Source organism: Phacochoerus africanus, chromosome 13 (assembly GCF_016906955.1).
Source record: "Phacochoerus africanus isolate WHEZ1 chromosome 13, ROS_Pafr_v1, whole genome shotgun sequence".
NCBI lineage: Eukaryota > Metazoa > Chordata > Mammalia > Artiodactyla > Suidae > Phacochoerus > Phacochoerus africanus.
The window spans coordinates 77,881,966-78,434,611 of record NC_062556.1 but is presented as its reverse complement, the minus strand read 5'-3'; the positions used below and the strand labels follow the sequence as shown (position 1 = coordinate 78,434,611).

At 59.1% G+C, this 552,646-nt stretch overlaps 16 protein-coding genes and 2 long non-coding RNA genes across 59 annotated transcripts in view; 8 read left to right on the top strand and 10 right to left on the bottom strand.

The window, feature by feature from the left end:
• The window catches only part of TMEM255B (transmembrane protein 255B), a 20,785-nt gene extending 783 nt beyond the window's left edge, over positions 1-20,002 (bottom strand). The window contains exons 1-10 of one of the 9 annotated variants that reach the window (XM_047756049.1): positions 19,814-20,002; positions 15,665-15,807; positions 13,396-13,458; positions 11,946-12,035; positions 10,079-10,204; positions 8,582-8,662; positions 6,232-6,317; positions 4,827-4,986; positions 2,615-2,758; positions 118-339 (exon numbers count right to left, since the gene is read on the bottom strand). In XM_047756049.1, the coding sequence (XP_047612005.1) occupies positions 118-339; positions 2,615-2,758; positions 4,827-4,986; positions 6,232-6,317; positions 8,582-8,662; positions 10,079-10,204; positions 11,946-12,035; positions 13,396-13,458; positions 15,665-15,807; positions 19,814-19,880 (1,182 nt within the window). In that variant the 5' untranslated portion in view covers positions 19,881-20,002. Of the gene's footprint in view, positions 1-117; positions 340-2,614; positions 2,759-4,826; positions 4,987-6,231; positions 6,318-8,581; positions 8,663-10,078; positions 10,205-11,945; positions 12,036-13,395; positions 13,459-15,664; positions 15,808-19,209; positions 19,681-19,813 lie in introns of those variants that run through there. The other 8 variants (XM_047756051.1, XM_047756052.1, XM_047756053.1 and 5 more) reach the window with 8 other exon arrangements.
• A 10,756-nt stretch (positions 20,003-30,758) lies between these two features.
• On the bottom strand, positions 30,759-43,228 carry GRK1 (G protein-coupled receptor kinase 1). Its single transcript, XM_047756390.1, has 7 exons — positions 42,373-43,228; positions 41,056-41,183; positions 40,157-40,314; positions 39,378-39,461; positions 36,792-36,916; positions 34,946-35,147; positions 30,759-33,899 (listed from the first exon to the last, which is right to left on the bottom strand). The coding sequence occupies exons 1-7, from the start codon at positions 43,069-43,071 to the stop codon at positions 33,601-33,603; spliced, it is 1,695 nt and encodes a 564-aa protein (XP_047612346.1). The 5' UTR covers positions 43,072-43,228; the 3' UTR covers positions 30,759-33,600.
• A 7,767-nt stretch (positions 43,229-50,995) lies between these two features.
• Positions 50,996-56,380, top strand: ATP4B (ATPase H+/K+ transporting subunit beta). Of its 2 annotated transcripts, XM_047756205.1 has the most exons (8): positions 50,996-51,122; positions 51,449-51,577; positions 52,712-52,825; positions 52,910-53,109; positions 53,922-53,978; positions 55,142-55,240; positions 55,990-56,147; positions 56,229-56,380. In XM_047756205.1, exons 1-8 carry the CDS (start codon positions 51,011-51,013, stop codon positions 56,230-56,232), a joined length of 873 nt encoding a protein of 290 aa, XP_047612161.1. In that variant the 5' UTR covers positions 50,996-51,010; the 3' UTR covers positions 56,233-56,380. The 2 variants fall into 2 exon arrangements, with proteins under 2 accessions (XP_047612161.1, XP_047612162.1); XM_047756206.1 differs by lacking the exon at positions 56,229-56,380 and having other exon boundaries at positions 51,011-51,122; positions 55,990-56,151.
• A 1,775-nt stretch (positions 56,381-58,155) lies between these two features.
• Positions 58,156-80,937, bottom strand: TFDP1 (transcription factor Dp-1). Of its 2 annotated transcripts, none has more exons than XM_047755839.1 (12): positions 80,877-80,937; positions 79,881-79,955; positions 74,185-74,251; positions 70,958-71,064; positions 68,651-68,772; positions 67,302-67,467; positions 66,877-67,020; positions 66,066-66,134; positions 64,666-64,817; positions 64,194-64,360; positions 63,217-63,292; positions 58,156-59,257 (listed from the first exon to the last, which is right to left on the bottom strand). In XM_047755839.1, exons 2-12 carry the CDS (start codon positions 79,890-79,892, stop codon positions 59,110-59,112), a joined length of 1,230 nt encoding a protein of 409 aa, XP_047611795.1. In that variant the 5' UTR covers positions 79,893-79,955; positions 80,877-80,937; the 3' UTR covers positions 58,156-59,109. The 2 variants fall into 2 exon arrangements, with proteins under 2 accessions (XP_047611795.1, XP_047611796.1); XM_047755840.1 differs by lacking the exon at positions 80,877-80,937 and adding an exon at positions 80,750-80,876.
• Positions 80,938-93,349: 12,412 nt separating this feature from the next.
• On the bottom strand, positions 93,350-126,087 carry TMCO3 (transmembrane and coiled-coil domains 3). Of its 3 annotated transcripts, XM_047755666.1 has the most exons (15): positions 125,825-126,027; positions 123,819-123,898; positions 122,324-122,527; positions 119,260-119,769; positions 117,132-117,311; positions 114,710-114,901; positions 113,408-113,536; positions 110,247-110,339; positions 108,615-108,801; positions 105,680-105,797; positions 99,742-99,937; positions 96,383-96,533; positions 95,897-95,976; positions 94,678-94,827; positions 93,350-93,827 (listed from the first exon to the last, which is right to left on the bottom strand). In XM_047755666.1, the coding sequence occupies exons 4-15, from the start codon at positions 119,701-119,703 to the stop codon at positions 93,714-93,716; spliced, it is 2,034 nt and encodes a 677-aa protein (XP_047611622.1). In that variant the 5' UTR covers positions 119,704-119,769; positions 122,324-122,527; positions 123,819-123,898; positions 125,825-126,027; the 3' UTR covers positions 93,350-93,713. The 3 variants fall into 3 exon arrangements, with proteins under 3 accessions (XP_047611622.1, XP_047611624.1, XP_047611623.1); XM_047755668.1 differs by lacking the exon at positions 122,324-122,527 and having other exon boundaries at positions 125,825-126,087; XM_047755667.1 differs by lacking the exons at positions 122,324-122,527; positions 123,819-123,898; positions 125,825-126,027 and adding an exon at positions 121,398-121,703.
• Positions 126,088-126,130: 43 nt separating this feature from the next.
• DCUN1D2 (defective in cullin neddylation 1 domain containing 2) lies at positions 126,131-150,910 on the top strand. 5 transcript variants are annotated; one of them, XM_047755759.1, is made up of 6 exons: positions 126,131-126,297; positions 127,235-127,370; positions 131,864-132,261; positions 134,045-134,213; positions 142,046-142,176; positions 148,769-149,835. In XM_047755759.1, exons 3-6 carry the CDS (start codon positions 132,087-132,089, stop codon positions 148,882-148,884), a joined length of 591 nt encoding a protein of 196 aa, XP_047611715.1. In that variant the 5' UTR covers positions 126,131-126,297; positions 127,235-127,370; positions 131,864-132,086; the 3' UTR covers positions 148,885-149,835. The 5 variants fall into 5 exon arrangements, with proteins under 5 accessions (XP_047611715.1, XP_047611714.1, XP_047611713.1 ...); XM_047755762.1 differs by lacking the exons at positions 126,131-126,297; positions 148,769-149,835 and adding exons at positions 150,662-150,753; positions 150,841-150,910 and having other exon boundaries at positions 126,430-127,370; XM_047755758.1 differs by lacking the exon at positions 127,235-127,370.
• On the top strand, positions 150,867-168,807 carry LOC125113206 (inactive ADP-ribosyltransferase ARH2). 2 transcript variants are annotated; one of them, XM_047755756.1, is made up of 7 exons: positions 150,867-150,923; positions 158,098-158,262; positions 163,659-163,784; positions 165,585-165,725; positions 166,366-166,493; positions 167,752-167,884; positions 168,437-168,807. In XM_047755756.1, the coding sequence occupies exons 2-7, from the start codon at positions 158,130-158,132 to the stop codon at positions 168,592-168,594; spliced, it is 819 nt and encodes a 272-aa protein (XP_047611712.1). In that variant the 5' UTR covers positions 150,867-150,923; positions 158,098-158,129; the 3' UTR covers positions 168,595-168,807. The 2 variants fall into 2 exon arrangements, with proteins under 2 accessions (XP_047611712.1, XP_047611711.1); XM_047755755.1 differs by lacking the exon at positions 150,867-150,923 and adding an exon at positions 153,694-154,158.
• Positions 168,808-173,499: 4,692 nt separating this feature from the next.
• On the top strand, positions 173,500-183,010 carry LOC125113205 (collagen alpha-1(I) chain-like). 2 transcript variants are annotated; one of them, XM_047755754.1, is made up of 2 exons: positions 173,500-178,200; positions 178,321-183,010. In XM_047755754.1, exons 1-2 carry the CDS (start codon positions 176,022-176,024, stop codon positions 180,345-180,347), a joined length of 4,206 nt encoding a protein of 1,401 aa, XP_047611710.1. In that variant the 5' UTR covers positions 173,500-176,021; the 3' UTR covers positions 180,348-183,010. The 2 variants fall into 2 exon arrangements, with proteins under 2 accessions (XP_047611710.1, XP_047611709.1); XM_047755753.1 differs by having other exon boundaries at positions 175,456-183,010.
• A 9,207-nt stretch (positions 183,011-192,217) lies between these two features.
• On the top strand, positions 192,218-211,107 carry GRTP1 (growth hormone regulated TBC protein 1). The gene is made up of 8 exons (XM_047756520.1): positions 192,218-192,378; positions 192,569-192,720; positions 197,216-197,374; positions 200,652-200,776; positions 202,679-202,775; positions 207,140-207,312; positions 207,385-207,570; positions 210,847-211,107. The coding sequence occupies exons 1-8, from the start codon at positions 192,332-192,334 to the stop codon at positions 210,934-210,936; spliced, it is 1,029 nt and encodes a 342-aa protein (XP_047612476.1). The 5' UTR covers positions 192,218-192,331; the 3' UTR covers positions 210,937-211,107.
• Positions 211,108-212,202: 1,095 nt separating this feature from the next.
• LAMP1 (lysosomal associated membrane protein 1) lies at positions 212,203-228,077 on the bottom strand. The gene is made up of 9 exons (XM_047756519.1): positions 227,886-228,077; positions 219,586-219,704; positions 217,704-217,920; positions 217,426-217,587; positions 214,944-215,128; positions 214,373-214,498; positions 213,554-213,620; positions 213,300-213,470; positions 212,203-213,074 (listed from the first exon to the last, which is right to left on the bottom strand). The coding sequence occupies exons 1-9, from the start codon at positions 227,935-227,937 to the stop codon at positions 212,935-212,937; spliced, it is 1,239 nt and encodes a 412-aa protein (XP_047612475.1). The 5' UTR covers positions 227,938-228,077; the 3' UTR covers positions 212,203-212,934.
• An 11,775-nt stretch (positions 228,078-239,852) lies between these two features.
• CUL4A (cullin 4A) lies at positions 239,853-272,097 on the bottom strand. The gene is made up of 20 exons (XM_047755713.1): positions 271,563-272,097; positions 270,875-270,990; positions 262,305-262,408; positions 261,439-261,508; positions 260,095-260,168; positions 259,316-259,478; positions 258,917-259,006; positions 258,117-258,199; positions 255,583-255,650; positions 253,730-253,848; positions 252,133-252,325; positions 250,820-250,924; positions 250,438-250,548; positions 250,100-250,185; positions 249,675-249,782; positions 247,174-247,287; positions 244,487-244,592; positions 244,202-244,374; positions 241,829-241,981; positions 239,853-240,964 (listed from the first exon to the last, which is right to left on the bottom strand). Exons 1-20 carry the CDS (start codon positions 271,714-271,716, stop codon positions 240,869-240,871), a joined length of 2,286 nt encoding a protein of 761 aa, XP_047611669.1. The 5' UTR covers positions 271,717-272,097; the 3' UTR covers positions 239,853-240,868.
• Positions 272,098-272,174: 77 nt separating this feature from the next.
• Positions 272,175-287,945, top strand: PCID2 (PCI domain containing 2). Of its 2 annotated transcripts, XM_047755886.1 has the most exons (15): positions 272,175-272,252; positions 274,413-274,502; positions 276,095-276,168; positions 277,087-277,152; positions 277,967-278,008; positions 279,032-279,086; positions 279,644-279,747; positions 282,726-282,801; positions 283,112-283,253; positions 284,380-284,480; positions 285,807-285,880; positions 286,002-286,127; positions 287,144-287,269; positions 287,327-287,328; positions 287,489-287,945. In XM_047755886.1, the coding sequence occupies exons 1-15, from the start codon at positions 272,217-272,219 to the stop codon at positions 287,698-287,700; spliced, it is 1,326 nt and encodes a 441-aa protein (XP_047611842.1). In that variant the 5' UTR covers positions 272,175-272,216; the 3' UTR covers positions 287,701-287,945. The 2 variants fall into 2 exon arrangements, with proteins under 2 accessions (XP_047611842.1, XP_047611841.1); XM_047755885.1 differs by lacking the exon at positions 287,327-287,328 and having other exon boundaries at positions 287,144-287,267.
• A 3,040-nt stretch (positions 287,946-290,985) lies between these two features.
• Positions 290,986-307,218, bottom strand: F10 (coagulation factor X). Of its 2 annotated transcripts, XM_047756092.1 has the most exons (8): positions 307,113-307,218; positions 305,128-305,288; positions 299,092-299,116; positions 297,706-297,819; positions 296,438-296,569; positions 294,389-294,633; positions 292,909-293,026; positions 290,986-291,912 (listed from the first exon to the last, which is right to left on the bottom strand). In XM_047756092.1, exons 1-8 carry the CDS (start codon positions 307,180-307,182, stop codon positions 291,338-291,340), a joined length of 1,440 nt encoding a protein of 479 aa, XP_047612048.1. In that variant the 5' UTR covers positions 307,183-307,218; the 3' UTR covers positions 290,986-291,337. The 2 variants fall into 2 exon arrangements, with proteins under 2 accessions (XP_047612048.1, XP_047612049.1); XM_047756093.1 differs by lacking the exons at positions 305,128-305,288; positions 307,113-307,218 and adding an exon at positions 302,162-302,508.
• Positions 296,653-300,030, top strand: LOC125113411 (uncharacterized). The gene is made up of 3 exons (XR_007131445.1): positions 296,653-297,208; positions 297,329-297,984; positions 299,858-300,030. It is a non-coding gene; the product is annotated as an uncharacterized LOC125113411 (long non-coding RNA).
• A 3,078-nt stretch (positions 307,219-310,296) lies between the features above and the next one.
• Positions 310,297-318,050, bottom strand: F7 (coagulation factor VII). Its single transcript, XM_047756310.1, has 8 exons — positions 316,537-318,050; positions 315,464-315,624; positions 314,103-314,127; positions 313,914-314,027; positions 312,483-312,623; positions 311,764-311,873; positions 311,495-311,618; positions 310,297-310,963 (listed from the first exon to the last, which is right to left on the bottom strand). The coding sequence occupies exons 1-8, from the start codon at positions 316,598-316,600 to the stop codon at positions 310,365-310,367; spliced, it is 1,338 nt and encodes a 445-aa protein (XP_047612266.1). The 5' UTR covers positions 316,601-318,050; the 3' UTR covers positions 310,297-310,364.
• A 5,429-nt stretch (positions 318,051-323,479) lies between these two features.
• Positions 323,480-421,027, bottom strand: MCF2L (MCF.2 cell line derived transforming sequence like). 14 transcript variants are annotated; one of them, XM_047756370.1, is made up of 33 exons: positions 420,938-421,027; positions 416,078-416,250; positions 368,746-368,829; positions 365,956-366,070; positions 353,099-353,189; positions 346,952-347,071; positions 345,320-345,436; positions 344,771-344,920; positions 344,093-344,217; positions 343,671-343,785; positions 341,533-341,652; positions 341,008-341,199; positions 340,419-340,610; positions 339,987-340,146; positions 339,290-339,363; positions 339,071-339,144; positions 338,252-338,318; positions 337,279-337,394; positions 336,079-336,148; positions 334,989-335,081; positions 334,816-334,908; positions 334,111-334,236; positions 332,812-333,033; positions 332,608-332,700; positions 331,700-331,778; positions 331,533-331,599; positions 330,620-330,738; positions 330,330-330,422; positions 329,286-329,360; positions 326,621-326,742; positions 325,316-325,428; positions 325,134-325,237; positions 323,480-324,998 (listed from the first exon to the last, which is right to left on the bottom strand). In XM_047756370.1, exons 2-33 carry the CDS (start codon positions 416,244-416,246, stop codon positions 324,913-324,915), a joined length of 3,636 nt encoding a protein of 1,211 aa, XP_047612326.1. In that variant the 5' UTR covers positions 416,247-416,250; positions 420,938-421,027; the 3' UTR covers positions 323,480-324,912. The 14 variants fall into 14 exon arrangements, with proteins under 14 accessions (XP_047612326.1, XP_047612327.1, XP_047612330.1 ...); XM_047756371.1 differs by having other exon boundaries at positions 330,339-330,422; XM_047756374.1 differs by lacking the exon at positions 329,286-329,360 and having other exon boundaries at positions 420,938-421,026.
• On the top strand, positions 345,433-350,230 carry LOC125113567 (uncharacterized). 2 transcript variants are annotated; one of them, XR_007131491.1, is made up of 2 exons: positions 345,433-345,633; positions 347,636-350,230. It is a non-coding gene; the product is annotated as an uncharacterized LOC125113567 (long non-coding RNA). The 2 variants fall into 2 exon arrangements; XR_007131490.1 differs by having other exon boundaries at positions 345,804-350,230.
• A 5,646-nt stretch (positions 421,028-426,673) lies between the features above and the next one.
• ATP11A (ATPase phospholipid transporting 11A) lies at positions 426,674-534,102 on the bottom strand. Of its 8 annotated transcripts, none has more exons than XM_047756449.1 (31): positions 533,888-534,102; positions 485,858-485,980; positions 478,989-479,078; positions 477,489-477,569; positions 476,175-476,282; positions 472,430-472,558; positions 470,766-470,869; positions 470,308-470,358; positions 469,554-469,618; positions 468,561-468,642; positions 466,994-467,144; positions 465,744-465,941; positions 464,771-464,941; positions 464,119-464,282; positions 462,413-462,484; positions 460,604-460,677; positions 455,372-455,475; positions 450,519-450,700; positions 449,437-449,688; positions 448,204-448,378; positions 445,971-446,073; positions 445,527-445,672; positions 444,950-445,009; positions 444,438-444,565; positions 442,402-442,537; positions 441,944-441,967; positions 437,395-437,460; positions 436,523-436,626; positions 434,167-434,332; positions 430,689-430,795; positions 426,674-429,979 (listed from the first exon to the last, which is right to left on the bottom strand). In XM_047756449.1, the coding sequence occupies exons 1-30, from the start codon at positions 533,924-533,926 to the stop codon at positions 430,700-430,702; spliced, it is 3,444 nt and encodes a 1,147-aa protein (XP_047612405.1). In that variant the 5' UTR covers positions 533,927-534,102; the 3' UTR covers positions 426,674-429,979; positions 430,689-430,699. The 8 variants fall into 8 exon arrangements, 7 of the variants coding, with proteins under 7 accessions (XP_047612405.1, XP_047612404.1, XP_047612409.1 ...); XM_047756450.1 differs by lacking the exon at positions 430,689-430,795 and adding an exon at positions 432,821-432,907 and having other exon boundaries at positions 429,920-429,979; XR_007131519.1 differs by having other exon boundaries at positions 429,942-429,979; positions 430,548-430,795.
• Between the last annotated feature and the right edge of the window lie 18,544 nt (positions 534,103-552,646).

Genomic DNA, 552,646 nt, shown 5'->3' with positions numbered 1-552,646 from the left:
TGGGATATGCAGCCGAGATTAATCTGCAGAGCAGCAGGCTGCAGGTGGGCCTCGTCCAATCAGTTGAAGAGGGAAAGACCGAGGGTCCCGAGGAAGAGGGATTCTGCCTCCACACACCTTCAGACTCAAAGCTGCAAAATCCGCTTTCCCAGGGCCCCGGCCTGCAGCCTGCCCTGCAGATTTCAGACTCGCCCCGTCTCTCCAGGTCTCCGTCCACGTATCTCTAGCGGAGTCATCCCTGTCTGTAAGGGCATCTGTGTCTGTGTCCTCTACGAGCACGCGTGCTAGTGATTCTGTTTCTCCGGGACCCACACTAATACACAGATGCAAAAACTGCTTCTACAGAGAAAACATTGGGCATGGCAGGTTTTAAAGGAATAAAATTTCTTGTTTTTCTCCACTTTCCAAAAAAACCTCTTAAATTTCTGTTTTTCCTTATGTTCTAAGTGTTCAAAACGCCTGCTTAAAACCAAGATGAAATAAATAAGCGAGCAAGCCCACCTATGATGGGACACCAGTGAGCTGGGCAGGCTCTGGCCCGCGGTGGGGGCAGTTGGCTCCTTCGCACTCTACCCATCAGGTGCCCAGGGGCCAGGGGGGCCAGCCTTCCCGCCCCCCTCCCCGCCCCGAGCCCTGGACCTCAGGCTCCAAGATCATTTCCTTGAAAGCCGGGGCTCTCGGGATCCAAGGGCCCAGAGCCGCTGGCGAGCCCCGCCTCTCTCTGACCTCAGGGGACAAAGCGACCCCCAGAGAACATCCTCCAGGCGTATGCGGCCCCGGCCCCCACCACACCCTGTGCTCAGCTCTTCAGGAACAAGCAGCAAGAGAACCAGAGAGTAAATCGTGTCAGACCACGGAACAAACCAGCAGGAACCACCGGATAAACCCCCAGGAACCACGGAGAAAACCGCCAGGAACCGCAGGACACACCGCTATGGACCAGAGAGCAAACCAGTAGGAACCACAGAACAAGCCAGAAGGAAAGAGAGTAAACCAGGCTCTGCCCACACAGGCGACCCCATCAGGGGAGCGACAAAAAGTCCCTTGGTTGCAGGATGTGAGGATCCCTAGTTGCGGGCTGAGGCACCCTTGCACGTCCTTGTTCCCGCAAACTCAGCGACGCCAAGCCCCTCTGCTCACTTCCTGACCAGGTGGCCCTGGGAGCAAGCAAGGCGGGTCCCTTCTAAGATTCTTCTTCCGACTAACGGCTCAAAACGGCCGCCAACAGCTGCTCACTCCTTCTATCAGGGGGCAGTGTTTTCCACTGCTCGTGACTTTGGCAGAACACTTAAAATATTCCCTTTCCTCCTTTTTGATCAGCAGAGACAGAGGCATTAGCTGCTGTTTCCACCGAAGGAAACGCACAGAGCCTCCCTGACTTGTCATTTCCCGGAAATCTGATTAGGGATGTACACGCAGTTACATGCCTGCATGGGCTGGTATGAAAGCTGATTAGGGCCTCAGGGGAGGCTTGGCAGCATCTGCTGTTTGTGAAGAGCCAGGGGCTCGAAGGTGGATGAAGACAGAACCCAACACCAAGACAAAGCGGTCCCTCCGTAGCCTGGAGCTGTAAGGAGGCAAGACCGTGTGTGCCCTGCAGCCCGGCAGGAGCGCGCCTCCCGAGGGGCCGGGAGCAGGACGCCCACCTGTGCCAGGTCAGGGGTCAGAGCGCCCGGCCGCTGCCTGCTTCCAGCACCAGCAGGTGCCCAGGATGAGGCCTGTCCTCACCAGGTCCGTCCTGCGGCCGGGCTTGCGAGAGGCTGGGGCTCAAGAGGAAAGGCCTGTGGGACCACCTCTGCCTCCCGGCCGGCCCGCCCAACAAGCTGGGCCCCCGAGGGTCATGGGAGGACAGTGGCCTGGAAACAAATGGTCGGGGCCTGAGAACCGCTCCCCAATTCATCTGCAGGGCCCACCCGCCGTGCACAGACACACAGCCCCTCCCACCTCCCAGGGCCTGCCAGTGTGCCAAGCCCCCTGGCCGCCCCCCAAACAGAGGCCGAGACAGGCTGTCTGCACCTGACCCCGAGGACTCAGGGCGACATCTGAGGACACTACCGGTCGTGCTGGCAGCCGGGGGGTGGGCCAGGATGCTGCTCCATTAATAAGGCTTCACCCCGAGCACCATCTTCCCACAGCGGCCCCAAGGCCACCAGAGCTGTATCAGCAGCTGAAGCCTGGGCAGGTGCCGCCTTTGTGGGCAAAGTGTGGCTGAATGTTGGCAAACCCAGGTCAGCCCACTCAGTGACCCTGCCGTGTCACAGCAGCCGGGCAGCTGTCCTGTCCCCAGTCGCTCTGGCCAGGAAACTGCAGCCAACGTCTGTGGGGCCCGTCAGAAGTTAGAAGATCTTGAGGACACAAGGACACATCTGGCTGCATCGCCAGGACCAGCAGGGCAAAGGGCGCCCCAAATGCCCAGGGCTGTCAAACGTCGGCGCCTCCACGCCCCCTCAGAGTGGCCCACCCCCCAGCTGGTCCACACCGTCTCCTCCACCCCACCACTGAAATGGGGGGCAAAGCCACAGGTCCCCCAACATCTGCCCTCAGCCCCAGCCCCTGACCCGCATCCCATCCAACTGACGCTTCCCGGATGACCTGGCCCGGGATGCCCGCCTACCTGCAGAGGCAGAGGGAAGGACGAGCAGGGGGCACCGGCTGGGGGCGCCTGGCAGAAGCCCGCGTAGGCCAGGATCTGCTGGGCGGGGTTGTAGAGGGTCTGAGGTGGTGACGAGGGGCCGTAGGCCAGCTGAGACAGAGGGACCTGCCACAGAGCACAGAGACGCGTCCCCCTCGGCCCCGAGCCCCCTGGAGCTCCCCCTCAGCCTGCACCTGCCAGGTCCCGAGGGGGGTCCTCGCCCTCCCACCAATCTCTCTCCGGCTTAGTTTTGCTTCGTCTTCCTGTTTGTTGGTCCCAGGGACCCAGCAAGAGGCCAGGTTAGCCCCGCTGCTCTTGGTGCTGTTTTGGGAAAGCGAGAAACCCCAACCCCAATCCAGGAGTCGGTGTCCTGGGCGTCTCCCCACAGCTGCACCAGGAGGGGCTGACCCCAAAGACACCCTTGGCTCAGGGCAGCGGCAGCGGGACCCTCTCCCCGCGGGGGCTCCGGCCACATGGATTTGTGGAGAAGCACGAGCAAGACCAGGGCTTCCCGAACGCCTCTAGCTCCTCCTCGTTCGCCCACGGGGGCTCTGACTCTCAAGAGGAGTGCGGGACGTGGGCCCCCACAGGCAGACCTCCCTGAAGGCGGCCGCCACTCCCTGAAGCTCCGGGTTCCCAGACAGAGGTGCAGCTTTCCCTAGGGGCACAGAGCCTGGACCCCTGCCTGATGCCCACGTGCAGGCCCTGCGGGGCAGGGAGGGGCCATGACAGCAGGACAGGCTCCAGTCCTGAGGTGGGAGGGGAGGGGGCTGCACCCACGCACCCACCCCACATCCAGAGGTGACCGCAGGGGAGCAGAGAGCCCAGAGCTCGGCACGAGAAGGGTCCCCACGTTTCCTCCTCCTGCGGGCCCGGCACCAGGTCCTCCCCCCAGGAGCTCAGCTCAGTCCTGCACGGCCTCCAACCAAACGCCGAGCCGTGAAAAGGCAGTTCAGTAACAGGGAGGCAGGACTCCCCTTAAGCTCGCTCATTCTTAAGTTATAAAATCCATTAAACTTACAAGAGTGTAGCCACCCGTAGGTGTTAGATTGTAAGGGTCACCTTGCTTGCTTCTTCTAACACCCCAGACTTTGGGTGAGAGAGAGGGGCACTTAGACACAGCCCTGTCCCGTGGGAGGAGGACAGGACCAGCCAGGCGTAGTGACGCACTTTCTGGGGTGTCACTACTTTCTAGAGAGAATGCCCAGCAAGTCTCTTACAAACTCCCTGAACACAGGAGCCCCTTCTGGAAAACCCATCCCGCTGAACACCAGCCCTGGAGACAGCACAGCAACCTGCCCCCCAGCTCTCAGGGGCAGAATGCCAACAGACACACGGTCCACCTGGCCTACCCTCAGCTTCCCCTAGAAAATCTGCCAAGAGGGCAAACTCTGCCCACAGCAGGAAAGGCCCCCCACCCCGAGGGTCCTGCAGAGTCCAGGGTTCCTGTAGCAGGCAGCCGTGTCCTTGGAGGATGGGGTGCGAGAGTGTAAAGACGCCTTGCGACCGAGGGGTCCTCGCGGCCAGGGATGGGGGCGGGGGCGGAGGGGGAGGGAGGCTCGTGTTTATAGGAGCACCAGGGCCTCCTGCAGAAGCTCAGATTTCATCGGGGTCAGGAAACCTTGGAGAAGTGTCAGATCTCAGAGGCTCCAGGCTAAGCTGAGAAGCGTGGCCCCTGGGAAAGTCTCCAGGGCTGCGGTGACAAGCCCTCCCATGCAGTGTGAGCTGCAGACGGGGCTGGGGTCTGGCCTGCGGGCTTTGCACTGCCTTCTTGTTATATAACTGGGTGGCAGCTGTGAGCTCTCCTTGGTGGCGGCGCCTTCGGGAGCTCACCTCCCCCGCGACGAGGGGTGACGTCACGGGAGGTGGTGTCTGGGCCTGTCATGGGAACGAGGTATGGAACAGGTGGGTCCCCAGAGAGGAGCCGGTAGGGCAGCCTCGGCCCTGCCCGGCAGTGCTGCCCCCTTCCCGGGGGCTCACACCAGTGTCACCCGAGTTTGGGAAGCTCAGGCCTGAGCCCCAGGCCTACCAATGGGAGCTCCGGGGCTTTGGAGCAGCGGGGTGGAGGCAGCCCTTCGGGCGCTGGGCTCCAGGCCCCTTCCTGCAGCCAAACCCTGAGGCTGGCGGCTCTTCTGGTGGCTTCACGGCCTTTTCCGTCCGAGAGTCCGCCCAGCGCGGGGCAGGCGCGACTCACCATGTCCTTGAAGGCCCCCAGGACAGCCGCGGTGACGATGCCCAGGAACAGGCCCAGGACGTTGAGCATGGCCGAGGCCCAGAGCAGCCGATAGAGGTGGAGCACGTCCTGGCAGCTGCTCACGCCCACGAACTCGTAGTAGGTGGCAGGGTGCTCGGTGCTGCGTGGGGAGAGGTGACAGCATCACCACCCCTGTGGGGCAGACCTGGAGGACGCGGCACTGGGCCTGACGCAGGCGGGGTCTCTGCTGAGAAGACCCAGGGGCCCCTCTGGAGGCAGGGCCAGCGGCCCAGCACACCCTGAGGCCACGAGGCAAGGCTGTCCAGGGAGCCCGGATCATCTGGGGAGGCACCCCGACCACTGAGCAGGAAAGACTGCCCCAAACAGGCTGGTCACCCCCAGAGCCAGCAGGGTGCAGAGTCTCAGCCCTCCTCCCGGCCGCCCAAGCAGGAACATGGGGGCAGGGGGTGGGGAGGAGGCCCAGGGTCACCCTGGCCCCCGCCACCCCTGGTGGCCTGTGCAGGCTCTGGACCAGAGCGACCTGTAGCCCAGGCCTCAAGGAGCCGCCCCTCCCATTTGGATCTGGAAACGGGGTGAATCTCTGCTCTGGGGGAAGGGTTGCAGCCTAAGGTTTGGAGTTCTCAGCAATTCAGGGGGCCCCCAAGAAACAAACATTAAACTCCCTGCTGGCTTTAACGTAGCTGTTCAAGCTATTAACACACAATTTAAACGCAACGTGGGGAGGGTTCTGATTCCCAAACGAGGAGCTGGGAACTTGCCCTGGTTCAGACACAAGTAAAAAGCTAGACAGACTGAATAATCAAAGCGGGGGGGGGGAGCGGGGGACAAACCGCTGCCCCCGCCCTAGCCCGGAGGGGCCGGAATCCCGGCCGAGGAGCAGAAATCCCTGGGGGAGGAAAGCGCAACCTCTGGTGGCCAGTTGCTGGCACCCAGTGTGGACACTCCTGAAGGTCAGAAACTCCAGGGACCCAGGGAGATTTACCTCTAGGACAGGTTCCCACCGTAAATGTACCAGAACGATCCCTCCGCCTCGGGCAGGGCTGGGGGAAACACCATCTGAACCCCCAGACATCAGGGGAACAAGGTGCAGAGCTCGTGCTGCAGGGTCGTCAGCGCCTCACTGACCCCGGAGGGGAATGCGCAACCCCAGCCCTCCCGCCACCCTGTCCACCCACTGGTGATGGTCGCCCCGAGGCCCAGGCTCCCAGAGACCCCGCTCCCCATCCCTGGCCACACCCCACAGCCCCCGTCGTCCTGTCTGTGACACGGAGCCCACACCCTTCCCTCCACGAACGTCTGAGGACTGAGCCCATGGGGGTGCGGCGTCCGAGGACAGGAGGGCAGGGAGTCCAGGGGCCTGGGGTCTCGGCCGCTGCCTCCTCACCTCTGGCAGTTGTAGAGGTCACAGCAGTAGCATGTGTCGCCCTTCACCTTCAGCTGGCACTGGCCGTTCAGGGAGTGACAGGTGACCTGCAGCAGAGAGACCAGTCAGGCACCCCTTGTCCTTTCCCGGAGTGGACAGGGGAGGCCCTCCTGAGCTAAGCTCCCTGCCCCGCCCCTTCCTCTGCCTGGTCCAGGTGAGCGGGGCAGGGGGCGACAGGGCCCCCCACAGGAGGAACAGGTAGAGGACCAGGTGGACAGCACAGCTGGACAAGGAGCAGGGGAAGGCTCTGGGTGCCATGCCTCCTGGAGGGGCTCTTACAGGTGGGGCCCCTCCAGTGAGACCCTTCCTGACCTGCCAGGGCACAGCTCCCCCAGCTCCATCTGACAAAGCCGCCCCCCAACCTCATGGAGGCCTCCCCCCGGGTGCCTGCCTCCTTGGGGCTGCAAATGTTTGGGGGACAAAGTTAAAGGAGCAAGAATGGGGCAGAAACACGCACCACCCCCTTCCCCCAGCCACGTGGTTGGTCAGAGACCACCCAGCTTCAGGGGGAGGACAGTGACCTTTGGGGAGAAGGAACCTGGGGGAGGATGGCGCAAGAATCAGGGCGCACCAGGGCAGGGCGGGGGGCAGGGCGGGGGGCAGGGCAGGGGGGCATGGCCAGACCCCAGAGGTCCTCAGGGCCTCCCTGGGGCCTGGCCCCTCTTGAGCTGAACCTCAAGTGACCCTTGGGCAAGTGGCCTTTCTTTCAAGGTTCTGCGGCCAGCCCCTAACAATCACCCAAATTGGGGGGGTGGGGGGAGGGCTTGGGCAAGGGTCATAGATTAATCTGGAAGCACATGGAAGACAGTGTCCACAGGCAGAGGCCAGAGACAAGCAGCTGGGAGCAGGGCAGTGGGTCCTTGACTCAGACCAGGAGGGGGCTGGGCGGGGCTGAGAGGTCAGGGCAGGCGCAGGGCAGGAAGGAAGCGCCAGGGCCACCCTGGTCTCTGGGCCAGAGCCAGCACGTAGGGAGGGCAGAGCCTCAGGACGGAGAGCTGGGGGCCAAGATACTCTGCCCTAGTCCTGACCTAGGTGTTCCTGCCAGGAGTGTCCCCTGCTGGGCGTGTCCCCACCGGGACGTGTCCCCACCAGGAGTGTCCCTGCCAGGAGTGTCCCCGCCAGGAATGTCCCCGCGGGGAGCGTCCCCGCCGGGAGCGTCCCCACCGGGAGTGTCCCTGCCAGGAGTGTCCCCTGCTGGGCGTGTCCCCACTGGGACATGTCCCTCCTCCTGGGGAGCCTCCCCTGCTGGCAGTTGTGAGGAGCAATAGCAGGGGACGGTGGCCTAGAGCACGGCCAGCCCCCCAAGGCCTGGAGCCCCACCCAGTCCACACTCTGCTCTGAGGTGCAGACTCTTCATGTGCAGACATGGCTGGTCTAGCCCTGGGGAGGTGACAGAGGGGACAGCTGAAGAGGGGACAGTGCCCCTCAGGCCTGCATACCCTAGGACATACTGACATCTATGGAGCAAGTCGCCGGCCCCGGTGGAGCTGTGTAGACGGCTCTGGCCCCAGAACTTTCAAGGAGCTTATACCTCCCCGCATGCAGCTCCCCGGGGTGCAGCCAGCTCCCTGGCTGGTTCCAGGTCCTGGGGTCGAGACCCCCTGGGGAGGGCCGGGGCCAGGCAGCCCCAGGGCAGGCAGGCCTGTCCTCAGAGCGCCCCAAGGGGTCTGGGCCGGGGGCTTGCTTCTCCAGGACCCCAGGACTGCACAGGACACATCAGGGTGAGCAGGAAGGACGCCTTTGGAGAAGAACAAGCCCTGAGAGGCCGGCAGCACGGCCGCACCCCCCACGGTCCACACAGCACCTCACCAGCCTGCCAGCCTTGACCATGGCCTCTGAGCCCCAGAGTCCCCCCCACCTGTGCCCCTCCTTCTTGACATGCGAACAGCTTCAGAGGCCATGTCTGGTCGACCAACAAATCTGCACCAAGCTAGACAAGCCCGGATGGAGGGAGCCACGTGGCCACCCGGGATGGTCTGAGCGGAGAGCTGAGAGCAGCTGCCCCCGCGCCCTGGCCATTCCCAGAATAGAAATGACATCACCCCGCAGACGTCCTTGGCCCAGGGCCGGTCGGCCAGCTTACGGCCAATTTCATCAACAGAAAGCTTATCGGAAAAGCTGCGCCACCTCGACATGTGAGTCCCAGGGTTGCTGCACGTCGAAGGCGAGGCCGAAGCTGTAGTCCCAGTGACCACGACCACAAAGCCAGGGCGGCTGAGGGCCGAGTGCAAGCTGTGCCGGCCTCACCAGGCCCAGGGGGCAGATGTGGACCACGACCCGGACCCCTGGGCGGGGGCTGCACTGGCCTCACCTCCGTCTGGTAGACGTCGTGCAGGTAGCCGACTTCGCTGGAGTAAAACTGGCACCTTCCTGCCACCAGTGGCCGGGGCTCCTAGAGACAGAAACACAAAGCCAAGGGCCAGTTCCACCCCATGTCAGGGGGGACCAGAGGCGCTCGGGCCTGTCACCAATGCCAGCGGGAGCCTCCAGGAAGACAAGGAGCGGAAGACGCCGTGGCTTGTCCCAGGGCAGCTGGGCTCCTGCGTCTGGGGGGGTGAGACCAGGCGCCCGCCCCTGCCGCCCGCCCCTGCAGCCCTGCTGGACCCTCCTCCCTGGAGGGGCATCCCCTCAGGTCCGTGATGAAGACTGTGCAGAGCCCAGGCTTTGTGGGGGTCTGTTCCAGGCGCTGGCTTCCACTCACTACTGAATCTTCACCACCCAATCGCGATGAAGCAGTTCTTATTAAATGAAATGATAATCTCTCTCAGCCCTGAGGCCAAATCACACAAATTTGTAATGAAACTGGAAGTCACCGTTCTCTGGGGTAACCCGGCACCCTCGTGGGGCTGGAGAGACCCCCACGTGGGTCCCTTCTGGTCAGGACAGCAGGTGCAGTGCTCAGGGAGGCCTAGGTGTTCCACAAAACTCACATGGAGGCACCTGCACACTGGTCACCAGACGCAGTTCAAGCCCAGTGAAGCCCCCGTGTGCCTCCTGCAGGGGTCGGAAACTCCGGCCCTCGGCCCAATTTTGTAAATAAAGTTTTATCAGCACATTTGTCTGCATACAGTCTGTGGCTACTTTTGTGCTGTGACAGCAGAGTGCTGACTAAGGCCACGTGGCCACAGCCTAAGGTTTGACATCCTGGCCCTTTGGAGAGTCCGCAGGCCAGGCCCGGCTCCGCAGCTGAGAGACAGACAAGCTCAGGATCAGGAACCACCCAGAGAACGCCATGCCCAGTGTGGGCGCCCTGCAGCCAGTCACTGAGGACGCCCTGGGCCTCGGCTCAACAGCAGCTCTCGGGCGACTGAAGCCAGGCCTGCACTGGACCGGAGCAGAAAGCCTGGCCGGGAACCACAGCCCCGCCCGCCCACCCGCCTCTCTCCCACCAGGAGCCCCAGGGGAGAGCTAGCGCCTGAATTCCCCACAGATCGCCTGCCTGAACCACCTCCTGATTCCAGGGTGAAGCCAGCCAACTGGGCAGGGGGGCCCCTCACCTTCAGAGATGACCCTCTAGGCCTCCTGTGCGTCCCTGGAACCAGGTGGGCCCGTTCTCACCCCTGGGGGAGGACAGACAGGTTCCTCGACCCAGGAAACCAGGGGGCAGGGGGCTGAAAGGAGGGCAGAGCCCAGGAAAACCAGCCATGCACCCAGACCCCACTGCTGCTGCCCCCCGGCAGGGCAGGGTTCCCAGAACTGCCTGCCGGAGCAAGTCCTCTGCTCAGAGATACAGCTCAGTTTCGGGGAGGGGAACCCGGGAAAGGAGGGCCTGGTCCTGACACAGCCTGAGCCCGAGGCTGGAACTCACCCCAGGGGGGAAGAGGTGGGGCCGTACCAGCACACGGGCCTTGAGAATCAGCGTGGTAGGCGCCCACAAACCCTCCTGCGCCCCGCTGGGCGCTGGCACGTTCAGCCAGAGGAAGCTGAAAAGGCACTTAAGGAAGAAGGAAAGAAAAGCACAGGGATGGGGGGACTTGGGCAGGAGGCATGCGGCCGGCCCTCAGAGTCAGCAGGGCGTCCTCCTTAGGGCCTGCGTCCAGCGGTGGAGGCAACGGAGCCAATGGGCAGCCCCCCCCCAAGCCGGGCTCCGTCCGCTTTTATTGGACGCTGTCCCATCAGGAGCGTGTGCACATGTGCCCACTCGCAGGGGCCAGGATGCTGGCGGCTGCCTCTGTGGCTCCTGTTGCGGGATTACACGTCCAGCTGCGACGAGACCTGACTCGCCAATCTCCTGGCCTCCACCGCAGGCCTGCAGCCGCGGGTTCACCACAGCTCCTGGTCCTGCACACATGCTGGGTGGGCTGGGGACGGCGACTGCCTCCTCCCAGCGCCCCGGGCACCTGAGTGTGGCGGACACACCAACCCTGGCGGGTCATCACGCTCTCACAACAGCCGCTGTGCATGTTTACAAGGAAAAGCTGGCACCTGGATGCCTGGACACCACCCCACAAAGCATGCTGGTCTCCGCTGGGCCTGGCATGGCAGCACCTCCACCCTCGGCCTGTCACCCCACAGGAGCCTGTCCCAGCACCATCTCCCCAGGGCAAGGGTTCAGCTCAGAGTCTGGTGGACAGAGCTCCCTCCTTCTGCAGCGGGAGCCCCGACACTTGTCGACGAGCCTGGGGGCTGCCAGGGCAGCGGAGGTGAGGCCTCTCCTCCTCGGCCCAGTCCGTCCTGTCCAAGGCCCTAGAACATCTGAAGGAGGTTCTCGAAAACAGGATGGTCCCTTCGCTGTGTCCACCTCACTGGGAGGGGGCTGAGCTGGTGCCTTGGGGGGGCGGGGCACGGGTCCAGGGCACTTGGTGCAGTGCCAGCACAGGGCCTCCTACCTCCTCACCCCTGACCCTAACTGATGCTGGGAACAGAAAATGGCACAGCAGGGACCCGGACGCGCTCGTCTCAAAGGAGGCGGGCGCCCAGGAGCGCGGAGCCCTGGCTCAGGGCGACCCCTGCGCTGCGTCAGGCTCCGCGGCCCGCCCGCGCCTCGGCTCCGGCTCGGGCCTCCGCCTCGCCTGAAACGCGAAGGGCCGCTTGGTGCCGGGCCGGCCGAGCTCGCACGAACGTCGGAACGGGAGCATCCTTGTGAGGACCGATTTTACATCTTGCCTTCGGCGGGCTCTGCCTCGACCGCCTTTAACGTAACCTGGCGTCTTTATCGTCCTCCTCCTCGGGGCTCTAATCTTTCCCTCGGAGCCTGTTCCCTATTTGCTAAAACACACGGCCACGCGCTCTGCGCCAGGGCTGAGGGGCCCCACGGTGCCCGAGCGTGAGTGTCCGACGTGGCTCCGACAGCCGTGCCGGCCCGTCCACCCCGCGGGGACAGCCGCACACAGGGACCTCAGGGCACAGCATCCAACCAGCGGATTCTGCCCCTAAGAGACGCATCTGAGCTAAAAACCCAAGTCGATGGGGCGGATGCAGGACGCGTCTCATCCTGTTGACCGGTCAGGGGCCTGAGGAGGGTCACGGAGCTGAACACTCTGGTTCTAATCACGTGAGGTTGGGGCGGTTTCGGAGGAAAAGCGGGAAGGAGAGGAGGAAAGACAGCGCTTGGCCAACGGCTGGCAAGACAGCGAGGCCCCCTGCGCTGCGGAAGGAAATCAGTTTGGGCAGATTGCTTAGACCCACTAAGCGACCAACTGAGAGCAGGAGCAGGAAGACCGGAAAAAACTCACGATGTGCCTCGCAGCAAACACGCCGTCCACGATGGCGCAGCAGAAGGCGGCCACCACGCCGAAGCTGATGAACACGACGGCCGCCACCAGCTGGAAGCAGAAGGGGGCGCTCAGTCCTCCTCAGGGAGCTTCCTCCAGTGCCTGTCCGCTGGGGCCCCGCCCGATGACCCCCCCACCTCTTTGTGCCACAGGGTCAGGATGGAGGGCGGGGCTCGTGGACAGGGAGCTGCCGGTCCTCGGCCCCTCCACCCGCCCCGCGCGGATAAGCAGGGCACTTTCCAGGGGACTTCAATGTTGCACCTTCCCGCCGGTTCGAACGCTGCTTCAAAGACCCCACACGTTCCACATACACGTCAGGGCTTGACACACAAGTGCTGCCGTAGGATGGACTCTGCGGCGTACAGAACCCACACCTGCTGGCAGCACACACCACATCTGGGAGACGCTGCCGTTTCACTCGCTCCCACTGCCTACACCCCCTAACCTCCCCAAGGGCACAGCCTGTTCTCAGCTCTCGAGCGCTGCCAACCCGAGGGAAAAGCCAGGCTGTGGGAGGCGGGGACAGGACCCAGGTATCGGGCGGGGGGAGCGGACGGTGCTGGGAGGAGAGATGGGGAGAAATGGGGACATCCCTGATAGCAGGGGTTCTGTGTGTCCTCGGGCGGCAGGCCCCTCCCCCGAGCCAGCTTCGTAGCCGATCCGGTCCCGGCGGCTGCACTTCCTCGACCCGCCTTCTCGGCCCCTCCCCACCCACACAGTGGCAATGCCAGCACGGGCTGGAACAACCCACGGAGACCAGACAGAAACAGTGCACGGCCAGCACATGCCCTCCAGACCCTCGAAACCCGGCGAGCGAGCGCGCAGAGCTGACTGCAACTCACAGCTCGCTTCCCAAAGGCGGTGCAGCAACAAGACCGCAAACTGACATGACCAATAAACGCCAGGCTTGTAAAACTGGCCAAGGCTGGCGCTCGTACACCCCACAAACTGTGGACAGGCTGTGTCTGCGTTTCCTGCCTACAGAGCCCCCTGAACGTGTTCTGGTTTCCACCGAGCCCTGCTCTCTCCTCAAATGGCAGAGCCTGGCATCGTCCTCTCCCAAACCTAGCAGAAGGTGCCAGGGGACTTTATACACCGTGACTTAAATGAATTGCCACCCACCCCAAACCCAAAACTTCTCTTCCCGTGCCCCAACCTTAGCTGCTAGACACCAGACAGGGTACAAAACACACCCCATGGTCCCAGGGTGATGCTCACTCAGACTAAGGTGTGAGTGTCAGCCACTAAGCCCTGAGGCCAGGGTGCAGCTGTGCACAACCTGTGCCCAGGCACTGACCCAAGGGTGGCTGGACGGGGGCGGGGGCTTTCGCAGGAACACCAGCTAAGGCTACGAGGGGCGGCACCGCCCCATCACCCCCCCACCCACGTTGGAAAGAAACACCCTTCTCACCATTTGCCGTCTGTTCTCCACCAGGTGGATGCCGATAATTCCTAAGAAAGATCCAAAGCCCAGCTGACAGCAAAGGAAAACAAGGAGAAAACACCGGGTTACACGGCTTCAGCCTGATGCCGACACGGGACAGCGCCCGCCCGCCTGCAAACCTCCCCAAAAGGCCAGGCCGGCCCCACGCCGCAGGGCCCACGCATCGGGAGAATTTCTTGGTTTCCCTCAGCTTGAAACACATAGTCCCAGCAACGCTGGGGGCGAAGCGGCTCCAAGCAGCCGGTGAAAAGCCTCTCACAGATGCAGGGCCCACAAGGAACACTTCCCTGGAGCCAAGGCCACTCGGCCACCAGCCCTGCTGTGCGACTTTGGAGCGACCATGCAGGCAGGTGCAGCACAAGCGTGGAGCCTCTGAAGCTAGTGCAAATTTCATGCACTGAACATCAGACTTGTTGGTGTGCATGGACGTCTTTGCCTGTAAGTGTATCGCTGGAGGCAGACGTGTCTCTGTAACTGCATCTATGCAGGAGGATGTGTCTCTGTGTGTCTGCGGAGGTGGCCGCGTCTCTGTAAGTGTGTCTGTGGACATGACCAGGACGCTCAGATACAATTTCCACCAATAATTTAAGAATCCTCAAGGAATAAAGGAAGATGAGTGTTTTCTTTGAAATACCACAGTCCAACTCCACGTTCAAAGTAGCAAAATCGCACTCCAACATAAATGCATTAAAACATACCTATTAAGTTTTACTAAGTCCCCTTTTTTTTGGATTTAAAAAAATCCTCTTCCCAAAGTGTGGAGATGCCGGCTCCTTCCAACCCGCTTTCTTCCCTGGACCCACCTTGTCTATAAGCCTCGAGGCTGAATGCAGTGTGGCCACAGGAGTGGCTTTTATCCACGTTTCTTGGAGCAAAGCTCGTGTGCCACATCGCAGTTTGCTTTCAGAACCGCTCAGCGGAAGCCGGTTTCACTCTGGGCATCACCCAGGAATCAGTTCTGGCAGAGGGAGGTCTGGACACACCCGTGGGTCCGAGTGTGATCTCAAGGCGAACTCCTCGAGCCATGAAGCTTAGAGAACAAGGCAAAAAACTGCTGGAGGTGGAGCCTGATGCTCGGTGAGAGGTCTGGGCACGGGCCCTCCAGGCCACCGGCCCCACATCCCCCGTCCAGGACCCAGGCCAGGAAGTCTCCTGAGACTTCACTGAGAAAACTCTCTGCCTGGACACCGTTTCATAGGCGTACACGTAAATTATACACAGGAAGGTAACGTAGACTTGTAGAGCACAGGCAAAATACAAAAGCAAACAAGAGCCGCTTTGGAAAGAGCCAGCGTTGTCATTGCTATGGCTCAGGCTGCTGCCGTGGCACAGGTTCGATTCTTGGCCTGGGAATTTCCACATGCCACAGGCATGGCCAAAAAAAAAAAAATATACAAAGATAAAATGAACAATATTTGTAACACATTTTAAAATGTTTTTATCTTTGCTAAAAACAGTGTGGACGTCATTACTAGTCTTGACAATATCTTCCGTGGGAGTAATGAGATTGAATAAGCTTCGTTTTTTAAATCTCAGTTTAGCCCTGTGACACAGCTACTCAGGGTTCTGGAGCATTCGAAGGGTGTCATAGCTGATAAAGACCCCTGTGTGCAATGTGGGCCCTTGGAGCAAATGTCATTGCCAACAACTGGCCGTGAGTTCAGAGTTCAGAGGTCTGCATGATGCTGGCCTTGGGGCAGCTGTTGCCAGGTCAGGTTGGGCAGAAGGTTACCAGGTGGAGCTCCTGCCCAAAGCAGAAGGGAGGGCACTTCAGCCCGTTTTCCTGTTGGTCCCACGCAATGCCATTCTCGCCTCTTCTACGGAGGCTTTCTGGCACCTTGTGAGGCTCCGAGTCCATCTTCCGAGGGTTGGTTTGCTCCACGCAGACTCAGGGGCCACAACCCAGGAATTGCACGGCTGGTTCCCTCCAGGGCCTGGGGAGGCTCTGGGCCAGGGCCGTTCACACCCCTCGGCCGCGACCCCCCTCCTGCCCCTCCCCTGCTTCTCAGGACCCTGTGCCCCCCAGGCCACCTGATGACGCAGGATGATTGCGCCCCTGCGGCTGGCCGCCTAGCACCCTGGACCCCACTTTGCCGCGCAGCCCGCCACGTCACAGGCCATGACTCTGTGCAGCCCAGCAGGCCCTCGACCCCGGACTCGGTGTCAGCACCACCCAGAAGCCTGTCCCCGTGCCCCGCCCCCTCCCCCCCGCAGAGCTGGGAACTGCGGCACTCACCACGACCCCTGGGTAGTAGCCCCCCACGGCCACGTTCTCCGTCCTGGTGTTGGCCGTGAGGCCGAGGGTCAGGATGAAGGTGGACACCACCAGCAGAGACCCCACAAACCACAGGGACGTCTTCTTTCTTCTGGCGAACCCTTCTGGGGGTGGGGGACAGATAGGACCCGTTAGGAGGGACGGGCTGGGGAGGGGTGCCACCAAACACCAGCTTCGGGGGTCAGCGAGGCTCCGTCCCGCAGCCCCGCCACCCATTGCGGGGAACCTGGGATTGGCTCCCCGCACCCCACTCCGCGCCCCCCTCAGGCGGAATGAAGTGGCCTTGGAACAGCTGTGGGGACACCACTGCCTGGCTCTTTCTCCCCACCCAGGCCTCCGAGCACCTCCTGGGTAGCACCCAGACCCCGCATGTCCACCTGCACGGCCCCCCACACCTCACCTCCATCTGACCCACTGCACTCAGGAGCAGAAGCCGGACCACCCCTCCTGCAGCTCCCTCGCACCCAGAGGTGCCACCTCACGTCCTGTGTCCACGTCCCCAATACCTGTCCCCCCAGAAGACAAGCCCCGTGAGGGTGGGTGGGTCTCCGCACCCTCTGGCCCAAGACGGCGCCTGTGCACAGTAGGTCCTCAGCGAACATCAGCGCCAGGGATGGCGGAGCCCTCCCTGGGTTCCGAGTCCCCTAAAGGTCTTCGCCCCAGCGTCCCCCTACACAGCAGTATCATGCCAGGCGTTTATGGGGCACCTGCTGAGTGCCTGGCCCGACCGAGCACTTTACCTACACAGCAACAAGCAGCCCTGGGCCTTACGTAGGCCGCGAAGCCAGGACACCTGCCCTGCTCTGAGATGGGACAGAGGACCTTGGCTCCTGCCCTGCACCAGGCCGAGCAGGTTGCACACAGAGAGGATGGCCAGCACGTCCACGCGACTCCATAGGCACACCTGTCTCCACACCTGAGGACTTGCCTTCCTGCTCTGGTACCGGGCTCAGGGCCAAATGCGTGCATGATCAGATGGGAAGGGGTGGAGAGAAACCACCCAAGTGCAGAGCTGGCCCCTGCGCACCTGCACGTCCATTTCCTTGTGCCCTTGTCAACAGCCCCCGTTACTGGGTGGAAACGTGCCCGCTGAAAGACCGCATTCCCAGCTCCGTTCCAGCTGGATGACACGTGCCCAGCAAATAACCATCCGTCTCAGTGAGGGATGTTGGGTGGGACCTACAGGAAAGGACTTCAAAGCCAGCCCCTTGCCCTTCAGCCTTCCTGCTGCCTGGAATGTGGGCATAAGGCGGAGCCCAGCAGCCACTCTGGACCACGAGGGCACCTTGACGATGGAGGTGGCACACACAGAAGGCAGAGCGGAGAGCCAGCCCCGGGTTGGCCACCTCCAAACTGTGATTAGGGAGCAGAATCTCCAGACTGTAAAGCCACTATCTTGGGTGCCCTGGCATCTGTAGCCAAACTTAATTCTGAGAGTCGCAGACCTCAAGGCAATAAGACGGGAAACCGCCCCACAAGTCTGACTTCAGGGTTCTCTGTGGGCGTTTCTCCCCTCGTGTGTCTCAGGGCAGCGGGGAGCCTGGTCTACCCTCATTCGCTGCTGGTTCCTACGGTCATCGGAGCTCGGATATTCCTACCGCAGGTGGTCACCTGCAGGCACACAAAGGAGGGAGAGACAGCCAGGCAGGGCGCAGGACGAGGCTCCACACCGAGCCCAGCCTGCAGGGTGTGCTTTGTCTGTTGGAAGATTAACCGCCTTGATCCCCAACTCCAGAACCAAACGAGGGATGAAAGAAAACATGGAGCTTCTTCTCACACCAGAGTTTAAAAATCGACGGGTGTGTCTGTCTGTCTCTATGTGTCTGTGTGTTTGTCTGCTTGTATCTGTGTCTGTGTGTGTCCGTGTGTGTGTTTGGTGGGGAAGCACCTGTATATTTGACCCTGACCACTCTCTCTCATGGCCCCTGGCCCCTCGGGCTGCAGGGCCCCACCCTCCAGACTGTGCAGCTGAAGATTTTCACGTCCACCCACTAGCCCATCAGCAAAGCTCAGGGGCAGATCAAGGTCACAACACCCAGGAAAGGGACTGCACTCAGAAATAAATTACACGAAACTCAGAGCCAGCGTGCACCAAGAATAGCCTGGCCAGTCTGAGGACGCCGTTTCTATCCAGTGACCCATCAAGGGTGAAATCTCGGGACGGTCGCCTCACTCCAGAGCTGAGCAAAACCCTTTAAGGGGTCTTTATAAGTACAGAATTTTGCATAAAAAATAAGACAAAAATAACTCAAAAAAGAAGGTAGGATATCTTTCTAATCGACGGAAGGCATACACACTTTTCCATCAGGTTGTGGAGAGAAGGGGTCCAGCACTGGAGGAGGGGCTTCGGCCATCTGCCCCCTTAGCAGGAGTCTTACTGTGCGCCTGTCATAACCCAAGCATCCTCAAGGCAGCGACCTGACTGTTAACTAAAATATCTACTATTAGGCTGATAGCCATGTGGCAGCGTACAGGAACTGTGCCCAAACCGTCAGGGGGCTGCAGAAGGAGGAGCCCCTGAGCAGGGCCTGCAGGATCCCCGCCCCTGAAACTGCTCGCCCTGAGGGAATGGATGCACTTCAGTTTCCTGAGCTGCAAGGTGCACACAAGGCCGCCAGTGACAAGTACCAGGGAAGGCTCTGGATGGACATGGTTTTATGCACTCGATGGATAAGCAGAAGGCGGCTCGGTGGTTCTTCGTACCCAGGCTACTCACCTGGGGGTTGAGGGGAGACGCCCGGCTCACTGCTCTCCTGACCCCAGCCCTCAAGGCTGTCACTCCCCAGGGGCCCCTCCCGCTCCCAGTCCAGCCCCAGCCTCCTGCCCCTCCTGCCTTCCCCACTGAGCGGAACCAGGAAGGGGGCCTCACAAAGATAGGGTGCACAGCATGGGAGGGTTCCTAGTTGCAGCCTCCCTGCCCGCCTCCGAGATAGAAGAACAAGCCCAGTGCAGCACTGAATCTGGGCGGTGGCCGTGGGGCGAAGCGACAGCCCCAGGAAACAGAGGAAAGCACCTTTTACTGTCCACTTCCCTCTTTCTCCGCTTTTACAGCGACACGTGCCCCAAGGGGGTGACGCAGGAAGTAAGGTAGGAAATACCCGTAAGCCCATCACAGCTACACTACTGTGTAATACTTTTAGATAATAAACCCACTCTTAGCATTTTTTAAAATTTAAAATTCCTCTTCAGAGGAAAAAATTAAGTCAAAAATGCCATTTTTTTAATCATCAGGTTATTCTAATATACTAAAAACTATAACCATAGCGAGTTAACAACATTTAGTAATAACAAATAGTTGTTTTTATAAGTCACTGTTTTCCTGGAGGATGGAAGCACGTGTAAGTTTGCCACAGAGAACTTTGCTCAGGGGAGGGGGTATAATCGAGTTGTTTCTTTGGAAGAAGCCAGATTCCTTGATTATTATTTTAAAATCAAGCAACATCACCAGTCTGGTTTTTGAAAAGAGGCTTTGCACTGAGAACAGAGCTGAGAGGTTAGACACTCACCTCTGTGGCTGGGCCGCCGCTGAGGCAGCAGCAAGGCCTGAGGCGTCACCACCCCACATTCCGGCATCAGAGCATCACCCACTGGGGAGTTATTTTTTCTCTTCTTTACATCTTCCCTGCCTCCGCCTCAGGGAAACACACCGGGCGCTACTCCCAGGTTGCAAGTTGGGAAGGAGGAGGGCATTCCTGCCCCCGCTCCCCACCCCGACCTGGCTCCCCCCGGGGGGGGAGGGGGCCTTGGCTCTGGAAGCCGGAGTCTGTGAATTTATGGGGGAAAAGTCCGGCGAGGGTGACACCAAGAAGGCTGTAAGCGCCTCAGTCACTTTGAAGCAGGAAGAGGCCACCTGGCCCCACGAAATGAACTTTTCCTAGAAATTTCTGGAGACTGAACAAGGGTGGAAGAGGTGAAAAGGCCGTCTGGTCTACACGGACTCTCGTCTATTATTCCACATAAAAGAGCGTGGGAAAGAGAGACGGCGCGAGCCCAGAGGCCCAGGAAGAAAGAAGCGGGAGAGGGGAGGATGAGCGGAGGGCCTGTGCCAGCGCCCAGGGGTCCCGCAGGGCTCCGGGGGGCGCGGCGGGAGGACCCCGAGCCTGGGCTCACCTGTGAGCTCACCTGTCGTGTCCAGCAGGGCCAGGGGCCGAGGCTCCGGCGGCGGAAGCGGCTGCATCCCTGGGGGAGGAGCGGCGGCGCGAGGCCGCTCTCCCGCCGCGGCGGCGACAGCGGGCGTGGCGACCCCAGGATCCGCAGCTGGAGCACCAGGAGCGCCGCCCCTTCTGTCCGCAGCTTCCCACCTGCTGTCCGGCCCTGGCCCCGCCCCGGCCCGGCCCCGCCCCGCCCCTCATCCCGCCCCCGCCCCACCCCCGCCCCCGCCCCCGGCCCAGTCTTTCCGGGGTTCCGGGCTCAGTCCGCCCCCCACCTGCCGACACAGCTCCTTGCGCAGCAGTGAGGAGTTTCTTCTCTATTTTCAGAGAGTGGCACGTGATAGAGTTCTTACTGAGTGAATGAATGAAGGCCGCTTGACCCTCTGCATCTGACTCGGGACAATGGCCCTCGCATGGCATCCTCTGCGCGCTCTGACGGGAAAGCCGGCGCAGGGGGACGCAGGCTGCAGGCCAGCGGTGCCTGGTATGGCAACAAGGAGGTCCTCTTAAAGGCATTCCGTCGTTTTAGTTGTTCTGAGTGGAGGGTATCAGCAGGCACATCACAAAAGAGGAGTCGGGGAGGACGTAAGATGCCCACCCCATGGGAACCAGGCGCACCGGTGTGGGTACAAGGTGCCCCTTCACCCCGCGGGGCCAGCAACTTTTAAGGGGAGGACAGGAACCCGTGCTGCCGAGGACCTGGGGACGGACCCACATTCTGTGCTGCTGGGGTTACGCCTGCTGTGACCGCCTCGGAAGGCCGTGCTGGCCAAGTGTTCCTTACGGGCCGCCGGCAGCTCCCTGTTTAAGGACGTGCCTGAGACCTGTGGTTCCAGATCCAGGCTATGCTGAGAATCATCTAAAGATGTTTTTTAAAAAGTATTTTGCTGTCCTGAGCCCAACCCAGACCAAAGGAATCAGAAAGTCTGGGAACGAAGTAATTGTTAGGAAGCCCAGTCCTCCTAAAGGGGGTTCCAAACCCCGACCCGTGGGCCCGAGCTGATGCACACCAAGTTGCAAGACGGCCTTGTGCGCCAGCAAAACCACGGACCTCAGGACAGGCATAAACAGATTCGCGTATCTGATGGTTCATAGCTTCACGCATCGATAGGAATAGCTCAAAAACAACGAAAACCACGAGTTCACAGGATCGAGGTGAGTATAATACCGTCTGTATACAGTTCTAAGTGTAAAAAGCAGCACTGTTGGTTCACGGGTGGCCTCTGCCAACTCACCGAGGGTTCACTACACACAGCTCAGCAGAAGGACCAATGCACGGCGGGCTGCAGAGCTGCCGATGGAGGCTGGAGCCTGGGGGGGTTGAGACCCAGTGAGGGCCGACTACGGTTTGGACCGGGGTGAGGACGCGGCTGTACCAACCCCGCACTGCGTGGATCTGCAGACGCCATGTAAACAAAGTGCGAATCGTGTGGTGGGAGAAGGACTGGGTCCAGATTGTAGGTTACCTGGGGGGGAGCACACAGGAGGGGCTGGGGACACACCCAGAGGCCTTGAACTCCAGAGCAAACCTGACCTCTTTAAAGAGTTCAGACTTGAAGACTCTGTGGCAAAAGGCCAAGGTTTCATTAAGGCTGGAAAGTCAGAGCAGGAGGTGACAGCGTGCGCTAGACCCCATCCAACATTTCAAATATCATATCATATTTTTATTCTGATACAATTTCAAACATAAGGAAATGTCGCACGTGCAGCGCAGGGATTTTGTGTGTCTCTACCCAGACCCACCAACTGTTTGCAGTTTGTCACTTTTTTTTTTTTTGCTTTTTAGGGCCACACCCACAGCAGATGGAGGTTCCCAGGCTAGGGGTCAAATCGGAGCTGCAGCTGCTGGCCTACACCACAATCACGGCAACTTAGGATCCTTAACCCACTGAGCGAGGCCAGGGAGCAAACCTGCGTCCTCATGGATCCTAGTCAGATTCGTTTCCACTGCGCCATGAAGGGAACTCCTGCTACATTTTTAAAAATAAATTAAGAAAGGGGAAAAAAGGAGGGGAGAAGGCCTGTCCCTGGGGCCCCAGCCCCCTCCCGGCCTCCTCTGGAGGAGTCTCACTGTCTGTCTGACTGCAGCTGGACTCAGGAGCAACGTTTTGAGGAGAAAAACAGCTCTGCTCGGCGCAGGGAACGTGAAAGGGCCCATTGGAATTATAGCTGATTCAGAACTCGGACCAGGCCACGCCTGCCCTCCCTCCTGAGACGCTGGACGCCTTCCCTCAGGCCCAGTCTTCCTCCCGGTCACCCACAGATGCCGTGGTGCCCTGGTTTCATCCTCTCCCTTGTCCCAAATTTCGGTGGCAGTGTGACATTGAGGCTTTCAGCAAATGTGGGGAAGGAAATGCGTCCGGCTCCCAAGACCGGGAGTGGCCCTCCTACCCAGGCCCTGCGTGGCTACTGGCAGGCGCAGGGTGCGAGCACGGCCCGGGGGCCCTTGGGACGCCCAGCTCTGCTTCGAAAGCAGACCCGGGGACGGTCATGTCCGAGGGTCCTGTGCCCATCAGACTGGCCTTGCGCACCAGCGGGAGGGGTCCCGCCGTGGCCTGTGTCATCAGGAGGCCCCAGACAGACGCAGACACATGAGCTGGGTGCTGGGTGACGGCGAGCCCTCCTGCCCGACCCCAGGGGGCAGGACGGGAGCTCCAGGAAATGGGAGACAGGCCAGGTGTGGCTCTGACGGGCGAGGCCCCGGGGCTCCTGCGAGTGCTGATCAGAATCCAGGAGGGACCCTCCGGTTTGGGAGGAAGGTGGAAGTCCTAGGATCGTAGAGGCAGACTTAGGCCCTTAAAGGGAATCCCAGTGCCGTGGCTGTGCGTCCCGTTGGCCCACAGCGCTGTGGCCTACGTAGCAGACTTGTTTCACCTGTGAAGTTGCATTTGGCAAGGAAGGCTTGACTCCGCACCACGTGGGGGCCAGATCCCAGGAAAGCCAGGGGAGCACAGGCGCCAGGGGGAGCCACAGCGCCCTCCGTGGGCGGCCAAGCCTGTCACCGAGTCCGCTCTGCAGAGAAGCACCATCAAGGGGAAGAGGAGGACGCCGCTGGGCAGGAATCGACAGACGCCGCAGTCCCTCTGGCTGCAGGCCACTCGGGGGACGAAGGTGAGTGGCCGTCAGTGGCCTCTGAGGGCATCAGACATGCTGCAGCTCTTGAGCCGGCTTGGTCTCCCTGGGCCACAGTGACAAGGGACAAGGCGGGGAGCCCATGAGGTGCCCACGAGAGTCCCAGTGGGAGGGAACAGGAGTCGCTGTGAAAACTCTGCCAGGAGAATACCGGGACATCCGGGGGTGCCGAGGAGCAAAACAGGGTGAGATAGTTGATCATTTGACTTTGCTAAATATTCTGCAATATTCATTTGTAACAGCAAAAACAGTAGTTTTTTAGAAACATGATTTACTGGAAATATAGAAAGGGATGCCCCTCCCGTAGCCAGAAGAGAAGTCCTCCCTGGAGCCCCTGCTCCTGCCCCCCACACCTGCAGACTCCAGCGCATGGAGCTCGGCCGCCTGGCAGACTCACTCAGGCTGCACATGCAAGCGTGTGCATGTGGAGCACACGTGTGTGTACACACATGTGCGTGGCATATGGGGTCCCGGCCCTTAGGAACGGGCTGTTTAGCAGGCTGATGTCCAGCCCACACACACTGGCAAACCCAGTTCTTGGGACCTGGGACCTGCATCGGCTCCTGCAGCGTCAGGACCTGGAGGTGGGCAATGAGCCTGAATTACCTGGGGGCCCTCAGGAGGGGGGCAGGGGGCAGAGACAGAGGCCGGACAGGCTGCTGGGGGTGCAGTGTGACCTGAGTGCAAGATTCAGGCAGTGGCCGGAGCCAGAAGAAGCAGGAAGCGGCCTCTCCCCAGACAGCTTGACCTTAGTGAGCCCGACTCTGGACTCTGGCCCCAGAGCTGTCCAAGAATAAATGTGGTGTTTGAACCAGAGGACAAGTGGCAGCTGTGGGCCTCGGGCTCTAAACCAGAACTTCCCGCTGAGAACGGCTGTGGGCAGCTGCCTCTCCCCCAGCCCAGCCTCACCAAGAAAGGCTGAAGGAAACTGGACCACATCACCCCAATGTGTGCCCCGTGACACAAAAGTGTCGTGAGCCGAAGGTGATTGAGGAGCAGAAAGCGGGATGTGTGCCCTCATTTACCAGAGGGAGGCTGCACCTGCCGGCCCCACGCCCTCACCCTCCTGCCGCCTGCACCCCTTCCCCAGGGCCCCCCTTGGGAGCCACGTCTCTCTCAAGCCTGTTCTCCTTGGAGGTGCCGCCCATGCTGCGTGGGTACATAATCTGACTTCTGCAGGGCGGGGGGCTGGGGGGCAAACAGAGGCGATTCCAGAAATCGTGGACCAAGGACCAATCGTGACCAACCGCGGTCAGGCGGCGCCCTACAAACTCAGCCTCGGCCAACTCCCGGGAGACCCCTTCCGCACTGAGCCTCACCCAGGGGCGTGTAGGAGCAAGTCCAGAAGTGAGCAGGGGTCATGGAGGAATTACGCTTCAATTCAGATCATTCGTCTGGATTGAAGTGTAATTTATAACGTTTCCTGACAGTGACAAGCCTGACCTGGTTGGTTGCTTAAAAACCAGGCCTGGCTCTGCCAACCACAGCACTCGGTGTGCGGTGTCTGAGTGCCCTGTCCACGCTCAGCCCTGCCAGCTGGGCCGCCTCACCCAGGCTCAGAGGCTCACCCGGCCCTGGGAGCAACCAGACAGGCTTGGTCTGCATGTGGTTCCAAAGGTTCGCTGGGAATAACCTTAGGGAGGGTGCGCTGCCAGAAATGGGAGCCTTTTCCGATGGACCAAGGGAATGTGTTAGTTCACAAAGAAATGTTGACATTCACAAAACATCATAGATGCCAGCTGGGGCTGGGTGGGCTTCGGGACGCTCAAGCTACGTGGCAGGGATCCTGAGCCCCACCGGAGTTCCCGTGCCCACCTTTTTATGACACGGCCCCCCTCCGGCTCGCCCCGGCCCAAATGAAACCAAGGCGCCAGGCGGCCCATCCCATGCAGAGCAGAGCAGAGCAGAGCAGGGCTCCTTCAGAGCCTGGGAGCGCACTGCGGGATGGACCCACCCTAGAGGGCCCCCCCGCCCCGAGCCCCAGCAGCTCAGCCGCGGGTGTGGGGTGCTGGTTCTGAGGCCAACAGTACCGACCGCCCCTGGGCCCCGCACTGCTGAGGACGCTGGCATCCAGCCCAGCTCTGCAGGGAGTGAGAGTCTGGGATCGGGTATTTTTAAAACCTAATCTAATGCAGCTCTTACAAAAGCAATTAGGAGGAGATAAGTTAATCTGTCTTCGGCTGGTCTGAGGCCAGTCGGAGGGTCTGGACCCATTACAAGCACGTGAAGAGGGTAGTTGTAATCAATGCATGCTGACCTTCCTGCTCCGTGTAAAAGGTCTGAATTGTCCCGCGGCCCCTACCTCCACTGCCCTCACCTGAACCCAGGTTCCCCACTCCCCCCAGAAAGAGCCGCAGCCCCTCAGAGGCTGTCACCGGATTCACCCCTCAGACGGGGTGGGCAGGTGGAGGTGGGGACAAGGCTGACACTGGAGGTGCCCCCACCACACACCTTGCCCTGTGATCACTGCTGCCCACATCTGCCTTATTTAATCCTTACAACAGTCTACCCATTTCACAGATGAGGAAACTGAGGCACCAAGCATTTTAAATAATTTTTCTGAGGTCAAGGAGCTGGTCAATGGCAGAAGCAAGACATGGCCCAGGTCACTCCAATTTCAGGGCATAATTACATCTTCCAAATAGGAAGGCATGTATTTCCCTGACTACAGCGAATTAGGTTCATCTTTCCTTCATGCAGTCAGCAAACACCGATTGATTCCTCTGTGGGCAAGATGCTAGGAGAGTCGAAAAGATGAGTCATACAGACTTCGCTTTTAAGAACTTTAAAAGTGAGAAGTAGGAGAACTAAAACACACTATTACGTCATAACGCAGAAGGTGACAGTAGCACTTGGAGAGCAGCTGCTGCCCTAGAGAAGGAACAGGGACCCCCAACATCAGAGCAGCACACGGGAACCCCCTGGGGCCCAAGCCCCTCAAACCAGAGCCTCTGGAGGAGGGACCAGCATCCGAGGTTGCAGAGCTGGGAGCCTCAGAGGATGCTGAGGGGGAGGGAGGGGCGAAGAGGGAAGAAAAGAGGAGAGGAGGCCGCAGGGTTCCAGCGGAGGGGGGGGGTGCTTTGGGCCTGCGAGGGCGCGGAGTGTGCCCGTCCCAGAGGCCCGGCTGCAAGGCTGGCTGTGGGGCAGGCAAGAAGTCACCGAGAAGTCCGAAGACTCCAGACGGTGGGGTCGCCCAGCGTCCTCCTTATGCCTGGGGAGGACTCTGCCCAGCAGGAGGGCCGGTGACCCCCAACCGTCCCTGGAGGCCTGTCCAGCGGGGAGGAGCTGATGGGAGGGCTGGCTTGGCCGCAGACGAGGGAAGAGCAGCTAACTTTCCCCAGGGCCCGCACCCCCTCATGGGCCCCGCACGCACCTGGCCAGCCCCCTGCCCCGTCTGGGCAGCGCTCTGTCACCATGGTGGAGGTGGGGGCACACCTGGCCATCGGTCCTCACTGCCAAGCCCAGCGGTCTGCCTGCCAGAGGGTGGGAGCCGGGCTGTGGCGGCGCAGGCCTCCAGGTCCGTCCGCCCAGCGTCCCGACCTCAGGTACCTGGCCACGGGCTTTGGGAGCCTCCAGATTTCTGCCTCCCGCCCGCCCGCCGGCCCGCCACAGGCTCCCTCCCCCCAGGGGAGTGTTTGGAGGCTTAAACAGGGAGAGGAAGAGGAATTTCAAAGTCAGCTTCTTAAACTGAGACCAGGGTGACTTCAAAACCGTCAGGCCTCTAGGGACGGAAGGGTCCACCTGGGGACTCTGTGCCAGCAGGAGGCCTGCGTGACCTGCCAGCCCCTGAGGTCGGGAGGCCCAGGGAACCAGGAGGCCCCAGAACCAAACGCTCTGCCCCTTTGGGATGAAAGCGGGGTGCGGGGGAGTGGGGGGCAGGGCGACCCGGGCACTTCGCCCTGACATGGACCTGAATTCATGGAGGCATTCTCCCCCTTGTGTCGCCCGCTTGGAACTGTGTCTAGCTCATGGCAGGTCTTCAGGGAAAACTTGTAGACAAGAAGACAGAACAGGCGTGCCCCCCCACACACACACCTTTCAGCACCTGCGCCCACCCGGGGGGCCTGCCGGACACAGCCCTCTCCCATGGGGACCTCCCCACCCGCCTCCCCACCCATCCAGGGGGCAGGAGGCAGGCCTGTCGCCTCCACCTACAGGAGCAGACAGAGCTCAGCAGGCTCTGCAACCAGGACCAGCGCTAAAAAGAGAGCGATTCAAAGAGCCGGGAATCGGTCAGGAATCAGTCAGGAATCGGTCAGAACCTGTCAGGAAGCCCCTTCATGCCCCAGGCCTGGCTGGGTCCAGACCCACCGTCCCTCGGCCCCTTGCAGGTGAGGCCTTCTCGGGCATCGTGAGAGTCTGGTCTCAGCTGACGGCAGCAAACCCCGCCTGCCTGTAACCCAATAGGCCTGTGCTGAGCCAGGGATGAATAATGCAGCCCGGAGGCCCCAGAGACGCGGGGGCTGCCCGGTCGAGGCAGCAGGGCCAGACCAGAGAGACGGAGATATTTCCAGGGATGCAAACGGTTTAAATTGCAAACACCCTGGGGGCTTTGCTGGTAGCCTTGTAACCATGATCTTGTGTCCTTCGGCCGTGACCTCTGGTCCCTCGGCCATGGCCCCAGCTCACCTTTCAAGGTGCTCATTCCCTGTGGGAAGCAGGAAACCCACCCCTGACTCCCCAGAAGGAGGGTGCTCCCTGGCTTTGGATTTGCAACCACAGCCAGTCCACTGTCACCTGTGACACACAGGACGTTGCCCTTGAGAGAGGAGCCAAGCCCCCCGCAGGACAGGCCTCTGTGCCCACGGCCCTGGTCAAGTTCTGATGTGCCGAGGAGAGGCAGCCGCTCCCACTTGCGGGGTCCCCAGCGCCGGGCAAGGAGCTGGGACAGGGTCCCCCAGGCCCAGACACCACCTGTCCTAGCCCCCAGAGGCCTGGGCCTTGATAAGATCTCGGACATAGGAGGCTGAGCCTGGAAAAGCATCACCTACTGTCACTGAGGGATTGAGGCGTGGTTTTTACAAACTCAAATCTTCCCTTCATTTGAAATTGTCTGGGTAAACCTGAGAACCTGTCTCATTTATTTTTAATCCCATGTTTTCAAATTGAGGTTTTCCTCTCCAGCTGTCCTTCTCTTGGCTGGTAAAATGCCTGTGACATATGCGTGTGGTTCGCAGTCGGGGCCCCCTTGTGTGTCAGAACACACGAGAGGGGCTGGGCGCCACCGTGAATGAGAGGAGGTGACCTCAGCCTTCGCCGAGCTCGTGTTGGGTTATTATATTTAGCAAATCTATGAAGACTGCACACAAGGAAAAACCCAGCCAGCTATGAGAATACAATAAAACTCAGTAAAGGAGTAACGAGTAGTCCTGGGCCTGTGCCTTCTGGTTCAGCCCTTGAGAACATGCGCTGCCTGGCACTGACCCAGCTGCCACCAAGAGGGGACAGCACGGACTTTGGGAGAGGGTTGGAGGCGTGTCCTGCAGGGCTTCCCAGACAGCCTGTCTCTCTTTTGCTGAGATTTTTCGTCCCTACTTCCTTCAAGCACTGGGTAATCCCCCGAGGCCGCTTGTGAAGCTGCCTTGAAGCCCCTCCGATGAATCCACTGGCCATGTCACCATGTGGGACTGCTGACCGCTTTCCTGGTTCTTGGTTGACAGCGAGCTTCTGTTCCCGACATTTGGGGGTGTCACACGACAGACCCGGCCCCCCTGGAGCATTACCGTGACACAGCGCCCACGTGTGGGCACCACCTGCTACTGCAGGTGACCTCTGCTGATGGGGAGGGGTTCCTCTTTGGGGTGCAGGGGTCATTGCATTTCCACGGGGTGGGGGGACCCCCCAGCGGGGGCACGGGGCCTTGTCACAGCTGAGGGTGGAGGCCCAGAACCCAGCATGGCCTGTGGGGGGCAGGCCCTCCTTGTGGTCTCCTGACTCTGAGCTGTGCCCCAGCCCCGGTCTCTGCCTTCCCTCCACCTGCAGAGCCTTCCATTCACTCCCACAGTGTCCAGGGTTTAGCTGCAGCAAATCCAAGGTGGCCAGGTGCTCGAGCACCGTATCCACACCCCAAGAAAGTGTGTCGTGCGTTAGAGTTAGCAGGCGACCAGAGCTCTGGGCCCCAGACAGCGGGTAGGCCTGTCTGTGCTGAGCTGCTCGGGGCGGGGAGGGCTCCAGGGCCCAGAAGAAGTGTCACTGTCGGGGGAGATTGCAGGAACAAAGGCCAAAGCCCGTGTGTACAGGGCCCCAATATCCGCTGCACCCCTGACCTGCCCCTGGGGCCCCCACCCACGCCAAGCGGCCCTAACTCAAGCCCTACCCCCTGAAGTCCACAGAGGCCTTGCTCGTGCACAACCAGGGCTGAGCAGCATCTCGTGGGACCTCCAGTGGCGGGCGGGCGAGCGCACCAGAGGCACCTCTCTCGGCGGCATCTGACAGAACCTCGGTTTGTTGGTTATTGCGCTTTTCAGAATCAGCCCTTTCATATGAATCGCCTCAGAAACCCCGTGTGGCTGCCCTTCAAGGTGGCTCTGCCCCCCCCCCTCCGGCCCACCCTGGGCCACAGCTCCACTCAAACAAGTGTGGCGCAGCTTCGGAAGAAAAGGGATTGATGCATAAAGACAGGAGCAGCCGGACAAAGCCACGTGAGACCCACCGGAAGGGGGCAGACAGGGCGTGGGGACACTGTGGGGACCTGGTGAGAGCTGGGGACAGAGTGAGTGTGTGTGTGTGTTCATGTGTGTGCCGTATACATTCATGCATGCGTTCATGTGTATGTGTGTTGTGCACAGGTGTGTGTGTGTATGCATGTGCATAAGTGTGTGTGCAGTTCATGTGTGCTGCACACGTGTTGTATGTGTACACTGTATGTGTGTGCACGTGTGTGTCATGTACAGGTGTGTATGTGTATCTGTGTTGCTTGTGCATATGTGTGCATGTGTGCAGGCATGTGTGTGCACGTGTATGTGTGTGCGTGTATATATGCGTGCCTGTGTGACGTGTGTGTATCCTGTGCATCTGCACAATTGTGTGTGTGATTTTGAGGGACAGCGTGCACCAGGACTGTATCACAATCTAGAAAGACCGTTCCTATTTTTAAACTTTTATTTTCACCCTTTTCTACTTTGATGGAAATTGCATTTTTTGTTTGTTACAAACAAAAAGTGGTGGCGAGGCGTCTGCAGATTCTCCGGGTCAATAACGAAACGTGTCTGGGGCGGGGGGCGGGGGGGGGGGGGGACCTTCTGACCACAGTGGTTGTCTGAGTCGCCACCGAGGTGGAGGAACGGGCAGTCTCCTCGGCTCCCACGGAGGCCTGAGTGCCCGGCCCAGTGCCCTGCAGGGACCCCGAGGCTTGTGCACACAGAGGATGAAAGGGCAGGGTGCAGGGCCCCAGTGGAGGGCCCCCCAGCTTGGGCTCTAGGCCTCATTGGGGGGGAGCGGCCACCCAGGGCAAGACGTGCCTGGAGGGCAAATGCCGATCGCAGGCCACTCACGGCAGAGACAGGCGAGCTGCCGCACTGGGGGCCGAGGGCGGCCCTGTCCTCCGAGCCGGATGGCGTGTCCCCTACCCAGGGGGCCGGGGAACAGCTAAAGTGAGGACTATTGTTCACTGCTGGACAGCGAGACCCCTCAGAGGGTGCCCGAGCAGGGGGCTGCACCCGAGGCGGCGCACAGCCCAGGGCCTGGAAGACCCACAAAGAAAGCCCGCCACCGGGAGTCACCGTGAGCCCCACCCGGCCACGCGGAGCTGCCCCGCCCCGCGCCTCCCCCGCCCCGCCTCGCCCCAGGCCCCAGAGGCCGAGACTGGAGGCGCGTGGGGATGTCCCTCCGGCCCGGCGGGGAAAGAGGCGCGAAGCGCCTGGAGTCACCGTCATCACCACCTCGGGGCCCGGAGCTAGTCTGCGAGGCCAGCCGCTGCGGCCACGGTGGCCGATGCGGGCCGGGCCGCCGGGACCCCTGCGGCGTCCTGGCTCTTGGAGCTGCGGGGGCAGCCCTGCTCTCGCCGTGTGGGTGCTGACCGGTTCATTGTTTTCCATGTGCTCATTTAAGTTTTAAAGATTTGAAAATAAAAGTCAAGTGACTACAGGACTTTTGCTGCCTGTGTGTAACTGCTCGGCTTGAGTGTCCCGGGGGGGGTCTCCCGAGCGGGAGCGGGCGACGAGAAAGCCGATGTCACACGTAGGTTGTGATTACACTCCAACAGACCCGCTAGCTGACGGAATCGCCGCGAACCCGTAAGTAAGTGTATCGTCTGTAGCAGGTGTGGCAGATTTAGCCCAAAACATTGAATGATCTTTTAGTGTGGGTCCCACGGAAAATTTAGGACACTCACAAAAAGCTCTTTGTTTATCTGCAATTCAGCCGTGCCCAATGCCCTGTCTCGCCGGCTGTCCAAGCATGAGATGAAGGCAGAGGGTCCCCACAGGGGCGCTTGTTCCCCAGCAGGGGCTACGCCTCTGCACCGGGGGCCCGGGCGGCAGGGGCCAGACCGCCCCTCCACTGAGCTTTAAATCCTATGTTCACAGCCATGAGGACCCAGAGCGCATTAAGCAGGCTTGGAAACCAGCAATGGTCCTTCACTGAACGTCGTGAGCTGGATGTTCAGCCAGGACCAATCAATGTGTCCCATCCCAGGATACAGAGCCAGCGCTGGGGCGGCACAGCAATTAGTGGGGCCAGAGGCCCAGCCTCCCTCAGCCCACGGGTCCGCATCTCGGGCCTCCCAGATGTTCAGGTGGCAGTTGCAGGTCACAGGCCAAAAGCACCTGGTGGTTCTACAAGACCCTTCCAGAACATTCTATGACTGCAGCACACAGAAGAGAGGCTATCCTGCAGGCTTATTCACCAGGAAAGGGGCCCAGAGGCACACCGTAAATGTCCCCACCAATGAGCTGGCCTCTTACACCTGACAGCTCTGACCCCACACCTGGGGGCCGGCCTCCTGCAGCAGCTCCAGACCAGGAGGGCTGCTGGTCCCAGGTGTCCGAGCAGCAGCTCAGAGCTCGAGCTCCTCAGGGTCATTCCTCTCCCCTGGCTGCAGGGGGGGCAGGTGGCGTGACAGTCCGGATGGGGCAAGGCTTCCCATGCTCCGTGTTGAGTCCCAGGAGGCAGTCTCTGCTGCTGCTGGGAGGAGGAAGTGACCCCAGCTCACGCTGGGGTTATGGAGGACCCCATCTCTTCAGCCCCTGGGGACCCAGTCTCTTTGCCCTCACAGGACCCTGTCACTTCATCCCCTTGGGACCCCGTCACGTCATCCCCTTGGGACCCCGTCACGTCATCCCCTTGGGGACCCCGTCACTTCGCCCCCACAGAACCCCATATCAGCCCCTCCAGACAGGTAACTGGCACAGCCCCTCTGGCGGCCGCGTGGCCCACGCTCAGCCAGCACGTCCTGGCCGCAGGGCCTCCTGGACCTGCGGGACTCCACTGTCGTTCCTTGAGCGTGAGCTGCAAGGAACTCAGAAGTTCTTTCCTAAAAGGACAGAGACCCCTCTTCTGGAAATGAGCCCCCGGAACCTACATCTTCCCCAGGCTCCTCTCCTGCAGAGCCCTCAAGAGGGTCTCAGATTCCCAGGCCATCGCCACCCGATCCCAGCTGTGGAGTGACCAGCCTCTAGAGACAGCTGCTGCACACTTGTGTTCTCCAAGTTAGAGCGCCAAGGCGCTCGGTGAGACCTGGAGGCCCGGGTGGTGCCTGGGGCTGTGTGTGTCCGCGTTCCACGGGTTAGGGCTTTAAATCTTAGAGTGGTCGCTGGAGGGAGACAGGGGTGGTGCTGGCCCTGACCGTCAGACTGCAAACCCCACGAAGCAAGACCGACCCAGAGCTGGCCCCAGAGGTGAGATCGGGAGAGGTCCAGACAGAAACAGCCTGGCTTTGCGGTCAAGAGGCAGAGTCCGGTGGTCAGCAGCTGCTGGGGGGACTGCCCTGCCAGTGGGGGTGGACTTGGGCCCGGTTGTCACCAGCTGGAGATGCTCTTAGGAAGAAGAGGAGCCAAGAGGCGGGGCCGCTATTGTCAGCCTCACCCCCAGACCCCATGCCCTCCCTCCTTCTGGACACACGGCCCTGGCCAGCGAGGTGACCCCATCGGAGACTCAGGACCCAGCAATGTCCTGGGCGAGCAGGTGGTGACTGGCCAGGCCCTGGCAATGACCAGGTGGCTAGAGGGCAGGGCCAGGAGCTGGGCACTAAGGGAAATGGGCCTCTCAGCAGAGCCCCTGAGCTCACAGGCCAGGGTTTGCAAACCTCTGAACCAACCGAGAGAAGGCAGGGCCTGGGAGTTACAGATAAGGTGCAGTTACAGTTAAGACCCAACCGAGCCTTCCTCCGTGCCCCCTGCCCAAACCGCTGCCAGCTTGCGCACCCGCGAGAGCCACGGACAACGGTGTGTGGTCATGGATCCCACCCGGGAACCACTGCCGCGTCCTTTTTTGGGTAAAAGGTGCAAAAGAAGTGGGCTATTCGCCAGTGGGGGGCTCCTGACCCAGCACGTGCGCTCTGGCTGGACTGCCCCGCCCGTGCTGAGCGCCTCGGTCACGGCCATGGCCACACAGATGGCCACGCAGGAGGCGCTCGGCTGGCTCGGGAGGCGGCTGTGGCGCCGCTTTTCCTCTGGTCTAGGAGACCAGGCACAGCCCCGACTTGGACGAGGGCGCTGCCTCCGGCTTGGAGACCCCCTTCATGTCATCGGGCATCTGCCCGTCGGGTCTCCACACGTTCAGGTCCCCGAAAATGCCCGTCTCGATCATCTCCTCCTGCCAGGGGATGGGGCACGTGCCGGTGGCAAACTCCTGGAAGAATTCTGTGTCTCCTTTGTCAAAGACCACACCCCTGACGGTGGAAAAGACACCCACGTCCTGGATGTTCTTTGCATACACGGTCCTGGAGTCCGGGATGAAGGGGGGGGCCAGCATCCCTGCGACAAGAAGGAAGCCTCGGTGTCACACGACCAGCAGGAGGAGGCAGCCCTTTGCCTCAGGGTCCTGGCGGAGGTGCAGACAGCGACGCCCCCATGGGGCTCTGGGTGAGGCTGCATCCCCCTCTGCGTCCTCCCCGGGAGCCCTGCCACAGTGGTCAGCACAGTCCCGGCCACACTGTCTCCCCCCGCGCCACTGCTCTCACCATCTCTGCAACCGCCCGACCCCTGAGCCTGTATCTCTGCAACCCCTCCACCCCTGCACCCACCATCTCTGCAGAACCCCCCCCCAAGTGCCGTCCTCCCGGTCTGAGGTCACCCCTCAATCTTAGTACTAAAATCCTGGAACCCCTCACCCCGACCCCCCTCACATGCACCCCGGGCAGGGTCAGCCCGGCCGGACCCTTGCAGTGGCCTCAAGACTAACTTCAGGCTCCCAGGGTCTCAACTCCTGACCCCAGGAGCTGCCTGCCCTCGCTCTGCCCTGGGCTGCTCAGGGCACCCTCGCTGGCACCCACCTGCCCACCCCGCGACTGCCTCCATTCTGACCCTTCCCCGTGAAAGTATCTGCTCCTGCGGGCCTCCCACCTGCTGACCGTGGGCTCCGGGCCATGCGGGTCCCCGCTTCTCTCTCACAGACACACACGCACACACACACTCACACGCTATCTTACACATGACCTAAGAGCAAACGCTGCCTGAGTGAGCGTGTGTCCCCAGCTGACGCCTGAGAACTCCCACCCAAACGTGGCCGCGGCTCCTTAAAGGAAACGCCTGACCGCAGGTTCAGATCTTAGTTCAAAGGGGGCTCAGCGGGTTATCCGCACGCTCCGTCAATGCTCGTTGCCTCTGCGCCCCCCACCCCCAGGGAGCCCATCCTGGGCAGGTTGGAATGGAGTGTGGGGACAGAGGACACTGCAGGGAGCACACAGCCCGGGCCACCCAACCTGCTGACCTCACGCTCAGCTTCCAGCCAAGGGGATGGGTGGCCAGCGAGGGTCACCTGACAGACCCCAGCCCCCGCGCCCAAGGTGCGGGGACAGTACCGGCCTCCAGCTGCCGCCAGTTCATGTCCCTGAAGAGGGGGCTGGCACGGAGGCCGTCACAGGTGCCGTCTCTGAAGCCCAGGCGCTGCTCGGGGTCCTTCTGCAGCAGCGCCTCGCAGAAGTCCTTGCTGGCCTGGCTGAACTTGTCAGAGTAGGTGACCGCCTCCTCAAGGACCCTCTGCTTCAGCTCCTTGTTCTCCACCTGCACGCAGACGCGGCGGTCAGCCACCCTCCGCGAGAGCGTTCAGAGGGTTCAGGACGGCCAGTAGGGGCGTGAAAGCCTGCGCTCCACAGCCATTCCCTCCCCAGCTTGCCAGGCCCGAGCTGGCAGAGGTCTGTCTGCCAAGGGGCAGACACCTGTGGGGGTCCCTGGCGCTCTAGTTCAAAACAGCTCCCTGGAGCATAGCTGACAACCCGCGAAACCCATTTCCAGCGGCGCCATCGCCAGGGAGCTCCCACCATCGCCGGAAAGTCTCCGCCCCACCTCGACCCAAGGCTCTCCTCCCCCATCATCAGGTTTGCCCTTCCCAAAACGCCCTAAAATTTCCTCAGCTTCCTAAAACAGCTTCCTAAAACTTCCCAAACTTCCTAAAACTCCACAGAAGTGGAATCACCCACAGTCACTCTTCTGGGCTGGGTTCTTTCATTCGTGGCGACAGGTTCGAGGCCCAAGCACGTTACGGGTGTACCCGAGGCTCCCTCCCATCGTATGGAGGGACCACATACAAAGAACCACGTCTGGAGGAAACCACGGATGGACCATGAGTGGAGAGCTTGCAATGGACCGTGGACTGGACAGACCACAAAACGGACGGACCTCGGATGGAGAGAGCCCGGGATGGATGACCACAGAAGGGCCGCTTGGTCATAACAGCTCCTTATGCTCAGTTCTGCCCAGAAAGCAGGGGTTCAGGGACGAGGGCTCAGAGGCAGAGCTTCTACCTCCGCCAGAGGCTGGTGTTTGGTGTTATTTTGCTCTGTGAGCTGCCGAGAGGCAGAGACTTGTCACTGGAGTTCGAGGCAGAGGTACAGGTATGAGGTGACTCTACACGTGAATCACAGAGGGGTCTCCGCTCTCGGGACCGGGACCCCATTTGCTCCCAAGCTGTCCCTGGGAAAGGCAGGAGGGCTGGGCAGGGGCACGGGGTCCAGGCAGAAGAAAGTGATGGCCATGATTTTCAGACAGGCCGAGGGCCGTGGGGAAGGTTCCCACCAGGCCTCCTCACCCCCTCGCGTCTGCCCCGTGAACAGCCATCTGCTCTGGGCCGAGCCAGCACTGGCCCCAGGGAAGCGGCCAGTGGCTCCTTCAATTGCAACAGTGACGAGGCCTCTGAATGTCACTTGTCCGTGGTCCTGAGGGGCTGGAGCAGGGCACCGGAAGATGCGGGGTAGCTGTCTGGGGCCAGGGGACGGGGAGGCAGGGCCCCAGTACGGTCACTCCTGGTGCCCACTCCCCTCCCCCCCAACGTCCAGGGAAGCTGCTGGGCTGGAGCAGGGAGGGAGGGGGAGAGGCTGACAGAAGCGGCCAGTGGGTTGAGCAGCGCCCTATCTTCCCAGGGCTGAGCACTGCCCAAGGGGTGGGTGGGGCATCCAGCCTCCTCTGCCCCTGCCACGCCCTTGGTGGCCCATCACGTGAGGTTACCGTGTCCCCTGCCTTCTGAAGGACGTACCACAATAAGCCTAGTGCTTCCCCAACAGGGAGGGTCACCGGGCCACCTAGGGGGACACCTATTCTATGACTCCAACAAGGAGGGTCACCAGGTCAGCTGGGGACACTGCTCTATGACCCACCACCAGTGGAGCTGGTGCCAGGACAGCTGCAGGGCACCGGGTGGCCACCTCCTACCTTCTCTCCGCGGGCTCGGAAGGGACCTCTGGCCGCGATCATCTCATACAGCGTGACCCCCAGGGCAAAGTAATCCACCGCGAAGCCGTACTCCTCCCCCCGCAGGAGCTCCGGGGCCATGAACCCTGCGACGGGAGCACAGTGTGGCTCAGAGGCCAGCGCACGCGGGCGCTCACGTGCCGCCACGCTCCGGGACACGCAGGGCTGCCTGGGCCCTGGGGGGTGTCAGGTAGGACCTCACCCACACACGAGGAAGCGCACCCCCTCCCCATAACAACCAGACACTGTCCCCTTGGGCAGGACTGCCCCCGGGGGGGGGCCTCTCCACTGGGGGGCCTCACCCCCACTTTGGTGCCCACGCATACGGAGCCAGTGTCTCCAGACCTGCAGGATGGCGGGGTGTGGTCAGAGGCTGGCGCGCAGATTGCCGCCGAAAGGGCACAAAGGACAAACATTCTGAAGGACCGTCCAGACGCCCCGTGGCCCAAGCGCGCGACACTGCGGGTGGGCGCCTCGTGCCGGGCTCCGCAGGGTGAAGGGGACCCCTCAGCACCCCTCAGAGGCCAGCCCAGAGAAGGAAGGCCACGCAGGGAAGGGTGGGCAGGCCAGCCTCTGGGACCGGGGCCGCTCCCCTGGGCGGCTCTGGGCTCTGCTGGTTTTAGACGCTGTCGCCCCCAAAGCACAGGTGATTCTGTCCCTTTGTCTCCAGCCCTCCCTGCCCTCCGGTGTTCACTGTGTTCGGGACGTGCTCCCAAGAGGGAGTGGCTGGGAACACGGGCCAGGCTGAGGTGACCACAGGACAGTCTCCCAGTGAGGTGGCAGGAGTCAAACTGCAAAGAACTTCCTGGGCCCGAACACAGCTTCCTTCGGGGACTGAGTTACCGACTGTGCCGCGGCTCAGACTTGGAGACAGCCGGGCTGACCCACCACACCTTCTCACGGATCGGGACAGGAGCACCAGCCCACTGCAGAGCGTCCCTGCCCCAAAGAGCCCGGGGCACCTCCAGCCTGCTGCACCCACTCCGTCCCACAGGACGCGTCTTTTCTCCCCGGGGTCTTACGTGGCGACGGTGAATTGTTGTGCGAAAGGAGGGAGGAGTGAGCGATGAGGGAGTGACCTGCCTTGGCCTGGGTACCCGCTCCTCCTCCTGGTGGACCCGTCTCCGCTGCCCCCACCCTGGGGCTGGCTGAGCGCCTGTCACCGCCAGTCCCAGCTTGGCAGCGGCTGCGGCTCCAAGGGACCTGGGCTGAAGGGAGTGGGGGCCCAGGAACAGGGCACAGCGGGCTCCCCAGGGCTCCGCTGGACACCCCCCCTTCTAGCTCACACCCTAACCGGAGGCTGGTGGAGGCTCAGTCCCTGTGCGGACCACCCCCCCACCGCGAGGTCAGTGTTGGGAGCAGCTGAACTGCAAGGCCTGGGCGCCCCCTAGTGGCCGGCAGGGCCTTGTGCAGCCAGGGTGGCAACAGCCCGAGGTCAACCCCGCTCTGGGCTGGGTCCCCGGTAAAGGAAGATATTCTCCCAGGAACAGGCGAGGGGCCTTCCCGCTCACACACTCACCCCGGGACAGGAACCTCATGGATCTGGCCAGGATCCAGAAAATTCGACAGGACCTTTCCCTAAATAAAGCCACAGGTGAGCCAGACCCGCTGTGGGGACAAGCACAGCCCCAAAGGGGCCCGAAGCACAGGGCTGGGAGGATCTGGACAAAAGGACGTCCAAACGGCCCCAGGGCCCAGCAGCACTTTCTCCTCAAAGCCCCACAAGCAGGAAGAAGCTGGTTTGCTAGAAATCCCGCGGGAGCCCCAGGCACCAGACGCGGAGGGAGGGGACACCTGCCGCCTGCACTGTGTGCGCCGCGGTGGTCCTGCCCGTCACCACGTGGCCTGTGGAGCAGTGAGAGCCCCCCGGGCTTCTTCTCTGCACTCTGCCTGCGGTGGCTAGTGAGGGGGGCAGCAGGACTCCTTGTGCACACGTGCACACACACACAGACTCACGCAAGTCACATGTGAACACAGACACGCACGTACAGACACACACGTACAGTCACATGTGAATGCAGACCCACACACGCACACAGACTCACGTGCACAGTCACATGAGAACACGGACACACACACACAGACTCACCGTGCACACAGACAACACACACGCTCGGCACAAGACAGCCACTCCTCCTGTAAGGCCTCAACCTCCAGCCCCATGTCCACCCTTGGCCACCATGTGGGGCCAGGTCCCCCTCCAGCTCCCCCTGCTCTGCTGGCCCAGGAGCCATCATAGCCCAGCCCCTGTGGGGGAGGCGAGCCATGGCCCCTGCTCTGCTCACCACGCAGCACAGACCCTCAGGCTCTGCCCACAGCCGGCACCATGGAGCCTCCACCACTGGGGCGCGTGTCACACCTGGAGTGGCTGTTGGGGCCAGGGTCACCCCTGCAGTGGGCACCAGTTCACAGCACAGCTGTCCCCGCCGGTCCCCCGGCTTCACTCTGAGGGCTGAGGGACGAGGAGCAGCCTCCCTACAGCCCCCAGCCCTCACAGAGCCACCTGCCCCGGCCCCCTCGCCACCCCTCTTGCTCTCAGGCCCTCACCGGGGGTCCCCGCGTAGCCCTTGGTCTTGGTCTGCCCGTCCTTCAGCTCCACGGCCAGCCCCAGGTCAGAAATGCGGATATTGCCTGGGAAGCAAACACAGGCCAAGGTCACATCGCGGCACCAAGGCGCCTGGGGCTCCTGCGGACACAAGAGCCACGCCCGACTCTGCATACATGTGTGCAGGCCCAGGCACACGCACCCAGGGGGCCTGTGGAGGAAGAGCAGGGGTCCCAGCGCCACCTGGAATCCGGGGCGTGGCCCCCAGACGCCTCACCCCCTTCCCCAGGCTCTGCAGCAACGGCCTGTGGGGAGAGCGGCGTGTTCTCACAGGTTCTCAGGGCTGCTGGGAACCTCAGCCTTGAGGCTCATTTCCTGGTGAGAGTCCTGGGCTGACCCCTCACGGGAGGCGGAAAGTCACGGAGTGAGCACTTGGCCGTAAACAGTCTCCCTTTACTCGCAGCGCGCACACTGTCCGCATCCCAGAAGGTCCCTATAACCCGAGACCTGGTCACGCACCAACTTTCACCCAAGCCCATCAAGAATCTCCATTTGGGGCAATGCCATTCTGTCCCCAAGTAGCTGAGTGACAAGAAACAAACTTGAAAAGGGTCTCGGTGCCATTTAAAAGTATAAGGACATTTATCAAAGCCGGCCCCTCCCTCGCCCATGGCAGGTCAGGCACAGAGGTGAGCTGGGTGAGGGGAGGCAGGAGGGGAGGCTGGGTAGGGAGGTCCAGAGGGAAAGCCCGGAGGGGAGGCCGCGACGGAGGCCCCCTCACCATCGTCGTCCAGGAGCACGTTCTCAGGCTTGAGGTCGCGGTAGACGATGCTGTGCCGATGCAGATGCTCCAGGCCGCTGACGATCTGGGCCGCGTAGAAGACGGCGCGTGGCTCCTGGAAGCCGGGGTTCTCCTCGTCCACATTGTAGATGTGGTACCTGTGGGCAGACCACGTGGAGTCCGTGCTTCTCTGGCACAACCGTGGGCCATGGGCCCACAGGTTTGATGGAAAGTAAAATCTCGGGGGAACAGCGAGGCCTCCGATTCTCTCATTGTGTGTCCTTCTGGCCTCCAGATCCAGCCTGAGGAGCCCACGGCTGAGCCCGACCCCATCCACCCACCCCTACCCCAAGCCCCTCCCATCACTTCAGAGCCCCCGGCCAAAGGAGCCAGGGGCGGAGGGGGACCAAGGCGGGCTGCGGGGTCTGCCCGGGGCGCCAAGCGGGAGCGTTAGCCCGGCAGCTTCCGCCAGACGTGCGGCTCCCGGGCCGGCCTTGGGCCTCCTTCCCTTTACAGAGCAGCCAAGCCTGACAAATCAGCTCTTTAAACGAGACCACCACCGGCCGGAGCGGAGGCAAAGCAGGAGTCCAAAGAGGAGAGGGGCGGCCTTGCTCGCCCGAGCCGACGGCGGCACCCAGGGTCACGTGGCGTTTTGGGTGAGCGCAGCTGGTGCCCTGTGGTGGGGTGTGGGGTCACGTGGGCGCAGGCAGTGTCACGGGCATCTACTCAGTGTCGCGTGTATGGCACAGCAAGCCGCGCTGCCGGCTAACCAGGGTGACACTGCCTGGAGCGGGGCGCAGGTGGCGGACGGCGCAGCCCAGCGGGCAGGGCGGTCGCGTGGGGGCCGGCAGAGCGGCGCCGAGGCCCGGCCGCCGCGTGGAGGGAAGCCGCGCTCTCACCTTAGGTCCCCTCCGTTCATGATGGTCATCACCAGACAGAGGTCGGTCTTGGTTTCGAAGGCGTAGGCCAGAGACACGATGAACCTGCTGTGCACCTTCGCCAGGACCTTCTTCTCCACCGCGGCACCCTGGGAAGCGGGGACGCGCCCAGAGTCAGGTGGGGAGCTTGCGCCAACCGGAAAGAGCCACGGTGAAATCCGTGCCGAGGGGGTTGCGGACGCAAGTAACTCAGACACACGCCCCCCACGCCTGGTTCCACAGGCAAGTGGCGCGTCTCGGGCTGAGGACTCGGGTGTCCCGACCCTGCAGCCGGGGCTCGGCCGCCCAGCCTGCAAACGCCGTGAGGGTCCCGCCGGCTCTTCCCGCCCACGTCCCAGCCCTTCCTCCCACCCAGGCTCTGGACGGCAGAGACCAGCCAGGGTCCACGACCAGCACCCTCCCTGCCACCTCACACCGGGTCACCCTCCGCATTCACTTTAAACCCCGGGGAGCCCGTTTAACGTGTTTAGCGTGTGCTGCAGGGAGGGTCCTTCTGAAGGACCCGGGAGCTGCCGAGGCCTTCCCGTCGCTGTGTGGGGAGACCCTCGGTGCATCTCACTCTGTAAAATCTCAGTGAGGCTCCCGTGGCAGGCAGAGGAGGCTTAGTGCCAGGGAGGGGCCGCGAGGGCAAATGCTTCACGCAGGGGCCCTGGGGTGCTCGGGGGCGCCATCTGCCCCCAGCACAGGCCGCTCTGAACGGCCGCGGGAACGGAACCCAGGCTCTTGCAGGACATTAAGCAGCTCTGGCTGACCCCGCGGGGATGGAGCCTGACGCGGTGGAGGGCACGATGCAGAGCAGCCGCCTCACCCCGCCTCGGGGCCTGGAAGCACAGTGCCGCCCGCCCGACCCCGTGGAGGCTCCCGCACCAGCCCCAGCTCTTTGGCACAAGCCAGGGGAAGTTCCAGAAAGTCAGTGAAGAAGCTGGAGAACCAGCCCCACAGCCTCCGGACAGTGGCTTTCGTGATGCTGGTGACGAACCGAGAAGGACGAAGAGACGTGGCACGTCAGCCACACCAGCAACGCGGAGGCCGCTCTGCAGGGAGGAAGGCCGCACGCCGCCTGTCCCGTCCCCGCCAAGGCTGGTGCTTAAGGGCAGCTGGATGGCTGAGTCACAGGCTGGGCAGCCAAGCATGGCCTGTGCCCACCGCTCCGGCCCAGGCGCTCGGCCGCAGTACAGACCCTCGATGACGGGGCCCAGGGAACCGAGCCCCACCCAGGGTCAGCCAACCCAGGGCGCCCCGGACCCCACCCGTGCCCAGAACGCTGCGGCGGCACACCTGATACCCCTTCCTCTTCTTCAGCCGCTTCTTGTTCAGCTTTTTGCACGCATACATCTTGCCAGTGGCCTTCATCTGGCAGGCGGACACCTCCCCAAAGCCACCTCTGCCCAGTACCCTGAAGTCCAGGAACCAGTCCTCACCCACGGGCTGGGCCTCCAGCCACTTCCACTGCAGGAAGCGCAGGAAGTACAGGCTGTCCAGGTACTCCCGGAAGGGCGCCTGGCTCAGGTGCACCAGCGTGGCCTGCAGGAGGGGCTGGAAGAGCCCCTCCTCACGCCCCGAGGGCCCCTCCCTGGCCCGCGCCACCGTCCCCTCGTCCAGGAAGCCGCAGAAGAGCTTGCCCCGGGGGTCCAGGTGGTCGGCCCGGATGGCCTGGGCCTTCTGTGGTCGGAGGTCGTCGTTGGCCGTGTCGTAGTCCTCAATGTCCCTCCAGAGCTCCAGGGCCGGCACGTGCTGCCCGTCGGCCCTCAGGAACTGCTGGAAGAGCCGCTTGCCGATGGGCTGCTCGCAGCACACGCTCTCGAAGCCCAGGTCCAGGCTGTCCCGGAGGGCCTCGCACTGGGACAGCGGGGGCAGCCTGAGCTTGGCCAGGTACTTCTTGTCCCGGGAGGACAGGGCACTACTCCCGTCGAAGCTGCCCCGGGCAGCAATGAAGGCAGAGTTGGCCACCACCGTCTCCAGGGACCCGAAATCCATCCTAGCGCAGGCCTCCCTCCTCGTCCGGCTCCCGCGCCCCGAGCCGGCCTGACCGGCTGCCCTTGGCCTCTGGCCCGTTCCTGCCCTCTTGGGACAGGAGGGCCGGGGCAGGCCCGGAGCCCGGGGGAGCCCACTGACGCAGCTCAGGCTAAATCCAGCTGGCAGTGGAGGACGCGCAGGCACGGCGGCGAGCAGGTGCCAGAAAAAGACAATCCCTAAGCCGCTCGCAGACGGATTAGACAGGCCGCCCTGCCCGCGGGGAAGGACACACCCCAGGCCCAGACAGGACACGTGGAAGCCCGGAGCAGCCTGTCCGCCCCGAGGCCCGAGCAGAGCGGATGAACCATCCATCCATTTCCTCGCAGGGACAGGAGCCCCAGCTCAAGGGAGGGGTCCCAGGAGAAACCTCAGTTTATGAAGACAGCTGGTGGTTTTCCCCACTATGCCTCATTTTTGCCTTTAGAAAAAGAGCAAGTGAGAGAAAAACCATTTAGGAATAGGCTTCCGGGGGTGTCTACAGGTGAGACCACTGGCCAGGGGACTGGTCAGGACGTGAGGACCTGCATCTGTCCCGACCTGACCCTGAGAGCAACCATGTCACAGTGATGGCGCTGACAACCTAAGGTAACCCCAGCACCTGCTGCAGGATCAGCCTCACGGCAGCCCCCTCCCCTCTTGCCGCCCCTTGCGGCGGAAGCAGAAGTGCCCAGAGAAGCGTTTGGGTGAAAAAGACAGGGAAGCAGGAGACCCTGGGCTGCACCCAGGCTGAGGTCCCACGCAGAGGGAGGCTGGAGTGAGAGGGGAATGAAGAGGCCAGGGACACGCCTGGGACTCATCTGGGACCTACCTCGGACCTACCTGGAACACACCCGGGGGCACAGCTGGGGCAAACCTGGGACTCACTTGGGGCCTACCGGGGACACACCTGGGGCACACCTGAGGGACATGTGGGGCACACCTGGGATACACCTGGGACTCACCTGGGACAAACTGACACTCACCTGGGACCTACCCGGGATACACCTGAGGCACACCTGGGGCACACCTGGGCATAGCCTTGTCCGTCTTGTTCTAGTACCCAGTAGGTATGGAAAAGCATGACATGCATGGAAAAGCACAGGCATGGAAAAGAATGTGACAGTGTGGCTACAGCGTAAAGAGGGAGGAAGGGAAGGGAGTGAAGAACGCCCCAAGCAGACAAAGCCAGCCGACCGGCCGGCCCATCACCTCCGGGTGGGAGAAGAGGGTCCAGAGGGCAGGGAGGTTCTGCCAGTGGGTGTGGGAGACGCGGGACCCTCTGCAGCCGCTGGGGAGGTGGGAATGAGACCTTGCCACTGAGCAGGCGACTTGGTGAGTCCGGGTCACCGTGGGCTGACACCTCAGCCCCTTCCTGCCTTTTCTTTAACTCATCAGGGCTCAGATGGGACAGTGGCCCCGTGTGCTGTGGGCTGGAGCACCTTCTAAGGCGTTTCTCAGCGTGCTCTGAGCCAGTGCTCCCTGTGGTCCCAGGCTGGAGTCGCCTGGAGATCCTGCCAAGTCAAGATGGGCTTAGGTGGCCTGGGTGAGGCTGGTGAGCCAGGCAGCAGAGGCGGGGCCTGAGGAGGACGGCTTCCATCGGGTGGCTGCTGACCAGGCCGCTGGCGAAGCGGGGAGCATCCGATAAACAAAGTTAAACATGTTCCTACCATGGGACTTCGAGATTTTAGAGTGAACTTGGCCAAGAGGGGTCAAGTCTGCACTGCTTCCCAAATTCATTTGGCCCTTTTTTAAGACAAAGTTTTTACCTACACGAACTGCAGGTTCGGGCGCAGTTACAAGTAACCCAGAGACCCCGGTACCCCTCTCCCGAGCCCCCGACAGCAGCCTCTTCCCGAAGTGTAGCTCAGGGTCACAGCATGGACCCTGACGCCGCCACAGCCACGCCCAGGCCTCCCCGTCACCCCACGGTCCACCCACCTCCGTCCCACACCCTCCTGAGCCCCGGCGGCCACGGGTCTGCCCTCCATCTCCCAGCGCTGTCATGTCAGGAACGCTGTGGTGCGTGACCTTGCGGATTGGCTCCGCTCGCTCAGGGCAACCAGCCCTCCGGGCATCCAGGCAGGCCCTTGCGTGGACCTGCCGTCTCTCCGCTGAGCAGCAGCTGGTCTAACCCTTCACTTGCTGAAGGGCGTCTAGGTTGATGGCGGTTGGGCTTTTTCATGAATAAAGCGGCTACAGACATTAACTGTATTTGCGCAGGTATAAACTTCAGTTTCTCTGGGATTAACACCCAAGACCGCAATTGCTGGGTCGTATGGTTACACAATGAGTGCTTGAAGAAACTGGCAAACTCTTTTCCAAATGTCTCTACCATTTTGTACCACCTGCCTCCCCGCCCCCAGCAGGGTAGGAGTGATGCGGTTTTTCAGCCAACGTTTTCTATTTTAGCTCTTCTGCTAGGTGGTACCCCACGGCGGTTTAAATTGCCTTTCCCCGGGGGTTAACGATGCTGCACATCTCTCCATGTGTGTATCTGCCATCGGTGTATCATCTTGGGTTGTGCCGCAGGAGCAACATGAGCTGCTGAATATGACTTTCTGTCTTGAGCAATTGTAAATGGTGTTACAGTTTTAATTTTGGTATCACGTGTTCAGCTGGTCTACAGAAATACAGTTGGCTTTCGGACATTTGTATCCTATGACCTTACTGAAGTCACTTATTCTAGGAGATTTTTTATAGAGTCTTTGGCATTTTCTACATATACAATCCTGTCATTTGAAAATAGGGATATTTTACTTCTTCCTTTCTGATCTATGTGACTTTTCTTTCTTTTCTTGTTTGTTCCACTAACCAAAACATCCAGTACAAGCCAGTCTTTCTCTGATTTTGGTGTAAGGGTTTACCAGTCTCATAAAATCAGGCGGGAAATATTCTCTTCTATTTTCCAGATGGACAGCGCATAATTTGTGTTACTTCTTCATTAGATGTTTGGTAGGGTTCTCCAGTGAAACCCTCAGGGCCTGGAAGTTTCTTTATTGCGAGAGTATGAATTCAAGGAGTTTCCTTGTGGTGCAATGGGTTAAGGATCTGGCATTGCCACTGCAGCAGCTTGAGTCGCTGCCGTGGTGCAGGTTTAATCCCTGGCTCGAAAATTTCACATGCTGTGGGTGCAGCCAAAAAGAAAAACATAATAAATTATGAATTCAATTCCTTTCATTGTTACAGGGCTATTCAATTTTATTTAAAAGTGGGCAAGTTCTGTGTTTGGGAAAGCGGTTTATTTCATCTAAGGTGTCAAGTTTATAGAGAGAGTGGTATGCAGTGTTCACAGTATCTTTTTGATGTTTGTAGTGACATCTCATTTCATTTCTAATATTGGTTATCTGTGTCTTCTCTCTTGCTATAGGTTTGTCAATTTTATCCATCTTTTCAAAGAATCAGCTCTGTTTCCTTCGCTTTTCGGTTTTCAATTTCATCAGTTTCTGCTTTTTCTTTAATTTCTTATTTCTGCTTGCTTCCCCCCCTTTTCTTTTTCTAGGCTTTTGCCATGGAAACTCAGATTATCAATTTGATACTTTTCCTCTTTCTAATAGTTGCTCTTGATAAATTTTCCTATTAACACTTATTTAGTTGTGCCCCACATGTGGATTTTTTCTTGTCTTCATTCAGTTCCATATATTTTTTTAATGTACCTTGAGTTTCTTTCTTTCTATCTTTTTTTCTTTTTTTTTCTTTTTTTTTTTTTTTTTTGGCTGCATCCGTGGCACGTGGAAGTTCCTGGACCAGGGATCAAACCCGCGCCAGAGCAGCGACCCAACATCTGCAGTGACAACACCAGATACTTAACCTGCTGGGCCACAAGGGAACTCCTTGAGTTTGCTTTTTCACTCTTGTTTAGAAGTGTGTTGCTTAATTTTCACATGTTTGGAGATTTTCCTAGTATTTTTTGTTATCGATTGATAGTTTGATTCTATCACGGTTGGAGAACACAATCTGTATTATTTCAACTCTTTTAAATCTGTGGAGCTTTATTTTATGGTCCAGGATATGGTTCACATTCCATGGATACTTAAAAAGGAAGCGTATTCTCCTGGGGTTGAACGGCGTACTCCACGAACACCAGCGGCATGTGTTGATGGGTGGTGATAGCGTGGATACGGGCAGGGTGATACCCACCCAAGTTGGTGATACCCAACCAAGTACGTTGGTTCAGTACTTGGTTGCTGCGTCAGCTGTGAGGGAGTAGTTTGAAGTCTAACTAAAACTGCAGGTTTGTCTCTTACTCCTTTCAACTCTAATCATTTGCTTCACAGAGTCTGCAGCTCTGCGTTTGGTGCAGACACACTTAGGATGGCTCTGTCTTCTTGGTAGACTGCCCTTCGTCATTACAAAATGTCTGTCTCTGGTAATTTTCTCTGCTCTGACGTCGGCTTTATGTGATATTAATACGGACTCTTCTGTCCATTAGATTAATATTCACAGGATATATCTCTTCCACCCTTTCCCATTCAGCATGCCTACCTTATTACAGCTGAGATGAGTTTCTTGTGGATAGCGTGTAGGTGGGTCGTGTTTTTTGGTCAGTTTTGCCAGTCATTGGTTTTTAATCGCTGTATTTAGATCATTTACATTTGGTATACTTGTTGATATGTTAGGGCTCAAGTCTGCCATTTTTCTGTTTCTTCTTTCTTCATTTCTCTTTTTTTCTTTTTCTTACAGGTTATTTGAGTCTTTTTGAGAATCCAATTTTAATTTATCTGTATTTTGGATAGCTTAGAAATAATTTAACTATGTGTTTAGTATCTCTCTTTTATTTTTTAATTTTTGTTTATTTATTTATTTTGGTCTTCTTAGGGCTGCACCCGCAGTATGTGCATGTTCCCAGGCTAGGGGTCGAGTCGCGGCTGCAGCTGCTGGACTACACCACAGCCATAGCAACGCCAGATCCGAGCCGCGTCTGCAATGCACACCACAGCTCACAGCAATGCCGAATCCTTAATCCACTGAGTGGGGCTAGGGATGGAACCCGTGTCCTCATGGATACTAGTCAGAATCGTTTCCACTGAGCCATGATGGGAACTCCCAAACATTGTCTTTCTGCTTTGAGAACTCCCATTAGTCATCCTTTGAGGATAAGTCTGCTGGCAACAAATTACCTTACTTTTCGTTTCCTTTCATTTAAGAATCCCTGGATTCCTCCTTCATTCCTGAAAGATATTTTCGTCGAATTTAGGTTCTGGGTTGACAGTTCTTTCCTGTCAGTGCTTTAAACATATTGTGCAACTTCTTTCTGGCCCCTGGTTTCTGGTAAGAAAACTTCTGTCACTCAAATGGTTTTTCTCTGGCTCCTTTCTAAGGTTTTTTGTGTGTATGTCTTTAATATTAAAAGTTTAATAATAACACAACTTGGCACGGATTTGGGGGCTCATTCAGCTTCTTGGATCTGAAAGTACAGGCCTTTTACTGGTCTGGTAGTTCTCAACCGGCCTCTTTCTCCTCTCGTCCCAGGAGTCTGTGGACCCAGATATTCGGTGCTCTCACCAGGGCCCTCCATCCCCGAGGCTGCGCACACCTTTTTCTGACTCCAGTTTCTCTCCATTGTTCGAATCAGGAAACTTACACTGTTTTTCTTCCATGTCAGTGATTATTTCCTCCTGCCGCTGAAGCCATTCTTTGAGCTTTTTGTTCAGGCTGCTGTAGTTCTTGAATCTAAAATTTCCACTTTGTCTCTCCTGCTTCTTAAACTTCCCACTTCCCACTTCTTCGCTCAGGCTTTCTGCTTTCCCAGTTGCTTACTGAACCATTTTTGCATGGCTGCTTTAAATCTGTCACCTCAGGGTTGGCATCTACTGACCATCTTGGTTTTGGGGTTCTTTGGAGTTTTTTTTTCTTTTTGTCTTTTGTCTTTTTAGGGCTACACCCATGGCATACGGAGGTTCTCAGGCTAGGGGTCAGATTAGAGCTGGAGCTGCCATTCTACACCACGGCCACAGCAACTCGGGATCTGAGCCGCATCGGCAACCTACACCACAGTTCACAGCAACTCCAGATCCTTAACCCACTGAGCGAGGCCAGGGATCGAACCCGCTTCCTCATGGAAGCTAGTTGCGTCCGTTCACCCCTGGGCCACGACAGGAGCTCCCTGACCATCTCGTTTTCATTCATTTTGACATCTTCCCGGTTCTTGGTCTGTTGGGTGATTATCTGGTGAAATAGGGGGACAGTCCTGTTGTTTAGTCCTTCGGCTTTAGCCGGCTTCTGACTCTAGTCCAGCAGCGGAAGGGGTGGGCAGAAGACTTACTGCCAGGTGGGCAGGTGGGGGCGTGCCCACATCTGGAGCCCACTCTCCCTGGGCACGTGTCCTACGTTCCCCTACAGGGCGTGCTCAGCAGGAAGCTGGCCTCTCCTAGGGCCCCCACCTCCCCGCCCCACAGGCACCTGTTCCCAGAAGGTCGTTGTGATAATGTGTGTGCAGTTCTGGGAAATCAGAGACTCAGTATGGAATCTAGTTCAAAGACGTCCAGGGGGAATTCATACTTTGCTCTTTCCAAGAGCGTCCCTGTAGCTTCCAGTCAAGGGTGGCGTTTAGTCTCTGGACAGCAGTGGCTGCACCGCCTCTTCAGACCTCAGTGCTCGGGGCCCTGGGCCCACCAGCTGTGGACAGTGAGACCACGGCCTGAGCCTCGCTCTGTTTTTACGGCCCTAAAATTCCAAAGCTGTGCATGGGAACAGTGTCAAGGAAAATGCATAGGATCACTCCATTTAGGAAGCATGAGTGCAAGGTAAAATGGTGCGTTTCCATCTGAATTTTAGGGTGTTCACTCTGCTGAGAAACTCTAAATCACCCTAAAGAAAATGAGTGTAATGGCTAGGGGGGGTTCTCATTCTTCTTATTCCCAAAGAAACCTTCCCATTTCCCCAGAGGGAAAGCTGGAATTCTAGACCTGGGTGTAGAATCCATTATTTCAATCGGGTCTTGACTTAGATTTTTTTGTAAAAGGCTGTGTGCACATCACACTTGCTGGCGTCGCCCTTCTGACAAGGGATGGATGGCTAGTTGCAGGTGGAGGCCCCAGGGAGCAGATGCCATCGCTGCAGCTATGCTGATGGCCACGCGTCAGGGAGTTCTGGGGAACCTGGGGGCTCGAAGCTGCCCAGATGCTCAGGCCACCTGACATGCCAGCCCCCTCAGAAACTGGGTGTAAGACAGGCGTCAGAGGTTTTCGAGGCGCCCCAGGTGACTCGAATGTGGTGCCAACCTGAACGACCCCTGCCCAGACATGGCCCTGGTCCTGAGGCCACACATACAGCCTGGGGGCCCCTCCGGGCCAGAATCCACCTTCCAACAGCTCACCGGGGAGTGGTACACACTCAGTCTCGAGAGCACGTCTGGACGGCAGGGCTGTGATTCCTACGCAGACAAAGGAAATTCCTAAAGGGCCCCGTCCTGACCAGCCACGGGCCTCAGAGGGCATGACGTTCATCACCGAAGCCGAGCACCACGGGGGCGGAAGCCCTTGAGCCCCTGCCTGGCCTGCCCAGCCCTGCCCGTGTCCGGGGTGCCCTCCAGCGAGGGGTCCCAGCCGCCGCAGCAGCAGCATGGTCGAGACCTGGGCACCTGCTCCACTCACCTAGGAGCAGGAGGCCTAACCCTAACCCTCACACCCACCCATCCCCTTCACATCAAGCCAAGCTCCCCTCTGTCGTTATCAGCTCAGATGTGGGTACAGGCCAAGGGCACCCAGTTGAGGGGAGGCTCAATGGCAGTAGGGCCACCCTGTTTGCCCAGGGAGAGGGCGGAGGGGCACGTGACGGGGGGCCAGCTTGCCAGGGCTGCAGACGGGTGATAACACCCTCCGGGCTCTCCCTGGAACCGGGCCCAGGACTCCTGTGACCTCTGGGGAGGAGACTATAAAGCCCCGGGGGACGTGGCCCGCTCAGGCTTCGGCAGGAACAGGCGATGGCAGCTCTGCAGGAGAAGAAGTCGTGCAGCCAGCGCATGGAGGAGTTCCAGCGCTACTGCTGGAACCCAGACACCGGGCAGATGCTGGGCCGGACGCTGTCCCGGTGGGGTCTGTGATGGGGAGGGCACGGGAGGGCCGGGAGGGGCGGGCGGGCCCACCTCCCCCCACGACCCCGACCTGACACAGGCGCCTGCGGGGTGGGAGCAGCTGAGACCACGCGGCCCCCGGGGCTCGGCTTAGACTCGAAACCAGACGTTTCGAGCTGCGCTCCCAGGCTGGAATCTTTAAAGGCCTTCGGGTTAGGGTACGGGCTCCGTCAGGGTGACGAGAATGTTGTGGAAGTAGACAGAGGCGGGGGTGCAGCCCCAGCGCCGGCGGCTCGCCGAGCCCGCCGCCCAGGGCGCCTGGCGCGGGCCTGACCGCCTCTCCCGCAGTGTGGATCAGCCTCTACTACGTGGCCTTCTACGTGGTCATGAGCGGGATCTTCGCGCTCTGCCTCTACGTGCTGATGCGCACCGTCGACCCCTACACGCCCGACTACCAGGACCAGCTCAAGTCGCCAGGCAAGCCCGCGCGGGGCCGGCGCGCCAGGGGCCCCCAGGGGCAGGCCCAGGCCAGCAGCCCGGGGCCCGAGCACGGGCGGCCCTCGGCCCCCCGAGAAGGATGGCCCGGGCTCTAGGGCGACCCTGCCTCCGGGTCTCGGGATGAGGACCAGGGGGCGCGGGGGCGTGGGCTTCGGAGGGACCGTCGGGGCTGCTCCACGCACCGGGGCCACCCCTGGGGGGGGTGGTCAGGACCGGCGGGGGGGAGGGGGGTGCGCTCCACTGGGGCCCCACTTCCCCAACCGCAAATTCAATCGCGTGGGGTCCTTAGCGCGGTCTGGCCGCTGTCCGGTGCCGTGAGCCTCGGGAGGTCTGCTCGGGCAGCCCGCTACCCCGGCTGCAGAAACAGAGCCAGAAACGGGGGGAGGAGAGCTGTCCCAGCTCCCCACTCAGAGCACGGCCCCGGCCCCCGGCCCTTCCCTCTTTCTGAGGAAGACAAAAAGACGAGAAGCTTCCACGGGCAAGCGCGGGGCTGCGACCCCAGGGAGGCTCAGCCACTCCACCCCACGGTGCTTCACTGGGCACCAAGTTTTAGCAACAGATCAAACGTGGAGCTGTCAGCGAGATTTCAGCACAGAACATTCTAGATTACAACTCGAGAACCGCACAGAGTTTGCCCCCTGGTCCGGAGGGGAGGCGGGCCTGTGAGGACGGGGACCCTGAGAGCAGGGGCGGGGGTGGGGGGGCGCAGGCTCGGTGGCACGGGGGCGGGGGTGGGGGGGGCGTCCTTTCCGTTCAGATCTTTCCAGAGGTTTTTAAACCAAATACGGCTGCTAATTTGACAACATCCACAGAAACAACAAAACCAGAAATCAAATCCTCACCAAAACCAGTGAGGATTTCCAGACGTGCAGTCAATGACGACCCCACCCAGAAGCCCAGCGTAGGCTGTGGGCGGCGTCACCTGCACCAGGCGGGGCGGCCGCGTGGTATGGGCACGGGTGCAGACCCCTGGCTGCTGGGCAGGGTTCTGGGCCCTCCTGGCTGCAGTCTCCGCACCCAGGCCCTTGAGGGCAGCTCTGCCGGCCATGGGCCAACCGCAGAGCGAACGGCTCCATGTGCTAACCGGTGCCATGTGCCCCGCTCTCTCCCCAGGGGTGACCCTGAGGCCGGACGTCTACGGGGAGAAAGGCCTGGACATTTCCTACAACGTGTCTGACAGCACGACCTGGGCGGGGCTGGCCCACACCCTGCACCACTTCCTGGCAGGTAAACGGCGCCTGGGCCGCGATCCTTGCCTTTCCCAGAACAGCGGGGGTGGCTGCGGCTCAGGCAGGTGCGTCTGTCCCCCAGGCTACTCGCCGGCTGCCCAGGAGGGCAGCATCAACTGCACATCGGAGAAGTACTTCTTCCAAGAGAGCTTCCTGGCGCCGAACCACACCAAGTTCTCCTGCAAGTTCACCGCAGACATGCTACAAAACTGCTCCGGCTGGCCCGACCCCACCTTCGGCTTCGCGGAGGGAAAGCCGTGTTTCATCATCAAGATGAACCGGGTAAGTGTGCGGGCCGCGTGGAGATGCGCCTTGGGAGGCGGAGGTTGGGACCTGGCACTGTCCCCCCCCACCCCCGCCCAACGATGGCCTGAGAGCGTGCCTTCCCCAAACACCACTCAAAACCACCGTCCGGAGCCGCCACTGCCTGACTGCGGTGCCTGCCCACTGCACCGCCACTGCAGAACCCGGGGCCGCCGCTTGAGCGTGGCTGGAGGAAGCCTGGTGCGCAGCGCAGGGAAGGCGCCCGGGAGCGTCCAGGCTGGGTGCCAAGGCAGGCCGACCGCGAGGACACAGCAACGTCCATGGGGCCCAGGCGGGGATGGGGTGGGGGGGCATCTCACCACAGCAGAGACGCGGGAGGGTGGGATCTGGATGGGGGCAGGGAGGGGACACAGCTCCAAGCGGGCATCTGCGTGGCGCTATTTATTTTCCTACCTAAGAGGGCAGGGGAGCCATGCGCTGGTGCACTGCGCTCACGGCCCGGGGCCCAGCAGGGGTCTGGTCCCAGGGGCCTGGCACGGCGCTCTCCCGGGGCAGCGCAGGACAGCAGCACACTGAGCCCCGCCCAGAGCCACACGCAGGGCCGAGCATCGGAGCCGGGCCGGGCGGGAAACGGGAGAAGCCCAGGTGGGCCCAGGGAATGTGTGCGGGGCCCAAGGTGGGACCTCCCACTCGGCTCTGCCACCTGCCAGCAGCCAGGTCCCCGGTCCTGGGCGGGGCTGCTGGTCCCTAGAACAGGAACCGCCTGGCCCTCCTGGGGCCTGGCCTCCCCGCTCGGAGGCACTGAGGCCACGTCGACGCTTGGCTTCCAGATCGTCAAGTTCCTCCCGGGTAACAGCACGGCCCCCAGGGTGGACTGCGCCTTCCTGGTGAGTGACCGGCCACGGCTGCCTGGTTTAGGCTAGAAAACCTGCGGGAGTAACTGAGCTAGCTTTCCCGAAGGACCTCTCTAGACCAGACGCACTAATTGTGTGCGCTGAAGTGGGCATCCCAGGGTGACAACCCAGTGAGAACGAGCAGTGCTGGTTACTGTTTGGCTTCAAAAAGTGTCTGGGGCGCTGTTTCACGAACACGCTTCGAAGTGTTTGCAGCGATTTGGAAAAGCCCAGGTACTTCTACTGCCCTGTCTTGTCCTTTTTATCTGTTTATTTACAAACAATACGCCCATCGCCAACAGCTACCACTGTTCAACAGTGTATGCAGATATGCTGCCAAGAGTTGGTGGTATTTTAGTCCATTTTTCCCTCAAAACCAGCTTTTAAGTACAACATGAAAAAAAGTAAATTTGGGAGTTCCCGTCGTGGCGCAGTGGCTAACGAATCCAACTAGGAACCAGGAGGTTGCGGGTTCGGTCCCTGCCCTTGCTCAGTGGGTTAACGATCCGGCGTTGCCGTGAGCTGTGGTGGAGGTTGCAGACGCGGCTCGGATCCCGCGTTGCTGTGGCTCTGGCGTAGGCCGGTGGCTACAGCTCCGATTTGACCCCTAGCCTGGGAACCTCCATATGCCGCGGGTGCGGCCCAAGAAATAGCAACAACAACAACAACGACAAAAAAGAAATGGCAAAAAGACCAAAAAAAAAAAAGTAAATTTGCCTTCACGGACTATTTTCTAAAGTGTGTTTTCACTATCACGCCCTCGGCCAAGGCGCTCTGTTGTCGGCCACCACACCCCACACCTGCAGGCTCTCCAGGCACAGGTCTGTCTGGTTCCCTGCTTTCTTTCTGAGTTTCTCAAGCACGCGTGTGTAGGCCTACCTGAGCTTCCGGGGTTTCACTGCCGCCTTCTCAGCACTGTCACCTTTTATCCTATGAGGGTTTAAAATGGAAAAAAATGCCAGGAGTCTTGCGAACTAACAAATCACACGCTTAGTGGGCTCTCAGCTGATGGTAAAGATTCGATGTAGCTTATGCACAAGTGCACACACACTTGGACACACACAAGGAACATGCGTGCACACACGTGGACACACGTGAGCACACAGACTCGAGTGTGCCAGATCCTGCCTTCCTTAGCAGCAGCCTCTCACCCCCAGGACCAGCCCCGGGACGGCCCACCCCTGCAGGTGGAATACTTCCCTGCCAACGGCACCTACAGTCTGCACTACTTCCCCTATTACGGCAAGAAAGCCCAGGTGGGTGTGCTCGCTGCTCGGGCTCGTCTCCAAACGAGCAGCGATTAGCGAGAGGAGAGCCATGGACATCTCACCGATAAAAGCGAAACAAGGCAGGGACTTCCCGTTGTGGCTCAGCGGTAATGAATCCGACTAGTACCCATGAGGAGGCAGGTTCAATTCCTGGCCTCCCTCAGTGGGCTAAGGGTCCAGTGCTGCCGAGAGCCATGCTGTAGGTCGCAGACACGGCTTGAATCCCGTGTTGCTGTGGCTGTGATGTAGGCCCCCAGCCTGGGAGCTTCCATATGCAGCCAGCAGGGCCCTAAAAAAAGTTAAAAAATCAAAATCAAAACGAGGCATCACTTAGCCCACCCTGACCATGTCATGTCTGGGTGTTTCTCAAACCCACATTCTCGTACCTACCTGGAAATGGCAGGTCTAATCTTTTCCTTCCCAAGAGCCTCCCAAACCTTTTTAGGCAACTGCATATCCATGTAAAGTCACTTTCTCCAAGTCTCTCGATTCATTCTGTTTTGTTTCTGTATTAATTCCCGTCAAATACAACTGGAAGCTGAGTTTGTTGCTGGTCTGCCCTGGTCCGTGCCCTCCAGGCCGATTCTCCCCGTTTCTAAGTGGGGAGACGATTTCATCCCTTGGAATCGGGGCCCAGCAGAGCCAGGAGGTCTCAGCAGCTCTCAGGGAGGCAGACGCATCGCCTCCCTGTACCGCGAGCCCTGCTGCCCGAGGCTCCTGACGTGACGCCGTTTCAGCCCCACTATAGCAACCCGCTGGTGGCCGCCAAGCTCCTCAACGTGCCCAGGAACAGGGACGTGGTCATTGTGTGCAAGATCCTGGCGGAGCACGTGAGCTTCGACAACCCCCACGACCCCTATGAAGGGAAGGTGGAGTTCAAGCTTAGGATCCAGAAGTAAGGCGCCAGGACAACCCGCTCGGGGCCCTGCGTGCAAGCTCTCAGCCATGGGTCACGTTCCGTCTTCGTCATTTTTAGGTAGAATTTGCAGCCGTGACGCTCACGCGGGCCCCTAAGGCAGCAGCGGTCCAACCAACGAGACCCTAAAGGACTCACCTCTTCCACGTGGGCATCACCCTTCTTGCTGTAATTTATTTTTCTGTCCGTTAATAGAAAGACTAGCAGTGTGTCATGCTTTCAAACAGCTTTCATGCCAGCTTTCAAACTGCGACTCCGAGCTGTAAAAATCAAGGATGTTAAATTCGCTCTCGCTCGACCTAAAACAGTCACGTCTTTCCTGAGAAGGGGAAAGAAGTAACTAAAAAACCCAGCACCTCTTTCTTTAAAACGTTTCATTGCAAGTCAGGGAAGTGGCAGAACAGAACAGAGGGGCTGTCCCCGAGAACGCCGGGCTGGGGACACTAGGGTGTCATCAGGGCCCCAGCCCAGCAGCGACTTCCCTGCATCCCCCCCACCCCACCCCCGGCACGAGGCCCTCACTTCACCCCCTTGGGAAACAGACCAACCTGTTCTCTTTTCTCCCAAACCCGGGCTGGAGGCCAGGAGCCCCCACCCCACGCGGGGGGAGCGCACACCCCGCCAGCCCTCGGGCCCCAGGCCCTGGGTCTGGGGGCACCTCTGCCGCGTGAGCACCGGCGCAGATGCGCTTCACAGCCAACACCGCGACACCACGGCAGGTCAGAGATCAGGCCACCTCGGGTTTGTCACGACAAATTGGAGGTCAGAGGTCCAGCAGCCCGAGTGACACCCGGCTGTGCTGGGGGTGGGCTGCCGGCCGACCTGGCTCAGTCGCGAGGCCTTGTCACCTCACCCCGAGGCCACCAAGGGGCTGACTTGCGGGGCACCCGCCGGGCTCAGGGGCTGACGTCTCCCGGGACCACTGCTGTGCTGAGACCCAGGACCACGCGCCCGAGTGGCCACAGGCCTTGTTCTCAGAGACCCAGCCCTGAAGTCCCAGTCGACCTCTACAAACAGGCACATCCCCTAAACGTCAGAGCCCCCCACCCGGGGACACCGCCCGGGAAGCCAGGGGTCAGGGGTGTGGCCCAGCCGCCCTGACGGGCGACTCGCTGGTATGACTGGACCAGCTGCCTGCTAGGAAAAGAGGGGCGATGAGCACCAGGTCCTCTGCCTGCCTGAGGTGCCCCCCCAGCACTGGGACCCCCCCCAACAGCAGGCCCACGGTCACATGTCGCTAGAGCCCTTTGCCGGGGGCCTAGGTCCCCCCACCCACCCCCCGCTGCCCCGAGTGTGATCTTGGCGGGACCCACCCAGCAGATGCAGTGGGGAGAACAGGGAACCTGCGGAAGCAGGTGCGGCTGTGCCCCTCCCCCACCCGCACAACCCCCGGGACCCCACCCGGAAGAAGGGGAGCGCTGCCACGTGCTGGGGGACACGCGCCTGCTGCAGCCTCCAGCCGTTCCCCGAAACATTCACCCACTGACCCGCGCGCCTGAAGAAAACACTGACCCCCCCCAGCTCGCCTTACAACATCCCCCTTTCCGAAAATCAAACCCAAAGAATGTCTCCACTTTCGAGATCCAGCAGAAAGGCCCGGCGGCCTGGCCTGGTTTACACTGCAGGTGCGTCACCTGCGAGGGCCTCCAGGGCCACCTTCCCCGTGGTGCTTTCAGGGGACCCGTTTGCGAAGCTCGCACTTTATGGGGACTAAAACGTTAAAGCGGTCAGTGCTGTTCTTCTAAAAACAGGCAAGGAGCAAAGGCTACCGCCGCTGGCGTGTCCAGGCCCTCCTTCCTCAGCCTCGCCCAGGCAGCAGCAGGACGAACCGCAGGCCGCAGAGGGGCTGTGGTGGCCGAGGGGCCTGGAACCTCTCCCCCGTCCAGCGGATCAAGTGAGCTCTAGACAGTAACCCTGAGTCAGGACACACAGCATGTTTCAAATTCCCATGCGCGTTTTATTAATAAAAACTAACAGTGCCAAGTTAAACAAGTCAAACAATTAAAGTCTCTTTATTCCACAAAATATTACAGAAAAGTTTATTTGTGTTCCAATAAAAAGACTATTATTTTAGAACAGGCAGCTAACAGCAACTGTGCAGTTAATGGTTCTTGGTGAATAAATTTTAAAAGAGACTACTGCCTGTCCTGAAATTCCTTTTTCTTTTTATAAAAAAAGAACTATTAAAAATGATTGACAAATTTCGAGTTAAAAAACTGTTAAAACATTCTCTATATTTAATTTCAACTTTATAATAGATTACAGGAAGATGCTTACGAAACAAATACAACATTTGTTTCAGTACATGTCTTTAAATGATAGACTTATAAGTATGTAAACAACTATATAATAAAAAGTTTCCAAACGCTGCCTGTAAGAAATCAGGCAAATTTTACCATAAGCAATAAACCATTCCAAGCTTTCAGTTTCTATAGCTGCACCAGCATGGCAGTAAACTTTTTTCCAAACAAAACAAAACAAAACAAAACAAAAACAAAGAACTCTGCAAACCGCTGCAACACAGAGTGAAAACAAAGTCTAAACCTGACGGGGTCACACAGTCAATATAATTTAAGGGAAACGAAGTCGCGATCAAACGTCGAGGGGCAGAGCTTGGCCGTCGGCGCGGCCCGCAGCCCGGGCGCCCTCTCCGCGCTGCGTCGGGCCGGCCGGGCAGGAGGGTCTCGGCCTGGTCGACGTCAACGAGCACTAGCTCCTCAGCAAACTCAGCAAGGGGCGAAATCAACTCTGAATTAAAAACAGCAAAGGAAAACACAGACTCTCAAGGGGTGCGCGAGGCCGCGACGGCTCGCCAGGACCCCACGGAGACGGCGCCGCAGGACCCGCAGCTCCCGGGCCCCTGGGGGAGCAGAAGGACAGAAACTGCCGAGGCAGAGCTCCTCTTCCCCAGACGCGCCTGCGGCGCCCGCCGCGGCCCGGCTCAGTCCTCCTCCTCGTTCTCGTTGAAGTCGTCCTCGTCCTCATCGTCCTCCCCGACGTACGACACGGGCGTCTCCACCCTGGAGCCGCTGTACTGTGACCCGCTGGAGCTCGTGGCCAGCGTCCCATCCGCGCCGTTGGCCAGGTCGCTGCAAGGACAGGAGGCGTCAGCGTCTGCAGCACAGACACCAGCATTTCGGGGAGGTTTGGGTTTGGCCAAGGAGGCCAACGGAGACGGGACGTCACAGAAGCCAGGACTCCGCGGCCGGCTTCACCCCTTCTCGGCCCCTTCGATGGGCCACGACCAAAACCAGGGCAGCCTCGGCCCCAGGATTTGGTCCTGTCCCCGCTCACTGCACATCAGAGCCAACCCGGCGCACAAACCCAGAGACCTGAGGTCCTCCTTCCAGGCCTCTGCCTGTGACCTTGCCAAGCCCCAGCCCCGGGACGGGGGGCAGGAAAGGGCCCTGGGGGGCAGCGTGTGCCCCTGAGCCTGTGTGTACACGCCCACGTGCCAGCATGTGGAAACGGCTGAGCCCAGGGGGCCGAGCGGGACAGGAGGGTCTCTGTCAGATGCTCTGTCTCCTGCCCCTCCAGGAAGGGCTCCAAGGGCCCCCAGTCCGCGCAGCTCCATGGAGCGTGCTGCCTGATGCTCGGCGGGGCTGGCCCTGGGCGGGGACTACGGGCGCTGGTGGCAGCCTCGTCTGGGACCCGTGATCATCTTTGGCTGTCGAAGCCGGCTGGGGGGTACTACCATCTAGGCCAAGGGCCCTCGGGCAAGACCTCGGCTGAGAATGGAGAAGGTTTTGGGAGCCGGGGTCCTGGTCCGAGACCCCCGGCTTCGGTGGCCACCAGCAAGCCAGCCGAGAGGAAGGGTCTGTCGTGGGCAGTCACAGCCCGCGCCCACCGTGTTGGAGGGGACTGGGGCCATTTCCTCCCCACGCTCTGACGGCACAGGGCCAGACACCCGTCTCAGTGTTTCACAGCAAGGAAAAGGGTGCTAATGAGAAACGCCAGGTGCTGAGGGGCGCCGACCGAGGGGTAAAACTCTGCAGAGGCCATCCAGATTCCAGACACGGGGCCATCTGGGTACCCTCCCTGCCACCAGCATGAGGCCCTCCCTGCTTCCTCGGGTGGGACTTGGTCAGTCAGCAGTGAGCCTGGTTAAACACCACTGCTTCCAGGAGTTCCCATCGTGGCTCAGTGGAAACAAATCTGACTGGTAACCAAGAGGACGCAGGTTTGATCCCTGGCCTCGCTCAGTGGGTTAAGGATCCGGTGTTGCCCTGAGCTGGGGTGTGGGTCGCAGACAAGGTTCCAGATCTGGGGTGGCTGTGGCTGTGGTGGAGGCTGGCAGCTGCAGCTCCGATTGGACCCCTAGCCTGGGAACTTCCATATGCTGCAGGTGCGGCCCTAAAAGACAAACAAAAACATCACTGCTTCCTCAGATGGGACTTAGTCCGCAGTTAGCCTGGTTAAAGACGACAGGACAGAAATGCTCGGGAAACGCAGTCTCTTGTGCCTGCCAGAGCTCGCTCAGTGGGAAACTGGGGCGTGGTCGCGCAGCTAAGCCCCTGCCCTCGGGACCCAGGCCCGTGGCCCCCACAGGATCTGCAGGCAGCGCCTCCAAGTACCTAATGTTACGAATGTTCTTCTCACCATAAACGAAGCGAAAAGACATCCCACGGAATGGCAGAAGACATCCGCAAACGAAGCAACTGAGAAGTAATTAATCTCTAAAACATACAAACACCTCCTGTAGCCAAACATCAAAAAACACGATCAAAAATGGGCCGAAGATCTAAACAGACATTTCTCCAAGGGAGGCCCGCGGATGCCCAAAAACACACGAAGATGCTCCCGTCACTGATGATTCGAGAAAAATGCCAATCGAAACCACCAGGAGGGCACCTCACACCAGCCAGAAGGGCCGTCATCGAAGTCTACCCGCAAGAAACGCGGGAGCGGGTGCGGCGGAAAGGGAGCCCTCCCACATGCTGGCAGATGTGCAAACTGGTGCAGCCACTGCGGAGAACAGTTCGGAGGGGCCTCAAAAAACTAAAAACAGACTGGGCATATGACCTGCAGTTCCACTCCTGCGCATCTGTCCAGAGAAAACCACGCCTGGGAAAGATTCACGTGCCCCAGTGTCGGCCGCAGCGCTGCATGCAACGGCCGAGACACGGGAGCAAACTCAACGTCCGTCGACAGAGGAGCGAGTACAGATGCGGCCGCAGAGCAGTGACTATCGCTCAGCCACAACAAGGAAAGACGCAGGGCGTCTGCAGCCACCTGGACGGCCCGAGACACTGCCACACGGAGTGAAGAGGGGCAAGTGCCACCGCTTCCACGTGAGATCCGAAAACGGCATGTGGCGAACGCACTTGTGAGACCAGAAAGACGCAGACTCTGGAAGCCTCGTGGCCACCAAAGGGGACGGAGCGGGGAAACGGACAGGGGGCGTGCGGGGAAATGTTCGAAAATTAGGTTTATGATGATGGTTGTACAACTGTTAACATAATAAAATTCACTGAATTATTTTTCAAAAGCTCTTAGCAGACGAAAACCACATGCATCGTAACACTTTTCACTGGTATTCCCAACGCCGCCCAATGACCCTCATCAAGGTCGTGCCGCCCAACGACGTAACCCCACCTCCCGGAAGTCCAGCCGGAGACCAAGTCAGAAAGGGTCGAAGCGGCGCCACGGAGCTGCTCATCGCAGCTTTTCCTGCAGGTGGGAACCACCCGAGGGTCCGGTCACAGAGGGGGGTTCAGTGAGGTTTCGTGTCTTGGTAAGACACCGAAAAATCCACACTGTCAGGCTTTTTCAGAAACGGTCATAGCCTTGCTTCCTTCACTATAAAAACTGACTTAAGCCTCTGAAAATGGACCAAGAAAAAGAATTTCTTAGAGTCCAGCCATTCTCTCTGTGGCACAAGGGCCCGGCAGCATCTCAGGAGTTCTGGGATGCAGGTGCCACCCCCAGCCCGGCACAGTGTGTTCAAGATCCAGCATTGCCCTGTTGTAGCTTGGGTTGCCACTGCGGCCTGGATTTGATCCCTGGCTCAAGAACTCCGTATGCCGCAGCATGGCCAAAAAAACAAAAGATGGGATTTAGAAAACACCCAAATTCCACCTCTGGGAACGAGCCGTGTTCAGGCTTTTCACACAGCCTCCCCTGACAGCGCAGACTCAGAGCTGAGAACCCAACTGACCCATCAAAACTCCACCGAGCGCAGATCCCAAGAGACCCCGCCGCCTCACCAGCCTCGTCGGGATCCTGACGGGCCAGGCAGGCTGGGACCCTCGCGGGGCCGCCCCGCCTGCCGCGCTGGGGCCGTGCCACGTCGCAGAGACAGAGGACACGGCCCAGGGCCTCCACGGCAGGTGTGCAGACACCGTGCTGTCAGCGCCCCCCCCCCCCCCCCCCGTGGACCTCCGGGCTGCTGTTCCTGCCTTTACCTTGAAAAACTAAGCATCTACTGACACTCAGGACTGACAGAAACGTGTGAAATGTACAACGTGATGCTGCACAGAAACTACTAAAGCCACTGTCTTGTCAACACTCAGGGCTGAAGCTATCTCGTTTATCTTCAAAACCGAAAGACAGACACTGCGGCAGGACATGACCCTGCTCCGGGGGCTGCCAGGTCAAAGGTCAAGTACACGTTAACTGAAATGGTGGTGCTCCTTCAATGACAGAAAACACACACAGTAAGTGACACGGGAAAAGCAGGGGACGAAACCGTATGCCCACGGTGACCCCAAGGGTCTGAAAAGAAAAAGAAGACGACAAGACGGAGGAGCCCGTCACTCGGCGGCTGCCCTGGGACTCGGGCAGTCGTGCCCCCGCTTCGCCGCCCTCTCTTTTTAGACATAAAAACCCCGCATCGGTTTTAATTGTTAGGGAAAGAACACCATCAGAATTAAAAGTTCCTCTGCACAGGGGACAAGCTCTGGGCGTGACTTTGGGGGGAGCCCGTGACGATGCATCCTGGGGACGGTCCCCGCTCTGCACAGCGAGAGCAGCCGACCAGGCGCTCGTTCCCTTTTGCCATCGCCACGGCTTCCCGGCGCCCGTCTGCCCCGTTCACCGGCCCAGTTACCTGGCAGAGAGCCTTGTGCCATTCGAAGTGGAAACTGCTGACGTGACAAAGACACCAAGTGATCCCTGAGCCATTTCTAGAAAGAAAACAAGGCAAATGGCATGAAAACAGAGACCACGGGAAACAGGCACAGGTGCTGAAAGGGGACGGCTGTCGGCGGGCCCCAGGGAAGCAGCCCTGCCGGGCCCAGCGAAGTCAGCCCCGAAGTTCTTCATTTACACTTTGTTTTTTGGCTGCGACCACGGCGGAAGTTCCCAGGCCAGGGACTGAGCCTGAGCCGCAGCAGCGACACCGCCATATCCTCAACCCACTGACCCCCCAGAGAACTCCTCCGTGACTTCTTTTAACTGGTGCAGCTGCGCCAACACGGCTGTGCCACGGGACGGACACTGCCGTCGTCAGGCAGAGGCGAGAGGAAGGACCCACGTCCGCCCTGCCATGGAGGCGGCTGCGTCCCCCAGCCCAGGGCGTGGCAGCAGGGCAGCCCCGGCAGAAGCCACTGTCCCTGGACACGGAGGCGATGCCCAAAGGCTCTGGGCGGCATGGGCCCCAGCGTCAAGGCAGGAGCTCCCAGGGACAGCCCAGGCCGCCTGGGGCCAAGGGGCCGCTCTTTTTCTTACCACAAAGCCCAGGCCCAGAGCCAGGCTCAGCTGAGGCGCTGGCACAACGTACGCCAGGACCCAGACACAGCAGAACCACTTGTCCAGGCTCATCGACGCTTCCTGTGTGACCGAGCAGCTGCCCCGGGGACAGGCCCACAGCAGCCACAGCCCCCACAGGCCGAGGGCCTCCCCGGGAGGGTGAGACCTGACGCAACACCTGCTCCAAACACCACGCGTGGACCGCAGCTCGTCCTTGTGGGCGCCGCCCTGTGCGTCCCAGGCCGCGGCCCCGCCAGACGGCATCCTGCAGCCCCACCCGCCCCCGTGTCTCTGCTCCAGGCGCCGGGCCCAGCCGACCCCAGCGCGGAGGCTGACCTGTCACGTAGGGCTCCAGCGCCTTTGGTACCAAGCTCCGCGCCACCTTCAGGTCCTCGGCAGAGCAGCTCCCGGACTCCAGCCCGCAGGCCATGCCCATGCGCTTCAGCACCTCGATGTCGTCGTGGATCTCAAACGTGTTGTCAAAGTTAAACAGGTACTCGAACCTGGGGACAGAGGCCCCGTGGCAACTGCGGCTCCTCCGGGCACAGCCGGACTCGCTCGGCTCGGGGCCCCGCGCGGGACCCGCCCCGAGCCTGCCTTAGCCACCCGGCCGTCCGCTCGGACGGCGCCGGCCCACCTGCCACCCTGGCAAGAGCCCTGACGGGCTCTGCCTGCCCCGCACTGCACACGCGAGGCCGGGAGGGCAGCGCGTGGCACCCGCTGACTGGCGCCGCAAGGCGGCCTCGGCGACCGCAGCTGGACGCGCGGCCGGTCGCGCGGACAGGCTTCCTCGAGCCCCGCGACCTACTTGTCGTTGGAGATGCTGCAGTCGATGACGGTCCTCTTGCTGGTGTTGACGATGATGAAGGGCAGGTGGATGACGGAGTTGGGCGGGGGCGGCCGGCTGGCCTGCTGCTCCGCCTGGCGGTTCCTCTGCACCAGGTTCTTGAAGGCGATTTGCTAGAAGAGAGCCCGCGGCGCACGCGCTCAGCCTGCTGTCCCCGACCCCAGGAGGGGGCAGCCGCCTTCAGAGGGCAGAGCGGCTGGGGGGCTGCAGGCCCCAGGGAGCTGCCGGGCCAAGGAAACATCCAAAAACCAAACACCGGAGGGGTGAGGTGTGGGGACAGAAATGGCCCTGGGGAAGGGGTCTGAGGCCCGCCCCATCCCACCACACACCAGGGGGCCTCCAGGCGGTGGCCAGGCCCAGCACGCCCGCAGGAACGGCTGTCCCCCTGGGGACTGGGGGCCTTGGGCTCAGGCAACCCTCATCCTTAAGGTCACTTTCCTGCTGTTAATTTAAAGCCAGAAAGACCCCGCCCCAGCCCCTCCCCTGAGCCGGCCCACAGGACCCAGAAGTCACTTGGGGGGGGGGAAGGTGGCTGAACGGTGGGGCCTGGGGCCGGGAGAAGCCGTGGCCCACACGACCACATCCCACAGGCCTGTGCCCACCTGCCCTCCATCTGCCAAGTCCACCTGCCCCTCAGCCTGCGGGGCCCGCCCTCCCGCCCCCGCCAAGCAGGGAGGGCCGGGCACCGCTCTCAAGGGCGACAGGCGAGCCTTGGAAACAGCCACGGGGCGGATGGGCCGAGCCTGGAGGCAACGCACACCTCCCGAGGGTCTGAACCCCACACCGACCCCTGGCCCTTCCTGATGGGTGAGCCCTGTCACCCTTGGCTGCGTGGCTGTCCTGACCCTCTCTCTGCCTCCTTCCCAGGGTCCTGCTCGCGCCACAGCTCTCAGTGCCTCGACCCCAGCCCCCGGACGCTTGCCCCTGGTCCCGGCACCCTCCAGCCCAATGCCTCCCCAGCTGGCTCCCCGCACCCAAGACCCGCGCCTGAGACTTGGCAGGGGCGGGGCCGCACCCGGGACGTCTGCGGGCTCGCTGCCCACCACGCCGACCCGGACAGGATCTGCCAGGATCCACCCGTGTCTCACACCTGGTCGGGGCCTGCGCTCAGAACACACTCCCGCGCCTTCCCCATTCTCCACGCTGAGTCCTAAGGGCCTCCCCCTGCAGGGCAGACGCCTCCCAACGGCTGACACGCACGCACTGGGCCACACCCGAGAGTTCACGTCCACGGGAGGACCTCAAAGGCTACTAATGAAGTTTGCTTGAGATCCCAAAGCGGAGGTGTTCTCTGCTGAACGTGAAGCAGCACCGAGAAGGAGCCGGCTGGTGACGCTGGGCCAGCGCCTGGCGTCCCTCACCTGCAAGATGAGCTCCTGGAGCTGCGACTGCTTCTGCTTTATTCTCTCCAGTCTCCTCTGCCTCTCCACCTGCAAAACACACCACCGCCACAAACACCGTCACGATGGTCTCACGGCACATCTTCCAACGCACCGCACGGTCACCTAGGTGGTAGGTTCCTGCCCAAAACAAGCGCCCTGAACCTCACGGTGGAGAAACAGGGCTCAACCTGGCAGAGGCTGCTGGGCACAGGTGGGCCTCTCTTCGTCTCAAAGCTACGCGCCCTCCCTCCACCTCCTCAGTTTCTGGACTAGGATGACTTTTTCAAATCCCACAAGGCAGGACTTCCTATCGTGGCTCAGCGGTAACGAACCCGACTAGTATCCATGAGGATGCGGGTTCGATCCCAGGCCTTGCTCAGTGGGTCAAGGATCCGGCGTTGCCGTGAGCTCTGGTGAAGGCTGCAGACGCGGCTCGGATCCCGCGCTGCTGTGGCTGTGGTGGAGGCCGGCAGCTGCAGCTCTGATCGACCCCTAGCCTGGGACCCTCCATATGCTGTGGGTGTGGCCCTAAGGAGACAAAATGAATAAGTAAATAAGGACGACACGATACGATAAAAGCCCACGCGAGGCAGCGTGCAGGAGCACCACACTGGTGCCCACCCCCTGGCCGGGCCCACACGCCCGCCCCCGCAGGGCGTCTGCAGCGCCCCACAGACCGTGCGCCACCGTCCGCCGGGAGAACGCGGGTGGCACCAGGCCCTCAGCCGACGCCAGGGGCACAGCGACCGCGCCTGCCACGGACACGCCCCGGCACAGGCGGCTGGCGCACCTCGAGGCTCTGGCACTCCTGAGCCGAGTTGGTGGGCAGGCCGATCCACTTGATCTCCTTCTTCTCCTTGGAGATGATGTTCATGGCCATGAGCACGTTCAAGGCGTCGTAGACGCGCCGCCGTATGTTCTTCTGGTCGTAGGCCTGTCGGCGACACGGGGGCTTCCAGGAGACCCAGCACCGCGCGGGGCAGCGTCGAGACGCGCGGCCCAAAGCGCTCGAGGAAGCGTGCCGCCACCTCCCCCGGGGCCCCAGCCCACCGCGGCCCCTGCCGGTGACACGGGCCGGGCGGGGACGCCGCCCCGCAGAGCCAGGGCTGGTGCCTGGCAGGAAAGCACTGGGGCTACGCACGGGCCGGGCAAGTCGCACTGTTTTCCTGACTGCAGGCCCCACCCCGTTTCAAACGCCAAGAGCGGGCCACTCACCGACTCACTGGGTAAGATGTGGTTGTCGGCAGCGCTGAATTCTGCCACCAGCTCATCCGCCACCTCGTTGTAGGACGTGGTCCCCTTCCGCTGCACCTTCTCGCAGACCTTCATGGAAAAGTGCCGCAAACCCTTGCCGTTCTTCTCCCCCTTCCTGTTACGCTTCCTAAGACACAGGGAAGAGCCTCGGCCTCAGCGCGGGGCCCTAACCAGAGCTGAGCCCCGTCCCGGGGGGCTGGCGAGCAACAGGCCGGTGGGCAGCTTGCGACGGGGGGCCTGGCTCTGCCGTGGCAACCAGGGAGCCCCGCCTTCTTCGAAAGGCCAGGGGGCAAACGCCCCAGAGGGCGGGACCCAGGACACATCACTCATATCCAACACACCAAACACGCTGCTTAGAAAGATGTCCCTGACAGCAGCAGCCAGGCAAGCTTTGCTGCAAGTTGAGGGACCTGGGGGCGAACCCGAGCAAGCCGCAAGAGGAGCTGGGGCGGGATCCCCGCCGGCCGCAAGGAAGCCGCTCCCACGGCCGAAGCCGAGCACCTGACCTTCCTAAGTCACCACATCCAGGAAAGGGCTGCCCCAAGTTCCTAACTGATGAATTTCGGGGACTAATCGCAGCTTTAGAACCAACACGGACAGGATTCTATAGCTTTATCTTTAAGGAAAGTCGCACAGCTGACCTTGGAGTAAAATCAGCTCCACGTCACTTTGCTTAGTGCAAGAGGCTCAGAGGAAGCGTGTGGGGGCCACCGCCCAGGGCTGACCCCACGGCCATGCTGAGCTGCAGCCAGGAAGCTGCTCTGAGACCCATCACACTGAATGCGGTGTAATAAATGCTGCTTTCCAGGGCACGCGATGCCAACGTGAACGTTACCGCCACATTAAGAAGACAGCTTCCGCCTCTTCTCCCACCAAGAGCAGACCACGCTTTCCTGGGAGCCACCACCCCCAATGTATGGGGCCCTCCATCCTGCAGTGTAGCCACCACCCCAAATATACAGGGGCTCTCCATCCTGCAGTGTAGCCACCACCCCAAATATACGGGGGCTCTCCATCCTGCAATGTAGCCAGTACCCCAAATATACGGGGGCTCTCCATCCTGCAATGTAGCCAGTACCCCAAAGTATTCAGGATCTCTCCACCCCGCAACAGCCAGCACCCCAAAATATATGGGGGCTTTCCACTCTGCAGTGTAACCACCACCCCAAAAATACAGGGGGCTCTCCCGCAGCCCAACCTCTCGGGGGCACATCCGCCCGCACCTGCGCTGGACGAGCCCCTTCCCGGCTCGGCTCGCTGCTGGGCCCGCGCGGCCAGGGGCTGGGGGTAAAGGCTGGGGAGGTGCTCACCCTGCAGACCAAGGTGAGGGCTCTGAAGGCTGGTTCTGGGACACAAAGTGAGTGTTAGGGGTGTGTGGGCTTCCTACCACGAGAGTGTTGGGCGCTGCAGGTCTCTGAGGCGTGCCAATCACCTACAGTCAGAAAAGATAATTCACAACAGTCAGAATCGCCCCGCGGGACGCCGCCGACTGGTCGGTTCTCATCCACGGCCGCTGCTGGATTTCATTAACCACAGAGACTAGAAAACAATCGTGTGAGCGCCCAACCTGGACACCGCAGCCCCCGGCCAGGGCCACCCATCCGCGGCACAATCCACTCCCTGCCCATCTCAGGCCCCGCCTCCGGCGACAGCAGAGCGGCAGGGGGCGGGGGCGCCGGGGCCTGGAGCGCATGCGCACGAGGCCACGTGGGCCTCCTCCGCGCCCCCTTCCCTGAGACTCGGGCCGGGACACACCCGCCTTCAGACGTGCCGACACACAGCGGGAAGGCCAAGGAGAGCGGACCACTGGGCCAGCGGGCTCACTGTGGTGTCCCCGCCAGCCACGTGCGGGGAGCCGGGACGGCAGGTGGGGGAGGGGAGGCCACAGCGCTGGGGTCACCCCTCCGCCGGGGGCCGCGGGCACCCGCCCTGCGCCGAGGGCCTTTCTGACACGGAGCACTTGGCGCTCTGAGCCATCAGCTGGGCACACACGCTGACCTGGGGACAGATGCAGCCTCACCCAGCCGAGCCAAACTCCAGCTCCCCAGGCCTCGAGCCACCACCCAGGAAGCCCTTCAGAAGCCCCGTTTCTGGGTGACGGCTCGGGAGGAGGCTGAGGCTCCGCCGAGGGCGGGCCGGTCCGGGCTATTTTAAGCTGGGCGCTCCTGCTCAGTGCCACTTAGCGGGATCAGTGTTACCTGTGTGGCCCGGGGAAAGCTGACCTGGCACTTTGTAAATCAGCCCTAAGCCCAGGTCACCTGTCAATGTTAATAAAGCTGCAGACCGGGGGAAAGGAAAACAGCTCAGCCGAGCCTCCCTCGAGTCTCACCCCAGAGCCTGCGGCGCTCAGTGTCCTGACACTGCGGGTCACCTGCTCTCCAGACGTAAGATCAGAGCGGCTGTCTGCATGACGCAGCAAGGCAGGAAAGCCAACGAACCCCCAGGGTCAGGGTCTCTCTAGCGGGTGTGACGGAACCGCGTGGGCCCGGGGCTCCCTGCACTCAGCACGGGGGTCCTTGGAGGAGCAGGTCCAGGAGCCGGCCTGGCTGCTGACAGGCCTCACGGACTGCTGCTCCCCAGGGGTCCCGCGTGTCCGCCCAACCTGTCCCTAAGGGCACCTCCCCTCTGGCACCTGCTGTGCGAGAACAGAGCACCAGGCACACAGCAGGCGCTCAACAGCTGCCCGCTGGGAGAGTGGGTGGCGCTCCCTGACAGGACAGGGGAGAGGCCAGGCCCCAGCCTGGAGGACACCAGCGGCTCTTCTACCCGTGCTTCCCTCTTCCGTTTCCACGATGCCCTCTCCCTGAGAACCTGCCAGGCCCCCCGGTCAGATCTGCTGTGTGCGCAGGTGCCACGAAAGGTCTAGTTCACAAACCGGGCTCTGGAAGGAGGCAGGGACCAGGCTCCAAACCAGCCTGGTCCTCCAGGCCTGGCAGCCTTCAGGCTGGCAGAGCCGAAGGTCAGAGGGCACCGATACCAACGGCAGCTGACCTCCCTCTTGAACACTTTAAACCGGTACCAGCGACAGCCTGCTGTACGGTCCCCAACGCTGCCTCAGACGCGCCTCCACTGGGACACATGGTCCCTATGAGTAAAGCGACACACGCTATGACTGAACACCCGCGGTGCGCCCAGTAAGGTCTGGGACCGCCGTCTGCCGCGGATACGGACCCTGGTGAGCAGAGCGGTCGCGCTTACTGAGGCCACGGCAGGGCCACCAGGCCGTGGGGGCCGGGATGCCGGGAGCCATGGGCTGGCCGGGGGCTCACAGGAGAGGGTCCCCCACGGCCCGGCCCCTCCCGTCGGCCAGGATGGGCGGGGACGCCCCTGCCCTGCAGCGACTGACAGCCACCCTGGGCTCCACAGGACACTGGCCTCCTGCCCACCCAGAGGCTCAAGGGCACTCTACCCAAGCGCACCTACTGTCCCAGGGAACGCCCATCAGCGCAGGCGCAGGACCCTCAAGGCCAGCAGGCTCACGCGGCCGGGCCGCGTCCTGCCCTCCAGCCACACCCGCGCACAGAGACCACCTGCGCCCAGCCACGCGCCCCCAGAACCCCCGGAACCCCCGGAACCCGAGGCAGGCCGGCCCCTCCCCCGCCTGCTCCAGGCCTCACCACTTGCTGAGTGACGTTGACACTGGACTGTCCGAACGTTTTTGGCAAGAGCTGCTTCCCGATTGTGTTCACTGTGGAGGGGTGGACGGCGACCAGGGACACCACGCCTGCAAGGCAAGGAGACAGCGGTCACGCCTTCCTGATCCCAGGGGATGCTGCCTCCCCAGGACACCTCTCCGTCTTGGGCCCTGGGTCAGCAGGAGCACCTCCACCGAGCCCGGTTCTCAAATGTACGCGCCCCGAGCCCAGCTCCCAGCCCCTGGGCTCCACTCCGCCCAGGGCCTGGGGGCTCCGGCACACTCAGGGCGTCACCAACCTGCCCGCCTGCCCACCTCCAGAATGTTCCGAACACAGGACCCAGAGCTGACAGCTCCCAAAGTGGACAATCCCATGACAGGTATGGAATTTAAACTGCGAGCTAAGCTCCATCCTGGCACCTCCCTCCACGCCTGCAAAGCTAGAAACGGAGTCGTCTTCTTCCTTCCAAGAAGCAGACTCTCGTCTGTTTTTAGGAAGAACAGCTCGAGAGGCAGCGGCTGCCTCTTTAAAGACACCGAACCTCACGGAGCAAAGCGGGAGAGCCAGGCGGGCAGGAACCCCTTCCTCCGCAAGGGCTGCAGGGCATCGGCGGCGGCACCACCCTGTGCCCCCGGCGGCAGCAGTGAGGGACACAGGGACAGGAAGGTACCACAGTCTACACGGCAGAGCAAACGCAACGCAGCTCACAATTCAAGCACAAAACCAACCCCCGTGCCCGGACAGCATCGGAGGGCAGGAGGAAGGCACGGAGGAGACTGGCCGATGCGGAGGTGGTGCCCAGGGCGCGGCGGGGAGCAGCGGGGGCAGGACGCACCAAGCATGGGGTGGGGGACGCCTCAGACGAATGACGGGAAGTTTTCACTTTTGAATCCTTTACAATTCTTGCTTTTTTTTTTTTTTTGTCTTTTTGCCATTTTCTTGGGCCGCTCCTGCGGCATATGGAGGTTCCCAGGCTAGGGGTCCAATCAGAGCTGTGGCCGCCAGCCTATGCCAGAGCCACAGCAACGCGGGATCCGAGCCGCGTCTGCAACCTACATCACAGCTCACGGCAACGCCAGATCCTTAACCCACTGAGCAAGGGCAGAGACCGAACCCGCAATCTCATGGTTCTTAGTTGGATTCGTCAACCACTGCGCCACGACAGGAACTCCAATTCTTGCATTTTAAGGAGCAGATTTCAAGTTTCAACAAACAATGACTTCAGCTGCGACAGATGAATTACTGAATTATTTCCCTTGTAACTCGAGGTGAAGAGTCGTCCTTCAATTCAGCTGCCTGAATATTAATGTTTTCACCAACACCAACATTTCAATTACTTGCTGTCAGCGAAATAGGCATATCTACTTTGAGTCTTCTATCTTCCTCTAAAAAGAGAATTCTGTATCTAACTAAAAGCAAATATTGTTGAATTGTTTTAGATGTGACGCAAGATACTTTAAAAAGACAAAACAGGTGTCAGAGCTTCCAGCAGGCGACAGGAGGTACAGAAGCTGCAAGAGAGGGGATCATGCCACCTCTCTACAGACACCACTTCCAGGTGCCCCCAACAGAACAGGAGCACCTTAACGCCCGGACAGTCAGGGCTTTTTCAGTGACCACATATCATTTGCATAACAAAAACTTCAACTGAGAGACAACAGCAAGTGTGATGAAGGCAGAAAGACAGAGGTCAGAAAAAAGGAAGGCGTGCTCACAGCTGCAGCCCTGAGTCGCAGAGAGACGGTGGGGAGGAGGGCAGCCCAGCGCTCACCTGGGCGCGGGGGGGCCTCGGGAGTAGAGGGAGAGGGAGACTGGTTAGGGCTGGGCGCACCTCAGGTGCTGCCACGCACCCCTGCCTCCAGCACCCCTGCCTCCACTCGGCAGCACCTGCCCAAAGCAGACAGACGCTCGCACAAAGGCCACCGGCAGGGACCCCGAAGCAGCTCAGGGCCGGCGCAGCTGCAGCTGCACCTAAGACACACTGGCCGAACCTCCACAGCAGGACACCTGCCTCCACCTGAGGACGCAAAAGCCTGGGAATCCAGAGCATTTTCTGGGAAAACAGCTCTTCAAATTTCAGAAGAGCGGCCAGACCACACCAGGAAGTATCTTAAACGGGCCGATGCAGGGTGTCTCAGGAGAGTCAAGCTCTCATTTTCCGATTCCTTCCTCCAGTGCGGCTCCTGGCTCACAGCGCTGGTGCTGACGCAGACTGCTGCTCAGAGAGGAAGGGCGGGCCCACAGTGACCACGAGCAAGCCGCTCAGGAGCGTCAGGGGACCCCCAGGGTGACACTTGCACCGTTTCCAAAGGAGCAAAGACTGCCTTTTTCATGTGACTTCTGCCCCGTCACTTTAACAGAAAACACCACGCTGTGCTGCAGAGGGGACAAGGCTGGGCCCAGGGCCTGCCTGTCGAGCCGCCGGGGAACTCCAAAATAATCACTCCTTAAACAGAACCTGCCCAACAGTGCAGAGGAGACAAGGCTGGGCCCAGGGCCTGTCGAGCCGCCGGGGAACTCCGAAATAATCACTCCTTAAACAGAACCTGCCCTAACAGTGCAGGGCCTCCCCACTCAGCACCCCGGGCCCTGACCCAAACTCTCCCTAAGGCAAGGCGGCCTCCATCCAGCTCGTGGGTCAGGGCTGCACCGAAACGGCCACACACTCGGCCCCCAAGCTCCCCAACGCGGCCCAGCCAGAGGGGCATCGCAGGCCAGCGCCTCAAGGTGAGAAGCCTTCCGAGTCGGCAACTCCACATCTAGGAGACAGGTTCAAAGGCACCAGCTGGCCGGTGTCCATCAGGTCCTGCAAGGAAGGACCCTGGGAGGAGAGGCTGCGACAGCCCACCCACCCTCCCCATTCCAACAGTGCAAATGTCACGGCTCCTTCTAGAATCAGTGCTGCCACAGATTCACTGCTCAAGAGCTGGGCGCCACAGGCCCACAGATTCCCGCTGTTTTGAGAGGCGTCATGTGGCTGCGGTGAGGCAAAGGGACGCATGTAAGCTGGGCTATTTTCTTCCTTACACTTTGCCACACTTCCTGAACTGCTGCAAAGACCATGCGACTTTCAAACCAAAATCAACTTGGCTGACACATTCGTGCAGGCGGCATGTCTACCTGGGCTCTGAGGGCTGCTGGGCCCGGTCCAGCCGGGGTCCCCACCACAGGCCACGCTTTGGCCCACGTTCCCAAAGCAGGTGCCTTACCTTTGCCGGGACTGAGGTTCTGGTCTATGAAGACCTTGAGTTCCCCGTTGGCTTCAATTAGACCGGCCTGTGGAGGCAACGAGGACAGAGTAAACAGACGGGCCATCGGGAGCGCGGCAGCGAGCCTCTCAGGGGCACCGGCCGCCCCACGCAGCTGCGAGGGCCCGGTAGGGCCCTGCCACCCTGCCCGTGGTCTCTGGCTGCGATGATCCACACGAGAGAGACCCTCTAGGGATTTCAGCCGCTCGGGCTTGGCCCTCGACCCGTGCGACACTGCTTCTCTTGTTCCGCTGCACGCACCTGTCACGTCTGAGGTGGGCGAGCATCACCGGGCGGGCCATCCTGAACACAGACCGGACCTCAGCCGGAGGGCAGGGCACCGGCCCGGGCCAGACCTTGCGCGATCCCCGCCGGCGGGACAGACCAGCTCCGCGGGCAGGAGGGGCGTTTGTGGCAGTGGGACCTCGGAGTGCAGCCTGGCTTGGTCCTGGGGTGACCACGGAGATGCGGGCAGCGCCTCAGGGTCAAGCGCATTCCAGGCACCAGCACAACGTGCTGAGAGGAGCGTGTGCCCAACACGTGCAAGCGCGAAGACGGCCGGGCGTCGGGGGCAAGCGCAGGGCTCTCCCCGCACAGACCAGCCATCCTGGGCCGGACCGCCCACGGCCCGTCTCAGAACCGCATCCACGTCCACGGCACCGCAGGACCAAAAATTGCTCCCCAACCTGACCTGGTCTCTAGACGCCGACACGTGTCTACACGCACAGTCACCCACGCACACGAGCAAACCCCTACGTACTCAGACATGCAGACCCAGCCCCCGTGCACGCACATCTGCACCCACACACCCGTGCGAGTAAACACACAGTGCATGCCACGCACGTCTACGCACGTACACTCAGGCGTGTGAACAAGCACACACATGCCTACACACACGTGTACAAGCCAATGCACACCCCCCCGCAACACACCCATGGGAAGCAGGGGTGGAAACAAACGTGCAGAGGCCAGGCCACGGAGGGAGCAGGCGCGGCTCCCCCCTCGCTCCCGCCCTCGGGAAGCCCTGGCACCACCGCCCTGCACGTCCCACCCTGCACCCAGTCAGTGCCCAGTCAGCACCTGGTCCAGGGGAGGAACCCGCGCCCCAGCCCCTCCGAGCTGCACGCAGGTCCACGCGGGAGGCGGTGGGAGCCCCCATCTGACAGACCCCAGACGAAGGGGAGGCCCTGCTGTCATTTCCTGACTCTCCAAAGCCCCCACCCCAAAAACAAGGGGACCAGACGCCTGCCCAAGGACCAGCGCGGATCACAGCAAGACCAGGCCAGAAGGTCACCTGAGGTCTGCCCCCACCACTGCCCGCCCAGCCAAGAGGTGAGTGAAGATAGGCCCCCCTACTGACCACCTGGCCCCTGCCCGGCCAGAAGGAAGGGACCCAGGGCAGCCGGGCTCGGAAAGCACCCAGCTCTGGGCTGAGAAGCCTGCATCTCTCGGGTGCCAGCAACAGCCTGGTCACACGGGCTGAGAGCCCCAGAGCCAGGACCCGACCACAGCAGGGACGAGCCATCTGAGGCCACACACCAGACAGGCCGGGAGAGCCCAGTCCCCTCGCTCCGGACGGCCCAGCCCCTGCTCTCCCCCGTGGACCCGCCGAAGGGCCCAGGCTTCCGCACCCAGCATGCTGTGCCTCCAGAGCTGACGGCCAGTGGATGCCAGAGCCCTGGTGCAGAGCGCAGACCGACGGGGCCAGCTGCTTACTGAGGGAGCCGGTTCGCCCGCCAGCACGACGTGTCCCGGGCCCGCAGCACCCGCCCCTGGGGACAGGGGCCCCCCAGACCAAGTGATGACAGCGCCTCCCTCACCCAGTCCTGCTCCGACTCCCTCGCTCGGCCAAGGAGCAACATGACCTGGCATCACCCAGCCCCAGTCAGAGCAATCACCTACCACCCCAGGAGGACACACGGCCTGTCCCCTCCCTCGGCCCCACGGCTCCCATGGAAGCGGCTGAGGACGAGGGAAGGGGCCACGGCCTCCCTGCGAGGCCTCACGCTCGGGCCTAACGCTGTCGGGGCTGGTTAGGGCGGCCCGTGCGCCCTGCGCCCCGCCCGTCTCTGGAGGCTCTGCCCACTCCACTCCCGAGCTTGGGCCCTGACAAGGGGCGATGCCCTCAGCTGCACCGCGAGTGGGGCCACCCCCTGAGCTCAGATCAGACCAACCACCCCTGACCACGCAGGCCCGTGACGAGCTCCGGACTTCCTCCAAGCCTCAGGTTTCACGCTGGGAGCCGCCAAAGGGAACCATCACCTCGGGGAGGGAGGGAGGGTGCCACCCTCACTTTACAGACGAGCCGCCAGGCCCGGAGAGGACTCTGCCCGGGGTTGCCCCGCAGGACGAAGTGTGTTCTCAGGGTGCACCCTGAGACGCCGGGACCTGGACTCGGGCTGAAGGACGAGGGAGCCAGACATCCGCATCTGCTGGGAAACGCCAGGGTTTAAATCCTGTTTCTGCAGTGGATGCGAGTCCACAGGGAGTCAGCCCGAATGGAGGACGGAGCACAGGGCAGGTCCATCGATTCACAAAGACGCTTGCTTTAAAAGGAAAACATTCAACCCTGAGACCAAAAGTGCAAAATAAAAAAAGGCAGCTTAGAAGCTCACCTGCCACATGCAGCAAGCTTGTGGGTGTTTAAGGTACGTCAGACTCAGGGATGGGACTCGAACGTGGAAAGGGCTCTCCTGCTGCCTGATGGGAGGGGCCCCACCAGGCACGACCGGCCCGGGAAGCGACCCAAGCACGGCCCAGACACGGCGCCCGCACCGTCCACAGGCACACGCCGTCCACACACGCCCGCACCGTCCGCACGCACACAGTGTCCACACGAAGCCACGCCTCTGACGACTGGTCCTGGGCTGTCATCATGGATTTGAGAAACGCTGAGAAGATTTTACCGGAAACCACCAGAATCCCCAATGCTAGGGCCTGGGGACGGGACACACCGGAGGGGCTCTGCCGGGCTGCACGGCTCCCCTGCCGGCCTCTCAGATGGCCCGTGTGGTCAGGCCGGCACTCGGCTGGGTCCCCGTCCCACCCCCCCCTCGTGGCGCTCACATCTGCGAGGAGAAGACGAAACGGCAAGCGGCCCAGAGGGTTGCACTCAGAGCCCGGAGCTCTCGGTCCGCGCGCCAAGAAGGGGCCCCCGCGCTCCGTGCGTTCGACGTTTCAAAGACAAGCGAGGAGCAGTCATTCTTCGCCACCCCCGTTAACCCGCTCTTTCAATACGTCACATCCCCAGTCCCAACGCGTCCAATGAACCCACAGCTGCCAAGGGGGCCGTGGCAGCATCGACACCCAGAGGAAGGCCTACGTGTCCGTGACGTGAAGACGAGTGAGGAGCAAGGAGCCCAGACGCCCGCGGCTTCGTGAGAGGCCGTCCCTACACTCGACCGAGTGAGAGTCCAACTGGATGAACCGCGATGCCGCAGCGACTCCTGCCGCGGCCGACGGGGGCTGTGGTTCTCCTTCTTCCTTCCCTGGAGCTTTCAGACCCGGGGACAATAAACACGACGCTCCTGATACAAGACCCGCTACTTGAACTTTCTCAGCGGTTCAAGTCCTGCTAGATGGACAACCCAGAGCCGGTCGGGAAAAGCCTGGTGTGGCTGAACGTCAACCCGTAAACACAACGCTCAAGGTCCACGCAGAGAACGGGCGCCCCCGCCAAGGGCACCGTCACCTCCTGCAGACCCAGAGCGAGCAGATGCGCGCAGGGACCGGCGGGCCTGGCCGTGCTGGATCCTGAGCCCAGGCGGGCCTACGACTGGTGGAGGAAAGCTCTGGGTCTTCTCGGGGAACTGACCACCAGCAGGACGGCCATCCATCGCCACCCTCCCCAGGCCTCTGCAGGCTGGCTGCCCCCATCAGTCCCCGAGTTTGTCCGCCTCCACTGGGACCCCCCGCCTCCCCCGAACCTAACTCCAGCCTCCCTGGGCCCAATGGCCCCCCATGAAGTCCCAGGAGCTCCGCCCAGCTGGGGTCCCAGCCCACCCGCTTCAGCCAGAGGCTGTGCGAGGTGCTTGCAGGCTTTGACCTCACCCCCAAGGGCAGAGTGAGGCTCCTATGCCTGCCCCCTACCCCCGACAATGGTCAGCTTCCCAGATTCCAATGTCACACCTGATCTAAGACCCAGCGCGGGGGGAGACGGGGCCGAGCCTGAGCGGCCCGCAGCCTCTGTCCCGCCAAGCACAGCCCTGGAGAGACCCGGTTCCAGCACACCTGCCGACCCCAACCCAGGACAGGCAGAGCCACTGCTTCTTACCTGGCTGTTCTCACCGCGACACCAACCTCCACTGTGTCACGTACCCAAGCTCAACGGGTGGTCCCCATCACCCCCACCCCGCCACCAGGTGGCCCGCAGCGACCCACCCTTCGCTGGGCTGACCTCCAGGAGTGACCTTCGGAGGAGGCCACTCAGGAGTCTCCTGGAGCCAGGCACGGGCCTGGACTGTCTTCCCATCCCCCGGATGCCCAGGGGGAGGGAGAGGACGCCTCCTCCAGGGGGTTCAGACAGGACGAGAGGCAAACTCGGCTCCCCACCTCCACCCACGATGGGAGGCGTGGGGGCAGCTGCACCCCTACTGAGCACCAGCTCCCGTCCTGCGTCTTCCGGGCGACAGTGGCAGAGAACTGGGCCTGGCCACTGACGATTAGAAGGTAACACCACCTGCACGTCACACGCAGACTCTGGTTTTAAGCTCAAACCCACCACACTAGCTCCGTGTTCACCCGCTCTGCCAAACTAACTGGCGCGGGGGCCCGGAGCCCAAGGCCCAGCGGGTTGGGGTGCCTTCCGACAGGCGCCCTGCAGAAGGTTCAAACCCGCGAGGTGACGGAGGCGTCATGCCCGTTTCCTGGCGCCACCAACAGGGACGTGCTTTACCCTCCGGCTGTGTCTCAGGCAGACGCACGTCCTCAGAGCTGCATTTCCACTGCCACGCAACACACGAGTGAATACACAAACTGCCTCTTTTCACTAATGTTTACGGAACAGCACGTCCTGAGACACGCTAAAGGAGGAGCCGGGGTCTCAGTGAATTTCACGGGTGTCACCCAGGGTCGAAAGAGCTGCCCAGATGATAAAAGCCGAAATCTTGGGGCCGAAAGGCCTACTTCTTAAAACAAGAGAAAAAACTAACTCATCAAATTCTATAGCTTCCCGACAAATATAAAGCTAAAGTAGAATTTTTGCACCCCACCTCACTAGACACCAAGTGCCACTTTTTCTGAGAAAAAAGGCTGCCAAACCCAGTGTTTAGCCTGTTACGGCTCAAAGCTGAAGTAACGTCCTACACGGTACCCGCAGAGGCCGCTCAGCGCCATTCCGCCCAGTCCAGCGCCCGCCCGGGGTCCCCCACCAGGGCACTCAGATTTCCAAGTTAACCAGTCAGAAGACACCCACAGATCGGGTCAGTCAAGCCCCATGGGGCACTGGCCCCCTGGGGGCTCAGGCCTGCAAAGTACCCTCCATAAAGGCCACCGGGGCTCCTCTGGGTTCCTCACCTTTAGCGTGTTTCATGTGCTTTAAGAGTCTGAACATAAACGCTCCTGAATGTTGTGTGCTGTCATTCTGAAACAAAATCGGGAAACTACCAAGAATGCATCAGGAGACAAACATGCGTCCAGCAGGAAGCAAACATACTTACATCTTTTGCCATGTTACCAGATCCGTGAAATCGATGCTATAGTTGTTCACCCTCCAGAGAAGAAAAATGACTTTTCTGGTAAAAAGAAGAAAGGAAAAGCAAGGAGTGACTAAGGATGAAATAAGAAGTTCACAAACCTCAGCGTTTCCCCCCAGCACCACCACCATCCCCACCGCCCCTCAGGGGAGCGGCGCCTTCCTCTCCATGCCCACACTCCACCCTCGGAGCGGGGCCGCAGAAACAGCCCCCACGCTGGGGATTTTAAAGTCATCTCAGGAATGGAAGCTCGTCCGCCACCAGAATGCCCGCCGGCCTCCCCAGACGCGCACAAAGAGCCAGCAGCGAGGCCGAGCCCGCACTGGCGGCCCGCGTTCCCACCCGGCGCAGCCCCAGTCTCTGCGCACACGCGCTCCCCACGGGCGCCCTGGCCCACCCGCGACCACCAGCCGACCCGTAACTCTGACAGGTGGGCTTCCGGGGTCCCGGCCTCCAGCCTGTCACTAGGCCGCGGCGGCCTCCCGCGAGCGCCCCCCACGCCCCGGAACCGGCAGTCGGCGGGCAGGTGGGGTCGGCGCCGCCGGGCCCCCGCACCCCGCACCCCGGACCCCGGACCCCGTGCGCTCGGACTCGGCCCGCCCCAACCCCCGCCGGGCGCAGACGCCGATGCGCGCGCTGCTCCGCCCGGAGGCCCCTGCAGGCCCCGACCGGGACCCTGGCCCGCGACCCCGCCGGGCCCGTCACCTGGGCGCCCACGCGGCGGCCCTGGCGCGCGGGGACCGGTCGGCGCACGCGGCGCGCGGGGGCGGGGGTCGGTCGGGGTCCGCAGGCGCCCGGCGCGTGCGCCCCTCCGGGACCCCGGCCCGCCGCACCTGGCGGGCGGGAGGTCGGCGCGCGGACAGCGGCGCGCACACGCGGGCGGGCGCGGAAGAGCGGGCGGTCCCGGCGGCGCTCGGCCGGGGTCCCTGCCCTGCCGAGGCGCCGGGGCGCGGGGCTCACCCTGCGAGCGTCGGGCGGCGTGACGTGCGCGGCGCGGTGACGTGGGCGGCGGCCCGGCTCCCGCAGCGCGCCTGCGCGCCTTTTCGCGCCTTCGGCTCCCTCCTCCTCCTCCTCCTCCTCCTCCTCCTCCTCCCGCCCCGCGGCCCGCGCTCGCGCTCCGGGGGGCTGGGCTGCGCCTGCGCGCGTCCGCATGTGCGCGCGTGTGTGCGCGCGCCGAGCAAAGATGGAGAGGAGGTCCCAGCCCCCGGGGCGCGGTGTTGCGCACGCGGGGGAGCTGGGCCGGGGATATGCGCACGTGTGCGCACGCGGCGGACAGGGACTAGGGGTGCACGTGCGTATATAAGCACCTGGGGAGGGGGACAGAAGCTGAGGAGGTGTGCACCTGTGCATGTACACGGGTGTGTGCGCATCCGGGGGACGGGGGGTAGGAGTGTGTATACACGTGTGCGCACATGAGGAACAGGGGCAAAGTGTGCAGGTGAGTGTGTATGCACAGGAGGGCTGGAGCCAGTGTGCAAGTGTGTGTGTGTGCGCGCGCGCGTACCCAGGGGCTAGAGATGCATTCATGGGTGTGCACACGGAGAATGGGTTGAGTGTGTGCGTATGCACGTACAGAAGTGCGCGCATGGGGGGGCGAGTGTGTGCACAGTGTGTATACGTATTCGAGAAGAAGAGAGGTTGGGTGCCCATGGGCGTGTAGGGGCGGGTGCATGTGTAGGTGCGCAAGGAGAGGAGGCCAGGCGTATGCGTGTGTAGGTGCACCGAGGCGAGGGCCGTGTGCACGCACAGCGCGGAGAGCCCTGTCCACCTGCTGCTCCTGTTCTGCGCTGCCAGCGGCCTCCGTGCCCACGCCCAGCCTCCAGCCAGCCTCAGAGCATTCTCAGTGCAGGAGAGTTGGCTCCTCATCACTGGGTGGGCTGGACCTAGTGGACGCTGAGCCTCGGAGACTTGTCCCCTCTGGGCGCCCCCGCAAGCGCCAAGGCCCGAGAGGACGTCTGGTTCCAGAGACGCTGCGGAGGTCGGGAGGGGCCTGGGAGTCAAGTCCGAAGTTCACGAGCGCGGAGCAAAGGCCTCTCTTCTTGCAGGTTTCCACCCGGCCGCGGACGGTTTCCCAATTTAACCGCTTTTATGCTGATCACGCCCACTCTGCTTCTCCAGTAAAGCCCCTCCCAGCCTAAGACTGTTCACACCTTAGCGCTGGTTTCTTGAAGGGAGCAGAGATCTTCGCGTTCTTTCTCATCAGGAAGAGGGTAAATAAGAGGCTTCCGAGGACGGTCCTACCGGCCCTGCCCGCAGGCGCAACACCTTGCTTCCCGGTGGTACAGTGTGCACAGCGTCCCACTGGGCAGCACGGTCCCCAGTGCCAGAGCCTGCAGTCCCCCGTCCTGTTCCTCAAGTGCTGATGTGTTCCCAACCTCACAGCTCTTTCGCAGATACCCTTTCTTTTTACTGAATGTGAATATTCACCCCGCAGATGGCAGGCGGAAGGGACGCCCAGCCCTCAGGCCTAAGTGCTCAGGGCAGTGAGCCTCTGGGTGAGGGCAGGGGGTCAGAGTTAGGAAGAAACGGGAAGTAAGGACCAATCGTCGACGTCTCTCTACAGACTCAAGATTCCAGTAATTCGACAGTATTTACACAGGATAAGTCGTTCTCATATTCAAAATAATGCCTGCACAAAAACCACTACTGAAACATTCTGCACTCCCAGGAGTTACTGCACCATTGCAAGTATCCAGCCTCCCCCCTGGGCGGGTTCAGGAAGCCTGGCTTTTAGTGGTGCTTCCACTGGGCGTAGACTTGCTCCTCCCACAGGCTGCACGGTCCCTGGGCCGTCCAGGATACCACAGGAAAATGGTTCTGTTCCGTGTTTTATTAGAAAGAAGTGACCGGTCCTTCCCAGGAAAACGCCTCCTCTCTCAAAACCCCATTTTTTTGTGTGCCTGCTCTGTGAGTCTCACAGTGTGATGCAAAGCCTCATCTGCCCCCATTAAACTCACCTTTAAAGAGAGAAGGTTTTCCTTACTTTTTTTTTTTTATTATTTTTAATGGTCACACCTGCAGCACATGGAAGTTCCTGGGCAAGGCGTCGAATCTGAGCTGCAGCTGCTGGCCTACACCACAGGCAACGCCGGATCCTTAACCCCGTGAGCAAGGAGAGGAATCGAACCCATATCCAGCCATTTTCTGTTTTCCACCGCAGCGATGATGACAAGAGGTGGGGAGGCAGGGAGGGGAGAGGTTTGTGGGACTTAGAGGGGGTTCTGCATGTGGGGAAGTGACATTTTCTCATCCTTTGGACAAATATCAATAAAAGCATTTTTGTTCCTTTTTTTTCAGGGCCCCACCTGCAGCATATGGAAATTCCAGGCTAAGGGTCAAATTGGAGCTGGAGCTGCAGCTGCTGGCCTACACCACAGCCACAGCAACTCGGGATCTGAGCCGGGTCTGTGACCTACACCACAGCTCATGGCAACGCCGGATCCTTAACCCACTGAGCGAGGCCAGGGATTGAACCGGCATCCTTGTGGACACTAGTCGGGTTCGTTACCACTGAGCCATGATGGGAACTCCAATAAAGGCATCTTTAGCAAGATCTGTTTGGCTTATTCGTGTGTATGATGGAACATAAGGAAATCAGCTGCTTGTCCAAAACCTTAGGACAAGCCCCTGCTCCTCTGGCCAAAGAGGCCACCCTCCTGAGCCACATTCACACCCCAAACTCACGAAGACCTCGTGTGTTTCTCTCTCACACGTCCTTACGTCATCACTCCTGGTTGGGAACATTTCTGGCCAAAGCAAAGTCCCCTCTTGGAAGGAGGGTGAATCCTTGAACTTCCCGCAGCATAATGCTCTTATCTTGGTATTAATCAATCTTTTTTTCTTTCTTTCTTTTTTTTTTTTTTTTTTGGCAACATGGGCAGGATGCAGAAATTGCCAGGCAGGGGATTGAACCCACACCACAGCTGCAACCCGAGCCACTGCGGTGACAACACAAATCCTTAATCTGCTGAGCCACAGGACTCCAGGATTAGTCAATCTTAAGGACTCACATGATTACTTACAGGCTGAAGCCACAGTCCTTTGAGAAGCTCCCCTTGGACCCGACAGCTTCTAGAAGATCATGGCACCCAGTCTCCCCAGACGTCTCCTTCCGGCCTTGTTTGCTACTTGAGCGCCCATCTCTGCTCTTCCTCCGAAACGCCCACCTTGGCCCGGAGAGTAATTCCTTTCATCCCCTGACCACCAACCCTGCCGTCCAGCGCGGTGTCCTTCTGGGTGATTTCATGTTGCTGAGATGACATCGGACTGTTTTTTATGGAACCCCACAATGGAAGGTCCGAGGTCCTTCTCCTCGTGTCATTTCCCTCCTCAGTAGAACCCATGACCATCAGCCAGGAGGGAAAGTGCCAGGAGCCAACAGCACGATTTTAGGAAATTGACTTTATGTTCAACTGAATGCCTCTGCTCACGTCCCTACTGCTGTCCCCTTACCTCGCCGAGTCAGAGAAGGGCCCTGCAGCTTACCCGCTGCAATGAGGCTGGGGTGACCTCGGGAGGTCAATGAGCTTGGACGAGTGATCTCAGCTCCTCTCTGGCTCAGATTTCTCTAGCTGAGAAATAAGAAAATAAAAAATAAAGTTCTTTATAAGACAAACCACAATTTCAAAAGCTTAACCTTTCCAGCATCTCTCACTCACCAAATGTTTCTGAGCTCTGCGCATGCACCAGAAAGCACCCCGAGGGCTGCTGTGGGGCAGGATATGAGGTAAAGCGTTGCTCGGGGTCAGACAGGAGGGGCCGTGGTGCAAGCAGATCTGTGCAGGATGGGAACCGGGAATGAGGCAGGCAGGCAGGCAGGGAAGGTGTGACGGAAAAGGCCCATTGAGCTGGACTGTGAACAGCTGAGAACATACAGGTGTGTGTGTGTGTGTGTGTGTGTGTGAGTGCACACATACACACGGTGAGCAGAGAGCGTGCATGCATGTGCACACCGTGAGTAAGCCTGTTTCCTGCACATGCAGAGAAGGATACCTTATGGAAAATGCTTGCAGCTTCTTCCATTCTGTTCTGTCAGCTGGGCTATAAAACCCCCGACCCCAACTAGCTTGTAAACAGCAGCAACTTATTTCTCGTGGTTATGGAGGCTGGAATGTCAAGATCAGGTGCCAGCATGTGGGGTTCTGGTGAGACCCTTCTGGCTTGCAGACGGCTGCCTTCTCGTTTTGCCCTCACATGGCAGAGAGAGCCGGCTCTCTGGCCTCTTCTTCCTTTTTTTAATTGCAGTTGATTTGCGATGATGTTGTGTTCATTTCAGGTGTACAGCAAAGTGATTCAGTTACACAGGTTTCTCAGATTATTTTCCATTGTAGGTTATTACAAGATACAGAGTATAGTTCTCTGTGCTGTTCGGGAGATTCTTATTCCCACCAACAGTGTAGGGGGACCTGCTTTCTCCACACCCACTCCACGTGGATTATTTGTGGCCTTTTTATTTTTTTTTTTTTTTTGTCTTTTTGCCATTTCTTGGGCCGCTCCCACGGCATATGGAGGTTCCCAGGCTAGGGGTCTAATCGGAGCTGTTGCCACCGGCCTACGCCAGAGCCACAGCAACGAGGGATCCGAGCCGCGTCTGCCACCTACACCACAGCTCACGGCGACGCGGGATCCTTAACCCACTGAGCGAGGCCAGGGATGGAACCCGCAACCTCATGGTTCCTAGTCGGATTCGTTAACCACTGCGCCACGACGGGAACTCCATTTGTGGCCTTTTTAATGATGACCATTCTGGCAGGAGTGTGGTGATGCCACACTGGTTCTGACTTGCATTTCTCTAGCAGTGAGCGATGTTGAGCATGTGCTCATGCACCTGTTGTCCTCTTTTTTCCTCCTTCTTCTTTTTTGGCTGCACTCATGGCACGTGCAAGTTCCTGGGCCAGGGATGCAATCCCAGCCGCATCTGCGACCCACGCCCCAGCAGCGGTGCCTCCACAGAGACAAGCCGGGTCATTAGCCCGCGGCACCACAGCGGGGAGGGCCTGTCCTCTTCTTCCTGGGGCTAATCCCGTTCAAAGGGCTCCACACTCAGGACCTGCTTCCAAACGCCCCAGGGCATGGAGGAGAAAACAGCTCCCCTCTATTCTAAATTCCACGCCGCGGCCGCTGCCACAAAAGACAGACCAACAGGAGGAAAACAGAAGGTGACCATGTGTCCCCGAGGGGACAGGGAAATACCCGGGAAAGTGGGTACCTCTCAGAGGTGGCCGAGAGCTCCGGCTTAAAGACCACGTTCCGCTCAAGACAACAGGAAGCGGGCGTGGGGCAGGCGGGGGCCCGGGAGGGAACGGGACGGGCCCCACGCAAGCTGGCCCTGCAGATGCCAGCCCCGGCCCAGCCACTGAGAGGGGTCCCTGGGACTTCCTCGGCCCCCCCGTCCCGAGACAGAGGGGAAGATTCTCGCACACGGAGATGCCCTTCCGAGACGTGGTTTTCCCTGGAGAAAAGCCAACCTCTGCTCGTCTTCGCAGAGCCCCCTCTGGGGGAGAGGCACGCCGCCCCCCACACCTCACTGGGGCTGAGACTGCCGCTCACACGGTTTTTGAAAGTGTACCGTTTAATCGTGTAAACGCCCAGCCAGGTGCATGAAGCACGTTCACGCTGTGGAGCAACCATCCGTTGGCACATCCGACTCCAGAACTTTCTCATTGTCCCAACTGATGCCCTCTGCCCGTTAAACAGTGACCTCCCCTCCCACATCAGCCCTTGGCAACCACCGGGCTGCTCCTAGCCTGCTTTTGACTCGCTTTCTCTTTCTCTTAGAGAGAGAGGGTCCACTGCTGACTAGTGGGCCTGCTTCTACACATGCAGGCCTTCCCGCACACGTGTGACTCAGTTCACCGAGAGAGAGGGAAGAGAAAACGGGCCGGAGAGCCTCTCCAGGTGGAGACACCCCGGGCTCCCTCCCCACAGCCCTCGGGGCCGTGTCATGGCTGCCCGAAGTTTTCACATCAAGGACTTGATCTTTTTCTTGCTTTTTAGGGCGGCCCCGCGGCATATGGAGGCTCCCAGGCTAGGGGTCCAATTGGAGCTACAGCTGCCGGCCTGCGCCAGAGCCACAGCAACGCAGGATCCCAGCCGTGTCTGTGACCTACACCACAGCTCACGGCAACGCCGGATCCTTAACCCCTGAGCGAGGCCAGGGATCGAACCCGCAACCTCGTGGTTCCTCGTCAGATCTGCTTCCGATGAGCCATGATGGGAACGCCAAGAAGTTGATCTTACACCAACTTCCCTGCGGCAGAGTTACTGGCAGGTTCATAGCTTTCCCTCTGCTGCCGACGGCACGGCTTCTCGTAGTCCCACTGTGACCTTATGTCCTCAACAAGCTGATTCACGGTGAGGCTTCTGTCTAGGGTCCTGTGTGCGTCTTCCATGTTCCCTTCCTGTACCATCACAGTCCTGGCCGTGAACTTCAGATGCTTTGCCATGACCTTGGATTTAAGTGTTCAGTCTGCAGCTCCCCTTAGCGCCCAGCCAACACAAAGCCTGCCTCAACCAGAAGCCTCAACCTACAAATCTTGAGACCATAATGGTGCCACTGGCTTAGCTGGGGCCGCACCTGACGGTGAGGGATGTGGTCTCCGTCCTGGGCCGTGTACCTGGCTACGCACCTGAAGTCCAAAGAAGAAAAGGAGAGCAGGTGTCAGGAGACAATTAGCAGTTGGTTCCAAACGACGAAGAGAGGTTTGTGTTTTAGAGAAATAAGCCCTACAGTGGTCACTCTGGGGACCGACCCCAGCCAGCAGGGACCTCTAAGGGCCGAGACCAGGGATCGGTTGAGGTCTGGGTTCAGACGCAACAAGGACAAGGGACAAAGAAGCCAGGCTGTCATCCACTGGGTTGGGCTGGGAGGGAGGCACCGGGTGGGGGGCACACAGGGTGGTGGCTGTGTCCCTCTGTCCTCGGCTCCTGACGCCCACAGCCTCCTCCCTGGGCCCAGGCCTGGTGAGTACCAGGTCCTACCACCTCCTCTGGCATCGTTAACCCTGCCCACACCTTCAGACTCGCCTGCAGCAGCCCTGCAGACACCTCTTCCTGCCGGAACCAGGGCCGATTCAACCTCTCAGCGTAACAAGTGGTCACTAACGATGCGGCCGATGGCTTTATGGAACCAAGAAAGGACACATTCCAATAGGAGGCGATGAGCAGCGTCGGGGAAGAGGCCATTCGACCTGGCGGTCGGGTAACCGATGCCATTCATGCCACGGAGCGCGGCAGAGGCCGGGGCACCACCCAGGCAGGCACGGGGTGAGGGCTGTGGGAGACAGCGGAGGGGAGACGAGGGGGCTGCGGGGACGCAGAGGGGGGGGGGCTGCGGGGACCCAGTGTGAGTGAGGGGCATTTGCAAGATGAAGAGCCAGAGTGTTTGGGCTGCTGAGGGGAAGCCACCAAGGAGAAGAAGGCGGAAGAAGAAAGACAGACGCAGGGGTGCAGGCCCAGGACGTGGGAGAGGCAGAGAGGGACGCCAAGGCCAAGCTGAAATGGTCTGAGAAGGGGATGTGAGTTCTGCTGTCGGCGGGGAAATGCGGGTAAGTGCGGGGCTGTCTGGGCCCCGCGGCGCCTGGGGCTCCTCTGGAGTCGCGCTCACGGTGCCCGCGGCAAACGACCCCCCGCCCCAGACCCTCCAGAGTCGAGACCCGATTCTCGCCCGTGGGGTCTTGCCACCTGTGGCTAGAACACGGGTTCCTCTGGGAAAGCACCGAAGGCCTTGGTTTCCATACTTGCCACGGCCGGAGTATTAATCTGCACAAGTTCGAAGACAACTGGGCAACATGACCAATCTTTAAGATGTCACTCGAGGAGTTCCCGTCGTGGCGCAGGGGTTAACGAACCCAACTAGGAACCGTGAGGTCGCGGGTTCCATCCCTGGCCTTGCTCAGTGGGTTAAGGACCCGGCGGTGCCGCCAGCTGTGGTGCAGGCCGGCAGCTGCAGCTCCAATTGGACCCCTAGCCTGGGAACCTCCGTATGCTGCGGGTGTGGCCCTAGAAAAGACAAAAAAATAAATAAAACACGAGATGTCATTTGGTGCTGTGTAGCACTGGGAACTGTATCTCGTCGCTTATGGTGGAGCGTCAGTGTAAGAAAAAGAATGTGTATGTGTGACGGGGTCGCTTTGCTGTACAGTAGAAAACTGACGGGACACTGTAAACCAGCTACAATGGAAAAAATAAAAATCATTTGAAATAAAAATTAAAATAATAAAATGTCATTTGATGCGATTGCCCAAGCCAGCTCCTCCTCCCAGGACGCCCTTGCTCAGGAAGCCGAACACCGGCCTTGCTCTCGCCGATGAAAACCAATCATCAGTTTGAAATATCTTGAGCTCCTCTCTTTTTGTCTCCTCTGCCATCCTCCTGGCCAAGCTTTAATCCTCTTCCACTGAGGCTATAAAAACCCCTCCCATCTCGTCTCCCTTCCTCTAGTTTTGTCTGAGTCTCTCCTGCACTCAGCAGCCAGTGACGCTTCCTGCTTAGAATTCTTCCATGGACTGACTTGCTTCTGAGCTGATGAGAAACTGGGGGGCCCTGAGCAGATCCCAAGTACGATGCATTCGTCACCGCATCGCTTTCTCACAAGGCGTAGGTGATGTCTTCAAGAACCTAACCCTGGAGAATGTTCCATGCGCACTTGAGAGAAGTCTGCCTTTGCTGCTGTTGGGTGGTGCCTGCCCCCGCAGGGCCCCTGGTCATAGCGCCGTCCGGGTCCTCTGTTAGGCGGCTGAACTCTGGCCGGCTCTTCCGTGTGGAAAGCAGGGGATCAAAGTCGGCCTCACTGTGGTACAGCTGCCTATGCCTTCAATTCTGTTAGTGTTTGCTTCGTATATTTTGAAGCTCTGATGTTTGGGTTGGTTTTTTTTTTTTTTTTTTTTTTTTTTTTTGCTTTTAAGAGCTGCGCCCGCAGCATGTGGAGGGTCCCAGGCTAGGGGTCAAATCGGAGCTGGAGCTGCCAGCCTACACCACAGCCACAGCAACACAGGATCTGAGCCACATCTGTGACCTCCACCACAGCTCACAGCAATGCCAGATCCTTAACCCACTGCACGAGACCAGGGATTGAACCCACAACCTCATGGTCAGATTCTTTTCTGCTGCGCCACGACAGGAATTCCGGGGTTGTTTTTAAAGCTACCAATTCTACAGCACTTTATGTCTTATCCCTCTATTTATTAATTTTGGTCATGGTGTGCGAGAGCTTGATGTGGGATCTCAGTGCCCAGACCAGGGAGTGAACCTGGGCTGCAGCGTGAAAGCACCAAGTCCCAACCAGCAGACCACCAGGGAGCTCCCAGAAGCTCTGACGTTTAGTGCGCATAGATGTGTAATTGCTACACCTCCTTGGTGAATTTACCCTTGTATCATTGTCACAAGAGACAGAGGACCTATTATCGTTACGTGATGTTCTTCTCTTTTATAACAATTTTTAATTGAGATCTACTTTGTCTGATATTAGTGTAACCACCTCTGCTTTCTTTGGTCACTCACTGCCAGGAGAATCTTTTTCCACCTTTCACTTTCAACCCATGCATGTCCTTAGATTGACTGAGAGCCAGTCTTCTGTAGACAGCATATAGCCGTAGTCTACTTTTTATACATTCTGCCAATCTGTGTTCTGACAGAGGAATTTAATTCATATTAATAAATGTTTACATGGAGTTCCCATTGTGGCACAGCAGAAATGAATCCAACTAGGAACCATGAGGTTGCGGGTTCAATCCCTGGCTTTGCTCAGGGGTTAAGGATCCGGCGTTGCCGTGAGCTGTGGTGTAGGTTGCAGACAGGGTTCGGATCCAGCGTTGCTGTGGCTCTGGCGTAGGCCGGCAGCTGTAGCTCCGATTAGACTCTTAGATTGGGAACCTCCATGTGCTGCAGGTGCAGCCCTAAAAAGGTCAAACAGGCCCCCCCAAAATAATAATAAAAATAAAAATAATGATAAATGTTTACATATTTACTCAAAAACATTTGTTTACGCATTTGTCGTTTAAATCACGTAGAATATAAAAAGTGGGGTTGAAACCCAATACAGCAGTGTTGGCTTTTGTACTTGCCCCTGTGTTTGCCCTTCCCATAGGCCGTTACCTCTTCACGCGGCCTCTGGTTACTCCTGAGTGTCCTTACATCTCAACCTGGAAGACCCCCTGTAGCATCTTCAGCAGGCTGGGTCTATCGTGAATGAACTCCCACTACTTTTGTCTATCTGGGAATATCTTACTTTTGCCCTTATTTTTGAAGCAGAGTTTTGCAGGATATAGAAATTTTTTTTTGGCTGCCCCACGGCACATGGAGCTCCTGGGCTAGAGATCAGATGTAAGCTGCAGCTGTGAACTAAGCCACAGCTGTGGCAACACCGGATCACCAACCCACTGTGGCAGGCTAGGGATTGAACCCGTGTCCCACTGCTCCCAAGATGCTGCCAATCCCACTGCACCACAGCAGGAGCTCCTGGATATAGAATTTTTGACTCGCAGATTTTTTTCCAGTATTTCAAATAGATCATCCTACTGCTTTCTGACCTTCATGGCCACTGATGAGAAACTGGTTATTAATGACACTGAGGCTCCCTTGTAAGTGATGAGTGCTATCTTATTACTTTGAACATTCTCTGTCTTTTGAGTTTCGGTTTAGTGTGCTTCAGTGTGGATCTCTTTGAGTTTATCCTATTTTTAGTTCATTAAGCTTCCTGGATTTGTAGATTCATATCTTTCATCAAATTACACACCATAACCAAGGGGACTTTATTCCTGGAATGTGAAGGTGGTTCAACCTAAGAAAATCAGTCAGTGTATTGTATCCCAGGAGTATCTGATAGATATTTGTATGCTCTGATCTGTATGCGGGACTCAGTCTGTGCTTTCTCTACAGACGCTAAGGGGTGGAGAGGGCACCCTCAGGCTCTGCCTATGAATCTATGCACACTACTGCAGAGGGTTACATGAAGCTCATGGCACGCCTGTCCCCTCAACAAGGTAAAAATTTGTTGTTCCCGTGTGGGAGCCTAGCCAGGCTGCCCAAGGCTGGTGTGAGGCTACACGGTCACACCTTCCGCTCTTATCCAAGTGCCCACTGCTCCCGGGTTCCCGTTTGTTCTGTGGTTGTGGTGGTTGTTTTATTGAACAACGGACGCCATGTCAGTTCCAGTTCCACAACACAGTGATTTGATATTTGTATGCATTATGAATTGATCACCTCCTGCTGTATTGCCTGGGAGCAACATCTAGTCACTTGTGATACAACATGATGAGGATAATGTGGGAAAAAGAATATATATATATACGAATGGCTGGGTCACTTTGCCATACAGCAGAAATTGACAGAACATTGTAAATCAGCTATAATAGAAAAAAATTAAAATAAATGACATCGAGTCAAGAATCTGTGTCAAAATGTGTTACACCTGTAATCACAATCCACATTCCCACTGTTCTCATTAAAAGTTGCTTTGCTAAAGAAAAAATAATAATCGCCACAGGCGTAGTTACAGCCTGTCACCAAAGACCTTGCACAGACATTTACTATATTCCTGCACGGAACATTTCGTCTCGTGGACTCATTTACTTCAAAACTGGAAATTTGTTCCTCTTAATTTCCCCGCAACTCTTTCACTCATTCCCCACCTCCACCCCAACTCTGACAACCACCTGTTTATCCTCTATATTTATGACTGTCTTATGCTTGTTCATTTGTTTCATTTCTGAAGTCCCCTTATAAGTGAAATCAAACTGTATTTGTTTTCTTTGAGGTATTTCACTCAGCATAATACTCTCTAGTTCTATCCATGTTCTCACAAATGGCAAGCTTTCATTCTTTTCTACGGCAGAGTAATATTCCATTGTAGATAAATAAACCTTTTTTTTTTTTTTTGGTCTCTTCAGGGCCACACCCACAGCATATGGAAGTTCCCAGGCTAGGGGCTGAACTGGAGCTGCAGCTGCCAGCCTATGCTGCAGCCACAGCAACACAGGGTCAGAACCGCATCTGTGACCTACACAACAGGTCACAGCAACACCTATCCTTAACCCACTGAGTGGGGCCAGAGCTCAAATCCGAGTCCTCATGGATACTAGCTGGGTTTGTTACCACTAAGCCACAATGGGAACTCCCACCATATCATCTTTATCCATTCATCCACTGGTTAAGTAGCAAGTTGTTTCTCATCCAGGTGTTTGTGTTTTTGCATTTTTTATTCTCACAGTTGATTTCATGCTATTGGGTTTGGAAAAGGCGCTTAATACCATTTCAATTTTCTTAAATTTATTGAGACTTGTTTTGTGCCCTAGCATGTGATCTACCCTGAAGAGTATCTTGTCTGTAAACCCCGGTTTCTTCTTCAAATCTGAGTAACTCTTAGTAGATACTTGTTTCATTTTAAAAAACAGACTTTAAGGATTAAGAGTAATTTTCCAGACTCATTGTCGGAATTAAAATTTCATACCACAGAAACGTTTAATAACAAATATTGACCAACAGATTACAACAGTAAAGTTGCACAATAAATAATGAAGCTTCCTAACTTTCTTTACCAAAAAAAACATGAACTGATGAAACAACAATAGAGAGTTAACACTCATTTCAGAGAAAAGGCACATCCAGGCCCAACAGTCAAGACGGCCCGTAAAACGCAGTGTTACACTTACACTGCGCGGAATTGGCTGAACGCAGTAACTGACTCTGGGAGACTGCAGCACGGCAAGTCTGAGAAGCGGCAGATGTGAAGACGCCCTCGGGCAGAGTGCTCTGTTCCCAGTGCAGAAGGTCCCAAGATGGTGATGACAGCAGCAGTCCTCAGAGACTGGACCTCCTCTCAGGCCTTGGCACACACCTGGCAATTGCCACCCGCCACAGCACTGGGGCCAGCAAGAGGCTGAGTGTGGTCACACCCAGGATGAGAAGGTACACCTGAAACAGGTAAGGCTGGGCATCAGCTCAAGACCAGGACGGGCGCACCTGTTTGGGCATCAAAGCCATCAGAGCTCTATGCCAGGTGGCATCCATCCCCTCACAGGTGGACGTGCAATTCTCAATGCATCCGAGCCAGATCTTTCGTATCCATTCTGCCCACATTTACGAGGAGCAGGTGTGCAGGCTTGTCATTCCAAGCATCACTCAGCACGTGGCTTTTCCAGCCAGCGTCAGAGATTAGGTGGGGGAGCGGATCAAAAAACCCCCAAATGTTCCCATATTTATATAACAAACTTTCACATCCTTTGTATTAAGGTTTTAATTCCAACCCTCCCAAATCTGGAAACTGTTTTCAGAAGCACTTCTGACAATTCTAATTCTCCTTTCAAAAGTGGGCATTTGCTGCAATGTATTTTCCAATTAAAAAAAAAAAAAAAAAAAAGCACGCACTTCCATAGACTAAGGTTCTGCTCACACCTTTCAGTGGTTTAGTTCAGACAGCACTCAGCGCCCTGGCTGGATGCTGCCCCGGCTGGATGCTGCTCCAGGAGAGACAGGGGAGCACAGGGCCTGGTTTACGTCCATTAACGCATTCCTGCTTCTCAGAGTCACTGATGCACTAACTAGCTCACGGGTTCAGCTCTTTTGGGAGAAGCAGAGGAGCCTGGCTGGACTTGCTGCTGCACCTGCTGTGGGAGGAACTGTGGTCCTGCAGTGTGAACTGGGGACGAAAGCCCTGCACCCTGAGTGCGGGGGGCAGCGTGGCCCACCTCCCTGTCCACAGCGCACTAGGCAGACCAGGAGGGGTATCCACACGAACCGTGGCTGGAGTGGGGTGGAGACTCACCTCCCGAGAAATGACACGGGCTCTGCGTGCTCTGCTCCCCAGGACCAGAGAGAACTCGCTGACTTGGGCCAGCCCTGCGGCCACGATCCACTTGATGTACTGGCTGGTCTTGGGCAGGAGGAGAGACAGGACCAGGGCTGCCAGGACAAACTGCAGGAGCAGCCAGTCAGGGCCTGGCCAGAGTCCAGAGCACAACCCCCAGGAAGCAGGGGGACCTGGGGCTGAGCCGCCCTCAGCGACGCACCGGGGACACACAGAGACACCCACAGAGCACAGACCATCCCGAACCACCACAGGGACACTGAAGAAAGCAAGGCTTTCCCGCCCCACTGAGTTAACAGCAGTGAATACTATGCAGCATTCAGTGTGCACATAAAGAAAACCCAGAGAAACAGCCTAGAGCGGGTGGGGTGCAGCTGCACAACCACGGGGGTGGGGGTGGGGTGGGGGGACTCTGGCTCCTTCACTGGAAACATTTTGGGCCAGTTTTCATAACCAGCAGTTCCTGAACAGGTCACTCCTCAGCCCCTGAGCCTACCGCCATCACAGGGACCAACAGTCTGCAGGCTCAGAGGACAGACAGGTGGAGAGCAAGCTCAGCGGCTGTATTAAAACTGTGCTTTATCGCATGTGGTCGGGGGCCTGTGGTTCTTTATAGAGCCACTTCAAAGAGAAGTCAAACTACAGAGCACGGTGTCAGGGAGAATCCAGCAAGTGACTTCCTCGGTTCCAGCTTTCAAGTCCCCGATTTCTTTTCCTTTTTTTATTTTTTTCTTTCCCTTTAAAAAATTTTTTTTCTTCTTAGGGCTGCACCTGTGGCATACGCCTAGGGGTCAAATCAGAGCTGCAGCTGCTGGCCTACACCACAGCCACAGCAACGTGGGATCCCAGCTGCATCTGCAACCTACGCCACAGCTCACGGCAGCGCTGGATCCTTATTAACCCACTGAACAAGGCCAGGGATCGAATTTGCATCCTCGTGGATATTAGTTGGGTTCGTGTCCACTGGGCCACAGTGAGAACTCCTAAAGTCCCCGTTTTCAACGCAAAGGATCCTGAGACAAAGGATCACACAGATCCAAGAACCCCAAGGTGCCTGGCCATGCCCGCCTGGGGAGGGGGATGCGTTCAGGCAAAGGGCCTTGCGGGGGTCGGGCACGGGAGTGGCACATGAGCTGAGCACAAGAGGGACAGTCTGGGCTGCGGGGAGGAGTCGTACCTTCATGACCACCACCGACAGCGTGAGGACCAGCAGGACGCTGAGCTCATACAGCACGAAGGTGGGGAAGACGTGGAGGCCTGTGGGACAGGAGCCGGTGACCGCCAGCCTCCCGCCAACCCCGCCCCTCCTGCGCCTGTCCGAGCACCTGCGGCCCCACGCTCCGCCATTAGGACAAGAAGTCCCACCCAGAGGCCTGGCGACTCAGTTCCACTGTCCACGAGAACTTGAGAACCTGCTTCCCAGGCACTCAGTCCCCTGGGGCCGTGCTGGGACACACAGAAGCCGCGCTGCCACCCTGCCGAGGAGCGGCCTCGCACAACAACCAATGGGCTGTCTACGGCCTGAGCCCCACGCCCCTCCTTTCACTAAGATCCCCTCAGGCCCCAGACTCCACAGGAACCGTTATCACAGCACAAACTGCAGGAAACACGTGTAAGCGGACGAGACCCAGCGGGCACGTCACCGCTGGAGGAGGAGGGTCACCTATGGACGCGAAGAAGATGATGGCCAGGAAATCCCGGACGGGCTCCACGTAGGACAGGACCTCATCGGCGACCACGTGGCCCTGGGAGGAGATGAGGGCTCCAGCCAGGAAGCAGCCCAGCTCCATGGACACGTCCAGCAGCTCCGTGACCTGAAGTGAGAACACGGGTCACGCCCCGCACACAGACCAGCTTCTCTGCCACAGAGACGCACCCAGAGGGTCCCTCCGACCCGTCGGGATGTCACAGTGAAACTGAGACGAGCTTCGCCCTCGCCTGTCCAGGCCCTGGGGGTGTCCCAGGAGAGGACAAGACGGAGAACGACAGGTAATGACCACAAGAGAGAAGGAATGGTCTCGAAACAGCGGGAAGCGTCAGTCACGCAGACTGCTGTGGATTGTCTGAGTACGTCCCCGAACCCAAGCATTTGCGAGAGGCTTTCTTCCCCCTAAATCAGGGAACAGCCTGACTACCACGCGTGAACCTCGAGCTGCTGGAGAGAAGCAGACACGGAGAACCGCGGGTCCACAGTGACCAGCACTGCAGGTGCATCACCAGACCCTGGCAGTGAGGACGTGCTCGTTCCTGGGGCTCGTTCCTGGGGGGTGCCAAGCCTGACGGACCTCCTGCCGGGATGGCACCGACGCTGAGCAGCTTGAAACAAGAAGGAGGTGTTTGATCTGAGCAGGTAAAGCTGCAAGAGAGCAGCAGCAAACAGGCGAACACAGACGCAGATACCCCCGACGACGGTGTCAGAGCACAGACGCCAAAAGCCAACCTGCCCAAGAGCAGCGTCCACACCAAACACCACACAGGCCAGGCAGCTTAGACGTGGTAAGCAGGCGGCGCCCCCAGGTGTGTGGAGTCACAGGAGTGGCAACAAGACGTGCTGTTGTGTGAAAACTGACTGCCAAACCTACACCCTGTGGACGCTGGGAGCCTGTGATCACAGCCAGACAGTGGCAGAGGAGCTGGGACGACAGGAGGCGGGGGCTCTGCACCTCGGCCGCTTAGCTTCTGTGAGGTGGCCTTGGTCCTCCGGCACGGTTGGGGGTGCTCCTGGAAAGCAGGTCCCGATCGCCGCCCCACGCCCACCGCACCTGCCATGGACGGCAGGTCTCCCCGAGAAAAGCAAGCCCCGCACTTCCAGAGGACAGCACGGAGCACCCTGCAGGCATCTCTCAGGCCGACAGGGTGCGGGAGGGCCACGTCCTGTGGAAAGGGTCACTGCTCCACCTCAGAACGAGGGACTTCTGGGAGTTCCCATCATGGCGCAGCAGAAACGAATCTGACCAGGAGCCATGAGGATGCGAGTTCGATCCCTGGCCTCACTCAGTGGGTTAAGGATCCAGCATTGCCGTGAATGGTGGTGTAGGTTGCAGATGCAGCTTGGATCCCGCACTGCTATGGCTGTGGTGTAGGCTGGCAGCTGTAACTCTGATTCGCCCCCTAGCCTGGGAACCTCCATATGCCGCAGGTGCGGCCCTAAAAGGACAAAAAAAAAAAAAAAAAAAAACCCAGAACAAGGGATTTCTGGTCATACAGCACCATTAAGAAAGTGAGAAGGCCAGTCACAAACTGGAAGACGTTAGCAACACTCTCAGCAGAAAAGAGTGAGGTGGTGACACAGGCCCCGCGAGGGGCCAGCCTTTCAGACGTGCTCCAGAGCAGCCAGACGCCAAGGCCATTGGACACCAGGCCCTGCACACAAGGCGCCCAGAGAGGCAGAGCACCAGGCACGGAAGGCACCCACACGGTCACAGTCACGGGGTGGGGAGAAGCGGTCTCTTCCATGATAGAAACGTCGGGCACTGGACAGTGGCGGGCACCGCACCGCCTTGTCAATGTGCTGAAAACCACTGAATTGGAGACTTTGCTTAAAATGGTCACTTTCCTTATGTGGATTTCACCTTCAGTTACAAAAAAGAAGAAGACAGTAGAGCCTGCTTGCCTCTGCCCACTTGCATCTCTCATAAGTGTCCTGTCTTCCCAAGTCTATTTCTTGCCTATCAAAAAAACAACAAAAAAAAAGAAAGACAAAAAATCGCCAGAACACATAAAAAAACGGCAAATGTGTACGAAGATAACCACCCCAAGAGAGAAATGATGGGAAGACTCAGGCGCACCCCGAGGAGGAGGCCCCCAGGGAGACGAGCCAGGTGCACGCCCATCAGCCGTCAGGGACGCAAACGCCCAAGGCCACCAAGACAGCCCCGCAGAAGGCCGCCAACAGCCCAGCCCGCAGCGTGCACCGCAGGGACGGAGCAGCCCTGAGGTGGCGGCCGCCAGGTGACATTTCAGAGGAACACCCCCGGGACGGATGCAGCAAGTGAGAACCCGGCATCATCGCTGAGCAGCCGGGGACAAAAGCCAACCTTAACCCTCTCCTAGAGTCTAAAACGCTGGCAGGCAAACCACGTAAGACAGCAATGCTCCTTCATTCCTTTACGCGGGCAAACGTCTCTCGTGACGGAACTGCAGACTCACGTGCATTTCTACAAGGTAACCCGGGGACCCCTCACCCTCCCCTAGTTCCCAAGTCACAGCAGGAGGTCACAGCCCAAGTCCCACGGACATGACACAGTGGAGACAGGGGGACCGGCCTCCCCTCCAGCCCCGCCTCCACACCCAGGGCCAACGACCATCCTCTGGCCGAAACGGGCTTCACAAACGCCAGAGGGGCAGTCACTCAGGACCCGACCTTTGGGACAGGCGCTCTGCACTCGGCACACCCGTCCAGCGACTCAGAGACCAAAGGTTTAGAGGCTGGTGGCCCCCCCCACCGCCCCCGGCCCAGACACGCAGAGCTGGCGAGCCAGGCGCTCGTGGGAGGACCCCCGGGTGGGTCTGGGCAGTGTGAGCAAGGCTGTTACAAAGGCCGGTGGGCACAGGCCTGCCACTCTCTGGCCGCAACGAGGGGGCGGCTGCTCCTGCGCATGGCGATGCCACCACAATGCAGACTCTTCAGGGGTCCTCTGGCACCTGTCCCCCCGCCCCGGGAGAGCCCTTCCTTTCTGGAGGAGCTGCTGCCAATGCAGACCTCTCGGAGCCTGGCAGCAAAGGACGACAGGCTGCCGCCAGCTTGTTCCCATCACACAGCTGATCTTCTCACGCTGCCCACCTCACTTCGGGGGCAAAGCTGCAGCGGGTCTAAGACCCAGGGGCTCCACAGCCGGGAAGCGGTTTCAGCAGCGCCCGCCAGGGGAGCACACCTGACAGCACATGGTTGTGCAGAGGCGAGGAACCCCGACAGGCGTCTCCAACATTCAGCCGTTCGTGAAACAAAAGCTCGAGCGCCGATCCCAGGCGCTCCGTGAGCAAGGCGGACGGACGAGGACAGAGGCGAGGGGCGGGCCTTACCGTCAGCATGAGGAAGATGAAGGCGGAGGTTCCCAGGGTGAGGAGCTCCTTGTTCCCCTTGCCCTCCGCGTGCAGCCTCCGGAAACACGGGCCCACCAGGCAAGCCTTCAGCACGAGGCAGAAGAGGAGAACGGCCGCGAGGGAGAGCAGGACCTGCCCGACCAGCGCCAGGATCCGCAGGAGCTCCACGGCGACGCTGGGAGAGACAGAGACGGCGGGTGCGTTACTCTCCCGCAGAGCCGCCGCCCTCTCGGCCCGCGAAACGGCCCCTCACTGGTTGTCAGCATCACAAAGGACACGACCCCAGTGGCACACATGCTTATTTTTAAATGTCGAAATCAAATCCATCAAACATTGACCTCAGAGATCAAGTTAACTGACTCAAATACAGGAGGGAATTGTGCTGCAATTACGGCTTCACAGGGTGTAACGGGGGCGCGTGACCGGCAGCCCGAACAGCCCAGTCAACACCCCGTGATACGGCTCCTGGCCGGGAACCGAACGCTCCACTTGAGAGTCTTCGAATGTAAGCTGACAGCGGCCCGAGAGGTCGCGCGGCAGAGTCAGAAACGGACACGCCACCGGGGAGTTCCAGTGGCCTCAGAAAACTCCGAACTGTACACCTGTTGTTCAGTCATGGAGAAAAGGACTCCGGGCTAAGCTCTTTCCAGACTGCGCCACGCAGATCTCAACACATCCTTAAGGTCGCAACCTGAAGACTGTCCCGAGAAAGGTGATACTGTGTATTTACTGTGTTTTCAGTAACTTACATGCTTTTTAGCCCTAGTTCTCCATTAGGAGACCATCCAGGCCGAAATCCTGGCCTCAGATCCTTGGCGGAAGCACATAAATCTACGCCGAGAGAGGATCTCCCTGCAGCCGTGCCTGAAGCAGCAGCCCCAGAGGTACCCCAGGTGTGCACGAGACAGAGGGTCAGGGCAGAGGGCAGAGCACCCAAGCCTGCCCGCTCAGGGCAGACAGGCTGGGGAGGAGCCGGGCTCTGCACCCCAGCAGGAAGGGAAATCTGCTCGAGTCCCGGCCAGGCCCCCTGCCCGGCAGTCGCCACCCTACCTGGCCGAACCCGCCCTGAGGCAGCACCCCAATGACTCCTGACTGGCCCCCTCCAGGTGGCTGCAGAGGCCAAAGCCCCTGCAACGTGTGGACAGCCTGCTGGGAGATGCTGAAGCCCCAGAGTGACAGCTGGAGGTGGGGACTTTGTGGGGTGGGTTTAGAGGAGTCAGGAGGATGGGGCCTGTGGTGGGACGAGCAGCCTTAGGAAGAAACCAGAGAGCTCCGTGCCCCTAGCACCCCGGCCACAGGAATACAGTGAGCAGAGAATGGTCTGAGAGGGGCCACCCTGATCTCCAACCTCCAACGTCCAGCCTCCAGGAGCCTGGACAGTGAGCAATAATCACTGCACAAGCCACCCTGTCTGTGGCTCTGCTACAGAGCCCAAACCAGACACCAAGACACCTCGTAATTACGGTTCTGAAAACTAACAACAGAGAAGTCTTGAGAAACCATGAAAAGTCAGAGAGAAACCACGCATGATGCCAGAGAGCAGCAGCATAGCAGGAAAGGAACATCCACTGCAGACCGACGTCCAGGGGCCACGTCCTCCAAGACAAAGGGACACAAGGCTTTCAGATGAGGAAACAAAGCAGACCCATCATGAGCGGATGACCAGAGCCCCCACGGAAGGGAGACAGAGACACCCGGGGCTTGAGAAGGAGAGGAGGTTGGAATGGGTGTGACAGTGCGCGCAACGGACAAGCTGCCTCGTGAGCTTCAGACATCCTGTGTCACTGCTGAGGCGTTAACTTAAAAACCATCTGGGAGTTCCCGTTGTGGCGCAGTGGTTAACGAATGTGACTAGGAACTGTGAGGTTGCGGGTTCAAGCCCTGGCCTTGCTCAGTGGGTTAAGGATCCGGCGTTGCCGTGAGCTGTGGTGTAGGTCACAGGCGTGGCTTGGATCTGGCGTTGCTGTGGCTCTGGCGTAGGCCAGTGGCTACAGCGCTGATTCGACCTCTAGCCTGGGAACCTCCATATACCACGGGAAGCAGCCCCAGAAAAGACAAAAATAAAGAAATAAATGAATACATAAAAACCATCTGATGTGCTGCTCGACCTGGGTAGAGAAAACAGCAACAGTCGTAGGCCCGCCTGGGCTCAGGATCCAGCACGGCCAGGCCCGCCGGTCCCTGCGCGCATCTGCTCGCTCTGGGTCTGCAGGAGGTGACGGTGCCCTTGGCGGGGGCGCCCGTTCTCTGCGTGGACCTTGAGCGTTGTGTTTACGGGTTGACGTTCAGCCACACCAGGCTTTTCCCGACCGGCTCTGGGTTGTCCATCTAGCAGGACTTGAACCGCTGAGAAAGTTCAAGTAGCGGGTCTTGTATCAGGAGCGTCGTGTTTATTGTCCCCGGGTCTGAAAGCTCCAGGGAAGGAAGAAGGAGAACCACAGCCCCCGTCGGCCGCGGCAGGAGTCGCTGCGGCATCGCGGTTCATCCAGTTGGACTCTCACTCGGTCGAGTGTAGGGACGGCCTCTCACGAAGCCGCGGGCGTCTGGGCTCCTTGCTCCTCACTCGTCTTCACGTCACGGACACGTAGGCCTTCCTCTGGGTGTCGATGCTGCCACGGCCCCCTTGGCAGCTGTGGGTTCATTGGACGCGTTGGGACTGGGGATGTGACGTATTGAAAGAGCGGGTTAACGGGGGTGGCGAAGAATGACTGCTCCTCGCTTGTCTTTGAAACGTCGAACGCACGGAGCGCGGGGGCCCCTTCTTGGCGCGCGGACCGAGAGCTCCGGGCTCTGAGTGCAACCCTCTGGGCCGCTTGCCGTTTCGTCTTCTCCTCGCAGATGTGAGCGCCACGAGGGGGGGTGGGACGGGGACCCAGCCGAGTGCCGGCCTGACCACACGGGCCATCTGAGAGGCCGGCAGGGGAGCCGTGCAGCCCGGCAGAGCCCCTCCGGTGTGTCCCGTCCCCAGGCCCTAGCATTGGGGATTCTGGTGGTTTCCGGTAAAATCTTCTCAGCGTTTCTCAAATCCATGATGACAGCCCAGGACCAGTCGTCAGAGGCGTGGCTTCGTGTGGACACTGTGTGCGTGAGGACGGTGCGGGCGTGTGTGGACGGCGTGTGCCTGTGGACGGTGCGGGCGCCGTGTCTGGGCCGTGCTTGGGTCGCTTCCCGGGCCGGTCGTGCCTGGTGGGGCCCCTCCCATCAGGCAGCAGGAGAGCCCTTTCCACGTTCGAGTCCCATCCCTGAGTCTGACGTACCTTAAACACCCACAAGCTTGCTGCATTTGGCAGGTGAGCTTCTAAGCTGCCTTTCAATGCCGAGCCTGGGAACTTCCATACGCCTCAATGAGGCCCTAGAAAGCAAAAAAAAAAAAAAAAAAAAAAAAAAAAAGAGAGAGAGAGAGAGAGAAAAGGAAAATAAAGACATCCCTGGTAGCCTGGCAGTTAGGGATCTAGCATTGTCACAGCTGTGGTACAGGTTCAATCCCCGGCTTGGGAACTTCCAAATGCCATAAGCACAGCCAAAAAAAAAAAAAAAGGAAAAATGGAGGCGTTCTTGTTGTGGCACAGAAGTGACAGACTCAACCAGTATTCATGAGGATGTGGGTTTGATCCCCGGCCCCTCACTCAGTGGGTTAAGGACGCAGTGTCGTCGAAAGCTACAGAGCAGCTTACAGACACGGCTCGGATCTGGCGTGGCTATGGCTGTGGCACAGGCCGGCCGCTGCAGCTCTGATTTGACCCCTAGCCTGAACTTCCATATGCAGAGGGGGCAGCCCTACAAAGACAAAAAAAAAAAAAAGAAAAAAAAAGGAAAATAAATACTACAAACAACTCTACACATTAAATGTGACAAACGAAATGGAATGGACTAATGTGTCAAAAACCCAAACTAGCACAACTCAACAATATGAGTAATTTCAACAGCCCTGTAACTATAAAGCAAATGAATTTGTAATTTCAGAGAACTCCCAAAAAAGGAAATCTTTTTTTTTTTCTTGGTCTTGTCTTTTTAGGGTTCCCCCGACAGCATATGGAAGTTTCCAGGCTAAGGGTTGAATTGGAGCTGCGTCTATGGCCTACACCACAGCTCACGCTCACGGCAATGCTGGATCTTTAACCCACTAAGCAAGGCCAGGGATCAAACCCAAGTCCTCATGGATACTAGTCAGGTTCGTTAACCGCTGAGCCACGACAGAAACGCCCCAAAAAAAGGAATCTTAAGACTCAGATGGGGAGTTCCCATTGTGGTGCAGCAGAAACGAATCCGACTAGGAACCATGAGGTTGCAGGTTCAATCCCTGGCCTCGCTCAGTGGGTTAAGGCTCTGGCACTGCTGTGAGCTGTAGTGTAGGTCACAGATGTGGCTCAGATCAGATGTTGCTGTTGCTGTGGTGTAGGCCGGCAGGTGTAGTTCTGACTGGACTCCTAGCCTGGGAACCTCCACATGCCACAGGTGTGGCCCTAAAAATCAAAGGAAAAAAAACAAAGACTCAGATGGTTTCCTGGAGAATTCTACCAAACATTTAAGAAAGAATAACAATTTTATACAATATTTTCTAGAAAATAGAAAGCAAGGGAGGAAGGAATACCTTCCAAATTATTTTATAAACCCAGTATTACCCTAATACCCAAACAAGGTAAAGACAATAAAAAAGAAAACGACACATCAATATCCTGCAGGACCTTAGGCACAAAATCCTCAACAAAATATTAGCAATCTGGATAAACCAATGCCTAAGAAGAACCATATACCACAACCCAGTGGGATTTATTCTGGGTATGCAAGGCTGGGTCAACCATCATCAATCAAGGATTGTAATCCACCACATAAACTGGCCAAGGGAAAGCCATACAATCATCTTAACTGAGAAAGAAAAAGCATTTGACAAAACCCAACTCAATGAATGAAAAACTCTCCCAGCAAACTAGGACTAAGAGGGAACTTCCCGCCACTCGATAAAGAACAGTTACAAAACCCCACAGCTGACTCACGTCACACCAAACGATGAAAAAAATGAATGCTCTCCTTCAAAATCCGAAGGATGCAGGGTGTCCACCCCTCACCATCTCATCTGCTAGCAAAGTACTGGGCATTGCAGCCAGTGCAATAAGGCAAGAAGAAGAAAGAAAAGACATGCGGGTTAGAAAGGAGGAAATAAAGCAGACACAAGAGACCTCAGCACTTCAAAGTGGTTTCAAAAGAAATTTCAAAAAGCCCACGCATTTTTACCGATGGTATCATCACTGTACGAGATGAAATAAACAGAGCCTCTGGAAGTATTTAAAGCACAATATTTACATGCTTAAGACAAACTCAAGTTTCTTATCCTAACCCACGTGTAATTCATCTTTAAACCTGACGGGCTCCCAATGTTTCCCAAGGGCATTTATTTTCTGGCAGGTGTTCTTGTCATGCATGGTGTGTGCAACGTAACCCACAACTGTCTGGGTTAATTCACTTTCCCCGTTCGGCTCCTCCCTCCATGTGAACCTAAGCAAGTGCCACTTAGGATCTGGGATTACGTCACCCGGAGAGAGGGGAAAAGGATCAGGGGAATGGTGACGATGCAGGCGGAGAGTGAAAACCCCACGGTGACAGCTCACACACAGTCACCCTCACCCACAACGTGCCAGGCACATTCTGAGCACTCTCACAGCCTGCCTCATTTCATCCTAAGTCTTCTGCCAGATCAGTACTGATATCATGTCCACTCGACAGATGCTGAGACTGAGGCAGAGCACGGCTGAGCAACCCGCCGAGACCCCCCACAGCCCAGGCAGCGAGACCCGGGGCCACGTGGCCCGCAGGCCTGTGCTGTACCAGCTCTGCGTCTTTGAGAAAAGGCACTGAGCAGCACTGAGATAAGCAAAAGCCTTGAAACTAGAAAAACGGACCAAGCAAGCAGGGCCCTCACCTGGAGTGCGCGCCGGCCCCTGCCTGGATGAAGGTGGGCAGCACGGCGATGAACAGCCCCAGCTGCACGTCCTGCATCACCAGCACTCCCAGCAGCACCGCGCTGTAGTCCACGTCACCTGCTCGAGAACAAAGTCATGCGGGGAACACATCGGCAGCACTTCACAGCGCCCAGGTCAAAAGAGTCGCTGTGCAAACAGTTTAGATGCGTCTTTAAACAGGAACATGGACTTTAAAACCACTTTGGAAGCTATAACACTGAAATGTTTTAAAGATTTAAGAACTTTTTGTGAAAAACGCTCCCGGATGTTTCATTTCCACTCATTACTCGTTACGTGATTACAAAATAACCTCAGTATGAGAGAATGGCCCCGCACACAAGAACAGGGCTGGCCTGGGTACCGCATCTATCTCCCTGGGTCCCTCTGAGCTTGTCAAGAGTGACCTGACCTGTCCCTTCCTGTCACGCCTGTTGGGCGGAGCCTGGCAGCCCAGGTCCCTTTGCCTCAATCCCACCATGACCCCCTCGCCGAGCACCCCTCCCCTCCGAGATGAGCACGGACGTGGTGGAGAAACGCCGGCTCATTAGGTGGACAGAACAGAAGAGCGTGAACCAGAAGGGCCGCAGGGACCGCACGCGCCCCTGGAGGACGAAGGAAGAGGATACAGCGTTTACAACCTCGGCGCCCATGCAGGCCTCCAAGCGTCTCCATTTTCAAACAGTACTTCTGCCTGTGGAGCTTTTCTTTTTGCTTTTTAGGGCTGAACCCATGGCATATGGAGGTTCCCAGGCTAGGGGTCAAATGACAGCTGCAGCCTACACCACAGCCACAGCAACGCAGGATCCGAGCCGTGTCTGCGACCCGACCACAAGTCACGGCAACGCTGGATCCCGACCCACTGAGCAAGGCCAGGGATCGAACCCACACCTTCATGGATCCTAGTCGGGTTTGTTAACCACCGAGCCACAAAGGGAACTCTGACCTTTCATTTTTAAAATTTTACGGCTGCACCGTAAGAAGTTCTCAGGACAGGGACTAAATCCAAGCTGCAGCTGCAACCTACACTGAGGCTGTGCCAACGCCAGATCCCTAACCCAACGCACCAGGCTGGGGATCAAACCCGCACCCTCCGCAGTGAGCCAAGTGGCTGCACTCAGATTTGTAACTCAGGGCAACGTGGCAGGAACTCCTGGCTGTGGACCTTTTAAATGTCCTTCTCGACACTAAACTGTCATGTTCCCCTCCAAAATAAGCTAGTTTTTTCCTTTAGAAAAAGCTGTGACAGGAATGTATTTATAAGATTAGTCCAATATTCCTACATAAAAGAATAACCAAACCTAACGAGGTCGAAATCCCTTAATTCCAGCAAAAATTCCACTTTGATTAGAAGTTTAGGAGATCCTTCTGGGAGGCTGGTTTTGTCTATTGTACGAAGTTAAAGTTTGGGTGAATAAAGTATCTTGGCTTAGAATTTTAAAACATCCTGAAGGGGTAATGACATGCGGCTGATGTTAGAGCCTTGTGTCTTCCCTCCCAAGAACACTCAAGGTTTGGGATGCTGCACAGATCTTACTTTTGGGAGCTGCCTGGTGGTCTAGTGGCTGGGACTGGGCGCTTTCACTGCTGCGGCCGGGGTTCAATCCCTGGTCTGGGAGCTGAGATCCCACATCAAGCTGCTATATGCTCTGCCCCCCCACCAAACCACAAAAAAGTAAAAAAAAAAAAAAAATCTTATTCTCAACACACACTGCGTTCTCTGTGGCCAATCTAATGATGGAGTCAGGATCCCGCCACTGCTGTCTGAGGTTTCACACATGCCCATTCTACCGTCTCTGTGAGACCTGGCCACAACTAAGAATCATCTGACGGCTGAGCGGTCTTCTCATCACCAGTGCTACGTGTGCTGGTACCGGTGCGGGCTGCCGCCTTAGGGGTGGTTTTCACCTTCCCACTTCACTTCTGGGCCGCCTTCGCCATCACTTGGGAGGGGTGGCCCTAAGCACCAGGCCACAGGGACTCCGGGACCCCAGGGACAAGACTGCCGACAATGGCAGCCAGTCCGGTTGCTGGCTGGGAGCTGGCAGCCACAGCCCACTGCCTAGAGAAGGCCAGCGGAAGGGGTGGCCCTCGGCGTCGGGCAGGGTGGCCCGTAGCTCCAGGAGCCCACAGCCCCGAGCACTCTGCTCTCTTCTCGTCAGTCTTTCCTTCCGTTGCGCCGCTGCAGGGCAAGTACTGGCGCAAAGTCCCCAGACATTTTAACCCTGCTTTTCCCGACTTTCACAAGCTAAGAGCAAAACAGCGAACCTTACCATAATGAATAAACATGATTAAAACTGGCATCACTGTCAGAGCCACCATGTGCAGAATGCTCGCTCCTAAGCATCTAACCCAGTCCGAGCTCCCTGCAAGCGGTGACTTGGAGACGCTGCTGCATGTACACGGATGAAACTAACCTCCGTGTGTTAGGGGAATAGACCTTTAGTGACGAAAGTACTTCGTTTATCTTAGAGAAATGTCTCCAAGGTGTGCTACTTCCAACTCCTGCCAGAATCAGGCAGCGTGCAGGCACGTCTGTCTTTCTCAGGCCGAGCGCAGGAGAAGCGCAGCTGGTCCTGCGGGCGGTCAGCACAGCCGCTCCCCCCGGCCTGGCGCACTGCGGGGGCACAGCAGCTGCTGGAACCCACCGACCCAAGCACACTGCCAAGACAGAGCCCTCTCTTTTCAACGTGGCCCCAAACCATGAGCCTGCACGAGGCTTTCTCCGGTGGCGGCGGTCAGAGAGGTTGGCAGTGCCAGCAGGGCATGAGCACAGGCGCCCGAGGCTGCCTGGGTGCCCGTGGATGGGGGGGAGCTGCGACGCTCGACGGGCCTTTGAGGTGGATTCGAGCCCCCGGGATTGAACACACATTCAGACACAAGCACGCGGTCACCTACCCTCCTTGTCGCTGCGGGTGCCGCCCACAAGGAACTTGGACACCAGGGGTGTGCTGGACAGGGACAAGCAGGTGGAGATAAAGACGCTCTGAGTGGGTCTGATCTGCAGAAAGTGTCCCCAGAACAAGCCGAAGGCCACCATGAGGAGGGTCATGTAGCAGGGCCCCTGCAGCGAGATCCTCCACACCTGCGGGAGCACGGGGAGCGCGCCTCAGCACACCTGTCCGGACCGGCGCCCGGCCCTGCAGGAAGCCACCCTGCGCGAAGCCCATCAGCTCACCACCACCACGGCCGGGACCACTGCGGCGCTCAGGGACTGAGCACCCTCCTCCCCCTCCGCGTGGGCAAGCCACCCGAGTGGCAGCGGCAGCGGCGGGGTCACCCGCCCACTGCTGGTGGGAGCCGCGCGAGCCCGGGTCCCCTTGGCGCCATGCTGGACCCAGGGCCGGACGGGCGAAACCAGGTTCCACGTAGACCCACAGGGCTTTCAACCCGGCGGCAGAGGCTCTCCGGTGTTAAAACAGCGTGAGGCCCACACGTTAACTCGGAACCCTCCTATCCGACCGCCCAGCCTGTCCGCCACAGGGCGGCGTGCTGCACGCTCACTCTTTCCTTCTCAAGTTCCTGTTTTTCTTGGTCACTGGGTGTCCTTGCACTACTCTGAATGGCCAGACAGTACTCCATCCATCCAGGAGCCGTGTCACAGCTTAACCTTTAGACACTCGGGCTGCTTCCCATCTTCTACAAAAATGTTACGATGAGGAGCCGAATACCTTTCGTGGGCTGATTTCCAAAAGGGCATGCCAAAACTCACACTCAGCTCCCGCCTCAGGGAGAGAGCCGGGAGCAGAACTACGGGGTAAAGGACAGGCCGCTGCCCCAGGGCCCGCGCCCACGCTCATCGGGCCAGTCCTAGGCCGCCTGGTCACCACCCCACGGGCCCGAGACCCTGCTCTGCACGTCGTGGGTCAGGTGATGGGGCCGGGGTTGAGCCGCCCTGTCCCGTAACCAGTGCGGGCCTGTCATGCCCGCAGCCCCCGAGCTTTCACGTCAGCAGTTTCCTCTTCTGTGATTCGTCCACTTGGAAACAAGGCAGCTTCCCGCTAATCTACTTCCAACCTGACTCTTTCCACTCCGAATGCTCCAGGCTTCAGAGTCATAATCCCCAAGGCAGCAGATTTAGGAGGCCTGCAGTTTCCGCCACTGTCACTCATACCGTCTCCCTAAAATCGACTAACCTTTCAGATGCTTTCACCTCACAGAATAGTGAGTCGAAGCCCGCCACGTACTCGGGAGTGAAAACCGGATGTGTCCCCAGAGTGGCACACGGAGTACCCGTCCCTCTGATGGCTCAGCCTCTAACAACGCTGGGCCTTCCTGGAGGGACCCACACGTTAGTCAGTGCGCACACATCCCTTCTCACTGTTCTGGAATTCGCCACATGAAAGCTAATTCCACGTATTCACTGAATTTTCACTCTTTCGAAGAAATCTTTTGGACTGCACCTTTCAAGAACTAAAACATCACCTCTGTCCTACACGGACCTAATCTGCTGGGCAAGGGAGTCATGAACGTCATGCAGGGAGGGCACGGGGCCGCGTCACACCCCATCAGGGGCACCGACGGGCTTACCTTTCTCAGCTTCTCTGGGGAGAATTCTAAGCCGACGAGGAAGAGCGTAAAGAACACACCGAATTCTCCTAACGTCTCCACCTGCACAGTCGACTGAAAACCAAGAAAGTTTTAAAACCATGTTGCTTCATACATTTAACAAACTCAGGGCACTTCACAGAACCACCTTGTCCTAACATGCACAGTGGGTCTATCCCCAAAAGCCTTTTAAGTTATTAATTCATTAATTTGTCTATTTGGGCCACACCCGCAACACACGGAGGCTCCCAGGCTAGGGGCCTAATCGGAGCTGTTGCTGCCGGCCTCAGCCTCAGCCACAGCAACACCAGATCTGAGCCACGTCTGCGACCTACACCACAGCTCACGGCAACGCTGGATCCTTAACCCACTGAGCGAGGCCAGGGATGGAACCCGCAACCTCATGGTTCCTAGTCGGATTCGTTAACCACTGCGCCACAACGGGAACTCCCTCAAAAGCCTACTTAAAAAAACAAGACTACTTATCTGAATTTCCTCTATATCTGAGCTAAGGTGGACTTAGGGGTTTCTTTTTTCTTGATCAGCTGCAGGAATACTTTCATTTCCTTTCTAAGAACTAGCTCGTGACCGCACCTGAATTCAAGGTCATTGCCGCTGCTACTTCCTAGTCTTGGTCCCTTTCAGAGCTCCTTTGGGGATGGAAAGGCGTTGCATCCAAGCCTAACACTTAACTGTAAGAGCGTTTTGTTCTCTTGGGCCTAGGCAAGACTGAGTATGGCATTTTCTCCTGGACCGCATGTGGGCACAGCCCACAGGCTGGTTTTTTGGCCGTGCCCAGAGCATACCAAAGTTCCTGGCCCAGGGACTGAACCCGAGCGCAGCAGTGACAATGCAGAATTCCTAACCACTGGGCCACAGAGATGGCCGCCCAGGTGGGTGTACAGAACTGGAACGTTCGCGCACTCGAGCAGAGAACGTTGCTTTTACTGACACGTTTGTGCCATTACATTATTTGCATTGGAGATTTTCACTGTGGCCACGAACGTTTCAGTGTAATGTTCCTCAAACACACGAAAACAAGTGTCGCACGCCGCCGGGCGTCCTCCGTCTGTCAGCTGTGAACACACGAATCAGTCCTCTCTGCAGCCACCTCTTTCCTCCCTTAACTGCCACCCTCTCAGTCACAATTCTTCTTTTGTGGCTGCCCTGCAGCATCTGGAGTCCCCAAGATGCTGCCGACCCGCTGCGCCACGCGGAAACGCCAGTCCGCTTATTTTGACTCCCTCGCGTGCCCCTGACACGTCTGCACCCGCGCCGTGGCACCGGGAGTCTGCTCCACCCAGATTCTCTCTACAACATCGAGCTTGCTCTGACTTCTTTTATGGCTTCCGCTTTTTATGCTTCCTTACTGCTGCTCTCACCTTCCTTTCCCTTCTAAAAACTGGGCTGTGATCTGACTTCAAAGCAACAGACCTCAGCTTACACTCTGTGACTTAGAAAGTGAAGGCCTATTAACTAAAAGGGCAAATATTTGAGTACAATAGGCCACTCCCACTTTTGGCTAGTAGATCTTAGAATTCTGTCTTGGTATCTTATCTACTGCAATTACAGTACTTTTCCATGGTAAAGCTAACTTATTGAGAAACATAATACTCAGGAGCTCCTGCTGTGGCGCAACGGGATCGGCAGTGTCTCAAGGGCGCTGGGACGCAGGTCAATCCCAGGCCCAGCACAGTGGGTTAAGGATCCGGTGTGGCTGCAGCTGCAGCCTAGGCGGCAAGTGCGGCTCGGATCTGATCCTGGGCCTGGGAGCGCCACAGGCCGCAGGGCGGCCAAAGAAGAAAGAAAGAGAAAAATGTAATACTCAGAGTATCCAGTTGGATCTATTACCTAGTTATTTAGCCTTAATTCTTTGCTTCTGAACTATCTCTGCTGCTGAGACAAAAGCAAAAGAAAACCATACTTGTGTTTGCTACCGCTTGGAGCCACTCAGGAAAGGGTGGCTGGGACGTGGGCAAGCATAGCTTTCTCCCCCACAGCTTTTAACACTGACCTAATCACATGAAAACCACATATGTAAAAAGAGGAATTAAAACCATTTTTCCCAGGGGCCACCCGGCCAGGCTGTCTTCCCCACCACGGTCCAGGCTGTCAGCTGGGACACCCGAGTGTGTCTCACTGGCTGGACTGCGTGCTGTGAGGGGTTGATGGGCAGTCTGTCAAGCCCCCAACCCGGTGTTGTCCGGTGTGGGAACCCTCCCGACCCCGGGCAGGTGTGCTGATCAGAGGCGGGCATGAGGCTGCAGGCAGAGGCCTCCCCCTTTTCCCACTCCCGCGTGTCTCACCCGTGGCCCCTCTCCCACACTCCACACTAGGGGTTCCTCCTGTGTGGGAGCTCCCTTTCCCCCTCGTCCAAACCCTGTCTCTTAGAGGGCACATCGTGAAGCCCACAGAGGCCCGGGGAGCTTTCCGCACTGGCCCAAAGTACCATCCACATCGGATGGCGCTCCCTTCCGTCTGTTCAGCAAACGGCCTCCAGCAAGCGCAGCCTCAGTGCCCCAGGCCTCCTGGGGGCCTCCCAACACCCAGGTCAAGGCTCCATCACTCCTATTTTATCAGCTTCTCGGTGGGCTAGGCATGTTTTTAAAATACATTTATTTATTTATCTTTGTCTTTCCTAGGGCCGCACCCGCGGCCTATGGAGGTTCCCAGGCCGTGGGCCCTGTAGCCACCAACCTACACCAGAGCCCCAACAATGCAGGATCTGAGCCACGTCTTTGACCTACACCACAGCTCATGGCAACACTGAATCCTTAACCCACTGAGCGAGGCCAGGGATCGAACCCACCACCTCATGGTTCCTAGTCGGATTTGTTAACCACTGAGCCACGACAGGAACTCCTTAAAAGACATTTAATCCAGCATTTTTAGTTCCTTTTAGTGTCTGAATAATCCATTCCACAATATTACCGCAAATAGTATCTTCATAATTTTAAAGACATGCACTGCGTCATCTTCCCCGGGCAGGGCACTCGCTCACTGGTGAACAAAACATCCTGGTGCTTCAGCGCCTTCTCAGCAAACTCAACGTTTAAAGGGCGTCTTCTCCGATGTCACCTCTAAGAAACCGCTCTCCTCGCAAGTTCATGTTCAACAGACAGTGAAACTGGTTTTGTTCTTACCTTAATACTGTTGAGTCCCGAGGGCCCCAGAAGGACGCCGCAGATAATGTACCCAAACATGGTCGGCAAGCCTATGGTCGTGCAAAGCCAGCCGCAAGGCAAGGACAGCATCCCTATGGTGACAATGTCCTGACACAGGGGGAAACAGGTGACGGTGAGCTTAAGAGTGTGAAAGAGAAACACGGCTCGAAGGAAAGCAGGGCCCCACTTGCACTGAACGGGACTTAAGGCAGACAGGAGAGGCGCACTGGCTGGCACTCCCAGGGTGCTCTGGGGGTGGAGGAGGCTGGTCCCCCAGGGGCGCACAAGCACAGCTGGATCCCCACACACGCTGTTCCAGAAGCCTGAGGACCAGGACTCCGCAAGGGCTGAGTCCGGGAAGTCATCCCCAGTCTTCCCACTGCCTGAGATACTCTAGCCGGCACAGCGGTAACCCATCTGGCCAGACGCCAACGGCGGTAGGACTCCTGGCGGCGTGACTCCTGGCGGTGTTCACTCGAAATGGTCCCAAAGTCACCTTACTTTCAGAGGGGAGAGGAGCCCCTCGGCGGTGGAGACCCCGCCCTTCACACCCTGAGGCCGTCCTTCTCGGCCTCCCAGTTTCCATCCAGGCGCGACTGAGAAGGCAGCACGCCTGCGGCTTTTACCGACGGCGTTGAGACCTTGGATGCCGGGATCAGCCCCTCGCGAGGGACGAGCCCATGGGACCATCTGTCCTCCTTCGGCTCGTCTGTCGCAGCAGCGTCTTTAAGACCGAGCTCTTGGTTTCTTCTCCTGTACAGATCCCAGCGCCAGCAGCCCCGCTGGAGAGCCAGCCACCTACCTGGTCCTCTCACACCCATCATGCTCACTCCGTCCACATCCAAACAGCCGTCCTGAACCCACAACATCAACTTTGAGCCCCTAAATAATTCCACGCCTCTTACTCGACGGTCTCCTCGGAGAGCACGGCTGTGCACCTGACCCCGCCTAGAGCGCCAGCCAGTGCAGGGAGGCAGTTCCCGGGCTGCAAGCCACATGTAAACAAGACGTGCACCAAACTGCAGCCAAAACTTACTGCCCAGGAGAATGAGCCACTTGAGTGAAAACAGCTTTTAGACAGTTGCAGCTCTAATCTCACCACAGGAACTCCTCACTTCACAAAGTCTTCCAAATCCTCAAAAGCAAAATTAATTTTTGCTTTAAATATTAAAATGCCTTATTCTTTTGGGAAAAAAGTTAAAAATCGAGAGAAAACATTTCAGACCACAGAAAACGGAATTCCAGGGAAGCTGTTAGAAGGGTGTGGGCAGGCGGGGCTACCTTTAGGAGATGGTGGTCAGCCCGTGGGATGGTGGCATCTCTGGGCTTGGCCAGGATGTACTGGTTGCTCTGGGAGTCGATGAGCACGCTCAGCCCCAGGCCCTCCTCCACGTCCTGCCTCGTGAGGTTCTGCCTGGAACGGGCCTCTTCTTCCTCCACCCGCAGGACCGCCTCAAAATTGACCCCTTTGACCTGCAAGAACCACCAATGTTACGTCACTAGAACTGATTAGATGTTTTCAAGTTCAAATTTTAGAGTAAATCCTATACAGAAAAAAGATAGGAATGTTTTCAGTATTTTGTCAGGTGTGACAAAAGACCAATAAATTAGAAAATTGGAAAAACATTTTCAATTAAAAAAGTGGTTTGGAGTTCCTGTCTTGGCGCAGCAGAAATGAATCCAACTAGGAACCATGAAGTTGCTGGTTCAATCCCTGGCCTCGCTCAGTGGGTTAAGGATCCGCTGTTGCCGTGAGCTGTGGTGTAGGTCGCAGACACGGCTCGGATCTGGCGTTGCTGCGGCTGTGGTGTATGCCGGCAGCTGTAGCTCCAACTGGACTCCTAGCCTGGAAACCTCCATATGCCGCAGGTACAGCTCTAAAAAGACAAAAAGAAAAAAAAAAAGAAAAGAAAAGAAAAAAGTGGTTCAAGGGAGTTTCCACTGTGGCATAGTGGAAACGAATCTGATTGGCATCCATGAAGACGCAGGTTCCATTCTAGGCCTCACTCAGTGTGTCAGGGATCTGGTGTTGCCGTGAGCTGTGGTGTAGGTTGCAGACCTGGCTCGGATCCCACATGGCTGTGGCTGTGGCGTAGGCCGGGCAGCTGCAGCTCCAGTTCCACCCCTAGCCTGGGAACTTCCATGTGCCACAGGTGCAGCCCTAAAAAGCAAAAAAAACAGAACATGGAAGTGTTTAGGATTTGCTCACTTCTAAACACCTGCTTGACCTGCTTCAGGGTGTGACACTGATTTGTAACAAGAACTACATATTTGGTCTTCGACCCCTTTCCGGACTCACAGCTCCCAACTTCCTGAACGATAAAGAGCAGAAGAAACATCTTTCCTTTGTTTGCCTTTTGCCCCCAGTTCCTCAATTCGCTCTAGAGCAGCAGAGGTGAAAGGAGTGCCCTATTCACATAAGCCCCTTGCGATGTCACCTGAACTCAGCCAGGGGATGTTGGGAGGCCCCCAGGGCCCCAGGGGGGGTGGGGCTGGTCACCCTTGTGCTAAGGGCTGAATTTCAGCCCCTCCCCTGACCTCCAGGAGGGCAGAGGGGCTGGAGGCCATGTCAATCACAAGCCTAGATAATGAAGCCTCCATAAAATCGTTAAAGTGTGGCTTCAGAGAGCTTCCAGGTTGCTCAACACCTGGAAGTGTTTGGGGGGAGGGTGCCAGGCGCCCCACCGCTCCCCTGCATCCTGCCCTGAGCACCTCGGCTTTCGGACTCCTTCTGAGTTGCACCCTTCATAGCAAACTGTCCATCCAGCAACTAGACTCTGTGGGCAGCTCTAGCGAGTTCCGGCGCCCGAGGAGGGCGGATGGCATCCAAGTGGAGGCCCGTCTTGGGCTCAGCCTGTACCTGGTGGCTGGTGTTGGGCTGCACTGACCTGGACGGCGCTGGCATCCCAGAGAACCAGGAGAGGCCGGATGGGACAGCCCCGTGCTCGGAGGAGGATGCGCTCGCTGAGCAGGGGTAAAGGGAACAACACTTCCCAGGCCGCAGGGCCCTGAAATACCACGCCCCCCCCCCGGAATCACTAAGTGCCGTTCACACCACTTCTCCGCTCCCGCTTCCTTCTCGAACCTTGTTCTGATTTGCCGTCATGCCCTTACCCTTTTCTGAGTCCATCCCGAGACCCACAGTCAATTTTTAGAATGGATCTCATCTTTCCCCAGACTCCCGCGTCTCTTACAAGTGGCAGGGGGATATCCTGCCTGGGACCCCAGGAAGGTCGTGCAAGGTGCATGGGGCTCTCCGGCAACCGTGCTGGAGCCTGACTGTCCCGGAAGCCCAGGGCCACGCCAGGCAGCATAGACGGCCTCGGATGGCCGACCAAACTGGGAGGAGACGGCATGCTGCCAGCTTCAGGACCACACCGAGGTACGTTCCACAGAACAGATGTGCTTGCGTTTTTTTGTTTTTGTCTTTTTGCCATTTCTAGGGCCGACAAAAGACCAAAAAAAAAAAAAAAATCACTGAAATTAAAAAAAAAAATACACACGGAAACAAGTGTGGCTGGTTCACCATGCTGTACAGTAGAAAACTGACAGAATACTGTAAACCAGGTATAATGGAAAAAATAAAAACCATTACAACTGAAAAAAAAAAAAAAAAACCAAAACACCCAGAAACAAGTGCAAGACAGTTCCTCTCAGTGAGCAGCTCAGCAGGCACCGGGGAGAGCCTGGGGATGCTACTTACTGACTTGTTGTCATCGAAAGCGTGCTCCTCCAGCTCCTCCTCCAGGCGATCTGCCGCCTTTCTCACGTCTTCAAGAATCTCATCGAGGATGGATAAGCTTTTGTTTTGATGCTGCATATTTTTAAGAGCTTCAACTTGATGTTTTTCTGCTGCCAGAAGCTCCACATACTCTGCCTCCTCCTATGCGATTGTAAGGGTGAAGAGCGGCGGTGTGAAGAGGTGAGCCCGGCCTGCCTGCACCACCTCCCAGTGCTCCAGCAGACACGCCTGCCCGTGGATGTCACGGAGCAGAGCCCCCAAGAGAGCCAGTTACCCACGGACATCGAAAGACTCACACCCAACTGTAAAGAGACTCTGAAGGTCAACTCTTTCCACAAAAACCACTTGCCCACCACTGCTTAGTGCCCGGGCACTGTGCCAACTGTGTGTGCAGCCACCATCGTGCTTTAGAAAGAGCCAGGGCCCTTGGCTATTTAGCTCCACATTTGTCGGGAGAGCACACACAGGCCAGCTCCAGGTGACAAAGGGGAGAGGTGACAGTGTTAGCTACTCGCACTGATGGATGGTGCTGGTGACAGAATTCAACACCTTTATGTTACATGACCAAATTTAAGCACGGCTATCTCAGGTCAAAACTCTTACTGCTCATTCACATTTAAGGAGTGGGACGCAGCTGGGACCAAGAGGCAGGACAACCCCAGAGACAAGCACGGCTGTTTCCAGCCGCCCCCCCCTTGCCCCCGCCTCTAACACACACGCCTGGACCCCCTCAGAGACGTGGGGTGAGAACCAGCATGTGTGCAGACACTGCCCACGCAGGTCGTGGGAAGCACGCAGGTCAGATCAGGGTCAAATGCACCTTTGCTCTGAAGCTGCACAACTCCCTGAGTCGACAGCCCCCAAACGCCTCTGGAAACCAAAGGGTTTAGTGTCTCACCTGTCCCAGGACCTGGCCAGGCGGTGAGCCTGCTTGGGGGGACGGGGGACGTCCCGGTCTGTTTCTAGCGCATGATAACAGCACAGACGGCACGCCAGAACCAGGTGGCTACTCACCCATCGCCACGACTCTACCACAGAGACCACACTGGTTCAAGTTTCCTAAGTACGCATCCCCTCTGCTTCTTAAGCGTGTAATAACTTCCCAGCCTTTCTATGCAGATGAAATGACACTCTGTGTGTTTAAAGTGTCTGGCGCACACCAGACGGTTTCAATAATACCTCAGAAAGTGATAGAAATGTCACATCTGATACAATAATAATTTAAAAAGTATCCTTCATCACGGAGTTCCCATTGAGGAGCAGTAGTCAGTTAACGAACCCGACTGGGAACCATGAGGTTGTGGGTTCGATCCCTGGCCTTGCTCAGTGGGCTAGGGATCTGGCGTTGCCCTGAGCTGTGGTGTAGGTCGCAGATGCAGCTCGGATCTGGCGTTGCTGTGGCTGTGGTGGAGGCCCGCAGCTGTAGCTCTAATTTGACCCCTGGCCTGGGAACCTCCATATGCTTCGGGAGCGGCCCTAGAAAAGACAAAAAGAAAAAAAAAGTATCCTTTATCAGAATCTCTACTTCAAACGTATACATTTGTTTCAAACTAACATTTTTGTTTTCAGTATGTGGACCTTGAGGAAAGTTAACTTTCACACTAAAAGGAACTCTTGCCAGAAACTCAAACCACGTGGAGTTCCCATCGTGGCTCAGCAGTTAATGAACCCAACCAGTATCCATGAGGACATAGGTTCAAACCCTGGCCTTGCTCAGTGGGTTAAGGATCCGATGTTGCTGTGAGCTATAGTATAGGTTGCAGATGTGGCTCGGATCCCGCGTTGCTGTGGCTCTGGTGTAGGCCAGGAGCTGTAGCTCTGATGGGACCCCTAGCCTGGCAACCTCCATATGCCATGGGTGCACCCTAAAAAGACAGGAAGGAAGGAAGGACGGACGGACAGACAGACAAACTCAAACCACAATGTGTGAACTACCTTAAATGCCCAGGGATTCCCCAGCGTTAGACAAGACTGAGAAGTAACCAGAGCTGGCTATGCCAGGGCGCTCTGTGGAGCAACCGCTTCTCCTGCGCCCCTGGGACCAGACAGAGGCCCTGCCGGCCCCGCCTGCCCGCGCCCCGGGACCAACCTTGATGGCCGCCTCCCGCAAGGCCTCCAGGCGCTGCCTGCTGCTCTCCTTCATGTTCACCACGTCCCTGTAGTCCCCCTGCAGGGCCCTCTGGAGCCCGTGGATGGCCTGGAAGACGGAGTTTTCACTCTCGTTCAGCTCTTTTTGGAAAATCTCAAACGTGTGCACCTGAAAGAGCCTCTCTTCATCGGACAGGCCCGTGTCTCGCTCCACGGCTCTGATGGCATTTCTCAGTTTGTTAAGAACCACAGCCTTTTGGCGAAGAAGCCCGGAGAGCTTTCTGCAACCGTCGAGGACCCACTGCCTCCTCTGGGTGACGGCCGCCCCTCGGCCGCGGTGCAACTTGATGGCGTGTCTTGCCACCTCTTCATGCTCCGCACCTCCCGCCAGCAAGGGAAGGAAAGGAAGCACCATCCAGACGGGACTGTTCCCCAAAGCCCTCATGATCCACGTCTGGAGCACAGGGGGAGGCAGGCCAAGGGTCTCTGCATTTCAGACACACATTTTCAGCTGAAAAAGAGATCTGCTGTCATGTATCATGAGGATGCATTCCTACTGAGATTATTAGATAGTTACCAAAAACTACCACTTTTCTGAGAAAAATGTCCTGCCTCTGAGAGTAATATTAACACAGATTATAATCAAGTACTACATGTTACAGCATGGAGCCTGATGAAGAGTTGAGATTAAAAGCTACATCCGAATTTCAAGGCTTTTTTTTTTTTTTGTCTTTTTGCCTTTTCTTGGGCCGCTCCCACGGCATATGGAGGTTCCCAGGCTAGGGGTCGAATCGGAGCCGTAGCCACCAGCCTATGCCAGAGCCACAGCAACGCGGGATCCGAGCCGCGTCTGCAACTTACACCACGGCTCACGGCGACGCCGGATCCTTAACCCACTGAGCAAGGCCAGGGACCGAACCCGCAACCTCATGGTTCCTCGTCGGATTCGTTAACCACTGCGCCACGACGGGAACTCCTCAAGGCACTTTTTTAAAGGAAAACTCAGCCTCACATCTACTGAATCTATCATGTACAAAAGATAAAAACCAATTCTATCAAGAGGTCCATGTGTCAAAGGCCAGGCCACGGACGAGCAGCACCGCAGGAACCAGCTCCCAGTGGCTCGAAATGGAGCTGAACTGTTAGCCGGTTCGGCCTCAACACTGGCTTTCCAGAGTCACCTGGAATTCAGTCAAATTTCCAAGGTCAGTCTACAGTTACACGCTAACAAGGCACCAAGGACAGAAAGAATGAAAACCACACATGCACTTTCAGCATCTAAATTCAGGCTCCTTCTCCTTCTTTTTAGAGGACCTCAGGCAGTAAGCATGGAACCGTCCCGGCCACTGGGGCACAGACAGGATCCTACACGCAGTGAGCCCAGGCTTCAGTGCAGGCAGCAGTGGCAGCTGCAGCTATGTCACCCAGAAGGCTGACCAAGGAACAGGTGGAGATGTGACAGCAGGGTCACTGAGAAAGAATGACCTCAGAGGCAGGAAAACAGAGAACAAGGAAGAAGTGACGAATGCAGGAGAGCCCAGGGAGACAGTGCCCTAAAATACACCCAAGGAACGGCAATGAGGCCAACAAGAAAACACAAAACTCCATGTTTCCACAGGACTCAATTATTATTCTATTCTATATTATGTATGTGTGTGTATATATCTATATATACACACACACATACATATATATATATTTTTTAATTTCACTGGTAATCCCAATTCTCATGAGTTTAATCTGGTTTCCCAAGCAAAGCTGATTAGATGCAGCAAAGATAAGAGTGTGCAGTTCCAGGAGTTCCCGTCGTGGCTCAGTGGTTAACGAATCTGACTAGGAACCGTGAGGCTGCAGGTTCGATCCCTGGCCTCGCTCAGTGGGTTAAGGATCCGGCGTCGCCGTGAGCTGTGGTGTAGGTGGCAGACGCGGCTCGGATCCTGCGTTGCTGTGGCTGTGGTGTAGGCCAGTGGCTACGGCTCCGATTAGACCCCTAGCCTGGGAACCTCCATATGCCGCAGGATCGGCCCTAGAAAAAGGCAGAAAGACAAAATAAAATAAAATAAAGAGTGTGCAGCTCCAGAGACAGAACTCTGACCAAACCACGAAACGACAGACAACAGAAAGTGGAAATAAACAGACCTTATGAAAAACACAGGAGCACAGCAGAGCAGCAGCCCAGTGGTCTGGACTGTTCTGCAGACCTCAAGAGATGCTGAAATGGCCAGCACTGAGGACAGGAGAGTGGCGGATGGTCAGAACGACAATCACAAGTCATCCACTAAAGGTCGCGTTCTTTTGGAAGTGAGGCCGGGACGGCAGGACAACCGGGAAGGAGCCGCGACGTTAAAGTTCTCACACGACTTTAAGTAAACGTTACCGCCTTAAACAAGCAAGCCATTAACCAATCGCAGTGACACCTGGCATGTCCTGGCTCTGTTCCTTTGATGACTCAATCCTTGGGCCTGCAGGGTCTCAAGGGAAAGAGAATTCAAGCGCTACCCAGGGTGCACGCCTGCAGCATTTTCAGAACTGAGACGGACTTCAGATGCTTCCTCTCCGGCACGGATCTAGCCTCACACATTTTCTCCACAAGATCTCAGAAAGTGATTCCTTTATAGATTTCAAACTTCAGGAGAGTGAACTGCTGTGCGGCTGCTGTGTGATTAAGACGCACCTGCCCATTTCTGGTTCCCTCCTCAGGCAAGTTCCTGAAGGTTATCCCGCTACCCCACAAAACCTAAGCAAGGTTTTCATTTTTATGAGAAATCTTTGAGAATTCTAGTTGTACTCACGCTAATACTTCCGCTGGAAAGAAGTTTATATCATGAACACGAAATTGACATTATGCGTAGACCCTTCAAATATGAACCACTCCTTTCTCATAAACCTCTCCTTTTATCTTCAACCTTGGTTCTTGAATCCTACAGACACTGCAGGTACCATGCTTTGTCTTCAGGGTATAGTAAGTACTTTTAGCCTCAGTGTTACTGTTATTTTTAGTCATTAAAAAAAAAGACACTTTGGACTCGTTGTGTTTTTATAATGAATTCTTAAAATTTCCATACCTTCAACCAAGGCTGCACATGACCCGGGGACCTCAGTCACCGCACGATCCCCTTCACGGGACTTTAACACAACAAACGAGAGACGGAGAGTGGGCAGCAGTTGTCAGGGGCCAGGGAAGGGGGCGCGGTGGCTGTGGGTGTAGCCACAGCAGCGGGATCCAGGGGGACGCTCTGTGTCCTGGCAGCGGTGCTGGCCACACAAGTCTGCACGTGGGACAGAACGGCACAGCTGCACACTCGTACACACCCGCACACACGCATACGCACTCACACACGCCTGTGACACGGGTGCATCCATGTGCGCCTGGGCTGCACCTCTGCTGGAATCTGCACAGTCACCACATCATGCAAAATGACACCCTTGGAGGAAACAGGGAGGCCACACGGGGTCGGGGTCTCACCTCTTGTAACTCTGTGAATCTACCGTTATCTCAAGTTAAAAACTTTGGTGAAAGGACCAAACCCTTCCCCCAAAGTTTCTATTTATACTTATTCCAACTTTAATTAAAACATAGCTCCCCAAATTTTTACATTTGCCAAATTTTTGCTGGTTTCGTTTTTGGGGTTTTGTTTTCGTTTTTTAGCGTCACTCCCACGGCACATGGAGGTTCCCAGGCTAGGGGTCAAATGGGAGCTGTAGCCACTGGCCTTACACCACAGCCACAGCGACACGGGATCCGAGCCCCGTCTGTGACCTACACCACAGCTCATGACAACACGAGCCCCTTTAACCCACTGAGCAAGGCCAGGGATCAAACCTGCATCCTCATGGATGCTGGTCAGATTCGTTAACCACTGGGCCACGACAGCAACTCTAGGTTTTGCTTTTTCTTATAATTACAGAACAGGAATCCCCAAACTTGCTTCTAAATTGATGAGACTATTTGAGCAAGTAATAAATTATCTGTAATAAATGATTTAGAATAAAAAGGAAAATGGGTTCACCATCATGCCTACTCAAAAACGAAAGGCAAGAAACTTCCAATGGTTTTATATAAAAAGTCCTAAGCTCGGGTTTTCTTGAAGTAAAGTCACCACAGTTGATGACTCCTCTCTCACCTCCGACTCTGGGGCCAGCGTGACTGCAGGGGGTATGACTGAATCCTCAGACACTGCTCCTGGGCCCCTGGAGCCCCAGCGCCCATCCCTGGAGGCCCTTTGGGGAATGGGGCAGTGGGGGCAGAGAGGGAAGCAGCTCCTCCATTTTTTTCAACTTCACATCACAGGTTAACCTGGAAAAGCTCGGAGCTCTGCCTCCCAGCTTTCTGCTCACGTGGGGTCACAGGACCCTCTACCCCAGTCTCCTCCTCAGGCCCCTCCAGACCCAGCAACTTAAAGTCACTGCATCGAACTGCTGAAGGAGAGCCCAGTTTGTTCCCAGCAGCCTCCGGCTGTAAGGCCAGGTGGGACACAGTTCTTAGGACAGCCCATCCCTGAGGTGTCTGCCCCGCCCACCCAGCTGAACCCGGCCAGCCGAGCCGGGAGGGGGACTGACCTGGTACCAGGGCTCCAGGCAGGAAATCCGGCACCTGCGGCGTGGGTGTGGCAGGATCACGGTTAACGGGCGCAGCACCTCTGGAAAAAGGAAAGCGTGAGGGTTATTTGTAGTAGATGGTTTAACATCCAACTTTTTCCTGCTCTCACTAGCACCTCCAGGTTCAACACTGCACAGGCAGAAAGGAGGGCCTCGTGGAAAGGTCCAAGGGAGCCACATCTGTCGCAACGAAATCTGCAGAGGACTTCACCTGAAGAGTCCATTGCACACTCTGGCAAGTCAAATGATGTGTACTTCTAAAAAGACAGAGCACTTACCTGGCCCACTGGGTTACTCTGCTGTACAGCAGAGACTGACATTGTAAACCGACTGTAAAAAAAAACCCTAAAAAAAACAATTTATGGTTCATTTCTAATCAGTAAAAGAACTGGAGAATGGGTTAAGAAAAGGAACAAGGAAACAAGGAGACAAGTTTTAAAGTATTTGAAGTTAATCATACAAAAACCAGGAGTTCCCACTGTGGCTCAGCGGTTAATGATCCCGTCTAGGATCCATGAGGTTGCGGGTTTGATCCCTGGCCTCGCTCAGCGAGTTAAGGATCTGGTGTTGCTGTGAGCTGTGGTGTAGGTCGCAGATGAGGCTCGGATCCTGCATTACTGTGGCTGTGGTGTAGGCTGGCGGCTGCAGTTCTGATTCAACCCCTAACCTGGGAACTTCCATATGCCGCAGGTGCAGCCCTAAACCACAACAACAACAAAAAACAACCAAAAAACCCCACAAAAACCAAACATTCCATTGAGTAACCCAATCACTAGGACACTATCTTTACTGATTATTATAAGAGAAATTTGGAACCAGTACGATCCTGTGATCCAAAAAGCGATGAGAAAAACAAATAGGAAAAGGCTGTAAACCGAGGAGCCTTGCTTGTCAGGCAGTTGCTGTGGCCGGTGCCGCCAGTGCCCCTGAGAGGAACTCAGACCGAGGGAGCAGGTCGAGGCCTCTGTGCTTTGGGAAACAGACAGAACAGACCAGAGGTTCTTTAGGAAAAACGCTTACGAGGCCAGATTGCGGCATCTTGCCGCACTCCGGGGAGCGCTAACATCAGAACTGCGACACTGCCTGTGACTAGCAGCCACGCTCTGCGCCAGGTGTGCAGGGCCGCAGGCACCCCTTCTCTAAAACCCCTGCCATCCAGCCTCCTGCTCGGAGCCCTGGGAGAGGCCGTCTCCTGGGCTCGGTCCCCAGCTGACCCTGAATGAAAGAGAGCTCAGGGCTCTGGGGGAGGTCCTCACTGCAGCCGCCTTCACCTGGACGAGCGCACGAACTGACCGCACGTGGACGGTGACCCACGGCCTCACTCGGGGCTCACAGGTGAGATGTGAAAGGAACCTGGGGGCAGCGAGGAGGCCGGGACCCAGAGGGGATCCTGGAGCAGCGGCTCCTCCGCACACGGGACTCAAGCGGCAGGCGCCTGGAGGGTGTATACGGTCCAACGGTGTGGCCGGCAGTGTCCGCAGCGTCATCGGTGACTCAAGACCGGCGAGGCGGCTCCCCCCAGCCCCCCGCCCCCGCTCCCGCCGCAACCCTGGGGCCGCCGCCAGCTGCGCGGGTCTGGAAAAGGGCGCTCCGGTGCAGCACTGCCGCAGCGCCCGCGGGCGGGAGCAGCAGACTCGGGCGGGAAGACCCCGGGAGAGGGGAGACCAAGGCCCAGGGAGAGGGGACCCCACGAGAGAGGAGAGACCCCTGCAGAGGAGGAGAACACGCCCTCAGTAAGGAGAAACCCCCGAGAAGGGGAGGGGAGACCCCCGGGGAGGCAAAGAAAAGAGCCAGTTAGAGAGACCCCCCCCCGGAAGAGGGGACCCTGGGAGGGGAGCCCCGGGGAGGCAAAGAAAAGAGCCGGTTAGAGAGACCCCCCCCCGGAAGAGGGGACCCTGGGAGGGGAGCCCCGAGACCGCACCTCAGGCGGGACCCGAACCCCGCGCCGAACGCCGCGCAGCGCTCACCGTGACGTCCCGGCGGCGGTGAGTCCTGGGCCCGGCACTCCAGCGCTGGGAGCCGAGGGGAGGGCAGGGACGCACCTTCTCCGCATCCCTTCCCAGGCGGCGGGGCCGCCCCCGGGGCGGGGACGGGGACAGGGTGAGGCGCGCAGAGGGCCCGGCCGCCGGCGCACTGGGAAAGCCGTCTGCGCCGACGCGGCCTAGAGGAAGAGGCGGCGCCGCCAAGAAGGCGGGGCAGGGCTCCGCGGCCCCGGGGAGGCGCGGTGCACGCCGGGAGTTGGAGGCGGGGCGGCGCCCGGCTCCCGTCGGCCCCCGGGCGGAGCAGGGCACGCCGGGAGTTGGAGTCCTGCGGGCCTGACCTGCAGCTGCCTCCCCAGGCAGGTGTCTCGAGAGCCGAGGACCGGGACGGCGCGGCTAGACCAGGGCGCCTGCGCAGTTGGCCGGGGCCAGCGAGAAGCTGGGGCGCCCAGGGGAGAATGGTAGGCGGCACGTGCCATCGCCTTCCGCTCGGCTCCTCCTGGGCACCCGGGGGTCGGGTAGGGCGGGTGGGGGTTGGCCAAGGTCGGGGGTGGCGGCGGGACCTAGGCTGGGGAAGGTCAGGGGCTGGGAGGCGGGAGCCAGGGGCTCTGGAAAGACCTGACCGGGAGGCTGCGGGAGAGTCGGGGTCCGGGTCGGCGCGAAGGCCTCGGGCGCGGTGGGGACGCCGGTGGCGGGAGGCACGCAGGTGGGACCTGGCCGGTGACCCAGGGGCAGCGTTGCTGACTGAGGAGGTGGAGGCACTGAGCGGGCCGGGGGGCTCTGGTCGGTGCGCCTTCGGAAGCGTGAGCAGCCAGGTGACCGAGGAGGGAGGGACGTTGGGGGCACACCAGCATCCCGCCGAGGTCAGGCGGCAGGACTGCGCCTTTGAGCCTGGCCAGTAGTCCAGAGTGGACGTCAGGGTCGAGAACGGGCGCTGTGGAAGGCTTTTGAGAGGGAGCAGTGCGTGCGAAGCGATCACCTTTTGTCGGGAGGACAGATGGGTCTGAGTGGGTCAGGATCCCATGTGAGGGAGACCAGCTGGGAGGCTGTGGGAATAGCCTGGGCCGGAGGAGGTGAGGACTTGGACGGAGACCATCTGTAGGAATAAGAGGGAGGGGAGGCGAGAAGGGCGAGGCCTTGCACAGAGCTGGTCAGAAAGGGAGGAGGAGCAGAGAAAGGCGTGTCGTCCGGGCTTGGACGTGCGAGCAGATGACGACGTGCGTGACCAAAGCAGAACCTGTCCAAGGCCGGCCGGTTGTGCAGGAAGAAGATGCGGGAGCAGGGGAGATGCAGGAGTCAGCGACGGATCTGGGGCTCGCAGAAAAGTGTTAGGAAATGTACAGCGACTTCGAAGTGTCGTGGAAACGAGGCCGTGGATGGGTTTGGGCGTCCTTTCAGTGAACCCGGCGCTTGCTGTGTATAATAAGATGCTGAGCTCCGTGCTGAGTAAGACAGACGTGTGCCTGGCGTTGATGAAGCTGGTGACCTGGCAGGAAGGACAGGCACGGAACACACAACCACTTTTTTGCAGTTGGTAAGTGCCAGGGAGGGACACTGGTTTCAGGGACTCCTGTAGTGCAGAGGGCACAACGTCGTGTCTGATGCCCAGGTGTGAAGGCTTAGCCGCAGAAACACGGTGGGAGTTGAACTCTCTAGAATGTTTGGGTGGGAGGGCAGCCTGGTGGAAAGGCAGGCTAGGTGCTGCATCCAGGCATCAAGATGGCCTGGCCAAGTCCGGAGAACCAGGGAAAAGGGACCGAGCAGGAGACTGTGGAGGGAACTGGGACCAGCCCTTTGGCTGCGCCTCAAGGTGGCACCCTTCGAGGGCCGGGAAGGAAGGGCAGTCTTTGTCCGAATGGGAGTGGAGGCCAGGAGAGGGTTTCAAGCAGGAGGCAGATGCTCCAGGAGGACTGTCGGGAGCGGAGTGGCGGTGTGAGGACAGCGCTTCCGGGTGGGAAGAGAGCCAGGAAGGGGCTGGAGAAAAGTTGGTCAGGGAGCCAGGAGGACCGGAGGAGGTGGTCCCCAGAACCGGGGGCGGGCAGCCCTCCGTCGCCCGCAGACAGCACTCGCCAGCAGGTAAGGGGAAGGGGCTGGCTGGGCAGGAGCCTGACTCGCTGGAGAGGCTGGAAAGCCGAGAGAGTGAAAGGGGACACCTGGGTCTAACTCCATGCACCCGCGGCCTGCTGTACCCGAGGCGGTCAAGGTGGCCAAGTGGCTGCCGTTAACCAAGTGCGGCTGCCTGGCAGCCTCTTGCACGTTGGCCCTGGGAGGAGATTTGGCTGCACCTGGTGTCTCTGGAAGGTCGTTTTAAGGGTAACTTATTTTCTATTTATTTATTGATTTGTATTTATTTTTTTGGTCTTTTTAGGGCCACACCCGTGGCATGTGGAAGTTCTCAGACTAGGGGTCAAATCAGAGCTGCAGCTGCCAGCCTACGCCACAGCCACAGCAATGCCAGACCTGAGCCACGTCTGTGACTGACACCACAGCTCATAGCAGCCCTGGATCTTTAACCCACTGAGCAGGGCCAGAGACGGAGCCCGCATCCTCATGGATACTGGTCAGATTCATTTCCGCTGAGCCGCAAGGGGAACACCACTTATCTTCAACTTAGATATGGTCCTTGGCAACTTGGATGACTCAGTCACCTGGCCCCGTGTTCCTCTGGGATTTGTCCTGGAGGTTCCCGGGGTGCCATGCTGACCTCTTCCGAGGTGAGACCCACGCACTGCAGAGATGAGCATTTCAGAGTGCACGTCGGTGCTGCTCGGGACACGCGTGGTGGGGCTGCCACCGCCCCTGTCTGGCTCCAGGACGTCTCCATCCCTAAGGGAAGCCCCTCCCCGGCGCCCCTCCCCGACCACCTGTGTCCGTCTCTGTGGCCTTGCCCGTGCTGGACGTTGGACGTCCGTGGAGTCTCGGAGTGTGTGACCTGTTATTCAGCGTGTTTCTGAGGCCCGCCCGTGTCACAGCGTGTCAGCACGTCACCCCTCGTTGTGCTGGACTTGACTGCAGGTGTACACCAAGTGTCGTCTTAGGAGCCGGACAGAACGTGAAATCCAGCACTGACAGCGGGTTCCCGGGTGAAGCTTCCTGGGTTGGTCCTCACTGTGCACCGTCTTGGGCTGGACCGTCTGTCGCTGTCGGAAGGTTTCCGTAGGAGGTCTTGGCTTTGCCTGCCTCCCTTGGGGAAGCCCTCCAGCATCCTCGAGAGGGTGGCTTCATTTGTCAGTTTGCTGTCAGAGCGTAGGGGGTAGGCCCTCACTTAGCAACAGTTAATTTTACACGGAGTAGGACCTTGAATTCAGGTTTTTCTCAAAGGCTCACGTTCAGGAACTAACGTAGGGAATACACGTTCTCTGTGTGTCCTTGGGAAGCAGGTCAGGACTGCAGGGCAGGGGGTGCAGCCCGCCTACCTCAGAGCAGCTGTGTCTGCACCCCCTCCCTGCCCTGGAATGGGGGTGGGGACCAGAGCACCCATCTCGCCAGCGTCCTTAGCCCAGTTCCGCCTCCTCCAGCCTCTGAGAAGCCAAGATGGCCTTAGAAGGTTTGTGAGAACCTGCACTTCCACACCAAACCACGTACCCATGTGCGTACCACCTGTGTTTTCCTGGCGAGAAGAGCCGTGACTTTCATCAGGTTCCAAGAGGGAACTTAGGGCCCAGTCCTTGTTCAAAGTAGGCAAAACGACCGTCCCCGCATTACCCTCCACAGCAGCTTCCAAGCTTTTAGATCCCAGGCCCCATACACCTTAGGACATTACTGGGATTGTAGCTATCGATATTTACTGTATGTGAAACTCAAATGGAAAGTTTAAAAACATTTGTATGTTTAAAAGTAACAACAGGGAGTTCCCGCTGTGGCTCAGTGGTAGCGAACCCAGCTAGCATCCATAAGGATTTGGCTTCGATCCCTGGCCTCGCTCAATCAGTTAAAGGATCCAGCATTGCCGTGAGCCGTGGTGCAGGTCGCAGACACGGCTCGAATCTGGTGTTGCTGTGGCCGTGGTGTAGGCCGGCCGCTATGGCTCTAATTCAACCCCTAGCCTGGGAACCTCCATATGTCGTGGGTGTGGCCCTAAGAAGCAAAAATAAAGATAAAAGTAATAATAATAAACTCGTTACACGTGCACGTAACATTTACAAACATCTTTAATAGAAGTTTCTCCTGTCTTCTGTGCTCCAATCAGGTGGGCCCTGGAGCCTCCACTGTGCACCTGTGAGGTGAGCAAAGTAACAGCCAGAGTCATTCCCAAGATAGTTTTGTGATGGAGGGTGCCTTGGGGTCCCCAGGCCACACCTGGGGAGCAGACTGTGTGGGCTGCATTAGCTCACTCCTGGCTCAGTTGTGTTCTGCTCTGTGTTGGCATTTTGGTGAGGAGTCGGTCTGGTACAAAGGGGAACATCTCATGTCGCCACTCTCAGGTTTCGTGGCCAGGAGAAGCAGGCCACCTGTGGCCACTGTTGCACTTTTTTTTTTTTTTTTACTTTTTAGCACCGCTCCCGCAGCATATGGAGGTTCTCAGGCTAGGGGTCGAATCAGAGCTGCTTCTTCCAAGGCTACATCACAGCCACAGCAACGCAGGATCTGAGCCACCTCTGCGACCTACACCACAGCTCATGGCAACACTGGAGCCTTAACCCACTGAGCGAGGCCAGGGATTGAACCCACATCCTCGTAGGGGTTCCTCACGTTTCCTAGTTGGGTTCATTAACCACTGAGCCACGAAGGGAACTCCCCACTGGTGCGTTTTTAAATCTTATGAAAGCAGATGTCCCAAATACTATTTTCTTCTTTGCTTTGGCATCTGGGAAGCTTGGAGCCTAATTTTCAGCTCACTTTCAGCTCTTATATATGATGTGGACGTCTGTATCTTATATCGGGTTTTCATTCTTTTTTTTTTTTTTTCCTCGGTCTTTTTCGAGCCGCGCACATAGTGTATGGAGGTTCCCAGGCTAGGGGTCCATTCAGAGCTGCAGCTGCCAGCCTGCACCACAGCCACAGCCACACCGGATCCTTAATCCGGGGATCGAGGCCAGAGATGGAAGCCTTGTCCTCCTGGATCCCAGTCAGATTGGTTTCCGCTGAGCCACGGCAGGAATTCCTCTGGCTGGCTTTCCTTTTTTCCTCTCATTTTTTTCATCTGCATCTTGTTTACCAATCACATATTTCTATAAGTTATAGTTTACTCTGTGTGCGTCTATAAACTGCCTCATCTTTTTAAAAACATAAGCCGTTTACGTGAGGCTTTTCCCTTTATCATGTTACTGTAATGCAGCATCTTTATAAAGTAGTAGCACCCAGGAGATTATAGCATCTGTTGCAACTTATAGAAATGAGTGAATCACTTTCATTTCTGGTGTCGTCTTTGTCAGGTTCCCTTAGAGAAATAAGACCTTAACCATCCATATCTGGAGCCATCCCGAGGCGATGCTCTTTCGTTATATACTATATATAATCAGGGGCTTGGCAGTGTTGTTGTTTATCGCCTGCCCGCGGCCTCGGCCCAGTTTTGCACTTTATTTCTGTCTTGTGTCCACCGTGTTATTAGTATCATCTTCATTTAATCAGAACAGACCTTTCGTGCCCGCTCTCGGATGCTTCTATAAATTACTTTTCACATCAGTCTTTGTTACATGTATTTGTTTTCATCAGTGTTGTTATGCTAATTTTAATCTGAGGAAAACGGAAAATATAATGGTGTTTCCAAATTGTGAAGCCCTCCTCATGGTCCTTGGGGCCCGAGAGTAATTGAAACCAAGGAGGACCCATGGCTGGGCTGTGGGGACACAGTCAGGCCTTGGGTCACACACGCAGCCTCATTTCCTCAGAGATACATGTGTGTTATAAGACGGATTTTACCGAGACTTAGGGAAAAAGAACCTACTTCATGCAAAGTGAACTGGATAGGGACCAAAATACAATAGAAATAGAAGATACCTTTATAAAGTACAGAGTCTTACAGTTTTGGGGAGACTGGACTTTGCATATATGTCACCACATAGATGCTGTCGTTTGAATTTTCAGAAGCCCGTGCAGTCCTTTTAACTGGCGAAGATCAAGGCTTTATCTTCCTGTAAAGCTGAAGCAGAGTTGAGTCACCAACAAGAACAAATCAAGTCCGATTACAACGCAGGCAGAGCTAGAGGGCTGAGACAGACCTCCTCGCGGGCCTCGCTGTCTTCCCCGCTTCCCTTGCTTCCCAAAGCGTAAGCTTAAATCATCTCAGAAGGACAAGGTCTGCCAGTTCATGGCATTTACTCGGGCTGGCAAGAGGACTGCCATCTGCTGCTTAGCACAGAACGAGTGGAGACTAGACGTGGCCACAGGCAGCTTCTTCCAGAAGCCAGGCTCGTTTCACCAGGAATCCATGAGAAGCTCCATGGACAGGAGGGAGCTGGAGCAGCTGTATAACAGGTACAGAGGTAAGGGGCGCCATGCGTGTTGGGGCGTTTCGGAGGCCGGGGCAGCGGCCTGTGGCCTGCCCATCCTGCTGATGCTCAGCTGCTCAGCTCGGTTGTTTAAATGACCGTGGCTGCTCATCGCTGTAGACTCGGGGGTAGGGGGTCTGAACCCTGATGGGCAGTGAGTCCTCCTGCCCGCACCTGTGCCAGGCAGAGGCTAATGCACCCGCGGTCAGCTGAGGGTGGCCACTACCTGCAGGCTTGGTGTCCAGGCCGCGTTGCCACACCCGTTAGTACACTTTTTCCCCAGCACATCCACTGAGGCAGGAAAACCTGGTGAGAAGGCCGTTTAAGAACTGTCCCAAGTCGGGAGTTCCTCTGTGGCTCAGTGGTAATGCACCTGACTAATAATCATGAGGCCAGGTTCGATCCCTGGCCTCGCTCAGTGGGTCAAGGATCCAGCGTTGGTGTAGGCCGGCAGATGCAGCTCTGATTCAACCCCTAGCCTGGAAACTTCCATATGCCGCGTGTGTGGCCCTAAAAAGACAAAAGAAAAAGGGATGGTCCCAAGTCATGAGAATAATTCTGCCACGAGGGTCGAGTCATCCTTCTCCCGACGCTTGAGCCCGCACCAACTCCAGTTGTATCAGCTTCTGGAAGCGCTCTTGGCAGAGAAACCTTTGTGTCGTCTGTTGGGGACAGTTGTTATTTTTATTGAAGTCGGCACTTAGACTAGAGCTTTTCCTGTCAAAATACAGTCATGCTGCAAAAATAAGTCTGTGTGGTGAGTCTCTGCGGACGCAGATGGCTCAGCTGGCTTCGGCTTTGCATCAGGTGTCAGGTCTCCACGTGACGCGACAGCGGCAGCCTCTCAGGAGCTGCTTCACCTTTTCTTTCTCGCAGTTTCTAAGGTTAATATTCCCACAATTTATTATCTCAAACAGAATAACTCCCTTAGTTTTACATTCTTATTATTTTCATTTTATACTTTTGCAAATACTGTGTATACTTAATCTATTTAGATCCGAAAAATCAATTGAAAGTTGCATTTTTTTTTAAGAAAAAAAAATCTTGGTTCAGAAACATGTTCTGTGATTTAAAAAATAGACTCGTGGAGTTTCTGTCATGGCTCAGTGGTTAACAAGTCCAACTAGGAACCCTGAGGTTTCAGGTTTGATCTCTGGCCTCGCTCAGTGGGTTGAGGATCCGTGAGCTGTGGTGTAGGTTGCAGATGTGGCTCGGATCCTGCATTGCTGTGGCTGTGGTGTAGGCCGGTGGCTGAACCCCGATTGGGCCCCTAGCCTGGGAACCTCTGTGTGCCACGAGAGTGGCCCTAGAAAAGACAAAAAAAAAAAAGACTCAGAGTTTTTCCAAAAATGAGCATTGTTTTCTTTTTCTTTTCTCCTTTTTCGTCTTCTTCTTCTTTTTTTTTTTTTTTTTTTTAGGGCCCCACTCGCAGCATGTAGAGGTTCCCAGGCTGGGGTTGCATCGGAGCTGTAGCCACGGGCCTACACCACAGTCACAGCAACGAGGGATCGGAACTGCATCTGCAGCCTACCCCACAGTTCATGGCAACCCACTGAGCAAGGCCAGGGATCACACCTGCATCCTCATGGATGCTGGTCAGATTTGTTAACTGCTGAGCCAGTTATTATTCCTTGCTGCTTCTTTCCTGTATGGTAGAAAACTGCAGTGCTTTGACATGTTTGAAACGTACTTGCTAGAACCGTGCAGCGGGGGTGTGATTCTTCCCACCTGTTGTAGTAGTACTTTTAATTTCTTTTTTCCTCAATTTGAACCATAGATCCACAAGATGAAAATAAAATTGGAATTGATGGGATTCAACGGTTTTGTGATGACTTAAGCCTAGACCCTGCCAGTATCAGCGTTTTGCTTATAGCATGGAAATTCAGGGCTGCGACTCAGTGTGAATTTAGCAAGAAGGAATTTGTAGATGGCATGACAGAGCTTGGGTAAGTAAATTGGTCTCTGTGTACACTTTTTCTGAAAGGAAGCTACTTCCAACAGTAATTATTTTTCAGCAACCTGGAAACTTCAGATCAGTTTATGCTCTTGGTGTGTCTTACAAATGTCTCCTTCATTTGCGCATCAAGCCCTTGGTTTCCTTTTAAATTCCGGTTAGTTCCATTCAGTGTTTTTATTCAGATTAATCCTTTTGTAGCGTTTTCTCCCTTTGAATTGTTTTCCTTCCAGTTTTGAACTGACAGTAAACCTCCAGGTGGTTTATGTCTTTGTTTCCAGCCACTCAGTTCATCTCATGAGACTGTCTGCTAAATGTGTGATTCAGCGTGCGGCCAGGTTAGACATTAATAAAACGTCACTTGGTGTTTTGCTTGTAACACTGCGAGGTTGGGTTAAAGGGTTCTTGAACACCCGAGACGCTTCTCGCTCGTGGGGTGAGTCAGAGGGTCAATGAGAACGCGCGGCGTCAGCGTCTGCTCAGCGTGAGGCTCGTGGAGCCTCTCGCCAGGTGCCGTAGAGGCCCGCTTGCTGACCGGCCGGACTCTGGTATCTCAGCGTTGACAGCTTAGATGCGCTTATTTTTAGCTGCTGAAGGAGCCTGAAAGCCTTAGGTAAACATGTTCTTAAGCCGTGCGGACAGCACTCAACGAGTCTCCCGAGACGACTGACGCTGTGAGGCCTTATTTCTCCCCTCTTGGCGCGTTGCTGACGGTGGTACCGAACCACCAGACGGCAGATGTGTCATTGTTCCCGCAGCGTAACAGCGTGTTTGTGTGTGTTCTTTGCACCTCGGAAAGCACGGATGACTTCGCAGTAGTTTTAGAAGGGAAAACACCCTCTTAAAGAAGCATTTGAGGCATTCCCTGGTGGCGCAGCAAGTCACTGCAGTGGCTCAGATCCCTGCTGCGGCACAGGTTCGATCCCTGGGCCAGGAACCTCCCCGTGCTGCGGGTGCAGCCAAACAAAAAGCGGGGTTCCACTGGCATCACTCTGCACGTTGTCCCACCTCTGACGATGCCCCACGGGGGAGGTTTAGGGAATAAGAGCCTCCCGTAGAGATGCCAGCCGGCACTTCTTAGACGCTGTCCGGAACTATGCTGTACAAGCAAAGTGTTTACATTTCGATGACCCTGTTAAGTGTCATAACTTTAAGAGTGTGATTTAAAGCTTTTGAGTGTCAGTCCTTCCAAAACGTCGTAGACACTCGCGCGTGCTCCCCCATGGCGCGTGCAGAGCGCAGTTTACGGCGACGAGGCGACGGCGGGTGGGGATGGCTCTCTGCTCACGCCAGTGGGAGGTGAGGGCCTCGTGCGGACACGGACCACGAGAACTGTGAGCGGTTCGCAGACTGCGGTGAGGAGACGCGCTCGTGCTCGGGGATGCGAAGGGCTGTTTGCCTCTAGTCCAAATAGCACTAAGCTCTAGAAACTGCTTCGGCTTCTGTGTCTTCTCTGCTAGGATTTCTTCACCCTTTTCCCTGGCTCTTAAGTCTTTTTTTTTTTTTTTTAGGGCCCTGCCCGCAGCATATGGCCAGGCTAGGGGTCAAATCAGAGGTGGAGCTGCCGGCCTGCACCACAGCCACAGCCACACAGGACCCAAGGCACATCTGTGACCTTCTCCACAGCTCACAGCAGCACCAGATCCTTAACCCACGGAGCGAGGTCAGGATCAAACCCGCATCCCCGTGGATACTAGCCTGCTTCGTTAACCGCTGAGCCATGACGGGAACTCCTGGCTCTTAACTCTCGACTGTGTCAGAAAACCTGCCTTTAACAGTTAATTCTACATCCTTTCGTTGGGGGCTTCCTAGGTGAACTGAATAAAACGTATGAGATACTCTGATGTCTTTTTAAAAACAAAGAATTGTGCATGCGGATCTTCTAGCCGATTCCATGGGTCTTTTTATCTGTCTTTAACCGGATGCCACATATTCAGAATTGTTGTGGCCTCGTAAGTCCGGAAATGAATTCGTCTGGTCCTCTTACTTTGTTCAACTATTGCAAGATTGTTAGTCCATTTTGATTATTTCAATGGGGTAAAGAAGAATCTTTTCAACCTACGATGCTGCAACAACTGGGCGAACGTGAAAACCGAACGTCAGTATCTACTTCATACCATATACAGAAATTAATTTGGGGAGTTCCCCTGTGGTGCAGCAGAAACAAATCCGACTAGTAACCATGAGGTTGAGGGTTCAGTCCCTGGCCTCGCTCTGGCGTTGCCGTGAGCTGTGGTGTAGGTCTCAGATGCGGCTCAGATCCTGCGTTGCTGTGGCTGTGGTGTAGGCCAGCAGCTGTAGCTCTGATTCAACCCCTAGCCTGGGAACCTTCATATGCCATGGATGTGGCCCTAAAAAGCAAAAAGCAAAACAAAACAAAACCCACTAGCCATAAAGGAAAAAAAGTTGATAAACTGGACTTCATACAAGTTGCAAACGTCTGCTTATGAAGACGTACTGTTGGGAGGGGCTAAATTAGGAGGGTGGAGTTAACACACACACACACACACACACACACACACACATACACACACACTGTACATAAAATAGACACAACCAACAGGGCCTGCTGGACAGCAGAGGGACCTGCGCTCCATATTTCCTAGTAACCCACAAGGGAAAAGAATCTGGAAAAGAATACATGGATATATTCTGAATCACTGTGCTGTGTATCTGTAAGTAACACAACATTGTAAATCAACTGTACTTCAATAAAAATAGTAATAATAAAATAAATAAATAAGAGATACTGTTAAGAAAATGAAAAAGATAAAGCAGTGGGGAGTTCCTGTTGTGGCTCAGGGGGTTAAGAACCTGACTAGTATTCATGAGGATACAGGTTCGATCCCTGGTCTCACTCCGTGGGTTAAGGATGTGGTGTTGCTGTGAGCTGTGGTATAGGTTGCAGACGCGGCTCAGATCTGGCATTGCTGTGGCTGTGATGGAGGCCAGCAGCTGTAGCTTTCATTCCACCCCTAGCCTGGGAACTTCTATATGCTGCAGGTGCAGCACTGAAAAAAAAAAAAGAAAGATAAAGCAGTGGGAGAAAATATTCTTCTCTCTGTGTAATAATCACTAGGTAGGAGAATTATAATTTATCTGCAATTTCTAAATAATAGAGCAAGAAATAAAATAATTTTAAAATTCAAAAGAATCCAAGAAAAAAAAAACACACAGGAAAATTAGCTTATGACAGAAGAGATAGCAGGCACATAGTAGAATGGAGGCTGGAAGTCTCCATCTGTCGGCATTTATGTGATTACTTAAATGTAAGTGGACTAAATGTTAGATGGAGTTTTAAAAATCAACTACCCTGCATATTGTTTGCAACATATACAACTAGGCCATGGGGGCCCCAATCCATCTGAAGGACAGAAGATGACGTATTATGCAGACATTAACCAAAAAAAAGGCTGATGTGGCTGTTAATGTTAAAATAAGCTTTGAAGCAAAAAGCGATTGTAGAGCTAGTGAAGGACATTTGTGAATGGTAGCAGGCTTGTTCCACCAGGGGGCAGTAGTTTGTTCAAAGCAGAAGTTAACGCTGTAAAGAGAAGGATACAAGAGTCCCTGGTTAAGGATCTCGCATTGTCAGTGCTGTGGCTTGTGTTGCTCCAGTGGGTCAGGTTTGATCCCTGGCCCAGGAACTTCCACGTGCCACAGGTGCGGCCAAAAGAAAGAAAAGAAAGATACAAATGTACGAGCAAAGGAGTTCCCATTGTGGCACAGCAGAAACGAATCCGACTAAGAACCCTGGGGTTGCAGGTTTGATCCCTGGCCTCGCTCAGTGGGTTAAGGATCCGGCGTTGCCATGACCTGTGGTGTAGGTCACAGACACGGCTCGGATCTGGTGTTGCTGTGGCTGTGGTGGAGGCCGGCAGCTGTAGCTCTGATTTGACCCCTAGCCTGGGAACGTCCACATGCCGCAGGTGCAGCCCTAAAAAGCAATAAAAACAAAAAGATGAAGAAAAAATGTACAAGCAAAGCGGGGACTTCTCACATACATGTTATAGGTGTGTGACGGAGTAAGTGGGTGAAAGTAAGGAAACACAAGGCTGGGACGGCCCGCGAAGGGCGGAGGGCAGATTTAGAACATTGCACTTGATGTTGAAGAATGCGTGGTTTTTTCAGAAAAGACACACAGCACATTCATAATATTGACCCTCAACTGGGCAGCAGAGTAAGTTGCAGCAAATTTCAAAGGATTGAGGTGATGCAGAGCATGTTTTCTGACCACAGTGTAGTTAAAGATAGGACAAAAGATAACTGGGTACGTTGAAACGTGTGCGGATGTTGTTCCTTTGAACAAGCGGGGTCTGGCATTGCTGCATCTGTGGCATAAGTCACAGTTGTGGCTCAGATTCGATTCCTGGCCTGAGAACTTCATATGCTGCGGGTGTGGCCATGAGCTAGAGGAAGGGTAGGGGAATAATACCAATTTTACACAGCCTCTTCCGAGAACAGTACAGGAAGAAACTCTCCCCTGCATATTTTGGTGCCCCGCACAACCTAGATAGTAGGACCTGGAGAAGGACATTCTGAGATGGAAAGTGGAGACCGCGCTCCGTCGTAAGAACCACAAGGTATACATGAGGAACCTAAGATGCAAAAATCCTAAACAAGTTTTTAGCAAGATAAACTGAGCCCCCAAAACAAATCAACCAAAAAACCAGGATAATTTTTCACGGCAGAGTTCGTTGTAGTCCAGGAATGCAAGGTTTGTTTAAAATTACAAAGCTGGGAGTTCCCGTCGTGGCACAGTGGTTAACGAATCCGACTAGGAACCATGAGGTTGCGGGTTCGGTCCCTGCCCTTGCTCAGTGGGTTAACGATCCAGCGTTGCCTTGAGCTGTGGTGTAGGTTGCAGACGCGGCTCGGATCCTGTGTTGCTGTGGCTCTGGCGTAGGCCGGTGGCTACAGCTCTGATTCAACCCCTAGCCTGGGAACCTCCATATGCCACGGGGAGCGGCCCAAGAAATAGCAACAACAACAACAAAAGACAAAAAAAAAAGAAATAAAATTACAAAGCTGATCAATGGAATTCAGCACAGTCACAGCAGAAAGGAGAGGGCATGGGTATTACCTCAATGCATAACATGGGTTTGATATTCGATTCCATTCATGATTTTTTTTTAAATCACAGCAAATTAAGAATAAAGGGAACAGCCCTAAATCTGACACCTCTCTCCTCTCAGGTGCAAAGCAAACCTTATATTTAGTGGAACAGGAATGCCCCCTTGGAGTCAGCATGGAACAGGAGGTCTTAGCTGGTCCAAGATGCAGATAAAATATTAGAACCCACAGTTAGTTCAGCCGAGACGGCAAACAAGGACCTTGGCATTTCAGAGCACTGAATGCAACCGCAGCCAAGCAGAGTGAACTTGAAAGTGCAGGTTGTTTCAGCAACGTGAGAAAAATGCAACACCCAGGACGAGTCTGGAGAAGTGTGTGCCACCTGCCTGTAGGAGGTGACAGAGTAAGGGGAGGAGCTCTCCTGCTTCTGGCGGGAGCACTCGTTGTCTTGTCCCTGAGCTTGTCTCCAAATTTAATGTGATCTCAGTCAAAACTCCAATAAGTGGTAGATTGAGGTATTGTGCAGAGTTTAAAGGTATATGAACATGCACAATTAAGAACAGCTAACAGAGTTCCTGTCTTGGTGCAGAGGATATGAATCGGACTAGGAACCATGAGGTTGCAGGTTCAATCCGTGGCCTTGCTCAGTGGGTTGAGGATCCAGCATTGCCATGAACTGTGGTGTAGGTTGCAGACACGGCTCAGATCCCAAATTGCTGTGGCTGTGGCCTAGGCCAGCAGCTGCAGCTCCAATTAGACCCCTAGCCTGGGAACCTCCATATGCTGCAGGTGTGGCCCTAAAAAGCAAAAAAAAAAAAAAAAAAGAGAGACTAGCTAACTGGAGCTCCCACTGTGATGCAATGGGATTGGTGGCATCTTGGAAGTACTGGGATGTGGGTTCCATCCCTGGCCAGGGACGGTGGGTTAAGGATCTGGCAATGCCACAGCTTCAGTGTAGGTCGAGACTGCAGCTCAGATCTGATACCTGGCCTGGGAACTCTGTATGCCACAGGGCAGCCAAAAATGAAAAAAAAAAAAAAAAAAAAGCTAACAATTATTAAAGAAGAGCAAAGTGGAAAGATTTGCTCCACAAGATAATTGGGACGTTTCAGGCTGCGGTAACTAAGACCGCGTGGTATCGGGGCCAGAGCGGATCATTAGACCAGTGGAGCGGAATGGAGAGCCAGGAAACAAACCTGCCTCCACAGGAACGGTCGCTGCGCGGCCAAGGTAGCCCTGAGTGGAGAAAGGACAGCCTTTCCGTCAGTGTGCCTGCGAGAATTGTCTCATCAAGCAGCAAACAATTCTGCCTGACGGCCCCCACACCGCAGATGGTTCGAGTGGCTCGTAGATCTCAGTGTGAAAGGCTCAAGGTGGAAACCCTTCGAAAATGACGGGGTGAGAGTGACTTCCCGGCCACGCAGCGGAGAGAGGTGTGAAACGCCCAGACGGGAGGATGTGCTTGGCTGAAAGCGAGACCTCTGGTCCGGAGGTGAGGGGGAGGCTGTCCACACGGTAGGTGAGTGTGGACACACTCAGCTGGCAAGGCCTTGGTCCCGGATGGGAGAGAATTCCTGCAAAGCCGCAAGAAAAGAGAACCTAATGGAAAGTGGGCAAGAGGCCGGAACGAGCCCTTCCCAAAAGACGATGCCCACGCGGGCAGGTGCTTGGCCTCATTCTGGGGGTGCAGATGAAAGGACGGGAGTGGCACCTCTCCACTCACTGTCCTGGGACAGCTCTGCTGGATGGCTAGTGACACGAAGTCAGGGTGAGGCATGCGTCTGCCAAGACACAGGCATAGAAGCCTCTTAATGGTCCTCTTTGTCACCTGAAGACCAGAAACAGCCAAGGATATTTACCAGCCTTAGCATGTAGACGGTATAAGATATAAACGAATAGAATTATGCCTCATGATAACGGACATGAGCCAACCAGAGCCCCCTCAGCAGCACGAAGGAACCTCACGCGCCCAATGTGGGCACAGAAAGCAGGTGCAAAGTGATACCCACCTTGCGTTCCCATCTGTAAACTTGGAAGCAGGGATCCCTAACAAACCCACCCTGCCAAGAGCACTGGCCGGGCGACGGAGGCATGAGGAGCCTCGGCTGGCCGCAGAGGGGGGGCAGCGACAGGGACGTCCTGAGCTCCAGCCCCTGCGGGTCTCCCCGCCCCCACTCTTGGGTGCGTGGGTCAGTGAAGTGAGGCTTTCCCTCCCTTCCTTGCTGTGCAGTCCAAATAAAAAACGAGGTTTATGTTTGGCTAGTCTGGATTTCCACTTTAATGAGGGCCTCTAAACATTCCTGAAGGTGATTGCCATTTTGGAGGAAAACCCATCTTGAAAGCAGTGGAGTCCTGTTTTCTTTGCTGGGTATTTAAGCCCGAGCTGTTGGGATGCAGGTCCCTCGGTGCAGTGGCATAGGTGCCGTAGGACGGCTCTGCCAGTCCCTGAGGGCACCACATCTCCGGGCTGCAGGGCCAGCTGTGTCTGTGTTCCAGCTCAGACACGGGATGGCTTTTCCTTTCACGACGCCTTTGTTAGGAGAGAACTCACACACCGCACAGGCCAGAGGTGTTGGTGTGTTCACAGAGCTGTGGCCGTCACCACAAGCAGTTTTAGCCATTTCCAGTCCCTTTAGCCAGAGAAGGGACACACGAGACCTCCAGGTGCACGGGGGCTGCGGGGGGCTGCCTGGGGCTGGGAGGCCCGTGCCCCCACCCCACCCACGCAGCAAAGCTCTTCTCTTGCTACAGGTGTGATAGCACGGAGCAGCTGAAAGCGCTTCTGCCCAGGCTGGAGCAGGAGCTTAAGGACACGGTGAAGTTCAAGGACCTTTACCAGTTCACCTTCTCCTTTGCCAAGAGCCCCGGGCAAAAGGGACTAGGTGAGTCTAAACCCCAGGTGTGAGAGACATTTTGATGAGATGGTGAGTACATGTGACCAGCAGGAAGGCTGTTGTCCCTCTTTTGGTGTCTTTTCCTCCGAGTGGGGGGGGGCCACGCCCTCAAACGCTTCAGCCAGTAGTCACTCTCAGCTTTGGGGTCAAGTATATAATTTCCAGTGTAAGTTCGTTTGCAGATGCTCCACATTCTTCCCACTGATGTGTGGTTGGTAACAGGTTAGAGAAGCCGCAGGTGATACAGGTGATGGGGGCGTGGGTTAGGCCAGGTGTCCTTAACCCTGTCCCCGTCTAGAGAGTTCAAGTTAACTTACCTGAAGCCAGTGCTGAGGTGTATGGGATTACACTGCAGTACTTCTTTCAGAGGTGTACGATTTTACCAAAACATAGCTTGTGTGGTACATAAGGAGAATCTTTCTTTTTGTCTTTTGTCTTTTTAGGGCCGCACCCACGGCATATGGAGGTTCCCAGGCTAGGGGTCCAATCAGAGCTGCAACTGCCGGCCTCCACCACAGCCACAGCAACGCGAGATCCGAGCCGTGTCTGCGACCTACACCACAGCTCACGGCAGCACCAGATCCTTGACCCGCTGATCGAGGCCAGGGATCGAACCGGCAACCTCATGGTTTCTAGTTGGATTCGCTTCTACTGCGCCAAGACGGGAACTCCCCATAAGGAGAATTTTTAACTTAAATTTTCAGTCGGAGTTCTTGGTCTGAGGGTGTAGAGTCTGTGTATCTTCATTAGTTTCCCCCAAGGACTGTATAGTTTTATTTACCTCTTTGGAAACATCATCCGTATCCATCAGCGTTTTGCTGCCTCGTGTAACAGACCTATGTTTAGCTCAGTAAAATCTCGGACAAGTTTGGAGAAGGGAATTATGTGGTCTTTTAAATAGGGCTTAAACAGGTCTATCAGAGTGTGTGTTTTGAAGACGAGTCCGCGGAGTAAAAGCGCTGTTGGAAGGTGCCCAGATTAGGTGCGGGGGACCCCGAAAGCACTTGGGAGCCCAGAGGAGGCGTGGCTTCAGGTCGCTGCTGTGGCCGCGTTGGCCGGCGAGCGTCCAGGGTTCGTTCTTACCACCTCCTCCCATGTCCCTCGTCCCTCGTCCTGGCCGCAGGTCAAGAGGTCAGCGAGGGGTCAGGCACCTGCTCCCCAGGAGGTTGTTTGGGGACTGGCGTGGATGTGGTCCTGTGGCCCCGGGCGCAGTGGGGCGTCACTGCCGGCATCTCTCCCCGCGTTCAGGGTGACTCCTGGTCCCTTGGCTTTCTGGTGCTTGTTCTTTGGAGCGTCCTATAAGGAAAGACCTTCCTCTCCTGGTGCTCAGTCCCCAGAGGCGCAGCTCCTTCGGAAGAGGCAGGACGGAGGCTCGCCTCGGGCTTCATTGTAGCAGCTGACAGGTAATGGGCTGTCGCCGGCAGCTTAGGGTCCGTGCTCATTGTTCATGTCACTGTGGTGTCCTGGGTGCAGGCAGAGGTCGAGGGCAGTCCGTCCCAGTCCCGACCCTTTGAGGCTCATGGTGTCCCATCTGCAGCCGGAGCCTCTGCCGCTGGTCCTTTGCACTCGGCCAGGCGTGCGGCGGCTTTCTCTCCATCTGTGGGTCTCCTGCCCTGGACCTGGGCCCTGCCGTCTGCCACGAAGCCTGGGCTCCTTGGGCGGGGAATGTTACTTCCAGGCAGTACTCGATTTCTCCTTGCTGGTGCTTCTCGTTCCAGGTCAGGGAGACGGGACGATTTTCCCCTTTCAGGGCACATGGAGATTCCCAGGCTCGGGCTCAAAGCGGAGCTGCAGCTGAGGCCGATGCCACAGCCACAGCGATGCCGGATCCTCAACCTGCGGAGCAAGCCAGGGATTGAACCTCCATTCTCACAGACACTGTGTCGGGTTCTTAACCTGCTGAGCCACAGCGGGAACTCCAGGATGTTTTTTTGACTTAAGCTTCTCTGTGTTATTCTGCTGTCCTTCCTTCTGCCACCAGCACAAACACTGAGACGTTCTCCCCCTTTAAAAAGGGAGCACCGCCAGCTCTCTCCCTTCGCCCCCGGCGGCCAGGTGTGCAGTCAGGCAGGTCGCCCAGCGTCCGGGGCGAGTGGCCGCAGCAGTCGAGGGCGCTTCTCCCAGACACGGAGCCTTTGCTCGTCTCTCCTTGAACGTCCGTCCGCACTGCCCACGCCCTCCCGTCCCGTTGGCTGTTGCTGAGTCGCCTGAGGATGAGCCGATCTTCGCCCCCCGGGGCCGCCCTGGCCCTGGCCCCGCAGCACCATTTTCCTTCCGCTTGAGGCCCAGGGCCCTCGGCCTGTGTCTGCGCGCCGGCCCCTCGGGCTCAGCAGCAGCGGGTGTTCTGGGCTCTTTAGACAAGTCCTTTCTAACCTCTGTGTTTCAGGAAAAATATCCTTGGGTTGTATTTGTAGCCTTTATCCTGTTCCTTTCACTGAGTTTCCTTCCCGAGTCTCCTGTTACTCGGCCCGTGCGTGGTTCCCGCGTTCAGCAGCGGTCACCTTCTTGGCCACCCCATCTCCTCTGCCCACCCCCCACGGCGGCCCATCCCCTCCCGTCTCTCCCACTTCGTTTGGGGTTTGCCGTCTTGTGGCTTTATCAGTTTTTATGTAAAGATGCAGAGAAATTTTAAGCTGCGCTGCCTCTTCGAGCTCTTTTTCAGGCCCTTCCTGATGCCTCGGAGTGTTGAGTTCTCATCGAACAGTGCTCTAAGAACAGACGGGAGGCGCTGAGGTGTGTGGCTGCTTGTTCTCAACCCATCCCGTCAGGGTCCTTGGCGTTTTTTCCCCGAGATTTTCCTTTCTTTTATCTTTTTTTAAAAAATGATTTTAACTGGCTTTAGGTGTGCAGCTCCGTGGCACGAAGTACGTTCACCAGCGCCGTCCCGCCGTCCGTCCCCCCGTCCCCGCCGTCCCCGCCGTCCCCACTGTCCCCGCCGTCCCGCCGTCTGTCTTGAGAAGGTGTTCTTCTTGAGGACCGTCCCCTTCCCCCCTCCACCCAGCCCTTGACTCCCGCCATCTAGTCTCTTGTCTGGGAATTTGACTCCCCAAGGTGCCGACTCACTGGACGCGCCCAGATGTGTCCTCTTGTGCATCCCGTTCAGCAGTGTCCTCAGCTTCCTCCTCGCTGTCGCTGTGCAGCTCTTCTCTCTCTGGAGCTGAGGCCCCCCGCGTGGCTGGGGCGCAGCTCGCCCCTCGGTCGGCGGTCGGTGGGCCCTTGGGCCACCTCCGCCTGTGCCTCCCGGAGTCCTGCTGCCCTGAGCACGGTGGGCGCCCCCGCGCGAGCCCCTCTCAGCTCTTTCTTAGACCCCAGAAATGGGATTGCTGGGTGGGAGGGGCCTGTTTGATTTTGGGGACCCGCCATCCTGCTCCCCACAGTGACTGCCCCGCCCTCCCACCAACAGGGTACAAGGCTGCAGCTTCTTCAAACCCTCGTGCGTGCTCGTTGTTTCCTCGTCTTGTTTCTGTTTAATGTGTGACAGCCATCCTGATAGCCCAAGACTGCTCTTTTAGGAGCTGATTTTTTTTCACTTTTGGAACGAAAACCCTTGGTTTTTATCTTCTCTGCTCCACTCCATTCCTGTCTAAGGAGCTGAGACCAAATAGTCATTAAAAATTAAAGCTTGTTTTATTTTGGACCTTGATTAACCAAAATCTATTATCAGTGTTCTCCAGAAACTATTACCAGGAGTTCCCATCATGGCTCAGTGGTAATGAACCCGACTAGTGTCCATGAGAACACAGGTTTGAGTCCTGGCCTCGCTCAGAGAGTTAAGGATCCAGCGTTGCCGTGAGCTGTGGTGTAGGTCACAGACGCAGCTCAGATCTGGCCTTGCTGTGGCTGTGGTGTAGGCTGGCAGTTGTAGCTCCAATTCGATCCCTAGCCTGTGAATCTCTTGTATGCCACAGATGCAGCCCTAGAGAGCAAAAATAATAAAAGAAAAGAAAAGAAAAGAAACTATTACCAGTCTCCTCAGAACAGTAAACAAGCAGACGGCAGAGGGAGGTTGGTTTGGCTCAGCCTCGGGGCCAGAGGAGGGCGAGACGGGAGGTGGCAGGACCAGGCCGTCTTCAGGTGGCAGGACGGGGCCACCTCTCAGGTGCTTCTTCCTGCCGGCGACACGATTTCTTCCTCTTCTGCCTTTTTAAAAAACCTTTTTCCATTATCTGACTCTCCCTAAGTAATGTTCACCTGAGGAAGAGATAAGCTTTCCATTCTTTTCTAAAATCTGGCTGATTCAGGTCTGAGTGTAATTATCACTGCGCTTCAAAGGGCAGGTGCAGGTGCTACTTTACCTTTGAGCAGTTTAATTCTTAGAGCTTCATTTTTCAAAGTGATCATTAGTCTGATCCAAATTTAAAATGACAGCCATCATTTATTCTTTCCTGTTGTTCAGTGGTTACGAGGAAAAGGCGCCCCGAAATGTCCGTGGGTGATTGTGCAGTTTTCTTTCTGAGGGCTGCGTGACGCTAATGCCATCAGTATAATTTAGGATATTTAAGCTTCTGTTGAAATATTTGTATTTATTAATATTTTGCAGCCTGTGTGATTCCTCCCTTTTAATGTTGAAAAGAAAATGTTTTAAAAAGGGTTAGCATTGCACAGAACTTTCTTTTTTTTGCTTTCAAGGGCCACACCCGCAGCATATGGAGGTTCCCAGGCTAGGGGTCCAATGGGAGCCATAGCTGCTGGCCTACACCACGGTCATAGCAACGCAGGATCCAAGCCACTTCTTCAACCTACACCACAGCTCACGGCAACACCGAATCCTTAACCTACTGAGCGAGGCCAGGGATCGAACCCGCCACCTCATGGTTCCTAGTTGGATTCGTTTGCATTACGCCACGACAGGAACTCCACATTGAACTTTCGAGTGTAGCGTTGTTTTTTTTTTGTTTTTGGTCTTTGCTATTTCTTTGGGCCGCTCCCGCGGCATATGGAGATTCCCAGGCTAGGGGTCGAATCAGAGCTGTAGCCACTGGCCTACGCCAGAGCCACAGCCACGCGGGATCCGAGCCGCGTCTGCAACCTACAGCACAGCTCACGGCAACGCCAGATCGTTAACCCACTGAGCAAGGGCAGGGACCGAACCCGCCACCTCATGGTTCCTAGTCGGATTCGTTAACCACTGCACCACGACGGGAACTCCTGTAGCGTTGTTTTTAAAGAGTCTTTATCTCATAAGGTCACCTGCCCCAGGTGGGACACGTTAAAGACCCATTTCAAAGCTGTGACTTGTCCTCGGCCCCTGAAAAGCAGGCTCTGCAGACAGCAGGTTGTGGCAGCAGGGGCTTGGCCGGAGCAGGTGCTCAGGCCACCTAGGCCCCTGCTGTGGGTAGTAGTTGCTGTCACAGCGAACCTCAGACTTGGTTCTTTCAAGCCACAGTCCTGGCTTTATGGCTCGAGGTCCCGTGTGTCAGGCGCGGGCCGCTCTGCCCGGGCGCTTCTGTTCCCGGCTGTCAGCTCAGACACTCAGCTGCGTGACCGGGTGGCTGGACGAGGGGGAACGCCGGCCACTGCTGCTGCTCTTCCACGTGGCCCCGGGGCGTCCTCGCAGGGTGGCCTCGCGGGAAGGGCTGGAGGGGCAGGCGGCGGGAGCCATGTGTCTGTCACCTGAGGCCCAGCGCGGGCAGCCCTGCAGCCACACGCTCACTCGAGCCTTTGCACTGGACACGTGTTTTCATCTCAAGGTAGTTTCCAGGAGCTGGTCAATCGGTCAAAAGTAACTACCCAGTTCAAAGCTTAGAAATGTACTTTTCCCGTTCATGAACCTGTCAGAGAAATTCAGTATGAGGGCAAGGAGTGTTTTGAAACACTTTCGCAATACAGAGCCTATACGATTAGCCTCTATTTTAAATAGGTCTGCCTTAGCATCTGGCAGCAGAAAAGGTGGCATTTATAGTTTAGCCTGTAATTCCTTTACTGTGGGAAAAATCGTTGCTTCTTAGGTGTTTAACGCCTGTAGACACTTAGTTAGCATGTTGAACAGCATCATTCACGAGGGAACTGCAACAGTCACTAGTTTTGTTTCTTTGCTTCGTGAGAGTAATTGAGAGAATGTGAAATTGTATCACAGAAAATAATAGCTTCTAAAGGAAAACGATTAGATACCTGAACATTTCTCATACATTGCACTTTGTTTTAGAGGGTTTTTGAGGGCTTTTCAAAAAAGAAGTAGTGGTTAAGGATCTGGTGTTGCCGGGAGCTGTGGTGCAGGCCACGGATGTGGCTCAGATCTGGTGTTGCTGTGGCTGTGGCGCAGGCTGGCAGCTACAGCTCCGATTGGACCCCTAGCCTGGGAACCTCCGTATGCCGTGGGTGAGGCTCTAGAAAAGACAACCAAAAAAAAAAAAAGAAAAGAAATAAAGCAAGCTGAGTGATTTCATGGCTGCAAATCTTAAATGAAACCATTGAGACCGATACGAGTCTTCCTGTGATTCCTAGGAAAGGCGTGGACACAGCAGTGGAAAGGGGTAATCCAGACACGCCCCCGATTCCCCCTCTCAGCCTCCACGTTTCCGTGTCTGTGTAGACGTGTGTGTTAAGATGCACTTCTGTTTTGTGTGTGATTATCCTCCAGCCTGTACTGAACTGGTGGTCGACACAGAAGAGAATTCGAGCTACTTGGCTCTTTGTTGTGGCGTCAGAAGCTCAGCACTTGTGTGCTGCCTACAGTCTGGAATCGGTTGGCTTTGAGGAATCTCGATTTGGGCGAAGTTAAGTTCTGTGTGGATTTTCACGTCCTTTTTGACAGAGGGAGGTCTTTGCTGACCCACCCTGAACGGGCCTCGGGGACATGAGTTTAACAGGGATGCCTTCTGAGCCACATCCTCTCGGAGCCAGGACGGCTCACAGGTTGCTCGGAGCAGCTGCTGCTGCAGAGGTCCTTCCGCGGCCCCAGAGGAGCTTCTGTTCTTGATTCCAGCTCATGCTCTGCATTTTGAGTTTTGTTGTTCCTTTGCAAATGACCAAGTCCATCAGGACGGCCTTCAGCATGTGTTTGTAAGTGAGTCCAGCCTCTGAAGGGCACAGGTCTGTGTCTAGTTGTGTGGTTTATAAACATGCAAACTGAGAACTTGATAAGAAAAGTTTCGAGGACCAAACTAAGCCAAGACTAGATTGAATGTCTGCCATACAACTTTCTTTTTCTTTCTTTCCCAGGTTTGCCTCCATTTCTCAGTGGCAGACTTTTCATCATTGCGATGAGTTGAGTATAGATTTCAGTGACCGGCCCTCCCAGGGGCTCAGGACGTAGACTTAGCAGGTCGGGACTAAGCACCTTGGCCTTGAGCCGCGGGCGCCGTAGGTGAGACCTGGCCAGCCTGCCCTCCTGCCAGTGCCCGAAATTTCTGGCCTTGTCTTTCTTCTCATAAGACTCCAGGTTACTTCAGGCTGAGAACGTCTGTAATGGACTGTAAACTCACAGGGAATAGAGGTGTTTTATTTAAAATTAGCTACTAACTTATTTCTTTTGCTCAACCAATTTTAATGATTGAGCCTGGATATCTCAGGTTAAAGCTCCAACTTTAGAAGTTTTTGTCCACGTGGGACCAAGCAAGATTTAGATGAGGAGTTCCCGTCGTGGCTCAGTGGTAACGAACCCGACTAGGATCCAGAGGACACAGGTTCAAACCCTGGCCTCAACTCAGTGGCTTAAGGATCCAGCATTGCTGTGAGCTGTGCCGTAGTTGCAGACGTGGCTCGGATCCCGTGTTGCTGTGGCTGTGGTGTCGGCCGGCGGCTGTAGCTTGATTCGACCCCTCGCCTGGGAACCTCCACATGTGTGGGTGCGGCTGTAAAAAGAAGAAGAGAGTGTCTGGAAAGCATTTCAGGACGACTGTTCCTGGAGGGGCTGAGCCCTCCTCACGCGCAGGAAGTTACCTCAGCTCCTTCCCGTGCTTGCGTCGAGCTTATGAAAAGAAATAGACGCTGAACCTCCCGGGAGCAGAGACTGAATTCCAGTACCTGTGAATTGGGGGTCACAGGCGACTGAACCTAAAACACAGCATCCCTGTCCCGGGCACGCCCAAGAGTCAGTTTATATAGAAATTGTGAAATAACTGCTACCTTCCCGCCGGGACCTTGGGGACGTTGGGGACGTTGACTTGGAACCAGATAAACATGCTTGTGTGTCTCGACTTGGCCTCAAGAAAGTCCAGGTCTCTGTGGGACTTAGACGACCCCCTTTCGAAGCAGGCTCTGTCTCGGCCCTTACGGCGGCCGGGCGGGCCTCGTCAGAAGCTCCGTGCCCCTCTTTCTAAACAAGTGTTTGCCCTGTGGCGCATCACCCGGGAAGCGCGTTGGTCTGTTTTCCTTTAAACGCATGGAGTACGCTAATAGCAGCCAGGGCCGCTCGGTCCTGAAGAAGCCCAATACACGAGAAAATTAGAGTCTTCAAAACCGCTTAATTAGGGGTAATTATTTACATGTCCAAATAGTCTAACACACAAATCGTGCTTTGTGTATTTCCCAGAGTTGCAGACCCCGACGGAGCACAGCTCCAGGAACACTGTGTAAACGTGGCACTAGTTGGCACGCTGGGGCAAGGCCGCTGTGTTTTATTAAGTGAGTATCAGCTAAGAAGTGGTCATTTTCTGTGCAGTAGAAAGAGAAACTGGGACCTGTTAACTCCTCTTTCTCTCGTTTTACCAGATTTGGAAATGGCCGTGGCATACTGGAATCTGGTATTATCTGGAAGGTTTAAATTTCTAGACCCCTGGAACACCTTTTTGCTGGTAAGTGTCTTCCTGCCGGCTGTCCCAGTGTGAGGGGTCAGCAGGTTAGGTGCTGTTCACTGGTGCTGTGGCGGGCAGGGTCCTGCACCCCAGCCCTGCCACTCCAGGGAGCCGCGGCCACCCGGCTTCCACTGGCAGCTGACTCCTGACTGTCCCCGAGTCACCTCCTCTGGGAGTCCACACCAGCCTGCTCTCTGCTCCCCAGAAGCTCAGGCTGCTTCCAGGGAGCAGGGGGCCCCTCCTGACAGCACGTCCAGGCGCCTTTTCGGCCGCTCCGGGGAGGAGGGCGTGCTGCTGCAGCCGCGCTGGGCCCGCCGCTCCCTCCCACCCGTCCGCCTGCCCAGGCCTGCGCCTCCCGGGGAACCGGTGACGTGCACACACCAGGTCCCGTGTCACAGCAGCGGACCCCACCCCCAGGGACAAGCACAGCATCCCTCAGTCGGGAGTGGGTCTGTGCAGTAGAATGCAGCCACGGGGCAGTGACAGCATCAGGGGACGCGCTGCAGATGTGTGAGCAGGAAAAGCCAGGGTGGCAGCCGCACAAGGACGGCAGTTCTGAAGCGGGAGGCGGCTTATAAGCCGCTCGTGAACACACGAGCGTGTGACGTGCAGGCGGGCGCGGGACGGCCCTGCCATGGTCAGGTGGGAGCCCCTGCAGGAGGGAAGGAGCAGCACTGGTGGCAGGGGCTGGGGGGTGGTCCCAGGCCTCCTCCACGTGCTTGGCAAACCTGAAATACCGAATGCCCCAGACATCACCAGAAATTGACCGGTCCCATTGCCAGGAACCACCTGGTATATGGAAAAATAAATGGGTCAAGATACAACTTGCCTGTGAGCTGTAAGACCCTGGAGGTTCACAGGTTAACCGCTCGTGACCAGTTAACAAGTACATGCCCCCGTGCTGTCTCAGTGCCTGCCGAGACTTTCTGGACGGGACGGCGTCCCCTCCTTCTGTGTGGGTGACATAACACACGTGGCTGTGTTGCTTTAGCTTAACGGAATGAGGCGGACGTCTCGGCTCCCGGCTCCACGGGGGCAGCTGCATCCCCATCCCTAGCGCGCTGCCAGGGCCCGGGTGCCGGGTGAGCGTGGGTGAGCTCGCCTGCCACCGCCGTAGGCCAGGTGGTGCAGTTGCTCCTGGCATCTTCAGTAGCAGTTTCTGCTGCCTCCGTTTTAGCAAAAGAGGCCGGCGTGGGCAGTCCCTCTGCTCTCAGCCAGAGCCCTTCCACCTGCGGGGCGGGGTCTGAGGGGCTGTCCCGCGGGAGAGCCTGCGTTCCTCGCACCCAGGACCTGCTGTTCTTCAGAATCTCTCAGAATTGGGCTGGCTGGAACCCTTCTCCAGAACCACATTTTGAACATTTATTTAAGTGCATCTCAGTATGTTGTTATTGAACAAAACTTTTTTTTTTTTTTTGGCTGCACCTGCAGCATGTAGAAATTCCCAAGCCAGGGATGGAATTCATGCCACAGCAGTGGCCTGGGCCGCTGCAGTCACAACGCCAGATCCTTAAACCCATTGAGCCACAAGTGAATGGCAAGAATCTTCTTTTCTTAATTTTTAATTTTTTCAATTAAAGTATAGTTGATTTAGGAGCTCCTGTTGTGGCTCAGCAGGTTAAGAACCTGACAGTGTCTGTGAGGATACAGGTTCGATCCCTGGTCTCGATCAGAGGGCTAAGGATCCGACGTGGCTGTGGCACAGGCTGGCAGCTGCAGCTCTGATTCGACCCCTAGCCTGAGAACTTCCATGTGCCTGGGTGCAGCTGTAAAAATAAAACTAAATAAATAAATAAAGTTGGTTTACAGTGTTGTGTCAATTTCTGCTGTACAGCAAAGTGACCCAGTCATATGTGTATATACACTCTTTTTCAAATATACCTTCTATCAAGAACCTTTATTTTTATCGGATATGTTCTTTTTTTTTTCTTTTCCACAGGCACCTGTGGCATATGGAAGTCCAGGCTAGGGGTGGAATTGGAGCTGTAGCTGCCAGCCTACACCACAGCCACAGCAACGCCTGATGCTTAACCCACTGAGTGAGGCCAGGGATCGAACCTGCATCCTCACAGACTCTGTGTTGCGTCCTCAACCTGCAGGACCACAGTGGGGACTCCCGGGAGTCTTCTTACATCGGGGTGTGACACTTTCCACTTGGTCTGACCTGCGACCAGGCCCCGGGGGACAAGGGACCTGGGGACAGAGAAGGACAGCTCTCCCAATGCCTGGTTTCCAGTCAAGCCCCCTGGTTTACACACAGCCCCAGCCTCGGGGCTCGGGGGACGGTTCTTTCTGTGAACCTCGGGCCTTTGAAGGTGTGATGGTCCAGGGTGGCCGGTTGTGAGGCCCAGGGCTCTGCACTCGGCTCGCACACACACCCCAAGGGCCTGTTCTCTGCGCAGCCTCTGTCGGACGCGGAGCTGGGAGACACGCGTGGTCATTGCGCTGCAGCTCAGTGTGCTTTTTGCCTTTATAACATTTTATAATCAGCAGGTTTCCTGGGAATGAATCCGTGCATGTAGTAGATGAGTCAGCCGGGCGCCCGTCCAGGAGCAGGCACAGAGGCGCGGAGCGCACCGCGTGTAATTGCAATTCCAGGACAGGCGAGGCCACGGAGACAGGAAACAGATGCATGGTCTCGGGGGAGGGGGCACAGGGAGCCGGGGGCGGGGTCCTCGCAGGCACAGTGACACACTGGACGCAGGGCCTTCGTTGACTAGACTTAAAGCCCCGGGAGTGTGCCCTCTGATCGAGAACACTGCACACACGCCCCACTTCAAGTCCGGCTTGGCGCCCACAGCCGGGAGCCCCTCCTGCAGGGCGCAGACGCCGGCCACGTGGCTCCCGCAGGCCTGTGAGCTGCAGGTCCAGATGGCTTTCTCATTGGTGCCACCTGCAGAGACAGAAAAGGAGTGCCTGGCATTTGGGGAGGTTCCTAACGGCAACGCGATGACCCGAGCAGAGGCCGGCCGGGCGGACTCAAGGCGAGGCCACAGAGGCTGGGCAGGGCAGCCGCCCGCCGAGATGGAGAAGTTTCGGGCTGCGATGCTGCTGGGCGCCGTGGGGGACGCCCTTGGCTACAGAAATGCCTTCAGGGAGAACAGCGCCTCGGGCCCCAGGGTCCAGGAGGAGCTGCAGAAAGTGGGGGGGCTGGACCACCTGGTGCTGGCCCCTGAGAAGTGGCCGGTGAGCGACAACACCATCATGCACATGGCGACGGCCGAGGCCCTGGTCACAGGTAAGGCGCACCCTCGCTCTGGGCGCGCAGGCAGCAGGGCTTCCGCGGTGAGCACGAGCCAGGCGTGGGGTCGCTGCTGGGCTGCAACATCGCCTTGTAACCCACTAGGGTCCCCAACGAATGGGACATGCCCTCTCGGCCTCTCCGGTGACGCGGGCACTTCGCTCTGTGCGCCTGCAGATTCGGTTTCCTAAACTGGAACTTCATTGGTTTGTAGGCGTTCACTCCGCCGAGCCCATTTCCAGAGTTAAAACCAATCTGATCACTCCCTGGGGGCCGTTTGGGATGAGGGCCTCCGACTTCCCTGCAGATGGGAAGGCTGCTTCTGAATTTGCTTCAAAAGTATGTAAAATAATAAGCCCGTTTGAAACTTGGACGCGTTAACGCGCTACTGTCTGGGGATGACGTCTCCGTTCCGGGGAATTATGGTGAAAATGCCGTTGACCAAGTACGACCGCGGCCACTATGGTTTCTTCGCTGTCCTAAGAAAACGCTGTAGAGTTGGTGGAATCTGGGGGAGACAGCGCTTCTTGAACATTCTTTAAGTAGCAGGTTGACTTTAGGAAGAAGTTTTCCGTGAATTTCAGAGAAACAGCGGGTGTGTGATGGGAGGCCCACTTCTCCCCCAGTGTCTGCTCTTTAAAAACCCGTGAGGGCTGTCGGCGTGCCATTGCAAAATTAGAACCTGAGCAGCCCTGGAGTCGGAGGAATTTACATTTCCCTGTGCCCCTGTCATCATCCGAGCTGGGAGCTGGTTTAGCTCTGCTGTCACTGCACAGGAACGCGACAGCGGGGGCAGAGCTCAGGCGCCACAGATAAGACAGCGTCACAGCAAACAGGCCTGACAGTCCTCCTTCTGAGTCTCACAGCTGCAAAGTGTGGATGGTGCCTGTGTGTGGGTTGCCGGGCAGATTCCTGGGTCCTGCTGCGCCCACATCTGTGCGGTGACCCCAGGGTAGCAGCTGGCCTGTCTGCGGTGGGACTGTGCCAGTTAGATCAGGCCGTGTCCTCTTGGCAGGAGTTGAGCGGAGTCCGCCCCACATGAAGGGTGTGAATTCTGAGGATGGTGGCTCAGCCGTCACACCGCCTCAGGCCTGTCAGTCACCTGGGCGCCCGTGAGGGTGTCTTCCGATGCTCAACAAGCGTGCGGGTTTTCAGCACACTCAAAATCCAAGTTGGCATTCATTTACAATTAGTTTTCAAACAGCCCAGAGTTTTTCTTTTCTTTTTTTTTTTTTTTTTTTTTTTTTTTGCTTTTTAGGGCTGCACCCGCAGCATATGCAGGTTCCCAGGCTAGGGGTTGAATTGGAACTACAGCTGCCGGCCATAGCCACAGCCACGCCAGATCCTTAACCCACTGAGTGAGGCCAGGGACAGAACCTGCATCCTCATGGATGCTAGTCAGATTCTTAACTGGCTGAGCCACAGCAGGAACGCCAACCTTTTTCTTTGATAACAAACGAGCCTGTGGAAGGGGCTCTGAGCCATGTTAACAGTGATGCAGCAGACTCTGACATGGCACTGACAGTGGCCCGGGACAGTTCTAACTTCAGGCGTGGGCATCTGGTCCTCGCCCTCCCTACAAGTCGGCTCTATCGTGGCGGATTAGAGATAAAGGAACAGCTCACAGAGAGGCTGAGTTACTTGGCCAGTGCCACACAGCCGAGTGTGCTAGAGCAGGACTGGCACTGGGACAGCCTCTGGCACCTGCACTGAAGTACCATCCCACCCCGTGGGGCTAGTGGACGCAAAATATTTCAGGGGCCCTATGAACAGCACTTCACACGATTTCCAGAGACAGGCAGACTCCCCGCGGCGCTAGTTAGTACGTTGAGCTGACACTCTGCGGGGCTGTGGGGGGCGGGTGCCCCTGCACCTCGGGGTGTCTCTGAAACAGGCACTGCGGACCAGAAGCAGATGCTGACCTGGGCCGTGGGGTCCAGTACCCCACAAGGTGGGCGCGTGACCAGAATACACACATCCAATCCACAGAAGGCTCCTGCGTGCCTGCCCCTGTGTCAGCCACCGGCGGCTGAGAGGGGAGCCCCCACTTCCGAGCTTCACTCCGGGAGTGGCACCCCCTGAGCCTCTGAAGCTGGCTCGGGGCAGCTGTCTGTCTGTCCAAACTGTCGTGTGCATCTGACAGTGAGCAGTGTCTGCCACCGTGGTCAAGCAGAGTGGCCACGTCGCCACTGCGACAGAGGGGGGGCACTGGGGGCAGCCAGCAAGTGCCTCTGGCGGCAGGAGACAGGCCTGTCCCAGGGACAAGCAGGCCAGCTCTCCAGACAGTGACAGCATTTTGCAAGCTAATGCTTTTATTATAGTGACCGGACATCGCTATTGTGCCTTCCTTACGATGCCGGTGGCTAGGAGACTTACAAGCGGTTTCGTAAGCGGATTTGTTGGGCAGTGGAGACAGAGGAAAGCAGGTGGCGTGGCCTTGTCACCAAGTAGGGAAGCTTACAGAGCGGGGGGGCGCAGGTGCAAAGCTCTGAGTTCTGAAGACTTGAACCTGAAACCAACAGGAGTTTTGTTGCTTTTAAGAAGCTTTTTCCCCTTCAAAAAGGATGTTTTTCCAGAACAAAATGACTCGTCATAGGGTCTGGAAGGGCCAGGCCTATTCACTTGGGACCGAGATGGTGACGAGAAACAGCCTGGACATGCCTCCCGGCCAGCGTCCCTCGGTGTCACCCGGGGAGGGCCACCCTCCACAAGACCAGCAGACTCATTGCCCCCAACCCAGGTCTCACCACACCCCCTCCCCAACTCCCCTCGGAGGCAACGCCATGTGTGCCCAGCGACAGAGCATGACCAGGCCATGTGGGGACCTCCCCTGCTGAGAGGTGGGGGATGGACAGAAGGTCAGGTGGACAGGGGCCGGCGGCCGCTCTTCCCCCAGTCTGCCCGCCACTCAGAGCTCTGCTTGGCAGGCTGCTTTCCGCCGTCCGCTCTGTGCTGGGGCCCTGCTGGGAGGCAGCTTGGTTTTCAGTTGCCTTGGCTGGTCTCACGGCCCCTCCTGCCTGCTCCGAGCCTGGGGTGGGTTGTCCCCCAGAGCCAAGGAATCCACCCAGACAGGGGCAGCCCTGCTCCTTGCTGCAGCCGCGGCCTGGCCTGTGGTGCCAGCACAGATCGGACTCGAGAGCCGTCAGGCTGTTGGGCAGGCCTACCTCTGCCCTGCACATCCAGCTCTGCTCCTGTGTGACCAGGCGCCCGGGGCCCCGTGTGGAGGGCGTGCAGCCTTTGCCCACCACGCTGTGCACTCATCGAAGGGCAGAAATGCTCAGGCCTTGCTATCGGAATCCCCTTGCCAGCTCTGGCCTGGGGCAGGTCACACCTCTTTGAGCCTGGCCTGGGAGAGAACAGTGCTGGGGGAGGGGCCGTGAGACCAGCCAAGCTCAGGGTCCCCATGATCTGGGGGACCCTGGGGATCTGGACCACACTCGAACCCAGAACGCCTCCCCACGTGGGGTGCAGTGGGGACTTGGCTGCGGCATGGGTGGGAGGAGAAGGGAGCTGGAGACCAGGGACAGCCCCCCCATTGCCTGAACCTGAGTCCCTAATGGCCCAGGGACAGGCTGTTTCCGGCCAGCTGGTCCTCACCGGCATCGACCGTCGGCTGTGTAAGGGCTGCAGGTTTTTCTAGAGTCTTGGGTGGAACTAGAAGCACAGGACAAACTGCAACTGAAATTAAATGAAATCCAAAGCCATTCCGGTTTCTCTGGGCAGCCAGGGATGTGCGCGACGCTCACCAAATTCTCCTCTGGTGGAGGTGGGGGGGGAATGGTCGCTGCCGCCCCGCCCATCGGGCCGACCCCGCCCACTACTCTGGGCCCGCCCATCGGGCTGACCCCACCCACCACCCTGGCCCCGCCCATCTGCCTGAGCTTGCCCCTACGTCTGCCCCGCCCATCAGCCTGACCGGTCCTCCCTCCTCCCCAGACTTCTGGTGCCTGGACGACCTGTACCGCGAGATGGTGAGGCGCTACGTGGACGCCCTGGAGAAGCTTCCGGAGCACCGCGCCGACCCCGCCACCATCGAGGGCTGCTCACAGCTGAAGCCAGACAACTATCTCCTGGCCTGGCACACGCCCTTCAACGACAAAGGTCAGGGACGCTTTCTGCTCCCTCCCGGTTCTGGGCACCAGTTTAGGGGACAAGGGGACACCAGCCTCCTAGCTCCTCTGTCACCATCCCTGGTTTCTTGTAGGAACACTTTCCCACTGCTTTAAGTTTGTGCCTTTAACCAGCGTATCAGGGAGCCCATGCGGCACCTGCCCCTGAGCCTCTGTGTTCACGGGGAGATGGAGCAAGCGTCCTCGTCTCCTGCTCCAGGACTGCTGCTCCGGGGGTCTGGGCCCCTCCGGTTTGCACTGGGACGGCATGTAAAGAAGCAGGAGAACACGGCCCCGGAGGAAGAGAAAAGGCAGTAAGTTAGAACTGACGCAGGACAGCCTCAGTGCGCACACAAAAGAATGTGTCTTCTGTGTTCTCAAAAGTCCAATAGAGACACGTGGGTATAAAAAACACCTAAATCACATTTCTGCAGAAAAACACCACACTGTCTGGGATTAAAAATTCACTATGAGATTAACAGCAGATTTGACATTTCCAGAAAAGATTAGCGAGTTGGAAGGCACAGCAATAGGAACGATCCGAAACAGGACCTCAGAGAAAAAAGAACCCAAAATATGGAAAGGTCACCAGGGAGCCAGGGGCCAGGTCAGAGCAGCAGCAGCCCTGCAGCCGGAGTTCTGAAAAGAGGGGCATAAAAAAGACGTCAAGTGACCAGCAGGCTAGCTGGTTATTTGGGCCTCTAAAAGGTAGTTGGGAGTTCCCGTCGTGGCTCAGTGGTTAACGAATCCAACTAGGAACCATGAGGTTGCAGGTTCAATCCCTGGCCTCGCTCAGTGGGTTAAGGATCCGGCATCACCATGAGCTGTGGTGTAGGTCGCAGATGCGGCTTGGATCTGATATGGCCGTGGCTCTGGCGTAGGCCGGCACCTGGCTCCGACTGAACCCCTGGCCTGGGAACCTCCATATGCTCCAGGTGCGGCCCTAAAAAGATAAAAAAAAAAAAAGATAGCTGGCATTAAAAGTAACGCCCAGTTTATCGAGAACGTAGAAGCAAATGCCTGATGCCAGCAGGGGGTGGGGTGGGAGCAGAAGGGTCTCAACGGAGCCTCGAAGCGGGTCAGTGTCCCATGACAGGGAACCCAGAGCAGCTGCTCAGACGCCTGGGCCAGCAAGATGTAGATGGAACCGTTTTAGCGGTACTCGCTGGGGACCAGCCCTCAGCCCAGAGGCTGCTTCCCCCCTGGAGACGCCACCTCACTGTGGGTGCCATGAGCGCCTCGTCCAGCACGGCGTCTGCCCGGGGAGGGAGCCCCCGGAGAACCACGCAACGCTCCCTGTGGGACCGCTGGGCTTGGCGGGAGTGCGGAAGGCACGGGGCTGGGCTCTGCAGGCCCCTCCTGCTGGGCACCGTTAGGGTCCTCGCTGTCCTCCACCCTGAGATGGGTCGCGGGCCGTCCTGCTCAGTGACAGGCCGTCCACAAACGGCAGGAAAGAGCCATGGGCACAAATGGGACACGTAGAAAACCAGTAACGAGATGACCCACTTGAACCTTATCAGTCATCGCAGCAGCTGGACGTCTGAGGACCCAAAGAAAAGGCAGAGGTGGGTCTGGATGGGAAGCAGGTCCCGGCCCTGTGCTGCTGTGAGAAACGCATCTCAGGAGCTCCTGCTGCGGCACAATGGAGCACTGGGATGCAGGTTTGATCCCTGGCACAGTGGGTTAAGGATCCCGTGTGGCTGAAGCTGCATCTGTGACTTGGATCTGAGCCCCGGCCCAGAAACTCCATATGCTGTGGGGGCGGCAAGAAAAAGAGAAGAGAAGAGGAAAGGAAAGGAAGGAAGGAAGGAGGGAGACGTTGTAAATACAAAGACGGAGTTCCCTTCACGGCTCAGTGGTTATGAACCCGACGAGGGTCCACGAGGATGCGGGTTCAGTCCCCGCCTCCAGTGTTGCTCACCCGGGTACATCCTGGAGGATTCTGTCACGGACCCGCAGAGCCAGAGCATCAGCCACGCCTGGCTGGTGGTGGTGGAGGAAGGATGTGTTCACCGCTCCTCGAGCTTATTTGGTGTCTCCAGAGCTGTGCAGGATTCAGTCTCGCCCGGTTCAAAAGCGAGGTCACCAAGACCATGCAGGGTTTTGAATGCATCTTGGCCAAGCGGCAAAGTGAGGCCGCTCCCCAAACCCTTGTTGAAACAGCCAAGGAGGCTAAGGAAGAGGCCAGGGAGACGCAGTGACAGTTGCGGAGAAGGCCAGGGACCTGGCCAGCAAGGCAGCCACCAAGCAGCAGCAGCAGCAGCCCAGGCCCTGGGGCGGCCCCATAGCAGACCACCTGCTCCCATCCCCGTGCCCTCTCCCCCTCGTACTTATTAAAAGTCAACTTCCAGCCCTGTCTCCTGTTCGGGTGCTGGGCTGGGGGTGGTGTCCTGTTTGGCATCTCCAGCACACCCGGCTGGTTACCCACAGCTGAGCCGGGCCCCCTTATTCCCGCCTCAAGTGGCTGACGACACAGGTGCAGGGACGGGGCCCATGGTCATGGCGTCCAGGTGAGGTGATTGTAAATGCTAGACTGTCAGCTCCGTGAGGGCAGGACCTTCGTTTTATTTTCTGTTGTGTCCCACGAACCTGGAACGAAATCTAGCACATAACAGGCATTCAATAATACCTGTGGAATTAAAAAAAAAAAAAAAAAAACCCTGGCCTTGCTCAGTGGGTTAAGCATCTGGTGTTGCTGTGGCTGTGGTGTAGGCCAGCAGCTGCAGCTCTGATTCTGCCCCTAGCCTGGGAACTTCCATATGCCTCGGGTGCGGCGCTTAAAAGAAATAAAATAAAATAAAAACAAAGAAAAATAGGTTAAATAGGAAAAGACATATCATATAACCCTAATCAGTAGAAAGCTGGAGTGACTCTATTCAAATAAACAGACAGTGAAGAATATTGCCAGGGAAAGTGACAAAATTCGTTGTGACGAATGCATCCTTTCATTGGGAGGAATAATAAAAGTGTATGTAAGAAACCCTCAAAATATATGACGCGAAACTGATAGCGCTGCGTCGAGAAGCAGATAAAGGCACGTTCTGGAGATCTCAGGACTAAGGCCTCAGACTAATGGCCTCGTTTTCACCACAAGAAACCAGAAAAGGGAAAGCGGATGGAACCCAAAGGAAAGAGGAGAAAAAAGGAAAACGTGAAAATCAATAACAGAAACGGGAAAACCACAGAGAAAATCAACAAAAGAAAAAGCTGTTTGTTTCAGAAGAAAAAAAAATCGATAATCCTCCAGGTGACATGATCAAGAAGAGAAGAGGAACCCACAAATGCCAGCAGCAACGGTGAGAGGGCGACGTCCCTGCAGACGCTCCTGAGCCCAGAGGAACGTGAAGGGATATTGTTAAAACTCTTATGCCGGGAGCTCCCGTGGTGGCTCAGCTGACGTGAACCCGACTAGGATCCATGAGGATGTGGGTTTGATCCCTGGCCTTGCTCCATGGGGGTTGGGGATCGGCGTTGCCGTGAGCTGGGGTGTCCGTCACGGAGGCAGCTCGGATCCCGTGTTGCTGTGACTGTGGCGGAGGCCGGCGGCTACCGCTCCCGTTCGACCCCTGGCCTGGGAACGTCCACAGGCCGCAGGCCTGGCCCTAAAAAGCAAAGCGTTTTTTTAAAAAAGTGATATGCCAACAAAGGTAGCATCTTAGATGAAGTGGAAAAACTCCTTGAAAGATATAAACCACCAAAGGTCCCTCGAGACTAAACAGGTCCCCGTTAGCGAGACATCTGAGAAGGAATTTACGAGGAAACACCCCGGGGCCAGGTGGCGCCCTGGGGTCTACGAACAGCCAGCGAAGCAGGAGCCCCAGTGTCCACAGTCCCCCCCAGGCGCTCAAGGGGGAGGAACACGTCCCAGATGCGCCCTTCTGCCTCAGAGGACCTGCCAAGAGGACGAAACGGCCACACAGGAGACAGGATTGCAAAGCATGCATCTGATAAAGGGTTTGAGTCCAGAGTGTCTAGAGAACTCTTAAAACAGCAATGAGAAGGTATGCAACTCAGTACGAAAATGGGAAACTATTTAAAGAAGCACGTCACCAAGGACAGGTGTGGGGCCAACCCACCCCACTGGTGGCTGCGCGGCGGGAGGAGCCCCAGGGTGAGACGCTGCACCTGACAGCAGCCGAGCCCCTCGACGCGGGTCCCGGGAGCGCTGCCAGCGGGGGTTCGGCGGTGCACCCACCTGGGAAACAGCTCCTCCTACTTTCCGCCCCGAGGAGTCTGCCCGGAAGAAGAGGCGGCGTCTGTCCACACGAGGTTTGGCTCTGGAGGTTCCCAGCATCTTTCTTGGCCTCGCCTCCAAACTGGAGACAGGCCAAGTGCCCATCAGCAGGAAATGGATAAACCAGCTGCCGTCCCTCCGTCCAGACGGTGGAGTCCAGCTGCCCCCTGTGCCCACACATGACGCAGGAGTGGCTCTCAAGACAGTCGTGCTAAGTGAACAAAGCCAGGCAGGAAAGAGTAGCTTCTGTGTGATTCCGTGCGTGTGAATCCCAGGAAATGCACATGAATCTGCAGGTGGTGGGCAGGGCAGAAGGCGCACAAGAAAACCTGGGCATGTTGGATAAACAACCTTTATTTAGCTGCTGGTGTACGTGTCAAGACCAGCATTCTTTAAACATGAATAGCTGGGAGTTCTTGTCGTGGCGCAGCAAAAAGGAATCTGACTAGGAACCATGAGGACACGGGTTCGATCCCTGGCCTCACTCAGTGGGTGAAGTATCCGGCATTGCTGTGAGCTGTGGTGTAGGTCGAAGACACTGCTCGGATCTGGCGTTGCTGTGGCTGTGGTGTAGGTGGGTGGCTACAGCTCCGCTTCAACCCCTAGCCCGGGTGTGGCCCTAAAAAGACAAATAAATAAATAAGAATAGCTGATTGTATGTCAATTATAACCCAGTGAAACTGTTTTTGAAAAGAGGGAGTCAGCGTGATGGGAAGTGTGCTGTGCACACACCTGCTGGGCCGGGCACACTGCAAGCATATCCCCACACCACCAAAAATTCCTTCTAGGGAGTTCCCGCTATGGCACAGCAGGTTGTCTCTGGCAGCTCAGGTCACAGTTGCAGCTCAGATTCGGTCTCTGGCCCAGGAACTTTCATGGGCCATGGTGGGGCCAAAGAAATTCATTTTAATGGCTGCATATATTCCGATGTATGCTTGCTTTGCAATTTCTGTCATCTCTTTTCTTTGTCAGGAAGGTGGGCCGTTTCCCCATTTTTGACTCATTTAAATGACAGTAGGATAAACATAATATTTAATAAATAGAAAGTTATTACATACGTTTTTGTACATTTTCATACTGCTCATGAAAGCCGGCTTGCCAGAGGCAGAATTATTGGTGGCAAAGTCTTAATGCAGCTTCCATGACCCACATAGGCTCGGGGTTTGGCGCTGCCACCAAGGCGATGTGTGTGGGCATGCGGTACTGGAAGCCAGAGCGGCTGGGGACGCTGGTGGAGGTCAGCGTGGAGTGTGGCCGGATGACACACAACCACCCCACGGGTAAGACGGGTTCAAGCCACCGCAGCCGGCTCTGGTCTGCTTGTTGTCCGCAGGTGGGGTTCTTTGACCTTCAGTTCTGCTTAAGTCCTGCTCTGGAGCTGAAGGCAGGCTGGTGGGGAGGGTGGGGACGTGGGACAGGACAGGGGGCTCCTGGGTTCAGTATCCACCACGTCAGAATAAAAGACAAGGAACAGCAGGGTTTCTGAACGAGGCTGGGATCTGGGCTGCATCCCGGGAACCGGCGTTTCTGTCGTATCGTCCGGCAGGGAGGCAGCACGCGGTCAGGTCCCTGCCCAGCCTCTGTCCCCTCCCTGTAGCAGGATGTCGTGGCCACTGGGGCCCCCGCTGCTCCTGGGTGAGGACGGAGCTCGTAGGATGGTAAAACCTCTGGGCTGCACGCAGCGCCCGGGGCCCGGAGGGAGGGCCGCAGGCTGGCAGTTCCCCAGCACCCACCTGTGGGAATGCCAGGGAGGCAGCCAGCTCCGAAATTAAGGAAAAGGTCTCCCCTGGTGGGCTCAGCAGGTTAAGAATGAGGCACTATTACTGCTGTGGCTCGGGTCACTGCTATGGCTCGGGTTCGATTCCTGGACAAGGAACTTCTGCATGCTGAAGGAACAGCCAAAAAAAGGAAATAAATAGAAATAAAAATACTTAAAAAAAAAAAGAAAAAAGAAGACTATCGGAAGCTCTCATGACCCACCTTCATCCCAGCAGGGCAGTGACGTGCTCTCCCCAGGTTGAGGCTCCCAGCTGCTCTCCGTGACTAGGCTCCTTTCAAGGTCTCCCGCAGCGTCCAGGGTTACTGGTGTCCCCCACTGAGCTGCAAGAGCTGCCCTGTGCCCTCCGAGAAGCACCCCTACTGGGGTGTGAGCCATGGCCTCGGGCACCATGGTGCCCAAGCCATGGATGTGGCAAACTTGCTGATGAGTCCACTGCAGGTGCCACGTCTAAGCCACAGCCCACAGATGAGTCTGTTAGACTTTTAAGGTTTAAGAGGATGTTCACGTAATTTGGCCCGGGGGCCGGAGAGGCATCTGCGAAGGGGCGCAGGAGCAGGCCTCCCCAGAAGCCGCCAGGGAAGTGAAGGTTACTTCCCCAGAAGTAAATGGGAAGCAGGAGGGGGTTGAGCATCCGGAGACAATGCCATGAGCACAGGAATCTGGGCGGAGAATTTAAAGGTCTGAAACAGTGCTAATTTATCGCCCACTTGTACGAAGATGCAGTTCACCGTTTGAGGGCTGGCTAGCGTGTGCCTTTCCGGGATGACGACTGGGCTCCACAGCTAAGATCAGGAAGCGCATTTTAGTTACTGACTTGCTTGGCCGTGGCGTGCGGCGGCTTGATGTGGCCCTCAGTTCCCAGGCAGGGGGTTGAACCCGGGTCACAGCAGTGAAGGCTCTAGACCACCCGGAGCTCCCCCCAGAAAGTACGTTTTAACGTCACGCCCCTTCTCAGGTTTCGAATCATTTTTATTACCTGCAGAGCATCGCCCCAGACTGTGGAGCTGAAACAGCCCATGATGGGGGGTGGCGGGGGGTCAGGATGACAGCGGGACCCTGGGTGTGAGAACGGGACGCCCCTCCCTGCCCTAGAAACGGTCACAGCCCGCGCCTCCCCGGGGCAGCTTGGCAGCGCTCGCCTGGGTGCGGAACTGAGTGTCCCACCGCAGCCCTTAAAAGGCGGGTATTGCCCCCCCACCCCAAACAATGGAAACTTGAGAAGAAGTCACCCAGGGTCTTGTGGCAGGGACCACACCTGGCAAGGGTGTGACGGTGCCCCCCTGACCCTCTCTCACCCCAGGCTTCCTAGGGTCACTGTGCACGGCCCTGTTTGCCTCCTACGCCGTCCAGGGAAAGCGGCTGGAGCAGTGGGGGCGAGACATGCTGAGGGCGGTCCCGCTGGCCGAGGACTACTGCAAGAAGACCATCCGGCACCTGGCAGGTGAGCCCCTCTGGCACCTGCTCTGGCGGTCCCCTCCCCGACGCAGAGCAGATCTGGACAGACCGGCTCGGGGGAGGCCCGTCCTCTGCCCTCGGTGAAACACGAGCCTGCTGCGGGACCGCGGGGCAGGCCGACCCCATGGAGGAGGCCCAAGGGTGGGCCCAGGCATTCCCGGGACCCCCACCGGGTCCTCCAGACACAGGTGCCCACCCCGTCACCCATGAGCTGGTACAGCTGCTGCTCCAGACTTTCTGAGACAATGTCTCCTCAAGCGACTCCATAAAGTGGCTTCAGTGCCTCTGGGACTTGGGTCTCCAGCTGTGAAGCGGGGTAACGAACGCCCTCTCCTGGCCTTGCAGGCCCAGTGGGGAGCGAATAAAACACACAGGATCAGAGTTTTCAGGAAAGTCTACCTCAGTTCAGCGCGTCACTAATTCTGAGCTGTCTCCCTTGCCAGTTTCAAAGTAGCTGCGAACCTGAGCACGTGCCAATTTCTGGAGCAATCGCTAAGGCGGCGTGCCAGGGTCTACTCACCCCAAGTGGGTGGGGGGGTGCTGGCTCTGCTCTGTCCCTCCCGCCTGTGCCCACGGCACCCAGCTGGACGGCCACCACAGCCTGCCCGCCTGCTGTTTGCGTTTAGAGTACCAGGAGCACTGGTTTTACTTCGAAGCAAAGTGGCAGTTTTACTTGGAGGAAAGAAAAATCAGTGAGGACTCGGAGAGTGGGGCCACCTTCCCCGACCACTATGACGCAGAGGAGAGGGACAAGGTGAGCTCGCCATGTCTGGGGCAGAGGGGGCGGGGGCGCTGTCCGGGGCCCCCACGCCAAGCAGCCACCCAGGGACCCCCGTCCGTGGGAACCCCGCAGTAGAGACGGGCTGAGGGAGCAGCCGCACATGGGGGGCCATGGACGACTTCGTTTTTCTCTTTTCATTTTCTCTGGTTATAAGCATGATTTGTGCTAGAAAAATTGAAAATGCCATCGTTAAAAACAGCCCATCTCACTTCATCTCTTCTAGGGGCTGGGATATAAGGTTGCATAGGATGAACAAGTCTGTGCAAACCACTGGCATTCCCCATGCTGTGAAAACCCCTAAGTGCCGGAAATCGTTCTGGTCATGTTTGGTAGCACAAAAGAAAACCCTGAGTAACTGTGGCTTAACCAAGGTAGAAGCTTATTATCCCCGTGTCAAGGGAATCCTGAACTGAGTCACACATCCTTTGCGGCAAGGAGCTGAAGATCCTTCTATCTGGCTGCTCTGCTGTTCTGAGAGCATGCCTCATAGTCCAGACTGGCTGCTTCAGCTCCGGCCAGCACGTCTGCTTTCCAGGTGTTGGGAAGGTGCAGGGGGAGAGGAAGGGCCCACCCTTCCCTTCTCAGCTGCTTCCTATTACCCTTTTGTTTCCCTCTCATGGGGCTCCCCAGCACAGCGCAAAACCCCAGTTCTTCCAGTGGAGACGCTGTTGCCCCGAACCAGCACTGACTCTGTTGCTGAGGCGCAGAAGTGTGACCTGCCTGCACCCACCTCCCTGGCTCCTGTCTGGCCCCGGCCCCTCTCACAGACCTATAGGGACCCCTCTGAGCCACCAGCTGCCTGAGTCACTGTTGCCCCTGCCCTGCGGCCTGCGGAGTCCCGCAGCCCTGACCACACCCGGCACCCCTGCAGGGCCTTGCTTGCCCCTTTGCCTTCCCAGCCCACATGTCACGCAGTGGCTCCTGGCTGTGTCGTCACAGCAGCCCTGTCACAGGCCCCTTGGCCGGCTCTGCTTCTGTCATGGACTCCGCTGCCTGGCAGCTGGCACGTTTGTTTATCTGCAGGAGGGCAGGGCTGTGAGGGCCACGGGAGAGCGTCTTTCCTGCTCACTGTCCTTCCACAGCCCTGGGGCAATGCCCGGCACACAGGGGACGTCAAGTGGGCGCCCGGCGAGCAAGCCGATGGCAGGCCCCTGGCTGAAGCCAGAGCGAGTGTGCCAGTGCCCCTGGCGTGGTTCCAGGGCCGGGCCCTGACCCATGGCTCTTTCTCCAGACCTACAGGAAATGGAGCTCAGAAGGCCGAGGGGGGCGGCGAGGCCACGATGCTCCCATGATCGCCTACGACGCCCTCTTAGGAGCCAAGGGCAGCTGGGCGGAGCTCTGCCAGCGTGCCATGTTCCACGGAGGTGAGATGCCTTTCTGAGGCCCTGGGCTCGCAGGCCGCCAGAGCCCTTCTCGTCCAGACAGACGCAGGCAGCCTGTCTGGGCTGTGCTGTCGGGTCGGGCCGTGGCGCCCCTCGGTCCCATGCTGGCGCCTCGCTTCTCCACCCAGTGCCGCTTCTCCTTCGAGCAGCGCGACATAAGGGGCTTCCAGGCAGGCACCCCACTGGCACGGGCTCCCCACCAGTCCTGCTGGGACCTCCTGGTGCCCAGATGGTGGGGACATGGCACTCTCCAGGGCAGGAGGAGCAGAGAAGGGGCAGCGGGACCTGGGGCGGCAGAGGGAGGGGTGGCATCAGAGGAGGGCACCCAAACCGCAGCTGAGCGGGAGGGAGGGCAGTGCAGGGCCGAGGAGCCCTCGGGCCGGGAGCTGCGGGAGGGGAGCCCGCACGGGCATCAGGCTGGGGCCTGTCACCGGCTCTGGCTGAGCGGCCCTGCCCAGGGGAGGCTGAGCCGGGAGCCCAGGGCGGCCGGCACAGGGCCGCTGGGAGCTCCCTACGGGCCTTGCTTCCTTCCAGGTGAGAGCGGGGCCTCGGGGGCCATCGCGGGCTGCCTGTTCGGGCTGCTGCACGGGCTGGACGCCGTCCCCACGGGCCTGTACCGGGAGCTGGAGCACAAGGAGCAGCTGGGCCGCCTGGGCGAGACTCTGCACCGCCTGTCCTCGGAGGAGAAGTAAAGTGCTTCCCCGCAGGCCCGGCCCCGGCTCGGGGGCCACACGCAGCTCGCGGGACACGTTACCGTTGCCTCCCAACCACTGAACCCTAACTGCTGCATAAAATACATTGTTTGTCCTACGAGCACGTTCTCCTGTCCCGGCCCAGGCCTGGTGCCGTGCTGGTGTCTGGATTTGATGGCCTCAAACCTCCAAATACACTGCTCACCAAGAGTCTCTTGGACAATCGGTGTATTTTATTCCTTCGCCAAACTAATGCTATTGGCTCACTCACTCCTGCAGCACTAACCACGGCGGCTCTGCTCAGACGGCCCTCCAGCGGCAGGACTCCCACCACTGCCTGTTTCGGGCTCGGGGGCCGGAGTTTCAACGCCTGCCAGCCTCTGGCTCCCTAGCCTGCGTCGCAGCGCCCGGGCGCAGCGTTTGCATTCTCGCAGTTTACACAGCAAAAGGAGGAGCAGTCAGGTGGTGTCGTCATGATGTCCCAAGCGCTGCGTTTAACCCACCGGCCCTCGGTTTTAATCAACTAGATCTTAAAACCCACTCTTGGAACAAATAACTGACGAAGCCGGGAAACAAAGGGCGCCCCGCCCCCCACCCCCCACTCCCAGGCTCGCAGACGGGAGCAGAGCTGGTCCCTGGTCCCTGGGGCCGGGGCGTCTCTGCCAACAGCCTTGAGAAAGAGGACAGTTGCTCTGGTTAAAAATAACCTGGGACGCAATCTCTCTGAAGGCGCGTCTGGTGTGGGTAGGCGGTGGTTGGCGAGCGCCGGGTAGCACGAGCCTGGGCAGCTTGGCAGCCCCACCTGGGGGTGGAAAGCCTTGCCTCGGAGCACAGTCAGGTGCACACCCACCGGACACTCAGACGCCCCGCCCTCAGCCCCTCCCACCCCCAGGTCTGGGACAGGACCCATCAGGATCCGTTTCAGGGGCTCCCTGCCATGCTGCGGAGATGCCACCACAGGGAGCGGCACGGGGGTTCCAGCCACGTTTCTGAATAACTGAACTAAGCTTCGCTGCTGCAGTTGCTTCTTAGTCAGGAGAGGCAGGGGGCAGGCCCTCTGCCCCACAGGGTCCAGCAGGGTCGCGTCAGGGCTGGGGGTGGGGAGGTAACTGAGAATTGCCTTCCAGGAACAGAACCCGTTACGGTAAGTGGACACGACGAGCTGGGCTTGCTGCTGGGAGGTGAGTCCCGTCCCCCAGCTCTCCCCGAACGTGGCCCTTCACCTCTGCCCTGCGGAGGGGTGCGGGTCGGAGGGTTAGGGTGTGGCGGGAGTAGGCGTCTTCCTAGCCTCCGCCTCAGGGCAGGACAGTTAAATCCATCCTTGAGAGTCGGGGCCTGAGTTTACTTGCAGGCTCATTATAAATTAAAGAAATGCATAGCATCATAAAATAAGAGTTAAACGGTGGCCTGCTTTTCTTCCTATTACAGAGAAATACAAAAGTTGAAAAGAAAAACAAAGCCATAGAAAGTAATGAGGAAGCATTCATACCCACTCAAACTCGTAAAGATTTCATCCTGCTGACTTCACCGTTGCTAGAAAAGTAGGCTGCACACAGCTTCCCAAACTCAGTCCTGCAAATCGGGCCTGCAGGAAACCAGATCCCTCCAAACCCTCACCCGACTCACGTCACAGGCCCCAGGGAAACCACGAGTCACGACACCTTCATGTCCTTCCAGAAAGTTCTCTGCACATGCAGCTGGGGGAGGGTGTTGCCTGCTCGCTCTCTCTCTCTCTCTCACACACACACACACACACACGGTGTCTCCACAGGAATTACACACTGTGTGGGATTTGCTTTGGGTTTTCCTTCACTTAACAGTTTTCTGGATATTTTTCTGCATCATCACACATTTGCTCCCTCAGTCTTTTAAAATCTTGCCTAAAATTCCATTTACACGTGTGCCGTTTCCCTGTACCTGCGGCCACACTGCTGTGCTAACAGCCCCGCTGCGGGCACAGGACGTTGTGTGTGAGGCCAGAGGCTGGGGCTCGGGATGGACAACCCTGACCGGGGCTAGAACCCGTGCCCAGCGGGAGGGGTTCTCGCTGCAGCACCCACTGCATCCCAGAGACGAGCGTGGCTCCCGCCCGTGGCTCCGCGGTCGGAGCAGGCCCTGCACTGCAGGGAGTTGCCAGACCTCAGCACGACGTGGGCTGATTTCCACCCCCAAACTCTTTGGCGGAGAGACGTGCCCTTAGATCTCCAGTCATCTTCCCAGCGCTTTCGGGTCTGGAAGGAGATCGCCCACGCACACACACAGACACACGCAGAGACGCAGACACACAGACGCACGCAGAGACGCAGACGCACAAAAGCACACGCGGACACACAGACACACGCAGAGACGCAGACGCACAGAAGCACACGCACACACACAGACGCACGCAGAGACGCAGACGCACAGAGGCACACGCGGACACACAGACGCACGCAGAGACGCAGACGCACAGAGGCACACGCACACACACAGACGCACGCAGAGACGCGGACGCACAGAGCCACACGCGGACACACAGACGCACGCAGAGACGCAGACGCACAGAGGCACACGCACACACACAGACGCACGCAGAGACGCGGACGCACAGAGGCACACGCGGACACACAGACACACGCAGAGATGCAGACGCACAGAAGCACACAGAGACGCAGACACACGGCCATCGTCGTCGCAGGCTGACCACTTAGATCTCGGGCCCCGGAACAGCCTCTGACACTCAGCCCTTGGGCATCGGGGGCGGGAGCCAAGGGCCCGCGCCCGCCACTGCCGGGGTCAGGCTGGGAGGTGCAGGTGCCAGACTGTGGGTTCCGCCCAACGCCGCCCACCACACTCTACCCAGACTCGTCTGCAGGACATGGAGGTCCAGGTGGTTGGATGTGACTCGCTGGCACGGCCTCGGCCGTCAGCTTCCTGGTCATGAACAGTGCCTGGGTCCACAGGCCTTAGTCCTCATGCTTAGTGGGAAATCCTTCCAGACGGTGAGGCCGCCAGCTCAAGGCTGACGCCACACGGCGGCTGTCCCTGCAGAGACCTGGCCAGCCCGCTCCTCCTGCTCACCTCTGCGGAGCCCAAGGGGCCTCTAAAGTCAGGCGGAGGCCAGCTGAGCACCTGTGGTGCGCAGGGCCCCGAGTGCAGGAGGAGGCGGCGGCTGGGTCGAGGTGGGGGACGCGGGTGCAGGGGCAGAACGCAGGCGTAGAGCCGCAGCCCCGAGAGCAAAGGTGTGCGGGCCTCTCTGCCTGCCCGCCCCACAGTGAGCCGCTGGGAGGAGGAGCAGGCACTGTCGGCCCAGCCCCTGCCCCGAGGCTGCGATCTGGGGAGGAGAGCGTTCGTGCCGTATGTGCTTCCCCCGCAGGTGGGAGCTCCCGGCCAGACGTGTCCTGGGAGAGGGTTGCGCTCTGGCGGCAGGGGGCCGGCCTGGTGGGGGCTCAGGGTGCAGGGGGTGGGGGTGCAGGTGGCAGGAGGGCAGGCCCTGCCCCAGGCTGTCCTAAGAAGGCGGGTATGCCGTTAGGAGGGAGAGGGGCTGTGGGCACCCAGCTCTCCAAATAGCAGCTTCTCTGCCTCAGGATCCACTGCAGCGATCGCAGTGGGGGAGGGGTGGCCTGGCAGAGCGGGCAGCCGGCCCTCTTCCTTCCTCCCGAGGGGGCACTTGGGGTCCTGCAGCTGTGGGGACAGTGAGTCACCCCAAGGGGACCGCATATCCCAGCAGGGACCTGGGGAGGGGGCGTCCGGTCATTGCCCCCAACACGTGGTGATGAGTTGCAGAGCAGGTGCAGGCCAGGCCCAATGTAAAGCAAGACACGTGGCACTCGTGGAGGGGATGTCCCTGGAGGCACTGCTTGCCTTTTCAGGACGAGGGCAGGGGTGGAGGAACTCCGCCAGGAAGGCAGGGTCTGCACCCTGCCCCACCTGGGAGGGTCCAGCTGGTGGCCAAGGTGGGACAGGGTGTGCTGCCAACAGTGACACTGTTGCTCCCGTGTTTTCAAGTGACCTCTTGGGAGCCAGAGTTACTGACAGGACTCAGTTAGGAAAGTTTCCTGCAGCCCCACTGTTTACATAGGCCCCGGAGAGTACGTCCCATTCGTTCCACGGCCGTCCTGGGATGGGCTCGGTCACGCCCCCCCACCGCACGAGCTGGACACAAAGCCACAGGCCCGCCGCTTGTCCAGGAAGCGCTGACAAGTCGGAGATGCACGGGAGCTGCCATCTCAGGCCCAAGGTGCCCCGGGTGCCAGGAGGCCCAGTAAGCACGTGCAGGGCCTGCCTTTCATCTGGCGGGACAGGAAGGTGCGGAGGCTGGACAGAGGGACGGCGTCTCCGGGGAACTCGCCCTGCCAGCCATGACGACTCAGTGACCTCAGGGCACAGAGGTTGAGACTGTCCCCAGTGGGGAACTGAGAGGCCTGGGAGGGCCAGTGGGGGCAGCACATCCAACCACTAGGACAGCAGAGGCATCAGAACTGGGTAGTGGGGGTGGATAGCAGCTCGTGAGGAGTGCGGCTGTGCCAGGCCGGAAGGCTCAGTGTGGGCAAAGCTGGAGCTGGGAAAGAGCCTAGCACAGCCAGGAAACAGAATTTTGGGCGTGGAGGAGAGCAGGGCTGGCGGTGGGAGCCGGCGCCCAGTGGCTCACCGGGGGGCCCGGGCCCTTCCACAGGTGCTACCATGAGCCTGGGGAAAGGGGAGCCTGTGTGCTGGGGGCGGGAGGGGGGCACGCAAAACCATGCCCAAAGTGTCAGCGAAGCGCTCGAATCTCAGACGGGGACCAGTGCTGAGAACATCTTCCCGGGGATGTGCGGGGGCTCTGGGGGCTGCGTAAGCCACAGGGACCTTGGGAGGGGACACAAGTCGCCCTGCAGAGGCTGCAAAGGCCCTGGGGTGGGAACGAGCCGGAAGCCAGTCCAAGGCCAGGGCGCCTGGGCAGAGGGCGAGGGCCAGGCCGCCAAGCTCTGGGCCGATAGAGCAGGCAGGGCGTCCCTGCAGGGGTGGCCTGTCGTTGCAGCGACGGTGGACATGGCTCAGGGGGTCACTGGGATGCGGAGGGACTGGGGAGCACCCGCCCCACAGCCGTCCTGCAGGCACAGCCCTGTCGGTCCCCGGGGGCGGCTGAGGGACTGGGTAGGCCGGACTCTGGGTGCAGCGGCGTTTCTCCAGGGTGTTGGACTCGGATGTCCTGAGGTGGCCGTGTGGCCCCCTGAGCGTTTCCCAGCCCTGGGATGCCGTCCTCAGGGCCGCCGGCCCGTGGACAAGGCCACCCAGACAGGCCTGACTCGTCTAAGAAAGAAGGTTGGGGCCGGCTGACGCCCTGGTCCTCGGCCTGGAAAGCCCGGGAAAGCCTGACTGTCCTGGAACTTCCGGAAGCTCCACCCAGGGCTGCAGGTAGAGGCAGGTTGTCATCATAGGCGCGGGCAGGTCTGCGACGTCATTTTGGTGCCTGAGCGCCGTGGGGCCTAGCAGGCTGGGGGGCAGCGTGAAGAGCGGTGCGGCCCCTGCAGACGCCCTGGGCAGGACGTGGGCACGTCCAGCCAGCATGCGGCCCGGGGTGCCCTTGGCGCCAGGAAGCCCCCACTGTGCTTCCAGCGTGGCAGCTATGCCTGGGGCTGGCAGAGGCAGAGTCCAGGGGTCCCATGCTGGTTCGGCTCCCCTTCCTTCTGTCCCCTCCAGGCAGCAGGAGGTTGGCGCCAGCCCCGTGTCCACTTTCGGCTGTGACTCAGGGGCTCAGAGGCCTCGGCAAGGTCCCTGAAGTGGTGGATGGAGGTCGCACGCCTGACTTCTGCCGTCCTTGTCCTGGTCCCCACCTGCTCGCGCGCTGCCCAGAGCCCCTGGGGGGGGGGGCTCCCAGGGTCAGTCCCCGCAGGCTGGTGTCCAGCACGGTGTGAGCCTCGCAGGCTTTTCTGCAGCCCTGACTCAGCTGGTGTTTTCGGCCGTGGTCGCCCTGCCACCGAGCGGGCCCACACCACCTGTGGCTTAGCGGGTGCGGGTCTGCTTGAGGAGCCTTGTCCATGGCGTCGGCTCTCACATCCACGGCTGTCTGAGGCTGGAAAGAGCTTGCTCCATCCCAGGGTTCTCACAGTGGTGACCGCTGGGCCAGAGCTTGGGCCGCTCAGGGGACCTGCTGCGCGTGCAGGTGTCGGGCTCCTGAGACGTCTGGGCGGGGGCTTCTGGGGGGGGGGCCGCACGGCCCCGGTGCCCATGTCTTCCGGCTTCTGCGGGTCGTGGAAGCAGCCACACTCTGCGTGGAGTGGACTTGGGGTCCTGGGGGCCTGGGGAGGCAGAAGTCCATGGTTCTGTGGGCAGCCCTCTCACTCCTGGCAAGACGCGGATCTGAGGCCTGGCTCCAGTCCCGCGCAGTGGACAGGGCTCGGTGACCTCAGGGACGAGGCCAGCAGGGGCGGCGGGTGCTGCCAGCGCAGCTCAGAGCGCGCCTAACAGCTTCACAAGAGAAGGCTGTGGGCAGCTTCTAAAAGCAGAAGCTCTTCTCCACACAAACGTGTCCCGTTACAGGAGGGAGGCATGTTCGCCTATCTCCCGGCAGTCTGTCCTGAGCCTGCATCTCTCACTGTCCAGAGGGCTTCCTCACTTTGCCCCCAGGCTTGGCAGCAGCCACTGAGGGTGGCTCTGTGAGCGTCCTTGCAGTGACAGGCCCTGGCTCTGAGCCCTCATTGTCACCTGCGCCGGGCTGGGATTCTGGGCACATCTCGGCAAAACTGCCGCCTAGACAGTCAGAGCTGGTCTCGCCTCCCCAGGGAGGGGATGCTGGGCCATGAGACCCACCCCCAGAGCCCTGCGAGCTCATGGCCCATTGGTGGCTGGGGTGATGGGCTCTCGGGAACAGAGCCTCGGTTGGGGGGGGGGGCTCGGTCTCAGGGTCTTCCTGGGGGAAGGCAGGCCTGGCGGTGTCCCCAGCTCCCCCGCCGCCGCTGCCTTGAGGATGAAGCCCACTCCTGCCCTGGGGACCACCTCCCCGTAGTTCCGGCCCCAGGCCTGGGTGTCACTTGTGCAGCTCTGAGTCTGGGCTCTGGGGACCACCCCCTGGGCCCGTGTCTGGATAGAAAGCAGCAGTTGGAGGACGCACAGGCTACACCGAGAATGGGCCTCCTTTCCGCTCCTTTCTCCGGAGTTAGAAAAGCAAAACTTGCCCGCGGGAAAAATGTCAGCGCCTCACAGAGGCGAGCAGTCTTCCGGAAGGCCGTCACCAGGCCGGTGGCGGGCACGGACCCAGCGCAAACAGCGGCCAGTTGATAGGAAGGACACAGTGGCAGGGAGGTGCTGGATGTCCCTGCCTCCAGGGCAGCTGCAGCAGAGTCCTGGCTCCGGGTCCTCTGTTGCTGGGCGTCTCACGGTGCTTGAAATGGGTGGATCCTCGGGGGAAATGACAACCAAGTCTCTGACAATCAATTTGTTTTTCCTGCAGCCCCAAGAACAGCAAGATGTGCAGCGGGACGCCACCCATTGACGTCCAGGCCCTGAAAAAGAAGGTCAGCAGGGTGACGTGCGACCCTGGGGTGCAGGCCATCCTCAGCCACCTGCTGCTCTATGTCACTGACCATGAGGTAGGGCCCCAGGGGCCTCCTCCGGCCGCAGGGAGCAGGGCGAGCCACGCGCCAGAGCCCCAGGACACGCAGCGGCGGCCCACGCGCTTCCAGCTCCTCCAGGCCAAGTTCATGGGCTCTGGCCGGGAGCCCCGCCTCAAAAGGACCAGGGAGGTGGGGAGGCTGATCTTCAAGGACAAGCAGGGCCCTGGAAAGGGCCTGGTGACGGCCACCATCCACAAGCTCCTGGAGAAGGCCGGGGCGGGAGCCGACGGCCCAGCGCAGGGCCGGGAGCGTGAGAAAGCCCGGCCCCCCGCCGGGAGGAGCTCCGTGAAGAACATCCTGAAGGCGTTCTTGGCTGCGGAGGAGAAGGAAGCTCAGGAGAAGCCTCTCTCGGAGCTGCCCGAGGCCGCCAAGGGCCTCCTGCCCAAGGTCGGGGGCAGGCGAAGCTTGGCGCTGACCAAGCTGCGGGAGAAGTTCGAGCAGAGCGGCGGTCTCTGCGCCGAGGCCGCGGTGCTGCCCCTGCGCCTGGACCAGCGGAAGAAGAAGCACCTGCCCCAGAAGCAGCTGCACCGGCCCGAGCTCCGTGTGCTCCGCACGGCCACCTGGGCCAGCACCTGTGTCCGGGCACCCCCAGCCCGCTTCCTGGCCTGCTCGGCCGAGCCCGTGCTCCCCTGCAGCGTCGCCACCGTCGTCTGCGGCCCCCGGAGCTGGCTCTCCCGCGGCGCCAGAGTCACCCACAGGGATGTGGGCCAAGAGCCCCGAGGAGAAGCAGGCACGTCCCTCCACACAGGAGCGATGGCGCCCAGTGGGAGCCAAGTACCAGGATGGGGGCAGCCCCCGCAGTCCCCCGCACCCCGGACGACCGCTCCCAGGGACAGCCTGGAAACCGTGTTCCCCAGTTCGGGGCCCGAGTTCATCCTCAGGGCTGCCCCCTCTCCTGCCTCCCCCAGGGATGAAGCCCTTCGAGGCTGTGAGCCTGTGACGGCCCCACTCGGGCCAGCCAGCCCAGGGTGCGCCGGGGCAGCAGGGGGCAAAAGGACGGGGGATGCCCCGGGGGCGAGGGGAGCAGGCCTGGGCCCATGGCCAGGGCTTGTGGAGGAGGGAGCAGGGGCTGCCCCTGACGTCATCCTGAGGGCCTGCTGTTCGGAGGATGAAACTGATGGAGCGACAGCAGACACAGAGCCAGAACCCCTCTTCGCCGTCCAGGAGAATCTCCCCGAAGAGAAAGCGCCAGGGCAGATCCCTCCGCTTGCCGTGCCTGCTGCCCAGGCCGCGCGGCGCACACAGCCAGCCATGGAGCCCCCACAGGTCACGGTCCGACTCCCGGTCGTCCACACAATGCCGCCCCCTCCCGCCACCCCGCAGAGGGCAAACGGTCCCCACGACCATCGAGACCAAGGCTGGTGTCTGGGAGGGGAGGGCGTGTGTGGAATCACAGGGGTCCCCCCTCCCACCACAGCCGGCCCCACACAGCAGGGCCTGTGGCCAGAGCCAACACCCGTGCCTCCGCGGGGTGCTGCCCACGGCGGTCCAGGCATCCCTAAGGTAGTTGTCCCCAAGGCTGGTGTCTCTGAAGCAGGTGTCCTCAAGGCGGGTGTCCCCAAGGCAGGCATCCTCAAGGCAGGTGTTCCCAAGGCCAGTGTCTCTGAGGCAGGTGTCTCCGAGGCAGGTGTCCCCAAGGCCAGTGTCTGTGAGGAAAGTGTCCCCAAGGCAGGCATCCTCAAGGCAGATGTCCCCAAGGCAGGCGTCCTCAAGGCCAGTGTCTCTGAGGTAAGTGTCCCCAAGGCTGGCGTCTCTGTGGCAGGTGTCCGCAAGGCAGGTGCCCCCGAGGCAGGTGTCCTCAAGGCAGGTGTTCCCAAGGCTGGCATCTCTGAGGCAGGTGTCCCCAAGGCCAGTGTCTCAGAGGCAGGTGTCCTCAAGGCAGGTATCCCCAAGGCCAGTGTCTCTGAAGCAGGTGTCCTTGAGGCAGGTGTCCCCAAAGTCGGTGTCTCTGAGGCAGGTGTCTCCAAGGCAGGTGTCCCCGAGGCAGGTGTCACCAAGGCAGGTGTCTCTGAGGCAGGTGTCCCCAAGGCAGGTGTCCCCAAGGCCATTGTCTCTGAAGCAGGTGTCTCCAAGGCCAGCATCTCTGAGGCAGGTGTCCTCAAGGCAGGTGTCCCCAAAACCAATCTCTCCAAGGCAGGTGTCTCCGAAGCAGGTGTCCCCAAGGCAGGTGTCCCCAAGGCAGATATATCCGAGGCAGGCGTCCCCAAGGCCAGCGTCTCTGAGGCAGGTGTCCCCAAGGCAGGTGTCCCCAAAACCAATCTCTCCAAGGCAGGTGTCTCCGAAGCAGGTGTCCCCAAGACAGCCGTCCCTGAGGCAGTTCCCCCGAGGAAACCACAGAGATGTGGCCCTGGAGGAAAGGAAACCAAAGGCAGCCCTGGGGTGTCACTCAAACTGCAGAAGCATGAGGACATCTGGGGACAGGATGCTTCCCAACTAAGTTCTGAGGCTTGGCCGCCAGAACGGCTGGACAGGTGGGCCAGGGACGCCCGCACCCCGCCGCATCATTCCGAGGCCTCGGAAAGCCAGCAGAGGGGCCTCGCCAGCTGTGCCCCTGGCGGTCAGCAAGCACCAGTGCCCGAGGCCCCCAGTAGGGAGCACCAGACGGGCATCCCCACACGGCCAGCATCCCCAGCCAAGGGCAGGATGAAGCCCGAAGGTCTGGCTTCAGCGGATAAGAGCCCCCTGCATGAGCAGGGAAGACACAGGGGGCCCCTGTTGTCACCGGAGTCGACCCGGCCCCTCCTGGCTGCTGAAGGGAGCGCCAGCCATGACCTTGGTGAGAACAGAGTGACCTCCTTAAACGAACGACCGAAGCCCAGCGTCAGAGCCCCCGGGCAGGCGGCGGCTGCAGAAGCCCCCCAGGGTCCCCCAGCCCCAGCGACAGGGAACACCCTGCGCCCCCAAGACAGGGCGGCCGAAGAGCGGGCCTCTCGACAGGAGGTGGGGCGGGGCGTGCAGCCCCCAGGCCCAGCTCTTGTGGCCAAGGAGCCCGCTGGCCCGCCCCGCGGCCACGGCACATGCAGAGCCTCAGGGTCGCTGCCCAGCCCCCGGCAGGAGGCCCTGGGCACCCCAGGCCTGCCTGTCGAGCCCCCTGTGCCTGCGTCAGGTGAACGGGCTGCAGGCAAAATGAAGGGGCCCACGGGAGGTGGAACTGCAGGTGCCATGAAGTGGAGCCCTCCGGGGGGCAGCCCTGAGCCCCCAACTCCAGCCCGGGATGGCCCAGCCCCACAGGGAGGCCACGCTTGGGGCGCGAGGCCAAGGCCTTTGGAGAACCAGCGGGCGGAGGGCGGGGCGCGCCCCTTGTCTGCAGAACAGCCTCCCCTTGGCGCTGGGCCTTCCCGCCAGCCTCCACCGATGTGCACAGCAGCAGGAGGGCAGCGGGTGGACGGCGCAGCCCAGGAGCACCCGGACCTCCGGGCGCCTGGGGAAGTCACGGCTGGGCACAGACAGCTGCCAGGAGCTGACCTGGGCAGCAGAGGAAGTCCTCGAGGGCGTGAGCAGGGAGGGCGGGGGCCCGTGAGTCTGGACAGTCCCGGGAGGAAGGGAGAAGCTGCTTGGCGCCAGAAGGCCGGCTGGGGTGGAGCAGAAGGGGCTGCGAGCCGGGCCCTGGACGAGGCTGCAGCCACCGTAGAGGCCGCCAGCCTGCACACTGGGAAAGGCCCAGAGCGCCCCGCGGGGCGGCGGGGGAGGGGCACAGAGGGCCCTCCTCGGGGGCAAGGACACTGGGGCCAGGCTGCAGCGAGCCAAGCTCCGCCCCTGTCAGGGAGCCCAGCGGGCTGGGCACAGGCCCCGCCCAGCAGGGTGGTGCCTCTCGACTTGGCCCGGCCTACTGGCGGCTCAGCAGAGGTGGCACGCACCATAGGCAAAAGTGGGGTGTCCCAGAGACCAGACCCCAGAGGCGGCCAGTGTGGGCCTGGAAAACCACGTGGGGAAGGGGAGAGCCTGACGGCCCCCAGCCCCCAGCCAGGGCAGGGCCCCACGGCGCCCCTCACCCCCGCCCAGGAGAGGCCCCCGGACCCCGCCAGGGCAGGGACAGGCACACGCGGACGCGGACCTGGCGCAAGGGCGGCTCACCTGGCCAAGTACAGAGCCCAGAGCTTCAGTGACCAGAGGTCCTTCGAGTTGTCGTTCAGACCGATGGTCATCAGGGCCAACGACACGTTCGCTCTTCCAAAGTGAGGCCCTGCCCGGGACAGCAGGCCCGAGCCCCCACATCCGCTCCTTCCTCCAGGCGGCCTCGCTCCGAGCGCCAGCACCTGTGCGGCTTCCTCTGTCCCCAAGTGACCCTGGAGGATGTGAGCCCCATGGCCAGCACGCTCTGGCCGTGTCGGTGACACGCCGCCCACACCCGGCATGCTCACTGGCAGCCGCCAGGCTCACACCTGACTGCATAGAGAGGTGTTTAGACTTGAACCTTTGGTGCTGAACTTCCTGTGTGTCTGTCCCCTCCCCTTTGGGGGCTCCGGCTTTGGGGGTCACTGGCCCCTCTTGGATCGGACACAGTGGGGCGGTGAGAGGCCCTAAGTAGCCCAGCTCAGCCTGGAAGCCTCGGCCGAAGGCTTCTGTTGGATGTAGCAAGTCCCAGGCAGGCCCGCATCCCTGACCACCTGGCCGTGTGACAGTCAAGGGGACGCTGGGATCCCGGGTCAGGCCCCGCAGTCCCTGCTCAGGAAGGCCCGACCAGGGCCAGCAGACGCGGGAGGGGATGCTGGAGTCCATCCAGACGACAGGGACCCTCAGACCATCAGAGGCCGTTTCCAGCGTGCAATTCCAAGGAAGCGTTCGCTCAGAAACTGGGGAGGACAGGAAGCTGTCACCAGCCTCCTGTCTGTCTCTGTCATCACAGCAGCCTCCTTGGGGCCTGCGAGTCCGGCTGGGATCCCAGACAGTAGCAAGGGTCCCCCTCTGGCCCTGCTGCCCTGCAAAGCACTCGGGGTTCTGCCACTGCTGAGACGGCGCACTCTCCGTCTGGAATGTTTGAATAGTGTAGGAGCATAAAGGAGGAAACAAACCCCGAAACCCCATGGCCTCGAGGTGACACTGCCCTGTCTCCGCGTTGGTTCTCCAAGCTTGGCCTCAGCCTCTGTCCCGCAGCAGACACAGGCGAGTCTCTGAACCGTCGTCCCAGAGCAGCCACGACACGGCCTGAAGTCCTGGCGCGTGGGGCTCAGCGTGAGGGGCCGAGGGCATCCAGGCCGAGCCGAGTGGGGCTCTCCCCTGCCCGCTCCCCTGCGGAAAGTGGATTCTGCTTTTGAGGAGCCATGATGGCAGCAGTGCCAGGCGCCGGCCCGCCTCTGCTTTTCCGACTTCGTGTTCATTTGGAGACAGGACATTTCTGACCCGAGCTGTGATGCTGCTGAGTAAGCACGGTGACCGGAGTGGCCCTGAGCTCGGCAGGGGCTCGAGGTCCTGCAGGCTGGCTGTGCTGTGTCCAGGGCAGGGCTCGTTCGATGCCCCCCTCCCCGGCAATTAATTTCACACCCAGCAGATCGGAAACTTCCTTCAGGTCAATCCTCGGCGTGTCCAAGGGCCCCGGGAGCTCCTGGGAGGAGCTGGGTCCCTCCATAGTACAGGCCGGGGCCCAGACACGACACTTACCAGCACACACAGTGCTCCCGTGTCCATTATCTGGGCACCTGGGTGAGGACCCTGGCTTCCGGGATGGGGAGCCAGGGGCAGGCCCCTCACCTGCTGTGTTTCGCTCCCACCACTTGAGAGCCAGTGTGGACAGGACTGAGGGGCTGGCTACGGGCCGGCCCACCTGGAGGAGGGGGTCAGAGCACATGGGCCGGGGGTTCCTGGTGCCCTTGGCCCTGTGGTTTTTGGGAAGGATGCACCAGACTCCGGGGTGGCCCCCTGGTGCTGCAAAAGCCAGAAGGCTCATGAGACACCCACAGGGAAGGTTCCCGGCAAAGCCCTCGATGCTGGGCCTTCTTGGTTCCTGGATTCCACCTGCTGGAGCTGGAAGGCGACCTCCCGCTACTGTGCTGGGGGCACCGTCTTCATTTACACCATGCTCTGGAAAGGATCTGAAGCGGTGTTTGGCAAAGAAGGTGATGACAGACAGAGGAGATAAAAATATATTCACTGGGTGTTCCCTTTTTAAAATAAGAAGCAGGAGGGTTTTGTTGCTATTTTTAAATAGACCAGAATGTCCACCGGAGATGCAGTGCGTGGCACCACCGCAAGTGATGGAAACGTGACCAGAATCTGGCTGAGGTCGCAGTCTTGTAGAAGGCGCACCCGGGGTGCCCGGGACATCGGCAGGGGCAGAGCGAGTTGGTACCCTGCACGCCGATTCCACACACACAGCTGAGGGTTACCCGTGCCCCTGTGGGCACAGACCCAACAACCCTCGGGAAAGACTAGGGTGATTTTCCGGGTGTCAGCCTGCCTCAGGCTACACTGACCATGCCAGTCGGAGGACAGCCATGGGAGGAAGTGTTGGCACCACAGGCGAGGCTGTCTTTTCTACAAAAGGAAGACCCTCCGACCGTCCTGGGTCAAAATAACTGTTGCAGGAGCAAGGGGGATACCAGATGGCGGGCACTTTACATAAAACCCACAGCAAAGGGGCATTTACGTTGGCATTTTAGTTGACACTCACCGTCTCGCGCTTGAGTAGCTGGTCCACAGTCACCTGGCTTCAGTCTTTCACTGCGACTGTTCGCAGACTTCTGTGAGTCATGCGTGTGTGTGTGCGGGACGCAGAGAGAAAACACCCGCCAGGTTCACGAGAGTGTGTCTCTGCTTCAGATGTTCCTTCAGGAACAGCAGCATTCGGAAGTTTACAAATTCAGTATCACCTTTTTTTTTTTTTGCTTTTTAGGGCCACAGCCACGCATATGGAGGTTCCCAGGCTAGGGGTCGAATCAGAGCAACGGCTGCCGGCCTACACCACAGCCACAGCAACGCGGGATCCGAGTGGCATCTGCAACCTACACCACAGCTCACGGCAATGCCAGATCCTTAACCCACTGAGCGAGGCCAGGGATCGAACCCGCACCCTCATGGTTCCTTGTTGGATTTGTTTCCACCGCGCCCCGGCCACGACGGGAGCTCCAGCCACGATCTTCTAGTTAATATGTGATTTGTTGTTGATCCAATCTTCCTTCTCTCATCCTCTTCTGTATGCAAATAAGTATAAAAGGATTCATTAGACAAAAATTACTGACTATATCTTGTTGTATTCTCTCCTTTGAATCTTTACTAATTTTATTCAGCTGGAAATAAGTTAAAAAAAAATAAAATATTTGCTCATCACACACCCCTTCCTCGCCTCTTTGAGGGTCTCTACAAAGGAGGTGGAATTTCCCATTAGGAAGCAGCTGTGGGGCCAGGAGCAAGCCCAGGCTGGGTGTGCGGAGATCCCTGCCGAGGCCTGGGAGGGGAGCCCTGCGGCTGTGCTCTGGCAAAGCCAGGGCCCTTCCTGGGACCCAGGGAGATGTCACACGGAGGGTGGGAGGGGGCTCCTGCCTGGCCACTCCCGATGCCTACTCTCCCCAGAGATCCAGGGAAGCTGCTGGGCTGGAGCAGCGCCTGCGGCTCCATGTCAGGGAGGGGGGAGTCCACGCGATGCCGAGCCCCTCCCGGAGCAGAGGTTGCCCGTGGGGCGAGGCGTCCAGGCTCCTCTATTCTTGCCGTGCCCTTGGCCCAAGACGTGAGGTCACCACATCCCCTGCCTCCTGCCCAAGAAGGATGCTTGATGAGAGCTGATGTAACCACCCAGGCCCAGAGCTGTGGGATTCTCGGACGCCCGGGGGTGCCTGGCCCAGGCGGGAGCCCACTGGGCACCGGGTCCGCGAATCCATCTTCAACCAGGACAGCAGCAGGCGTCTTTTCCGGCAGTAAAGAGCCTGCAGGAAATCGGTTCTCCGAGGTCGACAAAAAACCATCAATAGTTGGTCTAAGGTAGAAATGGAAAACGTATCTGAGCCCAGCCGGGGCTTGTAACCCGCTGGAGGTCAAAGTACAGCCGCACTTGGATGACCTATTGGTGCTTTTCACCATGCAGGTCCGCACAAAGCCGGTTGTGGGTCATAGGTCGTCGTGACCCCGCAAGGTTAAGAGGGAAGGTCATCTCACAAGGCAGTCTGGTCACCGCACAGCAGGCACCGAAGGGGCAGGGGCCAACCTGCTGAGAAAAATGTTAAATCCCCCTGGTCGCGCCATGAAAATGAATTTTATGTCTCCCAAGGCTTCGGACAGTGGAATGCGGTCTTCCACACCGGCCCCCCCCAGCTCCCCAACTCCACCTGGGGTCCCGCAGGTAGGTCAGTTCTGACACTGCCCACCTGGGCTAGAGAGACCCCAGGACTCAGGCTCAGCTCCACTTCCCGCTGTGTGGCTGTAAATTGGGGCTCCCCACCCCGGGGGTGGGGGGTGGGGGGAGGTGCTGACGCAGCTGCTCCCAGAGCACTTGCCATGTCAGCAGTTCCCGGCCAGGGCCCCAAGCGAGCGGCCAGATGAAGAGGCCTGGGAGCAGAGAATCTTACATCCTTCAGAAGCAAAGCCTGAAGAAATGGACCTATAAAGGCCGTTTCCCTCGCTCGCTTCCTCCGCGGGATGACAATATTGAAATCCAACCTCCGAGGGCGCCGGCACCGCGGCCGTACCTGGGGAATTATAGGGACTTTCTTAGCGTCTTCCTGCGCCACCGTTTTCTGAATTCATCTAACGCCTCGGAGACACTGTATTCGTTTGCAGGTGTCAGGACACAGGAGGAGCTGCCCTGCTCGCGTCCCTGGGACCCGACGTCCGGTCTCCGTCCCTGAGTTGCGAGGCCGAGGCCACCGGGTGGAGGGCCAGGTGGGGTCAGTGATGGAGCCCTCACGGAGGACACCTTCCTGCTGGACGTGGGGGCCCCGCCTGTGACCAGGTTCCCTGGGCCCAGTGCTTGCGGGCTGCGACAGACTGCTCAGTTCTGGGAGGGACGCGTCACCAGGGCCACCAGAGGGCACTGCACCACCGTGGTGCCCAGGCTGCAGCTGTGCGCCCGGCCTGGGCTCGGCGGGCTGCCGCGGCCCGTGACTGCGCATGCGTGTGTGCCACTGGCATCCAAGGCGCCTGTGCCATCTCCACCCCACAGAGCGTCGCGCCCCCCGATGACTGCTGCTCTTTCTATCCAGCAGCTTAGACCCTTACCTTCGGACGCCTCACAGATGGGCCTCGAAGCACAGACTCTGGGGTGGGGGGGGGCTCCTACTTGGCACAACGCGGTCAACTCCAGATTCGAGTGGAATTCATCTGACATCTATTCTCGGGCTTAGAGGTGGTAAGGGGAGGATCCCGGCCACTGAGCCAGGGTGGGTAGAGGGTTCCAGGATGGCTGCAGTGTTCTGTAGAATGAGAGTGCGTGCATGCGGGGTGTGTGCTCTTGTGTGCGCACGTGGGTATGTGCGCCTGCAGATGTGTGCGTGCGTGTGTGTATACGTGCATGCAGGTTGTGCAGATGTATATGATGAGTGTGGTGTGTGCGTGTATGTGTGGGGTGTGTACATACATGTGGGGGGTGTGCAGATGTGTGTGAGTGCGTGCACATGTGTATTGTGCGTGCGTGTGTGCAGGTTACATTACGGTGTGTGGCAACTGTGTGCTTGTGTGTGTGCACACATGTGTATGTGTGTGTGTACACGTACGAGCTGTTCTATTCCCAGCACAGGACAGAAAGTCCAGAAGGAACCGTACATGAAAGTCTAACATGTCGGAGCCCCTGGAAATGGGGGGAGAGGAGGCAGAGACTCAGCCCCCCTCTTGCCTCGATTCTTCAGGACTTTATTTCCTTTGAACATCGTGACCTCACACTCCTGTGTTTGGGGTGCGGCCCCAGGAGGCTGGCTGTGCAGTGGGGGAGGTGGTGGCCCGGCTGCAGGACAGGAGCTGGGGCAGGGGCGGGGGGCACGGGGCTTTCAGGAGCCGACCTCAGCGCGTCTCCGTAGAGCGGGAGGCCCTCGGGTGTCCTGCCTGTGGGAGACACAGGACAAGTGCCCAGAAAGGGGCAGGTCATTCAGGAAGGACTCGGCTCAGCGCTTTGCGCGGCTTCAGGAGGGGCCCCCCTCCCAGGACAGGAGTCGGTGCTCCCGGGGCGGGGCCGCCCATGACAGGTCTGAGCCACACCTCGGCCTCAGGACAGAATCCTTGGCCAAACCCCCTCCAGCCCCGAAAACGTCTCTCGGGGCGGAGGGTAAAGAAAGTTTCCCTTTCCACGGAGCTCTGGCCACAGCCCCAGCGAGCTGGGGCAGGAGGAGGACCCCAGCACAGCAGCACCGCAGGCCAGGTGTCCTGCCCGAGGGGAAGCGAGGCCCCCGTCCATCTGGACACCAGAGGAAGAAGGTGCGGTTGGCCCTGGGGCAACGTCCCAGACGGGGCCTCCTCCGCCCTCAGGCCTCAGAGACCCGCAGCCCCAAATCTCCTCATGGATGCAAACCTGCCCAGAGCTTTAGAGACACGTCCTCTCACAGAGGGAGGACACACCTCTTCACGCCAGGGAAAATTTCCTTTCATTTTTATTTATTTTTTTGTCTTTTTAGGGCTGCAGGTGCAGCATATGGAAGCTCCAGTCTAGGGGTCGAATCAGAGCTACAGCTGCCGGCCTCCACCACAGCCACAGCAACGCAGGATCCGAGACTCGTCTTCGACCTACACCACAGCTCACAGCAATGCCAAATCCTTAACCCACTGAGCGAGGCCAGGGATCGAACCCACATCCTCATGGACATGAGTCGGGTTTGTTTCTGCTGCGCCACAACGGGAACTCCCCGATATTCTTTCTCTCGTTTTTTAAGGCAGTACTTATTTTTTAAAAATTTTGTTATAGTTGATTTACAATATTCTGTCAATTTCTGCTATACAGCAAAATGATCCAGTTATACATACGTATCCATTCTTTTTTTTTTTTTTGTCTTTTTGCTATCTCTTGGGCCGCTCCCCGCGGCACATGGAGGTTCCCAGGCTAGGGGTCGAATCAGAGCTGTAGCCGCCGGCCTATGCCAGAGCCACTGAGCAAGGGCAGGGACCGAACCCGCAACCTCATGGTTCCCAGTCAGATTCATTAACCACTGCGCCACGACGGCAGTTCTTCCATTCTTCTTTTCACACCCTAATATTCTCTTTCATCACGGCTTATCACAGTTAGTGACTACAGTTCCCCGTGCTGCAGAGTAGGACCCAGTGGTTGATCTATGTCATGTACGATGGTTTGCACCTGCTAACCCCAAACTCCCAACCCACCCTCACCCACAGGAGAATTTTAATTAACACTTGTGTTTTAGGAGTTCCCGTCATGGTTCAGTGGTTAACGAACCCAACTAGCATCCATGAGGATGCGGGTTCGATCCCTGGCCTCCATCAGTGGGTTAAGGATCTGATCTGGCGTTGCCACGAGCTGTGGGTGTAGGCTGCAGATGCGGCTTGGATCCCTCATTGCTGTGGCTGTGGCGTAGGCCAGCGGCTAAAGCTCCGGTTCAACCCTAGCCTGGGAACCACCACATGCCACTGGTTTGGCCCTAAAAGACAGAGAGACAAAAAAAAATTGTGTTTTAGTTTTGCAGTTACCCTTATGGCAATCGCAGCATCTTCAGTGAAACTGGGTGATAACGGATTGAACACAGAGATTCCTCAGGCATCTGCTCGTGTTTGAAAGGGCTGTACCTCACCACTGCTGAGCCTAGGATGTCCCCAGGCCACTCTCCCTGGGACCCCGTTGAAGAGCAGAGTGGGACACGCTTTGCATCTAAGGCTGAGGTGCTGTCTACTCTGTGGGTGACAGAGGCCGTGCTCAGACCGTCAGAGACTCAGAGGAAAAAAGCCCAGACGCAGAGAACATTATTGTTCGTCCTAGAAGAACCAGACTTAGAAAAATTCTCAAGGAAAAAGGATCTCCTTACATCTTGTTCAAAGGAAACGGGGTCACAGTCTCACAGCTTTCAGGCCAGGACTGTAGCTGAAGTGCCGACCCTCGCAGGCACCTCCTAATGTTGGTATGTCCCGTACCAGGTGCCGAGTGTGTGTGTGTGTGTGGGTGGGTGTGTGTGTGTGGGGGGGGGTGTGCTCTTTGCACAATCTGCCAGCCCCATTTCAAGTGCAAGTGAAGCGGGTCTCTCTGGACGTGTAACTTTCACATCCTGAATCTGGAACGTGTGATCTTTATATTATTGCTCTTAAACCCCGCAGTTGACAGTGCTGGCGATTTTCAAGAGCCGAAACGTGACCGTGTTTGGAGATGAGGCTTTAAGGAGGTGATTAAGGTCGGAGGAGGTCACCGGGGTGGCCCTAATCCCTTAGGACGGGGGTCCCAAGAGGAGGAGCTCAGGACACAGACGTGCACAGGGAAGCCCAAGTGAGGACACAGGGAGGAGGTGGCTGTGGAGGGGCCAGCCCCCAGGTCAGGGAGAAACCTCTGCTGTTTGAGCCGCAGACCAGGCGGGGGGTAGGGCGACAGGCACAGGCTGAGGGGGGCCGGGCGTGGGTTACAGAAGGAAGCGGAGGAGCGGGACACCGTCCTGGGGGCGGACTGTCCCTCGTCATTTGGGGGGCTCCCCAGGTGCCTGCAAGGTGGACCCCCGTCTCCCTGTGGGGCCTCCTGCACCTGCTCCCTCCTGCCGCAGCGTCTCCTACAAAACGTCACTGTGGTCACTACACACATCCACTGGTTTCACAACCTTTGTTAAGATGCTCGTATTATCTGGTAAAAATAAATCTTGCTCATAGGAAACACTCGTATAAAACCGTCTCCTCGGAGTTCCCGTCGAGGTGCAGTGGTTAACAAACCCGACTAGGAACCATGAGGCTGCGGGTTCGATCCCTGGCCTTGCTCAGCGGGTTAAGGATCTGGCCTTGCCGTGAGCTGTGGTGTAGGTGGCAGATGCCACTCGGATCTCGCGATGCTGTGGCTCTGGCAGAGGCCGGTATCCACAGCTCCGATTGGACCCCTAGCCTGGGAACCTCCATATGCCATGGGAAGTGGCCCTAAAAAGACAAAAAGACAAAACAAAGCAAAGCAAAACAAAAACCGTCTCCTCTTCCAAATCCTCTTCTTCCTACCATGTCCGGAGCCTGCGAACAGAATGTCTGACACTCGGAAACCTGTATTCAAGGATCCAGGGAGGAAAACAAACAGCAGGGGTCTGATGAGCTGCCTCAAACCCACCTCCTGGCGCCATATCGGCTCTCTGTCCACAGCCTCCCCACACCTGTCATTACGCTGACCGGCCATCTCCTGTGGCTGTTCTTCTTCTGGGAAGAAAGACATGGCAGTGACTTCCTGCAGGGCACACGGGCCCCTGGAGGAGGAGGAGATGGGGTGGAGGGGTTCTGAGCAACTCTGGGCACCAGTGAAGCCCCTGGCTTCTCCCCAAGTCCTGAGCACAAGGTGACACGGCCCAGCCAGAGCCACCCACCCGAAGGGGAGCCTCCTGGACCCGGATCCTGCCTTCAATCCTGGGGAGGGCGGTTCCCCAAGGAGAGGCCCCCATGCAAGATGACCACACGGCCCGGGGCTCCTGGGACAGTCCCTGCCAGGCCTCAGGGACAAGGAAGAGGCAGGACGGACGGGACACATCGTGGATGAAAGCGCCTTCAGAGCCAGGGGTCGTGCACCTGCTGTGGCAGCGCCCGGCTCCCTGTGGAGAAGTGGGCATCTTATGGGTCACTGGAGGCCTTGCGGTCTCCCCACGTGCATCTTTTTTATGTCCCTGGGTCCCCAGTCTCACACCCGTGACTCTGCACGTATCCCGGGGAGGGCAGGACGCTCGGAAGAGCAAGCAGCCTCGTGAGGACACCTGAGCGCTGAGCGGCCATCCCCATAGCCCTGGCCCAGCCTGGGTCCCCGAGGTGGCCTGCTCTCCGAGGGGTCTTTGCTGACTGGGCTGGGTGGCCGGGTCGGAGGCAAGCCAGGCCAATGATCAGCAGACACACGGCCAAAGGTGGGGGGCTTGTCTGTTGTCCTGGATAAACAGGGCACTGAGACCACCTGAGCCCCATGGCAGCGGCTTCTCTGCATGAGCTGATGTCCAGAAAATAGGGGCTCAGCAAGGCCAACAGCCCATTTCCATGAACATGTGAAAGAGGCAGAGCAGCCGCCCTGACGCCCAGGCCTGTTAAGGCCCTCCTGGCCCCTGGCACCACTGCGTGCCTCTGCCTCTCTCTCTCCAGGCACTTTTCATCCACAGCGGTGGCTGTGGTGGCTCCCCGCACCCCGCGTTGAGATCAGGGAGTCATTTGCTTCCATTGGCAGCAGCCCTGTTGAGCGGCCGAGGAGCCGCAAGGAAAGGAGAAGGCAGAACAGGGTGGGGGGGGCACGTGCCTGTGGCTGTCAGAGCAGCACAGGTGGAGGCAGCGCGCGCCCAAGAGGCCTGAGCCGGTCAAAGGGCAAGTGGACTGTGGAGTGGGGTCTGCTGATGGACGCGCCTGGTGGGGAGGCCAAGGAGGTGGCCCAGAGCAGGGTCTCTGAAAAGGACACTGAGTCTCAAAAGCAAAATGCTGTGACCTGAGCTGAAGGCTGGGAGAGTTTTTCCCAGAGCAACAGGGGGCATCTGGGGTCGTGCTCAGCAGACCACCACTTCCGTAGAGTCTCCCGTGGAAACGGACAGACACAGGGCCGGACGTGCCCAAACGACCTCCAGGCTCCTTGCTCAGTCCTGAGATGGAATGTTCCTGAAAAACCGATGTCCGGGGCAGGCTGTTCATGACAGCCCAGGTGGCCTTGCGGCGGACACTGGCAGAACCGTCTCCACCACACCTGGCCATAGTTGTGTGTTGCAAGAGAGCACATATGGAGTTCTAGAAAGGCATTTTCCCCGAAGGGCCTGGCCCTGGGGGCTGGGCTTCCTGCACAGGGACGGCGTCCTTCCGCTTTGCCTGGTTTGCTGACTGTCCTGAATCCATTTTCTAGAAAGGACCCTTGGGAGGTGGAAGGTTGAGGCCACAAAAGCACCTCCCATCTTCAAGAACCTTAACTTCTCAGGCAGTTTGGGCAATTTCTCCACGGCCTCCTAAATATGGCAAGCAGTTGGTGCGTGGTCTTCATGCCACGATATCGAAATGTCCAGACAGGGTGATGATGACCAGCCGGGAGGAGCCACCGTTCAAAGCCAGGCCACCCTGCAGTACCCAGGGAGACGGTGGACACGCCCTCAGAGCAAAAGGCATTTCTGTTCCTGCGGAGGCAGCCAGAGTCGCCTCGCGCTCCCGAACAAAAGTGGGAAGAGGTGGCGGAGGAGGGAGTCCCCGCTTCTGCCTTCTTTGGAGAGCAGCAGACGCCTGGGGTGTTAACCCCAAGTCACTCCAGCTGGCAGCCCTGCAGGGCGCGCCACCGTCTACCTGCGGGCTGGGGCCGCCACAGCCAGCAGCACTTTGGCAGCCCTGGCTCCAAGGCCTGGCCCCAGGTTGGAGGCTGGAGGAAGGCAGGGGGCGGGGGGGGGGGGGGGGGGGGGGGGGGGGGGGGGGAACAGACCCCTCCAGCCAGAGTCAGATGTCCCCGGGGAGGGGCTGCGGGGATTAGGAATGAAGAGAAGGCTGAAGGAGAGAGAGCAAGGGAAAAAATCTTTTTCTGCCCAAAGAATATTAAAACAGCGGTCACGGGTCAGAACTGTGGCCTTTGGACCTGCGCGGTTCTGAAGTTCAAAAGGCTGTCGCAAGAATCCACAGCAGATTCATCGCCAACCTTTGCTCCAGGCCCGGAGGCCCCGGGAGGCCCTTAGGTGGGGCGCAGGGGTGGTCCCCGCCGCACCTGCTCAGCCAGCTTTGCCAGGCTGAGCTCCATTCCCGCCCCCGGGCCCCCCATCCCCCATCCCCCGGGCCTCCTCCCTCCTGCCTGGGGACAGGGCGGCCTGCAGGGCTGCGGCCCCTCCCAGGCTCCCGGCTGCAACAGTCCCGGTCGCCGCCCAGCGCAGGGGCCGCAGGAGCAGGTGCAGCCTCCGCTCGACCCCTCCTCCCTCCCCCCCCCGCCCCTCCGCTCCCTCGCCAGCCCCGCCCCGCCCCGCCCTCCCCTCAGCTCCCATTCCCACCCCTCCCTCCCCATTCCCCTCCCCTCCCCTCTCCCCAGTCCCGCCTCCCGGCGCCCGCGGCCCGGCGGAAGGACGCGAGCCGCCGGGAGTCCCGGGAGTCCCGGGAGGTGGACTTGGCACCGCGGGCCCGCGCCCCGGCGCCCCTGCCGCCCTCCCCGCATGGAGACCGCGGGGCGCGCGCAGGCGGCGCGGGACCGCGTCCCCAGGTAGGCGCGCGGGCGCGGGTGCGGATCCGGTGCGGTGGTGCCCGCGCCTGCGCGCCCCTGGGCTGCGTGCGCGCCCGCGCCCGGCCAGCCGCCCCCTCCTGCGCCCCCGACGCGGGCCCCGCAGCTCCGCACGGCAGGTCCCCGTCCCACGTGCGCGCGGAGCTTTACTCCGGGCCTCCTTGTGCCGTAGGGTTGATCCGTACGGGTTTGAAAGGCCTGAAGACTTTGATTATGCAGCTTATGAAGAGTTCTTCTCCGCCTACCTGGTGATACTCACCAGAAGAGCCATAAAATGGTCCAAACTTCTCAAGGGAGGCGGTGGTGTCCAGAAGAGTATGACGGGTGAGTTCGGAGCCTGAGCGGCCCCCCCCCACCCACCCGGAGCTCAAGTCACGGCCGAGGGTGCCCCCGGGGGTCGGGGTTCCTGGGGGAGGCGGCCGGGCAGCCCTTTGACGCAGGAGTTGCGGGCTCACAGCTGAGGCCGATGCGCCTGTGCAGGAAGCGAGGGCTCCCTGTCTCCCCTTCGAGATGGATGGCGACCATGGCCTTCTTTCCAGAAGAAACTTGATTTCCCGCTCCTCAGAATGAGCGCGGCCGCGCCTCTGCACTTGCGCACCGCTGGACTGAGCGCCCCCTGCCCCGCTCCGAGTGAGAGGCGGGTCCTTAGTGGACCCGCACCTCTTCCTCAGCCCACGGTGCCGGCTCCCGGCCTCGTGCCTCCTGGAGCCCTCGGGCCCTCTCGTCACACCTCACAGGCCCGCACTCCTGCCTTCTTGCCTGTCTCCTGCTCCTGTCTATGCAGCCTTTCGCTTACTTATTTTATCCTTGGTTCCTGCCTGCCTGTGGGATTGGGAGCGATCGCTGCAGTGTTTGTTGAATGAATGAACGCATGAAGGGGTTGCCCGCACTGTTGCCCATGCTGCCTAGACAGAGGCCAGACTAGGGGCACCTGCTGGGCAGGTGGTGAGGGCAGACGTGTGCCCAGGAGGTCAGGGGGCTCAAGCAGAGGGGCAGAGGGCGGAGGGGGCTTCCTCACATGACGACCACGAGGGACTGAGCTGTGTGAGGGAGCAGGAGGGTGTTGGGAGGAGGTCTGGCGGCGGAGCTGAGGCCCTGCCCGGGGCACAGGTGGGCAGACGGCCGGCCTGCGACCAGGCAGAGAGCAGTCAGTTTTTAAGCAAGGGGGCGACAGGTCAGTTTTTGCTTTTAAAGAGGTTGGTGGATAGATCCCAGAGGGCCGGCCTCAGCCGCAGGCCGTGCCTGGGAAATACCGGAGGGACTGGTGTGGGCAGGTTCACCCCGGCCTCTCCCTCTGCCAGGGCTGTGACTGCCAGGAGGGCTTAGTAAAACACCCGTAAGGGAATGCTTCCTAAGTCAGCCTGCGGGGACCTCAGAGGTGGGACGTCCTGGCGTCCAGAGCCCAAAGCCGAGGTCCTGGTGAAGGTGGCGTCCCCAGCGTTGCCCCTTCATGTTAACCTGTTCCCTGCGGCGTCTCTGCCTTTGTATTGCTCTGTGTGATCTGATTTTAAACGTTTCCTACTGGTGTGTAAAAACAAACACAATTTTTGCACATGATGAAACATCTTAGTTGCGCAAAGACATGGCATGTCGTTGCGTTTCCCTCCTGCGCAGGCCCCGGTCCCATGAGCCGACCCCCAGTGCCTGTCCCATGTCTCCTCCCAAGAACGGGGTGCCCTTGGGTGCAGTTGGCGTTAATGCAGGAGAAGCCCCGTGTCCACGTGGACCCAGAGGTCAGGGCGTGCAGGGAGTCACGGGCCCGCGCACCTTTGTTTTTGCAGAAAACACGGGGCCTGCTCCTTCCCCTTTGGTTTTGTCGTGAGTCTGTCCTGTCGTCGGTGGGTCCACCAGTTTACCTCAGGCCTTGTGTCTGCTTTCCAGCGTCGGGGTTCCCCCCAGGTGGGCCGAGAATAAAAGCAGTCCGGATTCGGAATCCTTCCCAATCTTCATTATTTTTTGCGTGCGGAAGTTCCCAGGCCCGGGACTGGACCCGCCCCGCAGCCGCGGCAACGCGGGACGGGTCCCCCATCTTCCCTCTTTTCGGGCTCCTTTAGAGAGGTTTTGCTGTTGCTTTTCTGGAGCGCCTGTCTCTGTCTGCTCTTTCTGAAAATTTAACTGGGTTTTATGGACGTCGTCATCACTGCTTTTGTGCTTTCATTTTTTTGCTTATGTAACATTTGTCCGGCTGTGTAGTTATGGCAACGAGTATGGTTGGCATGACAGGTTTAGGAACAAATATATTTGATTCCTAGTGAGCCCTTGGCCTGGAGATGGGATTCAGTGTCGAGGTGAGCGGGAGAGCGTGGTGGCCTGACGTTCTTCCAGGAAATGGGGACACGGATTCATCTGGCCAGAGGCGTGTGGGCCTCCCCAGTTCCGTGGTCCAGGCTGTCGAGCGGGAGCTTAGCGTGGTTTCCTGGCATGACAGCCAGAGAGCCTGTGGCACCCATGGCGCCTGAGAGAGGCAGTAACAGGAGTGGACGTGCTATTCTGGAAATGGGAGTCCAGCTTTTCCCTGCCGGACTTTGGAGGCTGACTGTAGCGTGGTCGGGTGTGTGGTTGTAAGTGTCACTGTGTGCGTGACACCCCAGAGAAGAGGGCACGGTTGAGGTGGAGGACCCCTGTGTGCAGTAGGTGCCACGGGCCTAGTCTGGAAGCCCGGCCTTGACCCCAGCCGGTGCACCTGTGCGACCCGGGGTCCTGTTCCTCGGCCGGTCTCGCCCTGTGGCCCTACTGCGTTCCCCCTCTTTTTGCGAGGACTTCCGTCCGTGCCGCTGTCTTCCTGTGTCCAGGGGTCCATCACCTACAGATCAGGAGCTCAGAGCCCCCGCCGGTGGTCGGGACGCTGCTGTGCACGCCAACGAGGCTCTCCTCCTCCCTCCTCTGTGGACGTGCCGGGCCCGGAGGCCGAGTCCAGCGGCCCCTTCCGCTCCCTTCTCGGTGTGGAGGGGTGAGGAGTCCCTGTCGGCGTCCTCCCGGGCTAGCCTTTAGGACCGCCTTGGAACGAAGCTGCAGAAATGTGTTTTCCAAGACGAGTGTTAAAAAAAACGGGATGCTGCTCAGCTTTGTTGGGACGAATGTGAAGATCCCCAGCGGCCTTTCCCGGCCGCTTCGCACTTGCTCAGGACGGCGGAGGTCGGCCCTGCCCTGGGGACCCTGTCGGGCTCTGGGGATAGGCAGGCCCTGCCCTCCCAAAGCACTTAGCAGATCCTCATGAGGAGCCCTTACTCTTGGAAACTTCGGGGTGTTGTCGCAGCTGTGCTGGACGTCTGGAGTCCCCGCCCTCCTGCGTCTCGGGGCCCGGCCCGTGCTCTGCCCATCTCACCGGTGAGCAGACGGGGCCTCGGGGCCTGGGCCGCGAGCCGCCGCCGCAGAGCCCCGTCTGAGTCCAGGGGCTTAACTGTTGTGCCCTTTCCTTTTTATACTTTATATGAATTCTTTAAAATCTGCAGTGCAGTGGCGTTCACTCTTCTTGTCACCTGGTTCTGTGAGTTCAGATGCACAGTCACGTAACCCCGTGAGAAGCAGGGTTCAGGGGCGCTCCAGATCGATCCTATTTATCTGACCGCCTGGGGGCCGAGCCAGGGCGGGCGGCGGAGGCCCTGGCCGCACGGGGTAGGGCGGCAGGAGGGGGTCCGGGGCCTGCCCTGTCGCCTTCACTGAGACGTTCTGTTTGGTTTTTACCCACGTTTGTCCTTATTCTGTGGGTGCTGCGGTGATACTGCGCTCCCTGTTTTTCTTTCAGCTGTTTCTGTTTGTACCTGGAGCAACCACTGATTTTTTTTTTTCTTTTTTTGCAAGTTCCCAGGCCAGGGATCAAATCCAAGCCTCGGCTGCAGCAATGCCAGATCCTTTAACTCACTTTCCAGGGTCCAGGATCGAACCCAAGCTTCCTCAGCAGCCCGAGCCGCCGCAGGCGGATTCTTAACCCAGTGCGCCGCGGTGGGAACCGCTGACTTTCGCAGCCCTTTGCTCTGGCTGCGTCTCAGGTGGAACAGCCCCTGCTGTCAGGGCTCGCCCCTGCCCCTGCGCGCAGCAGGGGAGGATGGGTTCGCTCAGGGCATCTTCCCCGGGTCACGCGGCCCCTGAGGTCGTCTTAAGTCGTCCTAAACTGGAGGAGGAAGGGCCGAACGGTCCGCCTTTGCGGTCAAAGTGCAACAGAGCGGGAGGAGCAGAGCGGGTCTTGCTGCCCGGGATGTTCCGGCCGAGCCCTGATCCCCAGGTGTTGCTAAGCTGCCGAGGAGGGTTTCTTGCGTTTTCTTTGCCTTTGCCGGATGGAGGGAACGTCTGTCCTTTCCTTCCTCTGGCTGTGGGTTTCCTGCCCCCGCGCCCCTCCCAGCAGCGGCCGCTCGGGGTTCCCTCTGAGGGGCTTGCGTAGGATGACCGGCCGCTGCGGCTCCCTTGGGGCCGGAGTCGGCAAGGTTGGAGCCAGTGTTTTCCTGGACTGTGACCAGGCCCGTCGTTCCCGTCTTTTTCCGAGTCCAGCTGCAGCCTTGGCTGCAGCGGACCCGTGCGCACGGCCGCGGCGTCCGGCACAGGCTGCAGGGCGGGCAGGGAGGGGGCTGGAGGTGACCCTCGCAGCCCGTCTGTGTTGAGCCGGAGGCAGGAGGTCGGGTGTAGGGGGAGAGCAGAATTCTGTATGAGTGTGAACAACAGTTTGGGGGGGGCCCAGGAAGTTTTGCATTTTTTTTATGTCTCATTTCCTGGTTTTAGTGGAGCTGAACGCATTGGCTGTAGATGCCGTGGGCCCAGGGCCGTCCCCGTGGCTCTGACCTCAGGACATGCCCGTCTGTCTGAAGCTGCCCCTCCCTCGTTTCAGTGAAGCGCTACATCCGGAAGGGTGTCCCGCTGGAGCACCGCGCCCGCGTCTGGATGGGGGTGAGCGGAGCCCAGGCCCAGATGGACCGGAACCCCGGCTACTACCACCGTCTCCTCCGGGGAGAGAGGAATGACAGCCTGGAGGAGGCCATCAGGACAGGTGATGCGCGGCGACCATCCCTCAGGTGGACAGAGGCCCTGGAGCGGGTGGGCCGCACCCCAGAAGGGAGCCTGTTTGCACCCTGCCTTCAAAGTCGAGGTGCCGATGAGGGAACTTCCCTTGTTAAAGATGCACCAACTGATTTTGATTTTCTCAAAGGAGAATCAGAACGTAGGCATTCTGAGGGGAGAGCAGTGTTTTGAGTTGGTTCAGCAAATATTTGAGCGTCTAGCTGGGTGGTAAGAAAATGATTTCAGGGAGTTCCCATCGTGGCACAGCGGCATCGAATCCGACTAGGAACCATGAGGTTGAGGGTTCGATCCCTGGCCTCGCTCAGTGGGTTAAGGATCCAGCGTTGCTGCGGCTGTGGTGTAGGCCAGTGGCTGTGGCTCCTATTCGACCCCTAGCCTGGGAACCTCCATATGCCTCAGATGTGACCCTAAAAAGAGAAAAAAGATGGATTACAGAGCAAAGGTTACCGGGCAGTATCAGGGCGTGTTACGGCCTGGCGCCCCCTCCCTCTCTGACCCCTAGGTCTTGCTGTGCGTGTGGAGTCAGGGAGGGCTCCTTGACCCCAGGAGTGACGGAGGGTCACCTTATCGTTTCACTCCCGCAGAGCTCAGCTCCTGCTGTGAACTTTCTCCTTGAGGTGCCAGAGAGAGGCCACGACCTATGTGCTCAGCCCGACAGGCTGCTCTCAGCCCAGGGCCCGTCTCCCCTGACCTCATGGGGAGGCTCGCATCCTGCGTTTCTGACTTCTTTTTCCTCCAATTTCCTCACCAGTCACATAGGCTTAGGGTCGCAGGGTCTTAAAAGCTCAAAGTACTCCAAGAAAAAAAATGTTTAATCTGTATTGGGTAATTAGATTGTTAGGAAATACTTATGCCTTTCTATTTTAATGTCTTTCGAGAACTATGAATTTTTTTTTTCCTTCTTTTCTGTCCTTTGTCCCTCCAGGGCCGCACCTGTGGCATATGGGGGTTCCCAGGCTAGGGGTCTAATTGGAGCTGTAGCCACCAGCCTACGCCAGAGCCACAGCAACACCAGATCCAAGCCATGTCTGCGACCTACACCACAGCTCACGGCAACGCCGGATCCCCAACCCACTGAGCAAGGCCAGGGATCGAACCTGCAACCTCATGCATGGTTCCCAGTAGGATCCCTTTCCCTTGCACCACGAGAGAACTACGAATTTAAACAAACAACTTAAAAAATTTGGTGACTTGACATTTCTGAGAGATTGTCTTGTGACGGAAGGTGATGTGTCCCCAGCACAGAGAGTGGGGCTCCCGGACGCCCAGGGCTGGAGCTGGGGTGGGGTGGGGAGCCTGCCTGCTGCATCTGGATCACGCAACAGCCCCGGCCAAAGGTCTGAGAGCAGATGCGGCTGTGACCGCAGCCCACGGGGCGTCCCTCCGCAGGGCCGGAGATGCCGATTCCGACCTGAGGGGACCTTAGGGCTGGGGGACAGCCGATGCCGGTAAAGAAGGTTGGATGGGGCTGTTTGCTTGAAAAATGAATTGTAAAGGCTCTACTTAGTGCCAGAGTTTTGGGATACCTTTTTTTTTTTTTTTTGTCTTTTTGCTATTTCTTGGGCCGCTCCCGCGGCATATGGAGGTTCCCAGGCTAGGGGTCGAATCGGAGCCGTAGCCACCGGCCTACACCAGAGCCACAGCAATGCGGGATCCGAGCCGTGTCCACAACATACACCACAGCTCACGGCAACGCCGGATTGTTAACCCACCGAGCAAGGGCAGGGACTGAACCCGCAACCTCATGGTTCCCAGTCGGATTCGTTAACCACTGCGCCACGACGGAAACTCCTGGGATACCTTTTTAAAATTATGATAAAATGTGCCGTTTTACCTTTCTAAACCGAAGCTCTGTCCCCACTGACCGCCTCCCCCAGCCCCCGCCCCCCCCCATGACTCTCAGTCCCTAAGAATCTGGCTTCATTCGTGTGGAATCACACGGTATTTGTCCTCTGTGACCGGCTTATTTCCCTGAGGACAAAGTCCCCCCCATGTGTGGTGGGTGTCAGAATTCTCTTCCTTCCGAAGGCTGGACAATATTCGTTGCGGTGTAGACCCCGGTTGTCTGTGCGTCCGTCATCTGTCTGTGACCCTGCTTGTCTGTCCGTCATCTGTCTGTGACCCCGGTTGTCTGTGCGTCCGTCATCTGTCTGTGACCCTGGGGTAGCTTCCGCTTTCCGTCTGCTCTGAATTCTGCTCTATGAACACAGGCGGGCAGGTGTTTCTTCAGGACCCAGTTCAGGTTTGGGGGCGCTGGCGGTGAAAGGGCATCGCTGGGTCACACGGTCATTCAGTGTCTCTCTGGAGGCGTCTGGAGGTCATTTTATAGGGACAGCAGTGTGGGTGCCTTGTGCCACGTGAGCATTGACGGCAGGTCCCTCCGCGTCCGCCTCAGTGGGAGTCGGGAGGTAGAAAGAGGCAGAGCCCAGAGAAGCGCCCCAGTAAGACCGAGCCCAGAATGAGCGCCATTGGTCTCTGGTCTGAAGTGGTGAGAAACACCACTCCCTCCTGACCAATTCTTATCTGGGGAGTGTTCAGAATTCCTGAAAAACAATCTTTTGGGTTAAAAAAGCATACAATGACAAACACGTGCCCGGAGCGGTAAGGGAGCTGCTTTGCCGAGGCCTCGCTCTTCGGGGCGGAGGTTGGGCCTGGGCCCCTCTGGAGCAGGGTCCCTGTGGCCCCCGAGCCCTGTGTCTGTCTGTGTGCCGGAGGTGCACCCACACGGCAGCAGCTCGGCTGGCCTGGCCCCGGCGGGGGCCGTGGAGTCAGAGGAGGGGTGATTGGGACCCTCCTTGGCCGCGGCTGAGGGCTCTGTACGTCAGGGTCGCGGGCAGGGTCCCGGCCCCTCCTGCAGACGGAGCCCGCGCCTGCCGGTGCCTAGCGCTTGTCGCCGTCTCAGCTGTGACCCCTCTCCCAGGGAGTCTCCCACCTCCTCGTGGCCTCAGTCTTCGGGATTGGGAACCGTCTCCAAAGTTCTGTATAAGCTGGTCACCTGTCCCCTCGCCCTCCCCAGGGGGCTGTGGGGACTGCGGGGAAGACAGGCCATCCTGGTGGCTGATGCCAGAGAAGGGGGGTGGGGGCACCTCTGCCCTCCAGGAAGGGTGGCCGGGCCCTCCTGGGGTGACCAGCCAGGCCAAGGCCATTCCTGGAACCCCGGACAGAGCCGGGCGCCTCCCCTGGGGGCCAGGGCGGTCCCCGTGCCCGCCCCGGGCGAGTGAGTCTGTGCGTCCATCTCCCCGCAGACGTGACCAGGACCTTCCCCGACAACGTGAGGTTCCGGAAGGGCGCCGAGCCCTGCCTGCAGAGAACCCTGTACAACGTGCTGCTGGCCTACGGGCACCACAACCGCGGCGTGGGGTACTGCCAGGTGAGCAGGACGCCTGCCCTGTCGAGGCTCCTGGGTCCGACCGGCCCAGGCTGCCACTCAGCTGCCGCCCAGCGAGCAGAGCGGAGCACGGCTGCTTGAGGGGTTCCTCGGCTGCCAGCCCTGAGCCTGGGGTCGGGGAAACAGCTTGAGGGGATGCGGGCTGTGTTTACTGGACTCCCGCGACCAGCCCCGGTGGCCTCGGCGCAAATGGGGTGTGTGTGTGTGTGTGTGTGTGTGTGTGTGTCCATCCACATATGCCTGGGCGGCGGGGGTGCCCTCGGGCCCTGTTTCTGGAGCAGTGGGAGGGACAGCCCTTTGCTCTGGACCTGCTGGGTGGAGCTGCCGCTCGGGGGCGGGACCCCAGCCTCGCTCCTCCCTGGAGACCCTCCATCTGGAGCATCGTGGGGACGCTAGGTCACCACCCAGAAAGCAGGAGGAGCCGTGCCCTCGGCGGGGGGCGGGGGACACCAGGTGAGGAGGGCGTGCTCCCCCCACGTGCGAGGCCCCTGCGCTGAGGCTCGACCAAAAGTGTCCCGAGAGGCTGGGGGCCAGAGCCCATGTGACACGTGCACCCCCGTACCGTGTGGATGGACACTTGCTCGGGGCCGCCTCGGAGGCTGGCGTCCCCAGGGGTGGAGGGTGCTCGAGGACGCCCTCTGACGGCCGGAGTGGCTCCCGGGTTGTGTCTTCCGGCTGCTCCTCCCAAAAGAGGCCTCTGGGCTGGACTGTCCTTGGACAGAATCCGTCCTTGTCAGCTGCTGCGACTTCCTTGACCTACTGCCCGGGGACAGGAGCTGACCTCCGGGGGTTGGGGGCCAGGCCGACCGAGAAGCTGTCCTCGGGCCCTCCTGCTTACCATCCTGGTGGCTTTTTTAAAAAGTTCCTGCCGTGGTGCAGTGGGTTAAGAATCCGACTGCAGCCTCTGGGGTCACTGTGGAGGTGGGGGTTCAATCCCCAGCCCATAATAGTGGGTTAAGGATCTGGAAGCGGAGGCTCAGATTTGACCCCCTGGCCAGGGAACTTCCACACGCTGTGGGTGCGGCCGGAAAAGAGAAAAAACCCCACTCACTTTTAAATATTAGCCTGATGCCGAAGCTCTCCTGGCTTTTGGGAAACACACACATGTACACGCGCACACATGAGCGTCCTGTTGCTGCCGCGACGCTGAGCCAGCCCCGGAGTCTGGTCTCAGTCCTGGGGGCGGAGCCTCAGCTTCACGTGGCCTTTCCCTGTGCTGATGTCTCTGGGCCCAAGTCTGTCTTGTCCATAGCTGGATTTTCCCCTTGTTCCTGGGGAAACCTGTGTTTGTCTCAGAAGGTGTAGACAAGCAACAGAGAAGGGAGTGTAAAACTGGTCCGACATCTGGTCACCCGGAGGGCGCCAGCCCCGCTTCCCGAGTCCCCTTGTTCTCCCAGCCGAGGGTCACCTTCGCTGTGTGTTGTGGCAGCATCTGCCCTTTGGCAGGTGTGCTGCGAGTTCCCCAGACGGGCTTCATCACAGGCGTCCTCAGGGTCCCCCTGCCTCTGGCCCTCCTGACAGTTCTCGGGGGTGTGGCCGTTGGCGTGGTTTCCTCTGACAGAGAGACTCTGGCCGTTCGCATATTAGGTTAGTTTGGGGGAAGCTGGTTGTGATTTCATCACACGGGTGCTGGTCGTTGAAGCAAGAGGCCTCAGTTTGTCCTAAGGCGGGAGGCGCTGGGCTCGACTGCAGGTGTCGCTGGATGGCAGAGCCTTTGTTTTTGAAGCTCCTATAAACGGCCGTTCCGGGGTCAGGCAGGTTTGGGGGAAGAGCCGGGAAAGTGGAGTCAGGAGAGCAGGACTCTGGGGGCAGGTTACACTCAGCGTGGGCTCTGAGGGGGGGGGTACGTGCGTGGGGGGCTTATTCCCGTTTGTCTAATTCCAGGGCATGAACTTCATAGCAGGGTATCTGATTCTGATCACGAAGAACGAAGAGGAGGCCTTCTGGCTGCTGGACGCCCTCGTCGGCAGGATCCTTCCGGGTACGCTCACCCTGCGGCGAGCCCCTAACTGTTGCTTTCAGCTGAGACTTGACCAAATGCAACAAATTGTCTGAGGGTTGAGGTTGAAAATCTTGCCTTTGAACTGAAGAGACAAGAACTGAAGGAGTTCCCGGGTGACTCGGTGGGTTAAGGCTCCAGCATTGACACCACTGCGGTGTGAGTCACTGCTCCGGTGCGAGTTCGCGCCTGGCCCTGGAGTTTCCATGTGCCACGGGCGCAGCCAGAGAGGGCAAGACACGAGCATTCAAGAGGCCGGGCTTGGAGTCCCCGTCGTGGCTCAGTGATCACAAACCCAACTAGAACCCATGAGGATCGGATTCGATCCCTGGCCTTGCTCGGTGGGTTAAGGGTCCAGCGTTGCCGGGAGCTGGGGGGTAGGTCACAGGCGCGGCTCGGATACCGCGTGGCTGTGGCTGTGGTGGAGGCCGGCTGCTGTGGCTCCGATTTGACCCCTAGTCTGGGAACCTCCGTATGCCAAAGGTGCGGCCCTAAAAAGACAAAAAGGCAAAAAAAAATAAATGCGTATACATAAAGAGGCTGGGCTCCAGTCGGAGCAGTGGCCTCTCCTGGCCCTGGCGGGTGGGCGCCGCGTCTCTGAGCCTGCGTGGCTGACCGCGTGGCTCCTGTCCGCTGCGACACAGCTTTTCTCAGGGTGAAAATCTCATCGTTTCTAACTTTCTGTGTATTAATGAATATTGTCTTAATTACAAGTTAATTAATAGACAGCCGCTGGTCTCTGTGATGCAGTGTAGACAGTAGGATCCACTGGGGACACGTGGCCGGTCCATCTTGGGTGGTGGAGGACTCGGCAGATGTGACGTCAGGCCGGGGGTGAGGTCGTGACTGGATGGGGTTCTGACAGCCCCAGGACGAGCCCCAGGCACTCGGGCCTTCTCTGCCCCCCCCCCCGCCCCATATCCTTGCTCCTGCCCCCCCCCCCCCCAGCCTCCTGGGGTTGGGGGGCTCAGCCCAGGGCTCTGTGTGCCCACCCAGCAGGGGAGCCCGGGGCATGCGTGGGTCCCAAGCTCACCTGGAGCAGCTGTTCCAGCTCTACCCCAACCGCTGATCTGCATCCCGGCCGAGCACGCGGGAGGCCCCGAGCCCAGGCCGCGCCCCCAGGAAGACTGAGCCTGCGTGGCACCGGAAAGAAGGGTGCTCTCCTTGTGCTTGGGGGGCAGCGGCGGGGAGGACCCAGCTGCCCAGGCTGCCCCAGAGTCTGACCTGCTGTCAGAGGAGACAGGGGCAGCCAGGACGCGTTTGCTTCAGTTACGCCAGAGGCCGCATTACGACAGACGTCCCCAGCTGCCATCGATTCCGGGCAGGGGCACATCAGGGAACAAAGCCTAAAAGCCTGGTGGTGACAGCACAGCCGGGATGAACAGGTGGCCGTGTGCGGTGTTGGGGCAGTAAGTGCCGTCCTGGAGAGACAGAAAAGCAGGGCTCCCGCTTGCTCCCCGCGACACTACGTAGACTTATTCTTAAGTCCATAAAAATGTCATTTCTGATGATTGTAAGGTTCAGTCAAACTGACATACAACAGAAACAGGTCTTGATTCAAAAACAAAAGAAAATAGATAAGCAGTCAGGACTGGGTGGGGCGTGTGTGATGTCTCTGGCTGCCGGAGTGGCAGGGCCATGTGCTGTGTCCTCTGAGTTCTGGTGGCACCAACCCGGTCACTTCAGCACCTCCGTCATACTTAGCTGTTTCTCTGTTAGTTGTACCAAAAACAGACAGACATATTCTATTTTCAGAAGTTCAGGAGTTCCCACCGTGGCTCCGCAGGTTAAGAACCTGACATAATGTCCATGAGGTTACGGGTTCGATCCCTGGCCTCGCTCAGTGGGTTAAGGATCTGGCGTTTGCCGTGAGCTGTGGTGTAGGTTGCAGACGCGACTTGGATCTGGCGTTGCTGTGGCTGCAGTGTAGGCCGGCGGCTACAGCTCAGATTGGACTCCTAGCCTGGGAACCTTCATACATATGCCGCAGGTGCGGCCCCCCCAAAGACAAAAGACAGAAAAAGAGAATACGCCTAATAGGCAGTTTGCAGAACAGGAAACTGAGCAGCCACCCGCCTTGTCTGGTGAGCAGGGCGGCCGGGTCTCGGCCCTGAAGCAGAATGTCAGAGGCCGCCGGACGCTGCCCTAGGACCAGCTGCCCCAGTTTCAGAGCAGTTGAATCGAGGGGGAGCCGAAGGCAGAGAGAAGGACGGTGTGGACAAAGTGACAATCACAGGTCTTGTGGGTGCTGCACTGGCCTCTGGCCATGGACCAAGCCCTCAGGCACCACTTCCCTGGGGAGTGGAGTCAGTGTCACTGCTCCTTCGTCACAGGGTTACCTGCAGGATTTCACCTGTGCCTCACAGGCCTCTGCTGTCCCAAGTCGGCAGGTCTCTGGCCAACAATGTCCAGACATGCTGTTCCTGAAAACTGGGTTCCCCTTGTGGTGGGCATGGCGCCACCGAGCGGGAGGGTTTTATGATCCCTGCAGCAGGTGGCGCGGGGACCCTCCCAGGGTGGTGTCCCCAGTAGCAGGTGTGGGGTGCTGTAAGCTGAGGGTGCCCTTAAGGGGCCTCAGCACAGAATCGCTGCCAAGGTCAACAGAGTCCTGAAGTTAGGAGATCAGAAAAGGCCCACGTCGTCGTCCCTCGGGTTCCAGGGGAGTGGCAAGTGGCAGAGCGCAAGCGGGTTGGTTGATTCCTGAACCAGCTGAGCCGTGCGCTTCAGGCTCGTTGTTACCCTGGAGATGGAAGCTGCCGTCTTTGCAGCTGACTCACCCCCTCGCAGCGGTTCCCTGTCTCCCTGGCCTGGCCGTGGCTGCTTCGTCCTACCTGCCTTTGTTCTCTTAAGATCCCAAACCACGGAGGCCAGTTCTTCCGCAAGGGTGAGCCTGGTGGCCTGGCTCCGATCAAAGGGACGCGGCCTAGATGGCTTCGCCCACGTCTGGGTCTGGGCCTCTCCCCCCAGCGCCCGCCCAGGAGCCGAGGTTATCACACTAGTGGGTCAGGCTTAGTGCACTCATGTGTGCACGTCCTGGTGAGCTGGTCTGGCCTGTTTACCCTTTTGAAACGGGGTGGACGCCCTGAAACTAGAAAGTGTGGCCTGAGGGCATCCCCTTGGCTGGCGGAGGGGGTGCAGGGCTCACCCTCCTTGTGCTGTTGGCAAAGTGTGATGACACCGACAGTGGGAGAGGCCTGACTTGGGCCCCAGGGAGGTGAGGCCAGGCACAGACGCGGGGAGGCCACGCTGCAGGCGGGAGGGTCTGGCTCCGGCCGCGCAGGCTTGGGCTGTGACCTTGACTGTTTTGAGCCCCGGAATGGAGACCGAGGCCAGACCGTCCGCACAGCTCGCAAGTCCACTCGTCTCTCCCGCAGTTAACCTGCCCCGGGGGGCACCCGGGGGGCTCAGGATCCTATGGGACACAGCCCTGTGCTCCTTTCTCCCCGAGGGCCAGGGCACCACTCAGTTACCAGGGACGGGCGGCCAGGGGCCGTGAGGGAACGCCGTTCCATCCCGGGTACTTAGCACCGAATGGGCCTCTGTTAAACCAGTTCCAGGGCCTTCCGTGGAGCAGTGAGCGTGTGGTGTGTGTGCCCCGGAAACCAGCGACGTGACCTTGGCGTCACGTCAGTGCTCACAGCGGTCCTGCCTTTCCCAGAATGCTCACCAGGGACATCTGTCCCTTTGCCAGGCCACGTGTGGCAGCAGGACCAGGTGCCTGTCGGGCACAGAATGTGTGCCAAGTGTTCCTGTTTGATTTTACCAAACCGAGCGGCAGCCTTCCTTTGGGTGAACAGGAAATTCCAGACTTGCCTCTGCCTGGCTGTTGGGCGTGGGGGCACGGTGGCTCCTTCCAGAATGCCTGGGGAAAGTTGGAGACCCAGGAGGCTGGGGAGGGGGCCGCAGGCGGGTGGCACCCTGCACACATGGGCACACGCGTGTGTGCTGCTGGCCCAGCGGGGTGACCGGTGAAGGGGGTCCAAGCCCATCGCCACTGCGGGCACGCGTGGGGGTTTCTCAGGGAAAAGCCGCATCCGAGCCCCGGGAGGCCTGAGCAGGCCCCTCAGCGGCGGCCGGCGGGCCCGTGACCGTCACGTGTCCATGGCCCTCTCCTCTGCAATGGGAGAGGACACACGTCACGGGGAGGGGCCGGGATCGCCTCCCGTCCGTCCATGGCGGGGACTTGGTAGTGTCCCCGCCCGCAGGCCTCGCTGTCCGGGGACAGGACAGCCGGTCCGGGGCTGCTCCAGGGGTACCTGCGCCGCGGCCGGGGTCCTGGCCCAGGGTCTCCCTGCGGCCTCGCCCCCCGCCCCTCCCTCCCGCTCTGAGCGCCCCCTGCCCGGCAGACTATTACAGCCCCTCGATGCTGGGCCTGCGGATGGACCAGGAGGTGCTCGGCGAGCTGGTGAGGACCAAGCTGCCGGCGGTGGCGGCCCTGATGGACGGGCACGGCGTGCTGTGGACACTGGTCGTGTCGCGCTGGTTCATCTGCCTGTTCGTGGACGTGCTGCCCGTGGAGGTGAGGGTTCCCCGCCGGGACCGGGGCCGGGGTGGGGGCGGCCGCGCGGACGCCGACCCTGTTCCCCCGCAGACGGTGCTCCGCGTCTGGGATTGTCTGTTCAGCGAAGGCTCCAAGATCATCTTCCGCGTGGCCCTGACCCTCATCAAGCAGCACCAGGCCTTCATCCTGGAGGCCACCAGCGTCCCCGACATCTGTGAGCGGTTCAAGGAGATCACCAGGGGGGCCTTCGTGACCGAGTGCCACGCCTTCATGCAGGTGGGTGTCCGCCCCCCGCCGGGGCTCTGGCCCTTCCAGGCCCACCCTCTCCCGGAGCTGGGCCCCCCGGCCACCAGCCGCCCCCTTCCCCCCGTCAGCCCGAGTCGGGGGGCGCATGTGGCCGGGGAGCCCGCCCCGTAGGCCAGCCCTGCCTGGTCTGCAGCTGGGTTTCTCTGGGGCCTGGGAGGTGGCCGCCCCGAGTTCTGGGCCCTTCCTGAGCCAGGGGTCTACCCGGGGCCCCCGTTGCACCTCAGCTCCACAGCCGTGGACGTGGTCTGTCCCACGCGGAGGCCAGGGCCTCCCTGCTGGGTCCTGGGCCTGCTGCAGGCTGTGTAGACAATGAAGTGGGTGCTGCATCCAAGGCGGGGGAGATGCGGCAGGAAGGTGGGGCTGGCGCCTCTGAGGGTTGTCTCAGCGCCGGGCCTCCTCCTCCTCCTCCAGCCCCAGTGGCAGCACCTGCAGCCCCTGCCTGACGTGGGGCCTGGCACCTGCTTCACCTGTGCAGCCGCCGGCAGGATCCTGAGACTGTTTCCAGGAGGGAGATGGGGGGAGGGAACAGGCCCTGCCTAGGGCCCAGGGTTGAGAGGTCTTTTGTGATAAAAGTCTCAAGAAATTCTAAAAATCACCAAGTTCCCCCTTTAACGCGACACTTCAGGGTCTTGAGTAGCTTCTCTTCAGCTCGCGTGGCCCCGTCACAGCCACAGAGTCACCCCAAAGGGAGCCTTGCAGCCCCCACGCCGTGGCCCCAGCAGGCTGCCTGCTGAGCCTCTGTGGATTGGCCTCTTCTGGACATTCCGTGCAGCTGGAGTTGGACAGTGGGACCGAGGTGCTTCCGAGGTGGGGAGCCTGTCGGCGCTGAGCAGGGCGCCGCCTGCAGTCAGGGGTCAGGGAGCGCCACTGCTGTGAGGTGTGGACGCTGGCGAGGGTTGCCTGTGGCTGCAGGGCGGTGGCCCGCGTGGCTACGGCGGGTGTGGCCAGTGTCCCAGGCCCGCGAGCGGCACACGGTTGGGGAAGGCGCAGAGGCGGGGGCGACTCTGCACGGCAGTAACCCCCGCCGTGCGCTGCGGCTGTTTAGGGGCTGGCGGGACGCGGCCCTGGCCTCATCTTCTCAGTGGTCTCTGCAGGGTTGTGTGTGTGTTTCAGCGAAACGGCAGCTCCCGCACAGACGGCTCTCGAGCCCTGTGAGCGCACGCCGTGTCCCGGAGAATAGAGACAGCGATGGGGCTGCCGCTGGAGCAGCGCGATGGGCCGCGGGGGCTGGGCCGCCTCGGAAGTGCGTCCCCAGGCTGCCGCCGGCTCCCCCTCAGCACCTCCTGCTCCCCCGGGAGGCAGCCTCGCTCGTATTAGACACAAGTCTTCGTCTCTCCCGGTGTCCACTTTCCAAACCTGGTTTCTTCCTTAAACGTCTGCTCACAGCCGGCCCGGGCTGGCTCCAGAGCCCCTGCACGGTCAGCAGTTACAGGGTCAACACTCAAAGAACGGAGCACGGGAGCTCCCGTCTTGGCACAGCGGAAACAATCCGACCAGGATCCATGAGGGTGTGGGTCTGACCCCTGGCCTCGCTCAGTGCGTTAAGGAACCAGCCTTGCCCTGAGCTGTGTGTAGGTCGCAGATGCGGCTCGGATCTGGCATGGCTGTGGCTGTGGTGTAGGCCAACGGCTTCAGCTCCAGTTGAACCCCTAGCCTGTGAGCCTCCATATGCCACGAGTGCGGCCCTAAAAAGACAAAAATAAATAAATAAATAATAAAAGAACAGAGTACAGGCAGCAAAAGCAAAAATGGAAAAGCGAGACCAGAAGCTCCCTGGTGGCTCAGCAGGTTAAGGACCTGGTGCTGTCACTGCAGTGGCTTGGCTCGCTGCTGTGGCACAGGTTCAGTGTCTGGCCTGGGAACTTCTGCATGCTGTGGGGGCAGCCAAAAAAAAGGAAATTGAGACCACATCCAACTTAACAGCTCCTGTGCAGCAAAGGAAACCAGCAGCAGAGTGAAGAGGCAACTCACAGAACAGGAGAGTGTGCAAACCACGCCTGGTGGGGGTGAGCACCCAGACCACAAACCAACAGGAGCCCAGGAGCCCACTGAAAAATGGGCAGAGGACCTGGAGAGACTCTTTTCCAAACACGTGTGGACGGCAGCAGGCATGTGAGAAGATGCTCGGCTGACCAGCAGGGAAACGCAGGGCAAAACCACGAGAGGACACCTCACCCCTGTCTGAATGGCTGTCGTCAAAAAGACCACAAACAGGAGTTCCCGTTGTGGCACAGTGGAAACAAATCTAATGTCCATGAGGATGCGGGTTCGATCCCTGGCCTCGCTCAGTGGGCTAAGGATCCGGCGTTGCCACGAGCTGTGGTGTAGGTCGCAGACGTGACTTGGATCCCCCATTGCTGTGGCTGTGGTGTAGGCCGGCAGCTGTAGCTCTGATTCGACCCCTCACCTAGGAACCTCCATGTGCTGTGGGTATGGCCCTAAAAAGACAAAAATTGAAAAAAGGGAACTCTGACACCTGCTACGATGAGGATGGGGCTGGAGGACCTCGCGCTCAGTGTCTTGCACAAAGGAGTCAAACCTGCTTCCACGTCTGTGAGGCCCCTGGAGGAGCTGGAGTCAGAGCCAGAAGGGAGAAGGGTGGTGGGTGTCAGGGCCCAGAGCTCAGTTTGGGACGACGAGAAGGTTCTGGAGATCTGCTGCCCAGCGTGTGAGCAGAAGTGCTGCCCTGCGGTGTACACTTAGGAGGTGGAAATGGAAGACCGGCTTCTAGGACAACAAACACCACTCAGTGCAAATTGGACCAGATGTTACCCGATTTTAATTCTGAGGGTTCAGAGCCCGACTTCAGAATCTGACACATTTACTTTATGGGACTGGTCCAAAATTTTTAAAATACAAAAGAGAATGAGGAAGCGTGACCCAGGCACACGTGTGCCCCACACGGAGGGGCCGAGCCCAGTGCCCTGGGAGGTAGCGCCTGCCTTGGGGCTCTGTGACCAGGTTCCCCGTGCCATCGCCCGGAGCCGAGGCCCCATGGGCCTGCGTGCTGTCACTGGCAGGTGCCCCCAGCACCCGCGGCGCCACTCCGCCCGTCCTGGGTCAGACCCTGAGCTTTGTCACCTTCTGTCTCTGGTTTTAAAAAGTCTAAGGGAGACTGGTGACCTTTCTTCGTCCACTAGTGGATGGGACGCTGCCCAGCAGCTGGGCCAGCGCCAACCAGGTTCTAAACTCATGTTTTGAGTTTAAACTGTGGGCAGTTCTAAACTCGTGCCATTTCTGTTCCAGAAAATATTCTCGGAGCCGGGGAGCCTGTCCATGGCCCACATCACCAGGCTGAGGGAGCGCTGTCGGGCCAAGCTGCTGGCGCAGGGGTGACCCATCTGCGTGACTTCCCCCAGTGCTGTGAGGGCTCCGAGCTGCTGCTGCGCTGCAGCCCGGAGTCTTCAAAGAGTGGGTTCAAGCACGCACTCTGAACTCCTCGTTGTGGGCTGTGCAGCCATGTTTCTGGAAATATATTTTTACCTGTGACACGGAGAACCTATAAAACATGAGCCGTGTGGTTTGTTATTAAGTCAACACCTACGTGTCTGTGGTCACGGGCTCGTCTGCCGGTGAAAACCGCCCCCAGCAGCGGCCTGAGGCCGCGTCCTGCTGCAGAGCGCTGGCCGCTAGGGGTCTGTGGAAAAGCGAGCTGGGACTCAGGTCACCTGTTACTGCGAAGTAACCCAGACCCGAGAGGAGGGTCGGGGACTGCGTCCGATCTGGGCCCACGGGCTCTAATCGGCTGTGTCGTCCCGCGCCCCTGCCGGGGGAGGCGCCCGGGCCTGTGCTCTCGCCCCCGTGTCCCTCCCCCACCTGGGGGGCTGTGCTCTGCAGAGCACACGCGGGGGTGGGGGGGGTTGGGGGGAGGAAGGGACCCACGGGGACGAGTGGGCTTTTCCCTGGAGAAACCCACGTGACAAGAGGGTCCCCTTCTTGGAGGCTGAGCAGCTAGCTGCACCTCCAGGGCCTGGGGTGCCCCACCTGCCCAGAGCTGTGCTGAGGCAGACGGGTGGCTTCTGTGTGGGTGTCTGAACCTTTTAAGCTGGGCGATACTGCAGAGCCCACACGCCTACAAGGGCCTGACTCCTGTGGCCTGGCCGCTGTCAGTCTCTGGCCTTCAGCAGCCGCACAAAGGACACACAACAGGGCTCCTGCCGTCGTCTGCCGTGGCGTTGCTGCCGAGCCTCTGCTGAGGGGCCCGTGCAGCCCACAGAATAAGGTCACGAGGTCCCGCCCACCACTGTGTCCCTTGCAGGCCCCACTCCCAGCGCCTGGCTTGAAAAGACGGCTGCATGGTAGGCTGCACGGGGCCACCCCAGCCCCACGGGGTCAGCCTTGGGGGGGCCCTGGGCACTGGCACATGGGTGGTGGCCGGGACCACAGGAGCTGCCTTCTGCCTCCCCCAAGGCCTGCGGCCCTGAGCACACAGGTCTGTGCCGCCTCCAGGCCTGAGCCCCGCCCTGCCCCACCGCCATCCTGGAGGTCAGGCCAGCGCCCACCTCCCACGGGGAGACTGAGCCACAGGCTCCACGCGCCGTGCAGGGGACCGTCGCCATCGGGACCTCCCCTGGGAGCTGACGAAAGCACGAGGCCCAGGCAGACAAACGAAGAGACATTTATTAGCATTGTTACGGCAACACGTCCCAGGAGGGGACGGACCCTCAGCGCACAGCCACTGAGCTGCAAGCGTCAATCAGTGAACAATTACTGTACACGGTGCAAAGGATCACCCCAAACCTCAAACAGAAGACAAAATCACTTTACAAAAAAGTAAATAAAAATAACACCCATTTTTCTATTTAAAAAATTGCCAGCTCTCAGGTGGCGGAGCACAGGGAGCCGCAGGGCCGCGCGAGGGCTGCTGAAGCTTAACGGGCGCCCCCCCACACCCCCCTCCTCGTTCTGTCCACGACTCCTGCCCCTGCCCCAGCCCTGGCGCGGCAGCCTCCGCTCCCGGCCGCCATGGGTCACAGCGTCAAGACCAGAGACCCTCCCTCCGTAAGGCTTAAACCAGGTAGAGTGAAAAGAGCGAACCCCGGAACCTCACAGCCAGATGATAGCGGAGCCAGTGCCAGTTTAGAAAAGCACTCTCACCCCCCCCCCCCGCCCGCCCCGAGTCCTACTTTGGTAAATATTAACGTTTAACCAGTTAGCAAAATATTTAACCCAGTTAGCAAAATTAACACCGTCATTTCCGCAGTTACTCTTGTGCATAGTAAATGTTGCCGGATGAACTTCACATTGGAAAAAGCAGATGTGAAAACCAGTTTGCGAGACAAGGGTGCCCCTGACAGCCACCTACACCCAGCGAGGCTGCCGGCGCGGCGGGCGCTAGATGGTCTGGTAGCCGGCGTGGCTCCTCTTCCTGCCGACGAGGTAGGCCATGAGGACGACGAGGACCAGGCCCGCCAGGGCGCCGCCCACGGCGATGGGGATGAGCATGCTGTTCTCGTCCAGCTGACACTCCTCCGCTGCGGAGACAAGGCAGCTGCCACCTCCTCCTGCGCCCGCGCCCGGGCAGCGCCCACCTGCTCCCGAGGGGAAGGGCCCACGGCCTCCGCAGAGCAGGGCCTCGCGGAGCGGGAGGCGGGCAGCCCCCAGCTGGGCTGGGCCCTCGGAGCAAGGTCCCGAGGTCCCGCGGACAGCGGAGTTTGCTCCCGAGCGGAGCGGCCTGAACCACACCTGACGCTACTCACCGGGCCCGAACTTGTCCCCGTCCACGCGGAACGCCTGGACCCGCACTTGGAACACGTTCAGGGCAAAGGCCTCCGTGACCTGCAAGCGCTGCTCCGACCTGCACTTGTAGGAGTTGCCAGCGGTGGCCTGCAGCGCCCTCAGCGAACTGTTGGCGGCGCTAAAGCTGGGGTCTGCAAAAAAGGCAGCGGAGGCGGCGCTCCAGGCACCCGCGGGGGGCGGGTGGGGGGTGGGTGCAGGGGCGGGGGGCTCTTACCTCTGGCGTCCGGCAGAGTCATGTTCAGCTGGACTCCCTGGAGGAAGACCCGGCTGGAACTCGTGTTCTTCAAGAGAGCACACAGTCATCAGTCACCGCCAGACCCCAGGGTCTCCAGTGACAACGTGGCCTCCCGCGGCCCTGGCTTTAGACCAAAACTGGGGGCTGGTCCCCAAAAGGCCTCCACCTCAGGAACGCAAATCCCAATGAGCTCCTGACAGGCCTTGATACAGAGCCAGGTTCCTGCTGAAAGGGGGCCTGTTCTAAAAAGGTCACCTTTTTGGAAAAGCGGAACTCCATCAGGAGAAAGCCCACTGCTCCAAGGCGCACGCACTGCGTGTACCGCAAGGCACACCTCTGCTTTTCCCGTCATTTTGCTAACCTGCATCTTCCCACCAGGTACAAGAAGAGATAAGGACGTTCCCGTCGTGGCTCAGTGGTCAGAGAAGCCGACCAGCACCCATGAGGACGCAGGTTCGATCCCTGGCCTTGCTCAGCGGGTCAAGGATCCGGTGTTGCCGTGAGCTGTGGTGTAGGCTGGCGGCTACAGCTCTGACTCGACCCCTAGCCTGGGAACCTCCATGTGACGCACGTGTGGCCCTAAAATAGCCAAAAAAAAGAAGGAAGCAGGGAAGCCAGCCCAGGACCTCGTCCGAGGCCACAGGTCACCCCTTTCCTGAATGTGGTGTTTGCAGCAGCGGCTGCCGGAGCAGGGGTTGGGGAGCGGGGGCCCAAAGAGGCAGGCAAATGCGGAAGGCCCGGCTGTGGGCAGGGTTTCTGGGCGGAGGCGGGGGGTGGGGGGGCGGGCGGGACCCTCACCAGGGCAAACTGGAGGGCCAGCAGCCGCAGGCTCTCGCCCTGCAGCTCCAGGGTCACCAGCTGGGCGGAGCAGCTCCCGCCGAACGTGGTCTTGTTGGGGTTGATGTTGAGCCCTCTGGTCACGGTCTAGGCGAGAAGCATCGAGAGGTCAGCCTTCCCCCACCCGGCGGCCCCACGCTCCCCAGGGCCAGCTCCACGGCGCCTGAAACCCGCAGGCAAAGTACACGCGACGCAGGTGGCTTCCCCTCCGTCCCGCCCCGTGGGATGCAGGCTCCTCCGTCTCGGGAGGCCGCTCCCCACGCTCAGCACGCTCCCCTCCGTCTCGGGAGGCCGCTCCCCTCACAGGAGGGGTCCAGAGGCGACCCCAGGCCTGCAAGGTCAAGTACTTAAGACAATGCAAGGTTCTCCTAGGTCAACACCCCCGTGCCGTGGGGACAGACAAGACACGACGGGGTCCATTAGGAGGAGGGGGCCCTTGGCTCAGGACACACCAGCCAGAACCTGTCCCTGGACTCGTGGTCCACGCGGCCCGAGGGGCGGCACCTGGGAGTGGCTTGGGGCCGCGGCCTACCGTGTTGTCCTTCGTCCTGTAGGTGACGTTCAGCTGCAGCCCCATGCTGGCCAGCAGGCAGGTCCCGTTGGCGCCGCTCACGTTGTATCTGGACACCACGGGGCTCGTGGGTGCTGGGGTGGGGGTGGGTGCGGGCGGTGCCGTCGGGGTGGGCGGTGAGGGCTTGTCTTGCTCACATCGCGTCTCTGCGGGGACGGTGGTGGCTAGTCCTGCTGCTTCCTTGGACCACAGGGACCCGTGGACACCAGCCAACCGTCTCAAGAGGACCCGCCCACCAGTCTGGGTGCCAGTTCCAGCTGCTCCAGCCCAGCCTCAGGTGGCCCCCTGCCCACCAAGACCCCTCCCACACAACCACCAGTCCCACCACACCCCCAGGACAGTCGCCACAGGCCACCTGAAACCCACGTGCCAGGCCCAGGGCTGGAGACAGTCCCAGGGCCAGCAGCAGAGGGGCCCAGAGCACCAACAGGGACAGACGGACACCAGGGCACAGAGGGAGCTGGGGCCACCAGCACGGGGCCCCAAGGGAGCAGCAGGCAATGTCCGCAGGACACGATGGACACTCCCCAGGGACGGCCCAGTGGGGGAGGGCGGGGCACACGCTGTGACTGTGAACCCAACCTCCCCGCCACCCCCCCCCCCCGAACTTGATCCACCCAAAACTGCCACCCGAGAGCAAGGGTGTCTGAAGCCAAGTGGAGAAGTAACCAGGCGTCTTCCACAGGAGCAGGACAGACACGCCTCCGCGGAGATCAGTGAGCGCCCTGTGCTCCAAGGCACGCGGCACTCCTGGGCACTGTCAGCCTAGTAGGCTTCTGGGACAGTGGAGCAGCTTCTGTCCAATCTGGGCCCTTCTGCACAACTGCTGAGCCGGGAGCCCACGGCCAGGCCACGGGAGGCCACTGCAGGCCAGGTCCCGTGCGACAGCAGATCAGGCAGGAAGTCAGGGCGGAGAGATGGGAGCTGCCCTTGGCCAGTCCTGACGTCCGGCCCCAGCTCTACAGGTGCAGGGACAACTGTGCAGGGTGTGACTTGGCCACAAGACGTGCCCCAGCTCCACAGGGCCCTCCTCATGGGGAGGGTACAGGTGAGCCCGGGGCACTGATGGGGGCGGGGGGCTCTCTAACTTCAGGGCACCAGGCCCTCTCCTCCCCAGAGGGTTTACTCCGGGTGCCGTGGCCTCTCGAAGGCAGTCACACCTGCCCTGGTGGGCAGGCATGAAGTCATGGGACAGTCACAGACTACGAGGGGAGGTGGTCCAGTCTCAGGCCCACCCAAGGCCAGGGAAAGCACAGTGACCAAGCTTCTGACCAGCTAACCCAGACAACCAGCCATACCCTGGTGACCCCGTGTGGGACACAAGAATGCCTTCGGGGAGGTGCTGGTGGCAGGGGCTCATGTGGGGACAGACCCACCCCCATGCCTCTCGTCTACCAATACGTGAACGTGCCCCCATTGGGAAGCAGGAGGTGGGGCAGGTGAGTCACTGCAAGAGCCAGCAACTCAGAGACCACGCGTCACGACCTCTGGGCGTCTGCTCTGGACACCCTGGTGAGCCTCGTGACCACGCAGGCTGACCACTCCGAGCCTTAGCTTGGTACCCGCTGCCTGGGCCAGGGCACCAGCAGGTCCTAGAAGGGGCTTGCTCCCCCAGCCCACGCCGGGCTGAGAGGGGCGGCTGGTGGAAGGGCCTCGCCCAGGTCCTTGGGGACCCCACTTCGGCCGTACTTCTGTCACCTGGGTTCCCCTCCAGGCCCAGCCCCGCGGCTGACACTCCTCCAGCTCAGGGGTCAGCAAGCTTTCGCTGTGGACGGCTGTGTCCATGGCAGACTCTGGTGCCCAGGTGCCTGTCCCCCCTCGGCTCTGCTACGTGGGCACGAGAGCAGCCACAGGAACAGGCACGTGAATGGTGGTGGCTATGGCCCGATGAAACGTTAGCTATGGCATCGTTTTCACGTGTCGGAAAATGTTCTTCTGATTTTTTAACCTTAAATTCACAAGCCTAAACACCACCCTTAGCTTGCTGGCCGTGCAGAGACTGGAGGCCCTGGCAGCCAGGCACACAGGAGGCTGACAGGTGGCCTGCAGACCACAGGTTCCGCAGTGCCAAGCCTGCGGGTCAAGGCTCAAACACTCCCCTGCCCCTCCTGGAAGCGACTGCGGCCCATGAGCCACCCAGCAGCACGTGGGGAGGCTGGCCACCTGCCTCGGGCCCCCCTGCGCTGGACTGAGGGAAGGCAGAGTCTCTGTGGACACAGCGGGCTTGAGCTCAAGGACACCTGTGACCTGACCTCACGCGCTCTCAGAGGGAAGACGGGGGGCCTGCCCTGCCCCGTTCCCGTTTTAATCCCCCGCATCTGAAGAGGTCACCCTCTCCAACGCGGGCGGCCGCACGGTAACAAGGGCTCGCGTCCTCCACGGCACCAGGCCACTGGGCACCCACGGGAGGCGGACCAACAGCGCCGGGCCAGGGCGGGCCTACCTTGCTGGCTGAAGCTGTTGTTCGCCAGGTACGCCTGGATGGTGGCGTTGCCGAGGGTGACGGTCACGTTTTTGAGCAGGTGCACCTGGCTGTCGCTCACGCACCTGTACTTGGTGTTGAGGTCCGCCCTGATGTCGGTGCTGGCTGCCACCGTCTTGGCGCCTGCGTTCACAGAGGCGGTGATTCACTGCGGGAAGCGCTTCGTGAAAAGCAGCTGCAGACACCCCCTCCTCAGCCCAACTGTCTCCACTCCCGAACTGGCCTATTTGGGGTCTTACCCTTAGAGCTCGCGCTGGGGAAGAACTCTGCGTCCGACAGATTATAAACCAGCGTCATCAGCTGGACGCTGTAACGGGTGGCATTTCTTGTGAAACTGAGGGTGAGCGTGTGTCCTCTTCCAAAAGCAATCACCAGACTGGAGTCGGAGGTGTTCTCTTTACCACAAGAGCTGCTGTTTAACACCTGGGCGCTGGCTGGCAGGCTGAAGGTCGTGTTCTAGAACACGCAGGGGAACAGGGTCACTGAAGGGACCCCGAGACACCACGGAAAGATCCTAAGTCTGACAGAAACTCAGACCCCAGCTCCGTCTCAGGGGTCGCTACTAACACACCCCTTTCCAATAAAAACAAAAACCATAAAGAGTCCGTATTACATGACGAGTAACAGACCAAAAAGTAATTCAAGGGTAGGACTGACGGTTTCAGGAGTTCCCATGTGGTGCAGCACCTGAAGGATCCAGTGTTGTCGCAAAAGCTCAGAGCACTGCTGAGGCGCGAGTTCGATCCCTAGCCTGATGCAGAGGGTTAAGGATCCCGCGTTGCAGGAGCTGTGGCGTAAGCCGAGGCCAAAGCTCAGATTTGATACCTGGTCTGGGAATTTCCACATGCGGCAGGTGCAGCCAAAAAAAGGAGATGACTTCATGTAATTGAAATTTTTCTTCATTAATATAATTTTAATTTACAAGAGAATTAAAACTAAAGTTATCTCAGAAAACTGAAATAATTCACCTTGGGCTTCAAGATGAGCTATATGCTTTTATTTGCAAAAAAGCCATCAACCACTTCTTTGCTGAAGAAAAGTTTAGACTATGTCTCCCTAATCAAAGAGAAGAGGGAGTTTACTGCAGAACTGTCTGAATTAACCACAAGTAAAACAAGCAACCCGAAAGCCACCAGAACCCGTCTTGATGAACTGGCCCCAAGAATGACCGGTGATAAGCTCTCCTGTTGGACAGGCCACGTCCGGGACAAAGACACACTTTGTGAAGTGGGAAGGCACGTAACGCAGGGGGACAATCCCATTTGTGTAACATAATTCATACACGATGAAACAGTATTTTTAAAATCCAAACAAAAAAATGAAGCAGAAATTGAAAGGTGCTTGGACAAGTCTTAAAACTGAAGACGCTTCTGTGGAACAAAACTGTCCCGGCTTCCCGCTGCTTTGACAAAGACCACATGTGCACAGAGACGGGACAGATGGACGTGGAAGCCAAGCAGCTGGGCGCAAGGCCAGGGCGCAGAGACAGAACCGCAGGTCCTCCCTCGGCCCTGGGCCCGGCTGCCCTCCCAGTGCCCAGGAAGCATTACGGCATCTGGCACGTGGAGACGGCAGGGAAAACACGCTTCAAGTTAGCATGCAGTTCATGTCTGGTTTAGGGTTATATTTACAAGAGGACGTGTTAAATAGGAGCGAGTGAACTGGTCCTACTAAGGAACTAACAGAGAAAGAAGTAACAAATGCTGCTTATTTGTCAGGAATCTGGTGAACGCGCAAGCCTTCCTCACCGTAAAAAAGCATAAAATGGTTTTAACAAAACCACAAGGGACGCTTGAATCCATCTAGTTCCGTGGCTCTGCTCCTCCAACAACTGTTCACATGCAATTCTTGGGCGTGAGTTTGCCTAAAGCAGAGCTCTATTCACAGGCTGTACCCCGGGCACACAAAGACCTCGAGAGAGCCCAGCCGCAGGGGATGATCAGCGTGGCACCAGGACAAGGTGCCACCCTGAGGCGGCCAGGGGTCGTCCAGAAGAAAACGGGGAAAACGCCCGTGAGAAAACCGGCCAAGTGAGCTGCGAGCCCCTGAAGAGGCCCGGCCAGGCGAGCCACCCGCCCGCCCCCGCCCCCCCCAGCGGCGGGCGAGCCCCGCTGTGCCGACCTTGGCGCCGCTCGGGCTGTCGTAGCTGATCTCGAAGGCGGCGGCGAAGTCGGCCATGATGCAGGCGGTCCCGTTGCCGTCGCTCACCACGAACACCGCCGAGGCGCCATGCGCGAGGCCTGCGGGGCCAGAGGAGACAGAGACGGCTGGACGCATTTTTGAAAACACACCTTTCGAAGGCGGCTGCGGGGCTCCTCAGGAGAGCGCGCCGGCCTCCTGGAATCACTGAAGCCCGAGGCGCGCGCGGGGACCCGGGCTGGGGTCAGCCCGCCTTCCGTCCTCCGGGACGCGATTCTAAAGACGCCCTCCAGGTTGCCGACCTGCCATCAGCTCTTCAATGCTTCACTTCAGGACCCTTACAGGGAAATCACAGGTCAACTCCGGGCGACCCCACGCACAGGCCGCCCCGCGCTCCTTCCCGGCATCTCTGGGAGGTGGGGGTGGGGTCCTGAAGGCAGGGCTCAACCTCAACACTGACCTTCTACGGTCACCCGCGGGGTGGAAGGGTCATGTGGCAAGAACAGCCAGGGACTCAAAGACCTGAACTCTTGCCCCATTTCCAGAAAGGCTGGAAATGCAGGCGACCTACGCAGCGGGCGGAGGCCTTGGGACACCGCCCACCCTCCAGGTGGTTCCGCTAAGCAGCCGGGGCGGGGGGAGTGGCCGCCCCTCTGAGCCAAGTCCTCAGGGTGGACCCTGAGGCCCCTGGAGAAGAGGGGAACTTGGGAGCTGTGCCCAAGCCCATGCTGCTCTCAGAGAGAGACTGGCAAAACCAGGTGTTTGTGACAGTTCCAAAGCCAAGCAGCCACTGGGCAGCCTTGGGTCTGGCCGCTCCGAGGACCTCGCCCCTTGTCCCTGTTCAGACCCCTGTGTGCCCTTCACCACGTGGTGACACACCTGGCTACGATGCCTCTCAGGCACCCTCGGAGGACACCTAACCAGCTTGGCATTCTGAAACCCTGTCCCGACAAGGTCAAGGTGAACGGCTGCAGTGAGCCCAGCTCACCTCACCCTCAGGACGGCCACCAGGAAGATCCTCAAAGCAGCTCCCACGTGTTAAAGCCACGGGTAGAGACAGAGACCCCATGTGCATCTCCCCGGAGGCCTCTGTCGAGGGAGACCGAGTCTCCATTCCCAGAGAACAGCTGCTCTGTTCACAGCGGCCGAGACAGGGAGCAAACCTAAACGTCCATCGACTGAGGAGGGATCAAGAAGACGTGGCACATACACACAACGGAGTACTACTCCGCCATAAGAAAGAACAGAACGATGCCACGTGCAGCAACATGGATGGACCCGGAATAGTTACACTAAAGAAGTCAGAGAGAGACACACAAACAGCACATGATAGCACTTACATACGGAACCTAAACTGTGAACCTAAGCAGATGAACTCACTTAAAAAAAGAAACAGACTCACAGACATAGAAAACAAACATGGTTACCAAAGCGGGGGGGGGGGGGGGGGGGATGAATACGGCGGCTGGGATTAAGATACATATAATCACTACTTAGCAGTTAAATGTGTGTGTGTCTATACGCAGATCTGTCTATAGAGCTATACCTGCACATCCATCTATGTGTAGATCTATGTATATCTAGAGAGAAATACACGTGTAACTGAATCGCTTTGCTGTATACCAGAAACAGTGCTGGAAGTCAACTAGACTTTAATTAAAAGAAAAAAGGGGAGTTCCTATCACGGCTCACCCGTGACGAATCCAACCAGTATCCATGAGGACTCGGTTTGACTCCTAGCCTCACTCAGTGGGTCAAGGATCCATGAGCTCTGGTGTAGGCCGCAGACAAGGCTTGGATCCTGCGTTGTTGTGGCCATGGTGTAGGCCGGCAGCTGCAGCTCTGATTCAACCCCTAGCCTGGGAACCTCCATATACCTCAGGTGTGGCCCTAAAAAGACAAAAGAAAGAAAGAAAGAAAGAAAGAACGAAAGAAAGGCTGCTACAGGAGACTGAAGCAAACTGAAGGGGACAAGGAAATGCTTGTTTTGCAAATTTTTGACCCCCACCCCCGCAAGCACCCTCAAGCAAGATCACACTAAATTCACTTCCAATGAATGAACATTCCTTTTAAAAACCTAGAGAAAATCCCCGAGTCTTTTCCGACACTGTGAAGGTTTTACAGACATGCCTCTGAGAGAGCTGGGGTGCGTGCGCAGGAGCCAGAGATGCCTGCAAGGCGAACACAGGGCAGCAGCAGAGAAAGCCTTGGGCGCTGGAACCAGAGGACGAGGCCACCCCAGGCCGGGACGCCCTCCCTGGCCGTGGGAGCCACACGCCACCAGGCCAGCCCAACCCAGCAGGAGCAGGGTCAGTTCCTACCAAGCTGCTGTCTGTAAAACAGTTCCCTAAATCACCAGAAAGCTCAAAACCCTTCATTATGAAACATTTCACATTAAGCAACTTTTCAATCAGTTTTTCCACTTAGTAGCATGCTGAGGGTCTTGACCTTTCAAAAGACAATGAAGAATCACTATAACAAACTTAAAATAAGCATCAGCAGCAGCAGAGGTTCATATTTATTCTGGAGAGGCCCAGAAAATTTTGAATATTACTGTTATTTTTTAAAGGAACTCACTTATTCCTTTATTGTAAAATCAATACATGGACTTTGTAAAACACATAGACTTTCAAAAGAAAAAAAATCACTGTCAACACTTTGATGTACACGTCTCAAGATTATTATGTTTACAGACAATATGTGATTTTCTTTTTTTTTGGTCTTTTTCTCTTTTAAGGGCCACAGGCACGGTACATGGAGGTTGCCAGACCAAGGGTCCTATCGGAGCTGTAGCCACCAGCCTACACCAGGGACACAGCAACTCAGGATCCAAGCCGAGTCCGCAACCTACACCACAGCTCATGGCAACACCGGATCCTTAACCCACTGAGCGAGGCCAGGGATCGAACCTGTGTCCTCATGGATGCCAGTCAGGTTCGTTAACCACTGTGCCACGATGGGAACTCCTAACATGTGATTTTTAAAAACAGAATGGGATCATACTATTCAAAGAGTTTTGTAACCTGTCCATCTTTAGCTTATTTTCACACTGACCTATGTGGGCAACACACGTCCTTCATCTTAAGATGAGCCACCTGTCACAAGTGCACAGCAACCACTGCCAGGCTGAGTGGCTTCCTTTCTCCCTGTGACTCCTGCCAGGATGTTGCAGTGTGTCCACGAGTTGTGCTGGACTTGGCACTCTCAGGTGCTCAGCCCAGGAGGCCTCTTGGCAAGGTCCTCTCACCTGATCTTTCTTCACGAAATCTTCTGAACCAGCTGTCCACAGCTGTGCTCTGCTCTTTATGGTCACTGTGACTTTGTTCCCATCTGAACTGCTACGGCATCGATTCACTGATTTTCTGACGTTTACTGATTGCCAACTTTCTGAATTTCCTGGGGGGTTAACCTTATGGAAAAACGGGCAAAAGACCTGAACAGACATTTCTCCAAGGAAGATGTACAGATGGCCAACAAGCACATGCGAAAACGCTCAACATCCCTGATTATTAGAGAAATGCAAATCAAAACTACTGAGGTACCACCTCACGCCCGTCACAACGGCCATCATTAATAAGTCTAAAAATAACAAACGCTGGAGGGGGTGTGGAGAAAAGGGAACCCTCCTGCACTGAGGGTGGGAATGTGAGCTGGTACAACCACTATGGAGAATAGTGTGGAGGTACCTTAGAAAAACACGCGTAGAACTACCACAAGACCCAGCCATCCCACTCCGGGGCACATATCCAGACAAACCTTTCCTTGAAAAAGGCACACGCACCCGCATGTTCACTGCAGCACTGCTCACGAGAGCCAAGGCATGGAAACACCCCAAATGTCCATCGACAGATGGCTGGATTGAGAAGATGTGGTACATATCCACAATGGAAAAGACACCAGAAAGTGCCATTTGCAGCAACACGGATGGAAGCAGACACTCTCATACTGAGTGAAGTCAGTCAGAGAGAGAAAAACAAACACCATATGATATCACTTTTACCTGGAATCTAACATAGGGCACACATGAACCTTTCCACAGAAAAGAGAATCACGGGCATGGAGAACAGACTTGTGGTTGCCGAGGGGGAGGGAGCGGGATGGACTGGGCATCTGGGGGCAACGGATGCAAAGGCTTGCCTTTGGAATGGATAAGCAATCAGACCCTGGCGTATCTAGTTACTTCTGATGGAGCATGATAATGTGAGAAAAAGGAATGTATATGTGTGTGACTAGGTCAGTAAAAAATCGACAGAACACTGTAAACCAGCTATGAAGGAAAAAGTAAAAATCATCATACAAAATTAAATAAAATAGGAAGCACTATTATTACATTTTTGCTTTTTACAAGCCACACCCGAGGCACATGGACATTCCCAGGCTAGGGGTTGAATCGCACACCACAGCCACAGCAATGTCAGATCCTAGCCACATCTGCGACCTACACCAAAGCTCACAGCAATGCTGGATCCTTAACCCACTGAGCAAGGCCAGGGATTGAACCTGCATCCTCATGGATACTGGTCAGGTTCATTACCGCTGAACCACAAAGGGAACTCCCAGAAACTTTTGCTTATTAAAACAAGAAATTTACCCCCAGAAGACAGCAGTGGTCAAGAGAAAAATATCGACAAGAATGTTGGAACATAAAACTGTAAGACAAAGGTATGTATGCTAACGATCAAAAGTTTTTTTTTTAAACTCTATCACAACGGCAGTTGGTTTAAAAAAAAAATCACCTTCTTGTATTAGTTAAACTGTTGGCAGTAACTTGAGGGGTGTCCCTTCTGAAAGCCAAAGCCACTGCTCCTCCCAGGCAGCCCCTCCCCTAAGCCCCCTCTCCCCTAAGCCTCCGAACACTCCCTCCTCTACACCAGGGCAGCTGCGGGAAGCTGCCTGCTTGAGATAGGGGATCTAGGTCTAGGACAGACCTCTCACCACAAACTAGCTGCGTGACCTTGGGCCAGGAGGAACCACCAAGCCCTGGCTTTAGGAACCTGCGCGGTGGGAGTAAGAGCACTGACATCTCAGGGCTGTGAGAGCCTCAAGTGCGCCAAAGCAAGCAGTGATGAGGACCGGGCATCAGCCCGCTTTCAGCGTTGGCCGCTACCATTCACTGTTCGGTGCCTCACAGCCCTCACCCACCAAGCTCATCACCGAATCCTCACCGCCTGAGCAAAACATCAGGTAAGCGTTCTATTTAACCGACACCCGTGCTGCTTGTGCAGTTACCCTGACTGTCGTGACAGCTTTAACAGGCACTAGGACGACGCCCTTTTACAGACACGGTGACCAGAGCACCGAGAGGTTAGCTGACTGCTCGAAGTCACAGAGGAAGCGACGGCGGAGAGCCAGGTCTGGAACGAGGTCCGCTGGGACAGAGCACGTGTCTGCCACATCTGAACCACGTTTTCTCTCCAGCGCTCGGCGAGCAAGCCCGTGTGCCTCACGTTACAATACACTCCCTTCTGAAATGAGGCTGCCATCTATAGAACGAGTCAATAAACCATTAACGGGAGTTCCCGTCGTGGCGCAGTGGTTAACCAATCCAACTAGGAACCATGAGGTTGCGGGTTTGGTCTCTGCCCTTGCTCAGTGGGTTAACAATCCGGCGTTGCCGTGAGCTGTGGTGTAGGCTGCAGATGCGGCTCGGATCCCGCGTTGCTGTGGCTCTGGCGTAGGCCGGTGGCTACAGCTCCGATTCGACCTCTAGCCTGGGAACCTCCACGTGCCGCAGGAGCGGCCCAAGAAATGGCAAAAAATAAAATAAAAATGAACCATTAACATCTAAGAAATTACTTTCTAATTTCTTTTCTTCTTTTAAACCCAGTATTTTTCTTCTTAACTGGTGATACAGTCATTCACGAGGGCGCAAAGGAAGGAAAAAGACCAAACCGGACATCACAACCTCTAGAGAGCAGTTTGCACACCTCTCAACAGCTGGCAGACGTGCTTGTTTAGGGACCAGTGCTGTTCACGTGCAGCCCCTGCATGAGCGCTGACTATGGGTGAGGCACGAGGGGGCTGGGGGACAATGAAGATACACGTGTAAAAATAAGCACGACGTGGCTGAACCCATGCTCCCACGGAAGCACGTGCTGCACGTGCCTCTTAGTCAAGTCTCGCGGGAGCCAGGAGGAGAGAACTAATACAGCCCGGAGTGGATCCATCAATATAAACCCACAATTATGGACCCAAAATATCCTGACCTCAAATCTAGGCAAGAATTCAGTCACCAGGAGTTCCCATTGTAGCTCAGCAGTTAATGAACCCAACTAGGGTCCATGAGGACGTGGGTTCCATCCCTGGCCTCACTCAGAGGGTTAAGGATCCGGCACTGCCATGAGCTGTGGTCAGCTTGGATCCCCAGTGGCTGTGGCTGTGGCGCAGGCCGGCAGCTGAAGCTCCGGTTCCACCCCTAGCCTGGAAACTTCCATGTACCATGGGCGTGGCTCCTACAAGGAAAAAAAAAAATTCAGTCACCGATATGAGTAATGGACAAACTCCCACAGTTGAGGATGACATTCGTCAGTATAAAACTTTCCCAACTTCCTAAGTGACAGTTCTTCATTCGCAAAGAGGAAGGAGATCATCTAGCTGACACCAACGGCTCGAAGGGCCGTGTCCGGCAAGAGACTTACACATACGGACCAAAAGGTTTGAGTGTACGTTTGTCTGTGCTTTCCACCAACTGCTGAAACACAAAAGCTTTAATTTCCTAGTTATCAACACAGGGCGAATTTGTAAGTTACAAGTTTGAAATATTTTTAGAAAAGAAGCTTTGTGGTGGAATTGTGCATTAAAACACTCTTAGTAGATCTTTGTTAAAAGCTAGAGTTTAACTGAACAGAAAACTTAAAAGATATGATGGAATGTAGAGAGCTTATGAATTTTTCTCTTCGTTCAGGTGAGTTTTTTTTAATTACTCAAAGAACTTTATTCATAGTTGTATAATGATCATCGTGACCAGATTTTATAGCATTTCCATCCCAAACTGCCAGCCCATCCCCTCACCCCCCACAGGTGAGTTTTAAAACATGAAACAAAACCATTATGAAAGTTCTAACGCATGGGAGCCCTTCTAATAAAGGAGTTGTTCCTACATGGCAAGACTTGTTCCAGCAACTCGTCTCCTGACTAATTACACCTGCTGTGGGAGAGCAAGGCTTTGGGTTTGCTGCTGGAATAAGGTCATCCCTTGTGGCTGTTCTGCAGCTCAAAGAACTCATTCTACACCGCAGACAAAAGGAAGACCTGAAACCCAAATCCATTCCGTCTCAAGAACAGAACATCCGGGTAGGACGAGACTTAGAGGTGTCCAGAGAATTCACCGCACTTAAGTGGGGGAACGGGAGTTTCTTTCCGTGTCTCCTGAACTCCAGTGGCGCTCCCACCAGCTGCGTTCTGCACGTTTCAGATCCTGGCCCTCCCCTCATCACGGGGAACAAGGTGAGAAAGAACCGCGGGCGGGCAAAGAGCCCCCAGATCAAGCCACACTGTGGTTCCCTTCGGTCAGCGCGCACTCCCTCCTCGCTACAACAGATAAATCCAACGACGCGCGCCCGCACGGGCTGCTCCTGAGCTCGGAGGGCTGTCGGAGTCCCTCCTCCGACTCCCGGGGCCCGGCGCACACAGAGCAGGAGCAGCGCTCCTCACGACGGCTCTCTAGACACGGAGAGGCTGCTGGGGGACCCGACCGAGCCGACCTCAACCTTCTGCCCACTGCGGGCGCCCTTTAACTCAAGTCCTTACAACGTAACGAAATCCCCCAGCGACACAAACACGGGCAGCAGCGCTCCACGCCACCCTGCCAGGGGCGAAGGTTAAAGCGCGAAGGACGAACTCTAAAGGCCGGGGTCGCCGCGCCGCCCTTTCCTCCTGTGGGGAGATCCGCGACGGGCGGGGGCCCAGGCCGCACGCAGCCCTCCGCGGCCACCGGTGCCCCAAGATAAAGGGGCGAACCACGCCGCTCGGAAACCACCAAGTCACTGCCCACTTCACCCACGACACGAGTTCGGAGCCCAGGGGCCGCGCCCCGCCCTCCCTCGGCCGCGGCTGGGCACCTGGGCCGCCCACCCCTTCCCCGCGCAGCCCCCTCGGCTGGTGCAGGGACGACTCGCCGGCTCGCCGACCCCCGGAGTGCCCGGGCCCGGCCCGACCCTCAGCCCCGCAGCGCCCGCAGCCTCCGCAGCCTCCCGCCCGAGCCCCCCCATGGCCCCCGGCCCCTCACACCGCCCCCATCCCTCGGGGTCGGCGCAGCCCCTCACCCCGACCCGGCCCCTCACCGAGCAGCAGCAGCAGGAGCGGCCGTCGCCAGGCGCCGCCGGGGGCCGCCATGGGCGCGAGCGGGAGCCGGGTGGGGGTCGGGGGCGGTTGAGCCGGGGCGGGCGGGCCGCGAGCTGACCAGGCCGGCGTGAGGGAAGCTGGTCCCGTGGCAGCGCCCGCGGGAGGAAAGAGACCCCGCGGCCGGCGGCGCCCGTCACGTGAGGCCGCGCTGCGCCCGCGCTGCCACGTGACCTCCGTGAATCTCGCGAGAGGGCGCGAGTTGAGGCGTCCTCCCTACCCCCGGCGCCCGGCTCGCACGTGACCTGGAGTGGACACGTGATTGTGGCGTCACGTGACACGACTCAGACCCCCCCCCTGCCCAGTCTCCGACCGCCCGAAACGAAAGGCGGGCCGCCGGCCCGCTCAGCTCGGAGCCCCCGGGACCAGCCCGGGGCCGGCGGAGGAAAAGATGGGATTGGACTCGACCTTCGGTTCTCTGCCGCGGGCCGAGGGTGGGAGCTCCCGGGGACCGCCCCACGGAGCTGAGCGGATGTTTCTGCGGGGACACCGAGGCTCTCGCGCTTCTCAGCCTCGGGGCTCTTCGAGGAGGACGGGAGGGATTAGGAAGGAGGCCGAGTCGTGCCACTCGGTCCTGAAAGCCGCACAAAGCACAGGGTTTAAAGGTAGACTCAGTTGAAGGGGCATAAGGGTTTCGGTCACTGCCGGCTGTGACGCCACTCCGATGCTTTAGGGGAAGGGGCGGCACCTGCCCAGAAGGTTCACAAACGCTCGAGCCAGTCACGTACTCCCTACGTTGCTCAGAAAAGTCGCCACCGCGCTGCTTCCAGAAACTTCCTGAAGCACCTCTCGCGAACTTCCCAGTTCCTGCTTTGCCACGAGGCTTTGCCAGGTCTTCTCTTTCCTCGCCTGCTGCACGCTGTGGCCACTTGTGCGGTTTGCAGGAAGCTGACCCCTCTGGCCTCGCGGGCCCCGCCTGCTGCTTTGTGGAGCCGCTTCCAACCCCACCTCCTCCGGAAGCCTGCCTCGAGCCTCTTCAGGGCAGGTTTGTTGATAACTACCTGTCACTACTGAAGAGGCTTTGATCGTTGTGGGGGTTTTTAGCTCTTAAATTTGTTTACTCTTTGTAGGTTTTGTCTTCTTTCCTGGCCTATTTTCCTGATCAGTTTCACTTCCCTTCGCCAGCTTACGACACAATCAGCTGAAAAAGTCACGAGACTTAGTAGATGGAACTGCAAGTAAAAGGGGAGCAAAGAGACTCAGAGCCCCAGGCGCTCGGGTTTGTTCTGCTCTGGGGCAAAAATCTGTTGTTACTAAAGAGCAGATGTGGTGGTGCCTTGTTTAGGTTTTTAGGGTTCTTTTTGGACTTTCAAATTTATTGGTGTTCCAGGTGGGGGACAAGTTTTGCCAAGACTCCACTTGAGAGAAGTGCTGCCCCTGGCACAGCGGAAACAAATCCGACTAGTGTTCATCCCTGGCCTCCCTCAGTGGGTCGGGGATCCAGTGTTGCTGTGAGCTGTGGTGTAGGTCAAAGATGTGGCTTGGATCCTGCATGGCTGTGACTGTGGTGTAGGCCGGCAGCTGTAGCTCGGATTCGACCCCTAGCCTGGGAACTTCCATGTGCTGCTGGTGCAGCCCTAAAAACGGGGAAAAAGAGAAGTGCACGCCATCAACTCTACTTCAATAAAAATTTTTTTGAAAAAGGAGAAGCGCTGTCCAGTTATTGGGTGTGCTGTCTCTTTATGCTTTTTCACTGGGATGTTCTTTCTCAGCAACAGCCCATTAACATGATGCTTGCTCAGTGTGTTAAAGTGATATTTATGCCTGAGTGGTCCTTTGGAAGTAGCGTGCTAGGTTCAGACATAATTGGAAAAATTCTAAAATATTTCTGTTCTGAATGTTCTGATCCTAAGGAACTACAAATAACCTTGAATATAAAACCAAAAAGACCCATGAGGCATTCCTGATGTGGTGCAGCGGGATCAGCAGTGTCTTGGGAGCCGCTGGGACCCAGGCTTGATCCCTGGCCCAGCCCAGTGGGTTAAGGATCCCGCGTTGCTGCAGCTGTGGCTTAAGTTGAGACTGGGGCTCAGATATGACCCCTGGCCAGGTCACTCCATATGCTGAGGGGCAGCCAGGGAGAGGACCCATGAGTTGTGCCTTCCAGCCTCTGAAGCCCCTTCCTGTGCTGTTTGTTTCGGTGGCCCCTGTGTCATGCGGAAATTCCCAGTCAGGCCACAGCAGCAACCAGAGCTGATCCTCAACTCCCGGGCCACAGAGGTCCCGCCTCTCCCTGTGTCGAGAGAACACATCACCCCGCGGATATGGGTGGCCGGCGGAGCCCCCAGCAGAGGCGAGAAAAAAAAAAAAACAGATGACCAGTTGCCCAGCCTTCCTAACAGCTGCTGCACAAACTTGGCCAGAGCGCAGCCCTTGCCACCCGGCCGGGGGCTAAAGGTGGCAGAGAAGCCAGCTGCCCAGGCTCGTGGTGCTGGCTGGTGGTGACAGCTGCTTCCACAGCTCAGTGGGATTTCCGGAGGCAGTACGGAAGGGCCAGCACTGCTGGGGACCTCGCCAGCTGGGTTATCCCATGTCTTCCGCCTGGGCCGTGCCCTCCCTCCCACCTGCTGCGTCGCCAGTGCCCCTCTGCGTCTCCGGGAAATTCCCTGAGCTGCTCGGAGTCCTTTGAGCAGGTGATGCTTCTGCTTGGACCATCAGAGCCCATCTCTACCAAGTCCAACCACCGAACAGGTAGAGCTTAAAATCTTTTTACGGAGTTTGCCTCAGCAAACGAATGAGGTATTTTTTTTTAAAAAATGAAAGATTTAGTGAACATTCTCTGATGGTACACTTTCATGGAGCAGGTGAGTAATGTGGGATTTTCTGTTTGGCTGGCTGTCTTTTTTGCTGGCGTCCTTCACGAGGGCGGGTCTGCTGAGGGAAAGATGGAAAACCGTGCCCGAGATGAGACGGCATCGCGCCTTCTGAAAATGAAGCGGCGGGGGCAGGCAGTGGAGGGACCTCTGCCAGCTGAGGAGTGAGGTTGGGGACACTGCTTTGCTCCCCATGAGCCAGGGTGAGTCTGGTTCACAGGTGAAACGACTAAGCCTCCAGTGCTGGAAGGTTTGTGTCCCCAAAGGTGTGTGCTGCTGGGAGGGTGGACGTGGAATCACGATGAGATAAGGAGTGGCTGATAGAAGCTAGCGAGCTGGAGTTTGGAGTTCCCATCGTGGCGCAGTGGAGAGGAATCTGACTAGTAGCCATGAGGTGCTGGGTCCAGTCGCCAGCCTCACCCAGTGGGATTAAGGTGTGGGCCGCGGTGTAAGTCACGGACTCCACACGGATCCCATATTGCTGTGGTGTAGGCCAGCAGCTACAGCTCCAACTTGAACCCTAGCCTGGGAACCTCCATGTGCCGCGGGTGCGGCCCTAAAGAGACAAATATAAAATTGTTTCAGGAAGCTTTTTCTAAAGAATAAATAAAAACAAAAATCGTTTAATTAGCGAAGCTTTTTCTAAAGAATAGATAAAAACAAAAATAGTTTAATTAACGAATCCTGTTGTACCCACCTTTACCATTTCCCCTCCTGTTCTCACTTGTTTTGCGTTCTGGTTTGCTTTTTCGGCTTGAGTGTTTCAAGACAGATCCCAGACATTGTATGACACATGTAAATACTTTTTCATAACCGTGACACCGTTATTTTAGGTGATATAAAAACAAAGTGTAACGATTCCCTAGTAGCTAATTTCCAGTTTATGTTCACGTTTCCCGGTTGTCTCAAAACCAGCTTTCTACAGCCAGTTTGCTCTCTGTGGATGCAGCGAGTCTGTCCGTGGCCTTGGATGGCATGTCTCAAGTCCCCTCCCCGTTTGCAGGCCATCGACCTGTTGGGGAAACTAGGTCACTTGTCCCGCAGGACACCCCGCACTGTGGCGTGGCCTGGCCTGTGAGTCTCTGACAGCAGCTTTCTCCCGTCCCGTAACCGGCAGTTTGACCCAGAGACCTGATTGGATCAGGTTCATTTCCCCGGCAACAAGCTTCACGAGTGGTGCTGGCCCCTGGGGGCAGCGGCCTTGGCTTCCTTTGGGAGCCTGTTAGGAATGCAGCGTCTCAGGCCCCTTGTCGGCCCACTGAGTGGGAACCTGCTCTTCGGCCAGGCCTGGGGCTGCGTCTGAGACCTGAGAGGCCGCGCCATTCCCTCGGGGCCCCACCCATCCATCCTGGAGCCCCCTGCGCCTTGGGGCGGCTTGGAGGGCATCCCAGGTGACCTGGCACCTGGGGGACTGCGGTTCCGTCTCCTTTTGCATCTGTCAGCTGGAGCAGCGGGCGCAGCCCCAAGGGAGGACCTTTCCTCCTGGCCCGTTGCCGCCTCAAAACGGGGAAGGCGTTTTGGTCCGGTTTCCGAGCAGGAACTCGGTGCCCAGACAGCTTCCAAAAGTGAGCGCCAGGCGTGAGCCCCGTCGCTGGTGCCCTGTCAGGCCGGGTCCTCAGCTTAGGCCCGCGCTCCGTGGGGGAGCCGGGGAGGTGACAACGCTGTTTTGTTCACTGTTTCTCGGGGATCCTGAAACTGGTCTGAGAAACAGCTTATTAACTTTAAAAGTGAATCATCCCATTTGCAAAAGTGCTGTGTTACCATGGACTCCTTGATAGTTGGTGGTTTTCCATTTTTTGTAGTTCTCATTTTGAAGTTAAAATTGCCTAGTCTTGGTCGTGCAGCCTTCTGCATTAAGCCCCTGTGATATTCCTCTCCACGTGGGCTGCCCCCATTGCCCCACCAGCGCCTGTGCCCGCAGCCTGACCCCTGACCTGTGAGCAATTACATCTCTGCAGTTTTGTTTTGTTTTTTTTTTTGAAAGACTGGCGCACATGGAAGTTCCCTGGCCAGGGATTAAACGTGAGCCGCAGCTGTGACCTACGCTGCAGCTTTGGCAACGCAGTATCCTTTAACCTGCTCCGTTGAGCTGGGGATTGAACCCTCGCCCCTGGATCCACCCCAGCCGCTGCAGTCAGCTTCTTAACCCCCTGAGCCACTCCAGTTTTAATTTGCATTCTCCTCGCGCGTGGGGTGAAATACCTTTTCATATGCTTTATTATTTTTTTCATTATTTTTTCATCAAGTTACCTGCAATTTTGGCCCATTTTTCTATTGGATGATTGAGGTATTTGTAATACAAGTCACATTTTTAAAATTCATTGTGTTGGACTTCCCCTCGTGACTCAGTGGTTAATGAACCCGACTAGCATCCGTCCATGTGGACGCGGGTTCGATCCCTGGCCTCACTCAGTGGGTTAGGGATCCGGCGTTGCCGTGAGCCATGGTGAAGGTTGCAGACGCGGCTCGGATCCCGTGTTGCTGTGGCTCTGGCGTAGGCCGGCGGCTGCAGCTCTGATTTGACCCCTAGCCTGGGAACCTCCATATGCCGAGGGAAGCGGCCCTAAAAAGACAAAAACAACAACAAAAAAGGCTCACCCTTTGCCCACCGTGTGGAGGGTCCACCCTTCCCCGTCCTGACTGAAGACTCCCTGACACCATGGTTTTCTGTCCTGCTCCAGCCCCGCTCTTCAAGCCACTGATGGAAAGGCTCATTTGTGCTGGATATTAGACTCCAGACATGTATGTTAACTTAAAAATTATCAAGCAGGATGTGGTGGGACCCAAGGCAGTGAGAGTCTGTGACAAAGATGACAGTACAGGGTGGGTCACGTGGCAACCTCGGGAAGGAGGCGCTCTCTCCCCCCAACGCCCCATCTCCTCGCCCCCACCACCCAGGAGCTCTGTGTGGGGACGAGAGGCTCTGGGGCGCTGTTCAGACACTGCCCTGCTACTGGTCAGCTTGTCCCTGAGGGCTGGGGGGCAGTCCTGAAGCCACCTGTTTCCCTGTGTCAGCAGAGGCAGGCGTTTTGCAGGTGGTGCATGTGCAGGTTTCTTGCTGAGGAAGAGAAGCCACGGGAGGGAAGGGGGAACGTGAGGGTCCCACGGGCTGTGTGTTGGCAGCACTGGTGGCTGGAGAATTTCTGGAACCCACGGTGGGGGAGGGGGGAATGGAGGGGCTCCCAGGACCCGCGGGTTCCCAGGCTGGGCAGGGACACTGCGGGGCCAGCGGGGGGCGCCCATTGCGAACTCCAGCCCCTCTTCCCTCCTGAGATGGGGAGGGGGCAAAGTACGCGCTTCCAGCCATGGCTTGGTCTTCCTGGTAACCTGGAGCCGCCCGGAAACCCAGAGTCGCCTCATGAGCACAGAAGATGCTCCTGTCAGCAGGAGATGCAAGGGGTTTAGGGCTCGGTGTCAGGAACAGGGTCAGAGACCTAACACTGAGGCAAAAGATGCGCCTGCTGTCTCGTCAGGATCCTCCGAGGGGCTCAGGGGCCTCGTCCAGGACCTGGGGTTGAGACCTGCCCATATGTTTTCTATTATCTCACCAATAACATGATAAGTATCTTGAGGATGAATTTTTTTTTTGGGGGGGAGGGCTCTTCAGGGCCACAGCCGCAGCACACAGAGGTTCCCGGGCTAGGGGTCCAACTGCAGCGGTAGCCGCCAGCCTACACCACAGCCACAGCAACGGGGGATCCGAGCTGTGTCTGCGACCTACACACAGCTCACGGCAACGCCTGATCCTTAACCCACTGAGCAAGGCCAGGGATCGAACCTGCGTCCTCATGGTTCCTAGTTGAGTCTGTTTCTGCTACGCCATGACGGGAACTCCGAGGATGAATTTTTGATTTGTGATTTTCTTGGAGACTAATTTCCCCCATAGATGAAGCGGACTCGGAAACAGTGACGGCACATGTAATACACACGCGCCAGGGTCCCCCCGCCCCCGCCCCGTGAGCATTAAAGGGCGCAGTGGTTTACCTGTCCCTCGGCTGTTCGTCACGCAGCTCCATCACTTGCTGCTATTTCTGTTTTACCCCTTACTCACGACTCTTTCTCTGCTCAAGAACCAGCTGGTAGGTCCTCGCAGAAGGGACTGCCGTTTGCAGCTGCTGGAGTTCCCAGCAGCGGGCCTGGAGGAAGGGGGGCCCTGGGCGCTTGGTCTGCTCGGCTGCCGGCGGACCTGGTTCTGCACCACATCCTGGTACCGCTTACAACCCGGGCCCGAGCTTTCTCACTTCTCTCTTCCAGTTCTCTTGCCCTCTAACCTCAACGATACTGGGGCTGTGGCCCAGCGGCAATGAACCTGACTAGCATCCAGGAGGACACGGCTTCATTCCCTGGCCTCGCTCAGTGAGTTAAGGATCCGGTGTTGTTGTGAGCTGCGGTGTAGGTCACAGGCGCGGCTCAGATCAGGTGACGCTGTGGCTGTGGTGCAGGCCGGCAGCTGCGGCTCCGGTTCAACCCCTAGCCCGGGAACTTCTGGATGCTGCGTGCACGCGGCCCTAAAAGAACAAAAGAATACTTACCTTTGGTCCATTAATGCAACAAAAGGTAAGGGAATCGCAGCTGATAAACGTGAGACTGGTCTCAGCAACATGTCAGAAAAACAGAAAGCAGTATGCTTTGACCTGAACTACATGCCATTAGATGGGGAAAGAAGCACGACTCCCCTCACAGGATATCTTTTGAAAACCAGCCTCTCCCTGGGCCCTGGATCGCTTACACTTGCTGTGCGACACAAAGCCGTCGCGAGCGTCTTAGACGTGGCTCTTGCGGTGACTTCCTTCCCACAGGTTCCGTGACCTCCTTAAACCAGGGAGTCGTCCTTTTAGGTTACAAAGGGGAACCCTCACAAGAAAAGAACCAAAACTCCTTTCTTAGAAAGCAGATGAAATCACGTGTTTACAGGTCGTCTGCAAGGACTTGCGTGACTTCGGGGCCATCGCCTGGTGCCGACACCTTGGGCCAGAGTTTGAGAAACGAGACGTGGCCGCGCAGAGGCTCCTCTTCGTCGTGGGGGAGGAACGGGACCTGGAGCGCGCACGAAGCCCCCTCCGGCTTCACACCCCTAACTCGGGGTCCCGAGGGTGGCAGACACAGGGGTGGCGGCTGACCAGGGCTGAGGGGTGGCTGCAGAGCTGCAGGAAGCGCTTGCACTCGCTACTGTGCCTTCCTCACAAAAGCTGCCTGGTCGTGTTAACCAGTTCAGCTGGGTGGTCTGCTCTTAATGACAAAAGCCCAGGATCTGAGATGGAAATATTAAGAAACACTACCAGGGTTCCTGCTGTGGCTCAGCAGAAACAAATCCGACTAGGAACCATGAGGTTTCGGGCTCGATCCAGTGTTGCCATGAGCTGTGGTGTAGGTCGCAGACGTGGCTTGTATCTGGTATTGCTGTGGCTGTGGTGTAGGCTGGCGGCTACAGCTCCGATTAGACCCCTAGCCTGAGAACCTCCATATGCCGAGGGTGAGGCCTCAAAAGGACAAAAGACTTAAAAAAAGAAAAAAAAAGAAAGATTACAATAGGAGTTCCATCGTGGCTCAGGAGTTAATGAACCTGACTAGTATCCAGAGGGTGCGGGTTTGATCCCTGGCCTTGCTCTGGTGTTGCTGTGGCTGTGGTGTAGGCCAGTGGCTACTGATTCGACCCCTAGCCTGGGAACCTCCACGTGCTGTGGGTGCGTTTGTCCTGTGGCTGCCATCTGCACCTGTGGGCGCTAAGGACCTTTGTGTCAACCAAGAATAGCCCTACGGCTGATAAGCACTCTTGCCTCCTTTTAAAAGATAAAAACCAGAGCTTAGAGAATTTGAGTAATTTTCCTAAGGGCACCCAGATAGTCACAGTCTGGCTTGACCCCTGGGCCACCTGACCACAAAGCCTCAGCCCCTAACTCTTTGTCTGCTGACACCAGGGCTGTGGCCGAGAACTCCCTCTGTGTCCACCTTTTTTCTTTTGTCTTTTTAGGGCCACACCCAAGGCACATGGAAGTTCCCAGGCTAGGGGTCGAATCAGAGCTATAGCTGCCGGCCTACACCACAGCCACAGCAACTCTAGATCTGTGCTGTCTGCAGCCTACACCACAGCTCACGGCAATGCCAGATCCTTAACCACAGCTCACCACACCAGATACTAGTTGGGTTCTTAAACTGCTGAGCCACAATGGGAACTCCGAAAAGAACGTTAAAAGAGTTGATTCCTGGAGTTCCCGTCATGGCTCAGCAGAAACAAATCTGACCAGCAACCATGAGGTCGCAGGTTCAATCCCTGGCCTTGCTTGGTGGGTTAAGGATCCGGTATTGCTGTGAGCTGTGGTGTAGGCTGCAGCTGCGGCTTGGAGCTGGTGTTGCTGTGGCTGTGGTGCAGGCTGGCACCTACAGCTCTAGACTTGACCCCTAGCCTGGGAACCTCCATATGCCACAGGTGCGCCCTTAAAAAAAAAAAAAAAAGTTGGATGCCTGGAGTTCCCTGGCGGTGCAGTGGGTTAAGGATCTGGCGTCACCACAGTGGCTCGGGTCACTGCTGTGATGTGGGCCTGATTCTTGGCCTGGGAACATCCGCATGCTGAAGGTGTGGCCAAAAAAATAAAAAATAAAGATCTCGAGAAGGCACTGCAGCCAACAAGTCTATTCAAACTGGGTGATCAGGAAACAGGAAGTGACAACCTGACGGAGACCACTGCCCGACCGACCAGAAAAAGAAGTGGGAAGTTTACGGGGGGGCTGTGGGTTTTCATTCGGGATGCTCTGGCCTATTTGCTTAACAAAATTCCTCGTAGAGAAAGTGAGCGCAGGCATTCCTGCTGTGGCGCGGCACAGGCGACCCTGACCAGCATCCACCAGGTCGTGGGTTCAATCCCTGGCCTCACTCAGTGGGTCAAGGATCTGGCGTTGCTGTGGCTGTGGCCCTAAAAAGTGAAAAAAAAAAAACAAAAAACCACAGAAAATGAGAGCAGGCAGCCCAGGGAGGCGCCCCGAGGAAGAGAAGTGAGGACAGTTCCTGGGGAGGGAGGCGTCGGAGCCGCGGGAGGCGTTGCGCCGCGTCCCGGCAGGAGAAGGGAAGCCGGTGCCCGCACCACACGTCTCGGGAAATGGGACCCGAGGCAGATTTCAAAAGTTTTGTGCGTAAAACACCCAGGTTAGTGACAAGATGACATCAGAGTTTAGAGCTGGAGACGGGATGGGCCAAGCCTCCAGTTTGAAGCTCGAGTTTCAGGCGCAGCCAGACCGTCAAGCACCAACGCCAAATGGCTCAGGCCAGGGTCCCGCGGAGAAGACCCCGGAGGGAAGGGTTTTTGTGGCGACAGGGCGAGGGGGACCCGGGGAGGGAGTGGGTCTGGACGTGGGGGGGGGGGGGAGCCTCCTGCAGAAGAAACCCAACTGTCGTGCTGAGCCAAGTCTTGTGGGGGTTTTGGTCAATAATAGTGACTCAAAATTGCTATACTTTTATTTTAAACTTGGGGGGTGGACCAAGGGGCAAGGGGAGCTGCAAGGACAGGCGCTGGCCACTGCACCGCAGCGGGACTTCCCTGTATTTATGTTAACAGCTTCATCGGAAAGTTGCAGCCTCCCCCATGGCACCTTTAGTGTTAAGTTCAGTCCTGCTCGGGCCCGGGTGCTCGAAGCCCAGAGAGCAGACAGGACCCCTTGGGGGCAGCTCCAGGAGCGAAGCCATCCCACTGGCGGGCACTGGCCTCCCTGCGGCCCAGCAAATGGGGCTGGGGTAGGGCTCGGCCGCCCAGGCAAGCGTTCCCGCTGCTCGGCGTCTGTCACCCAGTGCCCCTCTCCTGACCCATCCAGTCTCTGTCTTCCAGCCGTGACCCCGACACAGCCCCCAGCCCAGACCCAGCAAGGGCCATGGCGGCCCTGCAAACGCACTTCCACGGCCCCCAGCCGGGGCCCGATGTCCCCTCCCCCGAGGCTCTTGGGTCTGGTCTGTGCTCACTGGCCGTGTCCCCAGCTCCGACTCTTACACCCACCAAGGGCCCGGCTGCACTTGCCTGGCTTAGTTATGTGCACACAAAAGCACTCAGCATTTAGTTTTACCCTCGAATTTGCCAGTTTTTTATTTTAAACCTGTCCCCCATGTAGATTTTTAAGAATGTCATTTTGTTACTGTTTTTAAAAAAATGGATCTTACGGAGTTTCTCTCGTGGCTCAGTGGTAACGAACCCGACTAGTACCCCTGGCCTCGCTCCGTGGGTTGAGGACCCGGCGTTGCTGGGAGCTGTGGTGCAGAGTGGCAGCTGCAGCTCCAATTCGACCCCTGGCCGGGAACCTCCATACGCCGTGGGTGCGGCCCAAAAAGAAAATTAAAAAATGGAAATAAATTTCAGCGTCTTCCTTCCCATTTCGTAGCTTTTTCGTCAAGTGTCTTCCTTTGCAATCACTTCCTCTTTACTGCCTGCTTTACCACACCGACCTTTCACTGACAGAAAACAGTAGCTTTTTTCTTCTTTTTCGGGGGCCGCCCCTGCGGCACGTGGCGGTTCCCAGGCTACGGGCTGAATCGGAGCTACAGCTGCTGGCCTGCACCGCAGCCACAGCCACGCAGGATTCGAGCCGAGCCTGCGACCTACAGCTCGTGGCTGAACTAAACCCTTAAATGACCCTGAGAGGTCAGAGGCCAGGCTGCCCTGGCGTCACCAGGTGTGGCCTGTGGCAAGACGCGGTCGCCCTGCCCTCCTGTCCTGCAGGAGCTGCAGGTGCCCAGGGTTAGAAGGGTGCTGTCTGCACCCACAGCCTTATTAATCTAAGTTTAAAGCCAATTAAGTGAATTTATTCAGAGTAAGTCTGCGTTAAATTACAGCATTAACAACCTGGAGACAGCGAACTTAGAGCCTAAGGTAAGTAGACTCTATTCGGCCTCTTACTGGCCACACAGCGCGGGAGTCGCCGACAAGAATGTACACCTCTAGGTAAGGGTGCTCCCGCGAGAGTCAGGATTGTCACATGGAAACACGTGAGATGCTGTATTGTAGGCACGCATGTTTCAAAAAGGGAGAATCTTTTAATAATTTAGCACAAAAATCAAATGATATAAACTTGGTAGATGTTCCAGAAAATATTGCTTTCGACACTTACACCATGATCGAAATTCCTTTGGCAGCTTTTAATCAAAGTGAAACATGCTATCATGTGAAACATAAAGACCTTCTCAACGTTCCCACAGCAGTATCTCTGTCCTCGTCACCACGCTGCCGCCGCCCGTCCGCCTCGCCCCACGCACACAACGTGAACCCCCAGACCCCACGTCCCGAGGGCCCCTGTCCTCCGTGGTTACAGCAGAGAACAGCCGCCCCGCCCGGCCCGAGGAAGCAAAACCAAACTTGACTGTCGCACTCTCACCAATCCTGCAGTTAGAAAAACTCACACGGCAGTCACCCCGGCGTGGGGGCCGGGGCCCGCGAGACTCAATCGGAGAAGAGCACACACACACCACCCCTGCCACCCTCCAACAGGGATTCCCAAGTAACTTAGCAGAAACCCGACGAAGACGCTGACGCGCTCGCGGCATCACACATGTCAGACGCAAGGTCCTCTTGGCACAGCGGAGATCTCACCGAGAAACCTCATCGTAAAAGAAATCGGTCATCAAAGTTGAAAACTTTTTGAAAAGAAACGAAACAAACAGGTGCTAGCATTCGGGTTGCATAATCATTAGCCAGTTTTTAACACTGACTGTTCCTCCCTAACGTTCACCAGTTGAGGGTCCCACGGTCGCCTAAGTGCTCGCCAGTGCGGGCGGCATGTCTGCAGGACACCCGGTGGCCCGTGGCTGCAGGAGGCAGCACGCGGGGTCTGCCCCCCGCGCACGCAGGCCACGCACACGCCCAACGCTCGGCGCTGCCGCAAGAACACCACCTCACAGAGAAGCTGTCAGGGTCACTCCGCACTTAAAACGCCTAAAAGAGCAGGAGGAAGAACTGCAGGCAAGACGCACGCACCCTTTGCAAGCCCTTGAGCCTGCGAAGGGCGGTCCCGGAATCCCCCCCGCCTTCCAGTCCCAAAGCAGCCGTGCTGTCCAGGCCCGGAAAGCCCTGGCAACAGCACCGAGTGTCTCTGCCCTGAAGATACATTCTCGCGTCGCACGGCGGCGCCGCCGGGCCTCAGGCCACGTAGTGGTACTGGTTCGGACTGTCCTTGTCCCGCTCCATGTAGTCTCTGTCGATGAGGGACTCGATCCTCTTCTTCAAATCTCCGGGCTGGGAAAGAGAAACGCACGCCCGATGAGAGCGGCCACGCAAAAGGGGTGAGCGTGGGCGTGGGATGGCGGCACCCCCAAACATGCATCTCCCGGGATGCGAGCGCGCCGTCCTGTGGTGGGCAAGGGGCTTCCTTCGGCGGTCGGGTGACGCGGCCCAGAGGTGAACGCCCCGAGGTCACCCGCAGAGCCTGGCCCTCACTCGTGTCTGGAGGGGACTCTGAGGCCCTTGGGCGTGTCCACCTCTGTGGACAGTTCTCCCCAGTTGCTGTATTTGTCACCTGTCTTTGCTGCACACGCTCCGGGCACAGAGATACCAGACCCACGTGCTCCTTCTCCAGACAGGCAAGGGAGTCCACGCGCCCAGCACGCGCGTGGGGGGCCTGGCTGCCGCCTCTCAGGGCGCAGGCTCCCCTCAGCACCCCCCTCATCCACGCTGAGCAGGGCTGCAGCCCCAAGCCGGTCCTCTCGGCTTTCCCGCCCAACCCCTCTGCCCAGGAGCGCAGAGCACCGCCCAGCGTCCTCCTCCCCGAGCCACGTGGATGGGACAACACCGGGTCGTAGAACTTCACGCCCAGAAGCGCAGGTGGTGGGCTCGGTGGCCGGCTGATGGGCCAGTTCCCAGGGGGATGCTTGGCCCCCAGCTTGCCTGGCACCCCCCTCCCCCACCGGGCAGGACAGTGACCCCGGCGGGGACCTGCCCTGGCCAGCAGGCTCTGGGGCACCACCAGCACGTCACAGCCAGGGACGTCTGGGTGAGGCCCCGCTGGCCGCAGCAGACACACACAGAAGCTTCCTGGGGCGAGTGGCGTGTGCTCTGCAGGTGTCTGGCAGACGCGCGAGCTGGCCACGTGCCGGCGTTTACCTTGACCGGGAACTTCAGCTGGTTGTACAGCTCGGAGACCAGCAGGTTGTGGCCCAGTGTCTTGCGCATCTTCATGATCCTGACGATGGCGGCGTCGATCTGGTACTGCCGGTCCTGGAACACGCGCTCCGTGGTGCTCACCTGCTCCTCCACCTGCTCGGGACAAGGGTGCGCAGGCGTGCTCACCTGTGCTGGGGCTGCTGCGCCTCCGGGTAGAAGAGAGGCCCAACTGCGCACGAATCCCGCCCTGCTGTGCAGTTGGTTTGTCCTAGTAAAACTGCTTAACTTCGGAGCCAAACCTTGACAAGCTTTTGAGCCTAAAAAGTTATAAACTGTATACGATCCTGGCTGAGGTCCCGTGGTGCCACAGAGAAAGGACAAAGCCCAGCAGCCATGGGACGGACTCCAGGCGCGTCGGCCTGGCTCAGTGTCAGGACACCCATAGCCCTCGTGAAGCTCCCGGACAGGATCCCGGGGTCGCGCCACGACTGCTCATCTGGACAGACGGTCCGAAGGGAGACAGGACAGAGGTCCGCACTCGCCTTGAAGCTCAGTGGGGAATGATTTCAAAAGAAAGGCCTGGGACGGGATGAAGAGCTGGTCCCAAGAAGCACGTGCTGAGCCGCCTCCCGTCAGCAGCCCGACTGCTCACAGCCCCGGCCAGTGTCACACCAGCTCTAAAAGGGGAGGAGTCGAGGACTAGAGAGATCTCCTCATTTGTACAAGCAACTCAATGGCGCACAGATGCCCCCAGGACCCAAGGAAAGCCACACGAAAGTGGCCAGAACTACTCTGGGCCTGTGACAGTGGGGCGGGCCGAGGTGGGCGGGGGCGGGACCCCGTGAGGCTGGGGTGGGAACAGGCCCGAGCGCCCAGTTGCGCTTCCACTCAGGAGACAGGCCGACCAGGGGCACAGGAGTGTCTGCGCAAAACAGTCGTCTTCCCAGAAATGGAAACACCCAGCTGCCTTTCAGCAAGGGTCCCGTCAAACTCTGCGGGTGAGCCCTGAGGATGCTCTGATCTGATCCACCCGGTGGATTCTGCCACACCCTTAAAAGCCAAGCCCTGCCACGGAAGGAGGCCAGGGCATCGCCTGACAAGGAGCGACACGGGGGTGCAGGGGAACGGTGCAGAGAGCGCGCAGGGAGAAGGGGTTTCGCACACACATCAGAGAAAAAGGCTGAGTGTGAACAGGTGGCAGGACAGGCCACCCCTGGGCAAAGAGGCGACAGACTGGCCCACCTCGGAACGCTAAGTCCAGAAGCTCACGCCCTTTGATCACTCTGGTAGCTACTCGTAGGAAAGATGGAACAGGGGTTCCTGGCGTGGCTCAGTGGTTAACGAATCCGACTAGGAACCATGAGATCGTGGGTTTGATCCCTGGCCTTGCTCAGTGGGTTAAGGATCCGGCGTTGCCGTGAGCTGTGGTGTAGGTCGCAGATGCAGCTTGGATCCTGCGTTGCTGAGACTGTGGCGTAGGCCGGCAGCTATAGCTCCAATTAGACCCCTAGCCTGGGAACCTGGGAACCTCCATATGCCGCAGGTGCAGCCCTGGAAAAAGACAAAAAGATTAAAAAAAAAGGAAAGACGGAACAAACGCCACGGGCATTAAACCTTCACAGACGTGTCAAATGACCCAGTAGCAGCGCTGTACGCGTCCAACAACTCTTAAAAAATAAACACATAAAGCTGCTTCCTCATGTCGCTGCCCACTCGGGATATTACCAAACTTTACGTTTCCCAAATTGACGGACCAGAAAGAGAACCTTCTCTTAACCTGACACGGGAAATGACTGCTGAGCGTAGGCATCCAGGTGCATTTGCTGCACTTACTGGCCTCCTGTGTTTCCTCCTGCGTAACCTGAGCGGACCGGCCCCCACCTCGGACCATCAGAGTCGCCGCCCTGTTGGGACCGACCCCCTGCTCCAAAGGCCATACATCCTGTGCTGCAGGTCCCAGGGGCAGCTGACACCTGCTCTGAGGGGCTCCGCCTCGGGAAGGGCCCCGGCAGCCATCCAGAACCTGCTCCGAGCCGAACCCTGGAGCGTCTGATCGAAGCTCAGACGCTCCATCCATGCGGGTCACAGACACGACACCCGTGGGCCGAGTGGCAGGAGCCTCCCACGTCCACCCCGGGAGCCCGGCCGAGGCCAAGGGCTGGCTGCTCACAGAACCCCGGCGACGAGGCTCTGACGGGTCGCACCGCTCGGTGACGTGCCTCTCCTTCGGATCCCCACTCCCACTGTGAGCCTGTCAGGAACCGACGTTCCTCTCCCAGGCGCCGCGGTGCCGTCCGGCGCAGGGAGAAGTGACTGCAGGCTACCGGTCTCGGGCCCGCGCGCCGCCTGGGCAAGAGGAGCAGGGGTACGTACGGTCTCCTTCATCTGAATCTGGTTGATCTTTATCCGGAACAACTTGTGCTTGAAGTCCCCGTTGAAAAAGAGCTTGTCTCCGTCTTCCACCTCCTTCCCTTTGGGACTCTTGATCAGAACCCGAGCTTTGCCGCAGGCCAAGGACTGCAAGGTCCTCCGCAGCTCGCCGTCCTCTGGGCGGGGAGAGAGCGCAGCCCAGGTCAGGGCCGCCCGTGGCAGCTGCGCCCCGGTGAGGCCAGCTCTGCGGCGGCCGGGCCGGGGACGCGGCGCGGGCGGTGCCCATACCTATGCCGGTGGCCGCCTTTATCTCCTCGAAGCTGAAGCCGTCGCCCTCGTTGAACATGAGCAGCACCAGCGTCTGGAAGAGCGACACCTGGAACTCCTTCTTCCCCTGCAAGAGAGCAGACGCGCCGCCCGTCAGGCGTGCGCGCCGTCGCGGACATTCCCAAGCAGCGGCTTCGCGCTCTCGGGCCGTCGGGGGCTGGAGTAGGAAAGCACCCACTGCCCGCTGAGTCGGAAGTGACGTTACTGACTGTACGAGAATGAAACGACTCGGGACTGCGCGTCATTCTCCTCGTGACGTAGCTTGAGAGCAGCAGGCAAGGTCTTTGGTGAGCCGCGCTCAACGAGAATGACGGGGGCTGCGAGGCCCGAGGTCACTGCTACAGACCCGACGGCGCCTCACGCTCGCCGAGGTCCTCGGGACGGCTGTGGGGACACCACGAGGGCAGGGACGGGCAGAGCAGAAGGCACAGGGGCAGGACCTGGGGGAGGGAAGCTCACGCCAGCACTGGAGTGAACAGAACCAGGGTGGAGCGGGCACAGGGTCACACCTCCGGGACCGTGCAGACCGGGGTCAGGGCGACCCCGTGCCAAGCGCCTCTCCCTTGGCGTCTGCGTCCTGAGTCGTGACTCGCACAGTTTGGCCCCTCCACCAGGAAAAGACCACGACTGGCTGCTGAAGGCTCAGGTGATGGGCAGCGTGTTTTCAGCAAAGAATGATTTTTATTCTTTCTTTCCTTTCTTTCCTTTCTTTTCCTTCCTTCCTTCCTTTCTTTCTTTCTTTCTGTTTCAGGCTGCACCTGAGGCAAATGGAAGTTCCCAGGCCAGGGATTGAACCCATGTGGCCAAGGAGACGCTGCTGCGGCATGCTGGACCCTCAGCCTGCTGTGCCACAGCAGGAGCTCCAGCAGCGAAGTGCTGCAAAAGCGAGGCCTATACCGTCTTCTCCGTCGTGACGCTCACACACCAAGGGCCAGGCCTCACCTCTCTGTGATACCCTGTCTCGGTGGTCTGTCTGGCAGCTCTCGATTCCCACTCACTCCGGCCCACCAAGTCCAGCTGGCGGCAGAGGCCCCCTGTGTGAGGGCTCCCAGGCCCGGCGGGGGGCGCGGCGGCCAGTAAGGGGCCGTGGAATCGGACTCTTGTGGTACCTGAAGGACTAGTACGTAGTATGTGGTTTTCTACACCTCACCTGGCGCAGTAACACAGAAGGAACCGTGTATCACTTATGTGTAAACTATATGTCTGTGCACGTAATTTATGCAAAAAGTATAGATAGGAAATATAATAGCAAAATAACTTCTAAATTTTTTGGCTATCTAATTGAATTTTGTTTACAAAACTGAAAAATTCAAATATGGACTATTTTATGAAACGTTTCTTTCATTTATAAATACTAGATGCATTTTTCTCTTCTTTTTTGTCTTTTTAGGGCCACACACGAGGCATATGGAGGTTTCCAGGCTTGGGGGTAGAATTGGAGCTGTAGCTGCCAGCCTACACCACAGCCACAGCAATGCTGGATCCAAGCCGATCTACGACCCACACCACAGCTCGGAGCAATGCCAGATCCTCAACCCACTGAGCGAGGCCAGGGATTGAACCCATGTCCTCATGGAGAGCAGTCAGGTTCGTTACCGCTGAGCCACGATGGGAACTCCAAGAGCCAGTTTTTTTTCATTTGCCCATTTCCTGCATCTGACGTACTCCCCGACGACATCCCTGGCCTGAGACCCTGTGCCGTGGTCCTTCACCACTGCTCACTGCAACCACACGGGGTTCACAGAGGCCCACCGGTCCCCCTGGCTCTTGCTGTCATCGCCCTTAATCGGGCTGATCTGAGCTCAGCAGAGGACCCCCCCGACGTGACACGCGTCGGCTCATCACCATGGGGTCCAGGCGCTCGAAGACGGGCTCGGCGCTTGTCCAAGGCTTTGGCAGCTTCCGTGTGCTGGGCTGTGGGGGATGAGGGCCTCTGGTAGAGCAGCGTGAGCATTAGCGCCATTACTCCCCCAGCAGCAATGCCTCCCTCAGCTGTGGCTGTGGTCATAGGTGAGGCTGAATCCTGAGACTCCGGGAGACTCGGCGGCAGCAGGGAAGAGGCTTAAGTGATCACTTTTAAAAACAGCGCTGCAACGAGTGTTCTTTTTTCTCCTTTTCTATCTTTTTAGGGCCGCAGCCACAGCACACGGAGGTTCCCAGGCTAGGGGTTGAATCGGAGCTGCAGCCGCCGGCCTACACCACAGGCACAGCAATGCCAGATCCGAGCCGCGTCTGCGACCTACGCCACAGCTCACGGCAACGCTGGATCCCTAACCCACTGAGTGAGGCCAGGGATCGAACCCACAACCTCATGGATCCTAGTTGGATTCGTTTCCGCTGAGTGGGAACTCCTTGTTTTTTAACTTGTAACTCCTTGACTGGCAGAGAAGTGGCACATTTTCACAGACACGGTGCTTTTAGGACCTGCCTCTTCACACCCTTGGCTCTGTTTTTAATCAGGTAAATGCTTTCTCTTATTTTTATGAATTAGAATATTAATCCTTCAACTGCAATTGCACTGGCCAGTGAAAGGCCAGTGCTGAGTTACACTGAAGAAGCGTTTCCTTTCTGTGTTGCCGAGGTTCCATCACAACTGTAAAATACTCTACTAACACGCTTGAGAGAAACACGGCAGCCAAAGCACCTACTTCTTTAAACTCCGCTTTTAACACGGCATGCCCCAGGGCCGTCTGCCACTGAAGTTTGCGGCCGCTGTGCTTTCCCAGGTAAAAGGTCTTGAACACTTCCTGGAGTTTAACCATCTGTCAAGCACAGGAAAAACAAGCTGAATTATGCCCAACACCTAGGTCTAAGCCCCGCCCACCGTTCCGTGCCCAGTCTTCCCGGTACCGCCTGGCTGAACGAAAGGTCAGTTCCGCTTTGCCAGCACCCGCCTGCCCCGGGCCGCTGCTGCCCTGGGGGACCACTATGTTCTCCGGAGGCCGACGCAGCCCGTGTGCTTTGCAACCCTTCCCGGGAGGGGGGCCCCCGGGCCCTCCCAGCCCCCCAGCCTGGCCGCGTGGCTGCCCGGGCTCTGCCGTGAGCCCGGGGGCTCCTCAGCCCCTACCCCCCGCCCCCCAGGGCTGGCATCGCCTGCCTCGGTGCCGCCAACACCACTGGTCTCATTGGGCTCCGAGTGACCTGTCAGATGACCCTGGGGGCACGCCCGCCAAGCCTCCTGTCCTCTGGGGTCAGACGGTCCTGTGGGCTTGTCCCCAGCCCCACGCCAGCCCTGGCGTCCCGGGTCAGAGGACAGTCCTCCGGCGGCCCTCTGCCCCCAGCAGAGCGCCCTCCTAGCCTCGTTCTCCGTGGGCTCCTTGCCCTCGCTGCCCACGGCCGGATCTGCGGCTGCTTCAACTGCGCCCATGGCCCCGGGCGGAGGGCGAGGGGGCAAGGCCAGGCCTGGCCTCCGCGCTGCTGCCCCAGGTGTCGGGAAAGAAGGCCACAGGTCCCGGGCTGGGGCTGGCGTCCAGGGCCTCTGGGCTTCTGTCCCAGGGGCAGCCGGGGCCACCAGCTGGCAAACTCCTTTCCATACTTCAAAACTCAGCTCAAGAGTCGCAGTCACCCACAGACCCACGACCACCTTCAGCACCATCGAACCCCAGAGGACAAAGCCGTCTACTGTGTCCCGTCACACCCAGGGCAAAATCCACAACGCGCCATCCTTCTAAAGCGTATTCCCTGGAGGTTAATTCCTAGGACTGGAAGTACATGATTCCAAGGGCAGCTAACACTGGGTGTTTACTAAGGGCCAGTTAGCATTCTAGGCTCAAATGTAAGACAGATTCCACCTGTAACAACGGGCTGACAACCACACGATCACGGGGGGCAGAGGGACCCCGGGCAGCCCTGGGTGAGATACAATCAGGAAACGACAGGGCCCGCGTAGGGCTCTGGCTGGACGTGGCCTGCACCGTCAGCACAGGTCAGCATCACAAGGGAAGGAAAGGTCGTGCTGCTGCTACGACGAAAAAGGACAGGGCGCAGGTCCCGGCACCGCGGGTCCTGGCCTGGCACCCAGAGGAACTGCCACAGAGAACCGGGCCGGGACGACCAGCAGAAGGGCAGCACAGCCACACGTGGGCAGGAGTCACATCCGGGTCAGCTTTCGGAATCTGACGGTGCTCCAGCCACCCTCGGCAACGCCCACGCAGCACGGAGGGCGAAAGGTGTGGGGGCCATCCCAGGGGGCCTGAAAAGGCCTGCAGCGCGGCCGGGGTGGGGGCGAAGCGAGGCCATAAGGGCTGCGCTGAGCAGGGCCTCGGGCTTCTGGAGAAGAGGCTCCCTCCAGAGGGCTGCACACAGGCCTGGGAGCAGGAGACGAGCAGGTGGGGGCCCACGGCCTTGGCCTCCAGGGCCAGGATGGAGGGCTTCAGGGAGGGGTGCTGAGCCTGGGCGGCCATGTAGCCACGGTCGCCAGGCCCTTCTGGGAACATCAGCCCTCCGGACACGGGAAGGAAAAGAAGAAAACGACAAAGGCAGCCGACCAGCCGACCAGCAGGGTCAGAAAGAAGAAGATCCAAGAAGACGCACGGTCTCAGGAAGGGCAGAGCCGCTGGGAGGCTGGTCTCTGGCCCCAGGGCCGCTGCGGCGCCGCCTCTTCCTGGAAGGCACCACGCCGTGCCCGGGCCCTCCGTGTCACTACCGAGGGACCTTAAGGACCCGAGCCCAGGGTCCTCCCTGGCACCCGCACGTCCCCAGAGACCAGAGTGACATGGACACAGCTCCCTGCTACCCCTCGCCAGAGTGACACAGACAGAGCCGGCCGGCCCCCTGCCCCTTGCTCGAGTGGCACGGACACAGCTGGCCCCCTGGCCCCCGGCCCTTCGCCCAAGTGATGTGGACACAGCGGCCCCTCGCATCTGACATGGGGGAGAAGCCAGACAGGGAGGCCCACAGCTGCGGGCAGGCAGGGCTGTGCCAGTGACTTCCTGACGGCCAGTTGGTGGACACAGTAAGTCAGGGAGCTGGGAACGTGGAGGCACAGCTTTCCAGGGACGACGGAGAGGCTGAGGTCTTCTCTGAGTATGGGCTCTAGAGCCTTCTGGGGAGAGGCTGCCCGGCACCAGGTCACAAGGGGGACGCCTGTGATGCCCGGGCAGCACCAGCCACTTACCAATAAAGGACACAGAGCCTCGCGGACACTCACCTCTGGAGTTAAATGCACATCCATGGGTGTGTAGGTCGGCCAGTACCCCATCGTGAGAATATTCACCGTCAGGTCTATAGAGCCCGGGTCGCTCTGGTTCTGCATGTACTGAGAACAGAGCAAATCAGGACAAGATGATTCTCTTAGAACATGATCGAAATAATTTGTTCCTTACAAGGTAAATGGTGTACTTTCCGAAATGTTATTTAATGTGCTTTTCTTTGCTCCCTGGACAATATTCCACTGAAGCCACATCCCCGGTTCTCAGGTCTCTAGAAATATTTTTTCTTCTTCTTTGGTTTCATACCAATTAAGGCACCACTGAGCTCATTTAGGTCACGGTTTTGGCGTGCGTTTCTCGGGGGGATGCTGCTGGCGGCGCGGGGCGTTGGCTGGGCCGCCTCAGGGGCGTGGACCCCACTTGCCTGCTTGAAGTGGACCATGATGTCCTTGGACAGCTCCATGTCCTTGAACATGCCCTCCAGCTTGCTGGTGAAGGCCGCGCCGCACTCTGTACACAAGGGGCAGGCGTCGCGGGACAGCGGACGGCGCGGAGCTCCCGCCCACCTGCCTGCCCGCCGCCTGCCCGCCGCCGCCCGCCCGCCACCCGCCCGCCCGCCGCCGTCCGCCTGCCCGCCGCCGCCCGCCCGCTGCCCGCCCGCCCGCCTGCCCGCCCCCGCCCGCCGCCCCGCCCGCCCGCCGCCCGCCTGCCCGCCGCCGCCCGCCCGCTGCCCGCCCGCCCACCGCCGCCCGCCGGCCTTACCATGCTTCAGTTTCGACAGCATCGACTTCTCGGCATCGACAGAGGCACTTTTTCCAACGAGGAGTCTTTTGGCCAAGTCTTTTTTATAAAATGCTTCAAAGACGTCTTTACCTGTTTTAAGCCAACAAGAGTCATGAAGACGTCAGGCAGCTGGTGTGCAAATGTCCCCCAAGGGTGCCCACTCGGCCACCAGCCCGCCCTGGGCACCCAGACCCCGGCAAAGCCTCCCCACGACCAGCGCCCGGGGCTGCGGCCGCTCTGCCCCCCGGCACAGGCGCGGGGCAGGCGCCGTTGCTCCTGGGACGACGGCCGGGAGGCGGGCGTCTGGGCGGAGGGTGTTCCTACGCGCCCGCAGCGGGAGGGCGAGGAGGGCGTTTCTCACCGTGGATGAACCTGAATATGATCATGACCTTGTCCAGGATCCTCTCCAGCTCCTCGTCCGTGGCCTCTTTATTACCCGCCCTCAGTTTTGAGTCAACGTGCTTTGCTGTAAGAGTTCAAAATCATTTGAAAGGTAAGCGCCACTGTGTGATACACGTTCTAAATGGAGAAAGAAGAGCTTTCATTTCCACAAGCAAGGACTGGACGCGGCCTTTCCCAGAGGATGCTGCTACTTGACAAGGCCAACACCAGCTTTCCACGGCCCGCGCTTTCAGGGCGCCTGAGACGAGACGCCAATCACATGCTGGGCGTCAGGGCACGCCCCTGCTCCAGAGACCGGGCCAGCCCGTCTGAAGGATGGGCCACGCCTGGCTCACGCAGGCGCGACCGCTTTCGGGCTGCGAGGGGTGACATCCAGGGGGACGACGCAGGGACCCGAGCAGTTAGTTCTACCTGGGCTCTGGTCTCTGAGCTACACTACTAACCTGCCCTGGCTTGGAGGGGTGGCGGGCCGGGCTCCCGAAACACTCATCTTTAGAGAAACCACACCCCAAAGTGGTTCGAAGGCCACAGTCACTGCCTTGCCGTTAGTAGTTCTTTTGCTACCCGCGCTCCAGGGTGAAACACCCCCTGCACGCACACCAAAGCAGACCCCGGTACAAGGAACACCGCATCCCCCCCCCCCCCCCTTCGGCAGAGCCCGACTCTGCATCGCCTTTCTCTGCCTCTGCCTCCTGGAGCTGGAAAAAACTACTCACTAGTGAAATCCTATGAATCCTGAAATACATTTTGATGTCATCGTGAAATAACTATACAAAGTGACCTTCTAAAGACGGTGTCTTCTGAAACGTGCTCTCCTAGGAGATGCCGTGCGATTTTACCCTGTTTTAACGCTGCCTGGAGGATACGGAGACAGTGACTCCAGAGCACCTCGTGTGGAACACGCTCCGGAGACTGGCAGTCATCCTCGCACGGCCAGTCTCGGAGCGGAAGTGACTTGCCCGTGGTCACACAGAGCATCGGGCCTCGTCTCTACAAAGGGCGGCCCCGGAGCTGCAGGCCGTGCAGACTGGGGCCGGGCTCTCCCGCTCACTTCTCTGCAGAGTCGCCCCGACAGGAGCCCTCGTGGAAACGCCGCGAACGTCCACACGCACTTAAAGTATATCCACGCACGCACGTGTGCGCGCGTTTTGAACACGCGTGTGCTCCTACGTCAGGGGCCCACCTCCGCGTGAGGAGCGTGAGCTGTGGGGGACCAGCCTCTGCCCGCGCTCTGCGGGCTCCCGCGGGGGCGCGGCGGCGGAGGGTCCCTACCGATCAGCTCGGCGGGCTTGTTGGGCCGCTTGTTGATGAACGCCTCGAAGGACTCCTTCATCAGGTTGATGAACTTCTCGTTCCTCTGGAAGCACACGTCGATCACGTGGTCCACGCGGTCCTTGAAGTCCAGCAGGTCCTGCACCATGTCTTTATCCTTTTCTGGGTTGATGACGATGGTGGTCCCGGACGTCTGCAAGGACAAGCGCTCCGCGTCCTCACCGGGCGTATGGCACAGCGTCATTTCTCTCCCACTAACACTCTCAACGGGTCAATGCAAATTAATCACTCCTGGCATTGCATGCTAACTACTTGCAGAAGTTTCCCAAACGTAGTGGACTACCTAAAGATGAAGCAGATGTGCAGAGAAGGCTCTGGGCTTACAACCCTGCTTCTGGAAGAATTTACAAATTACTGGGGGACCGTCGGCTGCTTTTAAAAACTCTCTTACTTACAAATTCGTCAAAGAGAGATGACGTCCCCTAACCTGACACCACTGTTTGTACTTCCTGACTAATGGGCTTGCTCCTCACTCACAACCATGGTCCAGAGCCCGGCTCTTCACTCACAGGTGCCGGGTGAGGCATTTAAAGGCCCGTGTGAGAGCTGCAGCTCACCTCTGCCGAGACAAGCTACCAGCCCAAGCGGCACTGAAGACACCTGCCAGTCAACATGACAAACATCTGTTTTTAAAACCGCCCTTCCGAGGACACACCCGCACACATGCCCGAGGGGGCAGGTGCCTGGCGAGAAGACACGCGTGAAGTGTCACCAGTACCACGGGGCGGGGGGGGGGGGGGCGCTGCACGCCCGCAAGGGGGTGGGGGTGAGGGTGGGTCGCCCTTCCCCCCGTTCCCTCCAGTACTGACTGGTCCTGAAAGAAGGCACTCCCGACCCGTGAACACACCTCCTGCACTGCCAGAGCCTCCTTGTGGACTGTCAGCGGGCGCCAGCCCAGCGTCCTCAGCACTGCCCTTCCGCCCAGATGGAGAAGCACACAGGTGGGCTTGGGGTGTCGGCCGCTGGGCTCGGGTCTCTCAGGACCCCTGGTCGGCGGCTCCAGGCCAGATTATTTTATCTTTTGGACTTAATTGGACTTCCCTGCCGTGGTCACAGATCCACACGCAGAAGCGGTGACCATGTCCTTTGTTCCCAAAGGTACCAGGTGGCAAAGCCACCAAGCAGCATCACAACTGGGACACTGGACACTGGCCTTTGCCATGTGCCCTCAACTCAGCCACGTGGCTGGCGTTTCACCTGCGCCCGCCTCTGTGCGAACCACCTGCGCGTGTTTCTGCGCACACGCCTGAAAGCGCACGCTTGCTCACAGACCTGGATTTCCAAGACACAAGCAGCACCCGCACCACCCCGACACACCAACCCGGGCAGCAGCTGCCCCTGCGCAAAGGTCATGGCTAAGGGCAGATGAGGCCATCACGACCGCTGATGTAAGCCGGTGCTCACGCTGACCACGAGCGCCGAGGGCAGCGGGCACAGCTGACACCTGGACCCCCTCCATCCCTAGAACCGGGTGCACAAGTGACCCGGAAGAGGGACGGCCACCGCCTGCCCGCCGCGGCCAGGGGGTCGCACGCACCTTGATGTACTCGCTCCAATGCTGCAGCAGCGCCTGCTGGCCGCCCCGCACGCGGCTAAACAGCTGGTACATCTGCGTGAGGTCGGGCACCCTGTTCTCGTCCAGCAGGTGGTCCAGCCCTGTGGTCACACGACACCGTGAGCAGCTGCGGCAGGCGGCCGAGGTACAATGGCCACACGAGGTCACAGGTGACCGGGGACGCAGGAGCCGCCCCTGCCCTCGGCAGCCGGGGAGGTCCCCTTTCCCCTCGTCCCGCTCCAGCAGCTGCGTCTGCAGAAGGCTCTCTCTCACCAGCTCTGACCTGGGGCTCTGAGCCCACGTCACGTCTAATTCAGCCCCTCGGCCGGGAAGTGCCTCTGCCAAAGGATAAGCTGGCGCATCCGGTCTTTCCCAGCCGCTTCATACCAGCCGCCTACGGCAGCGCGGGAGGAGAACACTGTCTATCAGGCAGGTGACGCGGCAGCGTCCAGGTATTTACTACTCTAGGCACGACCGCTCCATGAAGGTTTGCTAACACCACACGATCGGAAGAGCCTCCACGAGGGCGCCTAAGTCCCTGCTTTGCGGGACCTGTCAACAGGCGCAGTGCCCACACGTCCAACCCGGGCGCCCAGGCAAGGGGTCAGAGGCCCCTTGTTTCTCTCAATGACTTTCTGACCTACTCCTGCAAATACTTCATTTTACAATTTATCTACTGAAATGCTTAATGATGACTTAAGAATTCAAAAATCAGGAGTTCCCACAGTGGCGCAGCAAAGATGAAACCGACTAGGAACCATGAGGTTGTGGGTTCCATCCCTGGCCTCGCTCAGTGGGTTAAGGATCCAGCGTTGCCGTGAGCGTGGTGTAGTTGCGGATGTGGCTCGGATCTGGTGTTTTGTGGCTGTGGTGAAGGCCAGCAGCTGTAGCTCCGATCTGACCCCTAGCCTGGGAACCTCCATATGCCGTGGGTGTGGCCCTAAAAAGCTAAAAAAAAAAAAAAGAAAGAATTCAAAAATCAGATTTTAATTTTGCAAAAGGTCTCTAGTAAAAATTAGACTACGTTCTTAAGTATACATGATTCACTATTTTCTTGAAACAATCTTGCTTGTCAAAACATGCCCTGAAACGAATCACCCAAATGTCTACTGTCTACGTGATGCACTTTCTTCCAAAGAGACACCGAGCAGGATCGGGAAGCTTCTGTTTGAGGTCGACAGTAACTGAAGGCCCTGCTCCGGAGACAACGTACCAGCTGCTGCTCCAGGGGGCTGCGAGCGGGGAGACACCAAACCTGCGCCGGGCTGAGGCTCTGTCTGGGGCAAGAGCCGCGGCACTGACGCCGTGCTGCTCTGAGCCTTGGGTTCCTGTAAACTGGCTGAGGGCTGGGAGACTCAGCCAGTTTACAGGAGTCCTCCCCCGTGGCTCATTCTGGCTTCACGGGATCTCATCAGAGACACCAATGTCCATGTTTCCTATAATTTGTGTGTGTGTTTGTCTTTTTAGGACCGTACCCGAGGCGCATGGAGGTTCCCAGGCTAGGGGTCTAACTGGAGCTGTAGGGGCCGGCCTCCACCACAGCACAGCGACACTAGACCCGAGCCTCGTCTGCGACCTACACCACAGCTCATGGCAATGCCGGATCCTTAACCCACGGAGCGAGACCAGGGGTCAAACCCGGGTCCTCATGGACACTGGTCAGTTTCGTTACCACTGAGCCACGGCAGGAGCGGCAGTGTCTTCGGTGATTTTGTGCGACTGCCTTTTCACAAGAGCAAACGTCCTCGGGTTGTGACTCACGAAGCCTCACAACGTCCTTGACGAATTAAGGACGAGCGGTCAGCGTAAGTGACACAGGAGTCAGGAGAACCTACCTTTCTGCAGAATTGCTGTTAAATGTTCTCCCAAGAGCTGCTTCTCCACACAGGCAATCAGTGGTTTCCTACGGAAGAAAAGAGAACGCATCGGGAAGCACGGGCGATGGGTCGCCTGTGAGAGCACAGGACCACCCACGGGGGCGCGCCTGGGGGGGTCAGCAGAGGGCCCGAGTGCCTCCTGCACAGGTGGTCGGTCACCCCCATTGCCGACACAGACTCTGAAGTTGCAAGAAACAACCCCCAGGGTCCAGAGATGAGGCGGCCTGCGCGTGCATACGGGCAACCCTGGTGCTCCCGTCCGCGTGGATTTCGGCTAAGCCCTTCCTCCCCAGGCCCCGTGCCCCCTCCTGTGCCCACAGCTGTTCCTCTGCTCTCCCCGCTTCATGCCACTCATCCAATCTGACTTGCCATGGATCTGCATGAATGTCACCCAGAACAGCCTCTGTCCATCTGAAAGTTGGCAGTGACAGCCACCCACACGGGCGCCGAGCCCCTCCCCCAGGTTCACGATCTGCTGTCCACTCCATTCTCCTTCTGGAAGGCAGAGCCCCTCCCCCTGCCCCACAGCACTGACAGGTGTGTCCTGCGCCCCACCCAGCAACCTCACAGTACCCACCGAGGGATGCGCTGCGGCCCACAGAGGATAAAACGGGCCGCAGGCTGGGGCTGAGGTGATAGGGCCAGTCGCTGCTTTCCCCCTCGGCGGCTTCACCAAGGTGCCACCTACTGCTGCAGCCCCGCCAGCAGCCTGCACCCCCACCGCCAACACAAGGGTGCCGCGCTCCCACGTCCCCTGGCTCCCTTCCAGCTCCAGCCACTGGCACGGCACTTCCTGATGACTGATGATGCCGAGTGGCCCTTGATGAGCTCAGACAACTCAGGCCAAGACGCTCAGCCACGGCTGTCATGCCAAGAGCAACCATGTCCACTGGCCCAGCACGCAGGGGCACTGGGAGCTGGGCGGCCCTGGGCAGTCCCTGTGACGTCTCCAGACCGCACAAACGACGGGACGGCCCACCTTCTGTGGCGTGAGAGTGCCCGCCGCAGCACCCAGTGACAACACCCACAGGCCAGTGGGTCCCTTGGGACTCGGCCTGGAGGCCACCCTAGGGGGCCCAGAGGCGACCCTGGCAGGGCCGCCCAGCCACCTGCCACAAAGTGTCACGTGCTCCGCAGGGGGCAGGGGGCACAGCGCAGATGCAGTGTGGGTGCCCGCCCCACGGTGCGCCCGCTCTGACCACAGCCAGGGACTGGAAGGGGCACCAGGAGCCCCTCGAGTATCCTTTCCTTAAAAACCGCTTCTCACCCTGTGGCCTCGGAATCAGCCCACACCAGAGAAGGCACTTCAGCCTGTGCTCCTCGAAACCCCAAGCCAGGCGGATCCACCCTTTTCCGGGGTTCCCCTGCCTGACTCCACACACTGCTAAGCAAGACGGGGGTGTGTGTGAGTGTGTGTGAGAGAGAAGAGAGAGCAGCGTGGGAGCCCCCCCGCGCCCACGTGTGTATGAGTGTGCATCTATTAGTGTGCATGTGGGGGGGAGCACACGCGGCACAGGCACAGACAGTGCGCAGCCCCCACGTGTGAGTGTGTGTGAGTGTGCATGGGGGGAGCACGCACGGCACAGGCACAGACAGCGGGGGGGCCCCACACAGAGGAAGGAGGAGAGCAGGGCAAGTCCCTGGCAGACCCCCGACAATGCCTCCCGCAGGCCCCCCGCCCCCACTGCCCACGGACCTGGCACCTGTCTTGGCTCCAGCGCACGCAGGCCACGGACGCCCCGTGTCCCCACCCCCATGTGCCAGAGCGGCCTGGGCTCACGGCCGTCACAGCTCTTGTCCTTTCCTTTTATCCCCCGCCGCCGCGCGTCACCACACGCTGCACACCCAGTCCTTTCTCTTAAAACACCCGTCCCCCACGTTTCTGCGCCCATCTTCCTCCCTCGAGTAGACGCGGTGCGCCTGACACAGACGTTCCCCCAACTCCCCTCTCACTTCACCCTCGTTACTCGTCAACCTCAGGTTTAGAGGAGACGAAAGGAGATTAGGCGGCTGAGCACCACGAAGGGACGTGACCACTGTCTCGGACGCCCGCGTGCCTCACGACCCGGCCCTGGCACACACGTCCGCACACTTGGGACACGTGGACAGCAAACTCCAAGTTGTCAGAAGAAGCCACGTGTCCCAGCCTGACGCCCTCCCTTCGGACAGTAACGCCCACAGGGCACCTGGCGGAGCCGACAGGTGCCGAACCAGCCCTAAGCAAGCGGTTACATGGGTGGGGGTGGGGGGAGAACTGAGAAAGAACACACGTGTGTGTGTGCAAGCGGAACCCCTCAGTCACACAACACAGGAGACCACAACTCCGTGAATCAGCTCTGCTTTGACAAACCTTAAAAGCAACAGGAGGAGAGCTGTGCAGGGAGCAAAGCGCTCTCAGAGAGGGACGGCCCCACACCGGCCCCGCCGGGGCCAGGCAGGCAGGGCTCCCGGGTCAACCCGCACAGCCGCGCGAGCGAGCAGTGGGTACTCACTGCGTGCTGTGGTCCAGGTACGTGATCACACGGTCTCCTTCCTCCTCCAAACGTTTACTTACATGGTTCAGATATTCCGGAACCTTCCAAACAAAACGTTGAAACATAGTAACGAAAAGCATCCTTAATGTTAACCAAAAGGCTGAAATGTTATCTTCCTCACTGAGAAGAAAATAAAAGCAGCACGTATGTTTAGGCCCAACATGAACAGAGACCAATGGGGGCGGGGTGGGGAGGGTACGTGGCCGAAGGCTTCCTTCAACTGGACCTGGAGGTGATTAGCCTCTCGCCTCCCGCTTTCGCTCTTTCTTTCGTTTTTGCTTTTTAGGGCCACACCCGCAGCATGTGGAAGTTCCCAGGCCTGCACCACAGCCACAGCAACACGGGATCCGAGCCACGACTGCAACCTACACCACAGCCCATGGCAACGCCGGATCCCCGACCCACTGAACCACACGGATGCTAGTCGGATTCGTTTCCACTGAGCCACAACGGGAACGCTCATTCTCTTGTTTCAGTTTGAGTTCCTCTGTATTTTAGAAGCTATCTTACTGTTTTTTTAACTGGGGGGGGGGGACAAAAGAAATTAAGGAAAAATTAATCCTAAATCAATTAAGGGGAAAAATTAATCCTTAACACGGTAAGAAAGAAGCTCATTACTGGGGGGTTTAAACTAGACTGCAGCTTTCAGAAGATTTGCAGTAAAATGCCTGCACATGTGAAAAGACAAACATTTAGAAACTTATCTTAGACGCGCACCTACAGGGATGAAGCGCCTCAGAAACGTTTCACTGTCTCACCTCTCTTTCCTGCATCAATCTTTGGCCTTCTGCAGCATATAAACAGTTAGTTTCTTCCAAAAATTTCAATTCAAATGAGTCTTTATAAACCTAGAAAGTGAGCAGAGTCACCGACCGATCACAGTGAAGAAGGCGCCTCTCCACCCGAGGTGCTGACGCACCACACGTCCAGGGCGCTCGGCAGAGGGGCCCGCAGCTGCCGCCTGTGCCCGCCCAGCCAAGGACCCGGCCTGCCGCGCTCCCTCTGAAGCCTGGGTCCCTGCAGTGAGGCCCGTTTCCTCTTCCCGCTCCCAGTGCCGTGCCGGCCCAGATCTCACTCCCTCTGCAGGGGGAGGTTTAAGACACGAATGCTTCTCAGCGTGCACACCCCACACTTGCGTCTCCGTCGCCCGGCCTCACCTGCAGGTCGGAGAGCATGCCCAGCAGGCCGCGCAGCAGGCTCCGGTCCACGGCCTCGCCGCTGCGCTCGCGCGCGATCAGCAGCAGAATCCCGTCGATGGTCTTCGTCTGCACCATCCTGTCGCTGATGACGTGGCTCCGGAAGAGCTCCAGGCCCATGTCCCTGCGCCAAGAGCGAGACCCGAGGCCCTGAGCGGCAGCTCCCGGGTCTGGGTGAAGCCCCGCTGCACCGGGAGCATCAGCCACAGCGGCTCCCGGGCCAACTCTAAGTCCAGGTGCCAAGAACTCCTTTTTTAAAAAATTCACTTCTGACCGTCTATCTGCTCCAATGCGCGGGTCACGGGAAACAATCTCTGCGCTAAGAGGAGACATCTCACTGCCTCGGGTCCGAGTAAATGGCGCAGAAGCCGGAAAAGGAAGTCCTTTTTAAAGAACAGACAGGGTGTGACAGGCAGGGCTCACCACCCTGAGTGAAAAGTGACCATCCACATGGACAGAAGCCAGGAGGACCGAGGGCGAGATCCGAGGGACAGGCTCTGTCACCGAGGCAGAGCTCCTGGGGGTGACACTGGGGACCCAGGACAACGTGGGCGTGGGGCCTGCCTGCCCACCCGGGGACACTCAGTGCCAGCTGGAGAACGTGCTGGAAGGCACTCCTGTCTCTGGGCCCGCCCCACCCCCTCACGGGGACAAACGCCCGAGTCACCAAAGGAACCAGCCAGACACAGGCGGCCACGCGGCCCCGGCCAGAGCAGCCGACCCGGCCCTGGGACACTCACCAGATGGAGGGGAGCAGGGAGTTCTGCAGGACGTAGGTGCGGTCCAGAAAGAGAAAGATGCTTCTGACCATGATCTGGAGGCGGAAAGGCAGCCGTTCAGCCTCAGGTCCCGCCAGCCGCTCCCGCGCCGTCAGGGCCCTGAACTGCGTGCCTCGGCTGCGGTCTCAGATCTAACACGACCGCCGTGGAAAACGTCACCAGCACAGCCGCTTGGCAGCGTCCCATCACTTTCTGCCGCACAGCAGGGCGACCCAGTCGTACGTGTATATGCATATTCTCTCACGGTGGCCCATCACCGGTGACTGCAGAGAGTCCCCTGCGCTACAGAGCAGGGCCTCACTGCTCATCCATCCGGAATGCCACAGCTTGCATCTACCAACCCCCCACTCCCCGTCCTGTGTGAGCCTGTGAGGCTCTGCTTCAGGTCTGGAGAGCGCCATCCCTGCCACGTTCCCGACGCCACACACAAGCGATAGCCTGAGATCCGCAGCATGCCTGTCTCTTGACGAAAAGACTCATGACTGACTTTCCCTAAAATTACCTGTTCCCTTGGGGTTTGGTTCTCATCTCTTTTACCCAGAAAACCTGCTGTAGGGATGTGATGGCACAGCCTCAAACCTGAAACGCATCTCTTCCAGACTCACTGGACTAGGGAGATGCCCTGAGCTGGACTTCCCAGCACGTTCCCAGCACGTCTGACCAGCTGCCCCAGGGCTGTGACACGTGGTGGCCCCAGGATCTCCTGTCACGGCTCCCCATGTGAACCGCCCATCCGACATCTGTCTGTTTCTGTCATCCAGCCGGCTGGTAGAAACAGCCTTGTTCACGGTCATGGACCACACTTAGGAAACAATTCAACCCACCAGGAAAGCCGCTGACACGACCCTTTCTCTCTCCAGCATCATTTTCAGCCAAGTCACACACAACTCATCGAGACAAATAAGGACCCATGTGTCTGCCGAGTCTGAGACTGGCTGGCTGGTTACAGCAAAGCCCCGGAATTCAGGCCCCATTTTCAGCATACACGGAGCAGGAGGAAAAGCTTGGAGACGCGCCGGAGCTCACAGGCACCACGAGCCCCACAGCCGACCCCACTCGCACAGAGCAGAGCTCACCACGGTTGCAGCCGACCCAAGAGAACACGACCTCCCACCTCAGCTCACGACCTTGCCTCGGGTGGGGAAGAAGGACGAGGCTGCAGGCTCCGTCAGAATCTGCCCTCCTGTGCGGCTAGGCCAGGGCTGGACATGAGGCCCGAGAGGGGCGAGCACGTGCAGTGGGGTTTGGGGGAGGAGGGAGCGCCGCGCGTAAAGTCAGTGCCAGCAAAACGGTCAGGACGCTCACCATTTGTCTGCAGTGATCTTGCCAGCACGTGTTAATCTTCTTTAAAAAGAAAACGCTATCTAGTGAGTCTGTGCAGACCTGCTAAGGAAAACCTGAGAAACATCAGCCAGTTTACCGCAGCGTTTACCCCTGCATTTCGGCTCTTAGTCATCACGGGGCTGGGAGTCCACATGGTGAAGGGAGGCCGAGGCGCTCGCAGGTGCCCTGCTGGATGCCTGGCTTGGAGGGCACAGCGGCACGACTCTAAGACGCCTGGAACATGCGTGGAGCTGTGAGGGCCATGGGCCACACCATCCACAGCCCTCCCCCCGCAGGCCAGAAATGCAGGTTCTCCTGCTGGCCCAGAGGAAGCAAAAAACCACGCTGTCGGAGAGCGACCGCGGGCCTGCAGCCACGGACCGCTGCCAACCTGGAGGAGAGTGGCGGAGGACCCTGGGCTCAGGGGCCCACAGGCCAGGCCTGGGTCCCGCCAGCGAGGAGAGAGGACCACTGAGCCAGCCTCGCCTCTGGCCCGCAGACTGGGAGCTGCCAGGTTTGTGGGGACTGGTTGCATGTCGCAGAAAATGAGAAAAACAAGAACAAACAGCAGCAGAGCTCCAACTTCAAGGCCTTTTACAGAGCCTTTCCTTACTACTCCTGACCAGACTCGGGAACGGGGTACTCTCACTTTAATGCCACCAGCAAAGTCACTCAAATGGTGAAATTCCACCGGACGACATACCTCTAGGCGTTTGGCTCCACAGAGAAAGGGGATCTTAAAAGCTTCTGTTCAGCATCAAGGATACTCCCTGGCTCTTCACCCTATCGTGCTCAGTGTCACAAGATCTAGGTAACGAACAGGCACTTCCTAAGCCAGAAAAGGATATTCTCTGAACTGAAGAATCTGGGCCTGCACGTGGCTTTCACAGGCCTCACGCAGCTGCTGGTAGAGTGTTGGGGCGACTTTGTGAGAACAAAGGTTTTCAACAGCCTGAAAACAAAGGAGTAAGTGAATTATTCTCCATGAATGAAAAATTAGTTCTTCACAAACATTTACTTGTAAAAAGAGCTATCATCATGACAGAAAGGCAGCCCCACACTCACGTAACCTACCGATGGACGCGGGGGTACATTCAGGGCAGTGGCTGCTGGGACCCTGGAACCCACTAAGAGGTGGGTAAGAACAGTCCGCAGGGCCGTGAACAGGGCGCAGAGGGCACAGCCCGGGCTGGCCCAGGCCCTCCCGCGCGCCCTCGCCCCTGGCTGCACACCAGTCCCCAGGCACCGCAGTGTGTGGTCCACCCTGGGGACGACCATGTGTCCTCGGGGCGGGGGACCCTCGGCGACACCTTCCAGTGTCAGAACAACAGCAACAGAAACCCAGCTCCTTTTACTCCCATGAGTTTGACGACTCTGCCCAAAATGAGCTGAGGTTTTGAAAAAGCCCCAAAGCCGGGTGCCACAGGCCGGATGTGGGATTCACTGAAGTTTGCCTTAAATTAACAAAGAAACACAGTTTTGAGGCAGAAAAATCTGTATCCACGTCAAAGAAATTACGCTTGTATAGTCTTACTAGCTCTTTTCCCAAAAGTCATGAACAAAACCAGCCTCTCATTCAATCCAAATGTGAAATACTAAAAACAGAAATGCAGTTTTTCTGCTGTGTGTCTTTGAACTATTTTTAAAAAGTATGGGGAGTACACAGAATGGAGAAACTTTGAATCTCAAATACTGCATGTCTAAGGGGAAAACAGGGCAACCTCGATTTTTGTAGATACTAAGAAAATGATTACTGTAGAGAGACACAGCAACCCCGACTGCCCAGGCCACGTGCAGTGGCATAAGGTCGCAAGCGCGCCCGCGCCAACGCAGGGAGTCCGCAGCCCACCCTTCCCGCACACCGTCTCCCTATCCAGGGAGCCCGCCTGCGGCTGTTTCCACATCCCGGCCTCCTTTCTCCATCTCTCCCTGTTCTTACAATTCAGTCAAAGACACACTGCCGTCGTCTTCCTTAAAAAAACCCAAGATAACCTCCTAACAAAGGCCCTGCTCCAGTGGTCAGTCGTTACAGGCGTGCTTGTTACAGAATCAGTTGTGAAAACACTGCATGAAGACAGGGGTTTTCTTTGGTAAGAATCAAGCTAGGCCAGCGGTTCGGGCTCCTTGGAGGACGTCTGAGAACCATTTTCGGAGCTCAGGTCTGGAACTGGGTGTTGGTGTATTCAAAACACGCTTTCCGACTCGTGGCTTTGTGCTGAATTTGTGTGTCTGATTTGGCATACGCTTACTATTCACACGAAGCCCACTGGGATTTATTTTTTAATTGAGAATTTGGGGAGCCTGTGAAACCACTGGCCAGGCCCTGGAGCACCCGGGTTCACCGTGGCCGCGTCCTTTCTCCAGGCCTTTTGCTGAGTCACTGCTGGTGTCTTCATGTTACAGGCACCCTGTCACCTCAGAGGACAGGCCAGCCCGCTCCTCCTCGCAGGGCCAGGGAGCTGCAGGACGGTCTGTGCCGCCGGGGGAGCTGCACAGGAGGCTCCTCCACCATGGGGTCAGGAGGCCCACGGGGACACTTGGAAATGCCTCCTCCCGCTGGTCCTCGCAGCAAAGGGACAGGAACGGAGGCGCCTGGGTCCCTTCCCGGGGCTTTAGAAGGGTGGAGCTGCCCTCCTGCACGGTGGCCCCTGCCCTCCATCAGCGTCTCCAGGCCACCACGCCCTCCTGCGCTCTTATCTCCATCAGCCAGACAAGTGGTAAAGGTCCCGAGAGGACCTTTCAGGGCTCAGCAGGGACGCCTGCGAGGCCACCACAGGGTGGCAGCTGGGGGGAGGGGGCACCTGGTGGCCGAGGCCTCAAGGGCAAGGCAGGCAAGGCTCCAAGTTACATCGCGAACAAGAGGGAAAATGACACCAACGGCCCTGGGAAACCACAGCCTGCGGACACGCCCTGCATCTCCCGCAGAGCTGGGGACCTCGGCCGCCAAGGTCCCCGTGACTGCTCCAAATGCGACTCGCTCGTCACATGGGGACTCCACCTGCCCCCCAGGTTCCCACCCACCAGAAACGAGGAAAGAGCAACGTGAAAAATAAATGACTCAGGTCTGAGCGAGGGACCAGCATGAGGGGAGCTTCCCCAGGAAGACTCTGAGGACGACACAGTCCCCGGCCCCCAGCCCCGGGGCCCGAGGCCGGGCATGACGCCCAGGTTCAGAGGACAAAGCTCACCGAGTGCCAAGAGCCACTGAACGACGCGACCCTTTCTACTGGGCCGGATGCACATGAGGCTGAGTGGTCTCTTTCCATCACTTCGGGATTGAATTCGCTCTAAGTTAATTTACTTTCTCAAACTGGCCCCTCGGTGTCTCCCTGGCTCCCATTTTCCGGGTTTTTCCCCATGTTCTGACCACTTTCACCCATCCTCCCTTGCCAGCCCCTCGCAGTGGGAGGGTATCACGGGGACAGGTCCTCCCAGCCTCGAGAGGAGCAGCTCGGCTCTTCTCGAGCGCAGGTTCTCCGGGAGCGCCTGCATCTCTGCGTGACAACTAGCATGACACCAAGACAGCCTTCCCCAAAGCCCTTCTCCAGAATGTCGGCTTCTGTTGTCCCATTAAGCTGACAAGCAGGACTAAGACATACAGATCTAAGACACAAGAGACACGCTTTCTTGAGCCAGTTGAGATTTCAGGTCGAAACTCAGGTTTTTAAAAACAGCAAAGGTCTATGCATTCAAAATATCCCCCTTCTTGCATTCCAGAGCTTCTCATCTTCATACTCTGAAGACCCCTTTTTACCACACAAAATTGAAGTATGAAACAGAGCAGGCAGGCTGGGCAGACAGGCTGGGCCCCCTCGACGACAGGGAGATGCAAGACCCTTTGGGGAGAGCGAGAAACATCCAAACAGGAGGTTCTCCTTCAAATACTCCCGAACACGCCCGCCAAACAAAGAAAACCTTCCAAGCCTTGGTGAGCACTGCTACTTTCCTATACGCTTCTTGGGCAAAGAATAAACCACACAGCCCCATTCCAAAGCCCCATGTCAAGGGCACCGTCCACCCCTGCAGAGACCAGCTCGCCAGGGCGCCACTGCCCAGCCCTACCCATCTGCTGCCAGGCCACCTGCGGGCACGGCGCACCCCCCCACGTCCCTGGCCTGGCTGGCGCTTCGGAGTGGCCAGGAGCCTGCCTGAGTCCACACCCCCAACACACTGACTCCACGTGGGCCCTCCTGAGTCCCCTGGAGTGGGCGGTGCCAGCCCTAGTACTCGGGATCTCAGGACACATCCACGGACATCCACAGACCCCAGGTCACCTGGACACAGTGTTTGTGACGGCACCTCACTGGGTGGGCCCAGCAAAGCCCTTCTACTGCGAAATGACAGGCGGTCAGTACCGGGGAGTCAAATCTCCAGCAGAAGAGCAAGAAGCAGCCCTGGCTGTGAGAGAGAACAGTTTATTACATTCAAACCTAGGAGAGTTCAGGCTCTTGCTGGGACTCCCGCCTGGTCCCGGGTCCCAGGAAAGGAGCGAGGCTCACTCTTCTGCCTGGAACAGTGTACGAGGGACAGTTTCCCGAGCACTGCACCCCAGGCTCCGAGCGGCAGACGCAGACAGGCACTGACCACTTGGGCTTCCCACACCCAGTGTCCGGGCTGCAGAGCATGGGTCCTTGAGCTGAGGCCGGGGTCTGCCAGACACAGGCCGGAGGGGAGACTCAGCCAGAGAGGGGCCTGGAGGTGTCCGAGGTGTCTGCAGGGCTCCCTCCGAGTGTCCAGCGGAGCACTGGGCAGGGAGAGAACCAGCAAAGTTCGAGCCCACAGGGCCTGGTGCTCACACACTCCCTCCCATCAGCCGGGCGAGGGCGGGGGGACGCGGGCGGGAGACGCGGGCAGGTCTGGCTGGGCAGTGGGGTGAGGAGCCCTGGCCCAGACGCCACCTCGGCAGACCTTAAAGACAGGCCTCCAAACGGTCAAGCTGCCACCACGGGACCTAACCACGACCAGAAGGAAGCTCGAGAACACCCGCAAGAACATGAGAGCATCTGCTACCCCGTCAAAAAGGACGAAGCTGCATCCAAAGCTGTGAGACATGCCAAGAAACCAGGAGAAAACACCAGTCGGTCCACAGCAACCTGGAACCAAGAGACGCCGGAGCCGGCAGACAGGGACCGTGGGGCCCTGACGGTGCTCCCCGTGCTGGGAAGTCAGAGAGGGACGTTACCGCCAAGGCTCAAGGTGAACCCCGCAGAGAGAAAACGACCCCGGGCGGGATTAATGGCAGATTCGACGGCGCGGAAGATCAGTGACCTTAAGGCAGCGGGCCAGCCGCGGAGGTCTGCATCCACCAGCACGGTCTGGAGCGGACCCTCTTTCCACGAAGAAAGCCCACGTGGCTTCGCTGGGGAATTCGCTCAGACATTTAAGGAAGAAACAACACCAATCCTAAACAAAGTCTCCTAGAAAATGAAAAGGAAAGAGTATTCCCAACCTATTTTATGAGGCCAGCGTTACTGACACCGAAGCCAGCTGCAGCCGTTACCAGAAAACAATACGTCAATGTCATCCTGTGCAATCGCAGAGGCAAAAAAAACCACAAAATGCCAACAAACTGAGTCCAACACTACACCAAAAGAAGATACACCATCACCAAGTAGGATTTATACCAGAATGAAAGACTGGCTTAACATCTGAGAAATCAATCCATGTCATTAACTAAAAAGCAAAAATCATAAGACCATTGCAACATTTGCAGAAGAATTTTGTCAGAGTTCAACAAGTATTTCTGATAAAAACTCTTAGGAAACTACCACGAACCGAAAGCAACTTCCTTAGCCTGATAATGGGTATTTGTGGAAAACCCACAGCTGGCATCACACTCAACAACGAAAGACTGAAGCTTCCCCTGAGAGCAGGAACAGACAAGGATGCCTGCTTTCCCCGGTTCCATCAACCCTCGCCCTGGAGGCGCTAAACTGTGCAACGAGGCCAAGAGAAGAAAGGCATGCGGAGGAGAGAGAGAGGCCCTGCTCACAGGCGACGCGCTGGGCACAGACCGTCAATGGGGTCCAAAGAAGCTACTGGAACTACGTGGGATGAGCAGGACAGCAGCACACAAGATCAATATGTAAACTCATCCGTGTCTACACACCGTCAAGAACCACACGTTCAGGGTTCCACTGCCACTTATAACACGGGCACAAACGGGGGATGCTTTTGGGATAAACGGCACAGAGGATATGCCAGGCCTGTGTACTGGGACCAGAAATTGCGGAGACCAAGGCCCACGGGGGCGGGGCTGTCCTTTGCAGTACTGGCGAACTCAGTGCCGTGAGACAGCAGTTCTCGGAGTTCCTGTCGTGGCTCAGCAGTAACAAACCCAACTAGTATCCATGAGGATGCAGGTTCGATCCCTGGCCCTGCTCAGTGGGTTAAGGCTCCACCGTTGCCATGAGCTATGGTGCGGGCCGGCAGCTGTCGCTCTGATTCCACCCTTAGCCTGGGAACCTCCTCATGCCATGGGGTGGCCCTAAAAAGAAAAAAAAGAAAAGATAAAGCTGGAGGGCCTAGGCTCCAGACTTTGAAACTTATTACACCCACACACATCCAGACAATGACTTCGGACGAAGGACCAAAAGCAGTTCCCCAGGGGAAAGACAGACGCCTTGACACACGGCACCTGACCCACTGGACATCTGCGGGGGAAGCCACGAACCTGTAACTTGGACTTATACCTCACAACAGGCACTCACCTCAAAATGGATAACAGACCTCAATGCAAAACCCCAAACCCTAAAATGTGCAGATGAAAAGACAAGGAAAAACCTTTACTGCCTTAGACTGGGCAAAGACTTCTCAGAAAGCCACTAAAAAGCACAATCCATAAAAGACTTCATCAACATTGAAAACGTCTGCTCTCTGAGAGCCAGAGTTAAGAAAATCCAAACACAAGCTACAAACTGGGAGACCATTTTTGCAAGGCAAATACCTGGTATAGGACCTGCACTCAGAACACAAAATAAACTCACTCAATGGAGTTCCCGTCGTGGCGCAGTGGTTGGCGAATCCGACTGGGAACCATGAGGTTGCGGGTTCGGTCCCTGCCCTTGCTCAGTGGGTTAACGATCCGGCGTTGCCGTGAGCTGTGGTGGAGGTTGCAGACGTGGCTCGGATCCCGCGTTGCTGTGGCTCTGGCGTAGGCCGGTGGCTACGGCTCCGATTGGACTCCATATGCCGCGGGAGCGGCCCAATAAATAGCAAAAAGACAAAAAACAAACAAACAAAAAAAAACTCACTCAGTAACAAGAAACAGGAGCAAAACATTTGGACACACACTCACTAAAGAAGGTACAGGAATGGCGGTGGGCACAGGAAAAGACGCTGAATGCCATCAGGGAATGCACAGAAAGCCACAGCGAACTTCCTCTACGTGTCTACAAAATGAGCAAAAATCAAACAGACTGACTACACCAAACGCTGGCAAGGACACAGCAGCTGCAACGCTCCCGCACTCACACCTGGCAGAGGGGCAAAATGGTGAAGCATTTTGAAAAAGTGCAAAAACGTCTGGTAAAGTTAAGTATACACTTTCCACGTGACTCTGAGAACCTACTTCTCGACATTTATGCAAGAGAAATGAGAATTTTTGCCCACACAAAGGCTTATCTGTTCATGTTTCCAGCAGCTTTACTCATGACAACCAGAACCCATAAACCCAGATGTCCTTTAAATCAGGGTAACCGACTGTGGTCGCCAGAGTCACAGCCGCACCAACCCCACGAGCGCTGTCCTAGGCGAAGGGAGCCAGGCACAAACGACTGGGAAGTGCCTGCTTCCCCTGCGATGAGAGCTGGAAAGGGTAAAACAGGCCAGGTAGAAAGCAAATCAGTGAGGTCAGGGACTGGGGTGAGGAGGGCAGTGAGGTCGGGGACGGGGGTGAGGAGGGCAGTGAGGTCGGGGACGGGGGTGAGGAGGGCAGTGAGGTCGGGGACGGGGGTGAGGAGGGCAGTGAGGTCGGGGACGGGGGTGAGGAGGGCAGTGAGGTCGGGGACGGGGGTGAGGGAGACTGCTGAATGCGAGGGGCCTCAGGGAATGCTGGGTGATGGCAACACCCACTGTGGTCCCCAGTGTGCTGCTGGTTAGACTGTGGGATACACCTGCTAAAACTTAACAAACTACATATTTCTACCTTATTAAAGGTGGTTAAAATACCAAAAACTCTAGGGATGGTTATACAATTATAAATACAGTAAAATTCAAAGAGTTTTAAAAAATACAATAAACTCACACAAACTTGTGACAAAGAAGGGACATATGTCCCTCAAATTGTCAACGTTTTCTTTGGGTGGTGGGAGAATAGGTGATTTTTTTTTGCTTTTTAGGGCTGCACGTGGGACATACTCGAGTTTCCAGGCTAGGGGTCAAATTAGAGCTGCAGCTGCTGGTCTACACCACAACCACAGCAACACCAGGTCCAAGCTGTATCTGCAACCTACACCACAGCTCACAGCAACGCCAGATCCTTAACTCACTGGGCGAGGCCAGGGGTCGAACCCACAACCTCATGGTTCCTAGTCAGATCTGTTTCCGCTGCACAACAACGGTTTCTAATTTTGTTGGTTTTCAATTGTTTTCTTTGTACTTTTTATAGTTTCCATAATTTTAAAATGTAATCACTTACAGAAAAAGAAAAAACTTAAAATCCAAGTCTCCTAACAGAAATTGTACTGTCATTACCTAAAACGTAGGTGATATTAGGCCCAGCTGACAAATCGTTAGTCTTTAAGATACCAGAAAAGAAAAACCAGTCTGCTTGTAAGTGGAATATCCAACCGTGAAACGTACTTTCGACCATTTTTTCTTATGGTAGAAAAAGAACATCATTAATTTAAATGAAATGAAACAAAACCTGTTTGCACATTTTAACCGCAACAATTAATCACAAAATACAATGAAAACGGGGAAAATCTACAAGTGAAACTGTCATGAGAATTTTATATATAACGTAACTTGGATTTTTAATAACATTTGCTGCATATTTGGAAAACATTAAGAGTCGCATGGCTCACAGAAACACATGGCTTTCCTGTGATGAATTAACTTTAAATGCCTTTCTAGACAGTTGAAGCCTGAAAAGAAAATAAAAATCCCACAAGCGCCAAAACCCGAAAATCCTCCTTGACCCTGGGGACGTCCTCTCGCAGAACTCCCACTGTTTCTGCCGGAGGCCTGTACTTGGATTTCTAGTATTTCCTTCGTTACTGACGCTGAGACAATACTGAGGCCCACGGAATCCGCACCCGCGTCACATTTCGTGGAAGTGCATAACCGTGTGGTTTGGACAGCTGCAAAAAATGGTAAGTGAAAAACAAGATGCTGGCCCCCAGGCCTGGACGTTCTCCCTGAGGAAAGGAGGTGAGAATCCTAAGGAGCCCCGCTGTTTGCAAAGGTGGAGTCTTACCTGGTAGAGCTCTTCCAGGTTGTATCTGATGGAGGTACTACTCTGTATGGCTTTCACCGCCTCGTGAAGCTTGTGCCAGGTGTCCTGAGTGTAGTTATCAGGCAACTTCGGTCTGTCTGTAAATCCAGAGAGAGTGAGTGGGGAAGGGCATCATGCCAAGAGTCACACACCTTAAAAAAAAACTCTACAAAAAAGGACTCAAAGACACCTAGGTGACGAATATGGGCAGTAGCTCTTCCCCAAAGGAAGCACTGTATTTACACCTTCCTTGGGTTAGAGACTATGTGACCACAATGTTTCTCTCTTGCTGGGTAAATACTTGCAGTGTTGACACTTAGGACAAACACAGGTAGTCTTCTAAACAAGGAGACGTTGCAAATAAACAAACATGGAATAGTTAAGCCCCGACCAGATTTAAAGTTGAGTTAAATTACTCAACGTCGGGAGGGAGGTCTATGTGGAACGAAGACGCTTGCTCCCAGATAACGACAGTGACAGCGGAGAAAGTAATTAAATTAAGCGACATCACCCAGCGCTTCAGGGGCTGCCACTCGTTCTGGCTCGGCCTCGCCAACCACGACACCTGCGCTGCTTGGCCGAACTGAACTCCAGCCGAACCCTCCGTCCCGACGACACAGCCGCGGAGGGAAAGCGACCCCCGCCCGCCCCGCCGCGGCCCCGCACCCACCTCGGAAATTCTTGATCACGAGCTTCTTGGAGCCGCCGCTGCCCCCGGGCTTGGAGGTGACGGCGGCGGCGGCGAGGGACGCGGGCTTGGTGAGGCCGTTGGTGTGCCCGACGAGCGCCGAGAAGCTGCCCTTCCTGGGGGTCTCGTCGGCCATTGCCGCGGCCGCAGCGCCCCGCCCGGGCCTCTGCCCGCGCCCGCCTGTCCGCTCCCCCGGCTGCGCTCCCCGGTCCGGCCTGGCCCGGTCCAACCGCCGGATCCCGACGCCGACCGCGCGCCTCAGGCCTCGGGAGCGCGCCGGACCCCGACCCGACCTGACCCGGCCCGACCCGGCCCCGAGCTCGCGGACGCCGCAGTCCGCTTCCGCCGCGGTCCGTGTGGAACCTCGCAGCAGGCGAGCGGCCGGCGGGCCTGGGCACCTGGGGCGCGGAAGAGGCGGCCTCGCGAGCGGTTCGGGGAGTCGCAGCGCAGCCCCCAGCCCTCCTCAGCCCGGGCGCGCCGCCATGCCGGCCCGGGGCTCGCGCTCCCGCGCACAGGCTACCTCCGGAACCAAGGTGCGCGGAGGGCGGGGGCGCGGGGCCGGGACGGACCGCGGCCCGGAAGTGACGCAAGCAGGCGGCGACGGGCGCGCAGCTCCGCCGCACAGCAGGCGCGGCCATGGCGCACATCACCCTCAACCAGTACCTGCAGCAGGTAACGTTCGCCGGCCATCGGTCCCGCTGCCGGTTGACCTCCCGCTTCCCTGACCTGCGGCCCGGAGCGGGCTGGGGCCCGGGCGGGTCCGTTCGCCGGCTGCGCCGGAGCCCTTGGCCGCCAGACGGGAAGCAGGCGCCCTCACCGTGTATCCTGGGGGCTCGGGAGCCCCGGCGGCCGTGCCCTCAATTCAGGGGCGTGTGGGGACGGGGGACAGGCAGTGGTGGATGTAGGAGCCGGGGAGAGCAAGTGGTTCGACTGCAAGGGGGTTCTGTGTTGGCGCTCGGCGTGCCTATGTCCTTTGGGATTTGTGTCTCTGAGGAGTTTTGTCTAAACAGGCTCCAAGTGCAACGGGAGAGCGCAAATATGTTTTTGTGGATTCGAAGCTTGTAGTCTTTCCCCTGAGCCATGCTATTTCGCAGAACTAGAACCGTGGTAATCAGGACGGGGAAAGGGGGAGAGTGGGTTTTTAAAATATATGGAGACATTGCGGAGACTTGGTGAATAAGGCTGTGTGGTTGGAGAACAAACAGGGATGAATTAAGAATGATTCCCAGGTTTCCAGCTGGACAACACGTGAGCAGAACTGATTGGGAGGGAAAAATAAGTGTAGTTTTGGCCGTGTTGAGTTGGAGGCATCTGTTGACAACCAAGCCAAGCTATCTCTTTGGCAGTTGAATATAGTGTAACATGATTGGAACCATTAGTTGTTCAATTAATTGAGAAAGTTGGTTAAGATAGGAATCATTGGGGGGGGGGGAACAGATCCATGCTTTTATCTTAACTTAAAGGATATGTTCATTTCCAATCATTTGATTGAGACCTAAGACCTTTTCTTTAAGAGCAGGTCTACTTTGGCCTTAGCTTTGCAGAGTTAACATTTTTCACTATCAGTTTTTATTTAAAGTCAAACAAGAGCAGAGTTCCCGTCATGGCGCAGTGGTTAATGAATCCGAGTAGGAACCATAAGGTTGCGGGTTCCATCCCTGGCCTTGCTCAGTGGGTTAAGGATCCAGCATTGCCGTGAGCTGTGGTGTAGGTTGCAGACGCAGCTCGGGTCCCATGTTGCTGTGGCTGTGGTGTAGGCCAGCAGCTGTAGCTCTGATTAGACTCCTAGCCTGGGAACCTCCATGTGCTGCGGGAGCAGACCTAGAAAAGGCAGAAAGACAAAATAAATAAAGTCAAACAAGAACGCAGACATTTGAGATGTACAAAAATTTGTCATTTTTTGACAATTTTTTTTCTTTTAGGGCTGCACTTGTGGCATATGGAAGTTGCCAGACCAGGGATTGAATCAGAGCTGCGGCTGCTGGCCTACACCACAGCCACAGCCACAGCCACATTATCTCTGGATCCTGAACCCACTGAGAGGCCAGAGATGGAACCTGCATCCTCAGAGACACTCTTGGGTTCTTAACCCACTGAGCTACAACAAGAACGCCAGATAAATATTATTTTAAAATGTCATTTGGTTTGCTAGTTATAAATCATCTGCCATTACCCAGGCCTCCAGTATAGAAATATATAAAGTCAAAGTCTCCTCGCTCCCCCACCCCCCTGCCCAGCTCTCACCATACTGGCCAGGGGTCAGCTGGTGTGGCATGGGGCCCTGCATTTGTTCCTGTGCTAACATGCCACACAGCTAACTTTGCAAAATCGACAAAAAGCATATTGTGGACACTTTTCCACATTGCTCTAAGTAGGTGTACGTGATTCTCATGACACTCAGTACCCTGCTGTGTGACCGTGACGTTTTATTTTGTCACTGTCTTTCCCCTTTTATTTTATGTGTAGGTTGAATGAAAGCTCTCTGCATTTTGGATATATGTGGTTTTCAAGCTTTTTTTTTTTCTTCTTCATAAGCTGCATACGTGGATTTTCAAATGTTTGTTGGTATGGCTGAATAAAATTAGAATAATCCACTTTCATTAATAAGCAAATAATAAACACTGGCTTGTTCCACTTTTTCACTGTTTGCCTTCAGATCACATCTTAAGATGTAGTGATTGTGCGCTAAGGAGAGTGCTGACTTGTATCTGGATTATTCTCATTCCCCCGAGAGTAGGGGAGGTGAAGTGCAGGGTATATGCTGTGTGTTGCCTAGATTCTGTTGGGATAGATGTTTTGTCCTCATAGCTCTTCTCTTTTCAAACACTTCAGGTCTACGAAGCAATTGATACCAGAGATGGGGCGTCTTGTGCAGAGCTGGTGTCCTTCAAGCACCCTCATGTTGCCAACCCACGGCTTCAGGTCAGTGGAGGGGCCACGCACATGGTGTCCCAGGGCGCTGCAGGGTCACCAGCTTCCTAAGAGAAGGAAACTAATGTCACTGCTCCTCTCTGAAACGTGCGGAGTTCCTTGACGATTTGTCTGATTCCAGGCCACTTGCTGAACCGTAGCTGAGCACCGAGTCTCAGAGACTGTCCTGAGACACACGCTCATTTTCCTGCGTTTACTTCCCACAACACCTAACCTCTCTGGGGTTCAGAGAAGTGCAGGAGCACGGTGAGGTCATCTAGTGGACAGGCCTGTCGTCCCCAAAGCCCAAAGGTGGTTCCTGTGACTGTGAGCGAGGTTTTACCGGGGCAGAGCCATGCCCACTGCTTCCCACCGGCCGTGGGGCTGCCTGCCTTCCACAGGGCACAGCTGGGGAGGTGGGCAGTGGCCAGAGGCCTACAGAGCTGGCACCGTTTCCTGGCTGGCCTTCTGTAGAAACACCTGCTAGGGCCCTGCTCTGAACTCCCACGTCATTGATTTAGAGGATAAACGGTACCCAAGCAATAGCTTCCTAGAAGATGTTGCTGACATCTCGTAACTGCCCGTTTCCTCACTGATGCCCATGATGACGCTGGAGCGTGTTCCTGCCCGAGGAGCTTAATCCCTCTTTCGAGAGGAAAGGGAGATTCTACCTTGGTGGCTCTGTGTGGCAGCATGTGGACTGCACCTCAGACACGTAAACCAGTTTCTGGAGTAGAAGCAGGCGTGTCTTGGCTTAAAGTTTCCTCGGTCTTTCCAGTGTGCAGCCAGCATTGGAGACCATTGCTCTGAAAGGATGGGACTCGGGCTTAGCCTGCTGGCGGGTCGCGGCTGGTGCACGTCTGCAGCCCACTGGAGACTTGAGGCTGACCCCTTCGTTAAAAAACTTCGTCAGCCTTCCATCCGTTGGTCCCTTCCCTGGTGGCCGTTGGCTGACCATTGAGTCGGGGACGGCGGAGGCGGCTCTTTCTCGTGTTGTCACTGTTCCTCTCGCACTTAGGGACACAGATATGCCTGCTGTGTGGGTGCGGGGTCGCGGAGCCCCTTTTAAATGCGTTGTTTTGATGACCCATCAGGATGCCCGTGTTGCCTGAGGTCTGGCCCCTGAGAAGGAAGGGAGAGGTAGAAGGAAATGTCTGCTGTTCTCACGAGACCCAGAGAGGGGCAGACGGCACGGGGGGGGGGCGGTTCCTCCACCCCCGCCAGCCAGGCTTCGTCTCTGGGTCGCCCAGCCTCACGCAGGGGACGCGCTCTACCCCTCGCTTGTTAGGTACATGGTAGCTGCTTAATAAACCTTTTTTGACTGACTGGCTGTTGAATATTATTAAGACATATTAGGATATACAAATGCGACTGGAGTGGTTCCTGGTCCACGGCAGACGAAACAGAGCCCGTCCTCTTTTGCCCCGTATGTAGGTTGGGCTGGAGAGAGGCGTGGGGGTGACAAGCCCTCTGCTGGGAAGGGACGCCGTCAGCTTAAAGTGTAAAGACTCGGGAACAAAAGCGTGTCTAAATTTCTTTCTATGTAGTACATTCTTTCCATCCCAAGTAATTTTATTTTTTCCATCTTTCTTCTTCTCGTTTAGTTAGCGTCTCCAGAAGAGAAGTGTCAGCAGGTTTTGGAACCTCCTTATGATGAAATGTTTGCAGCTCATTTAAGGTAAATCTATGGATGAGCCAGGAAAGCAGGCGAATCTGGCAGTTGCTGAACTGACAGGCACTGGCTTGTTTTTCTGAGCATCATCGCATGTTTGAGGCAGTGAAGAATTTCTTTGGAAAAAGGAGAAATGTTTGTAATTTCACTGTGATAAAACCTACGAAAATCTTAAGCTTAAAATATTTGAAAATTATAATAAGCCTTTTCGTTTCCGGGATCATGTATGTTTTTAAAACTTGAAGTGCAGTTGTGATGCTGAGTCTTCTGTGCAATGCTCTGAAAAGCATCCTGCTGGCTGAACAGTAGTCTTTGTTCACTAGGGTAGAGAGCTTACATCTTTCTCATGGAAGTACCCGTCTGTAACCTCTTTGCCCTACTGGGAAGGACACCGGCGCGGAGCAGACAAAATGCTGCTCTCTGGGCGCAGGCGGGGCTGCTCTTTTCTCCTCCACAGCCTGGCCTCCGCTCGCCCTTCCGCCTGTGTTTCTCTGGCCTCCCAGAGCCGGCGGGCTCAAGGTGGGGCAGGCCTGGGGGCCCTGTGAGAGCTCTGGGAAGGTTCGGGGCACACTGTGTTCCTGGTAGCACCGTCCTGGCTCTGCGCCAGGCGATGAGCTTCCAGAGCTGGGGAGGGGCTGCCAACGTGGACTTTGCGCCGGGCATCTGTCAGGGCAGCCTTGCCTGGGGAGGCCGAGTCCTGGTGGAACCTGCAGCAGGGCTTCCTCGGACGTGGAGGAGCAGGTGGGATTTCCTCTCATGCGGGGGTGGCCACTTGTGCTTCCTCTGTGCTCTGCCGAGCAGGGGCTCCACCTCCCCCAGGCTCCACTGAGAGCAGGACCCAGTGATGGCGTGCGGCCCAGTCATGTCTGGTGCCCAGCACGGGCGCCCCGACCCCGGTCTCAGGCTCCTCTGCTTCCTTTCCAGGTGCACGTACGCAGTGGGCAACCACGACTTCATTGAGGCCTACAAGTGCCAGACTGTCATCGTGCAATATCTTTTGTCATGTGTGCCTGTGCAGCATTTAGCAGATACAGTGCATTACCTGGGGGTTGGGAACTTGAGGGGGGCCAGTTTTATTCGTAGCTTTAGGAAGAAGGAATTGAAACCTGCTGGAGGAGAAACTCAGCTGTTTCATTCAGGTGCTTAAAGTTAGCGCGGACTCTGGCCCCGTCTCAGCCCAGGAAGGAGGGACGCTGGTTACGACTGAGGACTGTGTTTAACTCCGTGGAGGCCTTTGAAGCGTTCGGTGCAGCACAGGGGCACTTGCTTGCGGTCGCGGGACCCTGGTCACCTAAGCAAGCCTCGCGGCCGGGGCCCTCGTCCGCGACACTCTGGCGTCCGTGTCCCCAGACCCCAGGTGCTCGCTGTCTCCCCACCCGTTTAACACTCACCGAAGAGCGTCGTCGCTGGCCAGCTGGGGCTCCTTTGAGTTCAGGAGTTCTGTCATCGGTGAAGGAAACGTCACATCCCAGATTCTAAAGTGCGTCACACGTAACGCGTCATCGTCTGGGCTCAGAGGAGCTTAAAAAGGTGTGAAGTTGTCCGTTTTAAAAAATCTCAGCAGTAGTCTTTCTTGCCGTGGGGAAAAAGCGTATGAAGTAAGTGCACTCGCTGTGCTTCTGCCTAGTGAGACTCGGGTCCTTGCGCCGTGGGCTTATGTGTTCTTGCCCTTGCAGAACCAGCTCGGTGACGCGCACACAACGTGGCAGCGTCGGCCCGCTCCACCCGGAGCCCCAGCTCTTGTTTCTTCTCCTGTGTCTACCATTGCTTGAATCTTTATGTCCGACTTTCCTTAACACAGCACATCATTCCTACGGGCATTTCAGGCCCACAAAGAAGAAAACTGGTGAGTATGAACCGAAACAGCTGGGAATTAGCAAATGGCTTTCTTCTGTTTAGAAAGCAGAACCTCTTAAAAAAAATATATTCTCAACGTGGGGGTTTGTGTGGTGGCTCAGTGGGTTTAGAACCCGACGTAGTGTCTGTGAGGATGCAGGTGTGATCTCTGGCCTCACTCAGTGGGTGGAGGGTCTGGTGTTGCCGTGAGCTGCGCTGTAGCTGCAGATGCGGCTCAGATCTGGCGTGGCTGTGGTGTAGGCCGGCAGCTACAGCTCTGATCCAGCCCCCGGCCCAGGACCTTCCATGCGCTGCAGGTGCAGCTGAAAAAAGAAAAAGAAATTATTCTCAGTCAGCGTGTGTTGTGTTTCCTGGGTTGGTGTTCAGATGCGACGCTGGAGAACATCAGCACAGACAGCGGAGTTTTAATCGTCGGTGTGGACCTAAATGGCGCCGCAGCCAGATTGTTTGCAGTGTGTTCCCACAAATAGGAAGGGTCGGTTTTTATCTCAGCCCTTTCAGGCCCCCAAGTAGTTATCAAGTTTTTCTTTCCTTTAATTGTGAATTCCGAACTTATGTTTGGTTTTAAACTTGGGTAAAAGATATAGGTCAACTGCAGTTCATTTGGGTGATGGAATATATAATAATTGGGTCCTTTTAATTCCTTGATAAATTACTTTGTGGTCTATTAACAAGTCTAGGTAAACACTGACATTTTGTTTAATGAAATTGAAGGCTTGCAAATACCTTTTACTAAGAAAAGGATAAAAAGGAAAAAGCTCCTTTTTACGTGCAGTTCTGAAGTTGTTTGATGACACCCTGCCCGTTACATACCTTGGCCCGGCTTAGGGAGTCTGAGTGCGGCTGACCTCACTGTCTGGGTCGGGGCGGGAGCTGCAGGACGGAGCGGTCCTGGGCCAGCATGGCGAGGGGTGCCAGGCCGAGGTCAAGGAGACGGCCATTGGGGTAGTGGCCCTGGGGTGACCGTCCTGCAGACGCAGCTTCTGACCTCGGAGCCTCTTCTCACCCGCAGGGCTCTGCCTGTCATGTACGCCGTGGCCCTTGACCTCCGAATATTTGCCAATAACGTAAGTTCTGATCCCGTCACTATTGATGAAACCCAAACTCAGGATCCATCTGTTGCTCAATTTCATGTCAGTCTTTCAAGACGCGTTGGGGACGGGCGGGTGGCGTCCGTGTGGCCGGCGGCAGGGGGTGGCCTGCCTCACCGGTTCCACCTGGACGTGGACCCAGGCCGCAGCCGAGCTGGCTCGGGTTAGAGGAGGCGAAGGTCCCCACCTAGGGGGCTGTTCCCCTGGGGGTCGCCGCAGCCCTGCTTGACTCTGGGCCGAGCGCTCGGTGACTTCTGGTTGGGCCCGCGCCCGTCCGGCGCCATCCCAAGGAACACGAGGTACACGTGTTACAGTTCAGGGCTTGGGGGCCTGGCAGCGTGAGCTGGTTGAGGAGGGGCTGGGTTTGCGGGCGAGCAGCACAGGCTGCAGGCGCCTCGTTTCGAGACGTAGCCCAGACCCGGCGGCCGCGCCTGCACCTTGTGCTTCTCAGCACCTGCTGGCCGCCTGGCGACGGTCCTCTGAAGCGAGGGGTCAGAGGAAGTAGAGAGAACGGCTCCCCCTCCCTCCCGCAGGCGGATCAGCAGCTGGCAAAGAAGGGCCGGGGCAGAGTCGGGGACATGCTGGAGAAGGCGGCCGAGCTGCTCATGGGTTGCTTCCGCGTCTGCGCCAGCGACACGTGAGTGCCCTGCGTGGCCAGGGACCATCCTGGGGCACAGGGCTCCCGTGTCCGGGCTCTCTCCCCTCCCCGGGGCCCCTTCCGCTCCAGCCTCTGCTGCACCCCGCCCTCTCCGGGGGCCCCTTTTCTGGACGCGCCATTTGTTAGCCCTTCAAAGACCCTCACTTCAGGGCCCCCTCTCCAGGGCATGGCTGGTGCTGCCTCTGCCGCCCGGTGCGCCCCTGGGCCCAGGACCTTGACTGACGCGCCGCGGGCTTTTCTCCTCCTGCTCCTTGGGGTTCACTGAGTTTCTGGGATCTCTGAGCTGACGGGTTTTTGGGGTTTCATTGCATTTTTAAGATTTAACGTTTACATTCATCCTTTAGCCACTTTTTGGCCCTGTTCTCGTTCGCCCTCCTGGACTCCCGTCCCTGTGTGCTCACCTCGGGGCTGTGCTCTGCGGGGCACTAGGGGCCCTGCTTGCTTTCAGTCTTCTTTCCTCTCCTTCAGTCTGGCTCACTTACACTGACCTGCTTTCAAGTTGGCGGCTCTCATCCACCATTCTTAACTCTGCCGTCGCTTATTCTAGACTTTCCATCCGATTCTACATTAGAGTTTCCGTTTTTCCTCCCAAATCCACCTCATTATAAAATCATGGCTACTTGTTTGGTGGGGAGTTTTAGGAAATTGTAAAGCGAAGGAAAATAAGGCGTTCCCCATGTACACCCACCACGGGTGTTCCCGGGAGTGTTCCAGCTTCTCACACCCTGTCCCGCGGCCCTGGGTGGGAGCAGGTCCTCAGTGTCCGGGACCCTTCCCCACGGAGGCCTTCCCGCACCTTGTCCTCTGCCTGGCACACCCTACCTGCCCCGCCTGCGCTCACTTGAAGCTGTAGGCCTCCGCTGTGCCTCTCGGCCCCGAACCTCAGAGCTGGGAGTTGGAGAGGTCTCCTTTCACGTGTCCTTGCTGCAGACTGGCCCCTTGTTTGCTGCACCCAGGGGAAGTAACTCTGGGGATGGTTTGATGCCAGGGTCCGCGAGGGCATACCTGTTGCCCGCACCGTGGTAGCGTTCAGTGAATATTTACCTCAAGGGCGCTTGGAATTGTGTTTGCCTGTGTATTCCTGCAGTGATCTTCCCTGACCTTGGATCTGGCAGTGGTTTTCTTGGATATGACACCAAAATCATGAGTAACTAAAGAAAATAGATAAATTGGACTTCCTCAGAACTTAAAACTTTGGTGCTTCAGAGGACACTCTCAAGGAGTTCCCATCGTGGCTCAGCGGGAGTGAATCCCACTAGCATCCATGAGGACGCAGGTTCAGTCCCTGGCCTCGCCAAGTGGGTTAAGGATCCGGCGTTGCCGTGAGCTGTGGTGTAGGCCGGCAGCTGTAGCTCTGATTAGACCCCGACAGCTGCCGGCCTGGGAACCTCCATGTGCTGCAGGTGTGGCCTTGAAAAAAAAAGGATACTATTAAAAAAGGAAAAAAGGGACCATAGAATATGGGGAAATGCTTGCAAGAAGTAAGCCCGCTGCTCAGGCTCTGACGGCTCCAAGGAAGAGGGCCGGTGATCAGTGCCCAGAGGCCGCGGGTGTGAGCGCACGAGTCCAGGGGGCGGCACAGTGGCCTGTGGCGGTCAGCGGGAGACGCACGTGTGTGGGTTGCAGCGGCAGTGGCGGGAGAGGGCGCCTGGGACGTGGCCCCCACAGGACGGTCGCCAGGCCCTCAGGGAGTGTGCAGTGACCGAACGGTCCTCGGAGTAGACCCTTGAGACCACAGCAGCCCCAAGCTGAGACGCTCCTTTGAGAGTCTGCTCTGTCCCGTCTGGACGGGTCCTTGGCGCTGAGCCAGCCGGTGCGCGCGCTTCTGTTTCACACCCTCCGGGGGCGGCACTGGTGCCCTTCGTCTCTGCTGCTGGCGGCAGGAAAGGACGCCCTGGGGCTGCCGTTGGGCTGAGGCTTGTGCGGGGCACGCACGGGAGCTGGCAGGGATGGCAGAGCGCGGCTGCGTTGTCGCTCCGAGTTCCTGTTCACAGCATCTGAGTGTCAGGAGCGGTTTCCCCAGCTTGTGGCCACGGCTCCTTTCCCCTTTTCCCCTCGGGGGCTCTTCTTGCTGGGAGGTGGGGGGGGGGCCTGGTGCGCACTGGTCTTGGTGTTTCCAGGCCTCCGGCTGCTCGGCCTCAGGGCCTGTGGTCCCACTGGGGCAGGGCCGGGACAGACTCGGCTCTGCGTGGCTCTGTGACGTATGGTCGAAACACTCACGCAGCAGTGAAGCTAGAGGGGCTGCATCTGGACGCTGTGAACGCCCCGCTTCATCCAGCATCGTGTCCTGCACTTGCTCTGCGGCTCTTCCTGGGTCTCCCCTTCTGTCCGTCTGTCCATCTGTCAGTGTTGCTTTGCTCTCTTCTTTTGAGATGTTTCAGAGGTAATTGTGTCCCGCAGTAACTTCTCCCCCAAACATGTCCGTTTCTTGAGTCTTGGGTAAAACTGACAGGCAGTGAGGCCCACAGACCTCAGCTGGAGCCCGGCTCCCGGCTGAGCTGACAAGTCCTCGCCCCTGTGTTCCTGGCCCTGCTGAGCTGTAGGGTCCCCTCCTCCCGCCGGGGCAGGACTTTGCTTGTTGTGACACTCACCAGGCCACCCGGCGCGTGCTCCAGGGCGCAGCCGTGCTGTGTCATGGCTTCATGATGTCCTGACGTAAAAGTGCTTTTCCCACTTCTCACAGATGCTTTCCAACGGCCTTTACGCAACATGCTGCGCACCAGGCCGTTTTCATCTGCCAGGCCGGGGGGTCACCCCAATGCATAACTGCTCTTAGAACTCCCCGCATGGTCTCTTCAGTCAGAGAAGACACCTCTCGTGTGATTATGTTATTTCAGGAATGTGACTTCAACTGGGGCCTCTTATCTCAAGAGAGTGGCTTGTTCGGGACGTTTGTTTTGTGATCTAGACCCAGGATTGTTGCTCTGTAACTGTGTAACTGTAAGCTCTTTCTGCAGCCGCGCTGGCATAGAGGATTCTAAGAAGTGGGGCATGCTCTTCCTGGTGAACCAGTTATTCAAGATTTATTTTAAGGTATTTTCTGTGTGCATGCTGTTTCCCTCTGCCCATCTTCCCAGGAGGCACAACCTTGGCTCCAGCTCCAGGCGACGATGCGGGCACAGGGGCCGACGCGGGGAGCAGCCTGGGCTTTCACTCCCAGGCCTGCCGCCCGTGCACACGTGTGCTCTGCGCCCAGAGCCGGGGGTGGCGGGTGGTCCATGTGAGCAGCAGTCGCTTTTGATGCTGTAAATCCTACCTTGAGGAGGCCCTTAGGACCCTGGGGTCACGCGCAGCCAGGCTGTTTTTGGAAACAGTGTTGCACGTCGATTGTTGTTTGTTACAGATCAACAAGCTCCACTTGTGTAAGCCGCTCATCAGAGCCATCGACAGCTCCAACCTGAAAGACGATTACAGCACTGCCCAGAGGGTGACCTACAGGTACTACGTGGGGCGGAAGGCCATGTTCGACAGCGACTTCCAGCAAGGTGCGCCAGCGGCCCTCGCCCTCGTTGCCGAAGGGAAGTGCAGGTGGTGACCGCATCCAGGCTGTCGGTCTTTTAGAATTTTTGAGACTGAGTGGTTACATCCCGTCCGAGGTTTCTTGACCCACCTGGGTCTGGGAGGCAGTCACCTGACTCCCTCCTGGGGACGGAGCCATGCACGGCTGCTCTGCGCGCAGCCTGGCCCGCGTGCACCTGCCCCGTGGACCTGCCCTTGCGCTGGGGCTTGTGGCTGTGGGTGGCGGGCTGGCGCCACATGAGGGCTGCGCTTTCATGAAATCACGTTCTGGGGTTCGTGGCTTCACCTTTTTCGAGGACTGGGAGCCGGTTTTGGTGGTTGTTTTTGAACCTTCTGAGTGGCTGGCATGCAGTGGTTCTTTCTGCTGCTTCTCGTGTCCTCAGGCCAGACTGTTTAAACTCACTTCCTCAGTGGTCCCTTGCACACGAAGCCGTGTGACTTTCGGCCACACGTGATACATAAATTGCTTTTCTCTCCTGTATCGATAGCCTCGGATGCTCTGATAGCAAAAATAACAGCTCTTTCTTAACGGCAGTTTTTTATTCCCTGGGGTCAGACAGACCAACTTGTCATTTCCTTTCACGAAGTCTTTCCCGGAGCCGTGGCTTTTGAAGGAGAGCTTGCCTTGGCTGTCCCCGCCGTCTTTTCTTCTTCCCTTAAAATAGCAAAGGCGTAAACGCTTTGAAGGGACTGTCAGCCCCCGCAGCAGAGGCTGCATCTGTCTCTCGCTGAGAGTTGGCCCTCACGTGTCCATGGGTCGTCTGCATCTGCAGATTCAATCAGCCGCAGACCTCGTGGTCCTGTCGTGGTCACTGTGGCAAACGCCCGCGTGGGCGCGGCCGGGCGGCTCAGACCTTCCTTGTTTCAGGGTCAGCCGTACCTTCAGGGGAGTCTCTGAAGGGGTTGCCCTGGGTTTTCTCTCCGTGTTCATCGAGCCGGCTCTTTGAACACCTGACACGGGGCGCGGGCTGGCGTGCTCCCCTTCGCGGCACGCGGCCGTCCTTTCTGGACCCCGTAGGGCCTTTCGCAAGGCGTCGGCGGGCGGGGCCGTGGGCCGCGGCCTGACGGCTGCTCTGCCCGGCGTCCCCGCAGCCGAGGAGTACCTGTCCTTCGCCTTCCAGCACTGCCACCGCTCCAGCCAGAGGAACAAGCGCCTGGTGCTCATCTACCTGCTGCCCGTGAAGATGCTCCTGGTAAGGGCTGCCCCGCACGCGGGGCCGAGGGCTTTCTGCACCACGGCAGCTGGTGGTGCTGGGTCCCGTCTGACCCCCAGACAGGGAGGAACAAGCCTTCCTTGCGTGTGCCTCGAACCCCTGTGTCCACTGCCGACACTCCCAGGTCCTTCGAGAAAGGCTTTTTGTCTGACTCGAGTTTCACGCGTGGAGGACAGATAGAATAAATGCGTATTATTTCTCTTCCCTCTCAAACTCTCAGCTGATGAAACGGGTGAGCTGAGAAGGGAAAGGATTGGCCCAGCCTGTCTGTGGCTGTCTTACTTGGTCACCAAAAGTTTTTTTGTTTGTTGTTTTTTTTTTTTTTTGTCTTTTGTTGTTGTTGTTGTTGTTGCTATTTCTTGGGCCGCTCCCGCGGCATATGGAGGTTCCCAGGCTAGGGGTTGAATCGGAGCTGTAGCCACCGGCCTACGCCAGAGCCACAGCAACGCGGGACCCGAGCCTCGTCTGCAACCTACACCACAGCTCACGGCAACACCGGATCGTTAACCCACTGAGCAAGGGGTGAACGAACCCGCAACCTCATGGTTCCTAGTCGGATTCATTAACCACTGCGCCACGACGGGAACTCCTGTTTGTTTGGTTTTTTTTGATGTTTATAAGGAAATGACAAGCAACTCACTAGCAAATTCATTTACGAAAGCAACCCCAAGGTGATAGAGCTTCCTTTCCTCCCATTTAAAAATGTTTAAAAATTACCAAAGCACCACACACACGTAGTTAAAACGGCACTAGTTTAGGGCGGCTCATAAAGGAAAGAGCAAGCGTCCCCCCCCCCCGCTCTGTAGGCACAGCCAGTGGGCTTCCTCAGCTGGTTCTTCTGGAAGCTGTCCCCATTTTCCCATTCGAGCCCTCGCCTTCTCACCTGCCTCCAGGACAGTGACACAGGCGGGGAGTGGCGTTGTTTGCTGAGGTGTCAGGCTGCTTTCAGTTCCTGTTCGGCTCCTTCAGAAGACGGTCTAAGAAACACAGGTTGCACATTTTGGGGGTGTTTTTGCTTTTGCTCTTTAGGGCCTCGCCCACAGCACACTGAACTTCCCAGGCTAGGGGTCCAATCGGAGCCGAAGCTGCCGGCCTGCACCACAGCTCAGGGCAACGCTGGATCCCTCACCCACTGAGCAAGGCCAGGGGTCGAACCCGCATCCTCATGGAAACGGGTCGGGTTCTGAGCCACAGTGGAAACCCAGGTTGCGAGGTTTGAAAACTCTTTTACTTGATAGGAGTTTCACCAGAGACGATTCTGTTAACAACATAAGGTTCTTATTCTGGAAAATGACTTCGTCTTAGGGTCACATGCCGACCATCGAGCTTCTGAAGCGGTATCATCTCATGCAGTTTGCTGAAGTGACCAAAGCTGTGAGGTGAGTGTCCCGCTCGCGGGGGCTCCTCAGGCGCAGCGTCGGCAAGGGTGCCTCACGCGGGAGCCGCCTTGCTCCCGCCCGGGGCTTGCTCGTGACCGACCGTGTCCCTCCCGTGGCCCAGCGAAGGCAACCTCCTGCTGCTGAACGAGGCCCTGGCCAAGCACGAGGCCTTCTTCATCCGCTGCGGCATCTTCCTCATCCTCGAGAAGCTGAAGATCATCACCTGCAGGAATCTCTTTAAGAAAGTGTGAGTGCGGGGCTCCCGTCGGGGCGCGGCAGAGAGGAGGCCGACGGGGGGCCAGGAGGTGGCAGGTTCGATGCCCAGCCTCGCTCGGTGGGCTAAGGACCCGGCGTTGCCGTGGGCTTTGGTGTAGGTCGCAGACGCGGCTCAGATCCCGCGTGGCTGTGGCCGTAGCTCCGATTAGACCCTTAGCCTGGGAGCCTCCACATGCTGCGGGTACAGCCCTGAACATACACACGCGCGCGCGCACACACACACACACACACACACACATGCGAAAGTGTAAGTGCAGGGCTCCCTCCTTGTGGGTTTGGCCGCTGAGCCGCCTGCGCTAGGTGCTGAGGTTGGGAGACGGACGCCGTCGTCTGGGCAGGGCTGGCGTCTGAGCAGGTGAGGCCGCCCCATCCTCTCCTTCTGTGGCCGCCGGGCCATGGCGTACAGCCGCCCAGGGGACGGAGGGGCAGCTTGGCCGTGCTGGAGAGGGGCCTGTGTAACAGGTGTCTCGTGGCCGCCCCGAGGACCAGGCGTTGCGGGGTTTGTCGGAGCCGCAGGACTGCCTCCCGCTCCTTCAGCGGGACCAGCTGAGCCTGCGGGAGGCGAGCTCCTCTGCAGCCATCTGTTCCTCCACGTGGCTCCGGGAGCTGGCTCTTCTCTGAGGCCTGCTCCCGCCAGGAGCTCAGTCAAATCGAGACAAAGCCAGACGCTTCGTGGCTGTGAGGCCCACGCACATCAAACCCCTAAGACACCGACCACCGTCGGGCCCGCCGACGTCAGGGACGGGAGCACGTGGCCGCACGCGCATCCGAGGCTCAGGGGAGGCCCAGGAAGCCTGACAGGCGTGTTGGTCCTGCGGCCTTTTTCAAGCGGGACGTGGGCGGGACGCCTGGACGCTCCTCTGTCTCCGGCGCCTCCAGCAGGCGGCAGAGGCTCCTGCCCGCGGAGCGAGCGGCGCCTGGTGGGGCCCTCCTCCCGCTGACGCGGCGCCGGCTGTTGGTGACTCGCGTCCCTCTGCGCGCCTCCAGGTACTTGTTACTCAGGACACACCAGTTGTCCCTGGATGCTTTCCTGGTCGCGCTGAGGTTCATGCAGGTGGACGACGTGGACATCGACGAGGTCCAGTGCCTCCTGGCCAACCTCATCTACATGGTGCGAGGGCGGGAGCTTCTGTGCGGGCGGCTCTCCTGGAACGCGCGTGGCCTCAGGAGGTGTCGCGCGGCCCAGAGGGCCGGGTGGGCGGTGGGCGGCAGCGGCCCCAGGGACCCCCGCGTCCCATCCTGTCGGGTGTGCCTCTTCCTCGTCCTCCTGGTGCTGACTGCATGGTGGCCGGGGAGCCTGGGCGCGGCCCTGAGCTGTTCCCCTCTCCGCAGGGTCACATCAAAGGCTACATATCACATCAGCATCAGAAGCTGGTGGTCAGCAAGCAGAACCCGTTCCCCCCGCTGTCGACCGTGTGCTGAGCGCGGGCAGCCCTCCGGCTCCTGCCGAGAACCGCGGCGTCTCTGGGCTTGTGTCCCGGGAGCGGAGACCGGGTTGGCCAGCCCTCGGGGGACCTCAGCCTCCGTCACCGCAGCCGCGCTAGCCACCCAACCAGAGCGGGAGCCCCGTTGTCGGCTCGCCTGTGGCTGAGGCTGCACAGGGAGGGACATGGTCTCCAGGGCCACTGGCTTGCTTCTCGTGTGGGTCCTGAAGCTGTCTCTGTAACACTTTCTGTAAAGGAGCCGTCCCAGTCCTATGCGGATGGCAGACCCTGTACCCAGGCTTCTGGGATATGTGTTTTATGTTTATTCTGAGTGTCTGTGTGATCAAAATGCTTCGTTAACTTAATGCCTCTTTTTCAAGTTGAACTTAACTTGATTCAAAATTTCTACGTTTTGGGAGTTCCCCTCGTGGCTCAGTGGTAATGAAGTATCCGTGAGGACATGGGTTCGATCCCTGGCCTCACTCAGTGGGTTAAGGATCCAGCGTTGCCATGAGCTATGGTGTAGGTCGCAGACATGGCTCAGATCTGACGTGGCTGTGGCTGTGGCTTGGCCGGCAGCTATGGCTCGTGTTGGACCCCTAGCCTGGGAACCTCCATATGCCGCGGGTATGGCCCTAAAAAGAACAAAAAAACAAAATTTCCAGGTTTTATAGTGCTTTTTCAGAATATGCACATTCTTCTGTTTATGCAAAACTTAGGAAGGAGGGAGACCTCACAACCACTTGTAGCTGCTTTTGGCAGAGCTGTGGGGTCTGAAGGCTGCTTTACCCTGGGCCGGGGCCGCTGCCACCTTCGCCAGGAGACCTCCCCCAGCCCCGGGGCTGGGCCGAGACAGGGCGCTGCGGCTTGCCCACGGGTCTGCGGTGGGGCCCTGGCTTCTGCTCCTGGGGCCGTGTGACCCCCTGATGGCATCAGCCCTGGGCTCTGAGCTGGCCCTGCTCATCTGCTGGATTTTAAATCCTTCGTACCTGTTTAAAGCCATGCTCTGATGACCTAGAGGCAGTTTGAAAATAATACAGCTGAATGTCGGTAACACTTGCAAGTCCACCGCCCTTTCCATGAATCTCCTGCAGGTTCGTGTGTTTACTCCTGTAAAGGTCCTTTTAGAGAGCGGGCTGGAGCCTTTGTGATCAGCCAAGAAGAGTTTTGAGTCTGGGGTTAAAGTACAACGTCAGAAGTGAAAAAAACAGGGAGTTCCCATTGTTGTTCAGTGGTGAAGAACCCGACTAGTACCCATGAGGACACGGGTTCGATCCCTGGCCTCAATCAGTGTCTTAAACGTCCGGCGTTGCGGTGCGCTGTGGTGTAGGTTGCAGACGCGGCTCAGATCTGGCTGTGGCTGTGGTGTAGGCCTGCAGCTGCAGCCCGGATTCAGTGCCTAGTCTGGGAATTTACCGTACCCTATGGGTGCGGCCCTTAAAAAAAAAAAAAAAGGCACGGGATACTTGGTCTTACGAATCGTTCAACTTAAAAATCTGAATATGTTTAAATTCCCCGTTTTCCAATCAGAAGAGTGGATAAGTCACACTCTCAAGTCCCTTTAAAAAGTGCTCTGTTCTCCAGCAGCGCTGGCAGGAGGCCTGGAGCTGGGGCCGCCCTGGGGCCCTCCGAGCCCCTCCTGACTTAGGAAATAACTGGAGATGCACGGCTCATCCGGGTGCTCACGTGTCATTGCGCAGGCTCTGCGGAGAAGCCCGATCCGCTGGAACTGGCCTGTCTGCTCCTGAGGAAGCTGCAGCCTCACGCGGGCCCAGAATTCATTCACCACGAGGCCCTGCTCCGCCCTCCCCTCCGTCCCGCCCCCAGGGCCCCAGAATGTCCTGCTTCTGAGTGGAGGTGATGGGGCCTGTGCAGGGGCCTGTGGTTTGCCTTCCAGCCCCTTGTGCTTCCCACCCTTCTAAACGGCCCCCGCCCTGCAGACCCACCCCCGGACCCTTCCAGACGGGTGGTGGACGAGAACAGCCGCGGGTCACTGGGATGCTTTGCCGCAGGGACACTGCTCGTGCAGCTGTTTGTTTTTCCCCAGTGGCCTCGGACCCACCGCATGTGGCTGGCAGCTGTGCTGTCATTGCCCAGCGCGCTCCCACCTCTTCAGGGCTCGTTCAGACAGGACGTCCAGAGGGAAGGGCTGCCAGCACTCACAGTGGCTCTTCCAAAGCTGTCACCCCATCACTGATCCCTGAGGTCACAGTCAACACTGGTTAGGTAGCCTCAGTTGCATCTGGGGACCTTGGCAGAAGCAGCCTGTGCCCTGACCACGGCTCGTCTGCAGGGTCGCTGTGGCTCTGAGGGCCCAGCACACCCCTCGGGGTCCACCATGTGACCATGTGGCCAGCAGCCGCGGGGTGCAAAGGGCCAGCTGGGCTGGGGTCTTCTGGTCCCCTCTCCAGAGTGGGCTCTGCACCTGAGGCTACAGCCCCCCAGCCTCGAGTTCACGCCTGCTCCTGTGGTCTCATCCAACATGCTTGTCACAGATGGCAGAGGCCGGGAGCCAGGCTCATGCTGGTCACGCGGTGTCCCCCTGCCCCAGCTCCTGGAAAAAGCCCCTTCCCCAGTTCAGGCATGTGCCCACCTGGCGGCTCAACTGGTGTGGGGTGAGGAGTGGGATGGGCCACCACCCCCACCCCACCCCCATGGAGAAGGGCTACCCACAGGGGACACTGGTTTTATTGGGTATTTTAAATACTTTAAATATTTTAAGTGTTCTAAATACTCGCTTCAGGCTGGTATTTTCCTGTTCAGGGAAAAGGCAGAGAAATGAAAGGCCTCGGCAGAGAGGGACCCAGAGCTGGGCGGCTCCTGGGGGTACGTGGGAGGGCCGCCTGGGGGAGCGGATGCTGGGCCGACAGGACGGTCTTGTCCACACACGGCCCCGAGTGGCGAAGCCAGGGCTGAGGAAGACCCTTGAGGGCAGAGCCCGATGCCGCAGGGCGTCAGGACTTGGGCTTCCGTGAAGGGCTGGGGAGCCTGGCACCGCCTCCTGGGGAGACCAGGTTTCCTACGGCACCGAGGGCAGGTCGGGGAGCGGCCCGGGGCGGGCTGGGTGAGAACCTCGCTCAGCCCCGCGGGGCAGGGGGTGGCGGGGGGGGCAGCAGTCCCCCCGCTGCCCCCACCGGGCGATCAGCGTGCGAGCACCTGCGCGTCTTGCGACTCTGCCCACCTCAGCCTCTTCCTCTGCGTGTTTCCGTTGCTCAGTCTCTGCATCTCTCTCTGTGTCTGTGTCTGTCTCTCTGTCCTTCTGTGTCTCCGTCGGTCCCTCCTGCCCTCCCCCCACATCCCATATCTCGGGGCTCCCTCCTGTTAAGGGGCCCCAGCTGGGACCAGACTGGTGAGGCAGCTCCCCTGCCTCTGACGCACGGCCTAGGTACCCACGTGAGACACAGGTGTGACACAAAGCGGGTGTTATTTGTGCGGCTCCCCGTGTTCCCACTGATGCAGCTCGCTGGGGACAGAGGCCCTGGCCTTGGCTGCAGGAGGGCTCCCTTGAGGCCGTCAGGGGTGGACACACAGATGTGGGCCCCCCAGCTCGACTGTTTCTGGGAAACCGGCTCCCCTCCCCAGGGAGCTGGCCTCTCCCGGTGGTGAAGGGGGCACCCCCCGCCCCTGCACCCCCAAACCCCGGGGGCTGGACGAGGCCTCCGCCCCTGCCGGAAGGGGAGCGGCCGGGAACCCCCAGTCCCGTCCCTGCCTCCGTGGGGCAAGAAGCACTCGGGGCGGGGTCGCGGCAGCGAGACCTTTACTGGGGGTGCGGCTCCGCCCCGGCCTCCGCCCTGGCTCTCATGGACCTCTCGATCCACTTGAGGAAGTTGGTGACCTTGGTGTAGACGCCGTACTTGCCCCTCCGCGCACACCCTTCGCCCCAGCTGACGATGCCGGTGACGAAGTAGGTGTCCCTGAAGCGGGTGACGTGGGGGCCGCCGCTGTCGCCCTGGCAGGCGTCCTCGGGCTGCTCGTCGTAGCCGGCGCAGAACATGTTGGGGGTGATGAGGAAGCTGCTGGACAGCTTGCAGGTGTTCCTGTCCACGTAGGGCACCTCCAGCATCTTGAGGGTGGACGACGGGCGGCCCCGCTCGTGTGTGCGCCCGAAGCCGCTGACGATGCCCGTCTTCTGGGTCAGCAGCGTGGCCTCGGCCCAGTTCTTCTCGGGCAGGCAGGCGGGGGCCACGTTCGTGCGGAAGGCGATGGGCGTCTTGAGCTTGAGCACCGCGATGTCGAAGTCGTAGGTCTCCCTGACGAAGCGGCTGTGCTTCACCGTCACCTCCACCTCGTGCGCCGCCTCGTCGCCCTCCTCCTTCTCCAGGTTGCGGTCGCCTGAGGGCAGGACGCGCCATCAGCTCCGGCCGCCAGGCCCCGGCTGCGCTGACGTTTTAGAGCAGTTACGACTCTTTCCCGATTGCGGACGGGCGCCTGGCCACTCGAAAGTGGGCGGCACAGGCAGGCACAGCGAGGCCAGGGAAACGCCTCTGCGTCCCCATGGGCAGGGGCCGGGCCTGGCTCCTGATGGGCCAGGTGGGCACCGACCGCCCAGAACCCACACACGCGGTGAGGGTCACAGCTCAGACTCAGGACGAAAGAACGACTCAAGAGATCTCTCGAGCACTTAGAATCTGATCTCGCAGAAAACAGGCAAAATATTTTGGACGTACCGCGTAACCAGATACATCACTAAAACGAGTATTCTCTATAGCCTTAAAAATGAAAACTAAAAACGTACTAACTAGACGTTCCCGTTGTGGCTCAGCAGGATACGAAGCCAACTAGTATCCATGAGGTCGTGGGTTCCATCCCTGGCCTCGTTCAGTGGGTTAAGGATCTGGCGTTGCCCGGAGCTGTGGTGTAGGTCGCAGACGCGGCTCAGACCTGCCGTGGCTCTGGCTGTGGTGTAGGCCAGTGGCTGCAGCTCCGATTTGACCCCTAACTTCCATATGCTGTGGGTGCACCCTAAGAAGCAAAAAAGCAAAAAAAAAAAAAAAGTGCCATTGACGAGAAAGTTACCACTGACAGCTGTGGCCGCCCTGGCGGCTGCCCTGGGGCCCACCAGACAGCTCCGGGGTCTGACAGAAGGGGAGACACAGGACAGTGCCTCGGACTGAGCGCAAGGGCAGACGTGCTGGCTGCTCGGGCTCCGGGGTGCTTCCCGCTGAAGAGGCATCAGGGACCCTGCGTGCGCCCCCTCCCCCCTTCCTCTGCGAAAGTCCCCCAGCCCCTCCCCGCAGGGCTTCAGGATTTTAACTCCTGTTTCCCACCCGCTTGGTCAGTCTGGTGGCCTCAGGAGGCCCTGCCGGGCAGCTGGGGGGTGGCACTTACCTACCCTCACCTTGAATTTCTTGGCCTGGTGGAGGCAGTGGGCCGCCGTGAGCACGTGGAACTTGCTCAGGATGGTGCCGCCACAGAAGCCCTCGTTTTCCTCGTTGACGAGCAGGGCCTGCGGCGGGAGGGGAAGGGGGAGCCCGGGTAGAGCCTGACCTTCCGCGAAGACAGTTAATCCAAGCCCCCCAGCCCCGCCTGGACGGCGGCTCCCCAGGCTGGACCGAGGCCCGGGCCTCAGGGTCTTCAGGCTGGAACGAGCTCCGGCCGGCGACCCCCAGCACGGGCTGGTCTGGGAGCCGGCTCCGCACGGACCCCCAGATTCACGGCCCCACTACGTGTGCAGCGCGTCGGGGCGCCGCCAGCCTGTGGCTGGTCTCCCGGAGATCCGGTCGGTGGGCTGCTCCCTGATAAGGCGTGGGGCTGGGGAGGGGCCCCTGAGCCCGAGCCTGGCTGGGAGGGAGCAGGGGCGGGCAGCGCCGTGACGCTCCTTTTCCCAGTGCGGGGACGGCCTTCTGCCCCCCCTTCCCAGGCCCTTCTCTGAGGAACAGCAGGGGGCGGGCGGGAAACAGGTTAAGCCTGAGAGACTCGAGGACGCTGAGGGCCCGCCCATCCTCATCCTGCATGAAGCAGGGGTGTGTGTGCCCTTCTGTGCAAATTTATCCACTCACAACCCCACTTGACAGGTGACAGGTGCTGAGGGTCAGTCTTCCTAGACTTGGACAGGGCGGTGCTTCCGACGGTGGACCCCAGGCAGCCGGCCGAGCCTGGGCCCGGCAGCCGGGAGAGGGGCCCTCCCCGCCCCTCGCCGTCAGGCCGGGCTCGCGGGCTCCGCCGGCCCTGATCCATGCCAGCAGCGAGGGCTGGGATGCCTGAGGGGTCGCATCTCCCTTCCCAGGTCGCGGTGTCACAGGGAGAAGAGGCCCCGCACGCACGACATCCAGGGCGGCCCCAACGAGCGTCCCTCCCGGGCCCCGCGGCAATCCGGACTCGCCCGGCTGGCGGGGTTCCCGGGGCCGCTCTGGGCTCACTGGCAGCTTCGGCCCTCTAGGGAGGACCGCCAGCAGAGCAGAGACCCCCAGTCACTGCGTCAGGGAAATGGCACGTCATTTTTCGCGTAAGTTCCCTGTGGTATTTGGGACCTACGTTAAAAATCAGTCACTATTCATCTGAAATTCAAATGTAAGCGGAAGTCTGTTTTCATTTGCTAACCTGGCAACTTCAGTGCAAATCACCAACCAAGCGGGATTTCAGAAACAACAGGGTACACCTTTCCCTGAGGTGCCGTCTGCCTCGGTAGGACCCAGGTGCTGGGGTGAAAATCTCCCACATCCGAAATGAAACATGGCGCGGCCTCGGGGGTGCGGCCGCCACTCGCCACCCGGCCCCTCGGCCCCGGCGGGGCTCCCCCTCGGCCCGGCCCGCCTCGCCCCGCCCCACCCGGCCCCTTCCGCCGCAGCGGCTCCTGGCCCGCAGGTACCTGCCAGGGGCACTCGCCCTCTCTGCAGTCCCGCCCGCCCACTATCCGGACCAGGCTGCTCTCGTCCTCGTCCTCCTCGGGGCCGGGCTCCGTGTCGTTGAGGCTCAGCAGGTGCAGGGGGCCCTCGGTGGGGCCCAGGTCTCCGGGCTCCTGCTCCGACCGGCCGGCTTCAGGGGCAGCCTCGCTGCCGTGGTCGGCCGACCTCCTGCTGCGGCCCAGGGTGCGCTTCCCACAGGGGAAGGGCTCTGCAAGAAGGGCGCCGCTCAGCACCGCGCCGCCGTCCCCGAGGGGTGGGGTGGGGGCGCGTGCCAGGTGGGGGCGGGGGGGGGGGAGCCGGGGCTGCCCCCCCCCCGCGGGTGGCCTGGGTGCTCAAGCCCACGGTCAGAGGCCCCTGGGGTCCACCGCGTGTGCCAAGACGGGGCGGCCAAGAGTGGGCAGAGGGGAGGCCAGAGCTGGGGCTGAGGCGCCCCTGGGAAATTCTGTCAACCTGCTCTGTGCTCCACACGCTTCCTAGTGAAACGCCGGAGAAACAGACGTGATCTGGGCAGAGGAGCACTGGCAGAGGAGCACTGGCAGAGCTTTGTGAGACAACGCCCAAGGACGGCAGCTGGGGAGCTCCCGCTGCACCGCGGCAGAAACAACCCCGCCATCATGAGGATGCGGGTTCGGTCCCTGGCCTTGCTCAGTGGGTTGAGGATCTGGCATGGCTGTGTCTGTGGTGTAGCTGGCAGCTACAGCTTGGATTCGACCCCTAGCCTGGGAACCTCCATATGCCGCGGGTGTAGCCCTAAAAAGCAAAAAAGCAAAAAAAAAACAAAAAACAAAAAAAGGATAGCTGTCCTTAAACGTGGAAAAAGCCTCGTGCCGGCCTCATTGCGGGAACCTCAGTAAAGGGCAAAGCAGGGCAGGGAGAGCTGGGGGCCCACAGGCCTGCGGTGGGTCCCAGGGGGCTTCTCTCCGCGCCTGGTGTTCATCTAAATCAGGCCAGCAACACGGGTCTGGGTGGCCCCGTGGCCCGGGGGAACGCGCACTCAGTGGCCTGGGTGCTGCTGGCGGGCAATAGAGTTCTTCGCCTCGCGTCAGCTGGTTCTGGGCTGGTGTTTGCAGTCACTGCCCCTGAAATTCGACAGCAGCTGCTCCCTGACTTAGAGCTTTGTACACCAGGAATTCATTTACCTGATTTTACTCTCAAACATCAACCTTGATTTTATATCATTTTTTAGGGCTGCACCTGCAGCATAGAGAAGTTCCCAGGCTAAGGGTCGAATTGGAGCTGTAGCTGCCCGTCTACACCACAGCTCACGGCAACAACGGATCCTTAACCCACCGAGCGAGGCCAGGAATCGAACCCGCAACCTCATGGATACAAGTCGGGTTCTGCTGAACCACAGCAAGAACTCCCTCAAACTTTAAACTGATTTGTGATTATTCCTGGAATTAAAAAAAAACTGCAAACGTGTCAACAAATGACTTCTTTTAAAATGCTTTTGACCCAGCTTGTTTAAAATCTCATTACCAGCAGCCACTTAAATCCCACTATCTTCTGCCTGCTGAGGGCTTAACTTCAACGGAGGCCACCTCTGCAGTGCCCGGCCCCGCCCCAGGGGTGCCAAGGCCAAGATCTGCCCAGGCAAGGGTGTGAGGTGGGGGCTGCCTCCCACCCACGGGACCTGGGCCTGCACGCAGCCCTCCCTTAAGCTTCTGGACCAGACTCGTGGCTTTCACCAAGGAACAAAGTGCCATTACCGTCGGGGCCCACAGAACCCAAATCACTTCTGCAGGCTCCTCGGCCCGCCTCCGGCTCCACGGGCAGCTGGGTGGCCTCGGATCTCCAGGCCAGCCCCCGTGGCCACTCAGGACCTGCTGCCACAGCCAGGCCCTGTGCCCGGCTCTGCCCAGCATCGCCCGCCTGGCCTCACTCCCCCAGCAGTGCTGAGGGCACTCGGCCCGGGTTCAAGCCCTTCACAAAACCGAGGGTCTGCCTGCGAACCACGAGCCCATCAGGACGCGTGCCTCATGCCCCGCGCGTGGCACGTGTCCCCCACCTACCTGTGGAGATGCAGGACTTGCCGTTGTCGCCCAGGATGTACCCGCTGGCGCAGGAGCAGACCACCGCGCTCTGCTCCTCCCGGCAGAACTGGTCACAGTCCCCGTTGTCCAGGCTGCAGAGCTTGCGTGTGACTGTGGGGGGCCAGGAGCTGAGGCTGTGGCCAGGGACAGGCACCCTGCCAGCCCCCCACCCGCTGGAGCAGAGGGCTGATCCCCGCAGACCGCAGACTGGACGGCACTCAGGGCGGTCCCAATGCCACAGGGAACCACGGCCACGAGGGGGCAAGGCCCTGGGCACCAGGCTTGTGGAAGGCCCTGAGTGCAGGGGTGCAGTGGCCACTCAGAGGGAGTTCCTTGCGGCCGAAGGGATGCAGGGTCCAGCTCCCGCGGGGCAGGAAGGAGGGGCAGCAGCCGGACTCTGGCCGACCCCCCAGTCTAGCTGTGCAATCTGGTGAGTTAGTCCAGCCCCTCGGCTCGTGCTCTCACTTGTAAAGCGGTAGAGGCCACTCATTCCCCAGAGAGCCTCCTGGGCCGGCTGAGCAGGAATCACATGCTCCCAGGGCCCACGGGGCACCAACCCCACCCTCGCACCAGTGAGGCCGCCTGGCAGCTGACTTTACATTTCCCATCTGGCTGGATGGGAAAATGGTCACGGCCAAGGTCAACATTACAGGAACGTCATAAAATGCACAGCAGCCCCGGGGCGGCCGAACCGCACTCAGAGACCTCTCTGGATGGTGCTCCGTGGAGGAAAATTCCAGAGTGGCCAGTGTAAGGGCAGGTTCTTAAACTTAGAAATTAAGGGTTTAAAAAGAAACGCAAATATCTCTCCTCAGGGAAACCTGGTCTGATACTAACCTACTTTTTATTAAAAATTAATCACCGCATTAGGAAAACTCAGGGACTGCTCCATGTGCAGTTAACTGCATCAACGCTTTGTCCTCGGAGAGTCCTGCACACTCAGCACCGACATCGGTGGGACCCCAGCCAGGACCCCGAGGACCAGGACAAACAGCCTCCTCCAAGGAGGGAGACGCAGTGCTCGTTTCCATGGTAACGGCCCTCCCTTCCGCAGCCTCTCGGCGGAGCAGGGTGCTGTCCGGGTCCTCCCATGCTGAGTGGACGGCCGGGCCTTCGGGGACGAGCCCTGCAGTGAGCGCCCGGAGCGGTGGCCAGACTGACCCTCGGGGGAGCGGGGAGGGCTCCTGGGCCTTTTAGGTCCTGTCGTTCCCACCCTGACCCTCAGGTACCCAAGAGGAGGAGCTCACGTAATTCACAGTTTTTGCCTTCGAAGCCTTCGGCACAGGTGCAGTTGTACTCCCCGAGGCCGTCTTTGCACTTGCCCTGGTTCTGGCAAGGGCTGCTTTCACACTGGTCGCCGTCTGCAAAGGAAAATTCGGAAACCAAAGCTTGCGGGCAGTTCCCCAGTCATGCGGACGACTTTGCCACATCGGTCTTGGCACACATTTCTGGATAACCCGAACGACCTGGATGGAGCCTCCTGTTTCCAGGAATCGAGTTGTCCTCTGTGGACGTGGTGGCTCTGGGTACGTGATGTCCTTATCTAACTGGATTATTGACTGAGCTTTCCACCTTTTGCCAGGACGCTGGACGGTGTTTTTACAATCACAGGCCATATTTTTACATCAGGGTAAGAAGCCCTGGGCTGGGGACCACGAGGGGGCAGCTGGAAGGACAACGGGGGGCTGCTGGGCACCCGATTCTGGGCTGGGTGTACACGAGAGGCGTGTCAGGGGCCCCCTCTCCACTGGTCGGGGAAAGCAGACCCCAAGAGCTGCTGGCAGCACCGGCACCGGTGGCCCCGCACGCCTCCGGGTGTGTCTGCACAGTGACACTCAGAGAAATTCGGATATTGTTACCAAAACAAAACACGAGTCGTGATTAACACCCTTTCAGACACAGTCAGCATTCCGTGTGGGTCCCTTCTTGGAGGTCCCAATGTTTCAGACCTAGTTTTTGTTTGTACCTAGTAGGCCTGGATTTAAAAAATTATCATGGCATTTGGTACCCTCGAAGGAGAAGGAAGTTATTTTGTGATTTGTTTGTTGATTGTCTTTTTAGGGCCACACCTGCAGCATGTGGAGGTTTCCAGGCTAGGGGTCGAATCGGAGCTACAGCTGCTGGCCTACACCACAGCCACAGCCACACCAGATCCCAACCGCGTCTGCGAGCTCCACCACAGCCTCTCAGAAGAGCAGGGCAGTGTCCCAGTCCTCCCACACCGAGTGGGACAGCCCTTGTGTTTGGCCGCCTACAGCGGCAACACCGGATCCTTAACCCGCTGAGCGAGGCGCGGGATGGAACCCGCAACCTCGTCGTTCCTAGTGGGATTCCTTTCCTCTGCGCCATAAGGGGAACTCCTGCTCTCGGCTCTTTAAAAGTGGCAGTTGATTCCTGAGAATAAACTTGTTAAGCAAGCAACCAAACCAGAATTTGTACAAAGCTATTAGAAGAAACTATTTTACAATGACTATTATGGAAACACTCAGAGGGGAAGAATTTGAAAGGAGTAAAATTTAAACAGGAGCAGAAAGGAATTTCAGGAAACGTTTTCAACATTTGACTACAGTCCTTCCCAATTTAAATACCCCGTGAAGCCCTTTCACTTAGGGTTAAAACAGAAAGCGTCTCACCTTTGTATTTATTCCAGAATTCATCCTAAAAGGGAAAAAGCGTTTAAAATGATTAGGAAGACAGACATCTTACACCACCACCAACCACAATCTAGTGACTCAACCTGAAGGGGATATTTCTCAAACAGAGGTCATTTCCTGGAACACATTGCTCAAGAACTCTTCAATCGAAAAGGGAAAGTTCTTCCAGTCTTCCGCATCTGTAAAGCGGAGGCTCTGATCATCATTCCAAAAAATGTCTGTATAGTGAATTATCACATCACCAAACCGCCTAGCATCCGTTTTCTTGCTTGCTCACAACTGATCATAGCATCTGGGAAACACTTTATAGTACTGAATTTCCTTTGCTAGCCTGCATGCTAGCAAACCGCTAATCACGTGATCACAATCAAGCGTTTCACACTGAGGGCTCCCGGTGGGGCTCTCACAGTGATGAAGCCAACAGCACCCATGAGCACGAGGGTTTGATCCCTGGCCTCCCGCAGCGGGTCAAGGATCCAGAGCTGCTGTGAGCTGTGGTGTAGGCTGTAGATGCGGCTCGGATCTGGTGTGGCTGTGGCTGTGGCTGTGGTGTAGGCCAGCAGCTGCAGCTCTGATTTGACCCCTAGCCTGGGCACTGCCATGTGCCGCACAAGTGGCCCTAAAAAAAAAAAAAAGAAAGAAAGAAAAAGAAAGGAATTTCACATAATTTGCACCAAGTGTAAGTAATTTCATGTTATTCTTTCCTGAACCACGTAAGTTCATATAAGTCCTGTTTGTTTTTCAGCTAATTTCTGTTTGAAGAAACTGCTGAGACAACAGCAACGGAAGTAAAATCCCTGAAGCAATTACTTAGATTCAGAAGCAAACTGAAAACTTTATGTATCGGGTTCAAACACTGTACTACGTTCATCATGACAAATCATTGTAATTGCTAAATATTACAGAGTGTTTTATTAATTTCATCATGTAAATCATTATCATATAATAATCTGCTACCATGACTTAAACCAACACACACACTCAAGCCTTTATGTAAAGAATCAGCGTCATACTGTATCTAGCCCTACATGGATATCACTCTAAGATTAATAAGAGTCATTACACATTTTCCTTTTTTTTTTTTTTAAGGGCCGCACCTGTGGCATATAGAGGTTCCCAGGCTAGGGGTCAAATCAGAGCCGTAGCCGCTGACCTACACCACAGCCACAGCCACTCGGGATCCGAGCCGTGTCTGCGACCTACACCACAGGTCACGGCAACACCGGATCCTCAAGCCAGTGAGCGAGGCCTGGGATCGAAACTGCGTCTTCATGGATGCTGAAGATTTGTTTCTGCTGAGCCACAACGGGAACTCCTAATTAAGAATCATTTAATGTTACAGCACGTTTTCCAGACACCATGCTCTGTCATCTCACATGCACACCTAGTACCCAGGAGGATGCTGGTTCCATCCCTGGGCTTGCTCAGCGGATTAAAGGCCCGGTGCTGCCATGAGCTGTGGTGTAGGCTACAGATGTGGCTCGGATCCCCGGGTGCTGTGGCTGTGCTGCAGGCCGGCAGCTGCAGCTCTAACTTGACCCCTAGCATGAGAGCTTCCACATGCTGTGGGTGCAGACCTAAAAAAAAGGGGGGGGAAAGAAACAGATTGTACCACAAATGGTTTGCTCTATTTCACATCCCAAGCTGGCCCAGGTCAAAGATTCAATGAAGGATCAGAGACCTGGCGAATAATCATTATGTTACTTGAGAAAAACGATAATTGGTAATTACCTTTTAAAGGACATCAAGAGCCTATTTAACACTAAAAAAAAAATGTTCATAGTCTTAAAATATATATATTTGCTATTGTAGTAGATTCATTAGCGTCTCCCCCCAGGCCTCAATCTAGGGGCAACCTCAGAATTTGACCTGAATTGGAAATAGGGTCTTTGCAGATGTAGTTACGAATCCAGATAAAATCGTACTGGGTCAGGGTGGACCCTAAGCCTTTATAAGACATCGGTTGGCCATGTTAGTGTGGGGTCCACATATGGCTTTTTTTTTTTTTTTTTTGGCTTGTCTTTTTAGGGCTGCACCCTTGGCACATGGAGGTTCCCAGGCTGGGGTGGAATCAGAGCTGTAGCTACCGGCCTATGCCACAGCCACAGCCACATCAGAGTCGAGCCACGCCTGCGACCTACACCACAGCTCATGGCAACACCTGATCCTAAACCCACTGAGCAAGGGCGGGGATCGAACCCGCAACCTCATGGTTCCTCATCGGATTTGTTTCTGCTGTGCCACGACAGGAACTCCCCCGTGTGGACTTTTTATTCTGTTCTGTTGATCGAAGTGTTTATTCCTTTACCAACACTGCTTATGGGCAATCCATCTCTCTGAGGTTAACACAGCTTTATGGTAAGTCTTTAAATTGCATAGTACGACTTTCTCAAAATAGTTTTATCTATTCCAATTCCTTTGCTTTACTGTATTTCAAGTTTTAGGATCAACTAATGGGAACTTTATTGGCATTGCATTAAATCTATAGATCAAATCAGAGAGAATCAATATCTTAATAGTTAAGTCTTTCAAACCATAAACATTCTATGTCTACTTATTTAGGTCTTCTTTAATTTCTTTTTGTCTTTTTAGGGCCGTTCCTGCGGCATATGGAGGTTCCCCGGCTAGGGGTCTAATCGGAACTGTCGCCACCGGCCTACGCCAGAGCCACAGCAACACCAAATCTGAGCCACATCTGCGACCTACACCACAGCTCATGGCAACGCCAGATCCTTAACCCACTGAGCGAGGCCAGGGATTGAACCTGTGACGTCATTGTTCCTAGTCGGATTCATTTCCGCTGCGCCCGACAAGAACTCCCTAGGTCCTCTTTAATTTCTTTCATTAGCATTCTGTATAGATTTCAGCATACACACCCTGTACGTGCTTTATTAGACTTACGCCGCTATCTTCCTTTGGAGCCATACTAAGTGGCGTTAAGTATTTTGGGGGGAGTTCCCATCGCGGCTCAGCGGAAATGAACATACATACTTATGTCTCTAATTACCTTGCTGCTAGATGGGTATGCGATTAACATTTGTGTGCTTACCTTGTATTCTGTGGCCTTGCCTGGCAGATACATTTTAGGAGTAGTTTTTTCAGACTGCATGGGACTTTCTACATAGGTAATCATGTCACTTGCAAACAGGGGTAGTTTTCTTCTTCTTGACTTACTGTTAAATCTTCCTATGCCAGCGCTTCAGTGCCAGTACAGTGCAGAACAGGGACTACTGGAAACGGACATCCGTGCCTTGCTCCCAGCCTTCGGGGGGGAAAGGCATTCAGTTTGTACTGTAAGTCCAATATCAGTTGTAGGCTCCTTGTTAATAATCTTTATCAGGTTGAAGAAGTTCCCTTTTCTTTTTCGGCTGCCACGCAGCATGTCGAGTTCCTGGACCAGGGATCAGATTCAAGCTGCAGCTGTGACCCATGCCACAGCCGCGGCAACACCAGATCCTTAACCCACTGGGCCGGGCCAGGGATCAAACCTGCATCCTGGTGGTGCAGAGACACCACCAATTCCATTGTGCCACAGGGGAACGCTAAGAAGTCCCCTTTTAACTGTAGTTTGCTGACAGGTTTTTATCATGAATGGATGTTGCATTTTGTTAGGTGCTTCTCCTGCCTCAGTAGATATGACCCCGTGGATTTTCTTCTTTGTTAATACAGTGGATTACAGCCCTGATTTTCAAATATTGAGCCAGCTTTGTGTGCCCTAGGTAAACCGATGCAGTCATTATGTAGTCATCTTTTCTCACTATAGTGCTCTGTTCAATTTGCTCAGACTTTGTTGAGAATTTTTGAGAGCTTCATGAGTGACAGTTATATAGCTTTCTTTTTTTTTTTTTGTCTTTTTGCCATTTCTTGGGCCGCTCCAGTGGCATATGGAGGTTCCCAGGCTAGGGGTCAAACTGGAGCTGTAGCCACTGGCCTATACCACAGCCACAGCAATGGGGGATCTGAGCCGAGTCTGCAACCTACACCACAGCTCACAGCAACGCTGGATCCTTAACCCACTGAGCGAGGCCAGGGATCGAACCCGCAACCTCATGGTTCCTAGTCGGATTCCTTAACCACTACGCCACAACAGGAACGCCAGCTTTCTCTTTCTTCCTCCCTCTTCCCTTCCCTCCTTTTCTTTCTCTCTCTCCCTCCCTTCTTTCTTTCATCTTTGTGGATCTTGGTATCAGGTTGATGCTGATCTAAAACAAACTGAGGAGTTCCTATTGTGACTCAGCGGTTAACGAGCCCAACTAGTATCCATGAAGACTCAGGTTCGATCCCTGGCCTTGCTCAGGGGGTTAAGGATCTGGCATTGCTGTGAGCTGTCATGTGGGATGTAACCATGGCTTGGATCCTGCATTGTTGAGGCTGTGGTGGAGGCGTAGGCTGGCACCTGCTGCTCTGATTCAACCTCTAGGCTGGGAACTTCCATACGCCTTGGGCGTGGCCCTTGGGGGGGGGGGCTTTGTGGTCTGAGGTGGAGGATATTCAGTAGCTTTTGCCATACTGCTGTGTCATCAATGATTTTTTAGTTTCTTCAGCTCTGAAGAGGTTAGTTTCTGGCAGCTTCACCCCAGGGCTTTCTCGAGCTCTTCTACTTTGCTGATTCTCTGCAAGGGTGGGATGAGGCCAATCTCAGGGATGTGGCTTGCTGGGCCACCTGGATGGGGGGTGACCTTGTAACTGCCTGTGATATGGGTCATGACCCCTGATATATTATCCACAATCTCGTGAGATCATACTCAGTAAAACTCAGGTGCTGAGTTCAAGTCAAAGCACGTGGAACTGGGATGGACCATCCCAGACCTGGTCCAGGCCACCCACTACCAGCATCTTACAGCAGGGTCCTGGAGCAGTTCTTACCCATCAGTTCCTGTCCAGCCCGCTGTGGCAGGGGATGGAAAGCTTAGCTACAGCTCCCCTTGAAGCCGCGTTTATCACAGGGCTAGGAACCCAAACCCACCCAAGAAACTTCTTCCACATGTAATGACCTTAGTGTGGATGATTCGTTTCTTCCTCACAAAGTCATTTAGGCTCAAGTGCAAGCATCACCAATGATACTGCCTTTCCCTGTCTTTGGGCCAAAATGGGGATGAGGTGCACTCCTGAGCAAGGAGACCGCAGTGGGGCTTCCGGAGAGTGATGCTTCGTGTGGCCTTCTTGGTTTTCCAGCATCATCTGGGACTACGCCTGTCACCCCACGGCGGCCTGTTCTGATATCAAGCAACTCTTTCTACGTTCTCTTGAATTGGCCGTGACTTGCAACCTGACCCGTCCCCAAGGGCACAGAAGATGAGCTTTCTCCAGACGCCACCTGCCGCCTTTAAGGTGGGTCGGCCTGGTGGGGTCCAGGCTGCAGCGAGTGGGCTGCAGGCTGTATGCGAGCCTTTGTGGCTCGGCCCCCCAGCGTCCAGAGTCAGCTGGACGCTCCACTGCCTGCCTGCGGTGTGGACAGGCGTGGGCGGCTCCGCTGCCCCCGGTGAGGACAGGTCCGCTGTCCGTGGCCAGGCTGTCTCTTGGCTCCTGCTTGGCCTCCTTTTCCACTTTCTCCCCAGCCTTGAAGTGTCTTCAGCTCACTCTGCCTCAGCTTCGGCTGGAGGTCATCAGCCTCCACCTTGGCTGCACTGCGTCACCCGCCGTCAGGGCCTGACCCCACGCGGCAGGCGGCGAAATCCTCTCAGCGACTTCCCACTTCCGGGGTAGCCTCCGAGGCCCCGCCTCTTCCGGGGCGGATGGCGCGGGTCAGGCAGCTGCTGTTGCTGCGGCTGCGGCTGCTGCTGCGGCTGCTGCTGCGCAAGCGCGAGGCGGGGCCTGGCGGCCGCGTCCTCCCTGCGCCTGCGCGCCGGCCCTGCGCTGCCGCGGGTGGAGCCGTCTGGGCGCGGGCCCAGGTTACCTGCGCGGCTCCGTCCCGCGAGGCGACGGCCAGGCTGGGACGAACGTTCTGTGTTTTCGACTTGCCGTTGCCGGAGCCCTGTAACTGCCTCGTGCCACGCGCCCGCCCCCACCCCTTACCGTCTTCTGCTTGTCCTCGAAGACCTCGCGGGCCTCCTCGTAGGAGCAGGTCTCCTCCAGGCACTCCCTCTCCAGGTTGCCCTTCTTCATCTCCTCCAAAAACGAGTTGGCCCTCCGGGCCCTCTCCAGGACGCTGTGGGCCCGGTCGCGGGGGAGGAACACTGGGGTGGGAAAGGATGCGCGCTGTCACCTCCTCCACCCTCGTGCAGGAGTGTGTCGCTCGTGCCGTCACCACCCTCACGACGCCTCCAGAGTTACGCGGAAAGGTCTGCTCGAACCCTCTCTGGAAGTCGCCCTTCTCGGAGGACTTCCAGGTCACTGTCGCCCCGGGCCCTCCCCTCTGTGCCTTGGCTCAGGCTGTATCCCTCCACCCCTGCTCCACCCCAACCCCACCCACACTTCCAGGTCTGAGCTTTGCATTAAGTGGGGGGTCATGCCACGGTTGGGCACGGTCACAATTAACAGTAAGTATGGATTATATCAAGTCCCCGGACAGACATACACATGATTGAAACAAAAATTTCAAGAAGAGGTACTTAGAACCATTTTCTACAAAATAGTACTTATTACAGAATTTTCTATTTGATTCTGTTCTATTTCATTAAAAAAAAACAAACAAAGAAACACTAAATTGATTTTGTGACTCACATGAGTCATGACCTGTGGAGTAAAATGTGTCTCTGGGTCCCCCCATGGTAAGTGCTGAGTTGTCCCCACCTCTCACTGTCTGCTCTGTCTCACCCACGCCTCTTCCCTCTTTCATTGTTAGGTGGGAGGCCCTGGCTGGCTCTTGGCTCCGCTTTCTCGACCTCTTTTTTCTTTTTTTTTTCTGTTTTTTTTTTTTGTTTTGTTTTGTCTTTTTAGGGCTGCACCTGCGGCATACGGAGGTTCCCAGGCTAGGGGTCGAATTGGAGCTTCAACTGCCGGCCTACGCCACAGCCACAGCAACTCGGGATCCGAGCCGCATCTGCAACCTACACCACAGCTCACGGCAACACTGGCTCCTTAACCCACCGAGCGAGGCCAGGGATCGAACCCACAACCTCATGGTTCCTAGTCGGGTTCGCTAACCGCTGAGCCACAATGGGAACTCCGGGTAGATGTTTCTAGTCCGACCTTTCATCCTGAGCTGTGTTGGCTGCTGTCTCACCGCACTGGATGTCTCCCCTTCTCCCAGAGCTCCAGATGCTGCATGAATAAGACTAAAAAGCAGAACTGCAGAATCCGCCGTCTGCAGTGGCAAGGACACCGTGGTCCCCTGCTCCTGAGTGTTGGCAAATGGGAGTTCCGATACCTGCTTCTTAGAGTTGTTTTCAAGAGTGTATAAAAGTCCTAGTGCTCAGTTGGTAAACACTAGGTGCTCAGAAAGTGTTAGTTTCCTCGCAACCTCAAATTGCTTTCCCTTCCAAAGGTCCCCTTTGTTTTAGGGAGGGATGTTTTCCCAGACTGTTCTCTGTGAGCCCCTCCCCCATTGCTCCAAACGTCCGCTCCTCTGGAAAGCGCTTGCTTTGAGATACACCCCAGGCATCCTTTCTCTCCTGCACCCCCACCCACCTGGCCCACTGCCCCCCGCCCGCTCACTCTGTTTTTCTCCTCACTTGTCATCTTCTCCCACCACCCCAGTCTCCTGACTCCCCCTCACCCAGAATGCAAGCCCGCCCTGGGGGCCACCACTCTGCTCTCTCCAGCCTTTGCTTCTTCCCTCTCTGGCGTCCTCCTGGGCAGCCTCAAATTGGGCAGCCCTTCCCCTGGCCCAGCCAGCCTGAAGGGAGGCACTGGCTCTTCCCCTGCTGTGGCCACTCCTCTCCTCGGGCTTCTGCCTGTCTTTGTGACCTGCCATCAGACGGCACAGGGAGGCACACCTGGCCCTTGCGGCCCTTGGCTGGAATCACTGAGCCCGGCGGCCCATGCCAGCCTGGCTCAGGGGGCTCCTCCCACCCCCCTCCCTGGCCACCCCTGCCGTCGGCAGGGTGAGGGGCACTCACCACTTCCCCCTGGCAGCAGAAGGCCAGCCAGGGAGGCGCTGAGCAGGACAAGGCTCGGCAGGCCCACCATGGTGTGGCCAAGGACAGCGTCTCTGTCCCTTCCGTGACAGGCCTTGGGGCAAGGTTCGCTCACCGGGGCCGAGGGGGGCTGGTTGTCCTGCCGATCACGGCCTCCTGATTGGAGCCTGGGCCTGCTGGGGCGGAGGGAGCGGTCAGGGCCAGGTGACTGCACTGAGGGCATGGCCACCCTGGCCTTTGAAGCCTGGGGAGGTCCCAGCCCAACCACGTCCAGCTCAGGAGCCACGTCCAGGGCCTGCTGCCGGCACAGAAGCTCTTTGTTGTGAGAAAGAGTGAACACGTCACGTTATCATTTGCAGGTATTTTCATCCAGCTCTTATTTCATCCTCACACCCACAGTAAAAGCTGAGCACCAGAGCTCCCCGGTGGCTCAGCGGCTTAGGGATCTGGAGTCAGTGCTGTGGCTCGGGTTCCACCCCTGGTCCCGGAACTTCCATGTGCTGCGAATGAAGCCAAAACGAAAGCAACTACCGTGTCATTTCCCCGTCTTCTCTCTAGGAGAGAAAACAGGGGTTTAGAGAGACTTGCAGCGTCAGCCCATGGCCTTTTGTGGGCTGCCGTGGGGTCAGGACCCAGGGCTTTGCGCCCCCGTGTTCTCCATTTCCCTTGGTCTGAGACCATCCTGTTCACAGACTCTGTCCCCAGCTGGTATCACAGACTGTCCTGGCGCTGGTCCTTCACCCGCAAGTCAGCTTGTGCCATCATGCCCAAGTTCAGGGGCTGAGCATGGGCTTCCACGGGCACTCGGCAGGGGCACCCCTGGCCGGCGTCCCTGGGGGAGGGGCTCTGCAGGGCTGCGTGTGACCCGCTGACTACAGGACGTGTTGGCCCGAGGTTGAGAGGGGCTGTGCCAGGAGGGGCTGCGGGATGAGCCTCTTGGCCCCACGATGAAGCCACGGTGGCCCAGGCAGGTGTCACCTGAGCAGCCAGATGGGGGCTGCTTGGGGGGAGGAGCCCTGAGGTCGGAGGCCTCCCAGTGGAGTCCGTTTCTCACTTGTGCAAAGCCCAGCCCAGGTCATCAGGCGACATTGGTGGTGGCTTCGTCCCCAGCCTTCACCCACAGCCTGTCCAGGCCCCTCCCTCGGGGAGGCCAGGGAGGACGGTGGGCCTGGGACACCCTCTCAGCATGGGCATCTGAGCAGGAGTCTTGCCTGGGAGGCACCAGCGCCAGGGCCACGTGTACCTAGAATAGACCTCGGTCTCAGGTCTGGGCAGGAGGGGTGTGCGCCACGCCAGGCCCTGGCCGCCCTCCCAGCTGGGAACTGCCTGGCACCACAGTTGCAGGACATGGCCGAGGTCCTCAGCTGCCCAGCTCTGCGGCCAGAGGCCAGGCTCCGGAAGCAAGGCCTGGGAACTACCGGTGGCGTGTGGGCCCTGCTCTGTCCCGCACTGAGCTCACCTGACTATCCGACACCCATGGTCACTTGGCTTGTCTGCTGCTGTCTCCAGCACCTGGAGGGGTGTCTGGCACGCAGCAGGCACTCAGTAAACACTGGTGACCAGGACTGTCCTCAAACGCCCCTGCCGGGCACCCAGGCCAGGGCCGGTCCTTTGCCAGGTTGTGGGTGTGACATGCAGAGCTGGTCCCTGGGCCCTCCCGGCCTGGTCTCTGTGCTGCTGCAGCTCTGCACGGGCAGCACGTGGGTGAGACGGCTCCTTGTGAGCCGGGCCCCGCCCCATCACCCAGGGTCAGGGGTGGAGGGGACCCACGTGGTCACGGCCGGGGAAAGCGAGGCAGAGCAGGGCCCGCCCGGAGCCGCTGAACGCCGGCCTCCCCCAGCTCTCCAGGAGGAGGGCAGCCAGCTTGTTTCCAGGAAGAGACGGGAGGCTCGATGGGCTCGGGAGACCTCGGGCATTGGCTGCCGGGTTCGCGAGCGTCTGCAGCCTGAGCCGTCGTGCTGGGGCGTCGGGATGGCAGCACATGAGCTTTGCTGCTCTAGGCCGTGTGGCCTGTCTCCTGACGCCTCGTTTACCTGCACTGGTTTCATCCTCATGCCAAGCACTGGGGCGGGGTCCCATTTTACAGACAGAACGGGGCCAGGGCGGGGGGGGGGGGGAGCACAGAGGTTCAGGGGCGTGGCCGGACCGAGCGTAGGAGGGGCCAGGCTTGTGGCTCCTGACCTCTGTGCACCGGAGAAGTATAAGTTACGGCCTGACTGGGGCCGCAAAGTGTTTGTGCAAAGGCCCGGGGAGTGAGCCCTGGAGGTCTGTGGTCAGGTGGTCTCCTCGGCTGGGCGACCCATCCAGCCACTCAGCACCGGGAGAAGTGGGCGTGCCTGTGACCTTCCCTCCCAAACACGTGGCCAGGCTGGTGGAGCCCTGGCTACTCAGCTTGAGAGGGGCCAACTGTCTAGCCGAGCACCCCGAGCAGGTGTCCCAGGGCCTGGGCGAGTCCTGAGGGAGCCTGAGCCCCTGGGGCTTGCTCTTTGCCCACCTTGGAGCCCTGGTCCCCAGCTCCTCATTCTTCCCGCCTGAGGCCTGCGAGCCATCACTGGCGGATGTGGTAAGAGCAGAGGTCAAAGGCCCTGCGCCATCCCGCTGAGCTGGGCAGGACCTGGGAACGTGCATGTTGGGGGCATCCCTGTGCTTTTCAGGCAGGTGCCCCGGGGCCTCGGCTGGAAGAGACACTCAGTCCCCAGGGCTGGGAACGGCAAGCTCCAGATCCGCAGGTGCTCTTGCCTTTGGAAACAGCCTCGCATGAGAGGTTCCTGTCGGCAGAGCTGCTACTTGGGAAGGAGAAGACCAGCTCCAGGGAGACCCCGGGGTCTCCCGAAAATGACGCCTGACGAGCCAGGGGCACGGAGGTGGTTCGGCTGCTCGTGGGTGGGGGAGCACGCGGGCCCATCTCTCTGCTGTGCGTCCCTGACCCCGGCCCTTCCCGCCTCTCGCCTCCTCCATCCCAGTCGGCCTCCATCCGAGTCGCCCCTTCGGGCTCCCTGTCTGCTGTCTCTGAGCCTCCGTCTCCATGTCCTCAGGATGGCACCCAAGCTTCGGGCTCCGTCCCTCAGTCTCTTTCCGTCTCTCCGCCTCCCTCTCCGTCTCTGTCTCTCTCTCTCCATCTCTCGGTGTTCACCTCCCCTCCCCTGCCCAGGAACCACAGGAGAACTTGGGGCTTTGGCGCCAGAGCCCAGCTTTATTCGGGGGGAGGGGGGGTGCGTGGGCCGGGAGCCGGCGCTAGGGCAGCGGGGCTCGGAGGAGGCCCTCCGACGGCGGCGGCGGGGCGCCCATGAGCCCGAGGAGCCAGGCCGTGTACCGGGAGACCCGCGTGTACACCCCGAAGCGGCCAGTGGCCGCACAGCCCTCACCCCAGCTGACGACACCCGTCAGGAACCAGGTGCCCCGGAAGCGGGTGGCGTGCGGGCCGCCGCTGTCGCCCTTGCAGGCGTCCTTGCTGCCGTCCAGGTAGCCGGCGCAGAACATGTTGTCGGTGATGCTGGGGGAGCCGGGCCTGCGGCGGGCCTGCTCCAGGCAGTCCTGGGTCATGAGCCGCGGCACCTGGATGGCCATGAGCACGCGCGCCTTGGCACCGCGGTCCAGGAGGCGGCCCCAGCCGCTGACGGCCGAGAAGCGGACGAAGGCCAGCGTCCTCTCGGAGAAGCTCCGCTCGGGTAGGCAGAGGGGCACCACGTGGTCAGTGAGGGCCACGGGCCGCGCCAGGCGGACCAGGGCCAGGTCGTGGTCCGTCTTGCCCGGGACGTACTTGTCGGGGACGAAGACCTGGGCGACTGACCGCTCCTGCTCGTCGCCCTCGTCCTGGCTGAGGTCGTGCTCGCCTGCGGGGGAGACGACCTCGCACCCGCACCCACCCCCGCAGGCATCGGGCCACGTGCGGGTGCGGGGCCCAGCGCCCAACCCCAGGCTGCTGAGCGGCCTCGCCGGGCCACCCGTGGGTCGGGGCAGGAGAGCCGGGGGGAGCCTGGGGCCTGGCTGCTGGAGGTGCGGGCGCGGGGGGTGTCGGGCCGGGGGAGGGGGCCTTCCCCGCTTCTTTGGACACAAACCCACCAGGCGGAGGCCCATGCAGCGTGGCCTGGGAAGCGCACCCGCTTGGGGCTCTTGGGCCACGAGAGACAGGCGGGGGCGTCTTTGGGTGGGAAAGAGGCTGGGGGGGGGGGGGGCACAGAGCGCCCTGCGGGTACAGGCCCCGCCTGCACGCTGCCCCCTGCTCCTTTGCAGAAGTTCGCTGGTCGTGGAAGTCGGTGGCTCGAAGCCCCGAACCTTCGTCGTTATGGTTCGAGGACCTGCTCGGTCAGGAGGAGGCAGCCGCAGACGCCCCCAGCACCGGCTCCAGGTAGCCACACACCTACCTAGCACCACCGTCAGGTCCTTCCAGCTCCGGATCCTGTCGAAGCAGTGGGCTGCAGAGACCACCCAGCTGGTGTTCAGCAGGGCGCCCCCGCACAGCAGCGCCCCTTTCAGCTTCAGCATGGCCTGGCAAGGACACGGCGGATGCTGGAAGGCTGCTGCCTCGGGGGGGGCTCTGTGGGGGCTACGTTTACAAGTTTGCCCCAATACGCCTGAAGCCTTCCCTGCTGGGGACACCCCCACCCCTCCCTTGGGCCCGGCGAAGCCTTACCTGCCAGGGACACTCGCCTTTGGGGCAGACCTTGCCACCTACGATTCGGCCCTGAGGGTTGCTGTCGTTTCTTTTTTCCAGAACAGGTATTTTTCCACACGGATATTCAACTGTGTAAAACAAAAGTCAGCGGGATGTGGGGACGGTGAGGAGGTGGGGCTGCAGGCCCTGGGGCCCTGGCCCTCCCTCGGCTCCTCCCGGGGCTGTGGGAGGGGGAGCAGCTGGGGAGACAGCAGGGGCTCCTTTTGCAGCAACGGAGGGCCCCCTTCTTGAAACTGGGTCCTGCTCGTTTTCCGGGGTGGGGGCTGTGATGGGAGTCTGAGGCTCTTCCGGTCAGGCGACCAGCCTCTCAGACGGGCCTGCTGCTCCTCTGCCCCTGCTCCTGGTTTCCCATCCTGCCCCCGGAAGGCCCCAGAGCCGGGAAAGAAAGCACAGAGAGGCGGTGGCTGAGTTTCAGGCCTCTTAGACAAAGCTGGGGACCACCTCCTCCTCCTCCGAAGAGGCCCGGGGCCAGGGGTGCCCCCCGCCGGGGGAATTACAGCCCTGTTCCTGTGGGAGTGGTTTGGAGACATTTTCCATTTCCCTGAAAGAGCTTGCCTTTGAAAGGATTTGGAATCCAGAATGGTGCTGCAGTTAGTCCTGACCCGGGGGCAGTGATGTACAGCCCGGGCCAGGAGTGGAGGTGAGCAGGGAGCGTCTGGTCCCCAAGGACCTGTTACCTGTGGGCTCACAGGACACCCCGTCCTCCTGGAGGGCGTACCCCTCATGGCACCAGCAGGCGCGCCCGGCCTCCGCGTGGTCGCTGCAGTACTGCTCGCAGCCCCCGTTATCGTTCACGCAGATCAGCTGGCTGTTCTTGTCTGAGGACAGAGGGGACAGCCGAGGGGGGCCTCCACGGGTCAGGGAGAGCTAGCCCGCTGGCCAGCCCTCCCTGGGCCAGGCCAGGGTTCTGCGCCAAGGTGGCACGTGGCTGCCGGCTCCAGAGAGAGCCAGGAGCCACCCTGCTCTGTGGACAGACCCGGAAGGGCGAGACCTGGATTCTGGGGGCTCCAAGTCTGAGCAGCGTGGCCAGTGGGGATGCGGGGGTCCACGTGTGGTGGCCTCCACACCACCCGGCCCAGCCTGGGGAAAGCGGAGGTGTCCCAGGGACAGGGGAAGTGTCCCACTCAGTGGGAGTCCTGCCAGCAAGCAGTCAGAGCCATGAGGCTTTTCTACAGCGAGGCCGTGGTGCCCAGGGAGCTGGGCCGGGGCTGACCACAGGCTCGGACAGCTGGGACGCTCGACCTGCCTCTGAAAAAAGTTCTGTGCTGGGAGTTGGGGTTGGCTGCTGTGCAATTCCAGGACCACTGGCGGGAAGGCCTGTCCCGGACGTGAGCTCACACAAAGCCCCAGGCAGCAGGTGGGCAGCCCCCTCTGGCCTCTGCTCTGTGCAGAAAAGCTCGTGGGCAGCGGGCTGTGCCGGGCGGGGTAAAGGGTCTGCCCAAGAAGGGACCGGCCTCCCCTCAGCTCCTGGAACCCACTCAACAGCCCCTCTGAGCAAACTGTTCACTTAATTAATTTGCCTGATGAGCGTGTTTTCCTGGGGGTCTTGGGCCACCAGTGTCAGCTCCCGGAAGGGCTGGAGACGGGGTCAACTGCCCAGTGGGTCTCTGGGCACCGAGGCTCAGGGGACCGTCCAGGCGGGTGAGTCTCTGTGTCTTGTCCCACATGGTTATTGGGAATGAAACGGTCCACGCGGCCCGGGAAGAAGATGCTGTCCCCTGGGCTGGCTGTAACCTGTGTCCTTTTGCCATAATGACTCACTGGGAGTGTCAGCCCTTGGAGAGCTGAGTCTTTCTAGGGGGTGACTGAGCTTGAGGACGGTTCAGGGAGCCCCGGGCTTTGCCATATGGCAATCTTTAGAAGGCCAACAACACGTCACCTGCCCGACCGGTGGGGCCCCAGTGACTCCCAAGACTGCTCCAGCTGCATCAGAATTTCCCAGAGCCAGAACCCAGAGGGGGCGGGGCATCGAGTAGGAGAATGAGGCCCTGCCAGCACCCCCATCCAAGACCCTGCTTGAAGGGGACTTCGGGCCGCCCAGACGGACCTCCCGCCCCACCCGCGCTGCGCCCAGCAGCCGCCGGGGGCCCGCGGGCTTCCTTCCTCACTGGTTTCGCAGTTCCGACCCTCGAAGCCTTCCGGGCAGAAGCAGATGTAGGCCTGGAGCTGGTCCTCGCAGGAGCCCCCATTCAGGCAGGGGTTCGAGGCGCACTGGTCTCCGTCTGTGAGTGAGTCACGGGGTTAAACTCGCTGCGCAGCGGCTGCCGGCGGGTCCGAACGGCCGGTCACCCACTCACCGTTGTAGGAAACCCAGAACTGCCTCTGAGGAAGCAAAGAGGAAACTGCGTGAGCCCCGCGCCAGGAGCCGCACCTGCGGCCTCCACGGGGGAAGCGGGTCCTGGCGCTTCGGCCTGTGTGAGGGTCTGCAGGCCAGACCTGCCTTCTGGAGATGAAGTGGCTTCATCCCAGGAAGCGAGTTTTCCCTCCTATGACCCCCCCCCGTGGTCCCCCTTAAGGCCACCAGAGGTCACAAGTTGAGCCCCAACCCCACCACCTTGGAGCTGTGACCCTGGACCCCACACCCAGGCCCCCAGCCCCATTTCCTCCCATGATGCTGTGGGCCGTGGAGACACCCGCTGACCGTGGAGAAGGCGGGAAGGGGAGGCGGAGGTGCTCCCTGAACTGCAGAGTCTCCAAAATTCATTCCTGAGCAACCTTTGGGCCAATGAACTAAAACCCACAGGTTGCTGTGAGAATAAAGCAAGATGGGAACTGCTGAAAGGTTTTCGACAACTATGCAGTGCAAGTGGCAAGGGTGCCTGGCCTGGCGCACCTGGAAACGGAGGTGTTGGCCTCTGTCTCAAACCCCCCTGCTTCCTGCGAGCGGGATGTGGGTCCTGTGTCAGGTGTGTCCTGTGTGTCCTGTGAGTGAGACAAGTGTGTCCTGCGAGTGTGAGGGGATGTGGTCCTGTCCCCATGTAACCTGACCCTGACCCTCAGCCCTGTTGACGGTTCAAGGGGACGGGATACAGTTTAAATGTGTATCTTTCCGAATGTGACATGGAAATGAAGTCCACTCTGGCCACATGGCGGGGGGCAGGCACGAGGCCATGGCTCCCGCAGTGCTTCTTCGCACAAGTTTCCCTGAGAAGGCGTCCAGGTCAGGGTCTCAGATGGCTGCTTGGCCCAAGGCCCCTCTGTGGGGTGTGGACCACGCCTGGGAGTCGGGGGCCTTCCTTGGGAAGTCAGGGGCACACCACCCTGCATCTTCCTTTTTTTTTTTTTTGTCTTTTCTCCTTTCCTAGGGCCGCTGCAGCAGCATATGGAGATTCCCAGGCTAGGGGTCTAATCGGAGGTGGAGCTGTCAGCCTACGCCAGAGCCACAGCAACGCGGGACCTAAGCCGCGTCTGCGACCTACACCACAGCTCACAGCAACGCCGGATCGTTAACCCACTGAGCAAGGCCAGGGATCGAACCCGCAACCTCATGGTTGCTAGTTGGATTTGTTAACCACCGCGCCACGACGGGAACTCCTCATCTTCTGATGCGAAAGTGAGGATGCCTGGTGGGGCTGGAGAGACTGCTGCTGCTGTGCTGGTCCTGGAGACCTGGGCACCCACTGCCCCCCAGGGCGCAGATGCGTCCCGCCGAGCTCACCGTCCTCTCCTCGCTCTTGAAGATCTCCCGGGCCTCCTCGAAGGAGCACTGCTCCTCCCTGCACTCCCTCTCCAGCGAGCCGGGCCACAGCTCCTCCAGGAATGAGTTGGCGCGCCGGAGCCTGTGCAGGAGGCTGTGGGCTTGTTCCTGGGCAATGAAAACTGAGAAATGGGCCCCGTGAAACGGTCCGCCCGCGAGGCCGAGGCGGCATCCAAGCCACCTGTCCCCTAGTAATGGGAGTCAAAGGGCACCTGCCCCTGGCCTGGCTGAACCAGGGCCAGGAGTGCTCACGGCCGCCGACAGGCGGCGCTGCGCAAGTGAGATGCGTCAGGAGGAGGATGTCCACTGAGTTAGAGCAGCTGGCATGCCCTTTGAGTTGGTCACTTCGCCTCCGGGAATGCCCCCCAAGGAACACCCCAGGCAGGCACAGAAACACGCCAGTGAGGGAAGCTGCGGGAAAACGCATCAGAAACACAAAATGCCCGCATCCGCACTGCCAGGAAAGGGATGCCCAAAATGTGATGTTAGGTGAAAAGAGAATGTAAACGGGGCAAGGGGCAGCATGGAAGCCAGGGCGGCGACACTGTCCCTCAGACCACAGGCTGGCGTCCAGCCATGGGATCTGAGGATGGCATGAACGGAATTTTAGGGGCAGTGTGGGCACTTGGTTGCCACTTGGTACCGGAGTCAGGATGACAGCTCACAGGGCTGTCCCGGGTTCCCCAGAGGGGTGGGGGCAGGGGAGGGCACCATCACAGCTACAGTGGCAGAGCAGTGCGGTCCAGCATCCCCCACTGTCCCTGGCTGGCCTCGCAGAGCGAGGCGGGTGCAAGTACGAGCCCCATCTGCCAGGGCAGGACCCCACGGCGGCCGGGAAAGCGCCCCACTCCCGCTCCCGCTCCCAAAAGTCTGGAAAATAATCACACTGAAGGCGTTCTGCCCGCAGTGGGCAAGCGCCCAGGCACCATTTGCCTTCTGGAAGGAAAGCAGAGCTGCCGGCAAAGGCTCCGGGTGCCCAGGAGACCGCCACGTGGGCCAGGTTGGGAGGCCGGCCGCCCTTCACCCCCACATACCTGCCGCCAGGGACCCCTGCAGGCCGAGGAGGAGGCAGAGAAGGGCCGGCCACAGGGAGGCCATGGCGAGGCCCGCGGGGCACGCCGTCTGTTGACTTTCCCGGTCGGGGAGGCGGGCAAAGTCTCTTAGGGCCAGAGGCGGGGGGAGGGAGACCTCCCACACACGCGGGTGTGAGATCCCGGGCCAAGGGCTGCCGGACAGGGGACTAGGGACAGATAGATGGGCCACCTTTGAGGTGCAGGGTGAGGGGTGAGTCTGGGAGCTGCACCGGGAATGCAGCTCCGAGCTCTGAAGGCCCAAGGACTTGGCACGGAGGCGAGTGGGGAACAGAGGCAAACAGCAGGTGAGAAGCCACACCCCGCGGTGGTGTAACGGGAAAAAGCCTGTGTGGGGTGTGACCGTAATATCCTGAAGAGCGCCGCAGCTGCTGCCGAGACGCACAGGCCCGTCGTGTGCGCAGGAGGCCTGGCTTCTCAGCGGGAGAGCCGCTCAGGAGCTCGGGGAGATGGGCGTGTGCCGCTGCTGCTCTGTCTCAGCCCCGGGCAGCCAGCCTCGTCGCTCACACCCGCCTCTGCCCAGGCCACAAGCTGGGGTGACCCACTGTCCTGGGCTGCCAGGCACAGGGTTTCTCAGGATGCTGGACTTTGCAGCAGGGAAGATCTGGGCCCCCTGGGACTGGCGGTTACCTTGCCAGGTTACCTGGCCTCCGCCCTCTGGAAACAGCCTCCTTTCCGTGAATGGGAGGACACCCACTCTGTGCATTTTTCCTCAGAGGGGGGCCATGAGGCCCCGTGAGCCTGTGGGTCCCAGCTCCACTCCTGAAGCTGGACACTTAGTCCTCAGGGGACAATAGGTTTCACTGATCTCCCGAGGGATTTCTAAGTGCTCGATTGCTGAGGGATGTCATTATTCAGGAATTTATTCACGGAGGCGGTGGAGGGCCTCTCACAGCCCCTGTGGGACACATGTGCCCACCAGCCCTGGCCTCAGGCCTGGTGAGGAAGGGGCTCCTGCCCTCAAGCCTCACTTTCTTATCAGAGCAGCAGGGCTGACGCATCCCGCTGGGAGCCTGGTGGTGCGCTCTGTCCCATGAGGGCTCCGGAGATGCCAGCTGCCACGGCTGCCCCGGAAGGCCAGTACCCAGCCTCCCTCCCACCCCAGGGCCGCCTGGCCTCCTCAGACTGAGCGCAGCATGATCACTGGGCTCCTCCAGCTCCTCTCCAGCCGCCGGGACCCAGGACCGCCACGGGGCTCCCAGCAAAAGAATCCATGCTGCCCCAGGCCTGCAGGCCTCAAGCCGGACACAAAGCTGTCTGAGGGCCATGTTTTGTCTGAAGTTAGGAGGCATCTTCCTGCCTCCTCCAGCGCCTGGGGCTCCGGGGGGGCCCCTGATGCCCCACCATGCAGAGCTGGTGTTTTGGTCTCTGCCACGGCTGGGCACACGGCCACCCCCACCCTGTGTGTGTCTGTGCGCCTGTGTGCAAATCTCCTCCTTCTTATAAGACACCAGTCATTGGACTAGGGGCCCGCCCTACGCCATTGCGACCCCATCTTAGCCACTTACACCTGCAATGACCCTGTTTCCAAGCAGAGTCGCCTTCTGGGATTTCCTGCGGAAGGGACGCTGCCGACTCGCCCTCAGCCCTGTGCCCTGGTTTCCCCTGACTGGGGCCAAGGCTGTGCCTGTGCTTTTTGGAGCCGCGGGAGAGCCATCCTGACCGCTGGCCCAGCGGGGACAAGGCTCAGGGGCGGGTGGGGGGCAGGGTTCCGGGGGCGGGGCCAGGGATAAGGCGGGGATAAGGCGCCCTTCCTTCCGCGGCTTCCCGAAGCATCACTATGGAACCGGGTTCCTGCAAATGTCCTGCCAGGCGCAGCGCGTCAGCATGACTAAGGGCAGTGCAGGGGACAGAGGCTCTCAGGGTCCTCGTCAGAGATGGGGAGGACAGACACCTCAGGTCCCTGGGGCCGTGGCTTTGAGGAGACGCTGTGCCCAATGACACGTGCGGTTTCTCCCAGGCGGCCTTCTCTCCTTAGTGACAGGTGGCCAGATGCAGGAGCAGAGCTCACCCTGACAGAGGGGGGAAGGGGGGAAGGTGGGCGCGGCGCCGGGGTCCAGGGAGGAGAAGGAAGACGCTCTCGTGAAAACCCCCAGGGCCAGCCAGAGGCCTGGGGGCGTGGCTAAGGGACAGCCCCGCCCCCTCGCCGGCCCTGCGCCCCTCCGCCCACACTGGCATCCTGCGGTGGGGGGCGTTCCAGTGAGGGCGGACCGTAACACCAGCAGCCAGTTTCTGGTCTTGACAGGGGGGTCACCTCCCTCTAGGGTCACAGCCACGGGGCCTCGTGGGGAAGGGCTCCCAGGGGAGGGGAGGGCTGGAGCAGCCTGGCTCCTCGCCCAGGCCCTGGCCCGCCTGCCCTCGTGCAGAGGCGCCAGGACAAGGGCGGGGGAGAGAAGCCCCGCGAGGACAGGCCTTTGGGAGTTCCTAGCACACCAGCAGGCACACTCTCAAGCCTGCGTGGGCAGCAGCGGCAGGCTGTGACACTGCTGGGGCCCTCCGTCCCGGCTCCCTGTCTCCTCTATGGCCGCCGGCAGGTGCTGCTGGTCCTGCCCCTTGGCTGCAGCCCCACCCACCCACCAGGACACCGAGGACTCCTGCCGTCGCCTGGCTCACACTCTGGCCCTTCCACGTGGAGCCAAAGCGATTGTCTTTAAGGCAACCATCGGCACAGGGAGACGTGCTCCTTGGGTTCTGTTCCACGGGTTTGGGCCAATGTCACCCTGAGATCCAGATACCAAACCCTCCAAATGTCTCCCTGGAGCAGTCCGCAGGCCCCCGTCTGTCCCCTGCCCCTGTTCCAGTGTCTGGCGGCCCTTGCGCCCACAGACACCCCGCTTGAGGAATCAGAACCTCAGGGTGGCCCCAGGAACAGTAGCTGCCCAGCACCCCATGGTTCTAACGGCAGCCACGTCTGCGTGGTCACTGCTGGAGCCAGTGTGTGCGGTTCTACCTTTTCCATCTCAGGAACAGAGGACTGGGGGTTCTCTTGTGGGGCAGCAGGTTAAGGATCCAGGGCTGTCACTGCAGTGGCTCTGGGTGCTGCTGTAGCATGCGTTCCATCCCGGGCCCGGGAACTTCCAGGTGCCACAGAGGTGGCCGGGGTGGGGGTGGGGAAGGAAAGATTCTCCTCCCTCGAGGGCTCCCACGTTGACTCCTGGGCCTCGGGGTGTGCAGAGATTGCCGCTTGAGACTCGGAGTCATCTGTCTCTTCCTTCGAGGGTAGCTTTTGTGTCTCTTGTCAGGAGTCCATCCCGCCCAAAGTAGTGAGGATATATCCTGTTTCTCAGGTGCCCGGTGCTGGGACTGTGTACAGGTGAGGCCACTCTTCATCTGCTGGTTCTTTGCACTTCTGTGCCCAGGCCTTCCTGGGGATCGTCATTCTGACCATCCAACCGGGCTTGGGCCCCACCTTCCGGGCTGGCCCGAGGCTTTACAACAAGTCCAGGCGTCCGGTGGGCGAGTCCTGGCCGTTCTCCCCTCCCTAGCGTTGTGTCTGCCCGTAGGCCTTCATTCCTCCACGTCCGCCCTCCCATCGATGCCCTAGCTCCACGGAGAACTCTGCTGGACTTGTGTCGAAATGCAGCGAGTGGACAGAGCAACCTGGGGAAGACGCGCCCTTTTGTGGCCCGAGTGCTCCCATATGGAAACGCCTCTCGGTTTACTCAGATCTCCTTGTATTCTCCTCTATAATGTGTCACAATTTTGTTTACAAATTTTGTTACAGTTTATTTCTAGTATTTCACCATTTTGTTGCTGTTAAGATAGCATTTTCCAATTTTTTTTTTTTGTCTTTTTGCCTTTTCTGGGGCCGCTCCCGTGGCATATGGAAGTTCCCAGGCTAGGGGTCTAATCGGAGTCTTAGCCACCAGCCTACGCCAGAGCCACAGCGACTCCGGATCTGAGCTGTGTCTTTGACCTACACCACAGCTCATGGCAACACTGGATCCTTAACCCACTGAGCGAGGCCAGGGATCGAACCCTCAACCTCATGGTTTCTAGTCGGATTTGTTAACCACTGTGCCACGACGGGAACTCCAGCATTTTCCAATTTTTATTGCTAGGAATGTTAATGCCTTTTTGTGGGTTTCTCTTGGGGACTCTTAATGGTTCCAATCGCTTGTGAAGTCTGATTTTCTAGATATGGAAATTTGTCTTCCAATCCACATGCCGCGTGTTCTTTCCCTTTGCTGTTGTAATCACAAGCACATCCCGCAAATACATTTGAGTAGCAAAAGGCAGCCTGACTGTTTTGCCTTCAGTGGGGATGATTCTATTTAGATACCTAAACGTTTTGCTCTAAAGACCTCGTCAGATACATCTCATTAGGTTATAGGAATTTTCTTCTACTCCTAGTTGGGTAAATTGTATAAATGAATATACTGAATAACGACAATGTCTTACTGTGTAGCATAGGGAACTATATTCAATATCCTGCGACAAACTATAATGGAAAAGAATACTAAAAGCAACCCCTGCGTAGGTGTAACTGAACCACTATACTGAAACCTAGACACTATCACAACATTGTGAGTCTACTATTCAATAAAATACATTTAAAAAATAAATATTGAATAAAAATTGATTTTTTTCCCCTGCATTTACTGAGCTGCTCGTCTGTGCCCCTCTTCCCTGTTTAGTGTATTATACGGAAAATTCTAGCAATCCTTTCCTGATTTTGAACCATCCTTGCATTCCTAGGGCAAACTCATTTGGTTAGAACATATTGCTTTTGTTTATAACACACAGTGGATTTTATTTGATTACCATTTATCTGGAATTCTTGTATTTATGTTCATAACTTTATTTTTTCTTGTATCATTTTTGTCAGGTTTGGTACTAAAACTTCTTCATAAAACTTGTTTAGTTGCTTTCAAATCCCTTTTTATATTCTCTGAAATAGTTTGTACAAATATTTTTGTATAACATATTTACCTTAAAGATATGGTTAAAACTATAAAACCATCTGAGTCTGGCATCTGTGTGAGGGTAAAAAAAAATTTTTTTTTTTTTTACTGCATTTCAATTTCTTTGTTATTCACTCACCCAAGTATTTTATTTTTTTTAGATTAATTTAAACAATTTACTCCTTAAACAATTTCCCCTTCAATCAGTTTTCAAACCCATTGGCAGAAAGTTGTTTATTTCTCTCATTTTATTTGCTCTTTTTGCTTTTGCTGCCAGAAGCACATGGAGGTTCCCAGGCTGGGGGTAGAACCCGGGGCTGCAGCTTCCGGCCTACACCACAGCCACAGCAACTGCGGATCCAAGCTGTGTGCCTGTGGCCTACATCACAGCTCACAGCAACGCCAGACCCTTAACCCACTGATTGAGGCCAGGGATCGAACCCCCATCCTCATGGACACTAGCTGGGTTTGTAAGCACTGAGCCACAGCAGGAGCCGGTTCTCTCATTTAAAATTTTCTCTTTGTGGTGAGGTGTCTCCGTTTTTCTATAAATTGCGTATTGCTAATTTTTCAAGAACAAAGGGTTTCTTTTGATTTTATTGTTTTCTTCTCTCAATTACATGAATTCCTTCTTTATACTTTCTTCGGGTTATATGGGTCTTATTTTTTTGGCCTCTTTAAACGGTTGGCTCATTTATTTCGTCACGTGAAAAGCGAACCAAGGCTGGGCTACAAACAGCACTCGAGCTGTGCTTGACCCACAGGCACCTGCGCCGACGCGAATTTCTGTCCCGGCCAAATACACCTCCGGGTGACGTTTCCTTTCTGACCTGTGTGTTAGAAAACTTTTGGATTTCCAGGTACTTCTTAGACCTTCTTTTTCCTTGCTCTGTAAGTATTTTGTGTATGTTCTATATGTGTTGGAAATTAATGCATATTATTCTATTTTGGGGGACAAAAATGAGTATCGATTTCTGTGCGAGAGACTCAGAATCTCACCCATAATGGCCTTTTTTTTTTTTTTTTGCTCTGTATCTTGAGCATGACCGTTAGATGCCTACGGTTTGTTGCTGTCACAGTGCACTTCTATTACCTCTCCCAAACCCCATTTCCCCTGTCACCAACACTGCTATCCTAGCCTCCTTTTGGTTGGTGTTTATCTGTTACATCCCCTTTCTTTCCCTTTTTTTTTTTCCCTTTTCTTTCTTGTTTAGCTGCCCCGAAGCACATGGAGTGCCAGGCCAGGGATCAGATCCTAGTGGCAGCTACAACCAACGAGGCCGCTGTGGCAACGCCAGGTCCTTAACCCACTGCGCCAGGCCGGGGAATCAAACCTGCATCCCAGAGCTCCAGGGACACCGCCCATCCCGTTGTGCCACAGAGGGACTGTCCCGTGTCTTTCCTTCTAACTTTCGGATGATCTTACTTCGCGGTGCCTTTCAGCCACGATTGCAGCCTCACTCGTTGGCTGTCGGTCGGTTTAACATCATTACGTCTGTCATGCATGAGGAACGATGCCTCTTGCACCGGATTCTGTGCTTCCCGTTCCTTGTGGTTCCCCCTCTCCCCGTCCGCCCGCCTTTCTTCTCCAGCTCTTCCGGTGAGACGGTCCCACCTGCACTACTGCTCTGACCAGCATGTGGCGTCCCATTTCTGTGGCTACCTTTACACGGGGGAGATACGTAAGCCTGTTACTTCATCCTCATCATTTTCAGACGAGATGAGAGTACAGAACATACGCCAGGCCACATTCACTGCCCGCCTGGTTCTAACATGGGCGCAGACGAGCAGAACCAAACAGCGGCCGGCCGGGAACGGCAGGCCCAGGGCTCCTGCGCCGTCACAGCTGCAGGCAGACGGCGGGGGCTGCTGCTGTTTATTCTAACGCCAGCCACACTTCAATAAGAACTCCGATTTTTAAATTCTACTTAGTCAACAGTTAAGGGGCCAAAAAAAGAAAAGAAAAGAAACAGGGACTGAAACACGAGGTTTAAAGTGCCTTTATGAGGAAGCTATCAGAGAAATGACGGACAATCCCGGGTTGGGCTGGCAGGGGGCGTCTGAACAACGAATGTATTGAGTAAACGAGGTGACACACCATTTCCCAAATAACTTATTCACCGGAAGAGAAGCTGCGGCGCTTGTACGCCCTTGAAAACACACTCTGGAGAGGCCTGGCCCTGCTCTCGGCTGGGAGCCTGTGCGGTGGGCGCAGGGAGGGCTGTAAAGTGACACACTGCCAGCAGCATGGAGGCTATAAATAGACCCGGCAGGGAGGTGCCTATGTACACACACGAACATATATACACACGCAGGGAAACACCTGCCCCGCCGACGGAGAGAAGCGCTGCTGAAGAACAGAGTTTGCTTCCGAAACACGAGAGTAAACGGAAGACTTTCCTTTCCAGTTCTGCCTGGATGTGAAGGCAAACTGCTCCTGTGCTCAGGCAGCTCCCGCAGCTGGAACAGGGTAGTTCTGAGACGCGGGCTGGGAAGGGAGGGGCGCTGGGAGCGCAGGTTCTCCCCCGGCTCCAGTGACTGCATGGTTCCGATGACACCCACAAAAGCTGTATCTTTACATAGTCCGTAGAAACAATAAAAATACCCTCACTCGGTGAAGTGTGATAAAAAAACAAGAGTCCCCCATTTTTTTTTGCTGTAGAAAAGAAGCTTAAGATTTTAAATTATAGTTTAAATTTTCTCTTGAAAATTAACCTACACAGGTGGAGGAATTTCCTTGGTTTCTGACGGCCTGTGTTTGTAGAAATGCTGCCTGATTCTGTCCAGGGACGGACTTTCGCTCACCCGTGACCAGGTGGGCCTGGGAGAGCGCCCCAGGTCATCCAGCGCAATGTAAACCCCGGTAACAAAAAATAGGTGTGTATCAAATACAGTATCAAATTGTCATTTCATGTAAACACAGTGATTCTTGGTAAAGGTTAGAGGCCAAAGTACCACAAAAGATGGCCATAGGATTAATCCCTGCTTTTAAAAAAATCTGTAGGAGACAAACTCGACCTCCGCCCCGAGCTGTGGGGTCAGTGAATCGGTCACTTCTTTCGGAAGCGGTTCCACAGAACGCGTGTTCCTGCAGAAAGCACCAGACCGGGATGTCAGAAACCAAAGCGCAGCGGCGGCCGGGCGGGGCCAGAGGGGGCGGACGCGGTCCCGCTTCCCCGCTTCCCCGACGAAGCCGGGGTGGCAGCGTCCTGGTGCAGAGGCCGCAGGCCTGACTCCTCCTCGGGTCTGGGGCCCCCGCGGCAGCCGAGTCCCGTGGGCGGTCCCGTGGGCGGGGCGGGACGCGGCTCCTCCTCTCCCCGGGTGCCGCCCCCGGCACCGCCCCCTCGCCGCGCGCAGCCGGCCCGAGCGAAGGAGCGCTCCGGGCGCCCGGGGCCGCGGCGCTGTGGCCGCGGGGCTACGCCTGCAGGTCCGCGAGGGGGGCCGGGCAGCTCTCGCTGCAGCTGGACGAGGCGCTCAGCAGGGCGGACCCGGCGCTGGACTCTGCGGAGAAGCAGGTGAGCGGCTGCGGTGAGCCCCGACCTCCGCCCCGGGCGGGCGCAGGTCTTACCTGGGCTGCTCTGGGGGCCTCACCTGGGCGGCTCAGGGGCCTCACCCGGGCTGCTCAGGGGACCTTACCTGGGCTGCTCAGGCACCCGGCTGAGCTGCGTTGGCCGAGAAGCGAGGACAGGACCTGCTCGGGCACCCAGCCCTCGCCACCGGAGCTCAGGTTCCTCACATACCTGCAAGGGGCGTGGTCAGGGTGCGGAGCCAGCGCGCGGGGCTCCCCTCGGGTTGTGGGGTTGTGCGGGCGGTCTTACCAGAGGCCCTCGTCACCCTCCTGCACCAGCTCCACCTCATCCCCGCTTCTCAGGGCCAGCGCGTCCAGAGACCCCTTCTCCTCCAATCCCGCCACCGTGTACTTCCCAGAGACCTGGGGAGGGGACAGCAGGGCACATAGCACACAGCCCCTCCGTGGGCCCAGCATCCAGTGTCCACATGCTACATGGGAAAGATGAGAACCCTACCATTCCAGGAGCTTCCGGTGTGACTATGGCCAGAAACGGAGAGGGTCGCCTAGTCCTGGAAGATGCCAGGTCTCACCTGGCGACCACTAAGAACCTGACCAGCCTGCACGGGGCCCTCGGCTGCACCCAGGGCTCACCACACCCAGCTCCTCTGACCCCAGAGCCTTTTCACCTGCTGTTCCCTCCTCCTGGATGGCCCCCTGCCCTCGGCCAACTTTCTCTGCCTTTCCCTAGTCTTTTGCCCTATGAGAGGGGAGATTCTGGTCCATCTGGTGCCCTGTTGCCTTCAGCACCTCGCACAGCAGGTGCTCAGCACACCTGTGCGTGAAGCTGCTGCACAGCGTGAACCCTGAGCTGGGTGGCTGTTCTGCTGGAGTCTGGAGGCTCCAGCCTCTCGGGGCACCAGGGGCTGCCAGGCCAGTGTTCGTCATCCTCATGGGAGCAGCCGCACCCTCTCTGGACGCCCCGCCCTGGCCCTGACTGGCCCTGAGCAGCAACTCCCGGCCACACCGAGAGCACAGTGCGAACCCACCGGGGTCTGTCCAGCCTCCCTGCTCGCCGGCCCAGGTCTCCCCCTGGTGCCCCAATACCCTGGCCAGCTCTTCTCACCCTCGGGCCTCCTGGGGAAAGGCCGCCTGGCACTTGAGGCTCCCTTTCCTCTTTCCTCGGTTACCCGTGTCTGCCCCTCCCACTCTGGGTGCTTTCTTTGCTGCAGTGAGCCAGGTGTGAACAGGGTAGCAAACAGCTGTCAGTACGACGCTGACGCTGATGACTTACGACGTAAATGGTTTGGCTCAGCTGCTCACGCTCAACGGGACTTGTTTAGAAGGCAAAGCCATACCCCAGACGGGGCGATTCTCTTGAAAAGCTACCCCAAGGTGCACACACCACTTTTAAGAAAGCTTATCTGAAGCGTGGAGGTGCGCGCTGTTCCTGCGGTGAGGCGGCCTGACGGTGACCTACCAGCTGCGGACACACCTGGCCCCTGAGGGTCCCTTCCTTGGCCCCGGGAGCCCCAGGACCCAGAGGTGCAGCTGTTGGAACCCCACCCCCAACCAGCAGTGCTGGTGACCCGAGGCTGGCGGGAGCCAAGGTTACCAGCTTCTGGGGGCCCACTCCGCCCTCTTCTTCTGCGTCTGAGGAGTTAATTGGATCCTCGGCGCTGGACCAGCCGTCGTTGTCCTCAGGGCCCTCTGAGGGGTGAGGTGTTTTGCTCCAACCTAGAGAGGGACGGGCTCTGGTGAGGACCTCCTCAAGGCTGAGCCTCAACGTCAAGGGTGGCCCACAATGTGCCGCCTGGGGGAGCCTGCCCTTCCCAGTGGCGCACAGAGACAGGCAGGACACCTGCAGATGTCTGCTGCCACCAGGCAGACTGTCCAGGGGCTGGGGGAGGTGTTTCCAGTCAATGCCCATCAGCTGGCCAGACCAGCTCCTCACGTGACGCTGGGCCTGCTGAGAGCGCTCCAGCCTGATACGGGGGTGGCCCTGGCGCTAAGGGCCACAGGGCGAGGCTGAGATGCCAACACCGGCCACCTGGCCCCAGAGGCAACACCTACATCCACCTCCGCTGGGCCAGCAAAGGGGAGATGCTGCCCTGGGGTTCGTACAATTCACAACTCCCGTCACCAGCGTTTCCTACTGTCCTGTGTCCCCACAGTAGCCACTGCATTTCCCATTTGGGGGAGAATGGGCGTGTGCTGGGGGAATGGGAGGGGACGGAGTCCTGATTCTTAACCAACACACCAAATCCAGAAAGGAAGTGCGAGGCTGAAACCACACGGCTGTGGTTTGGGGTCCCAGCCGCTGCTCTGCGCTAAGTGGCACTTGGACAAGAGGGCAGGGGACCAGGCCAGATGCTCACACCCAGTTCCCAGGTACACCTGCTCTGGCCGGAAGCACACGTCTTCCTGGAAGTGCGACTGGGGGACAGACATGAGCAGAAGGTCCCCACTACCCCAGCTGGCAGGGTGAAGGGGCAGCTGTCTAACAGGCCGGCTCCCAAGGTCAGCAGTGACAAGCTTGTGTTAAAGGGGCCACCTCTGTCTTCCCAGCAAAGTTGGAGCTGGGACTCAGAAGCCCACTCAGCCGTAGAGCGCTGAGCCTGGAAGGAAACACGTGTGACCTCAGCAGCCCGGCTCCACGCCAGGCCTGACACCTGGAGACCCTCTGGCCCTGCCTCGCGGGGGCTGCTCGTGTCTGTGCAGGAAGCGGGAGCAGAGGGTTTCCAGCCACAGACCAACCTCCCTGCCTGATTTGGGCACATTTGCAGTTGCCCAGTACGGAACGCTCAGACGGACACCGAGTGGGAGCCACCGGGGGCCCCGGTGCCGGGCAGCTGGCCACAAACGGCTGGCCGCTCCAGTCCAGCACCAATAAGATGGAGCTTCCAGCAAAACGAAGCCTAAGTCTGAAGGAGGATGGCCGGGCAGACGCACGGAAGCCCTTGATGAGAGCTGCGGGCCCAGAGAACAGGCCTTCTAGCCGCACAGCAGTGCCTGAGCTGGGGTCTGTCTACCCTTGGCCTCTGGGTGACGCTGCTGTAACCGCCTGAGTGTCCCTGCCAGGACAGCGACCCAGGAGTAACCAGAAGACCCTGAGGCCCTCGCCCACTCTAGATGCATGCAGATACTGGGGGCTTTGAGGACCTTAGGCCACATGGTGACCGTGCACGTGGACACCTGCAGGTCCTGTAAAATAGTCACTGCCATTGACGCTGAAAAACAACAGGCTGCTGGAGCCTTGAGGAAGCACTTGGCGCTTAAAGAGTGCTGGCCAGGGCCTGCAGCTCACCGTCACCTGCTATGGACGGAAGTGATTGATGGGGAGGGTGGGGGCAGGGGGAGCCAGGAGGAAGGAGGAGGAGGGGAGGGGGAGGAGGAGGGAAAAGAGGGGTGGCACCGGCTCAAGGCCCTAACACTCCTCTACTGCCATCAGCGGCCCAGTCTCTCCGGTGGGCAGGGAAGCTCGCAGAGGTGACTCAGCTGGGCTCAGAGGTGGCAGAAGCAGCGGCTGAGCCGAGGGGGTCGGCTTCCAGCGAGGAGAGTGGGCAGAGCAGGGAGGGGCTTGGCACCCCTGGGTCATAAGCAGGAACCAAAATGGCCCAAACCAGCCCCCCTCAGGAGACGGTCAAGGGGGACGCTCTTCTCGGACACCCGGGGCCTCGCAGGACTGAGCGCGGGCACTGTTGGTGGTGGCTCTCCAGCTGGGGCAGCGGGAGGGTGTGGCCTCGGTCCCCAGGGCGCAGACTGGCCCCGGGTGGCCTCTAGGTGCAGAGGGTCCGGCACGGCTGCGCCCTGGGGACCTTCACCTTGTTGGGACGCTCGGGGTGCTCACGGAACGAGCTCCTCTGTGTGCACCTCAGACCTGCCGCTGGGCGGGTCTCTCCCAAGAGGAGGGGCCAGAGGCCAGGACCCCATCTGTCTGCACAGCTGGGTCCCGGGAAACGCGGTCGGACCCAGAAGCACGGGGACAGTGGTGCCATAGGACGGACGGGCCTGGGACGGGAGCCCCGCAGCCACACAGCTCAACCCAAGTGCCAGCCAGGGCTCGCCGGCCTGTACCTCGTGGCCCATGGGCAGCTCTGCAGGTCCTGGGCAGACCTGGCCTGAGGACGCGCACCGAGAAGCATGATGTCACCATGGCATCTTTTGCCAGAGGGTCAGGCTTTGAACAAAACAGTGACTTTGCTCCCAGCTGGGAGGCCAGGGTCCCTAAACCGACGGGGACGGTGTCAGGCTACGTCCAGAGAGCTGGGCCACTCTACCTCGTAAACCAAAAGGCGTTGGGTCGCTCTTTACTTGGTGTCGCTTAGCTTTTTTGTCAGGGCTGGGAGGAGAAGCTGCAGAGGAGGAAGAGGCAGAGACACAAGGCGGAGAGTGAGGCGGCAGCGGTGGCGCACGCGAGGCCGGGGGGGCGGGCTCATGCGATGGACACACGCAGCGGCCCGGCTGCTCTCCACTGACTCAAGGAGCGATTTCTTGGGAGCAAAAGGGGCTGGCCGAGGGGTCCCTGAGGTGCAGGGGGAGGCCGGGTGGAGGAGGAGGGGAGAGACTGGAGGGCGTGACTCAGGCCTTTGGTGTCTTTTTAGGAAGCAGCCTCCTGGTTTGTTTTCTGAGCTTTGCATGAAGTCTGCACAGGACGCGTGTGATCCAAGCCCGGCAAAGGACAAAGTGCCAAGATTTGTCCATCTGCTTTTGCTTGTGTGTTTGCTGTAGCTTGAGGCCAGCTTAAAAGCATTTTATAAATTGGGGAAGACCTCCAGTTTTTTTCACTGATGAAAAGACCCCTAGACAAGACGGGCTTTTTGTGCCAGGGGTGAGGGGAGCCCTCTACCCACCTGCCCAGACTTCGGGGCTCGCCCGGGCGCTATCTGGGCGTACCCCTGCATGTTCATGCTGGGAGCAGAGGCAAAGCTCTCAGAGAGCTCCGGGGCTCTGTTCCCACCTGTGCCCGCCTGGAGTGGGGGGAGGCCACACACCCGAGCAGGGGGAGTAATGCCCGCAGGGAAGGCGCCTGGGAGGAGCAGGACCGACAAACCAATGGACAGCTGGAGTTTGCGGGCAGGCCCTGGGGAGAAGGGCTCGCCGCCCCCTTCCCCAGAAAAGGCCCTGAAAGCAGGGCCCTGGCCGCACCGGTGAGAGACACACCAGCCTCAGTAACAGAGTGATTCAGTGGAAAATGCTTCCTGGGGGATCTGGGAGCCGCTGCTCCCTGCCGAGAGGCAGCCGGCCCGCTCGGATGGGCACGGCACGCGTGGCTGGGCGCCCAGGCGCCGGGCTGGCCCGAAGCCCGCTGGGCACGCCTTTACCTTTCTGACCTTTGAGGGCAGCAAAGCTCTGCAGAGCGAAGCGCTTTTTGGAAAGTGCAGCGCTTTCGGAGGTAGAGCTAGGGACCGCGTCATCTACAAGGAAGAAATTAGGAACAGTGCAGAGGGTGCGTCCCCTGGCCGCTGTGCCCGCGCCAGGGCTCCTGCAGGCGGCTGGGACCCGCCAACGCTCACGGACCTTCCCTGTGCCCAAGGGAGGCTTGCAGCCCCGAAAGGCTGCCTTGGGCCCTGCGAACAGCTCCCGGCCCCCCGGGCTCGGCCCCCACACCCACCTTTGGCCTTCTCGGGGGGCCTTGGCAACGGCATCTGTCCCGCACATCCCTCCAGGCTTAGCGGGTCCGTTTTTCTTTCTTCCAACTTCTTGATGTTTCTTGTGTTCCCTTTTGAGGGACTGGTGACATCAGACGCATCGAAAAAGAAGGAAAAAGCTGCCCGGTTAGTTTGCAAAGCTCTCCGAGGATGAAGACAGGGCGTGGGACCTCCCCGAGCTCCGGCAGCCCCAGGGCTGGTCTCCGGTGGCAGAGGTCGCTTGCTCCTAGATGGAGCCAAGCGGAGCTGGTGAGAACAAGCCCACCTTCTTTGCTTTTAAGTAGGAGGTGGTTTGGTCTCCACCCCCCGGCCCCCTGGAGAGGGCGTCCTTTCTCCATAAAAGCTGTTGTTCTGTGGTTTGTTTATTTAGGCCATATCCTACTCCGTGAATGGTCGCAGTGGCTTATATAAGAAACAGGAAGAACACAGGGACCGAATAAAATAACAGAGGGGAAAAAAGGGCAGAAAAGGCGTGCTGAGGCCGAGGCCGACACGAAATGTGCCCCCGCGTCCATCTGTCCGAGGACCCCAAGTGCAGCCCGGAGCCCCTGGCCAGGGTCCTGTCTACCTGGGGCGCTGCTGACACTGAAATGCTGGCGCTGGACTGCCTTCTGGAACAGCCGCGCTCTGTGCGCTGCTTGTAATGAGAAACTCCCCAAGACGGTAACCGTCAGAGGCTGGCCTGGGCCTGGACGCAGACCGCTGGGGCTGGCCCACCGGCCTATAATTCCAGGGAACATGCTCCGGGGGCCTTTGGGCAGACTTCGAGGGACCCGGCTAACCTGGAGACCCCGGGACAGGGCCACATGACTCAGGGGCATGGCTTGTCCCACTGGGGACCCTCCACCGCAGCAGCTTCCCAGCGGGCTTTCTCACCTGGTGCTGGCCGGCGTGGGCAGGGGTAGGCTCTGGGACTGCTCCAGGGCTCTGTGCTGGCTGGCCTCTGTGGGGACAAGGGCCCAGCGAGGCTCAGGGACTTGAACTGAGCACCCGCCGTCCAGATGCTCTGCTGCCCTGAGGGTTAGGAATTCCCAGGCCCTCACCTCTGCAGGCCTGCAGCTGGCTGGTCAGCACTTTCCGGATGGCGCTCACCCACGCTGCCTTGACCTCAGGAGTCGGTGCCTGAGCCGGAAGCAAAGCGGGCAGTGAGGGCCCGCGTCCCTAAGGACACTTTCACTCCGGAGAGGCCCAAGGACACTCGGGAATCGGTGATGACTGCACCGAGTCTGAGACAGAAGGGACCCCCCTCGGGCGAGGGTGCGACGGGCAGGCCTGCGGGGGACGTGCACCGACCCCCAGGCCGACACCTTGCGCGTCTCTGAGGTCTGACTCGGCGGGAAACCCTGTAGCAGGAACTGCCCCCAAGAATGGTTTTTCTGGGGAGCCGTGCTGACGTCACCCTAGGTGACAGGGACGCTGGAGCCTGGAATCCCAGGCGTGAACGAGCGTAGCTGGGGCCGCTGTCCTGTCTCCATGAGCTCGAGGCCCCGGCAGCCCCTGACTTTCCTCTGTGGCCCCTCGCTGGCCGAGCCGGCCTGCATGCTGTGACCACGGTGCAGGCTGTGGAGGCCCCGCGTGCCCCAGGGTCGCCTGGGTCCAAACCATCAGGGCGTCAGAGCTGGGAAGAGCCACCAGGCCAGGCTCCTCCACCACGGGCGCAGCCTCACGGGGCAGGGACCTGCCCGCTCACGATGCGCTCACAGCTCCAGCCCCGCAAGGCGAGGAGGACATATGCTTCCCGCCAGGAGAGCCGGGTCTCGTGCGTGGCTCAGACAACGGTGCCCCTGCACCTGTTCCCCGGCTCAGCTCAGCTACTGACGGCCCAGGGCAGCCCCACGAGAAGAGCAGAGCCCCGGCCTCCAAGGCATAAAACGTCCTGAGGATTCTAGACACCAGGACTCTGTAAGGGGCTGGCTGGACCCCACGGCCTGGCCTGGAGCGCTAGGCCTACCTGCACGATGTAAACCTCCTCTCTGGCGTTGTACCAGATCTCGAACTTCCTCGCATCCCCTTTCACGTTCTCCGTTATGCCGACGGCCGTCATCTGGGGGAGCAGGGAGAGGACGGTGGGCCGCCAGCCGAGGCACCCCTCGCCCCAGGGGTGGGCGTCAGGGCTGGACAGGCTGGGCCTCCTTGGGCCGGGCCGCACACTCACATTCAGGGACTGCTTGTAGCTGTAGGACGGGGCCTTCTCGTAGCCCTCGCCGTTCTCCTCCCGCCGCTTGCAGAAGATCACGGCCTTCTCGTGCAGGAACAGGTGGCGCTGCATGGGCTTGAACCTGGCCAGGTCCTTCACCTTCGCGTGGCCCCTCTTGTGGTCCGTCCAGACGCTGAAGGACCCCTGCATCAGCAGCTTCCCCAAGTCGCTCAGGTTCCCCTAAATAAGGGTGTGAGCGCGGTTAGCCCCAAGCACATGAGGGGCCTTCGGCGCGGGCTGCTGAGCGGGCAGAGGCCGGGCCCGGGAGGCTGGGCTGCATCCTGTGGGGTCTGGCTGCCCGACACGTGGCCAAGCAGATCTACGGCGCCAGAAAAGGTCGGGGGCCCCGGGGTCTGTGGGGATGTTTAGGGCAGGGGACGACTCTGTGTGACACCACGGTGGCAGGCACAGGTCACACCCACCTAGTCCCACAGAGTGACCCAGCGTGCGCAGTGGACTCCAGGCGACAGGTCGGTGGAGGCCCACCGACTGTGACAAATGCCCGTCTCTCGTGGGGAGGTGGGGGGTGGGCGGCATGTGCAGGAGAGCTCCCTGGGTGTTCCCGTCAGTTTTGCCATGAACCCAAAACCGCTCCCCAAACCAGGCCATCAGTATAAAAACAAACAGGAGGAGCGCCGAGTGGACTCAGAGGAAAGGAAGTGGGAGGAGGCCTTGGTGTGGACGCGCAGAAGTCGCTGTCACGCCCCCAGGCAGCAGCAGAGCGAAAGGATCAGGGAGAGACCAGGAGTGAGGTCCGCACGGGGATGTGTCCGCGGGTGACAACCTCCTGCTTCTCTGTGCGCTCGCTGAGCCCCAGGCAGGCTGCAGGCGCTGAGTCAGAACTGGGTTTTCGTTGCGTTTCTTTTTTTTTTCGGCCTGCACTGCAGCGTACGGAGGTTCCCAGGCGAGGGGTCTAATCAGAGTTGCAGCTGCCGGCCTAGGCCACAGCCGCAGCAATGCAGGATCTGAGCCACCTCTGTGACTTACACCACAGCTCAGGGCAACACCAGATCCTTAACCCACTGAGCAAGGCCAGGGATCGAACTCCTATCCTCAGGGATCCTAGTCGGGTTTGTTTCCACTAAGCCACGACGGGAACTCCCAGAACTGGGTTTCGACAGGATTCTGAGTGATGTGTGGGCACAGCCAGCACGGGCGATGGGCCGGCCTCCCCTGGCCCCCTTGGATCCCACCCCAGGCTCTTGGGCCTCTTCCTGCAGGGTGGGGGTGGGGTGGGAGCCGCCCTCTGGTCCTCACCTCATAGCCCGTGATGGCGATCAGGTGCATGGAGTCGTTCACAGCCTTGAGGATGCCCAGGATGGAGCTGAGCGCCTCCTGCAGGTCTGCGGCCCCCTCGCAGCTCTTGCTGTACTTCAGCATCTCCTGGGGGAGGGTCCCGCCGCCAGACACTGAGCCCCACCACTCCCGCCGTGGCAGCCGGAGCGCCCCCGCATGCTCCCTTGGGACATGAGTGTGGCTCCCTGTGCAGCTGTCACCAGCGGGGACAAGACCACACACGGGCACTCACAAGCTTCCTGAGAGAGGGGTGCCTGCCCAGAAAGCTGCCTTCACCCCCTAGGGCCCCACCCAGCACATCAGGGACGTCCCTGGAGCCTGGCAAATGAGGACCCCTTGTGGTGCCAGGCCGGCTGAGCAGCCCCGTGTGGCTCTTGCATCTCCACCGTTACTGTGTCCTGCCAGCTCTGACCCAAACGGGCATCTGTCACAGCTCTTCATGCCCTCCCTCAGGCCCTGGGGAGCGTGTGCCGCGTGTCCCTGACCCTGACCGTGGGCAGGCACAATAGGCCCTCCACAAAGGGGAGCAAAGCGCCAGGGCCTCGCGGAGATGGGAGAAAGGTGCTCGGAGACCACGGCTCAGGGATGGGGGGGGGGGTAGCCGCCACCGGATGGGGCGCAGCCAGGAGGGCCCCGGGGTGGGAAAGGCTCCGGGGGCCCCGTCACCTTGAGCAGCAGCTGGTACTTGGTGATCCTCTGGACGGGCTTCAGCAGGTAGGAGTCCAGGCTCAGCTTGTGGTCCAGCTTCTTCTGGCATTCCTGCAAGCCCACCCGCTGGCTTAGGCACTGTGGCCAGTCAGCTCTGGGGGACGCCCGCGCTCCGGGGCCGGGAAACGCACCTGGAAGAACGGGCAGTCGGAGCACTGTCGCCACAGGCTCTCGGAGCGCGGCTTGTTCTGGCAGTACTTCTGGTAGATCTGGAACTCTTCCATCTGGGCGGGACAGAGGCCGGGTCACACAGCGTTCTCGTGGGCCTCAGCACCCGGCGCAGGAGGGGTGACTCGGGCTGGGTCACCGCCAGGCCTGGCACCTGCCCCAGCCCATCTCCCCGAATCTGGGCTCCCCCCAGATGCCATGGCTCTTGCTGGGGGGCAGCCAGCCAACAGCCCCCAGAAGTTGGGTGCTCAGGGCTGCATGAGGCCTGGCACCTCTTTTATAAAGATCAGCTCCATGTGGCTCTGGCCTCAGAGATAGCAGAGTGGAAATAACACAGGACCCGCCCAGATGTTGAGAAGACTCGCCAGGGCTCAGCTCCGCTGCGATGCTCAAACCCGCGTGGGTGTCAGAAGAGCCCCGGCTGCCCCACCCGGGGGCCTGAGAACCTGCTCTGGCCCCAGGTCCCTGGGAGCTGCTGATGCTGCTGACAACCACAGCGGGACGCTCCCCGCCCCACCCCCAGGGCCCCATGGGCCCCGCCTCTGGCGTGTTGCGAGGACAGCTTTTGCTGCTGGCAGACGTGTGTCTCCGCGTTGCTGAGCCCGGCAGCCCCCGGCCGGGTCACAAGAGGCAGCAGCCCTTTCCTGCTCCTGGCACCCACTCCCACCCTGGGGCTCGTCCCACCGGCAGGAGCCCATCCACCTCAGAGCACGCGTGACCGTCCAGGGTCGGCGAGTAAAGGAGGGCGTCCTCACCGGCATGAAACCAACACCAGCAAGAGGGAGAGTCAGCCTCCTCTACACCGGCGGCCCAAACCTCGATGCTTTACCCTTCCGGTGCTTTCTCTCCTTTCTGAGCTAGTTCTTGGGCTTTAGACAAAACCGTATCTTCGGGCGCTACCAGAAAGCATCACAACATCTCAGCCGAATGGGGAACATGCGAGCGTGTGCTTTCGGCTGGTTGGGTGGGATCGGAATGGAACGTAAAGCCCTTGCTGCATTAAGGAGTCACTTTAAGAAGCTGGGTGTGGCCAAGTGTGTGTTTGAGACATACCCTTTCTAGAAAGCACCTTCCGACCAGCTCTGGGCAGTCAAGGTAGTTTTCCAGCTCCCTCAGGAATATTCTAGACAAAGAAAGTTGCCTTAGGTCATGCAAACGACCACCAGACTGAGAAGGCGTTGGTCACAAATCACGGACGTTCTTTCCCAGGTAACACTTCTGCCTTTGGACGGGAGAGTGTGAGCGGGGCTGCGCCATCCGATGCGCCGACCACCCCGGGCTCAGCTCTGGGCAGCTGTGGCCCTGCGGGTGCTGTTTCTGGCGTTGGCGTTCACTCAGAAGCTGGGAGAGCTCCGTCACACAGAGACGTGGACAAAGGGGCTGCAGGCCGGAGTGTCTCCAGGTCCCAGGACCCCAGCCCTCGCGGGTTTTCTGCAGACCTAACAGGGCTTGGCTCTGCTCCGGGACCCTCCTCCTGCAGCACTGCCTGGGTCTCGGGGCTGGGTTTTCCTCTAGATTTCTGATTTGCACCTGCCCATCCAGTAAATCCTGCCGGGCGTGTCCCAAGCCAGGCCAAGGCCAGGCTAAGACTCCTGGCCAGGCTGAGGGACCTGCCCACCAGCTCATTCTAATCGCCAAGGAAGGGATCCGGCTGCGGTTCAAGCTGAGACCTGCTGCCTCTTTTCTAAGTGGGCAGTATCGGGGCTAATGATGGGCCAAGCGCACGTGGTCAGACGGGAGCCCAGTGCCTCCTGGAGCCCAGTGGAGGAGGGGCCAGGCCTGCGGGCAGCGAGGGAGGCATCTGCACCAGCGGCCTCTCCTCAGACCGCAGACTCCTGCCAGCCTTCCACGTCCCTGGCTCCACGGGCACTGCTCATCTTTCCTAGGTGCTCCCAGGGCTGAGCGGCCCCGGAAGGACCACACACGCTCCCCCAGAGCCACAGAGAGGCCACAGGTGGCTCCCACTGAGAGGATGGGCAGGCAGGAACTTGCTGTGCTGCTTTCCTTTACAAGGATGGCTTGGCAGGGGCCTCGCTAGGGATGTGGCTTCAGTGCCACCAAAGCGAAGCCCAGGGGGTGGTCCCTACGCAACTCCCCACGCGCCAGGGGCCACCCTGGGCACGTCCCACCCGAACCCGTTGCCCATCTGCTTATTGCCCTCGAGAGGGAGGAAGGGCTCTTCTGCCGGCAAAGCACAGGCCGGGCCTCCGGGTTTCGGCAGGCGGAGCCCGGGCGACCGGAAAGAGGCCCGACCTGTGATGAAAGTGGTAAATTTCTTCCATGTTTCCAAACAGGACGTCCTTCTTGCTCCGAAGGCCGGTGGAGACCAGGCGTGCCATCAGCGGGTTGTCCATCTCAGCGGCGTAGCCCTGTGGGGAGGGAGTGGCCTCGGGCTCCTGGGCTGCGGCTGTTTGAACAGCAGCCCTGCCGGCCCCCCCACGGAAGCTGGGTCTCAACGTGGCCACCATGTGGGAAAGTGACACCGTCTCAGGTTTCAGAAATTGAATCCACCTCAAATTCATTCACCACATGTACGGTGTTTCTCTGGACAAGCACCGCAAACATGAGTGAATTATTATTATTATTTTGCCATTTCTTGGGCTGCTCCCGTGGCATATGGAGGTTCCCAGGCTAGGGGTCCAATCGGAGCTGTAGCCACTGGCCTATGCCAGAGCCACAGCAACCCGGGATCCGAGCCGCGTCTGCAACCTCCACCACAGCTCACGGCAAGGCCGGATCCTCAACCCACTGAGCAAGGCCAGGGATTGAACCTGCAACCTCATGGTTCCTAGTCGGATTCGTTAACCACTACGCCACCACGGGAACTCCCAAACATGAGTGAGTTATAAGCAGCCTCAATTATTGGGGGAGAGTTCCATCTGACTCCCTTTCAATTTCGGCTCATCTCTAAGAAGGGAACGCCTTAGGCTGCATCTGTGGGTTGCTGCTGCCTGCACCCCTGCAACCACGGCCCAGGTCCCAGGATAGAACATCCCAGCACCCGGAAGACCCTCTGGGCCTGGATCAGGATGCGCTCACGCAGTGGCCACCCTTTCTCTGCTGCAAATGCTGTCCGGATGCGAATGTGCCTGCACCCACGCGCCCCATCCTGCGCACAAGCGGCAGAGCGTCTTCCAGCTCCGGGCTGTCGCAGAGCAGCCAGGAACCCTCCCTCACACGCTGCTTGGTGGCCACAACTGTGGGTGGCCCATCCCTGGGCCCTCACCTCCAGGACGCATAGCAGCTCCTCCACGTAGACCCGCTCCGTGTCCAGAAGCTCGTTCATCACGTGCCTGTGGGGGCACGGCCTCATGCAGGAGCAGCTTCCCCGACCCCGGGCTTAGAGGCCCCTTCAGAGGAGCCCCGACTCCCGGCCTCCCTCCCCCGGGCCCCCCGACCCCCTTTCCCCAGGAGCAGCTTCTAGCCGAGGCACCACCCTCCCGCACTCAGTGGGTCTGCAGGGAGCCTCTGGGGGCCGGACCCCCAGGAGGGGGCGGACTCGCAAACCAGCGGGTCAGCTCTCGCTTTATGGACAAGGATCAGCTTCTCCGCACCCACGGCCAAGCTGCCCGTTTTCCCACACAGAAAACGGAGCCGAGGGTCGGGACCGCCCAGCAAACAACGGCCAGCATGTCACCAGGTCCTGGTGCGGCTCAAGGTGCCCAGGCTCCACACAGGGTGGGGGTGGAGGGGCTTGGCGGGCCGGACGTCCCCGTGGAGGGCCGGGCTGGGCAGGGCGGGCACCAGTCCTCTCCCCTGGGCTCCGGGAGGGGTGACCGGCTGTTTCGAGTTTCCTGGGTCCCGGCAGAAAGCCAGGGCAAATGGAGCCTTTCCGGGGGCCCTCTCCCTGCTCAGGTGTGGACATGCACGTGGACGTGGGGATCTGCTGGGGGCGCCATGGGCGAGGCCTCCCCGCTCCCGCTTTGCAGCCGTGGGTGAGGCTGGCCATCCCGCGCCTTTGCCTCCCTTACATTCAGACCCCCGGGGCCGGGATCGGGTGGTGGCGCCTGTCCTCACAGCTGCTGGGGGAAGGCAGCCCACCCACCTGCGCAGGACGGCCAGGCTCTCCTCCTCGTCGCCCGTGGAGCTGCCCCGCACGCGGCCCTCGCTCACCTCACTCTGCGGACAGAAGAGCAGGCAGCGTGTCGAGCTTTTGAGAAGGCGCAGCCTCTCGTCCCGTCTGAGAGGATCTGAGGCCCTCAGGCAGGACGAGGGGGGCCGAGGGGGCGGGGGAGCAGGAGGGGTGGGCGCGGGGCAGGATCACCTTGGCCCTCCTGTAGGGCCCCCTCCGGAGGGCGCTGCCCTCGGTGCTGTGGTGGTCGGAGCCTCTCCGGATGCCTGGTTTGGAGAGAAGCGGAGAAGGCGGGCGTGACCCTCTGCCCGGAGGCAGAACGTGCGCCTGGGGCCACGGCTCTCTTCGGCTCTTGGAGGAGGTGCGGAGAGCAGCCCAGGAGCGTGCGGAAGGCGCAGGGAAACGAGGAGGGGGACGGGGCGAGGGTGCCTCCGGGGCTGGCTGGCGGGGTCATTCCCAGTGGGGCCCCTGCTCCTGGTGACGGGGAGAGCTCCGCGCCCAGAGGCCTCTGCATGGGCCTGAGAATAACGTTCGCTCGGGCCCCACATGCTGGGCTCAAGGGCTCTTACCAGCCTACGGCCAGCGCCGGGCACCGCTGAAGAAAATGGCAGGAGCTGTACCCGCCAGCAGGGCACGGTATGTTTAGGGGTGGGAGGTGACAGGAGGGCCTTCGGGAAAGGCCACGGGTCCAGCTCTGCCTTCCAGAGGGGCTGCGCCTGGGGACCCGGAGGCTCTGGGGAGGAGGCCTTCAGACGTGGGCGACGGGCCTGGGAGGGGCTTCAGACGTGGGCGACGGGCCCGGTCGAGCCACAGCAAGGGGGCAGCAGGAGCGAGGAAAGCCCAAAGAACTTTATTTACCGACGGGCTGCCTGAGGGGGCGTGCACGCACCTGGGGAGGCACAGGGCGATTTTGTGAGCGCCTCTGGCCGGGGGGCCACCGGCTGCACGGGCCGCGTCTGCTTGGCCGCCAGCTTCTTGAGGCTGGCCTGCCGGCGGTGAAGCATCTCCTCCGTGCTCTCCTGCTTCTGGAAGACCTTCTGCACGTGCTCCTGCGGGGCCGTGTGGCGGCTGGTGAGCAGGCCGCCTTCCCAGAGCCCCCGTGGTCCCCGGGCGCAGCAGCTCAAGGGGCCGTGAGGGGGCGATACTGGCGGGAAGCAGGGCCCCAGGGCTGCCCGCATGAGCACAGGCCAGCCCTGCAGGGAGCCCTCTGCTGGGGCAGGCAGGTGCCGTCACCCCCACCTCGCGCGTCCGGTGTGCCCTGGCATCCCGGGCAGAGTGCCTCAGGACAGGTGAGCTGCAGGTGAAAAGCTCGGCTCCTCACCAGCAGGTCCTGGGTGAGAATGGCTTCGTAGTCCTGGTAGATTTTACTGAGCTCCTGGACCTTGTTTTGCGCCCCTGTCTCCAAGAACTTCTCGATCTCCTGGAGGGCAGCCTCGGCGCCGTCCTGGGACTGGCACTTATCCACGGGCTGCGAGGCCAGCAGGTAAATCCCCTCATCGCACCACTTCATGGACTGGAGAGGAGGAGGCACATTAGCAGCCAACCTGGCGGTGCACGCGGCCCGCCGACCCCTGTGCTGTGGGACTGTCACCTACGGTCCAGGTCCTGGCACGATGGCCAGAGGGCTCCCTGGGGGGCTCGGCCTGAAACCAAGTGAAGTGCCCAGGTCTGGACACGTGCGCACTGAGGACAGGGAACCGGCTGGACGGTCAGTCTCTGGGCCTCTTAAAGAAACAGTCCGTTGTGGCGGGAGAGTCCTGGAAACAGGCCCCTGCGCCAGGACCGGGCTGTCTGGGCCACAAGAAAGGCCCACAGGGGCTGGGGGCATTTTCCAAACAGTGCTGGTGTTTCGGTCCTCGAGGGAGCAGCCCTGCCGGACCAGGGGTGGGGCGGTGGGGTGCAGGACCTACCGCCTCCAGGAGGCAGTGCAGTTCCAGGGACTGACTCAGCAGCCCCCTCCTGTGCCCGACGGCTGCCGAAAACTGGTCACACAGGTGCCGGAGCTCGTGGCACTTGGGGCGGATGGAGTCCACGGCGTAGTGCTTGTGCTCGATGAGCTGCTCACCTGCCTGGCACAGGGCGTGGGCCCGCTCCACCGCTGCCTGCGGCGACAAGGCCCAGCTCAGTGCAGGTGCTGGGGCAAAGAGTGCACCTCCAGGTGCTGGAGTCGGGGAGGGAGGGGTGTGGGGCGGGGTGCACAACGGGGTGGGGGCGGGGGGATAGGGGTGTGCTGGGGGAGAGGACGTGGTGGGCAGGTGGGGGGGCGTGGCGGGTAGGGGCGTGACAGGCAGAGGGTGTGATGGAGGGAGGGGGTGACAGGGAGGTGAGTCGGAGGAGGGGGCATGATGCAGCGGGTGGGGGGGGATCCGAGCAGGCCAGACTGCCAACCCACTGCTGCCCACATGGCTCCGGGGCCCCGTGGCCGCCGCCCTCACCCTGGATTTCTCCTCGAAGCTGGTGAGGTCCTGCAGGAGGTGCTTCACGTGTGCCAGGCTGTTGCCCACATCCGTAAAGGTTGCCACCTTCTGGGCCAACGCGTCCAAAGCGGCTTTGACCTGTGACAGAGGCGGGGGGAGAGACGGGGCAGTGAGAGCAGCCCCCACTGTGGGAAGAAGAGGAGACACCCTAGAACTGGGGTGCAGGGAGAAGGGACCTCCTCTGGGAAGCAGGGCTGGAGGGGAGCTGGTGGATTTGACAGGAGCAGACCCAGGCTCCCACTGCCCTCCTTTCAGGTACCATGTGGATGAGAAACATCACCCCCCCGCCCCCCCCCCCGCCCCCCCCCGCCAGCCTGGGAAGCCCCCTGCACTACCATCACCCTCACAGTGGAGTCGGTGTCCAGGGCGGTAGAGCAAAAACCTAAACACAGAAACAAAGACTTGCAGGTGGAAAATCGAGAACTTCGTGTCCCCATGTGGCTCAGCGGTGACAAACCCGATCAGTAACCACGAGCACGCAGGTTCGATCCTTGGCCTGGCTCAGTGGGTTAAGGATCCAGTGTTGCTGTGAGCTGTGGTGCAGGCCAACAGCTGCCACTCCGATTTGACCCCTAGGCTGGGAACATCCATAAGCTACAGGTGTGCCCCCCGCCCCCCCAAAAAAGAAAAAGCAAGAAGGAAAAGTGAGAAAGGAAGCTGGTCCTGTTTGCATGCGGCCTGAACGTCCATGTGGAAAGAAGCCCTTGAAACTCCAAGAAGCAGCGCCCAGACGGAGTTCCGTGAGGTTTGAGGAGAGACAAGATAAACCTACAGAAATCTCTTGTACTTCTCTGTGAGCAGTGAACGTGCAGATGCCAAAAGGAAAAACACAACACCATCTACAAGTGCTTAAAGAACGCAGCGCATGTGTGTAAATCAAACATATGTACTGAACTGATGAAACCCACACAGCGTTGGTGAAAAATCTAGAAGCGCTCTGAGTTAATGGAAGCGCGTGCTGTGTTCCGTGCTGATCCTCCCCAAACTGACGTCCAGGTCGACACAACCCCTGGCCAGATGCCCGCCGGATGGACTCGTGGACACTCAGGCGGAGCGACAAAGGAACCAAGACGGCCGAAACAACTGCGAAGAAGGAAGCAGGAGGGGCTCACCCAGCCCCCTGCCCCCCGGATTTCAAGGCATCGCACAGCTGCCGGAGGCAGGACCGTGGGAGAGACGGATGGACAGGCTCTATACCCAGACCCAGACAAGTGTGCACAACTGACTTCTGACGAAGGCGGAAACAACCCCGCGGAGAAAGACTGCCTTTGAACAAGGGATGCTGGGGGGCGCCCGGAGAGGAGAAAGCAGACCTCGCCGAATCCTCACACTCGACGCAAAACTAGGCGTGAAATGGACCATGGAAGTACGTGCAAGCTATAACCTTGCAGGAAAAAGGGCTTCGGGGAGTATATCTGGGACCTGGAATGTAGAACTGACATCACACGTGTGATCCTAAAAGGAAAACCCGGTAAACCGGACTCAGTCCCGCTTTAGAACCTTCCTTCGTGAAAACCCCTGTTGAGAGGGAGGAAGGCACGTGAGAGACGCCGAAGATGTTTTCAAGCCACAGGGCCGACGACGGACTGGGGTCAGGAGCACGGAAAGGACACGCAAACTGCAACAGTGAAGGCGGCCCCGGGCCGCGGAGACGGAGGCGCTGCTGGGGGAGATGCAGCCCGGGTGGGAAGGGCGCCCCCGGCCTCGCGTGGGGAGGCCTCAGCACGCGTCTCCCGCGCGAACGAGTGAGCAGCTGCCCTGAGAGCCGACGTCTGACCCCGCGGAGCAGAGCGCAGGGTGGGTGCACCTCCCACCTCCCACTGCTGCCCCCGTGCCTGGGCCCCGCGGGCACCCTCGGTGGAGGAAGAGCACACAAGGGGCCACGCGGGGGCACGAGGCTCCCCGATCCGGTCACAAGTGACGCAGCCGACGGACATCGTGCTAACGCTTTCCTCGGCGGTCACACGTTTCCCCCGGGTCCTGTGGCTCCGCGTGGCTGATGGCAGTCACGGGGTCCCTGGGCTGGAGGCTTCCTGCTATGGGGAGCCAGGTGCTCACCTGCAGGGTCCCCCCACCCCAGGCTTCGGGCCACTCACCTCCCGGAAATCCTGCTCGAAATGCCGGAGCTGCAGACACTGCTCCAGTTTTTGCTGATGCTTTGCCCAAAACTCATCAAAGGCGGCCTCGGTTTCATTCAGCTGGGCCAGGAGCCTAGGAGAGGGGACGGCCGTGCTGGGTGGGGCGCGGCGAGCCCCCCACCCCCTGCAGCACCAAGGGGGTGGGGGGCTTGGTCTCTGCCTGGGGGGGACTGAGGTCTGCCTCCCCAGGCCCTGCCTTCACCCCTCATGCTGAGTGGCTCAGAGCTGCTGGCTGAGCTGAGGGTGCTGTTTTAAAAGGTTGGGATGGAAGCGGTTTGGGCTTATTCCTGACAACCTCAGCTCAGGGTCAAGGAAGCAGTACTGCACCTGCTGTGGGCCACCAGCTACCCCCCATCCTGCCCTGGGCCCCCCGGCCTCACCGCTGCACGGTGGTCTGACTGTCCAGCTGGTCCTGGTTCAGGCTCTGCTCCGGGCTCTTGGCCAGAGGCTCGCGGATGCTCTCCAGGACGCTCCGCCCCTCGTCCAGCGCCAGCCGCATGTCCTCCTGCAGGAAGAGCGCACCTTCCCAGGGCCGGGCCCCAGATGCCGGGCAGGTCATGGGCTCCGAGGGGCCCGGCCCTGGGAGGGGAGGAGGGGTGACAGCCAGTCTGAAGTCTGGAACGCCCTCCCAGACCGTCCGCTGACTGCTCTCCGGGTGCCGGGGGAGGTGGCTGGCGTGGGGAGGCGCTCTGCCCGCTGTGATGGGCCAGAGCTTGGGTTACGGGTCTCCCGGGCAGCGGGTCGAGGGGGAATAACAGGAAACCAGCTCCCGCGGCCGGGTCAGAGGGGCGAGGGGCTCTCCTGGCAGGGAGGGGGCGGCCCCCAGGACCAGCAGCGGTCATGGCCTCCACTAACTCAGGGCTGCAGCGTGTGGCCCACCTGGGGAGCGCGTGTGCCAGCCCTTATCAGGAAGCAGATTACCTGCAGCAACCCCTTCATCCGGTTTAGCCCCCCACCCCCCGCCTGCCACCGGGGGGCCAGGTCAGGGGTCTGGAACGCACCTGGGGCCTGCTGGGCTCCGTCTTACCTGGCGCCCCCCGCCCCGCACGCAGACGCACCTTGGCTCTGTCCTTCTTCTCCGTGTGGGCACAGAGCACAGAGCTTGTGGACTGGACGTCGTTGGGCAGCTCCGTCTCGGCCAGCTCGGTCCCGAAGGCCTGCAGCATCTGCGCCGTCTGCTTGACCATGAGGGCGAAGCTCTCGATCGCCTGGAAGGCAGGAAAACATCGTCCCGAAGCTTCGCGGGCACCGTGCCCGCCAGCGCCGGGGCATCGTCACAGGCCAGGCCACATGCCTGGTCCACAGAGGTGGGCCTGCCCCCCGCCCCAGCCTGGCGGCTCCTGCAGGAACAGAGGCCCCCACCGCCGGGGCCTCCTCCTCCTCCTCCGAGACAAGGGCACCGCGAACCCGGCTCCGCTTCCCTTTCTCCCTGCCTGTCCCTGAGCCCAGAGTGAGCCACGCCCGAGCCACTCCTGTTACCTCTTCGGACGGCTACGGTCCACAGGGACCACGGCTCACTCTTGGGGATAAACTCGGGGAAACGGGAAGAGGGCTTGGGAACAAGAGTCCCCAAGAGGAGTGATTGCAGGTGGCCCTGGGGGACTCACTGTGCGGTGACACAGCCACCTGGAGTGGCAGTAATCCAGCGTCCCGCCCAGGTCCTCGGTCAGCTGCGACTTGTCGATGTAGCCCTGAAGCTCGGGTACTGAGCTCAGCATGATGACCTGGGGGCAGAGCGCCGTGTCAACAGGTCGCCCCGCAGACCCTGGAGGCGGGGCCGAAGCCACCCCATCAGGCAGGGCACTGCCTGGGCCTCAGCTTTCCAATCCATGACACGGGTGACAGCCTTTGGGCGAGCAGAGCCCTGGGTGGAGCTGGGCGTACTGCCAACAGCTGGCACCTGACACCTGGCATCTGACAGGTAAGGGAGCCCGTGTGGTCATGGGGCTGAGCTGCACAGACCCCAAAGCCACCGGCCTGCCCACACTCCGGCTGGGACCTGGGAGGCTGTGCAGACGTGGAGGCGGGTGGCCCAGGAGGCACTTCTGCATGGGGACGAGTTTTACGCCCCGTCTTGCTCCTGCCCTTGAGGTCATTCCATCTGTGAGCGCTGGATGAAGCAAGGCCTCTGCTTTGCAAGCTGCCAGGCGCTGCCCCCGGTCCTGGGAGGCTCGGCCCACGTGCTACTGGACACCTCCTGTTTTATTAAACACTGCTCACCGGGGCTCCCAGGCAGCCCTGCCCCAGGGGACATCTGACCTGGAGTCCACACTGTCACAGCGTGGGGGAGGAGCTGCCACGTAACCTCCACTTAAGAAAACACTGGAGGTCTGCCCTCGCCCTGCTGTCCAGCCAGGCTGCTTGCCGATCGCCCTGACTTGCAGCCAATGGGACCAGAGACAGGTCCGTTCGAGATCCAGGGCTTGAGGAGCCCTGTGACTCCCGCCTGCTCTGCGTGCACTGAGCCACCTCGGAAAAGGCGAGAATCCACCGTCCTCAGCGCTTCCTACTCAGCGCCGAGGCCCACGCACCACCCGCGCTATCGGCAGCCCTCCCGAGGGGATGTTTCCTGGAATCAAGGATCATCTACGGAGGCCAGTGCCCGGGGCACACCAGCCGTGGAGCCCGCGAGGCCGGGCTTCGAGAACGCACAGCTTTGGCCGCGGCCCCGTGCAGGGCAACCGGCCCCTTTGGGGCGGGGACCCCAGCCTTGTTTCCTCTGACATGGGGGCTGCGGCTGGCGAGGGTCACGTGCCAAATACAGGCAAAGACCGCACGCTCCCCCGTCACGGTCTCACCGGGGCCCTGAAAAGTGGCCGCCCGGGAGGTGGCTCTGCGGGGGGAGGGCAGGGGGCTGCTGGGAGCAGCCTGGTGGCCAGAATGTGGGGAGCACCTGCAGCAGGGAGGCCCTGTCCTCCTCAGTCTGTTGTGACGCGTCCCCAGGATGGGACTGTCAGAAACAAGGCCGTGACACCCCAGAAACGATGGGAGCACCCATTTTCCAAGGATGGAGGCCGCCGAGCGGCTGGGCAAAGCGCCCTCTGTCCTGTCCCTCTGGCACCTCCCGTTACCTGGCAGCCCCTCTCTGGGTACCTTGGCAGACGCCAGGGCTGCCCATGCTGGCGGGAGGAGGCAGGGGCCTCTCTGTGACCCGGGGGCCACTTGCACCCACCCCCCTGATCCCCCCACCCCCCAGCAGACCTGGGCTGCTCCCGCAGGAGCTGAGCGGGGCCACTTACCGGCACCTTCATCTTAAAATCATCTCTGTTGAACCTGAAGGCGAGGTCGGAGAGGGTCCTTTGGAAAAAGCCCGTGGGGCGCAGGACGAGGACGAGCTGGAGGTTGGCGGGGAAGGATGCCTGTGGGGACAAGGGCGCGGCTCAGTCGGCAGGCGGCCTGGGTGCCCAGCTGAGCGCAGCCCCCATGAGACGGCCTGGCCTGCGGCTCCCCGGTTCCAACAGCCACCGTCAGGCTAGGGCAGACGCTGGGCTCAGCTCGAGCATCGCCGTTGCGCAAAGAAAAGGGAAAAGTCCTGCTGGCTACAGCCCCTGTGCTGCTCATAAACTTCAAGGTCAAAAGCTCGGAGCTCTTGTCATGGCCAAGTTGTGCCCCCAGATTCTCAGGCTGAAGTCCAATCCCCTGGTGCATCCGTGTCCCCAGGGCGCTGACAGTGGTGACCGAGCAAGATGAGGTCACCAGGGCAGCCCCCCAACCAGACACGACCGCGTCCTTGTAAATAAAAGGGGACGTTTGGGCGTGGAGCCCCACAGGGGATGCTGCGTGAGGACTGGGCTCTCCAGGAGCCCCCGACGCTGGGGGCAGCCACGCCACGATGCTACCTCACGGCCCCAGGGGGACCAGCCTGCCGACACCTTGGCCTCAGGCTTCTGTGTGTGACTGAGACAAGAATTTCCTTGTTTCAGCTGAAGTCTGCGGTGCCTGTTACGACAACCCCAGAAAACCAAGGTCCTTGTCCAGAGAGGACAAAGCCGCATGAACACGTGCTTACGTGCGACCTAAAACAAGACGAAGATGAGCGCTGGTGTGGCTACAGGAACAGATGCCACTAGCCGCGCAGGTGCTTACAAGGCAGTGCTGGGGACAAGCGGACCCTCCAGGCCGTGGTCTCCCAGTCCGCAAACGGGTAACAAAGTGCCCTGCTTCCCTGACGCTCGGGCCCTGCTCGCACCGGGGCTGAGGCGGGTGCACGGCAAGCCCCCAGGGCCCCAACCCGGATCCAGCATCCAGACCACGTCCCTCATGTGAGGGAAGAGTGAGGAGAAAGAGGCCGCGGGGTGGGCCCTGGTCAGGCTTTGGCCGTTCGGCCCGGGTTGGCTGGCAGGGGAGGGCAGGGTCTCTCGGGGGCACAGACAAGGGCCAGGGTGCTGGCTGTGCTCTGCCCGCAGCCGGGGCCCCGGCCTCGAGCTGGCCCAGAGCCTTCCTGCTCCTCTCCCGCACGGCCCTGTCCGACTTGCCTGAGCCGTCGTCCATGGAAGCACCGTGACCCCCGCAGGATGTCCACTGGTCACCATGCCCTCCTGCCCGGAATATCCGGAGAAGCACCCCCCTCGCCAAAGACCAACCCAGAGTCCTGACCACGGCCTGCGGTGGCCCCTGACCCTGCGCCCGCCCAGACCTGGCTCTCACACACGTCGCTCCCTCCTCTGGGCCCCGCCTGGCGTGTCGCTGGGTGAGAGGGGCCTCGGAGCCTGGCCGTGGCCCACCCCACCCTGAGGGTTCCGCCACCCACCCCGAACCTGACATGCAAGGCCCCGTGCCCATGCGGCCAGGGCCTGCCCTCTCACCACCCGTGGGTAGCCACCCTGCTTCTCCGCAGGGAGCGCGTATTCTCCAGGAGCCCCGCCTCATCACCCCCGTCTCCAAACACCGTGCTCGCCCAGGCTGGACCTTGCCGTCGGGTCCCACAGCCCTACGCATGGCTGCCCGGCACCCTCCTGCCCAGGGTTTCCCCACAGCCGAGCTGGAGCTGCTCTCACCAGGCCGTGCTGGGCCCTCAATCCCCGCATTGGAGCTTCATTCCGCGAGTCAACCACACGCCGCCCTGTGTCTGCTCAGTGCTCGGAGGCCGGGGGGTCCTTGGCCAAGCAACTCCACCCCCAGCCTCTCCTCCCCCTCCCCCAGCCTCTCCTCCCCCTCCCCCAGCCCCTCTGCACCCGCCGTGGCTCTGAGCCATGGCTCTGAGCGGCGTCTCCTGCCTGCCGGCTCCTCCGTGGTCCTCTCTGCACCTCAGCTCAGCCCTTAGCGATGCTGCCTTCAGAGGGGCTGGGGGCGTGTGCCCTCCTGCCTGCAGCCCTCAGGGGTTCCCACCTGGGCACCGCCATCACAGCCCTGGGGGACCACAGCTGACCTGGCGCTTGCCCAGTGCTGTGGACAGAGCCGAGCCGAGACGTCAACTCAGAGAAAAGACGTGGAAAGCAGGAAGCTCGAGAGGGTGGGCCCTGGGTGCCACCAGCAGGAGGGCCGTGCGGACCCCGCCCAGGCGGGTGCTGCCTCCCCACTTCAGGGAAACCTCCTCGGGTCTCTTTCTGGAGGCCACACAGGGTCACGCTTTCCCAACTTGCAGCACAGTTTTCATACCCCGATCACACCTCACGGAAGGTGTGCTCTGTAAGGACGGGGTCTGGACTCAAGGTGACGCCCAGCCCTTTCCTCTTAGGTGCTTCACGGAACCCCGGAAGAACGTACGTGGCACTTTATGAGAGGTCCACCCATCTGAGGACCGTCCAGACCCTGGACCTGCTGCTGGACACAGAGTGAGGCTAAATCCTCAGCTGTGGGTCCTGTGGCCAGTTGTGACCGTGAACAGTGACAGGCAAACACGCACGTCGTGCTGAGGCCCGTCAGAGCCAACTCGGGCCCCACTCTTGACGGGGATTTTAGGGACCCTGGGCCCCCCAATGTCTTGTTTTTCTGCTCCAAGCCGAGCTGAAGGATCCCAGAAAGAAAGAGAGCACCCCGGAGCACAGCAAGCCTGGCGCACGAGACAGCGCGGGGGGCTTAAAATAGCCCCGAATCACAGCGCGTTACGTAAGCGCCAGGCTCACGGGTGGCCAAACACGTTTGGATAAACACAGCCTCTCTGGCACAGGCCTGCTTCTGCGGCACCTGCAGCCAAGGTGGCCCGGGCCCAATGGGGTCGTCCAGGCTGGAATGCAGGCATGCCCCCAAGGGCCAGGTGCTCTCCCAGAGCCCCCTCGACTGAAAGCACAGGCCAGCCAAGGCTGGTGGTTCAGGTCCACAGCGGGGGGCATCTGTGTGCCAGTGCTCCCCCTCCCCCCACCTCAGAGCCGGGATGGAGACGGTGACCTCCCTGCCCCCGCGACAGCGCCCCGTCGTGACACCAGTCGTCTGTACCACACTTGGGTCCCCAGTGCTGAGCTCCAGGCCCCCCGGCCCCCTAGTGCCAGGCGCACAGCAGGGTGTCAGCGAGTGTGTCCGATACATAAATAGAATTTTGCTATCAATATTATCAGTAAATTCTTGTCACAAAAAAAGCATTGGAGTTCAAAGATAATTTTTTTTTGTCTTTTCACCTTTTCTTGGGCCGCCCCCGCGACACATGGAGGTTCTCAGGCTAGGGGTCGAATCGGAGCTGTAGCCGCTGGCCTACGCCACAGCCACAGCAACGCAGGATCTGAGCCACGTCTGCAACCTACACCACAGCTCACAGCAACGCCAGATCCTTAACCCACTGAGCGAGGCCAGGGATCAAACCCGCAACCTCATGGCTCCTAGTCGGATTCGTTAACCACTGAGCCACCATGGGAACTCCCAAAGAGGATTTTTGGCAATTCTGCTGAAAAATGCTAACTTCTGGGGTTTCCAAAGCAGCACTGCGGAGCACCAGGACTTAAGGAAAAAAAACCCCACGTTTTTACTGTGTAAGAAGCAGGCAAACACAAAAACTCTAACTTTTCAGTTACGAGTTTCACAAGACGAAGTTTTGAAGACGAGCCAGATCTCTTCGGAAAATCATCTGATTACGAAGCCGAGGAGGAGAGCAGCGGTGTTTCCATGCGGCCGTGAGAGCGGCAGACCCCGGGCCACTCTGCCATCGGCTCGGCCGCCTCAGAGCCGCTCGGGGGTGAACAAAACCCTGCCTTTGAGGATCTCTTGCTCTGAGCAGCGGCGACTGACCAGCTGGAGAGATGCGTACAGGCTGGGGGCCGCCACAGGACGACGCACGCGGCTGGCCCTGGCCTTTGGGACCACGGCCTGCACGCAGCGACCGTGCACTTCCAGGAAGGCAGGTCAAGCAGGGGCGCTGGGGGCATTCTTGGGGCGGCGTGTGTGCCAACAGCACTGAAACCCTTTCCGGCAAGGACCCCCAGGGATGCCATGACTCTTGGGCTGCACACACCAGGAAGCACCTGGGCGGCAGGTCAACCAGTGACAGATGCAGAACTGGGCGCATCGTTAGGATTTGGAGACACTGTTATTATTACAGTGTTACCGTGGAAAACAGCAACAGGCTTGGCCGGAAGCTTCTTGGCATCCGGCCCAGGACTGACTGATTTATTTATTTATTTATTTATTTTAGGGCCACACCTGCGGCTATGGAGGTTCCCAGGCTAGGGGTCGAATCGGAGCTGCAGCTGCCAGCCTCCACCACGGCCACAGCAACGCAGGATCCAAGACACATCCACAACCTACACCATAGCTCCTGGCAACGCTGGATCCTTAACCCACTGAGCGAGGCCAGGGACCGAACCCGCAATCCCACAAATCCTAGTTGGATTTGTTTCTGCTGCGCCACGATGGGAACTCCAGGACTAACTTACTGATTCAGGAAATGTTTGTTGTCAGTCCTCTGACCTCATTTAATTCTTAATCTAGCCTGCCACCTAACATCACATACACACTCATTTTATTTTATTGTTTTTTCTTTTTCTTTTTCGCCCTCACCCACAGCATGTGGAAGTTCCCGGGCCAGAGATCAAACTCACGCCATCGCAGCGCCCCGAGTCGCTGAAGTGACAACGCTGGGTCCTTGACCTGCTGAGCCACAAAGGAACCCCACAGATTCATTTTAAAATTAAAAAGAATGGAACGGACACTCTCTGGAACAGACACTCTGGCTGTTACCTGATGATGAGGCATCAACACCCTGAGGAAAGCTGATTACTAACCCACATGCAGCGTGATATGTTTCCTTTAAAACATTCTGTAGTGTTCTCATTTGTCTCAGAAGCGTGATGGTGGGGGGCGGTGGGGGGGGGACAGGGAAAAAGACCTGCCCCTGGAGACGCTTGGTGAGAAAGACCGAGGCAGGACCGGACAGCTGGCAGGTTTGCACAGGATCACGAGGCTGGAGGGTCAGAGCAGACCCTGAGCCTCTAGCTCTCCTTTGGACGACATCACGAGGGGCCAGGTCCCTCCCCCGCCCCCGCCCCAGCACCGCAGCCCCGGGAAACCAGCAACCTCTGTCCAGCAACCTCTGTCGGCTGAACACAGGACCCAGGGCAGGGGGAGGGGGAATTTCACTCTGGGGGTCAGGGGCAGGGCAGGGTCACAGCCCAGGCCCCCTGCCACCGGTCGCCCTACGTGCAGACGAGCGATTGTTTTGGTCCTCGGGCTACCGTGTGGCAAGAGTGGGTGGGACAGAGCGGGGAGATGCGCTCACACCCAGCTGGAGAGCGGGGGTGGAAGCCGCCACTGCCAGTGAGACGGGAGCTCTGTGCTGACTGCACCCTCCTTCCTCAGCAGTTCCTGCTAAAAACAGCCAGCGACGCGCATAGGCCGTGCTCTCCCGCCCTGGAGGGCAGCCCAGTCAGCACCTCGGAGGACAGAAAGGTGACTTCCGAGGCCATCAGGGCCACCAAGGAGAGCTGAGGCGTCTGACTTCATCGGGACACCACAGAACAAACAGCCATTAGGAAAGGAGACGGCCGCATAGAAGAGGCTATTGGATTTAATTCCCAGCTTCTGGCCTGAAGGTTCTGGTGACACTCTCACCGCCCTGCTTAGCAGGAGCATGTGGCCCTGGGCGCCCCATGCTCTCAGTGTCAAAAACAGGCAGCTGCCAAAGCTGCTTTCAAATTACAATCTGAGAATGCACACACACACACACACACACACACGTGTACACACATGCACACACATGCGCACATATATACACACATGCACACACGTGTACACACACACACCCACATGCACACGCACGTGCCCTAGCCATCGGAGCAGCCCAGGGAGGTGTGGGCTCCCCAGCACCCCTGGCCCCAGGCTGCTGCTCCGAGCTGGCACTCACCACAGCCTGGAGCCCACGGCACAGCACCGGCCAGAGGCCGAAGTGCCACCAGGCAGGAAAGACTGTGTCACCCAGCCAAGAGCAGGGGTGGGGGGCGCGGGCCGGCACCAACACTCACGGCTATTCTCAGGATGGATGTCTTCACCGAGGTCCACTTGTCCTGCCTCCGGTCGATGACCAGGATGAAGCCGATGCCAGCATCCTGCAAGCTGAGAGGAGAGAGCCGTGGTCAGCATGGGCATCTGGAGGATGTGCCTCCCCACCAGCCCTGAGGAGGCCTGGGTAACCCGGCTCCTCCTGTGATCCTCAGGCGTCTCCCGCACCGCATAGGAAGCTGGTGCCAGGACAGCATCTAGCGAGTTGCACCAGCTCCCCGACTGCAGGCACTTCCCAGAGCTCGCCCTGACTTAGCCGGGCGGATGTGTCTGTGCAGCCTGCTCCGCAGCCTGACACCCACCAGCTCACGGCGCAGAGGTCCTGGCACAGCTCATCCTCCCCAGAGCTCAGCGGCTCTGCTCAGAGCCCGCAGTTCTCCTTCCACGTGGACCAGCTGGCTGAGCCCTTCAAAGTAAGCCTGCGACCCACACACCGCCTCAGTCCTAGCATCTGAGGCCCCCTCGCTCATCCACGCTATCAAATCCCTCTTGATGGCACTGCCACAACTCTGGGCGCAAGCCCCCGAGGCGCCCGGAGGTGCACGGGCATCTGTGGGAGACGGGAGAGGAGACGAGGCTTCTGGCAACGGCAGCATCTGTGAGAGGAGGCACTGAGCACCCTGTAGCCACAGCCTCGTCCGCTCAGCCTGACGCGGGCGCCTGAGTCACGGTGGAGAAACGGGAGGTGCTTCCGTTGGACAATCCAGCTCCAGCCAATTGTGCGACGCCAGCAGCTCCGTGCCAGCCAATCACGAGGAAGGAACCAGGCCCTGACTTGAATTGCTAATTTCCAAGTCTCTGAACAAATCAAGGCACCACTTCTGGGCTTAAATAAAGCCCAGAAATACGTGGAATACATATCAATTCTGCAGACTGTGAGGTGCCCTGCCTGCAGTGAACAGGACACAGCCAAGCCAGGCTGTGCCAGCCCCAGTTCCAGCAGCAGCGCCGGGGCTGGTGTGCGTAGTCACACCTGTGAGGGCGCCGCACACCTGTGTGCACCTGACTGCAGGTCCTCATGCACCTGTGCGAGAGAAGGACTCCACCTGTTCCGGGTGCCCAGGTCTAGGAATGGCACAGGACTTCCGGGTAAATGCACACATTTCATCTCTGGGCCCACGTCCGAGCCCCCGCGTGCGTGCACACACTCTGCCGAGTCAATGGCTCTTGGCAGCTGTGCGGGCACCCCTGACAGAACTGATTCAGGTCTGGCTCTGTTCTCAGGGAGGTAAGTTGAGTGTAAGTGCCAGGAACCCGGGATCACAGCTCTCTTTCCCCGCCCCCTCCCCAGCAGGGGGCGCAACACGGAGGGTAGGCTGGGGCTGGCTCAAGGCCAAGTGGGCGGTGGGGAGCTGGGCCGGGCAGAACCTGGTCCAGGGTTGGCCTGGGCGGGTGCGGGAGCCAGGCCCCTCAGTGTCGCGGGCACACAGCCTCTCCTGGGGCCCCATGCAGGCTCGGCTGCAGCCTGGGACTGGACGGAAAGAGGCAGCCTGTCTTGTCCACTAGCCTGAGCTCTGTGGGACATCCCCTCCTGGTGGCTCCCCTCCTTCGAGGGGACAGGTCACCCGCTGTCCCCTGACACCACCCACACGTGCCTTCTCCAGAGTCTGCACCTTCCCCACCTTCCCCGCCTCCCTCCTTCTTGCAGGCCAGTGGCCTGGAGGTCCATACTGGGGGGCTGGAGGGGGGCTGAGACCCCGTGGTCCACACTGGGGGGCCGGTTGGGGGCTGAGACCCCACCCCCGGGTCTCGCTCTTTCTACAGGGGAAGAGACGAGACGGGTTTCCACTGAGCTCACGGCCACCCGCAGGCGTGGGCCTGGCCGGCACAAGGGTCTGAGAAGGGCTGCCTGCCCGCAGGGTTGCCCGCCACGTGTGGGGAGGATGCAGACCTGTCTTCACCAGCTGGGCTGGGGCTCCTCCTCAGGGCCGCCTGGACAGGCCACTCAGCCAAGAACCATCTCAAGTCCCTTCTCTGCAAAAATGGGACCGAAATAGCGCCCACCTCTCAGGCAGCTGTGAGGGAAAGCCGTGCTTCCCGCATACGCGCCACGCTCCATCCCTTCCTGGAAGCAGAGCTCCAATCGCTGTGGGGCCAGGGGCCATCCCCTCCTTATGGCGTCACCCCTGCTTCGGAACTGGAACACCCTCTCTGTGCCCAGACGTGGGAGCCTGGCTGGGTGGCCCCTGCACGGACCCCGCTGCTCTCCTCTGTGGGTTACGTTTATGCAAAACGCAGGCACAGGCAGGGCCGGTAGCCTGGGCACTCGCGGCGAGCTGCGGTCCAGGGCCTCCCTCCTGCGCCAATGCCGCATGGCCTCCATGGCTTCTGCCACACCTCCCTTTGGGGTCTCTAACTCGATCTGTGGATTTGAACCCTGGAGGGTAAGGAGTTCGTAACACCAGAGCCTCCGGTCATGACACAGCAGGACAACCAGCATCGCCAGCAGCCTCGACCGCAACCGCGCGAACAGGCAGAGCCACCAGTGACGAGACCTTTTAGAGTTAAGGGAGGGTGGCCCAGATGGCGGTTTCCCAGTGAGGCCGCTGTCGCTCAAGCAGCTCCGGTTCCTGGTGCCTGAAAACATGTGCTCCCAAGCTCTGCGGTCACTTTGCTGCTGCCCAGAAGGTGCCTGGTAAGGCAGTGGTTCAGCCTGGGGACCTCTCTCCTGGTAGGCACCACCCTGACACTGGGCTGCTCTCCTTTCCCTCACGACAACCCAAGAGGCAGGCACAGAGCCAGGGACAGAGGAACAGAGAGGCTGGGTCGCCTGCCCAGGGTCACACAGCTGGTGAGCACAGGCGGGTGAGCCACACGGTCTGGCTCTGACTCCAAACCCCCCAGGCCAAGTCCATCTGCAGGAAGAAGCTGCCTCTCCCGTCCACCCACCCCTGGGCCGCCCCCCGAGTGGGGCCAGGCAGGGCTTTTCCTCTTCAGAAACAAACAGCAAAGGCACCCCAGGCGGAGAGCCCTCTGCCCTGCCTCTTGTGCCTCCCACGTTTTGGGAACAGAAACTCAGGGGCACACAGACGCAACAGCAGGGAGGCCCTTCTGCCCCCACAACCGCAGTCCCAGAGCCAGTCCCTGGGTCTGCCCCTCCCCCAGGAGCCAGGGCCCCTCACTCCCTCTCCACCTCGCTAAAGAGGTTCTGGGCTCCCCCCGCCCCCGCCCCCCACGCCGCCTCCCTGACCCCACGTGCCCGGGGAGAGGGGGCAGCTCACTCGAGGATCTCGCAAGAGGCCGTCCCCCCGCTCCCCCGCCACCGTGCTCCAGGCCTCGGGCGGAGATGGCAGATGCAGACTCTGGAGCAAATGATTCAGAAGCTGCGGCCATGCAGACCTGCTCCCAGGACCCTGGGCAGTGCCCTGCACACACAGAGGGCGGCCCCCAGCCACCCAGCGGCTGGCTGGGGGCCTCCTGGAAGGTTGCCCGGTAACTGAGAGAGGCTGATGAGCTCACTTTTGGCCCAAATCACCAAAAAAGGCACAGAGCTCGTCTCACTCTGGCTGTGGGATTCACACACTGGTGCCGTCTCTAAGAGCCCAGGTCTGCTAACACCTCCGGGGTGGCCCTGGGTGTCTGGGGGCCCGGTTAGCTGTGGTCTGACCTCCCCATCACCAGGCAGGAGCAGCATGCGGAGTCCAGGCACGAGGAGAGGGTGCTACCCGGCCTGAGGGCGCCGTCACCTCGTCCATCCCTGGTCCAGCTGCATCTTGTTCTAAGACCTGTCACATGACAGAGTGGGGCAGGCAGAGACGCAGAGAACCAGGTGATGGGGGGGCACCTGAGTGCATCCGGGGTCCCCCGAGGTTTGCTCAACACCAACTGGAGCGAGGAGGCCCAAGTGGGGACCCTTGCGTGGCCTCACGAGCCCCCGAGGCTGCTGGTGCTGCTGGTCTGAGAACCACTGGGAGTGGCAGGTCCCACACACAAGCCCTGAGGACCTTCTGTGATCAGACAAACGCCATGTCAGCGCCTCTGCCCCAGAGCAAGAGCCTGGGAGGAGGTCGGACCTGGGGGCAGGTCCCCCCTGGGCAGGGTCAGGAGGAAGTGAGTGAGGGCCATGCCCTCCTCCCGCCCCCAGGAAGGAGGCGTCGCCGAGGTGGACAGCAGGGCTGCCAAGGGTGCAGATGGAAGGCCACCTGGGAGTCTGGAGGCTCATGCTGGGGGTGGAGAGGGGAGGTGAGCCGTGGGTGGCTGATGGGAGAAGGGGCTGACGGTGGTTTCAGAGGAGGAGCTCTTGAGAAGAAGTCTGAGGGGCGGGTGTCCAGGTAAGCAGGCAGGTGGGGGGACGCCCCTTCCCTGCAGGGCTGTGGGGCTGGGAGGGGCCGGGCCTGACAGCTTCTCACGGCTTTCTTCTCCAGGAGGCTTGCAGGAGGCAGAGCAGGGCGGCTACCTGCCACAGCCTGGGGTTCAGAGCCGGCTGTACGCATAGTTTAGGGCGTGCTGTGTGCTCATTGTAGGAATAAATTAAGTTGGCTGCTGCATCGGAGGGTTCCACATCGTGGATTCCACCTCAGAAAATGTTCAGGGAAGAAACCCAGAAGGTTCCAAGAAGCAAAACTTGAACTTGCTGAGAGCAGGCAACCATTTGCACTGCGCTTCCACTGTGCTCCGGTGAGCGGTGGTTTGAGGGCTTTAAAGCGCACGGGGGCGATGCAAGGTGCACACAGACCCCCCGCCACCTGCGGCGGCACCTGAGCGCCTGTGGATTTGGGTATCTGGGGGGCGGTGTCCTGTAGCAGTGACCAGAGGCAGGAGCAAGGGGGAGGGCGCGTCGGCGTCAGACCACCGCAGTCACAGGTGGATGCCCAGTGCGACCTGGGCACTGGGGTGCCCCACGGCATGGGGGGCAGGCCGGCTCTCGTGCGCAGTAACGTAGGGCCAGCGAGGTGGTGGGGACAGTGAGCTGGGGAGCCCACAACCCTCTCTCGCCCTGGACGTGCTGCAGAGTCCCCTCCTGCTGGGATGGACCCCGGGCTCAGAGCCGAGGCTCTAACTCAGGGGGCTGACCACCCTGCATCCCCCGCGGCTGCAGCTTGTCTGGCCCAGGCCTGGCGCCCAGCGTGGCTGATGAACCAAGGATGGTGGGCTGAGGGGTCCAAGTGCCAGGACAGCGGCAGAGCAGTGTCAGCCCAGCTCTGGGGGGAGTCCCTGCTGTGGGCAAGGATCTTCTGCTCAGCCTGCGTTTGAACTCGGGGTAGGGGTGGGGCGAGGTTCAGAGGGACCCCTGGGCCGGGGCCTCTCCTGCCCCCCTGCTGGGGGCTCTGCCCCTTCCCCAGTCCTGCCCACACCAAGAGTCCCCGCTCCCTGCGCCCCAGGGGCTGCCAAAGGCTTGGGTGGAGGAGCTTTAACCCCGAGGCTCGAGAGACAGTGCTTCTCACCCCCAGTCACAGAGCAGCCCCGGGCTGGCCCCGCCTTCATCTTGGAGTCAGGAGTCAGGGCCCCACTGCCTGCAAGAGCTTGGGCAGGACTGGCCTTCCTCCCGCTGGAGGGTCCCCTGGGTGGGCCGCGCCCTGGGCTGTAGGGCACTGGGGAAGCACCCCATGCACCAAGCTGTTTCTGCCCTCCCGCACTAGGGGCAGCCCTTGGTCACCACCTCTGCAGCCACCAGTGGCCAGCTGGCCTATTGCTACAGGAACCCTGAACTCCGGAAGCCACAGTCACCCAGGGTCGGCTCTGAGAGCCCCGCTTTCACCCCTCACCTCCCCCATCATGCCCCCGGCTGCACCCTGTCTGGCCCAGGCCCGGCTCCCAGCGCGGCCAATGAACCAAGGACCACGGCGGAGTGGGCACGTCAGCCTCGTCTCCTGCGTGGCCCCAGCTGCAGGGCCGACCCCGAAAGGGAGCTGGCCAGAGCCCACCGCCCCCCGCGGCTGCCCAGCCCCTCGAGGGTGGGGTGCCGTGCTCCCCGTCGTGTGCTGAGCGCCGCAGTCTGCCTCTGCTCTGAAGGCTGCTGCTCACATGGGGCCGTCATTGCTTATTTCAGCGTCTCTAATCAACAGAATAAACGTGCATGTATCAACCCACTTCCTACCCAGAGGAGGCCAACGCGGCGGCCCTGCTCTGGGCTGGTTTAGGGGCTCCAGGGGTGGACACCTCAGAAGTTGGAGCCTCTCCAGGCCTCAGGGTCGCCCCTCCCTGCACAGAGAGCCTGTTGCTGGCCAGGGCAGGGTCCAGCCCTCGAGGGGGACAGGACCCGCGGTCCAGCACAGTTGAGCAAGGTCTGCGTCCTTCAGCGGTTTTCCAGAATAAACATCCGCAGGTCAGAGCAAGGAGAGAGCAGGCGGCAGGTGCGTGAAAGAGCAGACAGTGGGCGGCAGGGAGCAGTTCTGAGCACACCTGGGCCCGGCCTCGCTCTGCCTGCGGGGCCCTCACCGTGGGAAAGGACAGCAGACGGGACGCCTCGGCGGCTCAGGACCGGGGTGATGTGAGGGCTCAGCGCTGCCTAGAGGAGGCCCACCCGGCCTGGCGCCGGGGTGAGGGGACCTGCCCAGCGTGGGGCCGGCAGGCCTTGCAGGAGGCGCACAGGATGGCTCCCGTCCCCATGACCTTGGACATAGGCCTGTGCAATCCGGCCAGAACCTCTGCTTCCTGGCTGTCTCGTCCCGCTTAGGACTCAAAAGCGTCACCCGTCACCGTGTCGCCTATGCCACGTTTTTCCCAACACTGGTCAGCTTTTCATCCCCGAAGCACAATGGCGAGAAAAGCGTCCAACTCTCTGAAAACTGCCCCCCTCGGTAAGCGTCATGGGCCTGTGCTCAAGGCCGCAGCGGCCATGCGCTCGGGGAGGGGCGGGGACCGGGCAGGAGCCCCGGCCACACAGCAGGCCCTTCCTCACAACCCAAGGGGAGCAGCGCGCCTCCTACAGAAACAGAGGCTCCTCCAAAGAGCCTGAGAACTAGACTTTTTGCTCTTTGCAGTTGTCTTTCTCTGTGTCACCACGAACACTCTTCAGATGCGTTTGAACTGACACAGGTGGAGCCGGGGGCCGTGCGTGCACCCTGGGGGGGCTGGCAGGTGGCCTGGGCCGGGGACCCGCCTGGTGAGGGAAGGAATTCGACTGTTGAGCAGGTTCTCAAAGACAGACTTGAATCGGCTCAGAAACGCGGCTTCCTCCAGCAGAGGCTGGATGGACCTGCTGCGGTCCTTGGGGCGACGGAGAGCTGTCCCGCCTGAAACGGGAAGGCCATCCCACACCCCTACCACTCGGCTGAAGCAGGAGGACGCCACGCTCAGGGCATGAGGTCGGACACAAAGGGACGCAAAGGGACCAAGGCCGTCTGACTCCACTCGGACGAGGTCCCTCCAGGGACCCACACTCACCCACCCCTGAGCTCCCTGCACAGGGACCTGTCACCATTTCCAAGCAGCCCCCCACCCCTGGTCTCTTGGCCTTTTTCCGCAGATGAAGGGCACAGCTGTTATGTGGCTCCCGCCCCATGCCAAGCCTGCGCGTCCCCACAGATGGGAACGTCCCACGTCTGAGCTGCCCAGGAGGTCAGCCGCTGGCCCGGGAACTGAAGGACGGCTCGCCTGGCCCGGGAGCTGAGCTTCTACATGGACTTAGTTTTAATTTTTCAGTTTAAATGGCCACACGGGACCAGTGGCTGTGCTACTGGATGGCAGAGACAGAGAAAGATCATTCCAGCAAAGGAGGCATCTGAGATGAGCTCCCCCAGGAGAGCAAGATCGGGACACAGGTGGAGGAGGTCGCCCCAGTGGGCAAGGGTCCCTGGGCTTCAGAGCACGTGGGGCAACGGGCTAAGTGAGGCCACCAGACAGCATGCGGTGAGGACAGCCCTTCAGTCGCCGATGCCCCCAAGCGGAAAAAGGCTTGTGCAGCCAGAGCATCTGAGAGCTTTTACACACAGGACTGGCTGCCAGGTGTCCGGTCCTACAAGCAGGACCAGACCCGCTGGGCCGGGAGCAGGGCTGCTGGTGAGGCGACCACCGGGCTCCCCTGCTTGGTCCACACCAGACGCTGGGATGCAGCCACCGGAGAACGAGGGGGGCGCTGTCCACAGGTTTGCCCGCCAGACCCTGTCCACTAGGAAGGGCTGCGGCGGGACGTCTGTGCTGCCCTGTTTGGGGGGTGGATTGCACAAGAACAGAACTGCGGTTACTGTGGGGAGGGAAGGGGGCGGCGTGAAAATTTCTGCTTTTTCAGGCACATTCGAGCTGCTCGGTGCACCTCACGCCACGTTTCTATCTTTGAACCAAGAGTCAGCTGAAACCTCACATGGAAGTCGCAGCCACCGTGAGCAGTGCGGGGCTGCCGAGCCCTGCCAGCCAGGGCGCGTCTAAAGCTTAGTGAGCACGACGGCCTGGCTGCAGGGGCCTCCCAGAACTAACGCATCAGGCGTGTCCCCAAACGGGTGGCTGGGAGCCTAGGAGTGGCCTCACAGCCCTGTGCCATCCACACGCACCCTGCTTTCCGCTGTCACGCAGTCCATACAAACTGCATGTGTGTGGTGTGCATGCACAGGTATGCAGTGTGCTCACGCCTGTGCTCGAGTGTGGCCCGTGTGTGGCGAAGTGTACACACGCCTTTATGTGCATGTGTGTGGTGTGTGCACCTCCCTGTGTCCCCGCGCCCGAGCATCCGGCCGGGCAGCTCTGTGTCTTCCTCGCAGTGCGCCTGGTGCTGGACCCAGGGCCCTGCCCTCAGACGCGAGGCAGGGGTGAAAGAAACGTCACAAGCTTTCCTCATCGGGTAACTTCCATCAGCATGAACACGCCGTTCTCTCTCTCACCTTTAAAGAAAATGCCACCCGCCCCTCGTGGGTGCCCTGTCTCTGCCTCCACTCAGGTCCCTCTCCACGCGTTTTGGGCGATTCGCCCGGCAGCATTCCCCTTCACCCCAAGGCCTGGGTGCGCTGACCCCGACCTCCTCCTCCTCACCTTACTTGGCCCATCGGTAGGTGACCGTCCAGGGGACAGTCTGGGTGGGACACCTGAAGGGGAGGTGACGTAAGTGGCTGCAGGTGGAACGTCCCCCCACTCACCTTTCAACTCTGGGGAGCCTCACACGGCCCACAGGCCCAGAGGCCCCTCCCGCCCGAGACCCCTCCCCCAGCTGGAGCCCCCTGCTCTGTCCCCAGACAGACCCCACCCGAGACCCTGCCCTCGACGAGGCAGCCCCCCACTGAAGACCATCTGACACCTCAAAACAGCACCCCACCTGCCCATTCCCTTCCGGGTGACAGCACCCCCCAGTCCTCAGGCCACACCTAATTCCTGCCCCTGTGACTGAGGTCCCCCCGGGGTCCTCGAGCACCGTCCCCCGACACGGAGGTCTCCCTCCTGGAGTCGCCCTCGGGGCTCCTTTCTCTCCGATTGTCCTATTTCACAATCCGCACCTTCGGGAACTATTTAACTGGGACATTGGATGCACGATTTTATCCTTTGTTCCCGCCGGGTCTCAAGTGTGTCCAGCCACTCCTCCCAGACGTGACCCAGCCCCTCCCTCCCACTCGCCCGCCCTACGAGCTCTGTAGGGGTCCCGGCCACCCTCCGGGCAGGGCATGTGGCTCACGGTCACTCGTCACATGCCCTGAACTTGCCCACACCAGCTTGGCAGGCGGCGATGGAGCCCCAAGGGAACTACAGCGTCCCAGGCACCTGTGTGAAAACAGCCCGGGTGTCCGATGGGTGTCTGGTGCTCCAAAGTGTTTCTAAATAACCCACAACCATTCATCGGGTGGAGCGGCCGAACTGGGGCTCCCGTCATTTGCGCGTACAACTGAGGGGGTCTCAGGTGGGGAGCCCACGTTTGGAAGGATGAAGGGTCAGGGTCAGCGACGACGAGCCCCTCGAAGCAGCCCTGCGGTGAGGTCTGAGCCCTGGCGCACCCCTGCCCAAAGGTCTAGCTTCCTGCTACCGGGCTGTGCAGGGAAACCCAGCCCCTTTCTCAGCTCCCTGCCTCCTCCTGCCTCCAGGGGCTCGGGGGACTTGGGCCAGGATCGCTGGCTGTGCCCACCAGGTGGCGGCCCCCAGCGTCTGCAGCCTCCCGTGGGAGGGGCTCCCCCACCCTCTGCGGGCAGGGCCGGCGGCTTCACCCGCACACCGAGTGTTTCGCCCCCACCTTTTAAACGTGCGCTGCATCTTCTAGAAACGTGAGTGTGCACGCGCCACTGGGCGAGAGCACTTTTGTTTAGGAGGTCCCCCAAATCTCCCCTCTCATGAGGCCGACCCCCACCACACCCCAAGGATCCGGCGACGGCGCACCCCGTCCCTGCCGGCCTGGGGACCCCGCCCTCCCCGCCGGCCCTTCCGAGCTGTGAAACCGGGGCGCGCGTACCACGTGGGAGTTTCTGTCCGGACGAAAGGGCGCCGGGTCCGCAGGCCGCACCCCAGCACCTCCACCCAGAGGAGGCGACGCCCGAACCAAGCACGCTGACTGTCACAGCACACACGGCCCCGGAGTCGGGGCCCACGGGTCTGGGCCGCACACTTTCAAATCGCCCGGTGGCCACGTCCTCGGCCGCACAGCCCCTCCAAACGCAAGTGACGTGCTCCCCTCCCAGCTTCACAGGGAGCCCCGCTTCCTGCCCTCGCGCTCGTGCAGGACCGCGTGCGACCTTGGCATCGGGGTTTGGAGAGGCTCCGTTCTGCTGGGTAAGAACCCCTCACACGGAAGAGAACCCAAGGCGCTGGTCCTACCGGAGAGGGGTAAGTGTGCCGGATGAGGGGTGCAGAGGGAGCTTCCTTCCGCCCCGCCAGACCGCATGGCCTGCACCAGCGGACAAAGCCTATTTGTCCAGGAAATGTTTACCCAGGGGCCACATGCTGCTCTGGGGACCTGCGTGCAGAGCAGACAGACCAACACTGAGCTGTCAGGTGCCGGTGACATTACGGGTAAGCCTGTGGAGCTGGGGGGCCGGTGGGCTGGGCATGGGGTGGGAGGCAGGACGGAGGGCACCCCAGAGGAGGCAGCCTGCAGCCTGAGAACGGCCATCTCCAGCAACCAGGGCTGACAGAGCAAGTGCAAAGGCCTGAGGCCAGGAGGCTCGAAGACCAGCAGACCCCTGAGGGGGGTGACCCCAGAGGGCAACCAGGAGCAACCTCACTTCTGAGCTGCTGCTGGAACGACACTGACCTTCGTAAGCCGAGAGCGACCTGAAAACCTGGGGTTCCAACCACAGGCAAGGAAGGGCTCACCCCTCTGAGCCACTTTAGGTGGCGGGGGTGGGCGCACAGCCCCTGTGGTCCCCAGGCCTGCTTTTCAGCCAGTGCTGAGTGGCCACTGAAGCAAGGCCACCCATGGGCCACCGAGTCCAGGGCTGTCCACCAACTCAGCCGGGGCTGGGGACTGTGGCTCTAACTATAGACACAGCTCCTGGCAACTTCTAACCTCAGGCTTCGGGTTGTAGGTCCATGAACGGGGTGGGAAGACGGCAGAGAAGGGGGGCCCGGGGCTGGACCCCAGGACAGGCACAGAGCCCTCCGCACGCCTCTCAAGCCTCTGACTCTATCCCTCGCGGTTCAGGAGGGAGCGAGGGGCTGCTGGCCTCCTTGTGGTCTCCGACACGGAACTGGCAGAGGTTTCACTGAAGGGCAGGGCCGGCCCTGAGCACAGCTCCCAGGCTTAGACTGAGAACAGTGACTTCTGACCACTCTGCGTGCAGCGTCCACAGATCTCACTGAGCCCTGAGCTCCAATGCCCAGCTTGAGACAGGCCGGGGGGTGGCCGTGGGGGGAGGGCGCCACGGGAAGGACAAGGGCCATTTCCTTCCTGGACGTGGAACGCCCACCCCCGGCAGAGGCCATGGCAGCGGTTCTTGGGGAGCTGCCCGAAGGCTGCCCTCTGGAGAACCAGCCAGAGGGCCTGGAGCGCCCAACCTGCCAACAGCCCCGCTGCCACCTTGTTGAATCACTGGACTCCCTGAAACAGTGTCGAGTGCAGCCGCCCTCCTGCTGGCCTGTCTCTCGTGTCCCCCAGGGCCCTGCAGTTTTTCTGCACCCACTGATGGGTGTGCCAAGCACTGGGCCCCATGCAAGGTTCCACCCCAAGGACCCACCTCAGAGCCATTCCACGAGGGACCCCCCCCCTTGCCAGTCTCCAGACCCGTGACCCTACTCAAGCCATGTCCCTGAGGTCCAGGGGCCCCGTCCAAGGACACCCGCCCTCCTGGCCGTAATTTCAAGGGCCGAGGGAGAAAAGAGACGTAGGGCACTGCAGGGCTGCAGGCCTCTTGCGAAGCCCCCAGGGCCTTTAAGGAAGGGCTCCGAGGACGGCTACCCATTCCGGGACACTGGCTGGCCTTCCCCTCAGCCCAGCTGCCCAGAGCCTGCCCCAGGGAGTCGGGCACCGAGAGGGTCGGAGACGTGACCAGCAGCATCGCCCAGCTCGCTCTGCCATGTGACCCTCCCCACTCTGACCCTGACAGGGGTGAAGGGCTTCCGAGGCCAGGGGTCGGTGGTCTGCTTCCTAGTTAGACCAGCTGCCCCGGGGAGCTCTGATCCAGCTCTCAAACTCGCAGGAGGCACAGTGCCAACCATGCCCAGGCCGATCCTCGCGCTGCAGGCTGCTCCCTACACGCCCTCTCTTGGGACCATGTAAAGGAGCAGTGATGTTTGCCAGGCTGGGCTGTGCCCTGGGCTAACCGAGATCCCCAGTGGGGGCCTGCAGCCTCACCCCTTCTGAGGGGTGTGTGGAGGCAACACCCGGGCTGCACGGTGCCAGCCCCCTGCCCCTCAGCTCTGGATGCCACACTGCCCAGCACGGCGTGGGACACAAAGGAGGCTCCCTGCCTCCTGGAAGACAGGCTCTTGTTCCGCTTGCAGTAGAACAGGCACCGCCCCCGCTCCCACGCACCTGGGGATGCTGGTGAGATAGGTCATGACACTCTGGAACTCCTTGTCCGGGACGTCGCCAAAGGCCGGGTAGTCCGGGAAGGTGATGACCGGGCTGCCGTCCTGCCCCCGCCCACCTGGGGAGAGAGGGCAGCTCTTAGTGCCGGGCGGGGGGCGCGCCTGAGTCTCAGCAGGACAGCCCTTTCCCAGAAGCACCAAGAGACGCGCTTTCCAGGTTTTTATTGTGGGAGGAGCGTGTGCTGGTGATGGAAGCAGGCGGGACGAGATGAGCGGGACTGGACAGGCACCTGCGACTGGGCCTCTGTGCGGGCACATCCCCGCACCCCCAGCCCCCTGCGCCCCCTTCTGCGTCCCTGGGACCGTGGGGACAGAAAGCTGGCGTCCTGCTTCCTTCCTAACGATGACGTGACGGTCATTTGAACGTCGTCTGTGCCTTCCGGCTACAGCCTGGCCTCAGCCTCTGCCCGGGAGGACAGACGGTTCCCTCCGACAGGAGTCAGCCTTCGGCATCGGGGGTGGACGCCCAGGTGGAGGGGAGTTTCCCAGGGAAGGTGCACCTGACACGTTTCACGAGGAACCACCAGGCAGCGCCGGCTTCTGGGGAGGTGAGCGCGGCTTCACCGAGTCGGCTGCCAGCAGGGCCGGGCGCATCCGGGCCGCCTCACAGCCGACCCGGGGCTGCGGCGCAGAGGCCAGGACAGCACAGGCGGTCCCCTGGGCAGCTGCAGGCAGCCACCGCTGCTCCTCCCGGGTGGGTTCACTTCTCCCTCCTCGGGTCTGGCCTGGCGGCCTGCTCTGGCCATCATGGGAATGGGGTGATGCCATGTGACCCCAGGGCTGGTCTGCAGGTCAGAGCTGAGCCCACCTCAGATCACAGAGCTCCCGCTTAGGAGCTGGTCACCACATGAGTGACAGCGCAGAGCTCAAAGCAAGGAAACGAACTCCTGCAGGCGGAAATTTTACGGTGAACCTCCACAGGTGGCCGGCGGCAGACGGCGTGGTGGGGCGAGCACCCGGGGCCCCCGATTCGAGGGCAGGCCCCGCCGACCCTGCGGGCCTTCTCGCTCTGTCCATGCCCGGCGCTCTGGTGGCCACTGGCCATGTGCACAGCTCTGGGGGTCACTCTGGGTGGGGCTGCTGGCCTCCAGTGGGTGGAGGGGAGGGTGCTGCAGGGTGGGTCAGCTCCACGGGGGGCTGTTCAGCCACAAATGTCCGCGGTACGGGGCTGAGAAGCCCCCACACCAACCGTCCCGCTCGGGCACCCCTGGCGCAGGGTGACGGCTGTCTGGGCCAGGCGGGCAGTGGCACCATGACAACGGGAGGTGTCCGCATGTACGGAGGGGCCGTGGGGCTTCCTCATGGAGCACGGCCGGTCCCTCCGGCCTCTGCTTGGGAAGGGCTTGGGGTCCCTGAGAACCCATGACACTCCAGGGTGGCCGTGCACATTTAAGCTCAAGGCGTGGGGTCTTCTAACAGATTCCCAAACTCGGCGATGTGAACCAGCTCCGCCTGGCAGCTCTCCATCTGCAGGCCGGCGTCAAGGCTGGCTCGGAGGTTCTCTGCCCCGGGCCTCGCTGGCAGAGATCCAGGCCTGGCCTGTGAGCCCCCCGGGCCCAGCATCGTCCTCCAGGCTCCTTCGGGTTGGCAGCATCCAGCGTTCACAGCTGCAGGACTGGGGTCCCCCCCGGCACCCCTCCATTGCCCAGGCCAGCACGGGAAACTGTCACATCGCCTCCCTGGTCCTGGGCACCCTTCGTGCAGGGCCTGGGCCTCTGAGGGCTCAGGGGTCTGTCAGCCCCACAGACCTTACAGCCTTACAGCCCCCGAGGTAGCTCCTGCAGAGCCCCTCCTGAGCGTCCTCAGCCTCCGAATAACAGGAGAGGCGGGTCTGGGGTCGGTGTGTCCTGGGTCTGCTCTGGAGGTACGACGTGACCACCCGGAGAAAGGTCGAGGCCATGAGTTCGCTGCCCTGGCCGGGACCCCGTCTCGTGGGGGACTTTGGTTTCTCTGAAGGAAGTCCTGCACTCTCTCCTTCCTCCCGAGCCACGCATGGGGGCACGCTGGGCGGCACATGGGCCAGAGCCACACAGGGCCCGGCTTGGGGAGCAGCTCCCGGCACCAGGGGGACAGCAGGCAGGCAGGAGAGAAGGATGTGAGACTTTGCCCGCAGGGCCCCCTGGCACATGGTGGCCTTAGCAGGCAGGTCGGCTCAACCGAGGGTGACCATGCTGTTTCTGGGCAGGGCCCTCCTGCAGTGGTCACGCCTTTGCAGCACAAGGTGCCAGCATGCCCAGCGGCTGGACAGGCAGGACAGAACAGCAGGATGTCCTCATGGAGCAGAGGCAGAACCTGGGCCCCAGGGGAAGGTGGCTGGTGGACAGGGGCCGGGGACACAAAGTGACCCCAGGAGAGGCTGGCAGGGCAGTGCCAGCCCCTTGCCTTCATCACTTGAACCCCACGGCCTTCTTCCAGCCGACAGAGCTGCAGAAGCCAGACCCCCGGCCCTGGGTGCTGCAAGAAGGCAGCTGTGCCACACTTGTGCCTACTCCCCTGTCCCCGAAGGCTCTGGAATCCAGGGGGCAGCCAGGAGCACTGAGGATGCAGCCCCCTGGGGACCCACTGACGTCTGGCTGGTGCCGGCCGACTGGCCGGGGCTCCTTGTCACGGGAATCCGTGGGCTGCAGGGCAGACGGCAGCCCCTGGATGTTCCCAGCCCCCTAACCTGGTCCCGAGGCCCAGGGAGGCCAACCACCTGCCTGAGCAGACGCACCCTGCCCCGCCCTGCACTCACCAGACAGGTAGGCAAAGCGCTTCTTCAGCTGTTCCTGGATGTCGGCTGCACAGAGCGGGCTGAGGTCCTGGTGCATGATTTCGTCTGCGGGGAGAGCGGAGCAGAAGGACACGCTGTGACTCGGGGACGCCGCCCCGCACGCCCCACCCGGGTCAGCCCCACCGCAGACACCGAGGGGACCCGAGGATTGCAGCTTCCAGGGCAGAAACCTCTTTCTCTCTCAGAGCAGAAAAGGCTGGCGATCCACCAGTATTTAAATGCATGAGTTGGAGGCAGAGAGAAAGACGAGGGAGGGGGAGGGAAGGGGGGACAGGCAGGCGGAGGGGGCCCAGGAAATGGAGCAGGGCTGAGAGCTGGGGGACTGGCCCCCAACACCAGCGTTCGGGGGCAGACCCACTGTGGCCTGTGAGCGCCGCCCCTGAGCCTTCACCTGCCGTCAGAGCAGAAACCTGGCCACCGCCGCGGGTCTGACACGGACACTGGGCCTCGCCCTGTCTGAAACTGATCCCGAAGAGGCTGCAAATGCTAGATGGGGGGGGGAGTGCACAGCCTGGAGTCATCGACCAGAAACAGGGTCTTCAGGGTGGCTCCTCTGCCAGCCCACCCCGTGCGTCCTGACCTTGCTGCCACGGCCTGGCCTCTACTCCGGGTCCAGCTTGTGGATGGCAGAGGGTGAGTCTGCACGTGCGAGGGCAGAGCTGCTTCCACTGACCACCCTGCACGTTCTGTGACAGGGTCACCGTCCCTTGGCTTGGCCACCGTCCACGTGAACTTGGTTCCAGGGAGGCGCTGTGGCCTCACCCCCACCCCCCACCGCCGCCACCATCCTCTCCAGCCACTGGCTGCCCCCACATTCCTCGAGTTCCCGATGGGCTGAGGTCCTGCCAGCCTCTCGGCCTCTGCCCAGGCTGTCCCCTCGGTGACTTTCCCCATCTCTGCCTGCGGGTCCAGGTTCACTCAGCTCCCAGCAGACACGTCTGCTCTTCTGAAGGCCTCTCCCGGCTTCGAGCCTGGTGGGGCCCCAGCATCCCGCAGCCCTCACCGCCCGTGGCCCCCACGGCTGCCCGAGCCCAGGGAAGGAGCTCGAAGCTTGGGCTGAGCCATCGAAGCTCAGATGCCTCCCCAGAGCTTCATTTAGAGTCTGCCGAATTCGGCCAAGTGGGTGGACTTGCACACAGGCTGCTCCCAGAACTCCGCCTGCCACAGGCCCCGTGGGTGTAGGCTGCTGACCCTGTGGACTTTCTGGGAGCAAAACCAATCTAATATCGTGCCTGAGCTCAAACTCCCCAGTTAAGGTTCAAAAGCAGGGCTCCTTCATGCGAGGTGTGCATTGTGCCCATGGACTGTCCCAAACTCAGTTATCCCAAACGCTCACTGGCCGTCCCTCCCAGAGCTGTTTCCAGCCTGCACGCAGGTGGGGACGTGTGCCGCTGGCCATGTGACCCTCCCGCGGACGGCAGGCACGCTGGCGTCCCTTCCACGCACTTCTTCACTCCCACTGAGGCCCTGAGGCCCTGCGTTAAATCGTGCGTTCAAGCTGCAGGCGACCGCTGGCCTAGCAGGAAGCGGGGTGCCCAGCCTGCCCCGTGTACGCATCCGGCCGCCCGTCCATCAGAAGTCTGACCAGGAAGCGGGGTCGCCCTGCCCGCCAGCTCAGCACGAGGGTCAGCAAAGGCCAGCTCTGTGCGAGCACAATGCCGCACAGATAACCACCAGTTCCAGGCTCCTGTTGCCAGACTCTGCGGAGTCTCCAGGCAATTACCCCGTCAGTTACTCTGAGGGTCAGAGGGTACAGGGCAGAGGCCAGCACTTCCCTTCTGCCCCCCTGCAGGGGTGGGGGCTGGGGGCCTGCCAGCCGACCCTGTCCCCTGGCACGGGAGCCCATCTGGAAAGGCCACTCTGCCTGAGCGTTGCAGGGGACAGACGCTGCACCCGCTCGGGGGCCAGTGGGAACTACCCCTTGCTGGGCTCTTGGTGTCTCAGCCGTCCTGGGGCCCAGCTCAGTTCTACGGGGACAGAGGGGCAGGAACCCCACCTGCAGGAGCCTATGCTGACGCCGTCCCCTGGACCCTGCCTTGTCTGGGACCCAGGGGCACCTTCATCTTTGCACCTTCTCGCCTGGACGCAGTCAGACTCCCTAGCAGACTTCTTCCCTCTCGCAAACGGACGGAGGATCTGCTTTGTTCCAGAAGGAGGACTCTGTGTGCAGAGCAGGCGGTGTCTAGCCCTCGCGTCCATGGGAAGGGCCTCTGGCCTGGACCCTTGCTCCTGCAGCCTCAGGCGGGGAACGCATGCGGGGACTGGGCCAGAGCGCCTGGGACCCCAGAACGTGCGTCCAGGTGGCGGAGGTCCAGTCAGGGAGCCCCACTGCAACCGCGGGAGCCTGGAGCCTGGGTCTGGAGGCAGGTCCCTGTCTTGCCAGTGACCTTGGATCTCGCTGAGGGGAGGCGGGAGCGTGAGGAGGGTGGGCCGCTGAGAGGCCCGGGCGGCGAGGCTGCTGAGGCTATTGCGAGCTAATTCCCTTCCGCGTTTACACACGGTTGCACGTCCACACCCCAGGCTTTTGTTTATCTTCCATCAAAATACAGCAGTGATGCCCTTCAAGCCCACGGTGGGAGGAGGGGTGGCTGCACCAGCTCACGTGGGCAGGACCCCGTCCCCGGCGCCCCGCGCAGGACCCTCCAAACCAGAGCGGCGCATGTGCAGAGGGACGGAGAGATGATCCCGAGGGTGGGACCGGTCGGCTCCGAGTCCCCCGCGGGGCAGGAGAGACGACTCTGCGGCTGTTCAGCGTCTGCGGCGCCCCGGGGGTCAGCCGCTCAGGCGGCTGGAGACCTGGCCTGCCTGGGGCTGAATCCGCCCCACAGCCCCTTTCGGGCGTCCTGAACGGGTTTTCTGTCACTGGCTTAGCACGAACCTTTCACAGCACATGCAACACATAGTTAACTCAGTTCACTCATGTTCTCCCCGATTTCCTAATCTCAGACAGCGAATCCTCACGTATTTTAAAATAAAAGGCTCCTTAGGAAAAGATGCAGCATCCCCACCAAGGGTTCGGCTCCCACATCCCGCGAGACCCAGCAGGAGCCAAGGGGTCTCCCCTGCGTGGGTGCAAGGGGGGACCCTGGGCAGAGCCCAGGAAGCCCCGTGGGACAGCTGTGGGCACCATCTGTGCAGACGAGGCCCAAGAGCCTCCCACGGGCAGACCGCAGACTTGCATCCTCCGAGGCCACAGCCCACACCCGTGTGTCTGCAGCTCAGGCTGCGTGGGGGTGAAGCTCCTGGGGGCCTGGGCGAGGCTTGTGTAGAATCAACACACAGAGGCCTCGCCTGGACATGTGGGGGGTCCCCTCCCTGCCCCTCAGCCTTGAGAGCAGGCAGGGCAGCCGGGGCACATGGCCACCCCGCTGGGCACACCAGCAGGCACAGCTGCCAGCGCAGCCCCACGTGACATGACTGGGGCCTCTCCAAGCGGCTCGGGTCCGCAGGGCCCAGCCCAGGGGCTCACCTGAGCTGTGGACCAGAGAGAGCTGGGCAGGTGCCGCACCACTTGCCCCTCCCTTCGCAGAGCCGGGATGCCCTGGGTGGAGCTGGGATCGGGGCCCTGTGCTGGGATGGCACGGGGGCCTGCAGCTGGGGCCTGGGGGGTCCCTAGACAAGGGGCCTTGGGGCCGTGGAGCACCTGAAGGGACGGCCTGCACGGGCAGGGCCTCCTCTGCGCCTGTGGCCTGGTGCTCCGGGCGGGGTCGGCCGCCCCGTGCGTTGCTAATTCCCTCCTGGCCGCCTGGGGTCTCTCGCCCGCTCTCCTCACGGGCCCCCTGCAGGCGGGGTCCTCCCGGCCGCAGGCGTCACCCACGCGAGACGATGAGTCAACCAGGGACGGAGGCCAAGGGACTGCAGGGACCTCCTCGGCCGAAATTCCCGTGCCAGGCCCATGTTCCTGTTTCACTCAGCGGAGGACCCGCTGCTGCCCCGGCCGTGGGGCTGTGTGCGCGCCGTGTGCGCTCGGAAACCCAGATGTGGCGACAAGGTCTCCGAAGTCCGTCTCCAAGTGTCGGGTGACAGGACCCAGAGCCCCAGACGCCACGCGTGGGCCAGGAAACAAGCTGGAGGCGGGGGGACCAAGGGGTGGGGGGTCGTGGCTGAAGCCTCCAAGCCGCCGCATCGGGGTGGGGGCCGCGTGGAGTCCCCGCGCGGGGTATCCAGGAACCTTCACCGTCCGAGCGGCTCCTCCTCGTGACCTTCTCCCTGCCCGGACCGGGTCGCCCGCACAGGGCAGGTCATCGGCACGAAGCCCCAGAGGTGACACCGCGGCGGGCGGAGCCACGCGGCCCGCGGGCCCCCGTGCCCCTGCCCCGGGCCGGCTGAGCTGGAATGGGGCTGGGGTCGCGGGAGCTGGCGCCCCCAGCAGCCTCGCGGCCTTCTGGGCCTCCGCACCTCCACTGCCTTCAAAGTAGCAGGCGTGGCTGACACGTTTTGGACACGCCGCACACACACCACACAGCACACACAGAGACACACACACCCCAGAGATACACACTGCTGTTTGGAAAAAAGGAGATTTTTGATAGCTTTTTTCTGAAATAACCGCTTATCCACAGCGGGAAAACAATGCCTCTGGGAAGGCTCAGGGGCTTCCACCTCCTTCGGCCACTCTTCCTCTGAGGGCAGAAGGCAGGCAGGGCCGCGCAGGGCACCTCCAGATCTGCCCTCGGTCGCGGCTCACAAGAGAGGCCACGAGGGAGGCAGCGTGGCCCCAACACCCACCGAGCTCCCCAGGGATCCCAGGAGCCCTCCGACCCCCTGCCGACGGGAGATGTGCACTTGAACCCCACTTTCTAGCACCGGCAACTCCATGAATCTAAGACCAACCATGGAACCACATTAACCTTTTCCCAAACATGACCCCAGACACAATGACACCCGGGGTCAGCTCATGGGCCTCACCCAGGAGGCTCCCTAACAGGCTCAGGCCCTTCATGGACCAGCAACACAGGAGACGGGAGAAGAGCAGAGAGACAGAGACAGAGAGAGACAGAGACGGAGAGACAGAGACAGAGACAGACACAGAGAGAGACGGAGACAGGGCGGGAGAAAGGAGGGGCGCGGCGGAGAGGGGCTAGGGATCTGGCTGGCAGCGTCGCATCGAATACAGCACGTCCCTCACTGATCTCTCGAGTGACAGGACAGAAGGCCCTGACGCCGCCGGCCTGGGAGAGAGGCTCAGGGTCTGACGGGGATGGAGCCTGGGCTCGCCACGCTGCCCTCATCTGCGGAGCGGTCTGCTCAGGCCCAGCTTCCAGCTCAGCAGCGCCAGCCTCCCGCCTCCTCCCAAAGCAGCCTGAGGAGTGACCTTGTTTGTAAACAGCAGGCGCTAATGAAGGTCAGCACAGCAGGTAACGGGCCCCTCAGCAGGTGTTCCGCAGCTTCTCCAAAGGAGCTTACATCACAGTGTAAACAACTCTGGGAAATTGGACAAATGCTTTTTTTGGCAGGAAAACAGCAGGTTGATTCTAGCGACCGGGGGTGGCGGGGTGGGGGGGTGAGGGAAGAAGCCCTCCAAGCCCGTTTATCCGAGAGCTCATTCATCTGAAAAGGGAGGAACACCTGGGATTTTAGGGGAAAGTGCAAAGAGTCGCAGCTGGTGAGGAGCAGCGTCTGCAGCGACCGACAGGCCACAGGGAGGTCGCACACAGTAGGACCACGCGGCGGCAGCAGGAGGGACTCCAGCAGATGCCAGGGCGGCCCCCTAATCCAGAGTCCATTTAGGGACCCTCCCAGTCCAGTCGCCAAGGTGCTCCCCTCCGCCACAAAGCAAATGCACAAGAGCTCACGTCCGGGTGTAGACGCGAGCCACAGAGGCTCCAACCTGGATGCCCGGGTGCTCACAGCGCCAGGGTCTCACCCACCCGGACACCCACTCACCCTACACACACACACGCACACGCGCACACACCCCCACGTGCCCACCACGCACCCCCTCACATGAACCCCCCCACGCGCGCTCACACACATGCATACGCACCCCCCACGCCTGCTCACACACACGCACTCCCACCCCCCCACGTGCGCACACATTCGCACCCCCCATACACACACACGTATCCCCCATGCACACATACCATGCACACACATGTACGTGCACCCCCCCACACGCATACCCCCCCCACAGTCTCCTTGTTGCAAAATCAGAAACTTCACACACCGAAAGCTAAGGTGCGGCTGATTCATTAAAATTTACAAAACGCTTATTTAATGAATTATTCATCAATCCTTGGCAGAAGCACCTACTGGAAAAACGTACTCAGGACGATGACTCCCAGCCTCCTACAGGGACTCGGGAGGGAGACCAGGCGTCCCTCCTGGGCCCATGTCTTTGTTCTCAGACCCCTGACCCTCCCCCAGCCGGGCAGGTAGGGGAGGCCACCCAGGGAAGGCACACGGAGCCCAGGCACCCCGTCTGTCCAGCCCTGCGTCCATGGGCGCCCAGGGCACCTCCCCCCCCCCCCCCCCCCCCCGCTCCGCTGGGCACAGCACCGCCCCTTCCCCCCCCCGCCCCCCATGTCCCTCTCTAGAACAAAGGAGCGGCCCCGGGTGAGCTGGGGACTGAGCTCCAGGGAGGAGGACAGGGATGGGAGCGAGGACAGGACAGGGAAGGAAGGGGAGACGCCCGCATGCCCACCCGGGAGGCTTCCTTTCGCGCCCAGCCCGCAGCCCAGGTCCCTTGTCCCCCCAAGGTCCCCTCCCCCTCGAGCACCATCCCCCGCCGGCTGGCGCACCTGTGTGGGTCTTCAGAAGCAGCCACAGCGCGGAGAGGTCCCGCGCCAGCAGGGAGAGGAGGCTTAAGGTCATGCTGTCGCCCGCGGCCGCGTCAGGAGGCGGCGACCTGCCTCCCGGAACGCCGGTGCTGGGCGCACAAAGGGAGGCGGCCGGGCCCCATGTCTGCGCCGCCCGCCCAGAGCGCGAGGGTCGCGCTCCCCGCTCTCCCCGGGGCCTCGGCTTCGCCCCGAGGCCACAGCCGCGGCCGGTTCGCCGCGGGACGGGGTGGCGGGGCTCCCGCGGCGGCGCTCCCTCCCGCGGCCGCCCTCCCAGCCCCCGCGGGCCCTGCGCAGCGCGTCTCCACTAAGCCGGTGGCGGCGGGCGGGGAGGGTGCACGGCTGCCTGGACCCGGCGGCGCTGCCCGGAGGCCCTTCCCGCGGGGCTGCGTGCGCTGTGCTGGGTGCCGGCAGGTCCTTGACAGCCAGACCTCGGAGCGCCGCCCCCGGGGGGCAAGAACAAGGAAAATGTGACAAGGGGGCGTGGCCACGGGCGAGGGGGTCCCGGGGGACCTCATTAAAATGCAGGGTTTGGTTCTGGGGGGACTCCAAGGACGCCAGGCTGCTCTCCCGGGAAGGACCCGAGGGGCGGGTCCAGCCAGGAGCCGACCGTGGGCTGGGCCAGGGCTGGCCAGCGACTGAGCGCTGGATGGGCGGCCGCGAACACGGCCTGTCCTCTCCATCCCGGGAACATGTCGCGGACGTGCTCGCACCCAGCCTGGGCCCCAGCCGCGAACTCGAGTGGAGGCCGTGGAGCTTGCGGCTCAGGCCGGGGATGCGGGTCCCTGTGGCGGCTGACGCGCCGCATCCACACGCCCGTGGTCTGTCACGCAGCTCCGGGTCTGACCCGGTCTTTGCTGGACGGCTCCCGCGTCTCCCTGGCTCCTCTGCGGCCTCCCGCTGACGTGAGCACGCGAATCCCACAGGCACAGCCCTTGTGCCGTCACCCCGGGAACACCGGGCGGATCGGGTGCTCACGCCCGACGCTCACACCACGGGCAGGTCCCGTCCTGAGCACAGCCTCCAGAGTCACCCTCGGGGCGGCTGTGGTCCGACCCCTCGGACCCACAGGCCACACGGCCAAGGCTGGCCCTCCTGCCCCAGGAGCTCCAGGAACACCTCGGGCCTCTAGCCTGCTGGTGGACGCCTGCTGAGGGAGTGACCAACAGCCCAAGAGGGGATCGTTCAGAGACCCGACTCGCTTTCACCAGGAGCGCGTGGTTTTCACCAAGGACGCGGCAGAGGGAGGGCACGGAAGCCGCCCCCTGCCCCCCTCTTTCCATGCCCCGTGCCTGTGCCGCCGCAGTCTCTCTGAGGCCAAGACCGCGTGTCTCTTGGGCAGTCACACCACATGCAGGCTCTGTTCTCAGGAGGCGACAGCAGCCACATGGCCGCTGAGACTGAGGCCAGGGCCACCTACTGGAGCAGGGGACGGCGTGGCGGGTCTCTGCCGGGGAAGCTCGCTCACATCCTGAGTCTGGAGGGGCTGCCACATTCGCCTGGCGCTCCTGGCCACCTGCCCAGGGGACGTGCCCGCAGCAACTCAGGCTGGGGCAGGAAGGGCCACAGGTCCACCTGGGCGGCTCTCTAGGGCCTGGGGTCTCTGCTCCCGTGCCTGCGTACCCACTGGTTCCCCACGTGGCCCTGGGCCACAGCCTCCACCCCAGACCGGGGCTGCCTCCCCCTCGCAGCCCACCGGGGTTTTCTCACTGCGCTGACAGTTCCAGGACCATGCGTTCCGATCCCTGGTTTTCACGTCCACCCGGTGCTGTGCTCTGGAAAGTGGGCCACGCACGGGGCGGGGGGTTCGAAGAGCAAGGGGACGAAGGGGCCGACGGCTGCTCTGGGGATGGCTCTGTAGCCAGTGCCCTGGAGAGCCTGCCGGACACACGGCACTGGGGCGGCTGAGCCGGAGCCCAGAGTGGAGCCCAGACACACCCGACACGGGGCTCTTAGGCTGGTGGGCAGCTCGCTGCAAGGGGTGAGGGGTTTGTAACATCAGCCCTGATCAGCTGATGGTCAGTTGGTCACTTGCCTCGAAAACGGGCCAAGTCCCAGACCTCATCACACCTCCCCTCGGCAGATGCACCGTGGAGCCAGCTCAGGCCCCCAAGCTCGCCCCAGACTCGCGCCCCAAGCATGGAGCCAGGGCTGGGCCAGGATGTATTCGCTTCAGCGTCCTTGAGGTGTCAGGTCAGGCGATTCTGCAGATGTTCAAACCTTTTGACCTTCAGAAAGGGTAATTTTATACGGCCTCACCCAGCAGTACAGGCACGCACGCAACCAGTGCAAGAAGAAGCAAGAAGCCGCAGCAGGAGAGACAGCAGGGAAGGGAGGATGCGGGCCCTGCGGTCCTGCAGGAACCTGGGAGCTGCCGACCATGGGCCCAGGCAGACACGGGCCTTGCAGGGTGGCCGGTGAGTGCAGAAAGGGCCTCTGAAGGCACCATCCTACACCGCTGGTGGGAAGGTAGTCCCATTCCTGGGCCTCCATCCGGAGAAAACTATAGTTGGAGAAAGACGCCTGCACCCCTGGGTTCACTGCGGCACTACTCACAACAGTCAAGACAAGGAAACAACCCAGATGTCCATCGACAGAGGACTGGATTAGGTAGATGTGGTACATATACACAATGGAATACTACTCAGCCATGAAAAAGAACAAAATAATGCCATTTGCTGCAACATGGATGGAACCAGAGACTCTCATACTAAGTGAAGTGAGTCTGATAGAGAACAAATACCATACGACATCACTTATATGTGAAATTTAAATATGACACAGGAGTTCCTACTGCGGTGCAGTGGGTTAGGAATCTAACTACAGACGCTCGGGTTGCTATGGAGGTGCGGGTTTGATCCCTGTTCAGCCGCAGTGGGTTAAGGGATCTGATGTAGCTGCAGCTGCAGCTCGTATTCAATCCCGGTCCCGGGAACTTCCATGTGCCTCGGGTGCGGCCATAAAAATTTTTTTTGAATGACACAACTGAACTTACCTATGAAACGGAAACAGACTCAGATGTGGCGAACAGCCTTGGTTCCAGGGGTGAGGGTAGCAGAGGGACAGACTGGGAGCTTGGGATCAGCAAAGGCAACCTGGTTTACGTGGGACGGATAAAGGACAAGGTCCTGCGTCCAGCACAGGGAGCTGGAGTCAACACCCTGGGATGAGCCTCCCTGGAAGAGAACGTGGACGGGAACATGCGCTCTGCTCCGCGGCGGAAACGAACGCAGCACCGGAAACCAACTATGCTTCCATCCAAAACAGAAAGAAAGAAACGGCTTCTGGCCTGAAGGCTGTTTGCCCAAGAGGAGGGCAGGCCTCTGCCCCCAGGAGCTGGCGCACAGGGAGGCCCAGGGTCCCTGTGACCCGCAGGGGCTTCCTTAGCTAGAGTCGCCGCTGTGATGGGTGTGTTGGCTCGAGAAAGTGCATCTAGGTCACACGATGCTGAGGACACAGCGTGCTCAGCACCGTGCGAGCCAGACGGTGGGCCCGGCCGCACCCCGGCTGCACCTGCCTTCCCCAGCTGGTCCTGGACAAGCGCAGGCCCCGGCAACAGGCCCTCGTTGTCAGGGAGGCGAGAGGCGCTGGCCAAGGCATCCGACAGGCTCCTTGCGGGCGAAACTGCATTCCCTCGAACCCTAGAGAAATACCTGTAGAACCTTCTAGTAGGCTCCAGATCCCGGGCCATGCAGAGAGCAGGACCAAGGCACCAAGCTCTCCAGCCACAACCATAGGCGACAGAGTGGGAGGGGCTGGCCCTGACGCACAGGTGCGCCTTGTTTGCTGAGGCCTCCCTCCCCACCTGGCCCTCTCCCATCGTCATGGCAACAGGGAGACAGGTGTCCCTGCTCAGCAAACCTCGGGCGGCAGGGAAGTTGGGCACAGCGGTCCTCCCCACGCCTGCTGGCCACCAGCCCCTGCCTGTCCTCACCGTCCCCTCCCCGTCCCATGTTCTGTCACTGCCCCCTCCCCATCCCATATTCTGTCACCGTCCCCTCCCTGTCCCCCTCCCAAATCCTCCCCGTCCTCTCTGTCTCCTCCCCCTCCCCTCCATGTTCTGTCACCATCCCCTCCCCCCCCCCGCCCCTGAGGCTCCGCCCTATTTCTTGGGTCCTGCACCCCGTCCGCTCGGCTCTCCTCAGCTGACCACACCATCCCTGCCCCCAAGGTCAACCTGTGGTCACAGGACAAGAAGCAGCTTTTCGGGGTGACGGGAGGCCCTGAGGAGCTGACCCGGCACGGGGGGGTCCCTCCCGGCTGGACACCACTGCCCATCCCTCCCGGGCTTCCACACCAGCTCCAGCCACAAAACAGTGTGACCCCAGCAAGGCATGCTGGAGCCCTGTCCTTGGGCCACGTGCCACTAACCCCGGGACTCGAAGGGAGGCTGGGCGGCCACCAAGCGAGGGCTCGTGGGCAGCTGGGCCCCGGGGAAGCAGTCAGCTCATGGGGGCACCACGCTTCCCTGTACCCAGCGAGCGGGTCTGTGGCTGCCCACTAGAGTCTTAAACTAGTGCTCGTGGAAGACACCCCCTCCTGCCCACCCCCAGGTCCCAGGTCCCAGGTCCCAGGTCCCGGCTCGGGGTCTATGGGTCCCGCCCGATCCCAGGCCCCACGCAGCCCCTCCCTCTGGATCCTGTTACCCACCCTGAGGCTTCCCCGATGCCCCTGGTTTGGTCTGGAGCCTGGACTACAGTCTCCTGTGAAGGCGGGTGGGTCCGCCCACCCCCACGAGCGCCCCCCACGCCGGCGCTCAGCCCTGTCCAAGTACTTCGGACCCTGGGAGGACGTCTCTTCCTCGTCCTCAACCCAAGGCGCCCTCTGGGCCAGAGTTGAGAGCCAGCCGAAGATGAAGGGGATGTGGGCACATGGTCATGGCACGTGCCAGGAGGGCAGCCACCAGGCTGTGGCCCGGGTCACATGGCCCCTTGGGTGAAGGGTGCAGGCTCACGGCTGCTTCGGCCGCTCCCTCCGCACCCTGGGTTCCCCCGCCTGCCTGCCTGCCCGCGGCCAGGAGCTCCAGACGGAGGCGCCTGGCTGGCCCTGAGCCCGCACACCTCAGACACGTGCTTCCTGTGACGTGGGGGTCACAGAGGCTGCGGACGTGCGCTGGATACGGGCTCCGACCGACCCCGGTCTGTGGGTTCTAGCGCCAAGGCAATCGGGAGGTCTGACCGCCTCTCGTGGGAAGGACTGGTTTCTGCCGGGTGCACGTAGTCATGGGCAGCCCCAGATGGGACACGTGAAATCAGGGGCCAAACGTAGCCCCAGAGCAACAAAGACCCAACCACCTGCCACCCTGCAGTCCGGCACCGCTACGGCAGTGCCGTGAGCCCAGGACGGGGCCCAGCTGGACCACAGCCCCTTAGCCAGGGTAGCCGCTTCTCTCCAGTGTCCCTCAGACGTGACTTCGACCCGATTCCGGTGCCTGATCACTGTCCAGGGCTGCACCCCCAGTCCCTCGTCCCTCAGGGCCGCCCAGCCGCCTTCCCTCTGGACACCACTGGACAGGAATTTTCCTGCACTTCCATGCCCTGCGCTCCAGCTAGTTTAGTGCATCTGCTGACCCCGTCAGGCAGGGACAGCCCAGCCGTTTCGGGGTGGCCTGTCGGGGGTCACACAGGGCTGTGCTCCAGGCCCGCTCTCTATGCTGACTTGGCTGGTATCTCCTGCTGCACAGCGACTGTGCAGAAAGTCCCACCACAGGTGCCCTAACGCTCTCCGTGCTGGCCTCAGGGACCAGGGGCGGAAAGAGGGCAGTCACAGGGAGGCCCGCGGGGGCCACACGGAGGGAGGGCAGCCCGAGGGGCTCAGGACCCCCTCCCACAGCTCAGGAAACAGGGGAACCGCCCGCAGGGCCATGAGCAGGGCTGAGCAGCCCAGCCACCTCCAGGAGCGAAACAGGAAGAATCTCTTGCCGGGTTGGAAAAACAGACACCATCGCTGCCTCCCGGGGCGGGGCCCATCACTCCCCGCCTCCACCCGGGCGGGGACAATGCTCTGATTGTTCTACACAAGCTGTGACCTGGACAGAAATGGCCCGTCCTTCTAGATCCACAGCTCTGTGTCACAAACCTGATCAGTCCACGCTGCGTGAGGGCAGGTGCAGGGCAGAGAGCAAACACAGCTGGGCCTTGGGTTAAATGAGAGCCACCTGAGCCAGGATGGGCGGGGACGCTGGGCTGGTCACACCTGGTTCAGGGACGCCCTGGGGTGCAGGGCTCAGAGGGCCACTCTGCCCCCAGAGGAAAGGCAGCAGCACCCCACCCGCCCACACCTGGGGGCAGAGGGGCTCTGGCTGGGGAGTTTGGGACTGGGTACAGAAGTGACACGCTTTTCTGGGCTGGACAGTGTTCTCGGGATGCTGGACTCTAAATCCGACCCCTGAACTGGTCTGTCCTCTTGACCAAGCTGTTGGGACAAGGAGATGTGCCCTCTGGGGCTCACAACCCACACGCTCACAGGATGGCAGGGCCCCGGGCGAGGAGGAACCAGGGTGTGGGGTGGGGACCGCCTGAGCCCGGGCGGGTGTGTCTGAACTTCCTGGGGGTGGTGGGCGGGAAGTGGCGGCTCAGATCCCAGGCAGGGGGCCCGTCTGACTGGTGCCAAGACGTGGAAAGGCACTGGCTGGTGGGCGGGGGCGTGGGGAACGTGGGGCGGGCGCCAGATCCGGACGCGAGGGTCCGGGGGTAGGTAGGTCTGCGATGGGGGCACGGGGAAAACTGCGGGAGGAGCTGGATGTGTCGGTGGGGGACCCTCAGCTGGGATGTCATTACTCGGCCACCGGGAACCCGGGAAACGGTTCGATCGGCAGCCCGGCACAGCGGGTTAAAGAAAACTCCACTTATGTTGCTAAACTCTGAAGGAAACATATGCTTTGTTTTATTTACTTCTATTTTACACGCTGTGCCTGCAGCATTTGTAAGGTCTCAGGCCAGGGGTTGGATCGGAGCTGCGGCTTCAGCCCACACCACAGCCAGGGCCACGGCAAGGCTGGATCCTTAACCCATGGAGCAAGACCAGGGATGGAACCGACATCCTCACAGAGACAACATCAGGTCCTTAACCCTCCGAGCCACAGCGAGAGCTCCTGAACATGGTTTAGGGCACAGAACCTGACTAAAACATCCTTGGGGGCTTGGGCCAGCCTGAGCTCCGCGGGGACGCGGGGTCACTGTGGGGCAGGAGGAGGGCTGGGACCGGGAGGGGCAGAGACCTCATGGGAGGGGTGCCTCCTGCTGAGCCACATCCAGCTCGGGTGAGTGGCAGGACCCGAGCGAGGCGCCCACTTGCCCCACAGCCCCTCCAGCTCAGGAGCAGCTGGCATGGGCAGCTGGGGTCACTCCGTGGGGGCAAGTGCCTGGCACCAGGGCCCTCCCAAGGCTCTGTGGCACACACAGAGCCAGCCTGCAGGACACACCTGCCAGGCTCTAAGTCAAGGCCCCAGCGCCGAGGCACAGGTGACACTCCCGCTGCTTTTCCTTCCTGCTCTTTGGTAGGTTTCGGGCATGCGTCTTTAGGGCACAGACCCACCCCACACCCTGTCCCTAACAACCTTTTCTGCCCCCTTGTCACCTTAGGAAGAACGGTGGACGTGGCAGGCAAAGCATCTGAAAAGCACCCCACCCACACCCCACACCCCACACCCTGTGCAGAGCAGCCCCACCCGCAGAGCAAACAGCCCGGCCTGCCAGGTGTCCTCCGAGCCCGTGAACAGATGCGGCAGCAGCGCCAGCAGGAGTCGCGGTGTGGACCCCAGACACACAGGCACACCTCCTGGGAAGCTCTGGCCTCGCTTCACACCCCCGCAGCCCCCCCAGACACAGACTCCTGGGAGCCGCCACCTCTGCCACTTCCGCGCCTGCTGGGGGACGCGGGACCGCCTGACAGAGGTCCCCTTGGCGCCCCTGCCCTGCCAGCCCATGCCCTCCCCACGCGCCCATGCCCACCTCCACGCCTCGGCAGCAGCTCTGAGCCCCTGGCCGCTGCTCTGGGCCCACCTGCCGCCAGCAGGGCCGCGTCCAACCACCTCGGGGCCGCCTGGTTTCAGGGCAGAGCTGAGCTTTCCGAGACTCAGGGCTCAACCCCAAGGCCCCGGAGGTTGAGTTTCACTTCCCTGTGGCCACTCTGACTCCGTTCTCAGTCACCAGTTGAGTATTTTTAGCTGAGGACACCCGTTCTGTGGGTGCTGCCGTCCCGTGGACAGCAGTCCCGAGGGAGCAGGAGGAGGAGGCGGACATTAAACAAAAGAGGGAAAAGAATCCAAACGGGAGCTGCTGCCTGGATGAACCTCAGGCCAGGAGCCTCAGGGGCACCTGGGCTGCGTCTGGGGCAGTGCCCACCCCGCCCCGCGGCCACGGCGGCCACCCCTCCACACGAACAGCTCGGAGTTTCCACCTGGATGAGACGCAAGCGGAGACCCTGCGGCGCCCCCAGGCCCAGGCCCCTCCCATGGCAGCCCGTCCATCACCCCGTCCCCGCCCCCGCGGTGGCCGTCCTCCAGGGAACCAGGGCTGCGGCCCAGGGAGGTGTCCGGACAGAACCACACACCAGGTCAGCTCACCCGGTGCCGTGGTGACTAGAAGTTCGGTTTGATATGAGAACCGTTCTCGATGCTGTGACCTTCACACCTCACACTTGGGGCCGAGGGGCCACCCTTGGCTGCGCCCCGACTGTGCAGGACAAATGATGCTGCTTCTGACAACGACTGCCCGACTCGCCTGTGAAGTGGGCACCCTGACGCCAGGCTCACAAAAGCAAAGCTCTAAGTGCCATGAGATTCAGAGCCAGGGCCAATGGCGACAGGCCTGGCTGGGACCAGTCCCGGTCACAGTGGCCCAGTGTGCTCCCCACAGAGGGGACAGACTCAGCCCAGGGCAGCAGCATCCCTGCCCCTCGCCACCTCACAGACAGGAGACCCAAGGCCGGCGGTGGACCAGGTCCTGCCAGGACAGCCCAGGAGGGTTCACGGGACTTGCAGCCGCCAGGAGGGTGACCCCAAAGCAGCTTTGTCACCGAATCACCCTTGGACGTACGAGACAGCTGAAGTTCCAATGAGTCACCGGCTGTGCCACTGTCACGGGATTGTCAGTGCCACAGAGCTGATGGCTCTGCTCTGCACTTTGGGGGCCTCCGCCGTCCAGCCCCCTGGAGGGTGTCGGGCTGCAGCTCTGACAGGCGCGGTGCTGGCTGTCCCAGGCTCAGTCAGAGGAGCCGACACAGCCATGCAGGGACAGCGGGTGAGAGGCTCACACAGTGTTAAACGCCAAGGGGAGGCAGATGACTCGGGACCACGGGGCCGCCCTCCCCGGTCAACCCAGGACACCCAGGAGCACCATGTTCACGCCGCACAGCGGCTACCTCGCCACCTGCCCGTCCCAATACGCCGCCGCCAGTGACCCCGGAGGACTCACCCTCGGCGACAGACAGCAGCCAGGAGCACCACTCGCAATAAATGTAGTAGCTTTTCATCTCCGCCACGGAGATCCAGGCAGCTGCCCGTCTCCCATGGACGGAGCTGCTCCCCGCGGCCATCGGCCTCCAGCCGCTGAACTTGGCTCCTAAAACCCGCCTGGGCCCGTGGGGTTTACTTTCACTTCACCCCGGACCCGGACAAAGCATCGTGGGCAGTGACACTCCCATGGCCAGCGCCCGTCACCCCACCCCGCGCGTTTACACACGGGCAGGGCGGCCCGGCCCGGCCTCGGGTCCAGGCACCAGGGCCCCTCTGCGGGTGAGGCCTCCTGTGCTTTTTCTGGGGGGCGGGGAGTGGTGGGAGGTCGACGCGGCTCACGCTCCAGGCCGCCCGGAGGCGCTGGCAACGTTAATCAGATGGCACTGACCGCCAGCAGCAGCGCGCCGCTGCCTCGTCCCGTCTGCTGGAGCCAGGAACAAACAGGCGGAGGCCGTGTTTGCTCAAGGAGGGTGAGCGAGGGGCACACGGGGGCCAGGTTCCTTTCCCCCTCCCGTCCCCTCCAGACGTCCCCTCCAGGCTGTGCTGTGAAGCCTCGGCCCCACCTGGAGACCCTCCGGGGCCCAAGGGGAGCCCCTCAGCCAGGGCTCAGAGGTCACGGGGCAGAGTCTGCAGACCCCAACCAGCAGATGCCCAGCAAGACTCCCCGAGGCGCTGGAGTCCAAGCTGCTCAGACCACGGGGCCTGGGGGTCGGGGGCGGGGGCAGAGCCCCAGGGCTCCTCGGAGCCCAGAACCCACAGACGCCTGAGCCCCGCCTGATGTCCTCCTCGGGTCTGGGGGCATTGGGGAGCTTGGGGCAGTCAGAGCAGTGACTTCCATCGAGTTGCCTGAAATTTAAAATAATAAAAATACGAAGCATCCCCAGACACCCTCAGACTGTGGAGCGCCTTACCCAGAGGGCTCCACGCGGCCCGGAACGAGACGCCACCAGGCAGCCCTCTCCTCCCAAGGCGCTTTATCCGCAAGGGCACCTCTCTGTCCAGGACGCCACCAGCTCGGCCGAGCTCCAAGAGCCAAGCAGAACAGCCACAGGGAGGGCAAGGGTGCCCCCACTTTCTGTTACTCCCAAAAAGATGGTGCCCAGGAGGGCGACGCGCCCACTGTGGGAGAGACCCAAAGGACCCAGGGCCGGCGTCGACTCTTCCCGAAGCTGGGCTCGCTCCCAGCCACTCTGAGAAGACCCTGGCTGCCCACTTCTGGCCTCGGCACAGACACAGGTCCCAGGGCCACGGGAACGGCAGCCCTGCGCCCTGAGACCTGGTGTCCCCAGCAGGTCCAGCTAAGCAAGGGTGGTGGTGCGCTAGGAACGGCGGGCCAGGTCTTCACACTGGGCTCTCCTGGAACAGGTGGCAGAGCCCGAGCAGATGCTGGAACCACGCGGTTGCCTCAGGCTCTGAAAGGGCCTCACTGAAACTCAGGGCTGATTTCAATGTTCTTTTCCAAAAGAAAAGAAACAGTCCGAAGGCATCACCCGCTGTGTCCTGGTGCTTCTGGGCCAGACAGCTGAGCGGCTGCTTTCCTCCAGAAATACCCTTTTTTTTTTCCTGCGTGTGATCTTGTGCTCAAACAGTTCCCTCTTTTTCATCAGCTGCCAGGAAGCTCCAAGGGAAACTCTGTGTCCGCTTGCAGCAAATCCGCTCGCTCACCTGCGTGTCTCAAGTGTATTTATCTGCTTTTTATTCATCTACTTAGTCTTTTTTTTTTGTCTTTTTGCCTTTTCTAAGGCCGCTCCCTCGGCACGTGGAGGTTCCCAGGCTAGGGGTCTAATCGGAGCTGTAGCCGCCGGCCTACACCAGAGCCACAGCAACGCGGGATCTGAGCCGCATCTGCAACTTACACCACAGCTCACGGCAACGCTGGATCCTTTAACCTGCTGAGCGAGGCCAGGGACCGAGCCCACAACCTCATGGTTCCTAGTCGGATTCGTTAACCACTGCGCCACGACGGGAACTCCTCTACTTAGTCTTTTTAGGACAGCACCCGCAGCATAGGGAAGTTGCCAGGCTAGGGGTCCAATTGGCGCTATAGCCGCCGGCCTCCACCAGAGCCACAGCAATGCGGGATCCGAACCACATCTACCCCCTAGACCACAGCTCACAGCAACGCTGGACCCTCAACCCAGCGAGGTCAGGGATCGAACCGCATCCTCGTGGATCCTAGTCGGATTCGTTACCGCTGAGCCACCATGGGAACTCCCGTTTATCCGGCTTTTTAAACGTCAGTTCCACTTCTGTATAAAACTGTCCCTGATAACCAGAAACACGTTCCAACAAAGACCCTCAGTTCTGAGTCCTGCGGCTGGTCTTCCTGCCCTGCCGAGACCCAGTCCCAAACGCCCCAAAGCAGGGCCCCCCACACACACTGGAGGCAGCAGGAAGGTCCCCTCGGCGGGCAAAGAAAACCTCGGCCTCACAGCCGCGCTTCTCCCTGGGCCCTCACCTGCTGAGGGAAGTCTGGGAACAGACCCGAACCATCCATGCTCACCCACAGGAAAGTGGTGGGAGGTCTGTCCGCAGGGACGCAGAGGCCAGCCTGACCTAGGAACGATGGGGCGAGGAAGGAACCAGGACAAACTCCTGGGCAGGAAGGAAAGCTGCAGAGGGATGCTTCTGGAGCAGGAAAAAGTGAGGTAGAGGAAACCTAGCCTGGAAATGCGGGGACAGAGCAGGGAGGGGGGACAGAGCAGGGAGGTGGGGGACAGAGCAGGAGGTGGGGGACAGAGCAGGAGGTGGGGTACATGGAACCACACTGACCAAGGCCACATACGTCACAAAGAACTTAACTCCCAGCATCCACCCCGGATCCTGCTGACCAACGGGCAGAGCACAGAACGAAGGCGTCTGCCAGGCGCGTGAGGACTCGAGAAGCTGCTCTGGTCACGCGCCATCCCCACCCCCGTCTCTGCAGCCCCCGCTCAGCGAGAGGATGCTTTGGGTCCCATTTGGCAGTAAGGGGACAGCCCTGGAGCCCTAGATGCCCTGCCCTGCACACACTGCTGAGGAGTGGGGGGTAGGATCAGGCCCTGGCCTCGCCCCCGTCCCCCAAGAGGCCTCGAGGCCTCAGGATAGTTCAGTCCTTCCAGGATCAGGGGTCCTGGATGCCACCCTAACACCCAGAGCACAGACCCCCAAGGCCGGGGCGTGTCCGGTCAGGTAACTGGGGGACAGCGGGCTTGGGAGGGGGACGCCAGAGGCAGGAGGCGGGGTCACACGCAGCCCTGTGACAGCCCCTCATGCTGAGTTAGGGCAGCAGCCTGTGTACCTGGTGCAGGGCCTGGAGTCCTGAGTGCTGACCCAGAACCACAGTCACAGAGCCAGCAGCGTGCGGCTGAGCCGCCCCCGGGCACCGGCCACGCGCATCCTCTCAGGTGCTAACCACCAGCTCCGACCTGTCATTTCTGACGTCCCGCACGCAGCACACACAGATGTCTATCCAGAGAACAGAGTCCGCCCTGGCACCCTGACGTGTCCCCTGCGTGGCTGCGGTCAGAGCCGGCTGTGGCCCCACATCAGCAGGTCCCTGCTTCCAGGTCCCCGCAGGAGGGGCGGCTCCTAGGCCGAAGGAGCAGAAGAGAGACAGGCCCCGAGGAGGCCCTGCTCCAGTGAAGGCAATTCCTAAAATCTTGCATTTCCTTCACTGCTTCCCCCACCCCTGGTCACCGCTGTCCCTGCAGAGTGCAGGGCGCTCAGGTCAGGAGACAAGGTCAATGCCGTGAGACCGCAGGCCAGCCTCAGAGCGCGGCGTTTCTATCCCAACCTTTCTTACGTCCTGTGAGCGGCAAGCAGTTTTTGGCGAATGAAATATACAGGGAGGTGTCTGCCTGCCAAGGGACACCAGGTGCCTGTCCCCACACCCCACAGAGTGCCACCCCGTCCTGGCTCACCCGGCTGTGGGCCCCTCGAGGCCTCCCGGCGCCACCAGTGCCGCAGTGGGGGCAACAGGCAGAGCCACCGTTGGGGGGGCCCTGGAGATGCTCCCCTCTTGGCCATCACGTCGTCTTCCCACCAGGACGGGCAGCAGAGGCTCTGGGTCTTCAGGACAGGCTCGCGCAACAGCCACACCCGATCTGAGGGCACGAGCAGGGATCCGCTGGGAGTTGAGACCCGGGCAGATTCTGGACACGTGGGGCGGGGCCCCGGGCGCTGGCTGCAAGCCGGGTGGGCACACGGCTTCTGACGACCCCGAGTGGACTGTCCGGGCCACAGTCCCCGTAACGGCCAGCACCCACGGGCCACTCGGGAGGCAGAGGAATCCACCTCCTGCCACCTGCACACCGCAGAGGCCGCTGCAGCCCTCGCCCGCCTGGCACCCTCACAGGACTCAGCACAGGAGAAGCCGGCTGTGTGTCAGACAACGGCCCCTGTGTGGCGAGGGCCTGGCCCATCGATTCACGAATCCTGGGCGTTTCCTTCCTTAGCGGGGGCTTTGCACCCCCGGCCTTGGGGACTCTGCGAGCCAAACACACCTTCCAAGCTCAGGAAGCCTTGCGTTCCAGAGAACAACCGCAGGCGGGAGGCCCAGCTCCCTGGAAATAAACTGGGAAGTTCCGGCTATTAGTCTTGCCTGCTGTCCAGCTCGGAGAGGAAACGGAGATGCTGCCTGGCTTGGCGAGCGACACTTTGCACCGAGAGGCTGAGCCCGCCTCGCGCCCACAGCTGCAGGCAGGTGCGCCCAGGACGGTCCCGGGGCTGCATCTCCTCCACGACAGCCGGGAGCCCTTGCGTCGCAAGGGCTCACAGGCAGCTGCCCGGCAGTTCAGCTCACGCCCATTAAGTCGTGCAACACGGGGGCATCTGGCGGATGAAGTGCCGCGTCGCATGCTGAGAGCCCCCCGATGGCCCACGGTGCGGCACGAGGATGCCTGTTTGCCCCCCTCCTGAGAGCGTCCGGGACCAGACCCAAGCCTGAGCAGGGCTGCCCGCACTCTCGCTTCTCTCCCCTTCGTGCCGGCTTCCACGACGGGCTGTCCCAGCCCACAATCCGGAGGAAACAGATGGCGCCTTTGATGTGGTGTCCGGGACGCGGGCTCCTTCCCGAGACCAGGGCGCGGCGCCTTGGGAACAGCCACGTGGAAACGGGAGCCCTACGAAGCCACGGAAGCAGCCACCACGGGGGACCGGAATCGGCCAGGAGCCGTGGGCCTGGCTGTCCCCGCCTGGGCATGTAGTGCTCCCGACCCTGGGAGCCGCCGTGGGGGCTGGTGAGTCAGGATGTGCAGGCAGTTGTGATGCGAGGGGCTGGGGGTCATTAGTTTCTCCTAAAATATCTAAACGCTGCGCAGTGTTACTGATTAAAACTTTGTCCAGGGAGTTCCTGCTGTGGCTAAGCAGTTAATGAACCCGACTAGCATCCATGAGGACGCGGGTTCGATCCCTGGCCTCGGTCAGTGGGTTAAGGATCTGGCGTTGCCGTGAGCTGTCGTGTAGGTCACAGATGCAGCTCAGATCCTGTGTTGCTGCGGCCACGGCGTAGGCCGGTGGGTACAGCTCTGTCTGATTCGACCCCATGTGCCGGGCGTGTGGCCCTAAAAAGGCAAAAAATAAAATAAAACAGAAACCTTGCTCAGAAGCTGGCTCGGCACGAGGGCCCCCCTCGCAGTCTGCGGGTCCCCGTCCGGGCCAGGGAGCTAAAGGCCCCTCGGGAACAGGACCAACGTCCCTGGACCCAGGGAGCTCTGCGCACAGTGTGGCCTCGCGTTATTTTAGAAATTCCTGTCGGTAGACAGCGTGGGTTCCGGCAGGAAGAGCCTCAGCCAACCGTGCCAGGCAGGGAGTCACTCAGGGCAGGTCTGGAGCCAAGTGGGGAGCTGAAATCCCACCCCTTTGGGGCGATGTGACCGGGAGCAGCAGTGGCAGCAGCAGCAGCGGTGAAGCTTCGGGCCGCGCTCAAAACGCAGGCGCAAGAAGCGCGCCCCTCTCTTCCCAGGGCCTCGGCCAGCGAGCACGCCTCCCCCACACGGCCCAGCCCGCTGAGCTCCCACTTCGGCCTTTCCTGCTGTGTCCTCCACCTGGTGCCTGGTGCCCTGCAGCTGTACGTGGGTGACCCGTTCTCCCAGGTAGGGTCTCCATGTCTGGTGAGCCCTGAGGTCCACAGGCAGCCACACACTGGACGTGCCCCCCACCTCGTGCCCAGCCTGGTCCCAGCCCCCCTGGCCTGGTCCCAGCCCCCCTCCCCGGGCACTGCCTCAGCCACCGCCTTGTGGCCCTAGCAGGTGACGCTCCCGAGGCAGCCACAGGGCCCGTCACAGGGCCCGCCCCTCCGTCTGTCCGTGTTTAGCAGGGGCGTCACGTAGCGACGCCTTGTGTCCTTCCCAGTGACGTGTCTCCCCTCTAACGAGGGGAGCGCCGGGAGCTGGACGATTGATGGAGAGGAAATCTAAAACTCCGAGGCTCCTGCAATGCAAGCATTCAGCCACCCGTGGAGAAACAGGCCTTTCTAGAGTCTGGAACTGGTTACTCTTAAAAACGAGCTGAGTGATGAGCTTGGCCGCTTTAAATAAATGCTACAGTACAACCAGCTGACCAGTCGTGACAACGTCTGGCACCCTCGCCCCGGTCGTACGACTTTAGAAATCTCTTGAAACACACATGACGGGCGACGAGGTCCCTTCTAGGCTGTGTTTGTGATACCCTTTCCAAGACAGACTGGGACGTGGCTGGGCCCAGCTCTGTGCGAGGCTTTTCCCCGGGCTGGGGGCAGGCGTGCAGCCCGCCAAGTGCTCAGGCGGAGCTGGCACGGGACGCGGGGGTCGTGTCGGGGGACCGTGTCCCGTGAAGCTTCCGGATCCAGGCAGAACCTCCTCGTGCTGACCCCGCCTGGGCTCTGCTGTCCGAGCCCCAGGGTGTGAGTGAGGAAGGCGGCCACGGGAGGGAGGGACGCCGTCGACCCGCCGACCCGCAGCGCGAGGCTCAGACGGGAGAGGGGCGCAGACGTCAGGCCTTTGGGAAGCCGCGGGGGCAGGACGCTGTGAAACTGATGCGCGGCGGACAATTCCCACGTTTCGTTATCATTTAAATATCAAATGGCGTGACCCTTCCCAAAGAGCAGGAGTCTGGCCACGGAACAGGTCTGTCTTTAAAGACAAAGGCTCCTGACCAAAGGGCGTCGCGCTGGCCCTGGTGTGCGGCCCTAAAACCTTGCGCCAAACGTCGTTGATGAACCGCGATCCTGCTTCCTTCCCTCAGGGAATTAAGTGTCACAGCCGCTGGGGTGACGACGAAGATGAGAAACAGGTCGTGCCTTGGGGACCGGACTCCCTTCTGTCCCACGATGAACAATGAAGTAAAGCAGAGCCCGAACGCCTGCCGAAGCCCCAGTGCAGATGCACAAAAGGCGCTTCGTCTCGAAAACCGGAAAGAACAATGGGCTCTTCCGTACTTTCCACTTGAAACCGTCTCGGAAGCCTTCTTCCCAAAGCGGACCCCTCCGTGCTTTGAGCCTTGGGTCTGGGCTGAGAAAGGACGCCTGGCCTGCAAGGCTGGTGCCTGCTCTCCGCGCACCGGCCGAGCCTCAGAGGAGCCCGTCGGGGCCCCTGCCCGGTCCCTCGCTCCCTGGGCCGCACCCTTCCCCTTCCCCTTCCCCTTCCGGAGGAGGCCCAGCTCCCCATCACCGGAGCGTCCGCTGAATAATGCAGTTAGGACGTTAACAGCGGCGTCGAGGTGCCGAGCCCCGAGCCGGGCGCTCCCCAGCGGTGCCTCACGTCACCCGCTCCCCAGGTGGGGGGCAGGTGAGGCCTGCGTGCTGATGGGCTTGGCCTCGGGGCTGGGGCCAGGGTCACCGCGCTGTCATCCTCACCCCCCGGGTAGAAATCCTCACTCCACATGCCACCCGAAGGGCACCCCAGGTGCTGCAGTTTCTCTCCACTTAATTCTAATGGAAGCTACCAGATTTTTTAGGAAACTGGCTGGCAAACATTCTGCAAGATACAACAAGTCTTCTCTGCAGCCAAAGGTGCACAAGAGAAGCGGCCGGGTGATCCTCAGCGGATCAGAAACACCGAAGTGTGAAGGTACCGCCTCCCACAGGACAGATCCCACCGCGGAAAGGCAGGTGTCCCCACTCGGAGACGGCGGTGCTGGGGGACGAGTGGGTCCAGACGGATGCAAGGAGCGCCCAGATGGGGGGGTAACAGGGTGCAGCGAGCCAGGAGGCAGTGCTGCGATGCCTGGGTAAAGCAAGAACCAGCGGACCCCGAGTGACCTGAAAATTACTCTTTCCTGGTGAAACTGTTTGCCAGGCACAGCACCCGCTCCCCAGGTGGAGGAGGCTTGGGAAGATTTCATTGCCAAGTTTACTCGTGGTCGCCGGTTATAACAAAGGAGGAGCTCTCGGGTCGTTTTCTGTGCTTTTCACTGGCCCCAGCATCTGATTCTGGGGAGAATCGTGTTCTGAAGCTGGTGCAGAGGCCGCAGAGCCAGGCCCTCTTGTCGGGAGGCAGGGTCGCGAGCCCCAGGCAGGCCGTCCGGAGACCGGCCATCTGCACGGTGGCGGCAGTGAAAGCGCAGGGCTCCTGGGTGCTCTGGGCGGACTCAGCGCCATGGCCCTGGGGTGGGGACGCAGGGTCCGGGTCGGGGTCCCTGCTCTTAGAGAGATCTCATGCAGTCGAGGGCAAGGTGGCTGTGAAGCCATCAGCAGACACACCAACAACACGCGATGAAAAGCCTCAGGGCTGCGAGGGGAGGTGCGGGGCTGGAGCGGGAGTCAGACCTGAGAGGGAGGAGCAGCAGCAGGAGGGCGCTGACAACAGGACAAGAGGGGCTGGTTCACTGATCTGGCAGCAGCTCACACGACCCACTTGAAGGAACCAGTCCTACATTCTGCTTAAACAAGGGCTACTCAGCCAAGCAAAGCAGAGGCCGCATGTGGCTCATCTCCCCAAATCCGAACCGAGCCGGCCTCTTGGCGGCGCTCGAAGCTCAGAGACCACGTGCGCGGGCCCCATTGCTCTTCGCATGGGTGCCTCTACCAGCAGGGGTTCAGCTGACGCCCACGCAGTGGGACTGGGGTCAGCGAGCCTGTCCCAAAACACTTGGAGCAGGGAAGCAATTCCAGCAGCCCCTGTGGGTCCCAGGAGGGCGCCCCCTCTGGGCAGGGCCTCCTTGCCCTTGCCAGCCGCACCCCAGTGCCTAGCGCTGTGCCCACCAGGCAGGCTGCTTCTGGAGTCTTTGGGAAAATATTCCCTTTTAGTCAAACTCTGCTTCCTATATTCCTCCTTGACTCACTGCTCCTGGCTCTGCCCCCTGGACGCGAGGAGACACCTTCACTCCTCCCGCCTGGCAGCAGCTGACGTGGGCGGGGGGCTCCTTGCAGGTGTAGGACTTTGGCTGCTGCAGGGAGAGGGGAGGGCAGCACGGAGATGCCAACTGCAGGGCATGGGCGCCAAGCAGGGCTCTGGGGGAGGGGTGAGCATGGACGGGCCACGTGGAGGGAGGGAGCCCCCCATCCCAGCCCCCACATGCAGGAGGAGAGGAGCCCCTGGCGGGGAGGGCGCATGTCAGGGAGCAGAGAGGACAAGGGCAGTGCCAGCGTCTGACACAGCGGCTGCATCTAGCTTCCTAGATTGTGGCCAAGTTAGTGTAAAAGAGGAGGTGAGGCCAGATGGGCGGGAAGGAAGACCAGGAGAGTCCGAGTCCCGCGGCTGGACGGCAGCCGGGGGGGGGGGGCATCACCTACTTCCCAAGGCGGACGAGGACGCGTTCCTTCAACGTGCAAAGAGCTGAAAGGGGGTGGTCCTCTCAGGAGGGAGAAAACTTTGAAATAGGATATAGCTTATATTTTCACTGTCTGTTGGCAACCTCATCCTTTCACCTACCCACCCCCCCATCTGTCCACTCGCCCACCCACCTACCCACCCATCCTCATCCCTCCTCTCACCCACCCCTCCGCCATCCATGTATCCACCCTCCGTCCCTCCCTCAAACCCATCCCCCCATCCCTCCATCCACTGAATCCACCCATCCATCCATCCTTGTCCACCCACCCACCCCTCCATCCCTCCCGCTACCCATCCACCATCCACCCACCCACCCCTCCATCCTCCCGTCCATCCTCGTCCACCCGCCCACCCACCCATCCCAGGAGTTAGTATTTCCCTCAAGGTCAATCAGGGGAGAAGGTGACACCAGATTTATAGATTCTTCCACTGAGTGGTTCTCCAAGTTTTGTTCCTGGACCAGCACCTTCCGCTTCATCTGAGAACTTAAAAATGCGAATTCCCAGGCCCTGCCCCCTCCCCTTCCTGGAAGCCGTGATGACCCCCTCCGAGGATACAGGTGCTCTAGCTTGAGGCGCGGCTCTCCTGCCTTTGCGAGTGCTCACTAGACCCGTCAGCCTTTGTCTCTCAAGTATTTCTCGCTCTTTCACCACTTACTGCAAATCTAGGGACAAAACCAAAATTATGAAAATGTTGGCAAAGGAGCCGTACCACGTAGAGGGGGCACCTTGGCCGCTGGAGCGGGCTCCCGGCCTTGTGACTCGAGAGTACAGGGGATTTAAATTCTCAAGGTCAACAGATGCAGAATCACAGACCCCACGGGCAGCGAGCTTTACCCTCCAGAGGCACCTAAGCCAGATCACGCGTGTCCGGGAGGAGTGGGGTCAGCACTGAACCTGAAGCTAAACCCAGGCGGCAGCGCATCCAGACAGCAGACGGAGGTAAGACACTGCTGGCCCGGGGTGGGGCGCAGGGGGGCCAGCTCTGGGCCCTGAAGCAGCCCCGCAAACCCTCAGCTCCGAAGCCCTGCCTGAAGCACGACGCCAACAAGCAGACCCACGTCCTGGTGGTCCCCTGTGGCCGCCAGGCAGAAGCCATTCAGCCCCAGACGAGGCTTCTTCTGAGGAAGGATGCGGATCGGGGATGGGTGGTCTCCGTGGCCTGCACCCCAGCCCCCTAGGAGCCTGAGCGGCCGCCCACGCTCAGCGGGCAGCAGTGTGTGGACACCTCGTGACACACAGCCAGCACCACGGCGCCCAGCCTCCGGAGCTGCCTGAGTGAAAAGCGGGTCTGAGCTGAAGCGGGGAGGAAGCAGTGGTGATGGGAGGAAGCGGGGCGCCTCGCCCCAGCCCAGCCGTGCGTCGGTCCCCTGGATTTCAGAGGCTGGGTGAAATCCTGGCAGACACGTCAGAGGACACGCACGAGGGTTGCCGCTGAGAGCCACACCGTGGTCCACACAGGGCCTGGCCTGCCACGCGATTCGGTGGGTGGCCAGTGCCTTCCTGCCCCCGGGAGGCAGCCTGCTCACCATTCAAGTTGCAGACGCAGCTCCCTGCTCAGGAAGGAGCCTCCGTCCCCAAAACCCAGGGATGACATCACTCTTTGGAGCAGTTCCCACTGCTCTGTCACCTCCTCCGCCAGCGCAGAGGGCATGGGGTGTACCCTCCCCCCGGCAGGCGCTCCCCAGTCCTCAGCCTCACGCCACATCCTGCACCAAGCAAAACGTGACTGGAGCTGCAGAAAAAGGAGCCACCTCCCTAAGAACAAGGGCCAGATGGTATAAAATGGGTTTATTCGATTTTGAGCCATAAATTTACCATAAATCCAGTAGCTTTAACCACAGAAATCACCATGGAAACTGAATGTCTCCCAAAGTCCTGGTGAGACCATCACACACGGTATGTTGACACTGACGGAGTCATTGCTTTGCTCTCAGAAGCTGCTGGGGGCTCACACTTAGAAGAGAGATGGGAGGGGCCCTCACGACTAAAGCACGTACCGGCCAAAGCTAATCTCGAAGTCTCACTTAGACAATGAGCTGATGGCCCGTAACACAGCACAGCAACATCAGGCAAGACCCTGGCCACCCGTGTTCAGTGACATTGGATTGCTTCCCTCCATTTCGAGGAAAACCGGCCTGGGCCGAGGTGCCCTGCGCACCCAGCACGAAAGCCTCCTAAGGGACCAGCCGAATGCAGGTGCCCGGCTCGGCCAGTGCAGGCCCCGCTGGAACTGCCCGCAAAGCTTAGTGCGAGTCATCCTTTGGTTAGCACGGAAAACGCACGCCAGTCACGCCATCCTCCCACCCTGCATGGACCACTTTCGAATGTTTAAAGTCTATCTGGAGAAAAGAGCTACCGGATACATCCAGATTCTCCCTTCTCAAATGAGCTTCTGATGTTCCACCAGCCCCACACCCGCTCGAAAAGCCCCAGGCGTGCGTTATTTTCCACATCCACAAACGCGCACTCTTTCTGGCTTTCTCCACTGCAGCCACTGCACATGCAGCCGAAATGCAGGCCGAGCAGATTTCAGACAAGGCTCCACGTACAAACCTGGGGTCTCCCAGAAAGCTCACCAATCTGCAATTCTGTTCACCTCCCCAGGCCAAACGGGCTCATGCTGACCGGCCAGGGAGCCTGGCAGCTGCCTGGCCAACGCCATCCTTCTGCTTAGGAAAAGAAATGCGGCGGCCACTCCGAAATGACACGCATCTCCCTAGATTCAGCACATGTCAAGCTCAAGATCGCAGGCTTCAAGGGCAGCAGCTCCTCCTACCAGTGCGCCTGGAAACGGCGTTTAATCGCTGCACCATTTCCTCCAGGGCCATCTCTTCATTTCTCAGCCAGAACCTCATCCTCCGGCTGCGCGCGGGATGGTCCTGCAGCCCCGCTTTCCTCCGTACCAGAGGTGCTTTAGGGTGGGGTAGCCGTGGGGAGGGGGCCCGGCAGCGCAGCCTTCCCGGGATTGGTCCCCGAGCCCCGCCGAGGGGGCGCGCCCTGCGTGGGGTGGGGGTGGGGGCTGCCGGGCGGAAGCGGAAGCTGCACGCGCCCGGTGCGTCCCCGCGGCCACCTGGGAGCCCCGCCAGTGCACCCCCCGCCGTCACCTGGGAGCCCAGAGTGCGGGTGACCGGCCCGTGTGCGCACCCCTGCGGTGACCAGGGCGCTGGGCGAGCACCCCCGCGGCCATCTGGGAGCGGGTCACATTCCTCCGCGGGGACCTCGGCTCGCAGCGCTTCCATCCCCCTGGCCACGGAGGACCGGCGCCGCTCGCCCCTCCAGCCCGGTCCTGCGCCCTCCCTCCCGGGAGAGGAAGGGGGAGCAGGGGGAGAGGGTGGGTGCCCGCCGCCCTTACCTCCAGCCGCCCCCGGGCAGGTGCAGAGGCTGCAGCAGCCGAGCGCGCCCTGCCCGCGCCGCCGCATGTCGCCGGGCCGCCCCGGGGGAGGGGGTCGGTGGGTCCGCAGGTGGCGGCGGTGCACCAGCCACTCCCCCCGCGGCGCCGCCTTCCCGAGGACGCCAGGCGCAGGAGCAAGCGCGCGCCCAGGCTGGGGCCCTGCGACCTCACCAGGGTTGGCACGAAGCCACCAGCACACTCGACACCTTGGCGCCCCGCGGATGCCAGTCATGGCGGCCACATCCCCCGACCCGCGAGAACAGCCTGTGCCCCCTGAGGGGCCTGTCCTTGCCGGGGTCTGGCCAGCCTTTGCCGTTGGCCTTACAGAAGTGTTTCAGGAGGGGACAGTTCCCCAGGTGGTTTGGGAAATTCAAGCAGGCACCCAGGGTGGACCCTGCTCAGGTCCTGGGGGGTGTCTGTCAGCAGGCAGCAGGCTGGGATGATGAGGCGGGGGGAACAGCGTCTGCCCCAGAGCTCAGAGCCCCTGAGACAAACGGAGACCAACGGCTGCATGATGTGGAGGTGACGGCCGCCCGTGGAGAGGGGGGGTAAAACCGAGAACTGGCTGCCTTTCCCTCCTACATCAATACCCACTGAATGCCAGCAGTTTTGTGTGGTCCGAAGGGGAGCCCGAAGCAGGGGGGGGGGGTCCCAACGGTGTGGCCGCAGGGCAGACGGTGGGCCTGTCCCTGTGGACACTTGCCCTGGGCTGCTGCACCTGAAGCAAAACCCAGCTGTGCCTGCGGCCGGCGAGCCCGGGCAACCTCCCACCCTCCCCACTGTGACCTCTACCTCCGACTTCGGTCACCTGGCCTGCGCCCCCAAAGTGCAGGGGTGCACCTGCCTTCACGCTGGTCCAAGGGCAACAACAGCCACACTTGTCTTCAGTCAAACTGGCCCCAGGCCACTGGGGTCTTGGCAGATACACCTGGGCAAGCCGCCTGTCTCCCAGGCACCACAGCTCCCCTGCGCCTGGCCGCCCCCTCTTCAGGCCCCAGGTGGTGCTCAAACTTGAGTTGCACTGGAATCTCCCCCAGGGCTTGTTCACCCCAGAGGGCCAGCACCCCCCGCCCCCCGGGTTCCCATCAGGAGTCCAGGGGTCCCGGGAATGTGCATTCGTAGCAGGATCCCAGGTGCTCAAAGTGGGCTGCACCCTGAGAATCACTGTCAGAGTCCAGCCCATCGTTAAACCAAAACCAAAACGAAGGAAAGGGCGAAACTTCCGGCCGTGCCGCGCTCACCAACTCCGGTTCCCTTCATCAGTTGGCTGCCCCCATTCCCTCCCAGCCTCCCTCCCTCGACCCCGTGTCATCCGTTCTGTTCCCTGAAGCCTCTGCTGGTGCATTTCTGGGACCAAGCCGCTAAGTCCAGCGCTGCTTCAGGGCGGAGGCTGCTGGCCTCAGTGCCCCGGTGTTTGCTCAAACCACCCAGATGTAATTTGAGGGGATCTGGAGCCATAATTCACCTGCAGATCAGCACACTCTGAGTGAAGCCGACCGCCCTCCCGGTGCGGGTGGGCCTTGTCCAATCAGTTGAAGAGGGAGAGACTGAGGGTCCCGAGGAAGAGGGAATTCTGCCTCCAGATGCCCTCGGACTTGGCCGCAGGGTCAGCTCTTCCAGGGGCCCCAGCCTGCAGACTTGGGACTTGCCGGCCTCCACAATCCCGAGAGCCAACCCCTCTGTCCTTCCTCCTCTCACCCGGTCTGCACTGAACCTCTTCTCGCTCCTTAAGTTTCAGCACACGTGGTGCTATCTTGCTAAAAACCATATAATGTCGCCCAAAGTACGGCAGTCATGACAATCCCACTCAGGACTATTGAGCGCTTGCTGGGTGCCAGGGGCCTCCTGAGCGCTTTACACAGTGTGAACTGATTTAACCTCCCCAAGGATCTAGGAGGCAGGCATTAGTGCTACCTTGTTTTATAGACTAAGGCACAGAGAGGTCCAGTAACTTGCACAAGGTCACACAGCTGGTAAGGTGGCAGAAGCAGGATTCAAACTTCAAAGCCGATAAACACAGACCTAAAAGCGAGTGTCTGGGATGTTCCCCTGTGGTGCAGTGGGCTAAGGATCTGGCGTTGCTGCAGCTGTGGTGCAGGTCACGACTGTGGCGTGGGTTTGATCCCTGGCCCTGGAACATCCAGGTGCCGCAGGTGCAGCCAAAATAAATAAATTTTAGAAATAAAAATAAATGTTAGCTTTAGAGAAACATCATGTATTCGGGTGAATGTCGTGCCCCCAGTCCCTTACGGTTGAAAAAGAGACAGGTGTGGTCCCAAGCCTCCCATGGCACCAGAATCTTGGCCCACGTGGCCCAGGCGCAGGGGCCCATCCCAGAATGCAGAGGCAGCGGCGCCCAGGTGGGGAGGCAGAAGTAACGTTATCCCTGGATACCAAACACATCCTCTTAGCGACCGTTCCGGAAAGTCCGCCCTGAAAGGAAAGTGAGAACAGGAGAGCTGCAGGGTGTGCAGGTCGGCCTCTGAGAAGCCGGTGGCCCTGAGCCGCCCTCCAGAGACAGGTGGGGCCTTGGGGAGGTAACGGGAGCCGCCAGGCCCAGCGCAGCTGCCTCCTGGACGTCCTGTCCCGCGTGGGGTCAGGGAACAGGGCGAGGCTTGGAAAGGACGCCCGGAAGAAAGCCACGGCCTTGGACGGAGAGCCTCGCCTGTGAGCTGGGGCGCAGGGCCAGCGGCCTTTTTACAAGGACATACTGGGGCCCTTGGGGGCCTCAGGACACACCTGCCTCTCGTGGGCAACGTCCCCCTGGGTGCTGACTCCGGGAGAGCGCTGAGCAGGTGGGGGTCCCGGCCCCTATGGGGCTCACTCCACGTGGGCTGACCACCAACAAGAACGCAAGCCCCAAGGGGATGGCACGGGCTCGGCGGTGGGCACGTCCCTCGGGAACGGACATGAGGCTGTGACAGCGTCCAGGGGTCGCACAGCCCCATTGCAGAGACATGCTCTGCACAGCAGGGCTCCCAGACACGAGGCGAACGGGGCCACACGGGCAGCCTGTGGATGAGCCAGCGTGTCGCAGCCACGTGGCGGGGCCACGCGGCAGGGCACACGGGCAAATGGCGAAATGAGGGCAGGGACCTCACGGCCGGGGTTGGTGCAGAAGCTCCAGCGGAGGGCAGCCACCAGCTCGGCTAGAAGTGGGGCCCCAACGGGAGGCCTGGCCCACCCAGGGAGACCCTGGGGAGGGGAGAGGGAGCCCAGGGCTGGGAGGGAGGGGGACACTGACTCCTGACTCTAAAACCAGAACTGAGCCTGGGAAATTCAAGTGAGGCTTTTTTTTTTTTTTTTTTTTGGCCACGCCTACCATTCCCCAGGCCAGGGACTGAACCCATGCCACAGCAGTGACAATGCCAGATCCTTAACCTGCTGCGTCACCAGGGAACTCCTGAACTGCAGCTACTTTAAGGACAAAAAATAATAGACAAGTTCAGGACTCAAAAAGTCACTGGGGGAGTTCCCTGGTGGGCTGGCGGGTTCAATCCCTGGCCTGGGAACTTGTGTGCCATGGGCACGGCCACGCCCGCCAGAGCCGGAGCTTGGAGCGAGGCGCCCAGGGCCGGGAGCAGAGCCCCCAGCAGCAGAGCAGCCCCTCAGTCCCAGCTCTCAGCCTGCGGCCAGCCCATTGGTGCCTGGGGTCACTGCTGCGTTTTCCTGGACCACAGGTCCTCTTTGCTCCGTCCCCTAGGACAACGGCTGTCACGAGGCCTGTGTCACTCAGCTGCCGAGGGTGAGAGAAGGAACCCGAGCGCGATGCTTCCATAAGGTCCCCGAAGGGCAGTGTGACCAGGCTGCCTGGCGTGCGGATGGCAAGATCCACCCACCTGGGAGCTGACAAAATCCCCAGATGTCACACAAAAGCACAGAAAATGAGAGCCCAGCAGACAAGCCAGGCACTTAAGGAAAACCGTGTCAGGTGTCCTGTTTCGATGGACATGCGCCCGCCGTCAGAGCCACGAGGTGGGCTGAAGCTTTAGGTTCAGCACGCCTGGCTTCCCAGGAGCCCTGGTCCCAACACACCTGCCCCAGCTCACCTGGGTGCCACCTTCTCCAGCCCAATAGCCACAGACACTGTCCAAGGAACGTGCTCAGGCAGCCGGAGGACAGTCGACGCCCAGGTCACTCGCGGCTGTCACGCGGCCCCACGCACGTAGGCAGGTGACCAGAGTCCAACAAGGGCGTTACAGACTCGTAAGCAGCTGTGCTGCACCCTCGGGCTTTGGGGTGCGTGTCTGGAAGCACGGGCAGAGACGCGGCAGTTCGAAAAGGCAAAATGCTGACTGCTCTCCTCTCGTCACGGGAACCTCAGTTCAGGGTCTCAGGACAGAACCTCCCATCAGAGCAGCGACTCCGACCCTCGGGGTCAGGGCACAGCGCCAGCGGCACGACCCCGCGCCTGTGTTTGGCTGTTCATTCGCCCCGGTAACCGTGCCCCCTGGAAGGAGGAAAACGGAGCAAAAGGCTGCAGCATCGGCTGTGTTCCTTCATCTCAGATCCCTTCTAAGAAACCAGGTGAGACTATGCGCACACACGCCGTCGGCCTCGGAGGGCCTGGCGGGGCCCCGGCTGGGACGCGAGGCCGCGTCCAGCTCAGTTCTGCAGCTCGACTTGGTTTCATTCTCCGAGGCCCTGGGGCTCGCCCGCCTGTGCCCCCGGAGGCCCACACGTCAGGGTGTGTGCACGTGGCCGCCCCAGCCGCGAGCCTGGATCCGGGCCTCCAGGGGGACCCTCCCCACAGAAAGTCGCGTGCTGGAAGGGCTGCAGGGACGGGAGCGGCCCTGTGGAGACTCCGCCTGGCAGCGTGGGGCAGGGGCTGGGTCCCAGAGTCAGCTACCTGCCTCAAGTCCCAGCTTGGCTACTTCCAGGTGGGTGACTTGGAGAAATCACTGCTCACACCCTGCCTCGGTCTCCCCATCTGTAAATGGGGCCCGCAATGCCCTTCCATCCCTGGGTGGTTCTGAGAATTAAATACGTGGACATGGTTAGAACAGCGCCTGGCACGTGGTACCCACCATGTCCACATTAACAAGCATGTAATACCCAGAGTCAGCCACGAAAGCCAGGACAGGCTGCTGGCCGTGTCCCCGGGTTCAGGGTGTCCTAGGGGCCCTGGGCTCCCCTGACCCATGGTGGCGAGGCCCGGCACGGATGCAAGGTTGCCTGTGGGTCCATTTATCCAGCGCATGTCTGAGCCTCCATGTCTGACGCCCAGGTCATGGCTGTGTCCCCTTAATGCCGGGGTCTGAGGAGGCAAGGCCCCCAGACGGCGCTGGCCCGGCAGGCACAGAGGTCCTAGCGGGTGTGACACAGCGCAGCTCTACGGGTCCCAGGACCACCTCCTCACACAAGCCGGCAGATACGAGCAAAGCTGGGCGCCCAACCTGCAGCAGCACACAGACCCAGGAGCCTGGCACCCCCCCCCGAGGCCCAGCTCCCCCAAACCAGAGTCTGGGGGTGGGCAACGCAGGGAGAGGCTCAGGCCATGGAGAATGGTGGTCAGAGGGGACCAGCCTCCACGCGGCCTCTGTGGATTCCAGATGAGGCCGGCGGATCAGGAGGGTTGGAGGAAGGGTGACAAAAAATTTTTTTTGTCTTTTTTGTTGTTGTTGCTATTTCTTGGGCCGCTCCCGCGGCATATGGAGGTTCCCAGGCTAGGGGTCTAATCGGAGCTGTAGCCGCCGGCCTACACCAGAGCCACAGCAACTCGGGATCCGAGCCGCACCTGCAACCTACACCACAGCTCACGGCAACGCCGGATCGTTAACCCACCGAGCAAGGGCAGGGACCGAACCCTCCACCTCACGGTTCCTAGTCGGATTCGTTAACCACTGCGCCACGACGGGAACTCCAACATTTGCTCTCTTACTTCGCTTTTCCTTTTCTCGTTTTTAAACATTTTTAACAGCCACGCCCACAGCCTACGGAGGTGTCTGGGCCAAGAACTGAATCCGAGCCACAGCCGTGACTTAGGTCAATGCTGGATCCTTGAACCCACTGTGCCAGTCTGGGCATGGAACCCGCGCCCCTGCAGCAACTTGAGCCACCACAGTCAGGTTCTTAACCCACTGTGCCAGGCGGGACCGCCTCACACATTCCCTTTTTAAACGGCTTAACCGGGGACGCGGCCGAGATGCTCGAACCGCACCATTAATGAGTTCAGCGCCGAGTCCGCATGACATGAGCACGTGGGGACAGGCACAGCCCTCACGCCGAGCTCCCTGTGGCCCCCTCACTGTGGTAAGAACACATGAGCCCTGCACTGACACGGTTTTACGTGCACGGAACAGAGCTCTCAGTCTGGGCGCTGGGCAGATCCTGAACACCACCCCCCACCCCTCCTGAGCCTCCCCCACCCTCCACCCCCCTGGCACCCGAGGCCCCTCCGCCCACCAGGGGTCAGCTGCTCCTCAGGACACAAGCTGCGCCCCAGACCTGCGTGTAACTGTCGCCTGCTGGGTTCTCCCTGGAGGTGGATGGGACGTTTGAGTGGAGAGGAAGCCACTAACAATAGGGCTGCGATGGGACCGATAAGGGGCCTTTTCTGAGTGGCACCAGGCGGGGCGGGCAGACGGCTGTTTACACTCCGGCGCTGCAGGACTTTGGTCCAAAACCACAAACACTGGAGGATGCGCCAAGCTGTAATTAGGAAGTGGGTTTATTCCTTTGTTTAGAAAATTAATAGTAACACATTTAAATTTGATTTTAGCCTACGTTTTCCGATTCTCCGCACCCCAAATCTGCAAAACAGAAACGGCCCAGAGGAGGGGCTCGGGCGCAGGTTCTGCAGGACCCGGGTCCCTGGGCCCAGAGCCTCTGGGCTGGGACGCGGGAGAGGCGTCCTGAGGAAAACGGGCTTCCTCACGTCTCTCCCCAGGGACCCGGCAGGAAAAGATGACGCAGGAAGCGCCTCATGGCCGAGCTCTCCAGGAAACAAACCCGGAGGCCGGTGCGTATGTGAAATGCACCAAGTGACACCAGCAGCACCGACCACCGTGGAGCAGTGGGGGAGGGCGGGGAGGGCAGGGGGCTCACGTCCAGCCCCGGCCGAGGCTCCCACAGCAGGAGCAGTGGCCGTGGCCTTGGAATCGCGGGGCCTCCTCCTCCTTTGTCTGGTGTGGACTGTTTATACACGCACCCGATCCAATCTCAGAAATGTCATTTATTCAAGCCTTAACTTAGAGGCAGTGTTTTCCAAGCGCACCACCAAGGCCACTGAAACTGGGTTAACCTACCTGGACATGTACTTAAGCATGAAGGTCTGGAGCACCCGCCGTGGCGCAGTGGCTAACGAATCCGACTGGGAACCATGAGGTTGCGGGTTCGAGCCTTGGCCTCGCTCTGTGGGTTAAGGATCCGGCGTTGCCGTGAGCTGTGGGGTAGGCTGCAGACGCAGCTCGGATCCCGCGTTGCTGTGGCTGTGGCGTAGGCCGGCGGCTACAGCTCCGATTTGACCCCTAGCCTGGGAACCTCCATGTGCCGTGGGTGCAGCCCAAGAAATGGCAAAAAAAAAAAAAAAAAGTAACTCTGGGGACATGCAACTCTGCAGCAAATCCTTATTTTAAGCCAGTCAAGGTCAAAGCTACCTGAAAGGAAGGCTCCCTCCCTCCTTCCCACTTCAAGCACGACTCCACACCTTGGCAGAGCCCTTCCAATGCAGCACATGCGTGGGAGCTTCCTGGCAGTGAGTAAAGAGGGCTGGGGATTAATTTCATTTTTTAAAAAGACAACATAGAGTCACGGGCAGCTATAAGAAATAATCCAGAGAGGTTTCTCCCCCCACCCCAACGATTACAAGGTGCAAAACGACAGCAGGAGGTCACAACTCAGACACGGACGCCAACGCAGCCACACTCAGGCCTCCCCATCACCACACGGTCCCCTCACGGACACCCGCCTCCCCCACCCCCTCCTGAACCCTGGCGAGCAGGCGTCTGTCCTCCACCTCCATAGAGTCGTCACTTCAAGAGTGTTCTCTAAATGCTCATAACCTCATGGGATTGGCCCTCACTCAGCCTGACTCCGGGACGCACCCGGGGGCTTCGTGAACCTGCTTGACAAGCAGTTCGCGTCCCCGGAGTAGAGGGACCACAGCCTTTTCTGACCGTCCACCCTCTCCAGATTTTGGCTCCTCTGAATAAAACTAATCTAAACACGGATGCACGCGGATTTGTGCGAATGGGTTTTCCTTTCTCTGGGATAAACGCCCAGCAGTGCCACTGCCGGGTCGGAGGAGAGCTGCAGGTCCGTTTGAAAAGACACTGGCGGTCGGTTCCAGACGCCTGGAGCCCCAGCAGCAGCACAGACGCCCAGCTTCTCAGCATCCTCGCCAGCGCTGGGCACCGGGCGCTGCCATCCTCTAGTGCCGCCGCCCTGCCAGGTGAGGGGCGGACCTGCAGCCACTCGCCACCTGGTGGGGCTGCACCGCCGGCCGCACGCGCTGCTCACCTGTTTCCCGTTTTCTGGCTGGACCGCCTGCTCTTCGCTCTTCGGCTGCTGAGGCCCCAGGTCCTTTTATCTGATGGAGACGTTTTACTTCAGCGACTGTGTTTTCGTTTCTGAAATTTCATTTTCTTCTCCTACTTCGTGGCTGAGCTGTCTTGTTTTCGCTTTCCTTTTTATTTATTTATTTATTTATTGTCTTTTTGCCATTTCTTGGGCCGCTCCTGCGGCATGTGGAGGTTCCCAGGCCTGGGGTCGAATTGCTTTCCTTTTTAAAGCAGGTCTGCCATCGCTTGGGGACGCGTCCGTGGTGGCTGCTTCAGCCCTGTGCCAGACGGGCTTGCCAGCCCTCTCCTCTCTGTTGCATCTGCTGTTTTTCACGGAGCTTGAGATTTTCCTGGTTCCTGATGGGGCTGGTTTTCAGTGGAAACGTGAACGTTTTCATATCATGTTACGAGACTGTATTTTAAAAACCTGCTGTTCTGGCTGGATTCCTCGGGTGCCCCAGGGTGGGGGGGGCAGGGAAGGGACAGAGCTGGGTTCCCGCCACTGACACTCAGGGCCCCGCCAACAGCTGGGGCAGAGGGTGGGGGTCCTGGCTACCTGCTAGGCCGGGAGGGTTTGGGGTGCCCTGCTCTGTTCCCCAAGTGTTCCCACTGTGACTGTGGTGGGCTGGCCTCGTCCCCTGCAGGGTGATGACAGTCCTGGATCCACTAGGCTGCCTCTGAGTCCCACAGCGGGGAGGGCATCCAGGGCCCACGAGGTCCCCACACACTGTCTGCCCACGTGATCCTCTCATGCGGTCCCCCTACGTGGGCTCCGCCAACCTCAAGTGTCGGCATGGGGCTCGTCACCACCCCGTGGGTGGAAGTCAGTCTCTGCCACCCCGAGAACACAGCAGAGCCCAGGCCGCTTCTCAGGGAGGGGTCTAGGCTCCACGGCCTTCGGAGCCAGAGTGGGGGCCGCAGTTTTCCCGTGGTGTCTGGCTGGGGCAGAGTAGGCATCATTCAGAAGTTTCTGTCCTTCCTTTTCTGGCTTTGGCGGCAAGAGCAGGCTTTGGTGGGGACTTTTCTGAGGTTTTTTCCTGCTGGTGTTTCTGGCTGCTGGTCCCTCCAGCTCTGGCCTGCGGTTCCTGAGGCAGAAGAAGACCCGGGACCTGCCGCTGTGTCTTCCCGGGCCCTGGGGTCCCTGGCTGGTCTCCTCCTTGGAATCACGTTACCTCTGCCACGTGTAAAGCTCAGAGGGGTTGCTTGGTGGGGCCAGGAATGGCCTGCTCCACCTTCCCGGACGTGGGCTTTCGTGGGTTAATCTTTAAAGTTAGGTCAGGGGAAAAGCATCCTTCTGACTCACTGGGCTCTGATGCCTCCTCACCCTGGCCCGGGTGAGTTCAGTCAGGAAAACTCTTGAGACAACAGAAGGGGCAGCCTCTCAGTTTCCCACATAAAAGGGGCCCTTGACCTTGAGGAAGCCTCCAGCCCATGCCCTGGCAAACTCGTGGGTCAGGAGGAAAAAGCACTTCAGACCACAGGAGACATCTCCTCCCTCCCGGCAGGGCGGCTGGGCAGGCACAGAGAGGTGCCAGAAGCGACAGGGGTGGCTGCTGGGGGCGATGTGACGGCAGCCCCTCCACCCCGGTCCACACCTGAGAGCGGCGAAGGCACAGCCAATGGGTGAGCATCCGTGCCCACCGCAGCTGAGACGCAGAAAGAACCCAAACATCCACCTGCTGACGGGAAAGCGAGGCCCAGCCATGCAGGCTCATGGACACACTCAACACACCCCCTGAGGACGCGCCCCCCTGAGAACACGCCCCCCCAACCCCCCCAGAACACGAACCCACGGAGAACACAAACCCTCCCTGAGAACACGCCCCCCCAACACCCCCCCACGCCAAGAACATGCCAAGGGGAAGAAGCCAGACACAGGTCTGCGTGTGTGATTCCTCAGATAAGAAACGTCCAGAACAGTCAAAGCCACAGGGAGGAAGGCAGGTCAGCGGCTGCAGGGGATGCGGAGGGGTGGAGTGAAAGCCCACGGGTGGGGGTTTCTTTTGGAGAAAAGAAAGGTCTAGAATCAGATGGTGGTGGGGCTGCCACCTCGGAGTTACGAACAACCAGTGACGGCCGTGAGAGGGTGAGGAGTGACCAACAGGCACACTCGTGTCACCGTGCTCTGCAGATACTGCGTTTTTACAGCGTGAAGGTCTGTGGCCGCCCTGGGCTGTTGGGGGAGGGCTGGCATTTTTCAGCAGTAAGGTATTTTTAAATTGAATTATGTATTTTTGTTTGATATAATGCTACCTGCACTCAAGAGACTAGAGCATAGCGTGAATGTAACTTGAACACGTACCAGGAAGCCAACACACGCCTGCGACTCGCCTGATGGAGGTGGTGCTTTACTGTCTTTGGCCTGGAACCGAACCCGCAACGTCTCTAAGCCTGAGCGTCCACGAGTTACACACAAATAGCGCCGTTATGGAAAATAAAGTCAACGGCGAACCAGACAATCCACACACACCCCAGCCCTCCGTGGACAGGGTCAAGCTCCCCACCAGTCACTCCCTCCTGCTTCCGGCGCAGCAACCCGGAGGCCGGCCTGCAGGTCATCTCACCTGCGTGACTCCCGGGCTGTACACAAGGGCCAAAGGGCCAAACTGCACTGGCCTGAAGCGGCCCATTATCCTGAGAGGCCACAGCCTCCAGCCGACTTTCCCTTCGCCAACAGGGAGGGACGCAGGGGTCCAGCCTGGCCGGCTCAGCAGCACCACCTGCTGGCGTGTGCAGGTTGTGCGGCCGGGGGACTGGAGCTTCAGGTTGTCCTGCAGGGGACAACCGCACCCGGAACCGTCTGTCCTGCACCCTTGGGACGTCGAGTAGGGACGATCCAAGCACACGTCTCCGAGCCCAGAAACCCTGCATTTTACACATGACCAAGCAGCATTTCTGCTGTTTTCTTTTCTTTTTTTTTCCTTGTCTTTTTGTCCTTTTAGGGCCACACCCGCGGCATATGGAAGTTCCCAGCCTAGGGGGTCTAATCCGAGCTGTAGCCACGTCTGCGACCCCACACTACAGCTCACAGCAATGCCAGATCCTTAACCCACTGAGCAAGGCCAGGGATTGAACCCGCAACCTCATGGTTCCTGGTCGGATTCGTTTCCGCTGTGCCACGACGGGAACTCCCTTTGCTGCTTTCATGTTCAGATACTAGCACACAGGTTTCAAAGTCATAATAAGTCAGGCTACTTCACGTTGCCCGAACCCCTGAGAGCCGACCTAGTGTCGACAGGCGGACACACGGGGACGTCAGGAAACCCCATCCGCAGCGGACCACGGGCAGCGCCGGCCCCGGAGGCCACCGGCTCCCCTGGCGCCCACGGGACGCCAGTGTCCATGGCGACCGCCTGGTGGTCAGTGGGAGGCAGGTCACCAAGGACACTCCGCGCCCCAGACAGACACTCAGGAAAGTGACCGGCGACAGCCTCTGTGATGGTGTCAAAATAATCCACGAGTTGCTCACGGTGGGAACACAAAAGCTTCGGGATCTACAGGGAAGGATACCACGAGCTGTCGAAGCGTTTGTAACGCTTAATGTGAGAAAGCTGGCCGCGACATCTTTGCCCAAGGGACCCGACAGACCTGCAGGTCAGCTGCGGGTGGCCTGCGAGGGAAGCTCTGTCGCAGGCGGTCGTAGGCTGTCTGGTAGTCCCACCCTGGCTGGGAGCTCGCCCACGCAGCCTCTGGTGGGCTCCGGGCCGGGGTCCCCGGGGCAGGCGTGAGGCCCTAGTTCGGCAACGCCACCCGCCCCGCAGAGCCAGGTTGCTTTGGGGGCTCATCTCTTATCAGAGCCTGGGGGTGATTTTGCCACCAACCTGGGGCACCAGACAGCGGCAGGAGACCTTTCCGGTGGTCACAACTCAGTGCTGCTGGCATCAAGCAGACAGAGGCCAGAGCGGTCGCTCTTGGCACTGCTGGGGCTGCGAAAACCCCCGGACCCCGCCGATCTTCGCCTGCTCCTCCCGCCTGGCTCCCGGGTGCAGCCCCTCAAATGACATGACTTGACCTTACTTTCCTCAGAGCGTAAAACAAATTCTCTACCTGCTGTTCACTGACGTTCGCAGATGCACCTAGAAACTGAAACTCAGTAGTGACACTTTTCTTTCTTCCACGTGCGTGATTTTTCTTTCTTAGATGCTACAGCTGCTGACACTTTGTCATTTCTGTGCTTGTGGCTCCTTCTGTCCTCATAGAGGGGCCTGGGTCCCCGGCCCCCAATCGGGGCTCCAGCTCTTGGCTCCCACCGAGGCCCAGGGACCCCTGCTCCAGGGAGACCCCCACGGTGCTCCTGCCAGCGAGGAGGCGGGCTCGTCAGTGTGTGCGACGCGTGACCTGGCTGTTGCATAAGCCACACCAGAGGTGGGTGTCTCACCCTAACAGTGGACACCAGGACGACAGAGCTGAGGTCAGGAGGGTGGCCGTTTCCCTTTAAAACCAAAGCAAGCCCCTTTCCTCCAGGACACCCCCGTTCCCGTGCCCGGATCTGGGGTCACGGCCCCACCGTGGACACAAGGCCGCTGGTTTTTACAGCCACTGCCTCTGTGAGATTTTATCCAACAGGGTGTCAGGAAAACAGTCTGCATTCCTGCCCAAGACAACGGCTGTCACAGGGCACGTCCCCTGCTGTTCTCCTCGACTCCTTTGAGCCTTCTTAAACTGGAGTTTTGAAGAGTTAACTTTAGAAACACAGGAACCTCCAGGTGCAATCAGGGTCCTGCGTCCGGCCTTTGCGAGAGACACCTAAGAAGCTGTTTCCTAGAGCAGCTGAAGCACACGTTTTTGAACCACACATTTCAGACTGTTTTCAGATGAGGAGAAATCTTTTATCAGTTTGAGGTAAACGACAAAATGTCCATGAACTTTCCGCCACCGGTAAATAAACCCCACCCCTTCCTGTTGGTACTTTTCCCCCAAAACCATCTTCCTCCAAACAAACAGCCCCAGATCAGAGGCTTTCCCCAAAAGCTTGTTCACTGCATCAAGAGGCAGATGCCGACAGGAGAACCACGCGTGTCCCGAGGCTGCCGTTAACACAGGCCCACAGATGACGCATCTGCTTCCTCGCAGTGCGGAGCCAGCGGTCCCCGGTCAGACGCTGCTGCTCCCTTTTGAGGCCATGGGGGAGGGTCTGTCCCCGGCCTCCCCCGGTTCCTGGGGGCTCCTGGCGTCCTCGGCTGGTGGGAGCATCCCGGGGTCTCTCCTGCGTCTTCACACACGGCTGCGCTGCGCTTTCTCCCTGCGAGCCTGTCTGGTGGCCGCTTTTATGTGGACACCGGCCATCCTGGGTCAGAACCAGCCCGCCCCAGCAAGACCTCATCCTTCCTAACTACACCTGCAACAGCCCGATCCCAAATAAGGCCACGACTGGAGGTGCTGGCTTCAGGACTGTAACCCATGTGCCTTGGGGGCGGGGATGACACAGGGCCTCCACCCGCTGCTGTGACCCTGTCACGTGGCCCAAAGCCGATGTTTGTTGGGAAACAAACACGCATGTGTCTGGGGCCAGGAAACTGGTCACACTTTCCAAAGGCCCATCAACACCCCGGACTGAGAAGTCGGGGGCTGCCAGGGGCCCGTGGGGAAGGTCGGCCTGTTCATAAGGTGGGGGTTAACGTCTTGGGGGGCCAAAGTGGGGGGGGGGCGGTGTGAGGGCAGCTGGGGCCCAGGGCGTGAGCTGGCCCCTCGAGCTGCAGCACCAGGCCTGTGACCCTCCAGGACTCAGCGACCCTGCCCCCGAGGGTGACGCCCCGAGAAGAACACACGCTGTTCCCACCATCCTCAAAGGTAAAGCCGGGAGAGGCCTTTAAACACATTCGACAGGCGAACCCTCTCGCCTCGTCGTTAATTGTCAACAAAGGAAGTTGGCTCGGCTTCCTTCCCTGATCAGCTTTGCTCCCCATCTACGAACACCTGCCTGGGGCCCCCGACCCTTCTCTGACCACACGTCTGCAAAGAGTGGGCCTCTCTTGTCACATCCACATCCTTCCTGCGACCCCCCACCGCCTAAACGCCGCCACGCGAGACCTAAGGCGAACCCAGACGCCACCTCCTCCAAACACGCTGGACGTGGGCAGCTCGGGCGCCACGACGCAGGGGACAGCTCTGCGGACTCAAGGTCCCGTTGGCAAAGGTGCGTCTGGGTGGGGACCTGGGAGGTCCCCACACACCTGCTTTCTGGCTCCTCTGATCTCAGGTTCTCCTCCAGCTCCTTCTTCTCTTGCAGCTCAGGTGCTGGTCCCGTAAAGCGCCCCCGGTCTGGCGTTTGCTGGTCCTGCGCCTCCGCGGCCTTCAATGCGGCCTGTTCCCAGTATTTCCTGCAAACTGTCAGCTTTGCCCCCAGGTCAGCTTCTGGCTTATCTGCTTTGCTGTGAGGCACCTGGGCCTCCCCCCCATCTCCTGACATCTGCTGGCAGGTGAGTCCCCCTTTGTACCTGTCAGAGCAGAGGCTGGGCACACGGCACCATGTCCCTCAGCCTGGGTGGGGCTCCTCTGTCCCTCCATCCACTGAGTTCGGGCCCCCCCCCTCCCCTCCAGGGTGAGGCTGCTTCCCTCCCAGGGTGAGGCTGCCACCCCCCACCCCTAGCGTGAGCCAGCCCCGGGGTAACAGCTGCCTGTACTCAGGGCATCTCCCCTGCAGGCACTGAGTCTCCAACCCGCTGGCTGCGGGATCAGGTCATCTGTTACCTACACCAGGGACCAGCTCAGCCCAAGAGTCACAGTGCCCGGGGGTGTCCTGAACTGGCCACATGCACAGGCGGCCACACCCATGCGCTGCTGGCACAGGGGCTTGCGGGGTGAAGCTTTCTTTTGTGTTCTGCCTCCCCAGGGAGCACGCTTCTCTCAGATAACCTCAAAACTGTCCCCGCTGCCCAGAGCACAAATCCCGGCGCTTGCCCCTGCAGGCTGGTGAGTCTGCTGGGCGTGCTGGCCAGACCCTTTCCCTCAAACACCCGGCTGTCCGGTACGGGGACCTCCTTCCTGCCTCCAACCTCAGAAGACAGACAAAGTCCTGACTGCACAGGGGACAGACAGGTCAGGAGAGGTGGCAGAACTTATGACAGCGACCTCAGATGCTGGGGCCATGACATAAAATTACCTGGTGGGTCTGTTTGTTTATGAGAAGGAGAAACGGTTACCAAAGACGCAGAGTCAGCCATATGCCTCGACATCCAAGGAGGAGAAACGAAATAGAGGAACTCCGGGCCGTGTGTCTTGTGGAGCGTGGAGAAGCGGAACACGGCATCTCGAACTTATTTCACGGTCTACTTAATGTAACCCATGAAAAACTGCGCTTAGGGCTGCAGCGGAGGCCGGCAGAACGAGCGAATGCTCTTCCCAAGAGTGACTGAAAGGCCGCCCGGCCGAGCGTCAAAGTCAGATTTTAAAGCCGCCAAAGCAAGAGTACAAATACAGACCGAGGAAAACGGACTTCATAATAATTACAATCAGAATTCGAAGTTTATAGGCTTTCTATTTTTTCCTTTCTTTCTTTTTTTCTTTTTTTTTTGTCTTTTCTAGGGCCGCTCCTGCGGCTAGGGGTCGGATCGGAGCCGTAGCCACTGGCCTCCACCGCAGCCACAGCAACGCGGGACCTGAGCTGCGTCTGCGACCCACACCACAGCTCACGGCAACTCCGATCCTTAACCCACTGAGCGAGGCCAGGGATCGAACCTCGTGGATGCTAGTCGGCTTCCTTAACCACTGAGCCACGGCGGGAACTCTGGCTTTCTATTTTTTCAAAACATTTTTTCCCCAAAGCAAAACCACGGTTCCTAACATTTTTGGTATTAGGAAAGTGGCATTTCAATACAAACATTGCAGAGTTCCCAAGGTGACGGTGGGGCAGGGGCTGGGGGCGGGAGCTGGTGGTTGATGGGGACAGAGCCTCATGCCAGAAGGTGAAGAAGTTCCGAGGTGATGGTGGCGACAGCACTGCCACATCGTGAATGTACTTCGAGCCACCGAACCCCCCACTCAAAAGCAAAGTGGTCAATTTCGTGTGATGTGCGTTTTTCCACACTCAAAATCGGAGTGGTTTCAAAAACTGAAGTTTTGACACAATCAGACGTCATATCCCAGGGAGCGTCTAAAGCCGCCCAGGAGCATCAGGACCCAGGGCGACGAGCGGGACACGGGGCGGGGGGCGGCCCTGGGGTGGGGATGGGGGGAGGCTCGGGGTGGGGGTCTCCCCTACCGCAGCCCCTCACCCCCTGCCGGGAGGGGGAGCAGGCTTCAAGCCTTGGAGCTGACGTGACAACCTTCCACCGACAAGCTGAAGTGGGGGCCGGAGGCCTCATGGGGTCGGGGGCGCCCTGCAGGTCAGAGGTCAAAGGGCTCCAGCGGACCCTTAGGGGCCTCGCAGCCCCGCCCCACCTGGGCTCTCTCCTCGCTTCTTTCCCAGGAAAGGCGGCAACAGCGGGAAGGGACGGGCCCTGGAAGGACGGCCCTGAGGGCACCAGCCCCTGCGGGCAGCAAGCTCCAATGATGGAAGTGCAAAAATCACCTTCCCGAACCACAAAACCACTGGACGCCGGAAGGGCCATCGGCCTGGGAATGCAGGAGCCCCGGCCGGTCAAACAGCCAAGCGTCTTCACGCGCACAAGGGCCACCAGCCGAGCTCAGCTCAGAACCTTGGGGACCAGATGCCGTCCCCGCCGGCAGGCCAGGCACCTTCTGCACAAGCAGGCTGGGCAGGACTGGGTTCCCAAGGTGCTGCAGTGACCTTCCCCACCCCCAGGCGCCTGTGGCCGGCCAGAGCCCTGGACACAGCCTGAGCAGGCGGCCTGGGGACACGGCACAGAGGTCTCGGGTCTCACGCCTGTCCTTGGGCGTCCCTGCACGCACTCGCCTGGCCCAGGGGCAACCGCTTCCCGGCTTGGGAAGGGACGGCAACAGGCACTTAAATGCAGGCAAAGGTAGGAACGGGGAGCCAGCCGCTTCCCCAGTATGTGAGGGGCGAGCTCTCAGGTGACCAGGGACAGGCAGACAGCGTCCCGGGCCCGGTGAGGGTCAGGCTGAGCTCTGAGGAGGGCGGCGTGCGCTGCCAGCGTGTCCTGGGGCCCGGGCACACACTCGGTCACCACCTCAATCTGACGGGGCATCAGATTTGAGCACCAGCCCGTGAGGACCCAGGGCGAGGTTGGGAACAGGGACTCTGGGGTGCGCTGTGCTCCCCTGAAACCCAAACACGTTTCTCCTGATCCCACCCCAGAGCCAAGCTCATGGGTCTGCCACCAGGAAGCCAAACGACCAACATCCAGAGACGCACCACCCACCACACGTGGTGGGAGCCAGCCGGACCCGGCTGCCCCCGTGGGCACCCGGGAGCCAGGGGTAAACAGTCCCCCAGGTCTAAGACCCGTCGGTCTCCCACAAGGACCAGAGGAGCAACCCGAAAAGCTTAAGGACCCAAAGGCGAAGGCCGCCTACCTGTGGACATGGGCGTCCCGCCCCCCTGGTCCTGGACAAGCCTCATGACGTCAGAAACGTCCACCTGAGGGCCACTTTCCTCCTCTCTGGGCTCACCGGACCCTTGTTCAGAAGGACGGGTGTCACCTCCAGTTTTCTGGCACAGGATGAACCTCCAACAGTCAAACATGAGTCTGCAGAGTGAAAAACAGATTTTAAAAGGAACACGAGGTCTCACGGCCCAAAGACCCGCGACGTTTCTTTGAACAAAACCCAAATCGCTAAGAGGGCCTTTGGCGGTGTTTATTCTGAAATGGATGCGGTGCATTTAAAATTCAGTTCATTCTCCAACGCATCTCTGCTGCGTCGACGCGCAGCTGAACAAGCAACCTTCCTTCGTGACCGTGAGGCGGAATAAAGCGCTGCGCTAGCGAAGTGTTCCTGACTCCTGCTGCTTCGGCCCAGAAAACCCAGAGTTCCCCCTTGACACGGGGGCTCCAGCTGCAAGGATAACAGGCAACTGGTTCTGCCGGTTTTAATGTCACCGTCGACTTCACTGAAGTGGCAGACGTGCGGCACCTGGGCGGCCGCTCTCGCCGGTGGCCGAAGAAGAGCCCCGGCCTCCAGGTAAAGCGGCGTCGGCCCAGCTCCAGAGCAAACCTGCGCGGCGGATGCCGCCACTGAAGACCTGGCAAAGAAACTTGAGTCAAGCTTTGGAAGCGATCGGGGATTCAAGGAGACCGCTCGTGGCTCTATTTCAAACCGAGGCCGCGTGGCGCCGGCTGCCGGGCCAATGGTCGCCTCCGGTGGGCGGTTGGTTGCCAAGGTCTCCTTTCAGGACTCGGTCCTTGGGCACGTGTTCGGCTCATTAGCGCCCCGGGGGCCTAGGAGCCGGCTGGGCCCTGTCCTTAACGACAAAGAGGCACCTCCTTCGTCCGGGATGAGCTGCCTCTGGCCGCTGCTCTGTCCACGCGGGCTCGCGCGTCCTGCCTCTGGCCACGCCCGGCCGCCGGCCCCTCCAGAGGCCCTCCTGTTTCCATGCCTGTCCCTCTCTCCCTTCGCTGAAGCCCCTCGGTGTCCGGTCAGCCCGGAGCCCCTGGCCACGCAATGCCCGAGCTCAGCACGGTTCACGCAGGCGGCCGCCGGGGCCCGTCCTCGCTCGCAGCCCCTGGGGAGGGGTTCCGATGAGCTCGGGGCCTCGACCACCCCCCCCAGGAGGAAGGGGCTGCGCGGGGCGGGACACACCGTTCAGGTCCCAAAGGCTCGGGGGCTCAAGGTGACCAGAAGAGATGGCATCTTCTCCCCCCGCGCTCCTGCCGAGACCGCCCGGCCTGTGGCGTCCACGCCGCCTCCTTCGCTTTTATCAACGCTGCCGCCGCCGGCCAGTGAGGTGCCGTGACCCACGCCAATCTCCAGGTCGCTTTCCCGGGCACGTCTTCAGGCCCTTGCAATGTTTTAGCAAACTCGCTTGCATAACCCTGGGACGGGGACCTTCCAGGTGACAGGAGAGAAGGGAGCCACACCCCACACCCTCTCCTCCAGCAGGACCTCAGCCCCGGTCCCTGGTCCTGCCCCATCTTTCCAAGAAACCCGGCCAGACGGGCGATCCAGAAGGCGCCGACACGGAGCACAGTCTGACCCAGGGCGACAGACTTCCGGTGGCTTCATTCTAGTTTGGACATTTGAAAGTAGGAAGAAAGATTTCCTTGGCTAAAACAAAAGCAACCCCCCCACCCCGTCCTCTTTTCTTCCAAACTCTACTCAGAATTTCCAACAGGGGCAGGTTAACTGTGAACGCAAACATCCAGAAGGAAGAGAAGAGGCCTGCTGTGTCTGCCTTCACTTCGTCCCCAGGGCCACGCTGTCCCTGGGCTCTGGGGCAGGCCTGCCGCCAGCAAGAAGGCTGTCCCACGGGGGTCAGCGGTCACTCGAGCTCAAACACAAGTGCAAGATCCAAGGCTGCTCTGCGTGAGTTGCTCTGAAAGGCAGCAGAAACGTGTCCTTCAGCTGCCCTGGCAGGAACGCGAGGTCCCCGCTTCAGAGGACGAGGTCCAGGCCGCCCCTCCCGGGGTCAGCCTCCCACCCAGAGCCGAGCTGCCAGGGGCCTGGGGAGGGGGGGGCCCCCAACTTCCACTGTGATTTGACTTCTCCAGCTGCCCAGGCAGCGGCCTCGCCAAGGGGCCTGAGACGCCTTGAGGAGGATTTCTCCAGCCTCGTGCTGCCTCGCCGGGGGGGGGGGGGGGGGGGGCTGAGCGCGCCGAGGACAAGCCCAGACCCCGGGCCCACGTGGTTGTCCTTGCCCGCGGCTCACCTGAGAGCTCCGGAGGCTGGCGGAACGCCGAGCCCCAAGCCACGCACTGCCTGGGCCCGACGAGCAGCCGGGACGGGGTTGCCAGGACTCTGGAGCCGATGGGGCTATGGGGAGGCCCTGACCACAGAGTCAAGAGGTCCGGCTCCAGACGGCCACCGGTTTCTCCACGGAACGTCCAGGACCCTCCCGGGGCTGGAAGGCCGCAGCAGGTTACTTGGGAGGCCGAGGAAACAGGAGGCGGCTGCCCCCGAGGCGAAGTGCTGGGACCTGTGGCACAGGCACCGCGACCCTGCACACGGCCGGGCGGTCCAGCCACCCCCCGCCCAGCCACCCACCCTCCCGACGGGCAGACTCAGACACCCCGCGCCGCCCCCCACCGCCAGCTGGCTTCTCCGCTGCAGAAGCGGGCTGAGCCTCCGCGGCGGCGGCACCCCACGCGGCCCGGGCCTCCTTGGCCAGGACCAGGGGCCACCCAGGGCTCAGCCAGTTCTCTCACCTGCCAGGTAAGGGCTTTGCCTGAGTCCTGTGAGCTCAGACGAGGGTGACACAAGGGAACAGGAGGCTACCCGCTCGCAGGTACCTCCCTGCCTCTGCCCCACTAGCGCCCTCTCCTGGAGCCTCCTAGGATAACTACTGGACGAAACCGGTGGCCAGGTGCCCAGATGGGAACGTGGGGCCAGTTCCCTCCCACCGAACACTCCGGTTTCCTCCCTTCCTTTCAACTGCAGGTTTTCTGCCATTTTACAAAAAGTACTTAAACACCTATCAGCAGAAAGCTCTTCTTTCTAAGTGACTGTGATTTCACTTCGCGTTGTCAAGATGCTGCTTCAAAGATAGAAACCTCCAGTTTTCACAACGGGAGTCCCAACCTCTGAAAGGGGGAGTTGCACAAAACGTGATCTCCAACCACTGGTTACCGTTATGACCTGAGCTCAGCAGAAGCCCAGCAACCATCCACGAGGGGGCGCAAACTCAAGAGAAGGACGGGACTTCACACTGCCTCTCAGGCACAGGTCCCTCTGTGCGCTGAGCCCCACAAATCCATCACCTTTACAAGTTTGGCCGCGGTCCTCTCCCTGGCCCACTGGTCTCCGTGGGAGACCGTGCCTCCATCACTCCTCAGAGAAAGGGTCGTCTGCCCCCACCCCCCAAGTGCCATAACTAAGCTTCCACCTGCGACCCCCACCCCAAGTGGGAACGGTACTGGGGAGACCATAACCAGGCTTCCACCCACCCCCCCAAGTGAGAAGCGCAACCAGGAGGCCATAACTAGGCTTCCGGTGCCCAAGGCCCTCTGCCCTCTGCCCTCGCCGCAGCCTCTCACCTGAATCCCTTGATTTTACAACAGCTCGGCCGTCAGGCCCAGGGGAGGCTACACGCCTTTGGCAGGAGGCAGAGCTGAGGTTCACAGAGGCCACAGCTGCACCCAGGCCCCTGCCCAGGCCCACAAGGGCGCCCCCTCCCGGGGTAGAAGGCAGGCTGGCCGTCTCTCCTGCTACAGCCCATCCCAGGAGGCTGGGGCAGAGCTCAGAGCTCAGGCCCCCTGACCAGCTTTGGGCCAGCCATCCCCTGGGAGCTGCGTTCCAGAAGGCCCTCCTCCCCCAGGGCAGCAGTCCCTCACCTACCTGGCCCTGGGGTTCCCTGCCCACCCGCTGAGAGGGAGGGGCTGGGACACCGCACCATCAGGAGCACTTCTATTTTCGTGGCGCAGCCCTGCCCCTCCCAGTGTCACACATCCTGGGGCCTCCCACGGCCATTCCCACACATCCGGCCTGGGCCTCAGGGTCACCTTAACCCCTTCCCTGTCCAGGGCCCGCAGGCAGCGGTGAGGGGCAGGGGGCCACGTGGCCCTGGACGGGCTGTTTCCTGGAAAGTCAAGAGGCTGCACTTGCTCCAGAAAAAAGCCTCCTTCGAGACCCAACCCTGGCCTGGCTCCCAGTTAAGAGTCTAGACCCCAGGGGAGCAATCAAGTGCGATTCTCAAAACCTGGCAAGAATACCCCTTAGAGCTGAAGAGCAAAGGACATTATTTTTAAAGTGCTGAGTACTTTTCCGCTGCCCTTTGAAAAGCAAAACAGCCAGACTGCTGCCAGGCCTCCTGCAGCCTCCAGGGAGGTGAGGGTTCAGGTGTGGACGCGCCCTGTGCTGTCCCCTTCACCCCTGTCCCCACACCGGTCCGGCACCTGCTCAGGGTCCCTGGGGTGTGGCTCTGGAAGGGGCGGAAGGGACCCGGGTGGAGAGGGCCAGGTGTGAGGGACCCGGCCAGTGACAATAGTGGGGGGGGCTTCCTGCACGTGGAGCCCGCGCTCCGGCCCGGTGGCTCCTGGACACCCACGGGCGGCGCCCCCGCTCCGATGCCTGGTGCCGGGGTCCCCCGGGCTCTCTGGGGTAGCACGTGGGGCGGGGGCGCGGGCCGGGCGGGAGGCGATCGGAGCCGCCCAGACCGTGATGGGCCTCCGGGACCGAGTCCGCGCGCTCCCGCCCGACTCCGTCGTCCTCGTCCTCCCCCTTCCCCGCCTTCGCCTGCCCACCCCCGCCCTCCGCCCAGCCACCCGGCCCGCCCCCACCCACCTGCCCGGCCGTAGGACCGTCCTCCCCGCGTCCTCGTCCTCCGCCCGCAGGTGCCCGCGATGATGCCCCTCCTCCTCCTCCTCCTCCTCCTCCTCGGCCCGGGGAAGGGAGGGGAGGGGAGGGAGAGGGTTAAGAGGGCAGAGGCAGGAGAGCGGGGAGGGCAGAGGGTCAGGAGTAAGGGGGGAGGGGACGGCGCGGAGGTCGCGCTGCGGAGGGCGGGGCCGGGGGAGGAGGCGGGGCGGGGGAGGGGAAAGAGCGGTAAAGGTCCGGGCGGGGGCCGGAGAGGGGGAGGGGGAGGGGAGGAGCCCGAGCCCGCGCCCCTCCTCCCCCCTCCCCTCCCCTCCCCTCCCCTCCCCTCGCGTGTCCGCAGCCCCGGGTGGCAGCTGAGAGCAGCCAAGGCCCGGGGCGCCTGCCCCCCCCCCGCGTGCGTTGCTCTGGAGACCCTGACCCCACCCCCCGCCCCGTGATCCCTAAGCGGCCCACCTGCGGGGCGCTCAGAAACGGACCCGCGAGGAGGGTCACTCGTGGCCAGAGGCGGCGCCCGGGGCGGGAGGGCCGGTGCCTGCGCGGAGCAGGTGCCGCTGCGCGTGGGTCCGGAGAGACTCGGCCCGCCGTCTATTGGGACTGCGTTCCGGTTCGCAGTGGCTGCGGGTGAGGCGGCGCCCCGACAGGCCTGGGGCCCTGGGCGCTGCCAGCTGCAGGGGACTAGACCCCTGCCCGCATTGGCAAGAAAAGGGAGAGGACCTGCCTTTTCCTCGGCTCCTCCAAGGTTCAGGGGAAACAAGTTCCTGAGGAGAAGCCAGAAAGCCGAAGTGGCGCAGGCTGCACGTCTCAAGCGCTGACCTGGGTGTGAACTGTTTAGCTGGGGCTTCAGTGAGTTAAAGCGGGAGGTCCGTTTGAGCAAAACAGAAATGGGGTCCTGCCAAAAAGGCAGTAAATAAAGCTGCCAAACGCAGCCTATGGGGGGGACTCCGCTACCCCTGAGCCGGGCCCCCAGGGAGACACTGGCCTGGAGGGGAGGGGGCGGCACTGCCCGCGGCCGGCTGCTCCTCCTCAAGTGTGGTCCTCGCAGCGTCATGGCACCATCAGGGCCCCTCGGAAATCAGGGTGCACTTAACGGGTGCCCTGGAGCCCCAGCAGAGGCCGGCACAGCTGGCAGGGCGGCCAGGCTGTCCCTGGGGGAGGTGGTGGGTGCCACTGAGAGCAGGGCTTCTGAGGGGCCTGGCAACGGGCGTGGGAAGGAGGGGTCCCAGGGGACAGGAGGGTGGAGGAAGGGAACCCCCTCAGCAGATAGGCTCCCTCACAGGGCACGGAGGGGCCCCACTGGAAACGCTCAGAGAGCCTGTGGGTGTAGTTGGGCGCCCTGAGACCCGAGACGGGTCAGAGGAGCCAGCGTGGTGCCAGCGCAGAGTCCTGACCTGCTCTGTTAAGCCTCGGTCCCTGTTTCCCATGGCTTCGCGGCCCCGAGGTCACAGGGAGGCTTTGAGAGAGGTGGCATTAAGTGTCATCTCCTCGCTCCTAAGTCCAGCAGGAGGGGCCGTGGGCCTGCTCGGAGGGGTTCTGCAGGCCGTGCAGACAGGCCAGTTCGGAAACCAGGGAACGGGGTCAGGGTGTCTGCAGGCTGCAGGGCGCCAGCCTGAAGCACAGCCCCAGGGCAGGCATCCTCCCTTCATCACTCACCCAGGCCTGGGGACCCGCTCCCCGGAGCCACACCAGCCGACCCAGAGCCCCTCTCTTTCCCCATGAAGGTTCCGGCCGGGGGGGGGGGCGGCGGTGGATAGACCCCCAGGTGCCCGTGCTGCTGGAATTGGTTAGGGCTGATGCCAGGTCCAGGTGGCTGGGAGACCAGCCCCAGAACAAAAGCTCAGGCTGGCGGGGCCTGGGGAGCCTTTGTGTGAAGCAAGGAAATTACCATCACAAACTGGGAGCTGCTAGGTGCAAAGGACAGTTCACCCCGGGACCTGTGCTCCCAGGGGGTCCCCCTAGAGTGAGGCTTGGGGCATCCTTGGCCGGCCGGTGGGCTCTACCAGCCTCTGCTCAGCCCCCAGAGGCTGGAAGGCAGCCTGGAGATGGGACCCCAGGAGGGGTGGGGGCGCCCCGGGAAGGTACCCACTTGTCACTGTGCTGATGGCTCTTGGTGGGGGGAACGTCGCCCTTCAAGCTTAACTGAATTAAAAAGTCTGAATTAAAGGCACTGACCCCAGAGGTGAGGAATGGGCCCTGCTCCCTTACAAGGCAGAGGAGAGGGATGGGACAGGAAGAGAAGGGCCCCCTAAGGCCGGGCCCACGGTGGGGGGCAAGCTGGGACATGGGCCAGATGGGCCCTGCCTTGGGGGTCTCCCCACCCGCACATGGGCCCTCAGAAGCGGCCTGGTGGAGGACACACCAGCTCCCAAATGGGCAGCAACCTTGCCCGACCCTGCCAGCAGTGGACACCCTCCCTCTGCTATTCTCCTGGATTAAGGTACTGTTACCTGTCACCCACGAGTGCCTGCCCCACCCCAGGGCTCCTCCAAGTTTGCTTCTGGAAGCCAAGGTGGGGCTTCCCCGCAGACCCCCCCCCCAGTGCCCCAAGAATGGGCCCTGACACCTCCAGGCCTGGGCTTTATTCCCACAGCCACGTGGCCCTGGCTGCTCTGACCAGGGACAAGGCCCTGTCCCCAGGCCACGGAACATACCTTCCAGTGTCTTAGTCCTGATGTGAAGACAGACGAGATGGGGCAGAGGAGACTCAGCGCCCGGCCAGTGCAGGGGGGACCCCCGGGACCTGCGGAGCCGACGCCCCAGGGTAACCATGTGGAGGTCACGCTGAGTTAGTCCCTGTGCAGCCCCTGAGTTATAAGCGGGGGGGCAGCTGAGCACAGTCAGCTCGCTCCACCCTCTGCTGCTCCCACGCCTCTGTGCTCGAACCCGGGGCATAGCCTCTGTGCTTGCTCACTGCCCCTCAGCCAGACCCAGGGCCCCAGTGGAGCCCCCCAGACCACTGGGGGCAGAGTCTCCCCCAAGGCATGCTGAGACCCTAACTCCAGTTCCCCGGAATGTGACCCGCCCTAGGATATAAGGCCTTTCCAGAGACAATTAAGCTACAATGAGGTCATCAGGCTGGGCCCCTAACCCAAGGTGACTGGTGCCCTTACAGAAAGGGCACCGGGGAAGGCCCTGTGAAGTGGAGGCAGGCGTGGGGGGCTGTGTCTACACCAGGATCTCCAGGGGGACCAGCCTGTGCACACCTGTCGTTCGACCTCTGCCCCGAGGACGAGGGCCAGTCAGCTCCTGTGTTTAAGCCTGAGGCCCGTGGTGCTGCTGTGGCCCCAGGTGCCAGAGTGGGCGGGCAGGTGGTAGAAGACAGATTTACCTGCACCTGGGGGGGGCATTTCCACGCCCCCTGGTGGTTCCCTCCCACTTTCCTTGACCGTGGTAAGACAAGCTACAACTGCCCACGGCACCAGCAGGGTTTCGGATCGATGCACTCAGTGTCCCGGGCCTGTACCTGCCCTGACAACATCCGTGCGTCTTGCTCACTAGTTTATAAAGACGTGGAAACTGTACTTTTTCACGAACAAAACAGTCTCAGCTCCTCAAAGCACCGTGGTTATTTTGATGTTTGACTCCTATCTCGAGACTATTTGTAGTGGGTCTTTTTAAAAGTGCAAAGGTGTTAAAATTGCATCCCAGAAGTTGTAGTCCTGATTTTATCTCAAGACCCCTCCGCTCTTTGGATCTTGTAAAAACCGAGTGAACACGGGCCCGACGAGGGTTTTTTCAAATTATGACCCTGTTTGGCCCATTTTAAAGGATAATAAGGCTTTTTTTTTTTTTTTCTTGTCTTTTTATGGCAACACCTATGGCATACGGAGGTTCCCAGGCTAGGGGTCCAGTCAGAGCCGTGGCCACTGGCGTGCACCACAGCCACAGCCACACCAGATCCGAGCCGCGACTGCGACCTACACCATAGCTCGCGGCCACACTGGATCCTTGAGCCACTGAGCGAGGCCAGGGCTGGAACCTGCATTCTCATGGATCCTAGTTGGGTTCATTCCCCTGGGCCACGACGGGAACTCTGGATGATAATGCTCTTGATAAGTAATACATCCAGGAATCCGTACTTCTCGCTGTTTTCAGAAGCGGATTGGGACGGCCCTCCACAGGCACGGCCCCTCTCAGGACCTGTGGTCAGCGGGGCGCACGGACCGCGGAAGGAAGAGATGGGACCTGAACTCTGGGCCGTGGGGTCCTGAGCGTGAACTGCTCTGGGGCCCGGCAGCAAGGGCCGACCGGAGGTGCCCTTCGGCGTGAGACCCGCGCACCGGCTGTGCGCTGGGACCTTCAGTAAAAAAGGCGTTCTCCCCCCGCGGAAGATGATGGGCCTCTGGGTTCTGCGGCCCGTCGGGCCCGGTCTCGACCCAAGTTAGAAATGTGCCGATTAAACACGCCTGCTCTTCTCCAACACCGTCCGCAGGACAGAAATGTGCAAAGCTCAACATTTTCCCCGGGGACGGTAACGTGACGACGCAGTTTCAGGGGCAGCCCCTTGAAGACCGAGAAAGGGATTAGAAATTACGTTTCCAAGATCTTTCCAAGAAAGAGGAAGCTTGATAATGGAGGTGGTGCTCAAGTGGGGGCCCAGGGGGCAGAGGGCTTGCGTCCCGCAAACCCAGATGCCCCCCCCACCCCCGCTCCCAGCTGCCGGGGAGAGGGAGGTCACACGTTGGGGTCTCTTGAGGCAGGTGTGGACACTGCACCCACAGCAAAGAGCAGCCCCGGGACCCCACTGGCCTGCGGTCCCTGCGGTTCGCCGTGGCTGCTGGTGTGTGGTCTATGCCGGCAGAGGCTGCCCAGCCAGGCCGTGTGGGGGACTGGGGGGGAAGGAGGCCCCCAATGTAGGACCGCACCCACTGAAGCCAGAGACCCTGAGCCAGTGAGTGAGGTCAGCCGTGGAGGGGCGGTCGGGCCCTGGCCCAGTCGCAATCCCAGAAATGAGACAACACTTGTGGCAGGTTTGTTGTTGTTTTGTTTTTGTTTTTGGGGGGGTGCACTCGTGACATGCAGAAGTTCCCGGGTCAGGGATCAAACCTGAGCCACAGCAGCAACCCAAACCGCTGCAGGGACAGTGCAGGATCCTTGACCCACGGTGCCCCAGGGAACTCGCGTGGTGCTTTTTGAGGTTAGCTCTTGAGAGACAGGAAGCTGGAGGGGGCGGCCGTGGGCAGCAGGGCTGGGGAGGCAGGGCCGCTGGACCCTCAGAACCAGGCGGCACCCAGAACTGGCTCGACTATGGAGCTGCCCAGGGGCCTGGGGTTTGAACCAGGGCAGAGTCTGGATGGAAAGCGGACGAATCCAGATGGACGGCTGAGGAGCCACTGGAGGTGGGGGGTGGACAGGCGGACACAAGGACGTCCGACGCAGAGTCCCCGTTCTGCGCACCGCGCCCCAGGGAAGCGGGCCGGGTCCTCCGGCCCAGACAGCGCGGCTGCTCCCGCGGGGCCTCCTGCCTTCGTCCTGCTCTTTTCGCTGCAGCTTCGCTCAGTGGACCTGAGACACAACTGCTATGATTCCTCCCTCATTTATAAAGAAACTAAACCTGCCATTTTTCCCTTCTTCATCGCAAGCAGATTCAGCCCTCTGCTCACATAATCTCCAGAGAAGTCCAAGTATGATTAATATTATGAAGACATATTTTATCTACAGAAATAAAAGTTAAAAACGGTAGCATCCAAAATAAATTTTACAGAAATGTGAGACGTGGTTTAATCCCAATTTAATGTTTCAGAGCAGGTTAATGATTTATTTGCAATTAAACATTATGGTTTGGAGGCTGATTTATAGTCTTGAACGCACCTACCATATTCAATAATTTAAAAATAAAGTCCAGTGTTTATGACGACAACAACTACAGGTTCCGTCTGTGTTAAGCCTATGGCTGAGGAGGCTCTGCTATTACGTCGCTACACGATGAGTGGGCATGTTAAACAGCAAGGCAGACGTGTATTCTAGTTTTAAGTCGGAGACAACATACGCATATTAAAATTCTGTATATTTCGATAGGGTAAAAAATAAAGCTCTATAAACTGATCTTTAGATTTTTTTCTGCAAAAGTAGAATCACACTTGAACGCCCTGGCACGTCTTCCTTAAAGCTTGTTTACACACAGTATCAGAATGAGTCTTAGCCCCATTCACCTACCCGCTAACTTTAACAAAAAAAAAAAAAATGAATACATCTGTCAGCTGACATTTTTCCTGTTTTCCAAGTTTCAGATGGGAAGCTTCCAAAAGAAAGTGCATAGCAAGCTGTTACACTGAGCTGTCAAATAAATACCATTCATTTAAAGAGAAGTGGGAGTGGGTGTATTAAGTTATTGATAGTCAGTGCAAAACAGATGAGCCTAGTGGTTTTAAAGGAAAAGGCCGAGACTTCCCTCAGGTGGCCCTGAACGTGCGATGCCCATCAATTCAAGAAGAGTTACATGGCGTGTGCCAGGCATTTCTCCAGGTCAAGCTGCACAATCTCGCCAGGCTAAACTACGCTTGTAGAAACCTGTTGCTGCAGAGGCGGGCACCTCTGGCCACCCGCAGTCTCGGGGTCCTTTGGTCTGCGTTCACCCCATCCAGTCAGGCGCACAGGAGTGGGCTGACTTGGGCTCTAACAGGAGTTGCCAAGAGAGGGTCTCATCTCCCAGCTCTGGATGCTGGACAGGTGGTCCAGGAGCTGCTGGCGGCCACCCATCCTAACGGCGGGGCCCGCGCTTCCTGAAAGGGAGGAGCTTCACCCCCGGAGGCAAGGTCCCCTCAGGCAGCGGATATGCGTGCGGTGCGTGGGGGGAAAGCAGGATGGACAGGCTTACACTCGGCTTGCTGTGTGGGGGGTGGCGAGCGGGTCAGGAACCCAGATGTCCGGGCCACCGGGGGAAACGACGGCTTCCTAATTTATATCAACGTGCAGCTGCGAGTAAGATTTTCAGAACTAAGCAAAATGCTTCAATTACTTGCTTTGCGGTTCGTTTAAGGCAAGTACATACCACCCACCGTCAGGCGGGACTCTCTTAGCTCTGGGCTGAAATGTCACTTCCGAGGCTCCGCTCTCCTTCCCTCACCTAACTTCCGTCTCATGGCCCCAAAAGTAAGTAGGTTAATACTTTCACAGGCAACTTGAAAAAGACATTCTGGAGGGTGTGGTGGCCGGAGACTTTTGCAAGGAGGCTGGACGTACCCGAGGGAACTGGTAACCATCTCTAGCCAGGCAGGAAGAGGACGCCAACCACCGAGAAGCTTCTTTCTATTTTAAGGCTGAAGGAGAGAAATTAAAAACCAAAGAGCAGATGAAACTGGAAAGAACCGTGAGCAAAAAGCCAAGTGTCAGAATCTGAATAAGCCTTCTAACCACTCGCTGCAGCAGGAAACACCACAGAGGGAACGGGTGTAGAGAATGAAATCAAATCTGAAAATTCACATTCATCAGTTATGGACGCATTCAGCCAAAAGTCTCCCCAGAATTTAAATGTAAAGTGGCCGAAATTTCATCAACTTAAAAAATAAAAGCTTTAAAAACATACCTCAAAAATTAGATATGGTATGTTACCAAATAAAGGAATAAAAGAGATATAAACAGCTATGAAAATACTTCAGTGCAAAGGCAATTTTAAGATTTCTAAAAAAATACATTACAAAGAATTTGTTAACGAAACATACAGAGACTCTGTCCCCCACAGGTGTGACATTTATGTACCATTATTAGATTCTTAAAAACGGCTGTAAAAACGCACACACCACTGTGTGCAGGGTCTGGGGTGGACCACACACAGGACGTGGGGTGTGAGTGACAGGCAGGGTAGGGGTGGCACAGCCTGGAGGGCACGTGCCCCCGCCCCCGCTCGCTCTAAGCCCGGTGTCTGTCTGTCTGTCTTTGGTATGTTTCTCTTCGCCTTGCTTCACTCCAGCCACCCGTGTTCACTGATAACTCATTCCCCACTTCAAATAAATATCTTAGAGGTGAAACATTATTCCAACTGTGAAATCTGAACGGCCCCAAACCGCCTCACAAGCATCTCGCATCTCGGAAGCGGTGTTCCCTCCGCAACGTTCCAGTCTGAGCCCGGGGAGGCCACGTTTAGCTTCTGGGTGACACGTTCCTACGAAGGCAGCGGTTTTACCGTCTCGAGTTTGAATCTCAAGCGGAAATGTCTCCTCTTTGGACCATTAAGGCTACGTCTAGAAAGAGCGCTGACACTGGTGCAGGAAGTGACAAGGACTTGAGAGCTCGGGGCCTTCCCCACCTCGCGCAAAGGGAACACAGCAGCACCCAGGGCAGAGCGGGGGCGGCGGCCGGCCCAGCCGGCTTGGTCAGAGCGCGGGCGGCGTCTAGGGCTGGCCCGTGGCCTGACACAGACCTGGGAGGACGACAGCCCTGCCCAGGGGGATGCTGGAAGGGGGTCTGACCACCACAGCCAGATGCCAGCCCTGGGCGCCCTGGATCCCCAGCCACAGCAAGCCGGAAGGCTCCCGGGGGCTGCGACGAGGGAGCCCGGACTCTGTGCCGGCTCAGCGCCAGGCTCCCCTCTGCTCAGGGGCAGCTGGGGGACTGGGAGGAGGCGCCCTCTCCCTGGGGGAGCACACGCTGCCCAGGCACACCCCTCAGTCAGCTTCCTGATGGCAGGTTCGGACCCGATGCAGCCCGAGGGTGGTGCAGGCTGGTCCCCAAAGCAGAGGTGCGGGAGCTCAGGAGCAGGGACTGGACGCTGTGCTTCACCGGAGCTCGGGCGTGGTGGCCTTGCCATCCTTCCAGGTAGCCGCAGAGTTGCACAGCCAAGAAAGCAGCCAGGCCGGCGCCCCGACGGGTCCTGCCGCTGGCCTCCCTCTGCCGGCCGCTCTAAAGGCTGGAACTCGGGATCTGTCCGGCCTCCCCTGGGGCCGCGGGGCAGGGTCTCAGCTGCGTGGGGCGGGAGGGGCCAGCGCTCCCGCCCTCCCAGGGCGCTGCCCGGGGCTGGGTCTACAGGGAGGCAAGGGGGTGACTCCCCTGACGTGGTCCTGACACCAAGCGCTCGGTCTGTCGGAATACAAAGCACAGTGTCAGTGCCAGGACCCCGGCGACGCCGTCTCATGCCACCTGACCTGCCGCCCTCACTGCCGGCCGGGCTCTCCCAGGACACAGCTGGACCCAGACGGGTGGACGGTGTCCTGGCTGAGATCGTGCCCCTTCCTTGGCCACCATCGGGGAGAAGCAGGAGGCCCCTCGCCCCCTCACCACAGCCGGTGGAGGAGGGGAGTGTGGTCCCTCGAGTGGGAGGGCTGACCTCGCCCGGACCACGTCCTGCCAGGCAGCCGTCTCCAGCCCGGCGTCCCCCACCGGCCGGGGGCCTCTCATCTCCCTCCCCGACTCTCAGGCTGATGGATGCCCCCCCGCCCCGGGCCACCCGCGCCATATCCTCTTTCCATTCAACCGGTGGCCTCTCCTGACGGACCTTGGAGGTGAAGCCACTCCCACAACCGCGTATGAGGAGTTGTGTTCTGGAGACGCGACACCGGACATGTGTGGGCGGCGGCGGCGGACACGGGCGTGTGTGTGTGTGCAGGGCATGCGGCCCAGGCAGCCTGGCCTCGGGCAGGCCACTTACCTGGCACAGACCACGCCGTGTAAAAGCATTTCTCGGAGGGCATGAACCTATCAGAAATGGCACAGCACAGCCAAACTTTGGAGGAAAATGGATAATCGGCAAGCGCACTGCACACGGGGCTGCCCGACCGGGCGCCGTTACCTATCCGCGGGCTACTCGCGCCTTGGCCGCGGCTCGGGGTCCTTCAGGAGGGGCCGGTCGGGGCTCGGCGCAGCGGCGTCGGCCGGGGCTCGGCGGCTCGGGCTCCTCTGCAAGGCGAGGACAGACACTGAGTCTGCGCTGCAGCCGCAGGGCCCCGGCTCCGCGGGGGGACCGAGGGGGACACGGCGCAGAGAGGAGGCCAGGGCCAGCAAGGAGCTAAGGCCAACACCCAGGGCGGGGGGACCGGCAGGCCCCAAGCCCGCTCCCCTGGACGGCTGCGCTCCCCCCGGGGACGGGGCTCTGCGCCCACCCAGCCCCTGTCCCCTCGCCCTGTGGCCCTCAGCCCTCGGCCGTCCGCAGCCACATAGAGGAGGCCCAGCCTGAGACTAGACTCCCGGCTGCAGGCCAGCGGGTCTGGACATCTCAGCACCCCGGCTTTCTAGTCCAGCCCTGCCAGTCCTCCGTAGCGAGGAGGGGGCTGTGGGAGCGGAAGGAAAGAGCGCAAGGCCGCGGGAGGACACGCCGGGCGGAAGCGCACAGGTGAGACTGCCCGGGTGAATGGAGACAGAGCCACCGCGGCTGCATGTATGCACGTGACATACATGAGCCCGCACACATGCATATGCACACGCATGAACCCTAGTGCCCGCCATGCTTGTCGCTTCCATAGGGCAGAGGAGAAGACAAAGCCTCCATCCCAAGCGCAGCCTGTTCCCGAAAGCATGAGTCAAATGTTTATCCCCCCCAAGGCTTTGCAGAAGTCAGGTGACTTCACAGCACCAAAGTGCTGAGCCCCTGTGTCCTGGGAGCCTGCTGGCTGCGGGGTGGGCGCGGGGACACATACCCCAGAGCTCAGGGACACCCTTCCCCAAGCAGCTGGGGTCTGGCTTCTGCAAAGGCACAGGAGCAAAAGAACTCCTGGAAAACTCCATCCATAGGTAGATTATTTATTTTTAGCCCAGAGTTGGCGTGATGGAACAAGTGTCACATGCATCTCCTGTGACTTATTAAAGTGATCCTAACATTTCAGCAAAAATGTTTTCAAGCACGTAAACAGCGAGATGAAATTATCTAACTTACTCTAATGAATCTTGATGGTACCAGGTTAGAAAAATATTGTCAGGAATTACTTGAACTTAAAATACGTACCATCCCGTTAGTTAAAAAATAGTGCTAGGGAGTTCCCGTCGTGGTGCAGTGGTTACCGAATCCGACTAGGAACCATGAGGTTGTGGGTTCGATTCCTGCCCTTGCTCAGTGGGTTAACGATCCGGTGTTGCCGTGAGCTGTGGTGGAGGTCGCAGCCGCGGCTCGGATCCCGCGTTGCTGTGACTCTGGCAAAGGCTGGCAGCTACAGCTCCAATCGGACCCCTAGCCTGGGAACCTCCACGTGCCGCAGGAGCAGCCCAAGAAATGGCAAAAAGACAAAAAAAAAAGTGCTAAAGTGTCTAGAAAATGAACCGTTGTTGAAAGAAGAAAAAGCCTTTTTTAGGCCTTTTCCCATCACGCAGTCTGCACTGGCAAAGCCGTACACCAAACGCTGGCGTCCGGAGTCTGCCTGCTGGGGGAGGGGCCACAGAAACAGGGGTTCAGGTGCACAAACCACGGAGAACAGAGAGCGTTGTCGCTGAAGCCTGGGCTCTGGCGGAAAAGCCTTTGATCGCGGGCGGCGCGACCAACAACCGTGCGAATGCCTCTGTGTTGCTGAGAAAGAGGCCCTACGGGCAGTTAAGGCACAGCCAGAGCCTCTTCTAAACACAATCAGGTTTTGAAAAAGCGAAGAGGGTAGCTGGTAAGGAGGTGACCCAGGACGTCCGCAGCGCAGGTGGCCGCCCTAAGTCCGGCCGCTCCTGCGGGGCCCTGTCCCCGGGGCGGGGAGACGCGGGCGCTGCCCCCGGGGCCGGTGCGGGGACCGGCCCGGAGCAGGCGGCTGGGCAGGGGGCTCTGCCGCCTCCAGTGGACACAGGGCAACGCGGGCCAGCGGCGAGGACGAGACCGCCCGGCGCCTGCCCACGTCTCCGGCCCCAGCGGCCCCGGCGCCCAGGAGGGCGACGCTCAGGCTCCCGGGTTAGTGAGCCCTGGGCGGGCCTGCGACCGAGTCCCAAACATGCAAAAAGACAGAAAGGCGTCACCTGGTTCCGTTAGAAAGTCAGACTGCTGGAAGTCTGAGAAAGCATAAAGACGGTGGGCTGCTCGACAGAAAGGCACTGGCTCCTAGTCTGCCGGTCCCAGAGGTCAGAGGTCAGGAGGTCATGCACATCGTTAAACAAGGTGGTTATTTGGGCAAAGAGGCCGGAAGACGAAAGGAACCAGGAAGGGAAGAGACAAGAAAAGGCGGTGAGTCCAGCTAGACGGCAGCAACGTCGGGACGTCCCCACTGCCACCGGAGAGCAGGCCCAGCCGCCCCGCGCAGCCCGGCCCAGTCTGGCCCGGGAAGCTCCCCTCGCCTCCCCTGCCAGGGGCCCCTGTCCTGGATCGGGCCTGGAGCTTGGAACGAGGCGCAGGGAGGCGGTCAGACGTGGCGGCCCCAAGCCCGCCCCGGGGCCGTCTGCACTGGCCTAGGTCACGGCGGAGCCCCTGGGCCTGCGGCTCCACCACCACGGCACGGCCATGATCAGCGCCTGGGTCTGGGGGGCGGGGGTGGCGCCCGGCTCCAGCCTGTTTTCCACCCCAAAGTTGGCCAGCAGCACGGGGGTGCTGTGACCACAGGGCCCTCTGAGCTTCCCTGAGTGACCCGCCCTCCTCCCCCCTCGCCCCGTGCCCCCGCCAGCCCCTGGCCCCCAGGTGGACACGCGGCCCGACCCTGCTGTGGCCTCTGCCCTCCCACCTGCGTCCTTCCTCTCCTTCCTGGGGGCTGTACCCCTGGGAGCTGCAGGGGTAAGGGGATGGGGGTGAGGGGAGGGGATGGGGCACGGGGGTGAGGGGGCAGGGACATCCCCTCCCCAGGCACTCCAGGGAGGCCCAGCGTGCTCTGGGGAAGCTCTGGGGAAGCTCTGGGTGACATCCGTCGGATGCCAGTCTGGGCATCCTGTGTGACTCCCATTTTTCCCGAATCCAGCCTGCTGGCCTCGGCTGGGAGTGTGGGAGATGAGCAGCCCTGCCTGCTCACCGCCAGGGTCTCCCAAAGTAAATGCTACCATTTGAGCCAAATCCACCATCCCCCCCAAATAATGCAGTTTTACCTCAAAGTGATGACTAATTTAAACCTTGTTTGGATTTACCCCAAATCATCTGTCTCCTGCACTGGCTCTGTCTCTCTCTGTCTTTTCCTGATTCCAGCTGACTAGCTGTTCAGGTCTAAGCCCTGGGCATCGCGCATGCTACGGAGGTTCAGCTGTGCAGCCACGTGTCACCACGGACTTCCCTCGTGACCCCTGGACCGGTCACATCTCCAACCCCGGTCCTTCCCGCTCTCCCTCACGAGGACCCCTCCCTGCCGGGAGCCCGGGGCGGCGGGCGGCGCACCCGGGCCGGGTACCTGTGCTCTCTCGGTGGCGCTGGGCCACAGCTGGCGGCACAGCACTTTCTTGAGGACATCAGGCAGGAGGCTGACGGTGACGAGCAGGACGATGGCCAGCCAGGCGGGGCCGCTGGACAGCATTTGTATGAATACATAGTACATCCGCTGATAACTGAGGAACGGCCTGCAGCGTCGAGGGAAAGAAGGAAAACCCAACGGCAGGTGAGGAGCCAGCGCCCGCTGTCCGGGCGGCTCTCCCTCTCACTTTGGCCGCCGCCGGTCGCCAGGCAGCTCACTTAGCGTGCGGCTCAAACTCGTCACGTAAGCAAAGGGGCGGGACTCGCCCTGTACCCTGTGCGTTGTGAGTGGGAAAATGAGGAGGAATTCCACGAGGTCGTCCTAAAGGGGGAGCAAGTGCCTGCAGCTCGGCTTCAGAAAAAGCAGAAAAGGTTCTAAGAGACGAGGAAAGTCCATCTGTGACTTCTTTGGGTCTTGGACTTGCGTGTGACCAACAGCGCTTGACATGGAGAAGACACGGATGGCTTCTATCAGCAGACCGGTTAAACACTTAAAAACTTAAGCCATACAACTTTTTCTTCTTGTCATGGCTGCACCTGCGGCATATGGAAGTTCTCAGGCTAGGGGCTGAATCAGAGCTGCAACTGCTGGCCTGCACCACAGCCACAGCCACACTGGATCCGTAACCCACCGAGCGAGGCCAGGGATCGAACCCGCCTCCTCGTGGATACTATATCGGGTTCTTAACCCGCTGAGTCACAAGGGGACCTCCCATTTTTAAAGAACTTTCTGCAGAAACACAGAGAATGAGGCGCCTTGCCCCCAGGTGAATCGCGAAGGCGCTGAGCTTCAGGGCTCCCAAGCCCACTCAGGGGAGCCTTGCCCCTAAGCAGCCAGCTTTGGGACGCCGGCTGGCTGGCTGGCTGGCTCGCAGGAACCTCAGGGTCTCTAGCCTGGAGCAGGGTTGCCGGAAACCCGCCGAAAGCTGGTCTGGTTTCCCCAGATGTCCGGGTCTCAAGGGACACGCAATGCATGGACTTGGCCACTGGGGGTCAGCAGCGGAGCGGGCCGCTGGGTGGATGTGGGGGTAGGAAGGACAGAGGGCCTCTCTCCCTTTTCAGGGGCCTGCTCAGTTCTGGCGGCGAGGGGGTGGGGACCCTGCTTCTGGCCTCACGTCCAGCCAGGTCTGGGGCTCGGCCAGCAGCTCCCTCCCAGGCTGTAGCCCAGGCCTCACCTGCCTCCTCCTGGTCCCAGCCCTGCTGGGAAAGGCTCCGTCTCGCCAGGGAAGTGGACGCGTAAACGAGAGAATTAGAGAAAAGCCTGGCGTGTGTTGTGGTTAGAGCAGGACAGATGCTCGGGGAGCCTCGCCCGCCTGCGAGGGAAGAATTGAAGAGGATGGAGGGCCACTGGGTTTTGAAGGATGAATAAGAGCTCACCAGACAGCTAGTTAGAAAGGATGCTCTGGGCAGAAGGAACAGCACCGGCAAAGGCAGGCTTGTACCAGAAGCCAAATGCAGCCCCATCGTGCCCTTGTCAGGACCGACCGCCTTATCGCCATTCTGCTTCTGCTTCTCCCAGGCTCATTTTCAATGAGGCGGCCACAGCGATCTTCCCAAGAGAGCAGGTGGAATCTGCTGCTCCCCCTCTTAGGCTCCTCGGGAGAGCCAGACCGGGGCGAGGTCCACGCGGCCTACACCCAGGCCAGTCTCCGGCCACAGGGGCCTGCCTTCCTCTGGGGCGCTCCGCCTCCGCGGCGCTTCTGCCCGTGGGGCTGCCCTCCTAAGGAGGCTCTGTCTGCGGTCAGAGGGCCCCGCCCAAGGCCAAACGCCAGCACATCCACCACCACGACGACGACGGTGGGGCTTCTCCCAGGTCTCAGTTGAAGTAACTTTTTTTGAGAAGCCTTTCCAACCTTCTGAAGTCGGTCCCTGGCTGTGGCGTCCTGTCCATTCCTCCTCTGTCGCTTACTATGCAGCGTGTCTCCCTGACTGAGAACCTGGGCCAAAGGAGCAGGGACCGCAGCCACCTCGCCCCCCCCCCGCAGGCCCCAGGCCCTGGCTGCACGGAAAATCCACGTCAGCTCTGGATGAAAGACACTGCACAACTAGACCTGTAACAAGGGTCATCTGGGAGTCCCCGTCGTGGTGCAGTGGAAGCGAATCCGACAAGGAACCATGAGGTTGTGGGTTCGATCCCTGGCCTCGCTCAGTGGGTTAAGGATCTGGTGTTGCCGTGAGCTGTGGTGCAGGCTGGAAGCTGGAGCTCCAGTTTAACCCCTAGCCTGGGAACCTCCATATCCCTCGGGTGTGCCCCCCCCAAAAAGCAAAATAAGGGTTATGTATGATCGAGGCCGTACCAGATAACGCCTCCCCAGAGAAGGGAGAACACGATGTAGAACAGCAGGGACCCCCAGATGACGAAGTGGTTTATCCAAGTCCAGTAGTGCGTGTCTAGCGCCAGCTGAAAGAAAGGGAGACGAGCCCATGAACCTGGTGCCCAGGCCGCTGGCATGACCGTGACGGCGGGAAGGCAGCCGGGAAGGGACGGAAGAGAAGCAAACGGCACCGCGATTGCAGCCGAAACGCCTGCACGGCCCTGCTTGGGAAAGGCAGACCTTAGACCCCCACGGAGCTAGAGGGCTGCCCAGAGTCTCGGACCCCGGGGGACCCGCTCCCGCGGGATGGCCCGGGGCGGCAGCTCGAGGTGCGGGATGTGTGCTTTCGGATTTTCTTTGTCTCAGTTTTTACGGCTGAGGAGGGTGGGATCTGGGACCCCTCCTTAATGACACTCCGGGAGGGATCTGACGACTGTAAGAAGAGCTAGATTTGGGGGCGCTCCCTGGTGGTCTAGTGGTAGGATTCAGGGCTTGTGCCGCTGGCGCCCGGGGTCAGCCCCTGGTCTGGAAACTGAGGTCCCGCAGGAAGCTGTCGCGTGCCACTGTCACACAGACGCAGAAAGGTACGTTTTCCACATGTGCTCACTGGTTTCAATTAGTCTCGAGGTGGCGCTGGGGGCGCGGCTGCTCTGCCACTTACGAGACGTGCGACCGAGTCCTTCGCTACGGACAGGCCCTTCGCCCTCGGCGTGATTCTGACAGGGGCACCCTGGGGTCGGGCTGGGCTGGCGGGGGAGTGGGCGGGGGGAGTGGGGCGGGGGCGGGGGCGGGGGGAGTGGGCGGGGGGGGGGGCGGCCGAGCGAGGAGGCCGCCCGTCCGGGGCCGGGAGTTACCTTCAGGGTGACGGTCAGCACCATGACCGTGAAGACCAGCGTCCCGAAGGTCCAGCTCCCGAACACCTGCCGAGAGGAGCCCCGTGAGCGGCGTCCCTCTCCCACCCACGGGGGCCAGGGGGCGCCTCCCAGGGCTCTGCCCCCCGACGAGGCGAAGCCCAGAGGCCCGGGGCCCACGTGCTGGGACCCTGCGCCAGCCCCGGCGCGTGGCAGCCCCGCTGGGCACCCGGGGGACGCTGGCGGGGCCCGCGGGAAGCACACGCCCAGGCCGCACCCACGCACAGACACACAGCAGACGCAACACGGGCAGGGAGAGAGTCTGTCCTGGGGGCAAAGCCGCCTCTTGGCCCCAAGTTAATCTACAGGCATCGCTTCCCTTGAGACGTCCATGCCCCTATGAGCTGCCCCATTTCCGCTCTGTCTGACTCTGCGAGCTGCGCCTCTCAGGAAACACTCCGAGCTCTCCTTTAAGAGAAAATAAAGCTTGCAACTGCGTTCAATACCCTGTGCTAAGCCTCAGTGGAAAGAGAACATGCGAAAGAACAGGGAAGCGTATAACTGAACCCCTCTGCTCTGTTCCAGAAACCACGCAACATGGTAAACCAACCGTTTCGATGAAAAGTAAATTTTAAAAAAGGAAAAGAGAGCTCTCTTTCACAGAGCCCTGAAAAGCCGGAATAACAACCGCTTCCCTGGATGCTTGGTTTTCCACCAAAGAAACACCCACAGATGACTCACTCCAGGTGAGCGTGCAGGCTGTAGGGCTCGTGGAATATCAAGTGAGGCCAGAGCCTACTTGCAGGGTTCTAGAAGAAAACCCGAAGCGTTAGGACCTCTGAAGGAATCAGACCTAAACACCGCCACTCTGTGCTCCTCCTGTCACCAGCCTCATCCAAACTGGGCTTCACCCACTAGATCCACAGCTGCAGAGGCTCTCACCACAGGCGGTTCTGTCCCCCAGGCGGGGGACATCTGCGATGGCCAGGGACATTCGTGAGGGGTGCTGTGGGCGTCCAGGGGTCGGCTAACAGTCGGGCAGCCCCACAACCGCATGGCAGTAGCACCCAGGCGAACTCTCAGAGACAAGGCTTCTCTTCAACGCCAACGCTGGGCCAGGAGGAGCCAGCCTCCGGGATGGGCTGCAGCTTGGCGGTGGCCCATGACGACGTCTGGCCGGCACAGGAGGACACGGCGCCTATTTAATTTCCCCTGCAAGCTACTGTTTTCAGCTAAAAGCACATGGGGGGCTGGCAGTGAGGCGGCAGCTCTGAGCCTCGTGGGCAGCACCAGCTGGGCAGCGAGAAGACCCCAGGCCCACAGGTTTGCCTCCACGCCTGGCAGGAATCTTTGAAATCCTGAACGAGTGTTAGATGAGAGCAAACTGTGGGGGTGGAGCAGGGGTGGCAGGTGAAAGGGCACGGTTCGGGACCGTCGGTCAAATGCTTCTCATCTCCTCCGGGGTGGGGTGGGGGGCGAGGGGGGACGGCTCCCCAGGTCCGGTTGAGCATCAGGATCCTCGCCCAGCCCAGTGAAACCCTGTGTCTGAGCTGGGCCCTCACCTGCAGCAAGGCACAACCACCTTGAATCGGGTCTGCAGCTCCGGGCTGGATCCCGGGTGATGCTGCCACAACCGCCCCGTGAGGTTCCAGCTCCCTGGGACCCGCGACTTCGCAAGGCCTTTGGAAGCCTCCTGGTTTCCTTATTTAAGAAACCCTCAGGCCAACTGCTGAAGTCACCTTATCACGGAAATTGTTTGCCCTTGTTCCTGGGGACTTTGCAGTTGTCTGTGGAGACACCACCCCCCTTCTCAAGGTGGGGTCTGAAAGGAAGAACCTTTCCCAAGTGACATGAGTTCCCCGCCCTCCAGGGAAGCCCTGCGTCTGATTTCCTAAAGTAACGCTGTCTCCATGGAGACCACCACATAGGTAACGCAGTGTCTCCACGGAGACCATCACGCAGGTAACGCAGTGTCTCTATGGAGCCCGTCAGGCAGGCAACGCAGCATCTCCATGGAGACTGTCAGGTAGGTAACGCAGCGTCTCCATGGAGACCGTCACGTAGGTAAGGCAGGGTCTCCGTGGAGAATGGCAGGGACGTGGGTTCTCATTCAGACCAGAAGGAAAAGTCAAGGCGAATTCAGCCAAGAACTCGGTGACGGCTCTGTGCTTTTTTCCTCCACACCCGTACGAGGTTCCGTCTCCTCACCCTCTTCCTCTTTTCCTCCGAGGATGAGTATTTTGCAGGAAAACGTCCTGCTCATAAAAGAGCCAGACCAGTGCGATTCTGCGAAAAACTCTTCCACGGCAAACACGTGTCCCCTCAAGGCCGCGGTCGCGAGAAGCGCCCCCTCCGGCCACTTCACACGCGGACGTGGGCCATCTGCTGGGAGGCTGGCTGCCGTCCCGGCCACCCTGGCCGCTGCCCGCATTTCGGCTCCCGTGATGCTTATGGCTTCTATTACAAAGCCCCAGACTTGCTCCTCCTGCTGTTCGATGAGAATAAGGCAACGGCTCTCTTACAGTCTCATCTGAGAAGTAAGACGGATCTTGACGTCTGCGCAGAAAATGCTCGTGATTTTTTTTTCCAAAAATTATCAATGATGTTGTCTTTCCCTCAATAGATTCTTCAACATTTCTACAGGAACAATTTAGGTCCTTCAAAGCACCACCTTCCGTGAGCCCAGACCAAGGGCGTCACCCGTCGCCTGAGACGGCCCTGCGGCTTGAGCTTGCAGGTGGACCTCAGTCACTGGAACCAGCCTACACTCAATCCCGCTTTCCACGCTGCAAGCGATCTAAGCCTCCGAACACACAGGACTCTAGACTGATGAGGCCCCATGCAGAGCCCAGAGGCACAGAGGTCTGGAGTTAGACCAGGGATGGGGTGCCTCCTGATCCCCTAGGGGCACAGGGCCGCCCGGGACCTATGCCCCACGCTGGGTACCTTCCTTGGCACAGCTGTCCCTGCACTGGTCCCTAACGTCGCCCTGGGTCTCAGGAGCTCGGCACGAGATGTGTGTTGGCTGTCCCCACGATGCCCCCACCAACTGGAGGCTTCTCTGCCTCGTCTCCCTTTCTTTCAGATTCTAACCCACGTGTTTGTCCACTAACAGCCAAGCAAAGACACAGAGGCAGGCGGGGGCATGTGACCGTCTCGTGGAGAAGCTTCCGCTGGATGTCAGATCCAGCGTGTGGCCTGGGTACCTTGGAAATGAGCAGGAGAGAAATAAGGAACTGGCAGAAACCTGGGCTCACGCGAAGGGCCCACACCTCCGACTGCAGCAGTGAGACGGGAGGCCTCACCCACCAGAGGCCTTACCAGGGTCTGCAGCCCGAGGCCTGTGCCCACGCCTGCATCCAGGGTGCCTGCCCTCCCAATGGCGCCCGCCCTGCACGGCGCTTGTGGAGCCGATGCTAGCGCCACTCAGAGTGAGACCACCCCACCTCTGAGCTCTGACGCCCTGACCCTGCACAGCGTTTTATCCACTCGAACCTCTGTTTCCTCGCCTTTAACGCCGTGAAAGCATCTGGCAGAAGGGGCACTGGCGGTGAGCGAGGGGTTGCTGCGGAGGGGAACTTCAGGCCACGTCGGCCGAGCAGCCCTGAGGACGAGGCCCTGGGGACCGTCTGAGATCCTCAAGGCGCACATGAGGGGCCCCTGTGACCTGGCCTAAGGGGAGCTCTCACCAAAGACACATGAGAACCATAAGGCAGCCCTATTCAACTAGAATACAGAGAATGAAGTGAAAGGCAATAGGAAGCTCCAGGGAGCTCCCTGTGGCACAGCAGGCTAAGGATCCAGAGCTGTCCCTGCTGTGGCGCAGGTTCAGCCCGTGGCATGGCCAAAAAAAAGAGTAAGCTCTAGAAAACGTCAAGGTTTTAGAAAAGGGCAATACGATTTGGAAAAATCCTCAAGATCAAGTTAGAAAAGGTGAGCTTACATTACAACGAGTGATAACAGCACCTTTTCAATCCCAAGAAAAAACAGAGAAATCGATGGGTGAGCAGGGTGCCCAGGACCCCAAGCAAGTCTCCAAACCTCAGCCCCACCCGAGGAGAGAGACCCGGGCAGAGAGAGCTGTTCCGTCAAACGCCTGGCCCCCTGCGCCTGCTTCTACGACGACACTGAGACATCAGGCTGGGAACCGGACGCGTGGGGCCCCGGGGCTCCCGGGGTTCTGCAGGCAGCCTGGGGTCAGCTGCAGGCAAAGCAGCATCCCCGCCAGCCTCACGTGCCTGCGTCTTTCAGATTTTTTAGGTCAAGGGAAGTCCAAACAGAGCCAGTCAACTTAGACACATCACCAACGCAGCTGGCGACCCCGACACAGAGACCCAGGGAGGAGCCCCCTCCCCCGCACAGGTGGCCCAAGTGGACACACACGTTGGTCTCCAGGGCCACCTCCAGTCCCCAGACGTGGGGGCGGCAGCGTCTATAACAGCGTTTCTACTGACAAAGCACACAGAGAGGGCACGGGGGAAAATATTTTCGAGAAATATTTTATCTGTGATGCACTCCAGAAACACAGAAGACACACCCAGCGCTGTCTTACCATGTGTGTGTTGGTGGTGATGGTCTGAGTGGGGAGGAGGCCACAGCAAAAAGAAAAAAGCAAGAGACAAATCAAACACCCCGGCAACGACGCCAGCGACCGGAAGAGCCCGGGGTCTCTCCGACATCTACAAACCGACGCGTCACCAAGGAGACAGGCGCTGAAGGCGAGGCGGGGCACAGACCAAAGGGTCTGAAGAAGCGAATAACCCCTGCGTGACCTGGGATACCCGAATGCTGACGCGTCGCTAACGGTGACACCCGAGTTACAAAACCAGTCTGGACTCGCCTGCGGAGGGCGCCCCTAGAGCTGGCAGAGCCTGCCCTCCAGCTGGCGGACAGACCCCGTCCCCGTCCCCGGGGGCTGCGCTGAGAGCGGGCCCGCCCGCGACGGGCGGGGTTCCAGCTCTCCCCCCCCTGCAGCCATGCCCACGCCCGCCGGCCCGCTTCCCCGCTGACCTGCCCGCTGCTGGACACGGCCGTGGTTTCGAACATGAAGTAAGCACCGAAGAAGAACACCAGGGCGTCGAACAGGCCGAGGAGCGTCCAGTAGACGAACACGCGCCAGCGCAGCAGGGCGTTCTTGGCGATGTCTCTGGGGGGAGAGGCGGCGACGAGGTTGCACCTGTTGCCTGCGCCCGCTCCACGCCCGGCGGCCCCCACTGGCTCTGCGGTGACGGACCTCGCCCGGGAGGGGCCCTGACCCACGGGGCGCCCCGAGGCGGCAGGGCCGCGTGGAGGAGTCGGGACGGGAGGCAGGGTCCTACTGACACCCGCTCAGCCAGCTCGGCAAAGGCGGTCCTGGAGAGGCCCCGCCGAGCACGCAGGATCCCTGGCTCCTTCGGGTCACCCCTGCAGCCCGTCTGCACCCGTCTCGGCCAGCCGGACCCCCGTCCCCAGCTGTCGTTTGGGCGGGCACACGCTCTGAACCCAGAGAGCCTGGGGGTTGCCAGGCGGCTTCACCTCTGAACATGCCCCCAAGTCACCCCGCAGGCTCTGCGGTTGCCACACCATGTGTCACTCCCTCGGTAACACGCCCGGTCCCGGGAAGGCCCTGGGATGTCTGACAGAACAAACTGTCACAACCACAACAGGGTCCAGAGAAGGGAGAAGCACACTGTGACGGTGTGACAGCAACGTCCCCTCGATAAAACGGGAAGGACCACGGACACTTAGTGTGAGCTCCCTGGGAGCAAAAGCAAAATGTTTGCCAGACTTAGCACTGCACTATGCACAGATGTTCCCGAACAACTCTGGCTTGAATATTTCGTTCTCAAGGTGGACTGCCATTTCACCGGAGGCACCAAGATGCCGGAGTCACACTGTGCTCCTGAAAGTAAGGCCCTGGGGCGGAGGCCAGGCTGGTGCTCCTGGGGCTGCACACCTGAGATGACACTTCCCACACCTGTTCCTTCATGAGTGGCGACCCGCGGGGTTCCCTCTGGGTGCGCGTCTAAAACAGGGTGTTTCCTTTCACGTTCTTAGACTCATGCCTGTGCCGTTTTAACACACACAACAAAGGCCAAGTCTGCTTTCTTGTCACCTGCAGTGATTATTCTGGACTCCGACATTTCAAGATCCCATTTAATGGCTAAAGACTGTGATGACACAGGACCCGCAGGTGAAAAGCCTGCACAGAATTAAAAGTGCACACACACACACAGTGTGCACAAGTGTACACGTGAACAGGGCTGGTAAAGCTGGGGAAATAGATAAGACCAGTGGTGTGTTGTGTCTGTGCCCTGGCGGGACACTGACCTATGGCCCTCCGGGACAGTCTGCCAGGTGGTGACACTGAGGACACTGCATAAAGGCTCACAGAAGCTATTTCCTATAATCACATGTGCATCTACAGTTTTCTGAAAAGAATCTGCATAATTAAAAAAGCCACAAACAGTGAGTTCCCTTGTGGTACAGTGGGTTAAGGACCTGGTGTTGCCACAACTGTGGTGAGGGTTTGATTCCTGGCCTGGGCATTTCCACAAGTCGAGGGTGTGGCCAACTCCCCCTACCCCGGAAAAAAACCCCACAGACCACAGCGACACATGGAATCTGCCTGGGGTGAAGTTCTGCAAGAGCAGACAAATCTTCCTCTTGTTATTAAAAATACTTTCAGCAGAAAAAAGCAGAGCACCCTGAAATCGGATATGTTAAGTTTTTTTTTTTCTCACTGAAGAGAACATTATTGGATCTACGAGGACGATTTTGTCGAGAAATCCACTGGGGTCGGAAGAGGATAGGAACCCCCACCCCAAGTTCTTCCGCGACCCTCCAGGAACGCGGGCACACGCAAACTGGCTTCCCATGTACGTTCAAACGCAGCACCACCCTCTGCCTAAGTGGGGAGCGTCTGCACTCGCCCGGCGCTGCTTCCCGCCGGGGGAAGCGTCCCCGGGGAAGCACGTGTCAGCCGCCACCGAGCGTCTCCGGTTTGCAGCACGGGGGTCGGTTCACCCGCTGAAGGGGCGGCGCGGGGCTGCCGGCGCCCGCGGTACCTGTAGAGGGTGGGGTCTCTCCTGAGCGCGTCCACACCCACGTGCTGCTCCATCAGGCTGTAGAGCAGGATGGGCAGGGAGGTGAAGCTGATGTTGTACAGCGTCAGGTAGGCAGTGTCGTACAGGGTCTGCGGGACACAAGTGGCGGCAGAGCCGCCCGGGCCCTCGGTAAATACGCCTTGGGGACCACTTGTCCCAGTACATGCGCATTTGCACCTGCAGCGGCCCAGAGGCCCGCGCGGCCTCCAGCGCACACAGAGCGACCTCTTCCAGACACAGAGGGGCCAGGACGTGAGGACGTCAGGCGGTCCCCGCGTTAACGTCACGGCCGCCCCCGCCCCCAACACCGCAAACCCGCACCCACAGGACCCGAGGGCAGGCCTGCAGCTCTGATCGCCACCCTCCAGCTTCACCCGCCCCCACCCCCGGCTCCGCCGTCCACCCCCCCGCCGCAGCCACACACGGGGCGGGGAGGGGCGCAGGGGAGCTCCCACTGCAGCCTCCGCACTCACCTGCTGTGAAAACCCACAGAAGAACTGGTATAAAAACTGAGGGAAAATGAAGCAGACGTTCTGAAAGACAAGCCACACGCCCATTAGTTCGGGGGCGAACTGTGAGGCGTCCCTTTTCTATCACGTCCCAGGGCTCCTAAGCGGAGGGCCACGTCACATGCTGGAGCTGGGCAAAGTGACCCCAGGCGTCCCTCGTTCTACAGCGAGACAGGCAAGGGCTCTGAAACTCCGCTCTCCCTGCAGGGGTGCCATCCGGTCCCTTGAGATCAGACGGAAACTTGGGGAGGGCAAGGTGGGTGTGGGCGCAGACACGGAGCAGGCGCACCGAGAGGCACAGCGAAGAAGGATCTCAGGGAGTCGCGGAAGGAGCCCCTCCCCCACCACGGGACGGCTGAGGTCTCCTGGGGTCTCGCATCTGAGAGGAAGGCAGGCGGCGCCTCCGTGGTTGGGAGGTGAGCGCCCCCCGGTGGTTTTGAGGACGATCCCCCCACGGAGCCGCGAGGTGCCCTGACCGACGCATCACTCCATCCCGCACAGGATGCGCCGGAGACGGGGAGGAGGAGAAAGGCCTTCCTACCTTGTAGAAGAAGTACTGCACAAGCTCAGATATTCTAATGTAATAAAAATGCCCGTGGACAAGGAGCATCTTCTTTAAATGCTTAAACTTCGGTATCGCATAGTCGCTGTTCCTGGCGGCCTGGCGACCCTCCTTCCCAATGACACCTGCGAGACGGGAAAAGGTGCTGCGGCCGCCCCTCCTCGACGCCGCGCGGGAGGAACCCCCTTCTCAACGCCGCACAGGTGGACCCCGCTTCTCAATGCCGCGCGCACGCGGGCGGACAGGAGAACAGGGAAAGGCGGGGCGGTGGCAACCGGACTAGAACTTCCGGCCACCGACGCCCCTGGTCGCAGACGGTGTCCTGTGCGTCCACCTGCTGCGGCCACACCCAGGCTGTGTCCCTCTGTCTGTGCGACAAGGCAGTCGCAAAAGGCGTGGGAGGCAGACCTCGCGCGGGCTCACCTATGCCCACGTGGGCCTCCAGGATCATGCTGACGTCATTTGCGCCGTCACCAATGGCTAAAGTAATCGGGTGCTCTTTGGAAAATTTGATTAATTTAACAATCTGGAAAAGAAAAGGTAGACGTTACCCTCCCTGTTTCGTTTTTGCGAAGGTCCCTCACTAGCTGTGCAGAAAGACAGAGATGTCAGGTCAGTCAAGGAAAAAGAAAAAATATTGGCTTTGAGCTAATTGGCTAGACTCTGCCTATTTCTTTTTTTTTTTTTTTGTCTTTTTTGTTGTTGTTGTTGTTGTTGTTGCTATTTCTTGTTTCTTGGGCCGCTCCTGCGGCACATGGAGGTTCCCAGGCTAGGGGTCGAATTAGAGCTGCAGCCACCAGCCTACGCCAGAGCCACAGCAACGCGGGATCCGAGCCGCGGCTGTGACCTACACCACAGCTCACGGCAACGCCGGATCGTTCACCCACTGAGCAAGGGCAGGGACCGAACCCGCAACCTCATGGTTCCTAGTCGGATTCGTTAACCACTGCACCACGACGGGAACTCCGACTCTGCCTGTTTCATCCGCGCAGGCTGCAACCCTCCTCACAGCAAAAGTGAAACAAACCAAGGCAGCTGAGAAATGAGACAGTGGGAAGGCCTGGGGGCTGGCAGCAGGCAGGACAGGACGGAAAGAGACTGGCGGCTTTGACATAAATATTTAAATGGGGCGGAGGGGGCAGATTTCAATACATGGGAAACCTAAGCACATCCTGTTACAAGATATCACCTTCCAAGCCATTTGATTTCTAACATAAGCTGTTTTTTAAAATTTTCAAATTTGTCGTGTGCAAAACCAAATGTGACAAATCAATGCAATGAATCATTTCTGAATTTTTAGTCTTTTTCTATACAGTCTTGCCTCTCACGTATGGGCCTGTGTGACATTTCAAGACGTAAGACCGAAAAGACGAGGGAAAAATGGGTGTCGTGTCCTCTTGCTTCAGGACGGAGGCTGACAATAACTGGTATCCGTTTGCAAAAGTCAGTTAAGACCTAGAGGAAATTCCAGGTAGTATCTGACGACCAAACAGCGTCCCTAGTTCTGCTCTGGATGTCCCCGGACAAGGTTTAGGTGCAGTCACACACATTCTGATCCCAAATAGAACGTCTATGAATTCTGGGATCTGCTTCTCCTCACGGAGAATCACCCTGGGTGGATGCTGGTGTTTTATTTTCAGCGACACCAGCGCTTGGCCACCTGCTGGGACCACGCCCAGGCTGCATCCCTCCTTAGGATGCGACAACGGACCGATCTGCAGTGCTTTCAGTGTTTTACCTTAACCCCTGGGTCAGTCTGAGAAGCTGTGCATTTCCTCCCATGGACAATTCAGAAGCAATTGGTCTAACTGCTCCAAGTTTCCTGACATCAAACACCACCCGTGTTCACATATATTTAAGAACACGTCAGGTGCTTTTCCACGAGACCCCAGAGCAGCAGGCAGAGTCTGGAGTCCTACAGAGTGGAAGCCACGTCTACATACCACTTTCCCAGTGGTCTTTCAGACAGGCTCTCCCAGCGAGCTGTTCGTGGACACTGCATGCCTAAAATCAGCACAACCCCCCCCCCCCATCTGCAGGCTTATTATGAAGGCAAATGTGTTCACACCTCTATCTGCAAAGGTACACAGCAGGTGCTCAGTAATGCCTGGGCCTCCCCTTCCACCTGCAGCACCGATGCTCAGAGTGGCTCTATTTCACACAAGAAGTGGGGCGAGGACGGCTCTCCTGGCCTTTGCTCCGGAGGGGGTCACATCCTTCATTCAGTCCACGCTCACTAATCACAACACGGAAATCAGCCTCCTGTTTAAATTTTTTTTTCTTTTTGTCTTTTTAGGGCTGCCTATGGAGGTTCCCAGGCGGGGGGTCAAATCAGAGCTGTAGCTGCCAGCCTACACCACAGCCACAGCAACACGGGATCCGAGCCGTATCTGTGACCTACACCACAGCTCATGGCAACACCGGATCCTTAACCCACTGGGTGAGGCCAGGGATCGAACCCGAGTCCTCATGCATACTAGTCGGGTTCGCTGACCCCTGAGCCATGACGGGAACTCCTCGTGTTTAAATTTCGATCATTTTTTGCTTCTATTCTAAAGAGGCGGTGCTTTGCTAGATTAAAAAGAAAACCAGAGGCTGTGCGAGCTGAGCTGGCTCTTGACACCGAGCCCCCGTCTGGGGAGAGGAGGGCGCGGACCTGGGCCTTCTGCAGGGGGGCCATGCGGCAGCAGAGCACGGCGCTGCAGTTCCGGCACACCTCCAGGAAGAGCTCCCGGTAGTTGCCGGAGCTCCCGTCCTCCCGGGGCTTCATCACCAGAGACAGCGCCGCTCCGTCAATGATCAGCCCGAAGTCCGGCGCATCTGCTGAGAGCCTGTGGGGCAGACACAGCAGAGACATTACTCCAGACTCAACCACAGACCTGAGAAGAGCAGATGCTTTTTTGGTGTCTGCTGATGCTACAAACTCATGATCAAGGGTTTCAGGAACGGGTATTTCCTGGCTTGTCCACGCGGTCTCTGGGCGAACGGACGGGGCGCCTCCGATGACATATTCTAAAGCTGCGCGAGACTTAATGAAGTGTTCTCGTTTCACTCATTGTGGAGGAGTTCAACGTTCGCATTTCTCTGAGGCAAAGCAAACAGCGGCCCCAGCTGTGGACTCCTGGGCAAGTTCCAGGATGGCGTGGCCACGGAAGGGGAGCATGTAGCCCGAGGTCCTGGCCGCCTGGGGGCCCGTCTGTAGGATTACAGCTGATGTCCCTTTGCTAGTCTGCCTGGAAGACCTGGCTTGGAAAGCACATGGTCATAATAGCTCCCTTTGCCAAGTTTCCAAATTACACGGCGCATCTCTTATTCCCCCAAAGGAATCCTGCGGGTCAGGTGAAGGGAGATCTCTCTACTGTTTATGAACGAGTAATTCTCAAGATGCACGTGACCAGAGAGCTGCTTTTGCTTTACCTAAGGGGTAGGAATCTAAAGTGATTTAAATACACTCTTAGATCACGTGCCTAATATCAGCAAGGCCAGTGTCTATAAAATGCAAATAAGTTGGGGGATATTCTTGGACAAACCAAGTCTTGGGCATATATACACCGTTTAGTCTTAATCAACAGACAACTGAGCATTATTAATCCGGCGGAAGCTCTGAGGAATCCGCATGCTCCTGGAGGGTCCTAGAAGCAGATGGGAGTCCGCCCAGACACGGCATTTAGTGGGGCAACGAGCCAGGCCTCTCTGCGTCCTTCACACCCACGCACGCACGCACGCGCGCGCGCACACACACACAGAGCTCTCACGCAGAAGGATACGTCATAGCTGCTAAAAAGAAATAGCTCTGGTCACGGTCCCAACCAGGTGACACATCAGAGGCCAGAGCCCAGAGGCCACCAGCCCCTCCGCAGACGTTTGGGGAGGCCGGGGCGGGGCCTACCCGGAGAAGCCGTCCGTGGTCAGGCTGGCGCTGCTGCGCAGAACGGTCTTGCTCAGCTCGAACAGCACGTCGTGCAGGCTCTGCTCCTCGAGCCGCTTGGTCGTGAGCTCCAGCAGCCGCGTGGTCCTGCGGAAGAGCTTGCAGGCGTAGCAGGTGGCGGCCGCCGTCTCCATCTTGTCGCCCGTGAGCACCCACACCTTGATGCCCGCCTTCTGCAGCGCCTCGATGGTGTCGGCCGCCTTCTCCTGCAGCCTGGGGCGAGCGACAGGCGCACACGCGTCGGTGCGGGCGGGGCGGACCAAGGCAGGGCCCGCCGGACCTTGGGGGGCGCCAGAGCCTTCCAGGTCCGCCCCCCAGACTGAAGAGCAGCCGGGCCCTGGCCGGTGCCCTTCCAGTAAAGGACCGGAGGCTGTTTCACCGCTGCGTGGGAACTTCGTACACCCCCCCCCACGCTGCCTGACACCAGGGACGCCACGCGGCCAAAATGCTAAGCAGCCAGGCAGCGCCTTGTGGACGGGCTGTTTGCTGAGCAGGCTTCTGTCCGGCCAGCCTCGCTGCTCAGAGGGAATCTGAGGACCCCCGGCGCCACCAACCCCAAAAGCCCCAACCAGGGCGAATGGGTCTGGGAAAGACGCGACACTCACTGCTTGATTTCAATGAGAAACGGCAAATACCCCGAGATCCAAAATTTGCAATCGTAACATCTAAAATGTTTTCCCTTGTATCTGGAAAAGCTAGTGACAAATGCAGCAAAAGAATTAGTTACTGATTCCACTCTAAAGAATGACTGAGAAAAACACCCTGCGTCTCGACTATTCATAACACAGTGTGAAATGCGGGTGCCTTCAGGTTCCTTCTGGGAAACGGGACTTCTAGGCATCCTGTGCCTGGGAAAGTCGCCCAGCGCCTGGCCGGGCCCCTGGTGATGTTGCCCAAGAGGCCGCCAAGCAGCCCATCGGGCCCTGACGCGTCCACACGGCCACCTGGGGGTGGTGATGCCGTTTCCTCCTGAAGCCCCCTGCAGCCCCTGCTGTCACACGGCAGAGTCACGACTCCCTAGGACGAGGCCAGCGTGTCCTTACCGGTCCTCCACGGCCGTGGCGCCGAGCAGGATCAGGTCTGTCTCTATCTGCTCATAGGCCTCCGCTAGCTTCTTCTCCCGGTCTTGAAGTGCCACCTTGGCATCCTGCAGCAGCCCGCAGACGCCCGCGTAGGCCTGCGGCTCCAGCCTCTTGTAGGCGACACACAAGGTCCGGAGCCCCTCCTGCAGGACACAGAGCAGCACGTGACGTGGACGCCAGGGCCACTCTGCCGAGCGGCACCTCTCAAGGCCGCCCCCTCTCGCGGGGGCTCACCAACCACACTGTGAACCAACCCGCCCCGAGGCGCGCCACTCACACGGAGCCGCATCCGCATCGAAGACACACGCTCACCACGCTCCGGAGCGTGCGATTTTCAAACCAGTAAGCAGGCGACTAAATAGGCAAACTAGGGCCAGCGAAAGGGAAGACCTTTTGCTCTTTTATCTCGACAGGGGAGGAGCCACGCGGCTCAGGCGGCAACCTGCACGTTAGAGTAACGACCCGTAACTGTTTATATGACAGTCTGCTCTCCCGGGTCTCACGGGAGGAAAACGACGTGGGTATTTACGGAACCCGCAGGGTCCACAGGAGGGCGAGGTAAGAATCCACAAAGAAGATTCTTCGCTGGGACCATAATTCCGGAGTCGGCCCCCAGAGCACACAGGCCACCGCCGAGGCACAGGTGAGCTGGGCTCTCAGAGCCCCAAGGGGCCGCCCGCGGCACTTCCACTCCCAGTGAAATGAAGCCGGTCGCGCGAAGATCTAATTGATGGGGTCTCAGACGACCCCCCTCTGCTTCCCCGAGTCCTCCAGCTGCGACTCTGATGAGCCCAGGAAATGAGTCAGAGCCTCCTCCATAACCAGCCCCAATTCTGGGAGGACCCTGGCCTTTCGGGATTTCCCTCTTATGAATTCTAATCTTCTACGACTCTCTCTCGGGGAACACATCACACCTGCTCAGACCTCCGAACGGTACCTCTCCTAAGAGGTAAAACACACGGGCTATGCGGCTTCCTCCTCGTGCCAGAAAAACTGCATGACAAGAGAAAAGCCTCCTGAGGATAACAGCTCCGAGCCGTCCCAGAACTTAGAGTCGGTATGGTCGGTCAGCAGAAGCTTCAAAAAGAAATAGAACCGTGCTTTTGAAAGCAGACATGCAGCTTCCCCGTGTGGAAACACAGAGCAGACATGCTTTTCTCTAGTCCTCAGGCTGGGAACTCCTAAAGCCCTGGAGGGACACTGGATACAAGACACTTGTGAGCACCGCCGCACACGGGCAACTGGAGAGGCTGTGGAGAAAGGGGAGCCCTAGCACACCGCTGGGGGGACTGCACATTGGTGCAACCGCTGTGGAAAGTGGTACGGAGACTCCTCAGAAAACTAAACAGAGAACGACCGTTTGATCCAGCAATCCCACTCCTGGGCATCTACCCAGAGAAAACCATGCCTTGAAAAGACACATGTGCTCCGATGTTCACTGCAGCACTACGTGCAAGAGCCAAGATGCGGAAGCAACCTCAATGCCCATCGACAGAGGAGTGGAGCAAGAAGATGTGGTCCATACACACAGTGGACTATCACTCAGCCATGAAAAGGAAAGAAATAATGGCATTTGCAGCAACATGGATGGACCTAGAAAGTATCCTGCTCAGTGACGTCAGTCAGACAGTGAGACCCCAACATCAAATGCTTTCACAACATGTGGAATCTGAAAAAAGGACACAACAAACTTCTTTGCAGAGCACATACTGACTCGCAGGCTTTGAAAAACGTATGGTTTCCAAAGGAGACACGTTGGGGGGGTGGGGGGACGCACTGAGTTTGGGATGGACATGCTGAAAATTTGCTTGTGATGATGGTTGTACACCTGCAAATGTAATACAATTCACTGAGTAAAAAAAAAAATTTCGATATTTAAACAAAGCCAGACAAATACACTACAAGTAAACAAAATTACAAAACACGATCCCTTACAAACACAGATGCAAAAATCCTCAACACAATTTCAGCACTGAACCCAACAGCAGGTACAAGAGATCATACACGTGACCAAGGGGGCTTTACGCCAGGAAAGCCAGGGGGAGCCGACGCATGAAGAGCAATGCAACACGCGACGTAAACAGAGCGAAGCAGAAAAACCCACATGCTTGTCTCAGCTGATGCCAAAAAAAGAATTAGAAGCATCTGACAAAACCCAACACTTTTCACGATAAAACCACTCAGTAAACAGGAACGGAAGGGAACTTGCTCAGCATGTGCGAGCCGTATACGAAAGCCCACAGCCAGCACCACACTCAAGGGGAAGATGGAGCACTTTCTCCTTAGATCAGGAGCAAGGCAAGAAGGGCTGCTCTGCCACCTGCAGCTGCTGTGGCACTGGGAGCCTTAACCAGAGCAGTGAGGCAAGAAAAAAAGGCATTCGAGTTGGAAAGGAAGAAACCAAGTTACGTCCGCTATCAGAGGACAGGACCCTCTGTGTGTCCGACACTAAGGATTCCACCAAAAAGAACCTCTGGGACGAAGAGATGAATCCAGCAAAGACGCAAGACACAAAGTCAGCACGCGCAGATCAGCTGCATTTCTGCACAGCAACTAAGAACAGTCCCAAAAGATAAATAAGAAAACAATTCCACTCACGATTAGCATCAAAAAGTAAACTACCAAAAGACAAAAAAAAAAAGGGAGTTCCCGTCATGGCGCAGTGGTTACCGAATCCGACTAGGAACCATGAGGTTGCGGGTTCGGTCCCTGCCCTTGCTCAGTGGGTGAACGATCCGGCGTTGCCGTGAGCTGTGGTGTAGGTTGCAGACGCGGCTCGGATCCCGCGTTGCTGTGGCTCTGGCGTAGGCCGGTGGCTACAGCTCTGATTTGACCCCTAGCCTGGGAACCTCCATATGCTGCGGGAGCGGCCCAATAAATAGCCAAAAAAAAGACAAAAAAAAAAGTAAACTACCTAAGCATGAATTAAACCATGGAGGTGAAAACTCAGTAGCCTGAAAACTACAATCCGATGCTGAAAGAAATCGCAGAAGTCCTAGGTAGATGGAAAGGCCCCGCGGTCACGGATGGCACCTGATACTCCCGCCAGGACAATGCCGCCTGGAGGGATCTGCCGATGCAGGCGACCCCCGTTAAAAGCACAATGGCCTGTCTCGTGGGAATGGACAAGCCCATCCTGAGACCCACAGGGACTCTCGAGGGCCTCAAAATAGACAGCAGTCTCGTAAAAGAACAAGGCTGGAGGACACGCACACCGGACAGCAGCAAAAGCCACCACAGTGGTGTGGTCCCCGCGGAGACAGACGCTGGCCAGTGGACAGACCCGAGAGCCCGAACGGGGGCGTGTGTGATTGGCCAAGTGACTTCTGACAAGGGTGCCAGGACTGTCCAACAGGGAACGAAGAATCTGTTCAGCCAGGGGTCCGGAGCCAACCGGGCAGCCACGTGCAAGAGAAGGAAGCTGGACCCTTCCCGTCCCCACGCAAACGAACTCTAAATGCACCAAAGACCTGATTGTGCTACTCCGGTGCCATGCCACAAAACTCTCAGAAGAAAACACAGGGACCAGTCTTCACGATCTTGGACGTGACAAGTTTCTGAAGTGTGACACTAGCAGCGCAGGCAACAGTAAAAATTAATTGAACTTGATTAAAATGAAAACGTCTGTGCATCAAAGGACACCATCAAGAGATCGACGGGCAAACTACAGACGGGACAAACCACCTGCAATTCAGGCATCTGCTCAGGGGTCAGCGCGCAGCATGCGGGCAGACTCCGGGCGTTCGCTAAGAAAAAGACCGGAGTGAAACACGGGCAGGGCTCTCTGGTGGCACAGCAGGTGAGGGGTCTGGCATTGTCCCAGTGGCGGCCTGGGTCACGGCCGTGGCACAGTTCCATCCCTGCTCTGGGAACTTCCACATGCCACAGGTGCAGCAAACAAACAAACAAACAAAAGAGCAAGAAACGTCTTGAATGGGCGCTTCTGCAAAGAAGACGGTGGACAGACCGTCGAGAAGCACGCGGAAGATACCCACACCATCCTCAGGCGTCAGGGAAACGCAAACAAAGCCACACCGAGGTACCACTGCACGCCTACCACGACGACCACGGTGACACAATGGAAATGCCCAGTGCTGGCAAGGAGGTGGCGAAACTGCAACCCTCCCGCTTTGCTGAAGGGAGTGTAGAGTGGTCCAGCTGCTGCGGGGAGGCGCCTGGCACTTCCTTCAAAAGTTAGGCACATCCGAACCACCCCACGGCCCAGGCCCTCCCCCTGGGTACACAACCCAAGGGAAAACAGGGGCTGAGGTCCCAACAGCATGACTGCCTGGGGCCGAAAGGTGGGAAGAACCCACGGGGCCATCGACAGGGGACGGACCCACAAACGTGTGCGCCTTGCATGGCCAGACGAGGGAGGCTCGCTCAGCCACAGAGGGAAGCGAAGCTGCCGTCACAAGAGCGCAGAGGAGCCCGAAGCAGACTGAGTACTCGCTTCAGAAAAAGCAAACGGGGTGCTCACGAGGGCGAGCGTCCCGGCCCAGAGCAGAGTCCTCGGGCTGTGGCTCAGCATCGAGGCGGCGCCAGGCAGCAAGGCAACCACGTCCGATGCCCGGGGACAAACCACATTGGCAACGACGCGGAAACGAACGGAAACACTCAGATGACCGGGTCGCTGCTGGACGGCGGAAACGGACGCCGCCCTGGGCCTCGACCACACGTCCACAAAGCCAGGCCTCAGGATAAAGGTCTAGCCCCCCTACTATTCTCCATGCGCCGGTGGTTCTGACCACGGCAGCCCCTGCTGCAAAAGGGCTGCGACGGGGCTCCCCGCCCAGCACACGCCCGCGGCTCACCACAGCGTTGTGCTCCACGCGGGACTGGATCTGCTCCACCTTGCCCTCTATCACTCGGGGGAATATGGAGGAATCGGCTCCTTTGCAAAACAGATAAATTTCTCCTGGAAGACAGAAAAGCAGAGTTTCGTTTAATCACACCGTGGGGGTGACAGATGATTTTTCACACCAAACTGTTTTCAAATTAAAAACCAGAGCAGGAGCGTGACCCTTTTAATAACTACTCGGACTGGGTTTGCTAGTATCTCACTGAGCATTTCTCCGTCCACGTTCACCAGTGACACCGGGTCTGTGATTTTCTTCTTTTGTGGTACCTTTGCCTGGTTTTGGTATCAGGGTGATGGTGGCCTCACAGGATGAGCTCGGGCGTGTTCCTTCCTCCACTGTTTTTTGAAAGAGTTTCAGAAGAACGGGTGTTAACTTTTCTCTGAACGTTTGATAGCATTCACCTGAGTAGCCCTCTGGTCCCGGACTTCTGTTTTTTGGAAGGTTTTACTCACATATTCGATTTTGGTCCTTGTGATTGGTCTGTTCATATTTTCACTTCCTTCCTGGTTCAGTCTTGGTAGGTGGTACCTTTGTGAGAATCTGTCTCTCTCTTTCCTCTAGGTTGTCCGTTTTATGGGCACATACTTGCTCACGGAAGTCTCTCATGATCCTTCGTATTTCTGTGGCGTCAGTTGCAATTTCCCCTTTTTCATTTCTAATTTTATTGATTTGAGCCCTCTCCTTTTTTTCTTGACGCGTCTGGCTAAAGGTTTATCAATGTTGATCTTTTCAAAGAACCAACTTTTGGTTTCATTGATCTTCTCTCCTATTTGTCTCTATTTCATTCATTTCTGCTCTGATCTCTTACGATTTCTTTCCTTCTGCTAATTTGGGGGTTTGTTTTTTCTCCCTTCTTTAACTGTTTTAGGGGCAAGGTTAGGTGGTTTATTTGAGCTTTTTCTTCTTTTCTGCCCTGATCAACTAGGATTTATCCCAGGGATGCAAGGATTCTTCAACATCTGCAAATCTATCCATGTGAGACACCACATCAACAAACTAAGAATAAAAACCAAATGACCATCTCAACAGATGCAGAAAAGGCTTTTGACAAAATCCAGCCCCCGTTTCTGATAAAAACTCACCAGAGAGTGGGGATAGAGGGAACCTACCTCAACGTAATAAAAAGCATATATGAAAACCCCACAGCTGACCTCATTCTCGACCGTGAACAATTGAAAACATCCCACTAAGATCGGGAACAAGACAAGGATCATTCAACACAGTTTCTGAAGTTCTAGCCACGGCAGTCAGAGAAGAAAAAGAAATCAAGGGAGTCCAAATTGGAAAAGACGAAGTAAAACTATCACCACTTGCAGATGACATACGATACTCATATAACAGCCTAAAGGCAGCGCCAGAAAACCGTCAGAACTCATCAGTGAATGTGGCAAAGTTGCAGGCTGCAAAATCGTCACGCAGAAATCAACTGCATTTCCTTATACTTACAATGAAAGACCAGAAAGAGACATCAGAGAAGCCGTCCCAATTACAACTGCATCAAAATGAGTCACATACCCAGGAATGAACCTGCCTGAAGAGACGAAAGACCCACACTCCCGAAACTATCAAACACGGATGCAAGAATCAAAGATGACACTACCAGGTGGCAAGATACGCTCTTGGACTGGAAGAGTCAATACTGTCAAAATGACCGCTACCCAAGGCGATCTACAGGCTCAGGGCAATTTCTACCAAATCACCAAAGACATTCTTCATTGACCTAGAACAGAACGTTTAAAAGTGTGTATGGAAACGCCAGAGACCACGAACCCGTCTAAACATAACAAACAAACAAAAACCGGAAACAGATCACAGCCAAGAAGGGCAGACTTGGGGCTCTCGGGGTGGAGGGAAGGGGAGGGAGTGGGCTGGACGGGCATTTGGGGGTGTGGGGGACGCAGGCCTACATCTGGAATGGAGGGGCCATGGGACCTACTGTACAGCACAGGGAGGTGCGTGCGATTGGGTCACGCTGTCATACAGCAGAGCTTGGCGACACACTGTAAGTCAACTACACTTTAAGGATGATAAAGTTTTAAAAAATAAAATGAAATTTAAAATTTCCAAAAAGTTAAAAAAACAAAAACAAAAACAGGGACAGCAGCACTAGCCCAGTTAACATGCAAAGTCGGGGACACATCACATTACACACCACCCCAGCCTCATCTCATTCCCGCAACCCCAGAATCTCACAGGCAGTCGGGGACCAGTAAAGAGTGGCCCCGAGCGTCCACTGTCCGTCACCGCTGCCCTCTCTCTGGCAAGAACCGGGACCGGGTCCGGGAGAGGACGCAGCGCGAGGGCGCCCCCCAGCGGGCATCACTGCACCCACGAGGTGCTGAGGCGCGAGCTCCTCCACTCTCTGCGGCCGCTTTGCTGCCCTGCGGCTTGACACCGGCTGCTGGGATCTGGGTTCTCCTCCGAACGTGTCTTCAGGCGGAAATCGCCCACCTGGAGCCCCCCCTCCCCGGGTGGACCCTCGGGGACCCTCAACGCTGGTGGCCTGCGAGGGGGAAGCCCTGGTCAGCCACGGGGCACCGAGAGAAGCCTGTAACTGTCCCTTGGCAGCCACCTGCCCAGCAGGGGGGCCCTCCGCTGGGGCAAGGCTGGGGACCCAGACCAGCTGGGCCACACCGGGAGCCCAGCCCAGGGCTGTCCTGCCCACCTTGGCTTTGTCCCTGGTCACAGAAAGAACTGACTCCTGTGACACATACAGAGTGGAGCACTTAGAAGGCAGCCCAGTTCACGCTCACAGAAGCCCTGAAATTAAACCAAGGGCGATGCTGACCCATGGGCAGACACAGTGGCATCTGGGACATGGGGCAGGCACGCGGCATGCAGCCGGGCAGTGCTGGGACAGAAGTGGCAGCAGAGCTGGCCGCACTGGGCAGGAACGTGGGGAGCAGCCAGCCCGATGCCCAGAAGAGGCCTGTGTGCCCTTCAGGCCGTGACCCAGGACTCCTGGCCGAGCACCGGCCAGCGTGAGGGCAGAGTCCATGCCCAGCCAGCGGCCGTGATTTCCAGGCAAAGCTCGGCCATCATTGGGCTCAGATTAGAACAAGTTCTGTGGTCCAGATAGTTCTGAATGGTGATGCACACTTGAACAAGAATTTTTCTAGAAAAACCACAGATGATTCATGGTAATGGCTTGAGTGACTTAAATTTCCCGCTGCCGCAACCTGTCATCCCTCTGTACCTGCTTTAGATGGGGACGTATTCACCCTGAAGCCTGGATGGAGGAGCGTCTCTGACGCAAGCGCACCCAGAGCCTAAGGCGGCATTTAATCCACAAAGGACAGGAGCGGAGAGGGCTTGCCGCCGGCTTCAGACCCTGCTGTCCAGGCTTGTGAGCAGGTGTGAAGTCACCCATCCCAAGTGCTGCGGACACACAGGTGCACACACAGGCCGCGCTGGGGGACCCCGGCCAGCGGTGACAGTGAGGCATCCTCAGAGAGGAACGCAAGTGCTGCCTGGCTGAGGGGCTGGGAGGCCTGCTCGTCAGGCCGTAAGCAGGGCCGCCGGCGTCGGCTCCAGGGAGGCACCGCTGCTTAGAGAGCAGCTGTAATTAAACAGTCGACACCTCTCGAAGGTGACTGCGGCGTGGCTGGCTCAGGGGGCCGCCTCTCCCCTCCAAAGCCCGCAGGAATAGGCAGGCGTCACCTCAAGGCAGCGCTTTCTAACGGCGCCCCTGCCCTGCACAGCACCCTTCTTGCGGGCCGGCTCCTGCTCGAGCCCGGGCCACGCTTTCTCTGACGGCAGGTGGCACTGTTTCCGAAGACTCCACGGCACCCAGCCCGGTACCAGCTTGGTGACCTGGCAGCTCAGGGGGCAGCAGAAGGTGTCTGTGGCTGTGGCCGTGACTGCAGGCTCGCGGTCCCAAGCGTGCCTCGAGCCCCAGACCTCACGCTCGTACGGGAACTCGCAAGGCAGAACGGCGGAAGGCATGTACCTCCCCAGGAGAAGCCTTCATCCTGGACGAGCCTAAGCACCGGCCAGCACCCGGCGGAGCGTGCACTGGCTCGGGGAACTCGGCCGTGGGCGTCCTGCTGCCCCGGGGCCAACACTGTGCAGTGTCCTGGCAGCATTTACATAAATTACTTCACGTTCCACAGCACCCATAGGTGTCGCTGGTGGGGCCGTCGGGTTTGAGAACTGGCCGGAGGCGAGGGAGCCCCGGGGATCAGAGAAGCAGCTCTGAGACGCCCAAGTTCTCCAGCTCACGGAGCGCAATTCAGGGGCACCTCTGGCAACCAGGCCGCGTCCTCAACCGGCTCCGGGGACAAAAGAAGGCATTTCCGGTTCCGCCGAAGAGACTCAAACAGCCCTGTGGAGGGAACTCGCTGTTCACTCCCTGATGACCAGAGATCCGCTCGGTGTGTTAGGACAGCGCCGCCTCTGTGACCTGCCCTCAGATCCCTAGTTTGGGCCCCGTCTGTTTAGTTTTGGGGCAGCGGCTCCATCAGATGCTGTGTCTCCTGATGAGACGCCCTTTGAACCCAGCGGTACCCGGCCCTTCACGGGCGGGGCTGGGGGGCACCTTATCCAGAGAAGCAGCTCTGCATCGAGGATGTCGCAGCCTGGTGGACCAACGGATGGCTTGTCTGCCAGGAAACCAGGCGGCCTCTAACGGCGGCTGCTGAGCTGTCCTGGGGGGGCTGCAAACCCGTGAGAAGGCCTCCGTTGGGCGGTGGGTGGGGGGGGGAAGGTCCTGCCAGGGAGATGCCCTCGGGTGCACAGCGCAGAGCAGAGAGGGGGCCTCTAAGTGAAGAGCCCTCACGGCCACATTGGAGGCAGCCTGGGAGGAGAGCTCGGGGCAGCGCGACCTCCGTGAAAAGAGCTGGAGGAGCATCAGGGACACGAGCCCAGGAGGTCCCGCAGGGACCAAGAGCACACAAGGGCTCAGGGAGGACGCGGTCGCAGATGCCCAGCTGGGGCTGCAGACGGAGACTCCGAGGGGCGGGGTGAGCAGATGCCCTTGCGGAAAAGAGCAAAGGGCCTGAACCTCGGTCTAAAGGGCTTGGGACAAATAGGGCCTGCGCTTGCGGCATCAGCGCCTGCAGCTGGCTTACCTGTGTTCTTAGAACAGAGAACAAGGGGTTAAACCCTTAAAGTGCCTACGGAATTCAGGCGTCCAAATAAAACATAACCTTAATACGCTGTTTAAGACGTCAAAGAAATTCCTACCTGTAGCAGATTTGACAATTACACTCATTCTCCTTCTTACGGAGTCAAAACTCAGTACTTCCAGCAATTCAAACCTGAAAGAGATTTAAAACTTGTTTTTTCAGGAGGTCCTGGCATGGCGCGGTGGAAACGAATCTGACTAGTCTCCACGAGGATGCGGGTTGGATCCCTGGCCTCACTCAGTGGGTTAAGGATCCGCTGTTGCCATGAGCTGTGGTGTAGGTCACAGATGCGGCTCGGATCCTGTGTTGCTGCGGCTGTGGTGTAGGCCAGCAGCTGTAGCTCTGGTTAGACCCCTAGCCTGGGAACCTCCATATGCAGCAGGCACGGCCCTAAAAAGACAAAAAATTAGGAGTTCCCGTCGTGGCGCAGTGGTTAACGAATCCGACTAGGAACCATGAGGTTGCGGGTTCGGTCCCTGCCCTTGCTCAGTGGGTTAAGGATCCGGCGTTGCCGTGAGCTGTGGTGTAGGTTGCAGACGAGGCTCGGATCCCGCATTGCTGTGGCTCTGGCGTAGGCCGGTGGCTGCAGCTCCGATTGGACCCCTAGCCTGGGAACCTCCATATGCCGCGGGAACGGCCCAAGAAATGGCAAAAAGACAAAAAAATAAAAATAAATTAAAAAAAAAAAGAATAAAGGTGGAGTTCTTGTCATGGTGCAGTGGAAACGAGTCTGATTAGGAACCATGAGGATCCAGGTTTCATCCCTAGCCTCTCTCAGTGGGTTAAGGATTCGGTGTGACCCTGAGCTGTAGTGTAGGTTGCAGACGCGGCTCGGATCCCGCGTTGCTGTGGCTCTGGGGTAGGCCAGTGGTTGCAGCTCCGATTAGACTCCTAGCCTGGGAACCTCCATATGCCGCGGGAGCAGCCCAAAGAAATAGCAAAAAGACCAAAAAAAAAAAACAAACAACAAAAAAAAACCAAAAACCAAAAAATTAAAAAAAACAACTCGTTTTGAATGTCACCGGGTGACTACCCACCTCCCGCCCTGCGCCACACAGCAGGACCCTAAAGCAGAGCCTGCTGGCCGGTGGCCCCGCTGGCCCCACGCTGCCGCGAGGAGCTGGCCTCACCTCAGCAATGATGCACCTGCCTTTCCGGACAGGGAGTCACCGCCCTCCCAGGGGCCCCCAGGGCTTCGCGGGGAGCCCCGGCTGACCTTGGCCAACCTAGGACCTAGCAGCCGCTCACCACCCCCACTGCCTGGGAGTTTATTTTTCTTAAGAAAAACGTAAAATGCAGTTCCTCCGAGTCCATCACCAGCAAAGCCTAAGTCCCGTACCACCGCCCTTGCCCAGACCTGTGACTGCTTGTTGCGGTTTCTCATCCAGGAGAGACGGACAGCCCCGTCTTCCCAGGCAAGATAAGACAGGCCCTTTGTCCCTGGAACCATCAGTTTTAGCCCCGACGGGCCCTCAAGCTGATATGAGAAGTGAGACAGCCCACGTTCAACTGCTCAGCCCACAGCCACCTCTCAGTGATTCTACAGGAACCTGTGCTCTGGGAACGCGGGATCCGTGGCCACTCCTGGGGAGCGCTCACCTCTCCCCCTCAGGGCAGGTCAGAGAACGGCCCTGGGAGGGTCAGAACTACGAGAAGCTCCAACTCTCGCAGTGAAACTGTTGGCGGCTCGACCCAAGTCTGTCTGAAGGCAGGACACCAAGAGCACCTCTCACTGCCCGAGTCGAGCCCTCCAGACGTTTGAGTGACGTGCTTGGTTGCGGCCCAAAAGGGAGCAGGTGTCACGGAGGGGGCAGCGACAGAGAGCGAAGACGGCCCTCTGTCAGCACCCCCCCAGCCTCGTCCTCACCTCTCAATGCCATTGTCTCTGTTCATAAGCTCCATGTGACTGTCCTTCAGCCGCAGGTACGTGAAACCAAATCTGCGAACGGAGGACAAACCCCAGTTAACGTGGCCCCCGATGTCTCTGTTCCACAGGCTGTTTGTTCTGCACGTCGGGGAAACCAACCAGCCTCCTAAGGGGAGGCTGTAAACCGCGTTGTACAGGTGGGAAATGACAGCACTGAGTGCATCACCTTCTCAAAAAACTGCCCAAGGCCAGAGGCGCCCACCCGCCCCAGCCCGCGGCTGCCCCGCATCACGAGCCTTCTCCCCGGCGAGCGGGGGTGGCAGGCTGGGGACGCCCCCCGTCTGTGTCGACCCGCATTTGCCTCCTGAGCTGCGTGGCTGTTGAGGGCTTGGTGACGATGTCAGACGCCCTCACGTCACGGCGGAAGCTGCCGCCCAGTTCAACAGCGGTCCGCGGGGCACCTGCCCTGTGACGCCCCCGCCCCGCAGCCGCGTGGAGCTCTTGGCGCAGCCCGGCTGGGAAGGGGAGGTGGGCGTGGTGTTGGGACTTGAGGAGGGCACAGGACCGGGAGGTGGCCGTGCTGCTTCTAATGCGGCAGCCCGGGGCTGGAGGAGGCGGCGGTGGGCCGGGCGCACGGATCCACGGACCCGGCAGGACAGCGGGCTGAAGGAAAGCCCCCCGGGGGTGGCCCCCACGCCCGAGTCTGCCTTGATTTCCCAGCACCCGTCTTCCAAGAAGAGGCAGACCTCACTTTGGGAAACCTGCCCATCGACGCGTGAACCTGTGCTTTGAATAAGGGCTGCAGGGACACAACTTACACGGCCCGATGTCCCCATTCAAGCTGGTGGGGAAAATGCACAGCTGAGTCACCAACAAACACATGGTTCCAATCAGGCTAGAGGCGCCTGGCGCCCGCTCCCTGACGCTGGCGGAGAGGGAGGGCGGCGCTGTGAGTAGTTTTCAACTGGGGGACAGCTGATCTGCGGCCCCGTGTCAGTGTCGGGGTGCAGCAGAGTGACTTGGTTCTCCGTGCAGAGCTTTGCTATTCTAGGCTATTACAAGATATCGGCATAGAGCCCCGTGCCAGGCAGGAAATCCGGCACCTTCAATACTAAGCCAGGGTCGGGAACTGTGAGAATGGAAAGACACTTCCCTGACTTGAAATTACGTATCTGGAGAAAAAGCATTTTCCAAGTGTTTGCTTAAAACCCCGTGTCTTGAAGCAGAAAGAACTCCCAGGACAGAGGTGCTGAGGGAGGAGGCGGAGGGCGGGTGGGCTGGCTCGCCAGGCAAGGGAAGCGGGCTCCCAAGCCTAACCCGCTCCAGGCTGTGCGGCCTGGGGAAGCTGCCTGACATCTCTGGGCGGCAGGTCTCCAGATGGACGAGGAAGACCTGTCCTATGGGGGCTCTCAGACTGTCTGCATCTTTCGAGCCTGTGATTATCCAGAATGGCCTCTCGCTAATTCATGGCAGAAAACAGGAGGAACGCTGCCCAGGAGACAGTGATAAACACTCCGGCTGGTGGGAACAGCTGTGTCCCTCACTGCCACCAGGTGTTTAGGAGGGACCCACGTCCACTGGGATGCAGAGGAATCCATCTCCGAGCACACGGGCAGTGACCGCTCGGCCTCTGTCCCCAGGTGACACCCCAGGCAGAGGGCAGACCCAGGACGCCTCCAGGAGGGTCCACGCCGCAGCCCCCGTACCTCTGGATGCCTTCCACCAGGGCCACCTCGTCGGGCGAGGACGAGATGTACACACAGCGCTTGCCGGAGTCCGGCGACTTCCTGGGCCCGTCCACCTCATCGTCGTCCTTCACCTGGATGGTGTGGCAGAGACAGAGCGCCCGGAAAAACAGCTCCTCTCGCTCCTGAAAGTGCAGCAAACCCACAGCTCTATGGTTGCCGTACCGCTTAAGACAGAAGGGTACACAAGGCGGGAAACAGCAGCACGCGCGGTGCTGCCCCAGGGCCCGGTAGCTTCCCCTCTGGTGGTGGCAGCGGAGTCCAGGCGACTCCAGCGCAACAAGGGCAACTGCGGTCAAGACAAGGGTGGAAGCGAACTTCGGGGAGGCAGCGGCGGGTGGAAGGCAGAGGAGAGCATGGCCGGTGAGGCTTGGGTTCCCCAGGGATCCCCGAAGCCGCCCCAGGGCCGGGGGCTTCGAGACAGAGGGCACTGAGAGGGGCTGGGCTGGCGTCACCCTGCCAGGTGGGACGCCCCGTGGGGCCACAGACCACCTGCCCCTCCCCTCTGGTCTCCGGGGAAAAGTCCGGCTCTGAACAAAATCACCTGCTGCGCTGACCTGGGGCCCATCCTGTGACCCGCCCGTGGGGGTCCGCCGGGAGCGCGGCCACCTACCCGCCCGCTGGCGTCCGGGGAGGCGTCGATCATGTCCATGGCGGCGTCGGGGAGCACCTGCCCGTTGCAGACGGCGTGGGGCACGTACACGTGGCCCTCCACGCAGCACTCCCGGAACTCCATGTTGTTCTCCGTGAGGGTGCCCGTCTTGTCCGTGAAGACGTACTCCACCTGCGGACACGGCCGCTGGGAAGGGCCTCCGCGAGGGCCCCGACAGCCCACGACCGCCTTCTCCCCACGAAACGGGTTTCCCCGGCAGCACCCCCCCCCCGCCCCATGCTACTTCCCGGGGGGGGGGGGGTCCTGGGTCTGATTTAACCAAAGAACCATGGATACGGTGGCATGAACTCCCTCTGCAAGGTCGGGCAGGCCCCAAATCAGTGCCACTGAAGGGGATCCAGCCCCGAGAGACCATCGAGAGGCGTGAGAAGCACGGTACCCCTCCCCCGGCTGTCAGAGACCTGTCAGCATCGGGCCCAAGTGGGTCCACCCTCTACCCTGCTGGTCTGCTCGGGGCCGCACGGCACTGGGGCCTGTCCTCCAGGCCGAGAGCTTTGAGGGCAGCGTCCAGTCTGCCCGATGTCACCCTGCAGCAGGAGGTCGGGGCAGGGGCCTGAATTCCCTTTGGCCCCCAGACTGAAGCTCAGTCTCACTTTGTCCACCCTGGAAACGAGGGCCGGAGAGCCAGGGGCAGAGCTGTGGGCAGGCTCACGTTACCCCCCACCCTTAATTCACACCACGGAAACCCAACCCGGCACCACCTAGAAAGGCCACGCGTGAACTTGTGTGACGTGTAAACAAAAGGCGCCGCCCCCCTGTCCCATCAACAAGGTTCAGCCAGTTACAGCCTGCATCGCCAGCCACCGTGGGTGACCTGCCTGCGTGATCGTCGCGCGCCATCCAGGACCCTGGGGGCCTGCAACGGGGGGCCTCGGGGGCCAGTCCCCGAGACGACCACTCAGGAGGCACTGACCTGTCCCAGCTCTTCGTTCAGGTCCGAGGTGTTGACCAGGGGCCCCTCCCCCGTCTCCTCGTCGAACATCTCCTGGTCCCAGGTGATGAAGTAGGAGCCCAGGAACTTCTGCATCTCCACGGTGACGTACATGGACACGGGGATGATGTAGTTGAAGAGGACCATGAAGGCCAGGAAGTCCGTGAACGCTCGGAGAAACTGAGAGACGCGGCGTGAGCCCGGGCTGCCCGCCCGCGTCGCTGAGGCCAGACCCTCGGGCCAGCCCCAGCCGGCTCACAGGCGCCGCTCGACACCCGCGCTTCAGGCCCAAAGCGGAGGACTGGCCAGGCAGCGCTGGCCATCGGCCTTCTCGCCTGCACCCGCCCCAGCACCTGCCAAATGGGGGATCAGGTCTCCCGTGGGCGGCGGTGGGGGGGGGGGTGGAGTGTGTGTCTCAATCCCGAGGGGGCAGGGCGCGCTCCTCTGGGGTCCTACTCCCGGGGAGGGGGGCAGGTCTCACTCCTGGCGGGGGGTAACCTCTTCTGTGGGGTCTCACTCCCCGGGGGGGGCGGGGGTTGCCCCTCCAGCAGGAGCCCGAGGGATTGTAGGCACAGTGATCCATCCCAAGTTCCCTGGAGATGCTGACGACGACCAGACTTAGGGGTCTCTACAGACGACTCTCCTGTACACTTCGGTCCTATTTCTGAGCTACCTCGCTGCGCGGGAGGCAGGACTGAGCACAGAAAGAAGTAGGAGCCCAGGTGGGGGTTGCACACAGCTCAGGGCACTCGGGGGGCCCAGCCAAGGAACCCTTCTCCTTCAAGCAGAGGAGGCTGAACCTGTTACTTTAACCCACTGGTTTGGGGAAAAATATGAGCCACTGAGCCACAATTCCCTTGAGTAAAAGCGGAACCCATTCTTACTGGAATTTCTGTGAGAGGTTTTCTCGTCTGTTGCCCTAAGCAGGGACCACAGGTCGCATAGTCTCTGTTAAGCATCCTGGGCTCCTCTGACAGAGGCCACTGCACTGGGTTCTGGTAACGCTGGAAACCTTTAGGTGGGCGCGCCCTCAGGCGCTTAGGATGGAAATGGGTACCTTCCCAGCCTCCAATACTCGGAACCCACAGAGGGCGGAGCCACCAGCGCGGGGGCGGGGCTTCCCGCACCACGAGACCGCATCCCCCCCAGACGCCACCGCCGCCACCACGGGCTCCCGGCATCTCCACGGCGACGGCGCGGCGCCGCGGCCCTTGGAGGGTCGGGGTCCCTACCAGGTTCCGCTGCCGCTCTGCCTCCGTCTTCCGGTTGTACCAGGGTTCGTCCTGGAAAGGCTCGCTCTGCCAGGCGTACTTGAGGGCCGTGTTGATCAGCGCCTTGCTGACGAGGATGCACAGGTACACGACGAGGAACGCGTTCATGGACCTGAAACGCGGACGGACGGCCGTGGCTGCCCTCCCGCGCCCCGCGGGAGCCCCCGCCGCCCGCCGCCTTCCTCCGGCGCTGGGCCGTGTGCGTGCGGACCGACGGACAGACAGGAGCAGCCCAGCGGCCAGCCCTCACATAAAAGAAACCGCCCGCCCGCCTCCGAGGGCACTGTGGGCAGCGGGGTGGCGCTCCGGAGCCAGCAGGGAAAGGGCAGGAGGAGGGGATGCACGCTGCCCAGCGGCGCCTGCAGGGTCGAGGCGTCTCAATTCCAACGCCCAGACATCAACCTCGTCTACCGAGAAGCATCAGTCCCTGAGTTCCAAATCCGGAAACTACCATCACAGAGGGGGGACGAGGAGGAGGCGGAGGGAGGAGGGAGGGGAGGAGGGGGCGGCCGGTGCAGGAAAAACGCTGAATCCCTCGCACCGGTGTCTTAGGGATCCTATGAAGACGGTCTGACTTTGCAGTATCTGCTTCTGAAACCGATTTCTCAGGCAGACACCCGGAAATTCAGCACCCTTCGGGAACAAGAAGCAACCCTCTGATTTCCACAGGCAGGGTCACGTTTGGAGGCAGCTCAGCAGGAGCAGGTGGAAGAGGCCCCAGCAGCGCACCCCCCCCCCCCGCCCCACTTAGGGAGCCCTGAGCTCTTTCCTGAGCAATGGCTGTACACCCAGCATCCAGCACACGCCAAGGATGCGCCTCAAGAGGCAAAGGAGTTCCCGTCGTGGCACAGTGGTTGACGAATCCGACTAGGAACCATGAGGTTGCGGGTTCGATCCCTGCCCTTGCTCAGTGGGTTAACGGTCCGGCACTGCTGTGAGCTGTGGTGTAGGTTGCAGACGCGGCTCAGATCCCTCATTGCTGTGGCTCTGGCGTAGGCCGGTGGCTCCAGCTCTGATTCGACCCCGAGCCTGGGAACCTCCATATGCCGCGGGAGCGGCCCAAGAAATAGCAAAAAGACAAAAAAAAAAAAGAGGCAAAGAAGATTCCGAGCCCTGTTTTCTCACAAATCTAAGGCTGCCCGTGACATATCACCAAAAGGATTTCACCGTTTCGTGAAAAGAAGAGTCCGGGCCCTCTGCTGACACTTTCCTCAGTGAAGCCACATCCAAAGAGGGACCAGGTTTTGATTTTCTCACGAAACGGGGCAGGAGCTGTTGGGCGTCCACCCGACGCTGAACCAGGACCCTGGGCGCCCACGCGAGGGAGCCTTCGGAAGTGGGGCTGGGGGAGGTGTGGCCGTTTGCGACCCCCGCGGAACGAGGCAGGCAACCAAGACCTGCGTGCCCGGCTCCACTGCCTGCCAGACGCCAGCAAGGAGCCGTCGGGCAGACCGCGGGGGAAAGGATTTCACGTCCAGGGTGGCCTGCGGCGCTGGGAGGCCCTCGGGAGGACGGGCGGGGCGCTTACTTTTCCACGGCGGAGCGCTTCTGCGATTTCGACTGGTAGTTGAGGGCCATCTTGGTCTCCATGCCCGTGTAAACGGCGACGCCTACGGAGGAGCGCGGCGGTGAGGAGAGTGACAAGCTGCCCGCCCCGCCGGGTGGGGCCCGCGCGGCTACGGCAGAAAGGACGCTTTGCACAGAACAAAGCACGCTTTAAATTTCCTAGGAAAGCTGGCTGTCCAAAAGAGTCACAAAGATTTCAGACGGAAGAAACGCCTTTTTTTCCTGCAAAGAGAGAGCTCTGCACTTTTTCTTTGAAGTCAGACTTTAAGGTCAGTTCAGATTGTGGGTTTGCCAACAATGAGACACAGGTGTATGTTTATAAGCTGTTTCAATCAAAACATAAAAATGAGCCCACCAGAAATGGGAGATACTGGCAACAAAATAGAGCCGTTAAAAGAAAATTTCTGGAGTTCCCGTCGTGGCGCAGCGGTCAACAAATCCGACGAGGAACCATGAGGTTGCGGGTTCCGTCCCTGCCCTTGCTCAGTGGGTTAAGGATCCGGAGTTGCCATGAGCTGTGGTGTAGGTCACAGACGAGGCTCGGATCCCGCGTTGCTGTGGCTCTGGTGTAGGCCAGCAGCTACAGCTCCCATTGGACTCCTAGCCTGGGAACCTCCATATGCCGCGGGAGCGGCCCAAGAAATGCCAAAAAAAGAAGAAAAGAAAAGAAAAGAAAATTTCTGCAGAATTACAGTGTGTGAATTCTTCCAAGGATGCAACTCTGTGTTTGTATTAAAAACCACAGGCACTGCACATGCAAGCAATATCGTCAGATGCCACTGCTCTGTAAAACTGACTGCGTGTTGATGCTGGTTTTCTTACTGAGGCGAAATGAAGGCTGCCATAAAATCCACAACACCTCAAAGCGCGTTCATGGTACCTCTATGGATTTTGACTGTTTAAAGGGTCTGGTTTTAGAAGGCATTATTAGTAATTCACTAATTAAAACATTTACCAAAGATTTTCTCGGTGTTCTTTAGCGTGGCTCCTCTAAGAAGCAAGTTTTCCGATCCTAGTGGCCTGCAAAGATAAGGATGACCAGAAACAGGGCAACGGAGAAGCAGGTCGGCGTCGCGAAAGGCGACACGGCACTGGCTCAGCACGCTGCTCACTCGAGGAACCTCTCCCAGAGTGGGTCCGCTCGTGTCTATACCGTGAAGGCTCACGTCTGGACCGTGAAGGCCTTGTCTACACCACGAAGGCTCGTGTCTCAACCACGAAGGCCTGTGTCTGGACTGTAAGGCTCATGTCTACACCATGAAAGCCTGTATCTACACCGGGAAGGCGCATGTCTGGACTGTGAAGGCTGGTGCCTGCACTGCAAGGCCAGCCGGTGGACGTGGGCCCTGGGAGGCCAAGACCGCGTCCCCAAGACCCCAAGCACAAGCACGTCCACGCAGCCCAACAACGGCCCTCGCGTCGGAGGCCTTTCACCTCCACGGCTGCAGAGGCTGTGAGCCACGAGAAGCCCTCCTAAGGGGAGCGCCCCCTGCTCTGCCCGCTGGGCGCAGGCCCTCTGCAGACCCGGGCAGGACCATCTCCAGAGTGCCAAGGTGAACCCAGACAGGGGCACGAGAGAGGCCAGAAAAGGGAGCGGAACCCGAGCTTCGGTCACGTCCTCCACCCTGGACACCGCGCAGGACGGCAACCTCCCACCCGGGCAAGAACCCGCTTTCCTCTCCCGTGTCCAGACCCGCAGGCATCCTCACCTCACCACGGGGTCGTTCAGATCGTTGTAAACGTTTATGCGGCCGACGAACCTGGGAACAGGAGGGACAGCTTGGGGGGACCCGAGTCCCCGGCTCCGCGCCCCCCCCCCGCCCCCGCGAGCCTTCTCTGGCCGCGCAGGCCTGGGGGCCCGACCCCCTCACTTTCGGGGCTCGTGAGGCCACACCTTAAACCTCTTCCTGACAACCCATTCCTCCAAAGACAGAAATTAATCGTCTTCAGTGAACTTAGTTCCATTACACCTTTTCAGAGTCGTATCACGAGCGGCACGCTGCTCTGTCACTGGGCCGTGAACACGCGGGACCAAGGTCCCGCTGGTCAGTTCTCTTCCAGCCGCGGTTTCCAGTCTCCTGGCAAACGGCCAGGTGCCAGGCAGGCGGCGGGGGGCTCAGGACCACAGGAGAGGGGACGGGGCTGGGGGGGGCGGGGGTCTGCTTACTTGTAGAGGTCGGGCTGGGGCTGCTCGCACTCGATGGTGGCGTGCAGGCCGTCTATGTCTTGCTCCGAGTGGAAACCCTTTGTGTCTTGAACTGCGTAATGGGTCTGCGGGTTGACAAGACCGTGAACTTGCAAAGCCAGCCGCAGGTGCCCCCAGCGTGGGCAGCCCCACCGTGCACGCTGTTGTGCCTATAAATGAGCCCCTTACAGAGCCTGGGTATCAGGTGAGACAAGACGGACAAGCCAGAGGCTGCAAGCGTGAGGAGGTGACGGCACTCAGGGTCCCGCCGGCAATCCCAGGTCCGCCACGTGCCAGGAAACTCGCCCACCCCTCACCCGGCATCCTCCGCCTGACGCGAACACGCCAAGCACTGGACACTGATTCATCCGTCAGTGTGGCTCTCGGTCAGGAAGCAAATTCAGGAGCTAAAATGCTCCTTTTGGGGGCTCCCTGGTGGCCTAACAGTTAAGGATCTGGTAGTGTTGCTTCATGGCTTGGATCCCTGCTGTGGGGCGGGTTCAATTCCTGGCCCAGGCATTTCCGCAAAGAAAAATATTCCTTTTTTTAAAATCCAATGCCCTGTTGTTTCCTGAGAACGAGGCAAGCCACCCTCGCCCCAGGGCTCCATAACCCGAATGGGCCTCAGGGCCCCCAGAGGCCTCACAGGCAAAGGCCACCCCCACCCCGGCCGAGTCTGAGGCCGAGGGCTGAAGTGATGCCTCTGTGAGCCCCACAGCTACACCCCTGTGGCCGCTGTGCCTGAGGCCCACCTCCCGCGAGGCTCCACAGAGAAACCGGGCAGTAAACGCCGATCCCCCCCCAACCACCCCCGGGGCCTAGACAACGATGCCTAGAATTATCCACAAGGGATTAGCGGAGCCTTTCGTGCTTCTCACAGGAAACCCCGCCTTCCCACTGCCTCTAGGCACAGACAGTGTCCAAGGCCCGTCAGAGCCGCCCTCCACGAGCCAGGCCCTCCACAGAGCCGGGCTCACTCCTAAGCCCCCGGGAAGCCTCCAGGTTCTTAAAACAATGAAAGCCTTAAAACGAACACTAACTAATGTGTCTCTGCTTTTGTGATCGTTAATTATAGTTTCGCAGCATCAGCTGCTGATAAAGAATTGTGTACTGAGTGTGAGAAAGTAGCCACGCTTGAGATATTTTAACAAAAAGGCACTCGCTGAAGTAACAGTCAGGCAAAATCTAGACTCACTTTTTACACAATTCCAGTCTAGTAAAATCACTAATTTTGACTAGTAAAAGGGTAACCTGAAAACTCAAAAAACCAGGAGTTCCCGCTGTGGAGCAGCGGGTTAGGGATGTGGCATATCTGCAGCTGTGGTGCAGGTTGCATCTGTGGCTCGGATTCCTTCCATAGGCCGTGGAGGTGCAGCCGTAAAAAAAAAAAAAAAAAACCAAATTCAAACAGTCTATTCCTTACATGCTTAACCTGGCACCGGGCTAAACGGCAGAGCCTCACGCGTCACGCGTCACGGCTGCTGTTAACCCGAGAGGCTGCTCCGTAGGGGCAGTGGAGGGGGTCCAGGGGGACAGTGGGAAACGGGAGAAGCAAACCCAGACACCTGGAGCCCCGGGAGCATGGCGGGGGGCGGGAGCGGGGTGCAGGGTGGCCCCGAGGGCCGCGGACGGTGGGCATGTGTCACCTTGTGACTGGATTCCCCATCCAGGCTGGCCGTGGTCACGTGGCAGGTGCCGTCCGCGCGGCTGCTGGACAGGAAGATCAGGTCACAGGGGAAGGTCTCGTCCTCTTTGACCATGACGACGTCACCGACCTGCAGGACAGACATCGCCGGGAACTGGAACCGGCCTCCCGAGCAGCTCCCGGCCGCCCGCAGCCGCGCTCGGCAGCCCGGGGACCTCTGCGCGTCCCTCGCAGGAAGGGATGTGGCTGTCGGCGCCCCTCTGAGCAGGGCCGTTTCCCAGGCCTTCGGGCCAGACCCGGGAAAGTCCAGTGAGGTTTTCCCACCAGCCTGGGACCCGCGACACTTCAGAGTGGCCGCGACAGAACGATCCCCGATGAGCCACCGACGAACACCCGTAATGGGACTGCCCTTGATTCGGCCAAGCAGGAGTTCAAGTCTGAGGATTTTCCCCAAGGAAAGCCTCTGAGAAAGGAGGCCCTCTGGTCAGTGCGACACTGGACGGTGTTGGGAAGGTAAATGGCCATCTAGCCCCACGAATCGGGTGACGAGCTGGCGGTCACAGTCCTTCCAACAGCTGGACGGCCTTGCTGCTGCTCAAGAGGGGCTCCCAGAACCGGCGCTTTGCCAGGCTTTGTCCCAGGTGGGTCCCTATCCCCTGGAACTCGGGGGCCCAGCTCACACCCGTGTCTGGGGACTTTAAAACCGGAGGCAACACGCCCCAAAGGGACCGATGGGTTGGATCTCTGCACCTCGACGAGCTTATTCTGAACTTTACGTGGAAAGGCCTGGGCCCTGGCACGGCCGGCAGGGCGAGGGAAGGTCGCCGGCCGGGGGCTCCTGCGGCGTGGCGGCTGTGAGGACTCCGAGGTCCCGCGTGCTCCCACAGAGGACTGGCACAGACCACTGCCAGAGAGCAGAGAACCCGGAAACGGACCCCCGGGAAATGCTCGGCTGACTTTGGACAAAGGTGTGAAACCAGCTCAACGCAGGAGGGAGCCTCTGCGGCAGACGAGCTTGGAGGGTGAGAGACGCCGTCACCGAAACGTCACTCCTCACATAAGACCTGACACGAAGGGGATTGGGAACTTAAACGCAAACACAAAACCATGACACTCTCAGGGAAAAAAATCTTTGGACTCCAGGGCTTGGCAAAAAGTTCTTAACCTTGACACTGAAAGCCTCGTCTATAAACAGAAAAATCAGTAAGTGGGACTTCACCCGAATGACATCTTGTGCTTTGTGAAACACCGCACTGAAGCACTGCCGACAAAGGCCTAGTATCAGAATATGTGCGCCCTCAACATTCGGCAGAAAAAAACCCCTCAATAATCCGAGTAGGAAGTGGGTGAAAGCCACGAAGGGACGTTTCAGGGAAGAGGGCGTCCTGATGGCAGACAAGCTCAAGCTGAGAAGTTCAAAGGCCCCTGGGGAAATGCGCATTTAAACCCCATGGCGGAGTCCCCGTCCTGGCTCAGTGGTAACGAACCCGACTGGCATCCATGAGGACGCGGGTTCGATCCCTGGCCTCGCTCCGAGGGTTAAGGATCCGGTGCTGCCCTGAGCTGTGGTGGAGGTGGCAGATGCAGCTCAGATCCCGCGTGGCTGTGGCTGTGGTGTAGGCCGGCGGCTGCAGCTCCAACTCGACCCCTGGCCTGGGAACCTCCATGTGCTTTGGGGGAAAAAAAACCACGGAGACGCAGAAGAAGCAGGGACAGCCCTGCAGGCTGGCGGGAGCCGAGAAGCGGGGCTCAGACGCGTCGCGGGAGGGAACCCAAAACGGTGCCGACGCTCCGGGAAATGGCCTGGCTGCTCCTCTAACAACTGAAAATGGATTTAGTATATGACCCAGCAGTTGAACCCTTGAGTTTTTATGCCAGAGAAATGGAAACTATGTTCATACAAAAACCTACATGAAATTCTTCCCAGCAGCTTTGTTCATAAAAACCCCAGACTGCAAACACCTTGACCTCCTTCGCTGCTCCGCCCCACGGGCACTGCACGAACGAAGGCACCCAGATGCCCAGACCTGGGTTACGGGAATCGGGCTGCACGCGGGAGCCCGTCGCTGTACCAGTGCATCCATGGAAGCACACGTCCTGGAGGCGACCAGTCACAGGCTCCTCTCCTACCAGCCTCGTGCAGCCTGCTCTTTCTTGTCGTCTCACAGAGTCCATTAAAACCCTCTCGGGTAAAACAGGCTGGATACACAGCAGACGTGCAAGATCAATGCGTTAGAACGCAATTTTCCGCTGGTGGGTACTGTTCGTGTCTGCGTTTTTGAAGAGATGCTTATTCAAAGTATGGAAGGCTTCATAAAGGAAAGACAGTCGAAGTTAAAGGCAACTGGATTTAGAGCCCAGGGTCCAAAGGAGCCTGTTTACATGCAGACGAGCCCCCACCGCTGCTCCCACGCTGAGCGGCCCCTCCCAGCAACCCCCCACACACCCACGACGGCCAGGGACACATGGCCAGCGGGGGCTAATAGCAGGGAGCGCGTTTAAAATGACCGGAGCACCTGGGCAGTAATTCATAAAACAGAGAGAATGTGGTTGGAAACTTTTAAAAAAGACTTCCAATATATAACACACAGAACAGGAGTTCCTGTCATGGCACGGCGGAAACGAATGCAACTAAGGAACCATGAGGTTGAGGTTCGACCCCTGGCCTCGATCAGTGGGTTAGGGATGTGGCGTTGCCGTGAGCTGTGGTGTAGGCCGGCGGCTACAGCTCCGATTCGACCCCTAGCCTGGGAATCTCCATGTGCCACTGGTGCGGCCCTAAAAAGACAAAAGACAGTAAATACACACACACACACACACACACACACACACACACACAAAACACACGTAAGCATCACGAGGCTAACAAAGGTGACCGCATGCTGATGACAGGTGACCAGGAGGGTCCCGGCCTCCTGATCCTGTCCTCCTCCTGAGGCACCGCTGCCCCCCAGGCTGGCCGGGCCGGCTGGCCCTGTGCACGAGGGCTGGCGGGTCCCGTGATTTCTGCCAGGAAAGCAACCCAGGGGGACAGTGAGGGGAGGGCGGGCGGGCGGTGCTGGGGACGAGGACCAGCCCGAGGAGGGGGCTGGAGGGGGGTGGCCGGGCTCCATCCCCAGGCTCACAGCTAAACACACTCGAGGACGAACCGTCCAAGCCACACGTACGGTCCGCACACACTCAGGTGCTTCTGAACAGCCAGGCATGAAAGCAAAATCCACTGAAATCACCAAGGCACAATTTAAATAGAATGATATGTTGCCACACCAATAACCCACTGGAAAAATGAAACTGACATGCAGCTTTCAGAGAGGTTTCTGTCCCAACGTTCACCCGGTTCCAACTAGCGGAGTGAATCATTCTAACGTGATTGTGCCTTCTCGTAAAACAACTTTTCTGCCGGTGTTTAGAGTGTGGCCTGCCTGCACTGGCTCCGATCGCCTCGCGGGCCTCAGACAGCGGCCCCAGCGGGAGGCCGTGCGTGGGGGGCAGGAGGACACGGCAAGGCTCTGGTGGCTGTGACCCTAAACCTGCTCTAAAAACAAAGTCGACTCAAGGCTGCCAGTTAAAGCACAGGAACAGCAAGTTAAAAAAAGAATATGCAGAAGTACTGGGGACGAGGATGGCGCCACAGCCAGCAGACAAAACAATTTCAACCACGTCGCCCAGGCGCATAGAACCGGTGTCCTTCTTCCACTGCTGCTGGTTCTAGACCGGTTGGGGTCACGGTCCAGGGTCTGACTCACCCTCAGCTTCCGGCTCTGCTTCCGCACCAGCTTGCCGTGCTGGATGAAGTGGACGGGGCACTGGTTCATGGCGCTGTCGGCCTTGTGGCGCAGCCAGTCCTCGTAACCCTGAGGGCGGGAGGGACTCCCGTGAGCCCGAGAGCCGGCGGCGCCCTGCTCATGGCTCAGGTGTGGCCTCCGGCCGGGTCCCCACTCCCGCCGCGGCCGCACTCAAAACCAGTCACCTCTGGTGCGACTCTCCTCTCACCCGATGCCCTCCCGGGGGCAGGTCCTGGCACGTCCCTCACATGGCCCTCAGCCAACCCATTCTCCAGGTCCCGGCCGCCGCGCAGGTCACGGCCTGTGCCCTCTGTGAGGCCGACCTCCCCGTGTCCTCCACCCGGGGCGGACGGGACCAGCCGGGAGCCGGTGCCACCACATCTGACGGCGGGTTTCCCGGACTCTCCCACTGGGAGGCACGTGGAAGGCCAGGCTCAGTGGCTGCGGTGACCGTGCCAGGCTGCTCACCGCCAGGGCTGTGCCTGGGCTCCCCAGGGGGCCGGAACCTGCTCGGAGGTCTCAGGGGTGCTGAGCGCTTGCCGGGAAAGGCGGAGGGGACGACATGGGACACCGAGGCGGCAGGGCGACCGCGGTGGGGCGCGGGGTGCAGGGGAGCTGGCCAGGCGCTGGCTCCTGGAGGGGGCTGTCAAGGGCCAAGGGCAGGCGTGTGAGCTGGAGGGAGGAGGACGGAGGGGAGGCGGCAGGGGCGGCATCTTCAAGGACAAACCTTGAAACCAAGCCCGACACAAGGGATCACAGGCGCAGGCGTCCGTGGCCGTGAAACAACCAGAAAAGGCCAACGACAGCAACTGAAAGTAGCCTGGTGGCTGCCAGGGGCCGAGGAGGGTGGGGAGGGGCGTTTCTTTCCGGGGGAGGGGAGTTTTCTGGAACTGAATAGAGGTGACGGCTGAAGGGGCCATAGGAGTAACAGACGGCTGTGCTTCCGTCGGTCACGGCCTTGATCATCAGGACTCAAGGAACCGCCCACGACCCACCCCGAGCCCCGTCCCAGACCCTCGCGAGGGCAGGGCCTGGGGTTCAAGCGGCCGGGACACAGCGCGTGAGGCAACCCACCCGTCAGGGGCCACCTCCCTCGGACCCAACGTGAGGGCGACAGCTTCCTCCTCGAGCTCTCGGGGTCCACACTAGCCCAGGCTGGACAGGCTCTCTGAATGGAACGCCAGTTTTAATTAATCCAAACAGACGCAGGAGGGGTTTCTAGAAGCCGCCTAAATTCCCTGTGACCGAGCTGAAAGGAACCGGCGACGCGCTCACCTGTTTGATGGCCGTGACAGTGATGACAAAGAACAGGGGGAGGCCGCTCGTCACGGGGCTCGTGGGCGTGTCGATGATGAGCTGCGCGGAGGGAGTGGCTGAGTCAGTTTCAAGGGCACCTCCGGGGCTGCCCGGCCTCCCAGCGCGGCCTCGACTCCCTTTAAATCGCTCCACGGTCGCCCCCTTCACCCCGCAAGCAGCGGCCAATCAGGCAAGAAGCAAGCCTCTCACCTTCCCACAAAACTGAGGACAGGCCCCCAACGAGGGGGCTGCTTAAGGAAACCTCTTCGGGGTGGCAGAGCCACGGGCTGACCCTGGTGACGCTGCGTTTCTATTACCTCCCCGGCTGCCGGGTGACTGTATTTGGACGAATCACTGCTGGGGGAATTTTAAGAGCCCTTCAACTGTATTTTCTGTGTGTGTGTGTCTTTTTTTTTTTGCCTTTTCTAGGGCCACAGCTGTGGCATATGGGGGTTCCCAGGCTAGGGGTCCAATCGGCTATAGCTATAGCTGCTGGCCTACGCCACAGCCACAGCAATGCAGGGCCCGAGCCGCATCTTCGACCTACACGACAGCTCACGGCAACGCCGGATCCTTCACCCACTGAGCAATGCCAGGAATCGAACCCGCAACCTCATGGCTCCCAGTCGGATTCATTAACCGCTGCGCCACGACGGGAGCTCCCAACTGTATGTTTTAATGACTGAGACAAATTACCCTGCTGCTCTTTTTTATTCGGCTATGCCCCAGGCCCTTGGGCCAGAGATTCTGAGTCCTCAACCACTGAATTAACCCCTAGGTCACCAGGGGACTCTCAAAGCTGCTGCTTTTTTTTTTCTTTTTGCCTTTTTTCTAGGGTCACACCCACGGCACATGGAGGTCCCCAGGCTAGGGGTCCAATGGGAGCTGTAGCCACGGGCCTACGCCACAGCCACTGCCACATGGGATCTGAGCCGCATCTGCAACCTACGCCACAGCTCACGGCAACGTCTGATCCTTAACCCACAGAGCGAGGCCAGGGATCGAAGCCGCAACCTCATGGTTCCTAGTCGGATTCGTTAACCACTGAGCCACAACAGAACTCCAAAGCTGCTGCTCTTAAAATGCATGTGACCTGTTTCCCTAACTCATGCCGCGCTGTAGTTTTCACGCTGTCTTTGCTCTTTTTTCTCTAAGTGCTTTCAGAGGAGCTCCCAGGCGAGTTTAGGAAGGGGGCAGGCAGGGGTACGGGTGAGAGGCTGGGGCGGCTGGGGAATTGCCCCTAGAGATGGGGAAGCTGCCAGCCTCCCGTCGGTACTGGAGGACAAGGACAGAAGGGGGCCAGGAGCAACTCGTGGCAGAGTGCCCACGCCCGGGTTTTAGTGACCAGGTCTCTGAACCAGGACGCTGGTTCCTGAAGAAAAGGAAAGGCGCCAGGTCCTTGCTCCTTTTCAGCAAACCAGCCCGTCCCCCGGCATTCCTGATCGGTCACCTCAGGCGACAGGAGGTGACACGCCTTACCTGGACCAGGAATATGATGAGGAAGTAAAAGTTGGCTATTCTTCTGAACTGTTCAAACAGGTTCTTGGGTATGAAGTTCCAGAACGTGTACTGTGCACAGAAAACAGAAAGGGTCACTTTGATGGCATCTTCCCCGTTCCTCTGCCGCACAGCCCACACGTCAAAGCACAAAAGGTCTAGTTTTAGATGCAAAACAAGCCCAAGTGCGTTTGTAGGCATCTTATCAATTTTGTTGACCGTAAAAACAAGCTGCTAACACAGAATTCCTGCTCCGAAAGTAGTATATGCAAGTGGTCTGGTTCTAGGTGATTCGGTGTCATGCAAAGTAGCTTAAGAATAGTTTCATTATTTTCCTTCTTCCCTTCCTTCTTTTTTTTTTAGGGCTGCACCTGCGACATATGGAGGTTCCCAGGATAGGGGTCGAATCCGAGCTATAGCTGCCGGCCTACACCACAGCCACAGCCACGCAGGATCCGAGCCGCATCTACAACCTACTTCAGAGCTCACAGAAACGCCAGATCCTTAACCCACTGAGTGCGGCCAGGGATCGAACCTGCGTCCTCATAGACACTAATCAGGTTTGTTACTGCTGAGCCACGACGGGAACTCCTTGTCCTTTTTTTTTTTTTTTTTTCCCCACACACCCACAGCATATGGAAATTTCTAGGCCATGTACTGAATCTGAGTTGGAGTTGTGACATATGCCACAGCAATGCCAGATCCTTGACCCACTGGGCAGGGCCGGGGATTGAACTGGTGCCTCCACAGAGACAAGCCAGATCACCACCCCACTGCGCCACAGTAGGAACTACCAAGAATGGTTTTATTATTAAAATGTCTCTCATAAAATATAAACGTCTGATTGTTAACTCCAAACACATGGGGTCAGCAGGTTTTTTTGACTGGAGAAAAAAAAAAAGGTTTTTTTTTTTTGTCTTTTTAGGGCCGCGCCGACAGCACATGGAAGTTCCCAGGCCAGGGGTGGCAGGGGAACTTCAGCCGACAGTCTATGCCCCAGCCACAGCAACACCAGATCCAAGCCGCATCTGCCACCTACACCACAGCTCATGGCAACGCTGGATCCTTAACCCACGGAGTGAGGCCAGGGAGCGAACCCGCGTCCTCATGGATGTCAGTCAGATTTGCCTCCGCTGAGCCGGGACAGGAACTCCCTTGACCGAAATGTCTGGTGAGCTCCTTTCTGGCACAGTGTGCTTGGCAGGTGACGGCACGTAGGACAGAAGTCATTGCTTTTCGGTGAGGGTGGCCCAGCTTGGCGACACGGGGCTGTCCTGGGCCCGCCCTCGCCCCGCCTCGAGGGCTGCGGGGGGTGTGTGTGGGGGGGGGGTCGGGGGGGGGGTCCCTTTCTGGCCAAGCCTCTCATCTCTGCCTCAGGCGGAGGCGTCCCCAGCCTGTGGTGAACACAAGGCCCCAGATGTCACTAACCGACACCAAACACGGAGCTGGGGCCTCGATCTGAAAACTCCACTTGAGTTTTGCCTTTAGCGACAATCGTGCACCGAGGAGGGAGACCGGGCCCCGCCCGCCACCCTCTGCCTCTGGACCCACGAGGATGTTGGTGGGTTCCGCCGGGGGTGGAGCTGGCACCTCCGACGGGGACGCTGGTTACCAAACGCTCATCCGCAGCCGCCTTGGGCGCCAGGGTCTCCAGCACAACTTCTTGAAACTGGGCTTGTGTTTCTAGTTCGGATCCCGGCTGTGCGTCGCTGGCGCAGAGGAACCCGAGGGACTTTCGCAAGCTGCAGCCTCGCTGTGACGGCGGGTACATCCCGGGGGGCTCTACAGAGACAATCACGTCCCTTGTAGACAGAGAGAGTCTGATTACCTCCTTCCCACTCCGTTGATCTCCGCCGTCCTTCCCTGCTCTCTGAGTGTCAGCCAGGACGTCCAGTGAGGTGCTGAGCAAGAACGCTGACAAGGGCCTCTGTCCTGTTCTCAGGATTTGCGCGAAAGCAACGAGTTTCTCACCCTAAAGAACGGTCCTGCTGCGGGTCGTTTGCTCGGTGGACGTCCTTTCCCAAGCCGCAAACATTCTCCTCTGTTCCGAGGGTTTCTACCACGAACAGGTGTGTTGGATTTTGTTGAATGCATCCCAGGCTGTCCTCACTTGAGTACAACCAGATGGAGGAGCAAAAGCAGGTGTTCGGGACAGAAATGGAGCCGCAGGAGTTGAGACAGCTCCATCTTCTTGATCCGCTCCTCAACCAGAAAAACACACAAAACCAAACCCCAACCCTGACGGCTTGTAGAGTCAACAGTAGAGGCACTTTCTTCCCTAAAACAAATATCTCCAAGAACCCACGATCCAAATTCTTAATTTGCTCTCTGGCCTCCGGACATCTGGCTACTCCATGGACTTCTCAAAATATTTACTCTTTATTACACCACAAAAAACACAAACTTTGGAGTCAGACTCCGTAAGAAACCCTGGTCCTGACACGGAAAAATCGGGTCAGGCTGAGGAAATTATTTCATGTTGAGTTCTGTGTTATCCATGAGTATAAGAATGGGGGGGGGTTCAAGATGGAGCCTCGAAAATGGCAGAGACACTGCAGTTCTGCACCTTGAAAAAAGTCACATGAACGGAAAAAGTTCCCACGTAAAATCCCACCTTCCGTCTGTTAAAATATTTATAGATGCAAATCACATACTGTTTAGGATTTGCTTCAAAATGAACTTTTGGGAGAAAACAGAGGCACAGAGGAAACGCGCCCGGCCACCTGCGGCTGACGGCGGACAGCGGGTGCCAAGTGCATGGCGATCTGTCACCCTCGTCTCCCTACTTGCCTGTGTGTTTGAAAGTCTCCATGGGAGAAAAGCCTCATTTATTTATAAGACAGCACGTCATCTACAGTCCTGGCAAACTGCAGGCCCGGTGTGACTAACCCTAGCACGCTACATGAAAACCTAGGCTTCTTCGATTTTAATGCTACGAGTCAGGACTCCCTTTCAGTTCCCAGAGCCTAGTCCACCAGGGAACCAGCTCGGATGTGGGATTTAAAACCACTCAAATGATGCCTTTACTCTAGTCTGGCACAGACAGCCCGTGCCGCGCTCAGAGAGGATGCTCTGTAAACCCGTGTTTTCCAGAAGAAGTGAGTGTAACAAGTTATTGCTGCTGATTTTTAGTAATTCAGCCAAAAGGTGGGTTAGTGATCCCTCATGATGTTTGGTAAGAAAAGCAAAAACCCAGCGAGACAGTGTAAACATCCATGGCTACACCGATGCATCCGGATGGCACGGATGGCAGAAAATGAGCATTGCATTACCCGTGTGAGAGCTGGCAAACCATCGGCGTGGCCACTTGCACATTTTTGATCGCTGTTACATTGCAATGATCTAACTCTTTTCCCAGACTCTTGGGCCACAAAACAATGCAGTATTTGTATTGGGACACACAATACAACCGTCTGAGCGGCATCGTGCTGAAGCTCCGCCTTCCGCGGTGACACGATCAGTTGAACGGGATTTTTCCTGGGATCCCCTGGTGGAGCCACAAGCACGGAGGTGCTTTTCTTCCGACCAGGCAGCTGAGCGTGTCTTTCGCATCAGACGACTAGAGAAAGGCCGAGGCCCACCGGACAGCGACCGGCCTCATGCTTCACCCCAGAAGACTTGGCGCCCACAGGGTGCGTGTGCCCGAGCTGCTTTTGGCCACTGTGCCCTCTGTGTGCACCACCTTGGCTTCTGTCCAGGCTGGCAGTGCACCTGGTCAGGTCGTCAGGCCTGAACAACCTCCAGTCGTGCAGGGACAAGACCCAGAATAGCTTGGATGCCACGGCTGCGCAGGCCCAGAGTCTAAAATGAGAGCATCTGGAACCGCCTGCAGCCCAGGTGCTTTCATCCAGGGAGGGGGCGCGGCTCCGACAGCACCCTGGGGGCAGCAACCCATGCCCTCAACTCCCTTTCACAACCAGGAGATGGGCTGTGAAAAGCAGGAAAATTTGCAAAAAAGTTCTGGATCCACCGAGGCGGGGAAATGATGCGAGTTACGATGGGGGCGGGGGGGGGGGGGGCAGCGTGCGTCCGCAGCGGGGTCACGGGCCGAGGGTGCTCCCACATCTTGTTCTGGGGCTTGGCTTCCTCACGCGTGGGCCTCGGGGTTGATTATCAGGGCCGAAGGGACACGGCCGGTGCAGAGGTCATTACGGCACCACCGCCCTAACTTGCACCTCTGCCGAGAGGCACAAGGACTCCGCTTTGAGTCATGTTTAACTCTGCAGCATCCTGAGGGCAGAGCTGCGAGCCACGTGGATTTTGTCCCAAACACCGTTTTGTGAGGATGAAGCCCTGCTGTTCTCTGTGTCCAGGACCTGGCGCCTGGCGGGCTCAAGCAGGCCCTGGGCGGGGGGCTCGGCCAGAGTCAGAAGCACAGGAAGGGGGTCCCGCTGGGATCTTGTTTTTCCTTCTTCTACCAGGTTCTGCCCAGTGTGTTTCCCCGAAAAGGAAACGGAACGTGGATCCATCACCGATGACCAGCGACAGCACAGCTGTGGATCCGGCCAGGGGTTTGGCTCCATTAGCGGCATTTTCACCCCTTGAGAAAGATAAATGCTTTCCGAGCTTTGGCTTTGGTAAAAGGGAACTTCCTGAGCGCAGGCTTCTGTGCACTTGAGAAGCCCGGCAAGTCTTCTCTTAAGGCAGAAACGAATGTCTTCTTCCCAAGAAAACACAGATCCATCACGGCCAACATCCTCTCCTGGCCTGTTCGTAAACTGGTTTTACAAATTAAAGCGCCTTTGCCACACACCCCGAGCTGCTGTTGGACGAAAGCGACCCTGTGTCTAGATTTCCCCGCCAGCTGGTCTCCATCGGCGGCCCGTCCCCTGACTGCCCGCTGGACAGGCCCCGGTCTGCGGGCCTCTGTCGCGACATGGACCAGCCACAGAGGCTGCGCTGTCCGTGACTGGGCCGTGACATTACATACCAGCATCGACACACCTGGACCTGACTTCAAGTCTCCTGGCAGGATGCTGACTTCGTTCTGTCAGTTCCTGCTCCACAGCTTCCGGGAGAAGAGACGGTTTCGAGAGGGCGCCCAGGAGCGTGCACCTGTTTCACAACCTATCCTTACCCCCCCACCCCGGGCGGGGTCTCCTCTCTCGGGACCCGAGGGGGCTCGGGACATGAGAAGCCACCACAGACCAGGAAGGCTCTCCTGACGAAGGAGAGGACGGCGATGATGTGGGGCCAGGAGGTGACACAAGGCACCTCGGTGTCTGGCTGCTCCCTGACGTCAGGAATAGTTGAAAGGAGAATAATGGAAATGATACATTGGCTCAAAACTTGAATCAGACAGCAGGGGTCAGAAGTGGGTTTGGAGTCACTGCTCCTGGCCACCTCCCCCCAAACACGGATGGGGCTTCAACATCCATTCAGTGTCCTGCAGCTCCGGGCGTCTCCAGACGCGTTAAGAAGGGCTTTGTGGCTCCAACCCACAGGCTCTCCGGGCTTCAGAACTGCACTCCCTGCAGCTTGCACAGAACCTGCCATGTCACCGGGAGGAAGCGGGGCTGGGACATCAGGGCTCCCCCTGGAGGAGGATCCAGCTGTGCGGGACGGGACTCCGAGGCTGGGGTGCCTTTGACAAAAGTCCTGCCCGGATGAGACACGAGGCAGCGCGTCCCCACGAGTTCACACGTGCACGTCTGAATGACTTCCAGCATTTCCCGTTTCCCGACGCCCCTGCTCTGCACGGGAGTGTATCTTTCAAGATGCGTGGAGATTCTGTTCTTCTGGGGCCACACGCACACACACCTCATCTTTGGCGAGCCCTGCTTGAGACCATCGCATTTCCTCTTTTTTTTTTTTCTTTTTGTCTTTTTAGGCTGCACCTGCGGCATATGGAGGTTCCCAAGCTAGAGGTCAAATCGGAGATGCAGCCGCCAGCCTACACCACAACCACAGCCACAGCAACGTGGAATCTGAGCCACATCTGTGACCTGACCACAGCTCACAGCAACGCCGGATCCTAAATCCACCGAGCGAGGCCAGGGATCGAATCCACATCCTCGTGGACATTAGTCAGGTTCATTAACCACTGAGCCATGATGGGAACTCTAAGACTGTCACATTTCGGAACGTCACCACTGGAAAGCCTATTCTGGGTGTGGAATCCTATTTATTCCCCCTTTCACTGTCATGTCTGGGCAACCGTGGACTACGTTTGGCCGTAATTTTTTTTATGAGCAAGTTACTCACCCATGTTGTGTTTCTGGGGATTAAAGTTACTGTTACTATTCTACGCTGCGATTTTAGATACAGTAATTCCACACAGAAAACTGCCTTTGGAAACCCCTTTCCTGTTGTCAAGTCCTGTTAACCAACACGGGACAGTCTGACAGCCAGGAAAGCAGCGCCCAGGTGGCTCGCACGCATCTGGGGGCTCTGCACACGCTGCGCCAACAGGAAGGTCTGTGACACAGGCCTCGGCGGCCAGGACACCCAGGCGGGTGCAGTGTCCTCACGACCTGCAAAGCCACCACTTACGTTCCCTCCAGAACCAGCACCTACCTCCTCGAGCCCACCTCGAGCCCCACCTAGGGTCACTAAGGTGTGAGGACACCCCGCCCCCCGCCCCAGCAACGAGAGGGCCGCACTCAGTGGGCTCCTTCACAAGGTGGTGGCACCCGTGTCATCCGCTTTGCAGAGGAGAAAACGCTGGCCTGGGGTAGTGACGGGCCCGTGGCCAGACGGCGAAGGGTGGCAGTGGTGGGATTCGAATGCGACACTCACCATGACGTCGTTGTAAGAGAATGGTCTCAGCAGAGTTTGGGGACAACGGAGGGCGGGTGAGGGCACAGCCCTGGCTGGCAGGAGGCCCGCGCACCCCCGCCAGGCTGACTCACCTTGGCAGAGACGATCCTGTTATCGGGGTACCTCTGCGGGATGTAGGCCTCGGTGCCCGGTGGGGGCTCCCTGTGCCCCACGTAGACGGTCCGGCTGTCCACCCAGTCCTCCTCCCCCGCACACTGCGGACAGAGACACAGCGGGGTCAAGGTTCTTCCCGGGCTCGGGCTCAGAGGCTGGGCTGCGTTACACAAACCTGGGCAGGGCCCCGGGGAGGGCTGGGCCCGCCACCCATCCCACCCGCCCTTGGGGCGAGGGCCTCCCCTCCGCGGCAAAAGGAAGGAGCCCCAGCGGGGGCCCTGCACCTCCGCCTTCAGAGAGGCAGCCCCAGGAGGGGCCCTGGACCTCCCCCCCAAGACAGGCAGCCCCAGCCGGGGGCCCCAGTTGCAGGGAAAGGAAAGAGGCCAGGTGGGGGCCCAGCCGAGGCTCTAGCCTCCGTCCAGCCCCGTGTCACCCGCTGTGACTTCAGGGAACCCTCGCTTTTTGAAGCCAACAGAGGCGAGAGCAACCTAGCATTCCTGCCGTCTGAGGTCACCGTAAGCCTTACACGGCCTTTTTCTTTCTCTCCTTTGCTTAAACGATTGTTCCTCTGCTCATCTATCAACCTCTCGGGGAAAGCAGTCTTTTCACGTGTACCCCTGCCCCTAGGGCCACCCTCAGCAGCAGCGCTGCTGGCACGTTTGCTCAGTTAGGTCCCACCCCTTCCCTTTCCTTAGGGCCTTGCTTTGCGGACGGTCCACAGAAACAAAAGGGCGAGGACCAAACTGGTCTCTAACGCCACCTGTGTGTTCACAGACGCTTGGCAGGGATGCAGGAAAGGGCGAAGCCTGGCGCACCCTCCATCGCGCCCACGAGGGCTCCCCTATCCCGGGGCATGGCTCTAGGGAATCACAAGACGCTCTGCCAAGATGCAGGGGAACGAGGGGTCAAGACTTTGCCTGCGTGGCCCCCAAGGATATGTGGAAGGCCCCCGGCTGGCCCTACAAAATACTTGTGAATCATATACAATGAGGGATTGGGGCCCGGGAGAGAAAAAAGACCATCACAGCCAAGAATAAACAGACAAGGAGGATGGGACGGGACTTTTCTCCAAAGGTCTGCAGGTGGCCGACAGCACTCGGACAGATGCTCAAAACCGACAGGCCTCCAGGACACGCAGATCCACCCCCAGCCGAGTGGACGGAGCCAGACACCAGGGGCCAGACACTGGACAGGCCGTTTATGGGGAGTGTCCGGAACAGGCCGATCCACGCAGATGGATGGGTGGAGCTGGGCAGGCCTTGCTGGCGCACCAGCTTTCTTTGGGGGTCTTGAAAAGGGTTTGAAACTGGACTATGCGGATGCTCCATCACTTGGTAAAGGCGCTGAAACCACTGAACTGTACTCTGAACTGGTGGTGTCAGGACCTGCACGTTTTATCTCCATCGAGTCACCGCTCAGCTCTTCCCACCAATCCCTGGGTCCCAAAGCATCGCCATCCTTTGCTTCTGGGCCCCTGCTGAGCCCTCGTCCTGGGTCAGCAAACCTCACGTCTCTGAAAATGCCCCCCCCCCCGTCCCCGACGGTGAAGCCTGGTTTTTCCAGAGGGCGGGTGCTCTCCACTGTAGGGGATAATGAACAAGTCTTTAAGACGGCGCTGCCCCACGGAAAAAACTGAGCTCCATCCATTTCCAAAGGAGAATTCCCAACAGCGCGAGAATCGGAGAGTGGCGCCCGAGATAAACCGGGGTGAGCACAGCAAACCGTGCACCTCCATCGGGGAGCGGGGGTGGGGGGGGTCGTCCCTTCCAGGGGCCGCGGTCGGATGCAGTCGCCGCGCTCCTGCCTGGACCTCGGAGCCCAGTCAGGGAGATGGCGGGCCCCACAGGCGCCCGTGCAGACCCTCCTCCCGCTCTGCCGACAGGACGCTCCCGGCTCGAATCCCCCCGGGGGGCGGCGGGTCTCACCACCCGCTTTGCCATCAGCCTTGCTGGCATTTGGGAACCACGGCCGGCGTGTGGAAGCAGAAGGCACACAAGGACAAAAGAGACCGCAAAATACGCTGAAAATCGATGTCAGCCAGGGTTGGACACCTCAGGGAAGTTTTGGATTTCAGCTGAAACAAACAAAACCCATTAGCTGAATTCTGCTGTGGGGCCGCAACACAAGCTCGTAATCCAGCCTCAACTCACCAGGTCGATTTTTGCAGAGGGGGTTCCACCTAAGGACCATGTTTTCAAATTCAAGGGGATCCAATGACACAGCAAGTCCCTGCTCCGGCGTCTGTTTATGGCTTTAAAAGGCAACAGTTCTTGTTGGATGGGCAAGAAGCTAATACAGGGCTTGGATGTTTCTAAACTTAGGCTTTTTCTGGCTCACTTTCTTTTTTTTTCCCCGGCCACACCCTTGGCACGTGGCAGTTCCCAGTCCAGGGATCGAACCCGCGCCACAGGAGTCACGATTCCAGATCCTTAACCTGCTGCACTGACAACACCGGGTCCTGGGTCCCTGGCTCCTACGTGGGGGTGCTCCCCCTGCAGAGGGGACGACACCCTTCCAGGAAGACACGTGGCCGTGCTCTCTGCGCCCTCCCGCCCAGTCCCGAGCCCGCCCGCCGTGGACCCGCCTGGCCCGCTTCCCAGGGCTGCCAAGCCGCTGGCACCCACAGCCAGGTGGCGACAGGTAACTTGCCTGTGAGCTCGACTAGAAGCCGCCTCCTCTCGGTGAGGCCCCAGCCCTCCCCCCCAGCTATCTGCAAGCAGGCGACGAGGCCTCCATCTCTGCACACGTGCTGATGACACGTGTCGAGAGGACGCCCTCAGAGCCACTGTGGGAATCCGGGAGCGAAGGCTCCTCCGAGCCCCTCTGCCACTCACACGTCGAAGCCGTGGGAACGGTGGCGGCTGTTTTGTACGCAGCCCCACCTGGAAACATTTTTGTCAAAACGCCGCTGTTTTTGCTCCCGTGCATTCCACAAGAGCTGGGTGGTGGCGGTCCGAACTCTGACCTGTCCCCGCTCCCGGCCCCTCCCTGGGCACCCCCAGCAAAGGAACCCTTTAATGACCTCGGGTCGCATTCTGCTGCCATGAACGTCGGATTCGGCAAGTCCAGAGTGGGCCAAAAACCAGCTGTAGGTTAGAATTTTTATTTTCCTTTTGGTTCCGGACCCAGTAAGTTAGAGCTGAGGTCAGCTGCCATTTACCGTTTTCCAGATGGTCAGCGGTTCTCTGGTGCGTCTGTGATCCGAAGGATTTTGTGTTTTAAACTATGCTCGTGGCAGAAAAATGCCACCGAGAGCCCTGCAGGAGCCCAGGATTTGCCTGGGAAGGAAGAGCCCGTCTCACCCTTGAGTGTGGTCAACAGGGGAGGGGGCCATGGGCGCAGACCCGGTGACAGAGGGAGGTCCAGGCCCTGCTCTCTGGCCCCCAGAAAGGCCGTTTGATGGGCGCAGTGAGCTCTGACCTCAGCAGCAGTTAAGCCCGCGGCTCCATTTACGGGGCAGTGTTTCATCGGACCTGAGGGAGGCTTCCAGAGCAAGCGAACTCCCTGAGGGACACCCGCGGGATGTGGGCGGGGAGGCCAGGAGGGGCCACGCCACGCACCCCGGGAGCGGCTGCCCGCCGCGCCAACCTCCCGACCCGAAGCTGTTCCTCCCGCTCAGAGCCCCCACCCGGCATCAGCCGCTCTCGCCGGCGGTCCCAGCTACTGACATCACAACCAAGCGCGGGAGCCCCCGGACGGTAAACGTGGGAAGGAGACCCGCACGCAGGAGCCTCCGCCCGAGCACAGCGGCGGCCCGAGGTCGGCGAGCCAAAACCAGTTAGCAGGAGAGGTGCTCAGGCCCCCCGTGCCAGCAGGGGTCCGGGCCCGTCCTCGGCGGGCGCTGGAGACACGCTCACCCGGGGGCGGGCGCCGCCCCCCGCCCCCCGCCCGCACCCAGACCCTGCTTCTAGACACGGGTTACGGGAACAAGGCGGATTGGACTTGTCCAGCCCCACACCGAACGCGTGGTGTATACATGCGGCCCCCACGGCCGAAACGCCACACCTTCCACGGGCCGGAGGCGAGTCCCCACGTTCTGACCACCCTCCACCAAACGGAGGAAGGGCGGCCGAGGCAGGAGGCAGGGCGCGCCGCGTGCAGAAAAGGCTGGCCGACTGGCCGACACTGCCACGGAGCGGCTCCAGGAATCGCGGCCCAGCGGGGCTGCCCACGCTCGGGAACAGGCCGCCCGAAGCCAGGGGGCCCTCCGGAGCCCCAAAGCGAAGCGTCCACTCGGGCAGATTCCCGTCCGGGCCTGGGAGGGTGACAGCCGAGGGCCGCCCGTCCTGAGACCCGAGACCCGAGACCCGAGACCCGGGCCGGCCGGGCGGCGGCAGACACGGGGGCGGGGGGTGGGGGCTGCTCCGTGTCTGCGTGGCCGCGAGGGGGCGCTGGTCCGGCTCCCAGGAGCCCCTCCCCCAGACAGCCCACCCAGATGCTCCCCCAAGGGGGTCAAAAGGCTCCCCCCCAAGGAGGCGGGGGCTCCTGCGTGACCGCCACGCCCCGTCCCACTTCCCGACAAGTGCTCGAAATGAATGGCTCTCGTTCTCAGAGCCCGTGACTCACTCCCCAGACATGGGAACACTTCACAAGTGTTTCTTCCTGTGCTTGAGGGCCCCTAAGGACGGTCAGTGTGTGCTTGCCCACTGCTCAGCCATTGCTTAACTGTCGCTGTGTCACCAAACACTCTCAGAGGAAGGAACACTTAGATGAAGGGGGATGGGGGGGTCACCCAGGCCCCAACGGCGCCAGCTGACCCCGGGGAGGGCAGGCGGGCTGGGCTCACTGTCCACCACTGATCGGGGACATCTGCCAGCTGCGACATCACAGCCTCCGGGTCCCCTCTTGGAACGAAGCAACCATCTCAGACCCCAGCCAGCCCTTAGCTGATGAGCAGCCCCTCCTGGCAGCTCCAATCCTAATTCTCGACAAAGAATCTATGTAACTTTGTGGGGTTTACCGTTCAGCTTTAAGTCCATCTCGAATTGGTCTGGTGTCTCCTGGGCTGTAGTCCTCAGTTTGGCTCAAACTTTCTACCCCCTGGAGTTCCCCAGCGGCCTGGTGGGTTAAGGACCAGCACTGTCACTGCTAACGGCACAGGTTCAATCTCTGGCCTGGGAACTTCCACGTGCAGAGGTACCGCAAAAAAAAACCTCTTCTTATTCTAGATTGTTTATTGATTTTCTCCACTGATGCTCTAAATACAGGCACCCCCCCCAATAAGAATGACAAATCACATGATCTGGGAGGGGCCCGCTTCTGGGGTCCCTCCTTCAATGCCTGTCCTGCGTGGATTATCAGTGCGCACAGGACACACTGCCCAGGGGGCCCGTCTGGGTCACCTGGGTGACCGGGAGGCAGAACCAGCACGCAGGGCTGCCTTACGGCTGCTGGGGCTCAAGCCCGGGACCTGTGGGCTCCTGTCCTTTACCCGCCTTTTTCTACTAGGTTTTCTTTTTCTCACAGATTCACAGAAGTTTGCCACAGGAGGTGGGGGCACTAAGGATTTAGGTAAAGTATGAACACGCCTCCTCCCTGAAATCCTTTTTTTTTTTTTGCTTTTTAGAGCCGCACCCACGGCATATGGAGGGTCCCAGGCTAGGGGTCGAATCGGAGCTGCTGCTGCCCGCCTACACCACAGCCACAGCAACGCGGGATCCGAGCCACATGTGCAACCTACCCCACAGCTCATGGCAACACCAAATCCTCAACCCACTGAGCGAGGTCAGGGATTGCAAGGCCGCAACCTCATGGTCCCTAGTCAGATTCGTATCCACTGTGCCACGACGGGAACTCCATAATTTTTAAAGTATTATTTTATAAACAATTCACTAATACACAGTAATTTAAACCAGGAGGTTATTAGAGGTCAGAGCTGCTAAAATAAACAATTGGTATGAATTCGTTTCCATTTCCCCTAAAAGACGCTCAACTCCACCCCTGGCCCGTGTCGTCCACAGGCCTGAAACCCCACCTCTGACAACCAGACCCAGGAACGGGCCACCGCCTGGTGGCTGCCCCCAGACGCACCCCTCCCCCTGCTTGGTACCAGATGCTTCTGGATGAGCCTCTCAAAGAACTCCGAGCTGGGGTGTCCGGCCTGAGCCACCCCAGGCCACCACACCGGGGTGACCTGCGGGGCCCAGCAAGGCCACCGGCTCACTGTGTGGGATTCCTGCCCGGAATCTGGCGCGATGACCAGAGCCGTGTTCGGGTGGGACCACTGTGGCCTGGCACAGCTAACGGACGGGGGGCAGGCAGCATCACGGCCATACACGCATCCGAAGGGCACCGGCCCAGCCGTCCTTGGAGGAGGGACAAACAGGCAACAGAGTCCCAGACATGCCCGGCAGGCCAGGCCGTGGGCGCCAGTCCTGAGGGGCTGAGAGCCACGCGGAGGCGGGGTCCCCCCAGGAGGCTCTTCGGAGCTCCTGCTGCCCCTCGAATCTTCAGGGGCAGGAGGGGTGCCCGGCTGGAACCGCATCTGTGCGCCCCCCGCTCAGCCCTCAGTGAGGAGCCCCAGGAAAGGCACCTCCGCTTCTAACCCACGCCTGCTGGTGGCTCAGGCTGCGGCCGCACGGAAGGGTCAGCGCCCTGCTGGTGGGGGACATTTATTCCACCTGCCTGTCGGGTTTGGCGCTGGGGGGGGCGGGGGGGGGGAGAGTGACGGGCGGTCAGGACACAAAAGCATCTTCACAGTAAAACCAAGTGCAGGTCGGGGTCGGGGCTTCCGCGGCTCTACCCAGGCTCTCGTGGGAACTCATTCCTGGACGCTGTCACCGATGACACCAATGCCCGTAACAGGCAGGCGTGGCGCCTGCAGGGCACATCTGCAGCCTTTTTAGGGTCTGTACCCTTTTAACCCCTTGCACTTGAAGTAAAAAAGGAGGCACGGGGAGACGCCCTGGATGAGGGACCTGGCACAGCGTGGGCGCCGGGAGCGCCCCCGCCCTTCTGCGCAGCGGCCCCAGTGGGGCGGGGACATTTGAGGGGACTTGGGGTCTCACAGGCGGCAGTGACCCTGAAGCTGCATGAGGGAACCCACAGGCAGCCCCAAGAACGACCACGCCTCTCATTCACATGGCATCCCGGCCGCCAGAGCGTGTCCGGGCACTGTCGCATCTGAACCCTGAACAACTGTGAAAGACGTGTCCCCCTGGCCCACAAGGACACTGAGAAACGGTCCAGGAAGACAAGGTCAGGCCCCTTGTCACTTCAAGCCTTACGCAGTACACACAGCTATGCGTCCGCTGTGGGGTCACAAGGCCACACACAGGGACCATGTCCACTTTCAGCCCCCCTTTCAAACACACCAAAGTCAACAACACACACGACAGCTGCCAGAAACTTTAACTTCCAGCCTTTGCAACCGTCCGAAGGGCAGGCACCTCGTGTTCCTGTCACAGGCAGGGTTAAGGGTCCGGGAAGTGCCCCAGAGGCCACTGGGGAGCTGCTGCAGGTGCCAGGGGCACGACGGGTCCTGGGAGCCAGAGCCAGTGGAGGCTGGAACGTCCAAGGCCAGGAGGCCCGGCCGAGGGAGCCGAGATCCAGGGACCTTCCTGCACAGCGGTGCTTGGTGGGCTGTGCCCTGCAGTTCGGCTACTGTTTTTTCAAGTGGATGAAAAAAAATGCAAAGTAATTACTCTTGACACGTGACAATTACAGGAGAGCAGAACATTGCCGTGGGTAGTAAAGTCCCACTGTCAGACCGTGGCCCTGGGTGGCGATGGGCTGTCACGGCTGCTCAGATGCTGCAGGACAGATGCGAGTGGGCAGACTTGTGGCCTTGGAGCCCGAAAGATTTACCATCGAGGCCGTGACAGAGGCTTGCAGCCCTACTGATAGGACAGACGTGGCCGGGAGCTTGGGACCGGATCAGAGGTCCTTGACGCTAAAGTGACTACACCTGGCCTGTTCCGGATCCCCCCGGCCCCCCCGCATCGACGCGGCGCCTACATTTTTAACCTGCACTCGAGGATCCTGGTGCCTCCACACCCACAGAGCTCGGGGCGCACACGAGATCCAGACAAGAAAACCCCGACGTCTGACACCCTCTGTTGGTGAGGCAGGCGGGGAACAAACCTCTCCATCACTGCGGGGGGGGGGGGGGGTGGCAAAACGGCGAGGAAACGGAGGCATCGCCGCGTCTCAGAAACCCCGCTTCCAGACGTGTGTCCCAAAGGCATCCCGGCAAAAACACGGCTGCTGCGTTCACAGGACTGTCCCCGCGGTGCCCTCGGAACCACAGGGGACTGAGACCACGTCCACGAACAGAGGCTGGTCAAGTGCACAAGGGTGTGAGCGGTTTCTGGCACAGACACGGGGACGGCGGCCACACAGCACGCGGACCCGGCGTGGTCCTGAGATGAACCAGAGAAAGGAGAGAACCGTGCTGTGTGTGCTGCCGTTTGTGAGAATGAGGAAATCTCGACGTGTATTTGGGGACCATCGAGAACTGCCACGGATCTGACGGGGGTGATGAGGGCGCAACAACTGCTTAAAAACGTTCTCAGCAGAGACGGACAGGGAACTGCCGAGAATACATGTGCGTACACATGCACCCGCGTCGGACGCACAGGGAACTGTGAGGATACACGTGTGTACACGAGTACTTGCACCTGCAGGGCAGACGACCTGTCCCTGCAAGGAAACAGGACGGGTCAAAAGTTCGGTGTGGTTGAAGCTGAGTTAGACTGGCTTCATCATGCTGTTATTTCCCATTCTGTGGATGTTGGGAAATGTGCATAATGAAAAGTCAAATGCAGAGAAAATAATATATGCGTACCTGCCGCTAACCTTAGAAACGACTGTTACGTAAAACTGAAACCTGGTGTCTATAACGAGCTGATCGCGTCCCCCAAAAAGACACACATCCAAGTCCCTGCTCCCAGAACCTCAGAGGTGACCTCATCTGCAAACAGGGTCATTGCAGGTGGGATTCATTAAGACAGACTCACTCTGGGTCACGAGAGGCCACAAACCCGGTGACAGGTGTCTTTCTGAGAAACACAGACACACACAGGGGGGGGGACACCTGAACGTCAAGGGACACGGCGGATCCAGCGGCCCCAAGGGCAGGAGATGGCAGGACCCTCCCCTGGAGCCTCTGGCACGACCCCGCCCCCCACACAGTGAGAACTGCCATGTGAAATTCGCAGGTGTTCTGAGGACTTCTAGAAGGTGGAGCACGTGCTCTGCGTGGGCCGGGCTCACCCGGCCCCGCTTCTCCCCTTCGTTTCCAAGACGTGGTTCAAAACGTTCAGCCGCGCATCCATCACTCCTTTGCCTAAGGCGCTTCTGCCTCCGGAGGCAGGCGGGACGGGCAGCAAGAGCCCCTTGGTTCCCTTCGTCTCCACACGAGCCGCCCAGGAAAGCGAGGCGTCCGCTCAGGGCACCTGCCGCTTCCGGCGCTGTTCACTGTTTGGGGCCAGCGCGGGCTCGGCACACCGGCGTCTACGCAGTAAGCGGGCTCTGAAGAAGATACAGTGTTGACGGTTTCAAGCACCAGCTTGGCCGGACCCCTCAGACTCCGAGGCCCAGACGCTCCTCCCCCACGGTCACCTGCTCCCGCCAGCCGCGTCAGCTCTGGTCCTGAGGCCCTGGGCGGAAGAGGAGACCCAGCGCCCGGGCCTGTGCGGCCTGCATCCAAGAGGCAGGTCCTCTGCCCGCCACCCCTGCTCACGGGAGCGGGGACCCCACCCTGGGGACGGGGCCCGAGGACGTGGCCAGAGGCCAGGAGGAGGCCAGGAGCTCCACCCAGGCGCCCGCTCCACTTCCTCTGGAGCGGCCTCGGGGTGGCAGGGACCCAGACCGTGATGGGAAGTGATTCGGTGCTGCTCTGGCTCTGCCCCGAGGCTGCATCCTGGCCTTTTGTTTGGTACAAGCCTGCAGTTATTCCCCCAGGAGGCAACTACGTTTGTAGATCAGAACACATCCCTGACCAAACTCCTCACGCCTCTCACACACACACACACACACACACACACAGCTGGTCAGCAGGAACTGTCCCCACACAGACACACACACACAGACACACATACACAGAGACATACACACACAGACACATGGACACACAGACACACACACAGACACATGGACACACACACAGACAGCACACAGACATACACACTCACAAACACATGGACACATACAAACACACACACAGACACAGGGGCACACACACACACACACACACACACACACACGCCCCACCACACAGGTCTCACTGAGCCACCGTTTGCTCCCACCTGCCAGGCTTTGGAAAGACCACAGTGAGGCCACCGGCCTCGGGTTGCTGACCCGGCCTGGGACGTTCTGGGGCTGCTGCGAGGACCACCTCTGAGCTCAGAGAGGCCTGTTGCCATCGGCCCCACGGGAAAGGGCCCATCCGCGGCGCTCAGCACCCCCGACCAGCTGCCGCTGCTGCTGCGGCTGGTTCCCCTGCCGACTCCTGACCCCCTCGGGTCCCCCCGGGAGGCCCCTCACCTGCACTGACCGCCGGGCAGGGCGGGCACTCGAGCGACACTTGAAGCCAAGGAGAAACCCAGACTCACCTCGGGGGCAACCGGCCACTGAACCCAGACCCAAGGTTCACACGTGGCTTCTTCCAGAACGTTCCCCGATTCTACCTGTTCCGTGTGAGGCCAGGCCCTGGCTCCCCCACAACATCGCAACCATGCCCGCAGCTCCCCAGCGAAATAACAACCCATTCTGCGGGCACAGCGGAAACCACCAGGGCTCTTCAGGGGGCTGAGCGGGGCCAGGCGGCACGAAAACCAGCAGAACCCTCACAACCCGCCCGACACGGGGCTCCGCCAGCAGAGGAAGGCCTGTGTGGCCCCGGCCAGGTGCCGGGAAGGCCTGGCCCCCAGCCGCCACCCGCCCCACAAGCACAGACCCCCTTAGAAAAGAGCCAGGCCTCCCTGGACGCCGCCAGACACCAGGTCCCAAGTACAACGCCCCAGGGGTGGTCACACACCTTAATTTCCTGAGACACGAAGGAGCGGCCACTGCGGAAAGAGAGCCAGTCCCGCGAGGCCCGGGCCCTCCCCGGTCACAGGGTATTGACAAGCTGGCCTTGCAATTGCTTTTGAAATGCTGCATGGGGAGTTCCCACTTTGGTGCAGGGGGTTAAGGATCCGGCATTGCTGCACCTGCGCCTCGATTTCCGTCCCTGACCCGGGAAACTTCCGGACGGCGCAGAAGTGGCCAAAACCCAAAGACACCGCATGGCTTGTGCGTATATGTGTGTCTGTGCAGACACACCAGAAACCGGCCACGAGGCAGGAGGAGGGACCCGGGGCCGCGGCCCTCCTCTGCTCACCGGCAGCGCCTCAAGGGCACCCGCCTTCCTCCCGCGCCTCGATTCCCACCTGCAAAATGGAACAACAGGGCCAGTCCACCCCATGGTCCATTGTAAAGAATAAGCCTGGGAGTTCCCGTCGTGGCTCAGTGGAAACGAACCCGACTAGTATCCACGAGGATTCGGGTTCAAACCCTGGCCTCACTCAGTGGGTTAAGGATCCGGCGTTGCCATGAGCTGTGGTGTAGGTCACAGACGCGGCTCAGATCTGGCGTGGCTGTGGCTGTGGTGTAGACCAGCAGCTGCAGCGCTGATTCGACCCCTAGCCTGGGAACTGCTCTATGCCGAGGGTGCAGCCCTAAAAAGACAAAAAGAATCAGCCTGGGAACAGCTCACAGACGTGGCTGCCCTGCAAGCGTGGGCTGAGGACCGCAGACACACCCTCCTTTGCTAGGAAGGGGGAAGCTGCCTGCACCAGACGAGGTCAGAGGTCAGCCCTGCCAGACCACGAGCACTCCAGACACAGAACTGTTGCCGAGAACTCCCCAGAGGGGGCCTGGTCCCCAGGGTGCCAGCTGGCAGAGCGGAGGGACCCTGGCACGTTGGCAAGGGGCTGGCGAGGCAGGTCCCATCCGAGCTGCTGCTCCTGCTCCTCCCCCCAGCCCCTGTCCCTTCCAAGGCGAGCGCCGTCTTCCCAGAAGCCAGTGTCCCGGCTCTCGTCCAGCGACGTCCGGGTCCAGGGTTTGCCCCGACGCGTGTTGTGTGTCCCCTCCTCTCTGACCCGAGTGTCCCCCTGGCCTGTTTCTACCTAGGGGCTCACAATCCTTTCTCGACCACCTGCAGTTCCTCTGGTTAAAAATGTATCAAGCCTTTGACCAACACTGGGTACATTTTAGGAGGAATGCGGCGAAAGCCTTCCTGGTGACACGTCTCTAAAGAGCTGCGGGAGGAGACCAGAGAGCAGGTGATGGGAAGGACCACGGGCGGGGCAGCGCCAGTGGGGGCCGACCCACGTGGCTGCACGTGTGCGTGTTTATTGCTCTTCTCAAACTCCACGTGTGTGTGTCGCACACACGTTTACAGGCCTGATATATTTCATAGAAAATTGTTTACAGTCCGTTCCTCACAAAATGCTAAAAATGCATACATAAAGTCCCAATGTTTTAGAAAAGTGTGGCATCAGAGATAGAAGGCAGGGTCCAGAGTGACAAGTCCCAGCTCTGAGGCTGCTGGGACGAAGGTCAGGGCCAGGAGCAGGCCACCACACAGACGGCCTGCCAGGGCGCTGCCCCCTGAGGACACGGGCGTCGCCGCCACATCCACCGACCCAGGGCGCTGTGCAATACTCCCACTTGGCGTGCGCTCTGCGAGGCGGAAAAGGCTGGAAAGCCTGCAGGAGGGGGCAGTGCCAGCTGCCTTAACAAACCCAAGGTGGCAAAGAGACTCCAGCACGACCTTGAAGCTTTGGCAGCAGTTACTGCTGTGACCGCAGAGTGAAATTTTAATGGTGCAATAACTGAAGATGCGGACCTACTGGCAGCACTTTCTGCCTGATCCCACGGTTTTGAAATATTCCGTGTGGTATACCTGCTACTGGCTACTTGACAACATTAACGGCACATTCAGATTTTAAACATAAGCAGATTTTAAAATTGCACTCACACGTAAGATTACTTCTCGGAGGAGATATGTCTACTGCCTGACCCTCAAAATTAAAAGGTAATAAAAGACCATCTCGGCCTGTGTAATGGCTTCGAGCCTCTGCCCGTAAATGTTTTATAAAGTCATTCCATCCTGTCGATTTCCTCTTCTCCCTTCTCTTTGCACACAGTCCTACCTTTTTTTTTTTTTTTTTTTGCAAAAAGCTACAAAGGATCCGTGCAACGTGCACATAAGGGCCGTCTGAGAGAAGCACAGCTCCTCCAAAACACAGCCACAGAGACTCTTCTGCCGCAGGACCCTGGCACGTCGGCCACACACTGAGTGGAGTGAATCTTCGCAGATCAGGGCTCAGGCTTCAGGAGGCGGCCGGTGTCACCAGTCTGCAGGGATCCCTGCCCACCGCCGCCCTCGCCGAGCACTTTCTGCCCCGCCCCCCAATCAGGGACCGAGGGTCAACACCCCCGGCTCAGGGCACCCCAGCCCCTGGTCAACACACGGGACGTGGACGGGGACCCACCTCCCGTCCAGAGAGCCAGGGCACAAAACCAGAATCTCAGACCTGTGCCTTACACACCAGTTTTATGTCTGGCTCCCACCCCCACGTCCCACTTAGGAAGCTTTTAATACTCAATTCAACACAGCTCAGCAACACAAAAAGAAATAACCCATCCCCAAATGGCCAGAGGACTAGACTCTACAGTCCTACAAAGACGACGGCCACCAGCACACGGAGAGCTGCTCGATCACAGGAGGAATGCAAATCCAAACCAGTGAGCCGGGCCCTCAGGACGGCCACCGTGGAGACGGAGCACAGGCCACAGGCGAGGACGCAGAGAAGGTGTGTGCGGGGGTGGGTGCAGAGCGCTGCAGCCCCCGGGGAAGCTGCTCGAAGGTTCCTCAAAACCAAGCAGAGAGGGAGTTGCCCCGTGCAGCCGTGGGCTAGGAATCCGACTGCAGCGGCGCAGGTGGCTCAGGAGATGCAGGTTCATCTCTGCCCGGTGCAGTGGGTTAAAGAATCCGGCATCGCCACACCTGCGGCGTAGGTCACGGCTGCGGCTCGGATTCAGTCCCTGGCGCGGGAACGTCCACATGCCACTGATGCCATACAATTAAGTAAGTAAATAAACAAACAGAGAATCAGCCTATGACCCAGAAACCTACTTCTGGGAAAGCGTCAAGAAGAACCGAGAGAAGGGCGTCAAAGAGACGCGTGCGCCGTGTCCCCGGCAGCGTCGTTCCCAGCAGACAAGATCTGAAAGGCAGACGCCGACCCGCAGGTGCGCAAACGGTGCCCACACGAGCAAGGGCCTCCTCGGGAGGGGACCTGCCCCCTGGCGCAGCACGGCCGTGGAGAGGATGCGGCATGGAGCGAGGCGAGCCGGTCACAGTGGACAAACAGTGTGCGTTTCCTACGGGGCGCCACGAGCGGAGGCAGAAGTCACGGGGCGGTGGGCGGGGCGGCGTGACTCAGCGGGCAGGTGACCACGAACTGAGCTGAAGAACGACCCATTAGCTGGGCAGGGGTGACACAATGTATTTTAAACGCCGGCTAAAATCTGGAAGGGCTGGATGCTGTTTGTCCTCGCGGTGCTTCCCTCCAGACCGGGAGGCGCCGACCCCCGTGGTCAGTGAGTGCAGGATCCTGCCTGCCGCGCCGCCCAGCCCGCCCCGCGTCCTGAGCCACCGAGGGAGCACGCGAGGCCCGAGACTGTTGGCCGCCCGTCCAGGGGCAGGAGGGGCCTGGAGCCCCAGGGGCACGTGCTCCAACGTGGGGTCAGGGGACCATGCCAGACCATAAAGAAAAGGGTAACAGGGTGGCCACAGCCAGCGCTCCATACAAAAAGCTCCTTTTTGTCCTGCGTGTTTGGTTAAGGAGGAAACGGGAACCTGCAGGTGGGCTGAGGCCGCTGTGACAGCCCCTTGGGCAACAGGTCGCTGGATGCCAGGTGTGAAACCCACCTGCGCCGTCAGGACCAGGCCACCCCACGTGCCTCCTCTGCCCAGCGGAGCCCGGCCTCACACCCCGGCCAAATCAAAGACCGACTCATTTCACACCTACAACCCCCTGAGCGCCAAGCCGGGACCGTGGAGAGAGAACCGGACGTGGGGGGGCCCTCGTCACCCAGCACGACCCCTCCCCTGGATGCGACCCACCTCCCTCCGACCTGATAAACCAGCAGAGTCTCCGGCTGAATCCCCTCTCACTTGGCCAGAAATACTGCCATTTACGGGGACTTTTTCAGCCATGATGGCCTCACTTTAAAGTCTTCATCTGGGCTCCACCCCGGGCAAAGCGGAGGGCCCCGAGGGCCATCTCAAAGCCACTCGGTGCCTCTGAGGCTGCAAGGTCGTTTGGAGAAGGATGCCTGCATCTCCTGTGCTCCGCGGGCAGGTCTTCTTAACGTGGTTCCCACCGGGTTGCTCAGCTCCAGCCACAGCACACGGCGCCGCACACCCTACAAGCTGCCTGCCGGGGCGCAGGAACGCACGTTCCCGGCAGAAGCCGGGGAGGCGCCTGCGGTTCGGGGAGCGTCCTGAGCGAGGAGGTCGCTGGCCGAGGGGGGTGATGGGGGGGAGGGCGGCGGGCACAGAACGGGGGTGGCGGGGGCGGCGACGAGGAGCAGGGGGTGGGGAGCAGGGGGCCAGACGGGCGGGCCGTAAACTATTAATCCCAGCGAAGCCCCACCACCTTCCTCGGATGCGTCGGGGTCACCAAACAGGGAGAGGCAGAGATGGGCCGCCTCTCCGACACCCCCACGGCTTCCAGAGCATCTCAGGGCAGGCCAAAGGCCACGGACGCTGCCTGGCTCCTTCACGAACTTCTCGCCCAAGAGGAAGGCCCTTCTTCCCTGCAAGAGGCAGCAGCACTGCTGACTGGAGGCCCGGTTCCCTTCGACCACTTGTGAGTAGGACGAGGACGACAACGGCCACTTTTGAGGCCATCATTAGCCAGCCAGTCGGCGTGAAAACTCCCTCCCCCACGGCCGGCACCGCGGTCCAGTCGGAACCACACACGCACAGAGACGCCCGACTCTCTTTCAGTCAGCTGGCCGGGGCCCTGGCGACCCCCCTGGACAACGGGGTCCTATTTATAAACCACATGGGGGCCGCCGAGACCAGTGCAGATAAACCACTTTTTTTCCCTTAAACTACACGGGTCGGCGTAAACCTATTTTCACAGACCCTACGGCCACAGGGACCCCGTAGCGTCTGCGCAAAGAGTCAGCATCTGGAAACAGCCCAAGGTGCCCCTGGCTGTTCCACCCTCTGACGATGCTTGTCCCTGTGTCGTGGTGAAGGGTGCAGCTGTTTTGAGGGGCAGACATCCCACAACGCCCACGCCCTTCGCCACAAGGACGGGGGCGTCTGGGTGGAAAGGCCGCCGGCACAGCTCTGCCGTAAACTGCGACTCAAGCTTAAAACCCGCGCCAGGGTGGCCGAGTCCTATTCATCAAACGTCCAGTCAATTCTTGAGTTTCTTCCCCCTCTCCCAGTACATGCAGTAAAGGATTTGAAAACACATGTTCTGCGACTAGAAAACCACAACCGTCTCCAGATGAGAATCCAAGAATGTCCTTTGTGATTTTCAAGTGGAGAACCTGCACTGAAGCCCGGGAGACACAGGGACACGCGGTGACACATGGTACACGCCGCCAGAATGAAATGAAACCAAGTGAGTCTGGAGGTAAAGCCATAAATAATAGGCTTCACACAAATTACTATCAGCATCATTTTTACATAGTTCATTTCTTAGTTCTTCCTTTTCTTTTACCTTTTTTTTTTTTTGTCTTTTTAGGGCCGCACCCGCAGCATATGGAGGTTCCCAGGCCAGGGGTCAAATCAGAGCTGCAGGTGCTGGCCTACGCCACAGCCACAGCAATGCCAGATCTGAGCTGCGTCTGCAACCTACACCACAGCTCACGGCAACGCCGGATCCTTAACCCACCGAGCAAGGCCGGAGATCGAACCCGCAACCTCAGGGCTCCTAGTCGGATTCATTTCTACTGCCACGACAGGACCTCATTCTTCCTTGTCTTACTTTTGGCTCTCTGGGATCTAAAGTTGGTGCCGATACTAAGTCTACACAGTCCCCCGACCGTGAGCCAGACACGGGCGCGGCAATTCCTCCCGCGCATCTGCGCTCGGCGTCGACCTGCAGGGTGAGGCTGGGGTTTCAGACCCGCCGTGACGGGAAGCGTGCCCTGCCCAAGGGCCTCCTTTTGGGAATGAGCCTGACCCGGGGTGTGCTCTGGCATCAGAGCCACATCAGGACGGGGACAGCAGCCAAACAGGTCTGCAGCAGTCCAGCAATCTCCTCAGGAGTGGGTGCAATGTCTGTTTCCCGTGCGGCCCTCAGCCCCGGGCCAGGACAAGTGTCATTATCACCTTTCCTCTCCTGGACCCAGCGCAGCCCTGGGACAGCCTAAGCTTCAGCGTTAAAAGTAAGACCGCCCCCCCCTGCCCCCAGCTCCTGAGGCGGTGAAGCCTCCAGGACCAGACGTCGTGGGAGAGAGAGAAAACGCCCCCCCACCGGGTGGGGGGGCACCAAGACAGAGCCACCTCTGCTGAAAACCGGCCCCAGAGCCAGGCTGGGCAGGAGGAGGGCCAGAGGCCCAGGCACTGTGACACAGAAGCAGGGCTCCTGCTGCCCTAGGACGGTCACCGGCCCAGCTGGATGCTCTATGAAGGGCAAGGCCATCCCTCTATTCACCCCCGGCCCCACCTGGACGGTGGGCCCTAGACACCACCCTCCACCCACAGGGGTCGTACCCAGAGCGCTCAACTTCCACAGAGCCTGGCAAGGCCGGCATGGCCCCCCGGCCCCCTCCCCATGGCCACCTGCCCAGCTCCTCACAATGGCCCCCGCCCCTCCCCACTACAGCCCCCAGTCCCCTCCCCAAGCCCCACCCTCCACGAGCTCGAGTCCCTCAGAATCTTGGCAGTAGTTTCCTTGTTTTACATTCTTTAAAGCACCGACCTAAACAAAAAGACAGAATCCCAGTGAAACTCCTTCAGATCCGTGCCGTCTTTGCCTCATTTGGTTCTCAAACAACCACAGACTGCAGAAAACACCAACTCAGAAATGCACGCGAATCCTCTCTTGATAAGCGAAACACAGGCCTGCTCAGTGCCAGGTGACTCGGGCCGCAAGCGCCCTGCTACCCGAGGCGCCTCATCTTCCAGAGAAGCCAGCGCCACCCGGGTGCCGGAGCAGAGTCTGCGTGTGCTCCGAAGTGACACGGAGTCACGTGTGCGCTGCAGGGACAAGGCGACAGGTGGTGACAACAGAGCTCCGTTACCCTGGAAGACGAGCCCGGGGAGCTGCTGGGGTGGACAAAGGCGCTCCTCCCCGGGGAAGTCGGCCCTGGAGCCCCGGCGCCCGCCCGCCTCCGCAGCTCCTCCAGGGCCCCCGAGCCCGAGCCGCGCAGAGATGAGAAGTCCGGACCTTCGATGTCCTGACCTCGACCTTACAGACAAGGCCGCCCAAGGCCGGGACGACCGCGGCAAAGGCAGTTTCACCCGCTGTTACCAAAGCGAAGGCCTCAAGGTGGATGACGTTGAAGATGAATAGAGCTAAACCCCACACCCCCCGCAAGAAACTTCCGAGCTGCTGTACTTCAGAGACGCATCCTTTACGGTTTTCCCGACGAGCCGGGTCCCGGGGGGCGACGGGCACGGCCTCGCTCCCGCGCCTCGCCCGGGGCCCCTGCAGCGGCTGCAGCCTGGCCGGGCAGGGCCAGAGCCACAGAGCTTCCTGCCCACCGTCCCCACTGGCATCCCTGCCCGCAGCCCACCTGCAGCCCCCGGACCAGGCCGCCCTCCCTCCGTCACTGTCGCTGCAGAGACCTCCCACCAACAACCGCCAGGGTACCCTGACCCGTCCTCCTCCTCCCGGCACCACCCGTGGCTGATTCACGTCGGGCCCAGAGGACACACGCCTGAGGACACGTGTGGACCATGGACGGGGCCGCTGCCCCCGAGGCCAGCGCTCGGAAAGCCGGGGCTCTGACAAGCCTGCACCCTTGAAGGTCCTGCACACACTGACACGCTGCCGGGAAGACGCGGGGACGGCCGCGAGCGCCTCTGACCTCGCTCTGGGGCTTAGAAGGCTCTAGAAGGTCTTAGAGCAGGGCCTCCTGGTGCTGCAGGGAACCCAGCAGCCCCTGAACACGGTCAGGAAGCTGGGCACCGAGCCCCACACCCACGCTCAAGAGCTCAGCACTGTCTGACCCCCCGACGCCCACCCCTGGCTATTCTCAACCCGACCACGGGGCTTTTAAGAACAAAGTCACCTCATGTTCGGCCTCTGCCCAAATCCTCCAAGGCTCCTGTCCACCCAGAGTAAGAGCAAAGGGCGCGGGAGCCCCAGGGCCACCCTGTCTCCCTGCCCCTGCTCAGGGAGGTCACCCACACTGCCCAGTGCCGTCCCCAGGGGCGGCCTCCCCGTCCTGCTGATCACGGCCTCGCTGTATTTTAATGGACACTCCCCTGAAAAGAAGCTTACACACAAAAAGGGCCCGTCCAGGTGTGCGGCCCAGCCTTCACCTGGGTACCCAGACCTGGATCAAGAAACAGCATCTCTCCCGCCTCCAGAAGCCCCTCCCGCCAGGTGCCGGCACCATGACCTCTGTGCCGGCGGGAACTTCATTAAATGGAAATGTCTTGGAGTCCCGTCGTGGCACAGCGGCAACGAAGCTGACTAGTACTCGTGAGGACGTGGGTTCCATCCCCGGCCTCGCTCAGTGGCTTAAGGATCCGGTGCTGCTGTGGCTGTGGTGTAGGCCGGCAGCTACAGCTCCGACGTGACCCCTAGCCTGGAAACGTCCATATGCCTTGGGTGCGGCTCTAAAAAGCACACACACACACACACACACACACACACACAGAATTCATGAATTACTTTTTAAAATAAAAATGAACTTTAAAAAATCCGAGGTGCTCTTTCTGTGCGGCTTCTTCAGTTTACCCAGGTCTCTGACTATCACGTGTGGTGGTGATGCACTTTCGGTCACGAGTGCCGCGCCGTCACATAAACCTACCACGAGTTGTGCGGGTTTTCTCCGTGGCGGACAAGTATTTGGGTCGTGCCCAGGCGAGGATATTTAACGTCACCAGGTGTTGCCGAGCGGTTGTCTGGCGTGGTCTCCGGCGTGCTCTCCCGCAGCCGGTGTGTGTACACGAGGTCCAGCGGCTCCGCGGCCTGCGAACATCCAGACCGTCCGCGACGTGACTTAACAGCGTGATCTGCCTGCGGTCGGCCTCTTCCTAAGGGGACACCGCGAGGGCACCGTGTCCCAGAACTCGGACAGAACACCTGCCCCCCCGGAGGCCTCAGACACACTCACATGCGAGAAACTACCAACATTTTAATTTCATCTGCGCTGCGGGCTACTTCACCTCGTCTGTGCGTATTCCTCAGATCAGAACGTCCCCCATCGTTCGAAGGCCGCACGGATGGTTTTCTTTTTCGCACTTCCGGTAAAGCCCCTTCAAGTCCCTCCTGGGCAAGGAAACCACGGCTCCGACCCGGGCGCTCTTTTCTCTTTCCTCAGCCGGACCTCTTGGCTGAGCCGTCTTCGCTGAGCGGCGCGTGGGGCTTACAGCACACACGGACTGAGGCGCACGCCCTCCCGGGGCTGCGACTCCCAGGAGGAGGCTGAGCTGTCCCCTCGTCACATTCGTTGCTTTGCAATTAGCTAAGACTTTTTTGCTGACCAAGCCGGATGCTCTTCAGCCGCTTTACCTGTATTTTCTCACTTGGTCATCACATGATTCCCAGGAAGGCACGGGTACAATCCCCACTTTACAGACGAGAAAACTGAGGCTGAGAAAGCCTAAAGAGCCCGACAAAGCTCAAACCTTTGCTAAGTGAGAGTCACACTCAAACCTGAGGCAGCTGGACGGGTCCCCCCTCCATCCTCGCAACCCGGAACCGTGGCCCACCCAGAAGCGGCTCCAATTGCAGGCTGTGGGCAGAGGGGGGACCTCTGCGCAGGCCCCCAAAGCGCCAGGGCAAAGCCTCACCTGCACCATATCCAACCAGCATCCAGTCTCAGATGTGGGTGTGCGTTTGATGCTTATGCTTCGAAGGGCCCGCTTTGAGCAGCTGCTAGAGAACCGAGCTCCACCTATGCGTTTCTTGAGGTTCTGGAACTGGCTGGACTCCAAGGGGCAAGGTCCTAAGACCCACCAGCTTCAAACGACTCAGGCGTGAGCAAGGTGTTACCTACATGGCACCACTGAAAGGGAGCCCGGGAGGAAAGAGACGCCTCTGGCAGGTGCCTAACCTCTGACCTCAAAGTTCATGCGCATTGTCTCACCTTCTCGTTGAATTTAGAAGTAAATGGTAAGACTTGGGTGAAGCATCACGTTTTGAGGATAAACAACGAGGTCCCACTGCACAGCACAGGGGCCACTGCCTGCGCAGGACCACGATGGAAAACAATGCACAAAAGGACGCGTGTCTGGGTAGGACTGGGTCCTGCTGCTGTACAGCAGAAAGCGCCACAACCTCGCAAAGCAACTGCAATTTTCAAGAGTCAAAAAACATTAAAACTGGAACTTATACTTTTATGCAAACGGACTCCTCTGAGCGAGGCTCTGCTCCCAAACACCTGTAAAGACGACTGCCGTGGATTCCCTACCTTGAGCTTTGCACGACTTCAGAAAGCAAAGTCCAGCTGTCGCCGAGAGGGTGCCAGGCCTGTGTGATTCACAGGAAAACATCTCCATCTGAATGTTTTGTTAACAGTGGCAAAGTCACCGTCCAAGACGACCCATTTCCAGGGTCCTTTTATAACTGATTCTCCCTCAGACGGAAGCGCTAGCTTTGCAGGTGGAGGTAAGAGACGTCTTACCAGACCCAGACAGACGCCTCCATTGTTCGCTTTCATCGGAAAACAAAGAGCGAATGTTGGCAGCTGTCTGATGGTATCTTCTTCTCAAAGCCCTGTGTTCTGGTGCATCGAACGGCACGCGCTCCTTCCACCACTTCCTGGAGGAGGACGACCAGACCGTTCCAGGGCTTCCCTTCCCTCGGCGGTTCACACCGCTTCTAGCACCTTCTGGACATCGAGGTGCGTGCAAAGCAATGCTCGCTGTGGAGCCGCTGGCGCAGGAGGAAGCCGCGGGCCCCTGGGCACTCGGCCGACGTGCCCACAACAGCAGGGGCAGCGTGGGAGACAGGAGAGGTTTTGTTGTGTCAGGAGAAACAAGCATCGCCGACAAAGAGACGGACTGAGCTGCTACCCCGCGACCCACTTTGAAATCCCCGCGGCTGTGGAGGGAAAGGACGGTGAGCGAGACCTCACCGGCCTTAACGTGTCAGTAAGTCACTTGCAGCCCAGTGCAGCCAGGCTTTGGCTGTTCAGACAGACCGAGGGGGGTCCCCGTCCGACGGCCGAGGCGGCGGGCCGGCCCCTCGAAAACCTGATCTCTGCCCAGAGGTTAGTTTGCAGGGGAGAAATAAAGACAAGCAATTTCACTTTCAGCTTAAACGTTCAGCGACTACAGATTCCTTGAAGACACAGCTCGGTCCAGTCCGGATGCCCGGGCACAGAGCCCCGAGGTGCTGATGCAGGAAAAGGACACCTGCCGAGCAACACACCCCCTGGGCCACCCTCGCTCCCGGGACCCGGGACCCGGTGGCGACGCGGAGCTGAGGGGTCCAGGTTTCCCTACCCCGCACAACCCGCCGGCTCCCCAGGCTGCACACCAAACCGGGCATAAGGGACGTGGAAATGAAAATAACTCATCAAAGGCACGTTTTTAAACATCACTATTCACCGTGGGCAAGAAAACAGTAAAACCCAACACCTTCCCGCTGCTGGTGGAAGGAAGGTGCTGACGACGTCCGGGGGCAGTTTGGGAACCACATGCCCTCTCACAGGCTCGCTCCCGTCTGAGAGTCCACCCTGAGGACAAACCGTCAGAGTCGGCGCAGATGTGTCCGCTGCGGCGTCATCGTAGGACGGGCTGGGACGGACCTGATTCCGAGAGCATCGCTGCGCCAACGAAACGTCCATCCCGAGATGAAACGCCAGGTAGATGAACACAGAAAGGGGGCAGGTGCTGTTTGTTCCGGGTCCGCAAGCCAGGCAGGCTGGCATAGGGAGTTTCCCTGGATATTCAGAAGCAGGGTGCACACAGGATTTGTGTCATCCCGCCTGGAGTACCGACGCCCAAACAAGCACCTGACAAGGTACTCGGAACATGAGAAACACAAATGGGGGTTCTGAACAGTATTTGCCTGTGCACGTAATTCTTCAAGGAATATCTCACTGTGCTTCTAACACTTACTTTTATTTTCTAAATTTTATTTTATTTTTTTGGCTGTGCCCAAGGCATGCACAAGTTCCCAGGCCAGGGATAGAAGCAGCAACCTGAGCCACAGCAGTGACAACACCAGACCCTTAACCTTCTGAGCCACCAGGGAGCTCCTAAGCTGGGTCTTAACAGTGAAATGTGTCTTTAGAAGAAAAATGTGTACAAAATCTTTATGTAAATACATGGAAACAAGATGTGCCAGTTGCTTCAGTGTCTGCCCCAAATCAAATAGAAACTAATTAAGCGAAAGGTGGATATTCCCATAGGATAGATAGACGGGGAAGTGCTGGTGTGTCTCTGGGTGGTTTGTTTCGCACAGCTTTTCATCAGCGTGATTATCTGCTCCCAAAACACCCCGCACATCGGCCTTTTAGCTGATACGGGGGCAGGTGGGGTATTTGGGCAGTTGTAGCCCCCACAGAGCAGAGTTTTTGGAGAAAACAATCTAACGTGTCCAGGGGGTGGGGCTGGCAGGATGCCAGCTCTGAAGGGTGGGCGGCAGAGCCAACTCCACCAGCAGCAGGTGTCAAGGGGACTTTCCTGAATGGGGTGGCTGTTGTGAAGTAAGTGGCTTTGAAACAGAACTTTCTCACAGGAAGATGGTTCTGTTCATGATACATTCTTTCTTACATAAAATAGTAAAGAGTAAACCTAGCTTTCTTACTAAATGCAGGAAAAATGCTGTGAGCAGACGGGCCACACAGCGCTTTTCCGAGGATGGCAGAAATGTTACAGCAATTCCCCTCCAAATACCTGAAAGCCCCCAAAAGCCTCCCCGGATGAAACTATTTACAAACGCATGATCTAACCCAAGCCGGGACTCACCTGCTGGGCCCAGGGGGCAGCTCTGCATGTTGGGAAGAAGGGCAGAGCGCGGAAGAGAGGCCTGGGCCGACTTCTCCCCACAAGCCCACCTGTGAGTAGGGGTGTGGGCCCACCTGTGCATAGGGTGTGGGCCCACCTGTGCATAGGGTGTGAGTTCACCTGAGAGTAGGGGTGTGAGCCCACCTGTGAGTAGGGTGTGGGTCCACCTGTGAGTAGGGCGTGAGTTCACCTGAGAGCAGGGGTGTGAGTCCACCTGAGAGTAGGGGTGCGAGCCCATCTGAGAGTAGGGTGTTGGACCACCTCCGCAGCCCCCACCCTAAAACAGCATGGGGGCCCAGTATCCTGCGTCTAATTTTCACGTGCACCCCCCCCCACCGCCAGGCCTTCATCACAGAGACAGTGTGTGAGGAGTTAATCCGAGACCCTGAGGCTGAGAGAGCAGACACCACACGTAAATGGAGGAGCGGCCAGGACATGACCGAGCCCTGTGCCCAAGGACCCTGATCTGCAGCCTCTCAGGATCAGGGACCTGCCGCCTCATCATTCCCCACGAGGCTCGTGCACGTCAGGCGACAGAGCCGGGGAAGGAACAGCGGCCGCCGCGGGTCCAGCGATGGGCGACGAGGCGCCATTCGCCACTTGGCCCTGGAGCGGCCCCGAGTGACATCCGCTCGGCCCACCGTCTACGACTCCGTTTCCGGACGACGATCTCACTTCCCTTTGAAGAAACTCCCCCGCAGCGTCAGGAACACACGCCCGGGAACCGGAACGGAAGAGGCCTCTGCGGGAGGCTCCGCATCCCACCCAGACCCCGGGCTGGGACCAGGACTGAATTCTCTCAGGAAAGCTCTGGCCGACGGGGAACAGCGCACTACAGCTACACCTGAAGAGCTGGCTGCCTGAATCATGAGCCCTCAAAGAGGGATTACTTTGCCCAGTTTGCTTCAAATCAGACTCGTGATTGGCCCAAACAGCAGCTTTCCAGTTCCCTTTGCTGACTTTCGAAGAGGCAGGGAGGCAACTTCACAACTTCCTGAAACCTCCTGTGAGGAGGTGGCCTGCTGGCCTCAGGGTGGCCTGACGCATCGGCTAAAGATAGCAGGGACTAAGAATAGCTGCGGGCCCTGGAAGGCGCTCTGCCTGCAGCAGCTGCCACTCGGGCCGGCAGCACGGCCGCGAGCAGCCTGAGCAGCGCGGGGTGGACCCACGGCGGCTGCAGGGCTGAGGTGTGAACTGGGTAACACTGAGCTGCCCGAAACGGCTTCTGATCCCTGATGGATGCACAGCCCCAGCATGCTGGCCCGGCCCGAGACGGGAGGCACCGCAGCCCAGAGCCTCTGGGTCCACTCACTGGGTTCTCAGGACGGCCGGGCTCTATCCTGGACTTTAAGAGGGAGAAAGCCCTTGCTTCAAACCCGTGAAAAAAAGGAAACCACCAGTGTGGGCGCCGGCTTTACCCACCCTCCTGTCACTCTCCTTAGTGTGCTCCCTGCCAGCCGGGTGCAACAGGCCTCCTGGGAGGGGAGGGGCTCCAGGGAGGGGGCGGTCTGCAGCAGGGGAGGGGGTAGTGGGAGGGGAGAGCTCCTGGGAGGGGAGGGGCTCTAGGGAAGGGAGAGGGTCCTGGGAGGGGGCGGGGCTTCTGGGAAGGGCAGAGGCTTCTAGGAGGGGAGGGGCTTCTGGGAGGGGCGTGGCTCCTGGGAGGGGCTGTCAGCAGGAGGGCAGGCCAGAGGGGCTGTCATCCCAAGCTCTTCTCTTAGGTTTGCAGCTTAGACCCTGTGTCTGTATTATCCGCCCAGGAAATCCAACCCATCCAGGAAGACATCAAGATAAAAAGACGGAGAATGCCAATACCAGAGGCAAGAGATAAGTGGTACTTTTAGTTAAAGCTACGTGGAAACTGACCATGTGATACAGGAGCCAAGAGGGGGCGTGGAGGGGAGTCACCAAGTTCATGGGCCAACAGCCACCCTTCAAGTTCAAGACAAAGCAGGAAACTGTCTGGTAAACACGGCCTCACCAGCCCACAGCCCCGCGGTCACTAGCAACCCCCGGGGCCGCTTTCCCGCGTGAGATGACGGAGCCTAGTCGTTGGCACAGAGCATGGAGCACCATGAGCCTAAATAGTTACTGTATTTTAAATCCTTAGGTCCCGTAAACCTAAAAGATTTGCCCTTTTCAAAAAAAGCCACCCTCGATCTAGGAAAAAGGTCGTTTCTTCTTTGCTCATCAGAGAAGGGGCCTCGCTTGACCCCTGAAGTGCAAGCACTGCTCACTCTTTCTGAGCCGAGTCAAGGAGAATGAGTCTCTTGTGCAAAGAACATGAGACACGTGGGCTCACCCCGAACTGGGGCTTCCGACCCGAACTGGCCGCCTGGGTCCAGTTTCCTTCTGGAAACACATGTTGGGGGCGAGGCCCCAGCACAGCCGCCCTGAGCTGAAGGCTGGGATGCCTGCAGGGCCGGAGAGTGGCTTGGGTGTGTGAGGGACCCCCTCCTCCTCCGCCCACCGCCCGGCTGGAGCTGAACCAGAGCCTGATTCCTCGTGTCTAAGCGACTTTGTTTCCACGTCACTGCACTCTCCCTTCACGGGAAGGAGAAAACCAGCGAGGCCCGGGTGGACGCAGCAGGTTCCCGCAGGCCGGCGCGGGGGGCACGTGAAGGGGGTCAGGAAGGAAGACCGGAAAGGCAGACGCGGCCCGGTGCTGGGGCCTTGATGCTGAACGCCAGGCTGCGGCGGCCGCGAGGGGTAGAGAGCCGCCTTCCACACGGAGGTCCCCGGGGGATGCGCCCTGACTGCAGAAGGCCCCTCGGACTGGGACCACAGAGGTACCCGGACGCCACCCCCAGGGCGCCAGCTCCCTGGGAGGGGGAGGGGGGGGGTCGTGTCCTCTGTGACAGTCCCTGGGATGAAGCGGGGAACAGCTTCGGCGCTGCCTGCGGTGAGAAGCGCCCTGAGCACCAGCAGGAACCCCCAGACGGCCGCCCTGGACGCCAGCCCAGAGCCTAGGACACCGCCCTCGGCAGAAGCAGCAGGTGCGGCCCAGGGAAGGGCGCTGGCCCTGGGCGGGGGGGGGGGGGGGGGGGGGGGGGAATGGGGTAAAGGAAAGCCAACGATTCCTGGAAACGAACTTTCGATTTAGATCCCGGCTCCTGGCAGAGCTTCGGGAGCCTGGGTATTTCCTGTGTGGCGGGAGAGCCTTTCGTTAGTCGTAAGGGCCCCTAGAGCTCCACCTGCCCAGGTGACTCAGATGGGGCCCTGGACGGCTGCCCACACACTGGTTCCAGGACTGGGTCCCCCACCCCGCACTCTGCCACGTGGCCAGGGACAGGCGGAGACCCCAGGGAGCAGCCTGGGAGCCTGGTGGGCAGAGAGTGACCACCCTGACCCCAGGGACAGGGCAGAAGCCTGACCTGGGCCAGCTCCCACCCCAGTCGCTTCCTCGGCGCTGGGGCTGAATTGCCTTTTACAATAAAACTGGCATACGGACTGCTCGTTCCGGGAGCTGTGGGTCAAGCCTGAGGGCGTCATGGGAACCTGAATCCACAGCTGGCGGCTCGGAAGTCCAGGTGGCCCCGAGCCTGGTGGCTGCCGTGGACCTGGGCCAACCTGTGGCGGGGTCTGCGCTAACTCCGTGCCAGGACCCCCGCTGGTGCGGGGGAACTGGGTCAGAACCGGCTCCCCGGGTGTGGCAGCAGGAGCGTGACGTGGGCGCAGCCATCCTGAGCCTCGTCCTCCTCGCCTGGCACCGCCTCGGGGAGGACGCAGGATGCAGGGACCTGTCGCCACCACTGAACCAGACCCGTCCTGGGTTCCCCACTCTTGGGCCTGACTGTCCCCAGACTTAGAATGACTCAAGCGGGACGTCACCTCTCAGGGCTGGGGCCCCTCTCCCAGCACCCTACTCAGGAGTTTCACCCGCCTGTGCTGGCCTGAACCTGAATCTGGGAAACAGCCTTTGGGGACGAGGCTGACCTGCCCTCACCGTGGCCACCTCGGCCCCCCCACCTTGTTCTCACACGCCTTCTGCCTTTTGACTTCAAGTCAAACCGATCTGATGCTTTTCAACAGCGACGTTGGTGGTGGCGTCCTGACCTTCCACAGGGCGAGGAGGGGACGGGGACCGCCCCCGAGGACCGGGCACCATCGGGTCCCTCCCGGGGTGGGGGGTGCGCCTGCAGGCTGTCCTCTCGCCGGCTGGACCGCCTCTACCAACGGCAGCACAGGACGCGCCCTCTGCACGGCGCAGGCCAGGGCACCACCAGGCCGATTCAAAGGACGCACGGGCCCCGCGAGGACACCGCTCGCCTTCCGCCAGGGTCCTCTTCTGCTCCTCGGGAGTAACGGAGACGTTCTGGACGTTCTGAGCTGTGCAGCCCATTTGCTTTTACTGGTAAAAGCTTTCACCTTTTTTCTGGTTACAAAAACAGTACACGGTCAGCATAAAACTCTCAGGACAAGGCATAGAGACAGATGAAAATAATAATAATCCACAGTCTTGACATCCGGCTAACATTTTTGGGAATATTTTCCCACTGAGCACAGATTTACATGAGTTGAATCCATACAAAGGCACACATACTAAACATAGGGTCATGTCATCCACACAGTCTGTAATGTGCTTTTTTCCCCCAATATGGCATAAACGTTCCACATCAGTAAGCCTAAATCTACCCCTCTGTTCAAAGGTCTACACAGCATGCCCCTGGCAAGAGTTTTCAGTCATGTACCTGCAGACCGTGGGGTTGCTTTCTTTGCGACAGTCAGTAATGCCGCAGGGAACATTTTCTTTTTATTTTTATTGAAACATGGTTGCTGTACGATGTGATATGTGCTGCACATATACCACAGAGTGATTCGCAGTTTTCAAAGGTTACACCCCAACGCCAGTGATTACAGACTGAGGGGCCACTTTAAGACGACCGTCTTTGTGCTCCTGGACAGCGGCTTCCTGAAGCCAGTTCCGAGAGACGGAGTGAGTGGAGGTACGCACCTGCACCAAGGAGGAGCGGGCCCACCCCTCAGCCCACACGCTCATTAACCTTAGATTTTAATAATGCTTCAAAACAAAGTAATAAACAAGAAAATGACATCAAAGCAATAAAGGACAGTCTTTTATACGGATTTGCTTTAAAAATTTTCCTTTCTACAAGTTGAAACACCGGGAGCCGATAATCATAAAATCACCTGATGTATCAGGAGGACAGATCCCAGCCAGAGGCCCCAGCTGAGCCGCTGCCCCAGACGGGAGTCGGGTGGGGAGGGCGGCAGGAGCCGGGCTCTGGCCCTGGATGAAGGGGTGAGAGCTGCCCACGCCTGAGGGGTGGTCCTGGCACCTGCCCTGCCCCCGGGAGGCAGAGCTGGGTCGGCAGCACCGGGTGGCTGGCTGAGTCCCCCTGAGCCCTGGTGGGGGGGACAGAATGACCTCAGGACCACACGCCCACCTCGGACAGACTCCGCTGGAGGGTGCGGTGGAGAGGAGCCTCCCAGGCCCTCTTCCGCAGCGGTGGGCACACCCGCTGAGCGCGGATGCGATGTGGGCAGGGCTGCTGGGCCCAGGAACGACCCTGTGGGCGGTGCCCAGTAGCTCACCGGGGGGCTGTCAGGCAGCTCGCGGCCACTCCGGGCTCCGGAGAACCAGCTCACAAAAAAGGAAGCAGCCACCGGGCATCCTGGCCAGAATCTGTCCCCCGGCTCTGCAGCGCAGCCCCAAGAGTCGGCATCCGAAGGGACGGCTCGGCCCCTCCCCCAGGAGGCATCCTGCCCCAAGGCTGCAGGGACCCACCGGGCTTCTGTCCCCGGGGACCTGGGACACTCACAAAGCAGCAGAGAAGAGCAAGCGCCACACGCGGCAGCCACGTGGGCTGACAGGACCGGATCACGGTCACGTGGGCAGAAAGGGGCGTCTGCAAAGCGTGCCCAGAGGGGGCGGATTCGAGCGGGGGCCGAGCTGTGGCAGAGGGAAGCCACCGGCCACCTCCGCCAGGTGGGGCCCCCAGCCCCACACCCTCCTCGGTGGAGTGTGGGGCGACCCGGGGGCTCTGGTCTTTATGGGAGGCTTGCGGTCTGTAAAAGTTGGGCAGGAAGCCACCCAAGTGTCCACTGACAATGACGGACGAACAAGTGACCCATTCCCGCTTAGCCTCGGAAGGAGGACTTCCGACCCTGCTGCAACACGGGTGAACCCGGAGGGCACCGCGCCGAGGGGACGAGTCCCGCCTGACTCCACCCACGAGGCACCCAGGACCCAGGCCAGTCAGAGTCACGGCGACAGAAAACAGAACGGAGGCCGAGGGGCTGGGGGTGGAGGGAGGCTAGAGTTCAAAGGGGACGAGTTCCGGTTTCAGAGACTGAGTTTCGAGGGTGGTCGGCGCTGGCGGCTTGGAGGACTGCCTCTGACGTTCGCATCATCCAGTGGTTCCAAGGTAAATGACTGCAATTAAAAGGGGCTTCACTGTTATCTCACGAGTCCAGCAGGAACCGCAGGGCAAACAGCCGTGGGCGTGTGCAACCGTCCTGTGCTCGGGAGTTACTGCACCTTCAAGTGTTTCATTTTTTTTTTCTTTTTTAGGGCCACACGTGCGGCATACGGAAGTTCCTGGGTTCGGGGTCTGATCAGACGGCAGCTGCCGGCCTACGCCACAGTCGCAGCAACACAAGGATCCGAGCCGCACCTGAGAAGAGCGCAGCTTGAGGCAACACCAGATCCTTAACCCGCTGAGCGAGGCCAGGGATGAAACCCGTGTCCTCACAGATACTAATCAGGTTCTTAACCCACTGAGCCACAGTGGGAACGCCTCACCTGCCAGGCCTTTTTTGTGTCTTAGTTAAAGCTTCCCCACAGAAGAGCTGCTATATCATACACACTAAGCACAGGGCGTGGGGCTAGAATACAGACTGACCCCCACCTCGGCCCATTGCTTCCTGTCACCACCCCCATGCTGGCTTAGAGCTGGGAGTGGGGGGCCTCCGAGGGGCTGCCCCAACAGCGCCCATCAACACACGAAAACCACCAGCAACACTTCTCTGGTTGCGATGAGAGGGTCTCCCGTCAACTCAGAAGATGCTTCCCAAGGATGGAGGATGGGAGGAGGGGAGGGGCTTGTCCAGAGGAAGCGGGAAGATGGGGGGCGGGGGGGGGGGGGGGAGCAGGAGGACCGATGCAGTTAGGCCACCCCTGAGCCTCCTGTCCCATCCTGGGTATCAGCTTGGAGGCCGCATTCCTGGCTTTTTCCTCAGCTGGACGTACCCGGCTGATATCTGGTTTCTTCCTTATCAACAGTCAGCCATCAACAAAAGATTAAATGGCCAGAGTGTGATCGTCCTGCAAGCGGGAATAAAATTTCCATTCTGCCTGGACCAACTGTGGCTTAGAGGCTGCAGCTTAAACCGGAATTAAACCCCCATGCGACCGTCTGAGAGGCAGACACGAGGACACTTAATCCCACAACACTGCCCTTTAAACGGGCGCAGCTCCTTTTATGGGCTGCTCAGCAACAGGAATGCTTTCATCGACAAGAACCACGCAATTTTTAAAAAAAACGACTTCGCAAAGATCCACACAGCTTTGCGGATGAATTTACACCTATTGTGAGTCCAGTGAGATTCAACTGAGTGTTGGAGTCTCTGCTCACCGTAACCAAATGTGTCCCGTTTGAATATCCAAACACACGCCCCTGTCAGTCTCCTGGGCTCTGGGTCCTGAGGTGGTGCCAGAAAACCACCCACCGCTGAAAGTGTCCAGACCCCAGGGCACAGCGCGCCCTGGGGGTGTTTTCAGGGAGCCTTCAAGGGGCTCCAGAGTGTCACCTGCTAGATGGTTCTGTCCAACAGACAGAGGAGCAGCCCGGCGCAGGTGCTGCCAGGCTGGGTTCACTGCAGCCAGAGATCACACAGTGCAGACGGGTTTCAGCCGGGATGGGGGCACCAGGCTGGTCCACGAAGGGGGCTCCGCGGGAAAGGAGCTGGTGCTGGGAGCCCGGCTACTTGGCAGCAGCCCCCACCGTAACGAAAGAGCCCCTGTTCTGGGCCTGGCCCAGGGCATCACTCTCTCCCAGCCCCTAACGAAGGTACACATGGGGGTCGTGCCTGCCCAGAGGCAGGCCAGCCTCTGCCCCAGCCTCTGGGGTGGTGGCCTCCCTGTCACATTCTGTAAGTTGGGAGCTTAAATGACACCACCTCAGAGTTCCCGCTGTGGCTCAGTGGGTTATGGACCCGATATAGTCCCGTGAGGATGTGGGTTGGATCCCTGGCCTCGCTCAGTGGGTTAAGGATCCGGCATTGCTGTGGCTGTGGTGTCGGCAGGCGGCTGCAGGTCTGATTGGACCTCTAGTCTGGGAACCACCGCGGGCCGCAGGTAGGCCGCAAAAAGAAGGAAAAACCGGCGACGACACGACCCGGACAGCAGGGCTGCAGGAACCCGGCCCTCTGGCCCTGATGGCCAGGGAAGCAGAGCCAGGGACCCAGCATTTCACCCGTGTCTGGGGGCGGGGTGGGCAATCAGGCTGCTCTTACCCGCAGGGACACTGCACCGCTCACCCCTGGGAGCTCCTGGCCAAACGGTACGGGAAGGAGACGCCAGCAACCAAGGGCGGTGTTTCTGGGGGGAGCGCGAGGCGTGTGAAAGCAGAATGGAGAAGAGACGCGCGACAGGCGGCGGGCTGGGCCGAGAACCTCCGACTCGGGAGTTACTTAGGGCGCCTCCCCGCCCCCCTCACCTGCCTCCTGAACTGGGTGAGAACCAGGCTCCGCGGGGCCTGTGCCGAGAGGAGGCAGGGACCACGGGGCCCCTTTCTGTCCCCATCACCCCAAAGTGACGTCTGGGCGGCCGCCCAGTTCTCGGAGGGCCCACTCTCCAGTCAGCTCACGTCGGCAGTTCCGAAGGGCGCTTCCAAGATGCAAGTGCGCCGTGGCCGTGGCCATGGCCTGGACAGTGAGCGAGATCCCCGGCGCTGCCTGCCCCCCCCCCCCCCCCCCCCCCGTCGTCGGGTGGAGCTGAGATCTGGCCTAAGGCTCTCCTCCCCCCGGGTTTGTATTTTGAACTAACAGGTAATCTAGGACGATCTTCGCTCGACGTCTTCAAGTTGATTTTTCAAACCACCAGAGTTGACCCTGAATGCTACGTTCCAAGTGACACCAGGACTGGGATGGAAACAGGCCCTGCTTTAGGAGGACGATGGAGAGCTCGCACGCAGGCTCCGGCCGCAGGATCCTGCGCTGCGGGGACCAGTGAGGGGAGGACAGGGACACCTCGCAGGCCAGCCTGGGCCCCCACCCTCCAGTCCAGTGGGACCCGGGCTCAGACAGCTGGAGGGAGCTGGAGGTGCCCACCGAGCGCCGGCCCAGGGCTGGGCAGCAAGTCACAGCACAGCTGTCCCAGGCTACCCGCCACCTGTGCGCACATGTGGTAGGGACACAGGGGCAGGTCCCCGGGGGCCCCTCCTCCCCTCAAATACAGACGGCACTGCCCGCCGTGGCGCCCCTCCCGCCTTCCACTGGCATAGCGACCTCTGAGCAGGACTTGGAGAACCAGCCCGTTTTCAACGAGGCGGTGCTCTGAGCCCCAGGGGGACAGCAGGCCGCCCTGCGCCATCGCTGACCACCCACCACCCCCAGGATTGCGGGAACGCAGGTGGGGGCTCCAGCGCCCCTGAGCCCCTCCGGGAACAGCAGTGACAGCAGGCGAGGGTGGCTTCTGTGCCCTGTCACAGCTTGACGACTCATCTTTGTGATTTTCATATTTGCCAAATGCCCGGGCTGGTCTTCCCGCTGCCCACACAGGGTGCCCATGAGCTGCTCCCTCCACGCTCCTTCCGTGAAATACTGAGATCTGGGCCCCCCCCCCACCCCCACCGAGATGACAAATCCCAGGTGTCGGAACCAGCCGGCATCAGAGGGGCCCCCACCCGCCCGGAGGCGTGGCCCCTCCCAGAGCTGCCTCCAGCCCTCCGGTTCCGCCCGCACCCCACTGTCACAACCAGAGCAGAACAGCTCACACCACACAGAAACAAGGCCAAGCAAAGCATGGGGGCTCGTCTTCCGGGGAGGCCTGTGTGAACTAAACTGCTCTCTTCCTTGGGCAGGCCCGCCGAGAACACAGACTCAAGCAGAATCAGACATACGTGACCCTCCATGGGGACAAAGCCCCGCGGTGGACTCAGGCAGGAGCCGGTCATCAGCTGAGAACACGACCAAAGGGGCACCGACCATGTGCGGCAGGGTTGGGACAAAAAAAGAAAAAGGTCGAGGAGCTCCCTGGTGGCTCAGCGGGTTAAGGATCCAGAGCTGTCCCTGCTGTGCGAGGGTTTGACCCCTGGCCCGGGAACATCCACAGGCCGGGGGGGGGGCAGCCAAAGAAAAAAAGAAAGAGAAGTAAGTCAGCCTTGGGCACCCCAAGTCCGCCTCTCGGCAGGGCCGAGGCCTCTGCGCGACTGGGACCTCGCCCCTCACACCCAGAACCTTTTCTGAACTCGCAAGGGTGGTGGACTGGCAGGAGCCAGCGTCAACCCGGTCCTCATGGAGGTTACGTCGCGTCGCGAGGGGCGAAGGGAACGCCCTGGGTGCTCTGACTCCGGCTCCTCCTCAACCCAAAGATCACCTGCCAAGCAGGGCATCTCGCCAGCCGCCTGCCGCAGCTGTGGTTTTCAACGAGCCAAGCGAGTCAAGAGATATAATTATTCAACTTCACAATTAAGTTTCTTGTTAATAAATTAAGCCCTTAATACAAAAGGGAGGTACAGCTTTTGAAACCATGCCATTCTAGAAAAAGCGACAGACTGATGGAGGAAATCAGAGAATGATTTCAATTTAAGAACAAAAAATAACCTCATCTCACCTTTGGAGTAGAAACAACAGGAAATTGTTTCTCAGAGAACCAACAATTTTAGAGGAAAAACCCTCAAATTTAATTTTAAATTAAATCTATTTCTTGGTAATTGTTTTAGAAGTAAAAGAAAAACATGTTAAAGATTAGCTGAAGACAGAAAACTGATCCAAATGGAACAGTCAATCAGCAGAATGCAGTTTCTGCAAGAAACTTTCACATAAAAGGCTTTGATTCCTATTCCCCATCAATGCACTTAGGAGAAAGCCACGTCGCTTTACAGTATCACTAAACAAACACCATCAGCTCTTTCATTCGAATGTATTGCCAACGAGACATAATCTCCACGCTATTCTATCTCATTACAGAATTACTTGTTCTAAGACAAGTATCAGGTTTTTTTTCCCTCTGGAGCAAGAATTGCCTTGTTGGCTGCTCTCAACAAGCACATATCAAGCAAAACACCCAGAGCCCAAATGAATCCTCACATTCGAGTATTTAAATTTTAACAAAACTTGCCATCACCAATTATTTAAGAGAAAAAACCCTCCTGCCAGGGTGCACGTTCCATTAAAAGTTCATCAGTGCTTAGGTTTCCGTGTTTTCCTATGCGACCCCGATAAGGTCTTTTTCATTGATTATAAAAACGTGTTTCCAAAAAGCCAAGATCTACAACATCGAATGCGGAATAAACTACTGAAAACTGCCCGTAAATCCGTTTGTTTGGGACAAGGACAAAGTTCAGGAGGTGGACGGCGGTGACGGCCGGACGGCAGCGTGAAGGCGCTGACGCCCCTGGATCACACGTCACTCTGGAACGGTTCAATGTGACGTTACGTTTCCCCAGAGTAAAACACTCGCCCATCCACCAAGCTACCGCGTGTTCACCCAGTGAGTCAATGCAGCCTCGTGACGCCAAAACCAGGCTGACGCATCTGCTGCGTAACATTCTCCTCACCCGGCCTCATAACTTTAAAACGAATGTGGGAGTTCCCGTCGTGGCGCAGTGGTTACCGAATCCGACTAGGAACCATGAGGTGGCGGGTTCGGTCCCTGCCCTTGCTCAGTGGGTGAACGATCCGGCGTTGCCGTGAGCTGTGGTGTAGGTCGCAGAAGCGGCTCGGATCCCACGTTGCTGTGGCTCTGGCGTAGGCCGGTGGCTACAGCTCCGATTCAACCCCTGGCCTGGGAACCTCCATATGCCGAGGGAGCGGCCCAAGAAATAGCACAAAAAAGACAAAAAATAAATAAATAAATAAAATAAAACGAATGTGAACCTTTATCAAAGCCGACATCCACAACACAGCCCGATCTTAAGCCATAACATTTGCGGGGCGGCCACAGGCTCCTGTGAACTGAAGTGTCACGTGGCATATGGTCCCTGACCCTCCCACCCCATTGGGCCCTGCTGCCCTGGGCTGGCCTCTGGCCTCCATCCAACACCCCCCCAGCCTGGACACCTCCTGTCCTCCCCCCACCCCCCTTCCCGTCTCATTTCTGTCCGCAGCCCTTCCTAAACCCCCGCATACTGCGCACTTATGTAGTTTGTCATCCGCCACCAGAACACAGTCCCCAGGGGCGCGGGGGCAGGGGTGCCTATGCGGCCCCCAGAGGCCTCGGTGCGTAAAACAGCCGGTGTTCATACCGCCGGCCAGCGTCTGACGTTGAGTACCATACATTCAAGCATCACATTTTTCCTGCCCGTAATCGTACATTTGCTTGCCTAAGAAGCCAGAAGCTTACGTATTTCATTCCCTTTTTACATCAGAAAAACATAACATGAGTTAAGCAACATCAGAAATGCGGCCAAACTCAATCCACCTGACAGTCACTTCAACACACACGCCGCAGTCAGATGTCCACCGAGTTGAACAAAGGGCACGTACACACTTCACGGCCTCGACTGTTTTAATGGCTTGTCTGTGTTTATCCACATCAAAACACCTGTGTCCACACACTTTAAAGAGAAAAGGTCACTTAAGCTGTCCCCCATGCACACAACTTTACCTGTAAGTGACAGGTAAATCCAGCTCTGATTTACCCTCTAATTACTCATCCTCCCACCATGTGCTCCAGGAGCAGCTTTAACGCCACGATTTTAAAGCTCATGTTTTGCTGGGCAGTCCCGAGACCCTCCTAGAACCCCAGGGAAATCCAGGTGACTCCCCAGCAGCCCAACTTCTCTGTCCCCAATCCTTTGCTGAAAATAGGCTGGAGGAAATCCGCTTTTCGCTGAAGGAGGGAGATTACATGAGGGCCGGGGCGGCCACCTCCTTCCCGGCAGGTCTGAGCCGCCCGGTGTGGGAGCTCGAGGGCGCGGGACGGCACACCAGGCCGGGTCCCCCGACTTCCGATGGGAACTCGAGATCTGCAGGAAGCAGAGCCCGCACGGGCAGCTCAGACAGACGGTGCGGGGGCTGGGAGCCCCGCTGGGGCCTGGGCTTCAAGTACTGTCACAGCATCGGACGGGGTCAGTGACCAGTGTCCCCGCTGTTGGCAGAGGCCACGAGCTCCCAGCTATGCGATGAGCGTGGCTTCAGGATGACATTCTAATGGAAGACTGAGCTGTGGTGACAGAGACGCCTCTGACGGAAAGCAGGCAGCAGGTGACCGTGTGACACTGTCTCTAGACCCGCAGAGAAAACACGTCCCCGTCACCCCAGGGGCGGCTCATGGTCACCTTCCAACCCTCACTTTCTGATTCTGCCCAGAGGGCACCCTGCACCAAGCAGGCCAACAGCACCGAGGCCCTGAGACCCAATCCCACGACCGGGGAGCCGGCGGCGACACGGCGGCCTCCCAGCCTCCGAGTGGGCACGTCCGTCCGATCCCGTGACAGGGCCAGCGCCGTGCCATCCAGGGGCCAGACGCTGTGGATTTAGGCTGTAACACAAAACGCCCAACAGAGCCTTGGAGCCTTGCCTTAACACTAACCCCCCCCCCCCCGGGTCCCTCCACAGGGGGCCAAAGGGGAGCAGCACAAGCACAAACGCAGCCTCGGACCTGCTGCAGCGCGGCCGCGCGGGTCGCTTACGTCTGCCTCTCCTCTAACCCAGTTACTGTCACCTGTGCCCACGGAACGCTGATGTCATCTGTCTCTCCGCATTTGCGGAGCATTTGTTTCTGTATTCGTTTGACAACACGGTCAGCACGTGTAGGACATCTTCTCAAACTACCTCCTCTGACCCCAGCAGGACCTGCTTTAGTAGCACAGAGACACGGACTGAATCGAGTCCCCGGGAATCGTGCAGAGTCCCCTCCCCCGCCCCGCTGGGGACTGTATCTGCAGGCGGGAATTCAGGAGGGTCATTCCGATTCCAGGGGGTCCTGAGGGTGGAGTCGTAACCTGGCGTCGTAACCTGGCAGCCTCACAGGGAGAGGTGCCGGGTGACGGCACAGCAGCCAACTAACCGGAGGTCGGGATCCACGCAGACGCAGACGCACACGGCACATGAACTGGACAAGCGGCAAGGACCTACTGCGGCCACCGGACCTGGACTCAGTCTCTGGCACTGACCCAGAGAGGAAAAGGATGGAGCACAGCCGCACACACAGGCTGCACACCCGACACAAACACAACGTGGTAAACGGGCTCGACTCCAAGAAAACACAGAAGGAAGAGCGCGTGCGGCCTGCCCCGCGCTCCCCGCTCCGGGCGCAAAGTCGCCAGGAAAGGCTACCCCGAGTCAAACCTGGTCTCTCCCCCAAACCCGACAGGACAGGATGCGGAAGCAGGTGCCCGAGGCTACACGTGCGGATGAATTCACCAGCACCACGAACGGGGCAGCGGGTTTCAAGGAAGTGGTGGCCGCAGGGAGCAGAGTGAGAAGGGGCGTCTTTAGTCTCCCACGGCCGCAGAGGAGCCCGGGACAGGGTCAGAGGCGGGCAGAGGGCTCGGCTGCAGGCGGTAGACCAGATCACCGCCCCCCAGGGCAGGAAGGACCCTCACAGGCTGTCGCAAAAGTTACATGAGATGGAGAGAGCCCACCACGTCAGACACCAAGAAGGGCAAGGCCCCTTGTCCCCTAGGAGGCCCAGGGAACCAGAGATGCTCAGAGCGGCCCTCTCTCCCCTCCCTTTCCTGGGCACGCTGGGCGGTTAGTAGACAGAGGAGGGTCCTCTGCCAGGCTGCCCATCGTCCTGCCTGCTGATGGCATCATTACCGACAACCTCTGGACACACAGTCTTTCACGAGCGACAAACCTCTCGAAATTCTTGTCTCTTCTAAGTCAGCAAAAGTGAGCTCACTCTCATTCTCCTTCTGAGCCGATTAAAAAAAAAAATTACCTGTCACAAGATACACAAGAGATTGACAGTCCATTCCAGGGACGTTTTCACAGCCCTTTATGCGGCAAAATGCCAGTAGTACCTTTCTACAGTCGCCCTGGGGGTTCCATGAATCCCCCAGGAGCCCAGGTGGACGGGAGGCAGGACCGCCAGGCAGGAGACAGTCCCTGCTGGTATCTCTGGCCTCTGCCCACCACGGAAGCCGTGAAGCAGGCACTGGTGTGAGCACAAAGGAAGCCAAGTGAATGGAGGTTAAAACCCTTCCTGGAGTTCCCTTGTGGCTCAGTGGGTTAAGGACCTGGCACCGTCCCTGCAGCGGCTCAGGTGGCTGCTGCGGCGTGGGTTCGGTCCCTGGCCTGGGAACTTCCACATGCCTCAGGCACCGCCAAAAAGCCCCTAAAACCCTTCTCGTCGGCGGCACAGCCCACCTTTGGGGAAGATGTTTACCCGCCAACGCACACAAGAGACTGCCAATTTTCTCAAGGGACCAGCAACCCCGACAGGGCAGCCAGTGGGGAGTGGGGCAGGCGTTCCAAGAAGCCCCTGGAAAGGGACTCTGACTGCGGAGATGACAAACCCTCTCTCAGAGCTCCCAGGAAGCGCTCTGACTCAGACAGAGACCTGTAGGAAAATCAGAACCACAGCAAAATGGAAAACGCACGGCCCACAGAAACCGGTAGGGGGGCAGTGGTTAAACATTTGCAGAGTAAGAATTGGGACATAGGAGTGGCCTCAGCCTTAAAGAATGACCAGCTCCTAAGTCAGGCGCGGCCACTGCGGGAGGCAGAAATGTCCCCAACCCTCCTGTGAGTACGGGGGCGGGGACACACACACACACACACATTTCCGCCTGCACCGCTCCAACCCGTGCAGAAAATAGTCAAAGGGCTGGGAGAAGAGGCAGCTAATGATTCACTCACCCGCATGGCTCACCTGGTCCGGCCTGGCCTTCCCCCGGGGGTACAAAGGTAACAGTTAACAGAGGACACCCCCATCCACTCCTGGCTCTCGGCCCGCGCAGCAGGGGGGGGGGGCCCACCCCCGCAGAGGCCGCTGGACTGGCCCCCCCCACACACACCAGGGGACAAGGAACTCCTCCCACCCCCCTCAGTGGCCGTCACCTGCCTTCTAACCCCAATGGACGAAGCTCGCTTGAGGCTCCTCAGGTGCCCCCCAAACTGGAAGTGCCAGCATCGTGGGGGGTGGGGGGGACAGCCACAGGACAGGCGCAGGACTCTCCCAGGGAAAGCCACTGCCAGGTCACCCCGGTTTTGAAAAAGGGGGAAATCTGGATGCTTGTGTGCGCGCGTCCATATTCAAATGTTGGCCAGAAACTCAAACAGTTGAAGCCACTGAGCAGGGGACACAACCACATCCGAGGGCCAGTCCCCTCCCTGTTTTCAGGCCAGGTTCTCCGTCTTCACTGGGCAGGCCCCCCTTTGAGAACCTAAAACTGGGGAAGCTCTGCCCGGAAAGCAAAAAGCAGACACACCGAAAGTTTTGCTCCCGGAGGGGGTCCAGCCCCCGAGGGAGCAGCTGGGTGGTCCTGCTGGTGACGAGACTCCGGGAGAGGGTCCTTCCCAGGGGCGGGATGCGAGAAGAGGAAACAAGTCCAGCCACAGCGATGGGGGCCAGCCCTCGAGCCCCAGCAAGAGCACAGAGGCCCCTCGAGGTGGGAGGCTGTGGGAGTGACCCCCGGGGACTGGACTTCCTCGAGAGCGTCACCAGGTGAGGGGTGGCACCAGCGCCTCCTGGCCTGACCCACGCGTCGTTATGACCCCCGAAAGGCCCCAAGGAAAGAGATGCCACAGGTTTGAAGTGTGACATAAAACTCACCTTCTGCGGCAAGACCAGAAAACCTTAAACACGGAACCCCCCCTGCCCCTTGGCACTCTCTCCCCACTGGGCACCTTGTCCGTGTTATGCACCCCTGGGCCCCCATCGGCAGGAACACCTGCTCAACCATGAGGAGCCGCGGCCTCGACAGGACCGCCCCCCGAGGACCACAGGCCTTCGAGGTTGTGCTCGTGGCCTCACGACCCCCGACGGCGCTTAGATCTGGGTTCTGTCCACAACACGTCTCCTGGTGAACGGCCCTGTCTCAGAACGCTGACGGGGAACGCTGCGTCTCAACTTCTAAGGAGCACGACGGGTCCCAGAGCTTTTCTGAGCTGCCCTCCTGGGATACGACCCTCAAACCTGGCTCCCATAAAACCTGCCACTCCTCCTTAGAGCCCTGATCCATTTTTCACCGACGGAAGTAAACCTTAAACAAGACTGGAAGACTGTCTGTCACTAGTCACTCAGGTCCTTGGAAGAACCGCGGCTTCCGCGGCGATGCCGTCTGCCCGGTTCTTAGTAACAGACACGGTAAGAGGCCCGCGCATCCTCAGCCGCTGGTTACGGAGGCGCCAACTCCGCGCCGGATGAGGAGCTGGGCTCCAGAGAGAGACGAGCTCAGAGGAGGACCCCGAGGGGAGAGGAGGACGCAGCGGGGGTGACGTGGGGCGGGGCGGCGCCAGCCTCAGCCGCAGGGTCGCCGCCAGACGGGGCTTCCAGCATGGACGCGGTCCAGCCCCGCTGCTGCCTCCCCTGCCTGCAGGTCGCAGGCGGGCAAGCAAGCGGCAGGACAGGGCGCCTTCTTCTCGGGGATGTGTCGGTGAACACGAGGCGCTCAGCAAACGCAGGCTGTGCCCATGACACCTGTGGGCTCCCGGGTACAAACCCTTTCGGAGCCCCCCCACGTCCTGCCTGTAGGAATAGGCCACGTGCAGCCTCCGTGACCTTCCCGGAGCTCCCAAGGGCAGGTTCTAACAGGTGCTGGCTGGGAGGGGAGGGGGATGCAGAGACCAGGGAGGGGCAGTGCCGCCTGGGGGCAGGGCCTGCTTCCGACCTTCAGCTCTTCCGACCTTCAGCTCTTCCTCCGAACGGAGGCCCCCCAGCGGGAGGGGGGCACCTTGGGGCTGAGCAAGGTCCTGAAGGCCCGCCCACCCCGTGGCCTCACCCCCGCCAATCAGAAGAAGGCCACAACCCTGCAGCCCGCACCCCGAAATTTGCCTATTATAACTTTTCCTCCGGAACCGACAGGGAGGTAGGGATGGAGCACGAGCCAGTCCTTGCGTGGCCTGCAACGCACCTTTCTCCGCGCCGCCCCGCTGTGCCTCAGGAGCGCACCTGTGGGTGCTAAGCTGCATCCGGTACACTGAGGTCAGGTGCGAGGACAGAGAGGTGACCGCTGGCGGGGCCACCTTGGAGATGAGCCTGCCCCACTGCCGGAGAGACCAGCCGCCCCAGGAGCAAGGAAGCAGGTGTCGGCCACAAGGCAGAGAAGTGTGGTGACAGGTGCGGTCAAGAAAGGCAGTTTTTTAAAAAGGGCAATTGAAAGGCGTGACTGAATCCACGGGGACTAGATGGCGTCCCCAAAGGGACCTGCTGGTTCAGGAGGAGGAGGAGGGGCGAGGGGTGGGGGTGGGCTCTGAACACCTGCAGGAACTTTACCAGAAGGGCTGGAGCGCTGGGGGCAGCGGGGGCGTCCTATCCGAGGCGTGTTCTCACCGAGGGCGGCCCGGCCTCCACGGCTGTCCACGTGGGGAGGAAAGGCCCGAGGCTTCAGGAAGCAGCAGAGACGACACAGCCCTCCCAGGAGCCTCAGATGGGTTCAAACAAGAGGTCCCCCGCCTGAGCTCCCCGGTGGCACAGGCCCCGCCCCCACCCCGCCCTGCCACCCTGGGGGGCATGGTAAGCCAGCAGCTTCAAACAGGAAGTCCTCAAGGCCTCAGAGCCGAAGGCCCAGGCCAGGTCTCGACCTGCCTCTGCTGGGCTCTGGTGCTGAGCTCTGGCCTCGGCAAACAACTCGGCTGCTCCTCCCAGACACCGGCACCCAGGTGAACGTGGAAACAACCCCTCGCGCCAGCTCGCTGCACTTCCATTGCTGGAAAAATGGCTTTTTTATTGATTTTCCTTGCAAATAAATAGCATTTCGGCCTGCATTTAACTTGGTTAAAAAGGCATTTGTAAGTCTGGGGCTCGGGAATCCAAGCATCTCTGATTACACGATTCGAGTGGAACATGCAGGCCCAGCCCCAAGGAACAGCGTGTTTCTAGGTTTCAGGCCCAGCACGGCGTCAACAGAGGCCCGGGTCACGGGTCCAGGGGGGTTTCGCCAACCGCAAATGGGGAGGGTGCATTCAACAGTCTGGAAGTGCAACTGACCCTCAGCTAAACTGCTTTTCTCCCTCCCGTCACTAAACCTACCCTCCGGCCTGAAAGACAAGCCTCTCAAGATCACTTGTCCCCAACAGGCAGGCATTAAACTCGGTTTGAAAGGACAATGGAAGGATTTTAACTTAATAGCCAAACACAAAGGTTAAATGACACATCAGGCAGATGGCTCTGAAAGGCCTGTGCCCACACGGTCAGGCCACAGCCCTGCTCCATAGGCCCAGGCCTGCCAGCCTAAGGGGCTGCCTACCGCAAATACCTGAAGGCTTGGCGGTTTGAGGGGCTTCACTTGGTGTCCTGGGGTGTAGACCCCAGGAGCTGAACCCCAGGGGGCCCCAGTATCGCCTGCGGCTGCCTCGGGAAGGCCACTCCAAGTCAGGCAGCACTCGAAGTTTTTAAAGAAGACATGTCACAGGCCACCTGGTGATAAAAAATGAAGGAAAGCAGACAGCATGCGTACAAAGGGCGAAGGTTTGGGGAGGTTTACGCGCTCACACAGCCAGGCTCGAAGGTCTCCGGGGGCCAGTCATGTTGATCTGTCCCTTACAAAGCCAGTCCTCATGTAACAGCTTGTTTCAAAACAAATATCTCCTGTTAGGAAGGAAAATGCCCGGATTCTTCAGAAGTTCGCTGCCTTACACGGGAGAGACATCCTGGAAAGCAAACGCTGTGGGACACAAATGAGCAGACGCGTGGACGAGCAGACGACAAAAGCAGGAGCGACAGCCAGGCTGAAGTACTCGAAACAAACTCCAGGGACAGGACACAACCGAGCCTGACTGTCCAACCTCCTGAATGTGAGGCACGACCAGAGGAGGGGAGGCCATCCTGGCCCGGAAATGACCTCATGGCCAAACGTGGCCCACAGACTTTTTGCGGGGCCTGCGGTGTTCCAGGCGCCTGTTTTAACAGTTCCCAAATCCCGTCGGGGCCCCCCACGCTGTGGGGCCCTGCTGCCCACTTGACGGGCAGTCAAGCCACAGAAGCGCCCGCCTCTCCTGGACCTCCGGCCAGTGACCGGGGACAAAGAGAGCTAAGAGCTAGAAGTGACAGGGGCGCGTCCTCAGAGCCAGGAGGACCCTCAGCGCCTGGCCCATACTAAGTCGCTTAACCCTCACAATAACCCCCTGAAGCAGGACTGGTCTTCGCTCTCAGGCCAGGAAACTGAGTCAAGGAAACGCGGAGCCACCTGCCCAGGGGGACGCAGCCTCCAGGGGGGCAGGCCCACTCCACACTCCGGCAGCACCAGAGATGCTGCAGCGTCTCTGACAACTTGGTCTCACCCAACTAGGTTGCCCACCTCACACCTCTTTTTCTTTTTTTTCTGTCTTTGGTCTTTTTAGGGCCGCACCCACGGCATATGCAGGTTCCAAGCTAGGGGTCAAACCGGAGCTACAGCCACCAGCCTACACCACAGCCACAGCCACATCAGATCCGAGCTCTGTCTGGAACCTACACCACAGCTCACGGCAACGCTGGATCCTTAACCTACTCAGCGAGGCCAGGGATCAAACCCGCATCCTCAAGGATCCTGGTCAGGTTCATTAACCACTGTGCCATGACGGGAACCCCTCACACCTCTTAGAAGGAGACTAACACTAGTTCTCCACCCACTCGGTTAAAATTTCTCTACAAAGCCGACAGGACATAAGCACTTCTCCATTAGAGCACAGCTCTGCATGGCTAATTCGCACCAGACCACAACCAATAAGAAAGAACAGGCTTTGGGGTACACCTGGCCCAACCCGGAGGAGAGTCTCTCATTCATCTGCCTACGCAATCTCTCTGGAGTAACCCAGGATAAAATACCTACAGCAATTTTCCCAAGGACTTCTTTGTGTTTTGGCAGCCCTCATGCACCATCATGAAAAGGTTTCTTTGTCCTGGAAATTCTGACTGTGTGAACACTAGAAGGGAACGGGGTATTATTTTATTCATGTTTTTTTAAAACAGGAAAAAAGTTTATTTCCTTTTATTTATTTTTGTTGCTTTTTCGGGGGGGGGGGCCACGCCCACAGCATATGGAGGTTCCCAGGCTAGGGAGCAAATTGAGCTATAGCTGCCCGCCTACGCCAAAGCCATGGCGACGCCAGATCCAAGCCTCGTCTACAACCTACACCACAGCTCACGGCAACACCGGACCCTGGACCCACTCTGCGAGGCCAGGGATCGAACCCACATCCTACAGATACTGGTCGGATTCGTTTCCGATAAGCCATGAGGAAAACTCCTGAAGATGTTTATTTTTTAAATTTTTCTTAAAGACAGCCGATGTAGAACGTTGTGCCAATTTCTGCTGGACAGCAGAGTGACCCAGTCACGCACACACATACAATCTCTCTTAACACGTGTTATCTCCCATCACGGTCCATCCCGGAGGGTGGATATAGGTCCCTGTGCTGGACAGCAGGACCGTATTGTCCGTCCATTCTAAAATGTATTCACTTTTATACAAGAAGAAGAAACCACAAGAAAATATAAACAGCCGATCTCCGTCTTTTTTCCCCCATAGCAAAAGGACATATGATTAACTCCTACCTAAAGAAAGATAATCAAATTATAGGAAAACGGACGACTGTTTCTAGAAAAAGTGCAATTAGTTTAACAGTGTACACGTGAGTTAATATCATAGAAATGAGTGGTTTTGCCTGCGCATATGGCGAAGCAGCCATATGATCAGACTGGTTTAAAAAAAAAAGATATGGAAGGAGAAAAACAGAAATAATCCCGTAACTCGATTCCAGAGGCGTTACCGAGTAACTCACACGCTGGTAAAGTTCACCAAAGAATAGTTATCAGTTAGGTTTGAAAGAGTATTTGATTTCATGTGTCTAATGTCATAGCAAAGGGGCATTTTATTTTATTTTGCCTTTTTTTTTTTTAAGGGCTTCACCCAAGGCATATGGAGGTTCCCAGGCTAGGGGTCTATAATCGGAGCGACAGCTGCCGGCCTACACCACAGCCACACCAAGGTGGGATCCGAGCCGCTTCTGTGATCTACACCACAGCTCATGGCAACGCCAGATCCTCAACCCACCGATCGAGGCCAGGGATCGAACCAGCAACCTCATGGTTCCTCATCAGATTTGTTTCTGCTGCACCACAGGGGAACTCCTAAAGGGGCATTTTAACGTGTAAGGCACACTGATGTTTCTGCGGATTGGTGTAGCACGGGCGGCTGCCGGTCTGGAGGGGGTAAGGGAGTCAAAGCACCGCAATGGGCAGTGTGTCTGGCCCACCCCCAGGGGGGACGGGGTCTGGGAGGGTCGAGGAGGTCCACCCGGCCCTCCGCATTGCCGCTCACGGCTCCACTCGCCTTTTCATCACCAAGCGTTGGAAGAGAAGAGAAATTAAACTAGCGAGCACAGCCTAGGGGAACGCTGGTCCCACCCTCCAGCCAAACTGCTGAGAACACCCCTGGGACCAAACAAGTCCCGTACACATCCCGTTACCTACTGGGGCTGGGTTTTCCAGAATGTGTTCCTCTAGAGGCACCAGGGTGGCACCTGCTGTCTACACTACATTGTAATATGGACTCAAGAGTCCATGGGGACACCTTTCCTGCAGGCAGCCTTCCCACCCCTTCCCAGAATCAGAGAGGAGTTCGCTCCCCCAACTGCAACGGGCTGTCCTTCCCAAGGGAGCTCGGAGAAGATGCCACAAGCTCCCAGACCCTGGCGTCTGGCTGGAGGGTGGACTCGCTGGGGAGAGCTTTGATTCAAGTTCCCAGGGCTGAACAGAAACGCCTTCTCTCTGGCCAAGGTCTCTTTCTCAAAGAAAGCTCATCAATATGGGAGACCAGCTTGAGGCGTTCCTAAGCCAGAAAAAGCCAAGCTCCCATAACCGTCCCCTCTTCCAGCGGAAACCTGGTGCGCGCGGCTTCCCCAACCTGTGCCCGACGGCGGTCCGCGCGGGGACGAAGGGGCCCTTTGTTAAAGACACGGACGCTTTCCTTCTCCTGCGCCCCCCCCCGCCCCCCAACACATCTGATGCCAGCGTCGCTGCCCCACGCAGTCCCCCTTGGTCTGATGTGAGTCAAAACCAACTTTCCCTCCACGCCTCCACCCTACCCGGCCTCGCCACGGATCACCAAGAGCGAGGATTCCGGGGAACTCCGAACACCCGGGCCCTGGATCTGATTGGTTACTTTCGGGCAAAAAATGTCCCAAACTTCACTTCCGAACCCCCCATCGCTGTGACAAAACGAGCAAAGCCACCGCCTTTCCCTGTATCGGGTCTCTCTTCCAGTCCCTTAATCCGGGTGCCCACTCGGCAGCATCAAGCATCCCTCCCCAGCCCGGGCCCGGACTCGCCGGGACAGCCCCCGGCCCGGCTCCGGGGAGGCACGCGGCCCGGGAGCCGGCGGGAGGGCGCCCGCGCCGTCGGGGCTCGAGATGCCCACTCCGCAGGTCCTCCCGCGTCCCGCCGTCTCCGGGCGCGGTGACCCCCGCGAGGCCGCCCGAGCCCTCAGCGACCCCGGGCGGGCGGCCGCAGCAGGGTCGGGGGCGGAGGACCCGTCCCGCCCGGCCCCGGCCCCGGTCCCAACCCCGCGCGGGCAGCACTCACGTATCTGTGCACGAGCGTCCGCACGAGGCTGCAGTCCATGGCTCCTCCGGCCGCGCCCGCCCGCTCAGCGCCCGCAAGCCCGGCTCGGCGCGCCCATGGGCCCGGGCCCGAGTGCGGCCGCGCGCCCCGCCCCGGTCACGGCCTGGGCGCGCCGGGCGGTGCGGGGGGCGGCCGCGGCCCCTCCGCGCTCATGCCCGGCCCGGCCCGCGGCGGCCGGCGAGGGGGTGGCCCGCTCGGCGGGCGGCCGCTCGGTGGCCGAAGCCCGCGCGCCGGGGCGTTGAGGCTGCGGCTGGGCGCGCGGCGGCCGGCCGATCCCGCCGCTGCTCGGCTCCGCGCTCTGGCTCCTCTGCTCGCCTGCGCTGGGCTCTCCGCTCTGCTCTCCTCCCGGCCTCCGCCCGCTGCCCCTCTCAGCCCGGCCTCCGGCCCCGGTCCCGGCGCGCACGTCACGAGCGCGAGTGAGCATGCGCCCCGCCGCCCGGCCCCCGCCCCGCTCCCGCGCCCTCGCACACTCCGGCCCGCGCGCCCGGCCCTCCCGCGAGGCCCGCCCCCGCAGCCCGGGCGCCCGGGGCCCTGGGGCGGAGGGCGGAGGGAGGGGGCCCGCGGGCGGGGAGCGGCTTCCTGTTGCTTCCGCCTCCCGGGCGGGGATGCGCGCCAGACACCTGGGGCCCGGAGGGCGGGGAGCCGACGCCTGGCACCGGGTCCGTCCGGGGCGCAGGCACGCGGGCCTCAAACTTCCATCCACCCCGGAAGGCCCGAGGGCGGCGCGGGGAGTCGGGGAGGGGGCGGGGGGGCGGGGGAGGGTTGGGCCTGAGACCGGCTGAATCGGGTCTGTGTCTCCCCAGTGCCAGGCCGGCCCCACGCGAGGCCCCTCCTGCTCTGCAGGTGACAGAGGGCGGAGGCGGGCCTTAAGTGGCTGCCCAGGGTCGCGCGGCTTCTCCGCGCCGCAGGGAAGATGGGCGCAGGGTCCCCCACCTGGGATCCTTGCTTCTTTCTGAAACCCCACCGGCGCTCCAGAGCTGTGACAGTCGCAGGCACTCGTTATCCGGCGGGGGCGAGGGGTAGAAATCAGCCTCGAACCTGTTAGTCCAGCCTCCAGCCCCACAGGCCACGCTGCCGGCTGCTGTCGGGCCGGTCCAGCTCCTGCCTCCGCCGCTAGCTCCGCCGGGAAGGGAGCTCTGGGCCCCGGGGCGGGCGCCTGTGCAGCTCTCTGGGCATCAGGCGGGAGAGCGTTTCTGTCACGCAGACGCCTGGGTTTCAATGTGGGGAATGTTTCCGCTTTCCCAGCATGAAGCAAACTATCTCTTCTCAACCCCGGCCCGCCCCGTACCGGTGCACTTTGTTTCCAACTTCTGTTCTTGGGGCCAAGGGCCACCACTTGTGAAACCCGAGGGGCCTGGCGAGGCCTTTGGCGACCGATCCGATCCGGGCCCTGCAGGAACGCACCTGAGTGTTCTCCTGGCTGCTTCGCGGGAAGAAGCACGGGCACTTGGGGTTAGACGCCGAGACTAGGAAGGAGCACTAGTGAATAATCGGGTAATCAGGCCCAAACCATCCGGACGCTGACGTGCTTTTCTGCGGAAAATGCTCCAGTTTGGGGTCAGCTAACTCAATGATTCTCCACTTTCCTTCCAAATCTACTCTCTCCTGCTTTGCGTCCAGGAGGCCCAAGGCCCCCCTGGGGGATCTGCACCAACAGAGGTGCCCGCTGCCGACTGGAGACCAGGAGAGAGATGGGGCCTTCCTTCCCTCCACCTCGCCCTGGCCTCACCCTTGCCTGGCAGTGTCTGTTTCCCTTAGTGGCCACGGGGCTTGTCCAGCTGCCTTTTCCATTTGATCAACTCCTGTCAGGCTCCAGGAACCACGGTTGTCCCCAGGCCCCCTCCGCTGGGCAGGGGTGGCGGCTGGGCCCTGGGGCCAGCACCTCTGGTGGGTCATAGAACGATGACCGAGCCGCAGACGTCCCACACTTTTCCTCGTCTCCTCCCAGCAATGCCGTCTGCCTTCTGCCAGGAGCCCGCTGCCAGCGCCAGGTTTTGGCCGGCCTTCCTCCGCGCAGTCAGTGGCATTTGCAGGGAGAAATCCTACATGGTGATGGGATAAAGGCTGCATGTTTTTCAGGAAGGCCTGTTTTGTTCTGTGGCCAGTGTTAATTTTGTATTGTAGTAGACACTGTGCTTGCCACAGCCGTGCCCTCTGTCCTTGCTGCCAGAAACCCGCCTTGGTCCAGGTAGCTGCCTGGCCAGGGTTCACACGGCAGGGGGGAACTGGTCCAGGTAAGCTCATCTCAGTAACTCCATGCCTCTTCGGTGATTGGTTTAAAACAAGTGTGAGCCAATGAACCTGCCTTTGGGAAGGTCTCCTCACTCATAAAATGGCCCACGACGAGGACATGCTCCTTGGTCCCTCTGGATGGCGTGAGTCTGGATATGACGTCTGGCACTCTGCAGCCTTCTTGCGTCCATGATGTGACCGAACACCCTCCCAGTGGGGATGGCGGCGTGGAGGGATGGGAAAGACTGGGTCCTGGATGACACCATCGGCCATTAACCAGTCCTGCCACCGCCCCAACTTGGATCTCATGTTATGAGAGATAATAACTATCCTTATTGAGTTGGATTTTCTGTTGCTAGCGGCGGACAGCATCTTAACTCTAAACCTGTGGAAACAGAGAGTTCCTGTCGTGGCTCAGCGGTAATGAACCCAACCAGTATCCGTGAGGATGCGGGTTCAATCCCTGGCCTTGCTCAGTGGGTTAAGGATCCAGCATTGCCGTGAGCTGTGGGGTAGGTCGCAGACGCGGCTTGGATCCTGCATTGCTATGGCTGTGGCGTAGTCTGGCAGCTGCAGCTCCAACTCAACTCCTAGCCTGGGAACCAGGGGTGTGGCCCTAAAAAGACAAACAAACCAACCTATGGAAACAAACCAGTGAGGACTCTATTAAGGTAACGGTAAGTCCAACTCATGCTGTGAATCAGTTGTTTATTTCTGAGTAACAAAGGACGCGAACTTGGGGGCTTAAACAACAGCGAGCTCTTATTTCTCAGGACTGTGGTTTAGTGGACGGTTCCTCTGCTCCGATGGTCTGGGCTGGGATTATTCAGACATCTGCATTCTTTTGGGGGCTTAGCTGGGCCCTGGAGGTTGAGATGGCTTTGGCCACATTCTCACGCCTCTGCTGGGTGGATGGAGAGCCGGGAGCACGTTGGCCTCTCTCTCTCTCCTTAGCGATCAGCCTGAGCATCTTACATAGCTGGATCCCGAGAGGGTCAAAGTGGACACTGACCGGTCCCTAAAAGCCTGGGCTTGGAAGTCCTGGACCATCACCTGTGCCTCATTCTGCTGGGGACAGTAAGTCCAAGGCCGGATGCAAGGGGAGGGAGCAGAGCCTTGCGCATTCAGGGACGAGGGAACTTCTGAGCAGTCGTCTTCGGAAACATTCCACCTTCGACCTCAAATGGATGATGGAGCGTGTTGGCAATGTGACAGGAAGGTCACAGTGAGACGGCGGCCAGAATCACCAGGGCCTGCACGCTTCTTCCTCCCCATCCCAGGGGAAAGAATCTTCACCCTGATTGGACGGGCAACATCCTGTGCCCATTCCTGGCCAGTCACTGGAATGGTGGAATACCACCAGATGATTGGCTCAGGGCTGGGTCAAGGGCAGACCCCCTGGCTTGCAGGTGGCTGGAAGGGGATAGAATGAGCTTCATCAGCCTTCTCCTGACCTGCACCCAGCATGGCTGCTTCTCTGCGCTAGGTGGCGTGTGGCCCAGGGGGAGGGGAGAACAGGTAGGAGGCACCCCCCCAAACTTGAACCAGATTGTGGCTCTTCGAAGGGTGCCCAGGCTGCACCCCTCCCCACCCCCGCCCTGTGCAGACTCACAGCACCCCGTCCTCCATGCCTCCCTCCACCGTGGGGACCAGGGCTCCCAGATTCTTCGACTCTGAAGCGAAAGAGATGGTTGAGAAGTGTGGGAGGGGCAAAAGAGCGGGGACTTCCTGCAGAGACGCTGGAGAGCAATTACTGCTACTGGAACCTCGTGTGACGAGCCTGATGCCAAAGCTGAAACTTAGAGCGGGGAAGTGTGAGTGTTCAATGTTTTGTTTTCAGGTCGCCTTCGAAGAGGCAGGGCCTCCGGTGAGCACCCTGCTCCCCCGAGGGCTGGAACCTCTGCCCCCGCCCCCCCGCCCCGGCTCCTCTTCTCGCAGGGCTGGCATTATTTTGGTGCCTCTTCCCATGGAGGGTCCTAGGATCTCTGTGCAGAAGCTCTTCTGTGGCTCCCAAGGCCACCACTCACCCTCATCCCTTTTTCTGGAATCTTCCACCACAAAGTCCTGCTCACTTTTGGTCACACTCGATGTCACCTTTTGTGCATCTTCCTCACTCCCACACAGTCACAGCCCCGCCCTGAGCACTTTCTTCCTTTCTTTCTTTCTTTTTTTTTTTTTTTGCCGCACTCACAACAGGCAAAAGTTTCCAGGCCAGGGATCAAACCCGTTCCCCAGTAGCAGTGACCCTGAGCCACAGCAGTGACAATACTGGATCCTTAACCCACCACTGAGCCACCAAGGAGCTTCTCCTGAGCACTCCTTTTTTTTTTTTTTTTTGCTTTTTAGGGCTGCACCTGCAGCATATGGGAGTCTCCAGGCTCCGGGCAAATCAGAGCTGCAGCTGCCGGCTTATGCCACAGTCCCAGCAATACCAGATCCGAGCCGCAGCTGCCAGCCTATGCCACAGCCACAGCAACGCGGGATCCTTAACCCACTGAGCGAGACCAGGGACTGAACCCACATCCTCATGGATACTAGTCGGGTTTGTTACTGCTGTGCCACATGGGAACTCAGTCTCTTATTTTCTTTTTTTACACTCCCTACTCTTTTTTTTTTTTTCTTGCCTCTAAAGAGATTGATTGTTTTAATTCCAGTTTCCTTTTGGGACAAAAATTGTGGTTCTTTGATGCCTAAAATTACCAATAAAGTCATGAGAGTAATGTGTCGTTCTCATTTATTTCAACAGAAACCTTAAAATTTTGCCACTCTCCAGCAAGACAACTAAAGTGGCAAAGTCTCTCAGCAGGAGGTGGACAAGAGTGGGCCATCTGGCGCGGCTGCTCGTGATAATTTGCGCCTTCGTCCAGCAGGTCACGTTGACGTCACACAGCATCACTTTATGCACGGCCTCCTTAGGGACACACTTTAGAAAGAAACCAGGAGACCCTTTCTCTGTTCCTTTCTTTTTGTAAAGAGGACGAGAAAAATGGCTTTCCTGATGACTTATCAATCACAATTTATAAGGATATTTTACCAGTTTTAACTGGAAATGATTTAATGCTGGTCTCAGAGCCCCAAATATTACAAATGTAATAGTTCTGAAAACATGCTAAGTGGGAGTTCCCTTGTGGCACAGCCAGTTGAGGACCCAGCAGGGTGGCTTGCAGCCGCTCTGGTCACTGCGGTGGCGCAGGTCTGATCCCTGGGCAGGAAAATTCTGCATGTCGCGGGTGAGAAGAAAAAGAGGGGAGGAACCTGCTAAGTGAAGTAAGCCAGGCACCACAGGACAAAGGCCGTGTGACCCCAGGTGTGTGAGGCCCAGGAGAGTCTCGTGCGTAGAGGCGGAGCAGTCGCGGGGTGACGGGGCCTGAGCAGGGGCTGCGGGCAGCCCTTCTGGTGGGTGGACGGGGGGTTCTCACGGGCTCCACCGTCCTGCGAAAGGCGCCGCGAGGCAGCGGTGGGAGCACCCGGGCGAAGAGCAAAGGGGTTTGGGGTTTGGTCCCCCGGGGGGAGGGGGAGGGTCACCCCCGGGAGTGGAAGGACCCGAGTGGTGTCACTTCTGCAGAGGGGTCCCAAGGGGTGTTTTCTGGGTACGATAAAAGCGTTGTTTATACGGAAAAACACATATTCTCATTGAACGAAAGAAGTGCATTTGCACAGCTTTAAAATCAAGTAGAACGGCCCCACTTATGAGAATAACCGGCCGTCCTCTCTGTTTCCAGACCCTTCTCTGCAGAGGCAAAACCACTTACCATCCTGCCTTTTCTTCCTTGATTGCTTCCATATGTCTAAATAATGTACTTATGGTGTAATTTCAAAATTTTAAAAGGCATCGATTGATTTACTGCTGGGGGAGATGCCGAGTCCGGACCGCCGTCCACCCCCACCCACCTCCCTTCCCTTCCCGGCCGCCGCCACCCTTGCCGAGCCGATGTCCTGTGACAGTGATACCTGCCTGTTCCCACCACCGAGTCCAGATCCCGCGACACGAACACCATCGTGTTAACGTCACCGACTGGGCCTGCTCCCCACGCTACCGCCGAACGGTGCTGTGTGTTTTGGCTACGTTGTCTCCTTTCTTATACACCTTTTTGGGGGTACTTTTTTTAATGTGTGTGGCTTCGGCACGACGCGGGCTCTCAGTTCACAGACCAGGGACTGGACCCCGACCACAGCGGTAGGAGCACCGGATCCTATAACCACCACACACCCAGGGAACCCCCGACACTTTTTCCTCGAAGGTAACACACGTGCCGGCTTTATCCTCTCGGCTTTCCTTCCCAAGCAGCCCTGACAAAGCTGCAGACCGGTCCCCGTTTCCCAGAGGCACCCCTCCTGGATCCTCCCTGGTCCCGCCCCCAGCCCTCGGCCTTGACCTGCCATTGTCCCCAGGCTGCGCCTCAACGGCTCAGGAATTCCCTGTGACCCCTTATTTTCTGGATCCCATGATGTCTCCTTTTTGGTTTATTTCTTTATTTTGCTGGAATTTAGTCTCCAGGAGCTTCCTGGGGAAGAGCGCTTGGGAAGAAAATGCCACGACTGGTTCTTCCTCTGAGCTCAGACGGCATGGGTAGTTGGGCTGAATGTATCGCCCAAGGTAGCAATGACTTATAAAACGGTGGGAGGGAGGAGTTCCTGCTGTGGCGCAGCGGGGTCAGCAGCATCTCTGCAGCGCCCGGACGCAGGTTGGATCCCCAGCCTGGCACAGTGGGCCAGCGTCTTCTGTGTCGCCTCCCTGCTCCCCTGGCCAGGGAACTCCCTACGCCACGGGGCGGCCAAAAATGGAACAAAAAGAAAATGGAAATAAAGAAAATGTTAACAGTAAAGGATGGTGGTGACCTGGCTGCTTTTTTTTTTTTTTTTTTTAAGAGCCACACTCGAAGCAAATGGAGGTTCCCAGGCTAGGGGTGGAATTGGAGCCGCAGCTGCCAGCCTACACCACAGCCACAGCAACGCCGGGTCCTTAACCCACGGAGCGAGGCCAGGGATCAAGCCTGCGTCCTCATGGATACTAGTCGGGTTCCTTCACCACTGAGCCACGATGGGAACTCCTGTTGTATTTTTAGATTCCAGAAATGACCCATTTCTGAGCTAACATAGCAGGAGGTGGTGAGATTGCAGTGCTTCGGCTGGGCGACAGCTCATGAAAAGAAGAGGCGTCTGGGCCCGGGTGGGGAGGGTGGCATGGCTGTGTTTTCCGTCTACCTGTGGAAGCCTTAAGGAGATGAGCCCGTGTGCAAACCACCGCCAGAACTCAGGGGCCTGAGTGCGCCTGCTGCAGTCTGGGAGCCAGACGTGACTTCAGGCTCCGGAGATAAAAATAAATTCTCTTGGCCCCCCAACTGGTAAAATTAGAAACTTAATTAAAATGTCATCAAGTGCTGCCACAAATTCCATGTGCCCGATTTGAAATGTTATTAATAATGTTAGCGGTTGCATTAATTTCGCTCTTCAAGCCCTTTATAAACACCCACCTTTTCCACCTGCTGGGGAACATTTGCTCAGCAGGAAACGTAACCGGCAGCAAAGGACAGCCGGCGCCTTGCGTTCTGGACAGAAGGCTGACTCGTGACTCTCCAGGGCACTTTAACCGGAGATCACACCGCCTGCTCTTGAAGTGTGACGGAGCTGCTGGGTCTGCTCTCAGGTCCAGGGTGGGGGCCGCGGCGAGCAAGCTTCTCTGTCACCTGTTCATGCTGATTTTTTTCCGCTGTCCAGAATTCCTTGTCAATTAAGGCTTCTCCTGTGTATTCGAGGAGACTTGGGAGCCGTGAGGGCGGACCGAGCCAGGGGGAGCCCTTCTGCTGTTCTGCAGCGAAGACCGCTCAGGACCCGGCAGGTGCTGCCTCCCGCTGCGCTGCCCCACCAAGGCCTGTGCCCTAGGCGGCGAGCTGCCAGGGCAGGGCGAGTGGACTTGGTGCACTGTCGTCCCCCGCGTGTCTGGGGAGGGTGGGGAAGAGGCGACTCCCTTCAACCTCCTGAAATCCGCTGTGTGAGAGCCGGTACCACCCAGACTTACAGAGGCGGGACAGGAGGATGCGAAGAGCCCGTGGCTTTGGGTACACCTGCGAAGCGGGGGCTGCTTAGGGCCTACTGTAAGCACTGTTATTTATTACAATGTGATCTCGGAGGAATGCTACTTTTGTGAATTTCACTATCAGGAATTCGATCCCTTCCCCAACCCTTGGCTGCTGTACTCACAATTAAATATTAGTCAGAGCTGACTGTTTTTTACTGAACGAAACCTAGGCCTGTCCGGCTCGTCTTCACAGCCTCTCAGGGTCTGGTCAATCCACACATATTTAGCCAGGATTTCCTCCTGTCACCCACGTAGTTCTCGCACCCCTGGGACACCCCTCCCTCTGCTGTGTGCTGGGCAAACCTCGCTGACCTTTGAGGTCAGGGCTGGGTGCCCCCTCCCCTGGCACCGGTCCTTCCTCTGGGAAGGACTCAGCCCCTCCCTCCTGCTGGGACACAGTCCCTGGACCCCTGCTCGGCCATGCAGTTGTGAAACAGGTACTTTGAAAACAGAAGGCTGGCTGACAGTGGCCAGAATGGGAAGGGCTGGGGCGGGATGGTGGGAATTGGGTGGGTGGGTTGGGGTGGGATAAGATGGGCTGGGCTGGGGTGGGAGAGAAGAGGAGGGGAGAGGAATGGGGCTGTCCACATCCGACAGACGGTGTAGACTGCATGAGTGGGTTATAATTCTGGTGTCTTTTCCTGCCATACGATTTATTGGGAAAACAAACAAACACTGATGCATTATTAACAAATTGTCAGAGCACGGAAAGCACAGATGGCTGGATATGTTCCGAAGACATGCATTAATCATGAAGCTTTTTTCATCTTCGGATACAGACGCACATATAACAGGACACGTTTTTATTTCTTCAGGTAAACGTACTGGTATACTATAAATGAAGGGAAACTTCAGTGAGCATTTCTGAGACAGAATTCTTAAATTCGGACCAATTTAATAACATACTTACAACACAAGAGGATGCTTTTATTTTAAGGTTCTGGTAGATGTCCAGATACGCCTCTTTTTGTAAGAGACCAATTCAATGCATAAATAAATACAACAGTCGTACCGAGATTAAGAAAGGACCTCGTGAGAGTTCTGCTGAGGGATGTTGGCTTTGCCGAGATAATCAGACAGAAGAAGCCTGAAGGACGTACTGAGTAAAGCTGAGGAGCAAACGGGTCACAAACCAAAGAAGTAAGTCTGAATGTCTAAATCCAATGTTCCTTCTAAGGTCACTGAGATGCTATCGGAAACACGTAACATTTCGATTTTTTATGTTATGATCTCTAAGATAACGACGGACCGGACATCAGTAAAGAGCAGTGTTAATTAGTCCATGCAGCCGTCCAGCCCTCCGTCGTCACAGGAGCAGCCACGCTTGTGGCCCCCCGGGTCCCGGGGGCGGGATGTCGGGTAAAGCCAGGTGCGGACCTGCACTCAGGACGTCTGGAGTCTGGCCAGCAGTCCCCTGACGACATAACTTGTGTATTTTAAGGCGGGACAAGGAAAGCGAAACCCAAGATTCTCCGGGTCCCTCTGGGCACCCACATGGCACACTCACCGGAGCTCGGCCAGGCGGGCATATGCCTGCTTGACCCTGAAGGTCAAGCCAGCCCTTCTCTCCTGGGCCGCGAGCAGCGCGACTCAAAAGGACATTCTTCCCCAGCTCCGAGGGGACGTGCTGCCCCTTGGCGTGTGCTCACGGGGCCCGCGGGGCCTCGGGGACCTTTCTGTCCTATGTCAGCGGGTCATTCTGACTGGACGACGGTGCCTTCGGCTTCTAACGGCAACACAGCTCTCAGAGCTCCCGGGAATCTGCTTCCTGGGTTGTGGTCCTCAGTCTGGATGGATAAACGTCCCTTTTTTCTTCCTAACTTGATGGTTAATTGACCTTTCATCAGCCCGCCTAATCCATACACAGTAAAGCTTGGGTGAAAGCTCCGAAGGAACGTGGCGGGTCTCAGAGGGTCAGCCCGGCGGGCCGAGGTCCTAAGAGTTCACGCTGCTAATCGCAGGTTAACTAGGCAAAAAGGAGACGGAGGCACGGGTGACTCTCGTGAGAAGAAGGGCTTGGAGGAAAGTCCTTTAAAAGGCATTTGCTGTGTGGATGACAGAGCTGTCTCTTAAGGAAGAGACCAGTGAATTAGATCCACAAGACGGCTTGTGACGGAGAAGCAGCCGTGGCTTCCAGGAGTTCCTGTTCCTGTTGTGGCTCCGCAGTACCGAACCTGACAAGCATCCACGAGACTCGAGTTCGATCCCTGGCCCTGCTCAGCGGGTTAAGGATCCGCTGTTGCCGTGAGCTGTGGTGTAGTTGCAGATGTGGCTCAGATCCTGCACTGCTGTGGTGGAGGCCAGCGGCTGCAGCTCTGATTCAACCCTTAGCCTGGGAACCTCCATGTGCAGGGGGTGCGGCCCTCAAAAGACAAAGGCCAAAAAAAAAAAGATTGAAAAATCTTTATTCTATGAAAGTTTAAACAAACATAAAATTAGAGGAAAATGTTTGCATCGGCCAACTTCCACGACTAGCAAGTCAGCGTCCATCTTTTCCCACAGGCGCACTCGCCCGTCACCGTGAGGATAGCTCCAGAAATTTCAAACAAAGAGATAATTTTGCTACTTCCTTCCAATATGCATAACTTTTGCCCTTTTCTTTCTTTTTTCTTCTGTCTCTCTCTCTCTGCTTCTATCTCTCTTTCTTTTGGCTAAGTGCCCTCATCAGAAACCCCACTGCGATGCTGAAGGGACGTGGCCACCCTGGGCCTCCTTGACTGGTTCCTGGTCTTCGAATTTTACCAGTAAGTGTGACAGCAACTCTGAGTTTTCATGGGGGCCTTTACCCGAGAATAGTTCCCTTCTATTCCTAGTTTGTTAAGATTTTTTTCTTTAATTATGAAAGGGTGTTGGATCTTGTCAAATGCTTTTCCTTTTCGAGTCTCTGTCAAATGCCTTTTCTATGCCAGCTGCGATGCCCCCGTGGTCTGTCTTATTCTCTTACTGCACTGATTGCCTGCCACACACCGAAGCGCTCTCGTGTTCTTGGGATACATTCCACTTGGCCTGGGGGCACAGTCCTTATTGTATGTTGTTGGATTTGCTTTGCTCGTGTTTTTGTTTGTTTGGTTGGTTGGTTGGTTGGGTTTTTTTCCACATGCACAGCATGTGGAAGTTCCTGGGCCAGGGATCGAACCCACCCCACGGCAGTGACCAGGCTGGATCCTACACTGCGAGGCCACCAGGGAATTCTGCTTTGCTGGTATTTTGAGGAGGATTTTTGCACTTATATTCATGAGTGACACTGGCCTGTGGCTTTTTTCTTCTTCTTGTGATGAGTCTGGTGGTTTTGGTGTCAGGGTAACTCTGGCCTCATGGAATGAGTCAGGAAGTGTCTGTCTTCTTTCAGGGCCTGAGTCTCCCTTAAAGTTTGGTAGAATTTGTCAGTGAAGCCATCAGAGTCCAGGCTTTACTTTAGAGAAAAGGCTCAATTACTAATTAAATTTCCTTGTCCAGAGTGTATTCAGATTTCCTCTAACATCGTGAGTCATTTTCAGCAGTTTCTGGTCTTCTAGGAATTTGTCCATTTCGTCTAAGTTACCCCATTTGTTGGCAGAGACATCCATTTTCCATCAGCTTCTGCTGTTTTTCACAAAGGGGGGGTGGGAGCCGCGAGCCGCCCCCTCCCTTCCCCTACCTTCTAGGGCCTTCTCCCCCCCCCCCCCCCCCCCGCCCTTGCTGTCCCCCTGCGCTCCGGGGCTCCGGGAGGGGCACGTGGATGGGACCCGGGCCGCAGGGGTCAGGGCGTCGGAGGCGGCCCCCCTCCGTTATCTCCACCCAGACAGTGACGCCATGTGGGTTTCCGACCTGCGGGAGGCTTATTCTCACATTTGGGGGTTGAGAGCGGGAGGACTTGCCACTTGTGGATGTCGTCTGTGGGTTGGGGGGGCGTCAGCTTCCTTCCTGAAAAACCAGGTAACAGACAAAGCGAAGCCCGCAGTCCTTCAGTGCGGAAAGGGCGCTGCTTCAATGGGGTGTAATTACGTTATTTGCTTAATTTATAAAATGAGTGGGAAGGTATTTTTGATTAAAATACAAATTAAGTTGAAAATGTACAAAGAGTAATTAATACATTCAGGAAAAGGCTACGCTGCACAGGCTTCACTGGCTCCCAGGGCTGTTTTTCTGGCGGAATCTGACAAAACCTGAAGGACATCTGTCTGCTTGGTTTTGAAGAGTCCAGAAAGCAGAACTGAGACTTTAAAGCTGAAACTGTAGATATTCAACACCAACAGATTGTCCTAGGTTTTTCTAATAATAAAAGTAAATCAATTTTATTTGTATTTCGTGAACTAGGGGTTGTTTTTCTCCAGTAAATTTTGTTTGTATTGACTACCTGACTAGTTAGGATAAAGTGTTCTAATAGTTTCTTAAGAAACCAAAATCACATTTTTAATCTGCACCATGATGGTATTGATCAAACCTGATTTTCAGCGTCCTGTAACCTTAAGCTCCGAAGGAGCACGCATACAAAGGTGTTCCCATGTTGGTTGAGAAGATAAAAAAACAGCTAAACCAACACAACAGTGCCTAAGCTAATATTAGCTAAACTCCTTCTCAAAACAATAGGCACTCTTAATTGGAATAATGGAAGGAAAAATAAGCATTTTTCCTTGGTTCGTTTTCTTGAAGTAATGAGAACATTTTCACAGGTTCGATATAGCAACATCCGACTCTGCTCTAGAAGCGAAGTTAAGCTTCTATGTAGCATCTCTCTCTGCCGCACCGGTGGCACGTGGAAGTTTCCAGGCCAGGGAGTGAACTCTTGCCACAGCAGCAACCCAAGCCACCACAGCAGTGACGACACTGCATCTTTCACGCCCTGTGCCACACGGGGACTCCAGTAACTTTCATTTTAAAACTGCAGACCAATACCTGAAAGGCGCAAGCATCTTTCGCTTTACCCTGTTTTCTCCTGATGCTGCCTGAGAACTTTCACTCTTAGACGTGCAGCCTCCTGTTCCTCTGGCCTCTCCTTTCTACTTCCTTGGGAACTGGGGCGTGATGCCGATTTTTCTAGTTCGCACGAGGGCATGTTCACACCGAGGGCACAGGTGCACTTCCTCTCAGGATGGCGGAGATGCTGGGCTGAGGGGCTGAGGGGCTGGCCCAGCGCCTGCCTGCTCCCCGAGGCGTCCACTGACCCGGCCCCGGGGAGGCCAGGACACAGGGCAGGGGTCCGGGAGGGGGAGGGCGGGGGACGGAGACAAGTTAGGGCCCAGCCGTCACACATGCGTGAAGTCACTTTTCAACAAAATACCAGACAGATGCAGGATTATGTTGTCTTCCTTCCACGTATAAAATGTATTCTCTCAAAGCAGTGCCATGTGAGGTCCCAGTACCTCCGTGTGTCTCCGTTACGAGCTTGGGGTGCATTCATACACACGTGATACTCAAGACGAGCGCTGCACTCGCTATCCTGCCCCCTCCTTTCTCTCCTTCTCGGCTGTAAGTGTCCTGTTTCCACTTATTTTCCTGCGACCAACTCCAAGCAGCTTCTGTCAAGCTACCTGAACAGAAGCCATTCATGGAGGGGAGAAGGGAGCCTGAAAGCTCATCCTTTTAACTCTATTCTTTCAAGCCAGAGTTTTAAAAAACAAAAACTAGGGAGTTCCCATCATGGCACAGCAGAAGCGAATCCGACTAGGAACCATGAGGTTGCAGGTTCGATCCCTGGCCCTGCTCATTCATTGGGTGAAAGATCCAGCGTCGCCGTGAGCTGTGGTGTAGGTCGCAGATGTGGCTCGGATCTGGTGTTGCTGTGGCTGGGGTGGAGGCTGACAGCTGTAGCAATGATTAGACCACTAGCCTGGGACCTAAAAAGACAAAAAGACAAAAAAAACCAAAAACAAACAAAAAAAACAAAACCAACCAAAACAAAACACGTAAACACACTGGCATTTGCACATGCGATGTCTTAAGGTGATGGTTTGGGCTGTAAATCATTTAAGGTGGAATTAAACCTTCACTCGGGCCCCGGAGCCCTGCTCCATTCACAGGGATGCTTGTTGCCCTGTGACCCCTGCTAACACACGTCCATGAAGCGTTTATGCTGGAAACACCCTGAGGCAGAGCCCCAGTGGATGTGGGCAGGATGGGGCCCACCCGCTGGAGCTGGAGCCTGGCCAAAACTGGCTGCACAGAGAAAGCTAGTAAATCTCCGTAAACTAGTCTAGCCAACTGCTCTTGGGATCCCTTCAAGTCTAAGTGGCTAGCCATCCACAAATAATGCCTAGAAAATGAACAGAAGATAAATATGTGTCAGACAGTCCCATTTGCATCAGAGTTGCCTATTTTCAGTAACTAGCTGTGCAAGTTTTTATATTTTTCTCACAAAAATTCAAGATGGAAAACTCTTCAGTTGTGCGCAGTCGCTACCTGTAAAACATCTGACTCCATTTTGCTATATTATATTGATGAAAAAAATCCTTTTAATCCTGGTAAGCTTGGAAGTAAAACTCTTACACTGCCTGCATTCTTGAGCTGGCTTGCTCAGTGCACAACCCTGGACACTCTCCATGGCAGCCGCACCGGCCTGGCAAAGCCCTTGGAGGGACTTGGGCTGTCCTGCCTCAGCAGAGATAGTTTACTGGAGGCCTTTGCACCCTTTCCCCCTTCCTCTTACAGAAAGAGCCTGTTTCCCTGCGGTTGCCAAAATCGTTAACGAGCAGGAAGATAGAAAACGACAAATACAATCTATCCTGTCAGGTTAAAGGTGCCACCAAAAAAGAATTCTTTGGTATTTAAAATGCGGGACTCAGCAGAGGCCTGAGCTGAGTCTGCGTCCTAAAGGCCCTGAGTGTCGCAGAGACCGAGGCAAGGACGCCACCGGCGCCGCGCGGTCATATCATCAGCTAGCTGCCCCGAGGGTCGCTCCATCCCTGGGCACCGCTGTCGTCTGGCTGGTCAGGGGGCGGGGTGGGGGGGTCGGGGGCGAAGGCGCAGGAGCCCCAGGTCCGGTCCCGGCGAGACGCCGCAGTAGGCGGCCTCAGGTCTGCTCCTGGGGGCCCGAGCCGCCCTGGGAAGCAGCGGGGCGGGGGCTCCCCAGCTCCCTCCAGGTGCCAGGGGCGCCGGCTCCTCCTGTCCTTCCCCGAGGCCCAGGGCCAAGGGCAGGCTACCGGCCGCCACCAGCCCTCGCTTTCCGGACCCGCCTGGGCAGCTGGGGGCGGTGCCGAGGGCGGGGCCAAGCGGGAGCCCCGCCTCCACCCCGGCCCCCATGCCCTGGGCCGCCAGAGGCTGCTCTGCGTCCAGCCCCCGAGGAGGAGCCCGGGGTTCGGTTAAGGCGCTTAAGGCGCGGAGGAGGGGGCGATTCCTGGTCGCTCCGGAGGCCCCCGCGAGAGGACTCCTGGAGGTCTCTGCGTTGCAGGCCTTCGCAGATCTGGACTCCGCTCGGTGACCAGCGGAGGACTCCAGCCCCTCCACCTCCCATGCCCCCCTCCACATGTGTCATCCCGCAGCCCGTGTCCCACCTTGGCGTTAGTGTCCCCGAAGCAGGTGGGTCAGTACCGCAGGTCATCTGGCCCACCTCCACCTGAGCGAGAGCCAGGACCTGCCAGGCCTGTGCTCAGACGGTCAGCCTCCATCCAGCCCCGGAACCGCCGCATCCTCTCCAGACTCTCTCCGTCCACGTCCCCTCTCCCGGCAAAGGGCCCAGGAAGCAGGACGTTTGGGTGGGGTGGTTGGGGAGAGAGACTGAAATATTTATGAACTAATTCCTTGTGATAAGACACATTCATGTTTTTTTGGATGAGAATAACGTAAAAGAAATACTGTAATTAGGTGAAAATTGAAAGCTCCTCCTCCAAACCACGGTTGCTGCTCCTGGGTGTGCACGTGCGCGCTCGTGTGTGCATGCTCAAGTCCTCAGGCCGAGGACCGAACCGGAGACACAGAGCTGCGGGTGACGGACCCTTAACCCACTGTGCAACCAGGGAACTCTTCCTTAATATTCCGTAACTTGTTTTTCATTTAAGGGAGCAACGGAGACAGTTTTCTGCCAAAGAGTGTAGTTCTACCTCATTCTTTCCTGAGCAGGTGGATTGAAATTGACTCTGTAGCCATGTCACATTCATGTCTCCAATCGCCTGGTTGTAATGACCTGGAAACCAGCCATCTCCGGTGACTGGCGAGTGGGATCCAGCAGCTGTTCCTTCCTTCTCCTGCAGGGCAGTGTGCAGCCCTGGCAGGCTATCTCGCTGGGGCTGGGCTGCCCTGGTTGCAGTGTTGTCACCAGAACTGTTACCTGGCTGGGGGGGGGGGGCTTTGTGCCCAAGTACTTGCTTAATCTGTCTTGTACACAGCAGGTGTAGAAGCAAACGCAAGCACATTGCATTGTTACCTAACCCACATCTCTTGAACAAAAGAATTCCTGGCCTGAGATTGAAGAACGAACTGTTTCCCACAGACCAGACCATTCTTGCTTCAAGCAACGCCCAAGGGGGCCTCTTAATTCAGCTAAATGGCTCTGTAAAACCATAAAACACCGTCACATGGGTCTCTTCTGAGTAGTGTGTTCCTTATCTTACAGGGTGAGTATAATCTGGAAGTCTGTCTATACCACATTTCTCAACTTTTATAAGCCGGGCACGGTTCTGATAAGTGGCTCAGGATCACCTGCCTCGTGAATTAACAAAAACCACCAGCCAGGTGTTCTTGCTGAACTTTATCTTCTGCATTTTTCATGATGAAATCACGGGTGCTTTTTTCCTTTCCCCAAATAGTAACTGTTACATCATGTATCTTCCAGACAAATATTCGTTGAGATATAATTCACACATCAGAAACCGACTCCTTTAAAATATAGAATTCAGTGGTTTTACACATCCACAGAGCTGCGCAGTCATCACCACAAAGGTCAGAGCCTCTCATCCATCCGGAGCAGCCAACCCCGCCCCCGCCCCAGACCTGGGCAGCCACTAACCTGCTTCCTATCCCCAGGAATTTGCTGTTTCATAGAAATGGGGTCTTATAATACGTGGTCTTGTGTGACTGGCTCGTTCACAGAGCACAGTGTCTTCACGATTCCTCCAAGTCGTAGGATGAACCACTGCTTCCTTTCTTTTTAAGGCTGAATGACCTTCTGTGCTCTGAATAGACCATGTTTTATTTATCCATTTGTCCGTGGATGGACATTTGGCTTGTTTTCACTTTTCGGCTATTGTGAATAATGCTCTTACAAACATCAATGCCCAAGTTTTTGCAGGAACATAGGTTTTCATCGCTCTGGGGGATATGCCTTTGAGCGGAATTGCTGGAGTACACATGCAACGCTGTGTGTAACCTTTTGAGGAACTGCCAGGCTCTTCCCCCACCTCCTCGCCAGCCTTTGCCATTGCCTACCTTTTTATTATAGCCTCGCTTGTGTGAAGCGGTGTGGATTTGCCTTTCCTGATGACTGACGATGCTGAGCAGCTCTGCATGTGCTTACGGGCCCCGTGTGTCTCTAGGGAGAAACATCTCCCCAAGTCCATTTCTTTCAACTATGGATTGTGCTTTTATGGCGGAATTGTAAGGGCTCTTCATACGTTCCAGATGCAACTCCCTCATCAGATATGTGATTTGCAAATATTTTCTCCCATTGTGTGGGCTTTCTGCTTTGTTAATGGTGTCAGTTTCAATACCAAGTTTTACATTTTGATAAAGAGCAGTTTATCTCTATTTCATTGATTGCTTAAGCTTTTGCTGTCATAGCTGAGAAATCACGGCCCAATTTTAAAAAATATTTATTTTTTATTTTTTATGGCCGCACTTGCAGGCTAGGGGTCGCATCAGAGCTGCAGCTACTGGCCTATACCACAGCCACAGCTACGACCGACACCACAGCTCGGCAATGCCTGATCCTTAATCCACTGGGCAAGGCCAGGGATCGAACTTGTATCCTCAAGGACAGTATGTTAGGTTCTTAACCTGCTGAGCCACAACAGAACTCCCCCATTTTATATTTTGGGTCATGAAAGGTCAGAGGGCAGGTGTGACGCCTGTCTTGTTCACTGTCCCTGAACTTAGCAGGTACACACAGTAGATCCTCAGACAACACTTGTCAAATGAATCCAGTGCAGCAGAATCCGAGAATCCCTGTGCTGGGCTCATCTCTGGACCAAATCCCACCCTGGCAGCCCCCCACTCACTGAGGCGGGCCTGGGGTTGGAGACAAGTCTCTCCTGGGTGCCTCCCTGCAATTACACCATCAAGCTTCTGGCAGAGGTGACACCTGGTGGCAACCACCATTGTCCCCAGAGGGAAGTGGTAAGTTAAGACATTTGCCTGTTGACCCCTGACCCCGAGAGTGGACCCCAGAGCCCGAGTGACCCCCGGAAACAGCAGAGTTGGCTGAACCATGTGATGTCGATGCTACTAGACCCACTTTATCTAGAAAAGTTGCGGCTTTGTTTGGTGCAACATAAACTTGA

What these genes read in the sequence shown, in the direction of transcription:
- ATP4B (XM_047756205.1), top strand. Translation starts at nt 51,011, where the DNA reads ATGGCAGCTCTGCAGGAGAAGAAGTCGTGCAGCCAGCGCATGGAGGAG. An exon ending in GGACCAGCTCAAGTCGCCAG is followed by an intron (nt 51,578 to 52,711) that starts GCAAGCCCGCGC and finishes CTCTCTCCCCAG; the next exon opens with GGGTGACCCTGAGGCCGGAC. An exon ending in CCTGCACCACTTCCTGGCAG is followed by an intron (nt 52,826 to 52,909) that starts GTAAACGGCGCC and finishes TCTGTCCCCCAG; the next exon opens with GCTACTCGCCGGCTGCCCAG.
- MCF2L (XM_047756370.1), bottom strand. Translation starts at nt 416,246, where the DNA reads ATGTTTGACTGTTGGAGGTTCATCCTGTGCCAGAAAACTGGAGGTGAC. An exon ending in TCGAGCAGGATTTCCGGGAG is followed by an intron (nt 341,653 to 343,670) that starts GTGAGTGGCCCG and finishes CCTCTGTCACAG; the next exon opens with GTCAAAGCCGCTTTGGACGC. An exon ending in CCAGCTGCAGGCCTGCAGAG is followed by an intron (nt 331,600 to 331,699) that starts GTGAGGGCCTGG and finishes TTGTCCCCACAG; the next exon opens with AGGCCAGCCAGCACAGAGCC.
- LOC125113205 (XM_047755753.1), top strand. Translation starts at nt 176,022, where the DNA reads ATGTGCAGCGGGACGCCACCCATTGACGTCCAGGCCCTGAAAAAGAAG.
- TFDP1 (XM_047755839.1), bottom strand. An exon ending in TCCAGGAGCTCATCTTGCAG is followed by an intron (nt 64,818 to 66,065) that starts GTGAGGGACGCC and finishes GCTCTCTTCTAG; the next exon opens with CAAATCGCCTTCAAGAACCT. An exon ending in GGCACAAGGCTCTCTGCCAG is followed by an intron (nt 59,258 to 63,216) that starts GTAACTGGGCCG and finishes CTGTCCTTGCAG; the next exon opens with CGACCTGGCCAACGGCGCGG.
- ATP11A (XM_047756448.1), bottom strand. Translation starts at nt 533,926, where the DNA reads ATGGACTGCAGCCTCGTGCGGACGCTCGTGCACAGATAC. An exon ending in CTGTCACGGCCATCAAACAG is followed by an intron (nt 476,283 to 477,488) that starts GTGAGCGCGTCG and finishes TCCCGCCCTCAG; the next exon opens with GGTTACGAGGACTGGCTGCG. An exon ending in GGAGGCCCACGTGGGCATAG is followed by an intron (nt 445,673 to 445,970) that starts GTGAGCCCGCGC and finishes CCCGTCTCGCAG; the next exon opens with GTGTCATTGGGAAGGAGGGT.
- TMCO3 (XM_047755668.1), bottom strand. Translation starts at nt 119,703, where the DNA reads ATGAGGGCTTTGGGGAACAGTCCCGTCTGGATGGTGCTTCCTTTCCTT. An exon ending in GGGGCCGGCGCGCACTCCAG is followed by an intron (nt 99,938 to 105,679) that starts GTGAGGGCCCTG and finishes TGTCTCTCCCAG; the next exon opens with CGTCGCCGTGGAGCTCCTGC. An exon ending in TCATCTTCCTCATGCTGACG is followed by an intron (nt 96,534 to 99,741) that starts GTAAGGCCCGCC and finishes TTCTCACTTCAG; the next exon opens with GTCACGGAGCTGCTGGACGT.
- F7 (XM_047756310.1), bottom strand. Translation starts at nt 316,600, where the DNA reads ATGGCCTCCCTGTGGCCGGCCCTTCTCTGCCTCCTCCTCGGCCTGCAG. An exon ending in GCAGGGGTCCCTGGCGGCAG is followed by an intron (nt 315,625 to 316,536) that starts GTATGTGGGGGT and finishes CCCATTTCTCAG; the next exon opens with TTTTCATTGCCCAGGAACAA. An exon ending in GGTGTCCTGTGAGCCCACAG is followed by an intron (nt 311,874 to 312,482) that starts GTAACAGGTCCT and finishes TGTTTTACACAG; the next exon opens with TTGAATATCCGTGTGGAAAA.
- PCID2 (XM_047755886.1), top strand. Translation starts at nt 272,217, where the DNA reads ATGGCGCACATCACCCTCAACCAGTACCTGCAGCAG. An exon ending in CGCGTCTGCGCCAGCGACAC is followed by an intron (nt 279,748 to 282,725) that starts GTGAGTGCCCTG and finishes CTCTTTCTGCAG; the next exon opens with CCGCGCTGGCATAGAGGATT. An exon ending in TGCCCGTGAAGATGCTCCTG is followed by an intron (nt 284,481 to 285,806) that starts GTAAGGGCTGCC and finishes ACTTCGTCTTAG; the next exon opens with GGTCACATGCCGACCATCGA.
- LOC125113206 (XM_047755755.1), top strand. Translation starts at nt 153,792, where the DNA reads ATGGCTTTCTCATTGGTGCCACCTGCAGAGACAGAAAAGGAGTGCCTG. An exon ending in GACCATCCGGCACCTGGCAG is followed by an intron (nt 165,726 to 166,365) that starts GTGAGCCCCTCT and finishes GTTTGCGTTTAG; the next exon opens with AGTACCAGGAGCACTGGTTT. An exon ending in ACGCAGAGGAGAGGGACAAG is followed by an intron (nt 166,494 to 167,751) that starts GTGAGCTCGCCA and finishes CTCTTTCTCCAG; the next exon opens with ACCTACAGGAAATGGAGCTC.
- GRTP1 (XM_047756520.1), top strand. Translation starts at nt 192,332, where the DNA reads ATGGAGACCGCGGGGCGCGCGCAGGCGGCGCGGGACCGCGTCCCCAG. An exon ending in GCGCGGGACCGCGTCCCCAG is followed by an intron (nt 192,379 to 192,568) that starts GTAGGCGCGCGG and finishes CTTGTGCCGTAG; the next exon opens with GGTTGATCCGTACGGGTTTG. An exon ending in AGTGCCACGCCTTCATGCAG is followed by an intron (nt 207,571 to 210,846) that starts GTGGGTGTCCGC and finishes TTTCTGTTCCAG; the next exon opens with AAAATATTCTCGGAGCCGGG.
- GRK1 (XM_047756390.1), bottom strand. Translation starts at nt 43,071, where the DNA reads ATGGATTTCGGGTCCCTGGAGACGGTGGTGGCCAACTCTGCCTTCATT. An exon ending in AGAAGAGGAAGGGGTATCAG is followed by an intron (nt 41,184 to 42,372) that starts GTGTGCCGCCGC and finishes CCCGCTTCCCAG; the next exon opens with GGTGCCGCGGTGGAGAAGAA. An exon ending in ATGAACGGAGGGGACCTAAG is followed by an intron (nt 40,315 to 41,055) that starts GTGAGAGCGCGG and finishes GTCTGCCCACAG; the next exon opens with GTACCACATCTACAATGTGG.
- DCUN1D2 (XM_047755758.1), top strand. Translation starts at nt 132,087, where the DNA reads ATGGCATTTACTCGGGCTGGCAAGAGGACTGCCATCTGCTGCTTAGCA. An exon ending in GCTGTATAACAGGTACAGAG is followed by an intron (nt 132,262 to 134,044) that starts GTAAGGGGCGCC and finishes TTTGAACCATAG; the next exon opens with ATCCACAAGATGAAAATAAA. An exon ending in CCCCGGGCAAAAGGGACTAG is followed by an intron (nt 142,177 to 148,768) that starts GTGAGTCTAAAC and finishes ATTATCCTCCAG; the next exon opens with CCTGTACTGAACTGGTGGTC.
- CUL4A (XM_047755713.1), bottom strand. Translation starts at nt 271,716, where the DNA reads ATGGCCGACGAGACCCCCAGGAAGGGCAGCTTCTCGGCGCTCGTCGGG. An exon ending in GATTGATGCAGGAAAGAGAG is followed by an intron (nt 258,200 to 258,916) that starts GTGAGACAGTGA and finishes TTTGTTTGGAAG; the next exon opens with GTTCCGGAATATCTGAACCA. An exon ending in AGATTCAGATGAAGGAGACC is followed by an intron (nt 241,982 to 244,201) that starts GTACGTACCCCT and finishes TGTCCCGAGCAG; the next exon opens with GTGGAGGAGCAGGTGAGCAC.
- LAMP1 (XM_047756519.1), bottom strand. Translation starts at nt 227,937, where the DNA reads ATGGCGGCCCCCGGCGGCGCCTGGCGACGGCCGCTCCTGCTGCTGCTG. An exon ending in GCTCCTGCTGCTGCTGCTCG is followed by an intron (nt 219,705 to 227,885) that starts GTGAGGGGCCGG and finishes CTGGCCCCGCAG; the next exon opens with GCCTCGCGCATGGCGCCTCG. An exon ending in ACAGCCCGAGCGGCGCCAAG is followed by an intron (nt 217,921 to 219,585) that starts GTCGGCACAGCG and finishes TGCGTGTTCTAG; the next exon opens with AACACGACCTTCAGCCTGCC.
- F10 (XM_047756092.1), bottom strand. Translation starts at nt 307,182, where the DNA reads ATGGTGGGCCTGCCGAGCCTTGTCCTGCTCAGCGCCTCCCTGGCTGGC. An exon ending in TCGAGGACAAGCAGAAGACG is followed by an intron (nt 299,117 to 305,127) that starts GTAAGGGGTGGG and finishes TTTCCCTTTTAG; the next exon opens with GATGAATTCTGGAATAAATA. An exon ending in AGGGCGAGTGCCCCTGGCAG is followed by an intron (nt 293,027 to 294,388) that starts GTACCTGCGGGC and finishes CTCCCGCCGCAG; the next exon opens with GCCCTGCTCGTCAACGAGGA.